This window comes from Ceratotherium simum, chromosome 30 (assembly GCF_057802395.1).
Source record: "Ceratotherium simum simum isolate JZ-2026a chromosome 30, ASM5780239v1, whole genome shotgun sequence".
Taxonomy (NCBI): Eukaryota; Metazoa; Chordata; class Mammalia; order Perissodactyla; family Rhinocerotidae; genus Ceratotherium; species Ceratotherium simum.
The window spans coordinates 35335739-35912454 of record NC_141929.1 but is presented as its reverse complement, the minus strand read 5'-3'; the positions used below and the strand labels follow the sequence as shown (position 1 = coordinate 35912454).

The 576716-nt window shown below is 51.8% G+C and overlaps 2 protein-coding genes and 1 long non-coding RNA gene across 4 annotated transcripts; 2 read left to right on the top strand and 1 right to left on the bottom strand.

Annotated features, from left to right (window-relative positions):
• Nucleotides 1-24881: 24881 nt before the first annotated feature.
• Nucleotides 24882-41843, top strand: C30H16orf78 (chromosome 30 C16orf78 homolog). 2 transcript variants are annotated; one of them, XM_087420353.1, is made up of 5 exons: nt 24882-25091; nt 29000-29109; nt 29362-29504; nt 39193-39445; nt 41696-41843. In XM_087420353.1, the coding sequence occupies exons 1-5, from the start codon at nt 24942-24944 to the stop codon at nt 41841-41843; spliced, it is 804 nt and encodes a 267-aa protein (XP_087276479.1). In that variant the 5' UTR covers nt 24882-24941. The 2 variants fall into 2 exon arrangements, with proteins under 2 accessions (XP_087276479.1, XP_087276478.1); XM_087420352.1 differs by having other exon boundaries at nt 24942-25091; nt 28997-29114; nt 29367-29504.
• Nucleotides 41844-130057: 88214 nt separating this feature from the next.
• ZNF423 (zinc finger protein 423) lies at nt 130058-451302 on the bottom strand. The gene is made up of 8 exons (XM_004431589.3): nt 450948-451302; nt 393670-393729; nt 346673-346873; nt 265098-268312; nt 257464-257548; nt 160998-161129; nt 159267-159382; nt 130058-130749 (listed from the first exon to the last, which is right to left on the bottom strand). Exons 1-8 carry the CDS (start codon nt 450985-450987, stop codon nt 130720-130722), a joined length of 3879 nt encoding a protein of 1292 aa, XP_004431646.2. The 5' UTR covers nt 450988-451302; the 3' UTR covers nt 130058-130719.
• Nucleotides 451303-461127: 9825 nt separating this feature from the next.
• On the top strand, nt 461128-465601 carry LOC147913147 (uncharacterized). Its single transcript, XR_015549193.1, has 2 exons — nt 461128-461466; nt 464631-465601. It is a non-coding gene; the product is annotated as an uncharacterized LOC147913147 (long non-coding RNA).
• The last annotated feature ends 111115 nt before the right edge of the window (nt 465602-576716 follow it).

The following is a 576716-nucleotide window of genomic DNA, read 5'->3' as shown; positions in this document are numbered from 1 at the left end:
ACTGGGCTGGGAGGAGCTGTGCCTATGGAGTTTAAGGTCAAGGCATGTTAGAAAGGCGGTGTAGGGTTACAGTCGAGAGAATGGGCTCTGGGCTCCTTCTGACATGAGTTCAAGTCCAGGCTGGCCGTCATCCTAACTTAAGGGTGGCACCATTGAGGCTGACACCAACCAATAAGACATTACAGAAGAGGCCAGCAGCATGAAGAAGGGGCTTACCTCCCCTGTGCCTATGCTAGGGGGCCAGCCCAAGGTGCCCACCACACTGAGAGAGCAGACTCAATCTCGCTGAACCCCAAAGCAGGTCAGAAGTGCAGCAGCTTGAGTATCGCAGGTGATCCCCTGCTGGCAGGCACAAGTCAGGGGCAGAGCCTAAAGGTAAAGCATTAGTGGGTTGTTTCCAGTGTTATCTGGGGCAGAGTGGGGTCTCCATTTCTGAGAGGGCCTGAATAAAACCTCTAGGAAGTTATATCCCAACAGCCACCGTGGTTTGAAGTCAATGTCATTAAAACTATACAACGAACTCCCTAACTCTAGTTTTGTGACCACCAAGCATCCTTCTGATTTCAAATTAGACTCCCATGTCATGTGTAACAGGGAGAGAGCGTGTTGACAGAAAGGGGGCCAACTGACTACTTCCCTTGGCAGTCATGTTTTTCATTAATAAACCAACTTTCCAGTTACTTAGACACACACACACACACACACACACACACACTCTCTCTCTCTCTCTCTCTGTCTCTCAGAAAGCCTCTTGCTACATTCATTGTGAAGGGAGTGAGGGGGATTATGAATTCCATCTCCAAGCTGTGGATTAAACCAAACACCAGGGTATGTCTCTGTGGTTCCAATCCCCAAGGTAAATATTGCTTCCCCACAACAACCCTGTCTCCTTTCTCTTCTCCCGTGCCCACTCTGTTCCATCCCTCTTGGTACATCAGAACTCAACAGAATCAGGTCAGAGCTGGAAGGATCCTGAGAGCCCATTGAAAGTAATGACTCCTGCTCTAGGTTCACACAAGTAGCACTGGGTTCTGTGAATTCTTGGCAAAAATTCAGAAAACCTAAGGGAATCCACCCATTAGCCAATAATGAGACCACACAGACTAAAGCATCAGCCACCTCATTAAACTGGGAAGCTTAATACTGTGTTTATTGCACAATCACTTCTAAATGTCTTTTATTAATAAAATTGGGGAAATGAATTTGTTATTCCTTAATAAGTGCAGTGTGTTTAGTTGACAAAATCTTTACAAAGGTGGGGATCAAGGAGTGGTGAGAATACTAAATAATGTCTTTGTTCTTCAGGGTTGAAACCACTGAGCTACCCCCCCACCCACCCACCATTTTACCAATGAAGAAACTAGAGGGACCAAAACACCATACTTTTACTCAAGATTCAGATTTCCCTTAAACTCTTAGAATATTCTGTAACCCCCCTATAGCCTGTAGCAGCTAGAATCATGAGGGATAGTCTCTCTGGAGTCTGTTTGCTTTTTTCTCTTAATTCACCCAAACCTCAGTGAAAGGTAGGTCTGGCCCTTGAAGTCAATATTATACACAAATATGAAATTATCATCAATTCACCTGCTACTCTTAGTAGGGAGAGGAAGGAAGAGGTTCAATTTTTTTTTTAATTGGGGTAGAGGGGATGTGAAAAACCACACCTATTATTCAAGTAGTTTCTCCACGTTGTTTAATCTTCTCAACAATATCATGAGGAAAGTATAATTTTCCCATTTTAAAGATAAGAAAATTAACATTTGGAGAGGTTAAAAGACTTTCCAAGGGAACATATGTTTAGAAGTAAAACCCAGCTCTGTCTAACGTGTAAGTCCAGGCTCATTCCACTACACGGCACTGGATTCAGCACCACGGACAGAAGCAGAGCCCCTAGAGTCTTCGCTCTGAAATGGATGGGAGCAGAGAGGGTGGGAAGATGGGTGCTGAGACCCAGGGAAGAGCTCTAACTACAGAAATGCCTGAACCAATAGAAAGGGTCCAGAGCCAAGGAAGAACGTTATCATCATCATCTCTTTACATTGTATCAAACTGCTCTTTTTAGAACCTTTTTCTATCCTCCCGCCAACTACTTAAGCTAGGACAAGCATTGTCATCTGTAAAATGCCATTCCCAGCCTGCCACCCAGAGTTTCTGTAAAGCACAGATGAATCAATTGGATGGAAAAGTTACCTGAAATTCATAAAAATTCACTGTTAAGGAAACAGTTGTAACAGATCAACCCAAAATCCCAGTGGCTTAACACACTAGACATTTATTTCTCACTTGAGTAAAGCGCCGAAGAAGGATTCCTGTTTGTCACGAGGCTCACCTCCAAGAGTGATTTTGGTACACGGGGTCCTCCCTACGTGTGGTTCTGTCACCTTCCAACATGACTTCTAAGGTCCCTGTGTTTACCTGCATCAAGCTAGAAGAGGAAAAATCATGAGGAATACCGAGGGAGATTTTTACAAGCTGTGTCTGGAAGTGGCACATATAACTTTTGCTCACATTCTGTTGGTTGGAACCCAGCTCACAGCCACATCTACCTACAAGAGGGGCTTGGAGAGGTAATCTAGCTGTGGGTACAGGAAGATGAGGAAATGGGTTTTGAAGAACACAGAGCAGTCTCTTACTCCTGTACAAAGCTGAGAAGTTGTCACAATCACATGATTATTAGCCCCATTTGAGAGCTTGAGAGTGGGAATAAACTAAGGACCAACCAAGTAAAATATCTTGGCTCATGGGCTTGCACTAGATGTATCCACATGTGGATAAACTTTGATTCCCCAGCTGAGTGTCTTGCATCCTCCATGATCCAGAGTCGGGGGAAATTATCACAAGCTGCAGCTATTAGATCATTAGATGCTCCAGGAAGTTATATAGATATAGGTTAATATAATCTCCACATTCCCGGGGATTCTAATTCAGGTACCTGGCATGAGCCTGGGCGTGTGTTTTTAACACAGGGGAATTAGTCAGGACTCTTTCAGTTGAAGTGACAGAAATCCAGCTCACAGAGTCTTAAGCAAAAAGGAAATGTATTGGTTCATGTAACTGTGCCAGGGGTAGGTCTACTTTGGGGCATAGCTGGATATAGGCTTGAACAGTCTCATTGGGACACCCCAGCTCTCCATCTGTCACCTGATCTCCTCTGTGGAGCATCCATTTTCAGGCAATCTCCCCTCATGGGTCAAGGTGGCCACCAGCAGCTCAAGGCATACCTTTTTATCAGCAGCCCCAAGAGAACTGCTCTTTCTTGGTAAAAGTCCCATAGTTTATCCATTTGGCACTAATGGTTCTGGCTTGGGTCCCATGTCCATCCCTGAACCAATCACTATGACCTAAAAGATAGTATCCTTTGATTGTCCAGGGCTGGGTCATGAGCCCGCTGTGAATCTGGGGGTGAGGTCCCACCCATACCACACACCTAGACTGGTGTGGGGCAGGGGAGGTTCCCCAAAGATAGCTGGGATGCCATTCCCAGAAGAAGGGGGGCAGGTAATGGGTCCTGGGCACACAACAACAACAGGATTCTCTTACAGTAGGCTGTGGGAGGATCCGAGAGATGTGGAAGCCCTGAGTTCGAGGCTCCCCACAGGGCTGTGGGAAGGAGCAGTCCCTCAGACCTGCAGGGGGTCTCTGCTCACCAAGTGCCTGAGACCTTCTGCCCCTACCCCAAGCCCCTGTGAAACGCCCCATCCACTGGACACGTGAAACTGGCACGACTCTCCAGGCTTCCCTTGTCCAAAGGCCAGGAGTGTACTTGCCCCTTCACCCAGACCCTCTCCACAGCCCTCCCCCAACAGGCTTGGCCCCCTCCCAAGGCCTGATGATTGGCGGCCAGTAGCACCAAGGACTTTAACTGACAGCAGCTCAAAGCAGCGGGTCATGAGCTGAGGTCTATGGGCAACAGAGGACCCATGAACCCCTAAATCTGAATTCATTCTGTGTGTGTGTGTGTGTGTGTGTGTGTGTGTGTGTGTAATGTATGTAAGAGCTTCTCTCCACCCAGGAAAGAAATCCACAGCTTTCATCAAATTACCTGAGGAGGCTTATCCTAAAAATGATTGAGAACCACCAATGCCCATTGTGGCTTCTCTGGGCATTTGCTTCACGTATTTAACGGTGAAATTTCATGTACCACAAGACGCATTCTGGAGAAACAGGACACTATGGGCAAACTTGAAACGATATTCTTAGGTCGGTTTCCACAAATGGGTCCCCTAGAAGATGAGTGGATGTGATCTTATGTCCCGTGAGAGAAACAAAAGCATTTCATGTTCAGATAAGTTGGAGAAATGCTGGGTTAAACAAGGTTGAACAGGCTTCTCTTCTGCGGAACTTCTCAGAGCCTTTAAGATTCTGATGTGTTTAATGACTCTGCAGGAGGGATGATAATAGGCATTGTTTCCCAAACCTACTTAACACAGCACTGTCTTGTGTGGGGTTTTGCTTTGTTTGCAGCATCCTGTTAAACGTTTCCCTGAACACTCGTTCACCGATTATCCATTTGGGAACCCCTGTCCTCAAGGGAGGTATGTTTCTGGTGGTGACTTTGAGTTTGTGCTGCTGTTAAGGGGTCTGGCAGCAAGCCTCTAAAGGCTTCCAAAAGCCGGCAACAGAGAAATCGTTCTTTGTTTTTGGCCTGAATTAGAACAAATGAGGTGTCAGTATGTTTGAGAGGCCCCCTGGCATCTCTAGGTGACTGTGAGCCGTGGTGTGTCACCCGGAAGGAGCAGGGGCCTGGAGTCAGCACGCCTCCGGTGGACTCGTGGCTCTGCCACTAACTGGCTTTGTAATTCAGGCATGGACTTACCCCCTCTGCGCCCCAGCCTGTCATCTGTAAAAGGGTCTGGTGTGGGGTTGAATGAGACCATGTAGGGAGCGCACAGCGTCTGGCACGCAGAAGTGCCCACCGTAAGCAGCCAAGGACACTACCTGGCCTGGTTTGGGGCCTGCAGAGCTTCCCCTTGGCTCTGGCCGCTCCAGGAAATGTCGCGACCTTCCCCTCTTGCCTCGACCATCTCCACCTGCTCTTGACTGCTCCCTGTTCTCTCCTCCCCTGGCTGCTTTGCTGATGCTCCAGACCCCTCCCAACACCGCTGACACTCTTCCCTGCCCTCTCGACACAGCTGGGGTCAAGGCAGTGGGACCCCTCCCACCTGCCTCGGCACTACCCTGGCACCACGTGGGCCAACAAGCCACGTGGACGTGATGCAAAGGCCCCACTGTTTGCTGACACAGACTGTCCTTAAGGTCACCCTCTGTGATATGTCACCAAGAGCAAACAAATCCACGCCATGTCTGTTCTATCAGAGCTTGTTTCTATCTGCATCTGTCATCGCTGATTGCATTTGAATGGGTTTAGTCTCTATTTTAAATAAAAGATTTATGCCTTAGCTGTCAGAGCCTGCCTTTATTTGAAAATTTAATCTTGTTTCTAGGAGTCTAGATTAACTTATTAGATTTAGGCGTCCCTCATGTGTCTCCAAGAGAAAAGGACTAGATTCTCTCTGCATCTAGCCCTGCACACGCCCCACAGTGGAAGCCAACAGCTGAATGGGCTTCACCGTCCAGCGAACCAAGGCAGGAGAGAGACCACCTGTCTCAGACAGCTTTATTTGGTAACCTTGTGTCTGGGGAGTGTTTTTCTGGGTTCCAGGTCTCTGAGCCAGCTTCCAGGCCATTAGCCCCAGGGCCCTGTGTTCTCTACAAGAACCCTCCACCAAACTTGCCCTTTCTCGGGAGTTTTGTAGAGGCTCCAGGAAAGACCCCCAGTGGGAGACTGACTTGTCAACCTCAGCTGTGCCAAGTTGTTCTGAGTTTCCTTCATATCTGCATTGTATCTTCCACCGCTCTCAGAGCACTCACTCTGCTAACCACGGGGTCAGAAGACCTGGGTTTGAGTCCCAGCTGTGTGGCCTTGGGCAGGTCACTGAACTTCCCTGACCCTCCATCTCCTCATCTGAAAGATGGAGGTAATGTTAAGGCCCATCTCATAGGGTTGCCGTGTCACTGAGTGAGAACATGGGGGGAAGCTCTTGAGAGCTGCTCTCTGTGAGTTTGTCCCTAATTCATTGGGTACAGGGGTGCCACTACCCCCTTTGGAGGTGAGGATGTAGTTGCTCAAAGGGAGAAGTGACTTGCTCAGGGTCACAGTAAAGCAAAGCTGGGCCAGAACCAGGAATCCCGATTCCCACCCAGTGCCATAGGCTATTCCCTTCTCCCCACCCCCGTCTCTGTCTCTCCCTCTCTCCCCCTCTCTTTTCCTCTCTATCTCTGTTTCCTCTGTCTCTGTCTCTGTCTCTGTCTCCGTTGCATGCACCGGGGAAAACCCGAGTGAGCGCACAGTGCGATGACGCCCACCAACACGCCAAGAGGAGAGGCCTCAGAATCAACCCTGCCTTGTTGGCACCTTAACCTTGGACTTCCAGCCTCCAGAACTGTGAGAAATAAATTTCTGTTGTTCAAGTCACCCAGCCTGTGGTATTTTGTTATGGCAGCCCATACAGGCTGATATAGTCTGTCTCTCTCTCCCTTCTCTCTCCATCTCCCTCCCTCCCTCTCCCTCCCTCCCCAGCATCAGCCACTTTCCCGTAGCACTCCCACCATCTGCTGGTCAGTCTTAGGATAGCAGGCAAGATCCAGGCCCCAGAGAGGTTCTGCCTCCATCAGGGCAGCCAGGGCCAGGGCAGCACCGTCCGCAACCACATACGCACACTCCCCAGCCAAGGATGAGAGCAGAGATGGCCTCTCACTGCCCCTTCCACCGCACTCCCTCATACCAAATAACCTGGCTCACTTCAGTTCCTGACACGAGAACACACACTTATTTTAGTTATAAGCTCATAAAGTCAGGGTCACGACTCACCCATCGACCCTCATTCCCCCCTACTCACTCACTGCCCGGCACACAGTAGGTGCTCACTAAATGTTCCTTGAGTGACTAAGGGAAGACATTCCCTTTTGGGGATTTAATAGCTTCTCGTCTTTGGGGGGCTCTGAGCTCAGGAATGGGACGCCTCTTCCTCGTGGTGATGCCTACCACACGTACACTCACACACGTGCGTGCCCACGCTGGTGCCCACACTCACGCCCTGCACACATCGCCAGGCCCCCGCGTGGCCCGGGTAAGAGGTAACAGGTGGGGGCATTGGCTCCCGTCTCATCAGAATGGCCTCACACCCAGCTCTGCAGGCCAACCCTGAATGGGGACACGCATCTCTTGGTTTGTCACTTGGCAAAAGAGCTCAGAGGGAAGGAAGAAGTAGCGACTGTCTCTATAATTCAGCAGCCTCGGCCTCAGAAGGGACTGTCATCTGAGGGCTAATTAAGATGAATCTGTCAGAGGGGAGAGGAAACCCCGGCTTCCGCTTTCTGACCTGGAAGCTCCTCCATCACTCCAGTTCCTAAATCAGCCCCAGCTGGCTGGGGGAGGAGGCTCACTTCCTCCTCACCAGGCCAGGACGAGGGCGGGGAGAGCGAGGCACTGGCCGGGGCACAAGATGTAAAGGGGATCCAAAAACAGGCTCGGGCAAGGTAAGTGTCGCCCTCCTTCCTTTTGCCTCAGGCTCGCAGGTGGCTCAACACAGTGCTGTTCCTGATCTTGTCTTCATTTAACATTTTGATAATTTATTCATCATGGACTTTTTTGCATGAATTTTGACTATTTTTTTAAATATTGCCTAAAGAAAGTGGGGACTTGAGCAGATATTTGTACACCCATATTCATAGCAGCATTGTTCACAACAGCCAAAAGGTAGAAAGCAACCGTGTGTCCATCGTGGATGAATGGATGAACAAAATGTGGCATGTGTATACGCGTGGAATATTATTCAGCCTTAAAAAGGCAGGAAATTCTGACATGCTACAGCATGAGTGATCCTTGAGGACTTTATGCTAAGTGAAATAGACCAGCCACAAAAGAACAAATACTGTGTGATTCCACTTATGTGAGCTACCTGGAATAGTCGAATCTCTATCACAGAGACAGAGTAGAACAGAAGTGACCAGGGGCGGGGGGTCAGGGAATGGGGGGTTACTGTTTAATGGGGACAGAGTTTCCGTTGGAGAAGATGGAAAAGTTCTGGAGAAGGATGGTGGTGATCGTCGCACAACATTGGGAGTGTACTTAACGCCACTGAACCGAACACTTAGAAATGGTTAAAATGGTAAATTTTATGTGTATTTTACCACAATAAAAAAATACTGCATGAAAATATTATTTATCTTAATTGCTGAATTTTTTGGTGCCCTCTTTTTTTTTTCTTTATTTTTTTAGTTTTGCAATGGTAATATATTAAAAATTTTTGTGGAGTACAATGTTTTAACAAAAACAACACTCTTTTTTTTTTTTTCACTGTTCTCTAACAATTCTCTACATAATTCTTCTCTTTTTTTTTTTTTAATTTTTTGTTTATTGCAGTAACATTGGTTTATAACATTGTAAAAATTTCAGGTGTACATCATTGTACTTCTATTTCTGCATAGATTACATCATGTTCACCACCAAAATACTAATTACAACCCATCACCACACACATGTACCGAATTATCCCTTTCATTTTGGTGCCCTCTTAAATTTTAACCCTGAGTTGGGTGTCACCCTGTCTGACCCTGGATTCCTCACATTGTCCCTATCTTACAGGTGGTGGGACCAAGCCTGAGGGATGTTAGAGGTGACAGGCCTGTCCAAGGTCACCTAGAAAATTAGAGGTGAGCCAGGAACTCAGAGGCCAAGCCCCCAGCTCCCAGCTAAGGACTGAGTCCAATATGGCTCCCTCTGCCAGCCCCAAAGACGCTTCCAGGGAGCTCTGTCTACACCGCTGTCCTTCTAGAGTCAGCAGTTCCTTGGGTGGAGTCTCATCCCACAAGAAAAGGGCCCCAGTGGACCCACAGATCCTGGTGCTCCAGCCCACCCCACTCGTTATGAAGATGGACCTCACATCTGACTCTTCTCCCAACAGCTATAACCCTCTGCTCGCCGTGGAAGAGAAAGTTCTAGGCAGAGGGCTGTCAAGCAGACGGGGGAGGCACACTGGGCTCAAGTCCGTTTCCACAGTGTCCAGCTGTGACAATGGCTCCTACTTTCCCCAACATCTATCCCTCTCCTTCCTCAGTAACAGAACCCAAATTTAGCTGGGCACAGGCTGCCTAGAATAAAGCCTTCATTTCCTAGCTCCCCTTGCTAGTGAGAGGTGCCCACAGTCCTTAGATATGGCCCAAAACCTGGAAGCCAAAGCCTCATGTGCAGCTTTGGAGACACGTCCTTATAAAAAGTGACACCTCCTTTCTTCTCCTTTCCTGGCTGGAAAGGCAGGGGTGATAGCTGGAGCCCATGTTGCCATGTTGGAGCATGGTGGAGCACAGGACAGAAGTGGGCTGGGCCCCTGACGTCGGCAGAGCGGAGCAGCCCTGGACCACCCACCTGCACACTTCTGTGAAAGGTTCAGTTCCCAGCAGGAACAGATGACCTGCCCCAACCTCCCTCTCCGCAGGGCAAGGCCACTCTATGTAGATCACCCCTCGGACCCTACTCGTCATTTCTGGATCATTTCCTAATGCATTAGTTTCACACGAGTCCTGGATGCAGGGTCTATTTCTGGGAACCCAACCTGGGGCTTCTCTCCCCTCCTGCTTGGTCTTTCACAGGCTGGGTGATGTCTATCTGGGCTGTAGCACAGCGGGATCTGAGGGCCTGCCCTGGACCATCCACCTGCATGCTCTGTTAAGTGAGAGAGAAACTTCCATCAAGCTTAAGTCACAGGCCCAGGGGCGAACTTGGCGAGCCTCTTGGCCTCTCTGGCTCTAAGTTTCTCCTCTGTGAAATGCAGACAAAGCCGAATGAGAAAATGGATATGACGCAGTTTGTAAACTGTCAGAGGTATTTTATGGACTGAGTGTTTGTGCCCCTCCAAAATTCCTAGGTTGAAATCCTAACCCCAATGTGATGGTGTTAGGAGGCGGGGCCTTTGGGGAGGTGATTAGGTCATGATGGGACTAGTGCTCTTATAAGAAGAGACACAGGAGAGCTTGCTTCCTGCCTCTCTCCACCATGTGAGGACCCAGCAAGGCGGCCGTCTACAAAGCAGGAAGAGCGCCCTCGCCAGAGCCCGTCCGTGCTGGCACCCGGATCTCAGACTCCCAGCCTCCAAGACTGTGAGAAATACATTTCTGCTCTTTAAGCTTCCCAGGCTATGGTAGTTCTGTTACAGCAGCCTGAGCTGACTAAGATGAAGTAGTTATTTGTATTATCTGATGAGTGACCAGCCCCATTAAAACCAAGAACTCCCCCAAATCAGTGATGATCTCCAACGACGATCTTTATTTTTAGCAATTGTGGCTGAGGAATCGGGTCCCTCCAGCTTTGCTATAGGGAGTGAGACCTGAAGTCCTCTCCCCACAGCCAAGGCTGTGGGGACCAGCTCATCTGGAAGTGGCTGAGGACGTGTCCACGTCCTCCCCAGCTGTCGTCACCTCACTGCTGATCCCGGACCCCCCACACCCCCACCTGGGGCCCCTTGGCCTCAGCCTTCCAGGCCCCCTGCATGCCCCCATCCTGCTGACCGCACAGCGCGTCTCCTCCAGGCTAAGAAGTGACAAGGCGCAGGGAGAGGCTCCCTAAGCAGCACCTTCTGCAGGGACGCAGGCACAGGTCCGGGCCCCAGGGGTGAAGGTCGGAGGGGATGCTGGAGGGAGAGACGGGGATGCGAGCGGAGCGGGCTGACTGTCAAGGGGCAGAAACTGAGGCAACTTCCTCCTAGGTCATGAGCAGAGATAAAAGCAATTGTGATTGGTTTGTCCAAGCACTTTACAGTTTCCAAAGCACTTTCCCATCTGCTATGTCTCCTTATTCCCAGCGAGGAGACAAAGGTTCAGAGAAGGCAGAGAGCTTGCCCAAGGTTGCACAGCAGTGAGAGGCAGTGCTGTGATGTAAACCCTTGTCTTCTGATTCCAGGACGCTGCACAGACCCGCCTTCAACATTCCTCAGAATCTGGAGAACACCCCAGACACCTGGGCCCTCAGCATAGTGGAATTGGGAGTAACATGGAGGGACAGTCACCTGCTGGCCGTGTCCTGCTGTGGCCTGGCCCCTTGGGGGAGGGCCTGGGCAGATGTGGGGTGGGAGGGAGGGCATCTTCCTGGGGCTCCGGCCCAGCCCCCCTGACAGACATGGACACCACAGGCGCCCCCGCCAGACACCTGGACCCGGCTCGTGGAGGGGACAAGTCTGTCCGTTTTCTCTGCTCAATTCCCACTCCCCTCTCTGACACTAGGACCCCAGTATTCCTTTGGGGAACCACCCCTCCCCATGGGACACACTCTGAGTCCTTAGTATAGGGTCCCCCCGACCCTGGCAGAGGGGTGATCATATGATAGCGGCTCCTCCAGTCGGATCTGCTCCTCTGGAATCTCTAGCAGAGGGACACCCAGATGGCAGCCCCAGCAGGCAGACAGTGTGCAGCTCTGCCCCAGCTCGGGCTCCCCAAGACCTGGTTTTCCACCTTTTCCTCCTGCTCTGAGAGCTACTCCAGATCCTTCCAGTAAATGTGTGTTTTGTTCCAGTTAGCCCGTTGCTGGGCTTGCAACCCAAGTGCTGCCTGATAACCAGCGAGGCCCAGCAAAGGGGACTCAGAGGGGGTCGGGTCCAGCAGGACACAGGACACCAGCCCCATAGCAGACACGCTGACCCAGCCTTCCTCCCCACAGGCGTGTCTCTATGCAGATCATTCCCCAGCCCTCCTGGTCTTTCCTGGGACACTTCCTAATGAATCACTGTCACACGAGTCCTGGATGGATGGTCTGTCTCTGGGAACCCAACCTCCTCACTCAATTTTCACAGGCTCTGTGGCATCTGGCCAGGCTGCAGCACAGCTGGCCTGAGGCAGGTGAGGGCTCCCACCTCGCACCCAAAAGACATGGTCGCCACCTACTGAGCCATCACTGCCCTTCCTCTGCCCAATCTCATGGTACTCCCCCCTCACTCCAGGATCCCTGTGCAGGCTCCAGGCACCCCCAGCCCCTTCCCATCTCAGGGCCTCTGCCCTCGCCCTTTCCTCTTCCCGGATTCACACAGGCTTGCTTCTCTTGCCCGTGCCTTAGGTCTCAGCTCCAGCAACCCCCTCTAAGTGAGGCTCTCCAGGACCACCGCGAGCTGGGACTCTACCAGGCCACCCACGCCGGCTGAAAGTGGTACAGCTAGGGGGAGAGGCAGCCAGGTGGAAGCAGGCTACACTCTTGAACCCGGCCTTGAAGGTGGGGGGGATCTAGACTTGCCGAGGTGAAGTGGGAGGAGGGTAGAGAAAGCATTCCAGAAGGCAGGAACAGAGTCAGCCAAGGGTGCGGTGGCTTCAGGGACCCCGGGCAGCACGTGGGGGTGGGGGAAGAGGGGAATGAGAGATGGAACTGAAAAGATCTGCTGGAGCGGATCATGGGGGCCGGCGGAAGCCAGGCGAGGAAGTATGACCTTTTCCTGTTGGGTAACAGGGAACCTGCGGGCCAAGGTTAAAGATGTCAGAGTCAGAGCTACTCGCAGTCATGTGGAGTCACCCCGACGGGCGGGATCAGAATCAGGGGCCTGGGCCCTGACCCCTGGAGCATGACAGAGGGGGTGAAGGCCGCTCGGGGGATGCCCGGCCCAGCTCCAGGGGCTCCATGCAGACACACTTCCCGTACCTAGAATACAATGTGGATGGACGCGGTTCCAGCCTTTTCCGCCCCAGCACTTCCTTCCTCAAGACCCCGTGGCTTTCGAAGTCCCCAGCCTTCTCCTAAGGGGGCTTGGACCAGGGGGAACATGTGGTAAGTGGAGCCAAGGCCACTTTTCACCCTTATGGCCCTTCGTTTCTTTCCCGTGAGAAGCAGCCCTCTGCTTTGCAAGCTAACAGTGTTAGTTAATATTTCTTGTATGCTTATCGTGTTAGGAAATCTTTACATGGGTTAGTTCTGGCCACAAGCAGGGGGTAGGTATGGTTATTAATCCAGGAAGAGAAACTGAGGCAGAGAGGTTCAAATCGTGTCCACAGTCACACAGGCAGTAGGTGGCAGAGCTGTGACTTATGGCAGTCTGGGTCTCCCGTGCACCTAACCACTGTGCCACACTGCCCGGAAACGGAGAGGGTGTCATCTCTCACTCCACCGAACTCTCCCAGGACTCTGCCCAGTCCCTGTGGCCAACATCCCATCAAGCCTCCCGCCTCTGTGTTCCCAAATCCCGACGGCCTCTCCTCCCTTCCCCTCCAGCCCCACCCTACCCCATCCCCGAGGTGGTGTCCACATCTTGACCCTCCCAGCTGGGTCCCCCTTCACTCTTTCTCCGGGAAGCTTTCAGCAGGAGAGACAGCTGGGAATCTGCTCTGCACACTGCTGGGCTGTCTACACTGGGGCCACCCACGCCCCCTGCTGTGCCGGCCGCCCAAGGGCAGACATGTGGAGCTTCCCTGCCACTCCAGCAGAGAAGTCGCTGTGTCACCGCCCACTGCCGTCACGCTGCGATTAGTTAATCACCAAGTGCACGGGGCTTTTAATTAACCGCCAGCCCTGCACGGGCGACTGTTCCACAAACCACATCTGATCCTGGCTCCCCGTCTGGGCTGGCGGAACCCTTCAATCACACAGCTGATGAGTGGGTATGCTGGTGCTGCCGGAATGGCGACTGCCACAACTGCAGCCCCAAGGAAGCCGCCAGCCACAGGAAGGGGAAGAGAAGGCAACTATCAGTTAGGGGGCCATCAGGTGTGCACGGGTGAAAGGGGGAGTCTGCACGAGATCTGTGAGAGTGCAGATGTGGCTGTGATGTTTCTCTGTATATTAGAAGTGACTCAGCTCAAACAAGTGTAAGGAATAAAGAAACCTATAGGTGCCACATACCCAGAGGGTACAAGCCTTCAGGCATGGCTGGATCCAGGGGTACAGATGAAATTACCAGAGCAGATGGGCCCTGAACTATCAAAGGGTCGCACTTGCAGCCTGGACAAATCAACTGAATACAGGGAGCTTATGTGAGGCCTGGATGAGACAGCGATGTCAGTTCCCCAAACAGGGACTTCCCCTGCCTCTCGCTGATTCAGTCATCCCCCCCCCACCTCTGGGCCTCCAAATAATTCTGGCCCTACTTCTGTCATAGCCTTATCACATTTGATTTTAACCGTTTGGCCACATGTCTGCATCAGCCAATAGGCCGAGATTTCCCCACTTCAGCACTGTCAACATTCGGGTCTGGCTCACTCCTCGTTGTGGGGCCGTCCTGTGCACTGTAGGACGTTCAGCAGCATCCCACTCCGCCCACCAGATGCCAGGAGCATCCTTCCCCCAGCTGTCACAACCAAAAGTGTCTCCAGACATGCTAAGAGTCTGCTGCAGGGCGAAGGCACCCAGAAGAGAGCCCCCTGATGGACACTGAGGTGTGGGATGTGTCCTGTCCCCTGGCGCAGGGCCTGAGCCTTGCTGGGGTTCCAGTGACGCTTTGAGGGCAGAAGCAAGGGTGGGGGAGGAAGGAAGCATGGCCATGGGAATGCAGGGAGGGGTGACGGCTGCGGGCGCCGCGAGACGGAGGCAGGCTCGTGTGCTGGTGTGCGTGCCACTGCACGCGAGGGCTGAGTGTGTTGGGTGGCCGAGGAACTCCAGCACCCCAAAACCCCAGACTGGGCACCAGAGGTGAGTGGGCGCTAAGAAACTGGGCAGAGGGAAGGACACTCAGACCCAGAGGGAAGGCCGGGGGTGCCAGCCTGCCGCCCCACAGGGCTGTCTACACACACCCAAGTAAGAGCCGTACCCCTCCGTGCCAGGCGCTGTGTAGCACTTCACCCGTGCGGCCCGCCTTAACCACTCCACAGTGTCCTTGTGCACAGATGAGGAAAGGGAGGCATGGCGGGTTTGCTGTTGCTTGTTTACTGGCCAAAGATGCCAAATGGCAGAGCCAGGATTCGAGTCCAGTGGTCTGTTCCCTGAGTCCACACTCCGGCCCAGTTCACGCCACCGGCCCCTGCCGGAGGGCAGCGAGGCCCCGCCATCCTCAGCCTTGGCGGGGCTGCCCTGGAGGAAATGCCTCTGGGAGCAAGAAGTGGAGAGGGCGCCTTGGGAAGCTTTTCAAAGAGGGGCCAGTGTTTCCACCAGGAGAACCTTCCCCCCGGCTCAGCAGGGCAAAGGGCAGGGGATTGCAAGGCTGAGCGCTTGTGTAAGTTCTTGGCCGGCCGGCATCTTGCTGTGGGTCCATTGCTTCCCTCCTTCAGCCTCAGTCTCTTCATCTGTGCAATGGGAGTAATAGCACCCATTTCCCTGAGAAGCAGGAGGGACACGGGCTCCACTGCCTGCAAGTGGTGGGAACTTCACGAGCCACTTAAGCTCTTTGAACCTTGATTTCTCCAGCTGTGACAGAGGGCTGATGATACCTCCATCGCTGGGTCATTGGGAAAATTAAATGAGAAAATACACGTGAATGTCGAGATAGTAGCTGTCGTATAAGATGACAGTGCTCGAGAACCGGCACCAGCCCTAGAACCACATCTGAATCTCCCCGCCCTCCCCAACACGCGTATCGTGGGGTCAAACAGCCAGAAAGCTGTGGTCCCTCGGGGCAGGTGTCAGCCCAGCCTGCCCTCCCCACCCCCTGCACGCACCCTCCACGTCCAGGGCTCCTTGAAGACCCAGGTGCTGCTGGATCGCTTCCTGCGCAACAGAGAGGAAGCCACCAGCTCTCACCCCAGGGTGCAGCGTGCCTGTCCCTCCTTCCTGCAGCCCCACGGGCTCCGCCACTCCCCTGGGAGCAGGGAGTTATTCCAATTTAAATTACAATGATGGTAAGGCGCAGGGACGGCAGAGGGGGGCTGGGACTTGCCAACCAACAGGCCCGGGTCGGGAGCAGGACAAGCTTATCGTGGCCAGTGGGGGCTTAACTGCCCCCACTCGATCAAGCTGCCCAGCATCTGGGGTCAGCCGCCCCCTGTCCACCCTCTGGGCCCGGCCTCCAGGCTGGGCTTCCTCTGAGAGGTGGGGAGTGGAGAGGAATGAGCCCTGAGCTGTCCTTCTGGGCAAGACAAGCCCTCCAAGAGCCCAAGGCAAACGCCAAAGCTCCCCCTTGCTGATTCTTTCCTCCCTGCTCCAGCTGAAGGAGGAAGAGGGGCTGGTCATTGCCCCAACTGGGCTGACGTCATTCCCGTGCTATCCCCTGCTTTGGCCCCTGGTCTGGCCCTGCCAGGGCCATAAGTCTGTGCATCAGCGTTCCTACACCATTCCCATCCTTGGTCGTCATAGGCCCAAGTGTTTGTCCATGATGTGTACTCATGACTACCATTTATTAAGCACCTACTGTGTTCCTGGCACAGTGCTAAGCACTTTATCCAGATCGCTCATTGGATGTTCACAATTGCTTGGAGTAGGAACTATTATTGGCTTTATTTTATAGAAGAGAAAACTTAGACCAGAGAAGTTAAGCAACCTGCCCAAAGGCACACAGCTGGGGCATGGTGGATTCCCGTCCAGAGCCTGTACTCTTAATCATGATGCTATACTCATGACACTATCATGGGCCCTGAGTTTCTGCAACTTTGTGAAGCCCTTGATTGTCTCATGAGCACTTCCCAACACCCCCATGAGCAAAGCAAGGCTGACATTAGTGCCATTTAGAGATGAGGAAACCGAGGTCCATGGAGTCAACCTCCCTGTGGTCTTGTAATCAGGAAGCCACAGAGAAGGGAACGGACCCAGTCTACCCCCTGACGTCCAGCCCTGCACTCTGCCCAGTGCCCTGCCCAGCCTCTCTGCAAATCCCTCATCACAGAGGTCTCCTGCAACCTTCTAGTCCCCCAGGGGAACGCAAGAACGGTGTGTCAGAGAACTTTCCACATGTTCCCAATCCCTCAGCCCTTCCCATCTCTCCTCCCAGGGGCAGAGCAGTGAAGTGTCAGGGCTTCATTAGCAGAGGCCTGGAAGGACCCTTGGCCTCAGTCAGCCCAGGTGGGCCCTGGGGGTCAAGCCCCTACTTCGTGCGGGCCTGGAAGGAGAGAGGGCCGGGGGTCGTAAGGTGTGAGGCCAGCTCCACCACAGTAACCAGACGGCCTGGGGCCTGGGGGGCCACCTGTCTTTGAACCTTGAGCTCCAAACCTGTAAAGTAGGATAAGAATCCCACTTCTCCAGATCAGAGACAGAGGAGACGATAACTTTGCAACACTGTAAGGTGGCTGGAATTACTGCTCAGTCCGGGAGTCACAAACTCAAATGTCTTCAGGGCACAAGTGAGGAAGCAGATGGCACACGCCCATCTCAAGTGGGAAGGTGCCAGCCCAATCATGCCAGATCATTTATTTAACAAATCAGAAATATGCAATTTTTTTTTATGGAATGCCCTGATTTCTAAAACCCTCTGCAAGCTGAATAAAGTACATCTGTGGACCAAACATCACTTCCACCGGTTTGTGACCCCCTCATCGAGTCCTATTCACTGCGAGACTCCAGAGGCCGAACAGCAAGTTCAAGGTCACGCAGCCAAGAGAAGCAGAGCAGGCGGGCCTCGTCCTGGGCCCTGGGTTCCCCGATCAGCCCCGTCTCCCCAGCTCCCTGGTGCTCGCTGTTCTACACCACCCTCAGAGCCATCCGCCCCAGGCCTATTCCCCTGGGAAGCCGGCGGCCTCCTTGGGGCATGCAGAGTCAAGACAGACACTCCCGGGACGAAGGAGACTGCAGGGCTCTGACTGCGGAAATCACAGCCCACTCCCCAGCACATTCATCATGTGGCCTAATTGAGACATTTGCTTGGTGTGTCCTCGAAAACTGGGGCAGATGTGGCGTTCCCGGAGTCAGAGCCACCGGCCTCGGACACCCTGCAGAGACGAGGACCGGTGGCTGTTCTCTGGAACTTGGACCAGCCGCAGGGAAGCGGTTCTCGGCAATAGATTGTATATATTTTGAGTGGCCCTTGTGTATTGCAATGATACTAAGTATTAAAATGCCAGAAAGGAGGACAAAGTGAAAAAGACAGCTAGCCCATCCCTCCAGGAACCACGCAGCTCCACACAGGAAAACTCCTGTGGATTTGGCCCTCCTGTGTCCCCCAGCCTGAGCCGGGACACCTGGATGTGTGTTCAATCCTTTCTCGACACTCGAGGCCTCCTTGACCCTGAGGGGTGGCTGCTGCCTAAGTCCTGTTTCTCAGACTCCTGTCTCTTGGAACCCCACTGTGCCCTGTGGGCTGGGGGCGGGAGAACTGGGTTCCAGTCTCAGCCAGAATGATTCCCAGCAAGTCTCCTGCGCCCCTCCCTGCCTCAGTCTCATCTCCTGTCATTTGGCTGACGTACGTCCTAGCTGTGGGGGGGTCCGTGAGGCAGAGGCTGCAAACGAGCTTCCCCAGGCCTGAGCAGGGCCACCTGGGCTTTGTCCTATCACAATTTCTTTTTAAGTTTGTTTCCAAGTAATTTCACATAAACATCTGGATTTCTGGCTTCTCTTAAAAATTCAGAAGATCTGGGGGCCGGCCCTGTGGCGTACCGGTTAAGTGCGCGCGCTTCGCTACTGAGGGCCCGGGTTCGGATCCTGGGTGCGCACAGACGCACCACTTCTCCGGCCATGCTGAGGCCGCGTCCCACGTACAGCAACTAGAAGGATGTGCAGCTATAACATACAACTATCTACTGGGGCTTTGGGGGAAAAAAAAAAGGAGGAGGATTGGCAATAGATGTTAGCTCAGAGCCGGTCTTCCTCAACAAAAAGAGGAGGATTAGCATGGATGTTAACTCAGGGCTGATCTTCCTCCCAAAAAAAAAAAAAATTCAGAAGATCTGGCCACCCTGGGCTGAGCTTCCCACACGGCCACAATCGGCTGAAGCACTGGTTCACTCCACACTCCACACTCGCTACTGCCTTATTCTGAGCCAGCTTCCCTCCTTTATGTTACCTGCCTGGCCCTTGAGTTCCAGATCCCTGACCTCATGCAATAGATACGAAAGTCTCTAGGGGAAGTGTGCAGATTCCAGGCCTCATCTTTATTAATGGAACTTCTGGGTCCCCCCTATTTTGCTTTGACCTTGGCCAACCTCTTGGGGTCTGCGGGCTCTGGTCTCCTCCCCATCTGTGAAATGAGAGTGAGTCCTGGGGGCTTCCAGAGCATTTCCAGCTCTGAGCCTCAGGGTCTTGCACTCCTGGCTCTGCCACTGCAGTCAGAGAGCGTCCTGACTGCCAGGCTCTGCCATGAGATTTGTTAAGGGGGGAGGAGGAAGGAAGCTATCCAGGGCTCCCTGTGTACATCAGGTCCACTGAGCCTCCATCTCTCTTAACGCGCCCAGCCCTTGTCCCCGAGACAGCCAGGCTCTGAGGCCAAGAGGAGCAAGCCTGGAGGGGAGGGGACCAGCCAGGGGCAGGACCACATGTCAGTTCTGATGACACAAAGCATGTAAAAACAACCATCTTCCCCCGACGAACTTTCTGTTTCTTTCTTTTGCCCCACTGCTCCTAACATCTTTTTATCAAAGCCTCAACAAACATCAGGTCAGTAATTGCCTGGCAGTCTGTTTCAAAAAGCACCATTTGGTGGGGGGTGGGGGAAACATCTTCCCCGACTCCATCCCAATATCCAAGCTTCATTTCTCTCTCCCAACCCTCAGCCCAACCCCAGTCCAGCTCTGGACTTGGGACCCAGGCTTGCCAGCAACGGTGCTCTGCTTGATGCTGTCTGTACACGTGGTCAGTGCCTTCCTGGGTTTCAAGCATTCAAGAGCTGCTTGTTGAATGAGTAAATGAATGAGTTCTCTAAGGCAGCAAAGCATTCCAGCACCTTCATTCTCTGGCTCCAAACTAACCCTCCACTCCCCGTCCCAGGGTCTCTACTCTTTAGACACAGATTATTTCCTTCTCCTATGTACCCCCTGCATTGTCGCACCTCCATGCCTCGGCCAGTGCCTTTCCCTCCAGCTGGCACACAATTCTCCTCTTGTCCAAGTCCTCTGCATCCTTCAAGACCTAGCTGGAACACTGCCTTGGCAGAGACTTCTCTGATCCCCCCGAGCACACTTCCTCGTGCCCACCTTGTGCTCCCACAGCACTCTTATGAAATGTCACTACTGCACTATTACCCTCTCCCCTGATTTAGCTATTTGTATCACATAATATTGATTGCAAGTAACAGAAAGCACTGTCTAGGCTGAGTTACACATTAAAAATGTGAGAAGCTCAGGCACTTGGTTTCATTTTTCAGTGAGTCTCTTGGCTCTGTCCTCCTCTTTGAATGGAGTTCATCCTCACGGTAGCCTCCCTCCCTCATCAGAGCGAAATGACCACCACCATTCCAGGCTTCACATCCCAATGCCCCATCATACACAGGGAGTCGGTTTCCTTGCGTTCCAGCCAAAAGCTCCTAGATCCATGCTGTTGGGCCCCTCCTGTGCCAATCAATCTAGTCTGGGGAATGCCATCTGCTGATTGGCTTAGACCAATCTCAGCCCTTCCCTCAAATTGGCGTGGTGTTTACTCACCCAAACCACTAGGGGGAGCAGTGGAGGGAGTGTGGGGAGACACCCAGGGCCCCCAGGCTTGGTAGGGGTCTCCACAAGGAAATGACAAGCTCCATGAGGGCAGGAACTTAATCTCTGTGTCCTCCTCCCTCAGTGCCCAGCACGCCTGTAAATCTTCCTTGGTTTGAATTCCCTCCTGTCCCATGAGATGATCCTCTGGGGCCTGACTGGCGTGGCCTCTGGCCTCTTCAAAATGATAATGATGGCTGTCAGTGGAAAGAGAGCGCTAATGCTCACAAGAGTAGAGTTCTGGTAACCCCATTCCACCCCAGCCCCTAACAGGGCTTCCAGGACCATGTGGCCACCGAGCTCTACGGCAGATCCGGGGAAGGGAAACCTGGGGTGGAGAGGCCTGAGATGAGCCCCTTGTGTAGCCCATTGACTCTTTCCCTCACCCCTTGCTGTGCTGGTGCCTGTTCATCATGGCCTCCCCACCCACGGCCCCTGCTGACTGGGGACAGAGCATGTGACTGTGCCCTGTCCGCCTCCACCCACCCCAACCATCCTTGACTGATGACAATTGATTATTTCATTGGTTCTCAGTGGGGTTGTACCATTCCCTAAGAGGCACTTGGGAAATTCAGGGAGTTGCCTTCTATTTTAGTTGTGACCAAGCATTAAAATATTGAAATATACCCAGGGAGACTCTTTTTTTTGTTTTTTTTTAATCTCTCCTTTATATTACTTTAGAGGATTATAGTAATTTTTTAAAATAGGTGTTTTAAAAATAGGTAAAGTTTTATATGAATTTTATTTCAAGACAGCAAAGAGGGTCTTACAAAATATAAGGTTATAGAAAGGGTACGTTGGCAGGGGATTTCCACCTATGGCTCAGTGGGGAGATGGGAAATCCTCTCCCCAAAAATACAACCAGAAAGCTGGACAAAACTGGCCGAAACAACCACACAGCACTCTAGACATCAGCCAAAGGCGTACAGCAAGTGGGGCCGCATTTATGCTTGAATACTACAAAAATTTGGCTGACAACAGTGAGAATCTTGGCATTCTAGCCTGAGGCGGCTCCCATCCCCTCCTGCCAGCCCAGGCAGCAGGGAGGTCCCACTGGGGTGAGCAGTTTCTCTGCTCTGGTAAACGGGGCTCACTGAATTTGGAGTGGTGAGCAGCACCCACTCGTGGAAGCCTTGTTGGTTTAAGTGAAAACTCCAAGGCAGAAAAGCAGGAGGGCCACAGCTCCCCTAGACTGAGGCTGCAGCTGTGGTTGGGCCAATACGTTCCTGCTAAAGCTGCCTGCATGCACCACAGAAACCGCAAAGGGCCTGATCTAGCCACACGCTCCTGGAAGACCCTGAGGCTGTGCATGTGTGCGTGTGTGCAGAGGAGATGAGAAAGAGCCTGGCAGAAAGTAAAAGCTAGGGAACACGTGAAAATGGCCTGAACTTCGAAAGTGCTCTTGGGATGGGCTGCTTCCCATGTTGCTCCTATTGATCCTTGCCTCCTGGTATTAGTGCCCTGTGTAGTCCTTCCTTTGGGCGTGGACTGGACATAGTGACTTCCTTCTAATAAATAGAATATGACAAAAGTGATGGATATCACTTCCAAGGTTAGGTTATAGAAGACTGACTTCTGCCCTGTTCTCACTGTCTCTCTGGTTCTTTTCCTTTGCTGCTCTGATGAAGTGAGCTGCCATGTTGTGAGTTTCCCCATAGAGAGGCACATGTCACAAGGAACTGAGCGTGGTCTCTGCCAACAGCCAGCAAAGAAAGAACTGATGCCTTCAGTTCAATGGCCTGCAAGGAACTCAGCCCTGCCAACAACCAGATGAGGAGCTTGGAAGCAGATCCTTCCCCAGTCGAGCCTTCAGGTGACTGCAGTGCTCTGACTGTAGCCCAAGTCAGAGGACCCAGCTAAGGCACACTCAGAATCCCGCCCCACAGAAAATGTGTGATAATAAATGGTTTTTGTTTTAAACCACCAAACTTTGGGATGATGTGTTAGGCAGCAATAAGATAACTGATACAGCTCCCCTACCCACACACAGATTCATCAGCAGAGGACAGATGGCTTATTGGCTTGAGGTGTTTGAGCACAATTTCTGTCCAATCAGCTATGCAGACACAGACGCAATGCTTAGAAAGCGAAACTTAAATATAAAAACAAGAATATAAAAAGCTTAATCAGAAAGTTCAGTGGCTTCAATCATAGGGCGACAGGATTCTCAGATTCCCAGACAGGAATTGTCCGATTCACAGAGCCCAGGTAAGTTATTAAACGAAGAAACAAATGAAAAAAACAGCAACAATAAACCTTAGGGTGGATCAGAATGGAAAGTTGCTACAATATTTTTTTAATGTCCAGTTTTCAATTAAAAAATTACAAGATATGCAAAGAAACAGGAAAGTCTGACACATTCTCGGGAAAATAGCTGTCAATAGAAACGGTCTCTGAGTGTTCCCAGATGTTGGATTTAGCAGACAAAGACTTCAAATAGCTATTATAAATATAGTCAAAGAACTAAAGTAAACCATGTTTAAATTTTTAAATGAAAATATGACAACAATGAATCAACAGAGAGAGAGTCTAAATTAGGAGATAGAAATTAAAAAAAAAAAAGAAATGGAAATTCTGGGGTTGAAAAATACAATTGAAATGAAGATTATACTGGAAAGATTCAACAACAGATTATATATGGCAGAGGAAAGAATTAGCGAACTTGAAGATAGATTAATAGAAATTATTCAGTGTGAAGAGAGAGAAAAAAATGATTGAAGAAAAATGAAGAAAACCTTAGAAATCAGTGGGAGATCAAGCACGTCAACAGATGTATTATGGGAGTCCCAGAAAGAGAAAGGGGCAGGAAAAACATATTGGAAAAAAAATAGCCAAGATCTTCCAAAATCTGATGAAAAACATTAAATTCCTTCCCAAAAAGTTTAACAAAACTCAAGTAGGATAAATACAAAGAGATCCACACCTAGACACATCATAGCAAACAGTTGAGAGAGAGAGAGAAAAATGACTCCTGTTTGGGAAAGCAACAATACCATTAACAGCTGACTCCCCACATAAATGATGGACGGCAGAAGCAGTGAAATGACGTATACAAAGTGCTGAAAAACTGTTAACCAAGGATTCTATCATCCAGCAAATCTTTCTTCAAAAATGAAGGTAAAATAAGGACGTTTCCACATGCTCAAGGACTAAAAGATTTCATTGCTAAAATCTTGCAAATATATTGTAAAATGAATGAAGCCAGATACAAAAGACTATGTGTATACGATCCCATTTATGTAAAACTCAAACAGACAAAACACATCTATGAAATTAGAAGTTACAATAGTGTTTACCTTTGCAGGGAGGTAGTGACTAGCGGGGGGCGTCAGAGGGAGTTCTGGGGTACTGGTTACACAGAGGTCTTCATTTGTGATTCTGGCACACTTATGTATACATAGTTTCCTTCAATAAAAGTTTACTAAAACAAAAAAGGAAGCTTGATCATGTCACTCCCTCCCCACTGTTTGAATCTCTTTATTGTTTTCCTTTTCCTTCACAGTCTGAGCAAATCGGTGACCTCCAGGGTTCTATCTGGTCTGGCTTCTGCCCACCTCTGCAGCATTGTTTCACACCACCTGACTCTAGTCACCCTGGCCTTCTATTGTTCTTCAAGTGTGCCATGCTTCCATCCTGCCTCAGGGCCTTTGCACATGCTCATCCCTCTGGTCTAGAGGCCTGTTGAAGCCTACTTGCCCTTTGGCTCCAAGCTCACCACCCCAACCAAGTCTAGTTCTGTTGTCACAGGTTTTCATAGAATTACATTCCTTTCCTTCAGAGTACTCATCTTCATTTGTCATTATGGATCCATAGAATGATTATTTGACTGATGTCTTTCCCACTAGCCCATATGTTTTGGGAAGTCTGACTATGTTTTTATCTTGCATTGTATTCCCAGCACCATGCTTGGCACATAGCAGGTGTCTGATAGCTCTCTGTTTAATGAAGATAGAAATAATTGAGCCTTTAGAAAGCTTCGTTCTAATTAAAGTACATTGCGGAAAGCCTGGATGCCAAACTAAGAAATTTAGATTATTTTATAGGCTGCAGGGAGCCATTGAAGACTTTTGAGAATGGGAGGTACATGAGCTGACCTTTGTTTTAGTAAGATCGCTATGGGAGTGGAGGTGAAGAGGCCATAAAGGAGGCTGTGGTGGAGGTCAGGGCAGAGGCAGAGGCTAAAGAGGGGCAGTGGCCACCTCCCACTCCACTCTGACCCGTGGGCCAGCCTGACAGTGACCTCACAATCGCCCTCTACACCTCCCACACTTTAAGACCAATATCCCAGCTGCTGGCCTAAGTCTGCCCTTCAAGTTCACACCTGGAGACCACTCCCTCCCGTGTGAGTCCCCCAGGCCAGGGAGTAGAGACAGAGGGATCAACAAAGTGAGAGTGCGCCACCTTCCCACCCAGGGCACGACCAAGACCCCAGAATGTCAGAGAAATCCCAGGACCTGAAGGATCTGATGCCCGAAGAGAGGAAGTCCACGTGGAGGACCGCCGAGGAGAGGCGGATGTCCGACCTCACGCGGGTGCTGGAGTGGCTGGAGCGGAGGCACGGGAGGAAGAAGCAAGCTCTCCAGGTGTGTACTGTCAGAGAGAGACGCAAGGAAGACTTTGTTCAAGACTACTGCAGTGGGGGAGAGACTAAACTTGACTCCCAGGAAACAACAGCCAGGAGGGTTTTTAAACACGGGGGTGAACTAGTAGAAAAGTACTGGAGGGTGTGAGGGGGAGGTTGTCAACGTGGTCAGGCCATCTGTGTTTGCTAACTGTCACTTACATAGCTAAGCTCCTGCCCCCCACAGAGACTGGGAGACAGGGGCTCTATCTTTCTTAAGGGTTACATTTCAAAGGGATGGTTCCCAGGTCCTTGAGAAAAACTTTCCCAGATTGTAAAACTGGGAAGAGGCTAGGAGAAGATTTGCATCTCAGAGGGGCAGAGAAAGAATTCACAAGTGCAAGTTTTCTAAAGGAAAAGAAAAGGAAGGTCATAGACCTCGAGTCGGGAAGAAACCTGTCTAGTTCAGTCAAGGGGAGGGAAATGTTAAAGCCATCTTGTCATGAGAAGGGCTGAGGCGCATAGCTCCTAGGGTCTCAATGTGGGCAGTGTTACTGCCCAACGTGGGGCCTTCTGCTCGCCGCAAGACATGCCAATAGTCAAAAGGCAAGGTGGTAGGAGAAAAAAGACTTTTTTATTACAGCTTTCTAGCAAGAGGGAAGATGACCGACTCATGTCCAAAGAACCATCTTAAGGGGGCATGAAATCTTATAGCAGTTATATAGGCCATTGTGTTATTGGGGAGGGGGTTAGGAATGCTGACCTTCTGGTGTTACAGACTGGGAGCGCCACGCCAGATCTTTCAGTTTTCATTGATGATGGCTATCAGCATAGACTCACTGTTCGGGGGTCAAGGAATTCAAAAAAACGAAGTTATCATCTTATCGCAGCTGGGAGGTACATGCACCAGCAGAGGTCGTAAAATCTACAGAGCAATTAGATCTCCTGGAGGGTGCAGATCCAGCTAGGTTAGTTTGTCAGAGGTCATTCAAAGTTACAACAGAGTTTTTCTTTTCTACAATATGGCTTCCCTTATGTCAACCTTGTCTTGAGCCTGTATCAGCAGGATGTGTCCTTCCCGCTATCGCCCGCTACTCTGTCCTCATGATGGCTCCAGGGTCAAAGGGCATTCATTTCCACTGCCATTATCTCCACTGGGACTCCTACTAAGCTCTTCCTTTCTACACTAGTTCTAACCCACTTGTCTTAGTCCCTTTGGGCTGTCAAATAAGAACACCACAGACTGAGTGGCTTATAAACAACACAAATCCATTTCTCATAGCTCTGCAGGCTGGGAAGTCCAAGATCAGGGTGCAGACAGATTTGGTCTCTGATAAGGACCCGCTTCCTGATTCCTAGATGACTCTCTTTTCACTGTGTCCTCACATGGCTGAAGAGGCAGGAGGGCTCTCTGGGGTCTCTTTTACAAGAGCATGAATCCCATCATAAGGGCTGTACTCTCACGACCTGATGACCCCCAAAGGCCCCACCTCCTAACACCGTCACATTGGGAGTTAGGGTTTCAACACATGAACTTTGGACACAGACATTCAGTCTATAGCACTGCCCTTCCCTCTTTCTCCAGGAAGTATGGCAACCAATTTTGCCTCAGTTTCCCCCAGAGTTCCCCCTGGGCCCATCTACGGCGAATCAAGCCATGCCCTTGGGAAGTGGTCTCCGCCACAGAGGATGCCACCTGATCTTGAATCTCCCAGCCCCCAGAGAAAAATGGGTGAAAAATGGCATTACGAATGACGATGCTAACTTTTATTAAGCACTTCCCGTGTGCCAGGCCCTGCTCTTAGCATTCGTCAACCGCTCCCAGCAAGGCTACAAGGTAGGCGCCATTCCTAGCCCCTGCTGGAGGCTGAGGAAGCTGAGGTGAAGAGAAGTAACTTGCTTGAGCTCACAGAGTTCACTAAAGCGCAAGCCAGGGCTCAGACTCAGATTTACCCAGCTCCCGAGCTCACGGGCCTTGTCAGGCCCCCTCCCATAGCCACCTCCGCCTTCTCTGCCTCGCCCTCCCCTCAGGAAGGCTCCCGCTCTGTTTCTGCGCTCGCTCATCATTTACAGTCAGGTCTGGAGGGCCAGTTCCATCAGACATGCTAAGACACCTCAGGCAAACATGTTTTACGCTAAGGAGCTAATGACTTACCGAGAGCCTACCCCTGCCCCTCATTTTCGGAGGCCGTAAGGACTTGACTGCTGGGCGCTCAGAACTCGGTATCAATCGCAGAAATTACATTCACGTCTATGATTAACGTGTTTGGCCCCTTCTCTCCTCAGGAAGGTTATATTTAATCACGTGTTCACAGCTTTACCTTGTATGTGGCTTCTATTGTAAATAATTTTGGACCCAAGGAGGGAACAAATTGAAACTGGAATACGGTGAAGTCTTCAAGTGTCGTGATCTTTCCAGAAGCATTTGGGTTTTAGAAGAAGCTCCTGAGAAAGAGGGTGGTGCTTCCCGGGCAGATTCAGACAGCGCAGGAGGCGGGCTCTCTAGTGAGGAGGCTGGAGGGACTGCCGGTGGCCTCCTCTCCCTTCTCCTGGCAGTCCGGGCCTCCCCCCGCCCTGTTTCAGCACGGCTTGTGTCTCCACCCAGAGGGCTGTGCCCCTTTTGGTCCACTTGGCATCAAAGGACACCCCTGAGGTCCAAGGTCTTGGCCACAGGGGCAGTTCAATCAATGACTGTGCGGTTTCCTTGGTCTATGGTATCACCACGTCGATTCCACTCAGCTTCCCCCAAACTGCGGTGGGGAGCTACTCAGGTGGCTCCCGACGGGGGACTGAGGATGGGGGGTAGGAGGAGGGCCACCTGGAGGAGCTGGCCTTAGCCTCTCTCCTCTACCTGAAAATTCAGCCCTGGCCCCAACTTGCATCCCCTCTCCTCACTAAGCCAAACAAAACCCCGAAGTCAACCAGCACCCCCTCATTAGACGGCCTTAAGCACGCCCCTGGGCAGCCTCTTCCACACACCCAACCGGCTTATCAAAGCACTCCTTCCATCCCACACGACATCGCTAACACTCAAGGAAGGCGCAGCACTTCCACACAGTGACTCGTTTATTTCTCACGGTAACCCTGTGAGGTAGGTCCTCCTATTGCCCCCATCTTCAGATAAGAAAACTAAGCCACAGAGAGAGCTGTCATTTGCCCCAGATTACTCAGCCACTAAGCAATAGATGGGATTTGAAGCCAGGCCATCTGACCTGGAGACCAGTCTTGGCCGTTATCTCCCCACAACCACAAGCGGCACAGCTGAGAGGAGACCCCGGCGGTTCAGCTTTTCCCCAAGATGCTTCAGACGCTGGCCTCCAGGTCCCTCCTCCCTGGACCCTGGGGCTCCCTCGTGAGCCATCCTCCCGCCTGCCTGTGCGAGGGGAAGGCCGGGCACAGGCACAGGGAAGTCCACGCAAGGCATGCACGCCCAGCCCTGATGGGCCACGAGGAGCACGGGGAGGAGAAGGGCGGGTGAACTGTGCTGACAGCTCTAGGAAGACAGGATGGGTGGGGATGGGGTGAGGAGAAGAGGGTGGTCTGGGGACAGAGGGAGAGTCCTGGCTGGACTCAAAGACAGGGCAGCCTTCTTGTGGCTCCGGACTGGAGGCCTTGGCTGGGAAGCCACAGCTAGAAAGGCTGTGTAGGGGCTGGAAGGAGTTCCTACCAGGCCGGGGAGCAGGCCTTAGTTGGGGGTGACAGGAGCTAGTGATGGATTCTGAGGTGGAGAGGGACAACCAGGCTTGGGGGTCAGAGCGTCATTCTGGGGGCGGTGTGATGTGGACACCAGGGCATGCCTGGAGACAGAGGGACAGTGGGGGTGGAGGAGAGGGGGCCCGCTCACCAGGGAGCCCTCCCCTCTGTGGAGGCGGAGGGCGGTCTGTGCCCCGCGGAGCGGCCACAGTGCTCTCCTCCCTGTCCTTCCAGAAGCACAAATCCAAGATGGTGACATCCGCCAAAGCAACTGGGAGGGAAGAGAAGAGAGCCAACAAAGCCCAGAAGCCCCAGGAAGGGAACCGCCACGTGGCGTTCTCTGCCCAGGTGACACAGCCACTCCACGCCCACCCCCGTCTGCCCCCCCCCCCAGCTCTCCACACTAAGGAAGGGTACCCACCCCACTCCCGCACGCTGTCTGGCCACTTTTTTTAAAATTTATTTAAGGCTCTGAGATCCACTCCTGCCCCACAGTGACACCCACATTAATCACCTGCCCCCACTCCCATCCAGCTCCCACATTGCAAACTGTCCCAGGGCGGTGGGAAGACTTGCACTCCTGTAGAACCTTCTCTCCTGCTCCCCTCCAAGGCCTCAGGGCAAAGCACCAAGAAGGATGGGAACCCTGTCCTGTACCGAAAGCTCTACGGAGTGGATCCTATGGGAAAACACTTCAGCATAGTCCCAGGAAACTACGCCAAGGACGGCCCCGGGAAAGCAGGTAAGGGAAGCAGCTCGGCCCAGGAGGCCGGCATCGTCCTCTGTCACCGCCCTCCCCTTGGAGGGACTGAACACTCACACCATTCTTAGGGCAGCAGCATCTGTGTCAACCCAACTGCTGTGGACACAGCAGCCCTCCAGGGCTCTTCAGGGATCACACTGCAAGCTGCCTGTGACCTGACAGGAGGCGGGTGGATGTCAAGGCTCCACCCACACCTGGGTGTTCTCTTCTCAGAAGCCAGCGTAGCATCCCCCACGTTCCTGAAGCCATTTTGGTGACATCAACCTCATGCGTTCCAAATTATCTAATTGATTTAGGTACTGTGACATTGTCAGTTACAGAGGGTAGCACACCTGCTGGCCGAAAACCTGCCAGGTGTTGCTCCCACCCCAGACAGGCTTAGGTTATGCCAGATCCCCAGTTCCCAGCTCTGCCTGGGTTCGAATCCCAGCTCCGCCTCTGTAACTAGCTTGGAGTTGTATAGTTCCCGGGGAAGCCACTCCATCTCTGGGGTCCAGTTTTCATATCTATAAAACGGGACAATAACACAACCTGCCTCCCAGTACAGCTGTGGGGCATTAGTGAGACGAGGCATGGAAAGCACTCAGCCTGACACAGAGCGGGCGCTCAACAGTGTTAGCAAACAGCGATTTCTAAGTAAACGTTTTGCTGAAATTCTCAGGTGGGCTGTACCACGGTGTTGGAAAAACAGATGCATTATTGTGCCTGGCCTCTTGGGATGGAGGCGTATGGTAAAAGAGAATTCTGGAAGGGATTGCAATTAGCCCAAAGGAAGAGTGGACGAGAGCCTTTGAGCAGGGGCTGCAGTTCTCCTGTACAAAAACGTCCTATTGTGCCCAACAAAAACTCCTTTTTTTCCTTTTCATTTAATACACCAATGCCATTGTAACCACACTGCTGTCACTTGCCTGTCAGATTTAAATATGATTGGCTCTATTTAAGAGTGCAGGATCCGGGACTGAATCCTAGGATAGCACTTTAGCGGAAAACCTGGTGAAATCCCAAAAAGCTCTATAATGTGCCAGTGTTGATTTCTTAGTTCTGACAAATGTCACTGCTTATGTAAGATGTTAGCATCAGGGGAAACTGACTGAAGGGTATATAGGAACTCTCTGGATCATCTTTGCAACTCTTCTGTAGATCTAAACTCCAAAAAAAAGATTTTATTTAAAAAAGCAAAACTAGACTGACCTATGCCCTATGGGAAGCCCCACACCTGTCTCAAGTTTTCTGTGACTCCCAGCGTCATATCTGGCTCCAAAGTCCTGGTCTGCCAGGCCCCTGAGCATCTGTGGATCCTGCATCACTTCCAGGGAGAGGCTGTCCCCTCTCCCTGCCGATCCAGACGGAGAACATTCTTCTTTCATTTCTCCCAGACCCCTCACATGAAGCCTTTGTGTGCAAGCAGACTTGACTGAAGGTTTGGGGGCAACACAGAGAAAGAATTACATCACAGAATCATATAGCAAACAAATTAGAACTGGATTATGAGAACCCCTTGTTCTTCAAGGCCCCTTGTCCCCTGCCACCAGGAGATTTTCCGGCTACATTTCCCCACAGGGGCAGCCTCCAGGTGTCTTGCTCAACCCCAGGACTGAGACCAGACTGAGACAAGCCAGGCACCCAGGGCACAGGATTTAAGGAGGCGCTCACTCTCAGGGGTCGACCCTGCACTTGGGTGAGCCTGAGAGCAAGCGCCTCCTTAAATCTTGTCCCCTGGGCACCTCCTAGTCTCACTCTAGTCCTGGTCCTGCCCAGCTCCCCCTCTCCCTCTCTCCCTCCTCTACCCTCTCCTCCATCCTCTGCCTTCCCCACCCCACACATTCCCACTGGCTTCTTACCTGGAGGGATTGCTTTGTTCCGTTTGTTTCACTGTCTCATTCCACACTCAAAGTGGACATTTTCCTAAACAAAGGCAGTTCCTTCCCTAAGAGAAACTCTCATACCAGCTGATTAAATAATTCTTTTCTCCTCACTGCACAAGGATGCCAGCAGCCCAGGCTGACTCAGCAGCTATTTGGTCCTCTGCAGTGACCCCCGCGCACCCCCCAAGACAAACCCACAGAGTTTGGGCTTGGAGAGCAGTTTTCTCTTTCCTAATGTAATACAACCAATGGCCACTGAGAGGCAGCAGGTGCTCAGTGCAGCCCAAGTGCTCAGAGACACCAGGAACCAGCTGGGCTTCCAGGTGTGACACCCGGGGCTGAGCCTGGACACAGCAAGAGGAACTTCCCATGCAGGCTGGCAAGAGGCCTAAGATGAGTGGGCAGGGTCTGGTCTGGGAGTCAAGTTCAAGATAAGGCAGCCCCTAGGAAGGGCAGGGAGCCAGTTAAGAACTATAGCAGGAGCCCAAGAGGAGGTAAGTCCAGATCGAAGAGGAGTAATCGAGACCAGGACACCTGATTCTGGCCTCCCCCAGCCCTGCTCAGTGCCCAAATCGTTGGCATCCTTGTCGAGAACCAGACCCCCTGCACGTCCCGTGTGCCCTGTCTGCAGAGCGAGCCCTTTCTCGATGCCTTTCTGTGTGGCCTGGTGGGACAGCCCCCACCACCTCCAGGGCTGGAATGTGACAGCTGTCTGTGCAGTCACAACACCTCCCGCTCTTCCCTGTGTTCAGTGTTGCAACGGCCGCAAAACCAAACTCTGCAAATCACTGTGAGCGTTCCAAATGGGTGACATGTCTCCAGCTCCAGGACCCCAAAGCTGACAGAAACAACAGTAAGAGCTCCAATGTGGGATACATTTGCTTTTCAAAGCAGACCCTTTCACTTTTGTCTTCTCACATCCTTTTCACAAAAATTCCCCCTCGCTCCCCTCACCTGCTGAGATGCCACCCCCCCCCCACTGACTACCATGTTGCCACATCCGGAGACCGTGGGCCACCTCCTCCCCCTCTCCTCGATGGCCTCTTCCCCCTTGAATTCCCTGAGGACAGTCTCGTCTGTGTTCCCCCTTCCTTTTTCACCATCCCCTCTCGGTCCCCTCTGAGGGCTCACCCCACAAATGTCACTGAGACCTTGTCCTCCCAGCTCAACCTTTAGGAGGGCCAAGCAGACCCAAGGCCGAGAGAGAAACCATATGGTTAGGCTGCAGCTGTGGTTCTGGGTCACCTCACTTCTGCAAACAGAAGGATGCAAAATAGTCCAGTTGGTGGTCTTCTTTCCCTGCTTTGTTTTCATAAGGCGTCTCTGGCCCGTACATATTTTCCCCTTTAATTTATTAACCTCATGTTTTTCTAACTTGCTACTAACCAACCTGCCTTTTCTTCCCTCCTGCTGTACATAAACTTCCCCTCGGAATTCCCCTCTGATCAACGCTGCTGTTCTCATCCCGTTATATATACTTTTCCTGGCTGACTCTATCCAAACGCATGGCTTTAACCACCGTCTCATGAGTTCAAATCTGAGTCTGCAGACGGCCCTCTCTCCCGGCTCCAGCTAGGTGCCCAACTCCAGTGTTAGTGTTGATGTCCCACAGGCTCTGCAAACCCACATGCCCCCTTCATTTGCGCCATCTCAGGGACTAGCACCGGCCCAGCATGTGGCCCAAGTCGGAGGTCACCTCCCCCGCCACACTTCATGACCAGTCACCCCTCGTGACCAGTCACCCCTCGTGACCAGTCACCCTTCATGACCAGTTGCTGGGTCCTGGAGGTTGTACCATCTTCCTGTCTTTCGTCTCTTTCTCTTCCTCTCCATTTCCACTGCTATTATTTTAGTTTGATCCTGATCCTCTTCCACTGTAAGAGCCCCCAACAGCTCTCCTTCTCTGTGGCTATCACATTGGCCCTTCTAACTTATTTGCATCTTCGTATTTAAAGTGGGTCTCCTGTAGGCAGCAAATGATTGGGGCTTGCCTTTTAAATCCAACCTGACAATTTCAGCCTTCTCGTTGGGATGGTTAGACCATTGACAGAGAATATGATCATTGATATATTTGGGTTTAAACCTACTTATTTGTTTCTAGTTTGTTCTACCTATTCTTTGCTCCCCTTTTCTCTTTTTCTGCCCTCTTTGGGGCTGAGTACTTTTATGATTCCACCTCATCTTCTTTGTTGATCATGCACTATAACTCTTTGTTGTGTTACCTTAGTGGTTGCTTAGTGTTTGCAGGATACATCTGTGACTTGTCACACCCACCTTCCCCTCACCTGGTGCATCTCACTTCGTGTGGAACATGAAGAACTTACGAGAGCATACTTCATTTCTCCTCTCCCAGTCTTCATACTGTTACTGCCATACACCGTATTCTCCCTGTGTTATAAACCCCGCAATACATTGTTATTATTTTTGCTTCAAATAACTACCTTTTAAAGAGATTTTTATGTTTACCCACACAGTTAACATTTTCAGCACTCTTCATTTCTTTACACAGGTCCAGATTTCTGTCTGGAGTCATTTTCTTCTGCCTGAAGATTTTCCTTTAATATTTCTTATGGTGTGGGTTTGTTGGTGATAAATTCTTTCAGCATTTGTATGTCTGCAAGGGTCTTTATTTCACCTTTGTTTCTGAAAGATGATTTAGCTGAGTATGGAATTCTAGATTGACAAGCTTTTTTCTTTCAATACCGCACAGAAATGCTCTTCTGTCTTCTGACTTGCACTGTTTCCGGGGAGAAGTTGGCTGTCGTCCTGATTTATAGTGCTCTGTAATGGATCTTTTTCTTCTGGCTTCTTTGAAGGTTTTCTTTTTAAGCAATTTGATTACAACGTGCCTTGATGTCTTTTGCTTAATGTTTCTTGTGTTTGTGTTTGGGGTTCATTCAGATTCTTGGTTTATAGTTTCCATCAAATCTGGAATATTTTTTGGCCGTTATTTCTTCAAATTTTTTTTTCAGTCCTCTACTCTCTCCCTTCTCTTTCAGGTACCACAATTACACATATTTGAAATCCCAAAACTCACTGGGTTTTTTTCCCCCCATCCTGTATCTTTGTGTTTCATTTTCTACAGTTGCTGTTGCTATGTCTTCAAATTCACCAATCTTTCCTGCAATGTCTGATCTTCTGTCAATCCCATCCAATGTATTTTTCATTCCAGACATTGTAGTTTTCATCTCCAGAACTTCAGTTTGGGTCATTTGTAGTCTTCTGTGTCTCTCCTTAACTGGCTCAAGCCTTGTTGAGCATATGGAGTATATTTACGTAGCTGTCTTAGTGGTCATGTCTGCCAGTTCTGTGTCGTTTCCTCTCCTGTGTGTGCTAATTAGTCCTCAGCTGAGAGGAGCCTTTGTAGATCTCCCGAGCTCTCTGTGCAGCTCTCTCCTGTTTGTCTGCCTGTGATTTCCAGCTGCCTTGGCCCAACTAACTGTCTACTCTCTTCCCCAGCTCAGGGAAACCACCAGGCACTGTTTACCTTTCCTTTTCCCTGTGCTGCTACCTAGAAGCATCTTCCAGCAGTCAGCTGGGTCATCATGGGACTCATCTCCGTTGTTTCCCTCTCTCAAGGGTCACTGCCCCATGCTGCCTATTGTCCAATGTCTGAAAACTGCTGTTTCATGTAACAGCCCCCACTTTTTAATTGCTTAAGGGGGAAAGATAAATCCAATGCCTGTTACACCATCTTGGCTGAAAGCAGAAGTCTCAGATCGGCCTTTCCAAAACCTAACCTGATTGAATGCAATGGCAAGACACTGAAAAATTTTAAGAAAGAAGCTACCAAGTTGGATTTGAATTTTTAAAAGGTCACTCTGGCTATGGCCAGTAAAAGATCCTGGGAAGCACCTGGAACACATTTCCGAAGTACATCTCGGCAAAGTCTGAGCAGCTAGACTAGGAAAAGGGAATTCATTTGGCTTTATCTCCCTGGCCACCTAAGCTCAGGGAATTCTGTTGATGCCAGGACAAAGGTGCCTTCCTAATGCTGAGGGCTGGAGGGCAATAACCCCCTCTGTCTCCATGGGTACAGAGTCAGCCCCTGGAGTCCCAAACGCAGCCCACCAGAGATCTAACTTCTCTGTTCAGCCACAGACTTAGGAATGTGGGGCACTTTTGTCCGAGAGGGTAGCCAGCACAGGCTCTCAGAAAAAGCCACTGACAACCTGGGTTCACATCTTCCTGGATCCGTTACTAATTAGCTCTGATATCTCGGGCACATGACAATCTCTCTGATCCCCGGCTGTCTCATTTTTTAAATGGACATGACATGGTGGTGAAACCATAGTGCCCACTCCCTACAAAGCCCCTTGCACACTGCCTGGCACATAAGTCACTCAATGGATGTTAGCTAATATGTATAATTATTGTTGCCATTTATATCACTACTATTCTCTCCTGCATGAGACCTACCTTGACCCAGAAGAGGATCAGATGCCTCAGGGAAGGCTATGGCCCTTTCTCCAAGGGATTGCCCATTTGTTTCATGAGGACGTGCAGCTCGTGATTCTTCTGGAACATAGGACCAATTTCCACCATGCACAAACAGGGACTGCTAAGGCCATCTGACCCTATCACCCTATTAGGGACCAGCTGTCAGTTAAGAGCACCACACTGGGCATAAAGAGACCCAATTTAGCCACTAACTCATTATGAGACCTTGGGCAAGTCGCAGCCTCTCTCTATTTATATAATTGTAGGACATCTAAACTTATCTCCCCAGACATCCTGGTAAAATTCCTGAGCGTTATTGATGAAAGCTTGCAAGCCTTCAGGAAGAACAGTTTACTTACAAAGGAAAAAGAATCAGACTGGCATTAATCTAGAAGTGAAATGATACCTAAAAACTACTGAGAGTAAAGACCTACATCCACATAATCCCATCCCAGCCCACACGTAAGTTACTGTCGGAGGGAATGAATGATATTTGTGGACTGAGAAATACTTAGGGACTTTCTCAGCCATATGTCCTTTCATCTGCAGAAAATGCTCTAGAAGAGAGCAGAGGCATCAAATGTGGAAATAATTGGTTTTTAAATCAAACTCCACATACACACTTAAAGCCAGGTAATATAGGAAGACTGAAAACAAAGGGTAGGCAAAGAGATAACAAGAAATGCAAATGGGTAAGGTGGATTTAAGGCTATAAGAAACACACAGGGTAAAAGAGGGATATTTTAAAATGTTAAAGAGAATAAATAAAAACCATAAACCTACACACAAATATAGTAGCTACAATATATTTTTAGATAAATATTTAGAAATGCAAGAACCTGAAAAAAATATAGTCATGGTGGGAGATTTTAATACACTTCTTTCAGAACCAACTAGATTAAATAGACAATAATAGGAAGTACGTAGAAGAATCTAACAATGCAATTAACAAATCATAACATTATATTTGAATAGAGAACATACATTTTTATATGGCCAAAGAATATTTACAAAAATCATCTATATAGTCACCACAAAGCAAACATAAACATTCAAAAAACTAAAGATTTTAGGGCCATCTACATTGTCCTAAAGCAATAATTAGAGATAAAATTAAAATTAAAATATACCCCCAACTTAACAGTTGGACATTAAGAAACATACTCCTAAAATACCCTTATATCAAAGAAAAAACTAATGAAAATAAGCCTGTTTCATACCAAAACCTACAGGATGAAGGCAAAATCTAGTCTCAGAAGAAAATTTATAGTAAGAACTAAAAGTAATGGTTCTTGTCTTTATAAAACAAAAAATAAAAAAACTGGGGCTGGCCCAGTGGCGCAGCGGTTAAGCGCACGCGCTCCGCTTCGGCAGCCCGGGGTTGGCAGGTTTGGATCCTGGGCGTGCACTGATGCACTGCTTGTCAAGCCATGCTGTGGCAGCGTCCCATATAAAGTGGAGGAAGATGGGCACGGATGTTAGCCCAGGGCCAATCTTCCTCAGCAAAAAGAGGAGGATTGGCATCGGATGTTAGGTCAGGGCTGATCTTCCTCACAAAAAAAACAAAAACAAACAAACAAATAAACATTTTTATTAATTTAATGAGTCATAGAAATAATTAATATGAAAAATAAAATACCAGCTGGGATTAAAGAAATACAAGATAAAAAGTAGTTAAAAAGATAAATCCAAAACTACCTTTTTGAAAAAGCAAGTGACAAATAATGTGAAGTTATCATGAGCCTTGTTAAAAAGAAGAATAAAAGTATATAAGATTTTGTGTGAGAAAGGACATATAAGCAAAGATAAGAAATACATTAAATAACACAATACCATATGCACCTCTATACAGTATATTTGAAAACCTAGCAAAAATGGATAATTTCTTATCATACTATAAATTATCCAGATTGATACAATCAGGAGCACTGAAAAAGGCCCCAGGCCAAAAGGTTTCACACCAGGTTCTATCCGACCTTTACAGAGCAAACAATCCCAATGTTACTTTAACCATTGCAGACCATTTAAAATATAGACACTTCTACATTAATTTAACAAGCTATCGTGACCTTAATATTAAAATATTATGCAAAAAGTAGGCCAATCTCACAATAATATAGATGCAAAAAATATTTAAAATTTTAGCAAACATACTCAATGTACAAAAATATATCAAATATGTCAATGTATGAAATGAATAATACACCATGACCAAGTGGGATTTGTTATAGCAGGTTAGGAATAGTTAGGTTATCAATACCAGGATATCTAATAACGTAACTTATTACATCAATAAATTAAAGGAAAAACCATATGATCATATCAGTAGATGATAGAAAAGCAATAAACATAACCAGGCAATTATTATTAATAAAAACTCTATGTAAACTAGGGTTAAAACTGCTAAATATTATAAAACATTTACCAAAAATAGTGAAAAACATCATTCTAAATGATGAAATGCTAAAATCATTTTAATTAAAATCAGGAACAAAATGAAGCATGACTGAATCATCATTATTGACATTGCTTTGGAGAGTCTGTCAAATGCAATGTGTCAAGAAGAGTACATAATTTGTATAAATATTAGAAGGAAGATATTTTCGTTTTTCCCCTGATATGATTGCATATCTGCAAAACTCAAGAAATTCTAGTCAACAATTAATAAAATTTGGTATGGTTGTTGGTGTGCCAGAAAAACACATTTTTTTAAAACGATAGCCTTTTCTCTCTACTAGTCAGACCAGTTAGAAATGGAAACGGAGAGAAAATATCCCATTCTCATAAGTAAAAATACATAAAATACTTGGGAGTAAATTTAACAAAAAGAAAAAGAATTAAGGTCTCCAAGCTCTAGCCCCAACAGTATTTCATTCGCTGCAGATCCCGTATTTGGGTAACATCAGAAAGGCACCATTTCATTTCATGTATTTGTGCCTTTGTGCATGCTATTCCTCCTGCCTATATATGCTGATCCTTCTACCTGCAGTACTTTTCTCTCTTTTTCATCTGATAAACTATTTGTCTTTTAAAAACCTAGCTCTAAGTTGATCTCCTCTACCCTCTCCCTAGTGTTCCCTCTAGGTGAACTCCCTCTGAGGAGGGAGAGAAGATAAAATTGAGAGAAGGGAATAAAGGAAAGGAGGGAGAGGGAGGGAGTTGGGGAGAAAGGAGGCAGGAACAGATGAATAAGGATTAAACCAACGCTGAGGAGAACCTACTGAAGCCTCGAAAGATCCCATATGGCAGAACAGGTGTTGTCTGAAGCGCATGCAGCCTCTCAGGTCCTGTCCCCTTCCTGCCTACCCCACCTCTGACCCCCACCAGGATCTAACTCCCCGGTGACGTCTGTCCAGTTGCAGACTTAGACATCAAGGACGCAATCGCCCTCGAGTCCACTCAGCGGTCAACGGCATACCGTCGACAAAGCATTATAGAACCCACATTGCAGGACACTATCTTTGGCGCTCGGAGGCCCACCCTCCTGAGAGACTGGGTGCTTAAGACCCCCGACACCTCTTATGAGCGCAAGCTGAAGACCCTCATGGAGAAGGGCATGGAGCCCAGGGTGGAGATGGCGAGAATGCTGAAGCCCGAGGAGGTGCTGAGCTGCCGGTGAGCGGGCCCGCGTGGGGGCGGGGTCCCGGGAGAGCAGGCTTTGCTCGCCGCTGTCTCTGGTTCAGACGGCTGGGCTGAGCCTGGAGCCCGGGGAGGGCGGCCGCAGCGTGGCTGGGCTCTGACTTGGAGTCCCAAAAGGGCTGCTCCAGGGCTAGCCATCGGGTTTCCGAGCAGCTTCGCCTGCTAGTGGGCCATCTCCTGGATGGACAGGACATTCAGCTGTTGCCATTTTCATGCCACACCTGTGGATACTTACACAACCCTTCCAATATTTCCAATATTTGTTTCACAATGGGAACCATGAATATTATTCAAAAAGGAACTGGCCTTGTTTTAACAGGAAATTCCCTGGACAGGAAATTTACACAATGTGATGATGTTGAACTGCTGGTGATAGGAGCCGCCATCCCCTGGGGGTCCCTGCTGTGTGTCTGGGCTTTAGGACTCCCAAAGGGACCATGAGCAAAGCGTGAAACCATTCGGTATTTACCGCTCTTACCAAAGGTGTCCCTTCTTGCTTGTTCTTTGTCTTATTTATCAGGACCTGCTGGTTTTCAGCAACACCAAACAGCTTGGTTTCCACTCAAAAATCCAGGCATCCCTCCCTAACCCAGTGTTATCCTGTACTGTAAAGATGCAACTGACAAGGTTCAGAAACTTCCGTAGAGGAGAAAACGGGACAACAGGATGCGGTAGTCGTTCTCATGGCATTGACTGCAGTGAACTCGTCTGTGGGTAAAATGGCCTCAGATGCCTGGCATCCACCGGTCCCGTCATGAAGTCCTGCTCTGCTCACTGACTGGCTGAGGGACAGATGAGTGGAAGGGTTAACTGGCTGAAAGATGGACAGGCAGTCTCCCCAGCTGCAGGGGGCTTCTTCGTGGCTGGAAGTCTTTGGCTATGGCTGTCGGTTTGATAGGGGGTTCTAGTTGACTCTGGCGGATAGACAGCCTACCTGAGCTCCATGGTGGGGAGAAAAGAGATTTTGCCAGGGCCCTTACCCTGCGAGGAGGGAGAGAGACTATTTGGAGAGATGGCATCCAACAGGCCATTAGAAAAACATCCAAGAAAAGGATGAAATTGTCCAGAATGGGATCTTAGTGAGCGCCCACATGTACGTGTGTGAGACCCTCCAGGGCTAGGCTGGTCAGGGAGGGAAGGGGCAGGCTGCGGCTGGAGCTGTCAGGGAAAGGCAGCCCAGGAGTGGGGCTGGTGAGTGGGGTCTGAGCTGACTGTATGAACAGGTAAGTTCTGGGCAGATCTCGAAGGAGAAGGGAGGCCATTCCCAATGGGTAGAAAACCCAGGTTATATCAATATGCAGCTCCTCCCCCATCATCTGTAGCAAAGTAACCAACCAGCAGGTGCCTGAGTAGGAGGCCTACCTCATACTAAGGCTGGGACTGAGGTCAAGCGTGGTGTTGGAAGAAGGAGCTCTTGGGATAGGACGGCAGAGGTGCTCTCTAGGTCACACGGTACAGGTGGGGTCAGTTCCATTCCTCAGTGTAAGTCAGAATTGTGGGGCTTTAGCTAATATTTCAAACGAATGGCAAATGTTTTAATTGTTTGAATATTATTAAAGGAAAATCCTCGCCTCTATTCCTACGACTTTGCTCAGCTTTTATTTCCACTGAACTGTATTTGCCCCCCGCCCTTGGCGTCACTCAGATTAGGCATACCTGCATAATGAGAGGAACACCTAACAATTTGCATCCTGGTTTTTTCTCCCCACTCGGCATAAGGTCACAGCCATATTGCACCTTCTTCTTCCTAATGACATTTTAATGCTAGCAGAAGAGTCATTGAAATGGACATTCCAGTGTTTGCTTAGCCATTCCTCTGGTAATGGAATTTCCTATCTTCCTGTTGTTATAACTCCAAAATGAACACTTTTACTTATACAGCTGTTCTGCCATTGACTTCTTTTCTGGGATAAGTTGAGGGCCTGAGTGGAGTTACTGAATCAGAGAGAATCAACTTTTTTGGGGGGATCCCCGGGGGGGTAGAGATGGTGTTTGGCGTATATGTTGCCAAATTAATTTCCAAAAAAGTTATACCAATAAAAACTCCCAGCAACTGTATGGGTGTCCCACTCTCTTATAAGACCTCTGTCAGCTCCAGAAATGTCTGGAGAGCCAGTCCCGTTAGAGGCCCCACACGGCCGCTGCTGAGATCTAGGCTCTTATCAATGAAACTCAAAGCTGCCGCGTCTGCACCCTCATCTGACCTCCCCGGCCTTGTCTCACCAGGTACCTGAGGCTGTCCAAGAACAACATTCGCACCCTGCTCAAGCTGTGCAAGGATGCAGGGATGAACGTGGACATCCACCCTCACATGGTGGAAGGAGAGATAGACGCTAAAAAAGTGTTCGCCCGGAACCGTAATGTAGCCCTCTGAGAGGCCCTCTCCCTGCCGCCGCAGGCTCCCTCTGCCCCTGGACCCTCGGCCGCCAGATGCCATCCTCTGGCCCCCCACACCTGGCCCTTCAGCCCTGGCACATCCCTTCTAGACAGGAGGGATCAGAAAACATGGCCAGACAGCACGGATCATCGTGCTGACGTGGCGTTTGTCCTCATCATCCGAGTCAGAACCGACTTGGGAGAAACTGTGGGTTTTCTTCCCACCAAAAGCCCACTCCTTAGAAAGGGCTTCTTGGGAAGGAAGTCTTAGAGGGGCTTCCGGAGGGACAAAGGGTTGGAGGGCTGGCTGGGGGACACACGCACCACAGGTCTTGCACCCCACTCCACCTCCTGCCCATGCAGGACGGGCTCTGTGGAGCGCTGGCCCTCTGGTGTGTAGGGTGGGGGGCTAATGGAGTGGGTGGGAGAGAGGGACTCTGTCAGCACTTGGAGATGACTCGCCAGCAGAAAAGGAGCCACAGAGGGCACCCCACTTGCTCTCAGTGGCACAGACTAGAAGTGACAGGGCTGACATGAGGATGGTGTCCTGGCCTTAGTCCCCCACCCTGCCTTCTTGCCTGATGGAGACTCCAGCAAATCCCACAGGACTGTTCGGAGACGCTGCCTCCCCATCCTGGAGCCACTGCCAGTGGAGGCTACAAGCCCTTCTATTCCCTGCAAGCATTTCAAGTAAATTCAAACCCCAACTGCCCCACTTGCTAGCTGTGTGACTTTAGTCAAGTTACTTTACCTCTCTGTGCCTTTGTTTCCTCATCTGTAAAGTGGGGCTAATAATAGAGCCTGCTGAGCAGGGATGCTGTGAAGAGGAAGTGAGAGCTTGCGCGTGAAGCGTGAAGCACAGATGTGGATGCAGAGCTCAATAAACATGTGAGCTGTTCCCATAGTCCCCTGGGGTGAACGAGGAGCAGACTCCCCAGCCCGGCTATCCCAGAAGGACCCTCAGAGCCGGACACATCATTGTTGAGTCAAACCCTGTTGAAAAGCTGCTGATTCCAAACCCACAGCCCTTCACGGTAAACCCTCAAATCAAATGGTCCCCGAGCCCCAGAATCCTGAGGGGTGGCCGCTGTTCTAGCTGGGCCCAGCCGGCCGGGTTTTACTTTCCGCCTCCATGTACCAAAAGGGCGGGATGTTCCCTCATAAGCTTTTTAAATGTCCACGCTCCACCTCGAGGCTCCAAAGTGCCCCCTCGGAGGTGAGTGGCTCTCCCCACTGAGTCATTGCCCTTGGGAGTCAGAGTAAAGTTATGGAGAGTTCCAGAACCCCCTCTCACCAGCCCCCACCCCCCCAGCCGTATCAGTCAGAGTAAGGGAAGGCAGAGCCCTTAGAGGAGCAGGTGGTCAGAAGCATGAGTGGGACACAGCGCCCCTGTGACGTCTGTGCAGAACCACAGCTCAGCCCACAGCCGGAGTTGCAAGAAACAGGTGGCCAGTGGTTACATGATGCTCCCTCCCTCCACTTAATGCCCGTTCCTTCTGGAGAACAAGCTCTTCCAAAAGGGGCAGGAAAGGTATTTTCTGAGCATCACCAAGTGTCAGAGCTTTGTCAATATCATCTCACTCAAAACCTAAATCTAGAATCATCTTCGAAGGCGTTCACCTCACGTTGCTGACTCAGGTCAGGATGAGGCTCTGCCACCTCCATCCTGCACCGAGGGGCCTCGCCTTCGGGAAGTCCTTCTGCCTGTCTAATCTGCCTCTCTCGTGCTGCATTTTGAGCCCATTTTCTCTCACTTGAGCCACTGCAGAAGGGGAGAAGAAGTCAGTCTTCTTTGTCTAATAAATATTCATATTCAGGGAGGATGAGGAATGAGGAACAAATGAACAGATAAAATGGCACCGAAAAGCTAAATGTCAGATATATTATTAACAGAAGCAATGTAATAGGACAACAACCATTTAGCCTTTCCATCTTCAGACTGTTTTTTCAGTTTCTATCGTGCAGTTCAGCTTGATTATTCTCCAGGACTCGTACCGTATCCGTGTTTAAAATGCAGTGACGAAGAGTGGATCCAGCCCAGCCTGCTAACGAGGGAAGGGACCAAAGTCTGGATTCCTTTCTGGTAATAAGGAGTGACTTCAAGGCGACATATAGATTTCAATCATTTGTTTTCCTTCCCCACACCAGTTGTATTATATGGCAGGCTTGCTGTATTCCCCTTGTGGTCCTCCAAGACCCCTAGGTTCTTTCCCGCAGGGCTCACGTTGTACAGCGGCTTTTCCTCCATGCCTCGCTAGGAGGGCTGTCAGGTGTCAGGGAGAAGGAAGCCCCGCCCCTCTGCTGTCACAGAGGAGCCAGGGGAGGTGCCAGCGTTCCCACCTCTAATATAGAGCCTCACGCACCTGGTGGAGGGGTCAGGGTAATGGGGAGCAGAAGGATGTCTGAGATTCTAACACTCCAGTGACTCTCTCCACTGCACCCCACCCCAGCTCCTCCAGATCCCAGGGCCCACATTCTCCCAGCCTTTCCCAGGTTTGGGTGCACAGACAGTGGGGAGAGAGTGGATCTTGAGACCATCTGGTCCATTTGCTTCTGATCATGTCCCTTCCCTCACCCACCACACGTTCACCGAGCCCCACCAGCCCTATGGCAGCGCCAGGGACACAGTAACTGAGAAGACCCGGTCTGCCTGCACGGGGCGCAGGGTCCTGAGGACAGGGAGGAAGCGTTAGTCCCCGCAGGTGAGGAGTGCTCTAAGTGCCCTGGGGCTGCTGGGGGAGGAGGACCCCGACCATGGGCGGGGAGGGAGGGGGCGGAGACAGAAAAGCTTCTTGGAGGACAAGCCTTCTAATGTCAGACTTTTAAGAATAAATAGTTTCCAGGAGTTTTGTGTGGGAGGGAAGGGCAGGCCAAGGGAACAGTGTGTGCAAAAGCTCAGAGGCCGGGGACAGCGCGGTGCGTCGGGGAACCTGCAGGTCGTTCAGTCCGCGTGGAGTGGAGGCCTGGCAGGGAGGGCAGGGGCCGAGATCAGATGCTTACAAAGGGTTTGCAAGCCATGCCAGAAGGTGTTTTTCTTTTTCCTGGTTGTTAATCATTCATTTAGCACATATTTATTGAGCACTTACTCTATGCCGGGAACTGTTACAGCTCCTGGGGATACAGCAGAGAGCAAACACACTCTTCTCACTTTCATGGGCTTACATTCTATTGGGGAGACAAATAATATGCCCTAAACAAACATAATTATAGCAACTGATGGGAAAATAATGGGGTGGAATTCGGGAAAGGGCCGAGCAGAGGGGTGGGGAGGGCTGCGTTGGCGGGCGTGGTCAGGGCGCCTCTCTGAGGAAACACTGCAGTGAGCACGCAGACGAGGAGGCGGTGGCCATGTGATCTGGGGGGCCGCTCTAGCAGAGGGGACAGTGACAGCAAAGCCATGCTCATGGGACCGAGAGGTCACAGTGGCTGAAGTAGAGGGAGGGAGGGGAGTCAGGGGAATTGGTCCGGCCCTGTAGACGACGGGCTGGAGGTGGGCGTTCATTCAAACAGCAACAGGAAAACAGTGGGGATGACAACCTCTCCTCTGGCTTCTAGGAGCAGAAAATATGGTGAGAGGAAGGGACATCCTGGTGGCTATTTAAGGAGGTATATCAGTTAGCTATGGCTCTGTAACAAATTACCCCAAAACATAGCTTAAATAGCATAACTTCTCATAGGTCCAGAGGTCAATAGAACAGTTCTGATCTCAGCTGGTGCGTGCTAGGGGGTTAGCTGAGGGTGGGCTGGTCCAGGACGGTCTGGACTGGGATGCTGGTCTCTGCTCCGTGCACATCATTGACTACAGGCCAGGCTGGGCGTGTGCTCACAGTGGGGGCAGGTTCCAAGAAGTGTGCAAGGCCTAGGCTCAGAACTGGCACACTCACCTCGCTGTAGTCTCCATGGCCAAAGCAAGTCCCAAGGCCAGTTCAGATTCAAGGTGGAGAAACAGACTCTGCTCATAGAGGGAAGGAGCTGCAGGGTCACATGGCAAACGGCCTGGATGCAGGACGGAGTAAAAGGCTGTGGCCATTTTTGCTGTCAACCTACCACAAGAGGCTGTCAGGTAGTTCAAGAAAGAGAAGTTGAAGGCTTAAAACAGTGTAATCGTGGGGCCGGCCCCATGGCATAGTGGTTAAGTTTGGCACAGTCCACTTCAATGGCCTGGGTTTGTGGGTTCAGTTCCCTGGCGTGGACCTACACCACTTGTCAGTGGCCATGCCGTGGCAGCGACCCACATACAAACATAGAGGGAGATTGGCACAGATCTTAGCTCAGGGCTAATCTTCCTCACCAAAAAAAAAAAAAAATAGTGCAATCTTGGTGGAAGCAAATAGTCGTGAATACATTTTGGAGGCAGAGCTGATAGAATTCGTCACTGGGTTGATCTGGGCATGAGGGAGAGGACTCAAGGATGACCTTGAGTTGTCCTTGGGCCAGAGTGACTGTTGGGTGTGCCTCAAATGAGGTGTGAGGAGCAAGAGAGGAAGGCAGGAGTGAGGAATTCAGCGGGGCTGGTTAGGCGGGAGACGCCGTCAGCATCCACAATGCTGCTCCAGTGTCACCGGGAGCCAGTGGCGAGTGTTAAGCAGGAAGGTGACGTGGTGAAGGACAGACTGGAGGGGCGAGCCCAGAGACAGGCGCACGGGTTTCCTCGGCTGCTGTCACCAAGCACCACAGGCTGGGTGGCTGAAAACAACAGACATCTAGTCCCTCACAGTTTTGGAGGCCAGAGTCCAAAATCCAGGTACTGGCAGCGCCATGTTCCTTCTGAAGCCTTAGAGAAAGATGCTGCCTCATCTCCTCCAGCTCCTGGGGGCTGTGGCACGTGGCAGCACCACTCCAGTCTCGGCCTCCGTCTTCACATGATTGTCTTCTCCGTGTGTCTCTGTCTCTTCTTCTTATAAGGACACCAGTCAGAGTAAATTAGGCCCATCCTAATGAGCTCATATTAATCTAATTATAGCTGCAAAGACCCTATTCCCAAATAAGGTCACACTCCCAGGGGCGGGGGATTGAGACTTCAACACACCCCTTTGGGGACACAATTCAATCCCTAACACAGAGAGAGCAAGGGGGGGAGCTGGAGGCCCAGAGAGGGGTGCAGAGGTCCCCAAGACCCCCCTGAGTTCATGGCAGAGTTGGCACTGGAACCCACACGCCTGACACCCTCCCTGACCTGGCCCCCTCCGTCGCCCCTTGCAGCCCACACTGCCCATCTCTGCCCAGGAAAGTGCCAGAGCTTGGGCCCAGGCTGGTGGCCCAGGAGGCAGACCTGCCACACTGCCTTCTGCTGGAGGACTCGGAGAGCGGGGCCTCCAGGAGATTCTCCCCGTGCCCCTGAAGCCCTGGTCCCAGACTCGCTCATCAACACACGACCCTTTGCACAAAGTAAAGTAATTTTAGCAGGAGGCCGGCCCCCGCCCATGCTGAGTTGAATGCCACAGCCTCAGGGGACTGCTAGGTGCTCCCAGGCCCTCAAGGGGGGTCTGCTGTGGGAACCCCACCTCTCAGACTCCAGATGCTCCTGTGGAGCCAGGCTGCAGGCTTCCCTGGGGTCCAGCATGGGCTAGAAAAGGGAGGAGAAATGAACTCAAGGAAGAACCTTTGCCCTACCCCTGCTGCTAGGGCTACACGGGCACTCTGGGGTTCAGAGGGCTCTCCTGTGTGGACCCCACAGGCACGAGGAGCCTCTGAGTCGGCTTCCTGACGTTCTGGCCAAATGAGTCCGCAGTGAACCCTAATTCACAGATAATGTTGAGAAAGGAAAGTTCTCCAGCAACCCCAAGCCAGGGCCCATGGGCAGACAGCGCCACCTGCAGCAAACTGTATCCTAGTATTTTATCAACTCTGAAATGACCTGGTGAATAGTTACATTCTATTGCATTTTCTAAAAGAGTTAGCACCAGATACAGAAACAGATATATATACCAGGAGCAGACTCACACAGGTACAATCCCCTGGTTTATGACAAAGGTGACACTGCGGTGCAGTGGGGAAAAGATGATCTTTTCAATAAATCAGGCTGGTCAATTAAATACCCATATGGAAAAAAAATATCGACCCTCTGCCTCCCATCATATGCAAAAATCAGTTCCAGATGGATGCAGATTGTGAAAGCTTTCGGAAGAAATATAGAAGACAATCTCCATGACCTTGTGGTAGGCAAAATTTTTTTTAAACAGACCACGAAAAGCCCCAATAATAAAAGAAAATATTAATAAATTATATTAAAATTAAGAGCTTCTCATTAAAAGACATCACCAAGACAGTGAAAAGGCAAGTGACTCAAGTAGGGGAAGATATATCTGACAAAGGACTCATATCCACGTGACATATTTTTAACACCTACAAATCAATAAGAAAAAGGCAGGTCACTCAATAGAAAAATGGGCGAAAGTCTCCTACAGGCACTTCACAAAAGAGGTTTGCTGAGTGACCAATAAATGTAAGAAATTGCATTAGTCATCAGGAATGAAAATTAAAAATACAAGGCAGGGCCGGCCCCGTGGCTTAGCGGTTAAGTGTGCGTGCTCCGCTGCTGGCGGCCCGGGTTCTGATTCCGGGCGCGCACTGGCGCACCGCTTCTCCGACCATGCTGAGGCCGCATTCCACATACAGCAACTAGAAGGATGTGCAACTATGACATACAACTATCTACTGGGGCTTTGGGGGGAAAATAAATAAATAAAATTATAAAAAAAAAAAAAAGACAAGGCAGTACCACTAACACCCCTCAGAATGGCTAGAAAGAGTGGCAATGCTAATTGTAGGTGACAATGGAGACAGCCAACACCCTCTCACTCTGCCACTGGGAGGGTAGCCTGGCACACTCACCCTGGGAAACTGGCAGCGTCTACCCAAGTTGAATACACGCCTGCCCCACCGTCCAGTAGTTCCTTCCTGGATACACCCTTCGCAGAATAGTGTACACACATGTGCACCAGACAGGTGCCGGAATGCTCATAGCAGCTTTATCCAATACAGCCGGATACTGAGTCAACCCAAATACCCCCCAGAGTAGAAAGGATAACTTGCCGTATATGCACACACTGGAACACTGCATAAAAACGAGAATGAACAAACAATATGCATGCATGAACCACACAAACGATATCGTGAAAAAGTAGCAAGACACAAAAGAACAGCTGCAGAATTCCAGGTACACAACAGTCAACCAGGCAGGACGAACCGCGGTGTTGGAAGTCAGGACAGTGGCAGCCCCTGGAGGAGGGGCGTACTGTCCGGAGGGGGCCGGAGGGGCGCCCGGAGAGCTGGTTACACTGGAGATCGCTTGTGAAAATTCACTGAGCTGTACCCTCGGGATTTATGCCTTTTAGGCAGGTATACTGCACTTTAAAGTACTTTTTTAAAAATACACTAAACGTTTTTGTGACAAAGTTCTGGTTTTGTTTGTTACAAACAATAGGAGTCTCCAAAGTGAGGCGGCTCAGGTTCTCCCCTCTCCCTCCCGCTCGCCTCCTGTCCTCTCCCGGTCCCTCCGCAGCGGCAGTTCCCACACGCCGCCACCAGGTGGCGCTCGGCCCCAGCGGAAGACCGCACCCTCCCGAGCCTGACCCGCCGCGGACGGAGCCGCCGGCCCACACCAGGGGCAGCTGCAGCCTGAACCCCGAGGGGTGGGCACAACCCAGCGACGCATACACCTGCTGAGGGCCCCTGGGCACGTCACTTCTTTGAAGCTCCAATTCTTCCCTAAAACGAGGACAAGAAATGCAGTTGAAACCCACAGGGAGGTGTCACCTTATACCGGTGAAACTAGAAAATAGCAGTGAGCCGGGCAATGCCAGCGTGCGCGCAGACGCGGAGACGTAGCCAGCTGCCAGCCTTGCTGGTGGGCAGTGTGGGCCATCGCGGCCATTCTTGTGACGTCACACACACATCGCAGTGACGAGCAGTTCCACTCCTGGGAATAGAGTCCAAAGAAGCTTTGTCAGAGGAGATTGAGGGTGTCCCCGCGGTGTGGACGGGGGAATCTGGGGGCTGGGGGCCGCCGTGCCTGGGAAGGTGGGTGGTGACACGTGGCAGGTGGAAAATATGGGAAACGGGATGAGACGTGACACGCTACCCTTCATGCAAACTAAACACACGCACATATAGACAATACATTGTTTCTAAGCACATATAGACAATACATTGTTTCTAAGAACATGTGTAAACCGTTAGAACAGCAGGAATGGGATTAGAAAGGAAGAGGAGGGGAGGAGGGAAGAGAAATAAAACTAGAAGAGAATACCGTTTCTAGAGTTGTGAAAAGAAGACTCTAAGGGAAGTTTCTGTAGTGTCTCTAGCACTTCGTGGTGCCCAATAAATTATTCTTTTCCACTTGTGCCTTCATATGCTACTATTTATTGAGTGCCTGCTGTGTGTCAGGCAGTGGAGTGGGCCCTGGAATACAACAGTGCACGGAACAGACCAAAAAAGAAAAGTTCCCGCCACCGTGGGGCTGATGTTCTGGGAGCTTTGAGCCTTAGTCCACAAACAGGTGTAAAAGAAATGCACACTTTCCTAAATTGAGTTACGATAAATCGATTTTGTGACCCTGCTGTGCCGGACGGGTGGGAAATTTGATTTCAGTCTCAGTGGGGTTCCCTCTCTCACACCCCCGGGTCCCGGACATTATACAGAGCAGTACACTGGGGCGTAGGAGCCCCAGCGTCTGGTGTCAGCCTGCACTGGTCACTGCAAAATTACTACAGGGCCCACCCACAAAAGCCAAAAATTCCCCCGAGGATGGGCAGCTCCATGGGGTCTGTATCCAGCTGGCCCAAGGATTTCTGCTGGGAGTCCCCATGGCTAGTCCTGATTCCTGAGACGGGCCCCAGCATCTCTCTCAGGAAGAGCCTGCCGCCTCCGGGACACTGCCCACCACAAAGATACGTGTCTGTCGCAGCTGGGCTGGCCCTCCTTCCCCCATGGCTTCTGCCTTCTTCTCACCCCAGTACTCACCTCACAGATCCCAGGCGGCCAGGTCACAGCAGGCAGACTGTCTGCAGACACTTCTGCTCCTGGCCCGCCAACAGAACCGTCCCCTCCTCTGGGAAGGTGGGGAGGGAGGGAGGACCAAGCATCATGAATGCTCAGGCTTGTAATTCTTCTCCAAGAGTGCAAACAAAACACAAGTTAAAATCACAATAGGGGCCAGCCCAGTGGCGTAGCAGTTAAGTCCACGTGCTCAGCTTTGGTGGCCCAGGGTTCACTGGTTCAGATCCTGGGCGCAGAGCTACTCAGCCCTCATCAAGCCATGGTGAGGTGCTGTCCCACATAGAACAACTAGAAGGATGTACAACTATGACACACAACTATCTACTGGGGCTCTGGGGAGAAAAAAGAAAAAAAAGAAGAAGATTGGCAACAGATATCACAGGGACAATCTTCCGCAAAAAACCAAAAAAAAACAAAACCAGAAAACCTCAGGGTAAAAAAAAAAAAAAAAAAATCACAACAAATAACCGTGACATCATTCGTATTTCTCAATTTTTATTTACCCAGCACACAGTGGCTGAGCACTTCCTGAGTGATGTGTGTTCTAGGCACACAGGGACCTTCAGTGAGGGGGGCAATGGTTGGTGGTGCTGTGAAGATGAGGAAGTGAGGTGACTGAGTGATTCAGCGTATTTGGTTGTCAACAGTAGTCAACTCCGACTAATCGGCAAAAAAGGAAAATGTGTGTGTGTGTGTGTGTGTGTGTATGTACCTACGCATGATGTACACGTGTATATATACATACGTGTACGTATCTGGTTTGTATGTGTGCATACACACATGTGCTTGTGTTTATGTGTGTACATGTGTATGTGTGTATGCATGTGCAAGTATGTATATACATATATGTGTGGTGTGTATGTGTGTGCGTACATACATGTGTGTGAGTTTGTGTGTATATACATGTATGTGTGTATACATGTGTGTATATAGTGTGTGTGTATATAGTGTGTGTGAGTGTGAGTGTGAGATGTCAAGTAGTTTCAAGAATCAGCCCAACCACTTCCTGGTCTGCCATCTCTGCTCAAGACGCAAACTTCAGGGAGAGGGCCTGACTGTCCTCTCCAGAGTCAAGGCCTCCATTCCTTGGTCCAGGGAGGATGGAGCATTGTGAGCGACAGTCCCACAAGGCCACACGCAGGGGAGAAGGTAGCTGCCCAAAGAGAACTGAGGTACTTCTTATGTGTAAGAGTTTCTCCCCAGACAATACCAAACACTGGTGATCTCTGCAGGTCGGGAGTTCAGGAGCAGCGTGGCTGGGTGGCCCTGGCTTGGGGTCACTCGTGGGGCTGCAGTCCAGCTGCTGTCATCTGAAGGCTTGGCCGGGGCTGGAGGTCCCACTCCCAAGGGCCTCACTCACACAGCCGGCCAGCTGGTGCTGGCTGTGGGCTGGAGGCCTCGGCACCTCCCCACATGGGCCTCTCCACGGGGCTGCTGGAGTGTCCTGATGACACAGCGGCTGGCGTCCGCAGAGCAAGCCACCCGAAAGGGGGCAAGGCAGAGGCTTCAGGGCCCTTATGCCCTCACCTCAGAAGTCACAGACCATCACTAACACAATGTCCTGTCGGTCACCCAGCCCAGCCCTAGTCAACATGGGAGGGAACCACGCGAGGGCGAGAAGAGCAGGAGTTGCGCACCACTGAGGGTCATCATGGGGGCTGGCTGCCATGCTGCCATTACAGGAAGAAGGGGACGTGGAGGTGAGGCAGGCAGGAATAACAGACATCAGCATAATGATGATGCCCTTGGAGCTCACCGTCTAGAGGAAGACGGAAGAGAAGAATGTCACAGTTAGTGATGACTCAGCTGAGGGCGTGCACAATAATGGAAGAAGGAACCCAAAGAGGCAGCAGGTAACCTTGGCTGGAGGAGTCACGGGAGGCCTCTCAGAGGAGGTGACATTTGAGTTGGGCCTTGAGGGTAGATAGAAGTTCACCAGCAGGGGTGGGAGGAAGGGTGCTCGAGGCAAAGGCAGGAGGCGGGGAGCAGGAGGAGTCGGCTCTGCTGAAGTGGACCCGGCAGAGAAAGCCTTTGAACCACCCTAACCGCTGCCTGCCTGTGGGGGACCGATGTCCAGGCCCTGCTTTGCCTCCTGCCCCCAGGACTTGAGATGCCTGGCTGCTAACAGAGAATGAGCTTGTTTTCTCCGCCGGAAGGACCCACTTCCCCCAGCTAACTGGCCCTGTAGGAGGACAAATCATGGGCCCTGCCCTTCCAGGGGAAAGGCCAGACTCCTTGCCCTCCACCCTGACTGGGAGCCAGGGGGCGGGCAGGGGGTGTCTCTACAGCTTCCCAGAGTCACTGGGCCCCGGCCGGCCTCACCACAGCCTCCCCCTTTCTGGGATTGGGGACAGCCAGTCAGGGCCCTACCCACCCCCTTGGCCATCCCTGAGCCCCACACCCCTACTCACCCCACAGACACACACACAAATTCCCACTGGCTCCAGGCCGGTGGGACACAGGGCCAGGGGAGCCGCTCTGCCTGAGGCATCCGCCTCCCCCAGGACACACGAGGCAGGCTCCGCTGGTCAGAGCAGGGCCAGTCTGCGGAGAAACAGGCTCAGGGGGCCTCAAGTTCCCAGAGGGGAGGGGCCGTCTGGCCTCAGCTGTAGAAACAACAAAGGGGTGCACACAGCGCCCTTCTCCCTGCTCCCCGTGGTGGGAAGGCTGCGAAGGAGGAGGAGATTAAGACGCAGGCAGAGATGCCACCGCTGCATCCTAAATCACCGAGGGGCAGAGTCAAGGCCACGCCTCCTGCGCAGAGCCCAGGGCCCCACCCCACAGGGCTGGAGCTGCGGAGGCTGCCACCCAGGACCCAGGCAGGAGGCAGAGCTGCGGTCCCACCCACCCCTGACACGAGTATCCTGGGCCCACACTGAACACCAGCCCACTACCCCCAAAGTAAACCAACTCTCAAGTTCAAAATAAAATTGCCTGTGGCCACAAGCTCAGAGGGATGGGCGTCATCCCACATCTGCTGAGACCTCCACGGTCTCAGCAGTGGTGTGGGGAAGGGGAGGGCTTGCCCAGGCACACCCAGTCAGGAAGTACAGAGCCAGGACTCGACCCAGGCATTCTGACAAGGAGGCCGGGCGGGGTTCTCTCTTTAAGTCGCTCATTGACTGAAGCATTCAGTCAACTTGCAGCCAATATTTCCTGAGCTCTTCCTATGTGATGAAGACTGCTCAGCCCCCGAGATTCTGTGATGAGCACAAACAGACGTGATCCAACCACAAGGAGTTTACAGGTTAGTTGGGGAAATAGGCCTTAAATAAGTTTAAAAATACATAATTATCAAGTGGACAAGCCCTGTGAAGAAAAGAATGGGTTTAGTCATAGAAAACAATTGGGGGGGGTGGGTGACCAGGGAAGATGCTTCTGAGGAAGTGCTTTTAAACCCTCTCCAGGCACAGGAGAAATGAGTGTCAGGATCGATTCATAATGTCTGCCACGTCCACTGAATTAGGAGGTGGTGGCGTGCACGCCAGATACTTGTTTCACCTGGTTTATGCCCTCACCCAGGATCCTTGCTACCCGAAGAAGAACTAGACGTAATTCGAATCCCCCTGGAATTCACCATGAGATAGGGTGGATGAACATTTGCAGAAGCAGCCATGGCACAAGGAAGCTCACTAGCTCCGTTAAAGAAAAATCAAGGACGTGAAATAGAACAGGTGTGGTAACAGCACCACTAGGCGGATGTTATCGAGACCTTGAAGGACGTGGAGCTTGTTGAGAAGAAGGCCCTGATGTCAAAGAGGAGAAGGCACTTAGACCAGAGAATGTTGGAACTCCTCGGTTGAAGGGACAGCTGATTCCTGCTCTGATGCCCTCCGCATTAGCAACAAGTGCCGACACAGTCCCCGCCCGAAGGTGCTTCTCCCCCACGCTCAGAGCACCAGCCTCACCACAGACCCTCCAGGAGAACTAACCTCTTTCCATCAGCCCCCCGACACGCAGCGTCCTGCCAAGTGGTCCTACAAGGAGACTCAGGGCTCCCCACTGCCACCACAGCTGGGCAGCCTGCTCAGGCCCCGCCAGATGTAAGACAATGTCCTCGAGAAGCAATTGTTAAGTCTGTCTGAGTGCAGTCACGTGCTGCATAACGACGTTTCTGTCAACAACAGACCACATATATGATGGGGGTCCCCTAAGATTAGTATCATATAGCCTAGGTGTGTAGTAGGCTATACCTTCTAGTTGTGTAAGTACACCCCATGTTCACATAACGATAAAATTGCCTAACGACGCATCGCTCAGGATGTTTCCCCGTTAAGCGGTGCATGGCTGTACTCTTAGAACAGGCTGCGCCTACCCTCCACTGCATTTATCACAACCGTAACCAGTCCTTTCTGTGGCTCTTGATTCATTGTCTGTAAGTTTCAAGAGAGTGGAAACAGTGTCTGGCATATTTGCCACCAAGTCCCCAGTGTCTGGCACATAGTGGGCCACTCAACAATTATTTATTCACTGCGTGAACTGTTACAGAACAGAAAGAGTTGGGGCAACGTTGAGAAGCTGAAAGTTTTGGCCTTGCCCCAAGGACCACTGGTCCACCATGTTTTAGAGTGGTTGGCAGCGGGTGAGAGCAATATGGTGGCAGTTCCTCTTGAGTCCTGCTCCCCAGCCTCAGGGATGGAAGATGCCCAGGAGAAGGTGGTGAGGGCGTATCCTCTGCACTCTCCAGCCCACAGGCTGTTGTCTCCTCACAGTTTAGAAGAGGCCGATGCTTCTTGTTGTGCCCATTCTGTAGGCCCTGTGGCATGTGTTAGCAGCTACAAGGCAGGACCCTTGCCCCTAGGAAGCTGCCAGTCCTTTTGGGAGAGTAAACTAGACTGACCCAATGAAGTGGGTGAAATGCACACAGAATCGGTGTGTAAGAACTCACAAAAGGGGTTCAATGAGGATGGGCTAGTCTCAGAGGGCTCCTGGGAGTCAGGTCTACCAGGACAGGTAAACCTGGGACAAGTCAAGGAAAGACTACTCAGAGAAGGGGCCTTCTACAGAGGAAGGAAGCATAAAGAGGCTTAAGGGAAGAGATGGGTGTGATGGGAGTAGAGGTCTTAGGTAGGCGTGGGGACTGGGATGGAAGGGCAAAGCGGAGCCAATGCCTGGGGGACCTTGGTTGCTAGACTGGGATATTGAAGTTGAGCCTGTGAACAACAGGAAGCCAGCATGACCCTTCCAGACAAGGAGCCCAGAGCTGGTTGTCTGGGGCTTCAGGGGTGATGGGCAGAAGACACATCCATGCCCCCTTGGAGGCCAGATTTTGTGGACAAGTGGAGAAAGACCTCAGGGAGCCAGCAATGGATGACTCCTCTAGACCTTGGTTTTCAGAACGTGCCTCATCAAAGGAGCCGGTCGCCTTATTAGTTCTCCAAACAGCACGCCTTCCCTAGATCAAGACTCCGGTGGAAACACAATGGCCACAAAAGTGGTTTTTGTGTCTTGGTTTTCTGGGTCTCCCACCCCCTACTCCCTCCAATATCTATTCTCCATTATTGGCCAGACAAAGCCCGTCCCAAGGCGCCGGCGTCTCCGCCATAGCTCACATCTGTGCTGTCTCACCTGCGCGTTTCCCCATCTACGTCTCCACGAAATCTTTCATCCCATCCACACCGTAAGGATTCAAAGTAAGAAGGTTCACGTTGTCAAAGGAGCCTTGATCTGAATGCCTTCCCCCCACTTTCTCCTTAAATGAGTTGTTAACAGGAACCCAAGTGTCTGTTGAACCTAAAATACTTTAAAAAAAATTTTTCAAGGTAACTTACGGTGCGCACTTTAAGAAGCGAGGGCTCAGCGTGTCCCTGGCAGCTTCCTCCTTGAAGCTCTGGTCTTCAGGGCTGCGGGAGGCGTCCAATCAGACGGCAGCCGCTGAGGCCGCCAAGAGGGACTGCGGTGGTTTTATCTCAGAGTCGAGCTAACACCGTGAAGTGGAAGGCAGGAGGAGAAGTGAGTGAGCGGGCGAGTGTGTGCGTCTGTGTGTGCACGGCCAGGATAATGAGTCGCACTAATTCATAGAATTCCATTTTGGCCATCACACACGGCTCCCTTTTCTCTTGAAGGACACTTTGAACAATCCGTTTTCATAAGTCATTTACGTCCCCTAGGAGGGCAGGCCTTCTAAAAATATGCCCCATTTCTTACACCTCAGAAGCAAATTATTTATGTTAAAGCAGCTTCGTTATCCTGGCCCCACCAGGCCGGCTTGGAAATGGAGGTGACTTCAAGAAGGCCCCATTGTCAACGGCAAAGTCCTAGGAGGGGCCTGTGCCCGGGAAGGCGAGGCTTCCCCCGGACCCGCAGGGCCCAACAGGATGGATCAAGCAGGAGAAGTCCCGTCCTACTTCTCCACAAATATTTCCACACCAGGCTCTGCGCTAGATGCGGGGAAAGCACAGTGAGCAGACAGGGCTGCTCTCACGGAGCTTGTGTTTCAGCGAGAGGAGATGGGCGCTTGACAAACACCCAAATAAATCAAATGTGGAGAGCACGAGGGTGAGATGAGGGGGAACTTGACATTCCACAGGGTGGGCGGTCGGGGTCATCGGAAGTGACATCCAAATGACGAGAAGGAGTGAGGCATGGGAAGATCTAGGAGTTGTGTTCAGCAGGGTGAAGACCACTAAGGCCTGAGGTGGGGATGAGCTGGGCGAGTCTGGAGGCGAGCGAGTGAGGCCAGTGTGGCTGTGGGGAGGGAGGTCAGTCCGGGGCCTGGAGACCAGGGACAAGAGACAGGATTTCTGTGCTGCTGTTCACTCTTCATGCTGACCTCAAATTTACCGAGAATCCAAACCCCACAAGTGTGTCCCAGTAAGAACGGGTGCTGGGAAAAGTGGCTGAGCCTGGCCGCTGGACAAGCAAGTCCCTAGCCCACTCGGCGCCTCATCCCTCCTCATCTCTGCTCTCTCCACCTGGGGAAAGGCAGTTAAAAATCACCTCTGAAGAGTCAGCGGGAGGAAGAGTGGCACCGGGAGGGGACGTGCTCTAAATGTAGGGGGAACCTGTCATTGGCCCCCAAGAGGGGCGTTTGTCCGCCCCCTTCATCAGTCACGAGTTCTGTCATTATCCGGGGGGGAGAAAAACAGCGAGGAGAAGCCGCTCCCTGGAGAAGCCCCTCCGTTCTTCCAGTGTCCGTGAGGCAATTAAGTCTTAGTGTTCGCAGACCCGGAGGCTTTCGCGGCGAGCCGGTTGATGTGTCTCCGTAATGAGGGGCTTCTGCTCCACGAGGAGCATCGTCCCGGCAGCTTGGCCCGGCCTTGCAGAGAGGCCGCGAGGCAGAGCGGAAGAGCTCTCGCCCAGGGCTCGCCCGGTACCTAACCTGGGACAGCGCACAGCCCAGGGCGGGGAGGCGGAGGGTGAGCCCCAGTCGGGGTGGGAGTGAGGGGCAAGGCCCGGTGAGCAAGAGGGTGGGCTCCGAGGCGCAGCCAAGGCAGGGGCTGTGGGGCAGCGGGCAGGCCTGGGGCCTGACGGAAGGCCTTCTGTGAACGGCCTCGTTAGCAGTGAGCCCCAGATTAAGCCTCTGTTGTGGGCCTAATTGGAGAGTTAATTATTAGATGCCATTGTGTGCTGTGCAGGAGCTGGGATGGTTCACCCGGATACTCAGCGTTCGCTTGGATCTCCCTGGGTTACCTGGCAGGATGGGCCAGGTGTCAGGCGGGGTGAGGGCCTCCTGTACCAGGTTCTACCCGAGAAGCCAGGGATACAAAACAACACCCCCCACCACTGCCGCCCTTGTGAGGCCCACAGTCTCGGGAGCTGGGTGGATGCAGGAGAGAGATACCCATGGATAGGAAGAGCTGACCCATGGGCAGGGGTGAGTGGCACACCTCAGGGCTTGTGAGGCGGGTGGGGGAGCCGGGGATGGCCTCTGAGGAAGAAATGTTGAGATAGAGAGGAGTTGAGTGAGAGGATGCTGCTTCAGGTGGCGGGAACAGCATATGCAAAGGCCCTGCTGAGGGACCTGAAAATGGGGCTAGAGGGGTATCGTAAGATGCGGGGCAAGAGGGAAAGACCCAGGTGGAACCAGACGATGTGGGCCCTAAGAGGGCTGGGACTTAGACGTGGAGCTCTTCGGTGGCTTTAAGGACAGAGGAGTCAGGGGGATCTGTTTGGCACTTCTACAGCTCACCAGGGCTGCCATGTGGAGAGAAATGGGCCAGGAACTTGGAGACCAGGCAGAAGGTTCTTGCAAGAGTGGACCCAGGCCGTGGCAGAGGAAAGAGAGAGAAGTGTGTGACTAGGGCTGTTTCAGTGCTGCTACGGCTGGAGATGCAGGAATATTCAAGTCCTTCCCGGCCAATCCCCCCAACTCCCTACGAGGTGCCAAGAGAGCTGTACGAGGAGCCAGGACAGAGGACCCACGTTCCTCTAAAACCCACCTCCACGCAGGCGCTGGATCTGAGGGCTGGTGTGGAAGGCGACAGAGAGCAGAATCTATAGAGCAGATGGGCTTCACCTCCCCTCTCAGGCGCCTGTCTGGAGGAGGTGACAGTGAGAGGAGAGAGGCACAGTAAGACTTTCCTGGAGTGACCAAGAAGGCTATAACCAGCCCCCCACACCCCAAATTTGCAAGGATCACAGGCACTGGACTTTCTATGGGGCTCAAACCCGTGTGTTTCAAGGCAAGGGGAGGGATGCCAGAGGTTAGCACCTGCTGGGGGTGACGAGGAGGGATCTTGAAGACCCTGAAGGCCCTCCCAGTCCTAAAGTCCCAGAATCCCCCTGAGTGGTGGGTTAAAGGATCTGGGGGCGGGGGTGCTTGGGACAGCCACTCCCACTGCTGGGGAAGCAGCTCTGTGATGGGTCCCGCTCCTCAACAGTGGGGACAGCCCTGCAAAGGGAAGGAGCCCGAGCCCGCAGCCGCCAGCCCTGCCTAGGACCCTGTACTTTTTCACGACCATCTCAGTGGCAATCTTTGCCCCATTGTTCTTCTGTGACTCCTGGGGCAGAAGCCTGCTCCTCATTAATAAGGATAGTAGTGGCTAACCCTGAGAGGCCAGACACACTGCTACCCCTTTATGGGCATCCTCAACCCCATTTTACAGGGAAGGAACAGGCACGAGTTGACAACAGTCACAGAGCAATGAAGTGTCTGATGCCAAATGCTAAGCTCTTAGTGTCCTCATTGTGCCACAGTAAAGGGGTGGCATTCGGTGTTTGGTGGCATGCATGGGACAGCCAGGACCACCCTTTGCACTAAGACCACCAGCTGGCATGTTCTTAAAACCAGCAAGGAGCTGGAGCCCTGCTCAGATGGTCTCCACCAGAGAAGCCCAGGACCCAGCCACACTGCAGATCCCCCCACCGTGGACCCAGGCTGACATCTTGCCCACTCAACCCCCCGAGCAGGCAGGGGCCTTGGCTGGGCGTCATCGTCTCTAACGAGTTAATTATAACGGTGGAATGCGTCTCCCCCACTCCCGCCCGGCCCCCCATCAAAGCATTCCATAATGACATGGGACCATGAAAAGAAACTTGCAGGTGGCTAAATGAGGTTTGTTGCCTTTGCAAGGCGGGGAGAGGGAAGGGCTGTCTTGTTTAAAGAAAGCTGCCGCGTCGCTTTGATGTGAAGCTCATTCTCTCACGGAGAAGACGCTTGTGCCTGAAGCCAGAGCCAGGTGGGTGGATGCTCAGAGCATCACTCTCCGTGCAGACGGAGGCGACAGGCAGAGGGACAGGGCAGCACAGCCAGGCCAGGCTGAGTGCAGGCCAGCCTGCTCTCGTCTTCCTAGAAGCACCTCTGGACATCGTCTGGAGGGAGGCTCAGTGCTTGCCACTACTCAGCTCAAAAACTTGCAGTGGCTCCCCACGGCCCCCACAAATGTGTTTTCAAACTTCCAAGGGGTTGATATGTTGTAGCAGTCAGGAATCCTTTGGTTGTAAGTGACAAACACTGTAACCCAAAGTGGCTAAGCTAAAAGGGTAATGTGTTAGCTTTTATTAACTGACAAGCCCATGGCTGGTTTACCTTCAGATACAGCTTGATCCAGGAGCTTACTGGTGTCATCAGGTGCTGGTTGATCTCTTTCCACCCCTCAGCTCTCCTTGCTCTGTGGGCTTTGTTCTCTGATAGGCTCTCCTCTCAGGATTCGAGGTGGCTATGCTGCTCCGAATTGATCCTTTCAGGCTTTGAGCCCAGAAGGGGGGAGACTGAATGCCGCTTCCTGGTCACTCAAGCAAACACCCCTTATTGGCTCTGATGGGCTTGGCTTGGATGACAGGGACCCTCCAAACCAATCATGTTCTAAGGGCAATGGAGGCTTCTTAGAATCAGGACTGGGAGCTGAGCTTGGAGCGGCTAGTCCGGTGCTCCTCCTGGACGTCCCCGCCCTGACCATACCTACCCGCTCCTCCTAGGGCACCAGGAGGACACGTCACCTGACGTTTCATCACAAACCAGTGTGCACTTGCAGCCAGGGCCACCGCAACTCAGGGTGACATCATTTCCTATGCGGTGAGGCCGGAGTCCTTTCATTTGTCTCAGGCGGTCCTCCTTCCAGCCTCCGAGGTCGTGGCTCAGGGTCCGAGACCCAGCTGCTTTCACGCTCCCCAGCTTCCAAGCCCCCGTAGGTGGAGAGTCTCCCCGTAACTTAGCCCAGATGAGAGAGAACCAGCGGTCCATCACTCAGACTCCAGGGTCAAGGCTTAGTTCTACCAGGAAAAGATATTCCATCGCCAGCCACCTCAGTTTCCCCATTCCTAAAATGAGGATAATAAAAATATCTAATTTACAGCACTGTCAGGAGAATTAACTAAGGTCACACATAGAAAGTGCCAGCATGGATCAAGCACCCGAAAAGTCAAACTGTTGCAGAAGAATGCCTCTGCTGTGCCCCTCGGCAGAGAGGCGGCTGTCCGTCACGCCCGGGGTGGGCTGGCCAGACAGGGCTGGACGCGGGGAGATGACCAGCTTGGGGGCAGTGCCTCGGCGTCCTTTCACCCTTCTCCTCGTAACAGCACCCCAATTCTATCGGTAAAAACTACCCCTCTGCAGCTCTGGGGGACAGTGGGCCACAGGCCAAATGAATTGGGTCATTTGGCAAATATTTGTGATGTGCCCCTCCAAGCCAACAATAATGAATAAGTACTGTGTGTTGAGCTCCTAGAATGGGCCAGGGACCACGCACGGCACGGCACACACGTCACTCACTTCATCCCCACGCCTGAGGAAGTGGGGCCTGTCATTGGCCCCATTTCCAGACGAGAAAACAGGCTCAGAGAAGGTGAGTGGCTTGCCCAAGGTCGCACAGCTAACAAGAGGCAGAGCTGGCCTCCTCACCCAGAACTGTTGGTCTCATAACCATCAGTGCTTCACTGCCAAAATGGGCATCCCCAAGGAGGAGGTGGCACTCAGCTGGGTGGGCTGTGCAGCAGCCCCCTGCCCTCTGCTCACCCCCAGGAGCGCCGACCCCTCATGACCACGTGAGTGCGCCCTGGAGCGCGAATCCTGCCTCTGCAGGAACCTCCAGGCGGCACACCCGGTCCTATCTCTGGCTCGCCTGGCCCGCCGAGAGCCCACTGGGGCTCCCTCTGCCTGTCTGAACACAAACACGACAGGCCAGCCTGCCCAGGGTGCCTGACTCCCGGGTGGGCAGAGAGACCTGGGACTGCCCCGGGCCCCGCGCCTCCTCTACTCGGCACTGCGTGAACACGTGCCTCCACAGCCACCCCCAGGCTGTCCTGCCCTGCCCTGCCCAGGGCCCTGTCAGTGTCGCAACGTCAGAAATCTGCCACCCCGTGCCGTTTACACCTACAGCCACAGTGCTACGCGTGAGTCAGTGAGGCGTGGGCCACTGTCAGTGTGTTTCCTGAGATTTCTCTCCTCAAAGCTGCTCAGCCCTCCCCGGGGCTCCGCCCAGCACCAGCGACGGGGCCAGCAGTTCCTTCCAGGAGGTATGGAGGGTCAGTTGGCCACAGGCTCACGATGCCGGGACCCCTGCCCTGCCCTGCCCAGGGGCAGGTGGTGGCCCTCAGAGGGCTGCTTCTCAATAACTCCACCACCAACCACATCAACGATCCCCCTTCAGATTCAGCGTGTTCTAGGCTCCAGTGCACTTTCTTATCTTCTCCCTCATCTATTTTTACTGATCACATTAGGAGCTAATATAAGAGTGTGTGTCTTATGTGCTAGGCTCTTGGCTAAGTGCATTTTACACACCATCCGTTCTCTCATTAATGAGTCAACAAATATGTTTAACTCTTTATTATGGAAATGCTCAAACCACCCAAAAAAAAGAGAATAATATGATTAACCCAAAGGTACTCATTTCCCGATTTTAACAGGTATCAAGATTTGGCCATGCTTGCTTCAACTCCCACTTTTTTCTTAAACTGGAATATTTAAAAGAAATCCAGGCATGCCCTTTTATCTATAAGTACTTCTGTTTGTACCTAACAGTTAAGGCCTCTTTTTTTTTCACCCTAACCTCCATACCTCCATTATCACACTCACCCAAATTAACAATAATTTCTTAATGTGTCTAGTACCCAGTTCTTATTCAATTCTTCTCAAATCTCTCCAAAACGCCTGTTCACAGTCAACAAATATTTTGGGCACCAACCATGTGCGAGGCCCACTTGCAGGCACTGCAGGAGCAGCAAAAGAGACAGTGGGGCGCATGCTGCAGTTGGGGAGGCAGATCACACCCAGTGAATAAATAAACACTGTCATCTCGGTAGCAATAGGTACCAGGAAGAAAAACGAAGAAGGGGTAAGGCGTGAGACACACCCGTGGACGGTGCTCCAGGCAGAGGGGACAGCAGGTGCAAAGGCCCTGAGCCGGGATAGGTCAGGGAGCTCCAGGAAAATGTGGTTGGAGGGGCTGTGGGTGGGGGTGGGGAGAGGAGTAAGTGAAGAGAGAGGGCCTTATGAGCTGCTGTGAGCTGCTGAGCCAGATGGGAATCAGGGAAAGGTTTGAACAGAGAAGGGACTGACTGGGATGGAGGCAGGTTACATTCTTGATGCCCATTAGACATGAAGCATGAGCTATCAAGTGAGTTCCTGATTCACACAACAGCCCTTGAGGAATCTGCCTCATGAGCCCATTTCATGGATGAGGAAAGAGAGGCTCCAAGTGGTGCAGACCATGGTCACACCTCAAGTGTGTGGCAGAGGTACCCTAACCACCATGCTCTGTGAGCTCCTGCTAATCTAGGAGGCGGGGGGAGGGTGAGACAGGGAGCCCCCTCTACAGGTGGAGGGACAGAGGCTCAGAGGGCTTAGGTGAACACGCAAGGGCACACAGCAGGTCCCCAGCAGAGACCAGACTGAACCCACGCCTGCCGCCTCCCCTTCGGCACCCATGGGGATGGCTGGGATTGCCCACGGGGGGCGTCTACACCAAAGGTGCCCACAAGTCGGGCACCACTTCCACGGTCTGGAAATCCTGATCTGGTCGTGGGAGTGGGTGGGACCCTGGGTTTGTTTCCATCAGTCCTTAAATTCCAGGAATGGATCCACCAGAGGCATGAAGAATGTACTGCGAGAACTGGCGAACACTCTGCTGGGTCCCTGACGCCTGGGGTGGGGAAGGTTAGAGGGATGTCAATGGCAGCGCCTGCCCGTGGTCGAGCAGTGAGCATGGGGACCCAGAGGGCCCCAGAGGCGACGGTGAACTGGGGAGACGAGATTCAGAAGGGAGGCGAGGACTCCAGGTCTGCGTGACTCCAGGTCCACACCCTTCACCTGGCCTCTGCCCCGCATTCCAGACAGACTGTGTCAGACTTCCAGACGTGACGTCAGGTCGGGCTTGTCCTCTCCTCTCCTCACAGCCCTGCGGTCAGTAGGATCACCCGCACTTCAATCTGAGGACACCGAGGCTGTTTCATGGAGTCTGTGAACTTGGGGAGGAAAAGCAATGACGCCTTTATTCTCGCTAACCTCTAACTAAACTCTGCCATCTTTAAGTTACAAATGTAGGCAACAAATTACAATAGCGTGTGCGCTCCCTGTGACTTGGTCACCGAGAGAGAGCACCGGTGTCTCTCCCATCACGCCACGGTTGTTGCAGATTCCTCAAAGCAGCACTTAGGTTCATCACCGCTTCCCGAGACGGCCGGCGTCAGGCCTGCCGTGATGTTCTGTGTGCTGACAAAGAAGCACATCACTACGTCGCGGTGTAAAACGTATTTTAATGACTGTATTCCAACATAATTGGCTTCCTTTGCAATGCCGTATCTTTTCTTTTATGCATTTGAAAGCATCATCCTGAGACTGCCAAGGGTCCGTGACACAAGAGAGGCTGAGACCCCCTCCCCCGATCAGGCGAGTACAGGGCCTGATGCAACACTGGGGTTCCAAGAGGAAGAGGGGGCGGGGGGGTGGAGTTGTGCAGGCAGAGGTGTCTATCCTGCAACAAGGACACCCCTGTAACACCCCTGAAGCCAGCACTTGCCAATCCTTTCGCTCAGATGTCCCACAGAGCGCGTCCTCCTCTGACTAAGCGTGTGCCGGCTCCCTCTCCTCCCCTTCACTCTGGGCTTTCCCTTCTATTTCTGTTCTGTGGAAATTATCCGAGACTTCCTGTGCTGTTAGCTGACCCACATCCTTTCAGGAAAGTGATGGAATCTTTTTTTTTTTTGAACCCAACTTGTGAAGAGGGAAAGGCATTTTTAACCTGATTTTATTCAGAACGAAACTGACAATCAGAACTTATGAAGTGAGTGGGTAAAGATCTCACACATAAGGGCCCCCGCGGGCTCAGAGCTGCTGCTGCCCCACTCCACTGGGGGAGGGGGCCTCGCGCCCACCACGGCCCGCTGGATGCAGGGCTCGGCCGGCTGTGGCCAGGGTCTAACTCAGAATAGCAAGTCCCACGTTCTCACTAAGGTTGGGGTTCCAAAACACATAGGGTGGGAAGAGCCAGCCGCTGTCCCCTTCCCGGCTCCCACCAGGAAATTAATCCTCCTGCCGCTACCTGGAGCCAGAGCAGACACCTGGCTACAGGATGGTGTTTCTAAATCATTTCCCACTCCTCAATTCTAGAAGGCACTGAGAAGATCTGACCTTAAATTTTCTACAGTTCTGGGAGCCATCATACCTTTTGCCACACTTTGGCCTGGACCGTGATGGGGATGGGATGAGGCAATCTAAGGGTGATGTATGGGCTGGATTAGGCGGAGTGAGGCACCCCAAATTGCAGAAGTGCAGAGTACCTGCTTGTGGGGGGAAGCGCAACCTTTGAGAGCGTGGCCTCCTAAAAGCTTTGACAATTCCGTCTCTCTGAGCCCACGTTGGGGACGTCTTCTGTATTACCAAGATAATACTGTATTAGGAGAGATCTTGTATTTGGTGTATTTAATGAGCAAGCAACTCCCCAAAGACCTTTCAATAAAGCCAGTAAATTTAGCAGGAGAAACGCGTCAATTGGCTTTGCTGCTCTGGTTAAGAGGGCGCCGCTTTCTGCTTTCACAGATCCTGGCATGTATTATGCTAAGAAAGCCTGAGAATCAATCTTCAAGAGGAAGGCTAAAAGGTGGGTGCAATTAAGCGGCTAACGTGCAGCCGCCAGCTGCCCCAGCTGAAATTATTATTTTAATGTAAAAGCAATGAAGTTGACGAGCAGTCGCCCAAGTCAGGCAGCCACCCACTCACCATCGGAATGTCCCTGCTCTGAAGGGTCTCTGAGAGTGAGGCCATTGATAAAGGCAGACCGGAGGCCTAATCACACCTGAATACCTAAGGCTATGCCGTCCCCCGGACAGAGTGCGAGTGAAATTGACCATGGAGAGCGATATGTGGGTTTTGATGAGAAGGAAGGGAAGATAAAATATTCACACCCATCATCTCGTCAACGTGAGTGCATGCCACTGTGGTCCCCTTGTGGAGAGGACCAGATGGAAGTTAAATATGGGGATGGAGATGGAATTGACCGGGGCTCTGTGATGGGGCAGAAGACCTGGGTCTGGTTCTCTTTACCCATAAATATCGTGGAGCCTTAGTCAGCCACTTATCCCACCCAGGTCCCCAAACTCAGCTGAAAGCTCTGGGGTTTGTGTGTGCGTGTGTGTGTTAAATTAATAAACTTCATGTTTTAGAGCAGTTTTAGGATCCCAGCAAAATTGAGCAGAAAGTACAGAGAGTTCCCATTAACCCCCCATCCCCCCACACACAAAACCTCCCCGCTGTCTACAGCCCAGCCAGAGCGGCACATTCGCCACAGTTGAGGAACCCATGCTGACACATCCGAGTCACCCAAAGCCCAGAGTCTGCGGTGTGTTTGTAAACAGAATCCACTCAGTCTCTCCACAAACATGTACTCGCACCTACTGCACGCCAAGCCTCGGTTCAGGGACTGAAAAAGCAGGAACAAATAACACACAGTTCCTACTCTAAAGTAGTTACAGTCACAGACATGCCAAGAGAAAAATCACATGAACTCAGGCCTCTAATACTAACCCACAGACATTCTGCTCATCGCTAGAAATCCTAGTAACATAGAGTCTATCACTTGGCTATTTCTGCAAAACAAACCACCCCCAACTTAGTGGCTTAAAACCACCGTTTACTGCGCTCACGCTTCTATAAGCTGGCTCTCTGGGCTGGACTCTGCTGCACGGGCCTTCTGATCTTGGCTGGGCTCCCTCGTGCATCTGCGGTCAGCTGCGGGGCGGCGGGGCGGCTGTTGGCAGGGCGATGAGGAGGAGGGAGGGGGCAGCCGGACCACGAGTCTTTCCTAGCCCGGCAGGCTGGCCTAGGCTCGTGACAGTCATCTCAGGGCTCCAAGAGCAGGGAGAGGGCAGGCCCTTTTCAAATTCTCCTGGGGGTTTGCTCCTGTCCCACTGATGACAAGTCACAGGGCCAGCTCAGATTCAAGAGACGGAAAGACTCCCCCTCTTGTGGGAGGAGCTACAAGGTCACTTTGGATGAGCATGGGGATGAACTGGGGAAGAATCTGTGGCCAGTTTTGCGACTGCCACAGGTGTGTGTTGGGTTGAGAGAAAGCAGAAACAGGGGACTCGCTGAAACCCTGCTCCGTGGTCCAGCAGTTCCTTCCAGATGCTGCCCTTGTCCACACTGCAAACCTCTCAAAAGAGCAGATGACACTTGCTGTCTGCCCTGGCTGCTGGCCTGTCCCCACTGTGGTAGGGACACTGCTCCACCCAGCCTGTCTCAGTGAGGACTATGGGCATCTGCCAATTGCCAAATCTGGACAGCGTGCCTCAGTCTCCATCTTCCTGGCCACCGTGGCCGCGTCTTACCCTGTCGATCTCGCCTTTCTTCCTGCATCTCTGTATCTGTGGTCAAGCGTGTAATTGTTCAGGCTGGCTGTGCCCCATTCTGTGCAGGATTGTACTTCCCTGCCGTGTTGACCTCGGGTGTGGCCCGGGCCTGGCTTTGGTGGATGAAATGTGAGCAGGAGAGATATCTGTTGCTTTGGAGCCTGAGTTTCCAGAGGCAGTGCAAGGTGGCCACGTCCCCTTTGATCTCCGCCACGAGACTGGTGAGGTGGCAGGGGCAGGCTACAGCGTTAGCCTGGTCCTGGTGGCGGGCTGTAGCGGACCTGAGATGCTCCTGTAGCCTACGCCATGAATCTCTGGTTTGGCAAGGCACTGAGCCTCGGGGCTGTTTGTTACTGCAGTGTAACAGAGCACATCCTGACGAACGCAGGACTCCCCTGGCTTCCGCAGCACCACACTCTTCCTGTTTCCTACTGCCGCTCCTCGGCTCCTCCGTCTCAGGCTCTTCTCCCTCCTCCTCTGCCCCATGGTTCTGTGCCGGGCCTACTCTTCCTCTCACTTCCATGCTCCCTGCTCTCACTCTCTGATGACTCCCGGGTCCGTATCTTCAGCCCAGATCTACCCCCAAGCTTCGATGTCGTAAGTTCAGTTGTCCACTGGCTGTATCCCACTGAATGTTTCACAGGGACCCCAAACCTACCCCCTCGCTGCACCCTAGGCCTCCACTGGTGGCTCGTTTGTCCATCCAATGCCCACGTTGTCCTTGACTGCTCGCTCTTCCTTGATCTGTCCCAGCAGTGGAGCATTGTAGTCAGTACACTCGCTGTCCCCAATCCACCCCCTGCCCCCTCCTGTTTGTTCTGCTGCCATTTTCTTGGTTCCAGCCACCAACCACAGTCCCCTGGATGACAGCCACAGCCTCTGATAACCTTTACTGTTCCCTCCGGTCTCCTTTCCCCACTCCCGCCCTCTGCCACCCAGCCTAGACTGTAGCCCATTTTGGCAGTGGGGTGAGAACTGACTATCAAAAATGCACGTCTGGCCAGGTTGATCTACTTACACCCACCAAGGTTCTCCATTGCCCACGAAAGTCTAGACACTTCACCAAGACACACAAAGTCCCCATGGTGGGACCCCTCCCAACCCTCAACCCCTCTCACTCGCCCCACCCTACCCAGCTGCCCATGCAGCGACCCTTGTCCCATTGCCCATCGTCCCACGGCCTCCACTGCTGCTGGGCCCTCTATCTAGCTGTTCTTTGCCAGCCCCCTTGCCCCTGTGTCCTGGGTGAGTCCTTGCTCCTTAACACTCAGCCCAGATATCTTCTCCCCCAGGAAGCCCTCCCCTGCCACCACACACACACACACACACACTCTGGGTTGGACACCCATCCTCCGAGTTCCCCACGAAATCTCCAACATTGCATTCACCTCACTGAAGGCTGCTTACATGCTTAATGCCCTTCTCTCCTTTCAGATGATGAGTTTCCCGTGCCGTCCCGGCCTTTACAATGTGCCTGTCACACGGCAACTAACACGTAGAGCTTGTTCAATGTGTGAGTGAGTAAAAAAACAATAACTACTTTCTGCAATGCCTGGTTTTCAGCCAGTCTGTGAATCCAGGTTTCTATCTCTACTTACCACTCTCTCCATAGTCAGGTCGTGGTTCCTGCGGGCCGGTGAGCTACTCACAGCCTCCCAAATCTCATCACGCTCACTATAACACGGTACTTCCGAGCCCCCTCACTTACATGACCACCGGCACCCAGAACCACAAGCACAAATGGCTGGAGGAGGCTCGTCACGTGAGTCCTCCTTTCCGCCCGATTGCAGGTTCTGTGCGGTCAGCCACCCCTGCTGCGTCCCCCAGGATTGCGTGGTGTGTGGCTCCAAGACAGAGCCTCATGTATTGAGTGCTTTCCGTGGGCAGCACCGCGTGGCTTGTCTCATTTAATCCTGACAATGCTCCATTGCATAGGCTACGATTAGTCCCTTTACATATTCGGAGACTAAAGCACAGGGAGGTTCGGTTAATTTTCCCCAGGCCACACAGCTTCTAAGTGGTTCAACTGGGATTCCAACCCAGGTGGTCTTCCTCCAGAGGGTTTGCTCTGATCCACTTCACTGTGCACACACATGAGCACAGGCAGCATCTGAGGACGTGAGTCAGGGGTAAATTGATTGGTTGGTTGGACGTAACTTGCCCCATCATTTTAGCCTAATATCCGACCAGATATTCTTCGAACATTTTGGCACCCCAACACATGGGTTGTGATGGAAGGAGCTGGGCCTTGGAGTCGGAAGAACCGGCTCCAAGTCTCAGCTGGACCCACGGCATGTGATTGACCTCTCTGACCCTTGGCTCCAGGCCTGTAAGATGGGCCTTTGTTACGGATGCTGCAGAGAATTCCCAGAAAGGTGTCGGGGCACCCAGCGGCACCATGCAGCCCAGCCGGGGTTCTCCTGGGGGACCCTCCGCTCACCATTGCTGCTGGGGGAGAGGCAGCGGCACAATGCTCTCCGCTCACCTGGGCTGCGTGTGCCACACCCAACACAGCCTGAGGCCGAGAGGAGAGCAGGGACCGGTGGGCAGCCCACGCAGCGCTGTCAGTGGGCTTGGCCTTCTGCTCTCTTTCCCCGCCAAAGTGATTGACTGTTTTGGCAGCAAGGGGACAACCCAGACTGGGTGCCGAACACCCAGCCAGCCAGTCCCGTCAAACCAGGTGCCGGCTGCCCAGCGCCAGCTATGGGCACTCAGACTGCCTTCTCACCACCAGGTCGGGCTACGGTTGAGCCAGGTGATCTCAGCGGTAACGAGGTGCTAACCAGCTGTTCAACCGGACCAGCTATTTTCACGGTTACTTTTCTTTCTTCCACACAAGATATTTTGTCAGCCCTGCTCTGTGCCTCACACTAAAGACTCAGTGTCAAATAAAACCAGGTTCTTTGCCCGAGGAACTCACCACTCAGAGAGAAACTCATGCCAACAAAAACTCGGCTGATGCCTGGAGGACAGAAGACACACAGTGCAGCCTCGCCCGGCTCCGGCCCCTGCCCCCACCAGCCTGGCGTGTGCACGCGGGGCTGGGGCACAGACACGCGCCAGGCTCCTGATGCTTCCTCCTCCCTCAACACAAGACACCCCTCCTCCGAGCCCACTGCAAGCCCGCCTCCCCTCGAAGTCTTCCTGGGCCCCGCAGCCCCCAAGTCCCCTCCTCCACACTCTGGGTTCACCGCGCACTTGGTCTGGCCTGTCTTTGAGGGGGGCACACACTGCCCTGTCCCCAGGCTGTGCTGTGTTAAAACAGATAAACAAAACCTTTTCCAGAAAGCCTAAACAACGCATGTTTTCTCTATTATATGTAGACAAGCAAACAAGTCACCTGTCACTGCGACCACCTTGATGTCCCCCCTCCAATCCTTTTTTCTGTAACACGTTTGCCAGTGTGGATGTTTCATTTCTGCCCTGTTGTGTTTTAACCGCTTCTCGAGGGCAGGACTCCTGCCCCGTCTCTGCAGCCCCACAGGACCTGGCCTCCAGCAGGTGTTCGCAGCGCTGGGTGGCCGTTTTCAGCGACAAGAGCTCGAAAGGCTGGGGGCTTCCCGAGCGCAGGGTCACTGCCCGTGTGGGCTCCAGACCCCTCGTGAAGGAGTTTATTTTGAGCAGGTTGTGCTGGTTACCCCAGGGAGGGGCCTGCTGAGCCCCAGTGCACCCAAAGGGCTCCCCTGGGGGAAATCCCAGAAAGCAGCAGGGCAGTGGACCCACAGCTCAGACACCTGCCCTGTGCCTGACCCCACGTGGGCACTGGACGGTGGAGCTAATGAGGGGTACTCCCTGACCACCTTCTCTCGAGGGGTTCACCTCTCGCAGGTGACAAGGGAGCTCCAAGAGGGATGCCACGCAAAAGAGAGGGGCCCTCAGGTCCCCACCCAGGAGAGGGCCATGGTGAAAACCACCTGTGGGTGATCCTGCCTGAGGCCACACCTGCTCCACTTTGATATCGTACATGGCCTCTTTAGAGTCAGAGCTTGTTCATTCATTCATTCATTCATTCTCGTCCTACAAACGTTCTTGGAGCACCTACCACGTGCCACACATTTTTCTAAGCTCCAGAGATGCAACACAGATAGAGGCTTGCCTTCCTGCTGCTTACATTCTCATGGGAAAGAGACAGGCAACAAACAAGTAAATACATAAATAAATAAACCAAGTCCCAGAGGGAAGCATAAACAATAAATAGGGAGACAAGATAGAGGGATGTGTGGTGGGGAGTAGAATGAAGGATACTCTGCTTCTGGTGGAAAGTAAAATGTGGGCTCAGATCTCAGAAATAAGAGGGAGCATCCAAGCAAACACCTGGGGGCAGAGGGAACAGCAAGTGCATAGGCCCTGGGGCAGAGTCAAGCTTTGCATATTTGAGGAACAGAAAGCAGGCTCCTTTGGCTGGACTGACACTGGTGGGGGGCTACAAGACAGGGTCATTGGGGTCAGCGACAGATCTCTGAGGGCCTTATAGGCATGATGAGGACCTGGATTTCATTTTAGGAGACAGGACAGGGTTGGAGGGTTTCTTTCACCGGGGTCTTTATGAAGTAGAACATCCTAGAGCTGGGCCAGGGTTGAGTGTGGCCCCAGGACAAGATCTAGATAAGACGGAACTGGAAGGCACAAGGAATGGCTACAGTTAGCTCACCAAATATCTTTATTTTCTCCCTTAAAAAGGACACCACAGCTAGAAATCTGTGGCACTGTCTTGCCAGAGCTGCAGGCGCCCCAGGGCTCACTGTTCTCCATGGGTTCCAGCACAAGGCTCCCCATCTATTCCCCCCACCTTTATGCCACCTACCTCCACTCATCAGCGGCACAATTCTGGCCAGAGGTACTGGAGCGCATTCAGCCCACGGGTCCTCACCGAGCGCCTGCAATGGCCGGGCCCTGTGCAGGGGTTCCGTGAGGAGGGCACACCGTGGCCCCGACCTCATGGGGCTGTACTTTGGCAGGAGAGCCAGATCCTGAACAAATGATCACGCACATGTATCACGTAACACTTGGAAGTGTGCAAACGAAAGTTTGGGTGATAGAGGAGCTCAGTACAGGGGTTTAGCGTGGATCAGGGCTCCAGAAGGGTGACATTTTAACCTGAGACACCAAGGCCAGTGCACGTGCTGTGCTGTCCTTCAGCTACGGGCTCCCAAATCTTCCGGCCAATATGTCCTGAGGAAGGAAACCCCCGATGGAAACAGAAACAACTGTAACGCAGACTGTTTAGGAATCAGAGCAAGGTAACTTTGGGTAAATGACTTCACCTTTCTGAGCTTCAGTTTCTGCATCTGTAAAATGGGGATAGCGACAGTGCCCCGCCTCCTGGGGTTATGGTGAGGATGGAATAAAATGTGCCCGTGAAGCATTTAGCACACAGTAAGGACTCACTGATATCGGCGCTCACTATTGTGACCCGACATTCCTGAGCCTGGCAGAGGCCAGGCTGGAGCTAACAAAGTGCCCCCGCCCCCTGCCCCCAGTGTGACAGCCAACGTCACAGAGCGGGTAGGGGGTTGAGGGGTCGCAGAGGGGCCGGGGCAATCCTAGCTCAAGACAGCTGGAGGAGAGGGCTGATCCCGAGGTCTTAGTGCATGGAGCACCTCCACTGCACCTTACCTGACCGAGCCTCACTCTGACACCCCATGTTCTGGGCTCCCCATGGAACTAGACTCCAGCTAAATCTGTCTCAATAATTCCGGGAGCCGGAAATGGGAAAGAAATGTTGGCGGGGAAGCAGCTGGGCCGGCCCGCGGACCCCTGCTGAAGACGACAGCCTCAGCCTTGCGGTTGCATGCAAACCCCAGTGAAGGGGGCCACAAAGGCAGAAAGGAGGACTCCAGGACCCAAGTTCTTGTTGTTTGTTAAAATCAAACTAAGAAATGCAAAGCCTCATTAAGGAGACCACACGTGCTCTCCAGACTTGAGCCAAACAGCTTCCAATACAGATGGCACGACGGAGGTCACGAAGCCCAGGGGGAAACGATGCTAGGCTTTGGGGCACAGGATGTGACTCTGGCTATGGTGAGTGTGTGTGCGCGTTTGTGCACACGTATGTGCAAGTGCATGCTGGGGTGAGGGGGTGGGTGTTGGATGTGGCAGCAAAAGAGGGCAATTTTTCCAAACACAACCTTGGAAGGGGGTCTGCGCTTTACTTCAGGCAAGTGGTGGGAGCAGAGGCACTCAACGGCGCCTGTTCACCCTGGGTCATCCCTCCGTCTCTGTTTCCTTCCTCCTTGTCTGTCTCCTTCTGTGTCTCAAGGTCTTTTATTCTCAGTTTCTTTCTGTCTGTCTCTGTCTCTTACAGTCTCTCTCTCTCTCGGCCTCCCAGTCTCTGTCCCCATCTCTTTGTCTCTCTATCTGTGTCTCCCTGTCTCTCCTAATTTATCTCACTCTGTCTGTCTCTTGTGGACTCCATTTCCCTCTCTCTCTCCAAGTGTCTCTTCTCCTCTCTCCCCCTAACGATGAGTATCTTCCTTCATCCCAAGACCACCTTTTCTTCCAGCCCCATCGGCTGCTCCCTCTTCCTTTGTGCTAGGAGAGGTGCTGTCTTCCAAGAGAGCGGAATCCTCGGGAGACGCAGGGTTTCCAGGTCTGAATGCTTAATTTCACATTCCCGCTCAACAAGGGCAGAGATTCCAGCCACATTATATCCTGGCTTATCGCATGCTCCCCACCAGCCCTGGTTAAATGGCTCTCCTCTTCCCCCAAACAGGAGCCCAGCTGTTCCCCCACTGAAGGGGGCACGTTTCCGGGGTCTTTTCAACTGTTTGCTCCTCCTGTGAGGGACACTTGGAGAGGAAGGTCAGAAACCCCAGGCAGGCCCCTCGCTGTCCCACCACCCAGAGAGTGAGCCTGGGCTCGGGAAGGGCGGAGCAGCTCATGTTTTTGGAGGGTTACATCCCTGGTCTTCATGTTGTTCTATTCTATTCTAAGAACTAGTGCTTACTGGTTTCCAATTGTATTTTGCTCTGTTACAATTTTAAAACATGGAAACCTAAACAAAACAGGTACAAATTCCTTGGCTATTCGGGTGAATGAATACACATACAAAATACTAAACACTTTACAAATAGGAATTCATTTACGCCTTATGAGGTGCCCCATTTTACAGATGAGGAAATTGAGGCACAGAGAAGTTAGACAACATGCCAAGGTCACACAGCCGCCCAGTGTGGATTAGAGCGCAGCCGTCCAGCCCCGGAGTTCGGGCTCTGACCCCGGCACTCTGACGTCTGCCTTTCCCCGGCCCACACTGCAGCCGGCCTTCAGGGACACAGGTACTCTCTGTGCAGAGCCCTCCCACCTCAGGACAACACAGAAACCCACCTTGTAGATTCCTAGAACAACCTCGTTTGTTCCCTCCCCCGGGCTCCTACTCGCCCCTCCGGTCTCAGCCCAAACATCATTCTGAGGCTTCCCTGAGCCAGCTCAGCAGAGGGGGCCCCACCAAGGTCCCCAGGACATCATGCTATTTATTTACAAAGCTTATCACGTGGAGATTTCATTGCTATTTTTTTTAATCTATATTCTTGGCTACTGTCTCTCTTTCCTCCCCAGCTTAATCCCAATCAGAACCGAGTCAGAGCTCCAAAAAGACTGGGTAAGTAGGTAAATGCAGGAAGGGTGAGATGGGCTTGTACAGAGATGATAGGGAAGGGATTCAGGAGTGTTTCAGGAGAGGACGGTGGAGCAAAGGCATAGAGGATAAAAACGTGGTGTAGACCAAGGCACATCGACACTCTGTGCCCTGTGCTTCAGGGTGGTGTTGGCAGGAAGGACTGAGGATGTAGACGGGCTGGAATTCAGGGCCTTGAATGCCAGGCTAAAGCGTTTGGACTTTACCAGCGGGCAATAGGGAGCTAGTGAGGGAGCTAGAGGAGTGGCAGGACACCCGCTCTGGTTTGGGGAGAAAGACCGGCTGGGTGGGCGGGCGGGGAGAGGCTGTGGCAGGAGGCCCCAAAGGACCCAGCTGAGGCCTCTTCCTGGCAGGGGCAATCCTGGGGCTGAGGTAGAGGCAGGGCGGTCCAGTCCAGGGCTGTAGCCTGCAGTACGTGGGTGCAGGGGCAGGCCCGAGAGAGACGGGGCCTCCCATGGTCTGAAATTGCCCAGATGCGTTTTCTAAAAGTCAGAGCAGTCTGGAGTCTTTGTTTTCTGTTTTTCCCCCTGCCCACTCCAGAGCACCGAGGAGCAGATTGTATTTCCAAACATATCGCGAGAATCTGCAGTGGAAGTTGGAAGGATAACCCCAGGCTTCTTGGTCTAATTCTCAAGGTCAGCTGATATCATTAGAATAACATGAACTCAATTTGAGTTCCAGCAGGGGAATCATGTGAGGAAATATGGGTCACTCGTCACCGAGGAAGGGAGCTGGTACCTCGCGCGATCGCAAACGCGCTCAGGAACCTGTCAACCGGCCCCGCCTGCCCGTGGTCCTAACAATGCGGCTGGCGCAACAATGGAGTCGCCCACGAAAACCAAAGCCCACTTAGAGGGAGAGCGTGAGGGAGCAGCCTCTGCCAGCCAGAGGGCAGGGATGTCCCGGAACAAAAGGCAGATTTGTTCCTGTTGGTTTTCACTGAGAAGCTGTCTCTGGGATTTTTGAGATTTTCTTTAAAAGCCACAGTGGGAACAGGCAGAGGCAAGGGGCCCGGGGTCATAGAACCAGAAAACCCAGCGTTCATCTGCCAGGGAGGACGGGGTGAGGGCAGAGACGGCCAGCGCCTGCCCAGAAGTCGGCTTCGACAGCAGCCTGTGTAGACGGTGAGAGTCGGGACACAAATGAGTAATGGAGGGTCATGGTCAGGTGCACAGCAATAGACTGGCAAGTCCACCCACTTTGTAAAGGGGACCGCTGCTGCCCAGCGCCAGCCCCCTGCAATGTGGCTCATCTCCCAATATTTTAATGAAAACTAGAAACTCAGAACTTTGTGTGAAATCTCCTTTTTTAGAATGGCGGCAATTAATTAAAAATATTTTAGTGCTCTGGTGTCTACACAAAGCATGTCTTGGTGTTGCCAATTCGTGACTTATGGGGTTGAGAAAGGCTGACACATGCTGGGGATTTAAGGCCTGGGTTGGAAGACCTCCGTCTCCGTGGACTCCCAGTGCCACAGTGAGGGACGGACCTTGGCTCTGCTGTGGAGCCAACTGGACAAGGGCTCAAGCCCCTTGTAGGGGTGCCCTGGTGCGCCCGTGCCCCCTCCAGGGCTAAAGCACTCGGCGAACAGCTGCTGGGAGTGTGGGTGTTCTGCTCCCCTCTGAGCTGCTCTCAGGGTCTTGCCCGGAGCTGAAAGAGACACTTCATGCCTAGACACCTCCTCCCTGGGGCGCCCACAGCTGATGGCTGATGGGGGGGCGGCGGTATAAAGGCTTGGATTTCCAATTGGAAACGTCTCTGAAGGACCACACCAGCGTCGAGGCCCCGGTAGGACCCGCCGGGTCTTTTGCTACGGCTGCACTGTGGTCCAGTTTCTCCTTCTGCCCAGTGCTGCTTCGTTTACCCCCCACAGGTGTTGATCCTATGTCCCTCCGAGGAACCCCAACTGCGCTACCCTCTTCAACCCCAGCTTCCTCATCTATCCATGGAGAGGATCGTTTCCTCACCATGCCTTATGAGGACGTAATGAGATGACGCAGGAGGAGGCAGAGCGAGGACTGTGCATGCAGCAGGTGCTCAATAAACGTTGGCTGAGCATCATGGATTGAGTGTGTAGGAGAACGCAGTAAATATGTGGCCGTTGTTACCACATGGAATTTGCTCCCTAACCCAGAGCTGCCCAGCCTCGCCACCATTGATGTTCTGGGCCCCATCATTCATCGTGGGGGACCAGGGCCTTGTCCTCTTGTTGTAGGATGTGTAACAGCCTGTACCCACTAGATGCCAGTAGCAACCCCAGCTGTGACAACAAAATGTTTCCACACATTGCCAAATGTCCCCTGAGAGGCGAAATTGCCTCCAGTTGAGAATCACCACCCTAAGGCCTTCAAGTTTCTCAAGCCACAGTTGGGGGAGACCCCAGCCTGGACCCCAGCTGACCAGGGCCTTTCCCAGGAACCCAAGTCAGGGCAAGGGGGAGTGTGGGGCGGTGGGAGGAGCCCACACAGGGGGCCCGAGACACTGTTTCAAGCCCCAGCTACTCACCATGCAACCAGGCAAATGGTTGCCCTTCTCCAGCCTCAGAGTCTTCACACTAAAAATAGAGATATCAGTTCCATTTCTACTGACCTCCCGGGGGGGGGGGGTGAAAACATTTGCTTTAGTGGGTGTCACAGCATTTTGACAATATAAAACTATTGTGCCAAAGTACAACAAAATTGACTCATACCCATGGCCATCTTCACCAAATTCAGCTAAGTGAGCTCAGCCAAAGAGAGGGACAGAAAGACAGGCAGACAGACGGAGGGGCCTTTATTTATGCTGTCACTCTTCCCTTGTCCCCACTCCCCAGGGAAGGGAAGCCACAGCTAAAATGTCCAAGAAACAAAATAAGTTAAATTCTCAGGATCCACCAGGTCCTAAGGATGTACAGGATTTTCATGGTAAAATTCACTTGGTAAAATTTACAGGAGATTTTGCCTTATATGGCCACTTTCCTAACCTTGAGTGGAATGGCACTGAGCTCTTCTTTTTTTTAACTCCAAAAAAGTGAATAAAAAGCATATCAAAGAAAGTTATGCCAACTTGACAAACCCATTCCACCAGCAGTGGGCAGCAGAAACAGAAAAAGAGAAGAAAGTTTGGCTCTGAAGCACCTGGTGCAAGCAGAGACACACTGGCTCCTCCTCCTTCCACCGCCTGCCCTCCGTCCTTCCCTCCCTGGTGCAGAAGGGAAGCAGCGAGATCCTGAAATAGCCTCACTCCCAGCGGTGAGCAGGAAGCCACCAGCTCCACGACGTAAAGCCATCGTGCAATTGACACAGAGAGCCCGCCGCTGCCCGTGTCATTTACCTTGGGGGGCTCGCAGCCTCCCACGCAGCCAGGGAGGGGAGGCTGGCGGGGGTCTGCCAGGGGCATGCTCCCCCAGAGACACCCCAGGGGAGGCAGGATAAGGGGGGTGCTCAGCTGTTCCAGGGCGAGTGCCTTCCTCCCTCCCCCCCGAAACCCCCCACTCTGGCTCTTCCCTCCCAGACCTAGGGGCTCAGCTCGGCTTATCCCATGAGCAGTGGAGCCTATAGATTTTTCAGGGGCCATTAAATATGCTTGAGATCCAAAAAGGAAGAAAAAGGTTATTGACTCTAAAATATGAGAAGAAAACTGTAAAATCAAAATTACTAATAATTTCAAAAGCAAGATTCTAAACCCTTTTTAACATTTTTAAGCCAAAAAACAAAAAATAACTACATTCAATGTAAGCTGAGTAGATTTTAATATATTGATATAAAATGGAGGATGACCTCACAGAGGTCTTATATCAGCCCCCAAAACATTCCTCTTTCACCTCCTGGGGTAAGAATTCTCTTATCTCGCTGTAGTCTAGATGGGACACGGAGGCAGAAAGTCCCCTAGCCCACACAGCACTCTTCTCCTGGATTTGCGGGACGGCCTCAGAGATCCCAGGGCACAGACACGGTGAGAGCCAGTGTTCTGGATACGCAGAGTTTTAGCACACATGTGAATGCCTGGGAGTCTCCAGGGGCTAATTCTAAACTTGTAACTGACCCCCACCTGAGTCCTCAGAGCCTGTGATCACCTGCCTTCATCTCAGCAAGTTTGGTGGAAGGTTCTAGGCCAGGAGTCAGGACCAGGTGTTCTGGGCCAAGCCTTGCCCTCTGATTTTCTTATAGGAAAATAGGAAATAGACAAAGAAAAATATAGACAGAGGGAATGCAATACTTTCTGCACCAATCTCACTACCAAAAGTAGAGAGAAACAGGACAGACTGAGAGGACCATTTTTTTTTAAGAAATAAAAATGGGAAAAGGCACGTTTCCTTGTGAAAGAGATCCAGTTCTTTGTGAAAGAGGAAACTCTTCTCACTGTTTCGGATGCAAAAAAGTGTGCCAGCATCTTCCATCCTGACATCCACTTCTCTCACTCTCCCGACCGGCTGCCCCTGGGTACCTGACTCCGCAAGCCCTAAATTAGGGGCTTCCCAACTCTGACACTGAGATTCTCCGAGGGCCTGGGTCCTCCAGCAAATCACACGTGACCGATGGAGGGCAAGTGCCTCCAGAGCCAAAGGCAGCCCCTGCCCACTGCCTGCTGGTTACCCCAGTTGGCAGGAATCTCTTTCCACAGTCGGTGGGCAAGGCTGTGTTTATTTTGCAATTAACAAAGAACAAAGGAAGTGGCAGGGGTCTTGGGGGTGGTGCTTGGGGCTTGCTTTTGGGGACCAGAATTACTGCCTTGCCCCTGGTTCTGTTGACTCCAGCTCTGGGGGTGGGAGGGGTGTGGATGTCCTCCATCATTTCACAGCGGTCTGCATCCTTTTTAGCCAGGTCACCAGCTGCAGCAGAGGGACCGATGCTCCAAGAGAGATGCAAGGGGCAAAGCGCGGCTCAAACAGGCCTCCGGGTCTGCTCACGTCTCCGGTGATGAGTACAGACACCCCTATACTCATTGAGGGTGCCGTTGAGAGACTGATGGACCAAGGGATTCTGGCCATGCAAGTCTCAGAGAACAGCCCCTATTGGTTCTTTGTTATGCCATCTTCAAAGTGGGACCCATGTTCCCGTGCCTCACATGGGCATATGGCAGACCACTGCTAGTGAAAGCAGGGAGATTTGGGGGGCATGGGAGGTGTTGATATAGCAGATAGGGCTCTGAATTATCCACGGTAAACAAAGCAAATTATATTTACTTCCATGGGAGCCTGAGATTTTGACAGCAAAGAGAGACTTATAGTAGAGTTGTTGCTGCATTTATATTTAATAAATTTAAGAGAGAGATGAAATAGACTTTAGCAAGGCTAGTGAAATATTTATAAAAGCACACCGAAGCCATGTAAGGGAGAGAGAGGGAAATAAAACAGCTCACATGTGGGATCAAATCGAGCAAGCCAGCTTTTAACCTGACAGCTCCCCAGCACTGCGGGCAAGAAAGCTGCCAACGGGCCACAGATGCACCACACCTGAGCTAGCCGGGGAGCAGAGGGAGGTTTGGGGCGGGAGGTGGGGTGGGACGGTTGTGTGTGCACAAGGCACAGCCAGCTCCATGTGGTCCGGGGCATCTGTCACACCTGCCCGGCTGCTCAGGTGCGCCTGGCACCTTGCAATGCCAGCCGGAGCAGATTCTCCCACCCCGGCCTGCGTCCAGTCAAGCCTCTGGCCTGGTAGGAACATCCAAGGCCCCTGGGAGGCCTCGCAGACAGATGGAGGCTGGACACCCCTGGGCTTCCGTCTCTCAGGGAGAGCCAATCTGTCTTCAAGCTACTGTCCCAGGAAGGTCTGGTCTTGGGATTATCAGACTGAAGGGAATAGGGTAGGTTTGTTAGTTTGCAGATTCATAACATGTTTGAAATGCACGAGTAATGTATATTCATGGTGGAAAAATCGGAAGGAAACAGATTCATAAACATGCAAACCCTATCACCCATAATCTCAACCACTGTCGGCATTTCTAGACTGGCTGCATACCATTTATCAAGGAGTGGTTTTCATATTATGTAGGGTCATTGCACAGCGAGTTCTGCTCACTACTGACACGATACAGAACGTGCTGGCCCTTGTATGTCTTCCCGTACCCCCAGCTCAGGGCTTTTCCCTCCACCCGGAATATCCTTCTTTTCCTTTCCTGATGCAAATCTAAAATCATCTTGTAGGTGCATTTCAATCCTGTCTCCCCAAAAAGACATTCAGAGGGGGCCCAGCTTCTCCCTCTGCTGACCCCCCCATGCCATCTTTTATGTCGCCACATTGTGGTCATTCTGAGACCCTTTTGTTTGCTGACCATGTTGTTTGCTGACTGTTCTTGTCTTCCCGCTCCCATGGAAGATCCAGCCCAGTCCTTTCTTCCTCTCTCTCTGCCTTCATGGGCACACCCAGCACAGCCTAAGCCCACAGGGGGCTCCAGACGACACCCCGCACCCAACACTGCCCAGACAGTGCCTTCCGGCTTCAGCAGGGGCAGGACGACTTCTGCTCCCCCTCAGGGAATGCCTCCCAGAGCAGCAGGCTGAGGAGCAGAAATCAAGTTGTGGAAGGTCGGTTCACTTAATGACCGGCTGACCTGGCTCCTGACGGGTGATCTGGAATTTTCAGTTCTGCCACTCCAGTCTTTGCCCTGCTTCTGCCACTTCTCTGCAAATGCACGGCTGTCCCAAATGCTGCTTGCTGAGCCCCTCTGGCCCCCACCCAGCCTTCGGACTGGAAATGGCTGCAGAGAACTCTGCTAGACCAAGTCTAAGGTGTGTGTCTGACCGTCTTTCAGTCCAGTTTAACTGGACTTCGTTAAACGAATTTTCTGCACATCAGCTTTTGTGAATTGACACAAATCCCCACCAGGCTGGGAAGGAGGCTCTGAAGCAACATGAGGGTGTGGTCTGGGACCCATCTCCCTGACCCCTCAGGCCACCCCCTCCAGTTTCTGGCCTCATGACCCTCGGCACCTCCCATCTCCTTCTCCTTCTTTCAGCCAACAGCCTCCTTCCTTCATGCCCTGCCTAACTATTCTGAGCCCCGACCTCCAGGATTGGGCTCCTTCAGACATCTCCCCAGAGTGGCTAAGTGTCACAGGAGCCTGGGAGAAGCAGAAAACACAAGATCGCAGTGGGCCAGGCTTGGGCACTGTCCAGAGCTTCCTGGAGACTCCCAAAGGGGGCACAGAACATATGACAAGCAGATCACTGGGACAGTAATCAGCCTCCTGTCTCTCCACTCTCAATGTCACGCCCAGTTCTCCTGAACCCCTCTCACTTCTTAAAAACCCTGTTTGCTCTCACTTCCAGGCCTTTGCACAGGCTGTTACCTCTGCCTGGAACACTTTCCCCTCCTTTTTCTGAAAACAGCTTTCCTGAATTATACTTTACACGGAACAGATTGGTGGTGACCAGAGGGGAAGGGGGATGGGGGGTGGGTGAAAGGGTTAAAGGGGCACATATGTACGGTGATGGACAATTATTAGACTACTTGGGGTGACCACGATGAAGTCTACTCAGAAACTGATAAGCAATAATGTACACCCGAAATTACACAATGTTATATACGGTTATGATATGAATAAAGTTACCGGAAAAAATAAACAAATAAAGTGTATAATGTGCTAAGTTGTGACCCACGTATACACCTCTGAAACCATCGCCATAGTCAGGGTAGTGAACCCATCCATCACGCACACGCACGCACACACACACACACACACGTTTCCTCCTGACTGTAAACCCTCCCACCTTGTCCCCATACCCAGGTACACACTGATCTGCTTTCTGTCTTTATAGATTAGCTTGCAGTTTCTAGAGTTTTATATACACTGAATCATATGATATATACTTTCATGTCTGGTTTCTTTCACTCAACATAATTATTTTGAAATTCATCCATGTTGTTGTGTGTATCAGTTGCTCATTCCTTTCTGTTGCTGAGTAATATCCCATTGGATGGATATACCACACTTTGCATATCCATTCACCTATTAGTGGACGTTTGGGATGTTGCCAGTCTGTTCCTCTTAAAAATAAAGCTGCTATGAACATTCATGTACAAGTTTTTGGGCAATCATACTCTTTTATTTCCCTTGATAAATCCCTTGGAGTAGAATGGCTAGATCACATGACACATGCATGTTTAAACTTTTAGGAAACCACTACACTGTTTTTCTTAAAGATTTTATTTTATTTTATTTTTCCCCCCAAAGCCCCAGTGGATAGTTGTATGTCGTAGCTGCACATCCTTCTAGTTGCTGTATGCAGGACTCGGCCTCAGGATGAACGGAGAAGCGGTGCCTCGATGCGCACCCGGGATCCGAACTCGGGCCACCAGCATCACAGCGCGCGCACTTAACCACCAAGCCACAGGGCCGGCCCTACACTGTTTTTCGAATCAGCAATATAAGAGAGTTTTAGTCTTTCTACCTCCTCACCAACACTTGGTGGGGTCAGCCTTGTTCATTTTAGCCATTCTAACGGATGATTAGTGGTACCTCATTGTGATAGTAGTCTGCATTTCTGCAATGACAATGATGCTGAGCATCTTTCCACGTGCTTATTTGACATCCATGTATCTTCTTTGGTGAAGTGTCTATTCAAATCCTTTGCCATTTTCTATTGGTTTATTTGTGTTCTTATTATTAAATTTTGAAAGTTCTTTATATGCTCTAGAAACAAATCCTTTATCAGATATATGATTGAAAATATTTTATCACATTCTGTAGTTTGTCTTTTCATTCTTCTAATGATGTCTTTCAAAGAACGGAGTTTTTAATTTTGATGAAGTCCAATTTACCGATTTTTTGCTTTTAGGGATCATGGATTTGATGTCCTTTCTAAGAAATCTTTGCCTAACCCAAGGTCACAAATTTTCTTCTATGTTTTCTTAGGAATTTGTATAGCTTTATATTTCACATTTAGGGTTGTGATCCATTTTGTGTTACATTTTGTATATGATGAGAGGTATGGATTAGAGTTCATTTTTTGCATATGGATATCCAATTGTTCGCTGATTGTTGAAACAACTATCTTTTCTCCACCTTTGCACCTCTGTCAAAAATCGGTTGTCCACATACATGGAGGAAGCACTATTTCTGAGTTCTCTGTTCTGTTTCACTCATCTCTTGATCTTTACACCAGCACATACTCTCTTGATTACTGTGGCTTTTTTCTACGTCTTTAAATCAGGTCATTTAGTCCCTGACTTTGTCTTTTGCAAAGTTGTTTTGGCTATTCGATTTCCCCCTTTGCATTTCCAAATGAATTTTAGAATCAGCTTGTCAATTTCAACAGAAAAGCCTGCAGGGATTTTGATTGGGATTGTTTTGAATCTGTAGATAAGTTTGGGAAGAATTGGCATCTTAAAAATACCGAGCCTTCTGACCCGTGAACAAGGCATATGTCTCCATTTATTTAGCTCTTTAGTTTCTCTCAGCGATGTTCTTGTAGTGTTCAGTGTTCTGCTCTTGCACATCTTTTGTCAGATTTATTCCTAAGTATTTCACTTTTTTGATATTACTATAAATGGTATTTTTCATTTTAATTTCTTATTGTCCCTTGCTCGTGTATAAAAATACAATTGATTTCTGTATATTGATCTTGTATCCTGCAATCCTGCTAAATATCTTTATTAATTCTTGTGGGTGTTTTATAGATTCCATCAAATTTTCTATAGCCAACCATGTCATCTGCAGATAAATATATTTTTATTTCTTCTTTTCCGGTATAGATGCCTTTTTTTTCTTTCTCTCTCTCTTTCTTCCTTCCTTCCTTCCATCCATCCCTCCCTCCGTCTCACCCCTCTCTGCCTCCTTCCTTTTTTCCCTCCCTCCCTCTCCTCTCTCTTTCTGTTTCTTTCTTTCTTTTTTATTGTCTTTCCCTCCTATTTCACTGGCTAGAACCTCTAGCAGAACATTGAATGGAAGCAATGAAAGTGGACTTCCTTGTCTTGCTCCTTATCTTAGGAGGAATGCATTCAGTCTTTCATTACTAAATATGATTTTAACGGTAGGTTTTTCAAGTTAAAGAAGTTCCCCTCTATTCCTAATTTGTTGAGAAATTTTTTAATCAGGAAAGGATATCGAGTTTTATCGAATGCTTTTTCTGTGTCTCTTAAGGCGATCATATAGTTTTTATTTCCTAATTCTTGAATATGGCCAATTGCATTGATTAATTTTCAAATGCTAAACCACCTTAGTCATAATATATTATCCTTTTCATGTGTTATTGGATTAAATTTCCTGAAATTTCATTTAGAATTTTTACATCTAAACATGAAGGGTATTAGTCTGTAGCTTTTGTATGTCTGAAGAAGTCTGTTTGCCTTCATTTTTTTATTGTGGTAAAATACACATAATTCATGAAGGAATTGGTCTGTATAATGTCTTTTCTTATAATGCCTTTGTCTGATTTTGATATAGGGGTAATGCTAGCCTATAGGATAGGTGGAAATATTCCCTCCTCTTCAATTTTCTGGAAGAATTTCTGTATAATTGGTATTATTTCTTTTTTTAATGTTCAATAGAATTCACAAGTGTAGGCACCTGGGCCTGCAGTTTTTTTGTGAGAATGTTTTTAATTATAAATTCAATTATTTTAAAATATATGGAGCTACTCAGGTTATCTATTTCTTCTTGGATGAGACTTGGTAGTTTGTGACTTCCAAGGATTTTGTTCATTTCATCTAAAATACTGAATTTATTGACATAGAATTGTTTATCATATTCTCTTATTAGCCTCTTAATATCTATAAACTCTCTCATTTAACTCTCTATTTGCTGATGTTGGTAATTTCTGTCGTTTCCCTCTCTCTTTTTTTTTCTTGATCAGTCTGACTAGAGGTTTACTATTTTTATCAATCTTCTGAAAGAACTGGCTTCTGATTTCATCTATTTTCTCTATTTCTATTTCATTGATTTCCACTCTGATCTTTATATTTGCTTTGTTCTGCTTACTTTCAGTTTCATCATCGTTGAGCATCTTTTCATGTGCTTATTGGTCATTCAAATATCTTCTTTGGAGAAATGTCTATTTAAGTCCTTTGCCCATTTTTGAATTGGGTTGTTTGATTTTTGGTGTTGAGTTCTTCATATATCTTGCATATGAATCCCTTGTCAGATATATGATTTGCAAATATTTTCTCCTATTCTGTGGGTTGTCTTTTTACTCTGTTGATAGAGTCTTTTGATTCAAAATTTTTTTTTAACTTTCACAAAGTCCAATTTGTCTACTTTTTCTTTTGTTACCTGTGCCCTTGGTGTCATATCCAAGAAATCATCGCCAAACACAATGCTGTGAAGGTTTTGTCCTATGTTTTCTTCTAAGAGCTTTATTATTTAGGTCTTACGTTTAGGGCCTTCGTCCATTTTGAGTTAATTTTTTATATGGTGTTAGGTAATGTCCAACTTCATTCCTTTGCATGTGAATATCCAGTTTTCCCAGCACTGCTTGTTGAAAAGATCGTCCTTTCCCCACTGAATGGTCTTGACATCCTTGTCAAAACTCACTGGAGCATGTATGTGAGGGTTTATTTCTGGGCTTTCTATTCTACTCCGTTGGTCTATATGCATCTTTATGCCAATACTACACTGTTTTAATTACCATAGCTTTGTAGAAAGTTTTAAAATAAGAAACTGTGAGTCATCCAGTTTTGTTCTTCTTTTTCAAGATTGTTTTGGCTATTCGGGGGTCCCTTAAGGTTCTATATGAATTTTAGGATGGGTTTTCTATTTCTGCAAAAAACATCATTGGGATTTTGGTAGAGATCGCACTGAATCTGTGGATCACTTTGGGTAATACGGACACTTTTAATAATATTAAGTCTTCCCATCCGTGAACATGAGATGTGTTTCCATTGATTTATTCTTCTTTAATTTCTTTCAGCAATATTTTGTAGTTTCCGCTGTACAAGTCTTTCACCTCCTTGGTTAAGTTAACTCCTAATTACTCTATTCTTTTTGGTGCTATTGTAGATGGAATTATTTTTGTGATTTTCTTCTCAGATTGTTTGTTGTTAGTGGATAGAAAAGCAATTGATTTTTGTGTGTAGACTTTGCATCCTGCTGCTGTACTGAATTCATTTACTAGTTTTAACAGTTTTTTTGTAGAATCTTTTAAGTTTTCTACATATAAGATCATATCATCTGTGAACAGAGATCATTTTACTTCTCCCTTTCCAATTTGGATGGCTTTTAATTCTTTTTCTTGCCTAATTGCTCTGGCCGGAACTTCCAGCTATGTTGAATAGAAGTGGCAAAAGTGGACACCTCGGCTTGTTCCTGATCTTACAGGAAAAACTTTCAGTCTTCTACCATGGAGTATGATATTCACTATAAGTTTTTCCTATATGGCTTTTATCATGTTGAAGTAGTTTCCTTCTATTCCTATATTTTTTAATGTATTTTATCAAGAAATGGTACTAAATTTTGTTAAATGTCTTTTCTGCACCAATTGAGATGATCGTGTGTTTTTTGTCCTTCGTTTTGTTAGTGTGATGTATTACATTGATCGATTGTCATATGTTGGATCATCCTTGAAATTCCAGGAATAAATCCCACTTGGTCATGACCTATAATTCTTTCGATAGGCTGCTGAATTTGATTTGCTACTATTTTGTTGAGGATTTTTGCATCAATGTTCATAAGGGATATTGGTCTGTAGTTTTCTTTTTTTGTAGTGTCTGTCTGGTTTTGGTATCATAGTTATACAGGCCTCATAGAATGAGTTAGGAAGTGTTCCCTCTTCTTCAATTTATTTTGGAAAAGCTTGAGAAATATTGCTATTAGTTCTTTAAACATTCGGTGAAATTCACTAGTGAAGCCACCAGGTCCAAGGCTTTCATTAGTCAGGAGGTTTTTGATTACGCATTCAATCTCCTTACTAGTTATAAATCTATTCAGATTTTCTATTAGTTCGTGGTTTAATCTTGGTAGGTTTGTATTTCTAAGAATTCGTCCATTTCACTGAGATTATCCAATTTGTTAGTGTACAATTATTCATAGTACTCTCTTATAATCCTTTTTATTTCTTTAAAATCAGTAGTAATTCACCCACTTTCATTTCTGGTTATAGTAATTTGAGTCTTCTCTCCTTTTTATCAGTCCATCAGACTAAAGGTTTATCAATTTTGTTCATCTTTTCGAAAAATCGACTTTTGGTTTCATTGGTTTTCTCTGTTGTTTTTCTATTTTCCAGTTCATTTATCTCTGCTCTGATCTTTATTATTTCCTTCCTTCTGCTAGCTTTGGGTTTAGTTTGTTCTTCTTTTTCTAGTTCCTTAAGTTGTGAAGCTAGGTTGTTGATTTGAGTTCTTTCTTGTTTTTTTTTTTTAATTTATTTATTTCCCCCAAAGCCCCAGTAGATAGTTGTATGTCACAGCTGCACATCCTTCCAGTTGCTGCATGTGGGATGCGGCCTCAGCATGGCCGGAGAAGCGGTGCATCGGTGGACACCTGGGATCCGAACCCAGGCCGCCAGCAGCGCAGCGTGCACACTTAACCGCTAAGCCACGGGGCAGGCCCATCTTTCTTGTTTTTTAATACAGCTTTTATAGCTATAAATTTCCCCCCTTAACACTGCTTTCACTGTGTTCCATAAGGTTTGAGGTGTTGTGTTTTTATTTTATTTGTCTCTGTATATTTGCTAATTTCCCTGTGATTTATTCTTTGATCCATTAGTCGTTTAAGAGTGTGTTGTTTAATTTCCACAAATGTGTGAATTTTCCACTTTTACTTCTGTTGTTGATTTCTAAATTCATTCTGTTGCAGTTGAAGAAGATGCTTTGTATAATATTTATCTTTGTAAGTCTATTGGACTTAATTTGTGGCCTAACATATGGTCTATTTTGGAAAATTTCCCATCTACACTTGAGAAGAATGCGTGTGCAGTTGTTGTCGGGTAGAGCGTTCTGTATATGTCTGCTAGATCTAGTTGGTTTATTGTGTGGCTTAGTCCTCTATTTCCTTACTTATCTTCAGTCTGGTTCTTCTATCCATTATTGAAAGTGGAGTATTGAAGTCCCCAACTATTATTGTAGAGCTGCCTATTTCTCCCTTCAATTATGTCAGTTTTCTTCATGTATTTTGATGGTCTATCATTAGGTGTATAAATGTTTATAATTGTTATATCTCCCTGCTGTATTAAACTTTTTATTAATATATAATGCCCTTCTTTCTCTCTTATAATATTTTTTGTTTTAAAGTTGACTTTAACTGATATTAGTATAGCCATCTCTGCTCTCTTTTGCTTACTATTTGCATGGAATATCTACTTCCACTCTTTCACTTTCAATCTATTTCTGTCTTTGGATCTAAAGTGAGTCTCTTGTAGACAGTATATATAGTTGGATCATGTGTTTTTAACCATTCTGCCAATCTCTGTCTTTCAATTGGAGAGTTTAATCCATTTATCTTTAAAGTAGTTACTGATACAGGGGAACTTACTTCTGTCTCTATGCTATTTGTTTTGTATGTGTCTTGTAGGTTTTTTGCCCCTCGTTTTTTGCACTACTGTCTTCTTTTGTGTTCAGTTTATTTTTTTGTAGCAAAATGTTTAAAATCCCTTCTCACGTCCTTTTGCATATATTCTCTAGCTATTATCTTTGTGGTTACAATGGAGATTACATTTAACGTCTAAAGTTATAACACTCTGATCTGAATTTATACCAGCTTAACTTCAATAACATAAAAACACTCTACTCCTTTACAGCTCCTTCCACACCCCATCCAGTTGCTGATGTCACAAAACTATATCTTTAAACACTGTGTGCCCAAAAACATAAATTAATGATTCTTTTAAAGGCATTAGTCCCTTAAATACAACAGGTGGAGCTACAATCCAAAGTTACAATAATACTACCTTTTAGACTATTGTTTTTTTAAATGCACTGGTCTCTTAAATCATGGAGAAAACAAAAAGCAGAGCTATAAACCATTGATACAATACTAGCCCATATACCTTTATTGAAATCTTTGTTCACATGGTTTTAGTTACTGCCTATGTCCTTCCATTACTCCTCGCAAGACTCCCTTCAGCATTTCTCGCAGGGCAGGTCTAGTAGTCACAAACTCCTTCCGTGTTTGTTCATCTGGGAATGTCTTAATTGCTCCTTCACTTTTGAAGGACAGTTTTGCCAGATACAGGATCCGTGGTTGACAGTTTTTCTTTTAGCACTTTGGATATATTGGCCCACTGCTTTCTGGCCTCCAAAATTTTTCCTGAGAAATTAGCTGGTATTCTATTGAGGATCCTTGTATGTGATGAATCACTCCTTTCTTGCTCTCTCAAGATTCTCTCTTTGTCTCTGGGTTTTGAAAGTTTGCATAAAATATATCTTGGTGTGGGTCTCTTTGAATTCATCTTACTTGGAGTTTGTTGAGCTTTGTGGATGTTTATATTCATGTCTTTCATTAAATTTGGGAAGTTTTCAGCCATTATTTCTTCAAATATTCTCTGTGCCCTTTTCTCCCTTTCCTCCTTCTGGGACTCCCACTCACAGTGCATTTGTGGATCCACTGAATGGTGTTGTACAGATCTCTTAGGCTCTGTTCACTTTTCTTCAATCTTTTTCTGTCAGTTTCTCAGATTCGACAATTTCCATCGTCCTATCATTAAGTTCACTCTTTCTTCTCCTGCTCAAATCTGCTCCTGAATCCCTGTAGTAAATTTTTCATTTCAGTTATTGCACTTTTCAGCTCCAGAATTTTTGTTTGTTTGTTTCTTTAGGTTTTCTGTCTCTTTTTGATATTTCCACTTTGTTCATACATCATATTCTTGACTTTCTCCACATCCTCCTTTAGTTGTTTGAACATCTTTATAACAGTTGTTTTAAACTCTTTGTTTAGTAGATCTGCCTTCAGATCTTCATCAAAGACAGTTTCTGTTGATTTATTTTTTTTCTTTTGAATGGGCCATACTTCCCTGTTTCTTTGTATGCCTTGTAATGTTTTGGTTGAAAACTGAACATTTGAATCTAATAACGTGGTAACTCTGAAATCAGATTCTCTCCCTTCCTCAGGGTTTGCTGTTTTCTGTGATAGTTTTTTTTCTTTTATTATTATTATTATTATTATTATTATTGTAGACTGTCTCTGTACGAAGGATCAGCCTAAGGTGAAAATTTAGGGTCTTCCCAGGTCTTTTCTGAGCCTATGCCTTTCCCTTGATATATGTGGTCATTTTCTAATTTTCCCTGTATATGCAGCTGCTTATGAGTATCCTAGACTTTAATGTCTGGCTCCCAAAAGGCGGAAAAGAGAAAAATGAAGAGACAAATCCCCTGGAAGTCACTTCAGCCAGAGGAGTATGTGCTTGTCACAATGGAGGGAGGTGCAACAAAATGGCTGCCCATCTTTTGTCTGCACCTCTGTAATTAAAAGCAGCAATCAGAGCACAGATTCCCAATATTTGGAGGACAGTATCCTTTTTTGCTCATCCTGGCTCCCGCAATCTGTATTCAAGCTGCTCCAGGAACACGCACATGGCTGCCTGCCACAGGGCCGGGGGTGAGTGATGGATAGCTACTATCATACTACAAGCTGAAACTGACCAAAATCAACTGCAGTTTACTGTACAAGCCTTCCCTTGCAAGCTGCAAGCCCTCAGCAGACTCCAGAGTTCCCAAATAGATAGATCAGACAGATTCTGCCAGTGTCATTGTTGTCTAGGTGGGGACACAGATTCTCGGTGCTCCCTCCTCCAACATATTTCAGAATCCTCTCTCTAGTTTGCCTTCAGTTTTGATAAATATTTTCACTAGGTATAGAATTCTGAGTTGACAGTTCTTTTGATATTTTAAAGACGTTGCTGCACTGTCTTCTCATTTGCATTGTTTCTGGTGAGAAATCTGCTGTCATCTTTTTTCCTCTGTACCTAGTGGCTTTTTTTCTCTTTGACTTTAAAAATTTTTCCCTTTATGACTGGTTTTGAACAGTTTGGTTATGATGTGCCTTGGTGTAGTGTTCTTCATGCTTCTTGTGCTTGGAATTCACTGAGCTTCTTGGATCTTTGAGCTTATAGTTCTCATAAAGTCTGGGGAAATTTTGACCTCTATGACTTCAAATATGTTCACTGCATCTACCCTCTCTTTAAGGAACTCTAATTACATGTATATTAGGCCACTGAATATTGTCCCACAACTCACATTATTTACTGCCTTTTTTTCATTTTATTACTTTTTCTCTCTTTGTTTCATTTTCAATATTTTCTATTGCTACGTCTTAGATCACCGATCTTTTATTCTGCAATGTGTAATCTCTTATTAGTCCCATCCAGTGTACTTTTCAGTCTCAGTCATTATAGTCTTCATTTCTAGTAGTTTGATCTAGGTCTTTTTGATGTCTTCCATGTCTCTAATTAACTTTTGAAACATATGGAATACAGTCATAAGAACTGTTTTAATGTCCTTGTCTGTGAATTCTAACATCTGCCTCAGTTGTAGGTCAGTTTTGATTGGGTCATTTTTCTCTTCATCCTGGGTCATATTTTCCTGCTTCTTTACATGCCTGGTAATTTGTAAGTGGATGCCGGCCATAACCAATTTTGTCTTTCTGGGCGCTGGATATTTTTGTCCTCCTATAAGCAATCTTGTGCTTTTTTCTAGATGCAGCTAGAGTATTCTTCACTCTGACCCTTTGGATGGTTCATTCCCGGGCCTCAGTTACCTTCCCCACATGCATGTGCTGATTGATATTCCGCTGAATACTAGAGGAGGGCTCTCTGCCGATCTCCAGAGTTCTCTCTGTGTGCAGCTTTCTCCTCTCAGATCCTCTCTCTTGCAAACTCTAGCCACCTTGGTCTCCAGACTTTCAGCTCTGTCTGCTCAACACAGTGGGTCTCCCCCTAGGTTCCTCCTCCTTCTGCCATGGCCTGGAAACTCTCTCAAGGCAGTAAGCCAGGGCAATCATGGGGCTCACCTTATTTGATGCTCATCTCTCAGGGAACGGTACCCTTCATTTCTTAATGTCCAATGTCTTCCAAATGATTGTTTCATATATTTTGTCCAGTTTTTTATTTGTTTCAGGCAGGAAGGTAAATCTGGTCCATGTTACTCCATCTTCGCTGGAAGTAGAAGCTCCCTCACTAGTAGCTAATGAATCTTCACAAATCAGCTCAATGTCACCTCCTTCAGGTAGCCTTCCCTGATGGCCCTTAGACCACGTTAAGGGCCGCCCACAGCCACAATGCTTCCTCTGTCATTGTTCTTATCAGTCTACATTGTTATTGCTTATTTGCTCACCTCCCCAACTAGACTATAGGTTCCTAAACATAGGGATCTATGTCTTGCTCACTAGACTTTATCTGGCACATAATAGGTGCTTAATTCATGTTGATGATTTTGAGCATGTTTTAGCTCCAGAAGACTAAAACAGTGTTATCTGGGATGTTCTTCTTGTGTCCAGTCAGACATTGGGGACAGGGAAGTTTCATCTAGAAAGGTGTGGGTGTAAGATGTACTGTGCCCCTGGGGAAGGATGCTAACTCACCTGTTCTTATCTTCAAGGCTCCAGTAATCAGTTGGTAGCCAATCATGCAGCAGTACCCCAGGGGTAATTTAGATGCAAAGGGACCAGGCAGAACCAGCGAGGCCTCCGGAGGGAGCCAGGAGCCTGTGTCACAATGAAACACCCATGCAGACACAGCCGTGTGGTCCCTCCAAAACTCCCAGCCCCCCAAATCCCAAGGTTCTGGAGAAGATCCCCAGCCCAGGCAGTTAGGGAGTGAAGCAAGTTTGCAAACTGAAGGGATTTCAATTGATATTTAAGTCTGCACTTAGTGAGTGGAAAAACACACACTCCTTTTCAAAGAATGAAAGGCTTCCCCCACCCTCCCCTTCCTTCCTCTTCAATGACGGCATTTCCATAAGAGAAACTGCTTGACAGGCCTGTTCCCTTTAAATTATTTCCTATCAATCCAAGCTGCTTCTCCTCGGCTCATCTTTCCTTTCAATTACTTCGGTCTTAAGCTGAACAATGACAGCGTCACAGCCCCTCCTCGCTGGGACTGCTGCCGCTCCGCGCCTCTGCAGCCAGGTGCCCAGGCCAGGCCCCGGCTTTGTTCCCCTGGCCAGATGGCCCCCGTTTCATCTTCCCCGTCTCCCTTTCTGTGCCATTTAAACCTTAACCTGGTAGTAACTTTGCCCGCCTTGATTCCCGATTCAAAGGCTGGTACATGAAAAGCCCTCCCCTTGGAAGTGGCTTGAAAACTTCATCCCCACTCTCTCTCTGTCTTTGAACTGTCTTGGAGCTTTTTGCCCAGGCTGTTTTATTCTCCCTGGGCCTCTAGCTTTCAGGGCTGGGAGCTTGGGAAAGGCAGCACTGGGGGCTTCTCAGCTGGGGCCTGAGAGGACCCCAAGTGCCCAGGGTGGGCAACTCGTGTGCTCCCCATACACACCATCCCCGCCCCCCGGGGAGGGCCAGGAGTCTGGATCAGGAGACCATCTCTTGTCTTCAGGGCCAGTCCCCTGCCTTCACCCAGCCCTCCCCCATCTCGGCTTCCCTTCACAAGCCCCAGACCCACAGCACTTCAAGGCTTCTGGCCCCAGGTGGGTCCTCCAGAAAGTTTTTCCTTTTCAATGCCAGGCAGGCCTCTTGCTGTTTCAGACGTTGGGCAAGGCACAATGAGAGAATTCTGCGATCACAGAAAAATTCAGATAATCCAGACCAAATGGGACGATGGGGAAAATAACCAGAGAGAGAGCTAGAAGTAAACCCAAAAGTAGACCAACTTTCCTCCTCCCCCAAGCAGGCCCTGCGTGGCCAGGTCTGCAGCATCACCAGTCCAAGTCTCGTGTGGATCTCCCTCTGTTAGATGCTTGGGTGTCTCGTTTGTGTACTGAGAGCAGTTTCCCCACCACCCTTGTCTCTGCTGACAAGAGTGGGTCTAATGGTGGCCCTCAGAAAGATATGCCTATATCCCAACCTCTGGAATCTGTTAATCAACCTTATTTGGAAAAAGGGTCTTTGCAGACATAACTAGTTAAGGATCTTGGGATGAGGAGATCGTCTCAGATTATCCAGGTGAGCCTAAATGCAGTGACTAGTGTCCTTACGAGAGACACGTGAAGGAGAGGAGGAGGCCATGCGACCACAGAGCAAAGTGGCCACGAGCCAAGGAACACCGGGAGCCACCAGAAGCTGGTCCTTAGAGCCTTTGGGGGGAGCACTGCCCTTCTGACACCTGGATTCTGAACTTCTGGCCTCTAGGACTGGGCAAGAATAAGCTTCTGTTGTTTTAAGCCACAAAGCTTGTAGTGATTTGTTACACAGCCTCAGGAAAGGAATACAAGTCTACAGAGGTGTGGAGGGTGTTCACGGGACTTCACGCTCCTCCCCAGGGCCTGCTGCCAGTGGGGTGCCTCAGAGGATGGGCTCCCATAGGTCTTAGCCTGTCGTGATTGTCCTATGACCCACACCAGTGACGAGGGTGGCCATGTGACCTTATACTAGCCAGTGAGATGGGAGGGAAAAGTATGCTGGGAAGGATACATGCTGGAAGGGAGGTGTGTTGGGGGTAGGTGTGTGGGAGGGAAAGTGTCCTGGGAGGGGGGTGTGGCAGGGGGAGGTGTGCTGCAGGGGACATTGTGGGGGGAAGGTGTGCTGGAGGAAGGTTTGCCTGGAGGGATGTGTGCCGGGAAGAAGGCATGCGGGGCGTGGGGGAAGGCCTGGGTGTGGAGGGAAGGTGTGCTGGCGGTCACCCTCTTCTTCCCCAGGGTGTGATCTTCTCTACCTGCGCGTGCACACTGCCAGCCCGAGGATGACGGCAGGGGCGAGAGATGGAAAGGGCCTGCAGGAGCCAGGGCAGGAGTGGGCAATGATACAAGCTAGATAGGGATCCTGAAGGGACAGCTTGAGCCTAAATCATATCTCCTAATGGAAACAGGACGTACTGGGTTCTAGGTAGATCAGAAGTCTAGCTGCATGATGATTTGAGAAGCCCCCTTGAATAAAATTCCTTCTAAACGGAGAGCTAGACAGACCAGCTTAGCTTTATAGCAAAAGTTTGAGCCTGGGGCAGAGAGGGGGCCGGGGTTCTAGTGTCTGGTACATAGATGTCTTCTCTGACCACACCCCCTAGACTCATATTCCAAGTCCTCAGAAGAGAGGAAAGCTGTCAACAAAAATGGAAAGAACGGTTTTCATTGAAACTCAAAAGACCCATCAGGACCAGTGACAGGAGCAGCAGGGCTGGAGGGAGAGGAGAATTTTCCCACTGCAGCTGAGGGCGGGGAGGACTCCAAAATGTGGGACCCACTGGCAGCTCGAGAGCATCAGCCCACCAGCATCGAGGCATGATGCTCAGAGACGGCTGTGGGCCAGCAGACAGGAAAGCCCCATCGAGGCGGGAGGACCCCACAGTGGGTCCAAGTACACCCAGCTGACGCCGTGGTGCCTAATAGGGACGAGATCCAGTGGAGGAGCAGAGATCAAGGGCCTGGGGCAGGGCCTCCGGATCAGGGCTGGGTCTCTCCACACAGCTTCTCAATAGACGTGTCTGGAGGACACCAACGCAGAATAGAGAGGCCGGTCCTGTGCCACTTCATAGCTAACAGGTCTGTTTAGGAGCACACATGGGACAAGCCCGGAGAGTCGCAAAAGCAAATGGGTGACAGTGTGAGGGGGTTTCTGGGAGTCCTCAATATCAGAGAGTGAGAACCATGGAAATATATATCGTTGTTGTTGATGCCCCTTTGTGGCCTTAGGCTGTGTCACCTCGCAGACGCAGGTCACATCATTCATTAGCAGCATCAGTTCAGGCCAAAGCCACTCCCTTTACCACCCTGTGTGACCACCCCATGTAACCACCTTGTGTAACCACCCTGTGTGACCACCCCATGTAACCACCCTGTGCAACCACCCTGTGTGACCGCCCCATTTAGACACCCAAGTGACCACCCCTGATGACCACCCTGTGTGACCACCCCACGTAACCACCCTGTGTGACTGCCCCATTTAACCACCCCATGTGACCATCCCTGGTGAACACCCTGTGTAACCACCCTGTGTGACCACCCTGTGTAATCACCCTGTGGTCTGAGAACCTGGGTGCATATCAGAGCAGCCTGGGGGCTTGTAAAAGACACCTGGGCCCGGGCCCCACGCCCACAAATGACATTGGCATCTCTGGGCAGGGCCCAGGTCCATGTATGTTCAAAGCTGCCTGGGAGAGGCCAGTGTGCAGCCAAGGTCGAGAACCCCACGCCGTCCCGGTGCTCTCTGCCCACCCAGGCAGGAAGCAGGACAGAACCCTGACCTCTTCCCAAACCAGGGAGCCTCAGTTTCCCCAGCTCTAACGTGGGATGTGGGGCTCCTCCCCACCCCGAGCTGAGCCAGGGCCCTGCTCACGTTCCCCCCACAACCCACCAGAGGGAGAGGAAGAAGGCAAGGGAGGCAGGACTGCAAAAGCCCCTCCTCCAGCCCCCCTTGCAGTCACTCCCCACGTCTCCTGGCTGCCAGTGTCCCAGCCCTAGGTGGGTGTGGGGGAGGGACATCTCCACCAGGAGGCAGGAGTCACCCCAAAGCACGCCTGTGCTCAAGCCCGGGAACCGCTAATGGGCCTGCACAGTCATTAGGCAGAGGACAGACCTTCTAGCGGGGCCGTCTAAACCCCATTTAACTGGCCATTTAAATTTACTAACAGATGTAAACTCCCCTCAGTGAGAGAGAGAGATGGGCCATAAGCACCTTCCTCTGACCCACTCCGAGAAGGCTGGGCTTTAATTTCAGGGAGGACAGCCTTCTGGGGAGCTCTGGGCCCTGTAATGGTCATTGGTAGGTGATGATTACAGGCAAAATGGAGGGCAGGTGGCCCCATGCTCTCCTCCTGGGACACATCCCCATCCAAAGGCTCCCTTGCCCCCTGCAAAGGTCTGGGTGCCCTTCACTACTGTGTGCCCGGACCTCCCCCTGCACCATGGCGGCCCAGCTCAGAAAGCGCTCTGATCCCAAGGCAGCGACGGCAGCACCCAGCCTTCTGGAGCAGAACCCATGCTCTACCCAGTGGAAGAAGTGGGGGTCAGGCCCAGGCAGCCCGTCAGCTGTGTCCCCAAGAGGCCTGCTCCCTCAGGGACCGGACCTGTAGCTCCAGAGCCCACTCAGGCAGAGCTTCAAGAAGGAGCTGTTGTAAGCTGCTGACCCGCTTCTCTGTCGAGGTGGAGCACTAGCCGTCTTAGAGCAGATCTTCTCTGTTCTTGGGTGGGCAAGTGTCTGGTGAGTGGGCACCCACGGCTAAGGGAAGAGTACAGCAACACTTTTGGGGACCTGACCAAGGCTACCCTTCCACACCCTCCCTCCCCCCTCCTCCCCCTCACCCCCCATCCCTCCACCCCGACCCCCACCCCCATGCTGCAGACACACGTGCCCTGGAGCCAGGGGGCTTCGTGGGAGGAGAATTGACAGTTGCCTCTTCCTTCCTAAAGCACAGGGCTTTGTGAGCAGATAGGGTCCTGACCACAACCCCTGGCTGGAAGGGACACTGAGGACCCTGCAGGTGCCCACCCCAAAGAAAGGGCAAGTCTGAAGCGGTGAACGAGGCTTTTCCCTGCCTGGATGGTTGGGAGGGGAAGATGCCAGCTCCAACACAGCCTGGGGCCCAGTCCTGGCCCAGCCGCTTGGCTTGGAGGGTGGGCTCTGGGAATACGGCTGGGCGTGGGGGTGCGAGCTGAGGGTCTGGAGCCTGGGGAGGCCAAACACAGACAGATGGGAGTGGGAGCACCCTTCTTTGAGGAGTCCCTTCCACCTGCCAGCACTGGAGCAGCAGGGGCATCAGCCTCAGCGATGAGGACACAATCTTCACAGCCCCTGAGCGGCCCAGCAGCCCAGGCAACCTGTTTCACCACATTTGTTTGTCCTGCTCTCTTGTCTTTTGCCCCCACTGGGGTCCCGTGACAACAGGTACCTTATCCTATTCACTTCCATATCGCCAACACCGAGCACATAACTAATAATTCCTAACTGTGGATTAAACAAATGAATAAATGATGCGCTGAAACTCATATCATGTGTGGCCACACCTCCTTACCAAGTGCTTCCTCGCTCAGTGGGTTTTCCACAGCAAACACCTCTGTCTGGCTCCCAGCCCGCTCTGGGGTGGCCCACCCTCACTTTCTGTGAGCTCAAGGATTACAACTAATCCTAATATATTTGCCTGAGCGAAACCTAATTAGGAAGGTAAATCTGAAAAAAATAAAAGGTAAAACAATATAAAAACCCAAGGAGAGTGCCCCCTAGCCCCCAGAGCAGAAGAGAAGTTTGTTTGGGCTTCCTTTTTCTGCCATGTCCCTCTCTCAGCTCAAATAAGGAGGAGACAGGTCCCCTCTCTCTACCAGGCAAGGCCAACAGGAAAAGCAGAGGATAATTTGTTTTAAAAAAGGCAGCTGGGGGGCCAGCCCCATGGCGTAGGGGTTAACTTTGGCTGCCTGGGTTCACATGTTCGGATCCCTGGTGTGAACCTACACCACTCGTCAGCCATGCTGTGGTGGTGACCCACATACAAAATAGAGGAAGAGTGGCATAGATGTTAGCTCAGGGCTAATCTTCCTCAGCACAAAAAAAAAAAAAAAAAAAAAAGGCAGCTGGACTTAGAATCCCACTTCAGATGGGGTCTTGTGGGTGGGCGTCATGTCACCTGTCTTCCTGCTTCCAGGGCTTAGAATTTCAGGCCCATCAGAGGCTCTAGCAAATGGCCAGATATTTCTATTGCAAGGGGTGAAAACCCAATTCCAAGTGGCTTAAGAAAAAAAAGAAAGGTAGGTGCCTCTGTGTGTGTGTGTGTGTGTGTGTGTGTGTACAGAATTCATTGGCTCATGTAACTGGAAGTCCAGGGGTAAGTCAGAGGGGCAGAATACAGAGACTTGAACGAAGATCTCTCTCTTTTCCCATCTCTCCTCCATATCTTGCAGGCAGGCTGTCTCTAAACTGTCCCTGCCAGCGACCGGCTTCTACCCACCCCACTCCACGGCCAGTGGCTGGGAGGGCCTCTTTCCTAGTCTATGGAACAGAAGTCCCAGGAGTGGTCGGGACTGGGCCTGACTGTCTTCTCTTTGGCCATGTGGGCATCCATGAGCCAATCACATGGTTAGAAGGATTTGACACCCTGATTGAGTAGCCCTGAGCCACACGTTCCACCCTTGGAGTCGGGGTAACGTCCATCCCACCTAACACCCCAGGACGGCAAGTGAGGGAGAGTGTGGTTCCCCAAACGAAGATAAGCACAAAGAGTGTGTTTGACCCTATGAAGGGGAATGGAGCCTGCACAAGCAGCAGGAGATGCCCACCATCAACCAGAATAATGAGAAGGAGGAGAAGGTTTTAAAGTTCCACGGGCAGGGCAGATACCGACCCGGAGGTGGGCGATGAGCGACACGTGCCGGGGCGGGACCTGAGGAGCTGGGCTGGTTGCAGAAGACGGTTCCAAAACACAGGTCCACACAGCTATCGGGGTGCAGGCTTCGTGGGCACGTAACCTGAGGTGCGTCTGGGGGCCCGGACGATTTTGAAGGGCCTGAGCTGGCTGTTGACAGAAGCGTCCGAAAATCCTCACTCTGGGGAACACCTCGTGTTCTGCTTTCTAGGGGGAATATAGGGATGCAAAAAGGCAAAGCAGAAGAGGAAGCAGCAGACACCATCTGATGGTCAGGGGGCTAAGGAGTTCTTACTTCGCATCCCCAAACCCACACCTACTTTGGATTTTCTGGGGCAGCTGAGCCTACAAAAGAAAGCTTCAAGACAGAGTGAGAGCTGCCTTTTGACTCCAGGGCACTGGGGATTGGCTAAGTTAAGGGACAGCCCAACCTGGGGCAGCTTGCAAAGGATGGGCATCTAAGGATCACGCTTAATTCAGTTCGGGGCACTTCCCAGGCATTTCGTGTGTGCAGGACTCGGGCTGTGTCCTCCAGAGCCGACGGACCAGGGAAACTCCATGCGGCCAGGCCCATCGCTGCCGTGTCAGGGGACGTCACCCCTCTGTCTGCAGATCCATCTCATCAGTGGACCCCTGCCAGGGCAGAGACATCCCCCATTCCTCTAGAGGTCTCCATGCCCGACCCAGCGCCATGTACACAGTAGCCACTCAATCTTTGCATCTGTTAATAAATGAGTTTCTCAATAATAATGGACATGATAAAGAGGTTGCCATTTATTGAGCATTATTTATATGCCAGTAGTTAAGAATTCTATAAACTCAGGGGTCATGCATTTATGGTAAGTTATCTGCTGAGCACCTACCACATCCTCTTGCTGCAAATACAGCGGAGTGTAAGGACAGAAAGCCCGTCTCTCACGGACCTGACGCTATGGAGGGTGTAGCCATCTCCATCTACTCCATCTACGGATGAGGAGACTCTGGCTCAGAGGGATTCGGGAGCACGCTCACGGCTGCAGATAGGAAATGGGAAAGCTAGTGCCTGCCGAAAACTAGATTCAAATCCGAATCTCCCCGAATCCAGAGCCAGACCACGCCAGCACTTGCTGTATCCCTAAGCAAAACAAAAACCAAATCCAATCATATAGCCACCAAGAAGGAGTGACAATTCTTCTCTGGGTTGAAGGAAGATGTCCCAGAGTAGGTGGCACTGAGCTGACCCTTGAAGGATGGAGGAGGCTTTCAACATGAGGAAGAAGTGTGGAAGAGGGTCCCAGGGAGGGGGAACAGGGCCAGCAAAGATCCAGAATTGGGAAGGTGCGGGGTGAGTCGTGCCACCAGGCTGGAGCTGTGCGGGGAGCAGACTTTTAAGCAGCCGTTGAAGCTGGATAGAGAGATGAGAGCCAGCTCTCAGAGCTCTGGGAGACCAAGGCGCCCTCTTATAATAGGTACCGTGATTAATCCTTCACTCTGTGCCAAGCACTTTCCGTGTCTCATCTTATGGTATATATTAGCAAGTACTTACTGTTTATTACTATTATCTTAAAGTATTATTACTATTCCCCCTGTCCTGTCTCAGGCGGGGCAGCTGAGGCTTAGAGAGTGTAAGCACCGCCCGAGGCCGGAACTCAGGCAGCCTGCCTCCCACCACGAGGCGTCCCGCTGCGTGGAGAGTGGGGAGCTCAGAGGGGGCAGGAGGATGAGGCCCTGCGTCTTCCTCCATCCGCCCTGGCCCCGTCGGAGCGGGCCGAAAAGGAGGCTGCTGCTCTGAGGCCTCAACCCCTTCCAAGCCGACGAGCAGAGCAAGAAGCAGATGGGAAGACGCCCACCCAGGGACCAGCTCCAAACCTTCCAGAAACCTGCAAACATGAAACAATCCTAGATGAGAGGAGGCTTGAAAGCCACCATTTTCAAAATAAAAGGAAATCGCATTGTAAAAGCCCTGGCAAAGATGACAAAAAAAAAAAAAAGACTTGTTAAGATCAAAAATGCAGCCAAACCTCAAAAAAGAGGCTTGGGATAAAGGAAGGGAGCAGGGGTTTTACCTGGGGGCTTCCAAGGGGGCTTCTGAAGCAAGTGAGGGTGGGGCTGCCTTAGCCTGAGCTTGGGCAGGCCGGCGCCTCTGTCCCCCCACTCTGAGGGCGCCTTTCATGTGCCCCCCCACCAGGGCTGCGAGGCCGGACGATGGCGCCGAGACCCTGGACACCCATCAAGTTTTCCAACTTGAAACTCATTTCTTTCCCTTTAAACTGAGGAAACTTGAAGTCCTTTCAAGACACAGAGAATGGCAGGGATTCATACGGTGCCTGTCTCCTGGTCCTTTCACCCCACCTCCCACCCTCCACGATGGAGATGGAGGGGCTCCTCTGTCCCTGCCCTGAGAGCCAGTTAACTCTCACTCAGGTGACAAAGGGCTGGCCTGGTGGGATGCCTCTGGCCAGAGTCACATTATTTGCCCCTCAAAAGGGTCTTTCTTGTCCTCGAGCCCCTGAGGAACAGATGGCCAGACAAGCCCCCAGCATAGTTAACTTAGAGTAGGCCATCTATGGGGATTTACTGAACGACTTTTCTCAAAAATAATTTTGTCATGGCACACAGCAGACAGGGGAGGCTGGAGAGCGGGCAAGGAAGGAAGCAGGCAGCAGACTCTGGGCCCCCGAGGCTCAACTAAGTCTCTCAGAGTCTCCTCAGCCCTGCCCGAGGGCCGAGGGGAGGGGTCCCACAGCCTCTGGCTTTGGGGGCTGACGTGCTGGCTAATCTTGCATGTCTCTCAGCACAGACAGTAGCCCACGCAGCACCCACTCTGGGCCGGGCACCATGGAGCAGGCCAGGGAGGTCCCAGAGGACACAGGCGGAGGCAGGTGGGGCCACCCTTGTGTGTCTGCCTATGGGACAGTGGGGTTCCATGGAAGGACAGGGGCTGGGAGGTGTGGCAGGCTCCCCTCCTCAGGGCAAACGTGGCTGTGAGCTCATGGCCAGAGGCGCCCACGCTCACCTGGACCACACAGGCTGGGGTCCAAGTCCAGGATACTCCCCTCACCGGCCAGTGACGATGTGCACATTTCTGCCCACCTCTGGGCCTCAGCCTTCCCAGCCGGGCAGGGACCAAGCCCTGACCCTGCCTGCTCTGTGTGAGGATGTGAGGGTCACACGGGGCCAGATCTGCCAGAACGTGCTGGGCTCACTGAGCCTGGGAGGGAGACCCCAGATGAAACACATCCTGGGGGAGGGAGGAGGGACAGAGATAGCAGAGAAACAGAGCAACTGAGAGACAACGTCAGAGAGAGAAAGAGAAGGAGAGAGAGAAAAGGAGACAGACAGACAATGAGAGACAGAAGGACCCAGAAAGAGTGAAGGAGAGACATACTTTGAACCAGAGAGAGAGAAACTGAGACCAAGGCAGAGGGACAAAGGGAGAGAGAGCAAGAAATAAGGAGCAAGTCAGAGCACACAGGAGACAAGAGACAGAGAGAGAAACTGAGGCAGAGACCCAAGGAGAAAGATAAAGTAAGCGATATGGTCAAGAGGAGAGGCCCACAAAGACAGAGAGACAGAGGGAGAGAGGGAGGGGCAGAGTTAGACAGAGAATAAAAGAGAGAGAAAGACTGAGACGTGAGGAGGCAAAGGGGCATGGGCAGAAGAATGAGACGGAGACCAAGAAATGGAGAGAGGGCCTGAGACAGGCGGAGAGAGGACTCAGACAGAATCTCTCCCAGCCTCCCCACCCCTCCACACACACACAGAGACAAAGGTCCAGGGACAACACCCACGTGCTCAGTGCCCGTCCATCCATCCGTCTCTGCGTGCAATTGGGGGGCCCGGCAGAGCACTCGCTACCTCCAGGGAGACAGCCCTGGTCTGAGGGTCCTGGATCCCGGTGAGTTTGGAAGCAGAGGCTGCTGCAGGTAAGAGCACAGGTCATGGGGTCAGACTGCCGGAGGGGAAAACCAGCCCAGTGCCCTTCCGCAGGCCACTGAGCCCCAGTTTCCTCATCTGTGAAATAGGAATTATAATATAACCCACTCGTGCGGGCGCCACAAGCTTCCATGAGTTGCGGCCGCAAACCCCTCAGCACCAGCCAGGCCTCCGAGAACACGGCCCTCATTGCCTCGGTGGTCTTTGGCCTCCACTCCCGGCTCTGCGCCTCCTTTCTCTTCTCTTCTTCTCTTCACTAGGACCCCTCCAGCTCTGGGACCCAAAGGGCACAGAGGCCCCCACATCAGCAGCAGTTTCTGCCCTGACGGACACCTGCCGGCTGCCAGCCAACACCGAAGGCTCTGCAGGGAGTCTCACCGGGACCTAAGCCCCCCCTGCTGGAGACCTCGTCCCCAGACGGACACCAGCCCAGCTCGTGACACACTCCACAGCTCCAACCTCCAGAGTCCAGGGAAATAAATGTCAAAATTCATATTTCTTCCTGCCATGAACCGGCGGGGAGTTGGGGGGGAGTGGGAGAGGGGGCTCGCAGAGCAGGTGGGTCTCACGGACCTGGCGAGCTGCTTCCGTGCAGGGATTTCAGTGCTCCGGTTACAAGACGGTTGTCAACCTCACGGCTGAAACCTCCCCGGACCCGCGGCCCAGGAAAGGGCCAAGAGGTCAGGACTCCTGGGCCAAGAGGTCAGGACGGCACAAAAGCACAAGATTCAAAAAAGCAAGGAGCCGTGAGGGACCTGCAGGGAGGCGGCGGCTGAAATGTCACCTCCTCAGAGAGGCCTTCCCCGTCCCCCCTCCCCATCCTCCCCCCCCCCGAGGGGGCCCCTTCCTGTCCTTCTCCGCACCTCGCCATCTGGAGCGCATACACTTAGTTATGCACTTGGTTTTCCGGCTCCCCTGACTAGCCTGTGGCTGGGGCCCACAGCTATGCTGTTCCTTCTTGACGCTCTGGGCCTGGCACGGCGTAGACGCTCTTGTAATATGTTTTGGAAGGAAATGTGAGTTATTTCCAGCTAACAGAGAAGCTGGGCTGGCAGCAGATCAGGAGGTGGGGCTCTGGAAAGGAGAAAGGATTTGGAAGTCAGGGGAGCTGGGCTCCAGGCAAGGAGCCTTGGTCCCGGGGGAGCAGATTACCGGAGTCTCAGCTCTCAGTCACTGCCTGTGCAGCCTGGGGAGGTCTCTCTACCGCCCTGTGCCTCTGTCTCCCCGTCTGCAGAATGGGGGGAAGGCATATAAGTGGACCTAAGTCCCCAGCAATGCTCTAGCTAGCTTTGGGGTTGGATGGGGTGTCGCAGGTACCGTATAATTAAAAACTGGTATTAGTTTGAACCAAATGAAATTGACTTTCTTATGGATCAAAATGGTCAAATATTGGCAATTTCATATGGTTCAACCTAAAAATAAGAACGAAAATTATCGAGTTTTACAGGGGCCATGATAACAGCATTGATCTGAGGTCCATTTAGGACAGAGAAATGAGGGGCTAGGTAAAGGGTCCCTGAGATCCCTTTTAGGGTGAGTCAGCCACGTGTGACGTTAAACAAGTCACTCTCCCTCTCTGAGCAAAAAAGATGGTTCACCCACCCTGCCTGGTCTAGAAGCTTCCTCCCAGCTAACAAAGAGGGATGTGCCTGGAAGACTGAGAGCTTCCCCAATGGAAGGCAAGACCCCTCACTAAATGTGTGGGACCCCGAACTCCCACCTCGAGTGCAAGCAAATCCTTGGGTGGGGGGGGGGGGGGTCTAAGTGCGGAGATATGTCCGAACTGTGGAGGGAAGGAAGCAAGAACTTGTGGAGTAAATACGCACACTAGTACACACAGTCATACCCAGGGACACTCACACAGACCCACAGGACACACACAGACCAGTACACACGGTCACACCCGGGGACACTCACACAGACCCACGGGACACACACAGACCAGTACACACGGTCACACCCGGGGACACTCACACAGACCCACGGGACACACACAGACCAGTACACACGGTCACACCCGGGGACACTCACACAGACCCACGGGACACACACAGACCAGTACACACGGACACACCCGGGGACACTCACACAGACCCACGGGACACACACAGACCAGTACACACGGTCACACCCGGGGACACTCACACAGACCCACAGGACACACACAGACCAGTACACACGGTCACACCCAGGGACACTCACACAGACACACACAGATACACACTCACACAGACACACTGGCAGGCTCACCCGGGACACACTCGTACCCTTGCCCATTGGTTGTGGCGGCATTAGGGTGTTCAGAAAGGAGGGAACACGTCAGCACGCAGTAACATGGCAGAGCTGTAGGCAACATGGCAGAGGCTTGGGCGGCCCCGTGACCGGCAGTTCTGTGGTTTGGACAGAGTTCACGCTCTGTCTGTGCTGAGACGTGGTTACGGATTGGTCTTGTCTGCCTTGATCCTCTGTGGCCTTGCCTGGTGTTGGGTTATGTGGACCATCTGTGGCCAACAGCGGCAGCTGACCAGCAGAAAGCTTCTCTGTTCCTCAGCGGTTAGGAGGCTAACGTGCCCACACGCAGTAAGGCTGAGGTGTGGTGACAGCCCTGCCGGAGCAGTGATGATCTGGAGGCTGACAGGCTGCCAGACCGTGGAGGCCCAGGGGAGGTGACGTGGGGCACACGGGACGCTTCCAGCAGCAGTGAGGGCTTGGGCTGGGTTTTTGAGGATGAGTAGGAATTGCAGGGGTGGGCAGGTGACTCCCAGAGAGTCAGAGAGCAGAGGCTGGATTAGTCCAGTGTGGTGGGCGGGGTGATTCTCTGCCCAGGGACAGCAGCCCAACCCTCCCCAACCTCAGACCACAGGATCTGGGCTGCACCTCGCCAGCCCCGGGGGGAGCCCATGACCTGTCTGGCCAATCAGCTGATCACATCCCGTGGCCACGTGACTGTTTAGGTCAGGCCTGTGAGTGAACTGGTCCCATCAGAGAGCATCTCAGAGCTTTCCTGAGATTGCTGGGCAAGCCCTCCTGTTCTTTCCCATGTTTTGGAGCCTGGAAGAATAGAATCCCAGAGCCGGTGGTTATTCTACGAGCTTGAGGGGAACACTTGCAAAAGAGGGGCCGCAGCCCAGGGAGAATGGCAGAAAAGAGCCAAGAAAGAGAAAGAGCTGGAGCCTGTGTGGCCACCTGAGCCCTGTGTCGAGCCGTTCCTGAAGCAGATCGTCTCGGGACATTTCCCTTCTGTGAGCTCGTAAATTCCCTCTGGGCTGAAGGCAGCTGGGATTGTGTCTCTGTCACTCGCAACCAAAAGAGCCTGACTAACTCCCAGGCTGTTCTAATTCCAGCGTCCACACCAGCCCCGTCCCCAGCCTCCTGTTCAGGGCCCCGTTTCACAAATGGATGCTCCTCCCGTGCCAGCTCTCCCACCCTTCCTACCCTCTTGGCTGCTCATGCTAGCTCCAGGTCTCGGGGAGAAGAGGCTCGCAAGGGCATGTGTACAGCTCTTTCTAGTGCTTCCCCTTTGCATGCATCCTTGTCACCACCCTGCAGGGGAGCAACGAGGAACCCATTCCACAGATGAAGAAGTGGAGGCTTACGGGTCCAAGGTCCCGCAGCCAGTTAAGCAGTGAGGCCACTGGCTTCAGAGGTCTGTTCAACTACGCCAGGCTCCCCTCAGATGCGGGCTTCTGACCAAGTGAATTAATCCACAAGTTATCCACAACATCTGTGGAGTACATATCACTGCACCCAGCTTGGGGCCAGCCTCTGACACACCCCTAGGGGAGCGGGCATCCTATGGTTAGGAAAGAGACCAGCTCATCCTACACAGGAGCCCCATCAACATAACACTCGTGCCAGGCTCTGTGGTGGCCATAGCAATGGAAGGGGGGCTTCAATAATGCCAAAACTGGGGCCCCTGCTTCACAGAGGAGCACGTGAAGAACAGGCCAGATTCCAGAAGGGAGAGAGGGTGAGAGTCTGCACCTCACCGTGGAAACAGCACTGGCCTTGCAGTCAGGTGGACATGGGTTCCAACCCATCCTTTCTTAGCCGTGTGACTTCGCCTGGTGAGCCTCAGGGAGAATACGGTACCTCTTCCTCCTGGCCCTTCATTCCCCCTCACAGCCCCAGGCCCCAGCATCCTCTGCTGGCATTAACCTTCCAGGGGCTGGTGCCAAATCCTCTAGGCGGGATTTGCTGCCTGATTTCCTCCCTCCATCCCCACTGGACCAACCCCATAGGGCCGAGCTGATGGAGCAAGGACCCAAGGCGAGGACTAAGCTGGTAGTCTGGGGACTGACCACGCAGGCCCTGCCCCCATGCCCGTGCGCCTTCCTCCGCCCGTCCAGGACCACTTGAATGGAAGCGCCAGGAGGGCGGAGCTCCTTGGCTGTTTGGCTCATCCATCAATACTAGCTCCTGGAGCAGGGTCTGCCACAGAGTGAACGCCCCTTGCATATTTGCTGAATGAGTGAACAAATGGCCCTCACCCCTGGTGGGAAGGGGGCTCTTCAGTAAGAGAAAGAGAGAAATGTTGTTAGCATAGCTGCACACTGGAGGTTTCCCACGAGAGGCCATCAAGAGGTTTGTTTGCGTATAGAAGACTCTTCTGCAAAGAACTCGAAGTTGCTGAAGCAGAGGGCTCAAAAGCAAGTGCCTTCAGAGGCCCAGGCGGGTCATGGAAGGAGGGGTGGGCCGGGTGTCCACCAAGAGGGACGGGTGGGGACTGTGGGCAATCAGAGAGGCCTGTCGCACCTAAAGGCATTGAAACTGCAAAAACTAACCACCACTTATGCAGGCCAGGGAGAGGCCACCTGAGGGCCTTGTCCAGCTCGGGCCCCCAGTGTGTGTCCTGTCCACCCTGAAGCCTAGAGGGAGGCCTGCTGGGACAGTGACTTCCATGTGCAGGGTGGCCATTCTGGTGACACCCAGCTCCGTCTCCATCCTTCATGCTCCCAAAGACCCCCTCCACCTTCTGAGAAGGGAGGGTCCCCTCTTTACTCCTCTTGCTGCCTTCAGAACCTTGACTGGTCCCTGGGGCACCTGGCAGCACTGTGCCCGTGAGCCCAGCCTCCAGGTCCACACACACACACAGATGTGAGGGACCCGCCCATGCACACACACGCCCAGGTGTGAGCACCCAAGCACCTGCCCCCAAACACACACTAAGGGGCTCCTGGGCACCTGCCACTCTGTTCAGAGACTCCCTACTCCAGGGAGTCCTCCCTGACCATGCCTTGCCCCTCCATGCCGGGTCTGCCCTCCCTCCTCCAGAACCCCATCACCCCTGCGCTGACTCATGGCATCCCCTCCCCTCGGGACAGTGACTCTGGGGGAGGAACCGTATATGACTCAGCCTGGCACAAAGCAGGGGGCCGCCAAGTGTTTGCTGAGCACACAGAGAGGGTTGAGGAGCATCACAGATACAAGCAAGGCCTGGGGTTCAAATCCTAGCACTGCCACTGCCCCACTGCATGTCTGAGCAATGCTTAACAGTCTCTTTCCTCAGTTTCCCCCGGTGTGAAATGGGGTGATCGTGGTGCCTACGTCACCAGTCTGGTGAGAATAACCCGCAGGTGTTTCTGTGGCACGTCTGGAACTTGGCTCTGTGTATGAGTGTTGGCCATTATTGCTCCAACTGGGTGTGGTAGGATCAGGTGAAGACACGAAATATCTCCCTTGTGGCCTTTGCAGAGACGCTCCGGCGGTGGGGCGAGACAGTGACCTCCCCAGTGTGCCGGCCAGCCGTGCCCCCCCCGACTCAGCCCTGCCCCTGCCTGTCCTGGGGCGTGTGGCCTCTTCCCTGAGCGGCGCGTGTGGTAAGGATGAGCAGGCCCCGCAGGCTGGATTGATTTTGAAATCTTGTCTCTTACGCAGGAAAAGGTCATGTTTGCGGGTGGGCATCCCGAAGCCTCTTTCCGGCGGGGCGCCCTGGCCGAGCCACAGGACTTCCATTAGCATTAATGGGGGGCTCTCGGCAGAGGGCTCGGGCTGGAGGTGCTGGGAGCCCGCGCGTGTGTCAGTGTGGAAATCATTCCTAATGAAGCTGCTCGGGGAGAGCTGGTCTTCAGGGCAGGCGGGGCCGCGAGGGCAGGTCCAGCCTCTTCCACCTGAGTTTGCCAAGAGCAAGTGGGGCTGTGATGTGGGGGCCCGAGCAGGGATCCTCAGGGTCGCATTCAGCAGCGGGGTCCCCAACAAAGGTGGAGCAGAAGGCTGTCTGTCCTCACGCCCTCAGGCAGGGCTGCATCCAGCTGGCTGCTGGACCCCACCAGGAGCAAGAAAAAGTGGGCGAGTGGGAGTGGCAGAGGTCCTGTCCCCTCTCTGCCAGCCGCTGCTCTCACTGGGGCAGGCCTGGGAGAGGAGGGGCCCTGGAGACAGGGGTTTGGACCAGCCCTCCAGGTCCTTTAGGCTCCAAAATCAGAACCAGAGGACCCTTGGCCCTGCCCAGACCCTCAGCCCTGAACTCCTGGCTGCCCACTGGGGTTGGGATCCATGATTCAGAATCATGCCCAGCAGGGACCTCAGAGAGCTGAATCCAAAGCTGCCAACTGGTTGCTCACAGGCTGGATCTGGCCTGTAACAGAGTTTTGTTTGGCACGAGCAGGGTTTTTAAAAATATGTTTAAATTAGCTTCCAACACTTCAAAGTTGGAAGATTTCACATTTTAAGAGAGAAAGATTTTAGCTTTGCTTGAAACGTGAGAAGCTCTGGCCACTCCGGGCCTGCATTTCCATGTCACCAGCCAGCTGCCTGCTACCGACCTGCCATGTCTGCCACAGTCCTCACCGCTCCCTATCACCTCACTAACACAGAGCTAGCATCAGTTGCATTTGTCATCACACTTGCTTTTGGTTCACCTCTCTCGTGACCACTGCCTGGAGCCCATGATCCTTGCTGCCGTGGCAATGACTGAGATCTATTCCCTCCTGGGAGACTTTGTGTGGCTGTTTCCTCCGCCTAGAAAGTTCTTCTCCAGGAGGTCCACACAGTCACGCTCTCATTTCATTCAGGTGTCTGCTGCAACGTCGGAGAAGCCGTCCCTGCCCACCCCCATCACTTCTCCCTTTGTCATGTCTTGCTCTGTCCCTCCTATCTCCTATTTCCTCCACACACACAATACATTTGTCTGTCTATTTGCCCTTTGTCTCCACGCCACCCCCCAATAGAATGTCACCTCCATGAGAACAGTGACTTTGTGTATTTTATCCGCGGTCTCCTCCTCAGCCCCTGGAGAGCAACTGGGCACTTGGTAGGTGCTCAATAAATATTTTTGAATGAATGAAAAGGAAAAAAGGGAGGAGGAAGGCAGACCATGAAGAACCTTGAATGCAGTCTAAGGAGCAGGAATGGGGAGATCTCCGTGGCTGTAGGCAGCAGTGTCACAGGGCTGGGTTTGCATTCTTGAAGATCTTCTCCGGGAACTGCCTTCCAGGAACGTCCACATGGCCCTTGAGGAAGCGCATTTCCCTATCAGCCACATGATCTATATAACAAGATCCACTATGTGGAGGCATCTGGGGAGGTGAGGGCCATGATCCTTGCCCTCAGGGGGCTTCAGTATAACCGAGAAACAGAATAATGCAGAGAACACAAGGGGGGGGGGAGGGAGGAGAGAGAGGGAGAGAACTCCCACTAGACTGTAGTCTCCGTGGGGCAGGCTCCCCAAATCATTCAACAAAGGTTGATTGAGCACTGACTATGTGCTGGGACCCTGCCCTAAGGGGGCTCAGGCTGGTGACGGAGACAGCCATTTGTCCCACAAACGCACACGCATCTAGGTACAAGCTGATGGGGCTTTGAAGGAGAGGAAAGAGGCTCTGAGGGCCTCTCTTGTGCTTCTCGTCGTTTGAGCACACAGTGGGTCTCCTATCTATTTTCAGAATGAATGCAGGACTCTCCTGTGGACGAGCTCTGAGAGGAGTGGGACCCTGGGGAACTGCTGGAAGGGTGCTTGAAGGAGGCAGAGGGAATAAGTGGAGATGAAGGGAGGGTGACACCCCCAGAATCAAGGGTTTGATCAAGGGAATCATGCTGGATGCTGGGCACTGGGTGCTGAGTGCTAGGTGCTGGATGCTGGGCACTAGGTGCTGGGTGCTGAGTGCTGGGTGCTGGGCACCAGGTGCTGAGTGCTGGGTGCTGGGCACTGGGTGATAGGTGCTGGGAGCTGGGTGCTGGGCAGGGTTCTCCTTGGGAAGAAGATGGCTGCTTCTCCTTTTCCAGGAATGTGCACTGCCCCTACCTCCAACCCAGGTGGGCCAGGCGCCACTCGGTCTGCCATTTTGATGCTCTCGGCGGGACCAGGATGCTGTAAACACCCATACGCGACTCTCCTGCAGGGTCTCCGGGTTGCCAGCAATCACAGCCATCTGCTCACATGGCAGCGGGCCCAAGCCCAGCACCCAGGGAACCGTGCCAGGCAGCGATTGGTTCTGAGGCGTGCCCCTTAAACTGAGCGGGGGGCCTCCTCTTCTGAGGGGCCCCTGGGAGAGCAGGATAACAAAAGACAGATTTCTCTTTCCTTAAAAAAAAAAAAATCAATTTCACTTAAGACATCACAAAACGAGGAGCAGGGGAAGAAACAGAGAAGAGCGTCTATGGGGTCCTGAATATTCACAAGCTGGCTTTGCACAGCTCAGAGTCCTGGGTGATGGGGAGGCAACAGGGGCACGCCCTATACTTAAAACATCCTTCGGAAGTTGCAGTTTCTTCCTAGAGGCACCCCCTTCTCCAGCTGTCCCCCATGGCTCAGCCGCAGCAGTGCACCAGGGGGAGAGAGGCCAGGAGGCCTCCTATGGAGAGAATCTACAGCCAGCGCTGGACTGGGAATCAGGGCCCAAGATTCCACCCAGCTGGGCTATTGGGGGCTGTGTGGCTGTGGGCAGTCCACTTGGCCTCTCTGAATCCCCCATAAAACAGATGAGACGGAACTGTTGTGCAGATTGGCTAGGATGGGAGACATGGTAGCACATCTCTCCAGAGCAAGGAAAATCCCACAGCGGGTGGTCACTAGGTGCTATGCGTGTCTCTTGCACACGTGCACACAGCTGTGCGTGTCTAGTGAGCTCAGATCTGCCTGCGTCTCTGTGGGCATGCGTGTCATTGGCCATGTCCCGGGGTGGCTCATCTGGGTTTGCACGTGAGACTCCGGGAAAACACACGGGCATGTCTCGGCTCCTGCCCATGTTTGTGCCTGTGGGCACATGTATGGAGATGTGAGTGGGCACAGTGCATGAGTGTGTGCACACAAAGCGAGTCAGCCTCCCCTCTCCCCACCAGCTCACTGCCCTGGGAGCCAGGCCGACGGTGGCAGACGGGAGCCGGCTTCTCGTGAAGATTTGGACTCAGAGTTCTTTTCCAGCCACTCTCCCCTCCAGGTGGGCCTGACTTATCACCTCCTTGGTGGCTTATCCTCAGCCTCCCCACCTGTTGTCCAGCTGGCACACTCTCGGGGCTGGCACTCCTTTCAAAGTCCACACCAGAGAGGGGCTGGCCATGGTGAAATCACTCGGGACACCCCAGCGCCAGCTGGGCCTGGGTCGGGGCCTCTGGGGTTCTCTATGCCAGGCCCTCACTCCCAGGGCAGGCGACCCACACAGAGGGGCCTGGCTGGGCATAGAGCCAAGGGGCAGCCCCCCCTCGGTGCTCCCTGGAGCAGGCTACAGAATCATGAGGGTTGTGATTCAGGAGCCCAAAGGCTGAAGTGATCAAAAGGAGTGGAGAAGAGGAGGCCAAGTTGCCCCTATGTACAGCACCCAACAGTTTGTCAGACTCTTCGCCGCGCAGTAGCCCATTCTCCCCTTGCCTCCCTGCCAGGCCAGAGGGATCATCAACCCCATTCTATGAGGCTGATGAGGGAATTGAGCCTCAGAGGGGGACTGAGATTGCCCTGTGATAGCATTGGCATCGGCTCCAATATCTCCCCTCCAACAGATGAGTGGACATGGCCCAGGTCAGCTTTGTGGGTAAGAAACTCACGCTCAGGGGTAGTTTAACTGCTGGGCCAGCTGATTGCTAGAGTTTACGATCAGGCGCTGTTTTAAGGGCCTATTTAATCCCCCCAACAACCCCATGAGGTAAGTAGTCCTATTATGCCCATTTACCATGAGGACACTGAGCACACTGAGGTGAAGTAACTTGCCCCAAGTCACAGAGCAAGCAGGACCCACGCAAGCGACCTTTAACCGCCATACTGGACTGCCCCCCAGGGAGGCCAGGGGAGGGCACAGACCCATTTAAAAGAACAGAGAGATGGGAAAAAGGAACCACCTCTTGCCTCCTCTTCCCAGGAAAGGTGAGCAAGGTGGCCGTTCTGCTGGACAGAGGGGCTCCCCAGCATCCAGATGCCTCCTCTGCCCCTGGGGCCCAGGTGGGAATCCCACCCCAGCAGGAGACTGAGACAAGCAGCTCCTAGGCCACAGGACAGCCCAGGCGTCTCCCCGGACCACCATCCAGCCTCCCTCAAGTCCTGACCAGGTGACCTGTGGCCGAGGGTTCTTTGTCTCCACCACTCTGGAGTCCTGGGCAAGGGGGCGGCTGGAGGAGAGTGGTGGGCAGAGAGGGTGCAGGACTGAGACGGGCATCCAGCCGTCTCGCCCCCCAGCCCACCACAGCTGCCTCTGCCACCACTGAGCCGGCGCTGGATTATTCAATGTAACGTTTAATTACACTAAGAGTCTAACGAACACAAGGAAAGTCAGATGTGGAACTTGCACCCCCCGCTGGGCCTCCTGGAAACCATGGGGGAAGGCACGGTTGCTCCATATGCCGCCGTGTGGGTGTGTGTGGCACGTGCACGTGTGTGCATGTGTGTCTGGGGGTCCTGTCTCCACGTGTGCGTGTGTGTTGGAGTGGGCAGTCTGCATTTATCTGCCTGCTGCATGCCTCTGTGGGGTGTGTGTGCGTGTGTGTGTGTGTGTATCTGGCTGTGCAGGCCTGTGTGTGTCTCTGTATGCCTGCCTGCCTTTGTCACGGCTGCTAAAAGCAGTTTTACCTCTAATGACAATGTTTTTCAGGCCCCCAGTAAGAGTGGACTGGTCAAACTCCTCCTCTGACGTTGTGTTGCTATACAACATAGTCCAGGGGGCCCCCCTTGGGACTGCCAGGCCTCCAAGTCAGTCCCTCTGGCGCCATCGTCCTGAGTAGGCCTTTGCAGGTGAGCAGGCCCTTGTGGCCCTGTGCAAGCCTTCACAAGTGACCAGGGGCGAGCAGGTGCTTTCTCTCCCCTCCGCCTCCCCACTTCCCTTCCCTCTGGGCTTCTCCCACAGCACCAGCCTAGACTTAGGCTGCCCTCTATCTGGTCATCTTTTTCTGTCTGGCTCATTCCAGAATGTCACTTGGGACCCAGAACTCCTCCACTGACTTCAGGCTCCAGAGCTAGACCACCAGGGACTGACTTCTGCATCCCTCCCTCCCTGGTCTGTGACCTTGGACGAGTCACCTCACCTCGCTGAGCCCACCTTCCCACATGGGGCGGAGCTCCACAGGAGACGGTGGTGTAAAGTGCAGTGTGCAGTGTGGTCAGCGGAGCTCCACCATGCTGTGAATGAAGCACAGGCCACAGGAGGACTCCTCGGGCCCTTACTAGGGCCATCCCTGTCGGGGCAAGATCAGCTGGTGGGGAGAAGGGTGCATATTCTCCAAAACTGACCTCAGCCAGAGGGCGGCGCCTCCTGGACAGCAGGACTAGGTTGGGCCAAGGCCAATCGAGAATTTTCCAGAGAACTGGGTAACACCTCGGCATACATTGGGGCAGTCTATTTGGTGCTGGGCCTGGCAAGTGCTCTCTCTAGTCAGTCCCAGTCCAACTCTCCTTTCCCCCATTGCTCTCTCATTGTTCCTCCACTTGTTTCCCCACCAAAATCTTCCACACCAAGAACAAACCTACCAAATTAAGTCCAATCTCCTCAGTCAACAAATTCTGGAACTGTATATACTCACACAAAGGCACAAAGATCTGAGTATAAAACTGTTCACTGCAGCATCATTTATAACACAAAGGCTGGAAACAACATAAGTGCCCAACAATTGGGGATAGGTTCAATCAGTTATGATTCATTTATCCAATAGGACCCATCGTGGCCATAAGAAAAGAACAAGATCTGGAGGGACTTCTGCTTCCAGCAAGATGGAGTAGATATATTTTCCCTTTTTCTCCTCCTAAGTGCAATTAAAAACCCTGGACACTTTATATTTTAAAAAATAGAAAAACTCAGAAAGGTGAAGATAGCAGACTAGCCAGGGGCCTGGGGACTCAAGGAACAAAGTGATGGTGAGTTCACCGGGTTTTTTTTTTTGCTTCATATATGCCAGACTTGGAGCGGAAGAAGCCAGCAACCAAGAAACACCAATGGATACAGACGAAAAAAAAAATCCCTCCAACAAAAGAATCAATAGAGGGGCCACCCACCAAGACAGAAAACTTTTAGACAATAACCACTCTACTCCAGCCAAACACCATAGAAAAAACTGTGGCTCCACCCCCACAGTCTTAATGAGGCTCCCCAGTGCTCCCCACAGGGGTGGGGAATCAGAGAAGATCAAGTAGGAAGCCAGATTTTCATTCTTGTTCAGTAACAAGGCTCTCCTCCCACTCCACCATGCCAGGGGAGCCTGGACTTCCAGTGCCCAGCCAGCGGTAGAGACACTCCACTCCCTCCCTCCAGCTGGGGGGTATCAGAGGAGGCCTAGTATCAGAGGCAGGACTCGTGCCCCCGCCCCGTGGTAATAAGGCCGCCCCTCCCCTCCATGGTGTCAGTGGAGACCACATGGGAAGCAGTAACTAGGCACACCTACCCTTCCCATTCAGAGAGGAGCCATTGGGGACCTAGTGGGGAGCCAGAACTCCCACCCCCACCCAGCTGTAATCAGGAGCCCCCACCCCAGGTATCAATGAAGGCTGAGTGGGGAACCTGGAATGCCAATCCCACCTGGCATTAACGAGGCAGTGACTCCACCTCCACTCTCCCCTGCTGGGGCAGTGTCTGAGGAAGACAGCCAAAAGAGAAGGTTTAAATAAGACCCAGAGTCTCATTACTCAATACACAAAAAGTAAAGCTTTCCACAAAGAATCACTTGTCATACCAAGAACCAGGAAGATAACAAACCGAAGGAAAAAATACAATCAATAGATGGAAAATTAAGATGACAGAGATGTTAAAATTATCTGACAAAGGTTTTAAGCAGCCATCATAAAAATGCTTTAATGAGCAGTTAGAACCTTCCTGAAATAAATGCAAATATAGAAAGTCTCAGCAAAGAAATTGAAGATATAAATAAGAACCAAGTAGAAATTTTAGAACTGAAAAATGCAATAAGTGAGATAAAACATTCAATCAACAGCAGAATGGACGGGACAGGAAAAAATCAGTGACCTGGAAGATAGAATAATAGAAATTACTCAGTCTGAACACAAGAGAAAAAGTAAACTGAAAAAAGTAATGAGTAGAGCTTTAGGAACCTGTGGGACTATAACAAAAGATCTAACATTAGTGTCATCAGAATCCTGGAAAAAGAGGAGAAAGAGAGTAGGGCCAAAAAAGTACTTGGCTGAAAAAAATCCCAAATTTGGCAAAATATATAAACGTACAGATTCAAGAAACTGAGCAAATCTCAAACAGTTTAACCCAAAGAAATCCACACTAAGACACATTATAATCAAATTTCTAAAAATTAAAGACAAAGGAAAAATATTGAATGCAGCAAGAGAGAAACAATATCTTACCTAGAGAAGAAAACAATTTGAGCAAAAGTGGATTTCTCATCACAAATCACAGAGATAGAAGGAAGTGGCACAACATTTCTCAAGTGCTGAGGAAAAGAACTGTCAACCCAGAATCCTACATCCAGTGAAAACATACTTCAGAAATGAAGAGGAAATCAAGATATTCTCAGACGAAGGAAAACTAAGAGAATTTGCAGCCAGCTAAACCTACCCACAAAGAATGGCCAAGGGAAGTTTTCTAAACAGAAAAGAAATGATAAAAGAAGGAATCTTGGAACATGAGGAAGACAGGCGGAACACAATAAGCAAAAATATGAATAAACACAATAGATTTTCCTTCTCCTCTTGAGTTTTCTAAATTATGCCTAATGATTGAAGCAAAAATTTTAACACTGTCTAACGTGGTTCTAAATGTGTGTGCAAGAATATTTAACACAATTATATTATAAACCAGAGAGGATAAAAGGAGGTAAGGTTTCTACACTTCACTAGAACTGGTTAAATGATGACCCCAGTAGATTTAATAAGCTATGTGTATATAATGTAATATCCAGAGTCACCACTAAAAAGGCTATACAAGGAGATATACACAAAAATATCATGTATAAAACAAAATGAAATTCTAAAAAAAATGTTCAAGGTAGGAAGGCAGGCAAAAGAAATCAGAAAAATGAAAAACAGAGAGAACAAACAGAAAACAAAAAATAAAACGACCAACTTAAGCCCTAACACATTAATTATTACATTAAATGTAAATAGTCTAATACACTTATTAAAAGAAAAAGATTGGTAGATGATCCAACTACATGTTGTCTACAAGAAACTCACTTCAAATATAATATAAACAAGTTGAAAGTAAAGGATGGAAAAAGATATATGATGCAAACATAAATCAGAAGAAAACATGAGTGGCTATATTAGTATTAGATAAAGTAGAGCAAAGAAAATTACCAGAAACAGAGAGAGGTACTACATAATGATATAAGGATCAATCTACTTCCATCGTTAAGAAGACACAGTGATCCTAAATGTGTATGCACCAAACAATAGAGCTGCAAAATATGTGAAGCAAAAACTAATAGCACTTCAAGAAGAAACAGAAACATCCACAATTATATTTGGATACTTCAACAAGCCTCTCTCAACAACTGATAGAGCAACTGGGCAGAAAATCAGCAAGGATTTTCAACAGAAGACCTCAACAACATCATCAACCACCCAGGCTCTAATAGACATTTATAAAACGTTCCACCCAATGACAGCAGAATACACATTCTTTTCAAACACCCTCAGAACATATAGCATGATAGATCATAATATGGGCCAATCACAGAGTGTGTTCTCCAACCACAATGGAATCAATAACAGAAAGATAACAGGGTAATCACCAAACACTTGGAAACTACACAATGCTTCTAAAAGATCCATGGGTCAAAGAAGAAGTCTCAAGGGAAATTTTAAAAAATACATTAAACTGAATGAAAATACAACACATCAAAAATTTGGGGACACACCCAAAGCAGTACTGAGAAGGAAATGTATAGCACTGAGTGTATATATTAGAAAAGAGGGGAAGTCTCAAATCAATAATCTACGATGCCACCTTAAGGATCTAGAAAAACAAGAGCAAAATAAATCCAAAGCAAGCAGAAAGAAGGAAATAATAAAAGCAGAAATGAAGAAAATTGAAAACACAAAACAACAGAAAAAAATGATGAAACAAAGAGTTGGTCTTTTGAAATGATAAATAAAAGTGATGAACCTCTAACAAGACTGATAAAGAAAAAGAGAGAGAAGACACAAGATACTAATATGAGGAATGAAATGGGATAACACTACAGACCCTACAGACATCAAAAGCATAATAAGGAAATACTATGAACAACTGTACAGACATAAACTTGACAAATTAGATGAAATGAATAAATTTCTTGAAAAACACAGATTTCCACAACTCGCCCAATAAGAAATAGATCATTTGAATAGTTATATATATCTTACAACTATTTAGGAAATCGAATTTGTAATTGAAAATCTCCCCCCCACCCCGCCCCACAATAAGATCTGCGTGTGCTAACATGAAGAGAAAGGAACAGCACATGGATAAGGGAATGAAAAGTAAGTCACAGGACAATGTGCCCGATAACACATTTTTGTGAAAAAAAGGATAGAGATATATACAAATGTATGCTTTCATGTACACAAACTATCTCTGGAGGGAATGAGGCTGGAAACTATGACTGTGTGTGGGAGGAACAGTTGATTTTTTTAATGATTTTTACTTTATATTCTTCTGAATACTTTAAACTTTTTCTATTATTATTTAATAACTAAGTTTTAAAACTCAATTTATTTTAACCATCCACATGGTTTGTCTAGCTAGAGCCCAGCGTTGCAGACAGATGACCTGGTTTCGTGTCTGGGCTTCACCACCCGCCAGCTAATACAGCTGAGCCCCAGCTTCCTTTACTGTAAAATGAGATTGAAGAACGTGAGGAGTAGCTCTCTGGGAGTGTCAGGACTCTGAATTCAGCCAGCAGCACCCGTGTGCCTCGCACTGTGCTGGGTGTTGAGAGGATTTAGGAGTGAGGGCAAATCCAGGCAGGTGTCTGAGGGGCGGGCAGGTGGGGGCGTCTGAGCTAAGCCTTGAAGGAGCTGTAGGACTTGTTTGGGCCCCGGAGAGGGAAGAATGAAATGCAGGAGGCAGCACAAACCCAGGGCACCTGGGGACACGGGGCCAGGATCCCAACCAGGAGCCCTCAGGCTGCCAGGGCGGGAAGTTCTCCTGCAAGGGGCCAACTGGAGCTCTACTTTGTTAAGAGGACAGAAGGGCCAGGGTGGTTTCCTCCTCCTGTTCTCAGAGCTGATTTTCTCCCCTGCTTTCTAAGAAGAACCATCAGCTCAGAAAACTGTTCCTCAGGTGTTTGCCACACGGCAAAGCACCACCAAGTGCAGCATGTCCTCAGATCCTCTTCACAGCCCGGGGTACAGGCATCCTTGACCCCCTTTGCAGATTCAGAAGCCACCCTTGATCCCTGCCCTCCCAAGGAAGCCCCATGAGCATAGGGAGCTCTAAAGCCAAGATCAGCTCGGAGAGCTTCTGATCCAACACTCTCATTTCACAGATGAGGAAAGTGAGGCCCAGAGTAGGGAAGGGACCTGCCCAAAGTCACACAGGGAAATGGTGACAGTGAAGAGCGTGGACTCCCAGCCCAGTGCTTGTTGCTCTGCATGAGATGCACACAGCAAGCCCCCAATCCGTGTTTGCATAATACGATGCAGTTATCAGCCCAGAACTCTGAAATTCTCTCTATTTCTGGGGTTGTCCGGCCCAAATCAGTAGCCGGATCATCTCAAAATTTTAGGGACAGAAACTGGTTTCCATTAGGAGAGCCTCGTTGGTGCCTCTGGAGCCCTCAGCCTGTCTGCAGTAACGGGGTGCACACTCTTTTGTATGTGCACCTTACACATGCCAGCCAGGAACTGTGCTAAGTGCCTACTATGTCATCTCCTCAAATTCTCACAACTCCCTGAGACCTTACTTATCCCTGTTTTACAGATGAGGAAACTGAGGCACAGAGAGGCCTGAGAATCTGGCTTTGATTTTCTACAGGCCTTGAGGTTAGAAATGAAAGCTGAGACAAATCCATCTGAGGAAAAGAGAGATGGGGTATGCCCTCCCACTCCCACCCCAACCCAGAAACCCGGGGGGAGGGGACTCACTCCTCAGCCTCAGAGCTGAGTTCCTCTGCTCCTCTCTGGGATGCTCAAAAAGACAAAACTCTGCCCTCTTGGAGCCGACCTTCTCCCAGGATTCTCATCCCATCCTCACATCCCATTCTCATGCCATGCCTCACCCCAGCAGCCCTACAGAGGCAGGGGGAACACAATCTCTGTATGCACATGGGGAAACCCAGGTCCAGGGAGGCTGAATGGCCTGCCAGAAGTCACACTGCCACTAAGGATCAAGGCGGGGCTAGAAATTGACCACAGCTCCAGAGGCCCCCAAGCCCTGCCTCTAAGCCCCACACTCCAGGGAGACCACTGGGTCCACCCCCACCAGAAGCCAGCAGATCTCTGGGGTGTGGCCCCTGGGGTGTGGCGCATGAGATCCAGGGGGCAGGGATGTGGAAGGCGGCACAGGCTCTCCTGAGCGTTCTGGAGCCTGCCATCCCGGAATCCCTCACGAGGCAGGAGGTGGAGGGCGATAAGCAGGCGCCTGCAGAGCCTCAGAGGGGCGCCCGAAGGCTGGAGGGGTGGTTATCGCTGGAGTCCCAAGAATTCCCAGGCCCTAGAACGGGGCAGCCGCCCCTCTCCTCCCAGTGACCTTGAGGCTGGGCTGGCCTCTCAGGGACATTGTCCCTTCCCCTCAGCGTCCGTTCCCCCCGGTCGTGGAAAGGGTGGGCCGAGGAGCAGAGGGGCCCCAGCATGGGGGTGACACGGCCTTGGCAAGGACCTCTCTTGTTTTCAGTTCGTTCTGGGCCTGCGGCTGGGTAGGGCCCGTGACTGGGCTTGGCGTTAAACTAGGAGCGGCCAGGGCAGGTGTAAATTATGCATAGCTATTTCTGGAAACTTCTCAGATTTCTCAAGAGAGAGAAATTAATTTGCCTGTTTGTGCAAATAACACCAATTTTTTTTTTCCCTGCTTAAGGTCATTTTGTTAAAATAAAATTGATTAACGTTGTCTTTAAAGTTTAAGTAGAAACCGCTCACACGTATTTCTATGCACAGAAGCACGCTCTGCGCCCTGCAGTAATTAATAACTCCGCGACAGCGCTCACTCCGCGCGCTCGCGCTCAGCCGCCGCCCCGGGCAGCGCCGGGTGGGCGGGGCCTGCGCCGAGCGGGCCAATCAGCGCTCGGGGGCCGGCGGGGGCGGGCCGAACCGGCCAATCGGGGCTCAGGGGCGGGCCGAGCCTCCCTGTCCGCATCTCGGTGCTGGGCGGTGCTGACCTCTGGCGCGGGGACCGGTCCGGTGCCCCCTGCGCCCGCCGGACGAGATCTCTCCAGCAATGGCAGAGCCGGCGGGCCCGCACCTGGAATCAGCCCCAGTGATGTGTCGGGAGCCACCAGTTCTGTGCGCCCCGCTAACGTGCTTCTGGGGCTGAGAACAGGGCCCTGGGGCCAGACTGCCTGGGTTAGAATCGGGGCGTTAGCAAGTGACTTAGCCTCTCTCTGCCTTGGTTTCCTGTTCTGTAAAGAGGGGATAACAGTACCCACGTGATAATGTTGTTGTGTGGATTGAATGAGGTAATACCTGTGCGTAATGCCAGGCACATAGGAATGCTCAGATAATAGTATTTAAAGTCATCATCATTCTGACCTCATTTCAACTTCACAACTCTGTGAGGTAACAGTATTTATCTTCCCCATTTTACCAGTGAAAACACTGAGGCTCAGAGAAGTTAAGTGCCTCGCTTGAGGTCACACAGCTAATAAGTGGTACAGCTGAGGGCTGAATCCAGGTCTGATGTAATGCACAGCTTCTAGGCTACAAGATGCATTCATGAACATGCTTATCTTCCCCTAGGCTCTTTACATTGTCATGGGTTCACTTTTGTACTCAATTTCTGCATACATTCAGTAAATATTTATCTGCTCCAGATCCCGTGCAGGGGCTGGATATACCCCGATTTACTAAGAGTCAGCCTCTGCCCTCAAAGAGATTCCAGTCAGGGATGGGTGGAGGGGAGGGGAATTCAGTCTGCAGGTGTCAGTGCAATTTGCCAAGCCTTGCCTGCTCTTAGCTCTCCCAAGCACATGGCAGGGTTGCACTTCCTGGCTCCTGTAATGGGGTGGGGCCATATAACAATTGCTGGCCAACGAGTTGTGAGTTGAAGGGCTGTGTATGTGTTTGTGCGTGTGTCTCCCAGGCAAGAGTACTGAATTGCCAGGGAGAGACCCTCCCAAGTTGTCCCTCTGTCTTGGTTACTGAGCACATTTGTGGTGGTGGGAGCCAGACTTCCTGAGTGACCACGATGAAGAAAGCCCCCTGGAGGTCCAGGATGGCCACGCAATGTGAGTGAGAAATAAATCATTGTTGTGTTAAGCCAGTACAATCTGGGGCCTTTTTGTTCCTGTGCCATAACCTCACCTCTCCTGACTGATACAGTCGCAGAGACAGACAGTTATAAAAGTGTGCAGATGCCCAGTGATAGACTTACGCATCAGCTATTATCAGAGTTCTTATTATCAGAACGTTTCACCTGACTGCAGGGGCCAGACCAGGTTGCCTGGAGGATGGTCAAGGCCAAGACGGGTGAGATGAGGGAGGCACTCTGCTTGGGCACAAAATTGCAGTGAACGCCAAATAACTCAGAACAAGACTTTAAAGCAATGTTTTAAAAAATCAAAGTTAATGCAAAAAGGTCCACAATGAACAAAACAGCAAAATTTTCAATAAAGACAGGATCGGAGGCTGCGTTTGCATGACCCTGCCTCACTTGCTCCCCGCAACACAGCCCCGGTTCCAAGAAAACTTCTTCAAAAACAGGCAGCCATCCTGCAGGCTGTAGGTTGCCACTTTGGTTTTTTTAGAGATCGCATTAAAATATTGTTTCTCGTGATTACTGAGCTTTTAGGTCCTCCCTGAAATTTTGCACCCGAGGTGAGGGCTTCACTCACCTCCCCCACATCTTAACCCTGAGAATTGGACACCTAAGTTTAGCGAGCTTAATGAGTTTAAAGAGCTGAGTTTAAAAATCGGAGTTAACCAGGTGAAAAAGAAGGCAAGGGCAATCTAGGAGGAAGAAACAGCATGGGCAAAGGTGTGGAGGAGGGAAACAGCCAGGGGTCCACGCGGCAAACTATAAGCCACTTGGGGCTTCTGCGGAGAGACCGAGCAAGAGAGAGTTGTAGATATTCAGCCTTCACTAAGTGTTGCGAGTTGTCTCCCCGTCCCTGAAGTTGCGAGTGCTGTGCAGAGCGTGTAATCCTTGGTCAGTCTCCTGGCAAGGCTGAGTGAACCAAAGTCAGCTGAAATTGTAAAAATAGTGGCCCTGGGAACTTGCTTTGACAGGTAACAAGCATTTGGGGGGCAAATCCTTTGAGGGCGCCTCTCTCTTCTCCAAAGGCAAGGTCCAACCCATCAGCACTAAGCTGGACACCGCAACTTGCCCATTTCCCAAGCTGATGGTACCTATTAATTACCAGGCCTTGCCTTCCGAGGAGAGAAGGGGGGCTTTCGGCTCCGTGGCAGATTGGTTATATTGGTGACCCCAATTCTCCGTGGCTCCTGAATCCAGCCCTTTGTCCTGGGATTTTGCAGCTCTTCCCATCAGAAGGTGGAGCATATTTCCCTGCCCCTGAGTCTGAGTTTGGCCGTGTGATTCGCTCTGGTCAATGGGACAGGAGCACACAGCACCCACAAGCAGAAGCGTGAAAAGTGCTTGCACGACGGGGCCTGCTCTGCTGGTGCCCCGGGCCAGCGCCTTGAGAAGAGCACGCTCAGGCCACCCTGCCGGGGATGAAACCTGACCACAGAGTTGAGGTGCCCCAGTCATCCCAGCCGAGGCCATTCTGGATTAACCAACAGCCAGACAGCCCAGCCCAGATCAGCCCAACCCGTGTACTTATGGGCCAAATAGACATGACCGTAGTGTGTCACTGGGGTCAATCGCTCAGCCTTCAGATGTTTTTAACCATCCCATACCCTTTCCTTGAACCTTCTAAATTTGCTCTTACTTGAAAGCCACATATGTATATATTTTAATTTGTATAGTTAAGAATTGGTTTAACTGTAACAGAAAAAAACAAAAACAAATAATAATGGCTTAAACAAAAAAGAAGTTTATTTCTCTCTCAAGTTCAAGAAGCCTGTTGGGAAGGCAGACAGAGCTAGTATGCATTTGGCACAGCTGGAGACCCAGGCTCCTTTTATATTGTTGCTCAACGCATGTGTGGCTTCCATTTTCCAGTTACCTCCTGGTTCAAAATGGCTTCTGGAGCTCCAGCTATTGCATCTACATTCCAGCCATCAGGAAGGGGAAGGGATGAGCTCATTTCTTCTCTTTAAGGACAATTCTTAGAATTTGTGCATACCACTTCTACTTATATGTCACTAGCAGAACCAATATGGCCACCAATAGTAATATGGCCACACCTCACTTCTGGGAAGGATAGGGTATATAATCTGACCCTCTCCAAGGTAACATGTGCTCACATAAAAATCACAATTTAGGCCGGCCCTGTGGCTTGGTGGTTAAGTGCGCGCGCTGCAATGCTGGTGGCCCGGGTTCGGATCCCGGGTGCACATCGAGGCACCGCTTCTCCGTTCATCCTGAGGCCGAGTCCCACATACAGCAACTAGAAGGATGTGCAGCTACGACATACAACTATCCACTGGGGCTTTGGGGGGAAAAAATAAAATAAATAAAATCTTTAAAAAAAAAAAAATCACAATTTATTAAAGAAAAGAAGGAGAGCCAGCAGTCTTTCCTACACAGTACTTCATTTTATTCATAATAATAATAATTATTTAATCAATTTGACCTTCAACAAATAGAAGAGAGGAGGCCACAGAGGGGACTCAGACACCCAAGGCTAGAAGGCGGGACACCCAAATTATAGTCTCAATTCTGTCCTGAACTGTGGGAACTTGGGCAAGACTCTGAACTTCTCTGGGCTTGTTTTAAACTGTCTAAAACCAAAACCCAGTATGACTGGGGATCGCTAAGGATACTTCCAGCTCTCTTTCAGGTCAGGGCTTTCAACTGCCTAGGTCCTTTCCTTCTTCAGGTCTCCACTCAAGTCACTTCCTCAGCACGCCCCTCTTGGATGCACCCCTGCCTCTCCTGTGCGTCCGCACTCATCTCACACAGCTCCTGTCCCCGCCCCTCAGGGCACTTGTGACCATGCCCTGATGGGTATTTACTGGCGTGCTTGCGTGTCAGATGGTTGTCTTGTGCCTGGGAGCTCCGTGAGGCAGGGCCACGTCACCTGTCCCTCTCCGTGTCCCCCACGACTCGTGCAGTGCCTGGCACAGGGGAGCTCAGTAAACACCTGCCAGGCGGATGGAGGCCTGGATTGAAGTCTTGGTCCCATTTATGAACACATGTAGGTGCAGATCCCACCCTGAGTGCACGCTTTAGAAGGGAATGGTGGAAAGCTAAATATTAAATAGACTGTGAGTTTAGGAGGACCGTTCTCCAAGGCTGGGGGAACTCAAGTAGATTCTTCCTGTCGCTGCTTCTCCACTGAGACCAAAACCTTTATCCACCTGCTTCTAGAAGCTCTAGGCAGGTACCCAATGACAGGGATCTGTGGCCCAGGGGTCCTGGTCCATTTCTCAGCCTGGGCAAAATCCCTCTACCCACAGGGCCACTAGAAACTGACAGTTTGTCCGTGCAAACACAGCGACAATGAGCCTTAGGCTTCCGGTCACCTCACCCACTCCCCACTGCCATATCCCGCTCCACCATCCAAACTACCAGTGGCTGACTCCATCACACCTCTGCATGAAAGGGGCCTCCTGTGCTGGAGGCCCAGCCTCACGGTCCTCCTAACAATGACCACGCCAGGTCTTCAGCCCTCACTAGCCATCATCCCCTGTAAGCCTCCTAGTGACCCCTCGAGGTCCCTCAGAGCTGAGAGAGAAGGTGGCTCCTCCCAGTTCCAAATCCTCTGACTGGGCAGAGGTGGGGGCTCCCCAAAGCACAGGCTTAGAGTCCTGCACTACCCCACCCCAATACTGCCTAATGGTGATGAATATGAATCCCAGTAAAGGCCCCCCATGTCCCCCCTACACGTCCCCTCCAGCACGAATTCACGAGGGGCTCTCAGCGGAAGCAGTGGGGGCAGACCCAGCCACAGAACAATGGGCCCAGGCGAGGGTGAGTCGGCGGCGTTCCCCGGCTGCCTTGTCACCGCCATAAACCTCATTACCTCGCGGTCCCCTAGGCCGCCTCTCTCCTTACCCAAGGCATCCGCCGGCTTCGCTGTGGATTCCCACACGGCGTGAAAAGCTCTTAAACCCCCCGCTGTATTTTTAATGGGGGCAGTGACTAATTTAGCCCTACGCCACCAACCGTCAAATCAAATCTTCTGTTGGTACTTACTGAGGACTCACCTGGGCTCCGTGGGGTTCAGGATAGATCTGGAGCTGGAGGGGCCCAGAGACAGCAATCTGGCAAGCCCTGGGACAGCTGGTCCTGTCCCCAGCCTCGGGACCATCCAAGAGGCAGTCCTGGCTGTGGACGCAGGGCAGCCTAACCCAAGCCCAGCCCGTGGCTGGCCACACTTTGAGGAACACTGATGCCTACCCTGAGGCCTTCCCCTAAAACGGCCAAGTCTCCAGGGCACTAAAAATCGGAGTTCACTGCCTTCAGCTTCTGGGAGGCAAGAGCCCTGAATTCTAAGGGCGAGGGCTCCGTCCCATCCCAGGCTGGCAGAAGTCTGTTCTGGGATTCGTAAAATGCCTTCTGAAACAGCAAACGCCCCACCCGTGTGAGAACCTTGCAAGAGACGGCAGAAGGGAACTCTTGCAGGTCACCAGGAGCCCCGTGATACGGGAGTCAGAAGATGCTGGTATAATTGCTCCAAATTCCATGCCCGTGACTTAGTATTACATTATAATTAGGTGCAATCTGTCTGCCTGTTCATTTCCACTCTGCAGAGGGTAATAACCAATTTTCTTGCCCCTTGTGAAAAGTTAACAGGGAAGGGCTTCCCCGAGCAGGTCCTGAAGCCCTGGCCTCTGATTGGCAAGTCAGCCGAGTACGGTGTGATGGAGGTGTGGGAGGACAGCCACGTGGGGGACTGCGGCTGCTGGGCGGGCCCTGGGGTGCTGGCAGGGCAGGAGGACTTGAGGCAAGCAAGGCACCTCGGGTGCAAAATGTCAGGGCAGCCTCATTCTTGGGGCTTGCAAATGCAGGAGGGCCCCTGGGAGTGCTGTGGGCACCTCACTGCCCCACTAGAGTCCCAGCCCCGGCCACAGGTCTCAGCACCTCCATGTCCCACGGATCTCTGTGATTGGGAACCCGCTGCTCCCACCTGGCTCTGCTCTGCAGCCCCCAGCTCCTGTCACATCCCCACACCTCAACCAGAATCCAAGTGCCACCTGGAGTCCTGGTGAGGTAAGGGTTAACCCCTTGACCGGCTGCGTCCAGCACATGGGAAAGCCACCCCCGAGGGGGAAAAATAAGGAAACATCATGGGTGAGCCCACTTACCTTGGGCCTCAGTTTCCCCATTCACAAATGAGATGAGAGAATTTCATCTTTAAGGGTCTTTTCTGCTCTGACTTCTCTGACCACTGCCAGCTCACCCAGACTGCGCGTGTTAGGTTACCATGCTGCTTCTTTCCAAAGCGAAGCTGGTCTATTGTGTGCAGGTCCACAGGAACTCACAGTGGGACACACCCCATGGGTGACAACAGGCCCCCACACAGCCCCAGGCGGGGGAGGAGAGAATCAGGCAGCCGATGCTAATCGCATGGATTCCCTTTATTGAACTGTACTAGTTACTGCGGTCAGATTAAGTCACATTTAAAAGCAGACCATCCAGTTGCACTGAAACCGATTATATTCATTACATAGTTTTAATCACTGTCCGGTGAACTGGCAAATCCAATCAAAGCATTAGTCTTTAATTAAAAAATTAAAAGGAAATATTCAGACAATAGCCAAGCAATCACATCACAATGCACAATTACCTAGAATTGCAATTAAAAAGTAGTTAACCGAAGGGGGGGAAAGAAAAACAAGAAAGAAAAAAAAAAAGAAGCAAAGGAAAAAAAAAATCACACTAATCCTTTTTTAAAAACTATCAATATAATACATGAAGGAACAAAGGACAATAGCCTCAAAAAGCAGGTTTCTCTAACTCTAGAAATGTCTTCGGCGGAAACTCTAAAAGCACACTAGCTGTAGCAGGACAATAAAAAATACTGAGCATGGAATACTTTTAATCTCTGCCATTAATATTCATTTCCAGCTGCTTATAATAGCAGCGCCTCATGGCCAAATCATTAGAGTTTTACATCTGGGTTGCAAATGACACTTTGATTGGATGTAATGTTCAAATGGCCCTCCCCACGGCGTCTCCGGCAAGCCTTCTGCGGAGAGGTGTCCTGTCGAGCGGTCCCTCACTGTGCGTGCTGGCTCATAGTGTGGTTCTGCAAAGGCGAAGAAAGGAGACACGCATGAGGGCAGAAAAATGGAGAGCATGCCCGTCCCCTCCCACTCGGCGCGTTTACGCCGAGAGCCGCAGAAAAGCGTCTCGATTATTACAAAACAAAATGCAACAAGGAAAAAGTGCTCCGGGGACGCAGCTGCCAAGACACCACGTTGATTTGGGGCTTGGGGATCAGTTCCTGTTGCTGCCAACCTGGGCTCCCTATAAATTGTTTCTGTTTTTTTTTTTTTTTTTTTTTGACCATTCAGGTCTTACCATGGAGACTGGCTTTATGGAGGGAGAGGGGAAACGCCGGGGAGGTAGCAGGAATTAAAACCATCCCTGTTCACCTCTCCATCTCCCTTTTGCTCTGATGATTAGGAGGAAATTATATCTGATCGCCTGCAGGCTTCCCCAGATCTCCCTCTCAGTCCTTCCCCATGCTGCTCTGAGCCTTGTGGAGGAGAGAGCAGATGTGCCACGCAGCTCTCCGGCCAAAAAACACCCGAGGGGCACAGACGTGCCGAGGCGGTAGGCGGCGGTGCCTGGGGCTGAGGAATGGGACGGGTCACCCAGCAGAGAGGGCTGGGTGAGGAGGGAGCCTGCCCCTTCAGTCACATGACGGTGCTCCTGCGAGGAGACCGGTGTGCAGAATCCAGGGCCCAGGTGGGACCCTCTGGCCACACGCTTCCCTCTCCCCACAGCCTGTGGCATTTCCTCCCTCCTGCCAGCTTGAGTGGCCAGCAGTGTAGATGTGTTTTCATAGGAGCCAGTGGCCTGGGGCTGGGGGTGGCATTGGGCCTCCAAGAGCCTGCAGCAGTGTTTTTGTTTTTTTCCAGTGGTCTGTGTTCCAAATCCAGACCCTTCTCATCAAACCTCAGGTGGTGCTCAACCTCATGGCACCTGCAGAAAAGAAGCAAAATCCACCCGGGGCAGCACAGCCGTGTGTGTGGGCGGCACAGGACCTCGTCACAGGGGGCAGCTTCTCAGGGATGCTCCTGCCTCCCCAGACCTGGGCGGTCCAGCTGCCCAGCCACTCCTCTGGGGTTTGGAGCCACCGGGCTGCAGTGCTACCGATGACCACCAGGGGTCAGACGTGGCGCTGCGTCTCTCTCCTGGGCTCCAGCTCTGGACCGCGAGGGCGACCGGAGAACGTCGGATGCCCGAGGCTCCCGCAGGTGGCCTGGGGCCACCCCGGCTCCCGGCCCCAGGCACCTGTGGCAGCCGCTTCCCACTGTAGGCACTGCTGCGGCCTCCGTGGTGACGTCACCCACCCCTCAGGCAAGCTCAGGGCCAGGGAGAGGCAGGGCCCTGTCCTCGCACGGCAGGTGCCTGCTGACACCCACAGCACAGCCGCCAGCCACTGCTGTACTCCCCAGCCCTGGGGCAGGCCACACGGCTGGTGTCAACAAGCACAGGTGCCACGTGCTGTTACAGGTGCACTTCTTTGCCTCCTCACAACAGCCTTACAAGGTAGGACATGGTAAAATGAGGAAGATGAGGCTCAGAGGCTCAGCACTGGCCCAAGGTCACCCAGCTACAAAGCAGGAGGGGTTGAACCAGGCAGCTAGAATCCAAGGGAGCTGGGGGCTTGCGCCAGAAGGCAGGCTTCCCAGCGCCCTGCACCCCATGGGCACCCCAGTCTGTGGATCATCCACACTCCACCCCAGGCAGGAACTCTGGTACCTAGGTGGGGGTGTCACGGAACCAGAGGCACAGGCAGGTCTTCTGAGGCCACAGAGGGGATGCGGTGGTTTCCATGGGAACACCCACCCTCCAGCCGAGGCACCTCCCTGCTCTTGCGCAGGGACAGCCAGTCCTGCGGGGGGCCGTACCCAACCGACATCACACCGTCCTCCTGGCTTCCAAGCCTTTGCTGATTTAGTTCCCACCTCCTCTCTCCTCCCTCCCAACCAAGCCACTCTCCATGTCCTCTGGGCACACGGTGGCTTCCCATCCCTCCAGCCCCTCTGGCACTTCTGGCCCACCTCCACACATCTCTGTGCCTCCCGAGTGCTGGACCGACCTCCTCTGCAGAGCCACAGACGGGGGCACCCCTTCCTTGCTCAGCCCCACAGGCCCTGGCCCAGGGCTGGGCACACAAGGACCCGTGGTGTTGTGGCAGGCACAGCTGCCCAGGAGCAACTTGGAAGTCTCACCCTCCCCCCTGCCAACAGCTGGTCAATGAACAATGCTGTGTGGCCAAGTGCTTTCTGAGGGTGGTCAGGTCCGTCTTTATTTGTAGGGGTTGGGGAGGAGGAAAAGAAGGGACGTTAGGAAGAGAAACATGGATAGGTCTTTTCTTGTTCTCAAATTATGGTTCCTAGGGCCTGGCACCAAGTAGACACAGAGTAAATATTTCTGAACGAATCACTGGAAGGATAAATAAGTGAATAAGTGTATGGGTAGGATGTAGATATGTGGAAAGGGGAGAGGGCATTCCTAGTGGAAGGCACAGCACAGACAAAGGTATGGAGGCTGGAATAAGCCTGCAAAGGCAGGTACACCTCCCAGCAGAGGTCACAGGGAGGACTGGGGGCAGCTTAGACTATGGACAATGGAGGCCCTGAACGCCCCTGAATGTGGACCTCGTCCCATAAGCAGCTGAAGACCGGAGACGATATCTGATTCCCACAGAATCCTCAAAGACCACCCACCACCAACGTGGGGAAAGGGGGTGTTCAGGGATCTTTGGATAATGAAGCAGCCTCTTACCAGGACGCCAAGAATAGGGCCAGGGTGACACACGTGGTCCACACTGGCTCATCCAGGGGCTGCTGGCCTAAAAATCCCAGAGGGGGAAACCTACACCTAGGACCACTGGTTAGGAAAATTCTAGAATAAATGTTGCTTCTCAGGTGAAAACAGTAAGCCTTCTCTCTTAAGGAGCAGTAGCAGGTAATTCTTTGGTTAGACTCAAGAAAGAACTTCCTCAAAGAGGGTTCTGAGACAGAAAGGTACAACTTCCTTCCCTGAAGTTCTTCAGGAACAAAAGCCCAGGATGTCGCAGCAGATGGAAATGTCAAAACTTGAGGCCTCGAGGGGCCAGGCACCAGAATTCATTCAGCACTGTGTTATTATGGACCTGCGGGATGCTCCGCTCTGGCCCGGGCACCGTGGAGGGTGGGGGAGACTCCAGCTGGGCCCACCCCCTTCACGGGCCGAGACCCACAGACCCAAACACGTGTGTGGGATTCATGGTGCAGATGGCAGCTCAGCACGGGAGAACGGGCAATGCCACCCAGTGTGTGTGTGCAGTGGGCATGCTGAGGAGCCCAGGTGCTCTGCCGAGGAGGGCAGCAGCTCCTCCACGGGCTGAGGGCACAGGCTCTGGAAGGGCGCAGAGGGTGGCGGGGACCCGTCACCAGGACTCACCAATCACCCTACACACCTGTGCGCCGAGCGGCTCCCGGCGGAGCCACTGCCAATCAGCACAGCTCCATAACCCTAAAGAGCGCCGGCCTCTTCCCCGGGCTGGGAGCCCTGGTTTTGGCGACGGGAGCTTCATCAAGCCTTCTTAAACAGCTCCTTCCACCCGCATGCTTCTCACAAGGGCATTTTGGCTTAATGTCTATTTCTCTATTTATGCCTGTGCTATATTTAGCCCTTTTGGAGAAGGAAGAAAATCGTTTTTTAAAGATGCTGCCGACCCCGCAGATGAACACTTCCCAGCATCATAAAGGCCGGGGGTGGTCTGGGGACCGGAGCTGGGAAGGACGGGAAGGTGCCTGGAGGGGAGGCCTGGCATCCACACGGGCCTCTCTGCCTGCCAGGGAGACGCAGGTGTGGGCCGAGGAGCAGGTGAGAAAAATAAAACGAAGAGCAGGAGGGGGCGGGGGGCGCTGGTCTGCCATGAGATCCATCCACTCCACAGAGCGCGTGCAGCTCTCGTGGATGGAGGTTTCTGGTAGGGCCTGTTTCGGGCGCCTCTGCCTGGCGCACTGGGCCATCGGCCCCAGGACACAAGTTAGTGACGGGCGAGGGAGTGGCACGCCGTCAGCGTCAGGGCTGCCGAGCCCTCTCTCTATACAAGTCGTCAGCAGAGCGCTCAGGCCGAGAATCCCTTTGTGACACCCTTGCATTCATTTACATGGTTGTTCATTCATTCATTCAACAAACCTTTACAGAATCCCTGCTGTGTGACACCATGCTTGTTGCTGGGCATTCAGCAGCAAAATGACCCTGATCTGGAGCTCAAGCCAGCGTATCTGTTGGGCACAGAGCATGCGTGCCAGTAGCACGGAACCTCATGCTGGACCATCCTTCAGAGCAGCGACACACTTGAACAGGCTGTCAGAGGCTCGGGGGGGTTCTAGTCTGGATTCACCAGCACACACACGCACACTGGTGCGCCCCTCCCCAGTCTGCACCAGGGCCTTCTTCTCGAGGTCTTGGCTGTTTTCTGTCCCTTGGCCTGGGACCCTGCATGGTCTCCCTTTGAGACCCACCCACCACAGTGTCAAGTAGGGGGGACCAGAGGTACTTGAATAAGCTGGCTGCCTGGGGGCCTGGGAAATGCCGTCCATGAGGCAACAGGAGACTTCTCTGCGCTCCCGAGATGAGCAGGCACAGGCTGTGAGGACTTCTCTGCATCGCAGGCCACTCTCGGTGTCATGTCAGCTGCCCCTCCTGTGCTCCGCTACCCTGATGACAACATGCCTGTAAAGTCCTAGCCCCTCGCCTGATCCTTAGCAAGTGCCCCACTGGTGCTAACAAGGCAGGCAGTGAGCCTTAGTGGGCTGAGATGGTCTGGGTCCTGGGTTTGAATCCTGGCTCTGCCACTTAACAGCCATATGGCCCTGAGCACGTTCTCTGACCTCTGGGGGTTGTGTGTTTGTCGGGGGCAGGGTAATAACAGAGCCCTCTTCCCAAGAGGCCCTGAAGACTCAGGAGATAACATGCACGTACTTCTCCCAGGCCTGGCCAAGAGTAAGTGCCCCCTAGATCTCCATAAATGGTGTCCAGATAGTCTTCCTGACCAGACAGGGAGCTCTGTGACAGAGGGAGTGTTTTTTCCTTGCTGTACCTCCTTGGCACGAAACGTTTTTGGGGGGCTTGCAGTGGGGGCCTCATGGAGGTTTGAGGGACTGGTCAACTGGGCCTCTCCCAGCTCCTCCTCTAAGGGCTGGCAAGGACTCGGGAGGGCTCCTGAGATGGCGGACACTTGGATGGCTCTGTCTCTGGAGAACAGCAGGTGTCTGATCACGGCATTTCCGCCTCCCCACACGGCCCCAGGCCACAACCCGAGTACCCAAAATTCACTGCTTTCCCCTCCCCCCAGGGAACAGCGTGGGATATCTGGTGAGATGGGGGACTCCGTGGGGGAGGGAGGTGTGCACTCGTCCATTCATTCACTTGCTCAGTCATTCATTCCTTCCACAGCCACTCACTGAGTCTTGGTATGTTAGGTCCCCGCTGGGCACTGGGCACACAGAGGCGGAGGCTCCAGCCCCTCCCTGAGAAGTTCATAGATCCATGGGGGTGGGGAGGGACTGGACTCACAGACCCTCACTCTCAAGGGGCCCAAGAAAAGGACTGGTCGATGGTGTGGCCCTCACATCTGCCACCCTGTGGCAGACTAAGGGTGCAAGAACGCTTAGCCCCCCACACCTAGAACATTCCACCCACCCTGCTCACCCGGCCCACCTGCAGAACCCACCGGGCTTCAGCCTGACCCCACGTCACCTCCCTCTAGTTCTAAGTTGGGAAAGAGGCTGTGGTCGATCCTCTATCTCCCACTGCCCACCACTAGGCCACTCCCTGGCGGGCTCCAGCCTCAACGGCTCTCAGGAGGCTGGCTTTACAAAGAGCTGTCTCCAGGAGCAGGACCAGGCCCAGGAAGCTGCCTCCACCACGGGAGATTCCGTTTCCAGGGAAAAGGTAGATCCTTCGGGCTAACACCACAGCCACGTGCAACTGAGTGGGTTCTGCTATTTGTTCATCAACAAACACGGAGCCTGGCCCTGTGCGGCAGGCAGAAGAGAGTACAGCACGCCCTGGCCTTTTACAAGCTCATGGCTGAGGGAGAGGGCGAGATTTCACAAGAAAAGACTGTGGAGAGAGGACTTCTGACTGGGAGATGCTTTAGGAACAAGCTGGCCTTCCAGCTGCCCTGTGAGGACAGCTTGGGTTAGGATTTGCACTGGGGTGTGTGCATGTGTGTGCACAGAGACAGCTTTCTAAGGAGAAAGAACCACCCTGACAATGGTGTGGAGGTGCCAATAACACCGAGAATGATCATAGCTGACATTTATCATGTGCTCACTGTGTGCAGGCACCACGCTTAAGCCTTCCCTTATAGTCACTCATTTAAGCCTCACGACACCCCTGGGAGTCAAACACTGCCATTATCCCTATTTTACAGATGAGAACACTGAGGCCCAGAGAGTTGAGGTCCTGCAGCTGGTAATGGCGGGGCCGGTCTGCACCCACGCAGTCGGAGTGCAGACCCACTCTTACCCACAGCACTGTTCTGCCTGTGAAATGTGAAAAGTGCAGCATATGTTGGGGGAACAATGAATAATTCAGCTTGGCAGAAGCACAGGGAATGTGCCATGGAGACAAGCCTGGAAAGGCAGGTGGGGGCCTTATTGATGAGGCTCCTTGATGCGAGACGAGGCAGCTTGCCCTTAAATCTGGGCCATGGGGAGCCATCGAAGGTATTTGAGCTGTGGAGTTACAGGAGAGGCAAGGAACAGGGAGAAGCTCACAGCTCCAGCCAAAAAGGTGTATCAGCAGGGCCTTCACACTCTCCATCTCCCTATGTTCCTTACTGGGTTCCCCCTCAAATCTCCCCCAGAACATACCCAATCTATCTTTCCCTTTGGGGAGGGCACAGACGCAGAGGCAGCCCTGCTTCCCTGTCTGCTGCGTATCACCTGGGCAGCCCCTCTCTGCTAGTGAGCACTTATTTTTAGAAGCGTTTGACAATCGTCCAAGGGTCTAAGATGAACAGATGGCCTGTCTTAAAGGCTCGTATGTTCACTAGTTTGCACTTCTGACAAACAGTAAGCGCACTCAAGAGCACGCCATAAACAGCGCTGAATGAAGACTCAGAACACAATTTAGCTAATGCACGTCATTAAAATTAGGAGTGAGTGATGGCAATCTTCCCCTCGAAATGCCTGCCCGGTGACGCAGCCGCTCCCCGGGGGCCCGAGCTATGACGTGTGCGCGCCCCGCTCACCCCCGCGGCCCCCACCCAGCAAGCCAGCATTCACCCCGATTATACAGACAACAGGGAAAGTCGTGGCGTGGGGAGGTGACACCCCGCTTGACATGAGGGTCCTGGGTGAAGCTGTGACCCGCTGGCCTGGGATAAAGCCCTGGACTCTCCTTCGAGGCAAAGGCAGCTCCTCGGAGTGCGGGGCTGTGCGCGGCTTTCCCGGCCCTGCCTCCCAGACGGTGAGACAGGCTGTCGTCTGTCACTCCAGAGCAGCAGGAAGTGAGCGTCGCCCGCTCAGCCCGATTAACCAGGAAGTCTGTCTCTCCTGCGAGAGCTTCAACCATCCGGAACGCAGAGCGGGAGGGAGAGGCCCACCTCCCGGGAGCAGCGGGGCTGGCGCTTGCAGAACCAAGAGCAGGAGCAGATTCGGGGCCCTAAAAGTCACCCGGGGGCAGTGAGGAGCCGCACGGCCCAGGCTGCTTTTGTTGGAGATCTCCCCAGTGGCACTGACCTCGGGGTGTCTGTTCTCCTCGCTGCTCCCAGGAGCCCAGGTGGGGAGGGGAGCACCCTCTCCAGACCTCCTCCCGCCAATGCCCAGCAGCCCCCAGAACACAAAAGACCAAAGCAGGTGGCTGGGCCAACAACCAGTTCCATGAGCGGGAAAACATCTTCCTTCCAGGGACAATGTGGGAGAAAATGTTGTGAAAAAAAAAAAAGCCCAATAAACTCCCAAAGGGGCAGGCTCTGCACTGCTGTGCTTTGGAAATGAAAGCCCCAGAGAACAGATTATTAGGAGGGAACCGAAGCCTTCTATTAGGAACCCAGCCGGGAAACAGAGTCACCCAACAAAACAAGGGAGCTAATAATACCTGCCCAGGGGGATGGGGACTTGGGGACTGCACTTCAGAGTGCAAATGGGCCCAGCTGGTCTGTTTGTGATGTGAGCAGAGAATCGCAGGAAGCGACGACTGACTTTAGGTAGCGATGTGCAGGGGAGAGCGGGAGTTGATGGCTGTCATCACGAGCAGAGAAGGATGATATCTCCCCAGGGCTGCCTATAGACTCGCCCCTCCTCAGCAACAGAGGCCACGCCTGGCCTCAAGTCCTGAGTTAATTTGGCTGCTGTCGCTGTTTCTCCAAACAGAGGTGGGGGTCCCTGGTGGCTGGACCCCTCGGGGACGGGGTACCTAGCAGGCTCGAGACTAAGACCTGAGAATTGAGGGTTCCAGCAATGATATGCCAGGTGCCCCTGAGTTCCCTTCTATGGACCTTGGTCCCCTCCTGGGTGGGGACACTGTACTGGCCTGTCCACCTCCTGGATCACTGGGGAGTCCATTGTACCCACATTGCCAAGCGCCCGCTTGGAACCAGGACCCTGGGGAACAGTTCATCTCAAATATGAATTAAGACACGGTCCCCTGCCCTCAAAGAGCCGGAGTTAGACCCGAAAAGGTAGGATTCCAACCTGATGCAGCAGGGCGGGAATCCGAGCACCCCACCGCTGAGCCTGAGGAGAGGCCAACTAGAAGTTCCGAAACTCCACGAAAAATGGCGCTGGGCAGATGGATCCCCAGGACCAAGAGAGGAGTCTCTCTTCCCACCTCAAAACAACCTGCCGTTCTTAGTGTGGGTCAATGAAGACCACGCACACAGAACACTTGGGAAAGGCTGAAGCATCCTATCAGTGGGCGCGCCAAGCCCACAGTAAAGGAAGAGGCACTGAAAAAGAGCGGCTGACTCTGGGAGACCCGGCCGTGGTGGGCAGGGCCCCCGGACCTTGTGCAGCCGCCTGGATGGAGGCCTCCAGCTTAGGGGCCAGGGTGCTGTCGGGTCCACCCTGCAAGTGAGTGCGGCCCAGGCCAGGCGTAAAGCAATAAGGCACGGTGGAGACGGTGTCATCCCAAAGACCCAAGCCTTGTTGGAAAGGGGCTAGTCTTCGTCAGCTCCAGGGTAAGTGTGTAAGGAAAACTGGAAATCTAGATTTTTTTTTTATAAAATGTCTTGATGTTTAAAGCACTATGCAGGCCAATGAAAACATGTCTGCAGGTGTCGGCCTGATGGCGTAGTGGTCAAGTTCGTGTGCTCTGCTTCGGCGGCCCGGGGTTCACAGGTTCAGATCCCAGGTGTGGACCTACGCACCACTCATCAAGCCGTGCTGTGGCGGCATCCCATATAAAGTGGAGGAAGATGGGCACGGATGTTAGCCCAGGGCCAGTCTTCCTCAGCAAAAAGAGGAGGATTGGCAACGGAGGTTAGCCAATCAAGGCTAGTCTTCCTCACACAAAAAACATACGTCTGCAGGTCAAATCTGGCCCATGGGCTGCCAGCTCGAGGCCTCTGGTACTCTGTGAGGACTTCAAAATGCCCCAAGCATCTCCCAGCACTGACCGGGCTGATGCCTAGGGCAGGGGTGGACGGGGGGAGCAATGATGTTAGACGGCACGTGGCCCATTATTTAGGGTCCTCACCCTTGGGAATGGGATGTGGACCTTGCATGCTTGCCTTCTGAAGACCACGGAGGGTAGAAGATGAAGCTCTGTTGAGGCCAGAACCGTCCCGCATCTCCTGGGTACCGCTGCCTCGTGGGCATGTCCCTCATGCGGCCTGAGGGTTTCCCAGGTGCTAGCAAACCAGGGAAGCCCACCTTCCCCAGAGTCACACAGGGGCGCCAAAATGGCTGTCTCCGGGCGGGGGTGCCAGGCAGCCCCTCCCTCAACGACTCGGAGAGACAGCACGAGTGTGCCACATCGATCCCATCAAGTCTTGATGATTATCTCCTCACTCCCTCCTCTCTTCCAGAGAACTTGAGAGTCCTCCCCGACCCCCACCCCATCTCCTGGGGAGGAGAGCCAGGCACTGGGGGGACTGCCCCTTGGGGTGATAACGAACACAGCGTGGTGTGGTAGGGCTCCTCTCATCTCCTACCTCCGTCCACCCCCAAACACACACACAGACACACACACACACAGACACTCCACAGTTACACACACACACACACACATTCGAGGATACCCTACAAGCACATGCATACACACTCATGGATACCCTACAATTACACACACAATGCACACAAACACGGATACTCCACAATTATACACACACAAATACTCCACAATTACACACGTACACTCACAGATACCCCACAATCCCACACACACTCATGGATACCCCACCATTACACACACACTCACGGATACTCCACAATTACACACATACACTCATAGATATCCCACAATTACACACACATTCACGGATATCCCACAATTACACACACACTTACAGATACCCCACAATTACACACATACACTCATAGATATCCCACAATTACACACATATTCACAGATACCCCACAATTACACACACTCACAGAAACTCCACAATTACACACACACACACGGATACCCCACAATTACACACACACTCACAGATACTCCACAATTACACACACACGCACATGGATACCCCACAATTACACACACACTCACAGATACCCCACAATCACACACACACTCTCTCACGATACCCTACAATTACACACACACACAGACATCACACTGACAACCTACTGCAAAGTAGTTCAGGAGTTGATTGTTGTTTTTGGCGTTTTGTCTCCCCACACTGTACAACTAACCTGTGCACACTCACACCCCTGCTGGGACCCCTTCGAGAGCCCTCACCTGCCGATGAGCTGGGTTTCCGCCAGGCGCCCTCTTCCGGGCGATGGGAGATCTCTGCTTCATCCCGCAGTGGGTTCCAACACACCCAGAAGAAACCCAGACCCCTGACCACAGCCCTGCCGGCCCCACAAGATCTGGTGCCTGCTGGCCCTGAAGCCTCACCCACCTTCTTCCAGAACCCCAAACGGGCCCAGCTCGTTCTTAGCTCGACCCTCACGGCTGCCATTCCCGACGCCCAGAATGCTCCTGCGGTTTTCCCAGGCTCTTCCCCATCTGATTCCCGCCCCCTCGGAAAGGTCTTCCTGCTCACTCGATAAGTGGCCGCCTGTCACGGTGCAGCTCTGCACCTGCACAGGTGTCCTTCCAGAACTTTCCTCATCCTGCCATGACCTGGCTGTCTCCCTGCCGTGAGAAACTGCCCCTCCCTAGGCCACGAGCTGCAGCAGAGACCTCGTCTCTCAGTTCTCCACTGTTGCTCTCGTGTCGGCTTGGAGCCTGCACTTGCTAAAAACTCAATGACTATTTCTGGAAGGACAGCAAGCTACAGGAGCGAAGCAAAGCCTCCACTGACAAGGTCAGGGAGAGAAGAAGAACCAGAGCTGCCCCTCTCCTCCAGGTCGCCTGCCCCGCCCAGCCCAGGGCATGTTGTGCTTTTTTCTTAAAAGTGGAGGGGTCCTTTGAAGACATTATGCTAAGTGCAACGAGCCAGCACAGAAGGACAAATACCGCGTGAGTCCACTTCTGTGAGGTCCTGGAGTAGTCAAATTCACAGAGACAGAAAGCGGACGGCGGTGGCCAGGGGCGGGGCGAGGGGGAGGGGAGTCAGTGTTTAGTGGAGCCAGGGTTTCAGTTCTGCAAGATGAAAAGAGCTCTGTGGATGGCGGTGACGGCTGCACAACAATGTGAATGCACTTTGTGCCACTCAACTGTTCACTTGAAAATGGTTAAGATGGTGAACCTCATGTTATGTGACTTTTACCACCGCTTTTTAAAAAACTGGGGGGGAGCCTGCGGGGAAGTGGTTGGGTGGGAGGGAGAGAGGTCATGTTCCACACCAACAGCAGGAATGCTGGGCTGTTCCTGAGCTGCTGCCCTCACTTCTCTGGTTCCAGGGTTGGAAGTTGGCAGTTGCACAGACTGTAGCCACGAGACGCAGCCTGTGGAGGCCTGGGCTGGACGGGAGGGAGCTGCAGCCTCCGGGGAGCACGTCACCGCAGAGCACTAGCTGGCAGTGGTTGCAAGACCTTCTCCACCTCCGTGCCATATCGGGCTTCCTCTGCAGTGCCCGAGCCTACGGTACTGTCAGTGGCACAGAGCAGGGCCAGGCCAAGGAAGAACAGAGGACCTCAGGAGACCTGCAGAACCGGGGGCTCCTTCCCCTGAAGACAGGGGTCCTAGGCTGCCTGTGGAAAGGCCTCCCCTGCGGTCACGTCGCGAGGACTGGGGCCTTGACGCCTTCAAACCCTGCTGGACAGAACTGCCCTGGTTCCTCTGCTACTGCAGTCGGGGAGGCGGGAAGGAGAGTATGAGGCACACCCATGGACATTAATGTTTTGCCATGTTGGGGAAAAAAAGTGGGAAGGAATTTTTCCCTTTAATTTTTCTGTAATCCTTCCAGGACTTTACAACTTTAAAAAACGTATTCATGAAAATTTGATGAGAAAACTCAGCTCCACATATGGTCATCATATTCCACAAGCCAAAAACCAGGACAAATAGTCAATAGTTGGGGCAGAATACTTGAAATCAGGGCTGTCCTGGAAAATCTAGGTCACACGGTCACTAATTATACAGAACACACATGTTCAGGTCCCTTAACTAACTCAGTGCTTTTAGGTTTTATAAATGATATTTTAAGACCTCCATCATATCCATTTCTACTTTCCTTCAAATTTTTGCTAAAAGGAAAACTTTCCTGCATTCTCAAAATTTCTAGAAAATTTCCCCTGTGGATGGAGAGCTTTCTGGCAGATATTCTGAGGGTGGTTCCCCTCAGAAAACATGACCCATCACCCCCAAAATGGCTTCCAGAGCCCACAGGGCCCAGCCCCCTCGCTGACAGCCCCCCAGGCTGCAGGGCCAGAAGTTCTGAAGATGGGCCTAATTTGCTGTGATGAACTGTGGGCATGCTCCAGTGATCCAAACTGCAGCTGAGACCGATTATATTTAATGATCTCAACGGTTCTTGGGAAAACACTTGGGTGTACACCCTTGCCCATCCAGAGAGGAAGTCCAGCCTGGTACAAAGCAAAGGGCAAAGGTGATCCCCCCAACCCAGAAGGGCAGGGCTCCACAGGCTGCCCACTCCTCAGGAGCTGTCCCACTGACGGGGCTGAAGAACACTGGGGCCCAGCCTGCAATGCCTCATCTGCCCCTCTTGTCTACACTCAGCTTCCAACCAAACTGTGGGCACATCATCACTGCCCACACACCTGCCCCACCACAGCCCAGTGGGTCTGCCCTATGCCTCCCCTCCCACTACCAAGCAGAAGTCGCTGGTTTCCATTAGGCAAACCAAGGATCATCTATATCCCTGGTCTGTCCTAACCTGCTCAACTCACCAGAGGCATGTGTGCACGTGTGTGTGTGTGTAGGTGCATACACAGCTTTAGGGTGGGGGAGGGATGCGTAGCAGGTAAGCATGGAACTAAGAGTATATGAGGAAGGTGTCATGAAAGCAGTGTGATTCCTAGCACTTACTTAGCACTCAATACTAATGGATGTGTAGCTGGATGGAGCGACGGATGGTGGAGGATGGATGGATGGATGGAGGATGGATGGATGGATGGATGGGATGGGTGGATGGTGGATGGATGGATGGAGCGATGGATGGTGGAGGATGGATGGATGGATGGAGGATGGATGGATGGATGGATGGGATGGGTGGATGGATTGACGGATGGATGGAGCGACGGATGGTGGAGGATGGATGGATGGATGGATGGATGGATGGATGGATGGATGGATGGGATGGGTGGATGGTGGATGGATGGATGGTGGATGGATGGACAGATGAATGTGTAGATGAGCGGATGTGTGGCAGATGGATGACTAGTGAGAGAAAGAAGAGTGCATGAATAAATAAGTAGGTAGGAGAGTGGATGGGTTGGTGGAAAGACAATGGGCTTTGGAGTTCAAATCCTGCCTTAGCCATTTACTATATATGTGACCCGAGGCCAGTCACTTCACTTCTCTAAGTACGCATTTACTCACCTGAAAAGTGGGCTGAATAATACCTGCCTCATAACCTTGTAATGAGCTTCGAATTAGATAACATATGTAAAAGATTTTACAACACGTAAAATGGTATACAGATGTCTAATATCATCATAATTAATACTAACCACAAGGCTTTGCCATCACTGTCAACTCAAAAGCATGGATGAACCCCCATTTTTAACGTGGCAGTTTCAGAAGGAAGGATGGGGGAGACCAAGATGGTGCCACGGGCCAGGGATGCAGCTGTTGGACTGTGCAGCCAGGCCTGGTTTCAGCAGGGGGACCAGTCACTGAGCCGGAGAGCAGGGAGCCCCATTTGCCTCCCCTGCTCAAACACCCAACCCCAAGCGGGCAGGATACACCCTTCGCTCCCACTCCGGGCCCCTCTTCTCCCTGCAGGTCTCCTCTTTATCGTCCTTTCTCAGCCTCAGTTTTCAGGTCTGCAAAATGGTGCGAGTAAAGAGCAACTCTAGTGCTCCCCAGTTGTTGAGGCGCCAATGAGATAATATTTGCAAACTGTGACGTGTTGTGACAGGGCCTCAAACTGAGCCCAGGTGGGTATCGAACCAGGTGAGGCAGACCAGGTGGGGGTTGTGTTGAACCAGAGAGCACATCCTTGTGTCTAAAGGGGGCAGCTGATTGTTGTCACGCAGGACTGTGGTCCAGGGGCTGCCAGGTCTAATTTAGAGAAAAATCAAGAACTCAAGCCATTTAGTGTGGTGGTCAAGAGGACAGAATCTGGGGCTGGTGGCCTGGGTCCAGCACTGACCAGCTCTGTGGCCTCGGGGAGTTAGTTAACCTCTCTGTGCCTGTTTCCTTATCTTAATAATAGAGGCATTGTGAGGACTGAATGTTTTAATGTATGAAGGTGCTAAAACAATGTCTGGCACTTAATAAGCACTATAGAAATGTTAGCCACCTTAATTATAGCAAATCTCCATTTTGAAACACAGACAGCCATTTAAAGGTTCCAAAACCCTCAGGCCAAGGGCTGTGAGTTGTCACCCTCTGCTCTGTAAAAATGTTCAATGTTGCTGTAACAGTGACTCTTCCCTGTGTGTGTCCTTCTCCAACATTCTGGAGCCCTTGGAGGGAGGGAAGGGGTTGGCATGCTCCCTTCCTGCCCAGACAACTTCAGCATCTGGCTTCCTCCTCGCCATCCACCATACTTCCTACCAAGGCCATATTTTATCTATTCTAAGACCCCAAAGGGTATAAAGTGCTCCAGTATTTGATGTATCAAAACGAACAAAAATGTACAACCAATTAAACTATAACACACAAGCGAGGTATTCCAATTTAAGAGATGTTATAATAAGAACAGCTGTGTATCTCAAAACATGTCAGTGAAATACGGTAACAGCTACCATATCTTGAACTCCTACTATGTGCCCAAACTGGGCTGCCTGCTCTTCATACGTTATCTTTGCATCTCCCAATCATCCCCATTTTACTGATGAAGAAACCGAGGCTCAGGAAGGCAAGGCAGCTTGCTCAGTCATGCAGCTGGAAGAGCTGGTGCTTGGCGTGGAGCCTAAATGGTCCAGTCCTAAAGCGACCTCCTCCCCTCTTGCTGTCCCCTGCCCACCCCCTCTGCCTCCTGGTGCCACTGAAAGGCCACCAAACTGAGCCCGTCACCTGCCATAGCCCACATCACAGCACACAGTGAACCTCACTGCAGCCCTGGACGAGCCCAGCCAGGCCACGTCTGATTCTGTCTCAACTCCAGAAGCAGAGCAAGTGGGGCCACATTCATTATTGACACAGCAAAATTAATTTCTGCCATCTCCCCCCTCCCGCGTCTTCCTCTCCTGTGAGTGCTGACGCGCGCTGCTGACTGGCGCTCCCGAAATGCCAACTTGCATTTCTCATCATTAATTTCTTTCTAAATGTCATTAGTAATTGTTCCTGCTCGACCAAAGAGAGCAATCCAGCTTCCGCCGAGCGCACCGGGTCTCGTCTCGCGGCTGGGGGGGTCAAGCACCCAGCCACACCAGACCCCAGCATCCCGGCAGGAGGCAGCCGCCCTGCTCCCGACAAGTTGGGAAGACAGACTGCGGTGTCGAGACAAAGCAGGCCTCCTTTGAACGTGAGGGGGCTCAACAACAGAAAAAAGCCTGACTGTGCCACGAGGGCAGCGGTTCACTGCTCAGGCTCGGGAGCCAGGCTGCCTGGGTTCAGGTCCCACCTTTGTCACCGCCTAGCTGTGCCTCAGTCTCCACATCTGCAAAATAAGAGCATTGGCTTCATAGGACTGTCCCAAGGATAAAACAGGATAATCAATGCAAAGGGCTCCCCACAGTGCCTGGGAGTTGTCGCTGTTACTGTTATTCCCCACCAGGGTTAGGCTCAGCACCGACACTTACGAGCTGTGTGACAGGATATTGAGTGTCCCATCCATGAAAGGGGACAGCAACATCACATCAGTTCTACCCCCCGTGCCACCCCCTCCGAGAGGCCCTCCTGGGGCTGGGACTGTGCTCCATGTTTCACAAACATGATGTTGCACACCCACAACAACACAACAACCCTCCAGGAGCAGCAGTGTTGGCCCACTGTCCAGGTGAGGACATTGAGTCTCAGAGCAGAGGTCAAACGCCCCAGGTCACAGTGACAACAAGAAGCAACTCTGAGATTCAACCCCTCTGGCTCCCAAGGCCCGTGTCTTTCCCGTGTCTTTCCCGTGGGGCTGCCTCTCTTCTAGGTCAATGAGGGGCCGGGCAGTGTACAGGGCCAACCTCTGGGAGCCTCTGACCAACCCGGCGCCCACTGTTATTAGTACTATCGTTGTTTCTAAGAAACCAAAGGCATTTGGTCCTGGCTGGGACAGCACCGGCGAGGGGCTGGGCTCGCGGCACACACAATGGCCGCCGGCTCGAGGATCCTGGCAGCTCCCCCGTGCCCATCTGTCGTGATGGCATGGTGCCCCTCTAAAGTTGGTTGGCCCCCTGCCCCAAGGCATGAATGACAGGCTCCGATGGGCAGACGGGCAGCCTGAGGCCGATTCCAAGTGCCATCTCTGCCTGGAGCTGGGCCGTGGGGGGAGCCCCCCGAGTCCCCACCTGGGCCTCCACACACTTCACCACTCAGGCAGACAGAGCCCCGGGGCTCATGAGGGCATCTGAGCACAGCAGGCGAGGCTCCTCCGTGCTCCTCCGTGCGGGGACCACAGCAGCCGCTGCTCACCCAGGCTGCCCAGAGCAGGACAGCCACATGACCTGAGAGCCGTGCGACCTCCGAGTCACCTCTGGACCTCTTGCCCTCCTGTGAGGTGAGGCCTGCCTGCCCCCTGCCCCCAGCACCCAGCCCCCAGCCCCCAGCCCTTGGCTCCTAAGGGCTTGAGTCACCTGCAAGGCCACGGCCTCAGCCTTGGGGCTAAGGACACAGACTCTAGTGTCAGGCTGCCTGTGTTCACAGCCCGGCAACCCCAGCAGCTGTGTGACCATGAGGAACCTCGGCTTACCCTTCTGTGACATGGAGATCATCAGATGCCACACTCGCGGCGGCACTGTGAGGTGTCCAGACTACGCCTGTGAAGAGACGGAGTCAGGCTCCCAGTGAGCATTCAGAAAATGCTGCCTCATTTTAAACATATCGGGGTGAGTGGCTGAAGCCTGTGTCCTGGGCCTTGGAAGGACAAGCAGCAGAGTCAGTGCCCACCCCTCAGTCTTCTCCAGACGCAGCCCTAAATCGTCACTCATGGCCCATCAGGGGCTCAGCCGCCCTGAGTGGGGGCAGTGGTAAGAGATGATGATACACTATTGTGAGCAGGAAAGGACCAGCACCACTCAAGAGTAAATAAACCAAGAGACACAGACGGGCAGTGCCCGGGGACACAGTGAGAAAGGGACAAAGCCCAGGCCTCCCGGCCTCCTGTGATGCCACCTGGGGCCCAGCTGTGGGTTCTGTGTGTATGGCAGTTACGTCCTTGATGCTGATCATCTGATGTGACTGAGATGACCTGCTGCAATACTCTTCTAGATTATAGCACATTATACTCGATTATGCCACAAACACAGAGTAAGTGTCCTTTCTGTTTGTGCTCATCAGTTTACTGTCCCTCTCCCCACAACACATGAGGGACTCAGGGCTCTGTGTCCCCAGCACCTGCACACACCTGGCCCCGAGCAGGTACTCAGTACACACTTGTGGCTACACTGAGCACACCCATGCACAACGGACTGAATGAACGAGTCAGTGAAGGAGGGAACCGAAAGCCCAGGGACACCCAGACCGTCATCACGATGATGACGATGACGACAGTGGCTGATGCTCACTCTGAGCCAGACCCGGGGCTCAAGGCTTTTCAGGTACCACTGTCTCCGGTCCCCCCAACACCCACAAGGAAAGGACTGTCACTACCAACCATCTACTGAGGCCCAGAGAGCGTCAGTGACTTGTTCAAGGTCACAGAGCTGCTCAGCAGTGGGGCTGGGATTTGAAGCCAGGCTGACTGTCCCATGGTGTGGGCATGGCACTGCCCACCATGTTGTTACACTTAGAGCACTCGAGCTGTGCTGGGCTCTGGGCTCCTGCCCTAGTGGGGAAGGCAGGAAACACAAAGGGATTGTACCCTGAAACGTGCCCTAATTACCCATAGGAAGCCTTATATTCTAAGAGCTCACTAAGTGCTTTAGGTACATGAACCCTCGATCTTCACAACCCGAGACAGTAGGTCTTATCCATTTTACAGACAAGGAAACTGAGGCCAGAGAGGTGCAAATGTCTGCAATAGAAAATAATGGGGGAGGGGACAACCTGGGAGGACTCCAGTGCAAGCTGCTGGTGTCACCGGGCACCTCCCTCCCGCTCCTTCAGGCCAAGCCCAGCCCAGCCCTGCTCCCCTGCAGTGGCGGGTGGCATGGACTGGGCTGTCTTTAAAGCAGGAAGGAGGAAGACACTGCTGCTCACAGGAAGCTCAGCCAAAGAGTCAAATGCTAAGTATGTGCCTAGAGCACTTTTAATTTTTAATTATCATTAGCTATAATTATCTGGCTGGATCTGACAGCAGCAGCGCAAAGAGGCACGGACGCTGGATCCTCGGTTACCCATCTTGTAAGGACCAAGGATTTTAAAAATGGGCTCTTAGAATCTGCAGTTGCAACCCTCCTTCTTTTTCTCCTTTCCCTGTTTGTGTTCTCTTTGCTTTATTTTCCTACTGTCTAGGAGCTAAAAAAATGTGATAAAACATGTGATGGATGGATGTATGGATGATGGATGGATGTATGGATGATGGATGGATGGATGGATGATGTATGGATGGATGATGGATGGATGGATGGATGGATGACGGATAGATGGATGGATGTATGGATGATGGATGGATGGATGGGTGATGGATGGATGGATGGATGATGGATGGATGGATGGATGGATGGATGGGTGATGGATAGATGGATGGATGCATGGATGATGGATGGATGGATGGATGGATGATGAATGGATGGATGGATGATGGATGGATGGATGGATGGATGGATGGATGGATGGATGGGTGACGGATAGATGGATGGATGGATGGATGGATGGGTGATGGATAGATGGATGGATGGATGGATGGATGATGTATGGATGGATGATGGATGGATGGATGGATGATGGATGGATGGATGGATGATGGATGGATGGATGGATGATGGATGGATGGATGGATGGATGGATGGATGACGGATAGATGGATGGATCATGTATGGATGGATGATGGATGGATGGATGGCAAAGGAAGTCTTCACCCCCAAAAAGTCACATTAGAGTAGGAAGTAAGGTGTAGACATAGTTATTACCATCTCTATTGGCAAAGGGATCAGGGGGTTAAGCCCAGGGCCAGAGAAGTCATAGGAGGGAGAATCAGGGAGGGCTTCTCAGAGAAGGGACTTGAGCTGGGCCCTGAGGCCTGGGAAGGGCAGGGCATTCAAGCAGAAGGATCAGCAGGTGCCGTGCATCCAGGAAGCACCCACCTCAATGAACAGGCGAGACAGAACAGCCCAGGGGAATGAAGCAAGAGATGCTCACTCCCTCCAGCCCCACTGCCCTTTCCTCTGTCCCCTGGACACTGCAAGTGTGTCCTGCCTCCCGGCCTTTGCACTGGCTGTTCCTTCTCCTGGAACAGCTCTTCCCCCTCCTGGCTCCTTTCAACCTTCAGGACTCAGTTGAGATGCCAGCCTTCCCTGACCACCTGATCTGATTTTTCATCTCCAACATTCCCTCACCCTTGTCCCGACACACACCTGTGCACGTACACACACACACACACACACCACTCTCCATCATCACACAGTGTTTTATTGTCTTCAAAATTCCACGATCTGGAATGACCTAGTTTCATATGTACTGACTCATTATTGGGATCTCCCATAGAATGTCAGCTCCGTGAGGACAGGGACCTTGTCTACCTGCTCACCACTGCATCCTGGGCTCCCGCGACGGTGCCGCGGTAGGTGCTCAGTACTAAACATTTGTGAAATGGAAACAGAATGAGGGGACGGGGCAAACCAAATGTTCTCAAGGCCTGGGAAGGAAGGGTCCTAGTGGAGCTCAGACCATGCCCCTGGCTCAGACACCTCCCCCTGGCTGGGGCCCAGGATCCAGCCTGGCTGGGCCGCGCTCGCCCCATTGGAAGGGCTACGGGATGCTTGTTAGAATACCTAGCTCTGCTTTTAATCAATTGTAATCACGTAGCTGGAAGCGGCACGATTAGGCACACACCAGCAAACAGCGTGAGCTAATCCTTTAAACGCGCCCGCTCAACGCCGAGCTGGCCGCTTGGCCGCCACGGCCTGCTCAGAAAGCGCGTCCTGCGGCCCCTGGCTTTGTCAGCGAGGGGTCTAGATTCCTGGGCACAGGGCAGGCCCACCGCTGCCCCCAGTCGGGCCTCATCATAGAGGGTATCGGGATGCCAGAAGTCGCAGACACCACAAGAGCCCTTTCTCCGGCTCCAGCCTCCCTGGGACAGCGCCTGGCCAAGTCCAGGTTGCCGTAACCGGGGGTGTGCAGGGGGTGCTCCCCAAGCCTGGCCTGAGCTGAACTCACCCCCTTGCTCACTGCAAGAAGGTTTGCAGGCTCCTGGCCCCGGGCTCCAGCCTGGCAAACCCGGCTCCCAGGCCTGGCTCCTGCAGCCCAGGCCCCAGGGCGCCTCCACCTGGGCCCGCCCGCGAGCAGGTTCCTCTGCATCCCCTGTTACTGCTACTTGTGCTACCTGCTTGGCCCAACTACTAAAATAGTTTCTGGGTCCCCTGACACGAAGGCTTTTTATAGCGCAGCACTGCAGGCCTCGTTTAAATCTATTAGCTCACATTAAATGGCAATTCATTTAAACTTTGGAGGGTTTCTGTTTGCCGTGGTGGCAAAGACAATCAGCTTTGCATGTGGCTCTGCCATTTGCTAGCGACCCTGGGCAAATCACTTAACCTCTGGAGCGTCAGTGTCCACATCCGTAAACGGGGATGAGAGGACCCACCTTCACGGGGTGGTGTTGAGACCATCGTGCAAAATGCTTAGAACAGGGCCTGGCCCACAGCAGGGATCCACCCAGTGGTGGCGGCTGTTATGACTATTGCTTGTCCAGTTTCGGGGGGAGCTGGTCCACACGTCAGAGGCCAGCTCTGCACACCCCCTTCATGCACCTCCTCGCTGATGGTGAAGGGGATGCAGCGAGGCTCTTAGGAAGGACAGAAGGAGGTGCCATCCGTGCCCAGTGCCTGTGGGCACAGAGGTGTCCACGGGAACGCAGAGACAGCTGGGCTGGGTAGGCAGAGTCCCCTCTCCTCATGCCAGCTGACCCCTGGCAAGGGGCCCATAGGGCCCCAGGCCTTCATCTGCTGAGGCCTGAGGCTGGAAACGCTAGGCCAACAGTCCTGACATTTTCGGGGTCCGGGGTTTACAGAGTCATCTCCCACCCCCAACCAAATCTGCATACCACCCTCCACGGAGCCCAGGCACAGCCGAAGACAACAGGGTCCAGAGCAAAGGCCCGGGCCACAGGCACTCAGAAACATGTTGTGGCCTCAGGGCCCACTCCATGCCCTGTCCACCTTGCTCCCTACCCTGCACACCCAGCTCCTCCCCATGCCCCATGTGGCTCTCCTGTGCCCACGGCCTTGAGACCTGGCTGGGCGCCACAGAGGGAAGGATTCAGAGTCTCACTTTGTTCAAACTCAGGCCAGAAATCACGAAATCACAGCAAACCTCTAATGGAGAGACCTTAAAAAGTCATCTGACCCTCAAATGGCTAATGCCAATAATACGCTAATAATAATAATAGTAAAAATAATGCTAATAATGGGGCCAGCCCTGCGGCCAAGCAGTTAAAGTTCTGTGTGCTCCACTTCGGCAATCCAGGTTCAGATCCTGGGCGTGGACCTACTCCACTCATCAAGCCATGCTGTGACAGCGTCCCACATACAAAATAGAGGAAGATTGGCACAGATGTTAGCTCAGGGGTAATCTTCCTCAAGCAAAAAAAGAGGAAGATTGGCAACGGATGTTAGCTCAGGACGAATCTTTCTCACCAAAAAAACCAATAATAATAATAAAGGTAAATAACAACAGGTAGCATCTACCCAGCTCTTCCTATGTGCCAGCCACTGTGCCAAGGGCCTTACACACACAACTATGAGGAAGGAAACTATTAAGACCCCCATTTTACAGAGAAGAAAACTGAGGCCCACAGCTGGTGGGATGATGGAGTAAGGCTTAAAACACAGAGCTGCTCTCACAGAGATTGTGCTCCCTGCCTGCTCCCTGCAGCGTTTCGGACCAGTGCTCTTTTTGCATACCTCTGCTGACCTCACCACTTTCCATTTCTTCCATTTGCAGACAAACAGAAGATGTGGACATTTGTGGTGTCTACCAGCCCACGCTCTCCTTCCCCTGCTGGTTTGTATTGTGTGGCCCCACTCTGGGGCACAGCTCACTGGAGCAGGGCTGGACAGCTGACCTGAGCTCAACCACCAGGTTCCCCCTCCAGGGATCTAGAACCTGTTGCCTGTGTGCGGGCTGTTACCTGCAGTCACTATCTCTGGGTGAGCTGGGTGTTGCTTATGGCTGCTTGTGTAACCAAGTACCCATGCTAACTCCCCTCTGGTAAAATACCCAGGTGTGCCCGTCTCAGCAGAAACGACCAGAGCCTCGGCCGTGCTGGCCACCGTCCTCCTTGTACAGAAGAGCCCAGAAAGTCAGGATGCAGAAGAACATAGGACAGGCCAGAAAGAGGCAGAGCAGTGTCACTGCCTTGATAAAGTGACACAGTTCCTGGGACCATGGCCGCCACAAACAACGACACTGCCTGCTCTCGGCACCCAAAAGCCACCCCTGTGTCCCTGGAATTCAATCCCCGTCTTGCCTGAGCAAACCCCAGAGAGTGAGCCTGAGCCATGAGCGTCAAGAGACCAAAACCCACGGTTGTCTCTGCCACTACCCGAAGCCTTGGGGCCACTGGACGCCAGCTGAGAACCCCTCCTCCGACCCCAGAGCCTAAAATGCTTGAGGGCAACCGCCCCCACACGTCCACCGCAATCCATCCACGTCCACTCCTGGTCGAATGGCCCCTGAGAGCTCCTCCAAGTCAGGCTGGATCCCACAGCCTGAGCCCTCAGGGTGCAGGGGTGTGTGTGCAAGTGTGTGCTTGTGTGTGCATTCACACAAACCTTGCTTAGTCTCCCCTATTTCTTCCCCCCACTCCAGCCCCTGGCAACTACTGGTCTGTTTCCTATTCCAGTATTTCTGCCTTTTTCCAGAATGTCATGTACATAGAACCATACAGTATGGGGCTTTTGGAGTCCGGCCTCCCTCACTTGGCATTTGCGATCCACCCAGGCTGTTGCATGTATCAGCAGTTGCTTCTCATTACTGACTAGTGGTCCACTGCACGAATGCACCACATCTGTCTATCCACTCACCAGGTAAGGGACAGTAGGGGGTGTCCAGTTCAGGGCCATTATAAATAAAGCTGCCAGCCTCATTCACGCAGAGACTGTTGTGTGAGTGTGTTTTCAGTTCTCTGGGGTAAACACTCGCAGTAGGATTGCAAGGTCAAATGTTAAGCGTATGTTTAACTTTATAAGAAAATGACAAACTATTCAGCCATGTGGCCGGACCATTCTGCACTCCTTCCACGAAGTATGCAAGTTCCAACTGCCCCTCCACACCCTCGCCAGCACTCGGTGTTGTGAGTTTTCTGTTTTTGTTTTGGTCGTTCTAACAGATGTGTAGTGACATGATGTTGTGATCTTCATTTGCACTTCCCTATTGACTAATGATGTTGAGCATCCATACATCTTTGGTAAAGTGTTGAAATTTTTTGCTCGTTTTTTGATTGATTTTTCCCCCTCATTATTGAGTTTTGAGAGGTTTTTTTTTTTTAATATGTTCTGGATACAAGTCCTTTATCAAACATGTGATTTGCAAATATTTTCTCCCAGTCTATGACTTTTCATTCTCTTAACAGTGTCTTTCAAAAACCGAACTTCTTCAATTTTGACGCAGGGTGTAAATCAGATCATTCCTCTGCCCTACTTGGTTTCCCACCACAATGGGGGTAAAATCCAAACTCCTTCACTGTCCTACAAACCCTGCCATGACCTGGGCCCCACCTGCCAGCCCCCTTCACACCAGCCCCCCCAACTCACTGTGCTTCGGCCCCACTTTGCCTTCTGTGGTCCCTGCAATACGCCAGCTCCCACTGGCCACAGGGGCATGGCGCTCACGGCTCTCGCCCACACACTCTTTCCCTCTCACCATCCAGGTCTCAGCTCAAATGCCACCTCCTCAGAGAAGGCCTCCCTGACCACACTCACCATGGAGTACCCACCCTCATCCCCATCACGCTCTGGCCTATTACTTGGTTTTATGTTCTTACGTCATCCATCACCACTGGACAGTGACCTTCAATCCCTCTAGAACGCAGGACTTAGGGGTGTCTCTTTGTCCCGTTCACCACTGTCTCATCCGTTCCTGGATGTAGTGCCTGGTGCTTGGTGGGCCCTCCAGATACAGGCCTTGAACAAACGAACAGCAAAGCTTAGTTCCCTGTCAGGCTCCTAATCACCGTGTTATGAATGTGCCCCAGTTTGTCCCAAATCCTCTAAATTAATCTCAGTCTCTGGGCAGAGCCAGGTGAACACAGAATCAAACAGGACTTGTACCTCCCTCATCCTGGCAACTGTGCTCCTCTTAATGCATCCTAAGAGAACATTCCCTTTGGAGGCAGACACATCGCTCTGACACAGACCAAGCTTGCCAGGGTCCAAGCCCACCTCTACTGCCTCTACATCCACAGCAGGAGTTCCAGTCCTACAGTGGAACAACCCTGAGCCGCATGTCTTCTTAAGACCTCTCAGCCCAGAGCCACTTGTGCTGACAAACATTAGCTTCTCTGAGTCTCCCACAGGACCTCAAAGGACATATGGCCAACAGAGCCAGTCAAGGCCCCAGCAAGGCCCGGGCCTGTCTCCTGCTGTACCACCCAAACTCCCACAGGCCACCCCAGGGAAATAACATACTTGCCTGCCAGCCCCAGTTCAGCATAAAGACGATGAAGACTTCGGTGCCTAGCAAAACTCTCCTCTCAAAAAACCAGAAAATCACTATTCGAGTTACTTAACGAAAGCCATTATTTGCATAGATTTGGCGTTGCTACAGCACTTCCACATTTAAATGGTCTGTAATTAAAATCATTAATTGCAGAAAATAGTGACTCATTAAGGCTATAATTTAGCGAGGTTCTTGGCATTTGAGGATCTGCCTTAAAGGCTGGCGGGGTGACCCAGGAAACCGCCAGCTCACATGAACCATTCTGGCGTCTGGCACAGTCTGCAGCCCCAGGGGGTGTAGCCGAAGTGAGATCCGGCTTGGAGCCGCCGCTCCCTACACCTCTGCGTCCTGAGGGAGGCCTCCGGCTCAGTGATGCCACGAAGCTCAAAAGAGGCAGAACTGGGAAATTTCTCTGGGGAAAACCTTAAAGCCAATAAGAGGAGAGCGGTCAGCCCTCTCCTGGCATCGGGGACAATGCAGGAGGACTGGAGAGCTGAGTGAGTCCGAAGTTGAAGTAAACCATAGTTTACACGCACTAGTGGATTTAATGGAGGCCGGCCGTGATGGGCTAGAAAAAGTCTCAGTTGTCTGGGGACCCAGCGCCAGCTGGGCCAGGCAGGTGAGGCGGGTGGGAGGCAGAGGCCCAGACTGCAGCTGGGGGGAAGGGGGCACAGCCAGTGCCCGAGCAAGCAGGCCCTCTGGACGGCCCGCCAGTCCGACGCTGGCACTAATCCCCCTTGGTCACAGGAGAGCGGGGGCAGCCAGCTGTCCCCTCACAGTACTCAGCACAGAGGCACAGCTCAGTCTGTGGATCGGTGGGGAGACAGCAGCGGGCCCTGGGAAGGGTCACTACCTTGCTGGTGGCTGTTTGGAAGTGGAACCCCCTCTCTGGGCCTGAGCCTGGGCCTGTATAATTGGGTCCACAACTCCATTCCACATTGTGATGGGACGAAGGCTACATGAGTGATACAAGGACTTCAGAAACTCAGAGGGTCTGCTCACAGAATGAAAAGAAACAGCTGTCCAGCAAATGGCGCAGGCGCTCTTCAAGGTCAGAGGCCAGGCCTGTCGGCTCTGCCTGCCTGGCCCTGGCATGGGGCCAGCCTGGGGGACCAGGACCCTGACCGCCAGATGGCGAATCCCCCGGTGCCCTCCATGGGCCTGATTTCATTTCCTCCGGACCATGGCTGTCCCCAGCTGTGCAGAGAGGCGGGCCTGGGCCTGGCTGTGGGGACAGCCTGCGGGACGGTGAGAAGGGGCTGTACCCTGCAACAGGGCGAGGCTGTGCCCCTTCAACCCCAGGAGAGGGGCACCACTGCTCTTCCCGAGTGACTGCGTGACTCTGCCCCAGCTCCCACGGCTTCAGCCTTGTCCCCGGGGCGGGTGGGTGGGGCGGGGTGACTGCTGAGTGCGGGATCAGCCCCTGCACGGGCACGTGGGGGGGGGCGTGTTTCCGGGTGGGGAGACACAACCTGTGGGCCAATGTGTGCCAGTCCTTAGGGCTGTTGACAAAAGCCAGTTCCCCTCTCCTTCCAGGCACAGGGCAGGACTCACCCCCTTTGAAACTGGGCACGGCCGGGTGACTTGCTCTAGCTGAGACAACGTGAGAGAAGGAAACATGTGTCACTTCCCAGGGGAAGCTTTGAGAGCTGGCGGGCGAGTCACCACCTCCCTCTTCTCCCCACCTGGCGACCACGCAAACGTGAAGGGAGATGGACCCTCCAAGGGCCCAGATCACTGAGTATCTGAGTATCATGAACAGAGTCCTCCCTGCCACCTGCCTGGATATATAACACAAGCAACAAATGAACCTTTCTTGTTTGAAGACACAGAGACCTAGAGGATGTCTGTCACTGCAGCATAACCTGCCCTGTACCCCAACTGAAAACGGTGTTCTTCTTGGTTTATGGCATTTCAGTGTGTCTGTGCGGCATTTCTGTGGACGCCCGTGTGGTGCTCCAATTTGGGCTGTGGTGTTACTGTGTGTGTGCGGTGTTATGCTTTGACAGTGATGTTTCTGTGTGTGTGTGTACATATAGGAACTGTGTATGTGGAACCTTCCCTTGTGTGTGATGCTACCATCCGTGTACAGCACATGTGTGATTTTTCTGTGTGCGTGTGCGGTACTTCTGGGTGGGCTTGTGACCTCTCCAGTGTCACAAGTGTTTCTTGAAAAAGTCAGTGGGTGAGAAGGTGGTCTCACCGGGACACAGATCTCGGTCCTCAGGAAGCAGTAACAGGCGGAAGGGGGCCCACAGGACGCGGAGGGGAGCGGCTGCAGGGGCCTGGGGAGGACCACAGGACAGCCTCCCTTCACAAGGGCCGTCTCAGCTCTGCAGGCCCTGATGGGGACCTGAGGAAGCTGCTCAAGGCCCCGTGCCCCGCCTGAGCCACATCAGCCTGGGGACCCCTGGCGGGAACCCCTTCCTCCGCGTTGGGGCCCAGCCCAGCATCCGTGCTCTCACTTTTCTGGCTTTCCTGTGCACAGCTGGAGGCCCTGAGACCCCAGACCCAGGACTCAGCCATGCAAGCCACATGGGCCACCAGCCACAGATCCAAAGCTCAGTGGAACACCGTCATGGAATACAGGTAGGGAAACAGAATCCCCGAGAGGGGCAGGGACTTGCCACAGAAACACCACAAACGGAAGCCTTCGGCCTCCTGCTCCAGGCTCCCCTGCTACAGCCCGGCTCTCCTGTGCACGCTGGGCCAGCAGAGGCCCGGAGGCCACACCCTGCACCCGCCAGCCAGGAGGGCAGCCACTGGCTCCAGACCCACGAGCCACGTCCTGCCACCTGTTGCTTTTCTGCTAGGGGTGGTGCTGAGTACAAGACCCCACCACCTGGGCTTCCCCCTGAGACCCTGGGTGCCCACGGGCACCCCGAAGAGGACAAGGTGGGGGTGTGCGCAGCGGGTGAGGGCACTCACCTGCAGCTCGGTCTGGAAGAAGAACTTCTGTGGGCACTGCGAGCAGTCGTAGATCTTGTCCTCCTGCCCGTGCACGGCAAAGATGTGCTGCTGCAGCTTGTTGGCCTGGACAAAGACTGGACACGGACACGGCCGTCAGGGGCCAAACTCTGGGGACACCAGCCCAGGCACGCGGAGCGGCTGCCCCCACTCCGCTCACAAGTAGGGATCACCCAGCCATGGACACAGTCAGCCAAACAATGGGCTATTGGGAGCATTGGCACCTGCTAGAGGGAGCTCAAGCCAGTGAAGCCGAGCTCTGCCACTCACAGGCTGTGCAACATTGGACAAGTCACTTAACCTCTCTGAGCTTCATTACCTTATCTGAAAAATGGAGATCATTAAAGTATGTAGTTCACTGGGTGGCTGAGAGGATCAAATGGGTTAATACTTGCAAAATGCTTAAATGATGGCCTGGCACATAATTAGCCCAATGAATGTCATCATCATCTTTTGCTGGATACCTTCACCGTGTGGGCTCCTTGAGTACAGCACAGGCCTGTGCGACAGACACTGGTGTTATCCCCATCTTACAGAAGAGAAAACAGAGGCACCGGGAGTGTTAAAGGACTTGTCCTCGGTCCCTCTGCTAGCAGGTGGCAAAGCCAAGATTTGAACTAAATGAGCTTAGCACGGTGTCTGGTGTAAAAAGCTGCTCAATAAACAGGAATTACTCCTCTTGTTGAGGTTGCTGTCGGTGTCCTTAGATCCCCACACAGGGCCCCCGGGGCCTGGCTCGGCAGACCTGGCAGCGGCCCCTCAGTGCAGCCTCGCAGCCTCCACACAGCCCTAGAGTGTGATGGTGACAGATGGGTGGGGGCTCCTGAGACTGAGGGGGAAGAGACACGGGGCGTCCCAAGGCTCTTGGGAACTCCAGAGGGTGTGAGTGTACGGGGACGTTGCCCACAGCAGACCCCCTTCCTCAGGCCTGTCCCGGAGCAGGTTGCGGCCCCGGCTTCCCGGAGGCAGGCGTCCACGAGGCGGCCTGGGCCCTGGGCGCACACAGGAGGTGGCCCTGAGGCAGCTGCGTGTCTGGGAGGTGAGCACTTCCGAGCTCCCCTCCCGCCAGGTGCCCTCCCCAGGGTGGGCTTCCCGCCGCGGCAGACAACAGATGTCGGGGGAGGCCGGGGCAGGCCAGGCTCCCCTACACACCGGCTGCCATCTGGGCGGCAGGAGGGGGGCCAGCAGAGCCCCTGAGACTCGCCTCAGGCTGGGACAGCCGCTCGCCTGGGCCGGCAGCCAGTCTGGGGGCTGGGGACTTGGCCGGCAGAGCTGCCCTTGACCCCTCCGGCCTGGAGCATGGATGGAGCGTGGGCTGGGACAGGCCAGGGAGAAGAGGGAGCCAGGTGGTGTACAAAGGAGAGCCCCACTGTGCTGGCTGGAGAGCCCAGCACGGAGCTCGTGAAGGGCCAAGGCTGGGACGAGAAAGGACTCGCAGCAGTGTGTGCAGGGGTGAGGAGGGCCACCCAGCCTGCCTAAGAAGAGAGGCCAGAGAGCACAGACAGGGAGGGCGTGGGTCAGCTCTGCGTGGAGGAGGCAGGGCGGTGGGGCTGCGGAGCCCTCGGGGCTTCCCCCACGAACTCCACGTCAGGCCAGGAGCATATGCTGAGGCCCAGCGATTAAAGGGCTGGGCCCCTGGTCCCTTCCTTCTTCCCACATGCTCCCCTCTGGACACACGGCAGGGCCCCTTACCTGTGAAGCACACGGGGCATTTGAAGGTGCCGCCCATGCCCTCGAAGCTGTGCTCGATGAGGTGACAGAGGAGCTTGGCCGGGGAGTCGAACATCTGGTTGCACAGCTTACACTCGTGGTTGATGCCTTCCTCTGCAAGGAGAACCACGGCCGGTCAGTGACTGCACAGCACGTCCTCGGTGCAGGAGCCGTGGGCCCCCAGGACACCCCAGGCCAGCCCCTACCCGATCCCCGGAACCAGGGCTGGTGTGGGGGTTCCCTTGTCCAGCCCCACAAGGCTTACACACCCCGGGGAGCCGGCTCCTAATATCTGGCTCTTGAAGGTGTCATTTACTGTGCTTTCTCCTGCTGCTCCAGCAACAGCTTGAACCCGAGACCACGTCAGTGGAGAGGGGCGCAGGGTGGGGGCTGCACGGAGAAGGGATCCAGCCAGGATTTAAAAAAATCCAGTCGAGTATTTACTAAGCATGTACTACGTGCGAGGTACTCTGCCAGGAGCTGGGATTCTGTGGAGAACTGAGCAGACACTGCACTTGCCCCCACTCTTGTGGGAGGAAGACAGACAATAAATAGAAATGATCACACATAACACAGCGTGGGGAGGCGATGTGAGAACTCGGGGAGCTCCCTGGGAGAGGGTGAGGACAAAGGCCCTGACGGGGCCCGTGCTGGGCCGGCTTGAAGGCAGCAAGAGGGCAGTGTGTCTGAAGCTCAGGGGCCGGGGACAGGGTGGCGGGGAGGTGGGCGAGGAAACAGGGATGCCCATCGCAGAGGGCCTGGCCGGCCACTGCAGGACTTTGGGATTCTCCTGTAAGAGGGAAGGGCAGCCACTGGAAGATATCGCAAAAAAACAATAAAACGCTGTTTTTATTTTTGGAAACAGATGGCCTACCCCGTGGATCACAGACAATGGACAGACACCCTGTCCTGCTTCCGGATCAGAACACGGCTCCACCTCCCTACCGGGAGCTGCTGTGACCCCAAACTTTCACTCAAAGGCAACCGGGGAAGAGAGCGTGCCCCGAGCGACAGCTTCACACTAGCGTCGAGAGGCGCAGAGTGGAGGTCTCGTGCCCCCGCCCGGAATCGGCAGAGCAGAGGTCAAATCCTGGCCTCTCATATGTGTGGCCTGGGCAGCAGATCACACTCTGTAAACGGCGGCCACCTGAGTCCCTGCCTCACAGGGCTGAGAGAGGATGGGAGGGGCCTGCGCCTGTGGCCGGTGTGGCCCAGTGGTCAGTAGGGGGTGGAAGGAGATCACTCCAGCTTGGCTGTCACATCATCCAGGGTTGGAACCTGGCTCTGCCACTTCCTGCGCGATCTTGGGTAAGTTACGTAACCTCTCTATGCCTCAGTTTCCTCTTTTCTAAAACATTCAGTACCAGCCTTCCTTAGACCACACTCCTGTTAGAATGGTCAGAGTCCAGAACACTGACAACACAAAATGCTAGTGGGCATGTGCAGCAACAGGAACCCTCATTCATTGCTGGTGGGAATGCAAAATGGTACAGCCACTCAGGAAGGCAATTTGGCAGTTTCTCACAAAACTAAACATACTCTTACCACTAAGATCCAGCAACCACGCTCCTCGGTATTTACCCAAAGGAGATGAAAACTTATGTCCACACAAAAACCTGCACATGGATGTTTACAGCAGCTTTATTCATAATTGCCAAAACCTGGAAGCAACCAAGATGTCCCTCAGTAAGTGAGTGGATAAATAAACTGGCACATCCAGACAGTGGATTATTATTCAGCGCTAAAAAGAACTGAGCTATCGAGCCATGAAAGGTCATGGAGGAACCTTAAACGCACATTACTAGTTGAAAGAAGCCAATCTGAAAAGGCTACATACCGCATGATTCCAATTTTACGACATTCTGGAAAAGAAAACTATGGAGACAGTAAAAAGATCAGTGCTTGCTGGGGGTGGGGGGTGATGAACAGGGGGAGCACAGAGGGCTGTTAGGGCAGTGAAAATGCTCTATGTGATACTATAATGATGAATACGTGTCACTATATATAAATTGCACATTTATGGGATGTGCAACACCGAGAGTGAACCCCAAGGCAAACGAGGGACTTGGGGTGACTGTGAAGCGTCACTGCAGGTTTATCTTTGCAGAAAATGTACCATTCTGGTGAGTGATGGTAACAGCGGGGAGGCTACGCATGTGTGGGGCGTGGGTATAAGGGAAACTCTGCATCTTCCCCTCAATTTTATTGTAAACTCTAAAATATAAAGTCTTTAAAAAAAAAGCCAAATCCTCCCCCCCACAAAAAAAACCAGCCTTCCTCTCACAGTTGATGTGAGAATATACATGAGTTAATAGAGAAGGGTTTTGACCAGCCCCTGGCACACAGCAAGTGCTCAATAAGTGTTTGTTGCCAGGCACGTTGGTATCAGTGAGAGTATTATCTGGGACATCCAAGGACACGGGCTCCCCCTTGGGCTCCCCGGGGAACCAGCCTCACCAAAGGCGCCAGGTGCTCCAATTTGCCCTCAAAGGCAAGAATTAGGTAGCAGAGGGGCTCTGCCAGTGGCGAGACACGAACACAGATGGGCTGAGGCTCGCGGCCAGCCCCTGGGTCCCCAGGCCCTGGCAGCGGCTGGCAGGGACAGCAGGCATCCCTCCGGCCCAGCCATCCCCACGGCATCGCACCACAGAGGCGTAAGTACATGTGCACGTGCAGGTGGGCCTGCCCCACATAGCCCACTGGCTGGAATCTACCGGGTGTTTGTCGTGCCCCTGGAGCCCTGGCAACTAGGCCACATGCACCCGCCAGAGATGCACGCAGAGTTTCCATTTATACTGGCAGAAAAGGCACTCATTGACAAGTCTGGGGACACGGGGGCGAGCTCAGCTCACTCACGCATGGGCCTTGCACACGAGCCCCACGCGCATCCTCCGCTTCCCCTGGGAAGACTCTTGTCATAATTAGAAATGGCCTCCAGTGTGGCGGACTGCCACAGATGAGCCCCCACCACAACCCTGCCCCCTCCAAACAACACTTCTCAGTGCCTGGCACAGACTGTGGGTTCAAGGAATGAATGAATGAAAATGAATGAATGAATGAGACAGACATCAGCTTTATATGTGGCCTTCCTATTAGAATGTGGACACTTCAATAAAGTAGAGGGTGGGTGAAAATGACAACTGTACAGAGGTTTCTAATATAGTTTATAATATAAGATTAAGTTTATAAGATAAATGGAATCTCAGAATTAACCCTGCTTGCTGGGAAAACAACATTTCTAGGAAGGAAAAAATGGGTTCAGAGAATTAGACCACTTGCTGAGGAAACACAGCCAGCTGGGGTGGCACTCTGAACCCCTCCCTATCCATATGTATTCCACCAGCACACCACCTCCAGGCAGCCTCCCCTGACTACGCCAGCACACACGGCTGCCCCTGGCTGGGCACAGTGACTCTGGCTTCAGGTAACCACATCCTATGAGTCTTTCTGATCCTGGCAACCAGGCTATGGGTACAGACGCTGTCTTCTCCTCCTCAGGCCCCCAAAGCATCAGGCCTGGCCTGGGCCCGCAGGAGAGGCTGGGGAAATACTCATGGAGGAGAGGTGCCCCTGGCTGGGCGCTCTCCCCCAGCCCCGCCAGAGCTGGCTCTCAGATCCCTGGGCTGAGATGGCAAAGGAGGATTTACTGCGCTCCGCCTAGCAGGGCCTGTATCCACTTGGCTGTGGATGGAGACGTGCCAGTCTGGTACACAAACACCGAGAGGACAAAGAAGGCTCCTGCCACTTATAAATCAGAGAAATCTTGTCTGACAGCGGCTTTCCGTTCTCAGAGCGCGGAGCAGTTCATCAGTGGTCCCCCCTGATTCGTAGACGCAACTACACCCTGCACCCACATCCATAAATATGCGCACAGTCCAGTGGTCCTGGCGCAGAAAGCCAGTGCCGGGGCCCAAACAGCTACCATTTAAGCAAATCACAGCCCCAGACCCATGTGATGTGAGGTTCAGGCTAATTAGATCAAGAGCCATAGATGCCTGCGCTGCTGGTCCCTGGCCTCGGTCTCCCCCAGGTGTTAGAGAGTCCAAGCCAGGAGAGAGCAGAGGGAAAATAAAACAAGCCAAAAGTCCAAGTGGGGTGAAAAATAATAAAGCCTGAGGGGATCCCACAGACCTGGGATCTCCCCCATGTGAGGCCAGACCTTCTGATTTGCAAATCTTCTTTCTGAAGGACGAGGCCCTCCCCCACTGGAGGGGGCTGGAAGGGCTCCCTGGGGTGTCCATTATGCGCACCTCTGCCTATAAAACCATCCAGGAAAACGGGGAGGGCCGAGAGGCGGGAGGGCGGGGAGGGGCTGCCCTAGTTAGTGTGGAACACTCCTTTGCGCCTGTGACCCAATAGAGCCAGCCCGCGGATATTGATAGCACTCACTGCCACCATCGCTGTCACCCCCGGCGCCGACAGCCTCTCCTTCCATCCCAAGTCGCAGGGTCCGCAGACAGCGGCACCCTCCAAGAATAACTTTCCTGAATTATATAAGATCACACGGAGAGCGTCGACACCTTGGAGCAGAATGACAAAGCTGTCTGGGAGCCCGCAGGCCCCGCCGCCCCTGCGTGGGGGCTGGAGGATTTTGTGAGTTAAGATCCACAATCACTTCCTCTCTCTTTTTTTTTTTTTAATAGCACATGACAGGCATCCATAAGAGAGACCACACAACTCAAGCGAATTATGCAGCCCCGCTCATTTGTAAAGTGGCATGTAGATTTCACCTGCTCACTGCGCCAGATCTTGCCTCCCAGTCCCAGTAAGTCGGGGCTGCACGAGAATCTATTGATTTATTATGATTTTAAAAACATAAAAATAAATAAAACCCCAAACTGCCAAACAAACAACCCAGCAAGCACGAAAATCCCAGAGTCACCCCCACCCCCCTTTTTTCCCCCTCTGCTCAGGAATAATAAGTGTTAATTTTACACTTCATTTCCCAAAAAAATAATAGGATGTGCTTTTACTTAAAACCAAGTCAGCCTGCTGGAACCTTTCAGGCTGAAACTGTGTCAGCCCAAAAGAGGAGCAGAGGGCTTTGTGCAGGAGCATCGTGCCGAGATGATAGCTCCCTGTAATGTCCTCGGTACCGACTTTTGTCTCCAAAAGCATTTGATCCCTGGCAGACACATACTTATTTCCATACAGGTCTTGGGGGAAGCCAGGAGGAGAGAGAGCTGATTATCAGAATCCTGAAGGTGAGGCTCAGGTGGGCCCCGCTGATGTCAAAGGCAGCCTGGGCACACACTCGGAGGCCACAATTTGCTGCCTGGGAGGGAGGGGCAGCAGGCTGCGGTGGGGAGTGGACAGGGCATTATTCTTGAGCTCTACTGCACTGAGCCCGACCTGCTCCTGCCTTCTCCACGGGCCTCGTCTGGCCCTTCTCTAAGCGGGGACCCTGCTCAGGGAAGCTGACCCAGGAGTGGTATCATTGATGCATATACCTTTCTAGGAGAGAACCAGTGACTGCCGCCTGTGTCAGCAGGGGGCATAATTAGCCACCTCCATTCAGGAAGCAGCAATTAAGGACACAAAAGTTAGAACCAGAAACACTCAGGTTTGAGTCTCAGCTCCCTTACTTGCTGTTGTACTTGGGTGAGTGACTTAACCTCTCTGAGCTGCTAGAAAATGGGAAGACTCATCACAGGGGTTTTGTAAGGCAGCCAAGCAGCCTCCTTCTGCCACAGGACACCTGCCTTCACTGCAACACTCCCCCCAGACCATCTCCTCATCCTCCTTCCCTCACTTCATTCAGGTGTCAGCTCAAATGTACCTCCTCCGAGAGGCCTCTCCAGACACCGCCGGCTAAAACTGCCCAACCCATCCTTTCTAGTACCTCACCCATCTTTAATTTTCCTGCCAGAGCTTACCACCACCTGGCATGTTACAGCGTTGACTGTTTTTTAATTGACTCTCTCCCCCCACCTCCCCCTCCCTCTCTCTCTCTCTCTCTCTCCTCTCTCGCACTCACACAGGAAGAGTAATGCAAGCTCCCTCAGGACTATTTTCCTCCTTGCTGTCACCAGGGTCTAGAGCAGGGCATGGCACCCAGCAGGCACTCAGGGAATAGGACATAGATGACTCTTGTAGAGCCCTTAGGACACTGCCTGGAACATGGGGTGGGGGAGCTGGTAAATGCTGGTTACCATACACCAGTGGTCCCCTGCAAACTCGCAGGACTGGTGGCTTATAAACCTGCTCCTGCCTTCAGGAACCGGCTCTCTGGATCCTCACAAGATGGCCCGCTCCAGGAGTGCAGGCATGGGGGATCTCCCTCGACGGACAGAAGAGGAAAGGGACACTTGCAGAGGCAGGGCCCCTACCAGGGGTGTGGCAGAGCTGGGGCGGGGACATGATGTTCACCCCAAGCAGCTCTCTCTGGCTTTAGAAAATACAAAAAAGGACTTGAGACCTGTGCTCCTTGATTGTCCAAAAACACAGGTGAGAAGGAGGGCAGAGAGACCCGCCCTGCGAGTTTCCACGTTTGAGCCTGGCGGTTCCCGTGCCAGCACCACCTCCAGTTGGCAGGAGGGCTGGGGACTTTCCCCAGGTGAGGGGAGGAGGCAGCGTCCACACCTGACAGCGTGGCCAGCCTCCCTGTGGCATTGGCCCTGCAACAGCATTTGTGCAAGTGGAAGAAATGCAGGGAATGCACGGGCTGCCTCGCCGAGCTTGAAGTCCCCCTGTTACAGCTCAGGCAATGAACTTCAGCAGACTTCCTTTCCACGGCACCAGGGGCTGAGCCCACGGCCCACTCCAAATATCTAGTCAAGACCCCTGAGGTCCAGGGGGCCAGGCTCAGACACACACAGGGCACAGGGAGGTAAGGAAGAGGAGGAGCAGAGGGCCCGGCACTGGTCCAGGCAAACGAGGAGAAAGGAGGGGGACCCCGGGAGAGGACCCCTCCGACACCGCCCCAATAAATAACCAACCACAAACAGGTGTGGAGGAAGATATAGAAACTTGGGCCAATGGAGGACTCAGTCTTTTGTTCTCTCTAAGGAAAAGAGACCTTTGGGCAGAAGAGAAGAGGGCAGATAATACCTGGGCAGCCAGATCAGGCTGTTTATCTATTGATTTGTCATTAAATACCACAAAGAAATTAACCAAGGAGGCTGAGAGGAAGGGGGAGGGATGACATTTGGGCTGGGAGTTGACAGAGGAGAAAACAGAGTCTGAGGGAGAGTCCTTCCCTGGAGGCCAGGCAGGAATGGGCGTGTGTAAGTGGGACCACAGGTTCATTGTCAGGATCCCCAACACCCCAGGCCCTGCTGCCCTGGAGCATCTACATCCCTGCTAGGCGGAGTGTCGTCCCCAGACCAGCAGCCCTGGCATCACCTGGGACCTGGTTAGAAATGCAGACCCTCAGGAGCTCCCAGACCTGCAGAAGGACAATCTGCATTTTAAAAGTGCCCCAGTGATTTGGGGTGTCTTCAAGATTGAGGAGCACTGAGCACTGTAAAAGGTTTCTGGGGATGTGGATCTTGCAGGAATCCTGCTGTCGTGAAGCTGTGTGTGCGTAACCATCACACTGCTTTTACCAAGATTGCATGTTACAGATCTCTACAAAGGTGGAAAGTTTTCTAAAGTCGCTTTTTGTCCACACTTTACAGAAGTTTGAGAAATCATCAACTAATACCAGGAAACAATTTCTTATTATCACAACTGGGATGCAAATGATGCAGAGTGTCTTTGGAGAGGCTGCTGGAGACTCTGGGGTGGGTGGCTGACACTCCCTCAAGCCACCTTTGTGTCCCCACTGCCCCAGACCCCAATGCCAGGGTGCTCCTGGCCACACAGTGCCTCCCATCACTCAACAACACACAGCCATTGTTAGGAGGCATGCCCCCCACTGCCACCCCCATTTTGGGCTCACATTTTCCTAATTAATCCTGGAGGATGGGCTGTGCCCTTCCTCCTCCTCTTGGAGGCACCTTCCCAGGCCTCTCTGGCCAGGAGGGACCCATCTCATGGTCCCCTGTGTTTCAGAGAGGCTTGTAAATGAGCTCTGGCAGCCTGAACCGGGCCCCCACAGGGGACCCGGAGCCTCTTCAAAACAGAGCCCTGACAATTAGGCAGCCTGAGTTTTGAAAGGCTTGGGATTGATGGTGTGGACAGTAAAAATATCACCTGGGGAGCTGGGTGTAGTCCTCGGAGGGTTGCCTGAGGTCAGTTGCCATGGCAACGGAGAATGAGCTCAACCTTGTAACTGACCCTTATCTTTTTTTGATCTGTGGGCCACTTGGGGCCAAGGCTTGAAATCAACTGGAAAATAATCCGGTCACATATCAGAAAGAAAACTATTTATACTTATTTACCCAGGTACCCACGAACATGCCCCTTCGGCAACAATGCCGACACCAGAATAAACCGATGGTGGATGTTGGAAAGGAGGCTAAGGGCTGGCAGGAGAAAGGGGGAGACTGAATTCCCTACGTCAGCAGAATGAAGCTATGTCCACGTGTGGGCAGATGTATGCAGGTAGAAAGGTTCCCCTCCCCCCGCCCCTCACGTCATTCTTGCCAGAAGCAATGGATCCTCTTGGCGCGTGGCGTCCAGTATAAGTCCACCTAAGGAGTCAGGCTCTGAGATTTCTCCTCTCGCCTGCTATTCAGGCATGTCCTTTCAGCCTGGCTTGAGCACTAGGCTGCCTGGCTTCATTCCAAGCTCGGACGAGACTCTGCTCTGCCAGAGGCGTGTTCCCAATTACGAGGCTGGACAGAGATGCCGGGTAGATGTGCACTCTCCACACCTGGGGGAGGTGTCGATATGGGGTTGGGGGAAGACAGGCCGAGGGGGGAAAAGTGCAAGCCCTCCCGCCTGTCCCACACCCCAGGAAGGCCTGGCTGGCTCAGCCGCCCACACTCACCCCGGGTTCCCATGGTGAGACGGCCATCTGGCCAAGGCTGGTCTCCAGGAGGCTGCTATCCTAAGTTACAAGTACTTGCTCGCTCTCTCCTCCCCCCAAACTCAAATCAGAAGAATCCAGATGGTTCCATTGACCAACTGCTCCCAAGAGCCACGTCAGATGGATCTTAGCTAGGGGTCAGTTACGCTTGAGGATGAGTCCGGGTAAACTCCCCTGAGATTTCCCATCAGAGCAGACAGGACAGCTCAACTGCCTTGTTGTGTCAAGATGAGATCCTTCTGGGAGTGGAGAAGAGAACGTGGCTGAGGACCAGGCAGCCAGGAGGATACTCCTGCGTCCACCTCAGACTCGGGGTGACACTGGGCTGGGCACTTTCCCTCCATGCCTCAGGCTGATTCCTCTGTGAAGTGGGGAGAAAGTCGCCCCCTCCCAGGGCTGTTATAAAGAGTGGGTGAGAACACGGTAAAGAATACTGACTATAGTGCTCCATACCGCCACTGCAGAGTTAGTGCTATTGCTATTTCAGACGTGATGCTACCCTGGAACCCGGGGCGGTGGAACCCTCTCAGGACAGCACCCAGTTCCCTGCTCAGTCTATGTCATGTCCATCTGCGGAATGCCTCCGCATCCATTTTCCTTGTCTCTATCCTCTTCCACCTCCATTCTACTCCCCACATTTGCAGCAGCAAAAGTTGTGTCCAGATTTCAAGCCCTGTTGTTCAACCGTGCCTCGCTGCAGCTTCCTGCTCCCGGCCACTAGGAGTCTCCTCCGTCACTCTCTGATGCTCCTGTGACCAAAGGGTCATATTACTCCATGGTTCTTCTCCTAGTCCCTCTCTGGCAAAATTCATTGGGATTTCCTTGGAGGTCACAAGCAGGGCCCAAGACGAGGGTGTGACTCAGGTTCATGTGCCCCCTCGGGCCCTGGCCAGCCCTTCCTCATCACTGGGCCCGTGCAGAGAGCTCCCTAAGGGCTCCCGTGCTCTAAGTTCTGCCCAGCTGGACAGGATACGTGATAGAGGGCGGCTCCTTCCAGCTCTACGATCTGCCTTTCACACGGCCAGGGAGCCAGCCCCGAGGTGCCACTGGCCCTGGATGGTTAATGAGAAAATGCACCATCTTTGCAGATGGCCCTGCTTGTGAACTTCTTAAGGTGGCTAACAGAGACATGGGCGGTTTGTAACCTTCAGGACACAGGGACTGGCTGTCTTTGGCAAAAGAGAAGTCACCAACCAGGCCCTGGACACGTTGCCAAGGTGCCTATCTCAGCGACTTAATGGCAAGAGAAGGCAAATAAATGAGTGAAAGATCAAGTCAACCACACACAGATGAGTGGGCCTTCACTGAGAACTCGAGGGAGAGAGAACTCGGAGTTCTAAAGAATTTAGAACTCCTTTGCCTCCAAACATCTAGAGCCTGCGACTTTGGGGGCTTGAAATATCCTACTGAAGAAGGCGTTCCATTGTCCTCCTCACACACACCTCCTTCCACCTGCAAAAGATCAAAGCTCTCAGAAAATGAAGATTCTGTTCATCCCCTGGGGACCCACGGGGTGAAAACAAGTGGCTTATGCTTCCTCAGCACACCGAACAACTCCTGATGTATATCACTGATCGTCAGACTTACATCTTCCACAACAAGGCAACTGTGTAAAAATCCATCACATTAATAATCCTCAGATTAATGGCCCCTAATAAAATACAATCAACGTGACAGGCAGGTTGCAAAATCCTTATTGTCACCGACCCTGCCAGGGACATGAATTACCCCCGCTTCCACTAGGAGGGTTTTCTCTGGTGCTGACATCAGTTATTCCCCTATCAAGATCATTTTTTAAATGAGCAACAGCAATGAGTCAAAAAGCCAGACAGCCACCCATGTACAAACACAGTGTACCCATGCAGAATGCAGGTAGCACCGTTTTTCAAAAGTTTTCCATCCAGGTAGACACAAGACTGTCCCTGAAGGTACTAATACTTAAAGCAAGAAGATCTAGTGCTCAGCCTGGAAACTGCCATTCACCACTTCCTCCCGCTGACCATGCTAACGTCTATCCCCCTGCTCAGCAACTCCCTGGGCAAAAATAAGCGACAAGACTAGGAAATAATGACTGATTTCTATTGAAAAGTTTTAAAAAGTATGCATCTGCTCAATCTGCAATGTCCACTGTGGTTAGTACTAGCCATGTGTGGCTATTTAAATCTAAATTAATTAAAGTTAAAATTAAAAATTCAGTTCCACATCGCAAGTACTCAACAGCAATGTGTCTGGTGGCTACTGATGTGGACAGCATAGAACATTTCTATCATAGCAGAAAGTTCTATTGGACAGCACTGTGCTAGACAGCAAGCAACGTGAGCACAGTGGCTCTCCCTGTCTTGTTCAGCGCTGGGATCCTGGAACCTACAACAGTGTGCTGCACACAGCAGGCGCTCAATAAATATGTATCGAATTGCGGTATGTGTGTTTCAAAATGCTGTAAAGACTGCCTCATCCGTTTTGCTTGTTAGCACTTGCCGGTGACTGCCCTGCGTGGGAAACTGCTCAGATGTGAGTGAACTCCTCTGACCTTCAGCTTAAACCTCAACCCGAATAATTATGTAGTCACTTTGCCTCAGGGATTTAAGAATATGGTGAATACAGGAACATTCAAGAGGAATGAAGCTTCTCTGAAGGGCGTACCCCAAATATTTGGGTAACTTTGGGCCAATAGGTTACGAGGCTGATAGATAACAATGGGTCACTCACTAGTCTAGAAGCCCACATGCCACACGACCACTGGGCCACCTCTCACTGAGCAACCTGTGTCCCCTGCTCCCTGCGTCTTCCCGAGAACATCAGAATGTCAGCAAGCAGAGGACACCTGCTGGCAGTCAAGGCCAGAAGAGAGAAGGACCAATGCAAGGATTCCCACCTTGCGCTGGCTGAGCCCTGTTGCTTGTGAGGGAAGCCAATGCTTGCATTTGTAATGCTTCACCCAGTGGTTTGTGCAGTTCCCTAGTTCTGCTTCTGCAGGCGACATCTCAAAGAACTGGGTTTTTGCTGTGACCCGAGTAAAATGAAAATTGAAGCTAAAATTGGAAATTTAAACGCAACGTGGAATAAATGAATACATTCAAATCAATGACACATCCTTCAAGTCGTCACACTATTCCAGCCACAACACCAGCACTGAGCCTGCTCTGGGGGAGCGGCTCTCTCTTCAGTTCGACTGAAAAGTCACAAGGGACAGCAATGCTTCAAGTCGCACACATGGCCCTCTGAGGTGGTTTCTTAGGTCGAACTTTTTTCCGCCATCCACTCTTTCTCCCTTCCCTACCCCCAACCCCCACCATCAAAATATCACCTTCTGAGGGCACGCACAGTGCTACGCCCTTTCTTTCTTCCTTCAACTGACCCAGGACTAGACTAAATGAGGCCGACTGGATGCCCCAAGCTCACATTTAACTTAACTTGTTCATTTGTTCAGCTCCCAGAGCTGAGTTCTGCCAGATGGTTATCTGGGATGGTTTGGGCCCAGCACCCGGAGACCAGGAGCGGGGCATGCCATCTCTAGGCAGCTTAGGCCCCACAGTCCAGCTCCCAGAGGCCGGCCAGTCTGCCTCTGCCCACAGCCAGCTCTGTCCACCACCTGGCCGGCCCCCGAAGCCCAAGGTCTGCTCCCGTCCCACACACCATTCCTAGCCCAAGGAGGCAGTTAAGTAACAGCCACAGACAGCCCCCACCCCTAGAGGAGCAGGGGTCAGGAAGACTGTTCCAGAAGGAGGGAAGCCGGCTAACCGCTGAGAGGTTGGGGAGCGAAGGGGGAGCCCACCCCCTTGTAGCCCTGCACCTTCCACGCTGGCTTAGCGAGCAGAACAGCTGCCGTTAGCTGTGATGAGACGCGAGCGGTGTGAGGCCCATGCACGCCAGCAGGAAAATGCCCCTCCGTACAGCTCTGGCTGGCACCTTGCCTTTTTCCTTCTTGGAGAAGACAGCTTCATAGATACCCTCATAAAAAAGCACGTCTAACGCCTGGCAGGTCACCCTTTGCTCTCTACCCTCCCGGCCCCACCTCAACATGCCTGCTCTAGTCTCTCCCCATTCAGTCCATCCAGCACTCACTGACCAGATAATCCTCCCCAGGCTCCATGGCCATCATCTCACTCTCTTCCTCAAGAGCCTGCAGTGGCTCCCTTTCTCCCACTGTAAAGCTATGCCCTCTGCCAGAGGGTCCAGGCCCCACCTAACCAACGCCCCTCCTCTCCACCCCTCCTGCCCCACTGGCCCCTCCCTCTCAGGGCCCTGCTCATTCCTGACTCGGTGCCTTTATTCAAGTAGTTCTCCATGCTCGGCCTCTGTCCTTCCAACCACAACCTTAAAAGAGAAAGTCCCACGGCAGCGTTTGAGTTTCTGGTTCCAGTTGCACCCAAAGCTATCCACAGTCATGCAACATAAAAAGGTATCTTTCAAAAAATTCCTCTCTTTTCTTAAGCTAACTTGATTGTCACTTGCAACCCAAACAGTTCTGGCTAATAAATTCTCTGAGGACCAAAAAATCAGTTCTTTTATGTGTCTGGGGTTTCTAATAGGGCTGGACAAACATAAGGTGCTCAATCAATGCTAATAGTTTGGTTGGTTAATAGATTTATACCCTGACCCCATGGCTCTGGACCCCGCCCTGGAGCATTCAGGCTGGGGGTTCCAGTGCTCAGTGCTGTCCCAGACGTACGACCTCGGACATGTGGCTCTGGGTCCACAGACACCCAGACGCCACTCTAGGAGCGAGTTCCCCCAGCACGCCAGATGGTGATGCAGCAGGACCGAGTCTGCCCTATGACCCCCCACCACCACCAAAATGCTGTTCTCAGGGCTGGAGACAGTCCCTCGCGTGCTCACCCACTGCACTCAACAAGCAGAGCACGTGGAGAGAAGCAGAGCCTCAGAGTCAGGGTGCAATCCTCCCCCTGCCGCCATCCAGCTGTGGGACCCAACCTCCCTGGGCCACTGGTCCCCACGTGTAAAATGAGGACTGTCACAGTACCTACCTCATCAGACCGTTGTGGGGATGAACGGGCCTCAGAGCATCGGTGCTATTGTTATTATCACCATCATTGCTGCCACTGTTTCTGCGTCAGGCACTGGGCGAGGCATTGGGGTAACAGCCAATGAGACACTGTCTGTGGCCCCCAAGTTGCTTAGAGGTGAGGAGTCTGGGAGGCCAGGCAAAGGAACATACCATGCATGATGACACAGTCACCCAGAAATCCTGGAAATACCCCAAATCAGCCCCTTTAGGACCCCTGGGGTGGGGCAGCAGAACTCTAGGGGAGACAGACGGTTGGAGGCCTCTGTGGAGGGAGGAGCCAGCAGGAGTCGAGTGCCCAGCAGCCTAGCCGGGCCCATACCAGAGCCCTCAGTCCTCCTGGCACGCCACATCACAGCTTGCTGACCCAGGGCCCAGGGCACAGAAGCTGCTCCACTGGAGGGCGGGCAGAAGGGCAGAGGCCTGGTATGAAGACCCAGAGTCCCTGCTGTCACTAAAGGGCTTGATCTGGTCAGATGATACCTCCATCACCACTGAATGTAATCAGGAGATGGACACACACACGCACACCCCTCCAGAACCCATTTTGAGGTCCCACAAATTAAAGGAGATTTTCAACATCCCATTACAGCGAAGGCCATAGTCCTCAATTCCACCCACAATGTGAACCTCAGATTCTGGGGGAAAAGGAATCCAAAGCCGATTTCTCTGCCCTCCCCTCATGCTTTAATCACATCCCGAATGCACAAGGGCCTGCCCTTAATGACAATTTAGAAACCAGAATCCAGATTCTAGCAGAGGTACGTTGAATTCTGGTTCTGAAATCAAGAGCATGTCTTCAACTCATGACTTCCCTGGGCGGGGACAGTGTCTGGCCCTATCCCGGCCTCCATCTGGATGGCTCCCTTCTACTTGTCCAGAGCTGAAAAAAGCAGAAAACCCATCTGCCTACAGAGGGCTGTGCACACGTCAGCGGGACCGGGGTCCAGCAAGAACATGAGGGTCTAGGCAGCCTTCTGCCCGGTTCACAACAGAGCACACCTCCGTGCCTCCCCACGGGCTAAGCCTTCCCAGGAACGCCCTCCGTGCCTCCTGCCAACAGCGAGAGGTCTTGCGAGCACGGCTCAAGCTCTCACCTCGACAGGAACACATGGGCCCACCGGCCCCTCATCTCCAGGCTGACGTGGGGGCCCCTGCTCTCTGCACCCGAGAACTACCCTTCCCTCCTCGGCACACTCACACCTCCTACCGTCTCTCTCCCACAGCCTGGGCAGTACCCAGGGCCAAGCAAAGTGCCGCAAACAGTGGGCACTCAATCAGTGTATGCTCGGTGGAAGGGATCCTCAGAGACAGACAATGTTTAGTCCCCATCCACAGTCCTGAGGGCCAGGGACAAACACCTCTGAGAGGACAGTGTACGGCTTTATTCTAACCATCTCCCACCTCACACACAATTAAGTGGAAATGCAAAACCAGGTACTCAACACAACACTATTTTGTAAAGGGGGACTTATTGAAAACACTGCTGAAAGGGCACACACAAAGGTGTGAGAGGGTCCTCTCTGGAGGGCAGACATGTTTTTTTAATTCTTGCTTGGCTGTATTCTCTAGTCTTCCTGCAATGCAGATGGATAGCTTTTGTAACAAGATAGAAGAAAAGCTCTTTTAATTAATAAATGTTAATCCACTGATCAATGAGTAAGACAATGACGGCAATGACAGCATCCCCTCTCTGGCCCCGGTCTCTCCATCTATAAGGTGAGGTGGTTGGACCAGAGATCTCCATGGCCCCACTCAGTCCCTGCTCTGTGGTTCTTCCCATCAGAGGCTCCAGGCATCAGCACCGTGTCTCACTCAGGTGGCTTCTCACTGCCTGCTGGGTCCCCACCTTCGTGGGGGCAGATCACTCCCTCTGGCCTAACTCAGTTCCATCATCTGTCAAGTGGGATGGGCAGGCCACTTTTCAAGTCTGGTTGTGCCGCTGTGTGACCTGGCCAGTCACCTTTCCGTGCCCCAGTCTCCCCATCTGTACAATGCGGACAGAGCTGTGCCTGGCACATGGGCATCTGTGGAGCCTGGAGTGCCCCCGCGGGGCTCTCACAGCACTAGCTCCTGAGCACGGCTGTGACGCTGCTCTGAAAGGCGTGAGGCACCATCCAGTCCCCACGGGGCACTAGGTGCAAGAGAGGTGGTGGGATTTGTTTCAGGCTCAGGCCTCAGAGGCAAGGAGAACATGCCTGATATGACTCACGGCCACAGAGCAGAGGCCAGGAGGTGCGGGGAGATGGAAGTGAGGTTCCGAGTGGGCGAGAGATGCAGGGAAGCTCATGACACCTGGGGAGGAGGCTGGCGTGTGGTGGCCCCACAGCCAGTGCAGACATTCTCAGCAGCCGCTGCCTCCGATGGGGTCAGGCTGGCCTGGCCCAGGGAGCAGGCGGCAGCTCCAAAGGCTGGTCAGGCCAGATGCAGCCCGCCCAGATCTGTGCCCTCCGTGAGATTGAAGCTGACAGGCTCCGGGGGCCGGGCAGGGCCCGCTCAGAGGAAACTTGGCAACGAGAAGGGCAGGAGGAGCAGCTGGGCTCACAGGGCCTGGGTCCCCGCCCTCCGGAGGGCCCAGTGAGGGACCGGCCCCTCGAGTCTTTAAGTGAGTTCTAAATGCTCCCCGTCCAACACTGGGATCCTCTGGCTGCCCCTTCCCATCTTGACAGCTTCCAAAGAGCCGGCAGAAAGGGATCCAGAGATCACATATTTGTCTTCTGAATGCTAATTTGACATAGAGGAGTGGGCAAGGGGGAGTGTTTATAATCAGCACTCCAATAAGCCCACAAATGACGCCAGTATTTTATAAGCTTGTTAGAAACAAATCACCCCTCAGCTGATATTTACTTACTGATGAATCATAAAAGGGCTCAATACACAAAGAGTAAATCCAAAAAGAATGTCTTTCTTCGGTCGCATCTCTGGCAAGAATGTGGGGAGCCAGAGCCCGCTCCCCCCCAGTACCTGTCCCCGGCCTCCCATTCCCGGCAGCCTCCCCAGGGGTGTAAATCATTGGCACGAGCCCCATCTCCATGCCACCTCCTGCTCCGGCCCCCTACCCATCGGCTGGCCTAATCTGAGGCTCAATCCGGTGCTCCGGAGGCCGCTCCGTCCTTCTGCTGCCCCCGGAGTCCTCTGCGGGAGCAGATCCAATCCAGCTAATTTGCATAATGATGAAGCCCTCCAGTGCGGGCTGGGTCTTAGGAGGGTTGGGAAGAAATATGCCCTGTCCTTTGGAGAGGCACACAGAAGGCTCGCTGCAGCCCGGGAGGAACGGGGCGCCTGGCGGGTGGGGGGGGGGGGGTGCGGTGAGGCACCGGCAGCTCGCCTGCCGAGGACAGCTCAGCTCTGTCGCCCGCTGAGCCTCTGTCCAGCTGGCCCAGTGAAGAGGGCCCACCCAGGGCTGTAAACCAGCAGGAAGTGAGGTTCAGAGTGCCAGCTCCAGACTCAGGGCAGACAGACCCAGGTCACAGTGACCGCCATTCACTGGCTGGTTGACCTTGGGCACCGCTGACCCCTATGAACCTCAGTAGGACCAGAGAGGCAGCCCGTAAAGCACTGATTAGGACGGGCTGATAGAATGCAACAACCGTCAGCCACCATGATAGTAACATCATCATTATTCTTATCCCTGCATCATTTGGTCCATGCATCCATTTGTTTACTCAACAAATGCCAGGTATTGTGCTGGGCAGTCCAAGAGACACAGGGACACATATCCTGCCTTTAAATTGCCTGCAGTGACAAAACCACGCTACAGGTCCGGAGGTGAGGACCGGGCTTGCCCCCGAGGGGAGGCAGTGCTGGAACTGGTATGCAGGAGCTACTGGAGGGCCGTCAGCTTCTGCTCCTTGGTCTGGATGAGTTCGGTGTCTGAAAATTCACCAAGCTGTATGCTTATGATTTGTGCCTTTTTCTGGACGTATGTTATACTTCAATAAAGTTTTTTAAAACCTCCTGTCTACTTGAGGAGGGAGACCAGCCAGGTGTCACATAACACCAGGCAGGAAGGATCAGCTCCTTAAGAGGGATGGGTAAAATATTTGAGATGGGGATCAGGGCAACACCAAGAGGGAAGAAATTCCTCCTATGAGAGGTGAGGATCACTTTAGCACGTGTCTGGTGCATAGTGGGTGCTCAATAGATACCTGCTGAATGAATGAGTGAGTGAATTACAGATGACTTCCCGGAGGAGGTGGCCTTGGAGGGACAGGTTCAGATGAAGAAGCAGGGAAGGTACCCCAGGGACAAAGGCTCTGGAGCGGGTCTGCTCCAGTAGACAGACGTTCACTGGCCCGCAGCAGTGATCCGGGAGCAGGGGCCTCTGCCTCTGCCTCTGCGGGCTCACAGTCTGTGGGGAGCCAGACATCCGAGAAGCAATGCCAGGGGGATCAGATCCTTCTCCCACTCTGCAGGTACTGACTGAGCACCCAAGTACAGAGCACAGAGCCGGGTGACACGCAGGGGAACAGGGCGGCAGGGCCCTGACCTCACAGCCTCCTGCAGGTAAGCACTTGATTATCATCCAGTGTGCACAACGTTCAGACCTGGAGCTAAGCCGACCTGACACACAGTGAGTCACTAATACCACAGCGATGCTGAGGCTGGTGCTGTTTTCATTCCCATTGCACAGACGAGCAAATTGACGTGAAGGAAGTAACTCGTCCAAGGTCACAGAGCCCACGGATGGGCTGGCCCAGGACTGGCACGCAGCTCCTACCCTCTGCACTATCTCTGGGTGCTTGGCGTCTAGAGAACACGTTCACACCCACGTCTCTTTCACAGTCCTGGGAGGAAGCTGGGCAGAGGCACCATTCCTAGTCCCAGCTCACAGATGGGAACACATTTTCTAATTCACCTGGCCACAAAAGGTGATAAGTGACAACCCCAGGGGCTCAACTCCGTGTCCGTGCTCTTTCCCTTGCCCGATGCTGTGGGCTGGGTCAGTGGAGACTGTGCAGAAGAGGAGGGGCCCGGCAGGCTTGACAAGGGCGAGCCCAGCACACAGGGCCCTGGCCCAGTGTCCCCGTGGACCACCCCAGCTCGTCAACTCTGCTCAGAGCCCGTGAACGACGTGGGCATCATTCTCAGCCCTGCCCACCATGTGCAGCCACGGGGATCCCCCCACCCCACCCACTCACTGCCTGCAGCCCCAGGGGAAGAGCAGCCCCAGCTGGAGCGATAGCTCACGCTGAAACGATGCTCCAGCGCCGCCTGCGAGCAGACATTGCTGCTCTAAACAGCGATTTTGCAGTTTGGGGTGCAAAATTATTTTCCACGGCACGTGGGGAGCGGGCAGAATGGATTTGCCTGTGCGGAGCTGCAGTCCCGCATCTCAAGCAAACCTGCACAGACGCGGCCACGGCTGGGCTCACGAGCCGCAGCGGCCACCGCTCTGAGAGAGGACACGAGGGCCAACAATTATCAACATTTACTAAGTGCTGACTAGGTGCCAGGCATTATGCTGAACACTTTCCCTCTGGGATGAGCTCACAAGATCTCTACGAGGAGGGTAACAGTAAGTGACGGGGCCCAGGCATTCCAGCCCGAGCTGTGCTCTGAACGCCCCCACTAACTTCCTGACCGTGGTTAGTGATGACCACTGGTAGTCGAGGGATCAAGGCAACTCAGTTCAATGCTCAATTTCTGTTACATGCAAAGCACAGGGCCGGGTGTTAGGAATATAAGCATGAATAAGAACTAAACTTTCGGGGCAGCCAGGTGGCCCAGAGGTTAAGTTCACAGGCTCCGCTTTGGTGGCCCGGGGTTCATCAGTTCAGATCCTGGGCGCAGACCTACTCACCGTTCAGCAAGCCGTGCTGAGGCGGCGTCCCACATAGAGCCACTAGAAGGACCTACAACTATGACATACAACCATCTACTGGGGCTTTGGGGAGAAAAGGAAAAAAGGAGAAAGACTGGCAACAGATGTTAGCTCAGGGCCAATCTTCCTCAAAAAAAAAACAAGAAAATTAAAAAAATCAAAAAGAACTAAACTGTCTACAAGAAGTTTCAAAATTATTACACCCACAAATGCAGGACACCCTTTCACTAAGATTATTTTTAATGATCAAGCACTCTGCCCAGCACATAGTAGGTCCACAGTATATGTCTTTTGACTAAGCCCCCAAAAGTTAACATTTTTTAAGGAGATCACATTTTCTTCCCTCCTGGCTATTCTCCATTCCACTTTAAGCCACCACCCCCCCACATCCAGTTACTTCCTCCACATCCAAACAGTGACTCTTTAATGAAGAAACTACCAGCAGTGTGTCCTTAGGTGAGCTGCTTTCCCTCTCTGAGCTCAGAGTCTTCCTTTGTGGGAGGAGGTGGTGGGATTAGATAACTCACAAAGTCCTTCAGGGTCCGGAGTACTAATATGCTAAGGGCAAGTCCCCATCCTAATTGTAAAGGACTTCATCAGGTAGTTGGAGGATATAAAGGAATAAGCATGTGAGAGTTTCATTGAAAAGTTCAAGATTTAAACTCGAGGGCAAGACATCACAAAGAGACACTCACAGTGAGCACACAGTAGCAATAGCGGCTAAAGAAATGTTCCTCTGGAAGCTCGCAATGTCATTAGGAGGCACAGAATTAAATGCCAAAGCTGATAGGCTGCAGGCAAAAAGCTGAATTTGTGTGTGTGTGTGTGAGGAAGATCAGCCCTGTGCTAACATCTGCCAATCCTCCTCTTTTTTTTTTTTTTTTTTTTGCTGAGGAAGACTGGCCCTGGGCTAACATCCGTGCCCATCTTCCTCAACTTTGTATGGGATGCTGCCACACCATGGCTTGCCAAGTGGTGCGTTGGTGCGCGCCCAGGATCCGAACCCGCGAATCCCAGGCCACCGCAGTGGAGCACGTGCACTTAACTGCTTGCGCCACCAGGCCGGCCCCTAAAAAGCTGAATTTTAATGCTGTTAAAATATTCCCTGAAGTCTCTACCAATCCCTTACACTCCATAGTCCCACTCTTATCTGCCCAATCCTCAAAGGTAAGAGAGAGGGAAGAGCATATTTGTAACTGCGAGGCACGGATGCCTGATGCCTACAAGCTGTGTGACCTTAGGAAAATCACCTAACTTCTCTAGGCCTGTTTCCTCACTGCTGCCAATAGTGGGCACACATCTGTATCTATTTGATATTCTTTCCAAGGGAAAAAATCAACGAGCTGCCCAGCACTCCCAGCACCTGAAGAAAATCATGAAGTTCAAGGGAACCAATGGAGATCGGCATCAGTCAGGATGGGCTAGGAGAGCATGGTAACAAACACCCCCAATTGCAAGGGTTGTAAACCACAAAGGTTTATTTCTCATTTGCCCTTCACGTCCACTGCAGGGAACTCTGCGCATGAAATCCACCTGGGCTCCTAAGCTGGGGGCACAGCTTCATCTCTGACGTTGATAGTCGCGGCACCTGAGGAAAAGAGAGACTCTGAAGGGTCTCACCCTGGGGGTTCAATGCTTAGCCTGGAAGTGACACAGGCCACCTCCACTCAAGGCTCTGGCCAGAATTAGCCACTAGGTCCCACTCAAGACAAAGGGGCCAGGTTGTGTAATCCTATCACGTTCCAAAGAAGAGCAATGATGCTCACCAGAGAACTCAAAACAGAAGTCAGGAATGTAAGAAAGAAAATGCAACCTGAAAACACAGTGGTGACAAAGCCCCTCATAGAATGTTCCAGCTTGCCAAGGCCCAGGACATGGGGGGCAGGAAGCTGGAGCCATGCTCTCCGTCTCTCTGGGTCAGCTCCAGAGCGGAGAATCTCGGTCCCCACGCGTTCTCCTGAAGGCGGAGGGTGATGCTCTCCTTCCGGCCACCCGGCTCTCCAAAGAGCACACCAGGTAAATGCCACGTGCTGTCCTGGGGCTTTCTGCACAAGTCGCTCTCGACGATAATGGCTTCAGGAGGCTATGCAACTGCACGCCTGGCATCTGAAGCGGCGTCTGAGGCCAGGTGTTGCATCTCTAATTAGGATGGGGATTTTTTTCACCCCACACAGAATTTACATAATTGGGAAGGAGGTTACAGTGAGGACCCTCCCCGCCAATTGTGTATTTTCCATGTCCTCCTTCCACTTTCCCTCGCACACTTCGAATTTAAGGGAGAAATGAATCGATTTGAATTTTTTGAAATTAATTATCGTCATTGCCATGGAAAATGTATCTGCTGCCTTCCTTGGGGAGTTGAGAGAGGAGGGGATGCTCTCACGTGGAGAAGAGCCCTGGGAGGTGACACACGTCCCCCGTTGTGCTCTTAAAGAAAAACCCCACCTCACCCGACCTCACTCAGCTGGTTCTCAGAGCACCTCCCAGTTCGGTCTGAGCATTCTTCGAAATTTTTTTAGCACCAAAATTAATGCTTTAAAATGTCACTCGCTACAGTAAAATTTATCAACATTATTATATACCATAGAAACTGCCATCCCAGACAAATGCACGACATTAAAATTTGGTCTAGAGCTCCCCAGAGTAAACGTTTGCTGCAATTTGTATAACAGTTTATATATTTATGCTATTTAATGGTACAAAGCAATAATTATGACTTCATTCACTGATAAGCAACGGCGTTACATAAATCTGACGCGGATTTAGAACACGCTAGCTCTGACACCAGTGTACTAGTTGTAAATTATGTTGCCGTTAAAAAAAAAAAATCCAAGCAAATATGAAGGAGCAGCAGGAAACTAATAATGCATCTCCAGCTGTTCCAGTTAACCTGCAAACGTGGCCATCTGCACCTCGGGAGAGAGAGAAGGGGAGACCGGGAAGGCGGAGGAGAGAGAAGGGAGAGAGGGAGGAAGCTGCCTACGGGAGCACAAAGCCTTCCCTGGACATCCAACCAGTGACCTTGCTCCTCACGGCCAGACAAACTGGGCCTCAATCAAGGAAAGTTCCCAAAGACTGGAGGGTCCCCTCTCCACTTCTCTGGCTCCCACACCCAGCCCCATGCTCCTGCCCCCTCGCCAAAGTAAGTGCCCAGCGTCATCTTCCTCTCCCTGCCCTGGCTGACTTCCTATTGACTACAGCGCCAGCCTGACCAGGTAGCTTCCTTTACAACTTTCTCATTTCTGTCTCTTTTCTTTTCACAGACCTATCTTGCAATGTTAAGAAAAGGGTGGCAGAAAAAAAGTAGTTATTGTCATAGATGTGTGCCCACTTCACACGGTTCAAAATGGAGCCACGGGCACAAAGGCTCAAACTAGCAAACAAGACAGAAATGCTCGGGAGGCCACAGGTCCCAGATCTGGGGCAGTGACCGCCGACCAGGCTGGTTCTGTGGGCCACAGAAGGCTGAGGGACCCGCCATGGTGCCGGCCGTGCCCTGGCTTGCCCGGGGCCCACCCTAGCGTCCACCCAGATGGTACAGAAGAGCTCTCCCCCAGGCAGGCGCAGGGCTCTGCTCAGGGACGGGGACGCCCCCGTCAACCCCGTGTCAGCTGTGGCGCCTGGACCGTCCGTGGGCTCTGCCGGAGAAGTGAGGCGCCGCAGACCTCGATCTCTCTCCTCCCACCAAGAAGCGGGCTGAGCAGGGCCCCAAGGGTGGTGGATCTGGCACTTCACCTCCTTCTCATGGCTAAGAGGTACGCACAGCTGCAGCAATAACAGCCAGCATGGACCGTGTGCTCATGGGCTGAACGCTTTACCCGATTCCCTCACCTAACCCTCATCTAACCCTTTGTGAAGGCAGTGAATTATTCCCATCTCACAGACAAGAACAGTGAGCCACAGAGAGATGATACAACGTGCCCAAGGTCTGCTCAGCGACTGAACTACACTTATGAACCATAAGGTTTAGAAGAATGTTGCTAGGCCAACTAACCTGTGTTCTTCATATTTTTTAAACTGCAACCTACAGCAAGAACTATATACACCATGACCTAACACACACACACACACAACACCAAAAAAAAGGTCACAAAACCACACTTTGGCTTACTAATAAGCGTGACACACTCCAGCATTTTCTCTCCTTTTGCTTTTCCTTCTTCATCCCGTTCCTCCCCTCCCCTTCTATTCCATTCCATCTACTCAGCTCTTCCCTACTAGTTCCTGTTTCATTTTGTTGGTCGGGACCATCTAAATTGATGTCGTAATTTGCTAATGGTTGCAGCCTACAATTGGAAAAACACTGGCTGTTTCCACTCCCTCATTTAAGTGAAGGAATGCTGAGGCTCAGAGAGGGAAGCCCGTTGTGCCAAGGCCACACAGTTTGTGGCCCAGCCAGAACCGAAGCCCGGGCCACCAGGCGTCTTTCATCAAACCTTGCAGCCACATCATCCCTAAGCCCTTCCTGGACTTCCCGGTGCCCGCTTCCGACCACACTGGGGACAAGGGGGCCCTTGGCCCCTTTGGGTCCCTACTCATAGGTGGGCACAGAAGAAGGTGCTATGTGTGGACAAGGTGAAGTAGAGGTGACAACAAGGAGACAGGGAGAGGACAGGGCCCTCAAGAGGGGCTCCCAATTCGTTCAGTCAACAATTGTGGAGCGGGGTGACCCAACAAGTCTACCTCTGAGGACTACAACCCACCTGCCCCACAGCCGCCTGGGAAGAGTTGATGTGATAATCCACAGAGAGGGCTGGGCACGCTGCCTGGCATCTCAGCGTCCTCCACTCTCCTTCTGTGGCTCCTACAGGGAACCCACGGCTGGGTATCTGCAGCTGGCTGTACTGCTCGAGACAGACAGAGCAGAGCAGGGCGGCTCCTGCAGGGCCACACGCAGAAGCAGCACCACCTCCCCACGGCTCGGGCTCTCCCTCGACACCATTATGTCCCAACCAGAGTGACAATCCCTGTCCCATTTCCCGGTGGTCCCCAAAGGAAGGCCCTCAGGCTGGGACAATGGGGGACAGGCACGGTTCCCACCACCCTCCTTCCTGCTCACAACTCTCTATCGTTTTGACTAAATGATTTTGCAACTAAGGAAGCAACATTTCTTGGCTGCTCCAATTTTCACAGCTGTTTGACAACCCAGTTCAAATGTCCAACCACCAGCTTTCCCATCCAAAAGTTTCAAAAGCCTCTCCCTGCACCTCCAGCGGCATCAGTCACTCGGGCAAGCTGCCGGGCGTCGGTTCCCAACAGCATCTCAAAACACATCCCCAGCCGCTCCCCCCGCACATCAGCTTATTCGCGAGACACACTCTAAGTATCGAGGACACGGTCTTTTTATTTTTATGGTCTGAGCAACATCAATTCCAAGAACTAGAAAAACAATCCCTCAGTGGGAACCTATTCAGTGACTCGACCAGAAGGTCTTGGAGGCCAAGCTAGTAGCTCTGTCTCCTTAGCCGCACGAGGACAAAGGACAGCCAGGCCTGAGGGCTGGGGTCAGGCCTAGACACACTTCAAAACACACAGGGTGCGTGTCCGCTGGAACCCAGAGAGTGGACTGATAAGGAAAGGCCTACACTCTCTCCACTGGACAGGCGAGGAGACCTTCTGAGCACAGGGAGCCCGAGTGGGGAGGGGCTGGAAGACAAGCGGCTGAGAGGGAAGAAGAGGGCAGAGCCAAGTGGAATGGTGATGAAGGCGCCTGGAACAGCAGCGTCTAGACAGGTAGATCAACAATGCATGGCCTTCAGCCCACAGCTGTGCTTCTCTTTGGGGCGTCACGTTATATGAGTCACAGTTTTTGTAGTTAGTTGCCATCATTTAAAATACGAGTTTTATACTAAAATCTGGATTTTGGGCTTCTCTTGAAAACTCAGAACATGTGGACTCTCCAAGATGCAATCCCCACGGACAACAACGGAAGGGCACGGCTCGGCTGGGACCCGTAGCCCCTGCTGTCTCACTCGCAGGCTGTTTCCCTTGCTTTCATTAATGCCTGGCCCCTGTCGACACAGAGCTGGTGACCCTCGAACTACCAGGTGAAAGAAGGGCAAAGGAGACCAGGGTTCCAGCTCTGTCACCCCCCACTAACTCTCACTGTGTGACCTTGGGCAAGCCCCTGCCCCTCTCTGGGCCTCAGTGGAAGCTGTGCCATGAAGGTTAGAAAGCAACGGCTCCCGTACACTCAGTGATCCCATGACACAGTCTCAGGCCCCTTCAAATGGGGGAGCCAGATTGGTTTTCCCGGTGAGCAGACAGGCTGGAGGGAGAGGGAGGTGCTGTCTGGGCCCTTGCAGCCAGCCCCGCCGTGCCCAGGCGCCATCCCCGAGGCTGTGCTGACGCCACTCCTCGGCAGCTTGATATGAATATTGTGTCAGAGATTGGAGATATTAAGAATGACAATGCATTATTACTGCAGCAGGCAAATCTCAGGAGTCCTAGAGATAGGATTTCGAAATCCTCAGCCAAAAATCAATAGCAATGCCCAAGAATTTATAAAAGAAGCACGTCAGACTGCATTTGAGAAGACACACGCTCAGTTTCCAGCTAAACCAAAGGGACAAGAGCAAGTGTGTCATCGGGAAGGGCAGGAAGCAGAGAGTGCAAGCCGTGTGCAGGGTCCCGGGGGACGGAAGGCGCCCGGCAGGATCTCCCTCGGGGGCCGGGTCAAGACCCCACAAGCCTCGCTGAGAAACCAGCGGTGCCCCCAGGGGCTCCCCGGACCCCTCCAGGAGGGGAGGGATGCAGGAGAAACCCGTGTCCCCGACTGGTCCTGGACCCACTCTGTCCCGGAAACCAGCGTTCACAGAGCAAGCGAGAAGAGATGGAAGGCCCGGGGCCTGGGACACCAGGGCTACTCCTAGCTGCACAATGGGCAAAAAGTAGTGGTTCCACCCTTCTCCTGGCACTGCTGTGAGGATCAAAAATTAATTTTGAAAAGTCAAAGGTGCTGTAGGAAGCATTAAGACCCAATAGAGAGGGCACTGGCTCTGAAGCAGAAGGAGCTGGTTTCAAATCCTGGCTCCACCACTGGATAATGACAATAATAATACCTCACCAGGTGGGGGAGTCACAGGGTTAGAGGTGGTGTCTGCACAGTGTCTGACACAATATTGAGTCTCAACAATTGACAGCAGTTTCAATATTATGGTCATTATTGAAAATATAAACAAATATCAGCTATCATAGCAATAAAATCTTAGACGTATTTCCTAATAATAAGCTCTCTTAGCAGATTAGCTGATAGTTTTAAAAGTCTTTTCATGAGATACTGTCTTTCACTGGTACAGGGCTCCCCAGTTTACGAAATGCTTCCATAACTTTTTTCTTAAGTGATGCTCACAAGATGAAGCGAGAGAAGGATTCCCTACTTAACAGGAAACTGAAGCTCCCCAAAAATGATGTGACTAGACCACAGACATGTACCAAATCAGCAACAGGGGAGAGCGATGCCTCTGTCCCAGGCAGTCCTACCTGGGAGGCAGGGAGGACCCCCCACCCCTCCATGGACCCCTACCTCCAGTGCCCATTCCTTTTCTCGGCTCCCTGGCCCCCCAAAACAATGACCTCTTCTCTCTCCTATCACCGACTCTGTAAGGACTTAGAATATGACACATCCAACCTGAGAAAGCACCACATGGCTCCCGACTCTGCAGACCCCAAACCTGAGGCCACGAGAGGGCAGGAGACGTGTCACCATAGCCATGGACTCCACTCAGTAAACAGATGAGGAGCTTGAAGGCTTACCTATGTGCTCCCTCCCCTCCCCAGTCCCAGCCCCCTCAGGTGATGCAGCCCAGCACAGCAGGACAGGGAGCACGTGAGCTGAAAGCAAGCATCTGCTCTACACATCTGCCACAGCAGGGGGCAGGACCCGTGCCACTCTACTCTCCACAGCTTGCCTTGATGGCCATGCCTGCTCCGTGTCTTCTAACGGGTGACCAAGGACAGAGCTCCCCAAATCCCAGGTACCTGCAGAACAGGTGGGCTGAACACCCTCTCCCCGCCTTGTCCTGTCTAAACAATCTGACTTTGAACGGGGTCCTCTAAGTGCCAAGAACCAAAAAGGCAGCTGCTGGTCGGCGCCCAGGTGTCCTAAGGGCCAGCCTTTCAGAAGATTCCAGCTCGGTGTTTTCCACGTGTTTTCAGAGATTACAGTTACATTAGTACGATCCGACGGCACCACTCTGGCCATTGTAAGTGGTTGTTGTTCTGCCTGACCGTGAGCTCTGTGAGGGCAGGGACTTGGACTTCACTCAACTGCTTTTAGTTAGCTTCTCTGATGATATGAAAGCATTGTGTGGGTACTACAGAACATTTGCAAAATACAAAAACAGACGAAGATCACCCTCAATTCTAACTCTCACAGAAACCCACCCTCAAGATTCTGGTCTATTAACCTCCAGAGATACAAAACTTATGTGAAGTTACATGAGATCTTAAGGACAAACCCAGCTGGCACAGTGGCTGGGACACAGCTGGTGCTCAACATGTGTAGGCAGAAGAAATGTGTGAGAGAACAGTCAAAGAAGGAACGAATGAGAATGTATGTGGCATTGAGTTTCTGCAGTCCATACAGCATCTTCCACTTAAGGGCTTTGTCAACATGGCAATTGGGATCTCAGACACCTCACCAAGGAGTTTCATTTTCTTTGGTATTTTGTATGTTTATTTATAATTTATTGTTAAGAAAAATTTAAGAGACCTCATAGACACAGGGCAACAATGCCTACACTAAAAACAGGATAGGGGCAGATATGTGAGACAGGAATTTTCCCCCAAAACAGCAATAAAGAGAAAATACACTGGCCATTCCTTAATAGACCTTAATGCCCACATCATGTCCCTCCTGCTGGAATCCCAGCCCTCGCTATGAGGAGAAGGCCCTTGTTCCCAGGAGGAACCTCTCCAGCCTGTGCCTGGAGCTCTAAGGAGCTCTGGGGCAGCGTCTGGCACACAGGTGTCACTTTGTAAATAAAACCAGCATTTACTGAGTCCTCCTATGTGCCAGGCATTGTGCTGAGCACTTTGAATGTAGCATCTCATTTAATTTTTGGAATGAGCTTTTGCTATGCTCTGTTATTTTCCCCCATTCTACAGACAAAAAGAGTTACTTAAAGTACAGGTTAAGTAGTTTGCCCACGGACATAATGCTAGTAAGTGACAGAGGTAGGATTTGAATTCAAGAAATTTGACTGCAGAACCTCTGCTTTTAATTCCTATGCTATAAAGCCTCGTGGATTATAAACGGATAGGTAGATGGATAGATGTGGATGGACAGATGAATAGACGGTGGATGAATGGTTACATAGATGGTCAATGGACAGACATATGGATGAAACGGGGTGGATGGACAGACAAGTGTACGTATAGGTGAACAGATGGGTAGATAGATGGTAGGTGGATGGATGGACGGACGGACAGATGGATGGATGGGATGGGGGTGGATAAATACTATATGGGTCAATGTCAGATGGATGACAGTCATGCCCCAGTCCAGGTCTGCTTCCTTCCCTTAACCCAATGCCTCAGCACTGGACCATAAACAAAGAGATACACCCAAAGCCTGTTCCCATCAAAACCACAATAACATGAGAGCCACAGGCTGGCCTCCCTCTCATCTCACCGAGGAATTATCTTCTCTCAACCCACCCAAGGCCTGAGTTTTCAAGCCCACCAGGCCATTGGCATCTAACTGCCCCTTGGAACTTTCCAGTTGTGGGGGATGGGGGACTAAAGGGCATCAAGGAGAAGGTGAGCCAGGCACAGAGGCAAGGCCGTCAACTCAGCTTGCTCAGAACATTGGCTTTCACACTGAAGACTGACTTGGGTTTTGTTCACCTCCCAAATGTTCCCTGTGTCTCTTCTCACCCTTCACGACAAAGCAGAAGTGTCACCTCTTCTCCAAAGGCCTCCCCTGCCCCTAGACAGCGTCAGATGTCCCTCTTAGTGCCGCCATACACATCTTTCTATTCTCACAGCTCTCGCATGGATTTGCTAGTTGTCCTCTCCCCTGGGACTGAGAGTGGAGATTCTGCCCCATCAACCCGGAGGCCCCCACAGCCCTCAGCTCAGTGCTCTGCACATGGAGGGGCTCAATAATACATATGCCATTGATTCGGATGCCCCAAACTGAGACTTCCACGGGCTCCACAACCTCCCCTGTCCCCTCCCAGCCATAAGTAAACAGGAGTCGGGTCACAAGGCTGCAGAATTAGCCACCTGCAGTTACTCGTTTATCCACAAGAGAGCACAGTGTCTTGGAGCTCAACACAAATTCTTTTGTAAATGCCTGGTGTACTTACAGAACACCATATAACTCAAAAATTATAATTAAAATGTCTTAGCTTCTGTATTTATAGTAACATTTAAACTACTGTGCTTTCTTGAAGTCAGTCATTTACTTGAGAACAGCACACTTTATGGTGAACAGATCTTTGAAACTACCGCAGGGAGGGAGCCCAGGCACATGTAACTCAATATATGTCAACAGCTGTAAAAATATTGGTGGGAGAAGGCAGGAAAAAAGCCATGAGCCCAGATCAAGTGCCCTGTCTCTCACATCTGACTGTTTTCAGCGGCTCCCTCCTCTTCCAAATAATTGGGCCATTTTGGTGCCCGCTGTCACACAAGGCAGGCCCTCTTTGAGGCTAGATGATCAAAAAGGTTATAAATGAAAATGATTTCGATGTTGGCGGCCTGGAGAGTGACCAGGGCGTACGCGGCGGCAGAAGGGTCTGTTCTAATCTTACCAACTGCACGCAGCCTTCGGAGAGTGTTCCTAGGGCGCGAGCGGCTCCCCAGGGTGAGGCCATGGTAAATTCCGCCTAATCCCTTCTGCATACAAATGAGCGCCTGGCAGGAGGGACGGGCCAGACACAGCAGCCCAATGCCTGCTCCTCCTCCCCGGGTTGGCTGTCTTAGCTGAACAAACAGTCGGCGATGGTGGAGAGGGCTGCAGGCTGGGTGGGACAGGACGGAGGAACCCCGGGGCAGAGGCAGGCGGTGCAGGGGCAGTGCCCTGACCCTCCGACCCCAGAGCCTGGCAGTGGGTACACATGTGATCTGGCATGGCCAAGGCTGGACCAGATGGAGGGAAGGGAACGTGCATCAACCTTCGCGCCCGGGAGGCACCCCTGTTCCAGGCTGGAGGAGCCGTAAGGTGATGGGGCAGCTAGGGGGCACCCAGTCCCAGGAAAGGCACAGCACAGGATTCACCCAGATGCAGACACCATCTCCCAGGAAGGGCACATGGTGTCAGAGGGTTCCGCCCCTCCCACAGGCAAATGGAGGCCTGGAGGCCGGCAAGCAGGAATTGAGGGAGGGGTCAGGAGGGAAGAGGCTCCATCCTGAAGCCTCCATCAGCCCAGCTCTTCACCTCCACCCAGACAGGTCAGGGACCTCCTGCCATTAGGTGTCAAGTGCTGGAAGCTAGATCTGAGGAAGGGACCCTGGCATGGCAACGGGGTCGCCAACGTAGTAGAGGGATGGCTCCAGAGGGTCCAATCCCCAAATGGGGAAACCGCCCAGAGAGGGGCAGGGAAGTGTGTCTGGTCACAGGGAAAGCAAACGACCAGCTGGGACCAGAGTACCTAGCATCGCTCTGCAGTGCGAGGGTCTCTGAAGTCAGTTTTGCCTTCAGTAAAATGAAGGTGAGTACTGTTTTTGAAATCAATTCTGAGCCCCACATTCAACTCCCCACGGTGAGTGTCCATAACTTGGGCTCATGGATGGACCTTGCAGGGACCCAGGGCCCTGCCATAGGGGCAAAGCTCACGGCAGCCCTGAATTTGATCCTCACGACCTCTGCAAAGGGCCAAGGGGCGATTTAAATGAGTTAATATACGTGAAGCCTTTAGACTGTGCTTGGCACACGGGCGCTCAAGAAGCATTAACGAGTGTTGGGATGTTCACTCTGGGGAGAGAAAGTTCCATGGCACAGAAAAGCTTCACGGCCATTGCTCTGGGCTGGCCTGGCAAAGGCCCTGAGTCTTCCCAACTGGGTGATCCAGGATTAGAGGAGCAGGCCCAGAAGTGGCCGAGGGACCCTCCCCAACGTGGAGAGGACATCATGCCCTTTGCTCAACAGTGGACCTATCAACAGATCCAGGCACATGTGCATATCTACACATCTCAAAAGTTATCATTTGCCCAATTTTGCTCAGGGATTCACACACATACACACACACATCCACACAGCCCACATCCACAACGTCCATGAAAATCAGCAGGAAGTGCACATTTTGAGGACCCAGTGTGTATCTGATAATCTTTCAACCTCCAGAAGACATCTATTTTTACAACGCTCTCCAGCTGAGAAATTACTAGGTTCCTGCCCTTCCGGAATCATCTTGGCACCGGGAAGCACCAAAGTGTATCCTGGAGTGAGGAAGGGGGCAGCCACTCGGTGAAGCCTGGCAGTGGCTGTCATGACCATTTGGAAAGTGGGTCTCAGAGGTGGGGACGGTCCAAGGGGGGGCCACATCCGAGCTCCTGAGGAGCCTCGGGAACCCATTCCCAGAGCTGGTTGCCCCCGGGATGGAGAATTCTGGAGGTCTAAGTGCCCTTCCACTTTCCATCAGCCCCTGTGGCCCTCGGCTCCTAGGCGCCACTCTGAGAGGAGGGTGTGGGTTTGGGCTTGGGGTGCTTTCTGTCTCACAGATAAAGAGACCGAGGATCAGAGAAGTCTACTGACCTTACCTATAGCCTCGCCCCACAAAGGGCCAAACCAGGGCTCCATACCTGGGTGTCCCCACTTCCTGCTTTGTTCTTCCCCACTCAGCACACACGGCCACACTGTGTCAGGTCACCTGGGAAAACTAGGCCAGATGGGGAGGGAGCCTCTGAGATGGGGGATCAGGGGACAGAGCAGAGCATGAGAAATAAGAAGAAAAAAGGAAAGGAAAGCCTTCCCTGGTAATCAGGTAAGGCGGGCGCGAGTATCAGCCTGGGGTCAGACGGCTAGAGATGCTCCCCAACCTTCCCAGGAGGCCCCAGGGAATTTCCTTGCCAGGCTCCGTCTAGCTGCAGCAATTACTCCAACCCAATCATTTCTGAACATCACTGACTTCTCTCTCTCCCAAGAGCATGCATCTTCTCCCACGAGCATGCATCTTCTCCCACAAAAGGACTAGGACTTCACATCTTCATCAAGGAAAGAGAGGTTGACCATGGTATGTTTCCCAAGGATGGCACACCAGGAATCCTAGCTCTATTGACCCTCGTCAAGCCTCACCATTTGTGCATCTGAACCAAAGTCTCCTTGCAACAGAATCATCAGGACATTGCTGGGCAATGACACCAAAGATCCTTGAATTTCATGGGTATTTCATAGGAGGGTCCCTCATTCACTAACACCATCCAACACAGATGAGTGAAATCAAGGCACTAGCCCAGTTCAGTGACCCGTGGACATTCCCCCAACACAGACAGTGCTGCTGATGGTGGGTTTACCAAGTGAACGTGCATGATTTCAATGCCAGCCTCTCTGTGGCCCTTGGCCCCCTAAATGTCATGGTAACTTTGCCAGGGTGCAAGGTGTACCGCAAAAAAACGCCACTCCATCCCAGCAGCCTGGGACAGGGGTACTGAGCAGAACATACGTTCTGTGTGGCTTTGTCTGCGCCTCTGACTCTGCTATCTCACAAGCAGCAGGTTGGCGATTAGCAAAATAGCAATAGCGTCGAAGCCGGTGACAACTGCCAGGGTCATGACAGTGATGACAGCCGTCACCCGGAGTCATCAAGCCCGCTTCTCCCCCCACTCGAGTCCACACGTAGGCAGGAGCTCTAAACATTTTAGGGAAACTTGGCCAGTCATTCCCGTGAATCTTTACTGCCTGGACAGATTAAACCCAGGCCCCAAGTGGCTCTCCCAGTTGACAATTTTTCTTTCAAAAAGACAGAAGTTGCTGTGAGCCAAGTTCTTGCAGCCGAATTCCTGGACACAGTTTCCAACAATTCCAATCAGCCGGCTCTGCGGTTGGGCTGGGATTTCAAGCTCGCCACAGTATGAAGTCCAGTTTGGGCTATATTCCCTTCCCTCTCGCAGCGTGATGAAGGTTTCCCCGCAAAATCAAAAGGCTTACTGTCAAGTTTTCGATTGGTCTGGGCTCCGCGCTATCACGTGTGTGGTGATGGGGAGGAATATGAATGTGCTGCCGGCTCTACCACAGGGCCTTGAGGCCTTGTCCAAGCCATCCAGGGACCTTATAAAAGTGGAGCGGAACTCTTTTCATGTATATTCCAACTGCTGCAATCCCCCAGACGCCGCAGTGCGCAAACGCCGTGTGAAAAAGAACAATGGCTGGATAAAACCGAGGCAAGCGCACTGCGCGCCTGAAGACGAACCAGCGTCGCTAACGTGAGGGGAGGCCCGCCCGGACCCCGCCCTGCTCCTTCACCTGTCTTTCCTCCTTTCTTTTGCATTTGGAAATTAATGAAAATAAAGTCAGCATGTTTCCAGGGGGGAGGCCTGCTCTTTTCTTTACTCGCGTAAAATATACATGCAAATTCACCAAAGGAGGTAGACACCTAGGAAAAGCAGATGATACTAGGGGCTCAAACTGACGGATATAATTTACATCTCCTTTCTTTTTTCTTAAACCACAGATATAATATGTACATGTGTGTGTATAAAATAGTGGTGTGTGGCGTGCTGGAGACTGTTTGCACTGGCTCCCAAGAGCTGACAGAGTGCTTCTCTTCCCAACCCCACGTTCAGTGACGTCGAGTGGGATCTCAAAAACAGCACGGTGGGAGTATTTACACCACAGAAATTGGCAAACGCTACAAATCAGAATTCTTTTTTTTTTTTTTGCAGACAGCTAGTTGTTAAATATTTACCAGCACATCACATCACTGGTGTGTATGTATATGGATGAATGTATGGAGAGGTATATAGATATGTACACGTGTGTTGATATATACACACACGTATACATATATTTTATAGATAAACATGTGTGTGTGTACACACACATAGACATTACTTGCACATATTCACATTTGCATGTTCCTCCTAATTCATAACTTCTCTTTATTCTTTAAAAGCAATACTAGAACCAGGGATTCATGTGACTCTGCATGCTTTTATAATAAAAAAGAAAGAAAAACCAACGGGCTCGCCCCAAAATGTAATAGCAATAACTAAATGGATTCCTTTTTGCCGGGCATTAACTTTCTCCTATTACCACAAATTTGCTGCACTTGTATTTTCTTCCATCCCCAGAATTAAACACACTTCTAATTTCTCACTTCAGGTGCATTAAGTGCAGTATAGGGCACAAATGAATAATTTTATTGATAATAAATTTTATAATCCATGCAGCACTTGCTGAAAAAGGATGTGTTCTGGATACTTTCATTATTTCTCCTAATTTGAAGACCACAGGATTGCAGCAGCCCTGTTGCTGAGCCTCTAGTAATTGCTGGCTATTTTCTACTGGTTTGAGGCCCGACTGGCAATTCAGGCACATGCTCTGCTTTATGTGGATAAATTACAATAACCAGTTTATCAGATTATTACTTTTATTAATTTAAGAGACTATACAACATTGGTAAGTGGTTTCTGTCTCCTGCAGGCAGAAGTTATCCTACCAGCTTAATGGTGCTGCAAGAAACTGGATATATAACACCTCACTTGAGGGAACGGCCTTCTACACTCCCCACAATTCATGCAACTAAAACACGGATGGGAAGAAACCACTGCAGGAAAGTAGGCTGGCTGAGATGGAGAGGGGAGAAACAGGGAAAAAGATCAAAGAATTGTCCGTTGGTTTTGAGCTTGCTTGGGAAGGGTAATGGTTAAGAAAAAGGGTTTTGACATCAGATGGACCTGATCTCAGTCCCAGCCAGCCCGCTTAGATCCGTGTGACACTTAAGTCAATTCTCTGACCCTCTGTTTCCTCATCAGTAAAACAGAGATAAAATAATACCTTCCCTCAGGACTAGGGAGGACGGATGAAGTAATGTATGTACCGTTCTTGGCACAGTGCCTGGCACCTTGTAAGAACCCAATGGGTGACAGCTCTCAACTCTTCTACAGCCTCCACACCGAAAAGAAAGTCAGGAAAGTCTTTATATCAGAGAAGAACCGCCAATAAAGTACAGAGTTTGGAAACTGGGTCCAAGAAAGCTGTCTACAATTGTAACGGCAGCCTAGGGTGAGTTCCCCATCATGGGAGGCATTCAAGGAAAGCTGGACATTTGTAGAAGAGACTTGTGAATGGACTCCACGGTCAAACTTGATGACTTGAAGTTCTAGCATTCTTGTGCAACTATTCTGGATTAAAGAGGAATTTGACCAAATTGCCACATTCATTGAGTACTTATAATGCCCAAACGGAGTTGGAAGAATTTTACATGTTATCTCACTCAATCTGCATGACAGCCCTGAGAGACATGCTCATTATCCTAATTTTATAGACGAGGAAACTGGGGCACCGGGAGGTTAAACAGCCTGCCCAAGGTCATGCAGCCAGCAAGAGGCAGAGCTGGGACTCAAACCTAAGTGGTCCACCCCCTGAGCTGGGTCCTTGGCCCATATACCTGTCTGCACTGCTCCCACCCACACCATGGACCACGGTGAACCAAGCCAACAGCATCTCCCTACACCCCGGCCTGGCGCCAGCCTGCCGCTCCGACTCACCCATCTGACCAGCAGGCCAGCTCAGGAATCCATGCAAACCCCTGAAATCCGATTGCACATCAGGAAAGAAGCCACCATCTCCACATTTGCTCAGGAGCCTCCAATCAGGCCACTGACAAGCTGAGCTCATTTCCCACCATCTGATGGGCAGGAGGCATGCGTGCGCCTTTGGAAACCAGACGTCTTCCCAGTGTAAGACCGTCCCAGCGGACGTGTGACACCAGCCGTTTTACAGCAGGCTGTCTGCCTGGGTTTGTGTTTCCTCAACAATCAAGCGCACCTGATACTTACACAAGCGCCCCCCTCCCCCAACATGGCCAACAGCCTACCCAAATGAGGACGCGGGAGATGTCCGTGACATGGATGAGTTCACCATGATGTCCCACATACACACCTGCAACTGAATCATGGGCGTATGCTGTGCTATTTACAACCCTACCAGTGATAATGGTTTAGCTGGATTTATTCTGGTTTTTTCTTCAGTAAGGACTTACCTGGCCCTTCCAGTGGGAAGCATTTTGCTTTTTGCAAAAATAAGGACATATGAACAAAAAATAATAAAGTACATACTCAGATTTCTAACCTTGGCATTCTGATTTGTCTAAGAATGGGGCGGTCTAGATGGGCTCTCAAGTGGCATCTGTGACAAAGGAAAGACACCCCCACCTCCAGGCCAGAGCCAGATCCCTGCCAAGAGCCTTTCACATCACGAGAGAAGACATCCCATAGGGACCTCAAAACTGAAGTCAAAAAGCCCGGGCCGCCATGCTGCAGCCAGGAGGGGAACAGGCAGCAGGTGACTCTGACAGCGAGTTTTCCCGGAAAAAGGTAGACCTGTGCAGCCTCCTAAATCCGAGAGACACCTGTCCTGTTAGCCAGGGAGCCCTGGGCACGGTGTGGTGGCACTGAGCTCTTGGGGCCCTTTGGACGTAACGAGGAAAGACTTGGATGTCCTTATTCACCCAACTCCCAAAGCAGCCATCTGGAGCAAGGCACAGCGAGAGACGGGGACGCTGCGCCCGCCACGGGCCCACGCCTGCAGCAGACTCTGTTACTGGCCCCGGGAGCCACGGTTCTGTACAGAGTTCCCGGTCCGGGCGGGACACCCCCACCAATCACCTCCTCCTCCTTGTCTTCTAAATCCCCAGCATTCCACCGGGCCCTCTCCCCCCTCTCCTGATTAACAGCCGGCCACCTCATTTAGAAAGCTAACTTTTCTCTGAGTTCCATCCTGTTCTTGAGGTTTCAGTTGGAAACTTGGCCTAGATGACAGCTGTGTGGGCCTCTCCCCAGCTCGACCCAGCAGGAGTTCTAATACACTTCATTCTGGGGCTGGTTGCTGCTTTTAATCTATCAGCACGGCGCCGCAGCTGCTGTAAGCTAGCTGAAAATTGTCTGCATACGGGGCGAACCGTTTGTAACCCTTTTCGGTGCAAATGTGCACTTCAGCAGAAGCGCACCGCCCAGCTCGCCCAGGCCTAGGAAACGTAGGGGCCCAGAGTGGCAGAGATCATCCTGTGGACCTGGAGGTTCCCCACCCGAAAAGCCAGCAAACTTTCAGAGGCCTGAACTTGCTACTGGCTTGGAAATTCTACCCTCCTGACAACTCTTCACAAGCTGTGGCCACAGCACCACGGACCCCCGGAACTAGGGCCCGTCCCCAGGACTCCTCTAACTGGCCCTTCGCTTTGATTCCTGGTAGGTGGAGGGGCTTTTCTCCCCAGAAGCAGGCTCGGGTTTGCAGAGGGCCTCCCAAGGAGGGCCTGGCCCAAGGCTACGCCACCTGATTCTCAAATCTGCGGGGCCACCAACCGTAAAGAGCCTCTAGTGGATGCACTCAGCAGCATCAGACCCAACGGGGCTCTGCAACATGGCCGGGAGGGAGGAGTTGAAATAACTTGCCAAATATGAATAGTCCCAGATCTTACAAAATAGCCAGTACCCTTCGGGCATTAAACACAATTTTAGATGTCAATAGGGAAAGAGAAAAAAGGGAGAAAAATAGGAAAAGGAAAGGGAAAAGATGGAAGGAGAGAAGGGAGAGAAGAGCAGAGGAGGGGAAGAGGAGGAGGGGAGGGGAGGAGGAGGGGAGGGGTGACAGGAACAAGGAAGGTGCTCCCATCAGAAAGCACTATCCACCCACCTGTCCCAAATCTGTCTTTGCAAACCCTTTGGAGTCAATGGGAGGAGGCCCAGGCCTCTTTCCACTTTCAGTGGAGATGCTCAGAGAAGTCTACTCCCTACCCTCACCCCCAGACATCCATCACGGAGGAGGAGACAGGCTCCCTGGCTTCTCCACCTGCCACAGAGGCCACAGTCAGCATTCACAGCCTCCTCTGCTCCCTTGAGCAGGCACAGAGAGGGACCTTCCTTTCCGTCACCCAAAGAGGGCCCAAGACTCCTCCCTCCCTGCTCATCGGCCGTTCGGTTTCTGTTTGTAGAGCAGTACCCACAGGAGTCTGGGTCACCAGCCAGGGCAGGCCCCACACCCTGTTCCTGGAGCAGATGCATGCAGACTACCGGGCCCCAGCACTGGTTAGGGGAGCAGTGGCTGTTAGAGAATCTACAGCTCTGAGGGAAGAATGGCCAGAGGAGGAGGGGAGGGGGTGGACCCACCTCCCCAAATCAGTCCAACTCAAAACCCAGTCTTCCCTCAGAATTGATATGGCAGCAGCTGTATCTCTTTCATTTGAGTAATTATCATATAATTAAGTGCATGAATTACAAGAGAGCCAAGGCATTAAATTAAAATATTTAATGCTTGTAAATCTGAAAATGATTACTGTGCCGATGCGCAGCCAGTGAGAAGTGAGGCTAACGGCTCAGCAGCCAGCGCTGGGAGGTGGTGGCAGGGCCGAGCTCCACCTCAGAAGGCAGGGTGGGGGAGGGGGAGGACGAGGTGGGGGAGGTAGGGTGCGGGGGGGGCGAGGGGCAGATCTCGGGGGAGGATGGGGGGCAAGGACTAGGGGGAGGCAGCAACCATGAGAGGCGGCAGCCAGCCTACGAATCTCACAGCTGACTCTCCCAGCAGAGAGAAGCGTTAGTCCTAAAATGAGGGCCGGTGTTCTGAGGTCCCCAGCTGCAGCAAGCAGACGGACAAGGGGTAAGACAGAGTCAGCTCACTGGCAAATCTCACCCGCTGTTTCGAAGGCTCTAGGGCCAGAAAAGAAGAGGGCCAAAGTTGATGACATCACTCATGTGCCCACTTTTACCTTCTGGAAAGTGTTCATGTTCCTGTGTGGACAAATGAGGAAACTGAGGCACAGAACGGAAGGGAGACTTGCCCGGGCTCAGGCAGCAAGTCGAAGCAGCTGGGACTAGGGCTGGGGCCTCTGACAACCTGAACCACCGCCTGGGAAGCTAGGACGAGCCAGCTCACCTGGCTTTGGGTGGCTTTGATGTGACCCAGGATGGCATTAGCTGATCCTTTTATTGCCCAAACCAACCTGTCTCCCTCTTGGGACCAAAAAGAGATACAAAGCTCCCAGAGTGATCCCCCACGATGCTGACAAATAGTTCAACAAAGCGGGAACAGGGCTGAGCTCTGGGCTTCTGCCCAGAAAACACCACACACTACCCAGACAGAACCAGGCCGGACAGACACCAGAAGGGTTCAAAGGAAAGCAAGACCTGCCATCTCAGTCACCATTCCTGGTGGCCAAACAGGAATCAGACCACCGGTGGCCTGGAGCAAAAGTCCCATTCCCATCCTGGAATGTTCTCAACAGGGACAGCTGGGGAGGATGCAAAGAGTGGACGTCCAGTCCAGGAGCAGGAAGACCCACTGCCTGAGATGTGAGGAAACTGAGAGGGCGAGGGGGTCCCCTTTGCCCAGATGGCCTCCACCAGAATTCGTCATTTCTTGGCTCAGAAGACCCCTCTTCCCTGGACCCACCCCTCTGTGGGTGGCCAGCTTCCCATCTCTCCCTTGAGATGTTTACACCCAGCTCACATGACTCCTGTCCTACAGCAGAGAGCCAGCCGTACGCCCCTGGAGTGGACTTTGGTTTTACTCCTGCTGGCCTCTATTCTCCCCTCTTCTGGAAAAAAGGACCCAGATGTCCTTTGGGGAACCTCCACCAGAGGTTGACACCACCCCTGGTGCCCTAGGTGAGCATGTGACTCAGCCTGGCCAATCAGTGTATTCCATGCTTCTGGATAAAGTGATTGGTTCAGGGAGGAACATGTGACCCCAGCCTGGCCTATCAGAGCTGATCTCCAGATTAGGGTTAAAAGACCTCTCCCCTGGGCTTGCTGAGCTACTAGGAGCCTAGAGGGGCTGGTGGCCATTTTTTCTCCCACCTGGGGAGGCCCTGTCCTGATGGTGGGCCTCTGGACCTTGAGAACTTCCCATTCCAGCCCAGTGAATGTACTCCCTTGGTTCCTTAAGCCAGTCTGAAGCAGAGTCCAGGTTCTTGCAACTCAAGAAGGCCTGATAACTGTGCTCCTCCTAAATCTTCGGTTCCTCCCAGGGAGAGGTCTGTCCCTTACTGTCCGTCTGTCTGTCTTTCTCCCTCCCCCTGCCCTCCTGCCATACAGTACTGGGTACAGTGATGGTCTGAACAAATGCACGAATGAATGACAAGTGTCCCTGCTCGGACAGGTCCTCCAGGACCAGTGAGGGCTCAATCACCTCCTTCCCCACTCCTGTCCCTGGCGGCCTCTCCTGAGCACTGAAATCCACAGCCTGCCTGACTCTGGAACAGCTGGTGTGGGATGTCACCCTGCTTGAGCCACTGTGGGCCACAGGCCTCTGGTCCCAAAACACACAGGGAGCTCCGTGAAGGCAGGGACCTTGTCACACCTCTCCTGTGGTCCCCATGGCTGGTCACAGGTCTTCCCACCTCCAAACCTTGGCTCTCATGTCCCCCTGTCTGAAATGACTCCTTCCCTCCTTAGGGAGTCAGATCAAGCACCAGCAGCCCTGTCTAGAACTTTTCCCAGAACACCGTCCCTCCAAAGACCCCACTCCCTCCAAGGAGTTCCTCCAGCACCTTCTGCGCGCAGCACCCTGGGGATTATTCACGGTTCCTCCAGAACTCACCCGCTGCTCTCCACCTCCATTGCCAGCACCTCCCTCAGGCCACCATCGCTTCTTGTCTACGTGACAACAGCCTCTTAACCAGTTTCGCATCTTCCAGGGAGTGTGAGCCTGTCCAGAATGAACCCCCAGGAGAAGGGAGTTGCTGAGGGCCTCGTTCCAGGGGGATCACCATAGAGACCCTCCAAGACTTGTGGACAATGCCGTGAGGCTGCGGATACAAAAGTGGTCTGCACAGAACAGACAGATGCCCAGGAAGGCCAGGTTTGGAAGGTGTGTCTTCCTGGGCGGTGGCAGGGCAGGTGAAAAGAGAGGGGCTTTGGAGTCCCCCAGCCTTGGGTACAGATCCCAGCCCTAGGACTTTCCAGCTGCTCATATGGCCTCTGCTGGGAGACTTGAAAAGCCTCAGTTTCTTCACCTGGAAGATGAAAGTAACAGCAGGCTTGTTGCAACAATGATGAAAAACAGATGTTCAGCGCCTCCTCTGAGTCTCCTATGACACACAGTAGGCCCCTGAGAAGTGGCAGCTAGTGTCACTGTGATGGCAGTTGTGAATGTCCCCAGCCTGGGAGTGAAGCACCCACAGAAAACAACTGGCAGCCTCAATGGGCCGTTCTGAAATGAAAACTTAAAATAACAAAAACCGACAAGAATTGGGAGCTTACTCTGTGTCAGGCACTGTTTAAGTGTTTTCCACCTATTTTAAACCCATTTAATCCTCGGAGATCAGTTATAATTCTTATTATCCCCATTTTACAGAGGAGGAAATCGATGCAGCAAGAGCTTACTTGCCCAAGGGGCCCAGCACCGCTGAGCAGCAGGCCAGGATCTGACGCCAGAGTCTGCACACTGCCCCTCCTCCTCTGAGCTTCCCTGAGCTACGGACAGTGGGTGAAATACAACAGGAGGCTCCTCAGTCCTGCTCCCAGAACCTCCCATATATGCTAGGAAGACAGAACACTCTGAGATGCATTTCAGGCCCTGCTTTAGTAGAAACAGGACTTCTAACACGGCCCTGACCGAGGGAGCACGAATCATCCAGCCTCAGTGTATCTCCACGCCATGGTGACCCTTTCACAAGGGGCCACTGCGTGCTTGTTCAGAATCTCATTTAATCCTCACAGCAACCATGGGAGATGGGTATTATTATCCCCATTTTACAGATCAAAAGGCTGAGGTTCAGAGAGGTTAAGTGACTTCACTGTGGTCACACAGCACAAGAGAGCTGGAAATCAAAGCCCATAAGGGTTGTAGTAAATCATGCTGAGTGGGGGTTATTTAGCTATTTATTTAATTTTTTTCTTCCTCTCTCTCTCTTTCTTTTTTTTTTTAACTCATGGGGAGTCAAGAGAGGTGCCTGTTAATGAAGAATGAAATAGCTTGCTACAGTTTGCTCCAAAACAGTATGCTTAATTACCACACTCTTCCCCAACCAAATCACTTAATTGAATCCAGATAGCATGTTTGATGTTATATATAATATTTAGCAAGTTGGCCCTATTTGGGGAGAGTATTGATTGAGGAGGAAAACAGATGTTCTGGAAGACGTTTTTGGATCAGGGCTGGACTGGGTGGCTGCGGAGTTGAAAGGATCATAAAGTGCAAAGGCAGTTGTGACTCCAGGGGCCAGAGGCCAGGGGAGGCTCCATCCTGCTTCTGGCCAGAAGGCCACCCTCGACCCCATCCCCCACCATCTCCCCCAGCACAACCATGTCAGCAGTGGCTTCCAGGGCCTCTGTCTCCACCCCTCACACAGCTCCTGACTGTGAGTGCTTGGTGAGAGGCCGGCAGGAGGGTCAGAGGCCTGGCCGCGCAGAGCCTCCTGGAGGGCTAGGGGCATGGATGGACAGACAGTCTCCCTGGTCTGGAGGGGGCTTAATTGGCCAGAGCTTTTCCAAGAAGGCACTCATTCATTTATTTATTCAACAAACATTCGACAGGCGCCTAGTACGTGCCATTCATGTATTCACTCCATAAACATTTACTAAGTGCCCACCATGTATCATTTTATTCATTCATTCAAACAACATGTCTCAGAAGCCTGCTGCGTGAGGTCCTGGTGGCGCCTGCCCGCTGGGAGCTCACAGTCCAGCAGGGGAGGAAGCTATTCACCACTGGACACAATGCAAAACCACCTGAGCGCAACCTGAGGGTGGAGGCACTGAGGGTAAGGAAAGGGCATCGGGGGCGCAGTCAGAGCGATGAGGGGCAAGGGCTGGATGGGGGAAAGTGCCCCAGGGCAAGCGAGCAGCAAAGGCCTGTGCCCGGGTGAGGAGCGAGGCCAGTGTGGCTGGAACGCGGAGAGAGTGGGCCAGTGCTGGAGACAAGCTGCTACCGGGCGGAGGGGAAGCACTGACCTCGCGGGGCCTGGGCTGCACTGAGCATCTCTACCTAAGGGCCATGGGAGCCACACTCAGAAAGCCACTTCAAGTCCTACATAGACAAAGATTAGGGGTGGAGGAGCAGAACAGATCCCGGAAGAGCAGGCAGGATGCCAGGCACTGGGGGTCAGAAATGAGTAAGACAGCCCCCGCCCACCAGAATCCACAGGTCACTCCACAGACCTGGACAAGTGAGCAGACAGTTGCAATCCTAAGTGACCACTACCTCATGGGCACTTTGGGTTTTGAATTTTTTGTATTATTTTTGCATTATTTGGTCAGTATTTGAGATTACAAACAATATTAAAGTGAATTTTTTAATTCATCTTTTCATTCAAAAACTATTAAGCACCTACTATGTGCCAGGTCCTGTGGCTCCCATGGGGGAGACAACAATGTTTAAGGCCTTTTAACCCAAAAGTCAGACCCCAGTAGGCCTTTCGAGGTCTCTCACTTACAACATGCGTCTTAGATAAACGTAACTAAGCCCTGAACTTGCCCTCTTCAGAAGCCGCACCTACTGTGTGCTAGGGCTATGCAGTGAGCTGTGCTGGAGATGCCACAGACCTGCTACTGCCCGCAATCTACCGTGAGCACGAGCCTTCCAAACAAGAGCCAGGCACGTGATGACGTGGGACCAGAGATGACACAGGGTTCTGCAGAGGGACATCCCATCCCCAAGGGAGACAAAAGCAGATCTCAAGAGGAAGGTCATGGGGCGCGCTGGAGAGGGCCCACGGAGCACGGGGAGGATTTCTGCAGGAGCAGTGAGGAGCATGGGGTGAAGGCATTCTAGACAAGGGGGACAGCACGTGCAGAAGAACGTGTAAAAACACCGCGAACAGCAAATCCCCTGCCTAGGCTGGAGCAGAGGTTGGGAACCCGAGGGTCATAGGTGGATAAACCGACTGGGAAGGAGCACAGATTGCATCAGATGGCAGAATACAATTGTGGGCCTTGTTCTGCAGGCAATGAGGAGCCATTGGAGTCTTCCAAGTGCAGAAATGGCATGAGTGCACACATCCAGAATATGAATGGCAGCACATGAGTTGGGAGAGGCTGGTTGAGGGGAGACCAGGTGATACGCCACCACCACAGCTCAGAGGAGCAGGGATGAAAGTGTGGATGGAGGTGGTGGCAGTAAGTCAAGCCTCCCTACGAGGCACGCTGGGGAGCCCGGCCCTGGGAGGAATGGGAGCGGAGGGTGCTGGCAAGAGGCCCTAGGCAGAGCTGTGGGAGGACCCGATCTCTGCCATGGTCCTAGCTCAACAGTGTCTTACAGGACATGGCCAGCTCACACGACCAGGGGTAGCTTAAGCTCCTCTTGGTTGAGAATGATATAAAAATGCCTGGTACATAGTAGGCTCCAGGCTGGGAGGGAGAGAGGGAATGTCTGGTTAATGAATGGATGGCAGATGAAATAGATGGATGTGTGGGTGGGGGTTGGATAAGCAGATGGGTGAGTGATGGCCACTTGAATATCTGGATGGATGCACGAATATGTAGACAAATGGGAGAGTGAAGGATGAGTGGACTGACAGAAGGTAGAGGTGAGCAGTAGAAGGATAAGAGGATGGACGGATGGATAGACAGGTGGATACATAGGTGGGTGGACGAGTGGATGGATAGATAGGTGGATACATAGGTAGGTGGATGAGTGGATGGATAGACAGGAGGATACACAGGTGGGTGGATGAGTGGATGGACAGACAGGTAGATACATAGGTGGGTGGATGAGTGGGTGGATAGACAGGTGGATACATAGGCAGGTGGATGAGTGGATGGATAGACGGGTGGATACATAGGTGGGTGGATGAGTGGATGGACAGACAGGTAGATACATAGATGGGTGGATGAATGGATGGACAGATGGATAGATACATAGGTAGGTGGATGAGTGGATAGATAGATGGATATATAGGTAGGTGGATGAGTGGATAGATAGATGGATACATAGGCAGGTGGATGAGTGGATGGATAGATGGGTGGATACATAGGTGGGTGGATGAGTGGATGGATAGACAGGTGGATACATAGGTAGGTGGATGAGTGGATGGATAGACAGGTGGATATGTAGGTGGGTGGATGGATGCTCATATTGGCAGTAACTCCCAGCAGAACATGACGAGAGGATGCTGGGAGACTCCAGGCAGGTAAATACATTCTGGGTTGATAAACTCTTGGGCTTCTCCTTGGCTTACATCATCTCTTCCAGTTGAAACCTCTTCTCTCCCAGCCCTGCCCTCAGCCTTCAGAAAGACAGTCTAACAGAAAGAGCTGGAATCAAGAGAGCTGGCTGGTTACTAATTCCAGTTTTGCTCTGATTTGCTCTGTGGCCTTAGACGAGCCACTTCCCCTCTCTGGGTTTCTCTCTGCCATCCAGTACAATGAAGGAATAGGACTAGATCAAGGACGCCTATGTGCTGTTCATCCCCACGCCCCCACCCACACATTACTAGCCAAGCCTTACCAATCTCGAAGGGTTCATTTGCAAGCCAAGCCCCATTTGCCAGGCGACCTTTAAGGACAGCGGCTCTGTAACTTTAGCAAGCATCGGAACCCGCTGGAGAGTCTGTTAGAACACAGATTGCTGGTCCTTACCCCCAGAGTTTCAGATTCAGCAGGTCTGGGTGGGTCTGAGAATCCGCACTTCTAACAAATTCGCAGGTGACACTGCTGCTGCTGGTTCTGGGACCCCACTTTGAGAACCCCTGATCTAGCTACTTCACTGATAGTTCATGCTGAAACATGGTAAGGAAGCCTGGTAGGTATCCCTGTGGGGTTACCTACCAGGCTCACCCTACCCCAGACAGGGGGGCCTCCTGGAACCACTGTCCCCTCTGGTCACCCAGGAGCACCCTCGGACATGGTGAGAGGGGCCCCACGCACCTCTGCAACCAGCCCTGCCCAGGCCCATGCCCAGCCCCCTCCGCAGTGCGCTCCCTGCCTGCGTTCTTTCTCTCGGAGCCTGTGAGAGCACCGTGCCTTCTGCCGCCTGCTCGCCGCCTGCCCCTGCCGCCCTCGGAACAGCTGTGGGCTTAATTATCAAAATAACATTTTAATAGTCTCATAACTGAACTCCCTTCAAAACATGCCAGCAGAGGAGGCGGGAAGGATTCTTTTTAGCACCTCTTCCCGCCCGACTTGCTAATCGGAGGCATTTAAGCTGCCAGGAGGCCCAGATGCCCGGCCCTGCCCACGGAGCGCCTCCTCCCACCCTCCGTGGCTGTGGCTTCCCTGCGCGGAGCACAAGGACCCGGAGCCAGAGCCAGGAGTCAATGCGGGCCCCCCTGCCCCCTCCTCAGGAAAGGAGAAGCCACTCATTCCCACAAACAGTCATCACTCAGGAAAGTGGATCTGCTAAGAGAACTTAGGCAATTCATTTGCAATCACCCGGGGTTTTACTTGCTTTTAACACATTTTTTTTTTTAATTTAAAAAACATTGCTATCACCAGCGTTAACTCTGGCTCCCCTTTCCCTGCTACTCCAGATAATAATTCTACAGGGAGTCCTAGCTGGTATTTAGCTCCACTAAACAAGCCCAGTGCAGAACCAGCTTCACAAACCACAGTGTTTTTCCCTCCCACTCCCGCAGCCCCTTCACTCGCCCATTCTTTTTTTTTTTTTTTTTGTGAGGAAGATCAGCCCCGAGCTAACATCCATGCTAATCCTCCTCTTTTGCTGAGGAAGACCGGCTCTGAGCTAACATCTATTGCCAATCCTCCTCCTTTTTTTCCCCAAAGCCCCAGTGGATAGTTGTATGTCATAGTTGCACATCCTTCTAGTTGCTGTATGTGGGACGCTGCCTCAGCATGGCTGGACAAGCGGTGCGTCGGTGCGCGCCCGGGATCCAAACCTGGGCCGCCAGTAGCGGAGTGCGCGCGCTTAACCACTAAGCCACGGGGCTGGCCCCACTTGCCCACTCTTAAAGTGAGCTAACAGGCATTTACCAGCACCCACTACACCGGGCTGTGTCTAAGGCCGGAACATACGTTATGTTATTACATCTAATCCTCATTCAGCAGCCCAAGGAGAAAGGCCGACTGTTTCCATGATCCCCGCTCTACCCAGGAGGAAAGTGAGGCCTGGAGAGGCCGCACCCCTGAGGGGTACCGCAGCAATGGGGGGGTGCTGGGATGGACCCAGGTGGGTGTGGTTTTAGCAAAGGCACTCTCCTACCTTCCTTGGGGTTTGCCCTGGAGGAACTGGCTTCTAGGGCAGCACTTCTCAAACTTGAACGAGTGGGTGAATCCTGGGTGAAGCTGCGTCTTTTCAAATGCAGACTCTGGTTCAGCAGGACAGGAGTGAGGCCTGGGATTCTGTATTTCTAGCACATTCCTCAGTGGGAGATGTTTTTGGTCACTGGGCCACACTCTGAGGAGCAGGACTCCAGGAGGCAGGGCCTGGAGAAGGCCTAGGCCATCCTCTCAGCACAGTTAGATCACAGAGACCAAGGGGGCCTGGGAAGAGGGCCCCCTCCTGCAGCCTGGTCTTGGGCTGGTGGCCCCGGGTCTCTCCTGGCTGGCTGACTATCACCCCAGGGAGTACCCCAACTCCCAGGAGAAAGACAGGAGGAGGGACTATCTCAGAGGCTAATATTCCCACCCTACCCTGTTCATCTGGTTTCTCAAACTCCACGCCCAGCCATGGAAAAGGAAGTCGCCTTTGCCCTCTGGAGGAAATCAGCAGAACCAGGCAAATCCCTTTACCCTCATCATATTCCCTGCTGGCTACACTGAGTACCTACTATGGACCAAGACAGGCACTGTGGGAACATCCGACAGGATGTGGTACCTGTCCCCGGCACCTGACTAGTGGACGTGGACGAGTTGCTGCCATCCAAGGTTGCTCATGGCTCCAGGTGGGCTCACGGTGGGGACCAGGGGAGACACACAGGCAAGAGCAGAAGCTGGGCTGGGCTGGGCACTGTGGTCACCCTGGGCCCTAAGGAAGTCAGGTCTACTTAATGTTAGCACCAGTGCAACTGAATGACTACCAATAAAAGAGCAGGCCCTTAGGCTGCCCCTGGACATTAGCCAGTGGCAGGCACTCTGTCATAGACTTGGGGACTCAACAGTCCATCAAGCTTTTGGGGAAAGGGACTCAGGCCATGGCAGCTCCTAGCCCACGGTCAACCCTTAGTAAACTAGCTGCCTGCCCCTCAGACAGCCAGCCCTGTTTGAGAACCCCCTGAGACCACACTCTCTGCTGGCCATAGGCCGGCTCTAGCTGAGTCCAGTGCCCTGTCTTCAAGTCTCGCCTCTGCCCTTCCAAGCTGTGTGACCTTGAGCAGTCAGTTTCCTTCTCTGAGCCTAATGTTTTCATCAGCAATATGAACATAGCACGTGACTTGATTCACAGGGTCGAGCACAGAGCAGATACTACATATATATATCTTTGATTGTATATATTTTTTATTGAAGTAAAATGCATGTAGTTTAACATTATTCAATTAAGTGAGTACTTACTAAGCATTTCCTAAGTCCAGGAGTGGGATGAGGGGTGCAGAGGGTGACAGACCAGTCCTTGTTCTCAAAGAACACAGAATTTAACTGAGATGTGCTAAATGCATATGACGTCATTAACGACCGAGAGACAGACAGACAGACAAGACGGCAGTAAGTGATTAGCACAGACAATGAGAGACACGGGGGCCAGGCCGCTGGGAAGGCTCTCTGCAGGGGGCGCGCTCTGAGTCTCCAGGAATGGGGAGGATTTGTAGAAAAGAAAACAATAACCACAGCAATAATAGCATCAAACCTTTACCCAGTCATCACCACTCTGTGCCAACATTGTTCTAAGCACGTTACATCCTTAGCCCATTTCATTCTTGCAACCACCAGAAGGGGATGGTACCATCATCACCACCATTTTACTGGGGAGGAGACAGGCACAGAGGTTCCGTCACTTGCCCGCAGCCACCCAGCTCAGAGGGAGCAGAACTGAGATGCAAACCCAGGCCGAGTCCATGTTCTTAACCACTCGGTTCTACTGAGGCCAGGGTCCCTGGAGACCAGCTGGGAGCCAGCACCTCCCAAGCACAGAGAAAGGGAGGGCTGGTACCTCACTTGGAGCCACGTGGAGAGTGAAGGGGAGAGGGGGCAACACTGGAAGGGGACGGCAGGACAGTCCAACCGCTGCAGAACTTGCAGCAGGTAAGTGCAGGGGGGCCAGGACCCCCAAGTGACTGGGGGGCCCGCACGAAGCCTCGTCAGCGGCCCCCTGCTCACCCTGGGCAACCCCTGGCCCTCCTTGCTTGGGGAGAAGGCTTTCCCTGTGCCCTGATGGCCCCACCGTAGAAGCAGCTCCCACTGCCCTTCACCACGCAGGCGCAAGAGGCCCCTCTAAGGCACGGCAACATCTCTGGTTTCTAGAGACCCAGCTCCCAGCTGCCCTGGACCAGGGCTGGTTCTGAAACTCTGCGCTCACACAGCAGTAAAGGCGTGGACACATGCCAGGCACACACACCGTGGCGGGGGAGGTGGAGCAGGAGGGGACGGTACCCAGCGCCTGCATTTGGAGGAAAGGCACCAGCTCAGGGAGCGTTGGGAGGGCAGAAACTGCAGAGACGAAGCAATAGAACTCCAAAATCCTCGCCTTTCTGGGCAGGGAGCGGGGCAAGCCATTGTCCAGTCTTTGAGGCACCCACGTGGCACCAGTCCCAGCAAACACCCCCAGAGACAGGACAGGAATCTGAATCTGTCCACAAGTGGCCACCTGCCCAGGACCCCTTCAGCAACGACCTCCTGTCCCTGCCCCAGAGGCGGCCTCCCTCCAGCTTCACCGTGCAGCCCGACGAGGCTCCCCGGTCCACTGGTTCAAGCTGGGCAAGGGCCTCTTCCATCTGTTAAGATCTTCTTCATTTCCTCCACCTTCTCATGACTGCACTTTCCAGAACAGGATATTAAGGGAAGAGAAACCAGGGGCTTTCGGGGTTTTTAGTCTCCGCTCCAGGGAAAAACAGACACTCATGCCTGTCTGAAATTGCTTCACTCTGCGAGCTTGTGGGCCGCAGGAGCCCTCCCGCCACAGCCAAGCAGAAAATAGAGTTTGTTTCTCTATCTCCCAGCCACCCCCCTACGCCTCTCGCCCGCTCGCCCTCCCTCCTCCTGTCTGCCTGGTGCGCGGCTGGAGGCAGGGGCCTCGTGGCTCCACGCGGCTGCCTGGTGCCACAGAGCAGGGCCCAAGTCCCCACAGCACGCGGCCCCGGAAGGGGAAGGGGAGGAGAAGCAGCAGAAAGCCTGCCTGCTGCCCCCCACGTCCCCGAACCACATGGCCTTCAAATAACCCTGGACTAAGGCCCTTCTCAGGAAAGCAGACCCAAGGACCTTTTGTTCCCTGAAATATTCAGGTTTTCAGGTCATTCCCTGGCCTTGCCAGGAAGGCAGTGTGCTCCTGGCTTGAACAAAATGCTCGAGTGTTAAAATATTCATTTGGTTTTGGTTGGGACTGAGGTGTTGTGTGTACGTGTTTCAGAGAAACAAAAACATTGTTTTTCCCCCTTGCTCTGCTCACCAGCACATCTGGGAGGTTACACCTTGATTTTGGCAACAGTTTTTTAGATTCCTCGGTGGTTCCCTGGGAGGCAGAGAGTGGGAGAGACACAGATGATGGATCAACCAGTTGTTGCCTCTCTCCAAGGGAAAGAGGAGAGATAGTAGATGTTTGCCCAGACCTGGGCCCTGGGAATATTCTATCCAGCAATTAATCCCGGCCCCCTTCCCTCCAGCTGCTGCACCCCCAGCATCAGCAAAAAGCCTGTCTACCTTCCAGGTGCACACGCGCCCGCTGACCGGGCCCCACTGGGAAGACCCTTCTGGGGCCAACTGGACCAGACTGGGGCCCTCAGGGTGCCTTAATTATCAGCCACTCCAGCTTCTCTTCTTGGCTCCCCAGTCCCCATCACGGAAACCTGTCAAGCGTCCACCCTGAGGACTGGGAAAATCAGCTACCTCCTGGCCCTGGTCTTTAACTAAAGGCTCCAGCTCAATTATACTGCAAACCTTGGGGATCTCCGGACTGGTGGCTGGAGGAAGGGCTGTCGGTGGGTGTGGCAGGAGGGGAGAAAGGGTCGGCAGGCTGAGCACACTTCCATCCCCTTCCCAAGAGGAGCTGGGGAAACCGAGGCTGGAGAGTGTGTGACATGATGCATGGGGGCCAGGGAGGCAGGGAACTAGCCGTGCCCGCTCCATCCTTCCTCAGGGGACCGCCATGAAGGCTTCCAAACAGTCTGAGGGGAGAAGACAGACACCCTAGTGGTCAGTCCTGGGAAGCAAGAGGACGCCCCGTAGGAGGACACAGGAGGACACAGAGGCTGACCAACTGCAGGAACTCAGTGGCATTCAGGCCCAACACCTCTAACTGCCCCGCACACACTTTACATGCACTTGGCGTGCTATGTGAGTTCATCCGTCTCCCTTTCAAAATGCATCTTGAATCAGCCCCCTCGCCCACTGGCACCACCATGGGCCATCATCTCTAGCCAGGACAGCAGCCGTGGCTGCCCCCCTGGAGTCAGCCTCCACGCTGGCTCCCTGATGACCTCACCTGCACCAGCAGCCACAGCAATCTTTTAACAAGCTTAAAATAGCAAAATGTCACTAGAGACTTAAAGCCCTGTGCTGGTTTCTTATTGCAGGGAATAAAACTCCAGTTCTTGACCATACCCTGCAAGGCCGGACACCGCCCTGCCTCTCTCACTTCCCTGGAGCCACGGTCCTGGTGGCTCACCGCACCCCAGCCCCACACACCGCGGCATTTCCAGCCTCAGAGCTTATGGCCTGCCACGGCCTCTTCACCAGGATGGCCCCTTCTCATCCTTTAAACCTCAGCCTAACCGACGGCCTCCCGTTTTCTCCATCCCCGCACTAACAACACATCTCTCCGTTTGTAATCACATATTGGCTCGTCCACCTGTTCAGTCTTGGCTTTCCCAGCTAGACAGTAGGCTACACGAATGTGGAGGAAACACATTGATTCCCTCACCAGAGCCCCGCACAGTGCCTGGGGCAGAGCAGTCTCTCGATGGATGTTTGTTGAATGAATTAAAGAACACATGGCTACCAGTTAGCTCAAAGCAGAACTTCCCTACAGTCAGAGATGAAGAAAGGAGGGCTCTAAACACTTAAGACCAGTACAAGCAAATATTCTTCCAACCTGCAGTGAATATCAACCTTCCCTGCTCCATCTTAATTCCTGATCACATTTGGATTTAGAAATTTAAGAACCCAGAGAAGCAAATACTATACGATGCCCTGAGAAAGCCCCTGAGGTTCTGCATCTGAGGGTAGAAAAGTTTCACTTTCATAAAGCCTAATAAAATCTTGCTTCCAATGAGCAGGCAGCTGACAACGTGCTCAGCGAGTTTACGGCGCGCTCTGGAGCCCGAGAGCGTAGAAACGCGGACTATGACCGGAATACAGGAGTCGGCAGGACCCGCCAGAGGAGGGCCCAGGCCTGACCCGGCCCAACGCACTCAGAGAAGGGGCCCCGAGAGTTCAGCAGCTGAGCAGATTTACGCCCCGGCCGTGATATGTGTACCAATAAATGATTCACGCGGTTGCCACAGCCCACAGCAGTCCTCCTTAAGAACTGGGGACAAAAACAAACACAGACTCACCAAAAAAAAACCAAGGACGGGGGAGAGGGGCGGTCTGTTCCTCCAGCCCCATGGATGCAGTCTTCCCCATGACTAATGCAATCAGAAGAACATTAAACATTTCTCAAGTCTCCTCTCTTTCCATGGCTGATTAAGCAGTTGGGAGCAGAGAGTTTACTGTGAAAAAAGCAAACAATTATGTGCTATCCGAGGTAAACATTACCTTAGGAATGGAGGCTGAGATGCACAGCTCCATTGTCGGTAGGGATTATCATTACAATACTTAAAATAACATTTATAACACTTACTGAAATTACACGAATGAAGTCTGCAGAGACACAGAAATGAAATCAGCTCAATGTGTTTTTATAAGAATACTGAAATCTCTGTCCCTTGGAGGAAAGTTAGAGGCATTAACAGTTTTTGCTGGGCCTCCATTAGCTGGTAAAATTTGAATACTGTTTCTTAGGTGAGCTCTAATCTTCTTTGAATCCTCCCAACACATTTTATCTGTAAAAAATTGTAGTTAAAAATTTAGCTTGATGGAATGATATTTAAGTGCTTTTCTTCATCTAACTCTCTGAAAGCGCCCCAGAGAGTCTCCCTGTAATTTGTTCAAACGAAATAATATTTTCGTTTCCCCGTTTCTCTTTGTTGTCTTGTGTGATGAAAAGTAACATTTCTTTCCTTTCAATTCTATTAAGCGAGGCTCTCGGAGAGCCAGCCACTCAATCCAAATGCGATCTGGCAGACAGGCTCTCGGCTTAAAAAACAGGGCCTGCCAGCCCAGGTTTCCATCAGGAGTGACATGTCACTAGGCATCGGATCTGTGCAACATTTCCAGAGCAATAACCCGGTGACCAGAAGCCGAGTGGGTTTTTCCTTCTCTCTTTCTTTTTTTCAGCTGACACACTGGGCTCCTTGGCTCAGTTCTATGGTCTTTTGCACGTACTCTGTCTTCGCCCTGCAACCCACCATTCTCGAATGTTCTCCTGGGCCGGCCTCATACCTACACTCAACCGGGGACACAAGACACTGGCCGGTCTCCAACTACAGGACTTACACTCAAGGGCCCCTCCAGGCAGGAAGAGATCCTGCTCTATTCCCTGCCTGAGTCTGCAGAGTCTCCCTCATTCCTCTTCCTACCCTGCGTCACTTCCTTCCATACTGCAGTCATCAACAAAAGTAGCTTCACCTTACAAACTCCAACTCACTCTTCAAAACCTGCTACCAAATGTCACCTCCTCTCTGAAGCCCTCCTGGGCATCCAAAGGCATCCATGCCCCCATCCATCCATGCAAATGCTTTACTCCAGCCAGAAAGATGTAATCAAATAAATTATGGTGCAGCCATCAAATAAAACACTATGCATACTCTTTATTTTTCTAATGGAGTAAAACCAAATGGGTTGATATGGAAAGATGCCCATGGTACAGCACTAAAAATGAAGTAAGGAAGATGCAGAATAACAAATATAATTGATCCCATTTGAATAATGCCTGTGCATATGCATAGAAAACTCTTGGAGGCCACATAAAAATCAATAAGCAAGGTGGGTGACTTCTGGGGAGTGGAAATTGGGGAAGGAGCCAAGAGGAAGGGAGATTGTATACTCTTCTGTGTTATTTGAATCTTTCCTCCATGAGCAGGGATTACTTTTCTGATTAAAAAATAATAAAATCCATCTATGTTGAAAAAGACTTAGCAGTGCCATTTTGAATTTCTATATGTAACCCTCTGGAATGAATGCTGCCATCAACTGATCGCCGTCACTAATTCACAGGCTCATCACAGCTTTCTCAGTGATCCACACTCCCCATCTGTGTCTACACATGAATGTCTTGCCACTATTACAAGTATTAATTTATTAATTTAGTTTACAAGTATTGATTTATATATGAAACTCTCTAAAGATGAGATTCTCTTGGCATCCTACTCAAAACTAAGCTCGGACTTCCTCTCTCTATCCCTGGCTGGCTGGAAAACAGAGGGGAAGGCCAGCAGACCAGAACCACAGTGAGACCTCAGAGGCCATCCTGGGCTATAGGGGCGGCCTCCTGAGGGCCTCACTGGCCGGATGGCAACAAATGGTCACGTTTTGGGGACATTTTGGCCAACTGCAGGTGGTGGGTTTTCTCATTTCCTGTACGTTCCCATCCTTGGATGAAAGAATAGCTCAAACAGTGTGGCCAGGGATACTGACAGGGCATTGACATTTGGGTTCTTCAGATAAAGCCACCACTTGATATTAGAAAAAAATATTGTGATTAGCTAAGTATACCATAAGCAGGGAGAAAAAAGTCACAATGGCAGCACCATTTCCATTCTGTATGAAATGTCGATGGATTCAAAATTATTTGAAAGCAAATATTTTTAGGCACAGAAACATTAAACATATCAATTTTATTCTAATGACAGAATTGTCTTTACAAATACGTTAACCACCTACAACAGTGCTCACACACTGTATATTCATTTCATAACATGCACACACACACCCCATCATCATCAAGCTCACTGCCCACTGTCCAGACAGGAAGGTTCTCCAGGGTGGAGACTGTACCAAAGCTATACTCAGAAACACCAGGGTGCCTGGCACAGAGTGACACAGCACCAATGAACAACCAATAACATATACTGATCATGCTTAGGCTATTTGTCCCATAACCACGTACAGCAACCCTGGGAACGGCAACAATTTGCACAGAAATTAAGAATCTAAATGATTGCTGCTACTTTGCTTTATAAGTTAAAAGAAATTAAATTCTGTTAAATTGTGAACTAGAGTAACGGGCGGGAGGAAGTTAGAGCCTGAAGCACTAAGGAAGGTGCCCATCACAGACTTGCTTGTTCACTGAGCAGATATGAGGCCTAGAAATTTGCTGAGGTGACCTCAGACAACCACAGGCGTTGTCTTCCAGGCCTGAAACACCCCTTTCTTAGATGCTGGCTTGTAGGCACCAACACCCACATGCCCGGTGAGGGAAGATACAAGGAGGCAATCCTCTCTCGAGTCTTTCATGGAAACAGGGGCTGTAGATGGCTGGTGCAGGGGGCAAGAGGCCTCTGTGCAGCCCATTGCAAAGAACAAAGAGATCCCCCCCAGCAGCCCTGGGTCCCTCAGTCACTAACGGGGTGTACGAAACAAGGCCTACTGATACCCTTGCAGGACCTGGGCCTCTGCTACAGAATGAACTCTGAGTGGCCGCTATCTACTGAGAGAGCCTGGGGCATCATTTTCTTTGTCCTAAAACTGTATTTTTCAAGGTCATGGGGCTGCTGACCTCGGTTTTCCAGGACTTTTCTAACAAATCCTTCCCACACCCTTCCCAACCCATTCCGATGGAACTGCTGGATTGTCTGTGTTAGTCGGCTCAAGCTGCCAGAACAAAATACCACAGACTGTGTGGCTTAACAACACAAGTTTATTGTCTCCCAGTTCGGGAAGCTGGAAGTCCAAGGTCAAAGTGCAGGCAGGGTAGGTTTCTCCTGAGGCCACCCTCTCCCCGAGTCCTCACATGGTCTCTCCCCCGTGTGCCTGCATGCCTGGCGTCTCGGTGTGTCCAAATTTCCTCTTCTTATGAGGACACCAGTTATACTGAATTAGGGCCCACACTGTCAGCCTCATTTTAACTTACTCACCTCTCTGTAGGCCCTGTCTCCAAATTCAGTCACAGTCTGTGGCACTGGGGGTTGGGGCTTCAACATATGAATTTGGGGGAGACATAGTCAGGTCTCTGTCATTCCAGAAAGAAGGAGTCCATCTGTCTCATCCACGTCAGCCCCCCACCCCACTCCAATCACTTCATTAGCCGAGTGCAACTTCCCCGGGCCTCTCCAGGTGCTATCATGCCTTTCTCAAGACAGAGGATGAGAAACGGTCACGGCATTCCAGGCAAGGACGACACACTAGCAATTCCCCAGCACCCCCCTTTTCCAAATTACCTTTTGGCTGTGGTGGAAGGGACTTGAGGATAACCTTACCTTCCAATCCCCTCCCAAGAGCCCCTCAGGGTGGCAAGGCCCAAATGGAAGATCCAATGCCGAAATAATCTCATTACGCTCAAAAGGACAGAGCCTCCAGCCCACAGACAAGGGGCGGCTGGGAGACGGCTCAGGACACAGGCAGTAGCTCAGCCCCAGAGGAGTAGCCGAGACCTTCCCTCCCACCCCCAGGTCTCCCCCAAAACCTCACGTCTTTCAGACCCACACACCCACTATCTCCCCATCGCACCTGGCCAGCCAGCCACTGTTGCATAGTCCTTGGGGGAGGGGGTAAGACTTTGTTGTTTTTTAGTTGTACACTATCTATTTAAAAATAGATTTTTAAAAATCTATTCACGTATGAGACGCAGCCTGGCTCTGCCACAGAGGGCAAGCTTCGCCATCTGAATCGGCAAATTTGTTAACTGACTGTTGAGTCTAATGTTATACCACTATTCTGCCTCTCGTTAGCAACACAAATTACCGGCAATTAGCCGGCTGACTGTTCAAAGGCAGTTCAATTTCATGTATAAAGAGAACTATATAATGCTTAATGTATCTATCAAATGTAACAGCCCAAACAAAATTAATGATATGAATACAATGAATGCTTATACGGAATAATTACAAGGTGTCCGTCACGAGAAGCGTGCCACGGAGTCAGGCACACAATTCAGGCAAACAGTCACCCAAGTTGTCAAGGCTGGCCTAGGCTGTTTGGAGAGAGAAAAGTCACTGCGAAGCAGAACTCGGCTCAGCCCCTTCCGGTGACAGGGCAGGAAAAGTGGCCCTCTGTGGGGGCCCAGAATCACAAGTTGTGGCTTCAAGCCCTGAGCAAAGTGAGACCTTGGGCAAGTCCTGAGACTCCACTTCCTCATCTGTTAAATGGGCACAAGAGCGTCTGCTTCCCAGAGCCCTAACCTGACACGACACACGCAAATCACAAAGAAAGAGCTTTGCTACCTCTGCAGGCCTCGCCCGGAGGAAGGTGGCGATGCTACTGATGTTACTTTTATTACGTAAGAATTTCCAAGGGGCGGCCCAGCTCTCCCCGCCCCGCGTTGCCAACGCAGTAGCGTGGCATGATACAAACCACGCTTCGATTTAATTACCACTTTTTTTTTTTCCTCCGGTAACTAAACATTTTCCTCTGCTCAGTATCCCTAGAATGGCAGGGCCATTCCCAGTGTATTACTTGCATGTCTATAATTAAATAATTAAGAATTGTTCAAGCCCTTCCAAACACAACAAAAGGCGATGATTATTTCAAACCCACTTTAGGAAAAGTCAAGCCCCCATCAGCTCCATTTTTTGCTAATAGTTATGCAAGGCTGCACAGGCAGCGTTCCCTCTCGCATGCCAGCACACCAATAAATTAAGATATTCCTGGCCGCATCTGCACGAGGGAAATTAGAGCATTACCTGGTCCCCGCCAGTGTGCCAGCTCCGAGCGGCGGGCGCAGCCCACGCTGGGCGACCAGCTGTCTGTGAATGTGGTGTGTGGATCACAGCTCAGAGCCAGGGGATCTCTTAGGAGGCCTGCTCTAATATCACAACCGCCCCGCTGCAGGACTGTTCCCTTCGCAGCGCAGTACTCATACACTTCTTCCTCCTCTCTCTTTCCAGCTCCGGACGGGGAAGAACCAGGACCTGGGCCTCCGAGCTGCTCCTCGACGCTGAAACATGCTTGGCTGATTCCTCCTGCCCGCCCCGAGTCCTTCCTGGTGAGGACGGCGGCCAGGCACTTTGTTTTCTGAAACCCCAGCCCCAGCTGCCTGGGAGGAGGGGCGACCTCATTCCTGGTGGGTGTAACTTCGCCGGGCACAGCCTCTCTGGCTTTGATGGGGACAAGTGGCCCTTGTAGAGGCTTAAACGCCAAAATGATTCCAAAATGGCTTACAGGAGCACAAACTCATGGTCCAAAAGGAGGGAAAGACGTACTTTCCCAGAAATGGGTGGAGGCTTCTGTCCTGGGCCCCTGAGTCCAAGTGCGTACACACCTCGGGAGACAATACTCAGTCTCCAATGTGTTCCTTTAAGTCTGCGTCCCCCGCCCTCCACAGGGCTCCCGAGACCCTGTCCACGACAGACAGGCCCTGGAAGCATCCCCAGCTTCAGACACACAAAAGCAAAGAACGGAGTGCCTCCAGGCTCGCATTTGGCAAATGTTCGAGACATCCAGAATACAGCCTCTTTGGCAAACGGAGCCCGAGGCGCTGCAGGCCGGCCGGGAGCTGGAGCCTGGCTGGCCTGGCTGGCTGGGAGAGCCAGCTTTTGAGCAACGGGGGTCCAACCACCATGTGGGTAGGGGTCGTGGGGATGGGCAGAAGGAGCTGATCTGGGAGCTGCTGCTGAGGCAGAAGACTGAGAGAGGGTCTTTGACGCTGGATATGGGAGAGGGTAAAGACATTTTCAGGCGTGTTGACTGGATGGCCAGCACACAGCTGGAATGTGAGAGAGAAGGAAGCCGGGGCCAAGACCACTGATTTGGGGGTAGTCAGATATGCATGAGGACGAGTGTCCTAGGACTGGTCAGCAGGGTCCAGTGGCCTGAAAGGACTACAGAAGTCACCAATTTCCACAATCAGGAGTCACTGGTGACCCCGGCAAGAAGAGTTTCAAGGAACAACATGCTCTCTTTAATGCCTCTCAGCTTTTGCTGTACCCACCTCCTAGAATTATCTTTCTCTATTCCCTCTAGTGAACTCCTACTCATCCTTCAGAGCCCCAGCTCAAATGCCTCTCTTCTTTCAAATTCCCACTAACTATGCTCTATCCTCACATATCTACCCCACCCACACATAATCAGGACAGGCAATCACTCCCTAACCCATTCATATAACCTAGAAATTGGCACATTGTGTCTACCTCTCCCATTGGATTGGATATTCCTTTAGAGTGGGGCTCTGTGTCCCCAGTACTTAGCACAAAGCCTGGCTCAGAGTTGGCAGATAAAGACTAGCAGGCATGAAAGGAAATATATTCCAAGCCTGGGGCAGAGGCTGAGACCCCACGGATCTTTCCTGTGACGGGGGGCTGCCTCAAGAGACTGTTTCTGGGGTCAATGCTCCAAATCACAGGGGCCAGTTACCAGAAGGCCATGGGGATCCTGCAGGTTGTTCCTGGTGCACTGGGCCGAACATCTTCCTTCTTTGGGCCCCCCTGAGGCCTCTGCCCAAATGGGCGGCAGCCATCTCTGATCTTCCACACACAGAGGCTAAGTCTCATCCCCAAAGGACAGAGCTCCCTTAGGGTCCCCAGAGGACCACATAAAATAAAAGCTGGATTCTTCTAGCTTTCCCTCCATTTGGGGACAACCTGCTGCAAATTGTGCTACACCCTCGTGGCTTCACAAGGAGGCAAATTCCACCCAAGCTGGTCTCATCAGTACGCAAATGTGCTACAGCCTTCTGGATGTCTGTTCGGACCACTCCACTCTCCACATTCTCTTCCCTGACGAAAATGTGTTCTCCAGCATTGAATCGTAAATTGCTTATAACATGCTTATAACCATGGCAGACATTGCCAGTCAGGCACCTATCTGCTATCTCGTGATGAATGATTCACCCACGGAACTTGACTGCTCCTGCCAGTCTATCTGGTCGCTGCTCTCCAGCGGAAATGGAGGGAGCTGGGAAATGCGAGAATTCCAGGAGGCCCCGAGAAGGGACTGCTCAGAGTGGCAAGGTGCTTGCCCCTTTCTGAGGTTCTCCTGGGCCCTCCTCTGTTGAAAACCGAGGAGGCCACAGAGAATCAGGAGAAACCAAGACGAGAACCACCATCCCAATTCTCAGCATTTCTTCCAAGAGGTACTGCACCCTCTTCCCACTTAGCATGCCATCAGCAGCTCAGAGTCCAGAGCAAAGGGGGAAACCCGTCTCCCTTTGATGTGCCCTTATCTCAGCTTCTGCTGCCCACCCAACCAAAATCAGACAAAGAGGTAAGACGGAGGGGGGCAACTCTGACGCAGGCCATCGGCTGCCTTTAATACTCGTTTATAAACATTCCTTCCTCCTCCTTTGACACTTGCTCTTCTCTGGGCTGAGAAACGTAGCTCCAGACCCGATCTGGGTATCACTTTTCAAATGCCCAAATCCCTGTAAAGGTTTAGTGTCTGGCTGTGTGCATTTTGCTCAGTATTAACATGTTCAATGGAGTACTTTGATTTTTTTTTTATCTAGACGCCAGAAGCTGGTGAATATATGCTTCATAGCTTCAGTTAAACCTTTTGTTCTTCTGGGGCTGATCAGCTGGTAGAGGAGCGAGAGGGAGAAGGGGAGGGGAATTCACAGGGGCTCAGCGGTTTCAAAAAGTCAAATTACCTCTGAGCCATAGCAAGGCTGATAATTTAAATGAAAAAATATATATACAGGCTGCAGCATACAACACCGTCTCTGGTAGGACTTTTAATGAAGCCCCAGTTGTGATGACACTGAAGCCGGGAACGCTACAGTGGGATAATTACTTGGCTCCCACACAGCTGAGTTCCATAGTTGCATTATTAACGGCACATTCCTCGCCATAACGAGAGCTGAACAGAGGTACACGCCGCAGACCTTGGCGTCCGCCATTAGCGGCCTGGCGCAAACACAAATGAGTGTTTTCACAAAAGCATGCAAAGGTTGTGAAATTCCAATGAATCCTGTGCTGGGAGGCAGAGACAGGGTGGGGGTGAAGGAAAGGGAGGGAAGGAAATACACACACACACACACACACACACATATATAATATATATACACACACATATGTGTATATATATATATCTATCTGGCCCATACAGATGTGACCAGAGATGTCACCTTTCCCTGCACAATGTACTCGGAGTAAGGCAACCTGGGAAATTATGGAGTTAGAACACATTGATTTTTCCACAACAGATCCAGGCGGCAGCCCTGATGAAGAATTACAGAGGAAATGCAATAACCTAATTCTCCTCCAACCTGGTCCTGCTTCGCCTGCAGCCCTGAGCTTACCTGGTGGGGCCACAGGGCGGCCCCTCCTGACCTGGGCACATGGCACAGCCGAGCTCCAGCGTGGCACGGCCAGGCAGTCCCCCCTTCCCAACCCCGGGTCCATTCCCAAGCCACAGCGCTCACTCAGGCCACATTTTCGGGACAAGTAGGGATCACCGGCTGCCTGAGAGTCCATGGGTGTTCTGGAAAGGGGTAAGCCACAGATATGAGTATTCCTGGTCCCAGCTCACCCCAATTAAAGCCAGGGACAAAGACACACATATCACTGTTACTTGGGACCAGAGGGATCCTTTACACGGCCAGGACGGAGGCTCCAGGGCCCCAGGGTGACTTAGAGGAGACTGATGGGGAGCCAGTGCCCCGGCCCTGCACTTCCCCGCGGTCTTCTCCTCGGTTTTGCTTCCCCTGGAAACGTCTGTTTCAAGGTGACCCTGTTTCACGAGTTAGCCCCAGCGTCCCCCGCCTGCTCACAGAACCAGGGGCCTCCCAGTAATTAACACCCGCACTTGATGAGGTCCAGCTGGCAAAGTGAAGCAATGCCAGCATCCTCTACTCGCAACCTGGGCTCCTCCAGCCAGGCCCCAGTGAGGCCCCTCCCTCCACGGCCATCCTGGCCACCCTGTCCCTGGAGGAAAAGGCGAAAGTCACCCGTCTAGCATGGATGTTCATAGGAAGTTGTTTATAATAGGGAAACGCTAAAAGCCCCAACAGGGAATTTAAACGGTGGCGCTTCTGAAAATGGAACACAAGCAGCCACTGGAAACGATGGTGCAGAGGTGCGTGGGCTGACCTGGGAAGTTCTGCCCGGATACTGTTGCGGGGAAAAGGTTACAAGATAGTATGAACATTGTAACTCCATTTCAAGGTACAAAAGAGGACACAGCGATTCCATTCGCAGAAAGGAATAAAAACAGGCACCACAGTCTTTGCTGTCAGAACTCAGGATCGTGGTTACTCTGGGGGTGGCACTAGGTGGCCATGGGGGTGTGGGCGATGCTGTGTCATGACCCAGTGCTACCTGCACCGATGGGTTCAGTCTGGCAAAATTCTGCGAGCTGCACCCTTACGACATTCAAGCTTTTCGGTATGTCAGTTACGCATCAATAACAAGTCGTTACATATTTATTGATATGTGTACTTTTCTGTATAAACATCAAACTTCAATAAAATGTTTTTTAAACTGTGTTTACATGTGTATGAACACAGTCAGGAGAGGCAACACCAAATTGTTAATAGCAGTTTTCCTCGGGAAGTGAGATTAAGGGTGATTTCTCTCTCTTCTACTTATCAACACTTTTTTTTCTTGTAAGGAAAATACATTGCTTGAGTTAAAAAAAAAAAAAAAAAAAACACTTTTTAAAAAAGAGAGGGGCAACTCACTTGAAATTATAAAGAACATAACCAATTAGCAACAAGAATAATAACCACCACCACGACATCATCATCTACTCAACAGATAAAGCACTCAAATGCAGTCTGGGACCCAGTCCACCAGAGCCTTCCTGATGCGGATGCCCCTAGGAAACCAGAGGCAGAATTCTTCCACAGAAGTCACTTGTGGGATGAACTGTTTACCCTGGCCTGGCCCATGAGCCAAGTGAACCAAAATGTAAATAAACAGCTCTGTGTGCCAGTTCTTTACCACAAAGCTTCTCACGGTCACCCAGACTGGCCACAAGCCGGCCACGCGCAACCAGAGAATAGTCAGACAAAAGACAAAGCACGTGGGAAGTTCAGACCCACTCGGCAGAGGCGTATGATGCCCCTCTTAGCCAGAGCCCACCCACCCATGGGCCGCCCCCTCCCTCCCCCATAGCCCTCCTCGCCAGTTTTAGATCACTTTCTAACAGATCAATCTTTACTCCTCTGTTCCCCAGTTCATATGCCCAATTTCCCGCCAATGTTCAAAAGCCAGCTGAGAAGATATAGAAGGTGAGCAAGCTATCAGAGTAGAGACAGCTCGTGGGGGAAGAAGTCATCAGGCAGATTAACCACTTGTTCCCAACCCAAACCAATACACTTTAAAATACCTAATCAAGATTTATTTAGAGGACAGGGGAAGGTTGTGGGGAGGAGTGAGGAGGGGGGGGCCCCTGGTGGCGACTGCAGCCTCTCTGCTACTGTCCCCAGCAATCCAGTTCCAACCACAGACTCGTCCTCACACAGCAGAACAGAAGCTCTGCCGTTAGCAGACCCCACCCCTTAGAGCTTGTTAGGGAAGCGGTCCCTCATCTGCAGGATGTCTGCTTGGGGGACCCTCCCTCCAAGAAGCCCCATCTGGAGATACTCCTGGTGGGGCTGTAGCACCTCCCACAGGTCGGTCCGGCTCCTGAACTCTGCCCTGTGTTCTCAACCAGGTCGCTGATCCCTCTGTGTTTCAGTTTCTCTATTTGTGAAGTGCAAAATCTAAATCTGAGCCCCAACCTGTTCACAGGGAGGGGGGAATGGCCAGAGACCACTGGCTGCTGGCACGGCACCTGGAAGAAGGCCGCTTCCTTTGGAAAGGGGGTAGAGATTATTTAGCAAAGCACAAGGAAAAAAATCACTTCTACCAGAGGGGAGACCAAGAACTCTGCCAGGGGCTCAGAAGGCAGCAATTTCTATCCGTGACGCTGTCCCGGGGCCCTGCTGGAGGGGTGATGAGCGCCTCACGGGACCCAGCCGGGGAGGGCCTCCCACAGCACCGGAGGGGCCGCCAGAGGCAGCTCCCCTCCTCTGCAGGAGATCAGATTGAAGTGTTGTCCTAGATTACTGCAGATGGGCCAAGCCAGGAGGATGGAACCCCAAAACAAAGTCACTAGCAGCACAAGGCAAGTCCTTGAAAAGTCCCCCGCCCCAGGTTGCCTGCCCCTCAGCTGAGGGGGGGGGGGGTCTCCAGGCAGAGGCCTCCCCCAGCAAGAAGAAAGGACGTTTTCTGGATTAAGAACCAAAAGCGGCAAACTTCCTCCTGCAGATTGCTCTGGGTGTTCTGAGACCGGGGTCCAGTTGTCTCTCTCTTTATTAAAAATTCCAGTCTTCCCTTCCCTTTGGAACCTCTTCCCTGCCTCCTCACTCCTCCCCTTCCATCAGAAAGTTTGGTAGAAAGAAACAGTCACACACCTGGACTAGCACAGACAGCAGCCTCTGTGCTGGGAAGGCCTCAGGCCTCTCCCAGGATGCTCTCTCCCTCTCTCTCTCTCTCACACACACACACAGACTCAGAAACGCACAGGCACACAGCAGAGGGGCAGCCTGTCACACACACACACACACACACACACACACACACACACACACTGTCTCTCTCTAAAAGAAACACAGAGACATTCACACACAGACATGCACAAACACAGAGAGACAACCCCACAGATCCAAATACACAGAATCAAACAAATACACAAGGCCACAAACACACCCAAACCCAAACCCCAAACACAGAAACAAACCCACAAACATCATATTTGATCGACCCAAAAAACACACAAGCACAAAGACACCTGAGCATGTATATAAAAGACTCAGCCACAAACCCACTATGTGCAGACATAGAGACACAAATTGCACACAAACTCTCAACAGCAACAACAATCAAATAAACAGAAACCAACACACAGGCCCAGAGCCGTACCCTCGGACAGGGCTGTCAACTCAGAGATCTTGGGAGCAAGGAGGGGTGGAATCCAGCTGGTTATTACCAAACTGGACATCAGTCAGATGCTCCAAGCAGGCAGGCAAGGCCAGCACGGGCTCTTTCAGAACTCCTTGGAGGCCCCTTTCTTGTCTGGGTCCTTAAACTCCTCCCTCTCCCACTCTGGCCATTTTCAGAGACCCTGACAAGACCCTCCCCATCACGGCTGCAGGCTGGAGGGCAGGGGGTGATGCGGGGGGTGGGGGTGGGGGGCTCCCTCCTGTGTCACCTGTACAAAAGAGAGGCTCAAGGAGCTGAGGTGTCCCTGCCGCCCAGGCTCCAGATGGGGGCTCACAGGGTGCAAACCAACACTGGGACGTGCCTTGCTGGCTGCAGACAGAAGCTGAGGCCAAATCTTTACAAACCCCAGGACTCAAGTGACCTCCGCACAGTGCCTGATCCCACCTGCATCTAAATTCTGCAGAAGTGCTCAGGAGCATCCTCCCGCACCACCCCCCCACTGCCCCTGCCCCGGCCACAGACCCCCTCAGCCCCCAGTCTGATTTACGCGGAGAGAGCAGAAACTGAGATTTAGCACTCCACTGGCAGGATTCACAGCTAAGAATTCTGTTTAGAAAATAAAATATCTACCAATATCCCTACCCAACAGTAGGCTAACAAAATATTAATTTTTGCACCTAGTCAGTTCTCAACCAGTAAATTAGGGAATAAACTCAAAAAACGAACCCAGTTTCGCTAATCTTGAAACACCCACCGAAATAGCACCAAACTTTGATACCACTCTCGCTTCCTGGAAAATGAACCTATCAATTGTCTTTTTAAACCTCTATAGTATTTTGTCAATATTTTTTTATTACAGCAGAGAATGTATAAATATTTTATTATAAACCAAAGGCCTAAAATAAACAGTTTAGTAAATAGTTATTACGTTACAAGGAAAAACATCTGTGGAAACTGTTTTCCATGTAATTATTCTTGCTATTTTACATTAGCGCTCAACGTGAATTTCTTTGGCACTAATGTTTCACTTGTTCTAAATCTTCCTCCTTGTTGCTATTATTAAAATCTTAAAAAGGTGCCAAATCTTAAATGAAGAAAAAAAAAAATGATTCACTAGAAATTATTCATATCACAGTGAGCCGCTACTAAACCTGGCAGGGGTGCAGTGTTTTCGGTGAAATTAACATAAAATATACAACTGCAAATTATCCAGGAAATAGCTATGTTCTTTACGGCATGCTTTTACATTTGGAAAAAAAATGTTCTCCTTCTCCATCTCGCACAAAGCCACGAACAGCTCCATTCCGGCAAGTTTTAAAGGGAAAGTAATAGATTTGTCAAAGGAGCACGGGCTTTGAGAACGGACTAACAAATAGCTCACGGGTGGATCAGCCTTAGGTAATGACCAAAGACAATGTCAGAAATGTAGAGAAGGCAAGAAACACAGCCCGCAGCTCTCTTCCCCTTCGATTCCAGAGAATGTATTTCCTCTCACAGGCCTCAGCTCTTTCTCCTAAACACAAGAAAAACTGTAACACCATGTAAAATGCAAATCTCGCTGTAAATATTTTATAAAATTGTTGCATACATCCCAAAAGCTATAGGTCTTAATTGAGAGCAGGCGATTTTTCTAGTCAATATATGGAAATGGAAAATGCTAATTTGTGTTTTTCTACTTATGAAAAACCCTGGAGAACAGCAAGCCACAAATGCACTCACTTTAATATTATAAATATAATTTGGCTCCCTCTTTGCCATCCCCACAGCCCTCGCTTTTATCTCCCTGTGGCTGCAGGAGGAAAGATGGAGAATCGCTTTCACAGCATCACCCAGGGAAGGTGGCCTCGGATGATGGCAGGGGGGACATCAGGCACAGAGCTGTGTGCCCCTACCCCCAGCATCGTCACCCTCTGGGGACCGGCAGGCAGAGGCCACATGCCAGGAGGCACTGCCCAGCGTTCTGATCCCCCAAGGGCCAGAAGCAAGAAGGCAGGAGGGAGCTGCAGCCATGTGGCTCCTCCTCTCTCCCCTAATGGGTCTGCTTGGGCTTCGAGCTCCATCTGACCGCCCCAGAGCTCCCTCTGGGCAGGGAGACACTTCTCTGAGGGCCACCCTGGAGCGGCCATATGAGCAGGAGCAGCAGGCAAGGTGGCTGGAGCACTCCAAGATGGGAATGCCTGTTTCCAAAGTCCAAAGAGAGATTAAGGCCTTTGCCAACGATCTCCGTGGACCCCTGTTCCCGCATAGGCCCACAGCACCCCCTGCACAACGCACTTCCTATCAGGAAGGAGGGCTCTCCTACCTGGAGTGGCCCTGTCAGCTGCAGCAGCCACTAGCCACGTGTAGCCACTGAGCACTTGAAATGTGGCTGGTCCACACTGAGATGTGCTGTCAGTGCAAAATACACCAGATTTTGAAAACTTAATATGAAAAAAAGAATTTAAAAAGTCCTCATTAATAGCTGTAAATTGATTCTATTTACAATCATAGTATCTTGGATATATTGGGTTAAATAACAAGATTTTCTTTCATCTGTTTCTTTTCACTTTTTTTCAATGTAGGTAATAACACATTTAGAATTACACGGTGGCTCAAGTCTTATTTCCTTCGGACAGCATGCTCTAGAGAATGTTCTGTTTTTCTGGGTGAAGGCTGAGTGGTGCTCACGCATGTGAGCGCGGCTCTCTGAGACACCGTGCAAATGGGACGTCCCAACGTCATGATGCTAGAGCTCCACGGGCTCAGAGCCTAGGATTCTCTGACTCCCTAAATCCGACATCTCCACTTCTAAGAAAACACTCCGATACGAAGACACTCTACTGCTGTTGCCTCCCAGCATGTAACAAAGGCTCCCCAACAACACTCATGAAGGGGCAGGCCCTCTACCCTGGTCTTGCCCACTCCTCACCCAAAAAGAGCTCAACCGTTTGGCGATCACAACCCCATCGGGAACCCAAACACAGCTCAGCCCTCCCTCCTCCAACGCCCCCAGGAGCCGCCCCAGTGGCTCCTGCCCTCCCCCACTCTCCTCTGCCCACAATGCAGGGTCCCCCTGGGAGAGCCTGTCAATCACCCCCAGCCTTTCCCTGTGTTACGCTCCTCCTGGAAACTGCTCCTCAACTGCTCCTCAAATTTGAAGCAGCAGCAAGGAAGCAGAGGGGCTGGTGAGGACACACTTGGGGTGAGGTGGCCTGGCTGCAACTCCCGGCTGCGCCCCCTCCTGGCTGTGAGAGCTTAGGCACGTTACCCAACTGCCCCTCGCCTCAGCTTCCTAATCCGTCAAATGGGAACAGTAATGCCCACTTTATAAAGTTTCGGGGAAAGCTGAAATAATGCACCTAAGATGCCTGGATAGAACACACCCCACAAATAGTAGCTCTCCTTCTTATTTTACGATTCTTCTCATTTTTGTCATTCGGGAGCTGTCCCACAACTCAAAGCCAGGTCCCTGGGTGCTTGGATCTTCATTCCTGGGCAGAGGCAGGGGAGGGCAAGGGGTCGCAGGCCAGAGTGGAGGCCTGTGCAGAGGAGAAAGGGGGCCTGGAGGACCTGTCCAGCCCCTCGCTGCTGGCAGAGCCCAGCTGGTGAACCTCCGGAACCAGCACACACAGCCGCACGAGAAGCCAGGGGTGGGGCCCGTGCCCCCCAGAAGCCCAGGCCCTGCCCTCCCGGACGTGCAGAGACTCAGGAAGTCCAAGGGGAGGGCCGTCTGCTGAGTACACTCCACTTTACCTCCAAGCACCTCCAGTCAAGCACTGCCCAGCATGAGGGGGGGACAACGTTGGTCCTGGAAATCATTTGTAATTAAGGCAGCAACCGTGTACCGGAAATAGTTGCTTCTAAAGGCCCCAAAATATTAGGTGGAACCATTTTAAATTGCCATTTTTGTAGGTCAAAAATTGGATGTTTAACCTAATAGCTTTAACCCTTGAAAGAAGGGTGACTCCTGCCTGGAATGCAAGGCTGTGTGGTTTAAAGGAAGCCCCAGTGTCTGAACTCTCCCTGGGCATCTCGGGCTGAGGAGAACACACACAGACACCCACAGGCACACACGCACACAGAGATACACACATGTACACAGACAAACACACACATGCACACAGACGCACACACACACACAGGCTCGTTTGCCTTTGAATTTGCTTACAGATTAGAAATTAACAAACCAGGAAAGATGGGAGGGAAGGAGGGAAGGAGGGAGAGGAGGGAAGAGACACAGACCCACCAGGCCCTGTGCAATGGCAGACTTTGCTGATCCAAAGAGAAAGGCTGAGGGTCACCAGGCAGTCTTTAAAAATCAAGGGAACGCTTCCCTGGGACACTGCCCCCATTGCAATCTGTGCACCGAAGCATGTGTCTAGGAGAAACTGACCAATACAAGAAGAGGCTCCAATCCCTGGGCTCGACCTTGACGGTAGACACTTTAGTCCCCGCATTTCACAGACATGTCAACTGAGACTCAGAGAGGTTACTGAACCTGCACAAGGTCACACAGCAAATGAGTGGCAGAGCCAGATCTGAACCCAGATTCCGAGACTCCAGAGCCAAGACTCATAAACAACACACTGGGCGGAAAGCCTGGCTCAGGGCTGAGTCAGGGGTGCCTGTCTGGGCTCCTCTCTCATTCAGCCCTCACTGCCTTCACCCGTTAGATGGAGACCATAACCCCGACCTCACCTTCCTCACAAGAATGTGGCAAGGATGGAAAAATGAGATACATGTGACATGTGGGTTTGAAAAGCTCGAGTCCATCAATTCTTCTTATTCTCATGACTGAGACCTACTAAAAGCCAGGCTCTGGTCTGGGCACTGGGCACACGGGCAGGAACGAGATAGACAAGGTCCCTGTGTGCTCTAGTGGAAAGACAAACATCATGCAGACAAACAAATGAGATGACTGCAGACCGGAAGAGGTGCCATGAAGGAAACAAGACTGGCAGATGGGATGGAGGGACGAGGTCGGGGCAGGGGCAGTCAGCCCCGCCAGGAGGTGACACATGAATTCAAAGACGGCCGCAGCATGGAGAGCTGGAGAAGAACATTCCACAGAGAGGGCACAGCTGGGCGAAGGCCTCCGCGTGTTCAAGAACAGGAAGAGACAGGTGTGGCCGGAGCGAGATGAGCAGGAGGGTGGAGGATGAGGTTGTGAGAGGGGCAGGGCCTCGCAGGCGGGGAGGGTGGGCAGGTAGATCGGTACAACCACCCCGGAAAACTGGCTGATCTACTCAAGGTAAACAAATCCCCACCCCGCGAGCCAGCAGTCCCCTCCTGGGGATGCCAGCAAAGGCGTGGGCACCTGTGACCACAGAAAACCCCTCCGAGTGTAAGACACCTCCACAGACGCGCTCAGCAGCACTGGGCATAAAACCCCAGACCAGAACGACCCCAACATCCAGCATCAGTAGAACACACAGCAAGCTGGGACATGTTCATACAGCAGCTGCAACATGACAATCAAAATAGACTGATGCACCAGCAAGGCTGGTCCTCACGGATGGACCAGTGAGCTGAAGCCGGATACAAAGACAGCAGCCTGGGGGGCTCCGTTTATAGGACGCTCAGAAGCAGGCCAAACGGATCTCTGGCGGCAGAGGTCAGAAGAGCGGTTGCCTTTGGAGGGTACGGGCTGGAAGGGTGCTCGAGGGAAACTGCTGGGGGAGGAAATGTGTTATTTGCTGATGTGGGTGCTGGTTAGGTGCATGCCCCTCTGTAGAAGCGCGTCCGCAGTCCGCATCACGCTGTGGCCTTACCATCTGTAAGTTAGACCTCCATTGAAAGGGGGCAAGGTGGACAGACAGTCCCAAGTCATGGAGGCAGCAATGACCCCTCACTTGGGGCGGCCCTCGCATCGCCCCTGCGTCACACGTGCCCTCTCCACGAGGACATGATGAGTTCACGCAGCCCTGCAGGAAGACACCCCAAAAGCCATGCCAGCAGAACCGAGAGCCCCCAAACCAGCCCCAGGCCTCTAAAATCTGCGTCAGAAGGACAAATTCTGGGCACCTTCTGGCCCCAGTTCTCCAAGCTGAGAAGCGACGTGAGGCCCCGGGGCAGTGGAGACGGGCCAGGCGGGCCCAGGCCCAGCAGGCCCCCGGGCGCCGAGGCCCCCTCGTGGGAGCAGGAAGGGAGCCGGCCGCTGTTTATGACCCGCCAGCAGCGAGATTGACTGCAGGCCGCCTCTGCCCACACTGAGCCATTAGCTCGTAATGGCCCCGAAGGCTCCCTCAGCCACAGACCCAGGCCCGCGCCCGGGCTCCGACACCAAAGATACTAATGACTACCACATTGCCGAAATAAATCATCCTCGCTCAGAAGGGGCTCCGGCCGGCCGGCAGCTTCAAACTCCATTCCACGAATATCCCCGTAACACTCAGCCGCCTTCATGAGGGGGTTCTCAGGTGGACGTCTCATCGGCAAATTTCTCTGATATGGTGTTTATAAAGAAAGGGAAGAAAGAAGGAACACAGGGGAATACTAATCTATGCAACGCCACAGGGATCCACATGGGTGGGAATCTTGAGATGGAGTTAAGTCCCCGTTTGAGATCCTCAGGAGCTCGATGGTCCAGAGCCCACAGCCGTGGCAGCCGTGGCAGCCGTAAGTGTGTTCCAGGGGACACTGCTCCTCTAGGCAGATGCTCCATAAATAAAGGGCTCCACGACCAAATGGGGGCAGTTTGGCATGGTGGCTGAGCGCATGGGGTCCGTAGCTAGACCCTGGGTCCTAACCCTGGCTCTGACTCCTGGTGGCTGTGCAGCCCTGGGCAAGCTCTTCACCTCTCTGGTCCTCAATTTCCCCATCCATAAAATGGGAGAATAGGGGTTCCCTCTAGGGGTTGATGTGAGAATTAAGTGGGACAGCCAATGTAACATGCTAAGCTCAGCGCCCGGCACTAAGTAAGCGCTGTAGAACTGTCTATGATCACGTCACCACTGTAATCATCATGGCAAAACTCGAACGAGTCCTCCAGGAAGAAACCTGTTGACGGGTGACATGATCACTCCCTCCAGTTCCGACCTGTTACAGCTGGAGGGTGGTTCCTGAGGGGAAATGAGTTGCTCAAGATCACCAGGCGCCTGAGGAAGGACAGCCTGGAATCCTGGCCCCGTCTCCCAGGCCGCAGCTCCTTCCCATGGAAGGCGCCCACCCCACAGCCTCAAAAGGCAGCCCTCTCGAGCTGCACGTCACCACACAGAGGCCGTGCAGGGCAGCGGTGAGCAGGGCTCCGAGTCCCAGGGGTGCTCTCGGCTTCTCTCTGAGCTCTGCTTCCCTCTGGGTCCACCCGCAGGCCGTGAGACCTAAAGGTGACACTTCAGGACACAGAAGCAGCTGGAGCGCATCCTCCCAGCCTGCCTGCCTTCTTGGGGGAGTCTCGTTCCCCTAAACTCCTGGGGGCTCCCCCCAGACCCCGACCTGCCCTCTTCTCCCACCTCGGCGCCCCCTCCCCTGGCACTCAGCCCACCTCTCTGGCTGGTCTGGAGTTCTCACTCTACAAACCACAGCTTTGCCATGGAGTCCTGTGCAAGCTCTGATCCTGGCAGTGGGTCTTACACACAGTTGGTGCTCAATTATTGTTTCGGTGGGACTGAATTTCCAGGCCACAATGCTATCCCAGCCTAGGCTCTCCACTTCCTGTCCTGGACTACAGATGCTCTGTTCTCAATCTTACTCCCTAGAGGCCCCCAAAAATAATAGAGAGAGGAGCCAGAGTCCAGTTGATCACTACCTCTGCCAGGAAGCCCTCTGTGACTGCTGCAGGCTTCCTGTTTCAGCACTCCCTGAACACTGTTCTTTCTGACAACCAACCCCACCAGCCTGCACATCACCTAACTGCCCTGACCCCCTGTCGCACTGCAGGGCCCCTGAGGGCCAGGTCTAATGAGGATTCACTCATCTTTTCCCTCCCCCCAGCAGAGAGGACAGAGCTGGGCACTGGGAGGTGATTACAATGGAAGATGCCCAGAACCTTGGCAACCCAGGCTGCAGGAGGTCAAGATGGGCTGTGCAGGACCAGGTGGGTCAGCGGGCAGGTCCACAGGCCACAATGTGGGTCTCTGGCCCCGGCGAGCCCAGGGAGGATCAGGTGGGGGCCGGTTTCCGCAGAGCCTTCCACTTTACCCAACGTGGGAGCAGAAGCGAAACCCTCCCTAGTGCCCCCTGCCCAGGAGACAGGGCCCCAGGCCAGAGGCTCCGGCCAGGTTTGGACCAAATTCCATCCTCAGCATACAGGAATCACTCCTGCCGATTCAAAACCAGGTCAAAGAAAACCAGCTCTCGTTTCCGGCAGGGGTGAGCATTCCTCCCGGGGAAGGGCTCCGCAAAAGTCTCCAAACCAAGCACGAGAGGCAAGTGGGAACCAAGCCTCATTCCCTCGGTGGCCCCGCGGCTGCCAAAATTACTGACAAACTGACCTACAAAGAGAGTTTCTATTTTATGAGCAAACCCCAAAGGTTAACAGTAGAGCTGCCGGCGGGCGAGCAGCTCCGACGAGCGGAAGCTTCCCCAGCAGCACCCGCGTGGAGCCCGGCACCTCAGTTTCATGGAGAAACATGTCCCTGAACTGCCAAGGAGATGGGAGGATGGAAGGGGGAGGTTCCAGAACGCTGGTGAGAGGGGAGAATCTGGACGGGAGGACGCCAGCCCATCGCCAAGTGGCCTCTCTGTCCCAAAGGTCTGGATCACCGCCACTGTCAGGGGCTGGCTGAAGTGACCTCAGGCAGGGCTGCCATCAGACCACAACGTAAATGCTGTCCCCTAGAGTTGTGCAGTACACAAGCTGCACAACCCTACCCTGCAGACCAGAGTCCTGTGGGGTTCCTGCCCTCAAAGAAGCTTGCCTCTATATAGTGCCGGTTTCCTGGGTATATGACCGTGCAGTAGCCCAGGGGCCTGAATTTAGAAAGGTCCCCAACTTGGTTTAATAACCTGCTGTTGCCATCTTGAAATTCTTAATTTCCGAACACAGGACCCTGTATTCCCATTTTGTACCAGGCCCCACAAATTACGTAGCCAGTCCTCCCTCCATTTTGAGAGCACCAGGCCCTCACCAACAGTGTGGACATAAAAGAGAAGGGACGAGCAATTATCCAGTGGATTCATCACTGAATAATTTATACAAAAAAGTAAGAAGATACCCAGCCTCCATCCTCCCTTATCCTCCGAGTAGTCCAGCTGTGGGCTTGCCAGGAGCTGGGGCAGGGCTGGAAGAGCCCTGGTGAAGGGCACAGGGGTGCCAGGAACCTCCAAGTCTTGTGCCCTGCACAGGAAGAAGATTTTGATAGCAAGGAACCCATTGAGACTAAAGGCCCCTGGGTTTTCTCCTATTATACGATGTCTGAGCTGCAGAAACTCTCCTGGATTTGGCAGTGGGTAAGTAGCAAAAAGCAGGTCAGAGAATACACACAGGCAGGCAGGAGACAGGCCGCCATTGGCAACCCACCGACTGGGCATCCAGGTCCCTCACCTCCGACCCTCAACCCAGACTTGAAGCACCAGTCACCACTGACACCTCATCAGATCTACCAGCAACTGGGGACAGGGCACCCCCCTCATCTGGAAGATGAGCCTGAGGTCTGGAGTCACAGAGGTCTGGAGACTGCCCAGAAGTGCCCACCAGCCAGGTCTGCCTCACTCACCAGCAATGGCGTCATGTGCGAGCACGCAGAGCGGCCCGGGGCAGAGCCTTCCAACTTCCCCAGTGAAATCTCACACACAACACCGACTACAGAGCAGAGCTGCTCTCAACCCCTCGTCCCACCCTCTGAGCCTCCACACATCCACGCAGCCCACCTGCATGAAACGCCAGCGTTGCTCAGACTGCAGTTTGAGAACCAGTGATTGCGTGGCCCCGTTTCTAGTCTCCGTCAATACTAAATACCTGCACCACCCCAGGAGGTTCCTAAATCGCGCTTCATTTCTGCATCCCAAAGGGGGCATCCTGGGTTTCGGCAGGAGCTCAGCTCCTCTGAGGGACACATGATCATGGTCAGCAGCCTCTGGCCCTTCCACTGGAGATTATTCTCCATCCTCCAGCCTCAGGAGCTGCGCTGCCACTCCCCATGTTGACCACCAACCCCAGTGAGCTCCCTGCGTCCCCCCCGCTGCTGGTGCCCACGACCACTGCACTAACCGGTCTGAGCAAAGCAGGACGCTCTCCCCACTGCTACCCCAGCCTCCCAGCCTGTCCACCTTGCCAGCTCCTGGGAGGATGAAATCAGAGTATGAAAGAACAACAGAAAATAGAACAAAACTACTCTGATGAAAGCAGGGATAAGGTCATTAGTTTCAAAAAAATTGTTATTTTTTCGTTGGATGCTGTCTGGCTTGATTTATCGGCCTCAGTGTTCACAACAGCCCACCCTTCTCTCCCTTTGCCAAGAGCCTGGAGGGTTCCAGACACAGCCCCGGCCCCGGGTCCAAGCCACAGGCTCCTGGAGACCCAGCTCCAAGGTTCCTGCCAGGCTGCACCCGCCACCAGCAGGGGGGGTACAGACCAGAGCTTCTCAAACGTCTCTGATGGTACAAATCCTGGGGCCAGGGGTGGGGTGTTTGTCAACTACACAGACTCCCAGGCCCCCCGAGAAACCCTCACTCAGTTCCGGGGGCTTCACCAATGAACGAGTGGGGTACGCACGTGAAGTGCACGCTCGGTAAGCACTTAAGGAACGGGAGGACAGACGGCACTCAGGCGTGCACAGGCCTGGTTTGCATTCACCCCACCTTCTGGCCATCTGTGTGAGCTTGGGCAAGTGTCTGCCCCTCTCTGAGCCTCAGCTTCCCAATGAGTAAAGTAAGTCAGGGGGTGCACAAGCTTCCAGCTCTGAGCCCTTCTTGGCTTCTGCAACAGCAAGACCCTCCTAGACATTGTCCCTATCTAAGAGGGAACTCCAGCTTGCCCTCCCAAAACAGAACCAGGCCTGCCCCACCTCCTTCCATCCCCCAGCAGACCCTGGCCCACCTCTGGAGGGGCAGGAGGGAGGCACAGACCTTCTCTGGGGGGAATTAAGGCATCCTTAAATAAATGGAGCCTCTCGCTCAGCATGGAGCCCGTGAGCCCATGAGCTGGGTGAGGTGCCGTCCGCAGGCACCCACTCGTTCGTAAACTGCCGTCCTGAAGAAGACAGTCGCTGCGAGGCCAGCACAGGTGCTGGAGGTGGTGCCAAGACAGGCAGTGGGCACCAAAGGTAGGGCTGGCGGATGAGTGCCAGCTTTCAACTCCCAGATACCACAGGCCACCCGGCTGCAAATTGAAGGGGAGAGATGTCCTAACGACAGAACTTTCAAGACTGTCTCATGCTGCAAACACGAGGAGTGGGGACCCCAAAGGTGTCTCCTCAACTTCTTCCCGGTGATGGGATAAATGAGAAAAACACCAGCCAAACACCAAGCCGGTGTCATTCCAAGTGCGTGATGAAAATGAGCGGGGTGACCACGGTGTGAGCCCCACTGTGGGTGGGGGCCGGCACACCCGCACCACTGTCACAGCAGCTACAGAAACGTCAGGGCCAACCTACTCCCCAAGTCGTAAGCAGAATGGAAACTCCACAAGGACGAATATGAGTAAACTTTCCACTTTCCACGGGACAGAAAGTCCCATCTCTGGGGGTCAGAATCAGAGCAACATCAAGTCCTCTTCTGGATTCTCCTGTGTAGCAAGAAAGCACAGGAAACGCTCATCAGCACCACGTCAAGGGGAGGCGTGGTGCGGACAGGCACTGAAGGGGCCTGGCGTGGGGGCGTGTGATCAGGAGGAAGCAAGGCTGGACCAGGAGGAGCTGGCTGCAGAGCAAGGAAGGGGCATGACCTCCAGCACACGGCTAGAATTCGGGAAACGCTTGCTGTGGGGCGGGAGGAAGAGAAGGAGTAAAAAAATCGTAACAAGCTGGGTTGATATGCAAATTGTATTAACAACCAGTGGGCCAGGGTCCTCTCAACCTGCAGTCTGCCTGGTTGCAGGCTGGCGGGCCCTGAGGGACCAGGAGTTATCCTCTTCCATGTGGGATCTAGGGAAGGGCCAGGGCTCCAGGAACAGAGGAGGATCTGTGGGCAGGGAGTTCAGGGCAGAAACTCTTTGCCAGCAGGTTAGGAACTATTTCAATATTTTAACTAACAGGCAGTGGTACTGGCACAGTCCAGCTAAATATCCACCCTCTACCAAGTGCCCAGACACAGGTGCCCTGCGACAGGTGAGGATCATGTTCTGCCTACCTTTTCATTCATCTGTTCATCTATTTTGAGGAGCAATGCTTCTGTTGTCCCAGAGACAAGATTTCCCAAGCCTCCAAGCAGAGAAGCAGAGACTGCAAACTCCGCTCAGGCCATTCGAACCCGAGCAGGGCCCACATGGTGCGGTGCTGCAGGGCGTGAAGGCGGCCAATAGGCCGCCGGGAGGAAGAGCTGAACTGCCGCAGGAGCGGGAGACAGAGCCAGATACCCAAAACCAGATTCTGATCCTGATGCTGCAGATAGAAGCCCCAAAATGTTTTACAGCGAGACGCAAAATCTTTTTCGGGGAGTAAAACAGATCTTGAAGGCACATGTTGAAGCTCACAGTCGAAGCTCTTTCCGCAGGCAGTAGCTGAGGGGTTTGTGTGTGCGTGTGTGTTTGTGTGTCTGTACGTGGGTTGTTTTTTTAAGGAGGCTACCCCTTACCAGAAGTCTTTCCTGAAAACCACACTGGGTGAAGTGTTTCTGCAGCTCCAGTACACATGAAAGTGCCTTCCGTGGCCCACTGCGGCCCTGTGTGGTGAACAGGCCACAGGATTGGGAGAACGTGGACGCAGGAAGATAACCTGGGCCCGGTGTGCACTGAGGACCTCGACCTCAGCGAGTCTACGGACTCACATTACAGCAGAAACAATGATTTCTCCTAAGGCTACAGGTCCTTTACAGCACATGTTAACACGTGATGGGAATCCAACCCGCACCAAGATTCTGGGTACAGGTGATCAAAACCTAAGCGGCTGCTGGAAGCCAGGTTTGTGCTACAGTTTCTTGCATTTTTCTACCAGCCCCTAAAACTTGAAAAGAGCAGCCCACAGAATCCTCTTCCCAGAGTGAAAGGGTTGGGCAGGAGGGCTGTATTAGTCATTGAAAGGAAGAATACTTCTCTTCTTAATCAGTCCATAATTAGTTCACACATTCAACTGTTAGGTCCAGAAATATGTTTGTGTTGACAATTTGCATTTGATGGTTCAAAAACAATCTGTTGTGTTTTTATTTGCCTCACCATCCCAGAAACATCACCACTTTCTGATATCCGTCCAAGTGCTACGCTTTCACCACAGCTTCTGAGACCCCACCGTGGCAGTGAGGGCAGGGACCCAGAATGCCCAGGTGGGAGAAGCAGGGTTTGTGCAAGAGGTGTCCTCCTTTAAAGGGACAAGACCACCAGATGGCCAGTCATCGTTGGTCTGCCCCCTCCCGATTCCCACAACAGCCTCCAGCCCTCAGCTGCATTGGTTCTAGATCATTCTTCCACCCTATGTCTCCAGCTCTGGGTCACTGCATCTCTCCTCAACCCTCGAGCACCAATACTGCCCACACGTGCCCAGCTCTGGATTTACTCTAGCAGAGCACCCAGCTGATATGCAGGTAAGACCCCACCCTGGCTTGTCACCTCATCAGCTCCTAAGAGGACAAAATCAGAGTGAGAAGGATCATTGGAGGGCAGAAAACAAAAGGCAACGCTGGACGCAGGGACAAGGTGTTCTTAGCATCACCTTTTACATTGGGTACTGCCAGGATTGATTTAAGACTGCTACCAATGGGGAGTCAGGGGTCTCACACAGTCCACTCTTCTCTCCCTGTGCAAACGACGAGGAGCAGAAGGAAGGAGGAAGGTCCTCAAAATGGTCCAGGTCTGAGCTGCAAACCCCCAGTCTAAGCTCCAATTTCCTCACAAGCCCTTGGACCCTACAACCTAGCGTAGAAGTTACTGTGGAGTCTAGACGTCCTTGATGCTCTTCGTTGCCTATTCAGCTTCCCGATTTCTCCCCTGGACATAATTTTCCCTATTCCTCCAGCTAAGTACAACCAAAAGCCCCGGGCACTGTATAAGAAAGAAACAAAAAAAGATTCTGAAAGGTGGAGAGAAGAAAGCGGAACAGCCAGGGACCTTGGGACCCAAGAGATGACACAGCAGTGAGGACCCTGGGGTTTCGTTTTGACCTGCATATCTCAGATTGGAGCTGGAGAAGCTGGCACCCGGGAAACGCCAACAGATGAGATTTAAAAAGCCTGCTTTCTCTAGTGAAAGGACCAGAAAAGGGGCAGCATGGCAAGGCAGAAACTTTTAGACAATAACAGCTCTGCTCCAGCCAAACCACAGAAGAAGCTGTGCCCCCCACCCACTCCAGCAAAGGCTGAGTGGGGCGCCTAGACTTCCATGCTCTTGAGACTGTAACAAGGCATCCAACACCCCCTCCCCACCCCTTGTTGAGGTGGCGTCAGAGAAAGCCTAGTAGGGAGGCAGGACTTTCATGCTTGCTGGGCAGTAACACAGCCCTGCCCCATCGTGTCCATAGAGACCACCTGAGGAGCCTGGACTTGCACCCCTCCTAGGAGCAGCAAGGTGCCCCTACCCATCCTTCTGGTGTCAGTGGAAACCATGCTGGGGCAGGAATGAGATGCTCCTCCCACTAGTCGAGAGGTATCAGTGGAGACCTAGTGGGGAGATGAACATGGAATTCTTCCCACTTCAATCAAAAACCATGTGTCCCACCAAGAACCAGGAAGAACTCAACTGAATGGAAAAAGACAATCCATATATGTCCAAACTGAGATGACAGAGATGTTTTATCTCTGACAGAGACAGAATCATCTGTCAAGGAATTTAAAGGAGCTGTCATAAAATACTTCAACAATTATGAAAACATGTGAAACAAATGGAAAAATAGAAAAGTCTCAGGAAAGAAATAGTTTGGCAAAGAAATGGAAGATATAAAGAAGCACTAAATGGAAATTTTAGATGTGAAAAAAGTAAACAAACAAATTTTTTAAAAATAAATGATGGACTCAACAGCAGAAGGGAGAAGGCACAGGAAAGAAGTGATGAACTGGAATATAGGACAATAAAAACTACACAATCTGAACAAAAGAGAGAAAATAGATCCAAAAAATGAACAGAGCCTCAGAGATTGATGGGACTTTAACATTCATGTGGTCAGAGTCCTGGAAGGAGAGGAGAAAAAAGGTAGACTAAAAAAGTACGCAAAAAAAAAAATAATAAACTGAAAGACAAAGGAAAAATCTTGAGAACAGCGAGAGAAAAACATCACCTTACCATAGTGGAAAAATACTTCAAATGACAGTGGATTTCTCATCAAAAGCCACAGAGGCCAGAAGAAAGTTACACAACATTTTTCAAGTGCTGAAAGAAAAGAACTGCCAATCTAGAATCCATATCCAGTGAAATACCCCTCGGGAATGAAGGGGAAATTAAGACATCCTCAGATGAAGGCAAGCTTACAGAATTTGTCACCAGAAGATCTACCCTAAAAGAACAGCTAAAGGAAGTTTCTAAACAGAAAGGAACTAATAAAAGAAGGAATCTTGGAATATTAGGAAGGAAGACCACAGTCAGTAAAAATATGGTAAATACAATATTTTTTCTACCCCTTTTGAGTTTTCTAAATTATGTTTGAGGATTGAAGCAAATATTTAACACTGTCTGATAAGGTTCTAAATATATATATATAAGAAATATTTAAAACAATTAGATTATAAATGGGGGAGGATAAAGGGAGGTAAAGTTTCTACACATCACTCAAACTGATGAAAGATGACACCAGAAGACTTTGATAAGTTATATTTATACAATGTAATACCTAAGTAATCATTCTAAAAGCTGTACAAAAAGAAACACTACAGATAAACCAAAATGAAATTCTTAAAAACGTTCAAGTAACCCACAGGAAGGCAGGAAAAAGAAAACAGAGAGGAAAAACAGAGTGAACCAACAGAAAACAAAATATAAAATGGCAGACTTTAAGCCCTAACATATCGTTAATTACATTAAATATAAATGATCTAAATATACAAATTAAAAGACAAAGATTGGCAGAAATGGCAGGGGGTGATCCACCTATATTCTATCTACAAGAAACTCAAAGGATAATAAGATAATAAGAGAATAATACTATGAAAACGCTACACACACAAATTTGACAAATTAGATGAAACAAACCAATTCCTTGAAAAACACAAACTACCACAACTCAACCAACATGAAATAGATAATCTGAATAGCCCTATAACTAGCAAGAAAATTAAATTTATAATTAAAAACTCCCTGAAAGGAAGTCTCTAGACCCACATTATTTCACTGGAGATTTCTAACAAATGCTTAAAGAAGAATCAACACCAATTCTACATATTGTCTTCTAGAGTGGCTCTGCCACTTTACATCCCACCAGCAGTGGATGAGAGATCAAGTTTCTCCACATCCTCGCCAGCACTTGGTTTGTCATATGTTTCGTTTTAGCCAATCTGATAGGTGTGTGCTGGTATCTCATTGTGGTTTTATTTTGTGTTTCCCTAAAGGCTAAGGATGTTGAGCATCTTTTCATGGCCTTATTTGCCATCTGTTTATCCTCTTTGATGAAATACTTCTTCATATTTTTTGCTTATTTTCTAATTGGATTGTTGGCATTATTACTGTTGAATTTTGAGAGTTCTTTATATATTCTAGATACTAGTCCTGTCAGATATGTGGTTTGCAGATATTTCCTCTCAGTCTGTAGCTTGTCTTTTCATTTTCTCAACAGGGTTTTTTGCAGAGTAAAACTTTTTAATTTTGATGAAGTTCAATTTAGCAATTTTTCCTTTTGCGTCTTTGGTGCCCAGTTTAAGAACTCTTTGCCTTACCCTAGATCCCAAAGATTTTTTCCAAATTAAAAAAAGTTTTATAATTTCACATTTAAGTCCATGACCCATTTTGAATTTATTTTTATATACGCTGTGAGACTGGGGTCAGGTTTTTTTTTTTCCCCATGGATGTCCAATTGCACCTGCATCATTTGTTGAAAAGACTATAATTCTTCCATCAAATTGTTTTTGCATCTTTGTCAAATATGAGTTGGGCATATTTGTGTGGATCTATTTCTGGGTTTCTTTGATCTATGTGTCTATCCATCTACCAATATGACACAGTCGTGATCACGGTAGCTAAGTCTTGAAATCGGGTAGACCCAGTCCTCCTTTTTTATTGTTCTTTTTCAAAATTGTTTTTAGCTATCCTAGGTTCTTTGCCTTTCCATATAAAGTTTAAAATAATCTTTCTATATACACAAAAATTCTTGCTGTAATTCTAATAGGAATCGTGTAAACGTGTATATTGATTTGGGGAGAATTATCATCTTTACCACGTTGAATCTTTCAATCCACGAACATGGTATATCTCGCAAATTATTTAGCTCTTCTTTGATATTTTAAATTATTGTTTTGTACTAGTTCTGTACATGTTTTGATAGATTTACATCTAAATATTTCAATTTTTTGAGTGATTATAAATGGTGTATTTTTAGTTGCAGTGTTCACATGTTCATTGCTAGTATATAGAAATACTGTTGGTTTCTGAATGTTGATTTTGTACCCCTTGACTTTGCTCGACTCAGTTGCAGGAGTTTTTTTGTAGATTCTACAGGATTTTCTACATAGACAGTCATACCATTGGTAAATAGGAACAGTTTTATCTATTTCTTTCCTATCCATGTGCTTTTTATTTCCTTTTCTTGCTTTTTGCTCTGGTTAGGACTTCCAGCACTATGTTGAATAAGAGTGGTAAGAGTGGACATCTTTGCCTTGTTTCTGAATTAGGGGGAAAGCATTCAGTCTTTTACCATTATGTATAATAATAGGTGTAGGTTTTTTATAGATACTCTTTATCAAGTTGAGGAACTTTCCATCTATTTCTATTTTTCTAAGAGTTTTTACAGTGAATGAGTGTTTGATTTTGTCAAATTTTTTTTTACTGCATCTGTTTATATAATGATATGATTTTTCTTCTTTAGTCTGTTAATATTGATTTTTGAATATTGAGATAGCCTTGCATCCTTGGTATACACCCCACTTAGCCATAGTTTATGATTCTTTTTCTATATTTCTGAATTCTCTTTGCTAATATTTTTTAAAGATTTTTTTGGTCTGTATTTTATGAGGGATATTGGTCTGTAGTTTTCTTTTGTCCTGTCTGCCTGATTTTGGTATTGGGCAATATTGGCCTCATAAAATAAATTGAGAAGTGGTTCTTCTCTTCTATTTTTTGAAAGAAAATATGTACAAAATCAACATTCAGAAACCAACAGTATTTCTATATACTAGCAATGAACATGTGAACACTGCAACTAAAAATACACCATTTATAATCACTCAAAAAATTGAAATATTTAGATGTAAATCTATCAAAACATGTACAGAACTAGTACAAAACAATAATTTAAAATATCAAAGAAGAGCTAAATAATTTGCGAGATATACCATGTTCGTGGATTGAAAGATTCAACGTGGTAAAGATGATAATTCTCCCCAAATCAATATACACGTTTACACGATTCCTATTAGAATTACAGCAAGAATTTTTGTGTATATAGAAAGATTATTTTAAACTTTATATGGAAAGGCAAAGAACCTAGGATAGCTAAAAACAATTTTGAAAAAGAACAATAAAAAAGGAGGACTGGGTCTACCCGATTTCAAGACTTAGCTACCGTGATCACGACTGTGTCATATTGGTAGATGGATAGACACATAGATCAAAGAAACCCAGAAATAGATCCACACAAATATGCCCAACTCATATTTGACAAAGATGCAAAAACAATTTGATGGAAGAATTATAGTCTTTTCAACAAATGATGCAGGTGCAATTGGACATCCATGGGGAAAAAAAAAAAACCTGACCCCAGTCTCACAGCGTATATAAAAATAAATTCAAAATGGGTCATGGACTTAAATGTGAAATTATAAAACTTTTTTTAATTTGGAAAAAATCTTTGGGATCTAGGGTAAGGCAAAGAGTTCTTAAACTGGGCACCAAAGACGCAAAAGGAAAAATTGCTAAATTGAACTTCATCAAAATTAAAAAGTTTTACTCTGCAAAAAACCCTGTTGAGAAAATGAAAAGACAAGCTACAGACTGAGAGGAAATATCTGCAAACCACATATCTGACAGGACTAGTATCTAGAATATATAAAGAACTCTCAAAATTCAACAGTAATAATGCCAACAATCCAATTAGAAAATAAGCAAAAAATATGAAGAAGTATTTCATCAAAGAGGATAAACAGATGGCAAATAAGGCCATGAAAAGATGCTCAACATCCTTAGCCTTTAGGGAAACACAAAATAAAACCACAATGAGATACCAGCACACACCTATCAGATTGGCTAAAACGAAACATATGACAAACCAAGTGCTGGCGAGGATGTGGAGAAACTTGATCTCTCATCCACTGCTGGTGGGATGTAAAGTGGCAGAGCCACTCTAGAAGACAATTTGGCAGCTTTTTTTGTTTTTTTGTGAGGAAGATCAGCCCTGAGCTAACATCTATGCTAATCCTCCTCTTTTTGCTGAGGAAGACCTGCTCTGAGCTAACATCTATTGCCAATCCTCCTCCTTTTTTTCTTTTTTTTCCCCAAAGCCCCAGTAGATAGTTGTTTGTCATAGTTGCACATCCGTCTAGTTGCTGTATGTGGGACATGGCCTCAGCATGGCCGGACAAGCAGTGCATTGGTGCGTGCCCGGAATCCAAACCCTGGCCGCCAGTATCAGAGCGCACGCACCTAACCACTAAGCCACGGGGCCGGCTCCAATTTGGCAGTCTTTTAAAAAGTCAAGCTTGCAAGTGCTACAGACCTAGCAACTGCACTCCTGGGCGTTTATCCCCAAGATAATGAAAATTTACGTATAATTCCATTTATACAGCATCCTTGAAATGACAAAGTTATAGAAATGGAGAGCAGATCAGTGATTTCCGTGGGGGCAGGATGGAAATGGCTATGGCTGTAAATGTGCAGCATAAGGGACTCTTGTGGTGATGGGGATGCTCTGTAGCTTGAGTGTATCACTGTCAATATCCTGGTTGTGACATCACACTCTCGGTTTGCAAACTGTTACCTCTAGGGGACACCAGGTAAAGAGTGCGGGGGAATCAATCTGTGAGTCTCCATGTGAATCTACAGTTATCTCATATAAAAAGTTTAATTCTTTTAAGTTAAAAATCTTATAAGGATGAATAAAGGACCATAAAGAGCTTTAAAAGAAGGGCGAGGTGGGGAAGCCCCTCTGTTCTTCCCCAAGCCAGCGGCCTGATGCATGGGGACCGTGGAGAGGCACAGGGTTGCCAGGGAAAAGACAGGATGGCCAGTTAAATTTAAATTACAGATAAACAATGAACAATTTTTAGTATAAGTATGTCACGCTTAGACTGAAAAATTATTTGTTATTTATTTGAAATTCAAATTTAACTGGCCATCCAGTATTTTGACCTGCGAAATCTGCAAACCCTAAGAGGGAAGGACAGGACACAGGTGCCTGGAGCCATCCGGGGCTGGGGACTGACAGAGGCAGGGTGGACACAGGGAGAAGTAAAAGACAGACCCGGGAGAGGCCAGAGAACAGGCAAAGGGATGCCAGGGGACCACAAAGACGCCCAGGCTGGGCAGTGCCTCAGGAGAGCAGGAAGGCAGACAGGAGCTACAGCAAGGTCCCCAGGCTGCTGGGTTGATGGAGCCCTGCTGCTGAAGCGACCCTCTGTGGGTGGTCTGCACGGAGTCCAGAGAAAGGGCAAAAGAGTGGACACTTGAGTCTCCAGGTGCTGATCCAGGACGGAGGGAGCCTGACAGCCCCTCCAAAGGGGCCTCTAGGCACCAGGAGCAGAACCCGATGAACCCCAGGCCAGCCCCTCTGCACCCGGGGCTCCTCTCACCACGACGCGGCCCCACCCCTAGGATCTCCCCTTCCTACAGGGGAAGGGCGCCCAGACTGGCAGGCTCAAGTGTCCAGGTCAGCCGGCCGTCATGTGTCTGCCCAAAACCAAACCGCTGTCAGCACTCTGCTCTCAGCTTGCGAGTCCCCTCCCAGCCAGGCCATGGCCAACTATGTGTTTTTACATTGCTCCCACACACCCCGTGCCCTCCCTTATTTTCTTCATGGAACACATCACTATCTGAAATAAATCCTTCTGACTGGAGCGGCTCTTTCTGGGTCTATCTCGCAGGCACAGCCCCTTGGAGACTGACAAAGGCGGAGGGTCAGTCTTCCTCTTCCAGGAAGCCCTCGGCAGCACCCTCTGAGCTGCCATGGGCTGGCACCTGGGATTGTAGGCTGTGCATGGCCACACAGGGGCTCGGTTTGTCCTCTCGAAACAAGGGCTCAATTATCATCAGCATCTTTAATTAGTTCCTGCCACAGGGACTGATAGTATTAACCTTAACATCTGCACCTTACTAAGAACTCATATGTGCCGAGCAGGGTACTGGGCACTTTTCATATATTTTAACTCATTTAATCCTCCAAACAGCCCTCAAAAGGTAGGGGTGCTGCCCCTCCTTGTGGAAACAGATATCCCCTTTCTTTACAAGAATACCCTCCCCACTCCCACTGTTGGGGGAGGGGGCTGACACTGGCCCACCCCAGCATCCAGGGAGGGCAGGTTGTGCCAGCCTGACCAACCAACCTACTCCACCTCCCTGGCTACAATGATTGGTTCGTGGGCAGCTTCAAGACCCTCCTGAGGCAGAAAGCCTTGGTCCTGAGACCTTTTCTGCTGATGAGGAAGCATATGCCCCTCTCTGCTGGGACTGCAGAGCCAGGAGCTGCTGGTTGTCACCCTGCACCAGGGGAGCCCACCTACAAATGAAGGCAACAAAGAGGAAGCAGAGCTGAGAGATAGGAGAGAGACTGGTGATGACTTTGCTGGAACCCCTGGATCCAGCCATGCCTGAAGCCTGTCACCCAATGTATCCCCAGACTTTTCAGTTACATGAGCCAATAATCCTCCTTTTATGCTTTAGTCAGTGTGAGCTGGATCTCTGACTTGCCACTGCAAGATTCCTGCCTCACTGCTCTGCACTATTAAGATGGAGGTATTTTATAGATGCGGCACTGAAGCGTACAAAGGTAAAATAACTTAGCTGTGACATGACACCACCATGAGCTGCGAGTGCTCTTCACCACTGTGATTCACTGTAGAGGTCTCCATTCTGTGTGTGGGTGTGCGTGCACGCATGTGCACACTCTACCTCTCACTCACATTCACCCCTGCAGCAGAGTGAGCAAACTTAATAAAGATCTATTGGATAAACTAAAATCAGTAACTTCCTAAAGGCGCCACTGTTTAGAAAATGCTCCCATCAGTGACCTTGGATTCTCAGGCTCAGGACTTGCAGCGTGTCTTCGGGGAATCACTTCCTTCTCCCACCTCGGTTTCCCGGGGCAGATGAGCTGGCAAGCACACCAGGCAGGGCGCCTGTGAGGCTGATGCCAGGAGAAGGGTCTGCGGTTGGAAGAGGAGGCCTCCCACTCCCTCCCCACCGGGCCCCAGGGACCCACGAGGAACAGAGGCCTGGCCGGGCGTCCGGAGCCCAGGGTGAGGCTCTGGCACCTACTGCAAGCTCAGGGCAGACGAGGCCAAGCCCTGGGGCCACCACTGGCCGTGGGACCCTTGTTGTCTGCCGTCACTGCAGTGAGGCTGGGCCAGAAGCACATGCAGGGACATTGCTCACGGATCTGCTGCTCCCGAGCAGCCCAATGACCATAAAGGGCATTCGGCAAAGTCTATTCAACAGCACAGGCCGCCAAGCCCACGCCATGGAGAGCAACGGGAGAAGGCCATGCCCGGGCTGGCCCACACAAGACAGCGCCGGGGGCCCAGGCCCTGCCCCTCCAGGACAGGCTGCACTGCCATCTCCTCGCCATCCTTCCTCCTCCTCCCCCTGCTGGCGCTCTCCTCTTGGCCTACAAACACACTCTGGTCTCTCCCTCTTAAAATGCAAAAACCTCCTGTGACCCCCGGACCCCTCCGGCTCCTGCACCTCCCCCTCCTTTCCAGCCTGGAACCTGGAAAGTCGAATCCACACTGCTGGTCTCCCCACCTCCCCTCAACTCATTCCTCCATCTGATTCCGCTGACCCTGCCTCTGCCCAGGACAGGCCAGCCGACCTCCTCAGCCTCCCTCCCGCGGGCCTCTCGGCGGCTCTGCCCGCTGCTGCCCAGAAGCACCCGGCCTTCTCGGCGTTGACGACGCCCCGCTCCCCGTGCTCTTTACTCCTCCCAGCTGCTTTCACCATCTACGCTGACGCCTCCGCACCCCTCCTCCGGCCCAGGCCTTTCTCCTGAGCTCCCTGCCCACGCGGCCAACTGCCGGCCAGACACCAACACTGAGATCGCCCACGGGTACGTAGGGCAAGGCCCAATCCTCAACAGCCCAAGTTCTGCAAGAGCGAGGAGCCTTCCCGTGCAGGAATTAAGAGGATCCAGGCGCTGGCATCACACTGCCTGGGCTCACATTCCCCCTCTGCAACTGACTGACACTGGACAAGTCCCCTCAATTCCCCAAGTACAGAAGGGGACACAGCTGTCACCCCTCCTGAATTGTCGGGGTAAGAGTGACAGCACGGCTAGAGAGCAGGCCTGGTACTTAGTCAACCTCACCAAATGTTACGGATCATTACGAGCATCATCACTCTCTTTGCCAGCCCCCAACAGCTGTTCTTCGGGCATGATATCACCTTCTACCTGTCACGCAAAACCTGGTCACCTGAGACCTTGGAGTCACTTCTGACTTCTCCCCTTTCCCATATTCACCCAACTGCCAAATTCTGTTGGTTTGCCTCTTAAATGTTCCTCCAACCCACATCCTCCTAACCAACATCCTCACCTTCTCTCACCTACTCTACCACAGTCTTTTCTGGGATCCACCCACCTCCTGCCTCACAATTCATTCTGTGGTGATACTGGATTGTCCATAGTTTCCCCACATGTTCCATGGACCTCTGTGAATTGGTTTATGCTGTGTTCTCTGCCTGGAATGCCCCTCCCACCTTACTTCCCACCTTCTAAGATCCTGATTTGGTGTCACCTCCTCCAGGAAGCTTTCCTGGAATGCCCAGATTGCGCAACACACTTGTTCTTTGAGCTTCCATATCTTAACTAGTGACATGATATTAATTTACCCTTTTAGGTTACCATCTTCCCAACTTGGTTAGAGGTTCCTCACCAAGCCCATAGAGGTGCTCAATCATGTTAACTGATCTGAGGTTACTATTAGGGGAAACCTCACCTACAGAGGCCTTTCCTCCTCTTAAAAGGGGAAAAAAAAAAAAGAAGGAATGAAAATCAGAACATTTCCACTATTTTAAAATCCAGAACCGAAAGATTCTCTATAGACTAGAGTGCTTGATCAACGGCTTCCTTACACCAACCAATGGACTCAGAGTTGGGGGGACAGAGTCCTCTGGCCTCGGGGACAGCTAAGGGAGAACGTGATTACGCCCTTCTTGGGGTTTTGCAAAAATAAATAAGTAAATAAAAAAGAATTGGATTATAGGCTCTCTGTACAACTTGTTATTCTGACAGAACAGTTCCAGAACTTGAAACATGACCTCTGCCGGGCGAGGGAGACGTGTTTATCACGTGTGAAGGTTAGACAGATGTTTGGGGTCTGGTGTTACCTGAATCAAAAGCACCACAGAAGAGCTTAACACAGCCCCGCTCAGCAGCGTGTTCCCGGCAGAAAGTCAACAGGCACCTCCTTTTCTTTTCCTTTTCCATTCCACGTGTTTTTCTCTTCAGTTATATTTGAGGGGCTTTGTCTGCCTCTAGTGTGAGGGTGAGACACGGATTTCTACATCAGACCTTCCTTCCCCTCCGAAACGCTGCAGGCTGGGCCCTCAGCGAGGGTCCTGGGTGTGCAAACGGCCACAGAAAGAGGGGGTCCCCAGTCTGCAAGGTGGCTTTCACTGTGTCTCCAGGGACGTGGTTCTTAACGACTTAGAAGGCAGAAAATTTCTCTGTCTCTCTCTCTGTCTGTGTATCTCTCTCTTACACACACACACACACACACACACACACACACACACACACACAGAAACCCTGAGCCAGGGCCCGCCCTGCCACAGTGAGGGGCAGGAGGACAGACAAGGGCCACCTGCCCAGCCCGGGGGCATTTTAAAGGCCTGAGCAGGAGGTGGGAGAGGCTGATCTTCCAAATGCCCCCCTTTTCTGCCCCCCATTTCTTCACCCCTGACAGCAGAGTCCAGCCATTAGGAGGCACCCAGGGAAAGGGGCCGACGTGACCAGGAAAATCACGTCTCCAGGATGACTAACGCCCCACCGGGACGGCCCGGCTCTGGCCTGGCTGCCTGCCAGAGGGTCCGCACCACTTTCCAAGGACTCGGAGGGCAAACGTTCCTGACAAGATTCCCCAAGGACCGTCCCTTCCCAGCCCGGACCCTCCTCGGGGCTCCCCCCAGGGGCCCGTGAAGCCCGGAGTAAGGACACCAGGGCCCAGAGGCTGAGTCACTCCCTTGGGGCCAACCTGGGTCATAGCAAGTTCGTTATTTCAAGGACAAGTTCTCAGACCCTTATCCAGACATCCACCCACATGACCTAAGAGGAGAGATGTCCACAGGCAGCTGAGGGGAGGGCAGGCCTCCCCCGGCAAGTCAGCTTCCTCGGGGTCTGGGGCCCCAAATGCCCTAGGAGGGCCGTGCATGCCTTGTACGTACATGTTCAACACACATGGCAAGACGCTCCTCCCTTCCGCAGCCATCGGAGGGGGCTCTGCCTCCGGGCCAGGCCCCCTACAAGCCTTCGTTCAGCTCTGGCTCAGAAGGCCCCGGGGAGCTCAAGGCGGGGGCCTCCAGTAGAGCCATTTTCTGAGGGGGACCATCCTTCCAGAGTCTGGGTGGGTGGGGGCAGTGGGAGGTGGGGAGGAGGTGCTGGGCAGAGTCGGGTCATCCTGGCAGGAGGCTGCAGAACAGAGCTGTGGACTGCTCCAAGTTTCTGATGTGCCAGCTGGGGAAGGGGGTGTCTAAAACCGTTTCAAAAGCTGGGGCAAGCCCAGAGAAGGGGGCCTCATTCTCTGTGGGGAGGGGGGATTTCAAAGGAGACCCCGCTGCTGAAAAGGTTTCAAAAGACCCTTGCCTGTCTACGGGCTCCGAATCACTCCCTGGGCGGCATCAGCCAGGAGAGGGGGCTGGGAGATGTTTCCAAGGAGACGTGTCCCTCAGTCGTCGTAACTCCCAGGGTCTGGAGGCTGCAGAGCCACGAAGAGGCCCCCCGCCATAAAAAGGCCAGTTTAGCATCCCCCAGGGGAGGTCTCCAGCAGGCTGGGTCCCCGGGGAGGCCTGCCTCAGACCCCAGTGCCCCAAGTTGATGAGAAGGCCGCCAAGCTGAACAGTGCCACTTCTACCCGCTGAGTCCCCTTGGTGCCACTAAGGGGGGCTTTTACCCTCGCCAGCTCTGGGCGCCACTCTGGGCTCAGGCCATTTAGCAGGGGAAGCTGTCCACAGGGACACTGGGCCCCAACAGTCTTTACTGACACTGCAGAGCCAGCCCCAGCCAGGGCTGCTGGCCCGCCTCTCTCCATTCCCTCCTCCGGCCGTCGCCCCCTGCACCTTCCCCAGCCACCAGGGCCAATGAGGCACACAGCACAGCCAAATGGTGGTTCCATCGCCTCCCTCCTCTCTTCTCCTCAGCCTCATTTCCACCCCTCTGGACCAGACCAGGCGGGCCTCTCTTCCCACCAGCTCCCCTCAGCACTGTGGCCAGACTAATCTCCCTAAAGCACTCAGCTAAGTCCAGGCCATACCCTGCTCCAAAACCCTCAAAGGCTCCCTAGTGTGTAAGCCCAAGTTGCAAACTCAGGTGCCCACAGCCACCAGGCTGGGGACACAAATGAGCAAAGCATCCCCCTAAAATACAATAGGGACTGGTGGGGACTGTGGTGCCGGGAACACACAGTCCCAGCTGCTGCCCAGCTCCCACAACTGTGCGTGTGAGGATGCAGGGCCCCGGCTGCCACCTTTTCTGGTTTTTCAAGAGAAAGTCAAATAAAACGTCAGCCAAGGGGACCCCAGATTCGGAACCTGGCCTACAGGGTCAAGTCCAAACCCAAACCCCTTAACCTGTCATTCAAGGCCCTCTGTGGCCTGGCCCCAAGCCACCTCCCCACCCTCCCTGCCCACGATGCTACCACATGAGACACCTCCATCCCGGCCAGGTCAGGCTCCTCCAGCTCCTCAAACCCCCCTCCTCTTCTCCTGCCTCTTTGCCTTGCTCAGCCCACAAGCCTCCCACAGACGGTGCTCCCCACCGTCTCAGCCTAAGAACAACACATCCTTCAAGGAACCCCTCCTCCTGACACTGAGCCCTCCAAGGGCCTCGCTCTCTGCCGACTGTCCTTCCTTGCCGAGGCTGCTCCCACTGCCAGGGATGGCACTGTCACAGAGAAAACTCCTCTTCATCTTTCAACGCCCAGGCCTTTCTGATGGACCTCTTTGGATCCAGTGGGCCCTATTCCGGGAGCATCAACCTCACTAAGCTGAGCTCACCTGGATGCCCACCAGCCTCCCCCATGGGCAGGGAACCTCTGAGGACAGCGCTGGGTCTCTCCCACACAGGCTCTGGCAGGGGAGACACACACAGTGAGAAAGCCCGGCTTTTATTCAGACCCTGAGTCCCCTACTTTCTGGCTGGAAACTTGGGTAAGCCATTAAACCTCCTCTATGAGACGGAGAACTAGCACCCACGTAAAGGACCTGGCATGTGGTGGGGCTCAGTGCACGGCAGCTGTTAGCATCCTTACCCAATGTGACCTCCCCTCACTGCACGGGGTGGTGCTGCGGTGTCCTCTCTGGGATGCTGTAAGGTCTCTGGGGGCAGGGACCGTGTCCCCTTCGCCCTCTAACACCCACAGAGACCACTCCAGCTCTGTACATGCAGCATGTGCTCAGTCTATATTCTTTGATAGACCGAGTTGATGAGGCCAGGGAAGGACGAGCAGGTGGGGAGGGCAGGTTAGAACAAGAGGAGGTAGCACCCTGCCACCAGAAGTGTGGCTCACACAGGGGTCCTTAGCCCAGGCCTCACGGCCACGTGCCAAGGGCCTGCATGGTGAGACTTTGTGCAATTGCATACATGTCTCGTCTGGACTCGCAGGCTCCCAAACCAATAGCTCCTTGCTGCCTGCTCCCCAGGCCCCCAGCTCCCACATGTCCTGAAAACCAGGCCAGGTCACAGCACTGCCAAGCTGATGCGGATGAGGGGCCCTATCCAGCCACCCGACAGGACTCCTTCCTGGGGAAGTCCGGCCGTCCGCTCACACAAAGGCCCAAAGGCCCATCAAACCCTCCCTTCCGATTTCCCCTAACTCTAGTTAAGAACAGCCCCTCGCCTTCCACCTGAGGACACGCAGCTCCCAGGCTCTGCACGAAAGGAAAGGTGGAAGAGAGAAGGGAGGGGGAGAACCACCTTTGAAATCACTGTGGTCCAATTAGCCAGGCTCTTGCCCTTCGTGCTTACAAACAGGAGCGCGCATTAACACCTGCTACAGAGCAAACATTTTCAGACATCTTCATCTTCACCTCCTCGACACTCCGTGAAAGCGCTCTCAGCAGCCGGTGACTGACAGGGTGGGGTTTCCTTCTTCTCCTTCAGCAGGGGGCTTTCAAACAGAAGAAATTAAAAAGGCACCAATCTCCTTGTCAGGCCAAACTCCCAGGGCCCTACCTGCCCCTTGCAGGCTCCTCGGGCTCCTCGCGTCCCCTCACCACTGGACACCATCGAGTCTGCGCCTTCAAGGAACCCGCTCCCAGTCACTGGATGCTGAGCACCCAAACCCACTGAGCATGCAAGGCTGCAGCTGGTGGGGACCAGGGGGCCCTACTCACCCTGAGCACAGGGCCTTTCAATCGCTCTTTATGTAAAGCGTGGATGATGGCACAGATGCGGAGCAACTCTCGTACCCTGCCAGGGGGAGCGTCAGTTCATAAAACAACTTTGGAAATCTGTCAGTATCGACTGAAGATGAGCATACCCATATCCTGTGACCCACCAACTCCAGTGCTAGAGATATTCCCATTAAAACTGCATGCATATGTTCACCAAAAGAAACCTACCAGAATGTTCACAGCAGCACGCTGTTTGAAACAACTCCAGAATGGAAACTACCCAAATGCCCATCAAGAGTAGAACAGATAAACGGTCATGTGTCCACATGATGGAATATTATACACCAGTGAGAAGGGATGATGTCCAACTACAGGCAATAATATAAATAAGCTAAAGGCACCAGACACGAATGAGCAGAGACTCTAGGAGCTCATTTATATAAAGTCCAAAACAGCAAGAAGCACCTATGCTGGTAGGTATCGGGATGGTGAGGACCTTTTGGCGGGGGTAGGGGGCTGGAGGGGCCAATAGCAGGGCTCCTGGGATGCGGGAACGGTCTGCTTCTTCATCCGGGTGTTGGTTACCTAGGTGTGCTCGGTTCATAAGAATTCATTGAGCTCTACAGTAAATGGATTTTTTAATGTGTGCAATCAAGGGTTTTGTAAAACAGTACTCTGTTGGCATGGCTGTTGTTAAGACCATAATGAAAAGATGCTAAAGGAAGAAAAGTGGAAAGGAAGTAAGGGTCAGGATGCTCAACACGGGACTGAAGCCTCACGGCTCAGGCAGTGGGGGTCTTGGAGAAGGTGATCATACTTCCACCAAGACCCAGGGCACCAGGATTCCAGAAGCTTCCAAGGCCCTCACTGCCAAACTCACCACCTCTCTGGGTCATCCCAGTGCCCACCAGAAATCCAGCTGTGCCCTGTCTTTGAGTGATGGCATCCCAGCTGCCAGGGAGACCACACCCACCCACGGAAGGCAAGTAAGAGCTCACAGCTTCCCTCCACACCTCGGGCCGAGAGGGAACACAATAGGACTTTGAAGCCTCCTCTTCTAGCAAGGCTGAATTTTCCCAAGCCCAAAACCACTTGAAGAAGAGTAGGAAAAGTACCGAAATAACTCTGTAAGCTTTCTGTTTTGACAGTGTGCCTAAGGAATTCACCATGTTTAGTGGGGAAATGTGAGCAGTTAAATCTATTACATGTCATGACATACGAAATCTAAGCGTAATTGCCCCCAAGTGCTTGACAACTGGAAAGCACTTCATTTCAGAAATGGAGAGAAATTTATGCTGGGAAATGGTAGACTGTCAAAAGTTTGATCATAATGTGAGTGGCGCCCCGACGAGAAGGCTCAGGTGGAGAAAGTGCTCTAGCTCTGACGTTTTTACTCCCATTTGAAATGTCTCAGAAACAGCAGCAACGACCCCATCCTTTGCCCTAAAAGCCAGTGAAATGATGACTGGCACCACAAATTCCAGACCCCGGTGAGCGGCCCAGCACGGTGGGAGGAACGCTCTCTTACCAATCATGTGGTTGGCAACGTGGATCTGGATCTCTCTCTCATTCTCAAAGGTCATCTGGCACTTGATGCACTGGTATGTCTTTTTCTGTTTAGAAACAAAAAAGAAAGGAATTAGACAGTCAGGATGTAGAAAAGAGCAGAACACAAAAGTTCCTGGAGGTCCTGGCTCAAGACTTCCGGAATGGCCCGGTCCCCTCCCGGGTCTCTCCAGGCCATTCTCTCCCCACCTGCCTCTGAATCCAGCTCTCCAGCCTGGGGAAAGGAGGAACAGGTTACACTCCAAGGGAACTGCTCCTCTGCTAGACCTGGGGAAATTGCCCCATTCCAGGGTGAGACACAAAGCAAAACCACGGAAAGGAAGCTAAGGGAGGAGGCCCTGCTTGGAGCATGCTCAAATCCATCTACCCATCCCCCATCTATCTCCCCATCTATCCATCTACCTACCTTCTGTCTACCCATCCATCCATCTACACACACACACACACACACATCTACCCACTCACCCATCCGTCTACTCATCTATCCATCTACCTGCCCATCCATCCATCTACACTTACACACACATACACCCACCCATTCATTCATCCATCCTTCCATTCATCTACCCATCTATCTACCCATCCATGTCTTCATCCATCTGTCTACCCACCCATCCATCTACACACACACGCACACACACACACACACGTCTACCCACTCACCCATCCGTCTACTCATCTATCCATCTACCTGCCCATCCATCCATCTACACACACATACACCCATCCACCCACCCATTCATTCATCCATCCATCCATCCATCTACCCATCCGTGTCTTCATCCGTCTCTTCATCCATCCATCTACACACACACACCCATCCCCCACCATTTCATCTACCCATTCATCCATCCATCCATCTACCCATCCGTCTCTTCATCCATCTGTCTACCCATCCATCCATCTGTCTATCCATCCATCCATCCATCTACCCATCCGTCTCTTCATCCATCCGTCTACCCATCCATCCGTCTACCCATCCATTCATCTGTCTACCCATCCATCCATCCGTCTACCCATCCATCCATTTGTCTACCCATCCATCCACCCGTCTACCCATCCATCCACCCGTCTACCCATCCATCCATCCGTCTACCCATCCATCCATCTGTCTACCCATCCATCCATCCGTCTACCCATCCATCCATCTACACACACACACCCATCCCCCCACCATTTCATCTACCATGCAGCTACTCTCTCATCTATTTACCCCCCTAAGAACCACGTGGCCAAGCAGAGGACACTGTGTCCACCAACTCTGGTGCTCAGGGGTGAGTGAGGAGTTCCTCATTTGCCCTAGGCACACAAGGCCCCAGGCGATCCTACAGCTGGCTTCTACACACAGGGAGCTATTATCAGCTGCCTTTGGTGGGTAGAGGCACAAAAATGGAGATCATAAGAAGCTTCAAAGCTTCTTGAAGACCAGTTCCAAAAGGTGGAGCTCACTCTCAACAACTAAGCCTGGGTGGTCGTGAAACCAGCCCACTGTGCACAGAGGTGGTGTTGCCCAAGTGGAGGAGGGGCTGTGGCTGTGGGTTTTTATGAAGGAGGAGGGGTGGTATTGGGATTCAAAATATCCAAGCTTTTTGAAGACCACTTCGACTCCTGGGATGATGGGGCCTCCCTCAACCTCTGAAGAAGGACTTCGGACGTCTTGGCTGAGCACTCATGCCCAACCCTCCACTATGCAGGCAAGATGAACCACCAGGGGGCTCAGCTGTCTCAGCTCTCACCTTGGCTCCACCCACACCTGCAGTCGCCTGAAGGGCCTGGTCTCACCTCCAGGCCTTTGCCTCCACTGTTTCCTCCACCTGGAATATCGTCCCCATCCTTGAGGACTCAGTTCAAATGTCACCTCTTCTGAGAAGCCTTCTCTTCCCACCCCAGAGTGAGTTCAGGGCCTCCCCAGGCCCCTGAGCTTATGCTGAAAGCATCTAGTTAATAGCACATGGTTCTCTTATGGCAAATTGACTTGTTTGCCCGCCCCCACCCCCACTGCACTGTGAGCACACAGGGGGCCAGGACGTGTTCTGCCCCCCTGTGAGGTCCCATGGCCGGCAAAGACAAGTGCTTAGGAAGCATTCGTTGAACAAATGAGCAAAGTTGCAAAATAACATGTGCAAAGCACTCTATTAGGGCAGAAGGGACAAAGCGAGCCAAAGGTGACTCAGCTATCCTGGGTCCTCACCACCCAGCACAGGGCCTGGCCCAGAGGGAGGGCCTAATAGTTATTTAACTTTTATTGTGATTGTTATTGGTGCTAAGAAAATGCTTGTTGAACGAATGAATGAAGAGATTCTGGAAGAGCTGGTGCTGGGAGCTTCAGGTTCCAGAGGCAGGGGCTGCTCAGGCTCCAGAACCCGCTCTGACAAGACCAGGGGCCTTTCCCCCAGTGTTTCGGAAAACTTGGGGTTCAGGGTGTCCTCAGTGCAGGCCACAGCACTGGGCCTGGAAGCAGGCGTTCAGCACGGAAACACTCGGGGAAGAATGGGGTGAGCCTGGAGCAGAGGACAGGGCCGGGGAGTCCGGCCTCACAACAGGCAAGGGAGACGTTCAGGCCAGGAGAGACTGCAGGGACTGAGGTCTTCTCAGGGGACGCTGTCCCAAACCCCCATCTCAGCTCAACTCCAGGTCCGTGCTCCTGGAGAAGAATGACCTTGGGTTTCTCCACTGTCAAAATCATTCCTGCCCTCTCACGTGTGTCCCCCACCCACTCTCCCTGGCAAGTATAAGAGCCCCTTGAATGAATGAATGAACAGTAAATGCAAGAATGAAGCACACCCCAGGAAGCTCCATGCCAAGGAAGCCAGGGCAGGCCTGATGGATGAGGAAGGCCATGCTCCCCTCCATGGTTCTGCTTGGGTGGAAGCATGGCTGGTCCAGACCAGTGCGGGGACAGTCCATGATCAAAGTGATTTTGGTGGTTCCTCCTGAGGGCAGGTGAATGCAGTTGGCTCACTGTGCTTGGAAAATAAATCACAGGGGCCTGGGCAGGACAAGAGGCTGCCCCTAAATGTCCTTCTGCCATATGGGCATCCTCGGTGCCACAAGAGGACTGCCAGCTAACTGGGCCCTGCCTGGTGGGGAACAGGCGCCAGGGATTCCCCAGGGAGGGGTCAAAGGAACTGTTGGCCAGAAGATCCTGGGTGTCCACACACACACACACACACACACACACACACACACACAGCCTGCGAGCACAGGCATGGACCCACACATGAGGACATATACACAGACATGTGAGCATACACACGTACACTCTCTCACCCCAACTCACCAACACACAAGACCCAAGACCCTCATGGGCACACCCATAACCCCCCAGCAACCTGCTCCCTGTAACACAGACACACGGGTGCAACACCCTCAGAGAAGTGGAGACCTCCTCTGGACCACAGGTTTACACTGGCTGACACACCCAACCTCAACCCCAGAGATGGCTCCCCCCTCTCTCACTGGAACCCTGATGGCCTCACCCCTCACCCTTCACTCCTGAATGTGCCCACAGATGCACCAGCAGCTCTGACACAAGTGCATGCGCAGACCCACCCGGTACACACCCTCATGTACACAATGTAGACGCATAGTGTACACACGTGCACTCACACGCAGGCACACACACTCTCACACACACAGGTTCACCAGCACCAGCACTCACTAAGGCATGTATATACCCAGAGGCCCCTCACAAAGATGGCCCTTCCGGCCTTGCATACGAGGCCAGGGGTGCCCAAGGTCCAGAGCAGCGGGGCACCCGACTGGGGCCGTCCAGTCCTCTGTCTTGGTGGGACACGAGGACGAGGAGAAGCAGGTGAAGACTCTCTCACTCCGTCTCCCTCCTGCAGCAACCCTGGCCGGCCCCCAGTCCTCACCCCAACACCTCCTCTGGGTCTGTCTTCCCTTCTCTAGCCCCCAGAGACCCCCTCGTCCTCTGAAGCTTCAGGCACCGCTAGGAGACGTAAAAAAAGAAAGACAGAACTTGGCATTCAGAGCATCTCCTCTGCCATAAGCCCCTTCCCCGGGGCCCTGCCGGGAGACCAAAGCTGAGCCCCAGGGCCTGCGGCCAGGGCGGCCTGCCCTAGCGTGGCCCCAGCGACCTCCGAGAGGGGCCCAGGCAGAAAGGGCACACACTTGAGAGGGGTGGAGGCAGGAGAGGAGAAGGGAAAGAGAGAGGGGGAAGACAGCCAGAGCTACCGCATTTCCATGACCGTGATCACAGCTCACACCTAGAGAGCACCTACTGTGTGCAGGCACTGTTTATTCTGAGCACTCACAATCCCTCTGCAAGCTCCACTTTAGGGATGGAAACAGTGGAGTTTCCAGAGATTAAACCACTTGGCCCAAGCCCCACGCTGCTGAGCAGGGGAACTGGGATCCGATGCCAGACAGGCTCCCTCCAGAGCCCACTGTCTGAGCAGCCATCCTCAGCTCCCTGCCCCAGACCGCCCTGGACAGTCCTGGTCTAGGTGACAGGAAGCCCATGTGACCTGGAAAAGGCCTCTCACGTGGATGTCTGTTTACCCTGCTGTAAGATGGGTGTGAGCGCCCCCAGTCTGCCCCACCTGCACCGTGAGGATCTGGCGAGTGGATGGAGGGCTGGGGGCTGCCAACCCTGGCCTGGAGTTGGGGAGATGCTGTTATTACACATAAACAGAGGGGGAGGTAGAAACCTCAACGCTTCACGCTCCAGCCGACAGCAGCCTCAGCCCCATGGGAACCCAGTCCTCCGAGAGCTGGTTGCTATGGATACACTCCCGAGGGGCCCAGCCTGCCAGCCCCCAAGCTCCTGCACAGCCCCCAGAGTCTGCTCTTACATGTGTGAGTCCTGGGGGAGGGAGAGGTGGGCTAGCAGACAGCTGGGCCCCTGCCCCCAGGCGTGCCCAGGCAGGGGGCAAGGCCCCAGAGGCTGTGCCTCCGCTGGGGAGGTCCCCGGGCTTTGTCTAGCTCCTCTCCGCAAACGGTCCATCTGCCCAGGCCTCTAGATGTGATTGTCAGCTCCCCTCCTCTCTCACAAGGCCTGGGACGGGGAGAGGAAGGCCTGTCGGGCTCCCAGAAAACAAGCCCCTTGAGTCTGAATCCATGCGCTGCCACCCACAGCTGTGCATCCTCGGGTATACGGCTCCATCTTTCTGAGCCTGGATCCCCTCTTTACCAAAACAGAGGTCATGGCAAGGCTCCCAGGTTGCTGCCATGGAAATAACATAAGAGCCTGTGCCCACACAGTAGGGGCTTTATGAAGTGGCACTTGGTGCAGGATCCAGGGCAGAGACGGGGGAGGAGGCTCCAACAGGCCCAAGGCTCTGCAGGCCCCAGAAGCAGCCCCGTGGCCGCCAGGAACCCCGCACACTGGGGGACAGTGCTGAAAAAAGCAGAGATGGGGCTGGGGTGCCCCTGAGAGGAGGGCGTGCAGGGGCCCAGCCCTGCCACACTGTCCTACTGCCTGAGCGTGGGGGATGACCGCCCTGGACCCCACCCCAGCCGGCCTCTCCCCTCCTGCAACCAGGACGGGCTGCAGAGGTGCTGGGTCGAGGGCTGGCCAAGAGCTCAGCTGGGACACCACACACTTCCTGGGTTCAAATCCCTTCTCTGCCTCTTGACAGTGGGGGGGCTCGCGGCAAAGCACCTAATGGTTCTGTGCATCTGTGTCCTTGTCTGTAGAGTGACTGTTGTAAGCATGGAACAGATATTAAGTGCTTGGCACACCCTTACCCCTTGGTAACTGTGAGCTGTGACTATAAATGCAAAAAATATCAAATGATGTTTACCATGTGCCCAGCACTGCCTTTACACACTGAAGCCTCTGCACAAAATGCTGAGGTCAGCAGGGAAAATGGTCACAATATTTAACTACTGACGAGGAAGGCACCGAGCAGTCAGAGCAGACGCTGGTCGAAGAACCAGAATGGCCCCCCGTGCCCCCCAGTGCTGTCAGCTTTAGAGACAGACACGTTGCTACCGCTATGACTGCTGTTATTACTACTGCCCTCTGGCTTTGCAGGTGAGGACCGAGGCCAGAGAGGTCAAATCACAGGTGGGATCTCGAAGAGGGAGGTTTTAACCCAGCCCATCTGACTCCAGGGCCCAACCACTCCCCCAGTCCACCCACAGTGGCCGGCTAGCAAGCTGGGGCTGAGGGGGACAGAGCTGGGCAGCAGTGACCAGGGCCTGTGCTCAGGGCCACGGGTGGGTGTCCTGTTGGACCCTTGCCTAGAGGCCTAGCTCGGTGTAAAGGCCCTGAGAGGGCGGGGTGTACCGCCCCTAAACAGAGCTCTCTGCTCCAGAAGGATCTTTGAGTAGAGCCCCCAGGCCCCAGCCAGCCCCACGGCTGTCCTCGTTCAGGCGTTTCTCTCTGCAGCCAGGTGATCCCGGACAGGCCCCCCGGCTCACTGGGCCTCAGTGGGGCGCCCAGCCAGGATTCTCCCTTCACTCTCTCCAGCCCTACTTCTCTCTCATTCTCTCTCTCTCCCCTTCAGAATCTCAGTCCCAGGCCCCAGTTCTGATCCTGTAGCGAAACTCCCTCAGCAAACATCCCCGCCTTCCAGCAGGCACCTGCGGCAGGTGCCCTTCCCCAAATCCTGCCTCCCGCCAGTGGCGCCAGCAGCGGCCCTCGAGGGAAAGACACTCCTGAGACCCACCTGGCATCTCCTCAGTCTGGAAACAGACAACACAGACTCAGTGGGCAGCCCCGGGCCCATTCTCTCTGACACCCGAGGGCCACGCAGGCTCCAGGCCCACCACTGGGTGCCCCTCGGCCGTTGTACCCAGGGCCGGAGTGGACCCTCGGGTAGCCCAGACTTCCTGCCTCATGGAAACCCACTGGTTATGGGCCTGGGGCTCCCCCTGGTCTGGGAGCCCCCACAGTAGGGGCCATTTCTGATTTTCTTTGGCTGCCAGGCACCCCCAAACATAACAGGTGCTCGGGACAAATTTGATGAATGAATGAATCAATCAATCAATCATTAATGATAACATAATTGGAACCATTCCTAGGACCTTCCATGCACCAGCAACTGCACTGAGTATAATGATGCTGTTGATGATGATAATATCAGCTGGTGACTACCGCCAGCACGATCGAGCCCTAAGCGCCAGATTAAGCCCTTCACGTGTATTAGATAGATAGATAATCAAGAGAATCCCGAATCTAAAGCCCAGAGACCAAAGTGACCTGCCCAAGGAGGCTCAGCAAGCAAGTGAATACTCCCACCTCAGACCAACAGCAATGACACCATCACTCACGGAGCACTCGCCACGTGCCGGCCACTGTTCCGGGCCCTGTACACATATCATGCCATGGGCCCCTCACGACAATTCTATGAAGTCGAGACAATTATGATTCCCCTTCCACAGATGAGCACTGGACAAATGAAGCCCAGAGAGGTAAATAAATGTCTGCCACATCACACAGCTGGAAGGGAAGTGGCAATACTGGGTTCAAACTCCGAGTCCACTGCAGAGCGGATGTGCTTGCCGGCTGCACGGCAGCTGCTTCTCTGGGCTCCTCAGGGGAACACCACCAGGAAACACAGAGCTCAGTGTGGGTGCTCCTGTGGGCTCTGCGTGGCCCAAGGAGCCGCGGCAGCCTGCACTTACCCGGGGCACTGGCGACGTCTGGGTGCCTTTCCGGGGCCCACTGGTCTCTGGCGTGAGGTCGCGGTGGTCCACCTGCATATGGCTCTCCAGGTCCTCGGCGCTCTCGAACTTGACGCTGCACTCGGGGCAGCGGAGGCCGGTGCAGGGCCGCTCGGCGGGCTCGGGCGGGGCCAGGCCACCCAGCTGTCCGTTGGCGCTGCGGGCCATGCAGCCAGCACAGAGGCCGTAGGGGAGCCCGTTGACGTCAAGCTTCACCAGGTCCTGCTTGCTGCGGAACTCCTTGAGGCATAGGGCACACTTGTAGAGCTTCTGCAGCCCCTGGCCGTTGGGGGAGGACGCAGCCGAGCTGCCCGCCAGCTTCTGCATGTGGAAGGTGCCGTGGATCTTGAGCTCGAGCGTGGAGGTGACCGTCTGCATGCAGACCACGCAGCGGAAGCCCGTGAGCGAGTTGCGCAGGTCGGGGTGCATCTGGCAGTGCTCGATGAACTCCTCCTCGCTCTGCAGGGGCATCTTGCAGATGCGACAGGTGCCCGTGTCCAGGCTCTTGCTGTGGGTCACCTTGTGCTCGGTGAGCGTCAGCAGCGAGGGGAAGCGCTCGCCGCAGATGGGGCACATGTAGTGCTTGGCGGGGCCCCGGTGCGTCTGCAGGTGCTCCCGGAGCCCGTTCTCCGAGAAGAAAGTCCGCGAGCACACGTTGCACTTGTGGCTCCCCTTGATGAACTCGGCCTTCTTGCGCGAGCCGTCGTCCTCGCCGGGCCGGATGTTGTGGTCCCGCAGCCGGTGGTTCTGCAGCAGCACCTCCATGGTGTAGGCCGCCCCGCAGATGTCGCAGCCGTACATGGGCTCCGACGCGTCCACGTCGTCCTCGCTGGCCTCGTGGCTGTTGGGCGCCTCGGGGTTCTTCAGCAGCATGCCCGGCAGGTCAGGAGGCTCAGCCTTCTTGGCGGCGGCGGGGGGCACCCCGTTGGCCGTGCCGTTCTCGGTGGCAGCATCAAACACACAGTGCTTCTCCCGCAGGTGCTTCTCCAGCAGGATGATGGCGTGGAAGGCCTTGCTGCAGAACTTGCAGTTGTACTTCTTGCTGTGCGTGGTGATGTGGCACTGCAGCTCCACCTCGGTGCTGAAGGTCTCCCCGCAGAAGATGCACTTGTGCGCCCTGGCCGGGTTGCCCAGATGGCTGTGTTTGACGTGCACCTGCAGGTCGGCCTCCTTGCGGAAGTCCCAGTTGCAGGCCGTGCAGCGGTACATCTTCTTCTCGTTGCTGTGCTTCACGGCCAGGTGCACCTGGATGGACACCTTGGAGTCGAAGACCTCCTGGCACAGGGTGCAGTGGTACAACACGAAGGTGTGCATGTCCAGCAGGTGCTTCTGCAGGTCATCCACCGAGGAGAACTGCTTGTCGCAGCTCTCGCACACATAGTGGGTGGACGTGGTCATGTAATGCACCGTGAGGTGCTGCAGGAGGGCCTCCTGGGAGCCGAAGTCCTCTTTGCACTGGGGGCACGCCTGCTTCCGCAGCAGCAGCTCCAGGTGCAGCTTCAGGTGGGTCTGGAAGCTCTCGAAGTTGGAGAACTTGAGGTCGCACTGATTACAGGGATACTCGCCATTGGAGATGGAGTTGGCGCTCGCCGAGAGCCGCTGCCGCTTTGGGGACGACACCTCCACGTCGGACGAGACCGGGCTCTGCTCTGCCTTGGACTTCTTGCTGTGGGCCAGCGGAATGTTCTTGTGGTTCTCCTTGATGTGCTTGGTGAGCTTCAGGATGGAGCCGAAGATGGGTGAGTTGGTGCAGTAGGGGCAGGAGTAGACCTCCATGAAGGACTGCGTGGGTTGCACGACTGGAGACTCCAGCTTGGCACTGCCGACGCTGCAGTGGGCCTGCTGGATGTGCTCCGTGAGGGAGGACTCAGTCAGGAAGCCCATGGAGCACTGGTTGCAGAAGAAGGCGTTGTTGCCGTCGGGCGGGTTGGTGTTGGGGCCACAGTGGGAGATGCGGATGTGCTCCTGCAGGCTATTGATGTCAGCGAACATCTCGGGGCAGTAGTTGCAGTGGAAGGCAGAGATGTTGCCAAACTGCATCATGGGGTAAGCGTGGTTCTTGTGCAGCTTGCGGACGTGCTCGTTGAGGTTATAGAGGGTGGGCATGGAGTCCAGGCAGATCTGACATGTGTGGCTCTGCTGTGGCTTGTCCGCGTGGATGGTCTTCAGGTGGATCTCCAGCACGGCCAGACTGTTAAAGTCCCGCTTGGAACAATAGGGGCAGCTGTAGACCACCTTGGACCAGCCCTGCCCGTCATCCCGCATCTTCTTCTGGCCTCGCAGCGGCTTCAAGGTGGAGTCTGGGGTGGAGCCACGCTCCACGGAGGCACTGGAGTCTGGCGTGGCACTGCTCATGGAGGCCACGCTGCCCAGCACGGGGTCGGGGCTGACGCTGTGGTTGCTAGAGTCGGGCTGCCGGTGGCTGTCCAGGTGGCAGTAGACGCCCTCCACCGAGGAGAACTGCTCAGGACACATGGGGCACTTGTGTTTCTGGTTGGCGTGGGCTTGGTGGATGTGGGCGAGCAGCGCGTTCTCGTCGACAAAGACCTCGGGGCAGTGGATGCACTGCAGGTCGGCCTTCTCGGAGAGCTGGGGGTGGCGGGTGAGCACGTGCTTCTCCAGCTCCTCGGTCTGGCTGAAGGTGTCCTCACAGTAGTCGCACATGAAGTCGTCCTTCTTCGCCTCCTTCTCCGACTTGGCCAGATGCTCCTTGTTCTTCTTGTGGGCCTGCATGTGGCTCTGCAGCGAGCTGGTGGAGGAGAAGCCGCGCTTGCACACGGTGCACTTGAAGGGCTTGCTGGAGCTGTGGGTCTTCAGGTGGATCTTGAGGTGGTCGCTGCGGGAGAAGGCCGCCTCGCACTCGTGACAGTGGTACTTCTTGTCCCCCGTGTGCAGCTTGATGTGTCGGTCTCGGCTCCTCTTGTGCTTGAAGAGGCGGCTGCAGTAGGTACACTTGAAGGGCAGCTTGTCGCTGTGGATCTGCTCGTGCCTCTTCAAGTAGCTCAGGCGGATGAAGGACTTGTCGCAGAACTGGCAAGGGTACGGCAGGCCCGTGCCCCCTTCCTCCTCGCCCAGGCCGAGGTCACACCCATCGCCGATCATCTGCGTGGGTGACGCAACATCCTTGCTGGAGGGAGACGAGGCCACCCAGGAGAGCTGTGGGTCGTCGTCACCATCTGCAGGGGGAAGGCAGAGAGGAGATTAGAGGCAATTCCCAGGGCCGCCGAGAAACAAGGGCAGAGCCAGCTTCTCGACAGCTCGCGGGCTGAGGCTGTGCAGCTGGCCAACTGCTGCGGGGGAGTCGGCGGAGGGGGCCGGAAGCGAGTGGACACAAGGGCCTTCCAGTCTGCAGACGGGATGGCAGAGGGACAGCAGGATACAGAGAGGACGTGCCTTTCCCCTCAGCAACACCTGCTTGGGCATCGCTGGACACAGTAGCCCCCACGGGAGGTGAGGTCTCGGCCACTTCCCCGATGCGGGGTGGGGGGGCAGCCTGGACAAAGTCACCGGAAATGACCTCACGGACCATCAGTCCCACAGGCCAAAAGTCCCATCACCTGATCAAGACCTGGGGGCTGACTCCCTCTCCAACCCCTAGTCCTGACGGGAGAGCCCACCGGTCCTCAGGGGCACAGGAAAAACTTGGCAAGAAAATAAAATGCACTTTAATGAATTCGGCCATACCACATTCTTTGGCGATGGGGGCACTGACGAAGCTTAAACTGCTCCTTCAGGCAGCAGACAGACCCAGGAGGAGGAAGTCAGGCACAGGGCATCAGACCCAGAGCACAAACAGGAGAAGGGTCTGTGGGGCTCCCAGCCCAAACCATCTGAAGGGGGCTGTTTTCTTTGTTCCCCTTCCACCCCTGGATTTGCCCCAAGTCCACCCAGGACCCCGGGAGATGGTGCACTGATTAGAGGATGGACCGGGACCCAGATGGCCACAGAGCTCAGAGCCTAGCGGGCCTTAAATCCACCGTGGCAGACAGAGGCAGGCTCTCCTCGCACAGACACCCGGCGAGGCCCGCCCTCCCCAGGGATGGGGGCTGCCTCCCGCCTTCACTGGCCTGTCCAGCCTCAGAGGAAAACCGAACATACTAGGGGCTGGCCGCTTATGAAAAAACAAAGGCACACAGGACGCAGCAAATGAAACCGGTGAAGTTCCCTGAGACATGGCGGGGGCAGAACCAGGCCAGCCAGGGCAGAGCGAGTTCCTCGGCTCAAGTTTCTTGTTGGGTGGATTTAAAACTTAATAATGAATGAAACAGACTGCAGGCTGCTACAGGCAGGGGAGAGGGAAAAAAAAGCTCAGAATGGGTTGCTCTGACCTTGCTCTCGTAACCTCGAGGAAAGAAACCGCTGCCCGTGCAGCTCCGGCCCCCAGCCAGCCCAGCGTAGCCATCAGAGAAAGCCTCGTAGACCAGAGGCAGCCCAGGGCCTCTGCAAGGGAAGGGCAGGGAGCACATCCCCAGGCATGGGCAGGCACCGACACACACACCTGCACACATAAACACACACTCACCCATATGTTCACACACACACAGCTCACACACACATCACCCCCACTACTCACACACAGACACAAACACACACACACCTCCCCACATACAGTCGCACACACCACCACCTACAGTCACATCCTCTCACACGCACACACATCCATTCACACACTATCATTCCCACTATTGCTCACATGCAAACTTAAACATACACTAACACTCACACATGCCATCACACTCACCACACTCGCAGAGGCATGGCACAGACCCTGGGGGTCCTGCACCCCCAGGCTCTCACAGCTGCCTCTGCTGTGCCAGGCCAACCCCAAGACTTTAAGAGATAGCAAGCCCAGCTGGAGGGTGTTGAGGGGTCCCTCAGAGCTGGCTCTGAGCCTGCACCTAGGGCCCACCGGCCATCCCAGTGCCCACTCAGGCCCCGGCCCTGACCATGTGAAGATCTGCCTGACCCCAGCTGGCACCGCTTGGCAAAGCTGTGCCTGGAAGGATGCTGCTCTCCAAAGCTCCCAGCCCTGAGGCCTGCATCTTCTGGCAGCCTCCCCACCTCTGAACCCCTCTCAACAGCCCCCCAGAACACCCTCCCGGAGCGAGGGCACCTGCTCCCCTGGGGGCCTCACATTACAGGCCCTTCGGATGGGAAGGAAGGGCACAGCCGCTGCCAGCTCCTCGGATTAGATGTGGCAGGAGGCACCCCAGCCCCTGCCTGGTAATCCCCAGCTCTGGCCAGCTGGGCTCCGCGGGGCACAGACAAAGGGACCCAAGGGAGGAGACGGCTGAAGCTGGGGCAGCTGGGGACCTGCTCGGCCCCCGCCCCCTGGCCAGGCTCAACTGGCTTCTTATTATTTTGAAGTCTTAGCTCAGACTCACTCAAGCGGCCACAAAGCCCTTCCTGTGTGCCTGGAGCTCTGCTTAGCGCTTTCTCACAACCACCAGGGAGGCGGGCCCCTCCCACTGCACAGACGGGGAAACTGAGGCACAGCCACAGTGACTTTCCCAAGGAAATACAGCACCAGGACTGTCCACAGTCAGGCCCCTTGACCAGCGCCTGGACGAGCTTCCACAGGTCAGTTGAACAAGACCACACCTGCGTGGGTTAGAAAGGGAGAGGGAACCCACGTGTCCAGCCTCCAGTGCAGTCACGGTCTGGATCTCCTTTGAGCCATCCCTGACGGGGACGGCGGGGACCACCCTACTGTCTACACTTCAGGGAGGGGCCCAGGGAGGCCAGAGACATGCAGGCGCTCACAGGGCTAAGGAGCAGAGGGCACGGCTTGAACCAGGTCAGTTCGCGGGTGAGTGAGACAGGAAGACGCCTTGTCCGGAAGACCAAGCCTGGACATGTCTTTCTGCCCGAGTTCACTGGCTCCCAAGCCTTGCGTGCCGCCCGAGTAGGAGAGCAGACACCTGCACTCATAACCCTGCTCCTCTGTTTTCTCGCCCACCCCGTGAGCATTTCTCTTAACCTCTCAGACTCAGTTTACATGTCTGAAAAAAGGAAACCACTCACTGGGAGTAGATGAGAAAAATTAATGCGAAAAAGCATTATTATTCCATTTATGTAAAATGTCCAGACAAGGCACATCTGTAGAGACAGGGAGCAGATGAGTGGTTGCCTGAGGCTGGAGGAAGGAGCAGGGACGGACTGCAAATGGGCAAGAGGCAGGCTTCTGAGACCACGGAAATGCTCTAAAACTGGATGGTGGGGAGGGCTGCACAGCTCCGCAAGTGTGCTAGAAGCCATCGAATTGCTCGCTTAAGACAAGTCAGGTTTATGGTATGCAAATTATACTTCAATAAAGCTGTTAAACAAAACACTATTTGGCCAATAATAATAATTAGGACTAATTATTACCACTGGTGCTAATAACATTAGCAGCTCCACGTACTGAGCACGCCCCAAGTGCCAGCACTGTGCCGAGGGCTCCTGTTACCACAATTAACTTCTTTTCATCCTCACAACCATCAATAACATCCCATTTTTGAGCTGTGAAAGCTGAGGCCTGGAGAGGTGAATAACTCGCCCTCGGTCACATGCCAGATGCCCAGAGGTGTTCGGCCAGAGCACCTCGTGTCCCAGCGGTGCAGGACTCTCCTACCCTGGTCCCAGCTTTGAGGAGGAGAATCTTAACCTGTGGGTGCCACGGTCCCCAAGGGGCATTGTGGGACAGCCTGTTCAGCTTTTTTTTTCTGCAAACAAGTTTCAAAACTAAAGGAAAGCACATTATTCGGGGAGCGACAAACTGAGCAACTACTGAGATTATAGTCATCCGAACCGAAATGAACATAAGGCTCCTTCAACAGAAAAGGCCCAATCAGGGGAAACGGGCATGTGGACACACCACGTCCCAAACGCACAGGCCCCGTTTAAAGCTTTTATGCTAACAACATTTAACCTTAACCTTGGCGGCTGCTGTCCCGCCCCCTCAAATGCATTTGCTTTGTGGGCACTTAGCCTACTGCTCCAGGAGCGGGCTGGGGAGACAAGGCAGAGTCAGAGCGCTCAGGATGTGGGTGCAGGGCGTCGGAAGAGGAAGATGGTCTCTTTTCTTACAGCAGTAAGGCTCCCCTCACGCTGTGAGACACCACACACGCGCCGCTGTGACAGCCCACACCCTCTGCAGATGTGCAGAAAGGGAAGGAGTGCAGAAACGGAGCAAAGGCAATCTTAAAGTCCCCTTCAACTTGAACATTCCAGAACTCATGGAGAAGGCAGGTTCAAGGAAAGTCCAGCTCAACCAGCCACCTTTTGATTTCCAAATACATGCTTATATAGATTTTACTATATGCCAAGCATTCTTCTAAGAGCTCTCCATGTGTTAACTCATTCAACCCTTTCAAAAGCCCAACGAGATAGGTACTATTATTATTATTTCCATTTACAGGTGAGAAAACTGAGGCACAGAGAGGCTGAGTAACTTGCCCAGTGCCACACAGCAAGCAGGCAGTAGAGCCAGGATTCCACCCCAGTTAGTCTGGCTCTGAGTCGTGCTTTCCCTCACAATTTTACACCACGTCTGTCCTCTGGGAGGGGGCGCTGTCACACGAGAAGATCAAGTGGGAAACACTGACTAACCCCCCCCCCCTGGAATGAGTACAATAAATATAACGAAATGAGGAGAAAAATCACTTTCAAAAATGGAGATTAAAGTCATTTAAAAATGACTAATCCTGCAAAAAGGCCTGGTAGGAAATGGGTTATATGAGGCTTTTGCTGTCTGCTGCAGGAAGAGAACCAAAACAAGCATAAAAGAGGGGAGAAATTTCGATAAAAATTCAATTAACCAGAAAAAAGAACATGAACTGGGCTTCAGAAGACACCAGAGGCAGGAGCAGGGCGGATCCCAGGTTCGCGTGGCCACAGGTGGGGAATGCAGCAGGCTGATGCTGCAGCGTCCCAACACAACCTCAGACACACCTTGTCTGGGCGGAGCAAGTGGCCGCCACCCAGATGGCTGGAGCCTCAGCTCCATGGCTCCCCTGTCACAGAGAATCACGGTCGGGCTGCTGAGGAAGCCTGGACAGAGGAGGGAGAGGGGCTGGCCCATAGGCCCCCAGGAGTAAACCAGAAGGGGACCTTCCTGCAGTAAGAGGCACAGGCTGAGGAGGAAGTGAGCCCCCCGTCACCAAAGCTATGCAAGGGGAATAAACAGCTCTTGAAGGAACACTGGGAGGGTTCTCCGCAGCGGATGGGAAGGTGAAGAGTGATGCCCAGGCAGCTCCAGGCTTCTAGGACATCCCTGGGCTGGGTAGCTCCATTCAAGTGAATGAAATTGACCAGCTATTCCAGACCATGAAAGAAGGCTGACTCAGAGCAAGCAAGGCGGGTGTGGAGATGTGCTAGGGGCATAGGAAAGAGCGCAGGACGGAGAGTCCACCAGGCGACCCGGGCCTCGGCTGCCTCTGCTGTCATATGGAAGGTGAAACCTTGGTCTCCAGGGTCCCTTCCAGATGAACACGTGCCGCATAATGTTTCAGTCAACGATGGACTGCATATACGATGGTGGTTCCATAAGGTTAGTACCACACAGCCTAGGTGTGTAGTAGGCTGTACCGTCTAGGTTTGTGTAAGTACACTCGATGAAGTTCGCACAACGATGAAATCGCCCAACGGTGCATTTCTCAGAACGTATCCCGTCTTTAAGCAACACACGACAGTATAAAGGTCATTTCATACAATGTTCCAACCATCCAGACTGTCTTCGTGATAGCCACAAAAGGCCTGACAGTTCTTAACAAAGCCCCAAAAGGTCTCCTTGCCACTCACCATTTTCTTGGGAAAATGAAAATTGCCAGGCAGACAAGTTCACCACAGGAGGAAGCTCTGCAGTGCTCCAGGTAGAGCTTCCCCTTTGCCCCATCAGGAGCTCCAGGAACTGGGATCACTGTGGCCATTCCCCAGCTTAGAGAAACAGGACTCCGGACTCAGGAACCACTTATGCCAATCTCGTATGATACAGAAGGTCCAGAGAGAAAAATGAACCTCCAGGCATGGTAAATTCGTAGTGGCTGCCTAGAGTACTGTGTTCAGAAGGATTCTAAGGCCATATCTGGGCTCGGAAGAAGTGAGTGCTGAAATCAATTGGTGATAAGTGAGTGCTGAAATCAATTGGTGATGTCGGCCACGAGCAGAGGAGTGTCCAAGTGGAATGTTCCAAGGGCACTGAGCAAATTGCAGGAAGGGTCTCCTGACTCCCAGTGCTAGAGAAGAAGCCTTTAACCATCAGGTTTCCTCCTCCAAGAAGGGAGCTGTCCATCCTCCCTGAAAGGGAGGCCTTGGGGCTGGGTCCCCAAGATCCATTGTTCAAGCAGAGTCAATAGGCCTTGGGGGCCGGCCCCGTGGCTTAGCGGTTAAGTGCGCGCGCTCCACTGCTGGCGGCCCAGGTTCGGATCCCGGGCACGCACCGATGCACCGCTTCTCCGGCCATGCTGAGGCCGGGTCCCACATACAGCAACCAGAAGGATGTGCAACTATGACATACAACTATCTACTGAGGCTTTGTGGAAAAAAAAGGAGGAGGATTGGCAATAGATGTTAGCTCAGAGCCGGTCTTCCTCAGCGAAAAAACAGGAGGATGAGCACGGATGTTAGCTCAGGGCTGATCTTCCTCACAAAAAAAAAAAAAAAAATAGGCCTTGGAAGATGCCATGGAGCTGTGCTGTGGTCTGGAGAGGGGTCTCTAGCCAGAGAGAAGTCAGCTCAACCCTGGCTGAGGATGAGGCCTGCCCAAAGGGGGCACAAAGCAGCCTGGGCACCCTGGGACTGCAGGTCAATGCTCCCTAGAGCCCAGGTGACCAGAGCTGTGGCACGTGAACATGCTCGGGGCACACAGCAGACTGCACCTCCCAAAGAGGCAGCCAGAACCCAAACAGGTAGCTTCCCAGACATGAAATGCCACAAATTCTGCTCAGGGGGGTATCTGGGCGTATTCCTGATCTCTTCTTGGGAAACCAAATGTTTACCCATCCATCTCTCTGCCCCCTAGAAGCCTATGCACTGGAGGGAATGTGGATCTGGGAGGAGCCCTGGTCCCCAAAGGCAGCTGTTGCTGGGGGGAGGGCAGGGAGGAGCCTTAGGGAAGTCACCTTCCCCTTCTGAGCCATTGCGTGTGTGACAGCGTGGACTGGGCAACCTCTGAGGCCCTTGCCTAGGGCTGCTTCCAGCAAACTGTGATGTCAGCGCCCCTGCAAGGCCCACGCTCCCCCCACAGCAAACCTCCAGGCCAGATGGGGGCCTGGTTCCATGGTATGAAGCCCAGGAGGAGACAGGGCCACCAGGCCAGAGCTCCCAGGCTGGGGGTACATCTCACTGTCTCAATGCCCACCAGGGACTCACCCCCCGGAGGCAGAATCCAGTCTCAAACTAGACCCAGGGGCGGGGTTGGGAGGGCGAGGAGGACACAGACAAGAAGGGGACAGAGATTCTACCCCGTTCCTTGCCTCCCACCAGGTGCCAAAGCTGGCCATCCATCCCAGAATACGCCTCAACTCAAGTATATCCACCTGTGTAGAATCAACATCGGCACAAGGGGGAGGGGGAGGGAAAGTTAACAGACCATCACTCATCTTATGTCATAGACGGGGAAACTGAGGCCACACAGCAAGAAGCAGACAGGTCCAGGACTAAACTCATAAAAACCACAGTAGTTACTGTTTATGGGACATCTTCTATAAGCCAGGTCCTTTGCCAGCAATTTGTCACTTGATTCCCAAAACACCACTGTGAGATAGGTGCTATTACCATCTCCCTCTTTATAACTGTGCAAACTGAAGCTCCAAGGAGAGCAACTTCCTGGGCACATGGAGCTAGCAAGTAGCAGACATCCCTCTGCCCATTCACTAACCACTAGACTATACTGCCTCTCCAGGCCCTGAGCACAAGTTCACGGCCTGTCCCACTGCAGAGGCTGCTCCCTCTTTCTTGAGGCCGGCCACACAGCAGCACAGTGCCAGGCCCTATGGCTTGAGGAGGTCCCACACTCTACCATCCCACCTGCCCCAAGGCAAAGTCATGTCCTACAGTGGGCAAAGTCAGCGGTGGATTACAGGCCAGGCCGGCTCTGAGGCCAGGCACCAATGAAGGTAGCTGGCCTCCCTTGATGGCCGCTAGAGCAGGCTGCTTAAATAGCCTGTGCAGAACCAAACTGAGAGGTTGTGTAGGCAGAACCATGACCACCTCCGCCCCAAGGATGTCCATATCCTAATCCCCAAAACCTATGATTATGTTACATTACATGGCAAAGGGGAATTAAGGTTACAGGTGGAATTAAGGTTGCTACTGAGCTGACCTTATGATAAAGAGATTATCCTGAATTACCTGGGTGGGCCAAATATAATCATAAGAGTCCTTAATGTGGAAGAGGGAGGTATCAGAGGAGGCCAGAGCGATGCGATTGCTGGTTCTGAAGATGGAAGGGGGCCACAAGCCAAGGAATGCAGGCAGCCTCTAAACACCGAAAAACGATGGAAACAGATTCCCCCCTAGAGCCTCCAGAAGGGAACTCAGCCCTGCTGGCACCAAGATTTTAGCCCAGTGAGACTGGTGTCAGACTTCTGACCTACAGAACGGTAAGATGATAATTTTCCTTTGTTTTAAGCCACTAAGTTCATGGTGATTTGTTACAGCAGCAAGAGGAAACCAACACAGATGCTGGTTCCAGGAGTGGGGTGCTGCTATGACAAAGACCTGAAGGTGTGGAAGTGGCTTTGAAATTGGGCTGTGGGCAGCGGCTAGAAGAATTTTCAGGAGTATGATAGAAAAAGCCCACATTGCCTTACCAAGACTGCTCACAGAAATATGGATGTTAATGACTCTGCTGGTGAAGACTCAGAAAGAAGTAAGGAGTACAGTGGAGAAAACTGAAATCACCATAGAAAATTCCTAAACCATGACCAGGTGTTAAGAGAAACCTAGACGTTTAAGGCACTGACGGTGAGGCCTTAGAAGGAAATGAGGAACATGACACTGGAAACAGGAAGAAAGGGGTCCTTATGACAGACAGACAGAAAGCTTAGTGGAATTGCGTCCCACAGGTACGTGGAAAGCAGAACCCGTAATGCATAAAAATGGATATTTAGCTGAGATTTCCAAGCAAAATGTTGAAGGCATGGCCTGGTTTCTTCTTGCTGCTTCCAGTAGAGAGGAAAGAGATATATCAACAGAAGAACTGTTAAACAAAAAGGAACCAGGAATTGACAATTTTGGAAATTCTCAGCCTACCCAGGTTGCAAAAGACATTATAATTAAGAGATTCACTAACAGGAAAGCACGCTCTAGAGAAAAGGCTGAGGGTATAACTGTACGTTTTGCTAATATCTCAGAAAAATCAAAAAGTCAGAGTATTCAGTGACACAGATCCCTAGATCAAACCCGAGAGCATCTGAGAAATTTGGGGGCATTGCCCTAGAGCCATCTCAGAGGAAGCCAAAAGTAGAGACAGAATTATAGAGGAATCTCTTGTCTAATGGAGTAGATCCTCATGACACACACAGGAGACCCACCAGGCTCTTGAAAACTTTATACCAGTAGAAACACTGCCAGCTTGGACCAAAAAGGACAGAGAAAGTACAAAATGAATGAAGCCTGTCAGACCTCCAAATTCTACAGGCAGGAAACAGGCTAACAAAACTACTCAGCTGCAAACATTTTTCACACACACACACACACACACACACACACACACACACACACACACACAAAGATGCTCCAGAGGGCAAAACCTCAAGCCCAGAAGGCAAAGCCACATCCAGAGTGTAGAATTTTGAGCCCAGAGGGTGGGGCTATGAGCCCAGAGCACAGAGCCATGAGCCATAGATCATTATTGGACTGGGTTCAGACTCTGGTACTGTAAAACCACAGGCAAGTACATCCCCTCTTTGTGCCTTCATTTCCCCAACTCTTGAGAGAAGGGATGAGATGAATTGGTCTCTAAGAGCCTTGTCACTTTAAGAGTCTGTGATCAATTAGTGATGTCTGCCCTGGGTACAGGAATGAGGAATGGCAGGTGGTAGAAAATCCCAGTTTTCTGCTGTCTCCTAGCTTAGGTATATAAAACTCAGCACATATTTGTTGAGCCTGCTCTGTATGCCTGGTCCTCTGAGGGGTGCAGAAAGTACCTAGCATTCTTAGGTTTCTACGCTCCTGTCAACCTCTCTGTCAATTAGTCTCTGTCTAAAGTTCCAACTCTAAACCAATGCTTTGCCACTTCGAAGCACTTTGAAAGAAAAAACAAAAACCCCTTTCATCATGCAGTTGTCAGTCCTGCATCCAGATATGTGGGTTTCCTAAAGGGACAGACGAGGGTGTGGTGTAAAGGACGGAGGCCCAAGCCCTGGGAAATGAGGAATCAACCCTGGGAAGGAAGGGGATGAGGAAGCTAGAGGGTCTTTCCTCAGAGGCAGGCCAAGGAGCCCCATGGAGGCTACCAGAAGCTGATATGGCTCCACCTGAAATCTTAAATTAGAATTATGCTATTAGCAAAAATAACAGCAGCTCATATTCACCCTCCTCTCCTCCAGGGAGCTCAGAGTACCTTTGCTGATATGATCTCATCATCCCCAGTGAGGCCGCAGCCAAGGAGAGTGGGGATCATTCTTTCAGTTTGGGAAGAAAAAATAGGCAGCTTCAGGGCTCGGGGGTCAGTGGGCAGCACGGGGGTGGGGACTGGCATGCAGAGGCCAGCAGCCCAAAGCTGAGAGGAGGGAGAAGGCATTCTTGCCCTTAGGGGCTGCTTCTCCAGCTGGCCCTGGTGGGCAAGGAGTGGAATCCCATTCTCTGCCCCACCTCAAAGGGGCACCTGGCACACAGCCTCTGAGGGCCACAGACCTCCCAACAGAGCAAAGGCCATGGCCAGGCATGCCTTTCCCCAACTGGCTCTGGGGGCTGCTAAATGCCGTCTGACAGCAAATAGTTGCCACCAAGGCCCTTGATAAACCTTCCAGGGAGCCGAAACTGTCAGCATCAGCTTAAAGAGACTCAGTCAATTGCAGGGAGACATCAGCCCCTGCGAGATAGCGGAGCCATTGGTAAGAGTACGGGCTTGCTTAGATAGCTGCCACTCATTAGCGGTGTGACTGTGGGCAAGTTACTGCACCTCTCTGAGCCCTCATTTCCTCATCCATAGGATGGGGATAATAATTACGAAATGGGTAATGCATATACACTAAGCATTCAATAAATGTCGGCTAAAGAAAATGAAGGAGGTTACTAGTGTAACTTATACAACTATCAGTAATGGTAAATCCCCTCATCTATATGGCATTTAAAACTTTACACAGGGGCCGGCCCTGTGGCGTAGTGGTTAAGTGTGCGCGCTCCGCCACTGGCAGCCAAGGTAGGGATCCCGGGCGCACACCGAGGCACCGCTTGGCAGGCCATGCTGTGGCAGCGTCCCATATAAAGTGGAGGAAGATGGGCACAGATGTCAGCCCAGGCCAGTCTTCCTCAGCAAAAAGAGGAGGATTGGCATGGACGTTAGCTCGGGGCTGATCTTCCTCACAAAAAAAAAAAAAAAACTACATAGCACTCTCACACCCACTACCCCATCTGACACTGGAGCAACTCTGTACGGCTGTGATGGTGATGGTGGTGGTTATTCCATATTACAAGCAGGCTAGGTGCTGCACCACCAGGAATCCTGGGATGGGCCCAGCATCCCACCCATCAGTGTCCCTCTCTCACACTCAAGCAGCTGCCTTTACACAGCCAGTTGCATGGTCACCCCCCAAATGAGGAAACAAGACAGAGCGGTTAGGTCACACCCCGTTGTCACAAAGCAGATGGTAAATAGAGAAGCTGGGGGCTTTCAACTCCCAGCCCGGGGCTCCTAGCCAGCTGCACTGAGAGAAACGACGACCTGAGCAGGGGGACACAGACCACCACGGCTGTCCTCCCACAGGACAGTCGGGGGCCATCCAGTTACCAGTAATTTTGTAAAAATGCCAACATTTAGAAATCAGGGACTCTTGAAGATTTTTTTAAATCCACTTTCACTTCAGGCTTTTCTTGAAGGAGAAGGAGAACTGGGAGCACAGGCTCTGCGCCATCACTGGACCAGGTCTGCTCACTCGTCTGCTTGCCCAGACCCGCGGGGCCCCTTTCCCCTTCACATGGTGTCCTGGCCCTGGAGGCATCTGTGTCTGCTAGGTGGCCTAGTCTCCCAGTTCCCCCACATTCATTAACCTCCTTCAGTTTTACAGATGCAGAAATCTGCCTCAGTTTCCTCATCTGTAAAGTGGGGATAATAATAGTCCCAACTATAGAGTTGCCATGCAGACGAAATAAGTGAATATTTGTACAATGTTATATGCGAGAAATGCTCTATAGTGTATAAAATAAAAACAGTCACTGGCTCCTGGCTCCCGGCTCAACGTAAGGCCACAGGGCAGAGAGGGGAGGGAGAAGCAGGCAATGGTCACGATGGTTTGAATGGACGGGAGACAATGAGGGGTCCCATCTCCCCGAGTTCTGATTAACAACCAGGAGTGTCTAAGCTAAGGACCAACAGTTACCCCGTGCAGAAGATGGTTTTCAAAGTGAAGGGCACTGGACCTGCATAAAGGCCCAAGGGGTCCCCGCCATTTACAATCCCAGGACGTCCGAGTCAGAAGGCGCCTTCAGGAGCACTCAGCCCAACCCTCTCATCTGATAGACGGAGAAACGAAGGCACCAGCAGCCGTGCTAGGGCTTAGGCTTGGGTCTCCAGGCTCATGGTGGAGGGGTGGGGGCTGACATCTGACTCCCAGACACCTCTACCCCCGCACCCAAGGGGGGCTGCCATCCCCAAAGGCCGCTGAGCCCGCAGGACAGGAAGGAGGTGTCCGCCTTTCCCCTTGAAGCCTCTGACCTCACAGAGCACACAGCCTGCCCGGCCACTCCATCCCTTAGACAAATTTACTTAGCACTGATATTGAAAATGCAATTGAGCTTGAGTTTTATTGCAGAAATTAAACAGACCAGGAAAAAAAAAAAAAAAGCCAGCACTTGTAACTCACCCGAGAGCTGGCTGTGATGAAACTAGCTAAAGTGGAGCGTCACAATCAGCTCCTGCCAGGGAGGACAGCCCCCCAGTCAGCCCCTGCGAGAGACTCCCCAAAGATGGGGCACTTGTAGCCAGCGGAGGGTTTCTGGAAGGTTCTCCCATCAGCCCCCTGGCCGGGGCCTCCCTTGCACCCCAACATCGCCCTGCTCGCTCCCTCCCACGCGGGCGAGGAGAGAGGCTCCTGAAGTCATCTCCATGAGCTTCCACGAAACAGCACTACCAAGGGCCGGAGCAAAGGGCTTTCTGCTCAACTCAGAGAAAGCAAAATGCTTTCGGGGTTGAATCACTGTTTTTCTTTACTCCCTTTGGAGATCGGCAGAGCCCACATTCGGCCGTGTTCGTGGACGTGGGACTGGAAACAGCTGCGCTCTAATTACATGTAAAGTGTACCAAAACATCCCTTTTATCACAGACTGGAAATCTGTTAGCATCTGTCTCTCCTTTGTTTCTTCCACAAGATACAAGCTTGTTTCTACATTTTTCTCACCTGTAGCGGTGATTAAAATTCATTATAAATGAAAGGAGCGAACAGAGAAACAAGTTCCTCTGTGTACCGTTCTAAACTCAAATTAGAAACAGCTGTTTGCTAATTCATGCAGCGATGTTTTGTCGTGCTCTGTGAATCAATAATAACTCACCCTATCGCTGCAGAAATTTTTGGAGAATCCATAGATTTAACTCGGCGTTGGATTCTCCAGCAGGACTGCGGCCACAGAGCCCGAACCCGCCTTCGGGCAGGCGCAGGGGACTCGGGGTCTGCCCTCTGAGGACGTCCACACTGCCCGACAGAGGACCCGAAACTCAGAAGCACCCGGCGCCTCTCCCCCAGACCCCGGCCTTGGCAGGACCAGAAGGAAACCCCAAAACAATCTCCTCCTCTCTTCCCCTCCCCCGGAACCACCAAAAAAAAAAAAAAAAACCAACTCTGATTAAACACAAACCGCACACATCCTCCAGCCGCCGGAGGGAACAGCAAAATTAAAAGTCTAATTGGTACCCGGAACAATTTAAAACTATTAAGTATAGGTGAAGCTCCTCTGTAAGAAAATAATCCTTTGATTGGGATTAAGCTTGTTTGGATAGCATTCTTCCCTTCCCTTCCCTTTCCTTCCCTTCCCTTCCCCATGTTTAGCTGCAGAAGTCAGAGCTACGATCTGGAAGTCCTCGAAGCTTCTGAGAAGTGTTCAGGCATCTCCTCTGCCAACTTTAGGGAATGGCGTATGTGGCATCCAGAGGTGCGCCTCCATTGGAGGCTTTGAAAGGAAGTGGATTTTCTTTTTCCTTTATGGGGAGGGAGCTGAGCAACACATGTGGAAGCCCGAACTGCCACCGTGGCACACCAAACCTGCTCTGTCCTGGAACAAACACTTGTCCTTTAAGACACTGCCTCCAGGAAGCCTTCCCTGACTCCCTCTGCCACCATTGGTACCCCTTCCTGACCTCAGGGCACTACCATCGGGCCATTTCTCACCCTCAATTGTGGCTCTTTGTATCACTGTCTATTTTTGAGTCCTTGGGATGCCCCTGTGTCCCCTGCATGCTTTCAGGTCTGGGACGTGGTGACACTGAGCCCTTTTTGAACTTCAGACTAGAATCACCTCCGAGCCCTACCCTGCAGCCACCAACCACAGAGCCCTGTGTGTGTGTCAGGCATGGCACCAAGCTCTTCACAGCTTTACCTCATGAAATCCTCACCTCTGTCCTATGCAGTGACCACCATTATTTCCCCACTATACAGATCAGACACCTGAGACTCAGAGGGGGCATGGGCCCTGAGTTTCACAGCAGTTAGTTAAGGGAGTCGAATGATCCCGTATTTCTTCAGAAAGCCATCAATGCCCCCCACTGTCATCAGAGAGCATGCCTCACCGGGCCCAGCCTCTGATCCTTGGTTCAAGCCACAGTGCTCACCAAGGGTGCCCCTCCACTGGACAACTCCCACCCAAAACCAACCTAGGGCCTGGCTCCTCCCATGTCCCAGAGCATTCCGGGGGCTCCTGCACCGCTAGGAGTCAGGCCCTCATGTGGTGGAGTTTGTCTGGGTCTAAGGAGATGGCGTCCCACGCGTCCTGGGACTGCAGGGTGCGGGCACAGACACACGGCTCATGCTCACCTGCAGGGCTCTGGGGAGCTCTCCCTCAGGGAAGGCTGGTGGGTGGCCGACAGCTCAATCCCAGCAGCAGCAGGAAAGGGTGAGCACGGAGGAGGTGCCGTGCTGGGAGGCGGGGGGCACTCAAACTGGGCTGGGAGGAAGGAATAGGCTCTCCTCTGACCCGTGTTCCCCAAAACATGGGAACTGCCCCATGGTTAGAACCCGTCATGATATTAGGGTCAGCCAAGACGGCCTTTGATAACACTGACACACAAAGCAGGCAAGGCAGGGGCCCTCCAATGCCCTTCTCAGCCGTCACCTCAGGCCGAGGAGAGTCTGCATTAGGTTGTGTCTGCAACTCCTCGCCCACAGTCCAGCAGAGGGAACAGACCCCGGGCTCAGCCCTTCCAAAGAGCAGCAGCTTCTGGCTGGAATAACTGGAGGGGGGTTTCCTTTGGGTTTGTTTTTAGTTTACTTTTAAGGTTACTGTCTACTTACAGCCAATAATACTGAATTTCCATTTGCAGAATTAAGTAAATGAATTAATTTCCAAAAAGAGAACTGACTTAAAAATATTAGGTAAAGCATAGCACCAGTTGTCCCCAAACGTTGCAAAAAGCATGGCAAAGGGGTACAGAGGACCAAAGCCTGGGACACCCATGTGGGAGTGAGTGTGGAAGTCTCCATCGCATGGTCAGTCTGGGCATTTGCCCCTGAAATTATTTCTCGTCCCCAAGCCCACACCACTTTCCCTTGCAGAGCAGATCTAATTAAAGCCCTGAATGTGAAATGGGCGAACGACGCAGCCCCCTGGGACTTCTGTTCATCTGATCCAGGGCAACTCTCCCTCCTGCCACTGTCCCCAGTTAGCTGGGGACTCGAATCAAAGGTCTCCTGAATCAAAGGTCTTCAAACCCCACATTCCATCTACACGGCAAACCCTTCTGATACCAGACTAAGCAGAACCTGATGAGGCAAGGTGTGGGTCATCAAACTCCCACCTTGCTCTCTCCCCATAATGTCCATATCTGGGCATCTTCTGAGGCTCTGCATGGGCACGAAGAGCCCAGGCTGAGCCCCCGGTCCTGGCTCAGTCCTTACCAACCCAGGTGTGTCCCAGCCCCAATCCCTGTGACACCCCACAACCACACCCAGGGAGCTGGGTCCCCGGGACCCTGGGGGATGTCGCAGCAAACTCAGCCCCCCGCTCCTCCAGGCAGCAGATGTGAGAGAAGGTGCCAAGTATGGGCGAATACCTGTCCTATTAGCCTGTTGTCACAGCAGGCCCAGCCTTGGCCGCCCCCGACCCCTCAGGCCTTGCTCCCAGTCCCCAGAGACCACCACTCAGCTCTCTGAGCTCACAGCAACCTGGGCAGGTGCCAAGGGGAGGTCACGGGCAGGGCATCTGGGTGGGGCCTGAGCCAGGCTCAGGAGGTCTCTTCAGCTCAGTGCTCCCCAACGGAGGCCCCAGGAGCCGTCAGAACTCACCGACGCAGGAGCTGCCGCGCCCCCTCCAGGTCTGGCTGGCCCCGGGCAGAATGCAGCACAGCCCATGGGACTGGTCCAGGGCCTTTCCCAGCCCCCAGCGGCTGGACCAGCGCCGGACCAGCACCTCGGTTCTGGGGCTGCTTCCAGCCCCAAGCAGCTGTGTGACCTTAGGAAAACCCTGGGCCCCTGGGCTCCCCTCACCTCATCCACAGAAAGCAGCTGGTACAGGTGGCTTTCTTACTGGACGTGCAAACAGAGAAGTGCTCAGTGAGGTGAAGAATGAGCAAGCGGATGAACAGACGACCAAATTCACATTGTAATTTTCACAAACCCCAGTGTCAGAGAAAACCACACAGTGCCCCTCACCTAGAGCTCCAAGCTTACAGCAGACACTGAAAACTGATTAACGTATATCATGTATGTACACACATGCATATAATATGTGGATAATAAATGACATTTATTACGTGCTAAACATTGGAGTGTTTGCTCCATGCCACACCTGTTGACTCATTTAACAGTCACAACAGGCTGACGAGTTATAATTGCCAGCCCCATTTTGCAGATGAGAAAACCGAGGCTTACAAAGGTTGATTTACATGTCTGGGGCCTCACAGGTCAGAAGTGGCCGAGCTCGGCTTTGAATTTGGGTCACCTGACCTCTTAACACCTGTGACGACCTGTCACTTGTGCTCTTAACCACTGTGGGACGCGTGTATGAATCACCACATCTAAGGGAAAGAAACCGAGTGGTGACACCCGCCCAGAAGCAAGAACACCTCCCCATGGAGCCAGCCTCACTGAGAACCCAGGCTGGATGCCCCACCAAGAACCCTGGGGGGACGTCCAGAGCGGGTCCACACTTTCACCCTAGACACCTCTCAGGGGGCCACACTTCTCGGGCTGGGGGGTCAGACTTCCAGGGACAAGGCTCGCACGCTGTCTGACCTCGAAGCACAGCTCCGCTGCTTTCCGGCTCAGTTGGATCCACCAGCAGCCCAGCTCAGGGTCACCCCCACACCTGGAGGACCGTGGACCCTCCGCGTCTGGGAGGACTGCGGCACTCCCCAAAACACTGGTGCTTTCGCACCAACGGTGTGCCAGGTGCCTCTCAGCATCTCAGTGAGCCAGTCACGAGCTTGGTCCCGTTATACAGAAGAGGACACTGAAGGATGGAGAGACAAGGGGCTCGCCGCACAGGCGCTTTTGGAGCGTACAGCACAGCCGTCGGCCCCCGGTTTCGGCCGCAGCCACAGTGGACTCCGAGCCCGGCCAAAGCCCAGCCCACGCTCTGTCCTCCAGGTGTCCGCCTCCTCCAGCTCGGCCCAGAAGGTGAGGAGTTGACGCCCCCAGAGGTGGCCCTCAAGGGGGAACTGGGCCAGCGGGCTCCTTCAGAGCCCCTTCCTGGGCGTCCTGCAGGTGCACGGAGGGCCCCGCTGAATCGAGCCCCGGGGTCACAGGAGTGACCTCGACACTCCACCCCAATATTGACCTTCCCTTACCCTGCCCCCTCCCCCGGCCCCCCTCCTACTTCCTGGGAGCACCTCCCCATCCTGTAACCTGGACCCACGTCCTGGCCTCAGGCTCTGTATTCGGAAAACCCACCCACAACGCTTAGCTAAGTGCTGGCACCAAGTTCAGCAGCCGAGTCCCTCCGCCTCCACAGCCCACTCTGTGCCCCTTGCCAGGACTTGTCGTGCTTGAGACACTGAGAGGCCACCGTCAAGACATGAGCTCTATATATGTACTTTCTTTTCATTACTATTACTCACCTTGGTCCTTTCACCTGCCTTAGGCCTAGCAATGCTACCTACCCGAGCATAATAATCCTGAATAATAGTCTTGATGAAATGATGGGACTGATTGTTTTGTAATGTCGATTTAAATAAATACATAATTACTGAAAAAAAAAAATTGCATGAACCACCTAAAATTGGGCTGCACCTTCCTAAAAGGGGCCCAGGTCTCCCACTGTGGGGCCCCTGCCCCAGCCTAGACTCCACGTGGGACTGCGGCTCTCGGTGTGTCCCGTCTCCCCTCCAGGCTGTGAGCATCCCGGGGGCGGGGGGGTGGCATGCCTTCACGGCCGCAGTGTGCCCAGCACGGTGCCTGGCCAGAGGCAGGCAGGGGAGAAGATGTGGCCTGGGCCCTGCGAGGGGGGGCACCCTAGGATTCTCGCTGACGTGCTGGCGCCAGCCACACAGCCACTCTGCGGGTCCCACTCACCCTTTATACTCATCCAAATCTACAACTCAGCAGAGAGAATTCCAATTTTTCCCTAGATTTTCATGTTTCAGCCTCCAGAAAAATTGCCATCGTGGGCTTTGCTGCCGAGCTGTCGAGCCTCAATGACTGAAGGCCGCCCCAGCTCTGCCTGCCGTGGGAGGAGATTAAAGCAACTTGCCAGGGCTGGGGAAGGCTCTGGAGGGCAGGGGCAGCAGCCAGGGAGGCGGCCACCTGGTCAGGACCACAGTGAGAAGGAAGAGCCCGGTGCTGCTGGGCTGGCAGCTCACGACCCTCCTGGAGGTGGCTGTGGCCAGGGGCATTCCCCTGACTCGATTTCCAAGTGTGGGGCAGGGCAGCTGAAGTCGCAGACATCACAGCTGGCCCGTGTCGTCCCCTGGTCCCTTCTCAGCATCACTGACCCTTCCCTAGGTGCCCCTACATCACCCCTGCTCCTCGCCTCTGCTTTCTCAGCCTGAACGGCCATCACCTCCTTACACCCTCATCTCACCCCCGACCTGTGCCCACTCTCACATAGACTTGAAAACTGTCATCAGAAACTATATTCACTGAGCACTTACTATATGCCTTGCTAATTTTTATTTGTTATTCATTTACTTACTTCTATTGTTAGTAATAAACATTTTGCTTGTCTTAATACATTTAAACCATACATAATCTTTTCACTAGACGCATTTTACAGACAAGGAACCTGAGGCTCAGATGACTGAAATAGATCTTTGGGACTGCCTGGCCAACTAACCTTGTGCGTATGGGGACTCTGGGGCCCTTGAGGTCTTGGGAGGGACTTGCCCCAAGGCAGAATTGAGCAGAGGCAAGAGGATCCAGCTGCCTGACTCATCCGTCTCAGGGAATGTCAGTGTCCTTGGATTTATGGGAACCGCTCCCTCCACTCCCCCACAAGAGGAGGCTGAGTACACTGACACAACGCAGGGGTATAAACTGAGAGAGACCACCCGGATGGAGAGTGATCGATCACCCAGGATCCTGAACACGATGCATCCCCTGCGGACACTGGGAAGGGGAGGCGCTGCCCCAGCGCAGCGCAGGTGAGCAGCATCCCTGATGGTGGTGCTAGGTCCACAGCCTGCCAGGGGCCACTGTCCCAGCAGGGCTGCGAACCAGCTGGTCTCAGGGCGGGGCACAGAGCAGGCCCTTCACATTCGCTGAATGTCCATGAGTGAACGAATCAATGAGTGAGGGTTCCAGCCAGACCACGAGTCGGTGCTAGGGCAGGGCTGCAGGAGAGCTGCATGTTCCCTACCCCTCCCTTCAGCACTACGTGTAAAGTGCACTTCACCTGTCATTGTTCACCTTCTCCCAGGAACGTTATTCAGGTTTACCCACAGGTACTCTTGGCTTAGAACCGTCTGGAGACAACCCTGAGAAGACCCAAATTTCTGGATCCCGGGGAGCCTCCACCAGGTGCCTGGCCTTAACTATCTGCTTGATGATTGAATAAATGAACGAATGGATGAAAGGGTGTATTTCAAGTCCTAACCTAGAGGAAGCACTTGGTAACTATGGCATGAATAGACGGATGACTGGATGGATGACTGGATGGATGGATGGATGGATGGATGAATAGACGGATGACTGGATGGATGGATGGATGGATGGATGGATGGATGGATGGATGAATGGATGAATGGACGGATGAATGGATGGATGAATACCCGGATGACTGGATGGATGAATGGATGGATGGATGGATGATGGATGGATGACAGATGGATGGATGGATGGATGGATGGATGGATGGATGGATGGATGAATGGATGAATGGATGGATGAATAGATGGATGGATGGATGGATGGATGGATGGATGGATGGATGGATGAAATATTGAAGTCCCAGGGCTTGGTCTAAAGAAGGCGCTTTCTAACTATGATATGAATGAATACCTGAATGAGAGAACGAATGAATGAATGAATGAATGACAAAGCCAATCACAAAGAAGGTGCGAGGAGGCCTCTGTCGGTTGGAGGCCCACGGTTGGCAGAGTGGAGGCTCCAGCTCGAAGCCGAGGAGTTAACGAGCACGACCAATAGATAGCTTGACCACCTGGGCCCAGAGGGGCTGCCCCACAGAGCCTGTCCAGTGTCACCGAGATCCCTGGGGTGTCTGTGCATTATGACAGAATGCAATTAGTCCAGTCTTCAGTGTGGCCCACATTTGTCATTCTTTTATTTGAAAGAAGCTCTTGGAGCCCAGGAGAGAGCAAGAGTATGTGTGTGCATGGAGGGTGGGGGGTGCAGGGACGGAGGCCAAGCTCAGCTCCCTGCTTCAGCCCTAATCCCCAGAGAAATGGCATTAAAACAAAGGAGATCCTGGGAGGGGAGTGGAGGGAAGAGGTGGGGGGGTGGTAGTTCTATTTATTCAGACCAGAGCAGAACAAATGGATAGATTTAATAAGGTAATAAGCTGCGACTCCACGCTCCTAAAGGCACAGACCCAGCCATGTGATTTGGGGTGGGACGAGGGGTTTGCATTTTTGGTAAAACCCCTCAAGTGGATGCTTCTCTCCACACCACACACTGGAGGGGGAGGGTGTGTGTGTGTGTGTGTGTGTTTGTGTGTGTGTGTGTGTGTGTGTGTGTGTGTGTCTGCAAGAGTGCACATGTGCACGTGTGTCTGCCCCACCAGGCACCTCTAAAACTCACCAAAAAGCTCCCTACTAACTACTCCACACCCAGGAACAGTGTGCCCTCCTGCTGGGGACACACGGCCATGCAGGCCCCTTGTAAGTTTTTCTGGGAGGCAGCCAGGCCAGCTAAGCACACATGGGTGTCACCCCTTCCTGGCCACCACTGCCCTGGATCTCTCCTGCCCTGCCTAACGGGCCAACAATAAAAAGTGACCACTTCCTGTTCATCTTGGGGAAGTCCTTGCATTCATTGACTCATTCTCCGATTATTTACTGAGCACCTACTGTGTGCCAAGCTCTCTCCAAGTGCTGGGGTAGCGAGCACCCCCGGTGAAGCCCTGCCTCATGGAGCCTGCGTTCCAGGGGCATCAGGATCGTGTCCAGAGGGGCTCCAGAGCCAGAGAGCATGGGTTCACATCTCAGCTCCATCACTGACCGCTGCGTGACCTCAGATACATTCCTGAACCTCTCCAAGCCTCACCAAGGGGAAAACTGGACAGAGACTACCTTCTGCTCCTCTGGTTGCAGGAAGATTCAATCGGATAATCCAGGGGAAGCACTCTGGCCCAGCGCTGGGCACACGGGAAATGCTCAATGACTCAATGACGCATCCCTGCATGTCACTTCCAATCAGGGACAGCAAGAGCAGAGGCCACTGGGCAGACCCCTGGTTCACCGTGGGGCTCCCCACCATTGATGACTCTCACCCCCCACTTCCCGTTTACCCTTCCTAGGAGCATCCTCAATTTTCCACGTCCTTACTCCATTCCCAGGTCTGGAGTAGGAGTCGCTAATGTCCCGGGACAGAGAAAGCTGACCCCACTATCTTACCCCTGAGCCCATCACAGAACCCGAACAGAGAAGGGACCTCGAGGAGACTCAACCCACACCCACCCAGTACTTAAATCTCCCCTGCCATGACGTGTGGTCCCCTCCAGCGACGGGAACACATTCCCTTCCAAGCTTCCTTCACAAGAAGAAATGATGTCATCGTGAGCCCTAAGGGAGGACATGCTGGCCACCTCTTAGAGACAGAAGTAACAGGATCCCCCGACCCCCACCGTCCTCCAAGAGGAGAGAGAAACAGTCACCTGTTACAAGGCAGCCATTTTTTTAATGACATTGCAATTTACACTCACTTATTCTTTCTACAAATATTGCCAAGTGCCTACTCTGCCAGCACTGTTCCGGGCTCTGGGGACAGGGCAGTGAGCATAACAAAGTCCTTGCCCTCAGAGAGCCTACAGTGCCATGAGAGGAGACTGATAACCAAGCAATCAATCTGTCTGTCACAAGTCAGGCAGGGCAGGAGAAAGGCAGAGGGTGAAGGGATGGGTGGGGTGCTAGTCTGGACAGGCGACAAGGTGACACTCGAGCAGAGACCTGGAGCAAGCCAAGGCAGAATCTGGAGGAAAAGCATTCCAGGCAGGGGGACTAGCAGGTGCAAATTCCCTGAGGCCAGAGCGGGCTAACTTGGGTACTTTCCAAACCTCCATTTTCCAAGATGCCAACGTGATGCTCAGAGAGAAAGCACCTGTCCTGCCTTCAGAGATCACAGGCCAAGCTGTTCATTCCCACAGGGACCAAAAATCCAACCCCAGCATCAACTCACTGTGTGACCTGACGCTGGTCTCTCAACCTCTCTGGTCTTGGTTTTGGCAACAGCTAATCAGGGCTGAGCGTCCTCCAAGTAAGTATTGCCAGGAGAGGGAGGCCCCTGGGGTCCTCCGCAGTCTGCTGCTCCATGCAAGACGCACCCACCATTTCTCCCTACCCCATCGCGCCATTCTCACGCCCGCGCCAGCAACGCCACGCAGGATTGGTACTCTTGCCAAAATAGCTATTAACCCAGTAGCCAATAATAACACGTTATCCTATCAATTTGCTTCTGAAACGTCATGTAATTGCAGAACCCAAGTTTGCCATCTCGGTAGCTTGGTTACGACATAAACAGAAAGAAACTCACCAGTCCCTTCCCGAGGAGAACAAGTGGCTAGCCATGAGAAACACCCGCTTACTGCCGAGTGCTCCCCAGCGGGGCCATCAGGAGTCACGGCCTGGCAATCAACAGTCCAGAGGCCCGTCCCAGTGTCCCCTCAGCACGTCACCTCTGTGACTGGAGAGGAAACCGATGCCTGGGAGGCGATGGCTCGGGGCCACGCTGGCTCTGTGGGTGGCAAGGTCGGGCCCAGAAGCCAGCACTCCCGCAGCCTCCCAGCCACGGGCCAGAAACCACAGTGCAGGAAGTGGGACAGACATGCGGTGTGGGAGGGGGTGGGAGCCAGGCCCCTAGGGGCCAGCAAGCGCTCAGGATCGCACCAGCCCAAAGGGCACGCCAACCATCATCAGGGATGCAAGCCAGGCCTCCTCACAGGAGACAGAGCGGACAGGAGCCCCCCGGGGGCGGCACTGAGAGAAGGGCAGGGGAGGCAGAGAGCAGCGCCACCAGAAATCAGGGTGCTCCCCACCACCCCCACGCTGCAGGGCCCGATGCAGATCTGACGCCCAGCCACCAGTGCCTCCCAGCCCCTCACTTTTCCTCTCCCACTCCAGGAAAAGTTTCCTTCCTTCTGGAATGGATTCCACTCTGAGCAAACATTCCGCTTCCCAACGAGCCGGGAGCCTCTAATGGGACTCTTGGCGTTCCTGTGCTGACACCAGCCTGTTTTATTCATTCTTCCCCTCCAGCCCCACCCCTCCGCTTACCTCTCCCCCTGCTCACCAGGGCGCCCCAGGACAAGCTGGTCGATGCCCTTGTTCCCGGCACCCAGCGGCGGGGCAAGCGAGGGCCAGAGAGGCGCTTCCCACTGCCCCACCGGTGACCTCAGCCCCAGGACGCATCCCCACCCTCGGCCTCAGCCGGGAAAGGAAGGGCCAAGAGCACGCTGCTCCCCGGCGGCGCTTGGCAGAGACTCCAGCTAGTGGGGAGAGGAAGGGCCTCGGGAGCGGGGGAGACAGAGGAGGCCAAAGGCTCGGCCACTCAGCCAGATGTCGAGCCAGTTGAGGGCCCCAAGGGCGCCCGGGGAGTTCTGACTCCCCCTCTGGTCTGGGATTCTTGCAGAGATGGGGCCTGGGGCAGCCACGGCACCAATGCCTATCGCTGAGGTTGGGGTTAAAGTAGGAACACAGAGAGACAGGGGCTGCCAGGACAGGGTGGGGGACAGCCCCTCTGAGGCCCCTGGGTGCGGTGGGTGGGGTGCCGTCTGCGGGAAGGCGCTCTCAGCAAATGGAAACCAGGCCTCGGAAACTGGCCGGGCCACAGCTGCTGCACAGCTCCAAGAACAGCCCCGCTGCTCGCTGAAAGTGCCCCAACCTGAGCAAAAGGTGCTGTTAAAGAGGAAAGAGCAGGGAGGGGACCAGGCAGCATAGGCAAGACGGGGGTGCAGTGGCTGCAGCCACACAACCCCTCCTTTCTGTGCTCTGAGCACCTTCACTGTAGGCACGTTACCTTCCCAAGGCCCGCTTGCCCACGAGTGCTGTGAAAAGCCAGCTCCCGGCGCAGTTTCCCCTCCCTTCCCTCCATGCCGCCTAGGTGGGGTTTCTGGCAGAGCCGGGCGAGAGCGGTACCTTGGCCTGGGGATCAGGATCGTGATGGGCCCAGCAGGTGTGAGCTCCTCACTCCCATGATGCTGATTCTTGGAGACTTGGCCCTCGACACTGAATCCTCACCCCACAGCCATGGGGACAGAGGCCCGGGGCGAGGAGGCACACGACTACGGTTGACAGTTCGGGGTTGGCGGGACCCGGGGAGCTGCCATCAGGAGTTTGGTGTGTAGTGGAGTTCAGGTAATGTCACTCATTCATTCATTCATTCGGTTATTGGACAGATGTTGGTGACGTGCTTACGACCCACCAGGCAGTTTGGTGCTGGGCGTACAAGGGGGAACAACACAGGGATGGCTCTTGCCCTGGGAGCTCACAGCCTCTCGAGGGAGGCAGACATCTGTATGCCGTGATACTGCTGTGACTGGAGAAGTCCACGGGGCTGTGGAGAATAGGGGCTGGCATGGGCGCGAGAGGCTTCCCGGAAAAAGCCACCTCTGTGTCGAGACCAGCAGGATGGATAAGGATTTGCCGAGGAAGCAGGGATGGAAACAGAGTTCCAAACAGCAGCAGCAGTGGCAGCGGCACAAGCCAAGGCCTGGAGGTGAGGCTGAAGGCTCTGACCGTTGCCATTAAAACACATCTGGCTCCTCACCCTCAGCCGTGGTGGGTGCCCAACGCCGGCAGCTCTGCCCCAACTCACAGACTCGGGGAGCCCCCATGGGCACCTTGAGGCGAGGCCCATGTTCGAGCTCCTTCTCTCCCAGCTGAAGTTCTTGTTAAAAATGTTTTCATATGTTTATTTTTTACGGGGGATGGGAAGAGAAAAGGGAGACCTGAAGGTCTTTTTCTTGTCAGAAAAAAATTAATAAATAAATAGAGCCTCGAGAAAAGGGCATGGAAAGGTCTCTGCATCTGTAACCACTGAACAAATTAAAATTAGCTCATTTAATCAGCTCCTAATGGCCTGGCTGTCCCGAGTGGGCCCCGGAACACAGCAAACTTCACAGCAGAAATGCGCAGGCCAATGTCAGTTTATCCTACAACAAAGGGATTTTCTAAACAGCGTGATCAAAACGCAGTGAAGGCCGCAGAGAGCTGGGGAGACAGAACGTGGCCCCCCAGACCCTGGTGGGCCCCCACCTCCCAGCTTCGTCCCTTTGAACGGAATTGTTCTTTTGGCTTTTGTTCTAATTATCTAAACGTGTGTGTAACTCTGTTCTACAAAGAGGGTTTTAATCAGCAAAGGACGTAACTCAAGCCCCCACCATACGTTCCCGGGCCCCTACCCCATGCTGTCAACACCTCCCCCGTCACCACCAGCCTCCAACACATGCTCAAACACATATACAGACACACGGACCCCTACACACACCACAGTGACATACACACACAATTCTACACACAGTCAGATACCATGCACAGTGACCTACACACAGTTATATACACACAGTTACATACACCACACACAGTCACGAGCTGGAGAGCTGTGTGTTGTGTGCCTAACAGCTGGAAGCGGGGAGGCCCAGCTTACCAGACCCCCAGGGAGGGCCGCCGTGCGCACACCTGAGGCCCAGGCTGGTAGCAAGGACTCTTATTTCCCTGGAGAAGTTTCTCCACGCAACTTGCCACCTGGGCTAAGTCATTAGGGCAATTGAGGAGGGGGAGCGAAAGGCCAAGGAAGGGGGGCTGGGAGCCAAGAGCGAAAAGGGCAGAGGGCGCACAGTGGCCAGCTGAGCTGGGTCCAGTGGCCACTCCCGGGCCTGGCCAATGCCGCCCTGCCCTTCCCTTCCCGCAGCCTCCACACCAGTCCACCTGCAGCCAGGGTCTCAGCCCAGAGCTGGCCTAGCCGCTCGGCCCCCCGGGAACTAAGCCAGGCTGGGCTCACATCCTGGATCCCCCACTTGCTAGCTCTGAGTCTTCGCCTCCTCCTCCGTAAAACGGGAAACAGGAACATCTCACCCCGCAGAACCGTGTACCGACTGGATTAGAGTGTCGGTCATGGCCTGGCACAGGATGCCCCGCAGACACGCCTGCAGCTGTGTCCACTCACACGTGGGCGCGGAGGCCCGAGAGCACAGCCAGACAGCGGGCTCGTGACACGACTAGTCGTTCCATAACTTCAATTTCTTACCCAGTCCTACTCCCCTGAGTGAGGAAGGGGGACTCAGAAAAGCAAATAAAATAAAATAAAGCGGTCCAAGGAGTAACTGCCCGGGGTGATGGGTGCTCTGGAAGGATTCTGACACAGCAATACCCTGGGTTAGTGCAATTGTTATCCCCGCGTCACAGAAAAGGATGGCCCTTAGTAAGCACGGGGAATGGGGTGGGCGGAGCAAAGCATGGTCTCAAACCTGTCTCATCTCCTACACCGGCTTCCTGAGAGGGCCAGGCTATCACACCCAAGCAGACCCAGCAGGACGGTTGCCCCAATAGACTCCCCTCAGGCTCACACTCCCCTCAGCTGACGGAGCAGCCCAGGGCATGTGGCCGGGCAGAGCAGACCCAGGTGGGTACGGACCCCTCCCTATGGGGTCTGGGCCCAGGAGGCAGGAGTTGGACCCGGAAGCCCCTCAGAGAGCCCCGAACTTCACTCTCTCACTGTAAGGATTCAGAAGAGAAGCACAAGGGAAAGAAATAGTTGGCTGTATTGTCCCCACCCCTGCCACGTCACCCCACACACAGAAGCCCGGCTGGTCCTGGCTCCCTGCTCCAGGGCCAGGTGGTCCTGCACAAGCCTCCCTCCTGCTCGGAGCCTTGGTTTCCAGGCTTTGGGCTCTGCTTACCCCACAGGCTGCAGTGAGGGTCAGAGGAGAGGAACAGCTGTGAAGACGCTCTGTTGACCGCCAAGTACCGTGGCCACAGGTGGGACCCCAGGGGACAAGTGGGAGAAGAAGGGGAGGAGACGCCAAGGGCAAGCAGGACCCGCCGTTCCCCTAAGTCTAGGCAGTGGCCACAGAGGAGGAGAGGGTCACTCGGGGCTGGACGCTCCCTCGGGAGCCCCAGGATGCAGGCAGTGGCTCTCCAGCTGGGAGCTGTCTCCATCTCTGCCAGCACGGAGAGACGTGGCCACCCGACACAGCACACAGCACACAGTAGGTATCATCAACTGGTTGATGTCAGTGTTTCCCCAGCCCCCAACCCTCAGGCAACCTGCTTCTGCAGGAGACCAGCACAGATGCCCCAGGATCACAGCCAGAGGGAACTACGCAAGGAGAGCGGACCGCATCCGTGCTTGTCCAAGCTCAGGGGGCGACCCGGCGAGGTGGGATGGGAGGGGGCATCTGCCCACCTCACAAGGCCACCAGGGGCTGCCCCCACCTGCCTAACTCCGCCAGCAGAGGGGCTCAGACAGGAAACCACCGGGGTGCCGAGGAGCAGGGCACAAGGAGTCCGGGGGGCCTGCATTCTAGTCCTGGCTCCCTTTTGCCACCCGTGCCATCTCCAACAAGGGTACTCCCTAATATGAGACTCAGTTTCCCCAAATGCTCCAGCCTCCCCTGCACCAAAAGCTGTGAAACCAGAGTGAACCCGGGCGCCGCCTCATCCTGAGCCAGCCTGGAGAGAGGCAGCTACAATTCATCTGAAGCAGAGATTTTCTTAATTGCTGGGTTTACAACCCAAACAGAAGAGAGAAAGCACAGCTAGCTGACAAGCAGGCTTGAGGCAAGACATTGAGAGCATCGTTGGGTGGGGGTGAGGCTCTTGAAAAAGCTGGTGTGGTGTGAATGGAATTGTACCTGGAGGACATAAGCAGAGGCACTGCCCCTACGAGAAATTCAGTCCCCTTAGGCAGTCAGGCCAGAAACACTGAGGGGCCAGCATCTCAAAAGAGATGCCTTACCAAGGAGTAAAAAATAAATATATAAATAAAAAGAGGTGCACCTCCAATTTTCCTAATTGCCTTCCTTCACGGGCGGATGTGGTTCCACACCCTGCAGCCCCTTTAGAAGGTGGTGTCAGAGTCAACAGGATTCCCACCACTAGGAAGGCCGAGAGCCTCCCTCCTTAGCTGTGCCTGGCTGCCCAGGGGGTGCATGAGAAATGGTGTCAGCATGCACCAGGCAGGGTCCCTCCAACACAAGGATGACTGCACCCCGGGAGAGATGGAAGGTCAATGAGTGAAGGGGGTCCCCTCTGGCCCTGTTCTTACAAGGAGCTAGAGACCTGGCAGCAGCCACCTCTGAAACGGAGACAAACCATGGGCATCGGATCCTACGGCCGACCCCTGGGGCCGGGCCAGACGTTGGGACTTCCTCCGCATTCGAAGCACAAATCAACCTGCTATGAGGTGTCCCACCTCCTGCCCAGGAGGAACAGCACCAGTGTGTGAGCACGTTGTGCACACGCCATGCCAGGATGGCTTAAAGGCAAAGGAAGGGCCTCACCCTGCACGGCGAGAGGGAGAGGAAGAAAGGAATGGCAGAGAGCAGGCAATGCTGCTCTGTTCGGTGGGGTCCACCTACGCCTACTGAACACTGTTCTGTGTGAGCATTACTCTATGCAACACCTTACAGGTGCCGCTCCAGAGGCCCCTACGCGAAACCCTCAAAGCCAGATGTGTTCCAGAATTCAGACTTTTTCAGGTTCTAGAAAGGTAACATTGTGCATTTCTTGAGTATCTGAGAACACCTCAGAAGCAATCAAGCATATTGATATTTCTGCAGCAAGACATAAAGATATTCACCAACGTGAATTAAATAAACACTATAAATAGCTTCGCATCAGCCAGGTCAAATTTTGCTGCCAAATGAGTTACCAAAAACAACCTCAGGTTTAAGGCTCTCTGGAATCCAGAATTGTGAATAAGGGAATACGGACCTATACGGTCTCTTTTATCTTCCCCGTGACCCTGGTGGGGAGGAAGTGAGGCCCAGAGAAGTTAAGAAGTAATTTCCCGCAGTCACATGGCATGGCAGGCAGGGAGCCCCGCGGCCTCTGGCCTGACGGTCTGCAGTCTCCACCCCAAAGTGTCCCGGAGTTGACAAAGTACTGAGGAGCAATTTAAAAGCTTCCTGAAAAAACATTCGAGCTTCTGCGCATGTCCCCAGAGTGTCCACAGCCCACCCCACCACGTGTGCAGTGTTCTGGCCGACCCTGCCAGGAGGCGCCTACCTGGAAGCTGCACAGGCCCTGGTGGCATCCTCACACCTGCCCGGGGCCCTTGCTGGGGCCCAGGAGCCCAGGGGCAGCTTTCCACCGGCAGGTGAGGCTCCCCGCCCTGCCCTGGTGCCCAGGTAATTACTCCCCACCTGACCCGGTCTACACAGATCACGTTACCTACAACAAATCTGCTAAACACATCCGGGTCTGGAAAAACAGACCACAGGCAATCCCACTTGACAGAGGCCAGGCCTTCCAGCATGACCCCCAGGGGCAGGGACTCCAACTCTTCCAAAAGACGTGGGAACCCCACAGCTCCTCAGGTGTACCCTGGTCATCTCCAATTTCTCTTCCTTAGCAATTTTTTCAACTGCGGGAAAGAATGCTGCATGGGCGAAATCCTGACACTCCAATTCCAAATAATTACATGATCATTTCGTAGGCATTAAGACACTCCCATCAGCGTGAGCGAAAGTGTCCGGCCCTCCCAGAGGCTGCCCTGGACCGCGAGTGCTTGTTAAGGAGAACTCCAGCACTGAGAAAGACCTCCAGCTGCAGTGCTGGCCCATTCCTTCACTGCTCTGATTTCTAATTAAAAATTAAAGCAGGCGCCTTTCTTCAGAAACCCAATTAGATGGGACACCAGGCTGATGGGCCAAAACACACACGTGTGTGCACATGCACATACTTGTGCACACGTGCATGCACACATGCATGCATGCATGCACAAACTCTTCTTCCTGCCTTGGCTGCAAATCCCAATACTGCCTTCCACTCAATCATCACTGACCAGGACTCCCCAAGTTCTGGCCACTGTGCATGCCCAAGAAGCAGCAGCCAGGGCCCTGCCTTCAGGAGCCTACTCTCTGGAGGAGGCTGAGAAAAGAGCACAAGGCAGCCCGTGGTGGGACCATAACAGGGTCCCCGTCAGGCCCAATAACTCAGTTCTGGCTGGCTGATCAGAGACATCACCATGGGGCAGCTCAGCCTTGTGCTGGGTCTTAATTTCTGGGAAAAAATAAAAAGCCAAGGGGTAGGTAGAGAGACTATTCTGGGCAGAGAAAATAACAGCAAGGACAAAAGCGAGAGAAGGCAACTGGCATGAGAATGGAAATTGTTCCAGTGATGGGTAGACAGACAGATAGATAACGGGTAGATGTAGATATAATGGGGGTTCTATTACGGGCACTTTTAGCCTACGTGAATTTAGCTATGCGCCCAGCAAAAAGGGCAGAGAGATAGCTATTTAAACAGTGCCGTGGTTCCACTCTTTCCCTCCGCGAGCAGGTGCCCAGGAACAGGATGAGATGAGAACAGAACTCTGCTTTCCTTCCATCGGTTATGTTCCGCTGGCCTCTCCCGCTGCAGCGTCCCGCATGCCTAAGGCACCGCCAGTGTGTGCACACTGCATGCGGAGAGTCCTTGGTGGGCGGCAGGCCAGTCTCAGTCTCTAACAGGAGTCCGTGGTTCCGGCCTCGTGTACGTGATGAGCTGCGGCTGATATGAACACAGCACGTCATCCCACTTTATAAGCAGGGAGAGTGGTGACGTCGCCAAGAGATGATGTCACTCTGCTGGAATCACAAAACCAGTAAGGGGCAGAGCCTGTGTCTGGCCCCAGACCACCAGACAGGAGGGAGACATGGATCAACCTGCATTTCAGCAAAATAATCAGGCTCAATTCCACTCAAAAAATTGAGTGGAATGGACAAAGAGAAAGCCAAGGCCAGAGGCCCTGCGGGGAGACCACTGCAACACCCCACTCTGGAGGTGCTAAGAGGTGGACTGTAGCAAGGGGTGATGCTCCGAGGCTTTGGAACAGACTGGATGGCAAGGATGGGGAGGCCTGGTGTTTAAGTTAAGAGATTTTCTTCCATAACTCCAACCCATGAACTCCTGGTGACCAATTTGTCTTAGGAAGGGACCAAGCCCAGCCCTGGACCCCCAGTCAGCACTGCCCCTTCCCCGACCTCTCTTTTGATGGGAGAAAACTTTACCCTGAGAAGCCCTGGGAAAACCACCCTTTCCACCGCCCTGATGGTCAGGATGGTGGGTAGACAAGTGGAAGAACTGTTCAAGGCAGGAGGTGAGGTGTGCACACCCATGGTGTGTGTACTCATATGCCCCTGAAATGATGCAATGTGTTTCCTCACGCCAGCCTTACAGGGGTGATGGAGAGAGTAATGGAAAAAGAGTCAAACCTTCCAGCTGGTCTCCTAACACGCTGTGTGACCCCGGAGACATCACTTAACCTCTCTGAGCCTTGGTTTCCTCTATCTGTTGATTCATCCATGCAACAAACATGTACAGAGACCCCATTATGTGCCAGGTACTAGGCTGGGGATAGAGAGAGGTCAGTCAGTCAGTTCTGTGTGGCTCACGGGTCCAAAGCCCACCCTGGATGCATGTCAAGAGTTGCACGTCCCCACCCATGTGCCGGAACACTAACCTGGCCATCTCTGACTAGGTGGAGAGGAGTCCTGGCAATTCCAGAGAGTTCAGCCACTCCTAGAATCCCCTCCCTGCTGGGCCAATGACCAGCACCAGGGGCTGCCTGTCACCCCACCGCCCCATGGTGCCATCAGCCAGGACTGGGCACGTGGAAGCTCGGGAGCCCGGCTGCCACCGCCCCGCCCCCCTCCAGCTGCCTTTGCGCCTGCTGCTGCCGCTGCTCATTTCCAGGCAAATGTTCTAGTTAATTAAAACACACCCAAGTGCTCACACGCGCATGAAGCCAAGCTACAAAATCTGCTCTCCCAAACAGCAGCTCGTCTTCTCCAGCCCGGGATCTGCACGGGCCAGGGAGCTTTCCAAATCCGCTGCTGTTGGCACCAAGGCTTTGCACATATGCTCCTACCATGCACACACACTTGTACACAAATATACACACACGTGTGCAGGTGCAAGGCATGTGCGCACACATATGTGCACACACACATTCATGCATGCTCTGCACAAACGTGTGTGCACGTGTGTGACACACATATGCCTACGTACACGTGCATGCACACACACCAGTGCTCCCTCCTCCAGGAAGTCTTCTCTACCTACTTTGGCCCTCCCACTCAGAACATCAGCCAGGGTTAGTAAATAAACATTTGCAGCACAAGAGAACGAAGGAATGCATGAACACACCAACTGATCGTGGATGCAGTAAGCAACCAGGAACAGCACAGCCCTGGGCCCCAACCCCAATTCTGTGTGCTCACTGGGTCAGTAGAACAGGCTGAATTCCCCAGGGAATGGGAAGAGCCGGTGGGGTGGGAACGGGAGTGACCTCCTGCCCTGCCCCCTGCGGAGCTCTGCCAGGCACTAACCAAGATACATACACACGCATGTGTGTGTGTGCACCTGTGATGTGCACGTGACCAGAAAACTCACCCTCCCAGATCTGGACAACCATAACAACTGGGAGCTGGCAAAAGAGGGCTCTGGCCATTGAGACCGGGAGATGGAAAGCAAACCCCTTCAACGGGATCTGGCTTCATGGGGGAAGCAGAGTGTCTGGCAATCCACTGGACTTCCTGGTATTCTGGGCCTAAGACAGTACAGAGCCATCACAAGGCAGGTGACTCTAAATGATAAAACAGCCAGGACAAAACAGCAAACAATCCTGCCCCAGTAAGCATTTCTAGCACACTCGAGGTCCACGGAGACCACCTTGCTGGTAGGAACCAGGAACAATCATGTTCTTGACGAGGATTTGACACTCGCGCAAGAATTCGGCTGCTCAGAGCCCTGGATGAGGCATGGCAAGGATTTCTGTTCATGGAGACGGGGGCAGCTGTGCTGGGTACCTCAAACCACATCACACGGACAACTGGCCTTCCAACTCATGCCGTGGGGCTGGCGCAAAGACGTGGGAAGGGTGTTTGGAGAGGACTGGAGGCAGGAGACTCAGCAGCCATCTCAGTCACCCACTCAAAATGCGGTCCTGGACCAGCAGCTCGGCACTGCCTGGGAGTTCGAGAGAAATGCAGAATTTCAGGCCCCACTTGGACCCGCTGAATCAGAATTTGCATTTTAACACATTCCATTAGTAACTGGTTATTTAAGAATGAAATGAAAATATATTTTTTCTTTGAATTTATGTGTTTTATTTTTCAAACAGCTACTAAGTTGTTAGCACATCAATACTCAAGTTGCTTGAGCCTGACCACTTGAACAAGGGGAACTCTTAGGTATTTCCTTTGGCTTAGGCGGTGCCATGAAAAAATCACCGAGCAGTGGCCTCCCCACGTCCAATCTAATCCAGACACAGCAGCCTGAGGCGTCTTGCGGAGCACAGGTCTACTCTCGCCTCTGCCCTGCTTAAGAGCCCTTTGAGACCCTCCCACTGCTCCAAGGTAAAGTCCCTAATCCGGCCCACAGGCCTGCAGTCATCTTTCCTTGGGCAACGTGCAACTTCTCCAACCTTGCAATCAGACTGGACCTGCCATCTTCACTTATTTTTCCATATTCATTTCCAAGTAGTACTTGCTTTTATCCACAGCGACCACCAAAAGCCCAGCTTTGCAAAGATATGACGTCATCAAAAGGAATATAGAGGGATCTAATGTTGAAACGGTGGACAACCCCGGGCTAGTGGTTGATGTCACATCCAGCAGATGTTGAGTACTGCCATGTTCCCCTTGAAATTTTAAAATATATCACAGAGCTCCTGTGGGTTAGCTGTGGTGTCCTGGGATGCCTTGGCACACAGTTTGGGGAGACCAATCTCAATTATTTATTGAACGAATGGATGGATTAATGGATGAATAAATGGATGAAAAGCATTATGAGAATCTGATGGGAGACACAAAAATCAATCCTCACTCCACACAAATGTTCAGAGACGCCTGTGAATGCCGGCTCAAGAATGCCAGACCTGACTGCTTTAGAGACCACTGGGTCTCTCTCTGGGTCAGTCTTCCCAGCAGGTCAGAAGTCATCAGTATACAGGTCAGGAGCCATCAGTATGTGGATCTGGAGTCATCAACCACTTGTAAAAGTACAGCCTTTAAGCCAGACAAGTGCCTGTGCTGATCAAGGCCGGGGGGAGAGACGGCGAGCGAGGCCTCTCTAAGAAAATGCTTCCCCAAATTTGAGGGTCAGGGGTTCAGGCCTCAGGCAAGCAAAGCAGAAAAACCACGTGAGGGACTCGGCACGGGAAGCAGAAATGAAGGGTGGGTTTGGGGGACACGGCTGAGCACTGAAGGCTTCCTTTGTCCCGAGCAGCGGCAGCGGCTACACTAGTTTGGGGAAAATGAAATCCACCAGCGTCCAGACTAAGCCGCTCCCAAGTTCAAGTGGAAAATGACACACAGGTCTCTTTTGGCAACTTTCTTCCCCGCAGCAGCAGAGCTCAGGTAATCGGTGCTTTTGGGTTAGGAGAGGGGAGAAAAAACTCGTGTGTATTAACACCACCAGGTTCACATCGCCGACAAACTTCATAAAGCGAACGGGGCAGATTTACAAACTTGGCGAAGGAAGTGTGGACGGGGAGGTTAAATGGCAGGGTGTGTGCAGCAAAGCAGAGGCTAATGAGACCTCAGACCAGACCGTTTCATCACAAATGCCAGGGGCTTCAAAGCGACGGCTCCCGGCCCAGGCTGCCAGGGAGCGTAGCCCGCGGGCACGCCCAGCCCCATGGCTCTGCCGCCACCTCCGAGCGGCTGCCCACGGCTCCTGGACGTTGTGGGGATCCTAATGCTGGGCTTTCCAGCCTCCGCACATTAACATCCTCCAACACCGGAATACATTCTGTATAGAGCGCGGCCCCCTCCACAGCCCCTCCATCTCTGCCGCCTCCTTCGCCTCCTCTCCTCTCTGCCTCCCCTCCATTCCCCCTCCGGTGTCTCTTCCTCTGATCACCACCAAGGCTCCCCTCCTCCCTGCTCTTCCCTCTCAGGAGCCAACTCTCGCCCCCTTCCCACATCTGCTGAGTCTTCCTCCTACTTCCCTTTCCCTTCTCCCTCAGAGGGGCTGTCCCACCACCTGCCTGCTCCCTCCCTCCGTTCCCTTATCCAGCCCCTCTTTCCCTCAATGCCCCCTTCCCACCCCACTCCTCGAGCCCCTCTCTCAACCACAGGAGAAAGGAGCCAGGAGATGGACGCAGTTGTTGGGCTCGCTGGGAGCTCACGGGCTGGCCAAGCAAACCCCATCCCACCTGCTCAGGGAAAGGAAGGTGGGCTGGGGGATCATCATGGGCACAGCAGGCCCAGCAGCTGGGAAGAGCCTAGGGGTGCCAGCCCCTCCCAGGCCATACTCGCAAAGCCGGGGTCTGGAGCCACGACGAGGCCTGAGAATTCCCTTCCTCTCCTCTACAGCAACTGCCCCGGCCTGGGATCCCAGGAGGGGCTCTGCATCTGGCCAGAACAGAACCTCTGACAGATGGGATGTCTCGAGCACAGCAGGAGGGCTGAGGAGGGGAGGAGGGAGCGAGGCTCGTGGGGTCGCTGAGCTGACGGAAGCAGGAGGGGTCAGTCACAGAGAGCACGAGCTCTGAGAGAAGGCCGCCAGGTTCAAACACCATCTCCATCACTTCCTGGCTGTGTGACCCTGGGCAAATTATAACTTCTCTGAGCCTCAGTTCCCTCACCTGTAAAATGGGAATGATGGTCACAACACCCACCTCACAGGGCTGTTACGATCATGAAACGGGATGCTGCACGTACTAAGTACTCTATAAATGACAGGTGTTAAGTCGTGATGACAATTATTACAGCTGTGCCCTGTGTCGGTGGCTCTGAGTAGGTGTCAGGACTTCAACAGAGTAGCCGTCTAGGAGACCGCCCCCACCCAGGACTCCCAGCCCAGGGCCCCCATCCCCTTCTGAGCGCCCTCCTCACGCCTCGGGATCTGTGTCAGGCAAGGGAACCTCAGGGCTGAGGGCGCACCCAGCCGCTTCTGACCTTGATGAAGAAGGGGCCCCTCTCTAGTGCAGAGCTGCAGTGCCCAGAAGTCTGGGGCCTCGCCCTGGCCATCTCGCTGTATTCACCAATTATAATCCTGCGGACAGGAGCAGAGGGGTACCTGGTGCCCGCCACCAACTTTGCTATCTAACCTTTCACTCAACAATACTGACTACACTCTCCTGTGTGCCACCACTGGGGTCTTCAGCGGAGTTACCATGTCATGTAGGAGACAGACAATGACTGGAAAATTATGCCAAATAAGTGTAAAATCACAACTGGGTGAGAGCCACAAAGAAGAACTTAGCGGGGCCGGCCTGGTGGCGTAGAGGTTAAGTTTGTGCACTCCGCTTTGTCGGCCCAGGGTTTGCAGGTTCAAATCCCAGGCGCGGACCTACGCACTGCTCATCGAGCCACGCTGTGGCAGCGTGCCACATACAAGGTGAAGAAAGATGGGCATGGACGTTAGCTCAGGGCCTCCAGCAAAGAGAGGACGATTGGCAACAGATGTTAGCTCAGGGCCAGTTTTCCTCACCAAAAAAAAAGAACTTAGCATAAGTCTATTCTTGTACTTTATACTCACACTTGACAAATGTATATTCCTCCTTCGGAATCCCAAATCTTGGGACGTCAGAGGTGGATGAGATCCACCCTCATACTTAGACATAAGGGAACCTGACATCCACGGGACAAAGCGCCAAGTTCACTCACAGCCACTCAGGGGCAACCACAGCTGGAACTCAGTTCTCCTCTCCCCAAATTCAGAGCTCTTTTGTCTCTGCCATAGGCACACTGAGAACAGTCCCCTCAGGGGGCCCAGGGTCCGAAAGGAAACCAGGAGGAAGAGAGGGCTCCTGTGACTTCCAACGCACCAGGCGCGATGCCAGCTCTTCATCTACATCCCGTGTTGGATCTCCACGTGGTCATTAAGAGCAGCTCTACAGACCACGGACCTGGAGGCGGGCAGACCGTGACCTCACTGGGCAGAAGAGCAAGCATCTAGTAAGATTCCCTCTGGTTAGAATCCTGTAAACCCACACGTGTGTGCACAACGACCAAGAGAGAGGACGTAAACAGGAAAATAGGGGGTTTGGATAATGAGGATCTTTTTTTCTCAAAATTCAACTCACTGTTGTCTTTGATTCATCTATTGAATTCTCAGGTTGTAAAACTATAATAACAGCTAGATATTTCAGGGGTATTTAGATTCTCAAATTGCCCTGGGGAAAACCAATGGGACAATTATAAACCATCAGGAGGAAGGTCATGCCATTAATTAGCCCAAAGGTGGATAGTGAAATAGGGCGGAGATGAGAAGACCCCAGGCTGCGGGCCAGAAAACCATCTATGTGAGTGGTACATGCGCCTCCCCATTGCCTGTCCAGACCTGGTCGTGTCTCTCTTGGAGACCCTGCCTTTGGAATGAGGATGAAGAAAGGGGGAGCTGAGTCCCCCAAGGCACTGGTCAGCATGTGAGTGGTCCCAGGCAGCAAGTCTGGGGGAGATGCCCTGGACGGACAGCAGAAACCCAGCTCATGAAGAGTATGGAACCCATCCGGGAGCCCCGTCTTCCCAGAAGACCCCACTACCCGGAAGTCCTCCCCACACCTGAGCCACTTCTCTGCCCCTCCCGCCAGGCTAAGCGGTACCCACTCCCACTCCAACCCAGCTGCAAGGGGGTGCTGCCCAAGGTGGTGGCCATAAATGAAGGGGCCCTGTCAGGCAGCAGGGAACCCAAGGTTGACCGCCAGGTTCTGCACACATCAGGCAAAACAGATCTGTGTGCAGCCTGAATGGCACGTGGAAATATATAGCCCTCCCACGTCAGCCCAGAAAGGCAGGGGCACATGAGCCATCAACACGGCTGCTGGCTGTCCCCAGCCTCAAAGTCCTGGCCAGGCCGGCCGAAAGGATTTACAAGGGAGCAAGGAACACCAGACAAGCCGCCTCCATCTGAGCATCAGGCAACCCAGGCAGGTAAGAAAACTCAAGGGCCGGCCGGGGGCCTCCCTCCAGAAGGTGGAGAAGGAGGCAGCCCAGGGCTACATCTCCAAGGGTCAAGCAGCACCCCGTCCCAAGGTGTTTTAACTGCTCTGTGGCCTCATAGAGCAGGGCCCTCCACACACACTGACCAGGGCGGGTGGGCTCGAGGGGGACAGAACAGGGCAGTCCCTGCCCTCACACAGCGTGGAGTCTTGGGGGCGGAGCGGCAGCCAGCGCTGGCTCCCGGCACTTACGCCCCACCGTCCACACCAGCCTTGCCCAGGCCCCTGCCCCGGCCCAGTCCTATCGGAACAGGGGAAGCATTTCTCCGCCCAATCCAGCTCCTCTTCCGTGGCCCCCTACTTCAGGGAAGACCTCTTTGTTCACTCCAACACCCAAGCCAGAAACCCAGGGCTCATCCTGGCACCCCACACTCCCTTGCCCCCAATACTTAACCCATCTCCAAGTCTGGTCAGTTTTGCCGTCTAGACGGGTTCTCGAATATGCCCTTGGTTCTCCATCTCCACCACCTGCACCATCATCGCGGCCTCCCCACCTGGCCCACACCCATCCTCCTCAGAGCAGCGGCGTGAGCTCTTCAAAGAGCAAATCTGACGATGCCAAGACCCCCAGTGCCCCCACCTTGGCCCACGAGGCCCTGTAGGGCCTGGTCGCCGCCCCTCTCCACAGTGCACCCCCTTGCTCGCCACGCTCCCCAACACTGCCGGCAGACGGTCCTCCAACCTGCCAAGCACCCTCCTGCCTTAGGGTCCTTGAACCCTCTCTCTGGACTGCCATCCCCCGTTATTTCTATTCATCCTTCCACCATCATTCTCAACGTCAATTCTTCAGAGAGAACTTGACTCTCTCTCACACCTCATGCTCTTCCTTCCGGATACTTACATGTCTCTAATGACGTAAGTAGTTATGTGGCCATTTGTCCACTGTCCTTCTCCCCGTGGACCAGGCCTGCCCTGCTCACCATGTACGCCCAGCCCCCAGCACAGAGCCTGGCACATGGCAGACACTCAATATCTACTGAAGCACTCAGTGCCTGAAAATCCCAGCAATTGCGCCTGGGGTGGATGGGCAGAAAGGCCAGCCCCGGACTCTCCCCCCCGGACTCTCCCAGGAAATGTACCATTAGCACTGCCTGGCACTAGGCAGGATGAGGCAGTTCTCCAGGGGCCTGTCCCCATGGCGGCAGGAGGGTCCACACCCTCAGGAACACAAGCACTCCGTGGAGGTGACATGTGGCCTCAGACATCATGCGCAGAGCCCTCCAGCCCAGTGGAACTCACTGCCAGGAAGTGAGCCTGCATCCACCCCAGAGCTGGTCACTCTCGGGCCGCAGGCCTGCTCCTCTGCCCCCTGCAGGGCTGCAGAACACAGGCCCTCTAGCCTTTCCTGCTGGCTGCTCCTTGCTCCAGGGGCCTGAGGGTCTAGCCACCCCCTCGGGGCTTTCCCCTCCCCCGCCTTTGCCATGCTGTCCTCTGACCAAGAACAACTTCTTCCTTCTCATCTCCTCTACGAGATTTCCCATAGAGACGCCAATTTCTGGCTTCTCTTGGAAATCTGCAGCTTGGGCAACATGGGATCCAGCCTCCAGGAAGGCAGCCCGTGACAGGAACCGAGGAGCAGCTGCACCCCTTAGCCGGCATGTGATTCGGTCACCCGGCCCCCTCACGTGACCCTCATCGCCATCCCAGCTTGCAGTCCCTGCAGCAGCCACTCGCATCCCCATCCCAGGCCTGGACCACAGGCATCTTCTCGCCTCTGTCCCATCCACAGGGCCTCCCACTGGGAGGTGCTCAGCGGGAGAGGAGGAGCAGGGAAGGGCATGCAAATGAATCAGACGGTGACACCACCCCTCTGCCTCCCACCTGCCCTGTCTGGCCAAGCACCTCCATTTTATTTCATCTACCTGAGTTACCGTTCACACACCTCCCCTCATGGCTTATCCCTTGTAGTTTATTAATATCCACTAATAAACAGTGTGCAGGCCCCCCACAGTGCTGCCAGGAGAAGCCCGGCTATGCGGCCTGAGCCTTCCCTGTCCTGCTCACTCTCAGCACATCTTCGGCCATAAGGGAACAATTAGGAAAAACTCCCTCCATGTTATATTTAGAAAGGGGTGGAGGGGGGAAACGCTTCCTCTAGTAATTTCATTCAGTTGCACAGGGCTGTCCCCACCTACCCCCAGGCCAGCACCACGGGGCAGGCAACCGCCTCTCCCGAACATGGGTTAAAATCAAGCCTAGCCTCTGCCCAGCCCTGATTATGCCCGCGTTTAAAAATAAGATGTGAAAGATGCATTATGTAAGACCTGCAACACTCTCCTGCCCACCTCCGACTCTGGAATCAAAGATCATCATTTCTGCCATCAAAAAAGAATGAAAGAAAGGCAGGAACAATGAAAATAGCCGCCCAACATGAGCCAGATCAAAGCCACGGGCACAGAAAATGAGGAGCCAGGGGGGCCTTTAATTACTGCCTGCATCCTCCGAGTCATGTGGCGAGAGGGGAGAAGAAAAGTTTTGAAGGCCACCAGGTTCCGTCCTGCCGCGGTTCCTGTTTCCACCGCCAGCGCCAGTTCCCGACAAACTCGCGCCTTTCATTTCCCTCTCTTTTTTCCCTCCTTTTTCTCTGCCCCCCACAAGCCAGACAGGACTCCCAGACTCCCCAGTGCTCGCCGTCTACCAGCAGAGACAGCTCAAAGGGGATCCTCGGAGACCCCGAGGAAGGGACACGGCCCCCCCTCGGAAGGCCCGGAGGCGGGTGGGCCCCGCCCACCAGCAGCCAGAGGGGCTCCCAGAGGGACCCAGGGACCCGCCATGGGAGCCGAAGCTGTAAACCACGGTGAGTTTTTTTTTTTTTTTTTGCAAGTCTCCCTGGTTGAGAGGGGAAAAAAAACTCTTCAAATTCACATTGGGCAGGGCTCCGTGGGGCAGCAGATCAAACCTGAGGACCGGCTGTTTGAGCTCAGCGGCAGAAAAAAGGATTGCCCAGGGAGTGAGCTCAAGTAGGAGCTGGATTAAACTTCAAACGCAGACTCCCCCTTTTTCTACACAGCAGACAGTCATGGCTAATATTGCAATATGGACTCTAAAAATGCATTACAAATAACTTACTCTGGACCGGGACTTGGGCTTTTTGTATCAAGGGGAGGGGCCAGGAGATAATTTCGACAGAAAAGACACGGGGGAGCCCGCCCTCTTGCTCGGGGGAGTGAAGTCAGTGGAGTATGGTGCCCACGAGGCCACCTGCAGGCCCCAAGCAGGAGCCCATTCGGAAGAGGCCTTGCTGGCGGGCGGGCAGCTCCCAGAGGCTGACTGAGGCTCGCGTCTTCCCCAGGTATGAGAATCCAGGTATATTTCATAAAGGAAGAAATGCCAGGACAGAGTGGTACATTTAAGACATCTAATAATTGAAATAAAGCACTGACATTCTTAAAACACACAAGTGATAGAGTATAATTGTGTTATTCACATGATAGATGAGTGACTCATTGAAAAAGAAAAAACTTACAAATTCACAGGAGGTGTGGATGGGAGCAGAAGACAAGCTACAGCTGTAGGATTTTCTTTCAACACCTCAGGGCAGCCCCGTGGCTCCTGGGGGTCGGGAGGCCTGGGCCGGTAGCTTTGCTCCAGACGCCAGGATGAGCCTGGGCTGGGTGGGGACGGGCCAGCCCTAACCGGGCTCCTGGGGCCGGCACACAGAGACCTCAAGAGATCCTGGCTGTGGACACAGGCACAAGGGGAGGATCTGAGGGTCTGGGGGCAGGACGAGGGGCACTTGCTCCTGTTTGTGGGTGTGGTGGCTCGGGACATGGACCCGAGATGGTGTCGTATAATAAAGAATCTGGACAAGGATACGCTGCTGTCCTAGAGAATCCTCCTCGAGTATTTTCAGAGATACCCAAAGCCCACCTCCCTAGGATGACTCCTCCCCATGACCTTCAGAGGTCTGGAGGTGCCTACTGTGCCAGTGAGATGGAGAACAGACCTGGGCCCTGTCCCTCCACTCTAGGATGCCCAGGAGAGGCCAATAGTCCCTAAGAGTGAGCAACCCATGTGGCATGTATGGGGGTCCCAAAGGCATGTGGCGCCATTGCTGGTATCTCCATATAACTTTACAAAGGGCACCCTCTGAGGTGCTGCCAGAGGAGGCAGCCCAGCTGGAGATGTGTCTGTGAGGAGCAGCTGGGAGGGCTGTCCTTCCCTAGACAGAAAAACCAGGGTGGGTCCTCTCTCACAATGGCCACATCTCTGGACCCGACAAGACCCCAAGAGCCTCCAGGGCAGTGACCCAGCTCTGCCACAAGATAGCTCAACAGCCAAAAGGCTGTGGGTGGCGCCTCTCCTGGGTCCACACAGGTACGGGAGCCTGGACTGCTGCACGCTGCTCCACCGACCATCCACGGGGGAAGCCTCCCTCTCCACACCCTGTGCCACCCCGTCTGATTCCTTTGGGGACATTCTGTTCCAGGCCAAAGGAGACAGAACCACCATTCCCTGACTGCAGCCCCATGTGCCAGGCGGTGTGCTGGCCCCTCACACTCATAATCCCTCTGAAGCCCCCACCACCATGCGGGCGAGGCTACAGTGGCCCCATTTCACAGAGGGGTAAATTAGGGCTAGCAGATAGATTAACTGCTAAAGATCACAGACTTTGGGCAGAGAAAGAATTTGAACACAGGACTAGGGAGATCCAAATCACCTGCTTGTCTTTCCACGGTGTGATGTCATCTCCCAAGGATTCTTTAGAGCTTCCACCCCATCAAAAATAATAACAACAATGATAAGAATAATAAGAAACACCTTTGATAAAAAGGTGCAGACCAGAGAGGTTCTGGAGGAGGCAGCCATGAGGTGCTGTTGAGTTAGGCAATTGAGTTATCCTTGCCCCAAACAGACCCCAGGCCGTGCCTGCGGGAAGCCGTGCCCCTCCACAGTATAGGCGCACGGAGAGCCGCACTAAGCGGCACCCCCAATGAGAACGGGGTCCAGAGGAGGCTGAGAGGGAGACGGAGACTGTGAAACAAGGAGGCCGAAGGAGCGTGCCTCTTCCCTCCCTCCCAGGGGATAGGACAAGTCAGCTGCCAGATTTCAGAGGAGGAAAATGAAGGGGAGTGTCCTCCCCACGCTCCCCGCCACCCGAGACTAACTTGTGTGGCCAGGCCCAGGCCCAGGAAGGCCAGCAGAACTGCAACTAGCTGTGACCCGGGGAGAGCAGCCTGGGGTCCGCCCTCCCCAGGACCCCCAAGCTGGAGACGGCAGGCCAGGCCGGGGGTTGGAGCACCGCGGGTAAGGGGAGGAGGCTCCAGAGAGGGGCCAGGAGATCTGCGGGCAAACTTAATGAACTCCCGTGAGCCGCCTCCTGTCTTGCCAGACGCAGATCCTGGAGAGCGTATGGAGACAGGAGGGGCGACCTCCCCCAGGAGCCAACGGCTCCAGCCTGAGGCACAGGCATCTGATCGGGGTCATTGATTACTTCCTTCTCAGAAGCAGGCCCCCGGCTGTTGACTCGGGGCCTCTGGTCCCTGGGAGGGCATCTGCAATAGATGTTCCTTGGTAGGGAAGGATTTGGCCAGACCAGGACAGGGGAGTCCTTCAGAAAGCAGTGAACACAGCCCATAAAGATACACTCAGGGTCAGTACACACATATAAAGAGTATGTACAAAGATATACTCTAGTCTACCGGGGCCCTCACCCTCTGGGCAATTTCTGGTCCCTAAAATTTCTAACTTGTAGGAAGAAAATCAGCCACCTTCTGAGCATCTCCCAGCTGGGAAGACACTTGAGTCTATGCAAACATTCACTCCGTGGGACAGTACAACTCATTGACCAAGAACTTGTGATCTGTGGTCAGGCAGGCATGGGTTTGCCACCAGGCCCGGCCACGTCTTGGCTGGGCAACCTTGAGCGAGTTACTGAACATCTCTGGGCCTCCGTTTCTTGATAGGTAAAAAGAAAGGATCCCAAGGTACATATCTAAGAGAGACATTGAGGTTATTAAAAGATGAGGTATCTGAGAAAGGGTCAGCAGGGTGGCTAGCACAAGGCAAGTGCTAGTAAGTGGCCTTACGATAATTATGAGGCTGAGGCTAGGCACAGCATTCTCCTGATGCTGAGGCACCTGCTGCCCCACTGCCCCACTTCCTACTCAGAGTATTTCACACGTGAGTACCCCCACCCCTGTGCTAGAAGGGAGAAAACGATGAGGTTTTTTCCCTCCCCATGCCCTCCTCCTTCGGAATCCCGTGTACATCCCTGGTGCACAGAGCTGTAGGAAACGACCCAGCAAGACCACAGTGGAGCCGGGCCCAAGACCTCACAAGGAAGTAAGCCCCAGCAGGGCCAGGGAATGGGATCCACTGGGCCAGCGGCTCCCACCGAGGACCAACACTTGGACCCAAGCTTGACCCCCTCTCCCCCAGCCAGATCATAGAAGCCCTGAAGCCACCCCGTCCATCTTGCTGGCAGCCAGCACAGACGATAAGGGCACCAGCCACACAGGGAGAAGGCTCCAGAAAGGGACACAGGGAGGGGGCTGGCAAGGCTACAATCCTGGGGTGGACAACCCCTGACAGGCAGGCCAATGCCCACCCACCGGCAACGCACCAGATAAAAAGCCACTTCCAGATTTTTAACACATTTCCACACCTCTTTGCGCACTCTCTCCGCAGAAGGTATCCTTGTCCCTGTCATTTAGATGAGAAACCAAGAATTAGTAAAGAAACCTCACCCCTGTGTCTTGAACATAGCCGAACACCGTGCCTGGCACACAGTAAGTGCTTAGTAAATGCTTCTTGAATAAATGAGTAAAAGAATTCATAGAAACCTTCTGTGAGTCCCACAAGGGCAGAAACTATGATTTATTCACCTCGTCTGAGTGCAAGAGAGTTCATGAATAAGTGAGTGAATTAACGAAAGTAGTAATAGCTAACATTTATTTAAGTCCTTACTATGTCCAAACATTGCTCTGAGCGCTTTACATGGGTTAACTCATTTGATTCTCACAACAACCCTATGAGGTAGGTACTATTGTTGGTTCCATTTTACAGATGAGGAAACTGAGGCACAGAGAGTTAAGTAACTTGCCCAATGTCACGCAGTGAGTAAGAGGCAGAACTGGGATTAGAAATCAGGCAGCCAGGCTCCAGAGGCTGTGTGATGCATGAACAAAGTTCAAAGGATGCTTACCTACGACTGAGGTGGAATGCTCCATGCTTTCTAGCCTGTCCAGCACCCGTCCCCACGTACTCTAAGAGCAGCCCTGTCTTCCTGGAGCAAACACCCCTCCCGCCATGTGATTCAGGCCTGGACAAAGAGCCGTGTGTCCTCCAGCCACAGTGACCGGTTTAGCGATGGGCACACAACCAACCTGGCCCAATCAGAGCGAATCCTGAGACACTACTAGAAAGATACGTTCTCCCTCAGCAAGGAGGACATGCACGGGGAGAGACTGCGGGGAGGGGGTTAACTTGCCCCCCACCCCCACTTAGGAAGAGCCTGGCTGAGAATGAAGCCAACACAGAGGAAAGAGAACATGAAAGACGAACTCCTAAGGATCCATCCGTGCCTGAAGGTTTCTTCTGCAGCCAGTCTGAGATGTGCCTCCATTCCTTACAACTGAAAGGTCCCTGACCAACGCCACGGTTCAGTTCCACGTCCCCGTTCTGTAAATGGGGGCTCAGAGTGGGTTGGTGACTTCATCAAGTTCAGAGTCAATTAGTGTCGGGCCCCAGGATGGAGCCAAATGGCACGAGCACTCCTCTGCCAGTGTCCGAAGCCTTTCTCCCCGTCTCTGTCTGAGGGGGTCTCCCCAGCCTTGCTCATTTCTGTGGACCTCTATTATTAGCATACGGAATAAGGATGCTTAATACATATTTGAGGAATGGAAAGGAGGGAAGGAGGAAGGGAAAGTGGGAGAGACAGGGAGGGTGACAACGCATGGAGGTCAGACGCTGTTCTTATTCATCTCGGCATCACCGTGCCTGCCAGAGAATGGGTTCCAAAACAATCTGACGAGTGAAAGAGGGAATCCCCTTAACAAAGCATGAGGCTTCGTTCTGCCAAATTGTTATGGAGAGGCTTCTGCTAAGTCCTAACTGCTGGGGGCATTTTCAGGAGGATCTGATCTATGAAACTCCTAGCTGCACACGGTTTTGCACCCCAGCCACTTCTCAAAGCACTTTATTGCCCACATGGTAAAAACATCCAACCTCTGCTCCTCTGCAAGCAGGGATGGCAAAGTGTGCTGTCCAGGCGCCGTGATGTCCTGTTCTTTCCGTCTCCTCACGGCCCTCGGACTCCCAAGGGGTGAGTGCCCTGCACCTTCCTCTCCTGCACAGGGCCCTCCATGGACAGGACCCAAGCCGGCCTTCGAGGGAAGGGAGGGGAGGCCCTGCCCTCCTCCTTCCAGGAAGGGCTCTGGTGCCTCTGGCCAGGCAGGCACCCCTTTGCGAGGGGACCAGGCAGCCAATTTTTGGTTACTCCTAACAGCTTCTTGGGGCAGGGTTGGGAGGGCCTCCATAAATCCTCACGAGCATTTCCAAGATACAAAATATGGTCCAGTATCCTGTGAAGACATGAGTCTCTGCAATTAAGCAAAAGCTGGCCAACTACACCCACCGCCTACCCACACCTCTACACCTGCTGAAGACAGGGGAGCGTGGTCCTCAGAGGCACCTCCAGCTCCCAGACCCATAGCCCACTCACCCTGCGCTCCGACCCCATCCCCACTCCTCCCTGGGCCTCTTCCCCAGCTCTACACCAAGCAAGTCAGACCCATCAGCCCTCAGCAACCTTATAGAGGTTTATTTTGTTTGTTCACGAAGCAAAAGGAGCACTGGCCGCGGAGCCGAGAGGATGGGCACTAGAATCCAGACCGGACAATTCAGAGCAACAGCCAGTTTATTAGTGCTCCCCATGCACACTCCCAGCCCCTGACACACAGGATCTCACCGCGTCCTCCCAACACTCCCATGAGGAAGGTACAATCTCTAGCCCTGTTTTACAGATGAGGAAACTGAGGCACGGAGATGTTCAGTAAACTAACAAAAGTCACAGAGTTTGCAAGTTATGGAGCCGTGTGATCTCGGGCGCGTTTATTTATCCTCTCAGAGGCCCAGTGGACTCATCCGTAAAATGGGACTGAATGCCCAACTCTCAGTGTCACCGTGAGAATTCAGAGACGAGGAGGAGGAAAGAGCGAGCACTGGGCCCAGGAACTGCTCTTTCCCTGCCTTCCTCCCACCTGAAGGGGAGAGATGTTCTCACCTGCTCGCCCTCCCACCTCACCAAGCAGCTAGAAAAGTCACGGAGACAGGGTGAGAACATGCTCTGAATTCAGCGACATGTGTCCTCACACGGGAGATAGTATTATTGTTGTTGTTGTTGATGATTTGAAAGGCTCTGATTTAAATAATTGGGCCATACTGAGCTCTGGCTGAAGACAAAGAAAGCGAAACAAGGCTACCAGAAAAAGACCCCATACCAAGGGCTCCCCATGGCGCCAGATTCCAAAAACCCGACTCCATCGGCCATGTTCTCAAGGTGTTTTTACACCTCTGGTGGCGGCTTTGGGAGCAGGAGGCCCAGGCCCGCCTGGCCGGGCTGGCCTCTCCCCTCGCCCCTTTGAAGTGCCCAGCATGGGGTGGGCTGGAAGGAAACCCTGGGCCGCAGAGGCCGGCTGTGGCAGCACCTACCCGCCCCCACTCAGCCGCCTCCCCGTCATTGTGCAGCCTGACTGGGTCTTTGTTGCCAGAGCCCAGGCAGGGGACAGCCGGGGACCTGGCCTCATTATGTGCCTGACCTCAGGCAACCCCCCTCCCCCCCAGGGTGGAAGGTTAACGTGGCTGCCCGCCATGCAGGCCTGGGCCTCCAGGAGGCCTCCTTCCAGGGACAAAGAACCAGCCCCCTTCCTCCTCTCCAGGCCCCAAAACAGCTGCCGGCCTGCAGAGCCCATTCAGGAGGGGAGCTGAGGGGCCTGGAGGCGTGCTGTCCCAGGCTTTGATGGCTCAGAAGTCACCGGGGGGCCTCCTTTCCAGCTTCCTTCCTCCCACCCTGTGGAGGAAAGAAAGCCCAGGGGGAGCTGCCCAGAGCTGATGCAGGAATGCGGGCAGCCCTGGGGCGGAGGCTGGCTGGGGAGCGCCAGCCCACACCTTTCTCTGACCACTCTCAGGACACTGCTTCCACGCAAGGCTAATGTCACCAAGGCAGGATGGGGTGGACCCAACAAGGGGTCAGAATAAAATCAGAAGCCTCTCAGTCCTGCCCCACTGGGTCCCTCTGTCACTTGGCTTCTGCTGTAGAATCCATGTCACCTCGCCAGAGACGGAAAGAGGGAAGGCCAGAAAATGTGTGGTGGGGGACAAAAGTCCCTCTAGCTTATGGCATCACATTCCAATAGGAGGGCTCCTTTCCTCAGTGCTAATTACCTACCAAAGAGGATCCTGGCACACATGCCAAGCAGCACGCAGAATCACCTGGAAGGCCGATCACCCCCATTGCTTCCCTTTTATGATTTTCAGTTACTCGGAGGCCTGTTCCTCACGTGCCGGACTGACACACCATTTTATTGCGCACTGATTTTAATTTCAAAAGACTCCAGGGAAATTTTTCGGAGTGTTTTATTTGCTTAAGATCCTGGAGCCGACACGGGGGCTCCCTGGGGCACAGCAGGACCCACAGAGGAGCCAGCAAGCCGGGTGGCGCAGCGGGGCAGGCGCGAGTGGGGAGTTGCGCGTCCACGCGTGTCTGTGCAACCAGGTGTGTGCCGGCATGTACACAACAAAAGGCCGCTGAAGGCCTTACCTACAGAGCAGGCGGCAGCATGAGCCTGCGGAAACAGCCTGCTTGGCGCATTGTCGAGAAGGGCTGACTTTCAAGGGACAAAAGGTAGAGGGGGCAGGATGACACACGCGGGAGAGCAGGCACATCTGTATCCGGCATAAACCGCTGTCCCATTATCGGCGCGGGCTCCCCCGGCAGCATCATGCGGGAGGTGTGTGTGTGCGTGTATGCAGGGACTGGCCCGACGCACATTGTCCTGCCCAGCCAGGAGATGCAGAGCCTGGCACTCGGACAAAGACATCGATTTTCCTCCTTCCCTTCCAGAGCAAGATCAGATAAGCCCCCAGAACGACACGTCCTTAACTTTTCAGTGGGGTTTTCTTTCCAGACTTGTTTGTTTGTAATATGTTTTTTAAAACCTGGTCTCTAATTGTCTCTGTTCTCAGCAACATCTCCCCGGCTCCCGCCCCCCAAAGCAAGGAGGGCATGTGCTGATTATCTGAGCATGCAGGCTGCTCACGGGGCATCCCGGGCTCTGAGAATGCCAGGGGGCTTGAAATTGGGGAGGGGGGAATTAATTGCCAAGAAAACACGAGGCTGTGTTGTGACTTTGATTCCATCAATTACCATTATCTTTCTCCGCAGGTCCACCAACCATCCCCCGGAACCGGCCGCGTTTAACTTTCTTTGCCAGTCCTGATACCCCGTCAGATTTCTGGCGGTGCCACGCCGCCCGCCTGGGCTCCTTCTGGGCCCTTATCAGCCTCTCCCAGTCAGCCTGGCCCGGCACAGCTGTTCCAGGCCCTCAGCCCCTCACTTTATCTGCTCGCACAGACCTCGGCCTGGCAAGCACCAAGCCCGGCGCCTGCTCCACATTCCCCAGGAAGCCGGCTGGGAACACAGCCGCCCTGCTCCCAGAATCCTCTGGGAGTTCATTACCAGCCAGGGGACCCCAGCCCGGCAGCCAAGGTGCAGGCCGCGCCGCCCAGCCTGGCCGCGGGCATCATTAAAACTCCAACCTTCTGAAGAGAAGAAAGAACAAAACCACAAATTTAGATTAATAAAGCATTTGTTGATTCTACAGCAATTTAGCGGGCCCCTAAGAAACCCACCAGAGACGCGCGGAGCTCCAGTAATTTTCTGTTATATTATCTTTCTTGTAAAATACTTCCCCAGACAGGGTCCCCAAAGGGGCTCAAATATCACTGTGACTAACCAAAATCAATGTGCACTCACCTATTGACATTTTTACATAGTTTTTGGATTTAGTACCCAGCCGAAAACACAATCAACTCCTCTGCCAAGGAACCGACAGGCACTTAGCTGGTCGGCTATTAGTGTTACAAAGGAAAAAATGCAGGCACCCAGGGGAGCTGGACGGGGAGGCACTGACGTCAGGGGGTAATTGGGTGTCTGAGAGAAATTGCCAGCGGCTGGCCGGCTCCCCCGGGGCAGCACAAGCTGAGCTGTAACTCTAATAAAGGAGAGGAAATTCTAGAAAAGGGGGCTTTGCTACAAAGGAGCCCGGGCAGACGCCAAAAATAGCCCTTTGGAAATAAATAAATAATTGCAGCCAAAGCATATAGATCTAAAAAATAAAATAAATCGCTGCCCAGAGGAGGCTTCCCGGCCTCCCAGCCCTGGACATCTGCGTGGGGCTCGAGGACTCCTCCTCCTCCAGCCTTCCTCTCTGGAACCACATGGATCCTAGTGCTAGAAGGAGGTTTGCCATCTATTTTGGCAAATAGGATGGGTTTTCTAAAGAACCTAAGTTTGCAAGGCCCTCTTTCTCAAAGGCAGTGTCTTGGTTGTTTACTCTGAGGCACACAAGGAGAAGGAATTTCTATTGTTCGGTTTTTGGTTGTTTTTACATTTTCGGTTTTGGTTTTTTTTTTTCTGGGGGGGAGGGCTCTTATAATGCCACTTCCATCCAGGGAAAATTTTAGAGGCTGTCGCCACATGGCTCGGGCCTCCCCTGGAAAAAGTCTGTATTCTTGGGAAGTGGATTACATTTTCTTCCTTTACTGCTCTCCCACCCACCGCAGTGGCTCTCCACCCTGAGGTCAGAGGCTGTGGAAGCATCCAGGGAGACTTCACTGTCTCCCCCAGAACGAGGACAAAGTCTCCAAGAGGAAGGAGGCAGGAAAATGGTGGCCCCCACCCTGCAGAAGCTCTGGACCCAGGCCCCAAGCTGGTACTGGCCCCCTCGGGAGCCTGCAGCCCTCAGAAGACCGGGGTAGGGGGCGGGGAGAGGATGGGCTGAGCCCCAGAGGCTGCTGGGAAATTCAGGCCTTCATGGTCAGGCGGGAGAGGGTGGCTTGGGGAAAGAGATGGCAAGAATGGGATTCCCAGGGTCAGATTCTATTTCATCCCTTTGAAAGAAAACGGAAAAATAGGCCCAGGATTTAAAAAAAGAAGAAGAAAGAAAAAGAGAAAGGCAGAATGCACTCCAACCCAAAGCTACTTGGAAATTGGTCTGAACAAAGGTCTTCAGCTAAAAATGTCAAATCAGCGCCACAGGGCTCCTTGCCCTCTGAGTCTCCGAGCCCCTGCTGAAGCCCATGGGGCCTGCTGGGAGGAGAAAAGGACCCCCCTGGGGTCTGCCAGGGGTTGTGAGCCCTCAGCCCCACCCCATCAAGACACCCCGGGAGCCACCAGAGCTTCCTGGCTGGGGGGAAGCTGGAACACAGAGGGGGCCAGTTCCTTTCCTCTCCCAGCACCCGGCGTTGGCACAGAGGAGAAAAATCCGGCTGGAAAAAAGAAAGGGATCCTACAACCGACAGCCCAGGGGAGGGAAGCAGAGCTCAGGAACGCGCCAGCCAGAGCCCTGGCACCACATCACAAACCTTGAATCAATGATGCAATTGCTTAATTAATCAGCCCGCTCAGGGTGGGTGCAGAGGATCTCTGTGCGTGTCTGACCCAACCAGCTCCTGATGGGCAGACCCCCCTCCTTGGGCCCCCTCTGCTGGACCCACGGGACCACAGATGGTTGAGCACCGTCTGGGAGTCTCACCGAGGGGGGAAAATGTGAGTTCCCGCGTCCCCTGTGTGATCCAGTCACTCTGGCTGAAAGGAGGAGGGCGGGAGAGAGGAGGAGGAGGGAGGAGGAGGGAGGAGGGAGGGAGAGAGGAGGAGGGAGGGTCTTATCAGCAACTTAGAATTTCTTGGCCTTGGCTGTTGCAAGTTAGCTCTCTCAGTGTTCTTTTCTCGTCCCAGTCAATGAGATGTAATAGAAATAGAGCGAGAGAGCTCTTTTCAGCAAGCCAGTGAGTGCCAGATTGAGAGGGGAACAAGGCAGCTGAAATTAACCCTAAGGCTTAACATGTTGAAGTCTTGTAAATTTTAAAAAGCAATACCAAAGGTGAGTGAGCAGATGGCAGAGGCCAGAACAAGTCACATGAAAAAACTGGTGGTGGTGGGGGGGTGTTGGGGGACAAGAGGGCACCCCTTCTGTCCTTTCAAGACATCAGCAACAAAATGCTGGCAAAAAAGTAATGAGCCACCTCAATATTTCCTATTCTGACAGCCCCCACCGGGAGCGAGGGTTTGAAACCAGTTCGGGGGGGGGGGGGGGGGCGTTGGACCATCTCCAAGGTTGATTTTCTCATCTTTAATGCACTGAAGGGAGGGGAGGGGAGGAGAGCTACCGGGCCAATATCTCAAACGGACCCGAAACGGTTAATGATAATGAGACGGGAGCGTGCTACAGGAGTTGAACAGCTCTAAGGATGAGGGGAGACCTGGGCAAGGGGCACGGCAGAGGGATTTTCAATTACCAAAAAGAAAAACAATTTATTTTTAAACAATACCCCTCGATACTGGGTGTTTAAAGAGAATATACTCCAGCCCCTAAAATATCAAAGTGAGATTTAAAAATAGAAAAGTCATTTCCCCCTTCCCCGTTGCAGATTTTACTGTAGCGTTCTAGAAGGCAGATTAAATGAAGGAAGCTCAAACACACTCAATTTTGTCCTTTAGCAAATTCTTCTCTTTCACTCTTGCATGAAGAAAAAAAATCTCCCCACAGAGTTTTTCTCTTCTTCCTGGTGTGGATCTGGGCCCCTGCAGTGCCCTGTGTAATTTCCAGTTCCTCAGAATTCAGGTATTAATAAAGACCCCATGGGGACTTCCAACAATATAACCCTACATTTTGAGGCATTATGAAAGGAAACCCCCAGGGGTCTGTGGCTCAAATTTCTGAAATGTAGGCATTGTAAAAGGCACCCCAGGGGATGCCCGCAATAGAAATCTGCTGAATTCAAAGCATTTTGGAAGTCCTGGTGGGAGTCATTACTCCCACTGGAAGCTTTTTACAAAACATGTGTTGCTGACATGTTGACAGATTGCTCAGTGAAGTGTTTAGGTGCAGGCACAAGGCGGGCCTTTGGAGACGCTCCGCTCTGCCAGCGAGTCTCCCAACGCTGGAACCAGTACCATCCACATTTCATAACAGGGGAGGCCGAGGCAGCCGGGGACCGGAGGAGTGCTCTCCGAACCAGCAGCGAGCCTAGCACCCCTCCACCGAGGAGCCACTTCGAGTGGGCCAGCCCCATCCTTGCCTGCGGAAGCCGGGCTGTGCAGCACAGCTGTGACGGCCCTTGTATCCCTGCCAAGGGCTTTACTGAAGGAATCTTGAGGCGACCTCACTGATCACTGCAAGGGGTGGGGCAGACTGAACCGAGGAGGGGGCGGGGCGGGGGGGGGAGCTGGTGGGACCCTCACCTCCACCCCCGGCCCCCCAGGAGAGGCTGGATGGCGGGGAGCGGGTTTGAACTGGGGCGCACTGGTCTTGACAGCATTAAGCTCGGGAAAGTGATCTGTGACTTTAATAAGGCAGAGGGGCTCAGAGGAATTAGCTGCCTAGGTGATGGGGGCTGGAGATGGATGGAAATGTATTCATGGCCTGGTGGGCCAAGGGCCAGGCTGGGGCCCTGGGGAGGTCGGCTCACCCACAGCCCCACGCACTCCGAGGCTCTCCTCTCCAGAAGAGTTTCTCAGCCACTGGAGGAGTGAGTGCCAAGCAGGCCTGCCTGTGCGTGTGTACACACACACACACACACACACACACACACGCGTGCGCGCGCGCTCCGTGGCGGGATAATGTGCCATATGCCGTGTTCATAAAATTTTAAAGTTAAAAGCAGATGTAATTTGATAAATGTGTACATGTGTTGATAGGAACACACACACCAACACACATGCACGCACATTCCAACACCGGGCCTTTTCCTTCCTACAAGGCTCTGCTTCAGCCTTCAGCACCTCCCCTGTGTGCACCGGGGTGAGGGAGGCGACCTGCTCAACCACACCGTGGCCACTGGAACACACAAAGAAATCTCCTCTAGAAATTTCGTTGTGATTTTTTGTAAATTTATTCTCTTTGGACTGTATTATCTATGACATTGTTAGCTTGGGGTTTTCCTTTACTGAATTTTTTTAAAGCGTGTTAAGGAATAAAAATCATTTCTACTTTGGCACAACAGCCTTTAGAATCAGGGGCAAGGGAGGGTCAGGAGGGATGGTGACCAAGTGTCCAGCCCAGGCCTACATTTTCCCAGGACTTCACCTCCATGCTGGAAACCGACTTTGGAGGTGGCTTATAGGTACCAGAAATACATTCTCACCCTGGTGGCCTTTCTAGTCTTTTTCCTCCTTTCAGAAGTAAATTGCATTTCAGTGGACAAATGGCTTTTCCAAGAGAAGGGTGCAAGATTCCATTCTCCCAAGCCCTTTCACAGACTTCTGGGGACAAAAGCTCCAGAGAGGTGCCTGGCAGGGGAGCCCCCTCCTGGGTGTCAGCCCTGGGGGAGGCCAGCTGGGGATGGATAAGGCTCTGCTGACTCAGTGCAGTCCTTCCCACCAGCAGCCCTGGCGAGAAATCCTACAGCTTCTGGAGCTGGCTCGCTCCGAGGCCCCCCAACACGCTGGGTCTGCAAGGGTTTTCTATCCACCAGCTCCTGTGTGCCCAGCCCTGGGCTCAACGCATCACGCAGGCACATAACAGATGCTCGGTAATAACCATGTTAAGGGAAGAAGTGAATGAAGAAATGGATGAATGATAAGCCCAGGCCATGGATGGGCTGTCTGAGTCGACCCCAGTAGGTACACTCTGCCAGTCCTGCGGGAGGAAGGACAGACTTCCCCTCCAACGCTGACTTTGGGGAACCCTCTTCTTCAAAGAGGAGACTGGTCCTGGCGGCTGAGAGAGGCCCCAGGAATCCACTGTCCAGAGGGCTGGAAAGTGCCCCAGAACCTGGCTGGGTGTGCCCAGAGCAGGACCACCCAGGTCAGGGAGTGAAGAACTGGGGGAGAGGGGGCGCGGGGGGGGGGGCAGACTCTTCCAGGGCTCACCCCGTCAGGAAGTCACAACTCCATGTAAAGCTCCCACTAAGCGTGCCAGGCCTGTAGCATGAGACCTCTCCTGAGTCCCCCTCCGCTGAGTCCCCCAGACCTACCGCTGGGTTCTGACTCCTTCTTCCTTGGATGACAGGAATCTATGTTTATGTCTGACTAGGGCGACCAGTTTGTCCCAGTTCGTCTGAGACTTAGCACTGAAATCCTACATCCCAAGAAGCCCCTCATCCAGGGCAAACCAGGATGCTTGGTCACCCCGTATCCTCAACCCCAAACTGGGAGCTCCGTGACAGCAAGGACCAGCATAGAGCCTTACACAACAGATGTGCAATCAACATTTTTTCAACCCACGCGTGCATGCGTGAATAAACTAAGGCTTCTGTTCCTAGGTTCCAGCAGGTCTGAGGGAGCACGAAGGTCTGCGTCTCATCACACAGGGCAAAGCTCCACTCCACTGCCCAGTGACGCCCCTCAGAGCACACGCACCAGGCGCCAAAGGCAGCACTCGCCTCGGCTGCTGGAGGCCTTCCAACATGGCTGCCAGAGCTGGGCACAGGCGAAAACTCCCCAGCTGGCAGGGACCTCTGCCTCCCATGGGAGTCCCTCCTGCTCACGCCCACCAGCAGCTCCTTGGCCACCCAGAACCTCCCCAGTGCCCTCCTGGCCTGGAAGCTTCTTATGAGCAGGCACCAATGCTACTGACCTCTCGGCAGCCCTCCCGTCCACCAACTCATGTAACCCCTCCAGCCTCCGAACTGCCCAAGCCTTTGGACTTGACTTTTAAAGGTCCAACAATAGCAGAGCGGGTCGTGGAGTCTCTGGGAGAAGGTGGGAGGGTACTGGGAGCGGGAGAAGAAACAGGCCTCAAATGCAGGCTTAGCTCCGGCTGTGTCAGGAGAGAGACGAGATGCGGGACTCATCCATTCAACAAACACTTTCCACGAACCTTCCAGTCAAACGCCAGGCCCCGGGTGAACAAAGGTGAAAAGTCGAGGCCCCCGCCCTGCACAGGCCCCCTGAGTGGACAGCTGGGTGGGTGTGTCCAGTCTAGCAAAAGGGGATTGCAATACATACCCGAGCACAGCCACACAATGGAACACCACGAAGCTGATGACAGGAGGCTTTAGGACAATATTTGACAGTACGATAAGCTGTATACAGTCTACAGGTAATGGAGAAAAAGCAGCCCGCAGAACAAGAATCCGGAAGGGTGAAAGCCAAAATGATGGCTGGATCCCTGGCTTATGGCCGGAGTTGATTTTCTTCTTCTGGCTTGTCTTTATTTAATAGATCCCCTACCACGAACTGGCCTAACACACATGCAACAAGAAAAATGTCTTCTGAAGACAGAGGAGTGGGCCCCGTGCTCCCGGGAGCCCCAGAGAAGGAGCCGGACGGCCGTTGCTCAGAGGTCAGGGATGGCTTCCAGGGAGGCTGGGAGGATGGGTCTGGCTTTGCCAAGGAAGCAGACTGCGGCGTGGGGTTCCAGGCAGAGAGAATGGCCCGGGCAAGGACACGACAGACTGCAAGGGCAGCGGCGAGGTGGAAACCGTGAGACAGGCTGAAGCAGGGACAGACCCAACCACAAATGGCCACTGGAGCAAAGATGTGGATTTGGGTCCCGTGGGTATTGGAGACTGGCAGTCCCTCAGAGCTCTGACCCATGACTACTCCCCACCAAATGAGAGGCCACAGTTGCCTTCGAAGAACTGGCTTCCATCAAACAGTTAATAAGATGGGCAGGGCTTCAGTCCCAAATGGGGCGGAGCCTTCAAGTTCCTGCCTCCAAGACAGTCACCGCCGCGGTGTCTGGCCAAGCAGACAGACAGCTGGAACCAGTCCCAGCCGCTCGTACAGGCACTGAACCTCGGGTCCCACGTTCTAAAGGGCCTCGCTGTTTCATGAGGACTGGGCCGCTGCCTCAGCCGTCCTGCTGTTCCACAGAACCAGGTGTGATGGGCCCCGGGCCCCACGGTGGACTTCCAGCCGTTGGAGGGACGGCTGCCACCGAACACAGAGTCCAGGTGTCAGAAAGAAATGAAAACAAATGACCCTGCCACATTTTTTATCATCCATTCATAAAAAATACAAGAGCAAGATAGAAGAGAAATAGGTCACTTCAGTGAGATTTGAGTGACTTAGCAACCTAAGCAGCACCCGAAGGCCTTCTGACTCCATCTGGCTTCTGAGGGCCCGTGTGCCTGACCTAGAAAGGGAAGAGGGAGTCCAGAAACGCAGAGCAGTGGGGGTATGGCCTGGGTGCCAACACACAATGGCACCTTCAGCCTCACAGCACAGGCGGCCCCAGGCCACACGACTGCTGGCTCCAAAGGAAAAACCCATAAACAAACCGCCAGAATGACCCTCAGATGGGAGCCACGGTGACCTTCTAAGAACATACATCCAATCATGTCACCCTTTGGCTCATCCCTTACAATGGCTTCCCATTAGTCTCAGGATAAAATCCCCACTCCTTCCCAAGGCCCTGCATGATCTGGCCCCAAAAGACCTCTCAGCCGCATCCTGTACCCTCACTTCACTGCTCACTGGGTAACTACCACCCTGGCCTCCTTGCTGGTCTCCCAACAGACTGTGTCACCTCTGCTTCCCCAGGGCCTTTGCATATGCTCTTCTCTCTGTCTGCAGCATTTTTCTCTACAGCCTTCATCCACTTATCTCTTACTCAGCCCAGATCCAGGGCCAAGACTTGTAGAGGCCCCACATACAGAAAAGAGTATGCTCCACACTCATGTAATTCAGAATAGAAAAAAACGCTAAACTATTAAATAAGTGTAAGGAAGTCTTGACAAAATTTTTATTGATTCATTTATTTATTTGTGCATCCTCTAATGCCTTAAAAAAATACCTTAAATCAAATTCTTGCAAAAGAACTTCTTTCTCCTGTGGGAGTGGCCCTGCCTTACTGGTACCCTAAGCAGGCACTTGTAAGCAATACGGGTCAGATCTCAGCCCCAACTTCACCACCTCCAGGAAGCCTTCCGTGATATCCCACTGCCACTCGCACCACCAAGAAGACCAGACGCAGAGCTCCTCTTAGGACCTTTGCAACACCATGTACCTTCCCCTAGAAGCGCCTACAGCCGCTGTAATTTTCCCATCGTTTGTATGATTCTCAGATTAACGATACTCCCCAGCACACCACCGGCTCCCCTGAGGGAACAATGCCCGCCTTGCTCACCAGCATGCTCCTGCCTTAGCACAGTGCCCAGAACATCGCAGGTGCTCAGGAAATAGTTGTTGAACGAATGAATAGATTAATAACTGCATGACTGAATCGGGCCTGATAGTTCACATTACAAACACAGTCGTCAGCGCACTGAAAGCAGCCATCGCTGAGCTCCTGGGATGAGCTGATTTCCCTAGCGAATTCAAATAGTTCTTCGAGCAAACATTTACCAGGCGCCTACTATGTGCCGGGCCCTGAGGACACAAGGATGAACAAGACAGGCCTCATTCTCCAGCAGCTCAGCCCAGAAAACACAGACACATCAAAAGCCCAAAAGCTAGGCAGCCTCCACGAGAAAACAGAGCCTCGGAGTATCGGAGGAAAGCTAAGGAAAGAGAGAGGAACTTCAGAGTGCTCCATCACAGCCATGTCTCATCTCCTGGTGCCACCACTCAAGGTGAGGACCGTGCTGTCCTCACAGGCGCCACACTGCCGGCACACAACTTGGCTTTCCCTGCAGCAGGCGGAGATTATTAGAACCTGCATCCCCCTCAGTGCCCAGCATGTACCTTCTCTCGCACGACACACGCAATCAAGCTCTCACTCCGTGCCAGGCACGGTGCCAGCCACTGGGGACATGGAGACCAGGCCACGGTCCCTGCCCTCAACAAGGGCCGTGTCCAGCTCAGCGGCTCTCAGATAAGTGCATCTCTGCCTGCCCTTCAGGGGCGTTTTTTCACTTGCTGCAACAATCAGGGAGGTTGCTACTGGCATCTAGTGGGCAAGGCCAGGGGTGCTGAATGTCCTGCAAAGCAAGGGATGGTCCCTCAGAATGAAGAATTATCCTACCGTCAATGCCACCCCACAGCTGGAAATTCTAGTGTAAATCCATCAGCTGTAAACAAACCAACACACTCTGCCTGGACTCGCACACCAGTGCTGGAGAGCAGGGTGCCGAAGTGCAAGGTCAAATAAGCTACTGGCGCAAGAAGGGAGATCAGCCAGAGGTGTCCAGCTCTGGCCCGTGGAAAGCCCCAGCTCCCACTCTCCTTCTCCACTTCCCAGGTCCTCTCTGCCTCTGGAGTTTGCTTAGCCTTCCTAAAGGCCTTGCTACTCAAAGTGTGGTCCACAGACCAGCAGTGTTTGCATCCCGTGGGAGCTTGTAACAAATGCAGAATCAGCCCTTCCCCCTCCCGGACCTGCTAAATATAATCTGCGTTTTCACAAGATCCCCATTGATCTATGTGCACTTAAAAGTTTGAGAAGCACTGCCCGAGGCCATTCCAGCCTTCGGGGCACTCTCTGCTCAAAAATCCCCAGGCGGAAGAGTTGGCAGGGAGGCCCCATCCACCTCCACCGCCTCCATTCCCTGACCCCCTGTTTCCTGCACCCCTGTGAGAGAGAACACAGCACCTTCACGAAGGGCAGACCAGCTGCCACAGGACGGCTGGGTGGCTCTTTTCTCCCTCTTCAGCTCAAAGGTGGGAAAACAAGAGAGAGAACCCCATAAGAACCCAAACACATGTGAGCCTTAAGAAACCCACTTGGGGAAGATTGCCACCTATGCCCCCAGTAAGTCAGGGGGTGACATGTTCCAGTGCAAAGGTATTCTTTTCCTTACTCCTGAAGGGCTTGCCAGCCTGAGAGGACCCCGGAATGAGTACAAAATGAGGGCTGAAATGCCTTCCTCAGAACCACACCAACTCTTGTGTCCCTACCCCAAGGCTTCACCTGGGGATGCTCTGGAATTTTGATCCAAATCTCATTTCTTGCCTATTTTTCCAAATGTACTATGAGCTCCTGGGAAGGCAGGATCTGACTCCCTTTTGTAGATACCTCAAGCCACAACATTGATCCAGGCATTTGATACCAAGTGAGTACAAACAGCATTTTGGTATCAAACAGCATTTGATATCAAGTAAGTACCAGGGTAACGGTTGTGGGATGAGATGGGATGATGAGATGACATGAAATGGGATGGAATGTAATGGGATGAAATGGGATCGGATGGGATGGGATGAAATGGGATAGGGTGGAATGGAATGGGACGGGATGGGATGGGATGAAATGGGATGGGATGAAATGGGATGGGATGGGATGGGATGGGATGGGATAGGGTGGGATGGGATGGGATGAAATGGGATGAAATGGGATGAAATGGGATGAAATGGGATGGGATGGGATGAAATGGGATGGGATAGGGTGGAATGGGATAGGATGGGATGGGATGAAATGGGATGGGATAGGGTGGGATGGGATAGGGTGGGATGGGATGGGATGGGATGAAATGGGATGGGATAGGGTGGAATGGGATAGGATGGGATGGGATGGGATGGGATGGGATGGGATGGGATGGGATAGGGTGGGATGGGATAGGATGAAATGGGATGGGATGGGATGGGATGGGATAGGGTGGAATGGGATGGGATGGGATGGGATGGGATGGAATGGGATGGGATGGGATGGGATGGGATGGGATGGGATGAAATGGGATGGGATGGGATGAAATGGGATGGGACAGAATGGAATGGAAGAAAGCTTGACCCCAGCAATGCACCCTTCTCGCTATCAATCATGGAAAAGTGCTCCAGTAGGGAGACATGTACAAGAACGTTTACTACAGCAAACAACTGGAAACAACCTAAATGCCCCTCACCAGGAGACCAGCTGCATAAACTGTGGTCCATCCAATGGACCTTCATGGCTATGCAATGCCACGAAGCAGTTAATAAAGAATAAGGGAGATCTATTTACCAATGTGGAAAACTCTCCAAGGCACAGTACTGCATGAAAAAAACCCAAGTTGCAGAATGGCAGATCCAATATGGTATCATTTATTCTTTTTAATCAAAAATCAACATAACATTGTTTCTATGGATACACATACACCATATTTCATCGAATCTAAGACACCATGGATTGTAAAATGCACCATTATTTTACATACCATTAAAAAAGCAAGACAAAAAATTGTCAATTAAACATGACAAGCTACTAATTGTAAGATTCATCTCGATTTCAGAGATGTTAAAGTGTGTCTTCGAATCTATGAAACATGGTATTATGTAAATTTGTAGTAGCAAGTCTTGAAGCATGCAAGCCAAAATGGTGATAGCAATTAACCTTGGGGGGGTGGGGTGGGCAGGATGGAGACTTTAGCCTTATCTGTATCTCTGAAATTTTTACAAATAGAATACATTTACGTGTTAGTGATATTTAATAGTCTCTAAAATTGTTTTAAATAAAGAATAACCGAAAGCCTCATCCACCCCTCACTTAAAGATGAAGCGATGCTCGAAGCACTGACCACTGCATGAGTCAGAGGAGAAACGGGGACTTTCCACGGTGATGTCAGGGTGGGGCTCGGGTGGATAAGCGAGTGGGAGGCTGCAAAGCCTTCTGGAGAGGAGAAGGAAGCACTTATGAATGCCCAGTGGGGAAAGTGTCATGGAAAAAAGAACCAACAGGAAGAGCATTTGATTTGGGGAAACAATTCACAATCTACTCACAGACCAACATCAAGGCTACGTGGGGGCCTGGGGTTGTCCCCCAAAACGGCTCCTTCCTCTACCCTCCCTGATCTCTGCAAAAGCAGTTTGGAAAGTCATAATGCCATCCTGAATGCATCACTCACAAGGGATCTCCTCGGACTCAAGCTTCTAATTCCGCCTTAATATCCAATTCCGTGTGTCAGGGAGAGCTGAACCTCGGCCTGCAGCAGCCGCGTCACCTTGCCCTGCGCACAAATAAAAATAGCTTTGGTGCTCCGCGCGCAGGTTTCCTTGCCTTATCCTCTGGGGTCCCGGAAGCGGCGCAGCCGGAGAATGGAAACCACGTGCGATATAAATACATAATGAACAAAGAGCCTCCCCAGAAGCATCCTTGACCTTCCTGCTTCCTTGACTTCTCCCCTGCCATTGTCCCCAGTGAAGCCGTAAATGGAATGACACTGCCGAGGGGGGTGACGGCCACTGAGTGCCTTCCTTGCCAGTTTCTCCAGTAGTTAAGCGGTAAATGGCGCTAATCGGAATGATAACCTATTCAATTCTTCATTTATGCAAATAACAAAGTTTTGGCAGCTCAGGCCATGATTTGAACAGCTACACCTGCCAGGAGTCTGACGAATTTGCTCCTCTCTTCCCATAAACTGCGGTACAACAGCACAAGACCAAATCACTGACGGGTCCCATGTCCCGGGAAAAGGGGAAACCACAATGAGAACCCCACAGCGACCTGACAACGTCCCGGCTCCCATGCCCCCAAACGAAACCAAACAGGAAACGCCCCCTTTCCTAAACTGGGGTGAAGCTCCACTATTTGACTTCCAGCAGCATCCTGGCCAGCCCCGGCAGCAGGGGCGAGGCCATCGGGCCCTCCAGATCCCTCTCCACCCTCCTCCACCCTGCTCTGTGCCCCGGGAAGCTGGCTGACCCACAGGCTTCTCTGCTTCGGCCTTCCTGTTGATTCCGCCAATGGTCCCAGCAGAGAGGGGTGTGGGAGGCACAGAATGGGGTATTTATTCTCCTGGCGTGCTCCCCGGGTTGCCACAGGTTGTGTGTGCCTCTCACCGGGGGCCCTCCTACAGGGAGGCCCTCTCTGACAGCTGCTCTGCCAGGTGCCAGCAGATGCTCCTCCCCTCACCCCATTAGGTTCTCCGACGTCACGGGGATGTCCCCAAAATGCTCCCCCATCCCCGCTGGCTTCCCTTCCCCCTGCACACCTCCTAAAGGGCCCTTTAGTAAATGCTCCTCAATTACCCTGCTTGAATGTACCATCTGTTTCCTGTTGAGACCCAGACTAAGGGGGTATCCTCCAAACAATTTTTAAGTAAATATGTCAACAAGGTGTTTGTTAAGACTGTGATAAAAAGACGTTAGAGGGAGTATGGCATCAGGGAGAGCCACGAGAGATTAAAAACATCAGTGATGAGAAAAGCGGCAGAGGCAAAGGTGGTCAGAGGGCAGGGCCTTCCAGTGACTCACTCCCCAGCGCCCAGGGCTCCTCGGGCCCCACCCAGTGACCTGGCTGTACCGTGGTGTTGGTGACCATTGACTGTACCTTTCCGTGCAACTCTGCCACTCCTTCCAGGGGGAAAGCAAATCAGCCCTGGCATGACCCCCCGAGATGGATGCGCTCACTTCCAAAACCCACCTCCGAGTCTCTTACTTGCCACCCCATTGGTGCTCCTCAAACCCACCCCCAGGAAGCTTAGGATCCTCCCAGCTCTGCAGACCTTCTCTTCCCCCAGGAGACAGTGGGATCCAGGGGGCAGGAACCCGGTTAGACTTACCCATCCCCCTGCACATCCCAACTCATCCTCCCCTCGTGCGTCCCAGGCGGTCATTCTGCATTTATCTACCTACCTCTTTATTGTCTGTCTCCCCTGCCAGGACAAAAGCTTCCTGAGGGCAGGGTCTGCTATTCCCTGAGACCTAGCCAGGCAGGGCCTGGCACACAGTAGGGACTTCATAAAACACTGAAGGTCCAAAATGCAAAACGTCCCTCTCCCCGGGAAGAGCAGAGCACACCCTCCAGTTTGTTCTGTGGTCCCAGGAAGCAGGTGGGAGAGACAATGTCCGAGGCTGGGAGGGGGGTATGGGGGCTGAGAAAGCTGTGAGGGGGGTGTTGGGGGTGTGAGAGGAGTGGGGGGTGAGGGAGGTATGTGGGGGTATGAGGGAGGTGTGGGGGGGTGAGGGAGGTATGTGGGGGTGTGAGGGAGGTGTGGGGGTGTGAGGGAGGTGTGTGGGGGTGTGAGGGAGGTATGCCGGGGTGAGGGAAGTATGTGGGGAGGACCAGAGGAGACTGCCCCCAAGAATTCCTGGTCTTCAGCCACCCAAGGGCGTGAAGAGTGGAACAACTCGGCACCACCTGGGCCTCTGCCAACACACCATTCAGTAAATATTTCCTGAGCACCTACTGTGTGCCAGGCCCTGTGCTCGGCCAGAGACAGGCCTGAGAAAGACAGAGCAGGACACACTCTCAAGTGGATCACCTTCTAGTAGCAAAGACAATAATCCAAAAGCAAATCAAAAAGAAAATCAGAAATAACATGAAGTGCTATGAAGGAAATCATGTGGGATGATTTGATGGACAGTAAAGGAGAGCGACTTTAGCCGGGGGAGAGGGGGTGCCCGAAAGGGCCACTCTGAGTAGGTGACGTTGGAGCTGAGACCCAAAAGGAAGTGAAGAAGCTATCCATGCGACAACCTGAAAGACCATCCAGGTGGAGGGGAGAGGTGGTGCAAAGGCCCTGTGGTGGGAATAATCGTGGCCTGTCCAAGGCTCAAGAGGGGGACCCAAGTGGGAGGAGGAGAGGCCATTAGAGGTAGGACCAGGTCAGTGGGGCGGATTCATCCCCAGTGCAGTGGGAGAGGGGCACAGTCAGGTCGAAGCTGCCTGGGAACAGATGCTGGGAAGGGGCTGGGAGGCCACAGGCAGCTGCCAACCACCTCTTCTCACCAGCCCCCCTACTGGCTGCCCCTCAGCCACCTTCCCCTCACCTCCTCACCACTCAGCCCCTACCACCCTCAGAGGGGTCAGACCCGCTCCGGCAGATCTGACCTCGTCACCCCCATCACTCAGCAGCAGCAACACACACACAGCCAACCACTCGGCGAGGCCAAGACTTTCATATCCAAGATGGTGGGGGCAGAGGGTCGGGGGGCCGGGGTGTGAGTGCTCCCCCCAGCCAGTCACCATCCCCCTACCTGCACGGCTGCCTACAGCCTGTCTTCCCAGATGCCCCCCCAGAGCAGTGATGTCACCTCCAAAGGCAGCCAAATTCTAGCCAGTCAACTCCAAAATAAAACTGTTTAACACAAAATGAAGCATTTTATAATCCCCTGTACATTTTTTCCCTGAGCTGGCATATGCAGCGTTTAAAAATGCTGCCAAAACACTCAACCAATAGTTTAGCTTTATTTTAGACCAGTGCCAGAGTTAAATTTCAGATTTCCTTGCTCTTTTCCTGTTCTGAACCCTCCGCACCCCCCGCGCCATTGCCGCAGCGCCGCTGGCGGGTTCTTCTCGCCCCCCTCCCCCCAGCAATAAGGCCGGTGTGCACAGCCTGAGGAAAGAAGGCTGACCCCCTGCTGGCTGCTCTCCTTGGACCACACGCCCCAGCCAGCGGGAGATAAATTTGGTTGGTTTCTCATTTTGTCTGAGGATGTTCTTTACTTTGCTGTGTTAGGGTGTCATTTTAGGGATGTCAATCACAGATCTCGGGGTTCGGAGGAACCTGAAAAATCGACCTCTTTGTGCCAGCCCCCTGACCCCATGCCCACTCCCACTCCCCTACCCCTCCTGTCGTCTGAGGCTCATCTCCAGGCTTGTCAATGCTCTCGCCACAAGGAAGTTGCCCCTTATATGCGGGCCAGAATGGGTGTCCCTGTGGCTTCTAGAATTGGTCCTGGTTCTGTCTCTTGGAGCGCCAAAGTTAATGGAGAGAGGGGTTGGGGGTCTCAACTCTATTCCCCCACTGCTTTGGCTCGCAGCATTGGCCAGAGCTTCCAATGGGCCACCCTCTCCAATAATATGTCTTATCCAGAGGTGATAGTAAAAATATCAACCACTGGATCACCATCACAGAAGCAGACACCAGCTGAACTGGGGGGACTGGCCAAGCTCTTACCTATGCCTGAGGTCAGGCAACCTACTCTGTCCTCTTTGCTAATGGAGGTTAAACGGCCCAGTTCCTCCTCTTTGGGCTGCTTCTGTCTAACAGCATCCATCCCCCTTCTGCTAGGAGCACCCTGATTTCCTCTGGGGAACATCTCTGGGTCTGCCATTCGGAGCACTTGACTGGGCCTGAGCTGAAAGCCAACAGAGCATTCATCAGAGCCAGGAGATGCAGCAAGACTGGATCCTAAGGCCTTTGCCAGAGTCCCCGGATTCAGCCACACCTGAAGCTAGTCCTACATCTGGAATTTCTATTTACATGAGCCACTGAAGTCCCTTACTTGATTTAATCAAGTTAGGGTTTGATTTTCTGACACCCCCATTCTGGCCCCCAAGAATCCTAACTTCCCAACCTGCAAGCATGACTTTGAGGCCTCCCCTTCTCCGTCTTCCTCTGCTCCCCTCTCCAGCCGTGGTCTCTCCAGCAACACGTGGAACAGAGCAATCACCTCCTTCACCCCACTTTTGCTGACACCGCCTCAAAGTACACTAGCCGTTTGGCGGTGAACCGGCTACTTGTTCTTCCCCCCATCCACTCACGCGGGCCTTGGCCAGTACTCAGCTCCAGCACAGAGGGAACCAACCTGTGGTTTAGAACAAAATCACTGCACACAGGTCAGTTTAAGAGTGCCCTGGCCGAGGTCAGTGAGGGCTCAGGTGTTAACACGACGCAAGCTCCAGAAGGCAGGCACTGGTGTCTGCTTCACTCCCTACTCTATCCCCTGCGTCTAGAGCAGCCCCTAGCTCATAGTAGGTGCTTAAACAATAACTCTATGAATGAATGAATACACGCCAGGGGATGCTACGGTTCTAAGGAACACATTTCTCCTCTGACCAGTGGTTTGCTTTGTTCTTTGCGGTGCCTGGAGTTGTAACTAAAGGACGTAGGAACTGGTCATCAATAGTTTTCAGCTATAATAAAGGATTCTCGCAGAATAACTCCCTCTAGTTGCCTCTTTTACCCCAAAACCAGGTCACGATCCAGCTGGAGGCTATTCCTATTTTCACCTACAGGCATTTCTCAAAGCTTCTTCAAAACTCAAATTGGAGGTAACTGAGATTGATTACTCAGGGAACACAATTTTCAGATCTTTATGCCCAACAGGATCCGGAATTAGCACCAGCGCCTCCAGGAGAAATGCCTCTCTGGGGGGCTTGTTCTCTGTGCATCCTGACCATCGGCGACAGGTGGTAAGAAGGGGCAGGGGTGCTGGACTGATGAAACTGCAGACCTCGAGGGGACAGGAGAGGCTGCGCCTCTTGACAAAAGCTCCGCGACACTGGCCCTGAGTTTGCTCAGCGACACTCAGGTTTTGGAGCTACCTGCACACGCTGGGGGGAAACGTTGAAATGCTACAGAACAAAGAAAAGGACCCTGCTATTGTGATTTTGGAATACTCTAGCTGGCCCCTCCTTTCCTCTGAAGCTGGTGGTGATGATGTGAATTTCTGGAACGCACCCGCGGAGGTACAGCACAGCAGACTGGTTTCACAGCCGCCTCTCCACACCAGGTGGGCGCCCCAGCACTCAGGCCCAAGGACCAGACGAACCCAGCGGCCACCCAGCCTCTCTCCAGCCTGGCCCAAAGCCTGGACACGATGTCCCGGAGGCCCAGCAGCTGGGGGATGCCACCAGGGCACGACTCGCCTCTCTCCCAGAGCTCCACCCCCAAAGGACCAAGAAGCAGAGCTTCTGGGAAGGGACGGTGGGCAGGCTTCTGTGGGACCCCCAAGGGAGGGGCATAACTTCCATAAAGAATACAAGAGTCAAAGTCACTCCTCCACAAGAAGCAAACAGAGAAAAAGTCCAGTCCCCATGGTGTGAGCTTTGTGAGTCCGGAGACCTCCAAGATGGCAGGTTTGGTGTGGGGACCCCCACCAACAGCCCGTGAGCCAGACGGGCCCTGCACGAGGGCGCCACCACCAGAGAACGTGCAGGTGCCTGGCAGTTCTCTGTCCACCCCGGGGGCTGCACTGCCTTCTAGGAATTGTCAGACACGGAAGGGGGTGGGGGCACCCACAAGCCCCCACCCACTGTGGACCTTGGACAAGTCCACCTCACTGAAGAACCTGGCCCAGCCAGTGCTCTCAGCCGGCCTGAGGGGCTCCTGAAGAGCCGCCCCAGGGCTTCCTGGAGCTTTGAGGGGATGGGAGGGGGATGGTAGGCAAGCAGGCAGACCTCAGAACTTGCCAGACCCTGTAACAGAGCACTCTCCATGTATCTGCTCTATACACTGGCTGTGTCTGAGAACAAGGGGCTGAGCATACAGTTAGAGACCACTGAGCTAGATGCTCTCTGAGGACTCTGCCTCCCTAGAGCTCTGAGATGGGAGGACTCCACGTCATCAAAAGCAAAGTGAACAGACTTGATCATCGATACCTGACAATCTGGCATTTGATGAAACTATTTTACTCCTTCATAGTTGCCTGCATATAATTCCTTCTTCCTAAAGAAGACGTCCACATTCCCTGGCCACCATCCAGGGGAGCCCGCTCCCCAACTCTCAGTCCCACTGGTCTGTACAGAGTGCCCAGACTCCCCCCACTCTGAGCCCAGCTAATATGCATGTCTGTCTCCCCCAGGCCTCAGCGACACCTTTGAGGATGAGCCTTGGTCACGGCTGCTCTGCTGGGAGTCAGCTCAGGGCCTCTGTCCTGGCGGTCAGAAAGTGGCTGCTCCTTCTCCGGGCACAGCCGAGTCAGGAGGGTGGAAGCCTGGAGGTGCTGGGGACGCCTCCACCGCTGCACACGTGGTGGGGGTTTGTGGAGACAGCCTTGGGGCCTGTCCTTGGAGGGCGACCCTTACCTCTCAGTTCCTTGAGCCAATGAATCTGACTTTTTCTGCTTGCCACGCTGAATTGAGTTTCTCTGCAGCACACCAACTGAGGCCCTACTATGTGCCAGACAACCAAAAGGGTCCCAGCGACGTCATCTTCCAGCTGGATTATACATTCCTTATTGACAAGAACTCTGTCTCTCTCACACACACACACACACGCACGCGGCCCTAGGCATACAGTAGGTATGGTATCACTACTCACTGATGTAACACGTGCCCTCCGGAAACTTCTAGGCTGAAATGGGTGACAGCGGGCTGGACCCAGACCCACCAGCAATACACGTGCAACCAGCCTGAAGGCCAGCGTGGGGTTTTTCTTTTCCTCCCAGACCTCGCGTCCTGCTGGGTGTACATCTGGGCCCAACAACGGGAAGCCAACAGAAGCTCAGCCTGCTGCCAGGACAGGTGCGGAAACCAGGGCCCAGCCTGAGAGGCACAGCCCAGCCCCCTCACTCCCCAGAGCGTCCGCAGGGTCCACTCACTGAGGCTCACCCCGGGGGGTGTTTGCAGCAGAAACAGTCCCGAGGTCAGGCACCACCCCGGATCCCACTCTGGCCCACCCTTGGACACAGAAGAACCCGGGGCTGCAGTGATGCAGCACGTCATCCAGGTGATCACGCTGGATGGGCGGAAAAGAGGCAGAAGATTCCCTCCACCTTGGCGAGCCCTCAGACACCTCAAGACATACACACAGACGCGTTTTTCCCATGGAAACCCAAAGAAGCGTGGATTCTTCCCACCTTGACCCCTGCCTTCTATATCGCTGAATTTGGTGTCAACTTTGGAGGAAGTGCAGGCCTGACAACATGACAGCAGCGTTCACTCTGCATTATCAAGTCAAGAGGACACAGTCTGCAAACCTGCAGACTTCAGAGGACGGGAATAATAACCCCGGCACCTGAAAAACAACTCCCCTCCACATGACCAGCCGGAACCAGGGCACTGCTGCCGGGCCCAGACAGGACCACCACCCCACGCAGCCTGCCAGCCTCCCAGGCACCTTGTCGTGGGAACTCAGAGGGCAGGGAGCCGGCAATTTAGGGAGGCTCCACTCTCACCATGGGCCAGGCAGCCCCAGACTGGCCGGTCGCCCATCTGCTTCCCTCCCAAACTGCAGCATCCTAGCAGGCTGACACACATAGCATCTTCCCGAAGAGTTGTCGGGAACGACACCTCTGTACCTTGAAATACTTTTGAAAGGCGCGGGGGAAGGCAGCCATTTAAAGGCCACCTATGGCACTTCACCTTCCAAGTCAAAGAAAGCTTTTGAGAAGCGAATACCTTCTCCACTGAGCTACGTTTTATTTAAATAAACAGTTCCTACATCCCTGGCACCCAGAAGGGTCCTAGACATAGTACATGCTCAATAAATATGTGCTGAATTCATAAAACATCTCTTCCTTCTCTAAACTCCTCCTTCTGGTTACACATTAATTGAAGACCTATTATGCACAGGCACAGCACATTGTGCCTTCTCCTGCCTCGGAACCCTTTATCCACGGCATTTCCACTGTCTGCCTTATGGGGGACACCTCTCTCCCTCACGGAGCTGCAGCCTCCCTGGGAACACACACTAGTTGAGTACCTACTACGTGTTCTAACCACAGGTCAAGGCTACCTTGGAAACAGAGAGGAGAACAAGACCCCAAGCCTTGGGATCAGGACACATCTTCCCCAGCACGATGGGTTGGCAAGCTTTTTGATCTTTGCCAATCTGATAGGTGAAAAGTGGTATTTTCCTGTGGTTTAAAGTGACAGTTTTCTTACTACAAAGAAGGTTCCGAATCTTTCTAAATGTTTAAGATCCAACTAGTATTTATCTTTCTGGCTCCGTTTCTGTCCTTTGCACATGGGAGATATTCAAAATATCTAAAGACCAGTGTGGCCCCAACCCATCTGAGGAGGTGCTAGCCTCGGACGGCCCGGCCTTTGTCCCATTTTCCTGTTGATTTATCGGTTATTTTCTTAGTGTTGGTAGGAGCTCCTTACACATTAAGGAAAATATCTTTTGCCTGTGATATGTGTCTTTGGTTTGATTTATCGTGGTTTTGGCAATGCAGAAAGGTTTTATTTTTATGTCATTGAATATTTCAGTCTTTTATTTTATGGCTTCTAGGTTTAGGGTTATATTTAGAAAAGGCTTTCCCACTCTGATACTATCATATTTTTTGAAAAACTCACTTATGTTTTCTTTTAATATTTTTAAGTGTTCTTTCGATGTTTAGATTTCTGATCCATTTGGGATTTGTCCTGGCGTTAGGAGGAGGGAGGGATCCCACTTCCCTTTCTCAGGACGACTGCCGCTGCATCTCAGTCCCGATTACTGAGTGATCCATCCGTCCTCACTGATCTGCAATGACTCCCTCCTCATTCACTACATTTCCAGCTCTATTCGGGTCCATTTCTGCTCTCTTTTCCATTCCGCTGGTCTGTCCCACACTGCCTAGAACCCTACGGCTTCAGAACATATTTTAAAATCTGCTCTGGTTACCAGCCCGGCCCATCATTCCTCTTGTTCAGAACTTTCCTTCCTAGCCTGGCATGCCCATTTTTCCTCATGACCTTGACAATCAGCTTGTCCATTTCTAGATAAATCCTATTGTTACTTTCATTAACTAGCACTTAGTTAATGGGTTAATTTCGGGGAAATTGACGTATTTATGATACAGAATCTTTCCACCCAAGAATAAAGTCTGCCTTTTCATTTAAGTCTCTTTTGTGTCCCCCAGCAGTTGATTCTGTTTGTTTGTCCTCTCCAAATATCTGAATGTTGCTTCCTGGGTTTGCTCCCCGGTCTTTACACGTTCCGTGGCTAACGTAAGCAGGACCTTTCCTTGCTCCGTGTTTTCTAACTGGATGCTGTTTGCATGCAGGATGGCTCTTGATGTGGGGGTATTAATTGTGCTCGAGCCCCCAGGCCCTGTGCCCTGTGAGAGGCCGGCTGACACCAAGGCACTGTGCACGCTCCCCCTGGGCACAAGGAACTCATGCCCCGCACCTGTGCACTTGGCAGCACATCGCCCAGCGGCTGGCCAGCGCCCACTCTGCTTTGCCCAAATGGAACCAGTACGAAGGGCGCCCCAAGCAATAAGGCAGGCAGGGCCCCCACTCACACTGTTGGAGCAAGAAAGGGCCTGAGCCGGCAAACAAAGGCAAGATCTGGCCAGCGGCAGACAGGAACGAGGCTGGCAAAGGTGCCAGCCTCCACGCAGCCCCAGCCCTGCAATTAGGGCCCACAGGTCACTCTGGCCACAGCTGAACAAACCAGGGTGTAATTAACTTTCCACCCGGCTTTTTACACAGCAGCACTTCACCTGCGCCAGAAAAGGAGGGTCTGCCTTGCTGAGGAAATGCTCCTCGGTCCCAATCCTCAGGAAGGGGCACTGTGCACTCCAACCTGGTCCTGAAGGGAACTTCTGTTCTACGGAGGAAGGGGGCGGGGGGCAGCGAAATTAACACCCAGGGAGCACATCACATTTTTTGTTGTTGCTGTTTGAACCAAATCCCCCCTCTTATTTTTTTTACGTTGAGTATTCAAAAAAGCTGTGTCTGTCTGGAGTTTAGTTTGCAATTGCTCACCGTCCCCATCCATGTTCTCAGCACGAGCTGTTCAGACATCAAATCTTAGCTCAAGCTCTGTAGCCTTGAGCAAGATCCCCTCAGTCTCTCAGCCTCAGTCGCCCACTGTGTTAAATGGGGATGAATGGTGAAAAGTAGCACCTCCCTGACGGGATTGTCATGAAGACTAGGAGAGATCATTCCTTTATTCCACAAGCATGTATTATGCACCACTGTGTGCCAGGGGCTGGGCTAGGACAAAACAGACATGGCTCTTGTCCCCAGGAAGCCCAACAGTGTGGGGGAGACGGGTGATAAACACATTGACACAGTCACAGAATAACTACAGAAGCTGATGAGGGCTGTGGACCGTGTGGGGGGCAGGGGCTGCAGAGAGAGCCGTTGGGGAGGGCAGCACTTTGAGCCCCTGGAAGGCAGCAGGGACCCCGTGTGCCTCAGGGCCACCCCTCTGCACCCAGCCAGGAGCCTGGCCTGAGTCGGAGATCAGGGAACGAAGGCTTGAAGGGAAGAAACCCATCCTCGGCTCCAACCTGGTCCTGAAGGGAACTTCTGTTCTACGGAGGAAGTGCCTGGATCCCACTGTTAGACAGCTCAGTCTTTCTAAGGAGACTCCACCTGCCTCTCCCTTCCTATAAGGAAAACCCAAATCATGCCAGCAGCGCCTTTAGAGAGGAGCCCAGGGACCCCCCAAAGCCATCAGGGGCTCCAGCCCTGGGGACCCATGGCTTCCAGGACTGGCCCACTGCACACTCAGCTGCCAGCCCACTCCCGACATAATGAGGAGTGTCGCTGGGAAAGTTAGGTCTAGAACATGACAGCAGCGTAGATCAGCACCCAAACGTCCTCAGGCAGTTAGCCTCACTCATCCGGGCCAAAGCGGCAGTCAGTCCAAATCACAGAGTCTCCATAAAAGGCAGTATTCGTACCAGGGAGCAGTAAAACATTCCCCCTGAATCCAGACTGAAGGTCCACGGGTGACCTGCTTCAATGAGCACATAAAAAATTGGAGTCAGCCCCTGGTAAATCAAACCTCTCGTTCCTGCTTCCGCAGGGCCCCAGGAAGTTCCCAGAGACACTTTCTAGGGCAGGTGATGTCCTTGTGGCTCCTGGAAGATGATGAAAAATACCCCCTGCAACCGTTTAGAGGGCCCACATGGGCTTGGCCACCGCTTCACAAATTGCATCAATGTAAACCAGCTCATTCCCCGTTCCAGCATCATTCGCGTTAGCAGGACCTGAATTAATGGGGACTTTCTGTCAGTTCAGACAGCTACCAAATGCTTTGTGCCCACAAACGATGCTCCACTAGGAAAGACAAGCCCATCACACACATCAAGGCAGCCTTTATCTACTCTGTTGCAAAATCCCTAATCTACTGGCATATTGGTCTAAATTTAATAGTTTGATAGTATATGGACCCAGTATCAGTAACTCAAGCTGTATCCCCTTGAGTAGTGCTATTTAAAATAGGATTCCCCAAAATACGATAATGGAGAAGACCATGTCCCAACGTGGGAATCCATTCAGAAAACGTTCAGTTAACAAACGCAGAATACAAAACGGTATGGGCCCACGACTCCAGGCACATAAATATTTGTTACCCTGTGTGCAGGGGCCGGAGAGGAAGAAAGAGAAATTGAACAGCTGTTGGGGGCGTGAGGATCACCAGAGCCAACTGGATCCTTGCTTGTTTCATTTTGTCTCATAAAGATGCAGTGTTTGAGGGCTTGTGGGTTTAAGGTTGGTTTCTCAGACACAAATGAAAGGCGATGAGAGAGAGAGACAGAGAAGAGAGAGAGAACCATGAACAGGGCTTGGTGGGGCTGTCTGAGTTCTTGAAGTCCAGGCTTCAACAACTCCTCCTGGACCCAGCATTACCACTCCTGCTGAGGGACGATGGAGAAGGCGCCTTCCCAAGCTCCAGAGCCTCTGGAAATGAGGATTTCTTCAGTGCAGAGTCCCGGGATCTTCCTTAAGAATACCACCACCGCCAGTCTGGCAGGAGGCTCCCCCTTCCATGCTGAGCATCCCCACGGCAGAACCTCTCCCAACCTCACAGCTGCTCTCCCAGATTCTGATGGAACAAGGCACTGCCCTCCAACCCCAAACACCAAAGAAAGAGCCCAGAGGTCGCTGTGCTAAAGCAGACCACATTCAAGATCACCCCACAAACAGCCCACCCCTCTCCATGCAGCCTCTTCCCAACACGCTGACTGCCTGGAAGGGCTGCCCTTCCTGAGACACACCTGCGTGGCGAGGGTGTGCCACCTCCACACTCCAGGAGTGACAGCCCTCTGCAGGGGACAAGTGTTGTTCAAGGAGCAGACAGCAGGACTGACAGGTGGCATTGCCCTCGGGCCCCCAATTCTCAACAGCAGGGAAGCCCCACCTTCCCTCTAAACAAGACTCATTTGTTCCCTCAGAAACATCTGCTGAGCACCCAGAGCCTGCCCAGCCTCCGGAGACCACGGCCCCCTCTGAAATGGTCTTCATTGGGCTGTCAAGTGTCACCTTTCCTCCCAGAGTGTTCACTCCAGAAGGGCAGTGAGGCTCACCTGTGTCATCCCCAGGACAGAGACCAGATGACCAGTGATGAGCGTCCAGCAGACCCGTGAGCTTGGCCTGGGAGGGCCTGCTATTGCATTTTGGTACCAGTTCCAAACTTTTAAAGCAGAAGCCAATTTGCAAACAACATCTTATGCTAAAGGCAAATGTATAACACCGACTTTTTAAAGTGAATAGCTCTGATGGGAGAGGGTGTCAGAGCCCCCTTGGTTGAACAGCCCCCAATACCCAGCCCAATAGTCCTAGAGACACCCCGGGGGACACAGTGTGAAAACCACTGCATGATCAAAGGGTATGAAGGCGTCCTGGGTAGGGACCTGTTTTGAATAATACGCACGCAATTCCTAATGGCTTATCCTGTCATTGGGTAATCCTAAGAACCTAATACCTAGGGGGTCTCCTCACATATCTCTTCCATGTCAGGGAGACTCTCCCAGATGGCCACACCTTTCTTGGGTAGTAACGAATTTCTCAGGGATGCTATTAGGCAAGATCATTTCCCATACTCTTTCAAGGCATTTCTGACTCCCTTCCAATGGTCCAGGGTTTGGGGATATTCCTGGCTCCCGTGTCCCCATGGAGGTTGTTAGTGGGGTCCTGTTAGGAGTATTGGTGGATACCACCAGCACTGATAAGGATGGCTGGAGACCCTGCAAACAGGGCTACCATGATTTCGGCCAAGGTCTGAGGCTGTAGAGAGAAGAGACTGCCACTGGGAAGAGAATCCCAGCCAGGACTGAAGCACAATTAGCTACCATTTCTTATTTCTAGCACAGACCCCCACATACAGCCCCAAAGTCTCACATTTTCCCTTCTCCACCTAGAAACACCACCATTCTCAAAAGTGTGGTGAGAGACAAGAGAACCGTCTTGATTCTGAAGTACTAGAGGAAGGGGCAGCCTGACGAGTGATGGGGATAGGACCTCACTCCAAGAGCCGTGAGAATCAACAGAGCATCACTTAGCAGGGGTCCTCAGAGGCCCTGCTTTAATGACTAGATGAGAATGGCATGGACTTTTCCATTTAGAAAACAAAGAGAATAGCTTTTAATTAGAAAATCAATTAATTGATTGTTTTTAAAGTAAATGACAATATTTCATTCTTATAGTTAAGAGTCTACCTCAGTTCTTGGCTAAATCAAGAAATACACCGGCATCTATTATTTTCTCAAGTCGGATAGAGTTCACAGCCCAGGGTCCTGAAGAGGCCCTGGCTTGGCCAACAAATTGCTATGTGACCTTGGTCAAGCAATCACCTTTCCCTTTCAACTCCTCAGTATTCTAAGATTATAAGTTAGCCATCACCTCTCTTGGTTGAAATATCACAAATTCCAAATGACTGGGGTTTGGTTTGCAAAGCCCACAAAAGTCCAAAGCTGTAAGAGTCCTCTTGGGTCTACTGTTTTGGATATCTGTTCCCTCCAGAGGTTGAGAATGGGGACGTGGTCTAGCCAGGACTATGCAGGTACAGATGTCACTAGAGGGAAAGTCATAGCCATTCCCCAAACATTTGGCTTTCAAACTGCCAAGATGGCATGAAAGGTAGGGGAAGCCAGGGCTTTGAGTTCCAACCTGCTTCTGACCAACAAATCTCCCCCCCAAACAGATGACAGGTCCCTTTTCGAATATTGGTCTGAGATTTTAGGTCCTCTCCCCACAAACCGGCATCCAGAGGGTTTCATCAACAACCATGATGGAGGGAGATGTCTGGGGATAGCTGTGTAAGGAACAAAGACGCTCTGGACTCCCTGCTCAGAGCCTGGAAATATGTCAACCCCTACCCCTGTAGCATGGCTGCCACACCCCAGGGAATACACATGCCCCCCATTCCCCACCCATCCACCACACATGCCCCAGACACACAGACACACACAATTCATAAAGTCTTAAATTGCTCCCATAAAACCATGGCCTTGCCCACCTTCTCTGAGGCACCTAGGAAGCAGGGCTACAGTCAGGTCTAAAGGAACAGCTCCTAGCCACCCTTCTCCTCCCACTCAGAGAAGCAGGAGGCCAAGCACAGAGGTGGGACCAGGTCCCTCTCTGCATGGGCTCTTCCTGGCCTTGGAAATTCTCCCGTCCTATCATGAAGCCCGCCTCAGTGCTCCCTCCTTCACACAGCTCTCCACACTTAAGCTGCTTAACTTTGCACTAATAGCCTCTTAATTTCTGGGTTTCCAAAAGGCCTTGCAGAAATCCGGGGTGCAGACCCACCCACTGAAGGCCCACGTACTATAGAGTGCAGTTTGAGGGGGCAGGGACAGTGTGCCTCCACCTAATTCCTGCCTGCCGGAAAGCCATTGCTTTTATTTTTAATTTCATTTAAAAGGTGGATACAGGGTACCCAAGACACCACAATAAAATGACATTAACTGTAAAATTACATTATTAATTCTTTAATCTCACTTGAGGCTTCAAGCTGTTGCTATGTCCAATTATCCGTATAACCACCTGTCAGAATCCCGGCACTATTTAGCATTACCTCCAGGACAGCGGTGGGCCCGGTGGTCCGTCAGGTCTGCCAGAGACTCGAAGTCCTGCTGACAGTGATCGCAGGTGTAAATTGACTCATCCTCCATGTCTTCATCGTCCTCATTTCTCTCCTCTTGACTTGTCACGCTGTTCCTGTCTTCTAGCGCACGGCTGGTTTTCCGATCACACTCCGGCTCTCCTTCTAGGCCTCCTGCCAACAGGAAGAATACAGTCCATGTCAGCTGACAGGGTCTTGGGGAAGGGTTTTAAAAGAATCGCCCGGCATTTATTAAGATACATTTAATTACTCTACCTCCCAGGGTCCATTATTCTTGACATCTCTCAGTGTATTAATATATGGGGGGGGGGGGGGGGTTGTAGCATATGGTGCCATAATTCTCAACTAGATTCTTTAATTCTTGGTGCAAATCTTCTAGGGGGATTTCCTGTCATCTTCCCTCTGTGCATGGATGCTGAGGGTCATGACCCATCACAGAGGTGAAAATGTCTTATCATTTTATCTCCTAAAAACCCAATTCTCTTACACACTTCTCTGGAGCCTCCATCAGCTGTTCCTAATGCACCTAAACTTTTAGTTTCCCCCAAAGCCTTGCAATTTAGAGCTGGGAGATCTCTTAGCCAAGTTCACCTTCCATACAATAAGCCTCCCAATATGGTGATGTTGGCTCAGTTCTTCATAAAGATGTCCTGATTCTGGAACTCAGGAAGCACATGTGTTTGCAGGACCACAGATAGATCGCAAGCTTAACATGCACCTAAGCCCTCACTTGTGCCCTGGTATCACCCTAGACAGTGAGAACCAGCCTTAGAATCATTCCACCAATTTCTTTAAAGTAAAATACCTATGCTATGCTTAGCACTGTGCAGACAAGTAGCTAAACTGTAGAGAAAAGTGAATTAACGATCATGATAACAATGCCTTGCGTTTATGGAGCGTTCTGTGCTTTTATAAAGCCACAGTTACACACATATAGCCCCATTTCACAGTCTCACACATCTTAGAGATAAAAGGAGGTTCAAGCAATCATGGTCCCCCCTGCCCGCAGAGGGGGACAGCTTTGTTATTCCCATTTCACAGGGAAGGCACCTGGCATCCAGCCAGGGGGATGCAACATCCCCAGCACCCCAGATGTGGAACTCGACATCCTGACTCCTGTCTAGTGCACGTCCCTGCCCAGCTGTGGGAAATGCAGCATAGCCTCAACCTGAGAGAGGAACAGGACGTATCAAGAACTTGTAAGTCAAAGCGCAAAAAACACGTGGTATATATAACACAGAGAATATATCAGTAATCCCAATAAATGTCAGTGGATTAAACTTGCCCTTTAAAATACAGAGACTCAGACTGGAAAATCAAAGCGCATATTGTCTCTTCCCACAATCTGTCCCAAAAAACAGATCTCCCCGTCCAGAAACTAGCACTGATTTAAATCAAAGAGAGACATCTCTATTATGTGTAAAGATATTTATGCAAACATAAGTCACATACGCAAAAGTGTGTGTGTGCGTGCACATGCGTCTGTGCACGTGTGTGTCTCACACACAACACTGCAGTTACAGAAAAAACTTCAGTGCACAACCATTACACCCCTGAGGGCTGGTCGCCAAAGCAAGACAGAGAAACGAAGCAAAGAACGCATTCAATTCGAGGTGGAAGCCACAGTCCTATAAATATTTCAATTTAGAAACAGATAATGTTATAAGGGCTCTATTTCTCCCATCCACGTGGAACACGCACTTCCAAGCACCCGACGTCAAGAAGCAGCAATCACAAATCAGCTCATTGGAGAGCCAGCTGCTGCCTTCCGTGGCAGGGAACGTGGCATGACACGCCGCTTGGAACTGCGCTGAGGTAGTAAAAATCAATGTTTCCATTTGTGGCCCATCAAAACATCTCTCTTCTTACCAATTAAGGGATGTACAATTTTTAGGTTCTTTTATTATCAGAACACACCGACTCCCGGCAATACAGAAATCCCATTAAAAGCAAGGCAGCATATTTATCTCAGGAAATCTGATCTGCTGCTGCGGCGTCGGCAAGAAATAGAAATATCATTTGGAGCCTTCAACGTTACAAGTCATCACACAACCATGGTTACACAGTCAAGCGCCATCTCTGAAATTCCTAGTTTACAGTCTCTTCCCTCAATAAAAAACAAAATGTTCTGAAGGGAGGAAAAAAGAACCATAATTCTGGCTTTATCTACTACACCAGCTCTCCAGATAATCAGTCACATTCAGCACCACACTTGTGCTACTTTACTTAACACACAATTTAATAGACATATTTAAATTATCCCCTTGTTTGTTTTGGGGTTTTTTTCACCATATTTACTTGGCAGCACTTTCCATAATAGCTCATCTGATCCACAACTGGAACCACAAACATTACAATGCATTTGATCTCTCTAAATCTGGTACATCCTGTTGACTCAGGAGTAGATAAATCAGAATGTCAACTCTCGGGTTTTTATAAGGCAAAAACCCATAAAGTCATCCAAGAGTATAAATTTGTTTTAAGGAACTGTCACCTCCCCTGCTGCCCTCTACTAATGGGAAGGCGGGAGAGGGGAGGCAGGCAAAGGTGGGGACCTCATCATCTGGTGTCCCCTGGGGTCGCACAGCAGCCAGCCTGAACCTCAGGAAGCCAGAGAGGGAAAACGCGGGGGCCTGAAGAAGTTTGGGGGAGCGGGACTTCCCTGAAGACCCAGCCCCCGAGGGGCGCTCCGCTCCGTCAGCAGAATCAGGACCTCGAGAACAGCTAGCCCTCCATCCTGCTCAGGGCTTCGCTCTTTGCAAGGCACTTTCATGGCCCACAGTATCTGAACCTCACAATAGAAAAAAAGAGTAAATGGTGTAATTCTTCCATCCACAGATGAGAAAACAGAGGCTCTGAGGGGTCACCCAAAGCCACGCAAGGGTTTGAACCTACAAGTTCTGATCTCAAGCAGCACCCACTTCCACCAGGCCTGGGACCTGCTGGAGCCCCAAGCTCTCCAAGGCCCGGGAGGTGGGAGCTCAAAGGACAGAGAGTGCCAGTCCCCTCTGGAGCACGCTCTGGGGTCTCCTCACTCCCATGCCCAACCTGAACAGCTGCTTAGGAAGCCTCTGGGGACTGAATGAATGGACTTCTCCTACTCCCTTGACCCAGCTCTGGCTAGTCAGAGATGGCCCTGACTGTCCCACGCCCCATCCTCATCCAGCCCCAGAGGTCCCCACGGGTCCTCACTCAAGTGAGCACAGAGGAGGCTGGGCCCAGAGGCCACAACTGACCCTGTCTGAGTCCCCATCCCAAGTGCTGCCTCGCGTTTCCAACATGGTGACCTCCTGGGCCTGAGCTACAGTTGACCCGCTGGTCTCTCCAACCACCCCGGACAGATGACGCAGAGTCAGCAGGCCAGGAGCCCATTTCTTTTCCACTGAGGCCTCCAGGGCTGGGAAGGACTTCCCCAAAACGGGCTGCTGGCGCCCTTCCCTCAGGCCTGGGGCTGCCTGGGGCAACCTGAAGCACACCCAGGGAAGGCCCAAGCTAAACATTTCGAAAAGGGCTCGCTCCCTCAGGGCCACGTGCACGGGACAGGAAACGGAATTGGCACCATAAATGCCAGCCTCTCTGTCCTGTTGACCAAGCTCCCTACCTCCCCAGCCTCACGCCCCACCCGGGACAACTCAAGGCCTAGTTGTTTTCCAACGTGCATACCTCCATCCTTTAGCCCAGGAGTCCACCAAGAGCAGCAAGCATTTATTGAGCACTTGCTGTGTGCCAGGTACCTTCCGAGCACAGCCAGCCGGGCAGCCCTATGAGTTGAGCACCATCGTATCCCCATTTTACCAGTGAGCACACTGGCGGTCTGTGAGGTGATGATGCTTAAGTGAGACCACTAGTGGCAGGTTTCAAACACGGCTATGTCTGACTATTAACCACTCCCCACAGTAGAGATTCAATGAAGAAACGAGCCAAGTGTCGAGGAATTTGTAAACCCCTCAATGTCATATGTAGGGTCCTTGTCCGGCCCCCAAGATCCAGCAGGGGTTTTGCTGATCTCTCTGACCTAGCACTCGTCTCCGCAGCCACATGGGCCTTCTCTCAATCCCCTGGACCGCAAGTGTGTTCCGCCAAGGGCTTCACACTCCTGTTCCCCTGGAACTCTTCACACCCTAACAGGGCTCCCCACAGGGCTGAGTCCAGCGCCAGGATAAAGGGAAAGGGGAGAGGCCCGGGGGGCCAGGCTGCCCGCAGACTGCCAGGCCTGAGAACAGGACATTTCCTACCTTCTCAGGGAGGCTTCTGGAGCTCATGAGTCAGGGCCATGGGGGCCTCACAGCTCCCGAGGGCCAGCTGAGAGAGGCTCAGCCTGAGAACACCCGAGAGTTTCTTCCCTCCGACCCCGGTTCCCCGCCAGCACGTGGGTCAGAGAGAACCTCACCAAGAAGGCTGCCTCTTCTCCTCCCTGGGAGGGACCATGGGGATCAGCTAGCCAGCACAGAACCCTGGGCAGTCCGAGAACTAATCAGGGGCCTCCAGGAGTCCCATCTCTGGGGCCCCAGGGCTGAGTACCTGCTCAGTGGAGGCAGGAGGCCAAGAGCAGCCCCCATACACCCGGGATAGAGAAAACAAGGGCAGAGTCTGAGAGGCGGGAGATATACCAGTGCCAATAATCACACACATTCGCCCATTCTTCCCTTCCTTCATCCCACAAATATTTAATGAGTGTCTGCTCTGTGCCAGGCATAACACACCCATATTGCTACAACATACAGGGTGTTCCACAGTCCCATTCATCTTGGTGGCCTCAAAGCCCACATGAGGCCTGGCACGGAGAAGATGCTTAATAAATATGGGGTGGGTGAATGAATGAATAGATGAATGAATGAATGCCGAAGAGGAGGGATAGGTGGTAAGACCTGCAGCCTGGGCTGGGGTCAGTCCCAGACCTGGGTTCCAGTCTTAGCTCTAGTACCCCCCACCCCACCCCATGAGTGACTTTGAGTAAGACACTTCTGCCTGAGCCTGATTCCTCCTATGTCAACGAGGAGCCTGATCATGATAGACACTGTCCTCTCCTGCCTCACGGGGCAGAGGTGAGGCTCACCTGAATGGATGGCCACTGACGCAAGAAGAATTGTGCACACGGTTACACACCAGACGTGTAAGTCCAGGAGCCCTGTGGGGTTTCCAGGGAGCTGAGAGGAGCTGGAGCAGGTGGGAAGAGAAGGGAGTGGGCAAAGGTGAGGTGAGGGTGCAGGGGACCAGGGAGGGGTGGAGCGGGACAGGAGGGAATGCTAGGAACAGGAAGGGCGCCAGGTGAGAGCAGGGAGGCAGGAGAGTCAGCCCCGGAGGCTGGCGAGCCCTGGGAAGGTCTTCCCACTTCTCATTCCTTCTCCTAATCAGACGTGGACGGGAGACTGCACCATCCACCTCCACAGAAATCAGAACCACCAGGGAGTGAATTCTAGGCACGTCCAAGGCGTGAGCAGGGAACCCAACTGTACAGGCAGCGTCGGGAATGCCAGTGTAGAGTGGGCTCCAGTGGGGCTGACGGAACCAAGTTATTGCAATAAAGATGGTTATTAAGCAACAACACACACAAGCAGCCAACAGCTGGAGTCACGTTTCAGGCTCTGTCGAGGTGACAGAGAGAGAACAGAAAAGAATCACTTTGGAGCCAGCCTGTCTAGGTTCAAATCCACACGCCATCACTTAGTGGCTGGGGGACCTTGGACAAGTCATTTACCCTCTCTGAGAAAAATTTAATGAAGTTAAATTATTTTAATGAGGTATTACATACAAAGCGTGATACCTGGCCCACAGTAAAACTTCAGAAGACAGTAGCTACGATTATCCTGTCTTACCGCTGTTGTTAGCATTCAAACCCACATGCGCAGCACCACGACTTGGATAGGAGGCAGAGACAATCATACCACAAGGGAGGTTCTGGCAGGAGGCCTCGGAGGAGGCTCCTGAGGATGGAGAGTGTCAGGGCGCACACCCCCTTGAAAGGCACAGAAACGTCTACACAGACAAAAAAATCCAGTGGACCAGGAGAGGAAAATCCTGGGCTCAAGTCTGGGCTCCCCTCCACGCCGTGCGACCTTGAGCGAATTACAAGCCCACCTCCTCCAGAAACAGCGTGACCTCTGGTCTGTCCTGGCCAGCCCCCAGGGAGACAGTGTAGACGTGTTTAGCCTACAATTCACAAGCCCACTTCTCCTGCACTCTCACCCTGGATGTAGTTGGGGGGCCTCCCAACTGAACTACAGTCCAGGGAGGGTCTACCATTTCCAGAGAGTTTATCCCAGAGCAACATTTTTTTAAAGAGAAAACTCATACTCCAACTAACAGCCGGCAAGTTTCCTACACTCCATGGTTCACTAGCAGTATGTTCCCGAGGCTCAGGATGGGAGGAAGCACCTTTGGAACCTGGGCCGGGTCAAATCCCTGGCGTAGCTTCAGCTTGGTGTTTGGGCCCCGCTGGTAGAGAAGGACACGTCTCCATGAACACTTTCTCACGCGCTCCTGGGCTGGGGGATGGAGGACGAGAGGGGCTGGGCTGGGGCTGGGGCTGGGAGAGGAGCCCGCCAACCCCAATTAGACATTCTGCTTGTGCATCCATTGCTGGCCCCAAATTCCACGAAGCAGCCACTATTTATCTTCAGGTTTAAAATATTTGCAGTGCAGGCAGCGGGGTAACATTTAACACTCAGCCTAAAGGGTGCCCTTGGCAGCAGAGCTGTAGGCAAATATTTTAACACATAATTTGCTGTCCAAGTTCCACTTCTTAAATAAGGAAGCAACTTCCGAATGGCTATCTGGGGTCACCTGTTTCTCCCCTGCCCGCGCTGATGGCTCTGTGGATGGAATTTCCAACGTGGTCAGCACTGTGCTGAACATGACCCAGGCTGCACCACACAGGCCCTGCTGGGGTGCTCCGCCCTGGCTGACGATGCAGGACTGGGGACAGGGCCTCCCGCTCCACAGGCCCATGGCTGACCACAAAACTGATAAGGACCGACCAGAGAATGTCTCTTTTGTTGTCAGGAATTCTAGAACCTGAGGCCAAAATGATTACCAGCGTGATGGCAACCACTTGCCTTAGACCAGACCTTCCAATTCATTTGCATCCTTCACCCAGTGACCTATGGCCCAGTTAGGGAGACGTTACCATTAGACCTATTGCACAGAAGGCAAAACTGAGGCTCAGATGGGTGAGACAGCCCACTCTGACACTCAGAAGATGAGTGGACCGAAGCTCCCAACTCCAATGCCCCCATCATTATGCAAATGAGTAGAATGGCTGGGCAGGGCTGGGGGGAATGTACACACATCCAAGGGGGTGGCCCCCACTCAAACATAGTCACCACACAGAAAATTGAGGCTCAGAGCAAACACATTGCTGCTGTTTTGTTTTTTGGGTTTTTTTGCTGAGGACAATTCGCCCTGAGCTAACATCTGTCGCCAATCTTTCTCTATTTTCTATGTGGGTCACTGCCACAGCATGGCTGCCGACAAGTGGTGTAGGTCCATGCCTGGGAACCGAACCTGGGCCACTGAAGAGGAGCATGCTGAACTTAACCACTAGGCCACCGGGCTGGCCCCAGAAATCTCTGGATTTTTAACTGTTGACTTCAAGGTTTAAGAAACACAGCATGGGCAAAACAATAGGTCTTACAGGGCTGGATGCAGCCTGGGGGTGCCCCCTGAGGGTCTTTGCCATGGGGCATGCCCAGCAAGAGCCACGCCCCTGCCCCAGGGTGATCTGCTCGGTCCTCACCAGACAGGGAGGTTAACTAAGCAGTGATGAAAGTGTCCCTTCTTTGGAGATTTAAGACTAGCGTTCAAGTCCACTCCTGTGTGACCTTGGTTACCTACACTTCTGGGCCTCCGTTTCCTCACCTAGAAAACAAGGATGATATCACCCCCTCCCGCTCAGGACTCGGGAGCTCCCTATGGGGGCAAAGAGAGACGGCAGCTTCCCGTGGACCCGGCTCCCAACTGTGACAGGTAAGGAAGCAGCGGAAAGAAAAATGGCCGATGGGCGGGAGGGAAGGAGGGAGAGGCAGAGCAGGAAGGGGGACAAAAAGCAATCACAAACACTCCCACCAAAAAGGAAAAAATTCTATTTTTCCAGCAAGTGGTTAACAGTGTCGCTCCTCCAAGCCTCACAATCTTAATAAAACTGATCTCGCCACATGCAGTAATGAAGAACAGTCGGCCAGAGCCACCTTGGAACCCGGAAAATTGTGCACTGTTACCTCCTCGTGACCTCCTGAGGCTGTGACCACGCTGCCCTCTCCTTGCTGTCATGTTTGTCTCTGACGGCCGCTGGGAAGGAGGAGATAGAGGCGCGGGGCGGAGGTGGGTAGGGAGGGAGGACAGTGGGGCAGCGTGGGGAGCTCGATAAATCCAGCTAATTTGCGGCAGCACCATGGCCTGGAGCTCCTAATTGCTCCTGGTCCTGGAGCAGAACTCAGGGCCAGGATGCTGGGGCACAAATCACCCCCTGGTGGCCACGGCAGAAAGACGAGCCCCCTGGTGGGGAGAGAAGGGGGCAGGGGAGGGGTGTGTACCCCAAACGCAGGACAGGTGGCCAGGCCGGGCAAGGGCGGCTTGGGGTCAAAGGCAGATGGAACCCAGAGCAGACAGCCACGCGGCGGTCGCTGGGGGATCCCGGCAGATCACTCCCTCTCTGGGCCTCAGTTTCTCCATCTGTAGATTAAGGCCTGGACCATACATTTAAAGTGCACCTTAGCGACTCGTCGCAGTGCCAGGGGCAGGCCCGAGGGCAGGAGGCCGACACGTGACCTTCACACTATGGAAGCCCCACTCCGCCTGCTTCAGACACTGGGATGCCCGAGTGCGGGGCTTTACAGGAGTTCCGCTGTAAAACCAGAGAGTGCGCAGAAGTTCACCCAGCCAGCTCCTCCTCGCCGACCAGGTCTCAGCTCCAGAACCTTCACCCCACCCCCGGGGGTCGGGCCCCCCACGGGAGCTCTGGGCGCTCACCAGGCACCTCTCCTCCGGCTGCAGGGACATCCAATCGGGACATCCGATCGCCTTCCGTGTGGGGAGCAGGCTCCAGGTGGACAGCGTCAACGTGGGTGCTGTGCCCCCGGCTCTCCCTACCCCAGCAGCACCCCGCAGAGGGCCCGGCACACAGCAGGTGCCCCATCAACGTCTGTTGAGTGGAGGAGTGAACAAAGCAGTCCGGAAGGGCCCTTCCGACGCTAGCATTTAAAGATCCAGCCACGGGTCTGTGCAGCTCTGAGGAGGGACGGGTCAGTGGGAGCAGAGCTGGGAACAGGACCCCCGTCCTGCTGCTGCCCCAGGACGCGGGGACCGGAGAGCAGAGCGCCCAGGCACTGCTGGAACCCAGAGGCCAGCTGCCCCCGTGATCCTCCACCCCAAGGTCTCCCGTCCAGCCCCAGGGGGCCTGGGAGGCCAGGAGCCCCCCTGCCTCCAGACACAGTGGCGAGGCTGGATAAAGCCTTTAAAAATTAACAAGCAGCTGGGCCCGGAGACAGCCTGGTGCGCGGCCACCTTCCCGGGAAGCCTGAAGTAGCGCCTGGAGAAAAGGGAGCGTGTCTGATGGAGTGGTTCTCACCATGTTGTTGCTACTGAGGAGGAGCCAAATGATGGCACCCTCGGCTGCCAGAAGCCAGCTCTCCTGAACGCCATCCAGGTCCCCCTCCCCACTCCAAGGACCGGTGTGAGCAGTGGGCTTCTTCACCCGCCTCTGCGTAACCTCATCCACTTGCTAAGGCCTGCCGGCTTTCTGCTGATTTCCCTCTGGCCCCCAAGAGGGTGTTGAGTCCCACAAGGGGGCTGTAAGACATTCCAGAAGTCTCCAGAAACCTGGATCCTAAGGCAGCTGACAGAACAAAGCCAATGGCTCAGACAACAGGTTTGAGGGATCTCAGCCTGCACACAGCCATCCCTCAGGCGGGTGCCCCCTCCCAGCCGATGAATTTAAGTGAGGAGCCACTGGGCCCACGCCCGCCAACAAGGGCAAGGCCTGCCCAGTGCCCAGGACTCACATTCCTACACAAAGAGGAAGGGAGACCTGGGGAGGATTAACCACCGGTCAAATGTCAAGTGGGCAGCGCAAAGGAAACTTCCAGACCCACCCCAGGGGCCTGGCTGTCTCCTCCGCGACGGCCAATATCCCCATGATCTATATGCACACACACACCCGCACCCATCCCCACCCCCGTCTCATCCTCAAACCGTCACTTAACTAGGATTTCAAACTGCTCGCCATGTTCTTTAGTCAACATGAGGCAGAAACCTTTTATTAAATGCTGCTAATTTTTTATTGATCACACTGTGAATCATTTCATTTTCCATTACCACAAATGTCTCCTATCCGGGCTCCGCGATTATGCTTCCTTATTCAGTCTCAAGCAACTTGTCACTTTTAATCAGTCTGCAGTTTCAGCATTGCTCAAAAATTAGAAAGCGGGCTCTCTGTATCATTACCACATTTGTTTAAAAAAAAAAAAGTTTCCGTACAGGAAAGGTTATTATATTTGGAATAAATATACATGAATCAAATTCAAATGAAATTCCTCCCTGACTCTAACCAATTTTAGCATTAGCTTTTATAATTTTTTTAGGTTTATTTTCACGGAAAGACTGTTCATAATTATTGCTCGTGCTCTCCCAAAACACTTATGCTACTAAAGTGTGAAATGTCTTCGAACACAAAGACAGATCTCTGGGAAGTAATTACAGAAATGCATTCAGGGGCAATAATTCTCTATTAGCTGTCAGCAGCAGACACCCTGTGAAAGGCACTTGTTATGAAGGAATTATTTGTGTTGCCATTGAAGGCATGGCAGGCAAGCCCCGACTGAAAGACTGCGTCCGACCAGAAACATGGGCTCCCTCATCAAGGGTCAAATTAAGTTGAAATCATTACCTTGAAGCCAAGCAGACGCATCCCTGACTGTCTATTGTGGAGACGCCTCTGAGATGCACTCAAGCACAACGTGGTCTTCCCGCTCCCAGCGTGGCGCAATTACCTGAGTCTCAGAAGGATTCTGCCAGGAGCTTGTCACAATAGGGAGAGAGGAGGTGGCAGGGTGTCTATTAAATGCTAACTCATGTCACCAAACAGAATTTTCAAGAATTATAAATTGCCAAGACGCCTCGCAGCTGACCCCCTCGCATTCGGAAGAGCCCAGGAAATTATCAGGAAAGCGCAAGAATTTGCATCAAAGGCAGGGAAGGACCCTCTGTGGGGAACCCACGGGGATGTAGCTGAGGAGACGGGGACCCAGTGGACTATCTCCTCGCCCCAGAGAAGGTCCAGCTGGGGTCTAGACAGCAATGCCAGCTCCATCTGGGGTGGATAAGTACCCTAAAATGAGGGCAGGCGGACACAGCACTGGAGGGGACTAAGGAGATGCCTACGGTGTCATCTGAGCTTTGTCTCTAACTCTTGGGACCTTGGGTGGGTCCAGTCACCTCCCATCTCTCAGCCTCGGTTTCCCCATCTGTAACAACATCCTGCATCAGCGGTGTGTTGAGGGTGTTAGATGAGTGACTAGAAACAAAGAAGGTGCAACGTTAGCCCCTCCTGTTCCTGCCTGTCCCCCCACCTATAAAACGGCAGGATTGACCATTAAAGGAGCCACCTGGCCTCTGAGAGCAGGGAGAAAGCGTGGGGAGAAGAAGAGAGTATCTTCCCAGGTTCAGCGGGTCCCACAGACACTCCCCTGCGAGCCTCAGTTTCCCCATCTCTAGAAAGAACACGCTGAAAACCACTGCCCTGGGTTGTGCTCTTATATCAAAGAGTGAAACACAAACCAAGGCTCCTTTAATCTGCTCAATCACTGCTGTTCCCACAGAGACGAGGGTTCCTAAGACAGCTCAGGGTAAAGGCAAAAGAGTTACTTCCCCCAGCAGCACGGGCGAGCCACCCTGGGCAGTGCAGCCCCCACCACAGCACCCTGACCTGCCCTGGGGCCAGCCCCGCCCACTCTCAGGGAGGCTCACTTGGGGCTGCCCACCTCCAAGCTCCAGGGACGGGCCAGGACCCAGACCCGGCCAATCAGAGATGGGCCTGTGACCCAAGGGGGGCTACGGAGACTCAATCCTGAGGCATTTTCTGGAACCAGTGGGAAAGAGCAGAACTGACGGATGGAGGGGGGGGGCAGAGGGCGTCTGAGTCAAGCCCTTCGACCCAGTCATTTCACAGCAAGGTTTATAGGCTAGAGAACTAGCCTAGAACTATCAGGCCTGGACCTGATAGTTCTCTGCGGGAATACCCACCCCAGAATTATCTGTAATAGCCAAAAAATTTAGACAGCATCTCCATTTCCACGAACAGGAGATGGAGAGAGAAACTGTGGTACATTCACAGAGTGGACACTATGCAATTAAACCTAACAGAAGAGAGCTGCAAGTATCAACATGGATGAATCTTCCAAACACAACGTTGAGAGAGAAAAAAAGCAAGTTGCCAAAGATAAACTATGGTAAGATGGTAAAATATGCGAACATTTATAGAAACTTTAAAACGTATACCAATGGTATTTATATACCATTCAAGAAGAATATATGTATTTCAAGAAGAAAGACACACACGGAAATGACTGATGCTGAGCCCTGGGGGAGGAAGAGGAGGGTGATGGGGAGCTCCATGATAAATGGCGTTCTGTTCCCTAATCTGGTGGGTACGTCCTGGGTGGACATTTTTCTCTTTTATAAATCTGAAATATTTTATAATAGAAAAAAACTATTGCTGAACCACTAAAATTTTTTAAATGATAAAATTTTTAGGGGCCAGCCCCATGGCATAGTGGTTGAGTCCAGCGCACTCCGTTTCGGTCACCCCGGTTCGTGGGTTCGGATCCCGAGCGTGGACCTACACCACTCATCAGCCTCGCTGTGGCGGCAACCCACATGCAAAATAGAGGAAGATGGGCACAGATGTTAGCTCAGGGCTATCTTCCTCACACACACACAAAAAAAATTTTTTAAAAGACAAATGGTGAATGAACTGGGGGACTTTAAACAGAGAAGGTTCCCAAGAAAGGAGTCAGTCCAATCCACAGCTTTTTCAGAATCTAAGACCCGAGGTCTTGTTCCCGGGCTACATGGCAAGTTAGTGGCAGAGCCAAGGCTGGTCCTCAGGTCCGTGGATCCTGCCTCGGCCCCAAGCTCCTTCCCCTCCATCCAGGGTGATGGGCAGGGAGGAAGGGGCCAAGAGGGGAGGAGAGTTGCTGGCTTGAGAAAATCAAAGGTACCAAAGGCCATAGTTCCACTGGGGCAGAAACTTCTGTCTGTCTTGTCCTCTGTGGAACCCCCAGCACCTAGGACAGTGCCTAGCACACAGTAGGTGCACAAGAGGACAGTGCCTGGCACACAGTAGGTGCACAAGAACTATTTGCTGGGTGGCAAATGCATGAGTGTAGATGGAGATGAATTAAAGTCATGTACATCCATTCCTCAGCAGACCCTCTTGGACCCCTTTGCTGGACAACACCAAGTTAGTAGTTTTTAACCAAATGCAGATTTTCCACCTTCATGTCTTTAAAAAAAAAAAAAAAAATCAATGCTCCAACTCCAACTTCTCACCAATTTTCTGCCCCTCCTGTGGATAGGCTGAGATGGTGAGTCACAGCTGGGTCTGGAAAACCACCTTTGGGGAGATGAGAATGGAAAACAGTCTAATTTAAGGAGGAGCCAGGTACTGCCTAGAACGCATCCCTGGCCCCCTTCCACGAGTGCACATCGAACGAAAGAATTACTCCAACTGTCTCCACAGGAGAGCATCTGATGGCTGGGCCTACCAAAAGGAGCCGGTTGCTAAGAAATCGCACCAGGCAACATCAGATGATCACTCGCTACGGGCAAGATATGGCCAGGGTCAGAGTTCAAAACAGTTTCTGGAAATCTTTCCAGTGAAGCCCCTTTTCTGTGCAGGGAGACGAGGAAGAGGAGACATCTCGTCAGGCACCCACTGTGACTCCTGCCCTATCAGGTGGGGACTCTTACCAGCCTCAATTACAGATGGGGAAACTGAGACCCAGAGAAGGGAAGGCCACACCACTAGAGGAAGGCAGAGCAAGCATTCCCATCTCCAGGAGACTGGGGCTCCTGCGGAGCACGGAGGGCTTCCCCGGGGCACCAGGTTATGAGCTCCCCTGGGCTCCCCTGGGCTCCACCCTCTGGTGCAGAAAGAGGAGAACAGAGAAGTCTAGGCCGCGGCAAAGACGGCCATGACCTGCAGCCTTCCCACAAGGACAAGGACAAGTATCCACATGGCCCGGGTGCTGCTATCCCGTCTCCACGGCATTCCGTAAAGAGACGAGGCAGGCGGAGCGTCCCCTCCTTCTCAAGCCAAGGCACCACTCCAGAAGGGCAACCAGCAGCACCAAGATCACCAAAGACATGGGCACCAGGGAGTGAGATCCCACGGGAGACCTCGGCCAAGCAGGGCACAGGGACCCCCGGCGGACGCAGGAAAGACTGGGGACGGCCCAGAAATGCCCAAGCTGGGGGCTCTGCCCATCCTTCCAACAGGAACCCGCATTTCCTGACCTCAGGGCTGATGCTGCGAGTCTATCAGGCCAGCCAGTAGTCCCATCCGGCTTTCTCCCCAGAACTGTTTCTGTATTTCTGAGTATCCTTCTGTCTCACAAAAATGAAGCTTTGCCGTTGTTTCTAAATACAAAGACACTGCGACTGACGTGGAAGACACAAGTCATACAGAAAAGTATACAGAAAATAGTAAAAATCGCCTGAAATCCCACCACGCACAGGTGTGCGCTGTGACCACTTTGATGAACAAGATCTCGCATGTACGGACACACTCAGCAATCGGTTTCTAGGAACAGGATCCTGAGCACCACGCCGGTTTGTCACCTTTCCACACTTTGTTCCGCTCAGCCCCGTGCCGTGGTCATCTCATCCAGGGGTCGTTTTGAGAGCCCGTGTTTAATGCTTCATCTAGAGGGGAACCTCACAGTTCCCAGCTCTTAAGCAAATATGAACAGGTCCCAGGAACAAATGGGGGAGAGAGCGAGACTGTTCTATCTGAGAAAAGGTTTCCTTGCTCCGCAACTGGGTTCACCCTGGGAGTCTTTGCATTAACAAGATTCTCTGAGCGTGCGTGGGGCGGGGGGGCGGGGGTCGTGTCTGGAGTTGCAGGTCCAAGGACCACTCGGGTCAGCTCACCTGGAAGGAGGGCCTGTGAAAACACAGATGACACACCAACAGTCCCTCTCTGAATATGGGGCCCGGAAATCTGTATTTAACCAGTCTCAGTATCCCCCACCCCTAAGTACTGTCCTAGTGTCTTCAAAATAGAATTGAAATAATAACGATTCTCCAGCACAATTTTTCAGTCACCACCCTGGCTGACAATGACTCCCAAGAAAGGAACTTGCTGCGTGCATCAGCACGGGGTCAGGCCCACAGGATGGCCGCTCCCCCGCCCTCGGCCTTCCTCTCTTCACACCTTCCTGGTCCCCCACTGCCTCTGTGCAGAGGACACAGGTGGAGAGGTTGGGCAGCTGACCTTGAAGGGAAAGATGCCCTCAGCCTGTGACCCTGCAGAGTGGCCCAGGAGCCCTGTCTCTGGGTGTCACTCACAGGTGTGCACACACAAACACACACACATGCACACTCACCATCACACTTCTGCTCAGTGGGAGTAGAATTGGGGCCTCTTCCTCACACCCACTGGGAAAGTTTAGAAAATTCCCACTCCGGGAATTCTCAGTTGGCAGCTTCCTCTCCTCTCCCCTCCAACAAACAGCCAAGAAGGTTTTTCCCTTCCTAGGCATGAAACCGGGATGCTTCCTGGGTTTCGTCACTAACAGCTAAACACAGGACCCAAGTCATTTCCACCCTCCAGGGGCCAAGCCAGGAGGGTTTCCAGGAAGCCTTTCATTCTTCTATCCTTGGGGAAGCCCAGGTGGGGGAAATGAGCTGGATGCTTCTGGAAAGCAGGCTCCTCTGAGAGACACCTTCCCCTCTCTGCCAGCTGCCAGCTCTGAATCACAGAAGTCGGCACCAGCGGCCACAGGAAGCAGGGCTGCGCCCCCAGGGCCAGCCTCGTGCTCCTCTCCAGAAGAGAGACCCAGGAGCATCTATTTAAGACACACCCATTTGTTCAGAAAACATTTACCGAGACCTACAATGGGTCAAAAACTGTCCTAAAACCCAGCAGGGAAGGAGGAGGACATACTCTCTCGTCGGGGAGAAAGATGCCAGATATACAGAGAAACAAAATCATTTCTGCGAGAGACCAGCACTTTGAAGGAAATGAAAGAGGTGATGGGACAGGGACCAGGAGAGGCCAGCTTTAGCCAAGGTGGTCAGGGAGGGCCTCTCTGGGTGCAGGGGCGAGAGCTGAGCTGTGAGCAATGAGAAGAACCAGCCGATTAGCACGTGGAGAAGAGTGTTCTGAGGCAAGGGAGCGGCGAGCACAAAGGAATCTTCCAAGAACCAAAAGGAGGCCTGTGTGTCTGCAGCACAGAGGAGAAAGGGCGCTGGCTGGGGGAGGCCCAGGACGCGGCATCAAATCTTGAATCGGACGGTGACTGGGAAGGAGCCCAGAATCAGTGTGAACATCCTGATTTAAAACAAACATGAAAAACCAGACTGAAGACAGGGTGAAGGTGATCGGGTACAAATCACAGATTGCGAGCCTCCGGACTTCAGTTCAACGTGGTCACATCTCACTGGCAGACATTTCGACCATCAGAGTGCCTGTCAGCAGGACGGGCACAGGCTGTGAGGTCAGACCTGAGTTCAAATCCCACAGTTACCAGAGCCAGATGAGTTCTGACATATCAAAGACAAAACTGGACTCAAACCGTGCTGATATTCCAAGTGTTGAGAGAGAACTAACAGCACCAGGCATGCACGGCCTCTGCTTCTCATGACAATGACGGATCGGCCACAACATGCCAGCTGTGCTGGACAGTGGGGTTCCGGGGTGCCTATTCCAGGGGGGCACTGCAGTCGCAATCCTTGAACTCTTGAACCACTGGCTCTTAGCCTTGGAAAGATAAAAGTGCCACCCAAGGGGGACAGTGAAGAGGCCTCTGCAGACCACAGAGAACAAGGGTCTTAGCCAAGACCCCACAGGAAAGAGGCAGCAAGTTAAGAGCAGCAGGCTCGTCTCGAGAGCCCTAGATTGCCCACCCAGGCTCTCCCAGGCCGTGTCGGGGTGCTCCCCTCCACATCAAGTTCCTGGGGATGAAAGCTGGACTGAGGGGACCACAACTCTGTGGCAACGTCATCCACCCTGCCCACGACTCACTAGCCCAGGAACCCAAGAATTTGGGCAGCTGTGGCAGTGACGTAGCCCAGGAAGGCATCTAAAACAGGTGGCCTGGGGCATCCCCCGCCTTCCACAGACCCCAGCCAACAACTGCACGCCAGGCGTACCACATGGGTGCCCCCTCCCCCCCGCACTGCCGGGCTCAGGCCTGATGCGCATCAGCAGCCCTGCATGACGGACAGAGCTGTAACCCTCTCTCCAGCCTGCACAGCCTGCCCCGGGCCTTCCCAGCCCAGCACCCGCTGTCTGACAGGTTCAGGGGCCCAGGGTCCCACCTCTGACAAGGGCAACGTCATCAGAGAACTCTAGCCCTGGATATCTCTGCAAGCATCTCGTGCTTTCAGAAAGGGAGCAGGAGGAGGGCAGGACAACTGTCTACAGACCACCGAAGCGTGGAACACAGGGTGAGCAGGCTTGTTCCAGGAGATCACAGGGCACAGAACCGATCCCATGGGGCCAACCAGGGGGAGACAAGCCTGCACCACTTCATCACGGGGACTGAGAGCACGGGTTTGACCTCAGACGAGCTGGAGAGGCATCCCTGCTTCACAGCTCACGAGCTGTGCGACCCGAGGTTAATGATGTAACCTCTCTGAACCTCAGTTTCTCCATCTGTAGAACAGGAGGATAACCGTGCAGAGGGCTGTTGCAAGGATGACACAAGGTGACACAGAGCATCAGCATGGCCTCACGTGTCATCCACTCAGCAGGTCCTGACTGTGGGCCTCTGTGTGCCAGGCAGGGTCCTGGGGCTGCGGACACAATTTTCAGTGGAATCAACAAAATCCACTAGGTAACAAGGAATGAAATATCAGAAAATCTCAGGCGGTGATAAACGCAAGGCAGAGAATTGAAGCGGGGGGACGGGACGGGAAGTGATGACAGGTGATGAGGCAACTTCAGCGAGGGCGGTCACAGAGGGCCTCTCTGGGGGGGCATCGAGCACGCTTGAACAGCATGAAGAAGCCAGGCACGGAGAGCTGGAGGAAGGGTGTCCCAGGTGGAAGGCACAGCTAGTGCCAAGGCCCAGGGGCCGGAACAAGCTTGAGGGGCTCAAGGAATCAAAGGCCAGCATGAGTGGGTGGGGCCAGGGCCGGTAGTGTTTTATAAACACAGGGCCAGAAGTTGGGGGGTAACACCTCCTCCTCGTCCCAGCAGGGCGGCGACACTGTGCTCCCCACCCCTCACCCCTTCTGCTTCTCGTTCCCATGACACTCATGATCTTCCTGCGTATGGTTTATTGTCTCTTGCCACCAGATCCACCGTAAGCTCCAGGAGGGCAGGACCCTCCACCCCAGGTCACTGACGATTCCCTCACGCCTGGCCTGGAGGAGGTTCCCGATAACGTCCCTTCAATTAAGTAATCACTGACACTCAGGAAGTGCTGTATAAACGTGACAACCAGGTGCCACTAGGGTCTAGGCTGCTTCAGGAGAAGAAGATCCTCCCATCCCTGGAGGCATTCAAGCAGAGCCTAGAAGAACACATGTTGGGGTCCCTCGGCACCAGGAGGGGTTTGGATGATCGGGGTTTCTAGGTTCTCTCCCACTCCGAGAGCTGCTGGCTCTGCCCTCTGCCTGGCACCTGGGGGCAGCCAGCTCCTTGCCACCACCGCTGGACAGCCTAGGACAGACATCTTCTGTGAGGCCAGGACACGTGCATGGAGCACGGGCAGCTGCCCTGATTGCTGGCCACTAGAGGTTTATCAGCACCACAAAGTGCAGCCCCTTGCGCTGCTTAACGAGAGATGTAATCATCGTGGAGGGCTGGTGGGGGCAGGGGGCAGAAGGGGAAAAAAAACTTTTTTGCCAATATTGTGCACTGAGTACCAGGCAGAGTAGTCTTAAATCCTCCCTCAAAGGCCCCCCTGGGTAGGGCACTTCCTGCAGACAATTGGAACTCAGCCTGTAGGGTTCAACTTCCTTTGTGTTAACTAATTTCTGACTCGGGGTTTTCAGCCATTTATTTCTAGAACAATACACTCACTGCAACAGTGGTCCAGTGCGCAGTCTTCCTGGCCGCGACAGCTCGCTCTCCCTGACAGCTTGCTCTCCCTGCGTTTCTCCAGTAGGAGGGGAAGGAGGTGTGAAAAGCCATCTAAGGGGGTGGAAGTGGTCCAGCCCTGCCCCCCACGTGCAAGTCTCATTCTCGGCTCTCTGGAGCAGGAATGCAAGAGAGGACCCCAGAGGGGTCTTGAAGACCCAAGATTTCGGGGCAGGCAAGTGACAGCGGGGGAAAAGAGGGTCCAGCCCCCAGAAGGAGCTCTCCCTCCACACAGTAATTAACCGAGGCTCCCAGAACCCTTCGCCAGCTCGCTCGCCTGCGTTCTCCCTTTCTGTGATCTTTTTCTAATTTACGTCGCCGCTGCCTGCTTCCTCCAAGCCACCTTAATTGGAAACTCTTTAGTTCACACGGAAAGTTCCTCTCTGCTCTCTGAGGACACCTATCGAGGGTGGAACCAGGCTCTTCATAATAATTCTTACCAGACACGGCTAATAATGACCCTCTTTCGCTAATGAAAAAAACACACACACGCACACACTGTGGCTCTGTAATTAAGCCTGTGACGAGTTGAGTTGGAGGGAAATTAGATTTATTTACATGCTGTTCTGTTGCTGATGGAGCACTAGCTATCGCGAAGACTTCTAATTAACCCTCGTTTAGAGGGTGTGCTCTTCAGTGCCTCCTTCCCTCCACGCACCCTTTGTAAATTGCAGTTGGTTAAAAAATAATAATAATAATAATTAGCCATTCTTAGAGCTGAGTTCTCTCCTGCAACTCTGTTTAATCTTCGAGTTGCACTGCCCAGATGCTGACAGTAATGAAATGCATGCAAGATTTCAGCTCTGAGCTGCAGTTGCATAAACAAATCAGCCAACAAGTGTTGTTGGGAATACCTGCCACTGGTCAGGCCCCGTCTAGGCACTCAGAGGATCCAAAGTGGAGCCAGACACAGCCCTGCCTCGGAGGAGATGAGGATGATGGGAAGGGACTGGGTGAGTGGCCAGCTGAGGCAGAAATAATGGCAGAAGCAGGCTGGGTTCAGGTTTCAGGTGGAAGAAACAGGGGGGCGTTGAAGAGTTGTGAGGGATGGAGGGAGGGAAAGCAGATGCAGCATTTCAGCAAGATCAGGGCAGGGCCCACAGACGCGACTGGCAGGTCTCGATGCCCAGGGTTTTCAGAAGAGACTTACGTTCATTGCTGACCATCTCCTCCGTGTGTGTGTGCAGCTGTGTCAGAGAAAGAAAGAGGCCCCGGGTGCCACGGCTACACGCACCCAGGTCCAGGACTAGATGTCCACATCCCAGAAGTCCTGGGTTCTTGGAACCCGGTTCCCAGGAGGCAGTGTGCATCAGACAAGTGCATCCACCACCGGTCCCCACAGCCCCTTGGGTCTAAGAGGCTGCAGAATGCATGACACCCACCGACTTAACAACAGCTTTTTGGGGGGAGAGAGGGGTCATTTCATTAAACATATACATGGACACTAAAATGCTCCCCAATTTCAGAAATGTTGGACTATGACAAAATACATGTCTTAGAATCAAAGCAATCAAGTCTTCAGAGGACAGCCTTGCGGGAAGCCAGACCCAGCCTGAGATACATAGACACTGGCAAGCCTGCCCCTGAGTCCTGCAGACGCCAAGGCAAGGAGCATTGGGGCTGTCACAGCCGGTTCCGGGCACCGCCGTCTCTCAGGGTCATCCTCCCCACCAGCCGTATGGATGGGAACGTGGGAACAACACCCATCTGGACTCTGCATACTTGTGAGCACCTCTGGCAACAGGTTCATAGTGAGATGGGGGAGGGCAGAGGTGAACACCAACAGGTTTCAGAACCCACACGCATGGGGCTGTGTGATTACTCGAGTTCTCTTCTAAAGCAGGTGAGACTTTGTAAAAGCCTGAGTCCTGGTGAGACGGACATCCCACCTAAAGATGGCACAGCTCTGGGCTCCAGGGTAAGGGTGGCGAGAATTCCCATCCCGTGTCACCAACACACAATAAACTACCTGCCTCGTGCTGGGGTGCTTTGTTTTTCTTATAAATTACTCACCTCGCTGTGCACTGGCAGTTACTTTTTCCTCCTTAGACTGGGCAATACTGGACAAGACACCATGGCCCCTGGAGGAGAGGGACCGAGTCCAGCACCTCTGTATCCTCCGCGCCAGAGACGAAACAGACTGTCCATCAACGTTTGTAAACAAATGAGGCCAAGAATTTCCAATCTCAAAAATCACATTTTTCTAGACTTTCAATACTACATCGGGGATTCCACGGGTTTGTGATGCTTATCACAAACTCAACTTAATAACTTGCTATATTTAAATCTCCCATATTCTCCCTCTATTTACCCTCGCTTGGGAGTTAATGAACTTGTAGCAAAGGGAGCCCTTTGTAACGTGCTCTAACAACCAAGGCCACCTTCCCTGCCCCAGGGAAGGGGCTCTGTAAATGTCTGCGAGATGAGCAAGGAGACCAGCTAAGAGGATGGCCATGTCATCCACCTGCTTGAAGTAAGCTTCCAGGACACGGAGCCCCCACATGCTGAGGACTGCACAGCCCATGCCCAAGGTTAACACTGCTTAATTACCCAGCATTTTAAAATCACTATGGCCCAATCCCATAGAACTCATCTTCCTGTAACTTCTAGAATTCAACTCAGTTCTGCACATTACTGGGCTCTTGGGAACTCAAACCAAGGCAGACGCGTGACCACCTGCCTCTGAACTCCCCTTGGGTGGAGTGCTGAGAAGCCTGGCTCAGCAGGAAACACCGCCTTGCCATCAATTCTGAAGAAGAATGGCCTCAAAGACACACACGCGTGTGCTGGATGGCCCCAACAGCAAACTCATGTTTACCTGGCACCGCAGGTGTGAGGAGATTAATTTCCCAAAATGCTCTGAAGGGGGAATATGTTACAAATGACAAGTCAAAGAAAGAATGATGTACGACTCTCGCTCAGAACCGTCCATCGGTTCCTCCCCTCCACACCGTCGGTCCATTCCAGCTGTCGTCACCCTGGTTCAGGGCTCAGTCACCTCTTCCCTCAAGGACTGTAAAACCTCACTGGCTTGTCCAGCCACTCGTCAAACACTGAGTGGACGCCTGCCATGTGGTAGGCACTAGAATATTCTTCTTGCCCCACCTGCCAACAGTTTCCATTTCTGGAAAATGGTTTACCCAGGAGCCTAAATGTCAAAAGGATCCACTTTGGGGATTTGTTTTAAAGGATGTTTAAAATAATCATCCTTTCAAAAAATAGTGCTCCCTCATATTCCTTAAAGAATGGCCCTCCGTGACTAAATTATAGTGGTAATGGGGGCACATTTGGGCCACAGAACTTTAAAGAAATGCAAAGAAGTCATTACCAGAAAAGTCAGGCAAGTGGTTACTTCTGGAATGAGAAGGGGGCGGTGACTGGGATGGAGGACGCAGACAGGGCTTCTGGAGTGGCTGGAAAGTTCTACCTCTAGACCTGGGAGGTGTGTTAATGGCATCCCACCTTATAAGAATTCACTTGGTTCTACATTTGTTTCGTGGGGTGGGTGTCTGTGTGTCTGATTTCACAATAAAACAGTTTCAAAAAGTAATGAAAGGAAAGCTTGCCATGCCACGGAGGGGATGCGACTCAAGAGCCAGCAAATGGCTGGAGGGTGACCTCAAGGCAGCCCAGGGTCGACTTCCTGACCAGACGCTGGGACAGCCCTGTGGGATTGCGGCAGACTCGCCTGCAGCGCGCGGCACGTGCAAGTTCTCAGTTGGAAATGAATTTTGCTGGGTAATAACTTTTAAAGCATAGAATTGCACTTTTGCAAATATATACACATTTCTCACATACCAAACTTTCCTGTTTTTAACCACTGTGCTCGTTTGGAGTTAAGATCTCCAAACGCTGGAAGTGCTGTTGGTTTGGAATGAGTTGAGTGCCAGACAGCCCAAGTGACAAGTCCTTTCTCCGAGTAACTCCGAGTCCCCCTTCAGGCTCCCTGCAGGAAGGGGTCCTGTCTGCCCAGACGGGGCCCCCGCTGCACCCTGCCCCTCAGCCCTGGTCTCTCTCACTGCGCTGGGTCTAGAAAGAGAGATTTCGGGTGGGGACTCCCCCACTGGGCTGTAAGCTCCATGAGAGCCAGGATCACCTCTGACTTGCTTACGCTATAACCCCAGTGCCTACTGTTTGCTGAATGAATAAATGAATGAACGAGTGAGTGAGTAAGTGAGTCATCCTCCTCATGAGCTTTCCTCTCTAGACTGCACTCCGGGGATCAGGAACCACATCTGCCTTACTTACCATGGAACCATTGGCACCTAAGCCAGGGCTCAGCACACAGTAGACCCCCAATATGTTTTTATAAAATAAATGAATGAAACCAACCAACTGTGCTAGTGATGGAGGGTACAAAGATGACCAAGACGTGGTCATTCTGTCAAGGACCTGCCCATCTAGCAAGGAGAGGCACAAACCAGACTGTGTGATGAAGCAAAGGCAGAAAATGAGCAGGGGTGATGGGAGCACAGGAGGGGGCCACGAACTCTGAGGGGGAATCAGGGAGGGCTTCTCAGAAGAGAGGGTGTGGAGCTGATTCTTGAAGGAAAAGCTAGAAGGTTTCCCTACAGGCAACAGGACAGCACCTCCGCAGAGGTGGCCGGGGTCTCCCACCCCTGTTGACTTCTCCCCAGACCCATCTGCCACCTCTGCTGCTTCATCTCCCCCGACTCCCAGAGTCTTACCATTACCACCACCTCCCCTCCAGTGTGCTCATGTGCACACAGACACACACACACACACGTTGAGAAAGCTCTTTGCCTCCCAAATGCAGTGTGACCTGCGACAAGTTACCTAACCTCTCTGAGGCCTTGGATTCCTCAGCAGTAAGAGGGAGATGGTGACAACAGTGCCTACATTAGAGGGCTATGGGGAGATTAAATGCAATAAACCAGAAAAAGTGCTCAGCGCAGCGCTGAGGACCATCACTGAGAACAGCTTCACTCTGGCTCCACTATGGTGACTAACGAGGGCGTGTGTTAGAGGAAAACAGACCTGAGTCTGTACCCCGCCTGCTCGCACATGGCCCATGGGGGCCTGTAATGTGCACACGGATCTCCTTCGACCTTGGTCCAAGGCAGAGTCTGATTCAGCAGGTCTGGAGAGAGGCCTGAAATGCTGCATTTTTAAATGCAGCACTAAAGCTTCCAGGAGACGCCGGTCCACGGACCACACTTTGAGTAGCACATGCTGAGCCCACCCCAACCCCAGTTTCCCCTCTTGTAAAGAGGGAGCAACAGTAACCAGTGCGCAGGGGGTCACGAGGACTGAATGGGGCAACACGCACAGAGAACCCTGCACGCAGCCAGGCACACGTGGGTGCTGGGAAAGTGGTACCCCGCCCCTCCTCCGCTCCCACTAACCCCCCAATTCCAGATAGTCATCACCTTCGCACACTGCCCCCGGAAGCACAGTAACCCTGTTCAAATCAGGTTTACCGGGGGAATGAACGAATGAAGAAATTCATATTTAAAACCCGCTAGGCAGAGGGCTGAGACCCAGTAGAGGAGCCCCCGGCCCAGAGCACTGGAGATACAGTCTGTTTACAACGGCCATCTGTGACAGGAGAGACCTGTGAGTCAAAATCCCCCACCGGATCACTCCCCACAAGAAGGCGGGCCCCGCTGGGGACATGAGCCCTGGCGGCCTCTGCCCTCCCCAGGTCTCCCCCACCACAGGAGGCCCATGGGCGCCAGGACAGAACTCCCCACACAAAGCCTGTGGACAGCCCCTCACAGGTACCCAGACCCCGGGTGCAGTCCCCAACCCTCCATGAGGCTGTCCCTGCGTCCAGACCAGAGGACCGAGGCTCTCAGGAGCCAAGCGACTCACCCAAGGCCAGGCCAGGAAGAAGCAGAAGAGACAGGCGTCATGGATCCCATTCTAGAACAATTTCCCCAGCATGAGAAGGCCTGAACCTCACTTTCCAAGTGTGGTGGGGAGTGAAGGGCCCGCAGCCCCTCCCCACACCACTGTCACTCAGGACGTCAGGAGGACACACTGGGTCCCCAACACCCTCCGCCTTCAGAGCCGTGTATGGTGACCTTTGTTTCTTATCTTCCCCATCAGTCCGCAAGCCGGTCGGGCCAAGACCCAGACTGGTCTTGGAATATATTAGTCTAATAATTTAGGGGAAATGAGCTAAGGAAAGAGTCACAACCTCCACATCTCTGAAATGAAAATGTTTTGTTTCCTGTATTTTTTCTCGTGTCCCTTTTTTACTGAAGTTTAACTTAAATGCTGTCAAGTGCCCAAATCCTAAGCAAACTGGGTGGTGAGCTTTTACAGAAGACATTCCCAGCGCCCGGCAGGCCCCACAGGCCCCTCCCGGCCAGGGCCCGACCTCCATGCCCAGACACCGCGTGGCCGATTGTAAATGTCACATGAATGGACACACAGTACGTGCTCTTTTGTGTCTGGCTTCTTTTGCCAATGCTACGTTTACGAGATTCATCTGATCCTTGAGAGTGGCAGTTCCTCTGCATTGCTGTGTTCATGCTTTTCTTTTAATTTCGCTTTCTTAAAGGTCAGGTCCAATCCAAGACTTTTTTCCTCATCGGTGTCACTGACTCAGGGCAGACACCAGACCACAGAGCAGCTCGCCCACTATCTCTGTTCCACCAGCTGTCCGGGCACTGGCTGAGGTGTAAAGCATTTCCATTACCGCATCCAGCAACCAAGCCTCACTGGGCAGAGAGCTCCCTCTCTCCTCCCACTGGTGCAGAGAAGGCCTGCTGGCTTGAGGGCCAGGAAGGAAGCGGGGAGGGACAGTGTCTGTGGGTCCCCGCTCCCATGGACACACTGTATGGCAAGGAGGCTGGGGGTCCACCTCCTGGCCAAAGCCAGGAGGGCTACCAAGGGCTCTCAGCTCCCCACACCCTCACCCCTGCCCAGCTTGAGGGAACCTGAAAGCCACACCCGACAAGCCTTGGGCTCTTGCCACCAGTGTCCTTTATCCAGGCCGGGACAAGAAAAGTCCAGGCTCCCCAGCGTCCCTCTCACTCCACCAGCAGACAGAGCTTTGTGTGAGGGTGTTGTAAAATGGCACAGCCACTGTGGAAAACAGGATGGTGGCTCCTGAAAACACTAAGCACCCAGTCCATCAACAGAGGAACGGATAAACGCAATGTGGTATATCTGTACAATGGAATATTACTCAGCTGTAAAAAGGAAGGAAATTCTGACACATGCTACTACATGGAGGAAGCGTGAGGACATGATGCCAAGTGAAATAACCCCGTCACAAGAGGTCAAATACTGATTTGTCTGATTCCACTCATCTGAGGTTCCTAAAGTAGTCAAATTTAGAAACAGAAAGTAGAATGGAAATTGCCAGAGGCTGGAGGGAGGGGGAATGGGGAGTGAGTGTTTCATGGGTACAGAGCTTCAGTTTGGGAAAATGATGAGTCCTGGAGGTGGATGGTGGTGATGGCTGCACAACAATGTGAACACACTTAATGCCACTAAACTGGACACTTGAAAATGGTTAAGATGGAAATTTTACGTTATGTGTATTTTACCACAATTTTTTTTATTTTCATGGAAAAAAACGCAAAATGCTGAGAAAAGGCAGGTGCAAGAAAAACTGAAGCAGAGGTCATGATATTAATATAAGACAAAAACGCAGTTCAAGGCAAATATCATTAAATAAGACAATGAGAGTCATTTCATATTACAAAAAAAAAAGTGAGGGCTGCAGCCACAGTAAGTCCCGAGTGGGAGCAGGATGCAGGGGAGTGCGGACTCTCCACCAGAGAGAGCAGGACAGCAGAAGCCACCTCCCCACACCACGGCCGGAGAAAGCAAGATCCGCGGGGGGCAAGGAAACACGCCTGCTTCCATCAGACAGACGGGTCCCGATCCCGAGGCCAGGGAGGGACCCTCCTTGGGACCTGTTCATCCACACTTTTCTCAAGTCTCGGAACCTGCAGAGCAAGTCCCCGGCCCAGAATGACTCCCCTTCCTTTGGCTTCTTGTAGAACAAGGTTTTGCCCCTGGAGGGCCCAGGAAACTCAAAACACAGCAGGCCCAAGCCAGATCTGTGGGGAGGCCGCCAGCTTTCAACCAAGGACCCATCAGGAACCGACACACAGGTTCCTCTGCTTCTTAGGAATGGAGGCAGCAGCCCCCAGCGCTGCAGGCTAAGCCCCACTCCTCATAGCCAGGCTCTTTACAGCATTATCCCCTTCACCCTGCACGGCACTGCTGTGAGGCAGGGACCACTGGCTCCACTTTACAGACTAGGAAACTGAGGCTTCAAAGTCAACTCACTCAGCTAAGGTGCCAAGCCGGGATTCAAATTTATGACCTGGCATAAAGAAGCCAATTCTTAACCCTCAGGCTGTGGTGCCCTTCGGAGACATTCAAACAACCCGGGGCGGGGGGGGGGGGGGGGGGGGGGGTTTACAGCCCAGAAACCAGGGAATGCGCGAAAAGCAGCACTCAGAGCAGGCCAAGGCTGGATCAGGTACACATCGACCAAACCATCCCTCAGCAATAATCTCATTGACACACACGGAGAGTTTTGAGTTTTCAAATCACTTTTATCTAAGAATCTAGTTGATCCAACAGACCAGGGAGGCAGATAGGAGAGGTTTCATTGTCATCCACAACTGGTAAGAAAGGAAACTAGAGGAACGATCAGAGAGGGGCATGGACAGCCAATAGTCACACAGCAAGTTCCCATCAAGTTAGGCCTGGCATCCAACCAGGCCTCATCCCTCGACCCTAGAGACAGTCAGAGCCCACCAGGCCCCCCAGGAAGGTGCCCTCAGACACAACGACGTGGTGGGCACTGGATACAGACGGAATTCTCTGAAATCCATGCAGCCTTGCTACCAGGCCACCACACACTGCCTGCCTACCAGCCTGACGCTCTGCCCTCCGTTTTTCATTGCTAATTAATTTGGATGGAGATGTCTTTAAAACGAAACTTACGTCAGGTCCTCCCCACTGTCTGTGAACCAATTTCATTACAACAGAAACCGTGTTGCCAAAATGAGAAATCCCCTCCTTTTCAGGCCTGTGCCCTTGAAGGCATCTTATTAGAAAAGACCATTTCTTAATTAACATTTTTGATCTTTAATCCATGACACATCCCTCTAATCCTATATGGAGGTGTGGCTGGCCCACTTCCGCGGGCTGGCTCCGGGCGGCGCGAGGCCGGCAATTTCAGTGCTGAGGGCTCGCTCACAGCTGGACGCCAACGCAGACCGTCTGCCGCGCCCAGACACCACCTCTGGTCCGGCCGCGGGTACGTTTCCCAGGCGGGGGCCGGGGAGGGGGGCTCGGCACAGACACCCCCACACGGGCCAGCCTGCAGACGAGAGTTCATTTCATTAACCCCCGAACCCCATGTCTTCTCGCCCCAGAATGGTTTCAAGCCAAGGCTGTTTTAGCAGATCCGGCTCCCGTCAAGCATGAGAGCCGCTAGGCTGGTCTTCCTTCCCATTTGCACAGATCTCAAGCAACATGACCACATCTATAGGAAGAGCTGGTCCATCGAGGTCAGAGGATGCCACTCTGGAAAGCTCTGGACCTGCCCGGTGACTCCCTGCTTCCTGAAAGACTTTCTTCATCCGGTTTTGGGGACCCCGCCCTCTCCCGGTCTCCTCCTTCCTCCCTGACCACCCTCTGTCTCTCGATCTCTCCTCCTCACCCTCCCTGGACGCAGACCTCACCTCCTGTGTTCTGTGTGGGCTCACTCCCCCCGTGGGTGTGTCTGTCCTGGTTAAGTGCCAGCTACACACTCAGGACACGCAAATACCTCCCCGGTCCCATCCTCCCTCAGATCACAGACCACACATTCACCGTCTAAGAGGCATCTCAAACTTATGGCCAAAACCAAACTCTGGAGCCCCAGCGCCACCATCCACACCACAGCGGCTCCGCCCAGGACCCCCCATCGCAGGGAACAGCACCTCCAGCCACCAAGCTGCTCGGCCGAAAATCCAGGAGTCATCCGTGGTCCCTCTCCTTTTCTTATCCCCGACATCCAATCCAGCGACACATTCTACCTCCAAAGAAATTCCTAATCTGCTCTCTTCTCACCTCCCTACCCTGGTCCCAGCCCCCATCATCTCTCACCTGGATGAGTGCATCAGTCTGCTTCACTCGTGCCCACGCACAGCTAAAGGGGTCCCCCTCCCTTCTGCCCAGCTTCCCTTCCACTCTGAATAAAATCCCGTGTCCACTATGACTCCAGGCCCTACGTGAGCTGCTGCTGCCTGCCTCCCTCCCTCACCTCCCTGACCTCAGCTCTCCCCCCTCCCTCCTCACCTCCTGACCTCACCTCTCCCCCTCCCTTTCTCCCTCACCTCCTTGACCTCACCTCTCTCCCTTCCTTCCTCACCGCTCAGACTTTACCTCTCTCCCTCCCTCTCTCACCTCCCTGACCTCACCTCTCCCCACCCCTCCCTCACCTCCTGACCTCACCTCTCCCCCTCCCTCCCTCACCTCCTGACCTCACCTCTCCCCCTCCCTCTCTCCCTCACCTCCTTGACCTCACCTCTCCCCTCCCTCTCTCCCTCACCTCCTTGACCTCACCTCTCTCCCTCTCTCCCTCACCTCCTGACCTCACCTCTCCCCCTCCCTCCCTCACCTCCTGACCTCACCTCTCTCCCTCCCTCCCTCACCTCCTGACCTCACCTCTCCCCTCCCTCTCTCCCTCACCTCCTTGACCTCACCTCTCTCCCTCCCTCCCTCACCTCCTGACCTCACCTCTCCCCTCCCTCCCTCACCTCCTGACCTCACCTCTCCCCCTCCCTCTCTCCCTCACCTCCTTGACCTCACCTCTCTCCCTCTCTCCCTCACCTCCTGACCTCACCTCTCCCCCTCCCTCCCTCACCTCCTGACCTCACCTCTCCCCTCCCTCTCTCCCTCACCTCCTTGACCTCACCTCTCTCCCTCTCTCCCTCACCTCCTGACCTCACCTCTCCCCCTCCCTCCCTCACCTCCTGACCTCACCTCTCTCCCTCCCTCCCTCACCTCCCTGACCTCACCTCTTGCCCTCCCTCTCTCACCTCTCTGACCTTACCTCTCCCCTCCCTCCCTCACCTCCCTGACCTCACTTCTCCCCTCCCTCCCTGACCTCACCTCTCCCCCTCACCTCCCTCACCTCCCTCACCTCACCTCCCTCCCCACCTCCTTCACCTCCTGAGCTCACCTCTTCCCCTCCCCCAACTCCCTGACCTCACCTCTTGCTCCCCCGCCCCGGCTCACTCTCCTCCGGCCACAGTGATTCCCCTCTGTCCTTCAATAAGCCAGCTCATTCCCATGGTGGAGAGTGTCTGGAACACAGCTCCCACTCCTTGGCAGGGCTCACGCCCTCTCTGCTCAGACGCCCCCCTCAGCACAGAGGCCTCTCTGACCACCCCGTCCAGATGGCCCCCCTCCCCCCCATCACTCACTCACTGAGCACCCTGCTGGTCACCTCCCAGTGAGAATGCCATGTCCCCATTCGTTTACTCTGCTGGCATGGTTCCCACACTAGACTGTGGGTGCCGTGCGCAGGGGGACCCTGCCGGCCTGTTCACCACCCAGAGCGGCGCCCAGCACCCAGTAGGAGCTCAGTAACACCTGTGACATCAGTAACACTGCGTCAGGATCCTGCCAGTGGTGACTCGGGCCCACAGCCCTCGTTGGCCATCGAGGAGGCGTCCTGCAGCGCCAGCACTGAGGCTTGTCCGGCAGCCACTGAGAAGGTGGTTAGACCTTCAACAGAACTTCCTGGTGACACACGTTCTGAGAAACTGCCCATCAGTGAAGCAAGCATCGCTGAGCCCCACGCTGGCTCTCTAGGGGAGGGAGGAGAGAAAACGGTCCGTGGTGGCAGGGGAGAGGAGCCTGTGAACAGTGAAGGAAAAGGGACCAGACTCGGAAGCACAGGACGGGGGTTCATGGAAAGTGCAGGCCCCCGGGAGACACATGTGCAAGGGCTTCACAGAGGGCAAGCTCTGAGTAGGTGGGGGGGGGGGATTCCAGGAGGAGGTCACAGCCCACGCAAAGGCATGGGATTAGAATGAGGACAGAGGACACAGGGGAGACTCCTTTAAGAGACCACTTCTGGGACTTGTGGAGCCCCACCCCAGTCTGGACTCTCGCAGCAAAATGCTCCAGTGAGACCATGGGGACCACCCTGCCCCAGGGCACCACGACCTCCCAAGGCTACTGGTGGACCCTGAATCTGGCCAGCCACAGAGCTGAGCCCAGAGCGTGGGGCTCCAGACTCCCCATCCAGTGCTCCTGCGCTTCACCTTGCCCCGAGCTCCCCCCTTGTCTGCCACCCAAGCTACCAGCCCAGACCTTGACCTGAGCCCTGGAGACCACCGTGCTGCAGAGCATGAGGTCAAGGGCCCTTCCCCGCAGCAGCAGGAGGCCAAGGCACCCAGGCAGGGGATGGAGGGTGCTGGCTGGCTGGAGGAGCCCCGGGGCTGGGTGAGGAGGAGCAGACTGGCCAATCTCCCCCTGCCACCAGACAAGCTCCTTTTAGGGAAACTCTGCCACAGCCCGAGCAGGCATCTCCCCACTGGTCAGGCCCAGGGACTGGGCTGGGGATGCCGCTCAGGGGAGGACCCAGGGTAACAGCCATGATGGAGACAATTCAGCACCCACCACACACCCCCGCCCTTGCACGCTGAGCCATGCACCACCCTTCACTTTTGTGGCCCCTTCACAAACTGTGGGTCAGACACAGGCCCACCCCCGGTGCTTTGGGTGGGGTCCCAGCTTGCGGGCGTGGGACGAAGAGGGGGAAGGGGGCCTGCAGGTTCTAAAGTCAACCTCTGAGGCAACAGTGTCACCTGCCTTGAGAAGCAGCTCCCATGCATGACTTGACATCCACACGAGGACAATGGCTGTGAGGTGCTGGGCTCCTCACAGGCGTGAGGGGTGCAGACACACAGCTTAAAACCCAGAGTCACAGCCACCTGCCCCATGAGGGGCCGCACAGCCCAACACCAGTTGATTGCAACTGCCCACTTCTTTGAATTGTTACTGCCCTCTCTCTTTTTCGGCACTCATGCATCCAGAATGAGCTAGTAATGACCGGGAAGTAGGCACATATTGCTGTCAGCAAGGTAGGGGGCTGGGTCAGTTGACCTGTGAGGCAAGGCAACTCTGCCACAAACTTGCTGTGTGACCTCTGGCGAGACCCCCAGCCTCTCTGAGGCCCAATTTCCGCACGCGGGAAACAGGAATGATACTAATATCAATGGTCAAAGTGCTGCGTCAAAGATTCAACAAGATAATGCCCGTGGAAGTGCCTGCCCGAGGGAGGCGCGGGGGCAGAGTGACAAGCACCATGGGCCTGGGGGACAGAAAGCATCAAGTTCGAATCCTGACCAGCCATTTACCAACGGGCTGCCGGGATCTCTGCAGGAGCACGCCGCGAGCACAGCACAGACGCACACGAACTCAAGGCCACAACGGTGGGGCACACGGCAGTCAGTGTGCATCTGCAGCCCCGCCCGGGCTCTGGTCCCCCCTAAGGGGTGGGTCCCAGGCAGCCGGGCCCCAGGGCCCTGGGGTGCGCGGGCTCTGGGGTTGTGCAGGAGGCAGGGGCTCTGCCCGGAATCCCGGGCTGGCCGCCTCTCTCCCCTCCCTCTCCACACTTGGCAAAGGCATTTCCTCCTTCCCGGGGCCCGCGGGTCGAGTTTCCACCCAGATGGAAAGTCCCACCCAGGGGCCCCCAAGGAGAGCTCACCATGGAAACTCCACGGGGCGCCGGCCAGACACAGGGGCAAGTGGCCACTGGCAGGCCTTACCGGGGCCAGGCCACAGTCCTGCCAACCTGGAGGGGAGGGGACAGGAGGGGGCTCCAGCTGGACTTCTCTCAGGCACAGGCAACGTCCACACACACGCAAAGCAAAGGGTGGGTGAGCGTGAGCGTGTCGGGTCTGTGTGTGCATTTAGGCTTGTGTGTCTGTGGAAAGACCCTGAATTAGGAGCCCGGCCCTGAGTCCTCCTAACCTTTCTGAGCCTCAGTTTCCCTGACTATGCCTCTCCTGGAGGCTGGATTCTACTCAGATAAAATGAGTCAATATGATAATCCCGTCAAAAGTGAGCAAGGGGTGGGTACAGCCGATGAAACCCCCAGGCTCAACCACACCAACCACAGCCAGATGACAGCCTGGGCAGAGGAGGAGGGGACACGGTGGGCCAGTGTCTCCCGAGCTGCTGAGCTCAAAACACAAGGATGGAAACAGAGCTTCCCAAACCGCATTCCAAGACTCCATGAGTTGGGGAGAGGTGGTCCTCAAAGCGGGGCGGGGGTGGTCAAAAGCATTTGCAGAGCCCTCCTCCAGACGCACAGCCACCACTGGCAGAGCAGGGACTCTTCCCGGTCCTGCATTCAAGAAACCCAGTGTGCCTTTAACCAGGCACTTAGGAAAGTAACCTGAGCAGCCGCCCCAGGATGCGCCCGGCAGAGGCGGCCTCGTCCTCGCCCAGCTCCCTCCAGGCCGCCCTGCTGTAACTCCACGGCTGTGCTGTGCACTTAGGCCCTGAGCACTCTTCCAGGGTCAATTTAAGAAAGAACTCTAGGAAAAATGTTTCTGTATCGTGTGCCAGATTGTTACTGAGACACTGCCTGTTGTTTGTTCAATGATTAATGAGGATCCGCACAGTAAATTCCTCAACATTCAGCGCCAGGGAAAAACGTTCGTCTGTCCCAAGGACTTGAATCAGACAGAGGCAGCCACACTGCCCTTCATCATATTTCTCTTTTGGCCTAGGCTGCCAGGAAGCTCACCGGCATAGTGACCCTTACCTTAGGCTTCTGACGTAATGAGTTTTTTCATCGATTTTTTTAGCTGCCCAATGACACATGGAACAACTCATCTCATTTTATTAATAATCACCAGGGCTGGCATTTACTGGGTGCTTGCTGTGTGCCAGGCACTGTGCTGAACATGTGTCTTCTATGCTGTCACATGTCCTTATAACAGTGAACAAGGTAGGGCGTCAGGACCCCCACTTTACAGAGCAGGAGACTGAGCCCAGGAGGGTGGACTTGCGTCAGCCCATCCTCACAGCCAGTGAGCTAACAGCGGCGCTGGGGTGTCCACCTACTTGTGGTCTCCTCACTCCAGGATGTGAGTCCTGGGGGCCACGACACCACTGTGTCATTGTGGCCTAGTGTGACACGAACAGATAATTATGTCATAAACAAATCGGTGGTGAATCCGGGACTGAAACACAGCTCTGCTTGCTTCAAAACTCACACTCTGATCCCTGTCTTTCTAGTCTTTAGGGCTGGTAAACCTAACCCTCACCTTAGCTGTACCCCTAACCCTAACAGTAAATCTAAGCTCACTTCAAGCACAATCTCAGATGAATTAACTGATAACCAATCCAGTACCCCCTGCCCGGCCTTGCCCTCAGCTCTGCGGGGCGAGCACTGTGCCCACAGAGGCTTGGGGACCAGAAGCACGGCCTCTCTGCGCAGATCGAGGGAACACGTGGGGTCTGCGGCAGGGAGAGATCAGAGGGACGGAGGTCAGGTTTCCCCTCCTGGGAAGCTGGGCAGGCCTGAGCAGGACAGGCCGGGAGCGGTGGACAGGGGAGCAGGCCTGCCGGGCTGACCCCGCTCACAGAAGTGGCTGGTCTGGCCTGCGAGGGCCAGCCCAGCGGGCAGGGAGGAGATGCCCTGCCCCGCTTCCTGCCCAGTTGCGCTGGCCAGGAGCCCCGCAGCCAGCACAGGAAATAACAGGGGCCCCCAGAGGCCGCCCAGGCAGGCCGCTCCGAGGCCGCCCGGGGAGGGAAGGAGGCCATTGTCGGCCTTTGTTTCAGTTTCCCCAGCACTGCCCGGGCTCCAGGAGCCCCTGGGAGCTAACAAAGCCTTCCCTCACCCCACAGCTGCCCAGCCTCCCCCAGCCTGACCCTGGGGACAGGCCCACCGGGCCCCTGGGCTCTTAAAGTGGCAGGTGCAGAGTGGAAATGAAGTCATGTCCAAGTTGGGGGGTGGGGGACAAGTGGGGGCCAGAGCAGGCCAGGCAAGTGGACAGACAGACGGGCGCTGGGGTCCATGTTTGCACCCGGTTCAGCCCAGCACTGGGTCCAACAGCAGGGGTGCGAATCTCTGGATGGAAAGAAAGTCTGAGGCCCTGAGGGTAAGACAAAGAAACCAAAGAAAGAAAATGGAGAGCAAGGAGACAACCTGGACACCCTGAGGCCCACCTGGGCAGGGGAGCCGTCCTCATCCTTGAAGAGAGACATCCCAGAAGAAGCTTTTTCTGCTCTTCTGCAAGCTGAGGGCGGTGGATGGTTGTGTGGTACGTGTCTCTGTACGTGTGCTTGTTTGCAAGTGTATGCATATGTGTACTGTGTACGTGTGGGCACGTGTGAACACACTCATATACGCATGTGTGTGCATCTGTGTGTGAATGTATATGCACATGTGCTTATGTTTGTGAGCAAGTGTATATGTGTGTGTTGTGTGTGCACGTGCACACACGCACAATGACTGTGAGTTTACACATCACTGCTGAAGAGCACCCTCGGGCTGTGCCCATCAGCCGTCGCTATTCCCACACTGGCGCTGCAGCCTCTCACTAGTGTGTTACTATCACAACCTCATTAGGGCTCTTAGCACATCCCGTGTATGGCACTCCACAAAGACATGGTGTATCTCCACCGAGTCCCAGTCACTATGAATCAGCAACTAGAGAGTGGGCCTGAGACTCAGACAAAATCAACCCAAGTTCAAACCCCTGCTCCGGCCTGACCAACTGTGAAACCCGGCACCAGCCAGTCTCTCAGCCTCTCTGAGCCACGGTTGCTCATCTGCGCAATGGGAACGATACTTCTGACCACCCATGGTTAAGGAGGGTTGAATGAGTTATGCATGTCGGGGCCACAGGCCCCTGCCTGACACCAGTGACTGCTCACTAGCTGGTTATTATTTTTGTATTGTTACTGTTATTACAGTTGCTTGAAATAATAGCTCATTGCTGAGAATACAACAGTGAGCAGAATAGGGCCTGCCCTGTGTCCACAAGCTTGTAGGTTTACAGAGCATGTAGCCCAGAGAAGTTGAATAGTATAAGCAAAACTGTATCCTACGTACTGGATTTAGTATCAGTGTGATGTGCTAACTACTACCCAGCATGGCCAGCAGCCATCAGTCACAGCAATCAACCACAACAAAGGAAAACAATTATCAGTGTGGACAAAATCATGGTTTTTTGAACCAGACAGGCATCAGTTAGCCAGGTTCAGCCTAATACACACATGGAGTGTGTGTGTGTGTGTGTGTGTGTGTATACGCACCCACACCTGCCTGCACGCTCAAGGATTTTTAGAGAATTTTAGCTGAGAGGACAACAGCCTAGAGCAGGACACTGGCTGACGAGGTGCTGACCATACCCAGCCCAGGAACTGGGCCCTGCAGAGTGCCCACCCAGGAAGCCAGGACCAGCCAGGCTTGGCCAAAAGACGCTGGCCATTTCCTACTGGGCGCTGACCCACGGCTACACAGTCGGTGCACCAAGCCCCACCCAGGGAAGGAGCCTGATCACGTGACTCAAAGGCAAAGGAGCCCTCTTTGCCTTTCAGAGCAGACCCTGCCCACCAGCCCCCTCCACCCCCCAGCCCCACCCAGCTTTCTCCGGTTGGGAAACAAGCAGCAACCCATCAAGCAGGGTCAGCACGAGTGAGGATGGTCCCCTGAGGACTCGGTTCCACGCCAACCCTGCACGAGGGTGAAGGCGAGAGGGCCCTGCCCACCATAGCGGTGTCTAGAGGCTGCCAGTCAAGACCAGAGCAAGGAGGAGGGACGGCCCATCTGAGCCTTCTCTGTTGCTGCACAGATCCAGGCTCAGAGCTGAGCTCCGGTCCAAGCTTCCCTAGATGTGTTATCAACAGCAAGAATAAAAGTGCAGAGCATCAGTGCCACCCCAGGGGGCCAAGGCTAACCCACCCTCGGGGCTAAGGCTAACCCAGCCTCGGGGCTAAGGCTAACCCAGCCTCGGGGCTAAGGCTAACCCACGTGGATTCCCTCATATAATCCTCACAATGGCCCCAGGAAGTAGGACGATTATCCCCATTTCAGATGAGGAAGTGGAAGCATAGAGAGGTTAAGTAACTTACTCAAGGTCACACAGCTAATAGTATCCCGACCTCAAACCCAATTCCTGCTCTTAACAAAGTGAACAAAAATCTGGCCCTGAACTGCCAGGGCCAAATACAGACAAAGAGGCAGAAGGGAAGTTCTCCATCTTGGCAAACATTTGCCAGGTACCTGCCAGTTGCCACGCCAGCGCTGGGCTCTGGGAACACAGAGAATCAAACACGGTCACTGCCTCAAGGAGCAAGCAGAGCAGCAAGGGAACTGGGCACATACACAAGGAGCATCATAACCAAGCAGAGGGCAGTGAGGGCCAGGATCAGGGTGGCCGCCCCAGGCTCAGGGGTGCAAAGGAAGGCACAGTAATTGTGGCAGGGCTATCATGGTACACTTCCTGGAGGAGGTGTCATTTGGGCTAAGCTTCGAAGAATGAGCTGCATAGGCAGAGGGCCCAGCCAGAGCAAAGGCCCAGGGGAGCAGGCAAGAGGGCTAAACTCATCACACCCTCTAAGTCCGCGCTGCTCAGGGTGGGGTGCAGGCAGCAGCACCACCACCCTGGAGCTGGTTAGAAATGCAGACGCTCAGGCCCCACCCAGACCTGCTGAGTCAGAATCTACTTTAACAAGACGGCCAGATTTGCTTGCATGTTCAAGTTTGAGCAGCGCTGGTGTAAACCACCCTGGGATGCACAAGGCTGGGCAACATGGCGAGACCTCCCCAAAGTCACGAGGAGCAACATCACCATCACACCCACACACGCACCCACATACACGCCTGACTGCAGCCCTGCTTCACAGCCAGGCCTCAAGTCACCAAAGAACTTCCACCGTCCACCGGTGGGGTCCTCGGGCCTTCGGGAGGGGCTGACACCACAGCGTCCTCGCTGTCCTCAGGGAGCACCCAGGCTTGGAGAAAGTAGGACCAGCATCTCCCATTACAGTCACATTACGGACGTCCCCTGGAAACCCAACAGCACCAGGAGAGGAGAAGGGGGACACCGGGCTTGCTGGGGTGAACAGCCCCAAATCAGGGGGGCTGCGAGCCGGTGACCACAGTGCAGAGCAGGGGCACAGTGACAGAGCACTTGCTGCCCGCTAGGCTCCGGGCACAGGACCAATGACACGGAGCCCCTGCCTCCAAGGAAGCCCCAAGTTCCCCCGGAGAGGTGAAAATCGGCAAGACAACCCACATTGCACGGACGTGAAACCATTCACCAGGCTTGAGGGCAAGGGACAAAGGAGTCAGGAGAGACACCACACACGTGCTCCCCGGCACACGCATGCACACGTGCGCGTGGCAGACACCGCACAGAAGAAGTGATGTGGAGTGCAGCCCGGCGGGGCCTGGCTGGTCCAGGGCCAGAGGAAAGGGTGGGCAGGAAACGCCACATCCCCCTTGGAGAACTGGTCCAGGGCAGCTCCAGGGACCCAGGATGCCACATCGAGGCAGAGCTGTGGCACCTGGGCACACACACGCATGCACGCACACCAGCGCACGCCTCCATGGGCACACAGGACGCGGACGCCCTACCTCGTGGGCTGCTCACCATGGTAACAGAGTGGCCACCTCTCCGCTCCAGTCACCACCTGGAGGTTTCCGAGGCCTCCTGTGCCGGGAAGCGGCTCTAACAAAGGCGCAGCCCAGGCTGGCTGGGCCGGGGGTCCTGGGGCAGACCAGCCGGCGCATGCCTGCCACGCTCCCCCGGTGAGCTCGGGGCCACCGCGGCTGCCTACCCAGCCTGCCTGGCTCCACTTAGCTCAGCTCCCCACAGACGCCCCCGCCGAGCTAATGAGAAACTCCCCAGCCGGCCCCACATAAAAACGCATTCCATAAGTCTTTAAAATGCTAGGAAATTCTACATCTACTCAGGACTTTTCTGCTCCTTGAAAATGTCCCCGTGTTGAGACGACTGGGGTGGGGCTCAAGTACCAGCCAGGCCAGCCGGAGCCAAGGGCCCGGGCGGCTTCTGCCGGCGACCCCGGGACCACGGCGGGAGGGGTCGGGACATCCTCACTGAGGGGCCCAGGGCGGAGGGCCGCTCAGGAAAGGATTCAAGGTGAAGAACCCTGGGAGGAGGTGGGGAGAGAGGGGATGGGACGGGCTCTACAGCCTTGATTTGAGGATTACAAGAAAAAGTTAAAAGGTGCTGGGAGCCCCTTAGAAAAACTAAAGAGAAAAAGACCACCTACACGAAGATGCTGGTCACGGCACTATTTACAAGAGCCCGAACTAAAAGCCCTCCAAACCTCCAAGAGAGGGGCCGGCCTGGTGGCGCAAGCGGTTGGGTGCGCGCGGTCCGCTGCGGCGGCCCGGGGTTCGCTGGTTCGGATCCCGGGCGCGCACCGACGCACTGCTGGCAAGCCATGCTGTGGCGGCGGCCCATATAAAGTGGAGGAGGATGGGCACGGATGTTAGCCCAGGGCCGTCTTCCTCAGCAAAAAAAGAGGAGGATTGGCAGATGTTAGCACAGGGCTGATCTCCTCACCAAAAAAAAAAAAAAAAACCCTCCAACAGGGCAGGGGCAGTTAAGAAAATGAACGCCCACCCACCCAATGAGCCGGAGGCAGCTACGAAGACAGAAGATGTGTGGGTCCAGGGTCACATGAAGCTCAGGGCTAACGGGGGGCTACACAGAGCCCACCGGCACATTCACCCTGGACGTCATCCAGGTAGAGGGTTTGTTTCTACACAGATGGAGCTTGAAAGGGGGCTGAGAGGCATGTAAACAGCAAGTGCGTAGAAGCGCAAGGTTGTGGGTGGAGTTTCTGGGAAGTAGTTGAAATAATAAATACCTGCTCTAAGAAAACACAGGCGGGTGGGGAGGCGGCCCTGAGAAGGTTCAGGAGCGCAGGCCGGGCCGCACGGAGGGGCCCCAGGCTCCAGGACCATTCCGCCCACTTCACTAGTCAAAATGTGGAGGTGACGGGCTGCAGGGTGAGGAAGCTGACCCCCTTGTCAGGAGTGCGGACACCGACCCCTCTCCCTACCCTCCTTATCCAGAACCTGGTTAAAAGGAAAATGAAAGGCTTCCAGCTCCCCTCCTCAAGGACACCAGATAGCCAAACGCCGCTGTAATCCCCCACCTGAGCAGGTCCCAGAGCCTGCAGCCTTGACGCCGGCCTCCCCCGGCAAACCGCGCCCATGCCCAACCCAGGTACGGTCATGAGCAGGGGCCCAGGGGAGGTGGGCTGGGGTCAGGTGGGCGTGAGTCCCCACAGGGAGCCTGGCCCACACTGTTGTCCAGGCCTGGCCTTTGAAGATGGGAAACGTGCGCAAGGCCTTCAAAACATGCTCCTCCTCCCCTTCCGGGCAGCAAACCAGGAGGCCTGGCCCTGGTTAGACTCCTCCATCTGACCCAGGAGGAACCTGGGCACAGAGCTGCCCCCCTCACCAAGCCTCTGGGTGCCCTCTAAAATGGAGGGCCTGGACCACCATTCTCACAGGCAGGTCTGCCATTTACAGGTTGGGTGCTGCGTTCATGCACGAGCTGCCTGGGTTCAAACCCCGGTTCTGCCGCTTCCTGGCTGTGTGACCTTGAAGCAAGTCACTAGCATCTCTGTGCCTCAGTGTCTATATATGAAAAGCACCAAGAAGGAGACCTGGCTCCTAGAAGCAGGTCATATGTGGGAGTGATGGTTCCATTAACCGGGGCAATGAGATCTGTTACATGGCAAAAAAAGCCTGCAACTCTGATCACACCAGTCAGGTCTCAGGCTGCTGAGCCATGGCAAATCACTGATCATATCGAGTGTTTCTCTCCAACCACTAAGTGCGTCCGTCACCATGCCAGAAATAAACTTGGCTAACCTGCCCAGGCATTGACAATGAGCGTTTGTTAACAAATTCACTGTTTCCCATCTCCAGACTGCCCTCAGATCCTCCTCCCACTGCATCCTCAACTTGGTCTGGAGCAGCCATGTTGGAAGGAAGCCCAATCTTCCTGAAACTCGGCCTGGAGAGGCAGGAGACATGGGTGAGACTGACTACACAGCTACACAAAGATGAGCCCTTCAGCTCCCAGCTCACACTCAGTGACCGGGGGAGGGAGGCACACTCAGTGTGGCTGGGCTGGTTCCCTGAAACCCCACAGTGTAGGGCTCACCATCACCCTGGCACCTGCCACTCAGAGACCTCGTTCCAAAGGGCCTCGTTCCAAAAGGAAGAGAGAGGCAGCGCTGAAGGGAGGATGGGCCTCCTCGCTGGGGGGGCTGGGGGCCAAAGGGACAGAGAGGCCTGGAACATCAAGCTTAAGCAGTGGCCCCTCAGTAAAGCCACACTTAGTAACCTCCTAATTGGTGGCCGGGCTGGAACCAGCTGGCAGAAGGACTTCTTTGGCCTGAACAATGCTTTTCAAAAATATGAGTTGTCCAAAATGAGATACCACTTCACATCTAGGAAGGCTAGAATCAAAAAAAAAGGCGGGGAGAGAGATAACAAGTGTTAGCAAGAATGTGGAGAAATTGGAACCCTCATCTACCGCTGGTGGGGATGTGAAATGGTGCAGCTGTGGAAAACAGTTCAGTGGTTCCCCAAAAACTTAAACACAGAACTACCATATGACCCAGCATTGCCACTCCTAGGTATATGCCCCAAAATTGAAAACAAGTGTTCAAACAAAACCTCACACACAAAGAGTTCATAGCAGCGCTATTCACAGTAGCCAAAAGGTGAAAACAATGTGCATTAACAGATGAATGGATAAACAAAATGTGCTCCATCCGTACAGTGGAATATTATTCAGCCATAAAAAGGAATGAGGGACTGATACAGGTACAACACGGATATAAAGTCAATAAAGACCACAGATATATGATTCCATTTCTACAAAATGTCCAGAATAGACAAATGTACAGAGACAGAAAGCAGACTAGTGGTTGCTGAGGGCTGGGGATGACGGAGGATAGGGCACAACACCAACAGGGTACAGGTTTATTTCTGAGGTCATGAGAATCTCTTACGTTGACTATGGTGATGGTGGCACACATCTCTGAATACACTAAAATTCATTGACTTGTACACTTTAAACGGATGAATGGTATGACATGTAAGTTATATCTCAATAATCTGATGATTTCACATGAAAGTCCAGCTTTCTGGCTTCTCTCTTTTTTTTTTTTTGTGAGGAAGATCTGAGCTAACATCCGTGTTAATCCTCCTCTTTTGGCTGAGGAGGACGGGCTCTGAGCTAACATCCATTGCCAATCCTCCTCCTTTTTTTCCCCACAGCCCCAGTAGATAGTTGTATGTCATAGCTGCACATCCTTCTAGTTGCTGTATGTGGGACGCGGCCTCAGCATGGCCGGAGAAGCGGTGCGTCGGTGCGTGCCCAGGATCCGAAGCCAGGCCGCCAGTAGTGGAGCGCACACACTTAACCACTAAGCCATGGGGCTGGCCCTGGCTTCTCTTTTAAAAACTCAGAAGATCTGGCCATTCTGGGCCCAGGCACAATGGGCTGGCGCTGAGGGCCGGCTGCCCCAGCAGGGCCTATGCCGCAGTTTACCGCAGCCCCTCCCCAACCCCCAGCCCCCCAGGGTGGGCCTTTGAGCTCGGGGTCCCTGGGCCCTTCCACACTTCTATGGAGTTCAAACCCCTGGCCTGGCAAGGTGGGGAGAAGAGGAGGCTGGGGTAATCTGTGGACTCCCCTGAAATTTCACGCCCAACGCTCAGTGTGTTTGGGAAGAAAATCCACACGTTTCCATGGGAGGCTCAAAGGCATCTGTAGCTCAAAACAGGTTAAGAATTTCTCCGGCTTAAATTGTCTCATTATTGATTCATCAATACCTTCTTGCCCCCTCATCTCCCATTTTATGGATATGAAAAATCAGGATCCAATGGGAAATGATTTAAAATCCCACATCTACTGGTCACCCCCATACTCGGCTCTGAACACAGTGCTCCTTCCCCCGTCTCTGCTGTCAGCAGCCCTGCATCTACCAGCTGAGAGGTAAGAGTGGGCTGTACTCCCTCCTCCCGCGACCCCCTGGCCAGGCCGGAGAAGACTGCTGTGAGCTGATCATTTTGCTCCCCTCCCTGCCAGGCCAGGCCAACTTTCCATCACTGTCAGGGCCCCACCTCGAGGGCATAGACAGAGCAGGCCAGGTTGTGTCTGGGGTGGTGGCTATAGGGTTCCCAGGAGCAAGGGAGGCCAGGGGTGAGCACGGAGCACGCTGTGGGTTCTGCTTCTTTATTGGAGTTCTCCATCACACTCCCAGAGCCAGGGGGAAGTGGGGAGAAGGCACAGTGCAAAGCTTGCACCCCTGGCTGGCTGGGCCCCGCAGAGAGGAGCTGCCCATGCCTGCAGCTCTGCACTCCTCTCGGTAAAGTGCTCTCAGCCCACCCTGTTCACCTCACCCTGCATTCCTCTGGTCTGATGAGTCAAAGACCGTCCGTGGCCACCTTGGGTCCTGTACCACCAGGGACCTTCCCAAAGCCCCCGGGGTGCGCGCCTTCAGGTCTGCGCTCAGCGGCCCACCCCCCAGTGCCAGGCAGTGCAGAAGTTAAACCCCAGGCTCTGCCTGCAGGTAGACTTGGGTTCGAGTCCCTGCTCCACAGCTCGCTGGCTGGAGACCGTGGATCCACAACTGTCCCGCTCCAAGCGGGACCTCGTCCACCAAATAAGGATGGCAATTCTCAGTAGCAGTGCCAAGGGCAGCGTGGGGAGGCTTTGCTCCCCACGTGGGGAGGCTTTGCTCCCCATCTTCCTTGGCACCTGCCCCCATTCTCTGACACAGCCAAGTGACATTTTCTCAGCTTAATGGAAAGCATTATACTAAAGCAGCTCCAACCAGGCCTTTGGCCCTGTCCTCCACCAGATGGCTGCCCCTCAACCAGCCTGTGCAGAAATTCTGGAGTTGCTGCTGGAAACAGCACCCACCTTGTAAGATAAGACCATCACGATGGCTCAATGAGATACTGTAGGTGAAGCATTTGCTCCTCACCTGGCACATACCTAGGAAGTACTCAATAACTGTGACATCAGCCATGTCCAGGGCGGCCTCCCAAAGTGACTTCATCCTGCCACCCAGGATTTGAGCCATCTCACAAGCCCTGTGCTCAGGGAATACACGCTGACTCTAATAGCCCAAGCCCAACAAAATTGGGAAGGAAAATTTATCACATGCACGCACTGTAAAAAGTCATCAGAACTGGGCCAAAGAAAACAAAACAATCCATTGCCTGGCACGGATCCTCCAATGCCCGGGATGCTTTGCCCTCTCTTTCCCCATCTATGAGCAGACAGTCCACAGCTGACTGGCACCACGGAGTCCCCGAGGGCCAGAGGCACTCACAAGGAGTCGTGCACCTCTTCCTGCACACACGTACGGGGCATGCTCAGCTCTTGCTGGAAACTGGCAAATCTCACAACCTCCGGCACCCCCGAACGCCCCAGAGGGGCCCGAAGGCTGGGCAGTCCACTGTGCAATCAGAGAACTGCAGACCAGCAGGCCCCACACAGCCCCGTGGTATCGCAGATACGTCACGGCCTTAGGGATGCAGCCCAGGCGCCCAACGCCCCTGCCCAGGGCTCTGCATCCACACTGCCACTGCCAGGGCTCTCCCTGTACCCACTGCTGTCCCCGTCTGTCCTCACTGCCTCTGGCACCCCTGGGAAAGCAGTGGGAGGGAGGACCTTATATGGACACCACCAGGTTGGGTGCTTTCCTGGTACGGGGCTTTGGAGCACAGTGGGGATCCTCTTCAGAGTTGGCAGCAAGCCTGAGCACGTGCACCCCCACATCTCTCAGGATACCTGCATGAGACATGGAGCTTTATAGTCTCACTGTGTTTCCTGCAACCATGGGGAGGGCATCTCCCCTGCACAGAAGGAGGCAGGACAGGGGCCACGCAGCCCCTCCCCCATCCTCCCCAGTGTGGACCCCAGCCTGTCCCAACCCTGGACTCTCCTCCTGAGAATTTGAGCAACCCCCTATTCTGGCTTCAACAAGGCCTTTCCTGTGAAGAGAGCCCCTGTCACCAGGGGCCAGGCACCTATAGACACAACAGTGCCCAAGCCTGGGTCAACAAGGACCCTTTGGACTCTCCAAGCAGCGTCCAGATCCTGCTGCAAAGAGCACTAGACCCAGAGTCCAGGAAGCTGGGTTCGAGGGCTGGCGCTTCACTCCCCTTCTCTCCAATCTATTCCAGCATTTCCCAAATTTCAGTCATTTGTGAACCATCTTCACGATTTTTGCTGAATCCAAGCATTATATACCATTACTTAAAACTGCGTCAACTCGGGCCGGCCCCGTGGCTTGGCGGTTAAGTGCACGCGCTCTGATGCTGGCGGCCCGGGTTCGGATCCCGGGCACGCCCCAAGGCACCACTTCTCCGTCCAACCCGGGGCCGGGTCCCACATGCAGCAACTGGAAGGATGCGAACCTATGACATACAACTATCTACTGGGGCTTTGGGGGGAAAAAAATGAATAAATAAAATCTTTAAAAAAAAAAAAAAAAACTGCGTCAACTCAATTTTCACACTTCAATAGCTTTAGCATCATCTTAAGTCACAAATGGCCATAAAAATCACAAATTCGATGTGTAACCATTCAGTTGAATGTCAAATGTTCACACGCTCCCGCCTAACACCACCTTTCTGGAACTACTGACCCAGAGCAAACCTCTCTCCTCGCCTCAGTTTCCACGTCTGTAAGAGGAAGAGGGGGACTAAATGACTCCCTTGTAGGTCTCCTTGGGCCCAAGATTCTACACGACTGGACTGGCTACGGCTCCCCTGTGGAGCCAGAGCCAGCTGGTCAGGATCCTGGGACAGGGGACAAGGCAAGAGAGCCCAGCGCCTGCCGGACAGGGAGCCAGCACCCCATTGCCAAGGGGGGGTGCTGGCCGGATGCAGAGCAAACAGGAGAGCCGTGCCCTCCACTCAGGAGCTGGCAAGAACCCCAAAGCCAGTTGCAACCCCAAGCTCCAGGGGTGGCTCCAAATTATAGGACTTTACAGTTAGAAAAACCTCACTCAGCTGCCTCTTCTTACAGCTGGAGAAACTGAGGCTCAGAGAAGGAGCTAATGCAAGGGCAGAACTGAGCAGAAAACCCAAGTCCCCTAAATGCCAAGTTACCCGCATCACCCCGCATGGCCACGCGCCCACCAGTCTGAGCTTCCCCCATCACCTCCCCCCAGAGGCAGGGACTCCGGTCTGCAGCCTGAGAACGCAAAGCAGCCCCTTCCAGGAAGGGAAATACAGGAATTCTGATTTCAACTGGAGATAAACATCCTACTAAAGGGGGCTTTATGCAATTAGACTGGAATGGCTGTGCAGCGGCACCCATGGCAGGGAGCTTCAAGCCTGTGTGGTGGGGGCATCGTGACCCATCTGAATGTGCCCACACGAAGGAAACGCAGCCCCAGGAGAATAAGGGCATATTAGTCTCCGTGTGTAATAGATTTTATCAACCATATGGAACTGATATAAAAATCATGTTGCAGGGGGTAGTCTGGACTGGAGACAGGAAAGTGACACGAAGAATATGATTTCCATAACCAGCTGGGTGGCTTTCTGAGTTCCTAAGCCAGCCCCCCAGGCTCCCCAGCAACTGTCCCGCCAGCCCCAGGCATTTACCTGATGCTGTCACGGAGGAATCCCAGGCGAGCGAGAAGTCCGAGGCCTCCCCCTCTTCAACTGAAAGAGAGAACAGAGAGGGTCCTGTGAGTTTTGAAGCTGTACAAACAGGTCCTCAGGGTGGGGCACAGGGCAAGGAAGAAGGATCGTTTGGGGGGGTCCTTATAAGACCCATGATCGGGGCGAAGGGGTAAAGCCGACAAAGAGGCCTTGCGTAGTTTCACAGAGATGTAAAATAACCAGAATAAAACGTGAACAGCAAGTAAGTGCCATGGGTTCCCCATCCCTGTGCCCCTGGCAGACATCATGAATCAATCACAGCACTGTCTCGAACCGGACGCAGCATCAGAATCTTTCTCTACACAGTGCTACAGGCCTTTACTATCTATAATCAGTCTCCACTTGAGATGAAGCCATCTGCTGCTCTCAGGAACAGAGTAAAGACTCAGACCCCTCCCTGATCCCTCAGGCCTCGTCCTCCTACCAAGAGCCCTTTAGACCACACTGAGATGTGAGGGCTTTCCCTATTATTCCAAGAAACAAACAAGGTCACCCTTAGAGGTTGGCAAATCATGGGGTGCTATTCTCCACACTGACACCCGACCCCCAGACAGACCTCAGGACATGTTGAGGTCGACTCTCCCGTGGTCAGCAGCCGTGGGCTGGTGACAGCAGAAAGCAAGTCACCTCTCCACCCCAGAGCCCACAGAACGAGGCTGGGGGGCATGTGGTATCCCCACCACCCCACACCCCAGCATGTGAGGCCAGGCTGGTGGAGATGGAGGCCATGCACTAGGAGAACACGGAGGAAACTCTATACAGCATAATAAAGCTCTCATCCTGGAATTAATCCGAGTCTGGGGCATGTAATAATGTTAAAGCTGGGTTATGGACTTCGTAAAATGGAACTCTTTTTAAGCCAAAAATGTGCATGCACAGTATTTTTCAGATTTAACGAGCTCTGAAGTTCTACACGTGTGCAGGCTGAAGCTACCACATCCCGCCCCGTTCTCTTCACACCATCACTGTCTCTACACGGGAACACTGTGAGCCGGGCGCTGTGCTGAGTGCTTCTCAGGCATTACTCCGTTTAATCCTGGTCAACAGACTCTCAGAGAGGTGACGTGACGTGCCTGAGGTCTTACAGCCAGAAAGAGTCCATGCAGAGTTTGGGCTGAAACCCAGGATTGTCTGTCTCGAAGACTGCTCCTGAACACACTGTATACTGAGGCCCAGAGGATGCTGTCCGGTATCCTAGCAACTCGGGACTGGAAAGCAGGAACCCCAACGCGACCTACGGAAGGCAGGTACCCGGCGCGCCGGGCAGCCGAGAGGCAAGACTAGTGAGCAGGCTGGCTTGTGATCAGATATCGGGTTCAAATCCTGATTCTGCCTCTAACTAGCTGTAACACCCTGAGCAAATTATTAAACTCTGGACTTCCATTTTTCCGTCTCAAAAATGGAGGTAATAATGGTACCCAAGCCATAGGGTTGTTGGGAGGATGCAATGGGCTGATGGCTGTCATGTGCTGGAACAGTGGCCCAAGCACTCAGGTGGCATTGGTGCCACGCCTGGGACAGCTCTCGGAATTCACCAGTCCTTTATCATCTACCCTGGGTCTCGCTCCTCCACCACAGCCTCACAGAACGTGTTTTCTCTGAACCCTCAGGCACAGCGCGCCCAAGAGGGGACATCCACGTCAACGAGCAACAGGCCGAGGAATGCTAACGAAGTGCTCCCTCTTTTCCAAGTTTGCATCCTGAGCATAGAAACTCAGAATCAAGACAACGAAATGCAGAGACCATCTGGGCTGGGACCGAAGCCCTTGTTTTACTTAGCTAGTTACAGCTGGGTGGGTTTTCTTTTTTTTTTTTTTTTTTTTTTGTGAGGAGATCAGCCCTGTGCTAACATCCGCCAATCCTCCTCTTTTTTTGCTGAGGAAGACGGCCCTGGGCTAACATCTGTGCCCACCTTCCTCCACTTTATATGGGACGCCGCCACAGCATGGCTTGCCAAGCAGTGCGTCGGTGCGCGCCCGGGATCCGAACCAGCGAACCCCGGGCCGCCGCAGCGGAGCGCGCGCACTTAACCGCTTGCGCCACCGGGCCGGCCCCGCTGGGTGGGTTTTCAACTGTGCAGCTTTGTAAATAGGAATCTAGACGTCGCGTCAAACAAAACTGATATTACTCACTAAGCTGATTCCAATCAGACAGCCTCAGAAACAGGCGGATAATGCTCAAAGCCATCAGGAGCAAGCCAGGCACGAAAGCAGTTGTTCACAGCTTCCATCGCCACACTTGAAAATCAGCGTCCTTCACATCCCATCATTTCCTTATTTGAATATACATATATATCTTGATGCTATTATGAGGTTGCTGCCAATTTGTAAGGGCCCATGCTGCCACTTTGTCGGACACCTTCAACAAGGTCTGCGTGGGTCCCCAGACCTTGTCAACCATGGGTACCAGGACATCCACGCACGACCCTAGCCCCACCTCGGTCCTTAGTGCACTCCGGGTATCAGGACAAACAGCCCCCACATGTAGGCCCACTCAATGCTCTTTGGTTGAAAAGTGTGACCTCCAAGTCATTGAACTGGAGGATGTCCCCAAGATGCCAAATCCTTCCTGCCCTAAGATCTGGCTTCAGCCGTCGTGGGAAGGAGAATGTGAAAACATGCGCCATTGTGGAGCTCGGGGGAGTGTTCAAGGCTCCGTTCCTGGGTACAGCAAGCCGCAGAGGCAGGAAGAGACGGAGAGTAATCTGGGGCCGGCTGGCTGCGGAAGTTCAAAGTGGCAGGCACCACTACAGGCAGGTGGCTGCATCACACAACAGCCGTCTCTGGACCCACATCCCCACAGTGAGGGGCCTAGTGACCTGGGCATCAGCGAATTTCCTACAACTGCTGGCATTCACCCCACTAACATCCCATCCCCTGGCTCGCATCTTGTTGTTGAAGGTATAATCACACCATCTTTCACGCATTCCCAATGAGAAAAAGTAATGCCCAACCCCACCACCACCACCACCATCAGAGCCCGGTGCTAACCAACACTGAGAGTGAACAGGCTCTCCTCCCCGCCAGCTGGACTCTTCTGTCCAGACTGGTCTCTTCAACAGTGAGATAACTGGCAGGGGCAGCGGGCAGAGGAAGGAAGGCCTCCCCTACAGCTGGGGCCAGGCCTGGCAGGGGGCCTGAGCCCACCCCACAACGGGCACTCTCTGGGGGCCTGAGCCATCCCTCGTGGAATGCTGCTACAGAGGCACAGTGAACTCAGGGCCGAGCATCTCAGAGAAAACCCCATCAGCACAGCGCCCAGTGTGGACAACACCCAACGGGGCCACCCAGCCTCGGGGGAGCTAGGTGCTTTCTGGAGACTTCCTCAGCCTCTACCTCTCACTGTTTAATCCCTAAGATACTTGCCACCACTGAGGCCAAGATTCATGCTCCTCCCACACCCAGTCTCAAGGGGAACAAAGGGACGCCCACTCCTGTGAAAGACGAGCATTTGCAAGCACAGTGTTGGTGCACAAGGCCAGGGTGTACACAAAGGGAGAGGGCCCAGCGGCAAGTGTGTAAGCACGGGGAGGGGCACAGGGTGAGTGTGAATACACAGGGTGGGGGTGCAGCAGCAAGTGTGTACACACAGAGGGGATACATGGCCAAGTGTGTGTGTAAGGGGAGGGGCTGCAGGGCCAGTGTGTTCACACTGGAGAGTGCACAGAATGTATTAACCATGGTTCCCGGGGTGTGTTAAGAAGGATTCTGCGGCTCCATCAGGGCTCCAGATAGATCAGAGCTCCATGTTCTCTCTCTGCTCTGGGGTCACAAGTTGTGGATGGCTGACTGCCCCGCACGAGTATAGAGCCCGTGAGCCCACCAGACGCTGTCTCCCCAGCTCAGCAGCAGGCTCATAGTGACCACAACTCCCCTACTCTGGGAGTGGCCGTAGCTTGCCCCTCTGTGCACCAGGATGGCCTTGCCACCCTCCACAAGGTACCAGCGAGACCCAAAGCCCATGTGCTGGGCCTGTGAGCTCCGGGGGCCCCACCACATGGGCAGGTGTGTAGCACCTCCCCAGGACTACTTGCTCCCGGCCAGGGGAGGAGTGTCCCCGCCAAGGGCTCCCCAAACCCCTGCGATGCAGAGGAGATGGAGCTGGGGCAGGGAACAGAGGGGATGGCGAGGGCTGAGGCGGGGGGCTGGAAACAGGACAGGGCTGAGGCTCCACCGGGGCTGCTCCGGTCAGGCAGGACCTGGTGGGCAGGAGAGCGCAGGGCCCAGTCCCGAGGCAGACAGCAGCCGGCAGTGAACGAGGGAGACGAACAGAGGCCAGCGCTGATCCGGGGGCCAGAGGAGGCCCCCAGCAGGGCCAGCAGGGCCCAGAAGGCCCCCTCCCCTACCCCAAATCCACACCAGGGCCAGCTGCTCCGCCTGGCTTCAAGGATCTGAGGAGGCCCCACCCCTGGATAAGCTTCCAGACATGTGAAAACAGGCATTTTTCTGGGGAAAAGATCCATAGTCTTCATCAAAAGGATCTAGAATCCCCAAAAATGGTTTCAGAACCACTGGACTAATGGCTTTTATTTTGGGAATCTTCTGAGCTGGCCCCACCTCCAGCTGGCGTTCCCGAGGTCTTAGGGGACCTCTCCATGCTTTGTTGGCTTTGGCCCTGGGGATTGCCCCACCCTTAGAGGAGAGTTGTGCCCACCATGGCCTGACAGAGGGTCCTAGAGGCATCCCTGTCCCAGCAGAGGGCGTGAGCCAGGCAAGAGGCACATCACTGCCTCTCCTCGGCTCATCCTTAGGGAAACCCTCTCACCCACACCAGGCCAGGGCCAAGGAAGGTAAAGGACACACCGAGAGCCCAGACACTCATGGTCAGTCACTGCTCCTGACTTAGTACTAAGAACCTCAAGGAGCAAAAAAGCGTCAAGTCATGTACGGCTGTGCAGGTTGTGCACTGCGCAAGAGGCCCAGCAGAGGTGGTGAGGGGGGCCCCGCACTCTGTCCACCAAGCAGCTGTCCTGGTACAGGGCTGTGAATGCCCAGGAGAAAGGGTAGCTATTCCTTTGCACAAAGACAAGGCCAATCTTTTTTCTAATTCACAGAAATGTGCTGTAAAGTCTAGCCCATGTCCATCTCTGGCCTTGGGCTCCAGGGCAAAACAACCAGGGTAAAGTGCAAACAAACTCAACCACCAGGCCCACGCTTTCCAGGCCCCTCTCAAGTGGGGGTGGGTTCCGGGCAGTGGGTGGGGCTGGGAAAGGGACAGCCTGGAAAAGTAAAGCTCTCTGCAGCCAGAGCTAAGACCACCCAAGACCCCCACGCCAGCCCCTCAGCAGCAGGCTCCAACCCTCAGAGGAGCTGAGATCTCATGACAAGGTAACACATTCAACTCTCATGATTCTCCGACCACTTGCCAAAAAGAGAACAAACCAACCATTTGAACAGCACGGGTAAGACCACCTGCCATTATCCTCAACAATCGACGGTGTGGTCTGGGGTGGGGGGGGGGGGGCAGGACTCTGCGTTCCCTCTCATCAGTCTCTGCCCACAGCCCCCTCACGTGAGCACCTCGCCCCGAGGAGGCTGGCTCTAGGATTTAGAGAGATCCATTTTTGGACAAGGTGGCTCCTAACCAGAAGCCTTCTTCCACCTGATCTAGTGCTTTAAAAAAAAAAAAAGGCAGTATGTTCCAATGTTGGAGGAAAAACTGTTGCACAGACTCATGGAGAGACGGTAGGTGGGTCTCCAAGTCAGCACCTTTGTAAGAGATTTTTACAGCAATTTTGGCAATACTTGACTTTCCCCTTAAAGCTGACTTTGGAACCAGCACATAAGAAAAGATGCAACGTCAGTGCAAATTTTCAGGAATTGTTCCCCTGGCCAATCTCGAGCTGAGGGGCCTGAAGTCTGGATCTTGCTCAGCCCTGTCTTCCCTTTCTCTCCACACCTTGCTTACCTACAGAACAGGGAGAACAGAAAGACATCCAGTAATAGTCCAAGAACTCTGGAAAGGAAGTGGTCCATCCTTACAGGGAAAGATCTGGACCTTCCCTTACAGGGAAGACAAGGACTCCCCCAACCTTCACTGAGCCCCAGGGGCACGAAGTGCCATGCTGGGCATCTCACCCATCAACTCCCACTTAATCCTCCCAGCGCCCCTTAGAGAGAGTCCTCAAAATCCGCACTTCTCTGATGAGGAAATGGAGCCGGGGAGCCGGAGCACCCGTCCAGAAGCCAGCCCACAGGCTCAGAAGCCAGCAGGGATGTTCCCAGGTGTGACTTTAGCTCAAAGCCGTGAACACCCACCTACTCACCCCTCATTCTGCCCCCTCCAGCCCAGCCACGGGGCAGGAAAAGACGAGGAAACATCACGAAGCCCCCTGATGTGTCCACGTTGGTGGAAAACAGAATTAGGAACTGAGAAGATGCAAAGACAACATCGCCAAGTCCAGGTTCCCAAGTGAATTAAAACGGCTCTTTTCTTCTTTCGTTGAAAGAGTCCCTCGCAGTTCTATCAGAAGAGAAGCCAGGCCCATGTAAGTCGGCGGCCCCCAGGGACCGCTGTGCTGCCACAGCCCACCCCTCTGTGCCTGTCCCAAGGGGTGAAGAGGAAGATGCCAGCAAGGCCCGGGGTCCCTCATGTCCTTCCCCGCCACCCTCCCCAGAATCACCCGTCTCAGAGGGCTTTTACAGGTGTTTCCTCAGCTGCTGCCTGAAGGTCAAGCCTTTACTGACCCATTTCACAGAAGGGGAAATAAAGCCCCCAAGAAGAGAAATGGCTCTCGTGGGGCCCAGAGGAGGTAACAACGGCAGCCTGGAACCCGAGTACCCTAGCTTTCAGGCCTGCAGTCCTCAGAGCACGCTCCCCAGCACAGGGTTCTCTGAATCAGCAGCTAAGCATTACCGAGTCCTCACCAGGCACCAAGCTCTGTAAGCAGCGCTTTCCACACATTTAATTGCCCAAAGCAGTGCTTCTCTGAGCGCAGTCCTGGACCGGCAACAGCAGCATCACCTGGCAGCCTGTTGGCAATGCAGACTCTTAGACCTCATCCCAGACACACACAAGCAGACTCGGAGGGTGGGCCCAGCAATCTGTATTTCTACAAGCCCTCCAGGTGATTCTGATGCATGCCAGTCTGAGAACCACGGGCCTAAACAACCCTATGAGAGAAGTACTTTTATTAACCCCACTTTACCAACAAGGAAACTAAGACCAAGCAATTTGCCAAAGGTCATGGAGCTAGGATGGGGTGGAGCCAGGCCTGGGGATCCTAACTCCTTTGATTTACTTCTGCCTTCAACCAGCAGAAGCTCTGGTTCCAGACTGAGCGGGGTCAGGCAACAAGAGTAGACTCTCATTCCCTCCCTCTCTCTCTCTTTCTCTCTTTTTTCTTTCTCCCCAGTGATTCAAATTTACAGAGAATTCCTTAAGTCCCTCCCTGTGCCAGCCCCAGGGGAACATAAGACCAGAATTCATCCTCCCGGGTCTCCCCAGGCACACAGGCTCCTTGGGCGACAAGGGAAACTGTGTGAGATGTGGTGTGCTGGTAAATGTGTAACAGGGGCTCCCAGGGAGAAGACGGGCTCTGGTTTATAGCATCTGCCACTTTCAATAGTGTAAATACTCCCACCGCAGCCAATTTCCCACTACCAACCAGGATGCTGCTGCCGAGGGAGCTGGGAAGAGAGGCACACAGTCACACCCCACTGGATAAAGGAACAGTGCCGTGGGAGGGGAGGGGAAGGGGCGCCAGGCTGGGGTGGCGGCAGGCGGAGCGTCTCCCTGCACCTTCCCGGCTCTCCCCACCAGCCCCACTCCCCCGCCCAGGCTTGGCCCCCACGTCCCATGTGCGTCAGAAACCCAGAACTCACTCAGAGCTGCCCTTTTCTTATTGTTTCCTACGTTAAGCATCTTTTTCTTTTTACAAAAGTTTCTGTCACAAGGTATCCACGTACAATGTAGAAAACTAGGAAAGACATGAGTTAAAATTGAGAAACAAAAAGCACAACTTTCTCTGTGTATAATACATTGTTACCACTTTCCAGAAAGTTGTAACAATACATATAACTGAACAACACAAACGGTTCTGGAACCTGCTTTTCTAACTCAGTAATATATAGTGAACATCTTTTCACATCAAAAACGTGGACCAACACTCTCATTACTGATGGTGACCTGAGTCCCTCATAGGAGGCTCCACAACTAATTCAATGCCCTATCACTGGACACCTAGGCTGCTTCCAGTGGTTTCCTCCTGTGAGAAGTCATGTTGCAAAACACACCCACACACATCACACACGGCCACAAGCCTGTTCAATGATTTTTCTCAGGATTAGTTCCCAGAAGCAGGACTGCCAATTTTTTAGGCTTTTGAGACACACTGCCAACGTCTGTTTGGCCTTTTCCTCCTTTAATAAGCACTGAGTACCTCAGGCGACCCAGAACTCTGAGCGAGGTACTACGAGAGAGACGAGAAAAGGGACTGTGGCTTAGACTGTCAACCGTTAGACTTCGAACTCCACGGTGACAAGTGTCACCATCATTGTGCCCCTCAGGGCTGGCACATAATAGGAGCTGAGTGAGTGAATGAATGAATGAATGAATTATGGCATGATGGAGGATGCTAAATGAATCCCAATCTCAGGGTGAGACAGAAACAAGTGGAAACAGTAACGACCCAGAGTGCAGACACAAAGGAGGGGTGGGAGCTAGGAAAGGCAGGCCCCGGACAGCAGGGACCACCGCCATCCACAGCCCGCAGCCCCGAGCTCAGGGCCGAGGCCTTTCTGTCCACAGTCACGGCCCCGGGGAAGGTTCCGGGTTGGGGGGTGGTCTAGGGTGAGGATGAGCTCCTACTTTACCCGCAGACAAATTCTGATTGCCTTTTACACTAACATGCCGATCCCATGTCAAGAAGAATGACAATCGTGGACGTCCGTGGGTCTCCTTTTTAATGTAAGTAAAAATTTCCCTGCTCAAAGATGAAGTTCAGGAAAAGAAAGTCAAGTTGCATTTGCCTAACCTCGGGAATAGAAACCAGGGGAAATTCGAGGCAACCCCCCCAGCCCAGCCCAGCCCCACTTTGGATTCTGCCTCTGGGGAAACCTGGACCAGCTTCCCGCCCCAGCCCCAGGGTCAGGCTGACCACGGCTACAGAGCCACCCTGCTCCCCTGGTCGGAAACTGCGCGGAGCTCAGGCTCACCTCCTCCGAGAAGCTCTCCCTGACCACCCCGGCCAGGACTGAAGTTAGCCTCATCTGCAGCAGGGTGTGCCCACAGCAAGATGCCTTAGGATCAAACTCTTATCTGCCACAGTTTGCCATGTGACCTGGCAAATTAGGGGACCTCTCTGTGAACAGCGACCCTGCATGGTAGCTCTGAGGATAAAATGAGACGGTGCTTAATAAGTGCACAGTCCAGAGCCCAATTCCCAGGAGCCTGGCAAAGAGAAACCATGATCCTACAGCATCACTCACTGCCCTCAACTGTATCTCAGCCCCTTTAGGAAGACCCCCTACTTCTCCTTCTCCCACCCTCCAGTTCACTGGGCACAAGGGACACACACATCAGGGACACTAATAACAACCGTCACTTAATGGTCTTCACACACATTATCATGTTTAGGTTTAATCCTCCCAATGGCCCTATAAAAGGGTTGGATGATGGTGCCCATTTTACAGATAGGGAAACTAGGACATAAATGAGTTTGTTAAGTGCATTAAGTTACATAAACAATGAGAGGGAGAGCCCAGATTGGAAGCCAGGTCTACACGGCTCCAAAGCTCACACAATTCCCACCACCCCACCTGCCCCTTGCAGCCTGTGCTGAACTAACAGGAATTGTTGGACCAAGCTCCCCAGGCCTTCTGTACCGTCGCAGAAAAGCCACAGCTGATGGGGAAGTTTGGGGGGGAAATGATTCCTCATTTTGGAACCCCCCCCGAGATGGGGGTGAGGCCGGTGTGGGGTGTGCCAGCCTAGGTCAATCACAAACCCTCCCTCCACTTGCCGTGTGACCCAGGGCAATGACCCCACCTCTCAGAGTCTCGCTGGTTCCATGTCTATCAAGTGGGGGTAATAAAATTCCCATTTGCTCTGAAGACAAAGTGAAAAAGACATGGAAAGAGCTCAGCCCAGAGCCTGGCACACAGTGCACAAACTAAATAGGATTATTGTGTCTGCACCCCCAGCAAATCCATTCAGGGTCGGGATGTTTCCTGAAAATTCCCTTTCTGGGGAACCACCTGCCTGGGCCTTAACACTTGGAGGGCTCCAGGCCCCCCAGGCTGCCCTCATGTCTAATCCCGTCTCTCCATGAGGTTAATCTCCTCGTTCACATATATATTTCGTTTCATACAGTAACCCTGCACGGTCTCGTTAACCAGAAACGTGCAGCATATAAATGTGGATTTACGACGGGGTCTGGCTCCCACATCCTGCTTCGGTGGCAACACTGGGTTCTCACCCACCAGCTGTCCAACCCTGAGGGAAGGTGACAAAGCCAAGGGCACACTTTGCCGAGCATGGAGGGGCCACAAAAACACCCCACACAGAGGGAGGGATGGCAGCAGCCCACTGTGCATTAGGAACCTGAAGGTGGGTGCCGCGGGCCCTGGGGTCAGGGAACAGCCTGCCATCCCGGCCCCTCGCTCAGGGGAGAAGGGGACAGCACCCACCCAGATAGGTCTGCTGTTTGGGGTGGAGAGGGAGGAGGGCGTGTGATCAGAATTTCACTCTTTCCTTTTTCCCACTTTCATTTGAAGAGAAGCACCATAAAGTAGAAAATAATACATATATATATATATTTTTTTTTTTTTGGTGTGGAAGACTAGGCCTGAGCTAATATCTGTTGCCAATCCTCCTCCTTTTGCTGAGGAAGATTGTCCCTGAGCCAACATCCGTGCCCATCTTCCTCTACCCTGTATGGGGGACGCCGCCACAGCATGGCTTGATGAGCTGTGCATAGGTCCGCACCCAGGATCTGAACCCATGAACTCCTGGGCCACGGAAGTGGAGCGCACGAACTCAACCACTATGCCACCAGCCAGCCCCAAAACTAATATTTTTTTATGACCCCTTAACAACTTATCCGCTGTGCTAACATACTGTAAATACATGTCAGTACCTTGTTATACATGTGGTTTATCTTAAACACAGCAAAGTGGAAACTGAGTCTCTTATTGAAAACTGATGTGTGTACGTGTGCGTGCGTGTATGTGCATGTGTGCGCGTATGTGTGTGTTTAAGTGTTTTCATCTGGTTTTGGACACAGACCAGCCTTCCGTCTCCTTCTTCACATCAAAAGCCCCAAGCCTTCCCCAAGAATGAACGGTAATGACCATTTCCAAACATTCTGTAATCCCACAGGGTGTCCCCGGGGGAGGGGCAATCGTAATACTTTACAGTTGTAGGAGTCAATACTTTTAATAAGTCTGATTTGGGAGGGGGGCATTTTATTGTCACAGATGTGTCCCCCAGCTCGGCCCCACTGCCCACCCACTGTGGCTGGAATTCATGCGGAGAAGGCCCTCAGGGGCCCCAAGCACCTCCACCTGGCAGCTGGTCCCACCAGGGCGGCCCTACATCGTCCGAACCTGCCTGACAGTCCCAAGACGACAAGCAACAAAGCGGGTGTGGGGGCGTCTCCCCCAGCCCACACCCCTGAGCAGTGACAGGCATCTCTGCCGTCAGGCTCCAGGGCTGGCAGGGGCCTCCCCAGACCTCCCCCGGGGAGCTCAGCCAGGGGCACACAAGCCCAGCATGAGATACAGAATGCTTTTCTTCACATGGACTCCCTTCTGTTACTTAAATACCTTTCCTTGTAGCCTCCTTCTAAGCAGCACCACTCATGAAATCACACGTTTGATGCGTTAATAATTTGTCTAACAGACATTAGAATAAACAAATAAAGTAACATTTTCCTAATAGACAGTAGAATAAATACATAAGTATGGGGGGGGCTGGAATTCATTCACCTATCGACCACCCAAGTCACCGCAGGATTCGGAATGTGGAATGTCACATTTCAGGGAATGCCGGCATGGCAGTGCTGGGCTACCTCTGACAAATAAATGGATGAGGAGGGAGGGCACCCCGTCTCCACTTCCTCCCCACCAAAAGGGCGCATTCATCGTCCTGTATGGAACCCGGGGAATCCGCCCAGCCCATTTAAGTTCAGTGAGGGCTGAGCATCAGGTGACAAGAGCAGTGCCGCGCAGAGGATGGCAGGGGACACAGCAACTACCAACTCTCCCCCAGCATGGGCCTTGAGCAGAGGGACAGAAAATCTCAACAAGCAAGGCTGCTTCCCAAGTGTGCCCGGTCACTTCCCCGCATGAGGTCCTGGGCATCTGGGCCTCCCCAGCACAGGCCCATTTCTCTGGCTGCACTTCCAGTGCAAGCACCCGGCTGGGCAAAGGAAAACCAGCCTTAGAAAGGCTCGGGGGCGGGGGGGCACCGAAGGCAAGGCCCCAGAAAGGGCCGGGCAGACAGCAAGGGATGCAGCTGAAGGCTAGCTGCCTACAGCCCCTCAGGCCTGAGGCTGGCCCGGGGCCCTGGAAGGAGGTGCATCCCTGGTACACTGAGGCCTTCCCACCACAACCACATCTGTCTCATCCCACAGCCCTGAGAAGCCCCACACTTGCCAGATGTGAGCCGCCCGTGGGGACTGAGTTCATTTTCCTCGTGTCCTGTGATAATACTTGGCTGTGTTTATTTAACTTTCTGCTTTGGATGCTGGAGAGATGGGCCAGGAAAATCAGTCTGGCTCCCTTCGATCAAAACACAGCAGCCCACACATCATGCGAGGACACCCACACAGAGCAGCTCCCCCCACACCCTCCAAAAGAACACAGCTGGCCCACTGCTCGCAGGGGCCGGCCGGGGGCCCTGGGGAGGCTGCCTGGTGCAGAGCAGGGGGCGCCACTGGTATTCTCACGCCCCACACCCCGCCCAGGCCCGGCTCCTCACGGCAGCATCTCGCCGAGCCCTCTCAGCCAGGCAGGGGGGCTCAGAGAGGTTCCGGGTACGGGCAGTGGAACCAAAATTCACACCCAGGTTCCCCTGCCCCCAACCCTAAGAAGGTGGGAGAAGGACGGCGGGAAAAGAGGTGTGTCCATGAGGGAGGATCCCGAGGCCCTGGTGTCTCCGTCCTGTATCTGCAAATATAAACGCGGCTGCCTCTCCCCCCTCCGCAGTGCACGGCCGGCTCCCAGAGGGAGAGGAGAGACCTCAGGTGGTTCACACAGCCAGAAGACACCACTCATGCTCCTCTTCTTACAGACTATTTGTAGTGCCTCTACCAAGCCCCACGGCACCTGAGGCATGCTCCTGAGGCTGGAGACAGGGACACCAGGGGCTCGGGCTGGAGTGTCCACGCAGGACCACACAGCAGGCACACATAGGACCTCACCCGTCCGTCAGGCAGTCACCCAGCTGGCAGGACCCGGGCCCTCACTCAGCCCACCTCCAACATGCGCAGGCCTGCAGCCTGCACCAGCCCCCCCTTCCCACCCCGGCACCTTCCCTCACCGAGAGGGGCACCCCTATGCCCAAACCCTGCCCGTGCCTTACTCCCTGCAAACAGCACCCCTTCCCCCTAACCCGGGGGATATGCACACTGAAGGCTTGGTCCACCCTGGGAAAACAAACCCAGGACGAGGCCCACAGCTGCCCACGGTGGTCAAGGCGAGTCCTGGGGACCTGGAGAACTGTCTGGAAGTGGGGGCATGTTCCCGGGCTCACAGACTCCTCGCCCCAAGACAGATGGCCATCAAGAGGCCTCTAAAGCCCGGAGCTCAGCCCAGGGGCCCTGGTCCTGCCCTGCCACACCCAGCTCTCTGGCCCACTATGCCTCAGTTTCCACTCTTTTTCATGCTTCTGCAAGGAAGCTCATCGGTGCATTTGGCCTGTGAGGAAACTCTAACAGCTCAGGGCACAGGGTTTGTAATCAGACCAACCTGGGCTTCGAGGCATGGCGCCAACACTAACCAGCGTGGGAGACCGGCACGTGGTTTACCTGTCTGTGCCTCAGTCTTCTCCTAGGTCAGATGGGGTGACACAAATGTGGGCTGCGAGGAGGTGCTGTGAGGAGGCAATGAGATGACGCGGGAGGATGCAGGGAAGAGCCCAGTATACGGGGCCCACGGTGGGGCAGTGGTGGTAGTGGTCTTAGCTCATGAGGCCAGAAGTTCCCTCACAAACAAGCCACTGGCGTCAGCACGCAGCTTTGCCGAGTTCGACCCACTTCTCACCCTGAAGGGTCACATCTGCTTCTCGAGGGTGTTGGGTCAGGATGTGGAGCACCGTGTGTCACGGATCACAGAGGAGAGAGCTGAGGCCTGAGGAGGGAAGTGCTTTCGAGGTCGGAGACAGGGGTCAGCCCAGCCCGGACTCCAGGGCCCAGCTCTTTCCACAGTCTCTCCGGATCCCCCTTATCGTTGTCACAACCCAGCTGTGCTGGGTACTGCTGACCACACGCTCCAGTTTGGGGGTGTGGAGGGCACAGGGGGCCCAGGGAGCCAATGCAGCCGGCACATCCTTACTGGACTGGAGAGCTGGGCGGCAGCCGTCCCGCTGCCCAGGGCCCCTCTGCAGACTGAGGACCTGGAGGCCCCGGAGCACCACTGGGTCGGGGAACTCCCTCTGGAGCCCAGCCCGGCCCTGCCACAGGGAGAGATGGGCCACAGCCACCAAGCTGGATGGCCACCAACAGGACCTGAGGGCCGGGCAGAAACAGCAGCCTGCAGCCCCTCTTCTAGCCGTTCTAGCCCACAGGGCACCCCATGGAGACCGAGGGTGGGCCTCCAGCCCACCGGCCCGTGCCAGATGCTAGAGCTCCTAACGGGAGGAGTCCATCCCCACGGAGGCCCGGCACCTGCCAACGGACACCCTCAGCCCTGCAGCCCTTCCTTGTTAGATTAAAAAGTGTTCTCTGGAAACCAAATGCCCTAGAAAGGCATCTGGGCCAGGTACACCCTCCAGGGCAGGCATCTCACCCCTGAACCTTCTGAGAGGCAGGCAGTGTAGTGGAAAGGGCCCAGGCGTGGAGCCCAGCAGGCCCAGACGCAGATCTTGCTCCTGTGACTCAGTGCACGCATCTGCGATATGGGAGAGATAACAGCACCTACTTGCCGTTGGGCGGTGTGTGCCCTGGATAGATCTATGTGAGGCTCACAGCACACCCGCGCACTGGAGACCCCCAGCAGACAGAATATCATCAGAGTGACCCCGGGGACCAGGCACCAGGCTCAACGCCTGTCTCACATCAGCTTGTTTAATCCTCACAGCCACCTTCTCCTATCTCACATGAGAAAACCAGGGCTGGAGACCGTTAATGACTTGTCCAAGGTCACACAGCTCCAGACTGGGCCAGGCAGACTGCAACCCAGCTCCGCCACCAGGCAGAGCACAGTGCTGCTGGTCCACTCATCATCATTCTTGCTATTGTGCTCGTCACCTTCACAACAACCTTCAGAGGCCTCCATCTGCCTCCTGGGCCTGCCACCACCCGGCCCTGTCCCTCTGCCCCCGAGGACTCCTCCCCAGCTCATATATCCTGATGCTCCAGCCCGGGCATCCGCCCACCCGCCTGCCGGACAAACATTCAGGGCCGCTGAGCTCCCATCACCTGAAATGCCCCCTGCGTGTGGGAGGCCCCACCTGACCTCTGCTCTCCAAGAGGCCTTCCTAGACCCCTCTGGTTCCCACAATCCTCTCTCAGTACCCGGCTCAGCTGGCACACCTGGGCACGCGACGCTGCCCCGGGCTGTGCGCTCTCCGAGGCAGGGCCCATCCTGTCCCTTGTCCTTGCCCACACCCCCAGCCTGGCCTCGGCAGGCACCTGCCACCAGCCAGTTAAAGTGAATTCATCCCAACTCTCTGCTTTTCTACCTTTCTTAATCCCCAGATTGTAGGGAAAAAATTAAACACAGGTGGGCACACAAAGAAAAACAAAACTGACCCATGAAGCCCCACCTGGAAATGTCGCAGGTATTCTGGGTGGTCGGCCCCAGGGGGCACCTCCCATGCAGTATCTTTTCCTTTGTCTAACAGAAGTGGGACCCCAGAGTGCCCTCATGGCCCTCGGGGTGCGCAGGGCTGCGCTGGCCAGTCCAGCTGCAGGAAGTTCATGGGCCCACGGGCAGGCGGCCGAGGAGCGGCGCCAGGGGAAGGGGGGGTCTTCAAACCATGTCTCAGGAGGGAAGGCGAAGGATGGACGTTGGTAAAAGGGAGGCTCAGGGGGCCCCCGGAGCTGTCAGCAGGCATCTGAAGGGCTGTCACCGGGAAGAGGGACTGAGCTTGATGTGTGGCCTCAAGGAGTCAAAGGGAACCAACCAGAGAGGTCACCACAGGGGGACTTCAAGAAGGAAGAGCTGGGATTCTCTCAGCAGAGGCTGCAGGGGAAGGTCTGCTCGGGAGGTGGTGAGGCTGCTGGCAGGGGAGGCGTCAAGCGGCTAGCAGAGGAGAGGAGGGTGGAGTGGACCTTCACAGGCTTCTTTAGGCCAGGGTCTCCAAGGACCCCAGGGGGAGCCAGAGATGAATGGGGGACGCAGTGGGGGGGACAGTTGGGTGAGGAATGACCCCACCCCCCAGCCCTGTCAAAGCCGCCCCCTGGAGCATGCCCAGCAGGGTCAGATCTGGTTTTTCCCGGGAAGCCAGAGATCTGAATGTTTATAGGAATCAATGCAATTTGTAAACAGACCCAACTAGACTACTCACAGTCCAGATATAGTCCTTGCACCGCATGGGGGACACCCCCCAGTCTGACAAGGAACTCACAGGGCGAATGAGGCCATCGAAGGCAAGGGGACCCACTTCAGGGCCTGGGAGAGCAACCAGCCCACGAGAACAGAAGGGGTTAAGGGCTGACTTGGAACTCTGCTCCACTCCGGGGCTGCAGCTGGCCTCCCAGCCCCCCGGGAGGCTCCGTCAGCTGCCCAGGCCCCCGCCAACCTGCCCGCCTCAGCCACCCAGCCTGGAACCTGGATCTGGGAACAGGACAGCTGCCCTGGGGCCGGCTGGCTACGGCTGGCCACAGCCAGCCAGGGAGAGATTCCGTTCCCCATGCCCTGCTGAGAGCCATTTGCTCATTTGGGATGGCTGCCACAAGGGCAGAAAAGCAGACCTCTGTCCCCACTCTCCTCTCCCGCTTCCCCTGCAGCTCCAGGCCAACGGACAGGGAGAAGACCTCCAGCGGCACAACAATTCAAACTGTGACAAGTACGACTGTTCACTGAGCATGTACACCAAGGACTGGGCTGGGTGTCCAACACACAGTGGGCTCATATAACCCTCAAAGGAGCCCTGCAGGGGAGTTTTTAACCATCCTCACTTCACAAGTGAGGACACCTATGCTCAGAGAGGTTAAGACACTCACCCGTGGTCACACAGCCAACAAGTGGCAGAGCTAGGATTCAAACCCAGGTCTACCCAACTGTAAAACCCCACACCAAACCACTGGGCCAGAGGGTCCTGGCTCCCAGGCATTGGTTATGTTCTATGGGGTCCAGGTACCTGGCGCCTGACTGGCTATGAGAGGAGAGACAGAGGGCAGAGCCAATGCTACTGGTATTGACTGGGACACACTAGGCTAGTAGATGTCGAGCCTTTTCCCTCAGTGTCCTCACCTGTCCTGTGGGGGTGTCCACCTTAGCTAAGCAATGTCTTGTAGGAATGGGGGGGGTGCCTGGGCTGAGAGCAGCAGCAGGAGGAGACAAGGCCCCCACGGCCCCAGGGGGAACCTCAGGCTTTCCCACCGTCACTCCTGGACTAGGGCACCCCAGGCAACTCTGATGTCTCCCCAAGTCAGGAGCCTCAGGCCCAGCACACTTTTCATCCTAAGCAATGATGCCTGGGACATCTTAAGCTGGATGTGCTGGCTGTAGTTTTTTCAAAAACATATTACAATAAACACATAGCTACTGAAACCCCAGATGTTCATGTAGGACGGCGTTACCCCTGGGCAGCACCGGGGGCAGGGCGGGAAGCCAGCCAGGTCACTTCTTGATCTGACGCTGGTTACGTGGATGTGCTTAGTTCATGACAATTCAAGCTGGACGCTTACGACGGGCATGTGCAACTTCAATGACAAAAAGTTAACTTACAAAGGGGCACTCAATTAACTCATTTGGAATCACTTCTAACAGGCTGGAAAGTGAGAAAAGGTGAGGAAAGATGCTTCCATTTGTATAAGGGAGGGGAGAGACAACATAGCATTTTCATATGTGGACACATACTAAGAATGCTCTGGAACTAGACACAAGAAACCCATAACACCAGGGGCCTCCAGGAAGGGGAAGTGGGTGGCTGGGGGAGTTTTTAATTTTGTGCCTTGTGCATTCATTAGCAATTAATTTTTTTAAGTTTATATGGGTTTGACTTAACATCCCCTGCCACACCACCAGGGTACCAACGCTGCACTTTGGGAAGCAGCGTTGTGCCGGCCCCCCGTGGTCCCCTCCCCAGGTCTAGCCCTGCAAGGCTGCGGGACTCTGGGGAAGTTTCTGTACTTCCTGGACTCTTGTGGCCCTGTGTGCACAGGAAGACACTGCGCTGGGCCCGGCCCATCCTGGTGCCCTAGATGTCATGACTCGGGGAATCCAAGCCCACAGCCCAAAGCCAGCCTGACGGGCAATGGTCCACCTCACCCCCAGCCCACCCTGCACCCTGACCCTGGGCTGCTGGAGCCTTCCAAGATGGCAGGACAACCCACGCAGGCAGCAAGACAGTCAGGCAGTCTGTTGCCACCAGGTACCACGGTCCCAGCCTCTGATATCAGCACCCTGCTTGTGCCCCAAGGGCCCACCTCTCACCCACTGTGGACCTCGAGCCCCTGGGACCTGGCCAGGCTAGATGCTCCGCCCTTCCCAGAGGTGGATCCTGGAGCAGAGCGACAGGGGAGATGGAGGAGGTGGGGGCGCTCTCGCCAGAGGCGGTTCCCTGAAGCTACCCACTGTTCTCCAAAGCTACCCTGGGTCCGGTTTCCGCTTCTATTCACTCCATCAGCTCCCTTTATCCTCCCGGTAAGCTCCCCCTTGGCCTAAGGCGTCCCGAGTTCATTTCTGTCACGTGCAACCACTGAACCCTGACGGACAGGGAAGCAGCACAGCAGCTGAGACCACCAGGACGGTCCCACCATCGTCCCCACCCAGAAACCCAGCCAGGAACAGCAGGAGCTCGCTCGGCAAGGGCCGGGGGTCCACACCCCCGACCTGCATAAACGCCTGGGAAAGCTGGGAGGAGGCCTCACGTGGGCTTCCCCAGAAGACGCTGAAGGAAAAAAACAAACATCTCCTTACTCAAGGCCATCAGCAGGATTTGCTGTACCCCCACCTCTTCCTCCTGGAAACCCCGGAGGACTCAGGAAGCAACAAGGCGGGGGCAGGCGTGAGGCTGTGCCCAAGGTCCGGCTGAAGGCTGAGGGGGCCGAGCGCTGGGCCAGAGAAGGCCCTGGGTCGAGGTCGCAGCCCGGCCCTCAACAGCTGGGGGACCTCAGACCAGGCCTGTGCCATAGCCTTTTCAAGCACCACCTGCAAATTGGGGTGATGAATCCGTCTTCCCTCGGGGCCGCCCGCAAGGTATATGAAGCGCCCAGCCTGTCGTGAGCCCCGGAGAGTCACATGCACTGAGGTGCAGGGACTGGGGGCGGACGAAGCAGAGGTGAGGCTCCGAGGTGGGCAACCTGAGCTCAGACAGGAACCATGCTTGGTCCGAGAACCCCCAAAATGACTCCCAAACCTCCGGGTTCCTCCTGAACAACCAAAGTAACTGGCTGGGCTATACAACTGGATCCAGACGGTTTTGCACGCCAATATGTTTAAAAAAACACACACACACGCAAATTGTTTACAGCTTGACGGGCCTAGGACCCCATTTCTCGACCGATCTGAACCCCGAAGCACGGCCCAAGACGGGGCTCTGACTGAGCGAAGCCTGGTGTGTGGGCAGGGAGCCAGAGCCAGACCTCCCTGGGAGTGTGGACGGCCAGAGAGGGATGGGGCAGGAGGGGCTGGGTCTCTTAGGAAGCAGCCACTGAGCCCGGCCTCGCCTGAGGTTCCCTCTCTCCTACACACGGACATCAGCGCGCCTCCCTCCCGAGGTGCAGCAGCATGCTGTCAGGGCCTCAGGGTCTGGAACGAAACAAACCCAGGCCCACAGCTCCGTGACCTCTGGCACTAAGTTATCCAACCTCTCTGCACCTCAGTTTCCACAGCTGCAAAATAGTGGGGGAGCCCCTACCTTAGCAGGAGAACAATGCTGCTCAGTAAATGCAGCGATTATTACTATTAGTAAAAGTGTCATTAGCCCTTCCCTGCCCCGACACCCCCAACCACTCCTCTGGGGAAAACAAGAAGACCCCTGGGCAGCAAGCAGCTGGACAAAGACAGATGCTGCTACGGGCTCAGAGGAGAAAGTGATCTCGGAGTTTCCCAACCTTTGTTGAGCAGCGGGGCTCCCTCACCTTTCCCTGAAGAGTCTAATGCGTCACCTTAAGCATGAAAGAGACAAGAGAAGTGGGGGCCAGCACCCCACCCCTCAGCCTCCCCCTGCTGGTTCATCTGGGCACAGTGGGAAACCATGGATCTAGTGTAATGTCCCACTGGACAGACAGGGAAGCCAGAGCACAGAGAAGTGGTGTGCCTGGAGCCAAGTCACCCAGCGGGCAGGGAGCAGGCCTGGACCGGGAGCTGTGACTGCCACAGCCCATTTAACTCTTAGGGTAGCAGCAACGCTTGAGGCCTCCAGGGCCAGACAGCTAACCCACAGAGGGAGGAGGGCTCACCGCTACACACCAGGATGGACAGCATGCACGCCCTTGTGCAGACGGGCAGCGTCAGCCACTCTTGCTGAGCAGGAACTAGGGCCAGTGCTGCCCGATCTTCTGAGGACTTTAAAGAAAACCCAGGAATCTGGATTTGTGTGCAAACTTTCCTAAATTTTAAGTGTTACATTCTAATTCCAAACAAATTTTAATCCTGATAGTCAGCAAAACAAAATGATTCTGGCACTGTTCCAGTCCTTGGATTATCAGTTTGCAATCTCCATCCCATTATTTCAGTGTATTCAGTATTTCACCCTCCTAAGTAGGTTTTTTGGCATTGTGTCAAAATGACATGAGAGGTGTTTGGAAGGTATCCTTCCCTACAAATCAGTGTCTTACTCAGGTGGCTAAAATTCTACCATTAACTGTTCATTCCTTTGAGTCAAACAGTGCTGTCCTAGGATATCTTTAAAAAAGAAGATTCCAAAGAGTTCCTTGTAAATGTCTTTGTCTAGAGGAGAGACTTGAGCAACATTTCAGTCTTGGAAAAACAGAAATTAATAATAATATCAACAATAATTATAACAATAGCAGTAGCTAACCTATACCCAGCAACTACTATGCTGCTCAAGCCACTCTCCAACTACTGGCACACACAGCTGACTGCAAAGGTCTCTGAGAGGGAAGAAAAGCACATGTCTATTTTAGATAAGAAGCTGCTAATATCCCCCCAAAATACCATCCCCAAGCTGAGATCAGACACTTGGTGTCTTTCCAGCAAGGAAGTATCCACCACATTTGTGATCTCAAAATAAGTCTGGCATCTTCCAGGGACAAAACTTTTGGCTGCCAAATAGTTGGGGCTCGCTGAGGCTCTGGCCACCTGACGTTCTCGGGGAGGGGGCGCATGGAGTCCTGGCGGTGAGGAGAGGAGGGCAGACGGAGGCAGGGGAAAGTGTATCTCAACACTTTTCCCTAAAGTGCTGATCTTAGGTCTAGACAACAGAAAAGACGCTGCTAAAATTACTATGAAGTCTTTCCCCAAAAGGTATTTGGTTACATCTGATTTTAAAACGCATTTGCAGAAGTCCACTCTCTCAGCCCACCCTGGGCTTCCAGAAGAGGACTCTGGAAGGCACCTCCAAGATTAGAAACTCAGTAAAGAGAAGTAGATGCTGGGAGAGGATTTCCTAGGATGCAGAGCAGGACCTGGCACACAGGTCCCTGACCCCAACCAGGGTTGGGTCCCAGAGCCACAGGGACCCCCATGTGCCTTAGCCTGAATGAGAAGAGCTGGGTAGAGCCAGGCTCAGGGGGTGGTTCTCAGGCAGAGCTGTAACCCTGGAGGTAGGAGAACTGGGGAAAGGGTAGTCAGAGAACAAGAGAAAATAAATAAAACAACAAGACCACCGGGCCACCCACTCATCCCAGTGGCTTTCCCGCACACACGTGCTTAGACCTGCAGTTTTAATCCATCTGTCCTCTGACCCTATTAGATAAGTAAGTAGCAAAGTATGGTTATCTCCACTTTATTAGTCCAGGATGACACAGCTGGCAGTACCGGGTCTTCTATCTGCGAACCTCTCCAACCTCAGTTCACAAACCCCCCTTCTCTGGGCTCCAACACACTGGCCTTTCCCGAGACCATCACATGTGCCCAGCCCTCTCAGCATGGTGAGCTGTGCACGGTGATCAACACCACTGACCCCCTCCCCACGCCAGGCCCCCCATCTTCACCAACTTACTCGTAGTTCACCCTCAGCTCCAGCATCCCTCCTTCTGGAGAGTCTTCTGTTGATTTGAAATCCAGTTCCCTTACTTCTTGACGCACCCCACAACCAAGTCGCATTCCAGCATTGCACCCACAGTCTACCTTCCTCTACAGCAAGGCTGCATAAAAATCACCTGGAGGCATTGTTAAACCAGAGACTCCTCGGCTCCACTCACAGAGACTTCTGATTCAGCAGGTCTGGGGCAGGGCCTGAGAATCTGCATTTCTAACAAGTTCCCAGGTTATGCTGATGCTGAGCCTGTGCTGTCCAATGCAGCAGCCACAGACCTCATGGGGCTATTTAAATTAAAATTAAATAAAATTTAAATAAGAGTTCTTCAGTCACACTCGCCACATTTCAAGTGCTCAGTAGCCGCATGTGGCTACCATATTGGACGGCACAGACATAGAATATTTCCTTCATCACCAGAAGTTCTCGAGGAGGGCCCTGGCCTAGACTCCCAGGAGCACGCATTATTGTTCATAATCACAGGTTCATTCGTGGATGTGATTACTGTCATCTTTTCCAGAGACTATACACTCCATGAAGACAGGGCCTAATATTGTGGCTAGCTCATAGTAAGCCCTCAATAAATATATCTTGGATGGATGGATGGACGGATGGACGAACGGATGGACAGGCGGGTGGATGGATGATGGATGGACGGATGGATGGATGGATGGATGGATGGTGAGGACATTAGAAAGGGCAGGGACTCCCCAGTGGCCTAACCTCACTTTGGGGGGCAGACTTCCATCAGCTAATAGATTGGCAAAGCTTCACACTTCACTTTCCTCCACTGTTTTGTTACAATATGAACCTCCCCTTGATCCCATAGCCCCTGTCCCCAAATACCAGGCGCAGAGGACCAAGCTGCAGGCGCCTGATAACCACGCCCTGCCGGCGAGCAAGCCGCATTGGGAAAGAAAATCAACTCTAAAACGCCTTCACTATTTTGAGTTCTCGGACACCTAGCAAACAAGAGCTGACAATCTGCCTTTAAAAGCTCCAGTTCCGAGTGTCTTAAAGACATTTCTTTCCAACTAAGTAACCCAAATAAATTTAGCGACATTTTTTTTATAAGGAGAAATAATTAAAGAACAGATGGTGTTGCTTACTTTGAAATTTTTGCTCTAAAATAGATTTTGTGTGCACCTTGGTTGGAGTTCACTCCCCCCCCATCCACATGTCAGAAAAGGAGATCAGCTCACTAATTACCTGGCTGTCTTTTCTCTACAAGATCCCAATTTAAGAATCTCGTTTCATTCTAAGAAAATTAATTCAAAATGCCAAATAATTTAAAAATGTATTAAGAGTCCCCTTAGACCAGAAAGCAAAAAGGAGCTTTCATTTGTCTGCTAAAAATCACCTTGAGTGGTCGGATACAAGTTTAGCTCTTAAGACTTGATCCCCAGAATTGAGCTTTGGGCAAAGCTATCGGTTCCATATGGCCACAAAATGTTCCATTTTAAAATACATGTGCTTTTAAATTGGTCTCTGACCATTTCTACGCCACGGTCTCTGACCGCTCCACACATTTCCCCAACCCTCGGAGCCTTGTTCTCCTCGGAAGCTAGGCTCTTTTATTTGCATTGGAGGTAACCCTATTTCCAGCATGCCAAAACCTGTTCACTTTCAAAGCCACTTTTGGAGATTTTATAGCCTGAAATGGAATAAAATTTAAATTTAATAAAATTTGAGACCTGAACCAAAAAAAATAAAAATAAAAACGAACTCGTTTAAAAGCCAGCTAGCCAGACGTTGAGGAAAATACTCTGAGGAAGCCCCACAGGGCAGAGGGGGAGAAAACCAGACCATCGTTAGCCTGCCAAATGTCATTTGGGGCTGGTTTTAGAGGAGAACCAGAGCTGAGGACGCAATGCAATTATTTAAATCCAGAAAGAAAAATGTTTGCTCTGAAATTTGGCAGCAGCTGATTGCCTCTGATGCTTCTTGTTTCAAACCAATTCCAAGCATGGGTGAGGGAAGCTTCCAGGCCAGATCACATGGGACAAGGGTGTCACACCTGGCCTTGAGGTGCGGCTTGGAAAGGTCTTGGCATTTTTTCGTTGGACGAACTGAGAGTTTCACTCTAAAGCATGGTAAGGTTGCAAACCATGCTTTTCTTTAAACCACAGGTTGTAACAAGAGGGGATTTTCTCTCTTCCTTTGTTTCTCTCTGTCTCTGCCTTTGTCCCTGGCTGGCAGCCCCCCTCCGCCCCTGCCGCTCTCTCTCTCTTCCTCCCCTGGCTCCCGGCGTGTGAAGTCTGGCTGTCACTCAGGCCCTTTTGTGGGCTCCACAGGCCTCAGGGTATTACAACCCCCCACAGCCCCAGGCCCCGTGCAGCCTCAGAGGCTGGGCTCAAAGGCCACTGTGAGTCTGCCTTGACACCCACAAAAGGGGTCCTACCCTAGAGATGGTTCCATGGAGAAAACCAGTCCGCACCACGTCTCCTGTCCTACCGTGGGGGAGAGCTGTAAAGCCAGAAGAAGAGCGAGACGGAGTCCTCCCGCAGTCCCTAGCTGGCTCACTGATTAATCACTTCCAAGAGCCTGGGCAGGAACTCCGAGGTGCGGCGGGACAGCGTCCAATACACGAAACCGTGGGTGCTTTGGGGCTGAAAGGGCCCTGGTTGGCCTAAGTCACCCCTGCAGGAGTTTCTGAAGACAAGTTAGTTCAGGCCAAGAGCATACTGCTCCCCCATCCTCCCTCCTGCAAATGCATGTCTCACTGCAAGGCCCCTAGCGGGGTCAGAAGGGATGAGACTCACATCATTAGTGAGAACTGAGCTCTTCTAGCAACTTCCATCTCCCTGCTTCCCCTGTCCCCACCCTCAGCCCAGTCCCTCCCCTGCTCTCCCTTCTTCCCTGGGAGAATAATAACAGGATGGCTTCCTGCAGGGCTGTGAGATGTCCACTCTCACCAAATCCCCAAAGCAACCTTCCAAGATGAGAATAGTGCTGCTACTCCCATTTCACAGATGAGAAAACTGAGGCTCAGCCTGGTTCAATGACTTGCCCAGCTAGTCAGCTGCAGAGCCAGGATTCAACTCTTTTCCAGATACGTGAATGGATCCCCAATCCCTCTGGAGGACTGACACTGCGGACCCTCTGCCAGCAAGGCCTTGCCCAGGGGTGGAGTCGGGATAGGCGGCACTGAGTCATCTGCATTCTCTCCTCAGGCCACCCCGGTGACTAATGACTCCGGGCACCACAGAGAGGCCCATGTGGGGGACAAGGCCTGTGATCGACCTTGAACTTAAAGAGGCTCCAAGCTCTGAGCAGCGTCAATAATGGGCCGGGAGTAACCTGAGCCAGCCTTTGGATGGAAGCTCCGGGCATTACGGCCGGCTGGCCTGCGGGTGGCTGGCACCGCCACCTGGACGAGAGCCTCCCTTCTCCATTTCACAGGCCCCTGTTCAGAGCAACCTTTCTCATCCACAACAAAGCAGTTTCCATTTATCAGGCACTGACGAAGCGCCAGCACTCCGCCAAGCACTTCACACATGTTATCTTGTTTAATCTTCACTCCCGCGCAGAAGAACAGCGCTAGTGCCGCGTGCTAGGGAGGGAAACTGAGGCTCGGAGAGGACGAGGCGCTCAGCTAGGAAGCTCCAAGCTGGCGTTTGAAAAGGCCCGTGTTCTTAACCACAGTCCCGTGCTGCCTTCGGGAGGAGATTCTTGGTAGAGATTATGGGTGATTCGTACCTTCTTTTCATTTTAATGTATTATCAAAACGCTCTGCAACATTCCAAAGGAAAAAAAAAAGTTGGAACTTGAAAGGAAAAAAAGAGCAGGAAAAAAAAGGTTAGGGGAGAGTGTTAATATCATTATGTTTGATGGGAAAACTTCACCCACACACACCTACAAGCGTACAAGCACATGTGTACATATGTGTGCACACACACACACACTTCCAACAGCCTTAATCTGCTGTTTATTTGGGATTTTGTCATTGTCAAAAATTAAAAATCCCAAAGGCTGATTTTTCTCATTAGGGCTTATTCCCCCCCCACCCCAAAGCCCCAGTAGATAGTTGTATGTCATAGCTGCACATCCTTCTAGTTGCTGTATGTGGGACACGGCCTCAGCATGGCCGGAGAAGCGGTGCGTCAGTGTGCACCCGGGATCCGAACCTGGGCCGCCAGCAGCAGAGCGCGCGCACTTAACCCCTAAGCCACGGGGCCGGCCCTCTCATCTAGGGCTTAGAATCATCAGTTTCAAACTGGGCAAAGGGCCCCAGTCACAAATTCTTCCCTGTGATGCTCCCAAGTGACCCAAGAGGCTTCTGAGCCCCTGGCAGACACCACACAGGCTCCTTCACATGGTCCCCAGAATCCTTGCAGGGGTCCTGGAGGCGGGCGTTAGAGCCTCCCTTCTCCAGATGAGGACCCTGAGCCTCAAAGGGGACGAGGACCCATGCCCCTGTCACTCAGCCTACAAGAGGCAGAGCCAGGCTTCCGCCCAGGTCAGCCTGCTTCCAAAGCACTTCTAACCTGCTTCTAACGTCCAGTCACTGCAGGTTGAGGAGGAGCTGCCGTTGGATGCTCCCGGGCCAGGGAAACACCTGCAGGGACCCGCGTGGTGCTAAAGGGATGGGAGGCACCACTCAAGTCCTCGGCACTGGCTGGATTTCCGGGAGGCAGGAACTCAGGGCCAGGAGACCGGGGCTGCACCAGAGCTCAAGGGAAAACCTGGGCAAGCCACTTCCCCTCTCCGAGCCTTTCCAGTCCTCAGATCTCATGTTTTCCTACAGAACAGGATCTTTTCTGGGTCTCTCTCGCAGAAGGAAACCCGACCTATTGCTTTCTCTTCCTGGATCCCACCTCTCAGCCAGGCACCAAGCTGCCTAGAAAAGGACTCGGTTCTGGGGTGCCGCACGGCAGTGCCCCGAGAATCCGCCAGGCTGGCACCCTCACCCACCGGCAGCCGCCCTCCTCTCAGATGGGAAAGAAACTCGCGGGCGGGTTTTTAAGGCTCGAAATAAAGTTTAAATATTACGTGGAAATTACTAAACAAATCAAATCACTGTTAAGTGGATGTCATGGGCTTCCTCTAGACAATACGTTTAATGAAGATTATTGTCCTCCTGGTTATAGTTTTAGATTTGCATTTTATTATCAGAGAACCACTTATGCATTACTCCAGGATTTTCATTAGGTAAATAAATTTTTATGTGGATTTCATTATATTCCCTTGGCTGAAATCCTGATCACTTAACAGCAAGAATGCTGCTCCGACATCCTGTGTGTCAATCAGGATGTAACAGTTTCCTCTGGTTGTTGAAAAGTACTTTTGAAAAAATCTGGTGTTGATGGCAAAAGGAAGAGGGACAGAATCAGAACTCAGGGTAGAGTCTGTGTCCAGTTCTTCCACTGAAACACACACCACCCAAAAAGGAATTTTCTATTTAGAAAAATATATATGATATACATAAAATTTACATAAGAAGGTTTTATATATAAACATCATATATATGATATTATATATCATATAATCATTTTCTTCTTGGCGTCTTCTCCACCCTGCTCTGGCCGCTCAGACATAAACTGACACAGCAGCAGCAGGACGAAGAGGACCGAGGTATAGGCCAGTCCTGGAGAAAGAAAGTTGAAAGAAAGAAGCAGGAAGGAAGACGGTGCGGGGAGGGGAGACATTCCTGGAACCGCAGCCATCAGCAGGAAAAAAAAGTCTTTTCTAAGAAGTCTAATATGAAGCAATTAAGCTAATTGGAATCTAGATTGTACCGGGTGCCTCCGGAAACTTGAGACCAGGGGAATCTCCTTGCTGGAAAAATTACACCTCGATATGAATGAGTGAGGGAGTGAATGAATGAAGCAGCTAAAAGCAGACCCTAACATCCAGGTCTAATCCATCTGGCCCTATAAGACATAGGTGGTTCCAGGTGTTCCTTTTCTAAGGCCCAACAAGGCTGCAGAAGAATCTGCTAATAATAAAAACTTCTGCTTATTAAAAAGGGCTGCCACAGCAGGGACTGGGCTGAGCATTACGTGCATTACGGCACCCACCTCTGGTCCAGCCTGCCCCGAGGACCGAGAGAGAGCCTTCCAAGGTGCCTTTCCTGAGAGCACATCAGAGAAGCAAACAGCAGCAGGGGCTACGCGGCAAGCCACTGAGGGAAGGAGGAGTCAGGCTCATTGTCATGATGCACCAAATGCCTTCACAGGGGTTCAGGAGAGTTTTCATGAGGATGGCCTTAGGGCATCTTCAATCTTAACTCCTGCCTGGAATTGAGATTCAAATGTTGAGGTCCCGTTATCAGCTCTGTCCCTGACGATCTGTGTGATTTGGGGAAAGCTGATAACCTCACTGATTCTTGGTTTCTTGTCAATGATAATAACGGCCCCGACTTCATCGAATTGTTGTGAGATTAAAAGAGAATTGACAAAGAACGAGGGAAAATATTTGCAAATCATATACGCAGAACATAGAGAGTATTCCTAAAACTCAACAGCAACAAAAAAACCAAACAACTTGAGCCAAAGATAGGCAAAGGACTTAAATAGACATTTTTTCAAAGAAGACATACAAATGACTAATAAACACACGAAAAGATGTGCTCGACATCACTAATCATTAGGGAAACGCAAATCAAAACCACAATGAGCTATCACCTCACACCCATTAGCATGACTACTATCAAAAAAAAAAACAAAACAGAAAATAACAAGTGCTGTTGAGAATGTGGAGAAATTGGGACCCTTGTGCACCATCGGTGGAAATACAAAATGCTGCAGCTACTATAGAAAATAGTATGCTGGGGGCTGCCCCATGACTTAGCGGTTGAGTGCGCGCGCTCGGCTACTGGCAGCCCAGGTTCGGATCCCGGGCGCGCACCGACGCACCGCTTCTCCGGCCATGCTGAGGCCGCGTCCCACATACAGCAACTAGAAGGATGTGCAGCTATGACATACAACTATCTACTGGGGCTTTGGGGAGAAAAGGAAAAAAAAAAGGAGGAGGATTGGCAATAGATGTTAGCTCAGGGCTGATCTTCCTCACAAAAAAAAAAAAAAGAAAACAGTATGGCAGTTTCTCAAAAAATTAAAAATAGAATTACCATATGATCCAGCAATTCCACTTCTGGGTATATATGCAAAAGAATTGAAAGCAGGGTCCTAAAGAGATATTTGTACACCCATGTTCATAGCAGCATTATTCACAATAGCCAAGAGATGGAAACAACCCAAGTGTCCATCAACAGATGAAGTGATAAACAAAACGTGGTATGTTCATAGGGTGGAATATTATTCAGCCTTAAAAAGGAAGGAAATTCTGCAATATGCTACAACATGGATGAACCTTGAGGACATTATGCTAAATGAAATAAATCAGTCACAAAGACAAATATGGTATGAGTCCACTTATATGAGGTACTTAGAGTAGCCAAATTCATAGAGACAGAATGTAGAACGGTGGTTACCAGGGGCTGGGGCAGGAGGGATTGAGGAGTTAGTGTTTAATGGGGATAGAGTTTCAGTTTTACAAGATGAAAAGAGTTATGGAGATGGATGGTTGTTATGGCTGCACAACAATATGGATGTACTTAATACCACTGAACTGTACACTTGAAAATGGTTACGACAGTAAATTTTACGTTATGTGTACTTTACTACAATTTAAAACATTGGGAAACTGAATCAAGACCACTTCCGTCTAGTGCCTGGATGTAGTAAGGACTCAAATGTTTGCTGTTACCGCTGAAAGTCGTCTACACAAAACCATCAGCCCTCTGGTGGCTCACCTTTCAATAGTTTTTTTCTGCTGTCGACAACTTACCAAAACTACTTGGGCTCCAATTTCAAGTTTTTTAAGGGTGCAACACCACCTCCTTAATCCTCAATCCCAAAATTAGTCCTACGCAAGCAAGGGCTTGACTGAGCCTTTCTCTCTGACCTTTCAAAGGAAAGAAAGGTTAAGGGAGGTGATAAAACAAAGATGTCTGAAAGGAGTTCCCCAAATGTAGCAGCAGTCCTCTGCAGGGAGAAGTTTGGGGGTATTTTTATTTTCTTCTCTATATTTTTGTATATTCTTCTCATCTGCAATTAAGCCAGTGTTGCAAAATGTTCAAGCCTTTTCCATTCTGTGGAAATAAAAAAGATAACTGCCAAGCCTCTCAGAGCATCTTCCTGTATATAATAAAAGAGTCGATTAAATTTCCCTGCCCTCCCATCGGCTATCTGACATCATCGCCCACTTGTCCCAGTCACCTGCCCAGCCCCTGGCACACGGGCCTCCTCACCCTTCCTGAGACACCCAGGCATGCTTCTGCCCCGGGCCTTTGCACATGCTGTTCCCACGGCCTGCAGAGTCACATCACCTCCTTCCTGTCTTCATTCAAAGTCACTTCCCCAGTGAGGCCTTCCCTGACCCAATCTAAAACTGCCCCTTCCCAGCCCAGTTCCCCACGCCTCTCCTCCTTCATCGTTAGCCCTGATCACTAACACACCACACACAGTCTACTCACTTACCTTGTGTACTGTCTCCCCCCACCAACCAGAGTGTCAGCTCCAGGAGGACACAGATGGTTGACATTTCATTCACTGCCACACCCAAAGCCCTACTCCAGCATTTGTCAGATGCTCAGTAACAAATGATTAGATAGATGAATGAATAAGTGCAAGTTAACTTTAAATCATTCTTACTCACTTATGAAAGCAGCCCCAAGAAGAGTCCGTCCACACTTTCTCAGTAACGCTAGTAGAAACTGCTGACAGAGCTTGACAGAAACACATTGACTCTTCTCTGATTCAGAGTTTTCACTAATTCAGAGTGGCCTCCTGCCCGTGGACATTAACACGAGCACCATGAGATGGCACATCTCCAGGGTCCTGACCCCACATTCCAAGTCCGGGGCATTTTTCCTGAAGAGCATTTATCACTCAATCAAGCCACCCACCCTGCCAACACTCTGGTGAACACCACTTACAAGAGGCTCAGCCATCACGGCTTAAAATCTCACTTGGCCTCAAATATCTCCTGTTTATCTTGGGAACAGTCGACATGAATAGTCGGTTTGTTGGAAGAACATAATATTTTCCTTGGCTTTTAGGCAACAGTCTGGCAAATGAGCTTTCCCCATGTAACTTTCTGATGGCTTTATGTGAGCAGTTAATTAGAATTATACAGACATGTTTATAGAAGTTTAAATGAAGCATAGTTTGAGTTTGTGAAAATATATATAATTACTCACACCAACACTTCCCACTGAAAAGGAAAAGGCAGCAGAAGCACCAGCCCCAAAAGAACAGCAGGCTCTGGGAGGGCCTCCGCTGGCTTCAACAACCCCACTTTGGTGGCCTTAGGGAGACTGAGCCCTGGTGGGGAACCCACGGTCCCTCCACGCGGCACTTTGTCATTCAGCTCACACTGCAACCAGCTCATTCCCAAGACGGTCCCTCGGGCGGGCGCCGGGCCCCAGGCGCGGCCGTGGGGACGCAGTGCGCCTGCGCACATGGAGCAAGGCCACATCTGTCATACAACCAGCCATGGAGGGGAGATCTGGAGACCCAGGAAGCTCCTTCTCCACCTGAGGGCGAGACCTCCGCCTTCTGAACTGAGCGATGTCTTTGGCAGCCTGAGGACCCAAATTAGTGCGAGCTCCAGGGCAGGCTCGCCTAAACTCGCTCCACTCCCCTTCCGCCCGAATCCCCCCTCCACCTGTGGCCCCGACCCCTCATTGCTGCCCAACCTGGCCTGGACATGGGGACAATGAGGAGAGAGGGACCAGCGTCCACGTCATGTGGGTGTGTCCCACCATCCACTTTGTCTGACCCCTGTCAACGGTCAATCTGACTATTCCAGTCAAGGAAAATTCCTCAAAATTATTCAGTCCTTGTCTTTAAACTTAAAAGGACCACAGCCATCTCTCTCCATCTTCGTCTAGAATGACCAGCTGGCTCCCACGCCGGCCTTACGATTGGGCGTCAGTAACGCTGAGAAGAACGCCTCTCCCAGGAGTGGGACGCGCTCCACACTCCTGAGACGGGCGGATCCCCGTCTCCTGGGTGGAGGGGGTGCCCAGCAGTGAAAAAGAACCGCCCTCAGGGCGAAGCGAGCCCACCCGTGTGGGCAAGGGGCAGATCCAGACGTCCAGACGTGCCTCTGTGCTGCCAGACAGGCTGGCCCAGGGCTCCCATCCTCAGCCCGCCCCCCCACGGTGCTCCACTGTGTGCCCGACCTCCAGACACGAATTTTTCCGGAGAATGAGCCCTTGGAGAAGCCCCTGCCAGCAATCTGGTCACTGTCAAGAGAAAAAGGTCCATAGACTCATGGGGACCTTGTCTCTCCTCTTCCTTTCGTGTCTCCTCTTCCTCAAAGAACAAAGAAAGTAAGAAGGAATTTGGCGTCCAGGGGAGAGGGAGACAGAAGCAGACGAGGCAGAGGAAAGAGACAAAGAATCCAGGAAGGGCCTGGTGAGTAGCAGGTCCTTCATTCAGTAGCTGTTTACTAAATGCCTACTCCATGCAGGCACTTTCTGAATCCCTCCTCCTGCCCTTTGGCCTTTCTCCTGAAGCCTCGGGACACAGGAGCGGACACATCAAACCCCGTCTCCGTCCAGACAGAGCTGAGAGTCCAGTGCAGAAGGAAGACTGTAAACAAGTAAACACATAAATAAATTCCTACAGAGAATAACTAACATGACGTTAAGAGAAAAAAAGCAGAGACTCACAGCAGTGAGCCTGCTTTGGGGGAAAGGTGATCAGAAAAGGTGACACTGAACGTGAGTCCAGGAGGATGAAAAGGACCCAGCCAGGCAGGAAGGGGGAAGAGGGAAAGACATGCAAGGGAGCAGCGTAGTCCTAGAACACGAGGTGAGGAGAGAGGGACCAGAAAGATTAGGACGTGGGGGAGGGCCATAGGGAGACGAGGGAGGTGTTGCAAAACCTTGCATGGAAAGAGAGACAGCTGTGGCACAGGCCTCCTAGAGTCTGCCTGTCCCAACAGCACTGGGGACCTCTCCAGCAGCCTTTCCACCCATTTCTTTCTTGCTGAGCCAACTCGAATTTTGTTGATATCCCCAGAGGCCATTAAATCCAAGGAAAGCTGGGGCCCTCTAGAGCCCCAGGAGTGATGCTCCGTACCCTGGCCTGTGATTTGTCTAGGATGTGCAGGGGATGCCACTCTCATCAAGGAGACACCAGGGAGGGACTGCAGGGCCATTTAGGAAAGGTATCCTTCCTCTAAAGACAGCCCTGTGTAAGGGAGTTTCTCTCTCCTGGTCTTTGGACATTGATGTGTGGGGGTGTGATATCTGGCACCACAGTGGCCATTTCTTCACCATGAGGAGAGAAATCAGAGGGCAAGAGCCAATGAGTTGAGCAGGACAGAGCATAAAGATGGAAGGCACCTGGGCCCCTGCTGTGACAGTGCTGACAGTGCTGACTGCTCCACTAAGTGCTATGTAGCCACACTCCCTCCAGACTTCTCATCCTGTGAGATATTACATCCCCTACGCTCGAGCTGTTCTGGACTTGGACCACACATCATGCAGCCCAGAGCATCCCAGCTGATATGACCCCTGGTCAGCCAGCCAGTTTCACCAAAACTGAGTGGCTGGCCTAGCCGATTGCTCTCCTCTTTCCAGAAGATTCTTTAGGTTTCTCTGTGCCACTTCCTGCCAAGAGGAGCCCCACCAGTCAGAGATGCAATCCTCTCCCCAGAGGATTTCACAACCTCGGGATCTTGGAGGAGAAATTCCGTCCAGAGCAGTGAAATGGTCAAAAAACAGATCATAAAGACTGTGAGAAGGAGGGGGAGAGAAACAGTTACACTTCAAGACCCATCCAGTAACAAAGAGTCAGAGCAACTCAGCATACCTGTCCACGTGCCTGCTCCAGTAAGTCGAGGCGAGGGGTCACAATGAAATCTTCCTTAGCTCATTTTATCTTTGCAACACCCTAGGAGGTGGGGACATTTTCCCCACTTCATAGTTGGAGAAACTAGGCTCACGGTTAGGAGCAGCTCCAGAGCCAGAAGGCCTAGGTTCAAATCCCGACTCCTCCGTTCACCAGCTGTGTGACCTCGGGCCTCAGCGCCTCAGCCCCCTCATCCATAAGTGCGGATAACAGAGCCACCACCTAGGGCCGGCCCTGTGGCTTAGCGGTTAAGTGCGCTCGCTCCGCTGCTGGCGGCCCGGGTTCGGATCCTGGGCGCGCACCGACGCACCGCTTCTCTGGCCATGCTGGGGCCGTGTCCCACATGCAGCAACTAGAAGGATGTGCAACTATGACATACAACTATCTACTGGGGCTTTGGGGGAGAAATAAATTAATTAATTAAAAAAAAAAACAGAGCCACCACCTAGAGCGGCTGGGAGGATAACGGGGGACACCATATGAAGGTCACAGAGCCCCGAGTGCGGTTTCCAGCCGGACTGCCCATGATGAAGGGCTGGAGGCATGTCGGAAGCTATTTTCCTCAGGGTGCCCGGCTCACCTGGGCTGGGAGAGCCCTGCGGAGGGAAGCAGCTGTGGTATTAACCCATTCCACCGCTTGCTTGGTGAGTTCTGACTTTTCATCCTACAAAGTGGAGGCTCGAGAAAAGCAACCAAGCGGCCGGGGGCTTTGGCTGCCGAGGCCGGGGCATCAGGGGTGTGTGCCGGGCACCATTCCCCAGCTCAGAAGCCAGCTCGAGCCCAGACCCTTCGTCAAACCATTCCCCTCCGGGCCAGGTATCATTCTGGGCCTGCCCAACACCAGTAGAGTTAAAATGTGCTAGAATCGGCTAAAAAGCCATTCAGGCCAAGTCTGCTGACTGAGCTGGGCGATGTCACTTGAGTCTAAAAAACAGGCTGAGATCATGAAACGCCTGTCTTCTGGGGGCAGTAGGCTCTAAAGGGAGCTGCTGAGGAGGAGGCCAGGAATGTTCTGAGCAAAGCTCCTGGGAATAAGGGTGTGACCTCCTAAAGCGACTCCTTTTCCAGATCCCTGCCTCGGCCAATATGGACTTGAGGACGCCTGGCACCCACAGCCCCTGGGGCAGAGCCAGGGGGCCCAGGGGAAGCTCCTCCGCCCCGCAGCGCATGAGCAGACGTCTCCTAACAGATTAGCGCAGGGCATCCAGAGGGCGCACCGGGCACCTCTGAGCCTCAGGCCTACAGGACACTGGGTGAACAGACTCACGGCAATCAGGATCCCAAACCCCGGGCCGGGCAGGCACGTAAACGAGGGCGTGTGATGAATAGACCCCTCCTGCAGGAGCAGCCTCCACCCCTACCGCCAGGACTGCTGCCAGGCAGGATCGTGGGCCAGCAGTCCCCGATCTGCCCATTTGTTCCGAGAGAGAAGCAAGAAATCCAAATGAATTTTTCTGTGAAATCTCCAGATTTTTAAATGTTGGTTTATTTCTTTTCAGCACAACACAACCCAATCAAAACGTATCTGTGGGCAACACTGGGCCTCAGGCCCCCAGTTTGCAACCGTAATGGAAAAGGCTGGAACGGCAACATCAAGGAGTAGATGCTCAGGTCTGCGGCTTTCCACCCGCTCACCTCTGTCCACCCCAGGCCCTTGCGAGCCCCAACTGGAATGGGGTTCACAGGCGTAGGGGCGGTTTATCCGCCTTCACAAGCTCCACCCATCAGGCAATGCCCAGAGCCCAGGACTCTAGCCCGAGACACCTCTCCGAGCCGCAGACACCTCTCCTCGGAGAAAACATTCGGCACTCGGCTCTTCCTGGACCCGAGTTTCCTCCCCGAACAGGCTTGATTTCCGTGCGGGAGGAACGGCCTGCGCATGCGCCCGGCTCCAGGCCCCCCCCCGCCCCCCCCCACAGTATTTATACAGTTTCATAAACTGCAAGCGATTATTTTGTTTCATAAGAACAATCACTATGCAAATGAAACCTCCAGCTAATACAAACAGGGCTGTTAAATTCACTTGCCAATGTTTATGAAGAGGAACTCTGCCGGCCCTGACCAAACGCGCTGAGAAAATGTTTAATCAAAAGATACATTGGAGTGGGGAAATCAGGCAAATAAGAAAGGACGCCCTGACTTCGCTCGCGGAGCCCCCCGCCCCCGCCCACCCCCTCCTTTATTCAGCGAGACAATGGTGGTGAAATGACAGGTTCCCAGAGGACGGACAGATGTCAGGGCTCCAGGAGGGAAAGGCAAGTGCAGAGATAGGGAAGCACGGTTCCCAAATTTGGACCCCCGCCCCGTTTTTCACACTCGTTTTCTGGCGGGGCTGGGGAGGAGGAGAGTGTGTGGGGGGGTTCGGCCGGGCTGGGCCCGGGCTTGCGGGGAGGGCCTGCGGAAACTCCGGGCGGGTTCGAGGTTCCCGCAGATGGCAGCGCGGAGGCGGGGACACAGCCTGTGCTCGGAGCGCGCTCACATCGGGCCAGGGCCTGGACCACAGGACCAGGGCTCCGGGTGGGGCGAGTTCCCAGCTAGGGGCAGCCTGGCACCGTGGCTTCCCACAGCCTGTTGCAGGGCAGGGGCAGGTTTGGGGACCCAGGCAACAGGCCAGCAGGACAGAGTAGGGAGGGACTCAGGCAGGACACCTGGAGGAGGCTCTCAACTCCCTAGAGGGCCACGCAGTAGCCCTGGGAAAGTTAGCTCCAGCATTAGGACGACTCCAGAATGTTAGAGTAAGGAAACTTCATCTCACCAAACCCCTGTGTTTCCACCATGTACTGCCTGTGTGACCTCAGGCAAGTTACTTGCCCTTTCTGAGCCTCAGTGGCCTCATCTTTAAAATAGGGAATAGGAAAGCATGCCTCACGACATTGCTGTGATAATACAATGAGGTCATAAATGTCAAATGCTTAGCTGAGTCCCTGAAACTTAGTGAACGCTCAATAAAGGTTAGCAATCTGGTCCAAATCCCTCGTTGCCCAGAGAGGGTTGGTGGATTTCCCGGAGTCACACACATTAACTGCAGACACAGAACATGACCCTAGATCCAGTGTCTCCAGCAGAGATTTAGGGGAAGAATGGGTGGAGGCTGGGGCCTGGCCCTGCCCAATGCCCCTCTGGGAAGTGCACTCGGCAAGGAGGCAGTGGTAGGAGGGACCTCTGGAGCCCCAGCTCCCTGGGGCTGGGGGAAACCAGAGCCTGGCCCTGGCAGGGCCTCCCAGGGGCCCAGGCAGGGGCAGCTGTCCAGAACTGTCTGTCCATGGAGGGGGCAGGGAGGCTGCCACTCGGAGCATGCTGTGTGCCAGTCCCTGGGGCTGGGCCGGCTCAGTCTGCTGGCTCCATCCAGAGCCCGCCCCAAGGGATGCTGGGGGAGGCAGCCAGGATCAGAGCCGCCGGCTGTGTGCGCCCCTCCCCCAGCAACAGGGGACTAAAGTGGGTCAAGGAGGAAGGAGGGGGCCCAGGAGGGCTGGGGGAGGGGCCGGAGGAGCTCAGAAGGCACCCAGAGGGAGGGGACAGGGGAGGATGCCTGGAAAAGCAAAACCATGTGTGCAGTGGGCCTTGGGGGGCCAGGGAAGAGCAGAGCAGGGGCTACCGAGGACTTGGGGGTTCTCAAAATCACCTCAGAATTAATCCAGGGGGGCCTTAGCTTGCCCTGCCCCCAGAGGGTTGATCCTTCCCTTTCTCCTATCCCCAGCTCTGTTTTCTCCCAACCCCTCAGCCTCTTCCAGAGCCCCACAGCCCACCACCCCTAGCCAAGGGGTCTGTGAGGAGCACTCTCAGCCAGCTTCAGCCCTCTGGCTCAGACCCGGAGGTGGGCCCAGCTTGGCCCAGCTGTCCAGCCAGGAGGTGCGGTCTGAGGAGGGTGCAATATAGCTGACCCTAACCTGGGCCCGGGCTCAGCAGGACTGTGGTGGTGCCAGGCCAAGTCAGGCCCCAGTCACCAAGGAGAACAGTTAGAGGGCCCCCCCCACCTCCCCACTCCCCCCACCCCCGTCCCCCTAGAGGCATCCTTGGGGAGCCTGGTGCAAAATGAAAGGGAGGGAGGCAGGAAATGCCAAACAGGGCTGTTCTCCGCCAGGAGGGGAAGCCAGCCCCTCAGGGGCAGGGGCTGGGGGGCCACAGTGCAACTCAGGGAGACTGGGGCTGGCCGTCAGCCTCCACCCCTGGCTGGCCCTGGCCCAATCATCAGCTTTTCTCCCAGCTCCCCCACCCTGCACGGCCCAAAAAAAAGGGCAACAACCACCCAGGCAACTCGATACGGTCCAGAAGCCTCCAGGGTCCCTGGGTTCCAGGAAGCTGCGCAGGAGGGGGTGGAGGGCAGGGAATGCAGAGGGTCGCTGCCCAGGGAGAGGGATTTCAGGGGGGAGGAGAGGAACTGCCCCCGGGCTGCTCAGCCAGGACAGGCGCCAGCTGAAGGGCAGCCAGGAAAGCCGGCCCAGGAGGGGCTCGCTCTCAGGTTCGTACTCAACCTCCGGGGGAAATGTTGAGGGGGAAGAAGATGCAGGCTCCCAGGGCAAGTCCTAGGTCCTAGGCCCAAGGCCGAGAGGACAGGGCCCTTTAAATCTTTGAGTCCCTCAGCAAGGCCACCCACCCCCAGCCACCACATCCAAGATTCCTAGGCTGAGCCAGCTGGACTCCTGGGGCCTGGGCGGGAGGAGGGAGACACAGTAGAAGGGAAGACTCCCCACCCTAAACACTGCAAGCAAGCACCTCCCGTCTCCACCTAGCAGAACAGAGGGGCTGGCCTGGCTGGGTGTGCCAGTTCCCAAGAAACCAGGAGGCAGGTACAGCCCTGTCCACTACCCACCCCAAATGACTTGAGGACCTGGCCTCATCCTCCGACCCCCAGCCTGTCCAAGCTGCTTCTCCCCCACGTGAACTTAAGGAGCAGGCCCAGGCAGGTGGGAGAGGGGGAGGGTGGGGGGGCTGTGGACTTGGCCCCCAGCTGGGTCCTCATGGGCAACGCAGTGTTAGCAGCCTCAGAGTTCATAACTGTTTACAGGTCTGTCTCCCAGGCCAGCATGGGCACCTGGGGGAGGGGGGCCGCTTGTCCCCCAGGCACAGAGAAGGTGGCCCTGGGCGTGACTGGAGTAGGCACCATGGTGTCAGGCAGCCTGGCTGTGACATGTGACCTTGGATTTCAGTCTGACCCTCAAACTTCCCTCACCTGCAGGATGGCAAACGTAATGGTACCAACCTCACAGGGCTGTGGAGGGATTCATGAGAAAATGTATATAAAATACTCAGCACGCCCTGGGCCGTCAGCCTCAATACATACCATCAGTGAACGTCCTTACTCCCTCCTGCCACCCTTGTGTCCCAGTGAACCTGTCCCCACGAGAAGAGCAGGACTGGAACGCTCCTAACAAAACAAGGCAGGACAGGATGCACAGAGACATCTATGGAGAGGCCCAGCCTCACCCCGCTCGGTCCCAGGAGGGATCCGAGCTCAGGCCAAAACCCATGACAGGCCTGGCACTCCCCGGGTGAGTCTGAGCAATGGGTATTTTGAGGCAATGAAAACAGGAAATACAGAATAAAGCCCATTCAGATAACCGATTCAGACTGAACTGTGGACGCAGCAGGCACGTGGGGACAGCTGTTTTCTCACTGGCCTGGCTGGAGGTCAGGGGGAGGGGGCGGCTCAGGGACTTGGGTGACAGCGACGGAGCATCAGCATCTCCCCTCCATTTCCAACCCTAACAGTGTGCAGAGGGGGCCCCAGGCCCCGGCGGGCGGGGATCAGGACCCCTATCCACGGGACATGGGAAACTTGGAAATGAGCAGCCTGACCGATGGCTGGACACCAGCGCTGATACACATGTGCTGTGGGAGCCAGGACAAGGCTGTGGGCTTCTCAGGCTCTCCCTTTCTCATCTGGCAAATGGGCAGCGACGCCTTCCAGCCTGCTCTCTGGGTACTCGGAGATGCCTGTGAGAACCTCTGGGACATGCTCAGAAGTCGTTTAAGCTCAAGGTCCAGGGGCCTGCCCTAGGGACTCCCCAGCAAGGACCAGCGGGCCACCCCACGCCCAGCAACCTCTTCCACTGCCCTCCCTTGCATCTTTCTTCGTCCATGCTCCAGCCTTTCCAGGAGAGCCCACTGCACTTGGCCCTGCCCCTCCAGACATACATACTCAAAATTCCCCCCGATTCTGTCCCAACAGGTCCTCGTGGGCAGAGACCACAGCCTTTCCTTCTCCTTCTTTCCTGTGCATGGCCGGGTCCAAGACAGGGGGAGGTAGCCCTGCGAGTGAGTTCAGAGTCAAAGGGGACCATTCACCTCCCTCTGTGGCTCCCTCATCCTCCCTGGCCAGCTGACACATCACCTCCTCTGAAATGCCCTCGGGACAATGCTGTCCAAGGCTGACAAGCTGGAGCAGTCTTTCCAGGAGAAACTACTTCTCCGTGTAACTGTTTACCTTTATCAGTCTCACTACCCCGCCCCCAACCAAACTGTCAGCTCCCTGAAGGCAGGGCCCCAGGCCTTCTCACTCATCACTGTGCACCCAGCAATAGCATAAGCCTGCCCAGCGGGCTCAGAAATATGCACCCAAGGAAGGAATGAAGTCAGGATGTATCCATCCATCCAGTGAATGAATGAGTGAATTTTAAGTGGCAAACCCAGAATCATGACTCAGATCTGTTTGCAAACCTTCTGTCTGCAATTTCTTGAACATAGACAAATGCACTCAAAATTGCGCTCCCACACCACATACCCCATACACACAGGCCTGGGCGCCATGCGGGGGCAGACCACGGCTCTGGGGGTGCCTGCTTCACACCCTGTCTAGTCCTAGCTGTGGGTCACGGGCAATTTATTTTCCCACCCCAGGCCTCAGTTTCCTCCTCTGTAGAAAGGGGCTAATCACAGTACCTACCTCACGGCTTGCTGTGAAGCGTAAATGAATTAACGCGTGTGAAGTGCTCAGAAGCAATCAATGACATTTGCTGTTTATTATTATACACTCACGGATGGCCCGTGCTACTGGCAAACGCCCTCCCCCAGCCCCGCCCCAAAGCCAGGGCCAATCGGTGCTCCAGTCCCCAAAGGCTCCCCCGAGGCGCACATCTGGCCAGCGGGGGCCGCAGCCCACCCACGGGCCGGCCCCCAGCTGTGGACTAGACGCCGCCGCCGCCGCGCTCCCGGCTCCGGGACTCAGGAGTCCTGGGGTCGCCGGCTGGGCCCGGACAGCCCCCGACTCCGAGGGGCGGGCGGCGGGGCGGCCCGCGGCGCAGAACAAGCCCGCCCCCCTCCCCGCCCCGGGCAGCGCGAGCGAGCGCCGCAGCCCGCGCCTTCCCAGCCGGCCCCCCGCCGCGGCCGCTTTGTGCCCGGACCCGGGCCTGAGTGACTGCGCCGCAGCCATGGAGCCCTCCGGGCGGGGGGCGGCCCGACGCGTTCCCAGGACGGCCGCCTCAAAGGGGTCCCGGGCCGCCCCGCGGGGCGGGCAGACGAGGGCCGGGGAGGGGCCGCGTTCCCAAGCGCCCGCCGGCTCGCCGGGGCTCCGGGGAGGGAAGAGCCGCAGGCCCCCTCCCCTGCGCCCCCTCCCCGTCTCCTCTCCCACCTCCTACCCAGCCCCGGAGCTCGGCGCCCTCTCCCACCCCTGACCGCCTCCCCGTCGCCCCACCTCTCCGTCCCGCTCCTCCCATCCCCGCCCCCTCCCCTCATCTCCCAGGACCCAGATCACACCAGGCAACTCTGAAGGCAGACCCCAGGAGGGCCCTCAAGGCCCCAGATCCCACCTCCCGTCCTGGAAATCTGGGCTCTCCCCTACCCCTCCAGCCTCGGGTCACAGCCTGGCTTGCAAAAGGGTTGGATTCTAGGCTGGACCTCTGAGGCAATGGGCTGCGAGAGCTTCCTGGCCTCCTTCTCCATCTGTCAGATAGGGGTGGGCATGTGCGTCCAGTGCCAGGCGTTGGGGACACGGAGACAGCAGGGGCTCTGCTGGGTGCTGCTCACAGATGGCCTGCCCAGGGAGGGACCATCCCCTGAGCCCTCCGTGGTGATGTGCACAGGGTTACACCAAGATAGGACCACATGGTTTGGGGAGGAGCGCCAATGAGGCTGCTAGGGCAGGACTGGGAGCCAGAAGCTGTCCTTGCCCAGAAACAGCCCCATCGAACTGACACCACCCAGCGAAGTCTCTCTCTGAGCCTGGACTGTGCCATAGAAACCAAAGAGGCCTGGGCCAGGGGTGAGTCCTCCCAGCGTGGGGAGGCAGAGGCCCAGCGAAGGACCCCCACCTCCCACATCTGCCAGCCCCTTCAAAGCACCAACCACATAGGCTTCCAGCCCCCAGGTCCCGCAGGACTCCCCCCATCCCCCTGGGCTCAAGTGTCACCTCCAGATGGCCCTGTCTGAACAGCCTCCCCCACCACTCCCTATCCCCTAAACTATCCCCCCAAGTTACTGATTCCTGTACTTGTAGACGGTGGGGCCTCCACTAGAATAAACTGTCCACCACGGTGGCCTCAGCACCTTGAACAGTGCCTGGTGCGCAGTGGGTACTCCATAACCATGAGTGGGACGGAGAAATAAACAAGTGAATGAGTGAACAAACAGGTAACGACAGATCTTAAAAGCCTAGAAACCCAAACTGCACCCAGCTAAGAGGATTCCCTGACAAGTGATCAAATAAGTCTAGAAATCAGAAACCGTTAACGTCTCCGAGAGAGTTCCACGTTAGCATTTTAGAGGCTCTGAGAAGCCTTGAAAGTTTTAAAAACTTTTAACTCCGTTTAACACAGTGTTTGCCAAACGTGTTTGGCCACAGAAAACATTTTTTATTCTTTTGGTGGAAAATCAACAAAATCCTGGAACACATTTTTGGGAAACACCAATATAAACTCATTTCCCACCCTCACAACCATGACTCTACAGATGGTAAAGTGAATCTTAGAAAGGAGAGAGAACTGTTTCTTCTTTCTTTTTGTGGGATCAGATCTAGCATGGTGCTTGGCACAGAGCAGATGCTACAAAAATACTCAAATGAATACAGATAAAGCAAATTCATGAACAAAGTCTCCCACCCATGTCCACCTTCTCTGCCCCGATACTGAGAGTCTGACCTATGCAAGCAGCGACAGGAGTCTCTACCCCGGAGGCTGGCACTCACACATGCACACACATGCACATGCATATATGTGCACACAAAGTACACACTGCTAGTACGCACTGCACACAGACTCACACACAGACACATGCATACATGTGCACACAGAGGCAAACGAGCTAGTACACACTGCACACACTCACACATGCACATATACTGTGTGTATGCACACACATACACACAGACACATGCACACACGTATGTGCACATGCATAGACACATTTCCGTGCATGCACAGAGATGCATGCACGCACATGTATGTGCATGCACACAGGCACATGCGCATATACACAGGCACACACGTGCACACCCATTCTGGGGCATATGCCCTCCCACACAGTCTCCTTCCTTGTGCCTGGCAGTGGGCGCCTTAAGAAAGGCAGCTGTCCTTGGGGTGGTGGAGAGAATGGACATGCGGGATGCAGAGGCCTCGTTCACAACCTGGCACCTCCAAGAGGGTAGGGTCACCCCAGCAGGTGACATTAAAACCTAGGTTTTTGCCGCCCGTTTTCTCTGGCGCTGCATTCTGAGCACAAACCTACAGACGAGAGAGAGAGGACGGCCGTCTGAGTCAGGCTGCTCCCCAGCGTGTCTCCCGCCCAACCCTCCGGACGGCCCTTTCGGTTTCACAAAGCTCTTTCTCCCTCCTGAGATTTCACCCTCACCCCTCTCCTGGGACTGGAGGCCCTATTCCACAGAAAATGAAGCTGAGGCCCACCGAGAATGTGGGAGAATGTGGGTGGGATGAGGTGTGGGAGCCCAGGTCTGCCTGTTCAGAATCCCCCACACCCCAGAAGATTGGGGTCCCAGGTGGTCCCGAGGCAAGCCTTGGCCTGGATCAGTGGCAGCAGCAAAATCCACACTCTCCCTCATCCTTGCCCTGTCCCCAGGCACAGTTCTGCCACAAGGTCATTGTATGACCTTGGACAGCTGATTTGCCCTCTCTGGAAAAGTCTGACCATTCACATGAGAAGGGAGCTCAGCTGAGGAGTCTCTAAGATCCATTATTGCTGGGGAAAAAGAAAGCCTGAGGCCCCCACCTGAGCGGTCAGAAGTGAGGGTCAAGATTAAATGAGATACTGCCTGTGAAGGGCACAGCCCAGTGCCTGCACAGAGGGTGCTCATTAATGTTAGCTGCTCTTGGTGTTGTGAGTCCATCCTTCTGGGCCCAAATCAAACACCACCCCCTCTTCCAAGCCTTGCCTGATTCCCCCTATCAAAAGGAATCCCCCCCGCTTCACTAAGCCCTCACCCTGCACCTCTATACTGGCCTGCTCTGTCTGGTCCTGTGGTTAGGGTCCTACATCCGCTCCAGACTGTGGGCTCCCTGAGGGCATGGCCTCCATTTGGTTCTCTGCACCCTTCTTGGAGCCCAGGCAAAGAGTCTTCACCTAGGTAAGATACTCAGGATTTAGAGGAAGGAAGGAAGGGAGGGAGGGAGGGAGGGAAGGAGGGGGCGAAGGAGGGAAAAGAAGGAAGGAGGAGAGGAGGGAAAAGAAGGGAGAATGGATAGATGAATGATGAATGGATGGATGATGAATGAATGGATGATGGATGATAGGCAGGTGATGGAGGTATGGATGGATGATGGATGGGTGATAGATGAATGAATGGATGGATGGGTGATGGATGGATGGATGAGTGATAGATGGATGAATGGATGGATGGGTGATGGATGGATGGGTGATAGATGGATGAATGGATAGATGGATGAAAGAAAGAAGAGACATGACTAAAGGACTAGCTGAGGGAAAGAAATGCCCAAACCCCCAAGCTCCACATTCAGTGCAGTGCCCCTTCTTCAAGAAGAAATAAAAATGGTCTATAAACATAAGAAAAATTGTCAACTTCACTAGTAATCAGGGAAGTACAAATTAAAACTATGAGCTGTTTCTTGCCCACCAGATTGGAAAAAGAAAAAGGCGGGAAAAAAAGAAGATGAAAGAAAGAGAAAAAAGAATACATCCTATGTGAGCAAGAATTGGGAGAAACACGCATTCACACATTGTTATGGAAGGATAGTTTGGTGTAGCCTTTGTGGAGGGCAATTTGGAACTATCTATCAAATTTTTCCAATGACTACCCTTTGACCTAACAATTCCACTTCTAGAAATCTAGCCTAAGATACATGAAGATTTATAAATGAGGATGCTCCTGGCGTCACGGTTCATAACAGTGAAAAACTGAAAGCAGCTAAGTGTCCATCAATAGAGGATTGCAGGTGAATTCTGGTACATCCATTCTATAGAATGATGGCTGTTGAAGTGGGAGAGGTCTATAACACTAAGATGATGGTATCTCCTACACGATCGGTTCTTAACCCTGGCTGCACACTCCAAGTACCCTGGAAGCTCTAAAAAAAAGTGACCTGGGGCCCCCTCCTCAAAGACTGGACCATTTGGTTTGTGGTAGGGCCCAGGTAATATTATTTCTTTAAGTGCCTAAGATGATACCAACTTGCAACCAAGATTGGAAACGCACTGCTACGTGAAAACACATAGCGAGTGTGGTCAAGCGGCACATGAGACTATCCAGGTTTAAAGGTAGGTTTGCCCAGGTGTCTGCACATGTGTTTTTGTGTCAATGCAGCACAGAAAGGGTCTAGAAGGAAAGATAACTGGAAAACAGTGCTTATCTCTGCGGAAGGAGGGGATTCCATTATTTTTTTAAGACGTAAATGTGGACAGGCCAGAAAGCAGCATTACAAAGAGGGGTTTCACAGACCAGACCCCCTGTGCCTTTCCTCACGGCCCTCTCTCCTAGCCCAGGGTCCGGGGACTTCTTCAGCTCCCAGAGAAAGCACGAGTTTCTCTGCTGGCTTTTCCGGCCCTTGAGGCAGTTATAAATACAGGCAATGATGACTGACTCAGGCTCAGGAGCTAGACGAGGCCTGGGCTAATCCCGGCTCCGCCAACCTCCTCCGTGTGACTTTGGGCAAGGTACTTGTGTGCCTCAGTTTGTGCATCTGTGAGACTGAGATGAATCAGAGAGCTGTTGTGAGAATTGGGGGGGACATGTGGGAAGAGCTGAAGGCAGGGCCTGGCACAGGGAAGTGCTTGGTCATGACTGTCCCTCCAACCTCCTCCCTGGGGATCAGGGCTGGCCTTGCTGGTGGCTCTGGATGGGCAGATGTGGGACTGGTCATTCTCCGCCCAAGTTGTCCCTGGATTAGAGAAGCACCTGAGAACCTGCTCCAACAAGGCCTGGGAAAGCCCCAGGGGCCCAGAGAGCCAGGGACACCACAAGATGAACTCTCAGGCCCCTGAAAAGATTCTGACATGACAGTCAAGCCCCGACATTTCCTCTCTTGTCCCATGTTCCCCTCCACCCTCCAAAGGGCCAGGGGAGCAGGGGAGGATTCCCCAGAGCTGCCTCTTCAGAATTCTCCCTCTGTGGACTGGTCACTTTAAAAAGTAATCTGAAAAGACCTAACGATGTCTCTCGAGCCTGTATTATTTTAAAGCTAAAGCTTCTTGGGTTTTCCCCTTCTTATCTTCCAAGAATTAAAATCCTAAAAGATCTAAGACAAGTAGCTAATCCAACCAGTTGCATCCCATTTCACAGACAGGGAAACCGAGGCCCAGAGAGGGAGTCTCTTACCCAAGATCACAGAGCATGTTTCCTCCAACCCACAACCCTCTCCTTCAAGAGAAATAAATCAGTCTTGACTCAGACCTTCAGGGAGGAGGTCTTTCTTTTTTATTCTGAGTTTTATTTTACTGCCAGGTTCCCTGCAAACACATCCCACTTTCTCCTTCCTGCGTGCTTTCCTCAACCCCATCCCTCACTCCTAGTGCATCTTTCAGGGGCAAACCGTCCCTGAAAGAGGAGAAAGGTCCTGAAGGCCGTTTAATGGAGGCTGGACTGCAGAGCCCTGGCCAGCACTGAGCCGGGTCAAATTTGTCCAGTCCGAAGCCCCCTCGGCAATGTGGCAGGATGGCCGGGGGCAGGATGGGGAGTTTACTCAATTAAAAAGTTCTGTTTTATTTAAAATTAGTATTAAAATCTCATATACTTTTATTATTTAAAAACAACGTTTTACAATCTAGCACAATGCTTGGCACAAAGCCCTCGATAAACAGTAGCTACAATCGCACAGCAGAGAGCACTGCCACCCCCAGACTGGGCGGAGGGTGAAGGGCAAGAACGGGCGCAAGGCATCTCCAACCCCAAGGGGCATGAAGGCACCCAGTCCTCCAGGGCGGAGCATCTCAAACCTCCTGAACACGAATAGGGGCCGGGGGGAGGTGGAGGGGGGCAGGAGAGACCATCAAAGTCACCCTCAAGGATATCTGTGTTCCCTCAGTCCACTCACTCACTCACTCATTCATTTAGGAATTCATTTATTCATTCATCAGTCATCTCTTCACTCATTCATTCACTTATCCACTCATTCATTTGTTCCCTCAACAGTTTACACATTTACTCATTCACGTAAGAAATCCTTTTGAAACACAAGGATCCAGAAGCCTAGGTCGAGGCCATCTATGAATGAGTGTGGGGTCTTGGAAGCCCATCAGGATGACCGCACCCCGTTCACAGAGATCCTTCCCCTGAGGGAGCAGGGGAAGGCGAGCTTGCCAGCTCTCCACAGGGCTGCTCGGGGACTGGGGATCTGAGTTACTCCCTGTGGCCCCAGGAGACAGAACCAGGACCAACGCACCTAAATTACAGGAGGCAGACTGCAGCTAAATGGAAACAAGAACAGGTAAAATTCAAACCCAAAATGCCCAGATGTGCATGAGGTAGTGAGCTCCCTGAGATAGAAAGTGTGCAAGTCCAGGCTGGATGAAACTAAGGATGCCACAGACACACCCAAAGAAGTCTGAATGAAGTGACCCCCAAAGTTCCTTTTTAACCTGAGGTTTTCAGGATTCTGAGAAGTTCAAAGGCAAAAATAGTAAAGGTCTGAATCTTCCCAATAGGTGTGCCAGGCCCCTGGCTGGCCACTCCCTCCCTGAGGGGCACAGGGCATCAGCAGAGCTGTCCTGGGCACGGAGACGGCTCACTGCTCCCGAGAGAACCCAGCACTCTCTGCAGCCTCCACTCCAGGTGACAGGAGTCTGCCCTCTCTTTCCATTCCCCCCGCTTTGGGAGCCTGCTCTCCTCCCTCACCCTCTCCCTGGGGACTCTCTCCTCTCCCCGAGGTGATTGTCTCTCCTCTCCCCAAGTTCAAACCTGCAGCCCCAAGTGACTAGGGACAAAGCCATAACTCTGGTTCAGGAACCAGAAATACGCTCTACATTGCTGGTGGCTACAGGTCCTGCAGGCCCCAGGCCACAGGGGTACACGCAGCCTGGATGCCACACCCACTACCACCCCAGCCCCGTTACCCAGCCATGCCCTGCTCCCTATCCAAGCCCAGATGGCCATCGCTCTGCCCTCAGGCAGGTAAAATTCAGTGCAACAGGAGTTAGGTGAGCAGAATGTTTTATTTAATTAGGATCAACAGAAGAGATAAACCTCACAGCAGGATAGGGAATGACAACGCTGCAAAAAATAATTCATGCCCAGGTAACGAAAGGGCAGATTTCAATTACAGAGAAAACTGGGGAGAAAAAGGTGCCTGGCACCTCCGAGGAGGAGAACAGTGTAAGGGTCTGCAGGGCCGGACTGCAGCCCAGATGTGGTCGGCGCTCCAGGAAGGGAAGTCAAGGCAACTCAGTGGCCGTTCCTGAACAGCTGTCCCTCCCCTTTCCTCATCACAGACAAACCAGCCTGAAGTGTGCAGGGCTGGGTGAGGCCGGGGGGCTGTCTGGGTCCTGACAGGCAGGTGGGGGGACCTCTGGGATCTGCCCTGCCAGGGCCACTGGGCAAGCTCACACCCAGCCCATCTCAGTCTGCAGAGGAATGGTGTCCTCAGTGAGAGAGAACGAACATTCTAATCCTGAGAATGGTCACCAGATCACTCAGCATCTCCTAAGCACCCCTCCTGCCCCGCGCCCAGCCCACCTGCCCCGCTGGGGTCCTAATCACACGCCCTGCCCTAGCTTCGGGCACACCCGTCTCACCTCTCACACTAGATCAAGGAGGAGCACCACCGGCTCTCCAGAGAGTCTCGTCATCTTCTGAGCCCCCGTGTTTCATTTCTCCCTGGAAAACGGAGACCCTGAACCCACGGCCTCCTCAGAGGGTGGGGGCTGAGATCCCCCACGTACCACCCCCTGGGTGCCGATGAAACCTGAAAGCTCAGGGTGGTGATGGCTGCACAACAGTGTGAATGGACTTAATGCCACTGAACCACACTCACAAATGTTATGTTATGTATATCTTAACCTCAATATTTAAAAAGGGAACAAAATGAAGAGTCCTGAGCCCCTCCCCAGACCAGCGGGGTGAGCATCTCTAGGATCTGGGCCCAGGAACCTGCAGTTTTAACCAGCTTTACTCCAGGTGACAAACTGAGGGTCCACTAACCTGTATGATTCCACTCTCTCCCCAACCCAGGCCTCCCCTCACCTTGTCCAGCGTAATGCCTTGAATTCGCTCAATAAATACTTCTTGTGCGAATGAGTACTCAAAACAGTGAATTCTCCAAGTTTCATAGCCCAGGGAAATATTTTTATTTACATCTTCTCCCTCCAAAATGCAGGCTCCCTCCGCGCCTCCATCCCCAGGGCTCTGCCCATCCACCTCAGAAAGAACACTTGTGCAACCCGCTCCTGGCACTAGCTCTCACCCCCTTGCCCCGGTCCTTGGGTGACGCCAGCCCCAACACCCCCATTAGCTACGAGAGGGAAATTGCTGTTAAATTAGTGAGTCTATCTACCGAGCCCCATTTTATATCCCAATTCAGAAGATGACATGAACATCTGCTTTCACTTCAAGACATTAATTTTCAATTATTGGAGAAAAACAAAATTAGTCCTGACAAATTGCCGGCGATCACACGCTCTTGTCTGGTGGTTCGTAATAATAACTTCGGGGCCACAATCGGTGTCCTCGGACGGAGGTTCCTGATGGGCCCCTGTCCTCTGGTGGCCACCATCTCCTTGCCCCGAGTTCTGTTTGCTCTCAGGGAACTGCCTCTTTGGCAGCTGGGTTCAGAGAACTAAGGAATTTAGGTTTTTCTGTTTCTGGAGAAGGCAGGGATGGAGGGGAGGGCAGAGGATAAATAAAAACATCCACCCTGACCATTTCAGCTTCGAACATTTCAAGGTTTGCCTCCCTTTCAGCAGCAGGATTCCCACACTGAGACGGGAATGCAGATCACTCCTGAGTCCAGGGGCGCCCAGGAAAGGCACACTTGGACCGCCTTATAATCCACGTCTGCCATCTGCAACGGGAGAGGGATGGATGACACAATTCTCTTACAAGACCCCTTCCACCCCAGCCGTGATGTCATGCAGGATTCTAAGTCCAAAACTCAACAGTCCCGGCCTCTGAAATCAGAATGCTTATAAATCTTCAATAACAAAAAACAGTTTGCTGGGGTCCCATTAATCCAGGAACCTAGTTCAGCCAGGGTCAGAGTCTACAGGAAAAAAAAGAAAGAAAATCCTGAATTTGCCAACCTCAAGGACCCCAGATCCAGAGAACAACCCACTTGATAAGAGACTATCAACACTGTAATCTCATTTGATGGATTTTTTTACGTATCTTGGCTGCTGTTTTCATTGTATGAATACGAAGCCACTGAAATGTGAATGAGCAGAAGAATTCAGAGATAATGACGTGGCAATCTTTGAATTTGACTTGTCACCATTGAAACCAGAGTGTTTGCCTAGCTAACATGTTCGGGGGGGGGGGGGGGGGGCAGGAACCAGAAGGAGACAGGTTAAAAAAAAAAAGAAAACAAAACAACAACACAAAGGAAAATTATATCTTTAAGAAGATAATGAAAGACGTTGCTACTCCCAAAGTCAACTCGGTAACTGAGCTCCAACATTGTGTAATTGACTTTGCAAGTAGACAACAGCAACGTAACAAAGAAAATGTCAGTGTTTTCACAGCACTAATCTATAACGCTGGGAGGCCCTCCCGCTGTCAGCCAGGGCTGACAGTACAATAGCTTTCAAAGGGATATTACCATCATGCTTTTATTCCTGACATCAATCAAGACAAAGAAAATCCTTTTCACAAGACATTAAAAATCAAACCTTTGTACAAGAAGATAGGTAAAACAGCATTCTCCTTAAAGACAGCCACACTGAGCAATCAGCTAATTGGCGCTCCTTGAAAAAGGTAAAGTATTTTTATTTACTGAGTATACAACCCCAATCATTGGCTGCCACCGATCCTAGCAGGTAAGCTATGAATCAAAAGTTTCCATCAGCATCTCCCCACTGCGCTCCACCCTACCTCTCCCACAGTAGGCTGAGGGAAGTGAAGCTAGCGCCAAAAACTTCGAGTGGGACCTCATCAATCCAGGTTTAATTAGTCCATTTTGGGTGCAAAACTACACTGATTACCGACTAACATGTTTATGCACAAAATGCCCTTGCAAGCGGACAGGAATGTGCAGAAATTGCCAAATTCACCAACCAAGGTGTATTGAGGTTTTCCCCAGCTACCCACAGTGATGGGGAGCGCACTGACAGTTTTCAAGGTATTCCGTTGTAATTACCCTAGACCCGCAGATAAGAAAGGAGCCCTGAAATCTACTGCAAACGTTTTTGAGACGTGAAGACAGTATTCTTTGCAAACAGCAGTGCACCATGGACAAGGTCCAGGAAAGGTAAATGCATCTTAACCTCGGCCAAGCAAAGAGGTAAGTAACCCACCCATCCACTGTGGTAAAAAGGATCGGGCCATCAGAAAAGCCAGCCATCATCTGCTTGCTTACCATCAAGACGGTTTCAGATGCCTGCATGTCAGAAGTTGGTGACAGAAACCTGCGGGTCCAGGAGCAGGGAGTTAAGAGGTGCTAATGTTTGTGAAAGCTCATTATCTACAATCTCCAAGCCACTGGAGTCGCAGAGCCCACTAGCCTGCCCAGGGGTCCGAGAGCCATGTCCCCACACCTCCTCAGGCCTTGAAAGAGCCACTGGTCTAGGTGGCTCCCAGACTATTGCTGAGGAGGAGGAGGGGAGAAAACTGACTCAATTTCCAGCAGGGGGTCCCTTTGGAACTCAGAGTCAAGGTGTTTTGTGACTTTTCCCTCTAGTACCTAACAGACTATCTGCCAAAAATATGCAAGTGAGTCCAGTCAAAGACAGAGATGTTATTCTACAAGCATCTGCAGCAGAAAAGGATGTTTTTACTTTTCAGACATAACTGGACACCACTGTTTATTTTTAAACAGTATCTGAACAACAGGTGCTATTTCATTTCACTGCAAAATGGGAAGAAATTTTAAAAGAAGAGGGAACTGGCCCCAACACTGCCTTGAAGAATCATATTCTACCACCACCACCACCACCTAAGTCAGCCTTTTTCCAAGAGCCAGGCAGTACGTCTGCACCATCAGCCTCAGTGGCAGGTTCCTTTCGTTTACACATCCAAATGAACAGTTAAGAGAAATCAATGCATCTAATTGCCAGACTATTAAATCCTACACCAGGGGAAGAATTCCACAGCCACCAGCTTAAGAGTTGGCTACCGATATAGCAATTATTGCAACTTTCTATTAGACTGAACCAGATGCCCAGCCTCTGGTCCCCAGCTAGGAACGCCGTACTCAAAGATGCTGCACTCCAGTTTCCTCCTCTCCGGGTTCCCCCGCCTCCTCCTCTGTTAACACGCTGTAGCATGCCACCACAGTGCCAGGGCTGGCTGCTTCTACCGAATTACTTTATGACTGTAAAGTCACCGGCATTTTGCACCTTTCGTTATTAATGCACACTACGCACCTTACGGTTAAACGTATAGCCGGGTCCTCCTGCCGGAGGCACATGGTTATCTTATTTTATCACTTATTGAGTTTTTGCAAAGAAACAGGTGTAAGAACAGCAGTTCTAAACAGCAGCTACTAGACATAAAGACTGTTTTCTAGAGAGAGACAGGCCCTTCCAAAGCTGGGAATGGGTGACTTTACTGAGGAGGGGGAGATTAATTATTAGGAGTAAATATCAGCTGCCCCAATCCACACAGAAAGCTAAAGAACCTATAAAGGATTTGTTCTGCCCTTCCTACAAGATCATGTACATTTAGCCAAACAAATCTCAACAATTTACACTTGTATGTGGTCTCAGCTGAATCAAGAAACCTGTAACCTCAGAACGCCTCTATTTATTACATCTCAATTATTTCCATGGAAACACGAGCAGGGGCAAACAACACTGTTCCCAAGTCCCTAGACCACGAAATTTATAAGATGGACTTCCGAGGAGCTACGGGATGGCAGGAGAAGAAAATGGGGGTGGGGGGGAGCATAGAGAAGTCACTGGGGGTAGTTTGGGATGTTGGGGTTGGGCGGGGGTGCATGGACGCAGCCTGAGTGCTAATTAACATTAAGAATTGTAATTAACAGGCAGTTGCTAGACGGAGAAAATTGACTATATTACAAATTATTCAAAAGTTTTAAGCCGAGGCTAGGAAAAAGGTGTATTTATTTTCCATATAAATGAATAGGCTGTTTCATGGATCTGAGGAGGCAGCGTAGGTGAAGGGAGACAGGTTACCAAACCACCCGGTCTCATCAGCCAAAATAACATCAGTGAGATGTGATAAGAACAGCCCCAGAGAATGAGGCCAAAATTATCAAAGGGAACAAATCATCTCGCAACCGCCACACCACACCACCAGGAAACAAAAGGGGGCAGAATGGTGTAGGGAGGGAAAATCGGTCAGAAAATGTGACTTTTGTAACATTTGTGGGTTTTTGGTGTTTTTTCCTTAAATCACAAGGCTTTTGAAAACCAATGGGCTATTCTCCCCCCTGCCCTACTGCCCCGGCCCCCTACCCTATTTGCTGGGTGTCCTCTCTGGGAGCTGGCTTTTCCAAAAAAGGACAAACATCCCGAGGGGACGAGTGACCCCAGTCCAGAAGGGAGGTTGTGTCCCCAAGTGGGAAGTGAGACCCCTCCACCCCATCCCCCAGGCCTGTTTGATTTTCAAAGCAGCAACACTGGTGCTTTCAAATCACACTTTCTGAGCATCCATTAGAAACTGTTATATTTCTGTCTTTCCTTCCTGCTATGGGCTTTCACATTTCCGAGATCAATTACGAATTACAGTCAAGCGACTTGCACAGCAGAACGCGCGGGCTGGGGAAGTCCACAATGCCTCTACCTTAGCCCTGACACACAGCAGTGCGGGCAAAATAAAATTTAAAAGGCACTACTGTTCCGTAAGAAGCACCTTCAAACATCTTTAAAGGTGAAGACGTCGTTTTAAACACTTGGTGTGGAGCTGTCCACAGTCAAGCACACACTTTTGAATATTGCTTGAGAAAGGGGGGGGAGGCAGTTCTTGAAAAGCAATAAATGCATCACCTGCTGTAACTCTTATCTATTCAAATTATCTTCTCTCTTAATTCCTCCCTTGATAAGTGGCCACATCTCCACCCTATTCACCCTGGTAAACTGAATAAAAGGCGAAATGGTGAGAGACAAGGGTTGTAGCTGCTTTTCGAAAATGCAAAGAACCACAGGGAGAAACAGAGGACGGCAGCTTCCAAGGGCAGAAAGGCACCTGAGGTTGATATTCACAACACTTCTCAAATGCCTGCACTGGTCTGTTCCCACTTGGCTGTCCTCCCCCATCAGTTAGCTTGAATTGTCTGCCAAACATCCACACAAATACAGTACATTCAGGGAGAGACCCTCAGTGAAAATCATGTCAAGGCTCATTTCATGAAAGGCTGAAGACCAATTCTTGAGTCTTTCTCAGAGAAACAGAGTGGTTTTAGAATCAGGTTTGAGCAACTCTGAAACACCCACCCATCTGTTCACTGCAAACCGCTCTACCTTTGCTTTCTGTGTCACACCTTCCGAAATAAGAAGGTTGGGAGGCACCGACTGAGGTTAGAGGTAGGTAAGCTTTGCATCTTCCTTTATGAAAAGTCTGCTCCTATACATAGATTTTAACCCAATCAACCGCCTGGGTTCAATAAAACAGTTTTTCCAACCAGAGCTTCTGATTCCACATTTTCTTCCAGGCCACCTTAAGTGGCTCCTAGAGGAGTGAGCAGTGAGCCAGGGTAAAAGAAAAGAAATTAAATATTACCGCAAGCCACAGAGCCCTTCTATTCAGCAAAAGGACAAACACCTACAATTGCCTGTCCCCTTCTTGGGGTCTCTCTTCTGGTTTTCTTGTCCCTCAATCAGAACACCCTGTGGACCCCCAGTTCTGTGGAGCAGGCCAGCCTATCCCGGACTGGGATGCCTGCCAGGGTGAGGGGAACAAGACCAGCTTCTCGCAAGGAAAAAGGAAAGGGAGCCGCCGGCTTGCTGAGTTGGGACTGAGTTGGTCTGCTTCTAAGAGGACAGGAGAGTCTCTGCCGAGCCGGTGCCCCCGGATCTCCTGGGACTTTAGAATGAGAGTAATGGCGGGTGTCTCACGACCCTCCTTGCCAGATTCAGTCCCAGCCATTCCAGGCAGGAGCAAGGCTGGCAGGAAGGGAGCGGGGCTCCAGCGCCTTCCCGCGCAGGCCTCCAGGAAATGAACTTTTCAGAGCAGAACTGGGCTTGGGCCAGAGGTCATCAGGGGAGTTGGGAGAGGACAAGGGCCTCGGGACTTTTGGATCCAGAGTCGTAACCACTCTCATCCCGTCCCTCCTCTATCATCTCCCAGCGCAGCCGGGCACCCAGCCGAGGGGCTGGAAATCGGGACAAAGCAGCAAGCGAGGCCCGGAGAGGCCAGCGGGTGGGGAGAGAAGGGCAGGGGAGGGGCTCAGTCGCCTGCGCGCGGCCTCACCCCGGGGCCTCTCCTCTCCAGGGGCCCACTCCAGCCGGGGGCCCTCGATGGAAATAGAAAGCAAAGCAAGGAGACGAAGGGGTGGGTGTCTGTGTGTGTGTGTGTGTGTGTGTGTGTGTGTGTGTGTCTCCTCACAAACGTGTGCACTGCGGGGGCCCGATACAGGAAGCTGGCCTGGGTGTCGAGGATGCGGGGCTCCGGGTCGGGGCCCGGGTGCCCTCCTCGGAGGGGCTCGCACCGCGGCCGCTGCGCTCCCCTGGGGACCCGCGTCCCGCCGGCGCTGCGCAGACAATGAACTCCTGGCGGAGGCTCCCGGCCGGGTTGGCCTCGGTGGAGGAGGCAGGAAGTGCGGGGGCCCGGGCCGGGAGCTCGGCCTGGGCAGGGGGCGGGGGGGGGGCGGCCGGGGCGAGGGCGCGGCGCCCGGGGCGCGCGCAAGCAACGCCCGCCGCCCTCGGCGTCCCGGGGCGACGAGGCCGGGGGCCCAGCGAGAGCGGCCTCGGAGCTGCTGGCCTCCCGGCGCCCGTCCTCACCGACTCTTCCTTCCTCCCGCCGCCGCCGAGATTCGCAATCCCCGCCAAGTCGGGCCCGCACCCCTTGATTGGCCACGCGGGCCCGGGGCCCGCACGGAGGGAGCAGCGAGGGCCCCTCGGCGGCGCCCCCAGGCCCAGGAGCCCCGCGGGCGGCGGCGCCGGGCCCGGAGAGGGTCCGGGCGGGTAGGGTGTCCGCGGCGCGCCCCTCCACCGCCTCCGCCTCCCGCTCCCGGCTCCCTCCTCCCCCTCCTCTTCCTCCTCCTCCGCCTCCGCCTCCTCCGCCGCCGCCTCCTCCTCCTCCTCTCGGCTCGCTCGCGCGGGTCCCCGGCCGCCCGCCCGCTCGCCGGTCCCTCCTCCCTCGCTCCCTCCCTCCTCGCTCGCTCGCGCCTCCGCCGGGCCTCGCTCGCTCACCTTTCACCGAGCGCGGCTTCGCCTGCTTCCGCCTGGACATGTCCGGGGCTCCCGGCGCTCCGTCGCCCTCCGCGGCCGGCTCCCCCCGCCGCCCCCCGCCGCTCCGGGCTGCCCTTCTCCCCCTTCTCCTCCGCCTGCCTCTCGGAAACTTTTTTTTTTGCAGCCGGGTCGGCGGCTGCGGGGAGCGGATCGCAGGTCCGGGGCGGCCTCCCTGGTGGGGGAGGCCCGGGCCGGCCGAGGCCGCTCGGGGGCGGAGGGAGGCCCGGGGGGCGCGCCGGGGGCCTGCCTGTTGCAATGCGGCAGCCGGGGGCTCTCGGTCCCAGCGGCGGTCCCAGCGGCGCGGGGAGTCCGGAGGCCACTCGGCCGAGCCGAGTTATGCAAAAAAAAAAAAAAAAAAAAAGCCGCCCCCCTCCTCCTCCCCACCCCCCGCCGGCCCCCGGCCCCTGCGGCCCCCTCCCTCCCTCCCCCCCCCCCCCGCCCCCCCCCCCCTCCTCCTCCTTCTCCTCCTCCGCCCCTTGCCGGATTTTTGTGCAAAGTTTGCAGGCGTCCGGCCACGCAGCCCGGTGCGGAGCTCACAATGAACCCATCTGAGGAGGGGGGACGGGGCTGGAGTCGAGGGGGTCTCCGGGGGAGAGGAGACCGGGAGGCGGTCGAGAGCGCCGAAGCTCAGTACCCCCCGGGGGGAAAAAAAGCTTCAAATTGTCCCCTGCCGCACAAAAAAAAATAATAAATATTAATTGCTAAAAAATGCCCAAACGCCTGGTTTGGAGATTATGATGGATGGGGAGGGGAGTCCCTCAACTCAGCCTACTTGGGGGGCTCGAAACGGCCGCAGTGGCTCGGAAGCCGCAGCTCGGGGCCCCTGGCTCACGCCCCCTTCTCTGGCTCTCGGCTCCGTCCGGCGCCGGCCCCCCGGAGGAGGAAGGGGCGCGCGGGGGCGCTCAGGCGGCGGCGGGCAGGCGCGCCCGTGCCCCGGGCATCTCTCAACCCGTGCGCCGGGCCGCCGCTGCCTGCCCTCGGGCTGCGGTGCTCAGCGCGCGGCACGCAGCCGATCCCCAGGCCGGTGCCAAGTCGCCGGCCCCGCTAGCTGCCTCCATGGACCAGGGGCTCGGAGAGGGGGGAGGCGGCGGCCGCGGCGGCGGAGGAGGAGGAGGACGAGCAGGCGGCGGCCGGGCTCCCGTCCTCCCGGGCAGCGGCGGCGGCGGCTGCGCCCCGGCTCCTCCGCGCTCCAGCCGGCGCCGGCCCGCCCGCCAGCCTCCCTTGCGCTCCTGTCTTCTTTGTGGTCGCTGGCTCTCCTCCTCCCGATCCGGCTGCTGGGGCTGCACTGCAGAGACACATAATAAAGCCAGGCTTGGCTGGAAATGTAGCCGGGTCCCAGCAGGAGGATGTGAGGAGCGGAGTCCCGGCGGGGGAGCGCTCTGATCCCGTGGGGCGCCCCGCACTGCTCCGGCTCGGATCAGACGGAGAGAGGGCCAACAGCACCGAGCGATGGACAGCGCTGGAAATACAGCTCTGGCCGCCCGCAAAACCCGGACCGCGGCGGCGGCGGCAGGCACGGCGCGGGCGCGGGCACCGCACCGGCACGCGGGGCCCCGACTCGGGCGCTGGCGGCGCCGGGGGCGGGAGGAGGGAGCAGACACGGGGCCCACGCGTGCTGTCGAGCTCGAAAGATGCATTCGCATCACAAACTGCCAAAAGTGAGGGAAGGGGTGTGGGGCAAACTAGGGTGAATTGCCCTAGCGCTGTCACCTCGCAAATTATGCCCCACGCACGTGGATTATCCCTGGACCTGGCTTTTCCCGCTCGGATTTGCACACCGGTCGGTGTTTGAAGACCACCCCTGCCCCACATCCACAAACTTTTCCACCAGTAGGCTAACACTGTTCGCCACACACACCCTCATTTGTAGGGTTCCCGCGTCTGGTTGCGCACTTCTTAGTTAAGACTATAAAGGGAACATCTTAGCCCCAAAACATTGCAGTAGCACCGCCTCCCCCTGCGGTTGACCAAGAAATAAACCAGCTCCTACATGCCACGAAGTTTTGCCCCAGCCAGCAGGGGGCGCCTCGCGTCCCTGCAGCTCTTGAACCAGTTCAGGCTTCAGTCTCGGAGCCGATCCCACAAGGGCTCAGACTTAGGAAAAGTCTTCCCCAGGCAGATCCCCTAAACCGTTCCTTTGAAGCCTCCCCCTCCCCCGCCAGCTGCAGGCGGCCCAGTCCGGGGTGAAGGAGAAGCGCCGACATCGCCCCCCTCCAGGGCGAGTGGCGCCACCTTGGGCCGGCTCGCCCTAGAGCTGGGAGAGCGGAGCGGGTGCGCAGCGCGGCGCTGGGGGTTATCAATCTCGTGGATCGATAAGTTGCCACTTGGAGAGAGGAGGGCTGTGTCCCCTCGGAGACAAGTTACCCAGGGCAACCTTTCACGGAAAAACCCGCTGCCCGCCGAGAGCCGCGCCGGGGCTGGCCGGGTAGCGGCGCCCGCCCCAAGCAGGGCGCCTGCGCCCCGCCGTTCCCCAGCCCGCCCGCCAGCCTCGCCCGCGCCTCCCTTGACTCGCTTCGCGGTCCCACCCGGCCCTGCTCTCCTCTCTGGGCCTGCGGGCTTCGACCCCCTGCTAGGCTGATTGCAGAGGTAGATGCCACCCCCGCACCCCCGCGGCTAGGGAGCTCGGGCCCGCGGGTGCCGGGAACGGCCTGAGACAGAGGTGGCGGGGGGGGGGGTGACCAAGCTCGCGCGCTCAAGGCCATCTCTGAGATAGAGTCGGGTGACCGGGGAAACGCGACGCTGAGAAGGACACCTTGCCACCAGGAGATAGCGAGAATCCCTAGGACCAGGGGAGAGATGTCCCCTAACTGGGACCCAGGCCCTGAGGGCCGCCCCCTCCCCAAGTTAGGGCTGCCATCCCCCGGGTCACCGCCCTTCCCAGCCCTAGCGTCCTAGAGTGTCCAACATCTCGGCCTTCCAGGAGGCAAGTGGGAGTCGCCTCCTGCAGCTCGAGGATGGCCGGGGTTAGGCTGAGCGGAGGTGCCAGGGGCCAAAGCGAGGGCAGAGGCCGCGAGGCGCCTGGGAAGGAGCCAGGAAGGAGGGGCCGAATCAGCAGCTCCCCCACCCCCGCCGGCGCCTGGGATCGGGGCCCACGGAGAGAGGCTGACAGGCGGCAGATGGCACACGCTGGGGGAGGGGGGCGATTGGCCTCGGCTCCGGGGTGCCCCCGCCGCGGGCTGCCTCTCCTAGGGGAAGGGGAGGGGGAACAGCCCCCGGCTCGCCCGCCCAGGCTCTCTGGGGGGCTGGAGACTCCGGATCATGCCCAGCCGGGAACCGCGAGGCAGGGCGAAGGACAAAAGGAGCGAGGTGGGAAAGGGGTGTGCTGGAGGAAAGCAGGGGGTCACCGGGCGGGAGGGGTGGCTGGAGACTCGCCGCGCTGCCCTTTTTCCGCCCTCAGGGAACTGCGGAAGGCCCAGAGGCCAGAGGTGGGGTAACAGGATGGGGGGCGGGAGATAGCCTATCTCGAACTAATCCACAAGGGCTGGGGGTCCTGGAGAAGCGCACGAAGTTTTTTGGACCCCTTCCCGCGCGTCGCAGTCACACGCGGTCGCGTCCCGACGCTCGCCCTCCCCCGCAAGACCTGGCTGCGGTCTGCGGGCTCAGTGGCAGTCAGTTTGCGGAGGGAGCTCGACCTCGTCCCCGCCCTGGCCCGGCCCTCGTTCTCAGAAGCTTGTTTCTTTTTTAACTCCAGAAAAACGCTGTTTTAAGGAAAATTCCAGAGCAGCAAAAATCCTGTAGCTCCTACTGAAAGGGTCTCAGGGGGCACTGGGTGAGGGCAAGTCTACCTGCACTGCGCCTGGGCCTTGCTTCTCACCAGCCTCGACACCTGGGACCAGAAAAAGGTCATTTTCAGGTGGTGTTTTATACCCCACCTGCCTACTGCCGGCAGGCAAGCCAGGGGTGTGGGCCCCTCCCTTGTGAGAAAGGCCCCCTGTGGCCTCTTCTTCCTCATCTGTAAAGTGGGCAGCTAGCTGCTCCTGCCCCACAGAGAGGAGTGGCAGGGAAACCCTTTGTGAACTGTGAGGGCCCATCACCGTAAATGAAGAGAAATTACAAGTTGATGTGTTTGAAAACAAATAAGAGCTTGCTCAGACAAATGGGCGTCTTCCTTCCGAGTCATAACTTCACTGGAGGAGGGGCACCTCTGGCCCAAGGTGGTCCCTTTCCCCACTCGTTTCTGCAGGCTCCTCAGGATGTGCCCCAGACTCAGCAAGTGAGGCTTCCTCCCCGAGTTTCCAGAGGCAGGGTCCTCCGGTGCAGTGGTGAGCACAGGAGGGGCTGTGGGTGACAAAAACAAGGTAGGCCGATAAAGGAAAATAAGATAGGGGTCCTTTTGTGGCCTCTGAACTAGTATCCCCCAAGAGTCTCCAGAGTTGTTCAAGAGGTGCTTTGCTGTAAGTGACCAAATGACCACCTCCTCCCCCTCCACACACACACACCCATGCACGCGCGCACACACATGTACACTTACTTTAAATGACACTTGAATATACACAATCTGGAATTCGTGATTTCTGTTTACCGTTTTATTACCTGAAAGTCACACTCTCTCTCGGGAAAACTTGCATCAGCCTTTAAGGAACAGTCATTTGCGGAGGGAAGACTAACCTCCCAGGCTCCCCCCAGGAAATCAGTTCATTCCTTCATTCGTTTGTTATTCAGCATTTATTTATTGATTGTGTGCCTGCTGTGTGCCAAATCTGGGGGTCAAACAAGGCACAAGCAGGGCCACAGGCCCCCCCTGTGGGGACTTGCTCTCCAGAGGGGGGGCTGACTTTTAATAAAGGGCCACATGAATAATTATTTAATCACAGTTTTGAACAATCCTGAGAAGGAAAAATATAGTGTAAATGAGGCCAAACAACAGAGGGTCACAGTGGTGGTCTGGCTGAGAGCCTGGAGGAGGAGGAAGGCGCCAGGGGAGAGGACAGAGAACAGGGTTCCTGGCAGCATGAACAGTGTGTGTAAAGGGCCTGAGGTGGAAAAGCGCTGGGTGACTCTGAGGGGAAGTCGTCAAGTTCTGAGCAGAGGGCCAAAGGAGGCGGCCGTAGCCAGCCTGGGAGCCAGTCTGATGGATCTTCCAATCAGCCTCCCTCGCTGCCTCACCAGAGAACCTCCAGCAAGGGACTCTCTGTGCCTCCATTTTCTCATCTGCAAAATGGGAACACAGATCCTCTGGGGCTGTCCTGAGGATTTCAGGTTAGCAAGTGCTGCCTGTGTGGCCCAGAGCAAGGCCATGAGGCCAGACAGCCATTATCAGCCTTCTCGCTCCTCCCTTCCTGCCTCTCACCTTCACCCCTCAAGGTCAACCATATTTCCAGAGAGAGATGCCAGTGGCACAACTGCAAATTCCATTCTTGCACTGACAAGCCCCTCTTTCTCCTGGTGTTCCCTTGAGACAGACAGACATGCCCCTGCTTTCTAGAAGCTTTCTAGCAGCTTCAGGTCTATTGAGAAGGCTTTGTGTTCGAGTGGACTTGATTTTTCCTTTTCCTCCTTTGCACTTTTGTTTTATTTTAACAATCCATCTGTGCGGGGAATCCAGGTTTCCCTGGGCACTCCTGTCCTGGGGTACAAAGGAAGCAGTGGCTGTGCCCTCCAGTTGAACAGGTCAGGAGATGGCCTGGTACCTTGATTATTAACGGGCAGCCACTCACCATCCTTGTCTCCCCACCTCCATGGCAGTGTTCGCAGCACTGAGGTTCCCCAGAGAGCTGGGTCTTGAAGCTCCTGGGGATTCAGAATAGAGTAAGACGAGAGAGAAGAGAGTCCTTTTCTCTGCTCTTAGTTCTCGGCCTGGCGTTTTGGGGAGAGAAATCCCTGCAGATGCTCCTGAGAGTCCCCAAGGGTCTCCAGGGCCCCCCAGTGACCACCACTCACAGAGGCCGGCCATGAGGCCTGACAGCTGCCTCCCGGGGGCTGCGGGAGGACAGGGCCAAAAACAATAAGTCGGGTGTGGGAACCTCTTGTCTTCTCCAGTTTCTGTTCAGCTGGGAAAGCCATTTCTATTTTATCACCATTATTGTAATTATTTAATTTTCCAGTTGTCAGCAGTCTTTGCCAGGAACACCCACAAGGCAGCAGAGAAACCAACTTGGCGGGAGGGCCCCAGGGGACTCACACCCTCAGAAAGCCTGAAACTCCTGGCCCTGGCCCCAAGAGCCTCCGCCCGGACCACCTCTGGCTGCCCTGTGTGCAGCTCACACGGGCCTGGGGGTGCCTGACTCTGGTCACTTGTTGCTTTGTTCTCTTACAATGCTTCTTTTACAATGTCTGTGATTCACTTTAAAAGAAAAACAACTCGGTATATCACGAATGTGAGAGATGCCCAGCTTTCTTAGCTCGGACTAGGAGCGGTCGTATCAGGCAGAGGCACACTCCAGAAGCGGTCACAAGGCCTTCAGCCATCGGTACCTCAATCAGCCACCAATGTTTTGCTAATTAGCAAACAGGATATCAAAAAATGTGGCCGACTGAGAAATGGGCTCCCAGAGGTGAAACTAAAGGCCTTCAAGGTATGGTGTAGCAAAAGGGTCTCGAGACACTCCCACTTGCCTGGACAGGGAACATAAACCCAGTGAGGCTGGGGTAACCTGTACCCTTAGGGCACGCCCCACCCCGTCCCCCAGCTTGATCCGTCGGGGGTCCTGTGCCCAGCAATTGGGTCCGTCTTCTGACTGCGTGGTGCCAGCAGAGCAGGCAGAATCCTGCCCAGGCGTGGGGTGGGCTCGTCTGGAGCCACCTCTCACCTGGCAGCGGCCAGACAACCTACAAGGACAGAACGCTGGGACTGCACTGAGCTGACAAAACTGGCTGTGAGACCTGTTCTGTCCTTGAGGCGGTCCTGCTGTAATGACGCTCGGGGTGTGTGTGCCTTTGGTCAGAGGCCTGCCTTCACCATCACCTGGCAGAGAGGAATGCCGGAGTAGCAAACCCTCAGCCACCTCCAACCTCTTTTGTGACTAGTATTTACCGAAAAGAACCTAAGAGCATACAGGACCAAACTCCTTCAGGTTATTTTGCAAAGTCTAATATTTGGCTGTTTCCTGTGCAGGTAGCCTTTCTCTTCCCACCCCCCACCATCATGAAAAGAACGTACTAGGTGCCCAGGCCTAAGACCAGGGAGGTTTCAGAAGAGTATCAGCATGTGTGGTCCCTGCACCGGACACATATAACTAGGGACCCAGTGCCCACAGGCACAGAGGAGGGAAGCAGGGTCATCAGGACTGAGGCCACCCTGCTCCCCGTTACAGCCCCAGTGCCCTGCAGATTCTCAGAACTTAGTGACAGCATCGGGAGAAAACTGTCAATCTGTGTGGGATACAGAGGAGGTGCCCAATACATCTCTGTGCAATCAACCATTCTCACATGAAGGGTTTCTGGTGGAAAACAGAGGCCAACTGGTAAGACTCTTTGCCCACCCAAGCAGGTGGGAAGCTATTTCAGGGCAGAGCCCTAGACTTTAACATGCACCCCTATCACATGATGGTGCCCACTTCACGTGCAGTGAATGGGGGGTGAGTGGAAAAGCAAGCTGACCGGAGAAGCCAGAGGCAGGCTCCAGACAGGCAGGGCCACCACGCAGCACAGAGGCCTGTATCATGGAAAGGGCTCAGCCTCTCGAGCCAGACAGACCTGGATTCGAATCCCAGGGCAAAGCAACCTCATTTATAAAATGAGAATAATGCCCACAGCATAGGGTGGTTGTGAGCAATGAGATCTCATCACCATTGACCTGCCTCAGCGACGTGTGGCGGGCACGCTGTAACATGCCTGGCACACAGCACTTTGCACACAGTAGGTGCCTGATAAATGTTAGTGATGTTTTGTCTGTGGTCCTTCCTCAGTGATGGGTGTGGCTGTGACCCTGCTGAGGGCTGGGCTGACAAGGAGAGCTCATTTGCAAGGACCAGAACTAACTAAGGTGAGAAGAGAGCTGGTAAGTCAGCTTCCCTGAGAAGAGCCTCAGGACACAATCATCTTTTTTATCCAGTTCCCTGGATTCACTAACTGGGTCCTTCCATATTGCAAGTGCTTAATAAATGTTAGCTACTGTTAATATTTACAAGCAAAGCACACACAACGGCCACCCAAGAAGTTTAGGTTCCTTGGGGGCCTCAGGCAAACCCTCTCTCTGCCTCAGTCTCCCCGTTTGCGAAATCTTTCTCGTTCTCTGACTAAATGAAGCAGCAGATGTGGGTTTACTCCCACCCTTCGGCCCAACCAGGACCAGGCCAGCGTTCAAAGCCAGAGGGAGCAGAAGAAATTCAGGCAAAAGAACACCAAAGAGAGGTGGCGGGGCGTGGGCTGGGACAGAGGGGGCTGGGCTCAGACCCTAGTGGACCCAGCCTGGCGCACTGTTTCCCAGGGCCTGCTGCTGCCTCCTCTGAGTGCCCCGGCCCCATCCTGGTCATGCACATTGGGACATGCCAGGGCCTGGCTTCCCAGAGGCCAGAGGGAGCTCCCGCAGGGGACTTCAAAAGCCCAAATGCCTTTCAGAAAGGAACTAAAACTTTCTGCTTAACCAAAGCCTCTGCAGGAGAAGAACAGCCTAGCCCTTTTCTTTTTAAGTCTCTTTATTTTCCAGCCGGCTGGCCTGGTCATTCTCTTTTTTTCCTATTATAAACGGTCCCAGCTGCAGCACACAGGGAAAAAAAACCATCTCCCAGGCCTGGGCAGGGGCCGGTTGTAGCTGCAGCCGCCTGGCTGGCCTCCTGCAGCAGACAAAGGCGGCTCCAGCCTCCGGCACCCACTGGGAGACGCCCTGGAGCCCCCGCCCAGAGCCAAGGCCACAGCAGGAGCAAGGGGAGGATTCGGGAAGTTTCTGCCAGCACTCCACATCTTCTCCCCTGGGAGCAGAGCCGCCATCCAGCCAAGCCAAGGAGTCCTGGAGAGCCTGTTTGTCAAGGGCAGAAAATGAAAGATCAGGGCACCTTATAACAGCCACAGGATTCAGGCTTTAGACCTGGAAGGGCCCTGTGGGATGATCTAGTCCAACCACTGGGCTGGAAAGATGAGGAAACTGATGTCTAAGGGGAACAGACTTGCCCAAGGTCACACTGCCAACTAATGGCAGAGCTGACCACAGACAGCCAAGGCTCCCAGTTCCAACACCAGGTAGCAAAGAAATGTTGGGGGGGGTGCAGGCCAGGGGCCTTAATATCCTGAGGCTGCTGGATGGGGGGAGGAGGGGCCATGTCATTTCTTTTAGTAACGGGTAAGGCCGACCCGGGATGACCCGAAAGAGACACCTGCTTTGTACCCCGCTCCCCTGCCTCTCAGCCAGTTACTTCATTTCTCTGTGCCTCTGTCTCCTCATCTGCGAAAACGGGGATGTGATAGTACCAACCTTGTAGGGCTGTTAGGAGGATTAAATGAGCCAATACGTAAAGTGCTCAAAAAGTTCCCTCTCACTATCGGTAAATGTAAGGATTTGTTTTCTTCACCCAACAAATATTTATCTGGGACCTCTGGGGTCTACTCTGTGATGGGCACTGGACCAGATGCAGGGATCCGGCAGGGCAAGGCAAAAAGGTCCCTGGCCTGCTGGAATTGCAGTCGAGGAGGCGAAGGGGACTGATGTATGTGGGTGGTCTGGCACACCCCAACTCCGCAGTTCCCCGGGTAGGAGTACGGCAAGACTTACCAACTCGGTTCTCTAGAATGAAGCTGACCAGGAGGATGAGGCCAGGAGACTGGAAAGCCCAAGGCGAGCACCCTTGCTAAGAGGTGGGAAGGCGCTGTGCAGCTCCGTGCGCCCTTGCTTGTTAAATGTTGACAACCAGTTTAAGTATTTTAATTACGTTTTTAAGTGGGGTTGGGTCTCAGGCCGACAGTTTGCCACCTCCCCGGTGGGTCTGGATCTTTCTCTGAAAAGCCCGGTCCCCCCCACCCCCACCCCCACCCCCGCGTGCCTGCCCGCGGTACCAGGGAAGCAGGGGTGGTGCGCGAGCAAAAGGGAGCCCTCGTCCCGTGCCCCACTCCACCAGCTCCTCGCCTCACCACGCCGCCCCCAGCGATCGCCCAGTACTGAGGGGGCGGCCCCTGGGCGTGGCCCGCGAGCTCTGGGTGTGGGGCGCAGCTGCCCAGCTGCCGCACTCAGGGGGCCCCTCGCAGCGCTGAGCTCAGGTGACCACCATGCCCAGGGCGGAGCCAGCCAGGCTCCCCGCCCTGGCCCGTAGGGACGCTGCCTCCCTTGGGGCGCCAACCCGCCTTCAAAAAGCCAACAGACCCGAAAACAAACTCTCCTCCTCCTCTGCCCTCCGATCCCCCATGGACGCCCCAGGAACTTTGCCTCTCGTGTGAGGAGTAGGGGGCGCAGAACCACGCTCCCCTCGGCCTAGGGGAGGGACAAGCTCCCTCCTTTCCACACCTTTCTCCGCAGTGCCTCACCCCAAGGCGCAGCTTGATGTCCTGCAGACAGCTCTTCCTACATCGTCTAAGTGGAAGCCCATATGCCATTATCATCTCCATTTTACAGGTGAGAAAACAGAGGCTCAGAGAGGCGGTATCACTCACTGGTCCAAAGTCACACAGCCTTAAGAGAGGGAGCCAGGGTTGAAGTCAAGGCGGATCTCCCTCCAAAGCTGGAGGTTTTTTCAGCTGCCGCTCAGTTAATTTCAGTTTCTACACCTGACGTTCGGATTGTAAATGGATAGATGTTTAGACAGACAGAAAGATAAAGATGGTATCTGGGAACCACAGACAATTGTATCAGGTGTCAATTGGTGGGGAGGGACATCCTTCCCCTAAATGTCCATCAACTCTCAAATTCTTTTGTTTTAATTTTTAATTAGGGAAGATTTCAAACAAGCAGAAAGTAACATAGCAGATACCCATATGTCCCAATACATGTTCAATTTTACCACGTTTGTGGGGTGGGGGGCTTTCTTTGATATGAACAATTGATGTTTTCTCAATCTTACTCAAATGTAGCTTCAAGTCAAATCTCCTAGGTACCCTCTACCCTCTCCAACTAGATCTAAGCCCCTCCTGCTTAAAAATACTGCTACAGGGTCAAGGGGGCTGCCTCGGGTAACCAGCAGGGCTAGACAAGCCCCCAGTGTTTAGGCATTCACACTCCAAGGACCTTAACTGAAATATGGGCTTTTGAACAGCACTCAGTCACCATCTGACCCTGGAGGAAGGGCCCTGTGAACAGGCAGTGGAGGTGGCAAGAGTCCCATTTCACAGGGGTGCAATCTGAAGCTTAAGAAGTAACTCACTCAAGGCCAAAGACTTGAGCCTTTCTTGCTCTTCCCTGGCCCTGTCTTCCTATTTACCTGCTGCTTTCCTTGGAACAGTGGGTGCAGAAAGGAAGGGGCGCCTTTAGAGGGAGGGGGCCAGGAGACCAAAGCTTCTGGCAAGAGGGAAGGGGCCAGGCTATGCCCAACCTCCAGGGTAGAGGACTGCAGGGCCTGGTGGTCAGCTGCCCTGCCTGCCCCACAGGGGCCTCAGGGTGCAGAGGGTGAGCAGAGACATCCAGCAGGGCATGCGGGAGGTGATCATGGGCGGGTGCCCTTGGGAATGACAGGCAGCGTGTCAGACAGGGTTATATCTCTAGGCACACTGAAGGGCCCGCCCGCAGTGGTGGAATGTCCACAGGGTCGGGGGTAGATTGTGTCTCTCCTGCTTAAATGACTGCAACATCCAGAAACACACACACAAAGACACACACCTTTTGGGGACCTTCCCCATGCAAACGTATCTGTCAAGCTAATCCCAGGGTTTTTGGAATCTAAAGCCAGAACTGCCGAATCTTCTCTTGGGCAGGTCCTTGGCCTCACTCGGGCTTCCAGCAAAGTCACAGAGTAGAAGCAGTGGGATGATAATAACAACAACAACAACTTAGGAATTTTCCTTTGCAAGTAAGATCTACTTTAAACAAAAAAGGGTGTGTCTCCAGCTTCAGGCATGAGAGGATTCAGGTATTCAAAGGATATCTCCAGGGACACAGTCTCTCTATCACTCTGCCTTGCTCTCCTGCACGGTGGCTTCATTCTCAGACTCCCCACAGTGACAGTACGCCTGCCAGCAGCTCCAGCCGCCCCACCAGTTTCAAGGTCAGTGGGAAGGAGCCAGCCCCTTTCCCTAACCCCTTATCTTGACCACCATGACTGCACCGGCCAGGGTCAGGGACCCCCCCCACTCCCTGTGTGCCAGGCCCCGGGTTGCTGTTTACATCATTGTCTCATTTTATCTCCGTGGACATATCACTACTTGATCTCATGTTTATTTGTTCTTGTTTAATGTCTGTCTTTCCCACTAGATGATAAGTTCCATGTGGACAGGGACCTTGTGTGTCCCCAGTGCCTAGAACAAGCCTAGAACAGCCAAGGCACTAAAATAATTAATTTTACTTATTGGAAAGAATTACTTATTGGAAAGAATGCAGTTTTACCCAATTGGTAATGGGTTTGGGGAGTAGACAGTTGTTCTCACTTCCTGACCAGCTTAATTTTTAGTCAGTTTCCCAATAATGGAGAATGTCCCATCTTATCTCTCTTCCAAGGCTCGGTTCAAACCCCTGAACTTCCCATTCTCCCAGCCAGAATTAATTGCCCAGTTTGCAGCTGGGGATAATGTTGCTATTACATGACCTTTTTCTCTGTGATTTTTAAACACTATGTAAGAAACACTATAATTGAAACTACAGAAATCCAGAAGGAAAATTACCCACAGACCCACCCAAGATTAAAGCAATGTTTTCCTTTGTCCACATCACCAGCTTCTCATTGTCCACGTGCAGATTTGCTTTCGCAGATTTCCAATAGCAGCCTACATAAAACATGAGCTCACATTTTTTTCCGTCAGCATCATGCAGTGCATACTTTCCCAGTTTTGCTATAGACCAAGTCAGCTTCCCCTTACTTATCTACCCCCTTCCCAATCCCCACTTCCAAGGCTGGCAGTCTGGTGTGTAGCCTTCCAGAAGGATTCTCCGTGCTCACAGGTCATGTACAAACAAAAAGTACATATATGGGAAAGGGCAGGGCTGGTATTCGTGATGAAAGGTGCATCGTATTATAGATGCTGGACGTTTGTCCACCTCTGACTCTCCTCCTTGAGCATCTATCATGGAAGCCCTCAGGGCACGTGGAATAACGCCAACTCATTCCTTTTCATGGCAACATAATATCGTATGTATGGACGTATCACAATTTAACCTTTCATTTGGAGGTAACTGTTTCTAGGTTTTTAGCACTTCAAAAAACATTTTAATAAGTATCCTTATAGTATCCTTAAGTCTGGGGATGGAACTCAGGAGTGTGGTTGCTGGACAAAGGTTATTTTTGTTTTGTTTTGTTTACATTTTAATGTATATTGCCAAATTTCTTTTCCCTCAAAGCCGTAACAATTCATATTCCCACCAAGTATTTACAAGACTGCCTTCCCTCTACCCCTCACCAACCAGAACTAAATGACATCACCCGTTTTTATTTTTGCTGAGCTGATGAGCATAAACAAGCATTTCATGTGGCTCTGATTTGCATTTTTCTGGACCAGGAGTCATATTGAGTTTCATGTCATGTGTTTTTGGCTGTTTGGGCTTCCTCTTCTGTGAAATGTCTGTGTCCTCAGCCTGTTTGGGGGGGCCTTTGACTATGCACTTATCTCAATGCATCACAATCATTTATGTTCCAGAATGCTGTGAGCTCCACCTGGGAGGGGCTGTATCTTATTCCTGCAACATCGCCATCTAGCACACAACAGGACTTCAGGAAACACTGAATGAAGGAGCCTCCGCCAGCCCTGGGAGTTCCGTCATGCAGCCCTCAGGCCCAGTCACTTGGACGGGCTGGTATGTCCTCCCAACAGGAGGACCCGTGTATGTTCTCACACTGGGGTCATTTGTTTATTTCTCCCAGCCACCTGTCACACGAACCTTTCACTAGGAACTCTGAAGAGCCCCTTGGCAAAGCCCAGTGGAATCCATGATAAGTGCTGCCAGCTTGCCTCCTGTGCCTCCTCTCTCCTCTTTCCCCTGGGAGAGGTCCATCCTCCACCATCCCTGTGCCATGGAGCACCTCGCCCAGGAAGGTCAAGTTCTCCTCAGGAAGCCATTCTCAAACTCCTTCCTGCTGCTTCCTGCTGTGAGTTGGCCAGAGTGGAAGGGAAGGGATGGGGACCCCCCAGCGATGACCCCAAGTTGCCTCTCCCCCAGGTCCTGCTCATGTGGTTTGGCTGGATAGAAAGGAGCCGACTTGAACCACGTGCATGAGTGCCTTACCTAAGGTCAGGCTAAAGTGGGCAGCAGTTTTTCCCAGGCAGCCAGTCCGATTCCTTGGTTCCCCCTTGAGGATTGGGGGTGGACAAACTCTCCCTTCTGATCTCCAAAGGAGCATCTGTTTAAATCACTGGGAACCCCCAAGCTCAGGAACATTGGAGCCTCAGCCCCACCATTACCTGGGGTCAAACTCATTCATGCAACTTACTGGCCATCTGTTATGTTCCAGGCACTGGAGATACACTAATGATCAAACGGAAAAATCCCCACACTTGTGGAGCTAACATTGTCGCAACTACTTAACCCTGCCTTTGCAGTGTGAAAGCAGCCGTAGACGATATGTAAACGAATGGCTGTGTCTGGGTTCCAATAAAACTTTATTTATGGACACTGAAATTTTTTTTCCCCCCCAAAGCCCCAGTAGATAGTTGTATGTCATAGCTGCACATCCTTCTAGTTGCTGTATGTGGGACGTGGCCTCAGCATGGCCGGAGCAAGCGGTGCGTCGGTGCACGCCCGGGATCCGAACCCGGGCAGCCAGTAGCGGAGCGCGCACACTTAACCGCTAAGCCACGGGGCCCGCCCTGGACACTGAAATTTGAATGCCATAATATTTTTATGCATGCTGAAATATGAGTCTTCTTTGTTTTTTTCCCTCCTAACCATTTAAAAATGTATAAGCCATTCTTAGCTTGAGGGAGGGTCATATAAAAACAGATGGTCCCAACCCCTGTGTTAGAGGGGTAATAAAAACTGAAACTTACACAGCAGACATGTGCCGGGACTGTTCTCCTGCTTATGTAAATTAACTCATTTCATCCTCATAATAACCCTGGGAGATGTGTCACCACTATTGGCTTCTGTTTACAGAGAAGGAAAGAGGCACACAGAAAGGGGTATGTTATTACAATTGTGGGGTCAGGATTTGAACCCAGAACCTAAAGTGTATGCTCTTTGGCACTATTCTATACCTCCTTCTGCCAAACCCCAACTAAGTAATAAAACTGTGGTCTTCGTTTAGTACCCACTGTGTGCTAGACAGGTGTAGCCACCAAATGTACCTTAGGAGACAGGTGTCATTGTCCCCACTTGGAGGGGGTCCTCACCCTGAGGGCCCTCACTGTGCCCCCCTAGCTCTCCACTTCTTTGCATTGCCCACCTTCCCCTCCAGACACCCTCCAGCCCCACTGCTCCTTAGCCTTCCCCACGTGCTGGCGGCAGTTCAACCTGAATTCCTCGGCCAGAGTGATGTTGGCATCATGTTAACGCACCCAGCTATTTGAGGGGTCAGATTCAGAGTTCAACAGCCCCAGGAGAGACACACACTAGGGAGCTTGTGGGGCCCGAGAAAGCCTTTTGGGGGGAGGGACACGGAGAGGTGGGGGATGGGGTGGACGGCAAAGAGAATTTTTTCTTCATTGCAAGAAAACTGCAGTCTGTCTCCCCTCCAAAGAAAGCCTGGGCCTCTAGGTCTCTGCGGGGGGAGGGGGAAGCAGGTGAGGGTTCCAGAGCCTGGGGAAAAGGCTCTGGCATTAAACAAAGCCTTTTTATATTTAAACTGCCAGCCCAGGATTTTCAGAAAAGTTTCCCCAAGCGTCACTGTGTGTGCACAAAAAATTATACACCGGTGTATAAACACAGTTGGATGCAGGAACACGCAGGTGTGCACGTGAAAACACCCCAGATAGGTCTAGACACAGCCACGACCACCGCGAGCCGCAGCGATGGCCGCGCGCGCCGCGCCCTGTCCTGCACACCCGGCGGCACACTCGGCGGGGGGCTTTGCACACCCCGGTGTGGGGGCCGGACGGGCGAGTAGGTTCCACCAGGAATTCCAGAGCCACGGGGGGTGGGAGGAGGAGGAAGCCGCCGCAGCGGGGGGAGGAGGGGAAGGAGGCGGAGAGAGGAGAGGAGGGGGAGCCCCGGAGCTGCGAGAGCGGGGCGCGGCGCCAGGAGGCCGAGAGTGGGCAGAGGTCGCGGGGGAGGGGGCGGGTGGTCGAGGTCCCGGCCCCCCCACGAAGGGGCCGCCCAGCTGGCAGGTGGGTGAGGACCGGCCGGCGGGAGGCTGGGGCCAGATCAGAGGGTCTAGGGGCCGGTGCAGGGGGCGGGAGGAGGGCGCGGGCGGGAGGAGGGCGGGGGCAGGAGGGGCTGGGCCAGGGAGGGGAAGGTCAGGCCCAGGATCGTTCTGCCCAGGAGCCCGAGACCTGGGCTTGTCTCTCAGGGCGGCGGCTGGGAGCCGGGCGCGGGTCAGCGGATGGCTCGGGCGCCGACTCCGCAGGCCCCTGGGTCCTTTCTCCTTCTTGGAGTCGGAGAAACCAATGGAGGGCCGGTTCACTGTGGCTACAAGGCTCACCAACTGGGAACCCTTGAGCCCTCATTGGCCGGCATGCTTGTGTACAACTTTTTTTTTTTTTTTAATGGGAGTCCCTTCAGCTGGAGTCTGGGCTCTTAAGTTTAGACGAACAGGGAAGTCCTCAAGTCGAGGCCCAGTTGTAAAGAGCTCAGAAGAGCCTGATGAGAGTTGGGTCAAGGAGAGGGTCTGGTCGACTCCCGGCACACCTTGACTGTAAAGCTGGCCCTTCTCTCCACTGCCTGCCCTGTCTGCCTGGCCCCTGAAGGCATCTCCCCCTAATGTTGGGAGCCAGATACGCTTGGGTCCTGGGTTCCAAAACTGGTTCTGCTCCTCCCAGCCTGTGTCTGCCCAAGGGAGTCACAATGCCTGAACTTCAGTTTTCTCGTCAGTCCAATGGGCCCATTATACCTGCCGTTGAAGGCCGCCTGAGGAGTCCCTAGGGCAGTGTGAGTGCTGGAAACACACGGAGGCTTTGAGCTGAGTCATGCCCCAGCCCCAAATAAGTCGGGTGAATGTTTGGCATTCACGATGAAGAAAGCCCTGGCCACGACATTGTTAAAGAAAGTAGGTGATGCTGAGCTCAGGGAAACCTCTTTCCAAACTCCACAGCTGGCCAGAGGTGGAGCTGGGACCCGGGTCCTCCAGCCCTGGGCAAGTTTCCATTGTCTCAGTCCTGAAAGCAAGTGGGCTTGTTTTCCAAGGCCAGATTCAAGGTGCTGAGTCGAAAGCAGCTACCAATTCCTTTTTCACCCTTAATTTATGTGCCAAGCCCGTGACATAAAGGACTCCTCCCTGCACTGCCCACAGCCCCATGGGCTGATCTCTAAGACGGGGCTCAGCGCTGTGATGTAACTTACCCAGGTCACCCAGCCCGTCCACCAGGATTCAGCCCACATCTGGTGCCTGGTCCTCACCAAGACACCCCACCCCAGACCTTAAGTCAGAGTCTCTGGGAGGAGGGGGCGTCAGCTTTCTTCTAATCCTCGGGTAATTCTAGTGTATAGCAGGAATGAGAACCACAGCACTAAAAGTCAGAGATTTCCAGTCCAAAGTTAGCAAGCGGGGTCCCGGGCCCAGTCTGGCACACTGCATGTTTTCTTCGGCCCCACAGTGTTTTATAACATTTTGAATTCATTGCTAGCAGGTAAAAATCAGGAAATGTCTCACTAAAATCCAGATTTCTGACTTTTTCTTCATCAGTTGGAGAATCAGACAACACAGGATGCATTTACACAAGGCAGCGCTGAGTTGGGTGGAGCAGAGGGACGGTGTGGGGCTGCTGAGGCCTGGCATGAGCCGCCAGTTCCCTGGGCCCCCGACTCCACCACACTGGCTTATGTTCCCTTTCTGACCTCACTCATTGCACAGAAGGGGAAACTGATGTCAGAGGGGGCCAGAGGTTTGTCCAGATGCCCACAGGTCAGGTCCAAGAGACAGAACTGGGACTGGGAAGAAGCGAGGTCTCCCAGCTCTCAGTCCTGTGCTCATCCCTGAGCCTACACAACTGCCTCTGAAGCGTTTTAATGGAGGCCACCCTGCACGTGGAGGAGACCCCCTCGGCCCTTGGAAGCAGGAGAGCCGCGTCTGCGTGTCAGCCTGGGAAGGCCCTGCTCCCAGCAGGCCCCTCGGCCTCCACTGCCAGGTGCTCAGATTCCTGCTCCAGAATTCTGCAGGAGAGTGCAAGTCAGAGAGCAGAGAGGCCCCAGCAAATCAGCAAGCCAGCGGCTACTTGGGTAATCTAAACATCCCAATAGTTACAGGTGCATCATGACCTGCATTCAGCTGCCTGTCAGGGGTCGGAGTGGAAATCCATAGGTAGAAGGAAGTCTCCTGGGGTGTGAGCTAGGGCAAACCCCGAGAAAACAGATGCCCGAGTGAAGACAGACAGGCTGATTCATGTTCTCAGACCCTTAGAATGAGGCAGTAGGCAGGGGTCTCCTCTCCCATCCTACAGAAGGGCAAGCTGAGGCTGGACCAGTCTTAGAGAGCAGAAGGTGAGAGCTGGGAGGAACCCTGGGACCTGAGCTTGTGCGGGGATGGCAGATGGGTTTCATCTCATGTGCCATCTGTGATCGGTGGGGACTGCTGCCTGGGGCACGGGGTCTCCAGGTGGGCCCAGCAGGAAAGAGGGCCAAACTCTGTCGGTATGTCTGCCGTGGGCTGGGAATGGGGGAAGGGCAGGGGGATGGGAAAGTATTTCAAGCTGAGGGGACGCGCCAAGGCCTGCAGGGCCCACAGAGAGAGGCACATTTGAGGTGAAGTTGGCATGCATGGGTAGGCTGGTGGGGGCCAGATTGCGCAGGCCACATGGCCGGTTAAGAAGCTTTAATTCATCAAACCACTTTAAAGGATTTTAGAGGGGAGGGACCAGATGAGGCCAGAGAGCTCATGCAGGAGGCAGGGAAGGGACGAGACCCATGATGATGTGGTCTCAGCTGTCCAGGCCAAAGACGGTGGTGCTGGGACAGGGGACAGAGTGGGCAAGGTGAGCCAGAGGCCCCCCTTCCAGCACAGGCCAGATTAAAGAGATCTGTGGGTGCTCACCGGGAGTGAAGTCTTCTGTCTTTGCACATCAGCCTGCGAGCTGCTTAACCCTTTCTTGGCCGCCAGCCCTCTGCCAAGGAAAAAAAGTCAGCAACTCAATGCCTGAGGGCAGTGGGGGTGAGGAGGCGAGGGGCATACGATGGTGAGGAGCACCCTGGGCCTGCCTCAGTCTGTGGTCTAGGGAACCATGTCCCCACCTCGTGGGCCTCAGGGGTGGAGGGCTGGCGGTGAGGCCTCTAAGCAGGCCAGAGTTGCTGGATTTTCTCACCTCCACAATAAACCACAGGATCAGAGTGGAGGCTACAAGGAGGGCCTGCAGAGGACGCAGGAAATGTGGGCTGGGCCACCCCTTACCAGGTGAGGAAGCAGATCCAGGACACCGCTTGAGTTTCTGGATACACGTCTCTCCAGTGAGGGCCACAGAGGCCCCGAGGCGTCCCTCGCGCCCTCCTCATCGTGTGGGTGTCTGAGCCCGGGGAGCGGTTTGCAGATACACCTGGCTATTACCATGGCGGAAGCAGTGCGGTGGCAGCATTTGGGCGTGCTGGTACAGGCCTCTGCCCAGGGGAGCAGACCGCTCGTGGTCGCGAGGCTCTGGTCCCCCAGGACCGCAGGCACAGTCTCGTCTCCTTCTGGGGCTGCCTCTCCTGGTGAGCCGGAGGATGGGACCTGGGCCTGTAGAAAGAGCAGGGTCCTCCTCCCTGTCCTCCTGCTCCCAGCTGTGTGTCATTGGCAAGTTGCTCACCTCTCTGAACCTCACTTCCCCTTCCCTGCCCACTGCCCAGGGCTGCAGTGAGGGCGGGAGGAGGAAATGAACTGCCGGGCGGAGCTGGAGATGACCTTAGGCTGAGAACAGCTTGAGCCTGGTTCCCGCACAAATATGCACAGAGGCCCTTGTTCAGAGCTGGGGGCGCTCTGGCACAGGAGACAAGGCCCAGCCCCAAAGAGAAGCTCTTTGTGAGGGGAAAAGCTCTTGTGACAGGGGAGGCAAACTCCAAACCGACAATTTCGGTAGTGCAGCCACAGAGGTGGTCGTCATGTGCTCTGGGCAGCAGAGGGGGAGGGAGGGAGGGAGGGGGCAGCCAAGTGGAGCTTGCTTGGAGTCAGCTTTGTCTGGATTCAAATCCTGGCCCCATCACTTGCTGTGTGACCTTGGACAAGTTACTTAACCTCTCAGAACCTCTATTTTCATATGTGTAAAATGGGAAGAATAGTAATAGCCAACATTTAGTGAGCACTAACTATACTCCAGGAACTGGTCCAAACCCTTTCTATATTTTAAATCATTCTTTAAAACAACCCTGGGATGTGGGTATTATTCCAGCGCCAGTGGACAGATGAGGAAACTAAGGCCCAGAGAGGCAAAGTGATTTACCTGAAATCACATAGCTGGCAGGTGGCAGAGCCAGGCGGATTCAACAAGGTCCTTGGTCCCTACCTTCCAGGGTCAGTGAGGATTAAGAGCGACAACATGGGGATCAGGCTGGCACCAGGCCTGGCACACGGTAAGCTCGAAGTCCATGTTCGCTGCTGTTAATGCCCTGATGGTAGGTGTAACAGTTTGCGGGGGCGACAGTAACAACGTACCATAGACCGCACAGTTTTGACAATAGAAATGGATTCTCTCACAATTCCGGAGGCTAGAAGCCTGAGACCAAACAGTCAGCAGGGTTGGTTTCTTCTGCGGTCTCTCTCCGTGGATGTAGATGGCCGTCTTCTCCCTGTGTCTCCACAGTCTTCCCTCTGTGCGTCTGTGTCCAAATTCCCTTTTCTTATAAGGAAACCAGTCACATTGGCTTAGGGCCCACTCTAATGTCCTCATTTTGACTTGATTGCCTCTGTACAGACCCTTTCTCCAAATACAGCCCCATTCTGAGGTCCTGGGGGTTAGGACTTCAACATATGAAAATAGGAATGGGGGAGGACACAATTCAGCCCACAACAGTTGGAGATGTGGTTGCCTGTTACCATGGCAGGGACAGGGAAGAGACAGGCTGGAGGAGAGACCGTGGCTGTCCAGATGCCCCCTGGCCCTGCTGACTGGGCTGTCAGCTCCCCAGAGCCCTGGTCAGTGGGAGGACAGCCAGGGCAGGCTTGGGCCCTGGATACCATGTCAAGGCTACCTCCTTGAGGGTGGAGCCTACAGGGTAGGGTCCCACCTCCCAGGTTTCTCATCAGTGCCCCAGCTCTGCAGGGTCAGTCTCCCCAGACCCTGCCTCGATGAAGGTCTCATCTTCAGGGCCGGAAAGGGCACCTGGGCCCCAGTTACCACCTGGACAGCTCACTGTCATCCCTCCTTCTGCCCAGATGGATGGTGGACCGAGAACATGCTCCCGGGGTCAGGAAGTGCCTCCAGCTCTCGCCCTTCCTCAGGAAGGCTTTCTTAAACTTCCACAGGAATTCTGCCTGCCAAGAAACGAGGACAATAAAGAGATCCCTTAAACTCTCTCAGGGATTCGGGGCTTTGCAGCGTTTGTTTTCTTTCGGCCTCACACTTGGCCGGGTTTGGCCAGGCCTGGAATGTGTGCTCACTGCAGCTGGGGGCTGGCCTTCATGCCTTCGGGACACAAATCCTGAAGCCACAACACGGCCAGGTCTGGGCTCATCCTGGGGTGAGGGGGCTTCCCACCGGCTGTCAGCTGCCCCCCTCCTCCCAAAGATGTCCCCTCCTCTCCAGCTCGCTGCCACCCATCTGGCGCCAGCCACCATTGCTCTCAGCTGACAAGTGCAGCTCACCTCCTAGGTGGTCTCCTATCTCGTTCCCCTCCAGTCGCACCACAGAACAGCCGGGGGGACTGTCGCACACATAAATCTGATCCTATCGGTCCTCAGCTTCAGTGCGGTTAGGAAAGTCCAGCTCCTTCCTGACCCGAGGCTGACCCTGACCCCCTTCCTCACGGCCAGGCCAGCCCTGCTGTTGTCTGCCTAGAACACTGGAGCGCTAAGCATGCTCTCACTTGCTGTCAGCTCCCACAGGCTCCCACCAGCCCTCCTTCTCCGAGGGCTTTGATCTTCTCTGTTTTCTGAGCACCCGCGGCATGGCTGACCCTGGGCCAGCATGCCCACACTCCCAGCATCCTCGGCAGTGGGGGCCTGGGTCTGTCTGGCTCAGGTGATGGAGAATGCCTGCCTCTCATGTTCACCCTCAGCCCGCAAAGAACTAGGGAACGATTTGTTCTGCCCAGACATCTCTGAGCTCCAGGACCCCCACCTCCCAGCCGCCCCGCTGCGACCTTGGGAATATTTCAGCCAGAGCTTGGGGCTGAGCTTGGGGCAAGGCCTGGGGTGTGAACATCCTCTGATAGCCTCCTTCTGCCCCAGCTGCCCCTGGACACCGTACAGCCCCTGGCTGCCCTCCTGGGGCTCAGACATACCTTCCAGAAGGACTTGGTCAAGGTCACTGTATTAGTTTCCTATTTGCTGTAACAAATTACCACAAGCATAGTGATTTAAAACAACACAATTGTTATCTTGCCGATCTAGAGGTCAGAAGTCTGAAATGGGTCTCCCTGGGGTAAAATCAAGGTGTTGACAGGGCCATGTTCCTTCTGGAGGCTCCAGGAGAGAATCCATTTCTCTGTCTTTTTCAGCTTGTAAGGCCACCTCCATTCCTTGGCTCTTGGACCCTTCCTCCATCTTCAAATCCAGCAGCATAGCATCTTCAAATACCTGACTCTGACCTCTTCTTCTGTCTCCCTCTCCCACTTTAAAGGACCCTCGTGATTACATTGGACCCACCAGGACAACCAAGGATGATGTCTTTATCTTAAAGTCAGCTGCTGGCAACCTTAATTCCCCCTTGCCATCTTCCATATCGTATTCACAGATTCCAGGGATTGGCACAGACATCTTTAGCGGTGCGCATTATTCTGCCTACCACAGGGAAGGGCATCATGGCCCAGTTAGAGAAAAGGCAGAAGCGGCAATTATATGAGTTGACCTTGGATGCAAACACCTCAGTTCAAGTTCACCACTTACCAGCCAAGTGACCTTGGGCACGTCATTTCATTTTTCTGAACCTGTGGATGGTTATAACCAATTTTACCTCAATTATAAATAAATAAACAAAGAAACAAATAAAATGAGGAATGACGTGATACCTCTATGCAATGGAGTACTACTCAGCAATGAAAAGGAATGGACTATCAATATACACAGCAAGGTGGAAGATTCTCAGTGTTATTATGAGTGAAGAAACCAGACCGAAAAAGAACATACTGCATGATTTTGTTTATATAACATTCTAGAAACTGCGAATTAATTTATAGTGACAGAAAGCAGATCAGTGGTTACTTGTGGACAGAAGGAGCTAGGGAGCAGCAGGTGGGGGCGATTACAAGGAGGCACAAGGAAACTTTTGGGGGTGATGGATATATTCACTGTCTTGATTGTGCTGATTTGCGTTGACATATATATACACTCACACATATATGTCAAAACATCAAATTATATACTTTAAAAGCTGTAGTTTATTGTATGTCCATTATACCTCGGTAAAGCTGTTAGGAAGTGGGAGAAGTGGGATTGTAGCTTCTCCTCATAGGGTTGTGGTGTCGATTAGAGGAGCTAATCCATGAACAACCATAGGACAACCCCTGGCACACGGTACTCAGTACTCAGAAAGCACTAGCCGGCATCATCGTTAATGTTGTCGTCACGGTTGAACGGCAGCTGCTCTCCACGCTGGCTGCACATCAGAATCACCTAGCAAGTATTTTCAAAGCGCCAAGACCTGGGCCTCACCCGCACAGAGTGTGGTCCAGCTGACCTGACCGCAGAACACTGTGGCAGAACACAGCCCCCCAGGTGATTTTATAGGATTTGAATAAGTTAGGATTTTTCTTCACTGTCCCGTTATCTAGCTAGTCCCATCATGTGGAAACTATGCCAATATCTTCCAGATAGTTCTGTCATGCAGGCCAGCTCCTGTGGAGAAACAGCTCTGGCCGCATTCATTCATTCATTCATTCAGCAAATGGAACCTACTACCTTGACCAGACGTTGGGGAGATAAAGGTGGACCCAAGTTCCTACCCTCCAGGATGCCTGGTCTAAGGGGAGAGGCGGGTGAGAAAACAGATCCACACAGTGAGGAAAGGGCCATCTGAGGCACACCGAAGATGCCGCCGGGGCAGGGAGGAATCAGAGAAGGCTTCAGAGAGGAGGAGGACATTTTCCCAGGGCCTTGAAGAATGTGCAGAAGTTTGCCAAGGAGAGAAAAAGAAGAGCATCGTGTGTGTATCAGTTATCTATTGCAGTGAAAGAAAGTACAAAATTTAACAGCTTAAAACAACCATTTTATTATGTTCACAGACTCTGTAAGTCAGGAATTTGAATGGGGCAGAATGGAGTCAGCTCGTCTCTGGTCCTCGATGTCTGGGGCCTCAGCTGGAAAACTTGTAGCTGGAGCAGCTCAAAACTGGGGACTGGAATCGTCTGAAGGCTCATTCACTCACATGTCAGGCACTGGACCAGGGTGACTCAAAGCCAGGACTGCTGCCCAGAGTGTCCACACGTGTCCTGTCTGTGCAGCGTGGGCTGCCTCACATCATGGCAGCCTCACGGAATAACGAGTATTCCAGCGGGAGATAGAAGCTGCCCCACCGTTTATAACCCAGCCTCAGAAGTCACAAGGCATCACTGCCACTGCATTCTGTCGGTCAAAGCAGTCACAAGCCCACCCAGATTCCAGGGGAGGAGCCCTGGACCCCGGCTCTTGGTGGAAGGCCGTGTTTCAGAACTGCTCCAGGGTGTGCAGAGAATAGGAATGAGGAGGAGGAGGAGGAGAACCTCTTACAGATATATTGAGCACTTAAGGGCTCCCAGGACCATTCTAAACTCTCTTCATGTATTAACTCACTGAGTTCCCCTCTAAGACATGTCATTACCCCTGTTTTCCAGCTGGGGAGACTTGTGCAAAGTCAGAGAGCTGGCAAGTAGGAGAGCTGAGATTCGAACCCAGGCAGCCCAGCTCCAATGCCCAGGCACTAACCATTACACTGCTCTGCCTCCCATCAGCAGAGACCAGGGTAGCTGGATCCTTTGATGCCTGTGGGGAGCGCCTGGGGCTTCATCTGGAGAAGTGCAGGTGCCAGCGCCTGGAGGCCCTTGCCAGATACATGGAAGAGTCTGGGGCTTCCCCCAAGAACCGTGGGGAGCCTTTGAGGAGTCCTAAGCAAGAAAATAACATGAAAAGATCGAGTCGCAGGACGATCCCTCCAGAGGCTGGTAGAGAAGGGATTGGATGAGGTGAAGCCACAGATGGGGAGATGAACCAGCAAGTTGGTGCAAGGGCCAAGATGGGGGCCATGACGGGGAAGAGAGGGGAGAAGCTTGAAGGGAAGTCAGTAAGTGTCAGTCCCTGGAATGTTCCAGAACCATTATATATCATGATTTTGAAGAATATTTAGTGACTTGGAAAAATTCCTACAATATATAATTTTAAGTTTAATTTAAAACAAAAAGAATTCAAAACCATATAAAAATATAACCCCGATTTTCTTAAAATATGCTTATCCACCTTGCTCTCGACTCTCCATCTGTCCTCTCTGGACACACTCTTCACTCTCTCCTCCCTCTCAGTTCTGGTCTCACCACACAGACTGCATCCCCGAGGCTCCCTACCCTCTGATTTCCTGTGGCTCAGCCAATAGGAGGCACCGGAGGAGATGAGAGGGTGGGAGAAGGGAGAGGCCAGGGTATTAATTTCTCTGGCTCCCGTTGCCTCTCTGTGGCGCTGGCAGTTTAAGGCCACAGCTCCCGGTGGCCCCGCTCCCACGGCTCCAGTGCTGGCTGGGCTCTGGCAACACCTCTCCTGCCCCCACCTAACTAATACAGCGGTCCACAGAAAAAAGCCTGGATGGAAATGCCTCAGATTGTAAATCGCAGTTATTTAGGCGGTAGGATTAGAGGTGTTTCCCCTGCTTTCTAGTTTTCTGTGTTTTCTAAATCATTTGCAGTGAACCTGTATAACTTTTATAATTAAAGAAAGGCATGTTAACCAATGGGATTTGAGGATGGTCAGATATGGCAGGGAAGCATCCGTGGCCGTTTTAAAATATGTCCATAAACCCTTTGACACTCCTCCCTCCAAAAGGGAGGCTAATTCCCTCGCCTTGAGTGTGGGCTCTCCTTGGTGGCTTGATTCTGATGAATATGGTAAAAATGATGGTGTATGTCTAGGTCATAAAAGGCATCACAGTTTTCTCCTTGCTCTCTCTCTCAGATCACTGGTTCTTGGGGAAGCCAGTTGCCAGATCATGAGGATACTCAAGCAGGCTGCTGGAGAGGTCCACATGGCGAGGAACTGAGATGTCCTGCCAACAGCCATGTGAGTAAGCCACCTTAGAAGCAATTCCTCCAGCCCCAGTCCAGCCTTCAGGTGACTGCAGTCCTGCCCAACATCTTGACTGCAACCTCATGAGAGATCTTGATCCGGAACCACCCAGCTAAGCCCCTCCCAGATTCCTGACCCAGAGAATAAGTGTGAGATGATAGATGTTTCTTGCCTTAATGCTGCTAAGTTTTAGGGCAATTTGTTACACAGCAATAGATAACTAATACAGCATCAGGATGGTTCTCTGGATTCTGGCTTGGATCTTAGGATAGATGAGACACAGGGTAGGGAGCCATCAGGGGGGAAGAGGGCAGTCTCCATTTGGGGGATGTTGTGCTTGGAGGTCCTGGGTGGAGGTAGCCCATGTGCACTAGGCATAAAGTTTTAGGGGGAAGATCTAGACAGAGGAGAGAGATCTAGAATCCTCAGCAGAGGCAGGAGGAGACCAGGGGAGAGAGCAGTGTTTGGAAGGCCAAGAAGGAGGGAGAGCCTCCCAGTGCCATAGGAAATGGGAGGAGGACTGGGAGGAAGCCCCTGGGCATTCCCAGTATGCCCTGGGCGACCTTGCTGGGAGAGAGCTATTTCCCGGTTTCCTCTGGGTTTCCACATTACACCCTTCCAAGGGTCAGGAACAGCACAGCCCCATCCTGGACGAAGCTTGTTCACTCGAGTCCTCCAAGTTTGGGACACCAGTCACCAAGAGCCTGTGGCAGGCGAGCCTCATGTTCCAGGCTCCAGCTCCTAGGGCTTCCTCTGCTGAGAATGGGTTTTTTTCCGTTCCTTTCAAGAGCTTTCTTAATTTCCCCTCCCTTTCTCCACGCTCCTGTCGGGGGACTGAAGTGTACAGAAACCCACCTCCAAACATCCACTCGACAGAGCACCCTCAGAGTCTATCCTTTCAGACCGGGAGGGTCCTCTTAGGATCCTGTGTCTCCTTGAGTAATTTCAGCGGCAGCAGCTTCAAGGGGAGGGAAAGGCTCTTTAAACACCCTACACGGCGTCCATGTGGGACTAGCTCCTCTTTCCCGGGTTCTCAAAGCCCAATTTAATCCAGGCTTATTAACACATAACATTTTAATTTGCCTTTTCAATGTGCTCTGCACTGTATAAGCGTAACAAATTTAATAACATCAGAAGTAAGGATTTCATATGTTAATTACAATGTTTCTATTTCTTTGAGAAGCTCTATCCAGTTGGGGTAACCCCTGTGGAAAACAGACCTCTGGAAAGCCTGGCAATTTCTGTTCCTCCCCACCACCGACCCGCACTCCAATTGCTGCATTGAAAGCAATCAGGAAGAAAAAATGGGTTTCTTGGGCACGGAAAATTAGCTGAAACCTAATGTTTTCCAGTGTCTTAGTTTGTGTTCTCCCAAGTGGAGAGGCTGAGACAAGGGTTCCAGTGTAAGTTGTTTACTTGGGAGGTGGTCTCAGAAGGTACCGGAGGGAGAGAGGGGACGCAGACAGGGAGGGGACAGCAGCCAGCAACGGCTGTGTTATCAAGCCTGTTACCATTGAAGTCAACCAGAGCTCCATCCTGTGGGGAGCCCTGGGAGCCAGTGTGGGGTACACACCACTTCAGAGTTATCCCACCAGGGGCTGAGGGATGGGGCATTTATCTCCCGACTCTCAGTCATCGGATGAGGGCTAGTTCCAGGGGCCGTTAAATCTCTGGCACTTTCAGCCTGCTGTGTGGGTGGCAAACCGGGCTCTATTGCCCAGAGAAAGCCTGCAGGCAGAGGGAGGCAGGGGCTGGCAGCCGGAGGTCAGGCCGGTGGGCACTGAAGTGGTAGGGAGGAGGGAATATGAGCGGGGCACAGGCAGTGCTGGCATAACCAGGCTCCAGGGCCCCAAGCCCCAGCACAAGTTGGTGGGGACATGAGCTCCTGGGTTGTGCTGGGTGGTTGAAGGAACGCAGCTCTGGCTTCTCCCGGCCAGAGGAGACTCTGAGCCCCAGCCCTAAACCATTCAGCAGACAATTTTGAGCATCTATAAGGTACTGGGCACTGGCTAGGCCTGGAGACAAAGCAATGGATGAGGTTTGGTTTTGTCCTGTAAACGCCTACAATGTTGTCCCGAGTGGCATGTGAACCCTGGTGACAGGCAAGGTCATTTCACATGGTTGCAGACACACTTTTAATTTCTTACTTTGTTAGTTATAGGTTTATTTTCATGAGTGTTCAAAACAAAGTGTACCATTCAACTCTTGCTGTCATGGATATTATTGCTTAGGACATAGGTGATTTTAAAAACTGAGCCGACCCAAAATTCCATCGACAGATGAATGGATAAACAAATGTGGTGCATACATACAATGGAATATTAGTCAGCCATAAAAAGAAATGAAATTCTGACACATGCTACAGCATGGATGAACCTTGAAAACATTATGCTAAATGAAACAAGCCAGACACAGAAGAATGAAAGTTGTATGATGCCATTTATATGAGGTTCCTAGAATAGGCAAATTCATAGAGACAGAGAGTAGAACAGAGGTTACCAGGGGCTGGGGGAGAGCGGGTGGGAGATTACTGTTTAATGGGGACAGAGTTTCAGTTTGGGATGATGATAAAGTTCTGGAAATGGGTGGTGGTGATGGTTTCACACTTTAATGCCACTGAATTATACACTTAAATATGGTTAAAATGGTAAAATTTATGTTATGTATATTTTACCACAATAAAAAAAGTGTGCAGATTAAAACATTGATTTAAATAAAAATATCAAGTAAGTAATAGTATCCCCCACATCCATCTGTGACAAAGGGAGATGGAGAAACTGTCAGGTGAGCTTAGGGGGAAAGTGACAGGCTGCCGGGCTTGTGGAAGAAGATCCGTGAAGTTTGCCAAGGGGAGGAAAGACATTCCAGGTGGAGGGTAGTGGGTAAGGCATGAAGAGCATCGCTGAGCAGAACCTGGAGTCTGGGGCCTCACGATGGTGCATGGCTGACGGTGAGGAGAACTAGAAGGGGCTGCGGAGGCAAAGCCAGGTCAGCCTCCCCACTCCTGCTTATAGGTTCCCAAGACGGGGATTCCAGGGCAACTAGATTATTTAGGAGGCACTGCCAAGAAGCACACTACGGGAGTGGGGAAGGGAAGCAGGGAAGGGAGGGCAGCCTTCAAAGGGTGTGTCATTGTGCAGGGGACGCCGAGAGACAGCTGGAGTGCCAGAGTTGCTCTACCTGAAGGACATGGAGTGCCGACTCCTCCCCACCTCCAGCCTGCCTGGAGCTCAGACGCAGCGGGCTCCAGGGGCCAGAGGAAATAAAGGGCTGGCAGTTGGGGGCCGTGAGAGGGGCACACCCACGATGGTGAGTGCTGAGGGGCTACAGGCAGGCACCCACAGTGTCAACTCCAATAGTGGAATCCCGCCCCCACTCACTTCACACATAAGACCAACTCTTCGTGAGGCGAGGTGGAGGAGGAAGGAGAGGGAATTGTTTTAGCAGGGAGGCCGATCTGCCTCGGTCTCTCCAGGAGTCAGTGTGAGGCAGGAGGCAGAGCCCCACTCCCCCAGGCAGGCCCTCACTTCTCTCCCAAGGTGACCCCGTCCCTGCACCAGATGATGCTGGTGTTTCAAGATTTGTATTTTTCTTATCTCTTGATCCCTAAACACAAACCAAAAGCATCACCCAGTCCAAAGAAATGGGCCATGTTGGATTTCTGGGAGACCCCAGGCTGCTGTGTCTCCCACACGGCATCTTCCTAAGGTGCAACGGTGCCTCCTTTGGGGCTCCCATGCCCGCCCCCTGCTTGCCCTTCTGCGGCCTTGTCACACCTGTCATTCCTTGTCATTCTTTGTCACTGTCTTCCTTGTGAGATTCTAAGGTCCAGGGACAGGGATGGAGCCAATCATCTGTGTTCACCGTTGTCTCCCTCCCTGCTAGTCTGGCACCATGAGGCACTCTGTGAGTATCCATCAGAGGCTACGTGAGTGGAGCACCCGCGTGCAGAGCACGTGCTGTGTGCCCGACACGAAATCAAGCTGTATGAGTGTTCTCCCCCTAAATCCCACCATCACCCTTTGAGGCAGGGCTTCTGACATGTTTTTAAAACAGGGTTGCTTTAATTTCCTAATTGTACAGCTGAAGAACTGAGGCTTGGGCCAAGTAACTTGCAGTTGCAAACGCTGTAGATGCTCCGCCCACATCCCCCTGTGCCATTTCAGCTCCCGAACGCCTGACCTCCAACTGCCAGCACCTCCATCTCTTTGCCTGAGGTCTTTTTCTGGTCACTCAAGCTGTCTCCGCCCATGCACATGGCAGGCCTCGGTGCTGTGGAGTTAAGGCCCTACAAGCAGCCTTCAACTAATGGGGTGGAGAGTCGGTGTATAAATGCCCCAGCTCCCCCACCCTCGGGCACACCCTGTACACTGATTCCCAGAGTCCCCCAGAGGGGCTGAGCTCCAGCTGCTGGAAGCCCAATCTGTACTGGTCTTTCCTTTCCCTGTCTCATCTCCCCAGTCCCCTCCTGGTGCTCTGAGATCACCTCTAAACACACACTCGCACGCCACGCCTTGTCTCCAGGTCTGCTTCTGACTGAGCAGCTCTTCAGGGTCAGATCCAAACACAGGAGAGCCCTGCTCAGCATCTACACTCTGCACCTCGGCGCTGCCCCGAGGCCATTCGTGACCTCAGATTTCTCCGGCCAGAAGTTTTCAGGGCTGGCTGACATCTCCATGCTCCCTTGAAGCTCCCACCTTGGCAGAACCATCTAGTCTCATGAATGGGGAAGCCCAGAGTTAGAATTTTAAGCAATTGTAAGGGACTCTTTATGCATCCTTGTTACTCTACCCCTGTTCTTCCAGAGCCTTTGGAGAAGTGAAGTCTTGGCACACCCCTCCACCTTTTCCAACCTTCTCCTGCCCCAGCTATTCCTCTGCCTTCACCAGACCTAACATGAGAGGTTCTCTTTAGAATTCACAACCAGGTACTCCTTGCCCACTGGCAATGAGAGACGGGACCATCCCGGTGATGGTCGGGAGCCTGGGACGAGCTGCTGCCCCAGTGCATCCCTCAGAGAAGGTTATTACTAGTAGCACGCTGATCACAGCAGCGAGCTTCCACGTCATGCTGCGCTGGCTCCAGTTCGGGGGACAGTGGGGGGACCAGCCTCCTCTGCCCACTCCACTGGGCTTTGCCCTGGGGTGAAGCCAGTCGTGGTGCCCACTGACCAGCTGCCAGGCCTGGCCTTCCCCGGCCAGAGGTGAAGTCCCGTCTCTCCTGCTCCTCACACTCTGGAAAGCAGAACCATTTTTTTAAGCAATTGCCTTGGCCCCTCTTCTAACCCTACGGCGGCCACAAAAAGTAAATGAAAAAGCGGGGTGAACCCAGTTGCAAATGCCTCCGCTAGGGGAGCATCGTTACCTTAAAGACTGAAGTGGAAGCCCAAGCCTCGCTCAGAGCACCCGAAGGACCTCGGGCGTCCCAGGGAGCCCCCAACCCATCCTCCGCCCTAACAGTCTCCCCCACCCTCACTCGCCCCTCTGACCTGCTCCCCTTGTAGCCTCCAGAAGAACGATCAGAGCAATGCCCTGCTAACACTTTCCAGTGGCTTCTCTGACAATTAGAGTAAAAGTCATCCTGCACCCACAGCCAGCCTGGTGCAGCATGACAGGGCCCCGCTGACCTCACCTCTCAGATGCCCTCTGACCACCGTGCACTGACCCTCCGGCGTCCTCCTGCTCTGGAACTCCTCTGCCACTCCCTGCCTCAGGACCTGTGCCCTTGCACCGGGCCTCAGTCCATCCATCAGGCCTCAGTGGAAATGTCCCCTCCTCAGAGAGGCCGTGCCCGATTGCCCTGTTTCACGTCCCCCCACCCCATCACTTTCTGTCAAGTCGTTCTGATTTACTGTCACCACAGCACCTATCACTTTTGGAAGACATTTTATTTGTCTGTTATTCGCCTGCTTACTGGCTGCCGCTCCTTGAGGTCAGGACTCTGCCCTTCCTGCTCAGCACTGTATCCCCGGCGCCTGGCGCGCCTGGCTCAGGGCTGCCGCTCAGTCAGTACGGCTGAACGAATGATGGAGTGATTGGCTCCACGCGGTGAGACCAGCAAGAGGAGGTGGGGGAAAGGAGGAAAGAGCTGCTCCCGCACCAGCCTCCCTCGGGGAGGGCAGGCTCCCTTCCTGCGCTTGGAAATCCAAATAACCAAACATGTGTTCGGAGAGCCTGTAAGCTGCTCCTGGCAGATCCTTCTGCTGTCTTTAACTACTCAGATATTCCACGTTCCACCCAGCCTTTCACGGCCCCAGGGGAGGCCCCACCCTCCAGGAGCACCGGGAGTTCAGCTCCAGTCACCGAGTGGGAGGGGCTGGCAACGGGGCCTGGGAGCACGGACCTCGGGGCTTTCTCCACGCGTCTTGTGGCCCCCAGGGTCTTCAGGGGCCTCTGCTCAGCAACCTGGGCCCCAGCCTGGGAGGGGACAGGTCCCTGAGGGACGGGACTGGAAAGTGAGGCTCCGGGGTCAGGGGCCTTCCTGGAAGGGGCCCTGAGGGGGGCGTGGTTCGCTTGGGAGTTGCCAGGCTCCAATCACCCACGGCCCTCTCCCCAGGGCCCTGCACCCATGGGAGACGGAGCCTGAAGAAGCAGCAGGCCACGTCCTCAGAGGAAGCTCAGGCCACTGGAAGATTGCTCGGAAAAGTTTACCAACGCTCTCTCTCTCCCCCGGGTGCACTCCAGGCCTCCTGGGCTCCTGCTGCTCCGGGAGCACAGGGCCGTGGGTCCCAGGAGGCCTCAGGCCTGGCTGGCCTCACTCTTTCCGAGGTGGGTCCCAAGAGCCAGGAGCTCAGGAGAGTCAGCCTCTGGGCCCAAGCGACCTCAGTCTCATCGCGTCCAGCCCTGCTTTCCAGCTCGGCCACATGGAAGCTGCCCAGAACAGTATTTTATCAGCTATAGGCAGGAAGTGCTGCTTAGGTCTGTCTGCTGTCTCTTCTGCTTTCATGTAAGAGCGTGTTCTGAGACCCGGCATCCAAACATCGGGTCGTACCTGCGTCTTGGATAACAAGGAAATCTGACTTAAAGACGAGGCATTTGAGCACCCAGCGTCTGGAGGGAGGGACGTGTCAGGAGACCGGGAGGGAGCATCTTCCTTCCTTTCTCATCTTTCTACTTGAGCAAGACCGGGCAGGAAGTGTGAGGGCCAAGGGCTGGGGCTGCGGAATCAGACAGACGTGGGCACGAGTCCCGGCTCTGCTCCTTGCCCTGTGACCTCTGGAAGGCGCTAGAGCTCTCTGAGCCTGTAAGCCCACGTCGATAATGTGGGTGGATCCAAGGACCCACCTCAAGGTGGGACTACCTGAGATGGTGAGTGAGCACTGAGCCTGGTGGCAGCTGCTACTAACACCGCTGTTAGCACATCCTGCGTAGAATGTGCTGGAAACAAGGCTCTCCGGCCTCCCCCTCCTCTGGACTTGCAGACTCTAAATTGCAGTTCTCCCCACTTAGAGAGAAAGGCGTGGAGCCTGGGGCAGGAATGAGCATCAGCCCTCTCTCCTCCTCCCCCACACAGGGGTTGCTTAGTCATTCAACTAACACCACTGTGTGCAGCCTGTGTTCGGGAACCGATGTTGGGAGCCATGCCCACCAGCAAACGGATCCTGCCAAGGGGCCACCAGCAAGTCACCAGGTCACCGTGTGAGTAATGCTAAGAAGGGAGTGAGGGGTGGGGGTGAGGGGGCTCCACACAGGAGCCTAGCGAGGTGGGGTCAGCGAGAAGGAGATGCTGGAGCTGAGGGGGGATCAAAGAAGATCTCGCTAGACAAGGGAGGATCCCCGAGCTGCAGGCAGAGACCCTTGGCCCGGTGGCTCCTGTCCCAAGGCCCACTTTTTTGTGTCATTTATTTATTTCACATATTATCTCACTTAATTTTTTAAGCCCCAAGCCAGATGGTACTTGACCAAGGTCATAGAGTCGGTTCCTGGGGGAGGCAGGGCCAGAGCCCGGGTCTGAGGGACGGTGTCACGCAGTGTTGAACAGCACGAGATGTGGAGTCTGACATGAGGTTTCAATCCTCAGACAGTTTACTTGTCTCCATGATGGTGATGACAGAGGAGCCTCATGAGGATTAAATGAGATAATACGTACAGAGTGCTCAAGATTAGTACAAATAAGCACATTCATTCATCTGACAGATATTTCTTGTGTACTTACTATGTTCCAGGCCCTGGGCTGTGTATGGGAGGGTATGGACAAAGGATCGGTATGGGACAAGGATGGACAAAGCTTCAGGAAGCTTATACTCTGGTGGGGGAGACACAATACACAGGCAACCAAGTACATAAACAAGTAAGTTGTGGATGGTGACATATGACAGGCAGATATTCAAATAAGAAGTAATTTAGGGTTTCTTAGATTGAGGAGCTCAAGGAAGTCCTCTCTGAGGAGGAGACACTTGCACTGAGACATGATGAGACGTTACCCAGGCAAAAATGGGAGGAAACTGCATTCTAGGTGGAGTAGCAGCAAGTGCAAAGGCCCTGAGGCAGGAACTGACTTGCGTTCTAGGAAAGGAACGAAGGTATAGAGAGCAAGAGTGTTAAGACATGAAGTTGGCCAGGGACATGGAACCAGATCGTGTAGGGCTTTGTAAAATTGTATTCTGATTGCAGGCAAGCCTGTAGAAAGATTTAACCAGGGATATGGCATTATCTGATTTACATTTTCAAATGTAAGTCTTACCCTCTTGCTGCTGTGTGGAGAAAGGATTGAGGGGGCAAGAGTGGAAGGAAGGAAACCAGTCAGGAGGTTGCTGTGGGTGTCCAGGTGAAAGGTAATGGAGGCCCGGGTCCGGGAGGTGGCGGGTGGACAGAAGTGGACGGATGTTAGTTGCATATAACTCAGTCAACAGTAGACGTATTTCTATCCAGCACTCTTTCTGTTATGCATTCAACAAACATTATCCTAGTACATCCCAAGACTGCCTTGCTTATTCTGTACAATTGATATTTATTCAGGACCTGCTGTGTACACGGCTCAGCACTACGCTGAGCTGAAAGGGGGTGGTAGGAGGACGCAGAGATTCCCTCCCACCACCCTGCTGGCAAAGGCCACAGAAGCAGAGCCGTGTCCTGGATGGCTGCGATTCCTAGCCCCTCCACTGCCTGCATCCTCATTACGCAGACTGAGCTTCCTGCCTCTGTCACACCACAGGGCGCCCCCGAAGCACCACCACCCCGCCTCCGAAGTCCCCATCCACCAGTTCATGGTCCCTCTGCCCCCAACCCGGCAAGGATGCTGCAGGACACGCTGCTTCCTCCACGGCCACCAGGCCTCCGTCCACCATCGTGGCAGTGGCCTGGGAGGGGCCTGGGGGCTCCTTCCGCTTGTGCAGACCGGGCCAACATCTTGGCCTGCGCACTTCAAGTAAAACGGGTACAGGTGTTCCTGGGGGACTCCTTGCAGAAGTAGAGCAGACTCATCAGAGAGGCAGCAGGCGCCCCCAGCCCCGGCTCCCCCCGCTCATGGTCCCCGCGTCTGTAATGACGGTGGCACCCCCTCGATTGCACACATAGCCTATGCCAGGCCTTGCGTACACCACTCACTCAACTTTCGAAGCTCTGGGAGGTGGGGCCCTCCTGTCTCCATTTTACGGATGAGGAAGTAAAGGCCCCGGATTCAATCACCTGTCACACGAGACCTGGGCTTACACTGCCCCCATGCACACACTCAGCTCTCCTCTGGCCTGGACCACGAGCAGCCCCTCCCTGGGGCACAGCAGAGCCTGGTTCCATGAGATGACTCTGAGCCTCTGGTCCCCATCTCCCTTCCCCACATCTCCCCGCCCCAGCTCAGTGGGCAGAGCCTGTGCCAAGTACTCGTTCCACACACGTCTGTGAAGCAAGCACAAACTCCCCTTCCCAATACGCCAAGAATCCCACCACTTCTCACCGCTGTGTCCCGTGGCTTGGCCGCCATGCCCTCGTCTGGATTATGGCTGTGGCCTCCTCACCATCTCCCAGCTTCTGCCCTTGGCTGGCGCTGTCTAGAACAGTGTTGTCCAATAGAAATATAATACAAGTCATGTATGGAACTGTACGTTTTCTAGGAGCCACATTAAAACCTAAAAAGAAATGGATAACATTTTAATAATATATATTTTAACCAAATATATCCAAAATATTATCATTCCAACACGTAATCAAGGTTTTAAAACAGTTAATGAGATGGTTTACCTTCTTTCTCCCACAGTGAGTCTTCAGCATCCGCTGTGCACGTACATACAGCACATCTCTATCAGCCCAGCCACGTTTCAAGGACTCGACAGCCACGTGTGGCTCGTGGCTTCCACAGTGGACGGAGCAGCTCTATTCTCAACCTAGCAGCCAGGGCAGGCCTTTTCAGAAGGGGACCAGCACGTGTCACTCCTTGTTGGGACCCTGCGGTGGCTCCTGCTCCTCTGAGTCAGCTCCAAGTCCTCACAAGGGTGCGCAGGCCCACACGGCTGCCCCTCTTCCTCGGCCTTCCTCAGGGCCTTTGCCCTCGCTCTTTCCCTTCTGCCTGGGACACTTCCAGCCCAGACGGCTCCGCGCCTTGCTTCCCAGCCTCCTTCAGATCTTTGCTCGGGTGCCCCCTTCCCAGGGAAGCCTGCCCTGACCACCCTATTCCACTTGCAGCCCCTCCCCCGTCCAATCCCCCACCCGAATTACTGTATAATGCTCTCATTTAACGTGTCCTCTAGCTTTGTCTCCCTTGTTAAAGCGTCGGCTCCAAGAGGGGAGGGATTTGTGTCTGTTTTGTTCACAGCTCCATGCCCAGTGCTTGGCACATAGTAGATACTCCAGAAATATTGTTTGGTTGGATGCATGGATGGACACAGACCAGGCAGCAGCATGGGTAGGAAGCCATTATCCACACACACACACGTGTGCTGGGAGAACTGGGAAGCCTGTCGCCCCCTCGCTGGAGCAGGCCTCCAGTTCTGCTGGGCACAGTGCGACCCCCTCTTCTGGAATCCCAGAAGCAGCCTGCAGGGGCGGGCTGCTGCCCGGGCCACCCTCTGGAAGTTTATTGCCTCCGGCCAGTTTCTTGGGATCTGGGAGGTTTTAGAATAGTCCATGATTTAAAAACAGAAAATCTCCCAGTCTGCCCAATTAATGCTCACAGTTCATTGTTTGTAATTGCACATAAAATTTTATAACGGGAAATTACAAGAATTCTCTTTGAAGACTCCCCCCCAAGGAACGGATTTGGGAAGAAAAATCCCATTTCTGCTTTCAAGGGATAGGTCCTCTTAGCAGAGTTCTGAAACCTTCCCAAGAGATGAGCTTAGGGGGTCGGGGAGTGGGGAGTGTGTGTAGAAAGAACAGGGGCTTTGGGGATGGATCCCAGCTCTGCGGATGAACCAAGCAACCAGCACTTAGTCAGTGCTGAGCACTTCACACGCAGTCGTCCTCAGCTCAGCCCTGTGGAGGACAGAGAAATGTGCCCAGTTTTTAGATCAGAAAACTGAGGCTCAGAGGGATTCTGACCCAGGCCTGTCTCAGGGAGGCCATGTGGCTTTTGCCTCCCACCCCACAAAAGGCCACAACTTTGGGCTCTGAAGGGTCTCCCAATGGGCTTACCCTTAGAGCCACAGAGACCCCCTGGCAGGAATAAATAAAGGAGACCACATCCATCACCGAAGGACATCCATTCGCTCCCAGACCACCCCAGCAGGACACGGGAATTGATCACTGTTTCTAAAACATTATGATTATCTTCTGAAGAGCATGATAGCTTTGCATACTATTTTTTGACTGTATTAACGTGTCAGTTTGTTCAGTGCAAAAATTTAAAGTACATCACAATTTTTGAAACCCATTTGGGCATTTCTCTACTTGTTTCCATCTATCTGGAGACTAAAAACCCACAGTTCCTGCATCCCTCTGCACCCCTCAACTCGCAGAGGACCCAGGTGCAGACCCTGAGCAAACTCCTGTGTCCACAGAGACCCGGACCAGGTGGTCCCCACTTGGAGCCTCAGTTTCCCTCCATCCCTGACATTCCAGGATGCTCAGATTCTCGCTGCTGCCATGAGGATGCCCCGGGAGTGATGGAGGGGGACACCCCAGGCCTCACCTTGAGCCCATCTAACTGATGACCCCCTCTTCCCAGTGGCCTCTCCTCACAGCTGTCCCTGCACTGGTGGGCTTGCAAATCCTTCTAGATATGGATGCTATGGACCCCCCGGGAGTTCTAAAGTCAGGCTGTAACCAGCAGACACTTGGGCAGCCTCAGAGCCAACAGCCAGCCTTACCCCCTCCTGACACTTCAGAGGGCAGTGGTGCCAGCCCCCACCCCCTTCTATCTCACCTCACTCTCATGGAACCTCCTTCCTAGCACCCCTCCTCTCTGAAGTCTCCCCTGGGTCAGACACCTGGATACGCAACTTTTCACTCATCTTTTTTTTTTTTTTTAATTTTTTTTATTTATTTTTTCCCCCAAAGCCCCAGTAGATAGTTGCATGTCATAGCTGCACATCCTTCTAGTTGCTGTATGTGGGACGTGGCCTCAGCATGGCCAGAGAAGCGGTGCGTCGGTGCGCGTCCGGGATCCGAACCCGGACCACCAGCAGCGGAGCGCGCGCACTTAACCGCTAAGCCATGGGGCCGGCCCCTCACTCATCTTTAAATCATTATTGAGCACCCACTGTGTGCAGACTATGAGGGTACAGCGGCGAACATGTTAGGTCTCTGCCCTCCTGGAGCTTAACTGCTAGGGGTAAGAGAGAGACAATCCGCACAAAAGCAAAATAAATAAACAAAGTGATTCTAGTCTGCAGTGTAGTCTGCAGCAAATTGGGGGATTCAGCCTCCATCTTGAAGGACCAATTGCTACTTCTTGATTTCAGCCACGTATTGGCAGCAAAAACAGAAGCCTGTGTAACCAGCGTTCTGATCTTTCACGAGAAGCCTGACATCCTGAAGTGCATGGGAAATCTCTCAATTTCTCAATGTTGGCAACCGATTCAGACGTTTTACAGTCATTGCTCAGGCCAAAGAAAACATGTCTGTGGGTCGGATTGGGCCAGTGTGCCACCTCTAAGCAAGAGGGGCAGACACATCTTTCCAGAGTGCAGAAGGAAGGGGGACCCCTGGAGCCTCCCGGGGAAGACTCGGGCTGGAAACCAAACGTCAAGAGGGGAATCTGGCTGGTGAGCTGGGGTGCTGGGAGACGGAGACCCGCTGAGCAAAGGCCTGGTGGCCTGACCATGCCTGTTGTGGTCAGGGCTGGCCAGCTGGCTGTTGGTGTGGCTGGGACACTGAGTGAGTGCCCAGAGGAAGTGGCCCCAAAGACAGGCCCACTAATCCAGAGCGTACTCTGCCTGGCTTTTGCCTTCTCCAGGAGAGTTCCTAAATCTTTAGATTTTACGGAGAAAAAGCCTGGTGGACTTTTGCTAAAGCCTTAGCCATGCCCGTCCTTCCTCCACCAGAGATCCAGGCCCCCTTCCCTCTGGTAATCTCTGTAGCTCACTCATAAATTACGAGCACATTCATTTGCATGTCAGAGGCTTGGCCAAGAAATTAGATAAAATTGATCTGCCACAATTTATTCTCTCTATTTTTCCAAGAAATGGCCTCCCTCCCATGTTTTATTCATGGAGACACCCAGCCCTCTCTTTTATCTCCAACCCTCAGTAACATTTTCAATTTACTCAATTTATAGCTGCAAGACGCCCTTGGGCCGGGCAGTGGGGAGGCCACCCACAAGGGCTGTGGCTCCCTGCGGCTCGCACAGCTCCGGGCTTGTTTTGGCCAGGCAGGCGCTCTGAAGCGAGACGGAAGGTGGTTCCAGCAAGACCTCGCCAGCCCTGGGCTCGAGAGAAAGATTTCCGGGAGCAGCCTGCACAGAAGGCTCTGAGCACTAATGAGGGGCCTTTGCTCCAAGGGGAACCTAGTGGGGAGCCGGGGTCCCTGCTGAATTTTGGGGAGCTTCTGGCGGAACTCTCCTTGGCGAGGGGGACCCGCCTCTGGCCTGACACGGGGGTCATCTGTTGGGGAGAGAGAAAGGCCTGCCTCTGTCAGCCCGCCCTGTCTCCACAGGCCAGAAACACCTTCTAAAAAAGACAAGTTGAAAAAGGATATTTTTGCATCTTCAGTCTCTCCTTTAGAGATGAGCTCAGGATTTCTGGAAGGCGTGTGGGTTTGGTTTGCTTTTTTAGTTCAGAGCCATTTTCCTCCCTGAGAGGCACAAGTTCACGTGAGTTCACAGCTACAAGGGTGGTTTCAGCAGGGTCAGCTTGCTGTCCACACAGAGACATTTGAAACCTGTCCAGAGACCCATCTGGGTCCTCCTCTCCAAGCAGAGGTTGTAAACCCAAATGCCTGCCATGGCCACGCAGGTATCTTGAGCCATGTGAGGCAACGGAGCTTGGCGGGGCCTGCGGCGAACAGCAGAGGGGCCTTTCTAGAGGGGTGGCCACTTCTCTAGCCAATTGATGCCATAAAGCAGGTCTGGTGTTGCCAGAACCTCAAGTGTTTCAAGAAACTCCAAAGATCCAGATCAATTGTGAATTCTCCTAAGTTTCAACAATGGCAAATTTTTTCTTTTTAAACATTCTGTTGTCAAAACAATCCATAACTATGAGAACCATTTCAGCTGTGGTCCACCATCCACTCTAGACTGTTGGCTCCTTAAGAGTGAGGACCACATCTTATGTCACAGCTCTTTATGGCACAGCCCAGCCCCGTGCCTCGCATACACTAGGTGCCCAGTAAATAAGCATTGACCTAAGATGTAGATTTGAATTCTCTGTGGCAGAAGCTGCTATTTACTTTCCCCAGCATCCATTCTTCCTCCTCTTTGAAGTTATCAAACATTTTTAGGTGATCATATTGTTCCCTGGCATAAAAGACATTTCCCAGCTTCCTTTGCAGCCAGGGACTATGTTACAACCAATGAGAAGGGAGTTTAACTGTCGAGTGGGACTTCTGGGAAGGATGTTTAAAGGGAACTGACAGAGCTGAGAGGAGCCCCTTTTTCCTCTCCTGTGTTTCCACTTTCCTGTGATCCTGGTCACGATGGCTGGAGCTCTGGCAGCCATCTTGGACTATACAATGTCCTGAGGATGGAAGCCAACGCCAAGGCTGGTGGGGCAGAAAAAGAGAAGGAAACTGTGTCACTGATGGTGGTAGAGCTGTCCTACCACCCTGGGCTTTCTACATCTAGACTTGTTTCACAAGAGAGAAATAAATTTTTATCTTCTTTAAGCCACTATTATTTTGAGGTTTTCCACTATATGTAGCTAAACCTAATTCTAGCTTGTGTACCCTCTTCCAAGGTATGACTGTGGAGAACCACATCCACCTTCCCCACCTGGGGAAAGAAGGGGAGAATCTAATCCATTAGATTTACCCTTTGCAAGTAAATCCCGTGGAATGGGCTGAAAGAAGGAGACTAAAGATGGTTTGTGGACCCTCTGGGATTGTTCTGGGTCCTCTGTTCACAGGAGGCCCAGGGAAGCCACTGTCTTTGGTGGGAACGTTACAGTGGCCTCGACTCACTGCTGATCAGCTTCATGTGGTTTAGGTATGGGCTTACACGGGGGCAGGAGGATGGACCAAATGGCTCTGGACAGCCCTGATTTGATAAGCATGGAGAGAATTGTCGGGGGAGGCTATCTTCATACGTGGTATGCCCCAAAGCCTAGGCCAGAAGCCATCGCATGGGCCCCTTTCCCCAGTGGGGTAATCACTGTCCGCAGAGGAAACCAGCCCAGCTTGCTGAGACCTGAGCCTTTCCCAAGACCACACGCAGGGCTGTGGGCAGTGCTTCAGAAGAGCTGCTCCAGGATTCCCCACTGGGCCCTGTGCATGACATAGCTCCTGATGGCCTGGGACTGGAGAGCAGGAGGCTTATAGCACACGGCAAAGGCCACAGCACAAAGACATCGCAAGAGGCTCAGACCTAGCGTCTGAGGGTCCTGCCCAGGTCTCAGCTCCACCACTTTCTAGCTGGGTGATTTTGGGCTCATTAGTGATTTTGGCTGCAAGTAACAGAAGACTCAACTCAAAATGGCTTAACCAACGAGAACTTTTTCTTTTCTTGAATAACCAAAAGCTCCAAGGTAGGGCAGCTCCAGGCTTGGCCAACTTAGCAACTCTAGCACATCATCAAGGAATAGATTCCTTTTATCTCTCTGCCCTGCCCTCTGTGGTAGACTGGAACAATGGCCCTATTCTTTATGCCCTCATCCACGCCCTCTGCCCTGTGACTCTGCAGTGCCCACATCCCCAGAGGAGTCACTGGCCCTGCCCGCTTTGACACTGGGCTCAGGTATGTGGCTTACTTTGACCCATGTGACATTAGCACATGTATGTGGCAGAGGCTTGAAATGGCACGCACATTGGGGTTGTCTTTTGCACCTCTGCCATCACCCTGGAACCCGCTGGAGGATGAGAGACATGTGGGGCAGATCTGAACCAGCCTAGATTGGCAGACTCCAGTCACATGAGCAATAAATCCTTCTTGCTGAATGCCTCTGAGGTTCTGAGGTTGTTACGCAGCATTATGGTGGCCATAGATAACAGATACGCATCCGCAGCACATCCACTTGCACCTTAGGCTGACTGTCTCCAAGGCTCCAAGGTGGCCACCACAGTTCCAGAAACTGCATGAAGCCGATAATGACCAGAGGCAAAAAATAAAAGGGAGTATCCCTAACTTGGGTCCTTTTAACAAAGCAAAGAAAACCTCCCCACAGCCCCCAGGAGACTTCTCAGCCAGCACTGCATCTCATGCCCGTGCTTAGTCAGTCCCGGGCAAGAGCAGGAGACCAACACAGCTTGATCAATCAAAAATCACCCTATGGGCTGTGAAGTGACCCACTTCTCCCGGGAGGAAGAACAAGCAAACGGTGGTGAAGAAGGGTATGTGTTTGTGTGAGGGCTGGGAATGGCTAAGGGGCAGGCAACCTACGCATCTCCCACACACAGTGTCTTGGAGACTCAGTTTCCCCATCTGCTGAATGGAAGTAATACCTGTCCTACCCACTTCCCTGAGTGAAATGAGAAAATACATGTGAAAACAACAGAGCAGATATTATGATTATGTGACTATAAAACAGATAGCTTACAAGTCCATCGAATATTAGTCTTCTCCCCGGAAAGAGGCCTCCCCTGGTTCCTGATGGGGACTAGAAACCATACCAGAGTATTTGCCCAGCCTCCCGCAGTCCCCAGGGTGAGGGCTCTGTATGGCGACAGTCTGGGTGAGTCGGATTCTGTTGCAGTTTGTCCAACAGGACCTGTGGGGTGGGGCCAGGCCCCCGCTGGTGATGCAGGGCCCCTTTGAGCTGACACCTCACTGTCAATCATCTGCAGAAGATGCGGGCCAGGAGGATCCAGGAACAGCCTGGCCTTGGCTGGCAGGGACAGGTCTGCAGATTCGGGGGTGATGCCTGTTCGAGAAGAAGAGGGAGTGGTGGGGCAGAGCCCTGGGGGGAGCCTTTATGAAGCAGGCACCATCGTCCTGTGTCTATGACATCAAGACGTTCCCGAGGAGAGGGAATTTCAGGGCACAGGGGCCCCGACCCTCTCCCTCTCCAGAGTGGACCCTCGTGAATCTAGAAGTTTCTTCACTCAGGATGATGGCACAGTCTGCATAGATGTTCCTCCAGGATAAGAGCTGGATGTCTATAAACCTCGCTTTTGTGGATGGTTCAGCTCCCACCACAAGACAGGTGCAAAATAAGATTTGGGCTGAGGAAGAAGATTCGTGAATAAAGTCAGCAAAGCCGGAGCCGGCCCTGATGGCCTCATGGTTCAAGTTCGGCGCTCTCACCGCTTCCGTGGCCCCGGTTGGCTTCCCAGTGGCAGAACCACACTACCTGTCCATCAGTGGCCATGCTGTGGCAGCGGCTCACATAGAAGAACTAGAAGGACTCACAACTAGGATATACAACCACGCACTGGGGCTTTGGGGAGAAGAAAAAAAAGTCAGCAAAGCCAAGCCCTGAAACCGTTGCTACAGGTCCCTGCCACCACCATCCCCCTTCATTATGGTTCAGTCAGGGACAAAAGCACAGGCTCTTCAGGCTAAGAGGGCTGTTTCTGCAGGTCCCTGACCTGACACCTGAGCCTACGGGTACTTCCCCTCTCCAAGCACTGGCGCCCGGACCATGCTATTGGCTGCGGCACTGTTTGCGGCACTCTGTGCTCACGGGTAGGAGACTGGATCACGGAGCATAGAACATCAGCACAATGGATTTTTTTCAATAAATAATAGCTGTTGTTATTATTATTATTCACAATATAGTGTAAGGTTCCTCTTCCCCTCATCCCAGCTCTGAAGGATCTATCTCTAGCAAGGTGGACAGAGCCCCTTCTGTTTCTTCTTCCTCTCCGTTCCACCTTGCCCCTTCCTTCCCCCCTAGGTCGCCCCCTTTCCTTAACCCCTCCCACTAGCCCCACCCCGGCCCCTCCCTTCCCCTTAGATCCTCCCACTAGCCCTGCACTGGCACAGCCCTTGCTCAGATGGGCGGGAAGTTGTTGGTGCAGCTCCGCGGGATGGTGGTGAAGCCCGCGTGGTTAGGGATAGGCACCGAAAAGGAGGAAGTGACTCTCTAGGAATGGACATGGAAAAGCTCCAAGGTGTAGGACTAATGGGGAAAAGCCAAGTCCAGAACAGTGTGTACCAGTGTGCACGTGCATGCGAGGACCGTCTCTGGAAGGATGGGCTCAAGCAGCTGCTAAGAGAGGCTGCCTGGGGAGAGGAAAGGAGGAGCAGGAGTCCAAGGACGGGAAGGAAAAACTTACTCTGTATCTAAGAGCCTTTTGCATTGTTTGAAAATTTTTGTCATGTGAGGGTTTTACTATTTAAAATAAATAGATTTATTTTCAAAGTGTTTTAACCACCCCTCCCTGGACCTCATTTAACCCTCTTGTGGGTGGATGTGGTTATCCCCGTTTCAAAGAAAAGAAGGCTGAGTCCCAGAGAAGCAGAGTGGCTGGCCCACGGTCCCCAAGAAGACTCCAGCCAGGCCTGGACCAGCACCAGCCTCCTGGCTCTCAATCTGGAAGGGTCTTCAGCGTCAGCGTGGCAGTCACCTGGAGTGTGAGACCCTCGCTGGCTGGCTTCCCCAGCCTCCAGCAGCCTGGCCGGCAGGCGCCCTCAAGTCTGGGCATGGGGGGTGCAGGTGGGGCTGCGAGGCTGAGTCGGAGATGGTGGAGCCCCTAGGAGGGTCCACGTCAGACCTCACTGACGGGGCTCTGCAGCGAGGCCCCAACTCACCACCAACCCTGCTCCCATCGCAGTGCCCTGCTTGTAAAATACATTCTTAAAACGCCTGTCGTGTTTTATCTGATGTCTAAAATTGATTTTCTTTTTGGATGACACACAGTATGCACCGGCTGCTCAGTGATCTCTTTATCAGCAGTAGACTCCAGCGTGACACTCATAGTCCGCATCTGGACACTGCGAGCAGGCCCGGAACCAGCCCAGGCGCGGGGTTTCAGGACGGCTGCAAACCTGGGGAAGTGTGGGGCCCGGGAACGGCCCAGAGGACTTTCCAAATGACAAATGGGGCCTCCATCTGTCTGCTGAGGCCCCCAAAACGTTCACATCGGAACATCCGCACAAGGGAGGCAGTGACTGAAAGAGAGAGAAGACCTCAAAGGAGACAAATCCACGGGTGTATCGAGCAGCTGCTAGGAGCTGGTCTGCGCTTGGCCCCGTCACCGTATCACCTGCTTTACTCCGCAGAACAGCCAGTGAGGTCACACCTTAATCTGCCTCTTTCGGTTGCCGGAAAGAGTCTCGCTGAGGCTAGCACACACAAGTCACGTGGGGGGTTGGAGGACATCGTGGAGTGACGTGGGAGACGGACTCTCGTGGGAACTCACTGGTCTCTTCAACAAATAGTTGGTGAGCATCTGTGATGTGTCAGACACCATTCTGGGTGCTGTGGACACATCAGAGAACAAAATGGAGAAGGAAACAAATCTGCCCTGGGTTGGTGGGCACTTTAAACAGGGTGATCAGAAAAGGCTTCAGCAAGGAGGTTCCATCGGATCTGAATGACAAAGGGGGTTGGGTTTGGGAGGCCCTGGAGAATGAAGAGTGGGGATGGGGTGGCCCAAGGCAGCTATGGGCCCCAGGTCACAGCATAAATTGCTGCCAGCCTGGGATTGGCTGCCCTGGGGCAGGTGCCTGCCGCTGGTCCAATCAGCAGTGGCCAGGGGTCATGTGGCCTAGGGGTGGAGCTGATTCATTGGGAGGGGCTGTGGGTGGCCCCCCAGCCAGGAAATAGCACCCTTATTTTACAGATGGACCCTCCAAGAGCTTAAGCCAGAGACTGCCCTGTCCACTTGCCTTTCTGGTGTGTTGTCATCGTTTTACTTGAGCCAACACTGAAAACGGGGAAATTCTATATATAATCCAGATTTTTAAAAATTTTCTTGAAAACAATCATAAGATCTGGCAACTCTGGCATCCCCTTTTGATGCCAGGTACCAGGAGGCTGGAGTAGCCAACCATTCAGGTGGGCTTCAGGTGGGGGTCTCCCTACACAGGGGACTCATTTATGCTGCTGTCTGCCCCCTGTGGCCATTTGATTTTCAACTTTGATTTAACTGTTTGTCCAGGGTCAGAGAGGGACTAGTGGGAGCCGGGACAGGATGTCCCATCTCCCAGGGCACTGCTTTGCTGCCATGTCCTCTGACTGCTCCCCATTAGCTCTGGCAGCCATGCCAGGGGTGCCCTGCCTTGTCCTGCCACCAACGGACTCCCTGAGCAGACAGCAAAAGGGTGGGCTCCCATGGGCTCCGCCACCCACTTCTGCCAGTGACATGTCACTTTTGCCTGCTGAGAGTTGCTTTGAGCCCTTTAATCCCTTCCCACGAGCCTCTAAAATTTATTTATTTGGAAGTTTTTCCTGAGCAGAAAGGACGAGAACTCCTGGGATAAGCTTGGAACTGGGAAGCGGGGCTGTGTTTATTCCTCTTGGTGGCCCCCAAGTCTGAGCACTGTGCATGGCTCAAAGGGCCAGTCTGCGTGGTGACTGAGTAATGGACCAAATGCTGCATGCCAAGTCCAGATGCCTCACCAAGGGACTCAGGCCTTGTCCAGAAGGGACACCCTTCCTTCCAGCCAAGGGGCTTCCAGCAAGAGGCTAGAGGTGGGAGTTTAGAGGAAATGTGGGGCTGGGGCCTCACATTTAAGCAGACACTTGAAGGATGAAGAGGAGTTGGCTGCACAGAGTAGAGGAGGGTCTAGGCAGAGGCAGGGCAATGCATGATGGTCCAAAGGGAAGTCAAGGGCTCAAGGGTTGGGAAGCAGTGCAGGCGGCTGGTGGTGTGTGGGAGGGAAGAGGGGGGAAGCAGGTGACCACAGGCGGGAAAAGTGGGTAGGGCCTCACAGAGGCAGGTAAAGGCCCAGACTCTGTCCTGAGGCAGCAGGAGTAATGGAAAGACTGTAAGCAGGGGGCTAGTGTGGTGGGACTTGGGCTGGGAAAAGGCCATTCTGCTGCAGGTGGAGGATGGCTAGAGGAGGCGGGCGTGGGGTCAGGACGCTCTGTGCAGGGACAGGTCTGGGACTCTGACATCGGTGCCACCATGTGGGGCAGCGTGTGCAATGGGGATGTGAGAAATATCAGCACCCCCGACCCTCCCCCGCTGCCCCCCCCCCCACACAGTGAGGCCTGCACGACAGACAAGTCTGAGTGATGAGGCTTTTCTTAATTCTGTTGTGAAAATCCATCTTCACCCTGGGAAATCAAGTCTCCTTCAAAGGCCCGAGCTGGAGCTCGCCTTAATCTGGCAGACACCCTCTCGTGGCTACGTGTCCAGCTTGTGTCACCTTAAAATTCTCTTTGTTTGAGCTTTCTGAGGCCTCGGCTGCTGGCTGCAGGGAATCCACAAAGGACTCGATTTGGGTAGGGACTGAGGTCTGGGAGGCTGGCTGCCGGGCCCAGGAAGAACCTACTGCTGAAAGGCCGGCCCACGAGGAACACCTAGCACACCGCCGGCCCTCTGCATGCTGTGATGGTGGCTGTGGGGCAGTGGGCCGGGCGTCAGGGAGTGGGAGGGGACGCACCCCCATTTCCCGGCACTGCCCTCCTGCAGCCACGATGCACCAGGGCATTTCAGAGATTTGCCACTGTGCCTTCCACACAGGGTAGTGTGGTGGCTCTGGAGGCTTCTGAGGCCTGGAGGGTTTCCCTGAGCAGGGGCTAGGCCTCGGGCTGGCTTGGGGGAACTTACACCACCCCAAATTTCCAGCAGCCCCTCAAGCCCCCCCAAGTAAACACACAATCCAGGTAAAGATGCTGTGCCTGTTCATCAGCTTCAAGACAAGCCCCCAGCTGCCCCGCGCACACAGCCAGACAGCCCACTGCCAAGTCTGTCCCGGCTGCCTCTGCTGGGTGACGTGACACAGGACACAGGATGGGGGGGGGGGTCCTCTGAGCCGGACCACACCTGAAGTTTTTGGGGAGTCAGGCCCAGCCAACTGGGGCCCAGCTTGTCCCGAGGTGGTCGTGGTCATGATGGCAGCCTGGCACCTCCGTCCCCTCCCACCTGCCTCCTCACAGACCCATTGTGTCCCAGCTTCAGAAGTCACAGTCTGCCCCCTTCTGGTGGCTGGAAGTTCTCAGGAAACCACGGGCTGGCAGGGACTCCAGCGGGTGATGGGGATGGAGGTGCGGGGCTGAACTCCCCGTGGCATTGCCTCCCGGATGCCCCTCCCAAGCCCTGACTGAGGTGGAGGGGAGCCCTTGGGCCCATCCTTCCTTCACCATGACAAGGGCCTCAAATGTGTGCCTTTGACCTTCCCTCCAAGTGCTGTTACGGAAGTCACAGGAACAGGATGGAAAGGAGGGACATCTTTCATCCTGAAACTTCTGGTCCCGTTACCTGGCCATATTGCCTTCAGTGACCGGTAAATTAATTTTTGAAAAGAAAAATGCTAATTGCCCTGACACAGTTAGACGGCATTGTTGTGTGTGTGTTGGGAGCGTCCGTCTGTTGAATCTGGTCGTGTGAAGAACACTACAACAGTAGAAATTTGTTTTGTGCTTCCTCGCTTTTTAACGCATGGAAGCCGCAAAAGTGGAAATGGGCTGGCCTCGCACACCGCCCAGGACCAGACACCAACTGCCGCATGTGGGTGGAGGGCCTTCATCTCAGGGACGTCTGGAGCCTGGGACGGGTTCCAAGTTGCCTCTGTGCCCTCAGAGAGACAAGAGCCCTGGAGTCAGCAAATCTGGGCTCAACTGCAACCTTCTCCACTGACCAGCTGTGTGGCATTTGGCAAGTGACTTAACCTCGCTGTGCCTCAGTTTCCTCGTCTGTAAAACAGGGCTAATAAAGCAGCCTTCCCCATCCAGTAGCAGAGTGGATCGGATGAGCTTGCACAAGTAAAGAATGTGGCACAAGGTGGGTGTCCAGTGAACAGGCCCGCGTGCTGGCCTCACCAGTGTTTTTATTGACACATCGAGGGCCGGGCTCATGATCTTCCTGCCATGGGTGACGCAGCTGGAGCTCAAACAGGTCTGAGCAAGTCACTGGATAACGGCAAGGCCACGGTGCCTTCCTTTGCCTTTAGACTCCAAGTCCAGTGCTCTTTCCTTGTCCCAAGTCTGCCCATGCCCAGATTTCCAGGTGATCAGGTCTCCTGTTGGGCTGCTTTCCTTTTTCCATTCGGTTCACCAAGCACCAGGCAAGCGGCGGGCAAGGCACCAGAGCCTGTGGGGAGGGGCCAGACTGGGCTCCACCTCCCCAGGACTCACACTTTCCTTGAGGAGAACGAAGGACAGACGGACTCCCAGGCAGCTGCATTCCGGGGAGGTGCTGCTCAGCCCTCCCAGAAGGCAGGGCTGCAGGTGGGTAACAGGGCTCAGCTGGATTTAGGGGTCAGCCCAGGCGTGAGTGTCGGGGGGCTAGAGGCAGTAGGGAGAAGGCTCCAGCTCTAGGAAGAGAGAGATGCACAAACCCAGCTTCTTTCCTGAGAGTCTGGAGTTTGTCTTTCCAGAACCAGGTCTGCTGCAGACAGCCTTCTGCACAGTTCTTCGAGGATGGCAGTTTAGGCTCTTTCGCTTCTAAGTAACAAACACCACTCAAGCTGGATTAAGTTTAAAAGGGGATTTATTGGCTCACGTAACTGAAAATGCCAAGGCATGGCTGCCTTCCAGCACCGTATGACCCAAGGCCTCAGACATTCACGTTAGAGCCCAGTTTCTCTCTTGCCTGTGCTCTCCTCTGCGGTGGCTTCATTCTCAGGCAGGCTCCCCAGGCCTTCCCCCAGGTGCCTCTCTCCCAGTCCCAGCTCCAGGATGACATTCTAAATTTGGCATCCTCACTAGAAAGGGCAGCCTGCCTCGTTCCCAGTAAGTTCTAGCCTAAGTCCTGGGGAGGGCTCTGGTTCCACCAGCTGGATTCCCAGGCCCACCCTTGAACCAATCACAGAGGCCAAGCCTGTGGGATACGCTGATTGGCCAGGCCACAGTCACGTGACCACCACTGGAGCCCCAGGCTTGAGAAGTCAGTCCCGGGGCTGAGAGCTGGGAAGGGGTGGTTCTCCAAACAAGGCACTGTGATCCGAAGATCCCCAGGCGAAAACGACAGATGTCTCCTGCAAAAGGTGATGTTTTGTTATCCCAGGTTTGGTTTTGTTTTGGCTCTTTTATGCCTGGAAGCTGCTACTTTGTGCCACGCACAGAAAAAAGGCACTAGCACCAGTTTGGCAGGCTGGAGGACGGAAGCCACCCATGGCCCCTGGCCCTGCTTGGAAAACGCCCCAGGGGGGAGAGGGGCTGCCTCCGCTGAATCTCCAGTCCTGCAACACCAGGCTTTTGCCTCACACAGCTCTGGGGCAGCCCAGGCACCCACAGCTCCCCAGACAGCTTCGGTCTCAGCTCCCAGCACCCCACCCCTGGCAACCTGGGGCCATGATGCCCCAACACGGATGCATCTTCTACTCTAAGAAGCATCCCTCTACTCTAAAAACTAATTGTCTTTGTAGAAAATCCAAAAGAAGCAAACAAACAAAAACCCTCTTAGAGGGCCCCGTGGCTTAGCGGTTAAGTGCGTGCGCTCCGCTGCTGGCGGCCTGGGTTCAGATCCCGGGCGCGCACCGACGCACCGCTTCTCCGGCCACGCTGAGGCCGCGTCCCACATACAGCAACTAGAAAGATGTGCAGCTATGACATACAACTATCCACTGGGGCTTTGGGGGGAAAAATAAATAAATGAATAAAAAAATTTAAAAAAAAACCCTCTTAGAACTAGTAAGTGATTATAGCAAGATTGTAGGCTACAAGGTTAACATACAAGTCAATTGCTTTCCTCTATACCAGCAACAAACGAGTGGAATTTGAAATTAAAAACACAATACCATTTACATTAGCACTCAAAAAAATGAAATACGTAGGTATAAATCTAACGAAATATGTACAAGGTCTATATGAGGAAAACTACAAAACTCTGATGTAAGAAATCAAAGAAGAACTAAATAAATGGAGAGATGTTCCACCTTCATGGATAGGAAGACTCGATATTGTCAAGATGGCAGTTCTTTCCAAGTTGGTCTATAGATTAAACACAATCCCAATCAAAATCCCCAGCAAGAAATTTTGTGGATATGAACAAGCTGATCCTAAAGTTCATATGGAGAGACAAAAAAGACCCAGAATTGCCAACTCAATATTGAAGGAGAAAAACAAAGTTGGAGGGCTGGCACTACTCGACCTCAAGAGGAACTATAAAGCTACAGTAATCAAGATAGTGTGATATTGGATAAAAGAATAGACAAATAGATCAAAGGACTAGAATAGAGAGCCCAGACATAGACCCCCATAAACATAGTCAACTGATCTTTGACAAAGGAGCAAAAGCAACACTATAGAGAAAAGATAGTCTTTTCAACAAATGGTGCTGGAACAACTGGACATCCACTTGCAAAAAAATGAATCAAGACACAGACTTTACTCCCTTCACAAAAGTTAACCCAAAATGGATCATAGGCCTAAAATGTAAAGTGAAAAACTATAAAACTCGTAGAAGAGAACAGAGGGGAAAATCTAGATATCCTTGGTATGGCAATAACTTTTTAGATACATCAAAGATAAAATCCATGGGGGGCCGGCCCGGTGGCGCAAGCTGTTAAGTGCGCACCCTCCGCTGCGGTGGCCTGGGGTTCGCTGGTTTGGATCCGGGGCACACACGGACGCACTGCTTGTCAAGCCATGCTGTGGCGGCGTCCCATATAAAGTAGAGAAAGATAGGCATGGATGTTAGCCCAGGGCCAGTCTTCCTCAGCAAAAAAAGAGGAGGATTGGCAGATGTTAGCTCAGGGCTGATCTTCCTCACACACACACAAAAAAGATAAAATCCATGAAAGAAATAATTGATAAGCTGGACTTCATTAAAATTAAAAACTTCTACTCTATGAAAGAGAATGTTATAAAAATGAGAAGACAAGCAACAGACTGGAAGAAACTATTTGCAAAAGACACATCTGATAAAGGACTGTTATCCAAAATATACAAAGAATTCTTAAAATTCAACAAGAAAACGGATGGGCCGGCCCCGTGGCTTAGCAGTTAAGTGCACACGCTCCGCTACTGGCAGCCCGGGTTTGGATCCCGGGCGCGCACTGATGCACCGCTTCTCTGACCATGCTGAGGCTGCGTCCCACATACAACAACTAGAAGGATGTGCAAGTATGACATAGAACTATCTACTGGGGCTTTGGGGAAAAAAAAGGAGGAGGATTGGCAACAGATGTTAGCTCAGAGCTGGTCTTCCTCAGCAAAAAGAGGAGGATTGGCATGGATGTTAGCTCAGGGCTGATCTTCCTCACAAAAAGAAAAAAAAAGAAAGAAAACAAATGACCTGATTAAAAAATGGGCCAAAGAACTGAACAGACACCTCACCAAAGAAGATAGACAGATGGGAAATAGCATATGAAAAGATGCCCTGTCACACTTCCTGATTTCAAACTACATTACAAAGCTATAGTAATCAAAACAGTATGGTATTGGCATAAAAATAGACACATAGACAAATGGAACAGAATCGAGAGCACAGAAATAAACCCATGCATATATAGTCAACTTGACAAGGGAGCCAAGAATACTCAATGAGGAAAGATAGTCTCTGCAATAAATGGTGTTGGGAAAACTGGATACCCACATGCAAAAGAATAAAATTGGACCCCTATCTTACACCACTCAAAAAAATAAACTCCAAGTGGACTAAAGACTTAAATATAACACCTGAAACCATAAAAGTCCTAGAAGAAAACATAGGGAAAAAGCCCCTCAACATTGATCTTGGAATGATTTTTTGGATATGATACCAAAAGCACAAGCAACAAAAGCTAAAATAAAGAAGAGGACTACATCAAACTAAAAAGCTTCTGCATAGCAAAAGAAACAATCAACGAAACGAAAAGGCAACCCACCAAATGGGAGAAATATTTGCAAATGATATATCTGAGAAAGGGTTAATATCCAAAATATATGAAGAATTCATACAACTCAATAGAAAAAAAAATCCAATTAAAAAATGGGCAGAGGATCTGAATAGACGTTTTTCCACAGAAGACATACAAAGGGCTAACAGGTATATGAAAAGGTGCTCAACATCACTAATCATCAGAGAAATGGAAATCAAAACCACAATGTGACATCACCTCACACCTGTCAGAATGGCTGTCATCAAAAAGACAAGAGACTACAGGTGTTGGGGATGATGTGGAGAAAAGGGAACCCTTGTGCACTGCTGGTGGGAATGTAAATTGGTGCAACCACTATGAAAACAGTATAGACCTTCCTCAAAAAAATTAAAAATAGAACTACCACATGACCCAGCAGTCCCACTTCTGGGTGCATATCCAAAGGAAATGAAATCACTATGTTGAAGAGATATCTGCACCCCCTTGTTCATTGCAGCATTATTCACAATAGCCAAGACATGAACACAACCTAAGTGCCTATTGATAGGTGAATGGATAAAGAAAATACACACACACACACACTCATACTGAAATATAACTCAGCCTTAAAACAAGAAGGAAGTCCTACCATTTGCAACAACATGAATGAAACTTAAGGGAATTATGCTAAGTGAAGTCAGGCACAGAAAGAGAAATACTGTATAATCTCCTTACGTGGAATCTAAAAAAGCCAAATTCATAGAAAGAGTGTAGATTGGTGGTTGCCAGGGGCTGGAGCCGGTGGGAGAAATGGGGAGATGTTGGTCAAAGGGTACAAACTTCCAGTTATAAGATGAATAAGTTCTGGAGATCTGATGTATAACGTGGTGACTATAGTTAACAATACTGTATTGTATACTTGAAAGTTGCTAAGAGAGTAGATCTTAAATGTTCTCACCACGAAAAAATAAAAAGTTAACTATGTGAGGTGATGGATATGTTAAGCAACCTTATTGTGGTAATCATTTCACAATGTATACATATATCAAATCATGTTGTATATCTTAAACTTACACCATGTTATATGTCAATTACATCTCAATAAAGCAAGAAAAAAAGAGAAAAGATGCTCTACATCATATGTCATTAGGGAAATGCAAATTAAAACAACAATGAGATACACACCTATTAGAGTGGCCAAAATCCCAAAACACTGTGTAGCAACATGGACTCACATTCATTGCTGATGGGAAATGCAAAATGGCACGGTCACTTTGGAAAACAGTTTGGCAGTTTCTTACAAAACTAAACATACTCTTACCATCTGAGCCGGAAATCATGCTCCTCAGTATTCACTCAAAGGAGTTGAAAGTTTATGTCCACGCAAAAACCTGCACACGGGTTTTTACAGCAGCTTTATTCATAATTGCCAAATCTGGAGGCAACCAAGATGTCCTCAGTAGGCGAATGGATAAACAAACTATGATACATCCAGACAGTGGATTATTATTCAGTGTTTAAAAGAACTGAGCTATCAAGCCATGCAAAGACGTGGAGGAAACTTAAATGCATATTACTCAGTGAAAGAAGCCAATCTGAAAAGGCTACATACCGTATGATTCCAACTATATGACATTCTGGAAAAGACAAAGCTATGGAGACAGTAAAAGGATTAGTGGTGGCCAGGGGTTAGGGGAAAGGGAGAGAGGGATGAACAGGCAGAGCACAGAGGATTTTTAGGGCAGTGAAACTAGTCTGTATGATATAATGCTGGATACATGCACATCATTATACATTTGCCCAGACCCATAGAATTACAACACCAAGAGCAAACCCTAATGTAAACTATGGACTTTGGGTGACAATTATGTGTCAATATAGGTTCATCGGTTGTAACAAATGTACACTCTGGTTCAGGATTTTCATAGTGGGGGAGGCTGTGTGTATGTGGGGGAAGGGGGTGTATGGGAAACACCTTCTGCTCGATTTTGCTATGAGCCTAAAACTGGTCTAAAAAATAAAGTCTATTAAAACACAACAGCAGTCATTCGCGGTATTTGCCATGGTTCTGGAGCTCGACTGGACCCAGCCAGGCAGCTCCCACTCGGTCTCATATGCAGACGCAGTCAGACAGTGACTGCGCTGTGGTCAGCTCAAAGGTTTCCTCACTCACGTTTGATGCCCTAGGTCGGCTAGGACCTCAACAGGGCTGTCAACCCTCACGTCTCCATGTGGCCTCTCCACGTGCCCTGGGCTACCTTGAAGCATGGCGGCCCTGGTTCCAAGGGTGAATCCCAGAGAGGCTGAGAGAGAGGAAGAGGGATGGGAGGGGAGCTGGCAGAAGCTTCATGACTCACCTCCAGGAGGCAGGCAGATTGGCAAGGTCATATCACAAGAGAACACATAGGATGGGAGACGGTCATGGCTCTCTTTAGGAAATAAAATCTGCCACACTGACCTGCCTTCTGGTGTGGCTGAGGCCAAGGTGCCAGCTGGGAAGTGGGCACGGGTTTGTTTCCCGCCCTTCTCCTGGGTACTGTGCCCCTACAGTCCACTGACTCCAGCCCAGGGGCTTCAGCTCTTTAGCCCTGATCCCTACGTACTCCCCAGAGAGAGCAGGATGAAGTCCCCTTTTCCAGGTGAGAAAACTGCAGCTTGCTGGGTCTCAGAGCTCGGGACTGCTGGCTGCATAGGAGAGCTGAGCCCCTGAGCATAGGGCCACCCCTCCTCTAATGGCTGGGCTGCTCTCTGCCTCACCTGCTCTGAGCAGAAGCCTGAATGACTCCCTGCTCCTCCTCTGCCACCTCCCCGGAGCTGCCTCTCTGGCCCCTGAGCCCTCTTCTGCTGTCCCCCACATCCCAGTCCACACTGTCTGGCCACCCCCCAGGCATTCAGTTTCCGTCCAGGACGTCCAGGGCACGGTAACCACAGCCCCTCACTCAGAGCAGGGAGGCAGCGCCGGGGCTCATTCATTGCCTAACACTCCCTCTCATGCCAAGCATGGTCCTGTCCTGCGCCTCAGCACGTGTGTGGGGACCCCACTGTCCCTCCCTCAGAACTAGCTTCTGTGTCCTCACGGCGTGTAGGCTTCCTCTCTAAAGCTCCTCTGCCAATGACTACGCGTTGACAAGCCCACAAAACTTGGTAAACCAGCAGTGAGCCATCTGTGTGCACGCATGTCCTCGTGCAGGACTCTGAGCTTCAGGGGGACGAGGACACGCCTGTCTCCTTCCAATCCCCCAGCACACAGAGGCACCCGTCTACCGAATGAATGAGTGATTCACTGAATGAATGAACACACGAACGGACAAGGTCCTGAGAGTGGACCTTCAGTCTGTCTGTCAAGGGGACCAAGAGCCACTGCGGACCCCCAACCGCACCGCCCACAGGTCACTTCCAGCTGGGCCAAAGCCTGCCTGCAGCTCCTTCAAGGTTCACAATTGTGGCCTTGGCAGAGCTGCCCCCCTCCCCTCCCCTCCCTGCCACCCCCACCCTGCCCCACCGTCTCCATCCCTGTCACACATTCTCGTCCCCGGCTGGCTGCAGAACAGCCACACGCTGGTCAAGTGGAAGTCATCTTGCAGCTCAGATTTTAAAAGTCACTGTTTGTTCCTGAGGCATACATATAATGGGTATTTAAAATTAAGAAAGAAAAAGATTACAGAATGAAATTCACCCATATCACCATGAGATAATTACTATGAACATTTCTGTATATTTTCTATCAGCATTTTTCAAAGTATAACTGTTTTACACAGTTGAGAGCACACTGCGTATGTACACTGTAACCTATTTTTCCAAAGCGCTCTAGCATAAATCCTCTCATCACATTTTCTCCATAAATCTAATTTTAACATATGTTTTAATGGTTGCATAGTATTCCGTCTTATCAATAATCCACAATTTAAGCCATTCTTCCAGAGCCGGTCATTTGTTCAGCTTCTCGCTTTTTCACGTGATGCTGCGAGGAAGTCTTTGCCCTCCCAGCGCTCCCCTTCTTTTGGCAAGAGCACCCCAGGATCCCCAGGGAGCCCCTGCTGCCTCACAGCGTGTCCATGTGGGGACGGCCTTATTCCCCACGCCAGGAGAGGGCGTGTGACTGAGGCCTGACCAGCCGGCTTCTTCCAACCCTCTGGCCACACGATTGTGTCCAGGGCGAGCGTGTGGCCCAGTCAGAGCCAGAGACTCAACTCTCGGTCGGCTGTGAGCTCTGAAGAGAGGCCTCCTTGTCCTGTCCACCGGTGCTCCTGGGAGGTCAAGACGGAAGCCTAGAGCGGCCGGTGTGAGTCCCGCCACCGCCAGAGAGCAAAGGGCAGCACGTGAGCCGCGGATCCAGCCGGCCGAATGCCGGACGCGCCTTGACTTGTTTCTCACGAGAGCTAATGAAGTCTCCTGCTTGCTGCAGTCTGGGTGAGTTGGGTTTCTGACTGTAAGTCCCGTTACAGATTTCTAGACACATTTTCATCCACAATGCAAATCCTTCATTTCCTTAAGAGACGGACCCAAAGGTGGAAACTGTGGATGAAAGCCGAGTGTTTAAAGCCCCTGACATGTTCTGACGGGAGTCTATGACAATTGATCCTCCCTTAGAGCAGGGAGCTGCCGCGCTGGCTCCCCGCGTGCCCCCTGCAGGCTCGGAAGTGACCACGCGGGAATGCTGTCGCAGAGAGAGGCCCCGGCAGGACACTCGGTGGCCAGCTGCCCGGCGTGGAGGTGAGGCAGCGCAGAGCAGACACCGGGGCTGGTGGGAGGGCCCTGCAGCCCTGGGGGCCGCTGCCAGCTGGATCCTGGAGCAACGCCTGGGTCGTGGGTAGGGTAAGGGCTGCTGGAGAGGGCCAGGCGGGGTGGGTACCCGGAAGTGACAGCTCCCAGAAGCCACTTCCCGAGTCACCCTGGGCAACAATCACACACTGCAGCCCCCAAAGATGGCTACTTCTCCTTCTCTACTCACCCCTCCTGCTCGAGTTTTTGGAGTGGCCCAGAATCCTTTTCTCCCTGGAATCAGGTGCCCAAGATGAATTCTTGCTGAGCAAGGACATTTATTTCTAGGGAAATTCTAGATGCAGTAGTCATTCACCCAAACTCATCCTGAAGGACGGATGCCAGGAAAGGTTGGCATCCGGCAGAAACATCAGCACTCCCCACAGGAATCAGAGGAGGCGCGGCCTGCCGCTTCGCCGCCCGTTTTGAGAAGGCCTGGGCTGCCAGCGGGTGCCCGTGGGTGTGCAACTGCACGCCTCCTCAGAGGACAGGCCGCAAGCCCGGATATCCCTGTGCTGGGCGCTCTGTCCGCCCCACACACGCCAGCCCGCTCTGTGCGGGAAGTGCGCGCACTGCACCCCTCCCTGACTTCCCCGGCCTGGCTGCCCTTCCCGGCGGTGCCGTGCGGAGCAGACACAGGGGGCCGGGTGGGAAGCCATGGCTCCCGAGATCCCTCTCAAGCTGTTCCGCTCGCGCTGACCCCACCGACTCCACCGCCCCTCCCGGTCCCTCGGGCCTAGGGACGGCAACAGCTTTGTGTTGCTCCTAGTCCCCGAGCGCCTCGCCATCCTTCGTGGGGTTCCTGCACCTCTGTAACCAGCCCCTTCATCACACTCTCTTCAGTGAAAGCCCTTTGAACATGCCACGTGTCTCCTGACAGCAAAACAGCTCCAACCTCCCAGAATTCTAACATGCGGAGCTCTGAAAGTCTTGGAGACGATGTGAGCCTTTCTCACTGTTCAACCAGAGGAAAGGCCTTGCCCATGGTCACACAGTATAATTTATAGAAAAAGCCAAGGTGAGATGTGAACCCACCCCCAAAAGGCCCCCTGCTCCTACACGGGAGTTACACGATGGGGTTTGCAGTTCTGCTACTTATTAGCTGTGTGATCTTGCCCAAGTGACCCAACCTCTCTGAGATGATATGTACCTACTTCCGAAGGTAAGTGTGAGGATTAAATGAAAGGATACGAGTAAGCACCTAACGCAGTGTATACACATAACTGGTAGCTGTCATTGTCTCAGGAAACAGCTTGGTATTGAGGTCTGTCAGCTGCAGGGTGAGAATGTCCAGTGTGGGGTGCCTCTCCTGGCAATGAAATGGGCCATTGAAAAAACAAACAGACAAACAAACAACGGGGACACATAAACCAGCCAGCTTGCTGCTGTGGAAGATTCCTCCTCCTCCCTTCTGGCAATGCCCTTCTCCCTGGATCTGCCGGTGACTGAACTCCACAAGGTCAGGGCCGCTGTCCCGGCAGAGCCCGTGTCTCCCTGCATGTGATGGGGACGACACAGAGAAGGACACAGGGAAGGGCGGGGTGCTGCAGCTGGAGGGGAGCACGTTCGGCGGCCCTCTGCGATCTGGGTGCCCTGCTGGGGGGGGGGGGCGTGCGGTGGGGAACGAGGCAAAGCCTGACCTCGCGCAGCTCACCTGTCACCTGAGACCCTGTAACGGAACTCTTCATTTCACAAATGAGGAAACGGGGGCTGGAAGGGAGACTATCGCCCTTCAGTCACCCACAGCTCGTCAGTCAAGCTGCTAAACTCCATCTTGAAGTGCCAAGTCCCGCCAACTTCTGCTCCGGGTTTGGTCTGCATGACGCAACGGCAGAAGGGCCGAGATAACTGTTTCGTTTAACTTTTGCGGGACTTTCTTAGCAAGATTAGCAGCTGGTCAGAAAATCACTACCCCCTAAACACTATGAGAAGTATTCCATTCCATCACTTAGTCACCTGCTCATTCACCACTGAAGGGCATTAATGCCGAATACCCTTCGCACAGGTTAAGAAAAACGAAAACCTTTTTATGCTGTTATGTGAAAAAAGCAAAGCACAGAGGAGTGCTTTAGCACACTCTTAGTCCTAGAAAAACAGTAAGGACACAGCTATGTATTTGCACAGGAGTAGAATATCTCTAGAAGAACACAGGAGACTGGTAACATTGGTTGCCTCTGGGAGGAAGACCAGAGTCTAGAGGAGGCGGGGGATTTACTTTTCATTCTAAACTTTTTTTTTACCAGTTGCAAGTTTTTCCATGAATTACTTTTCCAATTAAAATATCTTAAAGGGTAGGGAAAATTAGGACAAAAACAATCAAAAACAATCAACCAAACAATTCCTTCTCCGCAACCCAACAATTATCCTTCATTTGGAGAATTTCCCTTTATTGTATGTCCTGTAAGAGAGGCAGAGACAGTGACGGCGACAAGGCCATTTGGAATTCCTGGTTGCTGATGTGCGTCTTGGCTTCTGACAGGCAGCTCCTCACAGCAGCTGTGCGGGTCTCTGCCATTCTAGTTTAACACTCAAGTTTCTGTTTGCCATTGTTCTCACAATTCCGTTTATGCCCAGGTGACGAGATGACACCACCCAGCAAAGCACGTCTCCTTTAGACACAATCACACTGAAACAGTGGCTTCACTGCCCAGCAGGCATGCTAACTCCTCTTCCTGAAGATACAACTAGGAAGTATATATATCTAAAAGCCTTTAAGAGCGAGCCCCCATCAACCTCTGCTCTAGGAATTTATCAGAGGGAGATAACTAGCAAGAGCACAAGACTGGTAACACACACACAGGCACGCACACGTTAAGGCACATTCTTGTACATAATGGAATACTATACAGCCACTAAAAAGAATAACTGGATTCATATTCATTCATATGCAGAGTGACATGTGAAGTGAAAATCTAGATAATAAAATAACAGCAAACACTTGCTATGTGCCAGGAGCTATTCTAAGCTCTTTATGTATGGTAATTCATTTCATTTTTTATTACAACTTTATAAGGTGGGTACTTTTATTGTCCCCATTTTGTAGATGAGGAAACTGAGGCCAAGAGACTTGCCACGGTCACATAACCAGTAAGTGGTGGACCAGGGATCAGAACCCAGGCAGCGTGCTCCAAAGTCTGTGTTCTTAATCGCTGCTTCCCAACATGCGGAACCCGATTCCATCCACAGCAGAGCAGAAAAGAATTGTAAAGGAGAGCCGCCCGGCTATCAACACTGATTGTGGGATTGTAGATTAAGCTCTAGTTTTCTACATGAGTGACATTTATTAAGTGAATCTATTCTTATTTTGGTGTTAAAATATATATATTCCCTTTGATTCAAGAATTCTATTTCTCAGAATTCATCCTCAGGAAATTATAAAAGAGATGCCAGCAAAGATGCATGAATGAAGATGTTTCTCACAAAATAACCATAATAACAGAAAATTAGAACCAAACTTAATGTCCGACAAGGGATTGGGTAAGTAAAATGTGCTATCTACATACGGTAAAAGAACAAATATTGACACGGTGAGATGTTTATGCTCTACTGAGGAGTGAAAGAAACAGTAAGATATATTTGTAAAATGAAGCCATAAATGTGTGGAGAAAATGTGTGGAAGCAAACATAAGAAAGAGACACTGGCAGCCACCTCAGGGTGTTGAAATTGTGCCTTTTTTTGTTCATGATGTTTCTGAATCTTCCGAGTTTCCTGCCTTGAGTATATATTGCTCCTATAATACTCCCTGAGTATTTATAACTCCTGTTATAAAAGGGTTGTCACTATTACCCTGCTCAAGTGTCAGATCTGACACAACAGAATCCCCGGAGATTACAGTGCCCTTCAACGTGATTCTCAGGAGAGACTATGCAGGGCTCTACCAGCAAAAAAAAATGCCCTTTACATTAATTTCTACCTACCAGCCAGCCTCTGCCAGAGGAGTACCAGGAAACAATCCAGATGCAGACAGAGGCTGAGGCGCCTTCTTAAGCGAGCGCTGTCGACGTCCCTCCTACTGCCGTCATGCCAGCCAGGCGGCCCCTCTCCAGTCCGACAGAACTGGGAGTGCAAAAGGTCGATCAAATAAGGAGGCGCAGTTCAAACATTTACTTTCCAAACATCTTCAGAAAGTTTATCATACACAAACAAGCACAGGAGAGAGAAGGGCTCAAGGTCAAGGCAATTCATTTGCCCAGCAGCCTCAGGGAACACGAGCATCATACAGTATGTCGACCACCAAGGGCCGTTGGGGGGGTTCCCTTTGGCAGCCAAAGAGCACAGCTGGCAGGACAGACTCAGCGGATTTGGGGGGTTGCTATCAAAAATACTGTGGAATAGGGGCCGGCCCGGTGGCTCAAGCGGTTAAGTGCGCGCAATCCGCTGTGGCGGCCCGGGGTTCGCTGGTTCGGATCCCGGGCGCACACCGATGCACCGTTTGTCAAGCCATGCTGTGGCAGCGTCCCATATAAAGTGGAGGAAGATGGGCATGGATGTTAGCCCAGGGCCAGTCTTCCTCAGCAAAAAAAGAGGAGGATTGGCACATGTTAGCTCATGGCCGATCTTCCTCACCAAAAAAAAAAAAAAAATACTGTGGAATAAGTATAACTAGAGTCATCGCAAAAAAAGGTTAAGATGCCAAGTGAGCACAAGAGTAGGCTGCGCTGGGGAAATAATTCAAGGAAAATTTCAATGTGTCCAGAATATTCCATAAGCAACTCATGCAATGTATTTCAACAAACACTCCAATGCTATAGCTAAGTGAGGCAGATTTTAAGGAAAACTGCAAAATAATATGCCAGTAATGCTTCTTTGGAAAGTTAATTGACAGTTCTGATTTCTCATTTTTCTTTGCAAAACATTTGCCCATAGGTGAAGGAAATTACCCTCGATATCAGTCTTGAGCAGAGAAATCAGGAAATGTTAATTGAGCATCTACTATAAACATGGCAGAGTGCTAGACAATCCCTCAGAGCAGCAAACCTCCCAGCTCCTTAGGACACTAACTCAAGGCTATCATGGGAAGAGACTTCCAAGGACAAAGGACATCTGGTGGGACCACAAACTCCTGGCCCTAGATAAAACCATGTGACAAGCGTGTATTAGGCACCTGCTGGGTTCCAGGCAGAGAGCATAGTCCTGTCCCCTGGGGCCTCATAGTCTGCTAGGGAGACAGGCAGGTGAGCCCTAGATGGCATCAATGAGATAAATGCTGTCACTGAGGGCATTCCAGAAACTAGGGAGGAAATGTCACCTCTGGCGAAGTCTGAGCAGGCCTCGGAGAGGATGGAACATTGAGTTGAGTCTGGAGAGGTGAAAAGGAATTCAGTGGGTACACTAACAGTGTGGGGGGCAAGGAGGAAGCCGTAGCACAGATTCACATGGACAGAGGGAAGATTTGAGGCTGGGGAGGTGGACCTGAGCCTGAGCATGGAGGGCCCTGAAGCTGGATTTAGGAGTGTGGCTTCAGCCCACGGCCCCGTGCTTCTCCAAACTGCAGACTCACACAAAGACACACACACACACACACACACACACACACACACAGCATGAGAAAAACACTGTGTGAACAGTTAAAACCCTATCACTTTGGATGTTCTCTTGGCCCCAAAGCAAACCAAATAGAAACACAGGCACTGAAGTTGCACAACAGGATCGGTTATAAGTGGTGATCCAGATAATCCAGTATAAGATTATATTAAAAAATGTTTTGAAGATTATCATTAAAACTGAAACACAAAATCAAAAGATCCTTTGTAGAACTCATAGTCACCTTGATACAATGTTGAAGACCCCAGGGGTCTGTGTCCCTAATTTGAAAAACACTCCTGTAGGCAATGAAAGGTTTTAAGTATATATTTGGGGTGGGGAATAGCACAGGGGTGAGTGGATTAGATTTGCACCATTTCCAGAACACTGGCTTAGTGTTATAGAAAATGATGCTGTCAGCAGTCAGGAGGGCCTCGAGTGAGGGCACCATCGAAGGGGTGACCACAGAGGCCCAGGCAAAGAGCGACACAGGCCTGTGAGAGAGGCAGTGAGAGTGAGAGAGGCTGCACTTCCCAGACATCTATGTTCAAGGCCGGGAGCTCCACACTTTGGAGACTGAAGAATGAGAGTGGGTCCCTCCCCTCTCGGAACTTGGAGCCTGGCTGGAGACCTAAGATATGAGCCTCACCAAAGAAAAGATTTAACAAATCATTCCCAAAAAACCACCTAAATGTCCATCAATGGACAAATGGGTAGAGAAAATGTGGTATATACATACATGTTTTTTCCCTTAAAAAAGAAGGAAATCCTACCATTTGCTACAACATGAATGAACTTGGAAAACATGCTAAAGGAAATAAGCCAGACGCAGAAGAACAAATACCACATGATCCCACTTTTATAACAAATCTAAAATAGTCAAATCATAGAAGCAGAAAGTGGAATGGTGATTACCAAGAGCTGGAGGAGGAGGCATCAGGAGGTGTTGGTCAAAGGTACGTCGTCTCAGTTATGCAAGACGAATGAGTCCCAGAGATCTGCTGTACAGCATAGTGCCTATAGTTAACAGCACTGCATCGTATACTCAAAAATTTGTTAAGAGAGTAGATCTTATTCTAAATGTTCTTATCAAAAAAAAAAAGAGAGAGAGAAGAAAGAAACTTCTAGAAGTGATAGATAAGTTCAGATCATTGTATTTGGTGACAGTTTCATGGGAGTATAACTACCTTCAAATTCAGGAAGATGCATACATTAAATATGTACAGCTTTTTTGTATGTCAATCACACCTTAACATAAATAAATACATACATACAAAAACAAAAAGTAAAAAGCCCACCAGAAAAAGTAGAATTCCACTAAGGGCAGATTGTAGTTCAGACGACCAGCCCACTCCCCATAGGAAAGGCTTCAAAGCGAGTGAGAACTTGAAGCTTCACAGCTTGGAGAATTGAGGCAAAAGGAGAAAAGAGGAAAACACCATCCGTGGGACATGGGGAAATCACAGGAACAGGTCGTGCTTGGAGAGGCAAGCGGCTGCAGAGGCGGACGCAGAGGGCTCACTGGGGCTGGCTCCAGTGTCACAGGCTCACGGACCCACGGCCCGAGGCAGCCTGCGCTGGCCTCCACCACCAGGCACCAGGAGAGGATGGCATTCTGGACCCTCTACGGATTTCACTAGATTTTCCAAATTTCAGTCATTCGTATACAACTGTCACCACGTTTGTGTCTCTTGTACTCATATTCACTTCTATTTTTCTTTAAATTGACTCACTGGTTAATTTTAAATAAATTTATTTTAAAAGGAAATTTTGCATTACCAAAAATGGAAAACCAGAGTCACTTGTTATAAAAGGAAAGTAGTTGGAAAACTAAATACAGACCTCAAATTGAAGGGTCTTCCACAAAACAAGAGGCTTATACTCTTAAAAAGGAAGGGAACCCAAGAGACACGATAACTGAATGCAGGTGTGACCTGAACTGCATCCTGGAGTGGGGAAGAGTTGCTTTAGAAGATGATACCGAGACTGTAGCAAATATGTATACATAGATAATAACGTTGTATTGATATCAAATTTCCTGATTTTGACAACTATGGTTAAGAAAGTAATATCTTTATTCGTAGGAATAAGTGCTGAAGTCTCTAAGTGTGAGGGGCACTTGCTGCAACTTACTCTCAAATGGCTAAACAAAAAAAAGATTCAGATATTATATGTATATATATATATTAATTATATACAGAGGGAAAGAGACAAAGCAAGTCAGACAAAATGTCAATGATGGGTGAATATGTGAAACTCATATGTGAATTCATTATAATCTTATAGTTTTTCTGTAGGTTGAAATTTTTCAAACTAAAACTACTATAAAAAATGTACATCTACACATCATTATGTATGAACCTGGGAGGTGTTTAGCCAATGTTTGGTGTTGAGTGAACTACCATAACAAAAGAGTGTGTCCATGTGCCCCCTAAAGTCATCTGACGTAACACTGGTGGTCCACACATCGGCCAGGGAAACCACTGTGTCGAAGGCGGGACTGAGCCAGGGGAATGATTCAGAGACAAGCCACCGGGGGTGTGAAAAGGATTCTGTGAGACCATCGAGACCAAAAGTGCGTTTCGACGTGCACAAGTTCCACCAAAGAAAAAGACAGCAGAGCGGACTACAGGGCCTCCTGCCCGGGGAACCACTGGGATGGCCTTGGATGACTGTGGAGGGAAAGAGCGGTAAGAAAGAGGAGATGTGGCAGAAGGCTCCATTCACAGTGCAGCAGGGGTCGTGGAGAAGGGATGTTTCTGCTTTTCTTCTTAACAACACCAACATTCCAACCCAAGGAGTGGCTGAAAGTGGTTTGAAGCTAAGCCACCAGAACTCTGACTGAAAGGAACTGCTGCCTGGGGTGGAGAGGAGCACGCACAGGCTTCCGCTGCAAGTGACAAGGAAGGCAAGCACCCTGCAGGGAGACGGGGCACGGCCATGCTGGCTCCCACCTCTGCCCCCTCTAATAGCTTCCAGCTTTTAGCTTCTGTCAATTCCTGACCTGTAACCTGTGGTAACACATTGATAACCATCGCTATCATTGTTTGTGAGACTCACCATTATTTCACATTACAATACGAAACAAAAATGCTAATTATCGCGGTGAGATGCCTGCAATTACACAATATGTCATGACTTCAGAGATATTAATGAGAAATAGTATGCATCTCAGAAACGATGAATTATAGTCCTGTATAAGTCTCCAAAGTCCTTTCTCCTACTGTATCATTTACCCCTCCTAACCATACGGGATGGAGCGAGGTTAATCTGATTTACAAGAAGAGGAAAAAGAGGTCCAGAGAGGTGATGCGACTTGCCCAAGGTCACTCTGGAAACACATCTGCGTGGTCCTGACTACAAGACAGGCTCATTCCACGTCATGAGCTGCCCAGCCTGACTGACCGATGGAGCCAGGGCTGGAACTCGAGTTTTCTACGACAGAAGCTGGTATTTTTCCACCACATGGTCAAAGACGAGCAGTGAAGGGAGCAGATACGGGAAGACTTTGGAGCACGGCTGCACATTTCACAAGGCGGAAGGGGGCCAGTCTCTCTACCCGTCCTCCCAAGTGTTCAGAAAGCGGCACGGTGCATAGCACCGGGCACCCCACTGTGAAAGCTCCAGACAGAGACTCAAGGAAATCACAGGTCACCGCAGTTTGTTACCACCCCTCCCCAGGGACAGGATTTAATACCTCTGAATCCAGAAATCAGGATGCGGTTTGGGGCAATGTGTCTCCGACAATGGTTCTAACATGCAGACTTTTTCTCAATTCAGAAAAGCAACCTCCTCAACACTTTTATTTTTATTTTATTTTTTTTAATTTAATTTATTTATTTATTTTCCCCCAAAGCCCCAGTAGATAGTTGTGTGTCATAGCTGCACATCCTTCTAGTTGCTGTATGTGGGACGCGGCCTCAGCATGGCTGGAGAAGCGGTGCGTCAGTGTGCACCCGGGATCCGAACCCGGGGCACCAGCAGTGGAGCGCGCGCACTTAACCGCCAAGCCACTGGGCCGGCCCCTCCTCAACACTTTTAAAGGTTTATTATTTTCCGCTGGCTGGATCCTGAATAACAAATGAATTGTTATTATAAACCCTCATAAAACCACCCCCAACTTTGAGTCTGTAGACACTCGTTCCCTCTGTGCTGAGACAGGAGGCTTTCTCCACTTGCACTTTCTTGTCTTAAACGGAGCTGCACTGACCAGCATCCCTCCTTCAGGGCATTGTCACTATATTCCGGTTCCCGTTTGGCAGCACTGGTCAGTTTCAAAACCAGTCTCCCTGAGACCCGTGAAGGGGATAGAGTTAAGAGTCTACAGAATTCCAGAGTATGTGCTGGTGGCTGTGAAGAGAGAGAGGTTTCCAACGGAGCGATGCTTCCTCCCTACAGGCTCCACAGCGAGACCTCTCCTCCCTCCCACTGCAGGACAGCAGTGTGGAGGACCAGCAGCTGAGATATTTGGCTTAGAAGGAAAGAGCATGATGTTTTAGGGTTGAAGGAGAGAAATAGAAAAGACTCTGTTAACAGGAGAGATCATTTCTGAAAAGTCAGTGTTTTTGAATAATAGGGAAGCAATTGGCTGTCAATGTGGGGACAAGCAGAACTGCACACCTGCCCACTGGGATTTGGGGACAGTCTCACATAAGAATAAAGGCTCATTATTGCCTAATTACTAAATCATCGTATAGAAAAAAGCTGTAACAATTCTAGCTCACCTCCCCTATGAGAGCGGCACTCATAACTCATAACCACCCACTGTGGGAGGCAGAAATCTAAGATGACCTCCAGGATTCCTGCCCCCTGCTGTACATGCCTTGCAAAATCCCCTCTCTTTGAGTGTAGGTAGAACCAATTAATATTACGGGAGATCACTCTGAGTTCACCAAAAGGGAGGTTATCCTAGGTGGGTGGGCCTGACCTAATCAGGCAAGCCCTCTAAAAGGTGAGGCCTTGGAGTTACTCAGTTTCCCTGGGTATCTCCCATGTGTACAGGAGGTATACGTGTTACTAAACTTCTGTTTGTTTTTCTCCTGTAAAAAAAAAAAGAGAGAAAAAAGTGAAGCCTCAGAGACTCTCCTAGTGGCCTGGAAGAAAGCAAAAAGCCACATTATGAGAGGACAGGGCTACGTGGCAAAGACCTGAGGATCCCTAGGAGGTGAGAGGGTCTCCAGCTGACAACTAGTAAGAAAATGGGGACCTCGGTCGTACAACCACAAGGTAGTTAATTCTGTCAACAACCTGTGAGCTTGGAAGAGGCCCCTGAGTGTCAGATGAGCCCCCAGTCTCTGCCCATACACTGCTTTTCAGTCTGTGACACTGAGGACCCAGCTAACCTGTACCCAGACTCCTGCCCCACGGAATCTGCAAGACCGTAAATGTGAGTTGTTTCAAGCTCTAAGTTCGTGGTAACTTGTTACACACAATAGGAAATGAATATAGCCACATATCAAAGGACCCCGAGAAACCTGGACAAAGACTCCAGCCAGGCTCTTGTCTCGGCCCACACAGCAGCGCAGACAGACCTGCTTTGTTCCCAAGGGATTTGAAACGAACATCACAGGCTAAAGTGGAAAATAAAAATATATTTAACAGACTGTAGAAAAAAATATTATTAGAAGTTTCAGGGCCGGCCCTGTGGCTTGGCGGTTAAGCCCACGCGCTCTGCTGCTGGCGGCCCGGGTTCGGATCCCGGGCGCACGCGCCACTGCTCCGGCCATGCTGAGGCCGCGTCCCACATACAGCAACTAGAGGGATGTGCAGCTATGACATACAACTATCTACTGGGGCTTTGGGGAGAAAAATAAATAAATAAATAAAATCTTTAAAAAAAAAAAAAGAAGTTTCAATCTAGTAAAGTCTTTTATCCAAAATCCATGGACAAATCAATGGGATAAATCAGTGTCTATTATAATACCCTAAACTTCCTACTACAACACCAGAAAATATTCGTCATTGGACCTCCTTCCCAAATGTTACCTATCCTACTAATTTATGGCCTGATGATAAGCATGAGTGTTTAGCCAAAGTAAAATATTTCATTCATAAAATTCACAACCTGAGGTTTCTTTATATTCCTATCTAATAGGAGAAACTGAGTTTTGTCATTTCTCATTGAGCAACAATTAGGAATATTTGAAATTGGCTCTAAAACTTGTTGCTCTATAATGGAAATGCAAAACCAACTTACATCAAAATAAATCCTCTTTTGCTTAAGCAGCAAAAGATTATAAACGACCTAAAATGTCCATCAATAAGATCTGATGAATTTATTAATTTATTAAGGCACATCTATACTCCAGAATAATTGCAGTCATTAAAAGGAGGCAGTAATATACCTGATTTACAGTCGTTTTCAAGGTATAATGGAGAAAATACTGAAAGATGCAGACAACTGTTTGCAGTACATACCATTTGAGGTACATTCATGAACTCTGGCATGTGGGTAAATATCCATGGAAGGAGGCACAAGAAACTGCAGAGCTACGAAACAGAAGTGGGAGAGCCACTTTTTACTGTTTACTTTTTGTTTCTTTTGAATTTTGTACCATGTGTATATATCATCTATTTGTAAAAATACTAATTTTTTTTTTAAAAAAAGAAGAAACCAGCCAACATCAGAAAAATCTGTGCTTTTAAAAAATATACCCTGTCTTGGGGTCGGCCCCGTGGCTTAGTGATTAAGTGTGCGTGCTCCGCTACTGGCGGCCCGGGTTCGGATCCTGGGTGTGCACTGATGCACCGCTTCTCTGGCCATGCTGAGGCCGCGTCCCACATACAGCAACTAGAAGGATGTGCAGCTACGACACACAACTATCTACTGGGGCTTTGGGGGGGGAAAGGGGAAAAAAAAGGAGGAGGATTGGCAATAAATGTTAGCTCAGAGCCGGTCTTCCTCAGCAAAAAGAGGAGGATTGGCATGGATGTTAGCTCAGGGCTGATCTTCCTCACACACACACACACACAAAATATATATATATACACTGTCTTCAAAACCTTAACACAAGTTACTGTTCTAATCTTGTTCTCCTAAATTATTCAGATAACTCTAAGAAAACAAAAAGTCCTTCCCCTGTAGATGCTAGTGATTCTCTGAATGTGTCTGGAAAGTTTATGTATGTTCATGTGCAAGGGAGGGCTCAAGCGCCCCTAAAGACGTCTCGTTAAGACAGGATAAGGGCTCGGAGACGAAGGCCCAGCACACACCAGACCTGAGGCCAGACCTGCAGGAGAGGATGCAGGGGCTCCACGAGGATGAGTTTCTCAGCCTCCTGTCCCTCTACAACCTGGTATGTGGCCACTAACTAGAGTTTCCACCCCGCCCCATGTCAAACAGGTGGTAGGACAGGAACTAAATGCCAATGGAGCAAGCCAAAGAGCTCCCAGCCACGTGTAAGACTTCACACCACGCAGGAAAAGACCTACGCGTTCATGTAGTCTAAGGAGATGCCTCAAGACAAAGGGAAAAAGGTTTATTTTAAAGTTGTGGAAAGACAAAACACACACACAGGTGACAGACAACATGAAGACACATGAGGGAGGATGGCCATGTGACGATGGAGGCAGAGATGGCAGTGATGCATCTACAAGCCAAGGAACACCAAGGATTGCTGGCAATTGCCAGAAGCTAGAAGAATCAAGAAAGGAGTCTCCCCTACAGGTTTCAGAGGAAGCACAGCCCGGCCGACACCTTGATTTCAGACCTCTGGCCTCCAGAACTGTGAGACAATCTATGTTGTTTTAAGCCACCCAGTTTGTAGTACTTCGTTACAGCAGCCCTAGGACACTAATACACTGACAAAAAGTCCTTGTGAGTCTTCACTAACCCATTTTCCTAAACAGATAAACAATGAAAAAGAAAAAGGTGCTCACCATTAGTCATCAGAGAAATGTAAACTAAAACAACAGTGACAAACATTTCACACCCACTGGAAAGGCTGAAATCCAAGACCGACAAGACCAAAATGCAGTGAGAGTGTGGAGCAGCCCCAGCTCTCAGACGTTGCTGGTGGCTACGAAAAATGGTAGAGCCACTCTGCCGATTCTTATTACACTAAACACACATCTACCGTACTGCCCAGCAATTCCACTCCTAGGTATCTACCTAAGAGAAAGGAAAACGTATGTCCACAAAAGGACATGTATAAGCAATCTCATAATAGCCAAAGAGTGGAAACAACCCAAGTCTGTCATCAGGAGAACGGACAGACAGCCTGTGGCATATCCACACAATGATCTCCTGTTCAGCGACAAAAAGGAACAATCTATGGGCTCTCATAACAATATGGGTGAACCTCAAAAGCATTCTACTAAGCAAAAGAAGCTAGTCCACAAAATATATACTGCATGATTCCGTTTTTTTTAAATGAACATGTGTTGAAGATTTTATTTAACTCACTATTAAAGAGGAAACCAGTAAGGTGTTGCAACCAGTTGAAAGAATAATCCAAACAAAATCACATTTTTAGATCAGAAACATTGAAGTAAATGTACAAATCAAAGCAAAACAGGATTCTTCCACATTGGAGAAGGGAAGTCAATAGAACCTCCACTGGAAATAACTTATTTGCATGTCTATACAAAATTATTTTTTAATTTCTTCTTTTTTTTTTTTTGAGGAAGTTTGGCCCTGTGCTAACATCTGTTGCCAATCTTCCTCCTTTTTTCCTTTTTTATCCCCAAAGCCCCAGTAGATAGCTGTATGTCATAGTTACACATCCTTCTAGTTGCTCTATGTGGGACGCTGCCTCAGCATGGCTTGATGAGCAATGCATAGGTCCGCGCCCAGGATCCGAACAGGCAAACCCCGGACCACCAAAGTGAAGTGTGCGAACTTAACCACTACGCCACTGGGCTGGCCCCCTAATTTCTTTTTTGAATTGAGATATAATTCACATACATATTAGTTTCAGGTGTACAACATAATGATTCGATATTTTATATTTATATATACCATATATATTTATATATTTTTATATTTATTTATACACATATCTTATATATTTTATATACTATGAAATGATCATCCCAATAAGTCTACATGATTGCATTTGCATAAACTATGCACAGGCGCACAACTAAATGACATTCAACCCATGAGAAGATACTCCCTCTGCCAACCTCTTGCAATCCTTCTGCAGAGTCAAGGAGTTTCCAGTAGTGTTGGTGTCCCGTTAACACCTCCTTGACCCCTAGAAAGCCCCTTTCTGAACCAGAGGGAGCGCAAGTCTAAAGCTCAGAGACAGAGGCAGGCAACAGCGGCTAGTAGGAATTTACTAACACTGCTTTTGTTCTTTTTTTTATGGTTATATTCTATTTTACAGCAATTGACAATGATAGCATTTATATACTTCCCCTTTTAAGTACATTTGCAGCTTTAAAAAAGAGGAGGGGGGCCGGCCCCGTGGCTTAGCCGTTAAGTGCGCACGCTCCAATGCTGGCGGCCCGGGTTCGGATCCTGGGCGCGCACCAACGCACTGCTTCTCCGGCCATGCTGAGGCCGCGTCCCACATACAGCAACTAGAAGGATGTGCAACTATGACATACAACTATCTACTGGGGCTTTGGGGGGAAAAAATAAATAAATAAAATCTTTAAAAAAAAAAAAAAGAGGCGAGAGGGAGAAAAAGATGAAGAAATAATAGATTTCCACACGGTAAAAACACAACACATTCCCTACCTATTGCTACAGCTTCTTGACACCTCCCACAGCCTAGAACCGTGCTGACCATTCGAGTAGCCACTAGCCACACGTGGCCACTGTGTAATTCCTATGTGACCATAGTCATTTAAATTAATTAAAATTGAAAATCCAGTTCCTCAGTCGTAGTAGCCACATTTCCAGTGCTCGACAGCCACGTGTGGCTGATGGCTACCATGTTGGACAGGGCAGCTACAGAACATCTCCTCCATCACAGAAACTTCTATTGGATGGCGTGAGCCTAGAAGGGCATTCACCGCTCCCTTGGCTACTCAGCTGGTGGTGTTGCTAAAAGGCCTGGTTTCTCCCCAAGTAGTGGAGGCTTGGCAGGCTTGGGAGGGGGGCATCCCAACGGAGCAGGCCTCTTGCAGGGGGCTGCCAGAAGCCGGGGAGGGGGAGACAGACCTTTGGGGTTGACCAGTCTGCAGAGAACAATAACCAAAACACAAACAGGAAGACATGTGTTGAACCCGGTTCTAGCTGCTCTCCCCAAGGGGACATTTCCTGAGGGGAAGGGTCAGGGGCTGAGCAGAGAGCCCCCGCCATGCACACCAGGCCCCACCTGAGTTCCTCAGCACTCTACCAAGTCCTCTCTGGGCCCGGACTGTGCCTCAGTGGTCCTCCAGGGGTCAGCAAACTAGAGTCTGGGGGCCAAATCCAGCCTGCTGTCTGTTTTGGTATGATCTGCAAGCTAAGAATGGTTTTCTCATTTTTAAATGGTTACATTTTAAATGGTTACATAAGTATGTATATAATATCCTCGATTTTGTTTCTTGGCCCACAAAGCCTAAAATAAAATATTTCTATTTTATAAAATATCTGGCCCTTTAACAAGAAGTTTGCAAACCCTTGGTCTACTCCATGCCTGTCCTGACGTCCCGGTCCTCCACTCTCACCTTCTCACAAGTGGGTTTTGTTCCAAGCATTCTGTTTTGACACTTGGAATACATTTTCTCAAACCTCCAAAGCAGTGAGGTCCCCAGACAGGTCATACCATACAGGAAGCACTGTGTTCCTCAGAATCTAACCTCCGTCCCCCCAGAACACGGGCCCACCGTGGTCTGGCGCACGGTCTGGCACCCGGGCACTTCCCTCTCGGGCAGACGGTCCTCACCCTGCCGAACAGGACATTTCTCAGGCCTTGAAGCAAGCGCCTAGCCCTTTCTGAAGGTCTGGAAGAGTTTTGTTTTTAAACTAATGGCAAGGATGAGAAGCAACTCAGAGCAAAATGATTTCTCCCTGAGCCTTCTCTCTCCTTAATTCACCCACTTCTCCCAGGAAAGCCCAGGTGGTGAGAACGGGCCTGTGGGTGATCCAAGAAGGGGTGGGCTGGGGCACAGGGGAGCCCGTGAGCACAGCAGAAGGAACAGAAGGAACAAAGACGTGGCCGAGGAAGGCACGGGCTGTGACAGGAACCCAGAAGACGCAGAGCTACACTCTCACTCAGCCCGAAAGTCAACAGGTCAGAACGGGAAGGGGGCACAGAAACGTTCGTCCCTGGGGCCGTGGACCTTCAATGCGCTGACCTTGACAATAAAAGACGTGTACACATACAGCGACCAAAGCAAGAGGGCACATTCCCTCTATGTTGATCCACGGTGAGAGTGAATAGAAATATTGTGCCCGTAGGAAAGACGTTGGGCTAAAATAACCCCTGTTCACATAAGAGGCCAAAGCAATATTGCCTCTTATGCACCAATGCATCCCCAGGGCCAAGTTTTATTTAGGGCCCAGGTGAACAGCCACCTTCCCACAAAGACTTCACTGACCACTTCCTCTTCAATATGGCAGATTGAAACTGTGCCCCCATCCAGTTCCTTCTCTGCTCCACTGCCAATAGACAAGGAGACAGGAGAGGAGACAGGAGTGTACAAACAAGTATTTGGAAGATAGGAACACAGGGAACAGTGACTAAGTGGGGGAAGCTACATCCTAGTGCCTGCAGAGTTAAAACTCTTTACCCTCAAGAGGCAGGAAAGGCTCAGACACGGGGCGCACCAGGAACCACAGAGGCATAAGCAGAGCATGGGGCTGAACGCTGGGCCTGACTGGAAGTCTGCACCCCAAGGGTCGGATCCACCCAGACCTCCTCCCAGAGGTAATTATGGGTGGCTGATGAACGCACCTGAGCAGCAGGATCCAGTTAGGCCTGAAGGTAGTCACCTCCGGGGACTGCCAGTTATGCAGGCCCGTCAGGTCTCCTTGTTTTAAGCTAACTGAGTCGGGTTCCTCTCACTCACAGTGGAAGAAGTCCACAGTCATACAACCTCATTTCAGGCAGATGTCAGATACCATGTAGGACCAACTACTCAGAAAAGAAGCCTCAGGAACACTACTGGATTCAGTGTGCTTATTCTGAGAACCCAGTTTAAGCCGCTGTAACTTGGCCACAAACCTTGGTAGAAGAGCTCCTCTGAACTTCTCCCTGTGTTACAGCGTACGCAACTCATTCAAGAGGAGCGTCACCCACACACAACCCCGAGGGTCTCTCCTGGTCTTCTGGAGTCCTAACATTCATTACAAATACAACAACACACACTGCAGTGGCTCTGAATCTTCCAGCTTCCTCAGGGGACTCTCGGAGAAGCAGAAGGGCTACTGCTGAGTCTTTCTCCTGGAGGGAAGCCAGGACCTGGTAGTGGGAGGAGACCTCCTCTTGGCTTGTCATCTAACAAAGGGGCCATGACGGGAACCGGAGGCCGAGGGCCCAGGAAGGGTCTCTTTCCAGAGATGGAAGAAGTGGAGGCAGCTTGTCCGTGATGGGGTATTCCTACCCTGAACTGACGAATGATCACTGCTGGCCAAAGGATCTGGTGTCTCAAAGCCTGGAAAAATGAAGAAAACAAGCAGTCAGCTGAAGCCTGCTGCAGAGGCCAGCCAGATGCGTAAAGAACAACCCAGGGAATTCAAGGAAGACCTTCACCTTTTCTGACTTAGGTTTTTATAATCAGAGAAACAGGATGTTTCTCAATAAGTCGGTAGACGTATTGTGGTCATCATTACACCATATGTACAAATATCAGATCATAATTTGTACACCTGAAACTAATATAATGTTTATGCCAATTATATCTCAATAAAAAATAAATAAAATAAGCACTCAGAGAAAAAAACTGTTGTGTTTTAATTTTATGGGTTCCCTCTCCACCCAGAAAAGTGAGTACAATAAAAGTGTACAAAAATAAAACACTTTCTACATTTTATCAGATGAACAATTTCTTTAAAGCTTTAACATGGTCCTATAACTTCACCTACTCCTTCCTACAAGGGACAAGTGGTTAGTATTTTCTTCTCACCTACTTAACTCAAAACAAGCAAACTGAAAAGTCTCTACTTGAAGGAGTTTGGCTTGTAACTGGAATGCTCTTTAAGAACGTCAAGATTAGGAACTGCTTCTTCACATTTACCATACGCTTAAAAGTAACCTTAAAAATGTCTCAGTTAACAAAAAAAACGAAACTTAGAATCAGAAAAATAAACTGGTAAGAAACTGAAAATATTTCCTACATGTCCATCTATATAGAGAAGCCGTCCTATTTATATATGAAAAATCTGGTTTAAAAGAAAATTTAGGTTTAGAAGAAGTATTTTAGTCTATAAAAGTTAAGCATTTAAACAGTGTATTCCTGTCTGGAACATGTCCAAATCAGAGACCTTTGGATTACAGAGGTGTATTCTCTCAACTAAATGAAAAATTCTTAGTTCTCTTGCATACATGGATTTGCAGAAAAGGATTTTCTGGGGGTTAAAATGAGGAGGGAAAAGGGATGGTGTCAATACCCTCCAGTGGTCCTTGCCTGGTCTTCACGGAGTCGATGAGCAGGTCCAACTCACTCCTATACAGAGGTTCCCCTCCTTCACAGGAAGAGAAGACGCCGAATGCCCAGAGGGACAGAGCCACTGGTCAGGCGCTCCCGGGCCAGGAAGCCGTCTTCCAGACCTCCAGCGCTCAGAGAAATGTCAGCGCATTCCTGATGCTCCCGCTGAGTGAAAAATCTCCTGTATTCTTTAACCACCAGCATCCTCCAGGTGCATATGACGATGTACCAGGGACAAGAAAGAGCCTGCTTTACATCAAATGGGTGCCCTGATTTCTTTTAAATCACATTTACAAAAAGACAGGAGAAAAAACAAACAGAAAACACCATAGTTAATCTAACTACGTGTCGTTTAACCTGTCTCAGCTTTCAGTATAGATGTGATTGTCTGCTGATTCAAGAGACTGGGACCCTCAACAGCAGGTGCCTTGTCAGATTTCAAAATCAAACATTCCATTCTGTTTCAAAATTATAACATGTGGCAGCTTGGTTTACCATTTCCATACAAACCCTCACTTCACAATTGGACAGCGTCATGCTAAGCTGACGAGAGAGAGAAGAGATAGGTGGCATGTGTGTCAATGGGAATTCTAGGGCTGAACAAACCTAGCCTAAAAAAAGACAGGATGCAACTTTAACCATCACTGGCTACTCGAAAAGTTAAAAAAAAATACCCTAAAAGCAAAGGTGTTTTATTTGGCTCCAGCAATCAGGGTATATGACTTGAGAGGAGCATGATTCACAGATGAAACAACCAGGAGCTGAGAGTGGCAGCCTTCAGAGGGCAGAGCGGGTGAGGAAAGAGTGACGCGAGGGGCTGCTGGTTTTCATCCTAAACCTCTTAGTCTTTATTTATCTTTCAACGTCATATAATCGATACTTTGATAAAAGACAGACAGATATGCTGGTTGGTGCAGGGCTTCTGAGCTCTGTCACTGTGCATGAGGAGTAAGCCACATCCTCTACGTGGGTCTGCAGTCTTTGGCTCAGGCCTGTGAGATCTGAGACTCTGTTAAAGCCTTTCCAGGTCAGGTCAGGAGTGTTCCAGGCCCTACATATTACGTATAAAATAAATCCTAGACACCGAGAGCGGCTTTTATATAACTGAATGGCTGTAGTCAATGCATAAGTGTCTTCTGCTCTCTCCTAGGTTTATCTACTGAGAATAAGACTTGATAAAAGTTTAATTTTAGACGGGAGGCCCCCTACCCTGTCTTGCCATGTATCACCAGGTTTGAACAAATTTAGGACCCAAGGGGCCCTACAGAGCTACAATGGAGATTATTACAGTATTTGGCTAACTCTTAAACTGTGTATATTAAGGTTACATTTAGGAAGAAATGTGGATATATATTTGCCCTAAGGCTCTGACATTACATCGTTTGACTATTTTAAATGTTTGTCTCGTCTCAGAAGCAGCTCCACATGCTTGTGAATGACGGCTGCGTGCAAGGTCTGAAACAAACTATTGGCTGTAGAGCATTGTGAACGGAAGCCCAGCTAAGGCTAATTTTACTCAAACAGACATAGCTTATAGGAGAAAACAAAGTGTTCTTTTTAGTTATGATCTGAGGTCAATAATTAAATTCATGGATGAGAAATGAAATATGTACTTATCAATACTATTCTGGACATGAAAAAGAAACTATTTTCTTTTTCTTTTTTTTTTTTGTGAGGAAGATCAGCCCTGTGCTAACATCTGCCAATCCTCCTCTTTTTTTGCTGAGGAAGACTGGCCCTGGGCTAACATCCGTGCCCATCTTCCTCCACTTTATATGGAATGCCGCCACAGCATGGCTTGCCAAGCAGTGCGTTGGTGCGCGCCCGGGATCCAACCCGGCAAACCCCGGGCCTCCGCAGCGGAGCGCACGCACTTAACTGCTTGCGCCACCGGGCTGGCCCAAGAAACTATTTTCCGAATTTGTAACATTAGAAATAGATTATATGCTTTTTCGAAGTAGTACTTTATTTTTTTTTTAAGTATTTTAGTATAAGCAATTTATTCAACCTACTTCCTTTAGTGATAATTTCGTAAATGATCCTGCGTGAACGTAAACATTTAAGTACCTGGATGTGATCAGTCCTTTGACAACCTGTTCAGATTATACTGTTGCCCACCCCCATCTTAGGAGACTGGGATTTGTAATTTTTGAAAGTATGCACTTCCTTCTGCATTTTCAGAACTTACGTATGATATAAATGTGGTTTAGTCGTTATTTATTTAAAATAAATTAGGCATTTTCTATGCTTTGGAAATCTGCAGTTTCATACTCTTGAGAACAGTACTGAGCAAGAGCTGGCCAGGTGGACATGGGTGGCTACAAAGAGGTAAAGCTAACGGAATGATCAGAAGAAAAGATGTCCTGGCATCCTCGAGATGATGGGGACCAAGGGCTCTTCACTTTTCTCTTTTCAGAACCAATATTACGGCTGGATATGGAACGTCAATCCTACATTGACTTCTCTGCAGGCTCCAGAAGCTATGGGCATGAAACTAATCCAGCTACTAGCGCTCCACAAGGTCTCTGCCCGAGGGCAAGGTCTTCCAACCTGGCAATGAAAATTCTACACAGCTAAGAAGACTCGAGCTGGGATGAACAATCCAGGGCCTGTTGGAGAGGCCCGCCTGGCTGCTGCTTACCTGGGCAGAGAAAGAAGCAGTGTTGGTCTGACACCTTGTCCAGTGCCTGGCACACGGGAGGAACTCAGTGTGTCCAGACTGAACAGAACAGCACCAAAAGCTTCTGCAAAGACGAGAGGAATAGAAAACCCACGCTTGTCTGCTCTAAGGGAGCTGCTAGGCAGCCCTCCCCAGGGCAGCCCCTCCTCTCTTGAAGCAGCAGCTCTGACCAGGAGGGAGGAGAGGAGGGTGGTCTAGGATGTGCACATCTGCCGAAGTCTATGTATTTTAGGGAGGAAAAGAGAGTTCATTTTTGTGCACACTCATGAGCCTAAGAATAATTAAAGTTTGAGATATATAGAAAAGGCAAAGTTGGCAAGAAAGGTAGTCTACGAGAATGCAGGGGACGATGAACACAAAGTCTTTTAGACTTATCACCAAGGGTAGAAAAGATAGTGGCAAGATTTGGTCAAAGTTTTACGTAAGAGAACTGAATTGGTTACGTAATATTTTGGACGAGATATTTTGGATTCTTAAGTAAGAAGCAGTGAAGACAATTTAAGTTTCATTTGCCTCTAATACACAGGAGAGTACTCTGTGATACCTATTCGAGTCATTTTTCCTCAACTAGACCCAGTTTAGTTACTGACAAATGTGAACCTTCAAAGTATACCAAAGCAGAATCTATTTTAAGTGATAGTTCTAGATTGAGCTTCATTTACTTTGATAGACTCATGATGCATAATTAGAGTACAAGAGGAAAGTTTTACATTAGACTATTCAACAAGAATACAAAGTGGGGACCCATCAGCTTTAACTTCCTAGGGCACTTGAGCGAGGCCTGACTCAGAGGTAAGGTAAGTCATTTCCACCACGAGGCCATGATCCTACAACCGATGACCTATGACTATTGCGTATTCCCTTAAACACACACACACACACAATAAAAATGTGGGTCACTTTCAGTCAAACAAAAGAAAAATCTATGTCGCCAAGCAGTTGTTCCACAGATACTTTGATGCATCATAAATCTATGTAAGTGAGAGGTGAGAGACTATATTTTTACTGTATTTAGGTAAATGAAGTGGAAGATGCTATATTCTTTCAAAAATCACGCATGCCCTACAGCTTGTTTTCATTCTTAGACACGTTAAAAATATTCAAGGGTAAGTTATCCGCCTGATGGAATCGGTTAAGAGACCTGGAGGCAACTCTAACCAAAAGGAAACTTACTTTTTTGATAACATAGTGTCCACATATGGCTGACTGTGTCTGTAATTTAATAAAGAAAGCAGAGTATGTCAACGCCATGTCTTCAGATGGCAGGATACACTGGGTGAGCACCATGAATGTGGCCAGCATTCTTCAAAATGAAATCATTCAAGTGTTATTTGATGGAGTTATTTCAATTTAAAGACCATGAAAGAAAATTTAAGATTGTATTAAAAAACAGATGAGACTATTATCTTCAGAAAAATGAGAGAATGCTCATTTACAACTAGTTCCTGGGATAGACCAATACTTGTTGAGATCATCCACTGAGACAATTCCTTGCTAAAGAGCAAATGGATGATACTGGAGTTAACCATCTCGGTCAACATCAGCCATCCCGTAACAAACCCTGGATCAAAACCCAGAGGCATCTGACCTCCTGTTTTCTCTGCCTCGGTCCTCAAGTCCTGGAGAATCTGTCCTAGGCCTCTCCTTTGGGCTTATGCTTCCATTCCTCCCAATACTAGAAACATACAAAGGCCTCCTACCACATCTTCTATCTTCAATTTCTTTTCCCTCCAATCCATCCTCCACGTCAGTCTCTGAGTAATCTTGTTGAAAGAACTACTTTCAAAAAAGCCACAGTAACTGCTCAGCATCCTAACCTTCTTACCCTGGCTTTCAAAGTCCTGGCAAGACATGGCTTCAACCTGTCTTAATAGGTTTGTAACCTACTGAACTTCAGACATCCTATTCTCTTCTCAAATTTAATTTGCGATCTCTGGACAGCCAACTTTCCTCCCACTTTTCCCAGTGGTGCCTTCCCTGCCCTTCTGTTTGCTAGACACTTAGCGGCCCTCTCCTCAAAGACCCAGCTCAAATGACATTTCTCCCTGAAACCCCCTTGATTCACCTCCTTGGACCCCACAATGGTAGTCTGCTCCTCCCCGTGTGTACTCTCCTTAGGGCAGGAACAACTCAGCATATTCCCTCTCCCCATCTCCACTTGTTATTTATGCACGTTTTATCTTACTAGACTGCATGTGGGACAAATAGGAATTCTCACTTAATTATCTTTATGTTCCTCGCTGTGCCTAGCATGCAGCTTTACATATAACAAATGCACGTTAAATGTATGTTTTGTGTATTAAAAATTAATATGATGGCAGGAAAAATGCTTTTCTGGCAATTTAGGAGAATATGGATGATTTCAGAAAATAAATCCAAGAGGAAAACAAGAAAAACAAGACACGGTTCATATTTACAGAGTGACAGCCCATGAGTCCAAGTTACTACAATACTAGTTCATGTTGGAGGACACGATTTGAAAATTAATTACTGTTTTGGAGTATAAAGGAATGAATTAGCCCACTAATTTATCACTACAAATCTTTCTGACTCAAAGTGACAACAGAGCAAGCAGCACAGCCTAGTTCACGGGTTCCCTGGCAGATGCAGACTGCACAGGGCAGAGGAGAGCCGGAGCCGCATCCACCAAGGATCCGAATCCATGGCTGCACGCCAGAACCGCGGAACGCAAGGCCGGGGCGGGGTAGTGTCTGAAGAGCAGTTTCTGAACGCCACTCCAGATGGAGGGGGAGAGAAGAGCAATCTCCAGGACTCCTTCCTCCCCACCACAAAACACTGCACTCAGATGAATACCTGTCAGCCCGGCTCTGCAGACGGAAAGTGGCGAGAATATCAGGGCGTGTCTGGCGAATGACAGCTGGAGTCAGTCACAGTTCTAAAAGACGCACAAGATGCTACAAGTTGGATGGGATGCTTGCTACAAGTTTTGAGAAAGATAATCTAGTCAAAGATGACCGTCGTTTCCCTGGTTGACGCAGAGTATTGCACCAAAGTTGCTAAATGTGGAGGAAAAACAAAGCCAGTACGCAGCTGAGTCTTTGCTGCCTCAAGATTGTTTAAATTATTACATGATCAAATTAATCCAGGGCATGTCTGGTTGTCTTTCAATTATTTAAGGGAAATTCCATAACTTTCTCATGTCAGAGGAATTGGCATCCCCACCCCCCCACGCTGTGACTGACCTCATTCATTCCAGAACGCTGTCTTCCAAGGTCCCCCCCAAATACCCGCCAAATGAGATGGAGCTATAATATTGCTTTCAGAAATCTTACAGTAAAGATGCTATCTACAAATAAAGTAGGTTTCTGTAAAGGAGATCCACAGAATAAAAGAATAAAAATTCTGAGTCATTTTAAGATTGCAGATTTTCACATAAAGTGGGAAAACAATGCTGCCTTAATGCTGAGCTAAGTTTTCTGCATGTCTGGTCTCCTGTTGAGGAACTGTTAGTCCTCATCACGCCTGGGTCTTCAGTGCCACTCACTCAGCAGCCTGGAGTAAGAGTGCGTGCCTGCAACCAACTGTCTACACGCCAGGCTCTTTGCCAAGCACTACGGAACTCAACATAATGCAGAGACACAGTTATCATACCATAGCAAGGCCGCCTCTGCCCTCAAGGGCCTGCCAACGGTGCGTGAGATCAGGGCACTACACAGACCCAAAAGATGAGCTGGACACAGCCTCAAGGGCCGGAGCAGCGGGGCAGGCCTCCCAGAACACCAGGCTGCAATTGTGCGTTAAGCTGCCTGCATGAGTTAGGCGAAGAAGGAACAGACATTCCACACTGAAGAAAAAACAGCACAGAAAAGGCTGAGAGGAATTCAACAAGCAGTTGAAAAAGGAGAGGAGCCCTTCTCTGAAAGATCACTGAGGCCAATTTTGTGGCATACTGCACTAGACTGTCGGCGCCCTGAGGCAGGAGTTTGTGAGTTTACTAAAGTATCCCAAGAACAGTGCCTGGTACATAGTATCTGAAAATAGCTTTGTTTTTTTTTTTTCTGATTATAAAACCAATAGATGCTCAATGTAGAAAACTCGAGCAATACAGAAAAGCTAAATAAGACACTAATCTTCAGAGATCTCCCCACCACAAGATGCCTCTACTACCAGTTTGGTGAACCCAACAGCATAATTCTTGAAATTCCTAAAGCAGAGAGCATTTCAAGAATCTCAACTCTCAGTGACTTACATACTCAAGGCTGAACACTTATTTATTCAGTTTGGGCACAATCTCATTTGACACACTAAAGAGAAGTAAATCTACCTCTGTCCTTCGTCGATAGAAACAATAATGCACTCTGAAGGCCTCTCTCGATCACACTATTTCTGAATCCCTTGATGGAAGTGCTGGAAAGCCCCTCCTTCCGAGCGTCCCTGCCACTGGCATTATCCGAAAAATACTGATATATTCTTGCTTTTGCAAGGCCAAAAGAATCACTGAAGGTTTTTAGAGTTTCTTGCAAAAGTGTAAATGAAAGACAACAGCTCTACAAAGAAGAGACAAGGCAAACAGAAGTAGAATCTCAACAAGACTCTTACCTAATGGAAAGCACTGGTACCACTCAAAGTCCACTTCATTCCCTTTTGAATAATCTGCCACATTCTGCCGTAATTCTTCAGTGCTGTTGGATGCATGAAAATATAATCGTTTGTGCAAACATAGTTTCCCTCTAAAAGTGTCCCCAAAAGCCAAAAAATAAATACCAGATCACCTAGCGCGATATATCGACACTTAAATAAAGGCTGTGTCTACTTAGAGGTAAAATGATGCCCAATAATCTGTTCTGAATTTAGAATATTATGAGTTTCTGGGATTTTCCGCCCTTCCCCATTCATTTCATCTTGCCTGTTATGATGAAAAGAACTATATGGAGCCACTGATCTTTGTCAAGCAAGACTCCAATCTAGACAGACAGAGATTCATACGTTAAGGTGTTTATTCTAAAGGACATGGGACAATTTTATCAGAAGTGTTCATCTTTTAAAGAAGGGGTGCTTATCTATGAAGGTCTTCGTTGGATATGGGTAAAAAATGAATCAACAAGATCTGCTCTCTTTACTCCTAAACACTCTACAGCTCCTGTGGGCAACCTATGTTCCCTTGCTAAAGGCGTGTGAAATAGTGCACAGATGCTGGGTAATCTGTTAGCTGTCTAAAGTAGTCCCCTTTGCTGTGATTTAACAGAAGAAAGGGGGAATTAGATGCGCTATGTACCCTAAATCAGGCATTTTTACTGCAGCTCCCCAGCATCCAGACACCAATGTTTCTGTCCACAAGGAATGTCCTGCCAGGGAGAGAATGCTCTTGGCAGGTGCGGTGAGCTCTTCTCTTACCAGAGGCACCAAGCTGCATGGCAGAGGGGCCGCGGAACACGCTCCCTCAAACCATGACTATTCAGCAAGTTGCCAGCAAGCGCCGATCCCCTTGCTCTGCCCCTGGACGACTTTCATTCGAGTTCTCGTCCACATCCAACCTCCTGACAGAGCAGAGACACAGCTCCAGACTTTTAGATGCAAAGCTTCTGCCTGAGTACACACTACCCTACTGCCCTGAGAATCCTGAGCTACACAAGGATGTCTCCCTCACCCAAGCAGGCTTTACCTTTGTCTACTGCCTCTGACAAACACTGGCCACCAACTCCAGAGGCCAGTCTTTAGCTGCCTGCTTTCCCTAACCCTTCCTACATTGTGTTCTTCCTGGCTTTCCCTCAAACTTGACACACTTTCTTTCAATGAAGTGGTATGCAAATACCCCACCACCACTCTAAGTAAAATAGAGGGGATGGGGAGGTGCCCCAGAAGCTGGTACCTGGTCATCCAGGAGAGGCAGTATGATGTTAAAATTGCAACTGCCTGGGTTTGAATCTCAGCCCTGTCACTTACTAACCGGGTGACATTGTTATGCCTCAGTTTCCTCACCTGTAAAATGGGGATATTAGAAGAACCTACCTCTAAGTATTGCTCTGAGGATTAAATGAGGTAATACAGGTAAAGTCCTTACCACAGTGCCTGGGGCAGAGTGGGCCCTCAGCAGACAGAAGCCATCATCATCCATCTCTGCCTCCAGGCTTCTTTCAGACCAGGCCTAAGAAAACGTCTCTTTCAAAGGATTGCCTGACAGTGCAAGCGTTCTAAGTCTCGTTTTCGGGAAATGTTACCTGAGAGAAACTAATCTCCATTAAGAGTCACTCCTGAATTCTATACTTCCAAGGGCTTCTGCAGTTCAGGAAAGCATTTTTCAATTTTGAATTATTAATCTAATCTGACACAAATCTCATCTTTAATGCAGGCAAGAGAGAGGCCCTGTCAAGGTTCATACTTATAAAAATCAATTCAAATACAATTCAAGGAAAACTGCTTACACCAAAACTACAGAGGTAGATCCAAGTCAGGAATCCTGAACCACCATGTTGATTTACCTTTTTAGATACTTAGAAGAACCCCACTCCTGAACTGTAAAAGACAGAGTAAACTAACAAGATAACCTTCAAAACTGGTTTATACACTTTGGAATACTACACAGTGGTCAAAAACAATGAAGGTGAATGGTCCTCCACAACATACTGGTAAGTGAAAGAAGCAAGTTCTAGAATAATATACTAGTCTGAACCATTTAAGTTAAAAACAAGGAAAAAGAATTGGGAGAGTTCTGAAAAGGGATTTTCGCTTTTATCATCACACTGTTATATCTATTTATCCATTCCTTAGATTAAAAAAACATTTTTAAGTGACTTATTTTTATACTTGCCTCTGGGGTGCTGATTTGTCTCATAATAAAATAAATTTGCATTTTTTGAGCACATACCAGTGGTTAGATGGTAGCACAAAAAAAAAGTGTGAGGTGTGGAAGAGGGAAGTCTAGGGTCTGTTGCAGATAACCCACAGTGGGCCGCCCATGTGGAGATGATGAAAACCCACAGAGAAAGGCCTGGGTTCTGAGTCCCTTCAGTCTGTAGGTCGGCTTGGGTTACCAGAGTCCATATGACTCTGGAAAGGTAAAAGTTAAAGCAGAACGGCTTAATCCGATCAAGTTGACCTGAGGGACTTCCCAAAAAGCAAATATTAATAACATCAATTTTAACAAACACATAGGTCTGCACAGTAAGAACACATCTAAATTACTACTAAAGCTTTTAGCAAATTGAGCCACAACAATAAAATTTTGCCTTAGCATGTCTTCACCCTCCTTTAAGTAGCCCTCTTGGGGAGAATAAGAAGCTGGCAAAAAAGGTTTATATGGCTCACCGCTAAAAAACCAACAAAGACAAAATTACACTTAAGAAGAAATGATTTCCCGTAGTCTATACATTAGTTTCCACAGTTCTGGTACACTCGAAGGTGATTAAATCTTCAGTTAAACTGGATTTTTAAAACTCGAACAATGGCCTTTCTCAAGACTTTTTCTTTCTCAGCACCTCTACTTTGTAATGCCTGCTTCCATTTTTGTCTAGCTTGTTTGCTCAACCGCTTTTGCGGAGTTGACAACTGAAGGCACAGCTCTGGCACAAGAAAGACCAGGAAAAACTCACCGAAAAGGGGGCTTCAACATTAAGAATCTGATATGCCCCAGTGACCTGAACTAAACCTAAAAGTATGTATGTAATGTTGGTGTCTTTGGTAATTATAAAAAAAAAATTCCTAGTTTCTTTTTTTAAAGCTTCTCTTTGCTAGATGCTCCACCAACATCACCATAAATTTTCGTGGATGATCTGCCACCTTTGATGTATCTGACACAAATTCCACAATGGAGCCTCTGAAAGAAAATTCCTAAATGATTCAGGTGCATCAATTCCAAGTATTAAATATCTTCGATTAAGACCACTGTTACAAATATTTCCATGCCAAATGCATTTTGACACAATAGATACCATTGTCTTCATTTAAAAGTTGTGTGGTTAACAAATAACATAAATCTAAATCTAAGACACAAATAAAGGGCAAAACCTAGGAAGAAAATGCCTGCTCCAAATTGTTAGCTGAAAGAAACAAGGGGCTAAACAAGATTACCTATTATGAATTAGGACTGAGAGGGTTAAAGAGTTATTAGAAAGCATTCCACTTCCAAAAGGGATAAGGAGCACAGATGCTCCACTCGACCCTCTTCTCGCTGATCCTCGCCAAGTTTGAAGGCCATGAGAAGAAATAAGCAGATGGTTCAATGTGAGTAAGTCAAAAGGAAGTTGCATTTGCCTTATTCTGCTTCCTAGCAACTAGACTGAATGATGCCAAGAAAGCCAGCCGGCTCTGAGGAGGAACGCTGCAGGATACTTGGAACCCAGTGGTCAGGCAGAGCAGAGGAGGTCTCCAGACACCCCCACCTGGCAAAAAGAAGCCGGTGCCTACCGACACCCACACTTCCCGCCTCACCGGCACCTCCCATTTCCCTCACAGTTCCGGCTCCAGCCTACCTGGCCATGTAATGTCAACCACCTGACCACTCCAACTCCTTTCAGGACAACCTTTCCAACTCCAGTAACATCAGCTGAGCAGTCTTGCTCAGCCCTCAAAGAATAACTTCCCATTTCTCCATGGGAGGGAAAGCCCCATGCACTCAGTGCACCTCGGCCAGCTGGACAAAGGATTCCGCAGGCCAAAAGGCCTGAGCTCACACACTGCAGCCCAAGTGCTGCGACAGGCAGGTGCACACACTCGCTAGGACCCCGGAAGCCTGAAAAACATCCCTTCCAGAGCCATGGTGTGTTCCTGTTCTTCTCCTTAAAACTGGAGGTTGGGGATTCCCAGATGGGCTGCATAGGGGAAGTGCCCTCAGAAGGGAATTGCCTTTGTGGAAGTACATAAACATGCACGTGAAACACATCCCCAGCACAGCGCAAATGGCCAAAGGCAGCTCGGACATTATTCAAGTTGCAAGGTCACCTTGAGCCCCAGCGATGCCACTGTATTTTGCCATATTCTCTGTGGCCTCCCTGTCACTGGTGGCACCCATTAAAACTTCAGTTCCTCTCCTACTCAGCAGGCAGTAGGTCAACGCCTGTCAAACAGAAAATGGAACTTATAATTACAAATATATCTTGGGAAATGAATACAGTTTCCCAGATGTTCAGTGAAGACGCCTTCAATATTATATTTATATACTTAAGCCTTATAACAACCGTGCAAGCTGGCTAATATCAACCTCCCCACACACACTTTGTAAAAACAGATGAAGAAACTGAGGCTCATATGACTTGCCACACAGCTAAGCTGTGAAGTCCAAATTCAAATCCAGTTGTGTCTGACTCTAAAACAGGCTCCTTTCAATACCTCACAGCCCAGAAACTTTGGGCTTAACGCAGGGAGTCTGCAAGTAAAAAAGATCAGGAAAGGCAATCACAGAAGGACCAGTAGGAGGGATAAAGATATGAAGTCATTCTAAATGTTTACGGAAAGTAAATTCCCGTAGGCATAGGAAATTCTCGTTTAAAAACATAAAGTGTATGGGGGAGGGCTCCAGAGCGAAATGGCTGCCTGCCCACGCCTCTCCCGGCCACGCAACAGCAGGCGATGGGCCCTCGCCACACATCTGGGTGGACCACCTCTGGAAGAGCCATTCAAAATTGAAGCCTCAAGACTGATGTGGAGGACCCGGAGCTCTCATGGGCTGCTGGAGGGAAGGTAAGACGGTACAAGCACCTCAGAAAACAGTTTGACTGTTTCTTAAAAAGTAAAACACACATAATCCAGCCAGCCCACTCCCAGATATTTACCCAATAAAAATGAAAGCACGGGTCTACACAAAGATTTGTACATGAATGCTCACAGCGGCTTTATTTATAGAAGCCAAAAAGTGGAAATGACCATCAACAGGTGAACAAAAAAACAAAATACGGCGTATCCATATATCTTAGTCTGCTCAGGCTGCCATAGCAAAATACCATAGGCTGGCGGCTTAAACAACAGATGTTTATTTTCTCAGAGCTCTGGAGGCTGGAAGTCTGGGATCAGGAGCCCACATGGTCAAGTTCTGGTGAGAGCTCTCTTCCCGGCTTGCAGACGGTCGCCTTCTTGCTGTGTTCTCACACAGCCTATCCTGGGTGTGTGCACATGGGGAAAGGGATCTCTCTCTCTTCCTCCTCTTACAAGGCGGCCAGTCCTATCAGATTAGGACCTCATGCTTTTGACCTTACTTAACTTTAATCACCTCCTCAAAGCCCCATCTCCAAATACAGTCACATTGGGGGTTAGGGCTTCAACATATGAATTATAGGGGAACCCAATTCAGTCCACAGCACCAGAAAATGGCATACTACTCAACCATAAAGAAATGAAGTACGGATCCACCCAACAATATGGATGAGTCTCACAATGCTCATGCTGAAAGCAACCAAAAACATCCCCTCCAAAGAATATACACTGTATGATTCCATTTGAATTATTTACATAAAATTATATACATAAAATATAAATTTATATAAAATTCTAGAAAATGCAAACTAGGTGACAGATCAGTTGTTGCTTGGAGAAAGCGAGATTACAAAGAGGAATGAGGAAACTTTGAGGGTAATAGCTGTGTTCATGATCTTGACTGTAGAGCTGGCCTGACATCCACATGTCGAAACTCAACCTGCACATTTTAAATATGTGCAGTGTATTATTGCACATCAATATTACACATCCATAACTATACGTCAATAAAGCTGAAAAAGATCCGAGCCTCTTTCCTGCTTCATCTTTTCCCTTCTTTAACATCAATGGTTTCAATGTGTTTCAAGTTTTAGTGCTGGTCAGAAATCATTTAGATTCTGAAGTCTTTACACGGAAAGAACCTTAAACATCTACAGAAAGAGAGTCCATCGAAGCACTTTACTCGCAATTTTAAATTAAATGCACGTCACTCCCAAAGCCTGCAGGAATGCAAGTACGATTATTTTTAACTTCTTACTGGCGTATCTCAATTACCTCAACTTATTAGACAGCTGATCTATTAAGTTCTCAGGGTAGGACCCACTGGGGATAAATTTTAAAATTAAAAAGATTTTTAAGAATCTACTCTTAGAAGTTCCATCATAATTTCAAATTTCACTGAAAACAATTTGAATTTTAGCACTCCTCTGGAGAAATTTCAATCAAGCCTCCAGAAATAGGAAAAGAGTAGTAACACGGCACTGTCAAAGGGACAGTGGCGGCTCCCCTAATACTCTCAAAAGCAGGGGTCAGTACACAGCTAAGCGTAACGTTACCGTACAATTCAGCAATCACACCCAACTGATTTAAAAAGTTATGTCCACACAAAAACCTCCACATGAATGTTTATAGCAGCTTTATTCATAATCATCAAACACTGGAAGCAACCAAGATGTCCTTCGGTAGGTGAGTGGATAAACAAATTGTGGTACATCCATAAAACGAATATTATTACGAGATTAAAAAGATATGAGCTATCAAGCCACAAAAAGACCTGGATGAATCTTAAATGCATATTCCTAAATGAAAGAAGCCCGTCTGAAAAGGCTACCGACTGTATGATTCCCATTATATGACATCTGGAAAAGGTAAAATATAGACATGGTGAAAAGGTCAGCGGGGGCCCGGGTTTGACAGGAAGGAAGGGAGTTGAATAGGTGAAGCATGGGTTTTTTTTTCCAGGCAGTGAAATTATTCTGCATGATACAGTAAAGGTAGTTACGTGACATTATGCATTTGTCAAAATCCATTGAACTTCACGGCATAGTGAACTGTAAAGTATGCAAATTTTAACAAATCATTTAGGAAGTCAAGAGGATCCCAGGATGGAATATAGACTGTGACAAAACAATTACAAATCGTACGAGGAATGTATGAAGCAACCTCACTGAAGGAAGGGAGGGAAAAGGTGCGGCTCACCTTTGCAGAGCTTTGTAGAAAACGGATGGGATAGGGTTTGGCCCTAAGGCTGTAGTTGTCGGAACCCTGCTCTAAAGCCTAACAATGCCCTCAAGTGGTAACTTTCAGAAGCCTGTGAAAGGAGGGCCACGGTGATGCGGGCTCCGTGCCACTGGGAAGAAGGCCAGACCCACAGCTTTGTCCGCATCTGGCCTGGAGGCGATGCCAAAGCCCTTACCCAGACTTAAAAGGTTCACGCTGCCCAGCACCTTCCCCCCCAGTATCCTACCCTCCCACACCCCCACCTGTCTGACCTAATTCCCTACCTGGATCTGTTCTCCCTGGCTCCCTCCATGGCAACCAGCATGCCGCCTAGCTGCTCTCTCCTGCAGGGCCTTGCCCCTTGCGTTCCCTCTGTCTCAAACACTCGTCCTCCCAAACCCACATGGCCCACTCTCTCGCTCCATCCAGGGCTCTGCCCAAATGTCTCCTCCTCTGTCGGGCCCTCCCTCACCTTCCCCACCACCTGTGCTCCCCTCCCCCCTCTTGCTGGCTTTACTTCTCTCCATGTGACTCATCAACATCTGATATACTACACACATACACACACACGTGTGTGTGTATATATGTTTTAAAAATAAACTTTATTTTTTAGAACAGTTTTAGATTTTCGGAAAAATTGTGAAGGTGGTACCTATATAAGATAGTTCCCGCATAACCTACAAGTTTCCCCCATTATCAGCATCTTAGATTAGTGTGGTGCATTTGTCACACGTAATGAACCAACACCGATACACTATTATTAACTGAGGTCCACACTGTATTCCAGTTTCCTTAGTTTTTACCTAACGTCTTTTTCCTGTTGACAGGAAGGCGAGGGGGTCCCGCCCGGGACACCGAAGCTCGTTCAGTGGTCGTGTCTCCTCAGGCTCCTCTTGGCTGAGGCAGTTTCTCACCTTCCTTGTTCTCGACCTTCACACTGTTGAGCAGCCGTGGTCACATATACGTGTTTTTGCTTGTTTGTGTATTATCTAATTCCAAGTAGAAAAGCTCCTAGAAGACAGATTTTTGTCCGTCTGTCCCGTTTCCCCAGGAACTGAAACAGCGCTTGCCACATCCTAGGTGTTTAATGAATAACTGCAGAATAAATGAATTCGCTACAGTGAATGATTTTTTTAACTGTAAAACTCAATAGACTTGTAGGTTTCATAGCGCCCAGCCCCTCTCATTCCACGCATGAAGACTGCTAGGTCTCGAGCGGTTAGGGAACCTGGTAGTTACAGAAACCAGAACTGGAACTTCCTCGGCCTTTTGCGACCACCACATCCAGAAAACCCGCACTTCCCTGTGCGCCAGGACCCCTCAACCGCCGTCCGTCCAGCGCTTCAAGCTGCCCCGCAGGGAGACCTATAAGATGATACTCATTCTCCACGACCTCGACAGCTTTTTCTCTGTAATGGTGTTGATGTGGGTCAACGATTTGAATGTTTTATTGCATTTTGCCCTTATTATTTTAAAAATCTAAGTGAAAAAAATAGAAGAAAGAAAATGCTGATGCTAGTAATTGGGAGAAGTCATGGAGGGAAAGCAGATGACTAGCGGGAATGAGAGCTTTTAAGGCAAATCAGATGCTTCTTGGGCCTTGGCTGATCCCCCGAGACCGGCACCATGTGCTAGAAAACCCTATCGAAGGTCGTGTGTACACGGAGCCTCGACTGCCCCGCCACGTCAGACAGACAGATGGGTCTACTTTTTCCTAATTCCTCTTCAGTATCTTTTCAGGAAAAGATATCAGAGACTCTCTGCTCCTTATACCTGTTTGGCAATCATTCAATACGTGCTTTAGGGATACCTGGATGAGCTGGGAATCCAATTTCATTTATTGATAAATAATTGTTGAGCACCTAACGTCTGCTAAGCATGACCTTCAAAATGTGCCCTTTCTCACTCACCCAGAGCCAGTACACTAAATACTTACAGAACACGTGAAAAGGTTTCAATTCCTCAAGAGAGTAAATGTCCACAATATTAACCCCATAGGCCTAGAGACAAATCTACATATTATCCTAAAATTCTAGCCCTCAAAAAAAGCACACAATTGAGAAAACAATCAGATTTACAAAGCCAGCTCGGAACTGGACCTCAATTATACCATACACCACATTCAAAAGGTATTCTCAGTGGGAATTAATGGCATTCCCAAAAAACTAACACAAGTGGTAGAAACTGCTGTAAGAGTTGGTTTTTTTTTTTTTAATTTTTAAGAAAAAGAAATGAAGTGATACAAATGTTTATCAGAAATGAATGATATGGGGTCGGCCCCGTGGCTTAGCGGTTAAGTGCACGCGCTCTGCTACTGGCAGCCCAGGTTCGGATCCCGGGCGCGCACCGACGCACCGCTTCTCCAGCCATGCTGAGGCCGTGTCCCACATACAGCAACTAGAAGGATGTGCAGCTATGACATACAACTATCTACTGGGGCTTTGGGGAAGAAAAGGAGGAGGATTGGCAATAGATGTTAGCTCAGAGCCGGTCTTGCTCAGCAAAAAGAGGGGTATTGGCATGGATGTTAGCTCAGGGCTGATCTTCCTCACCAGAAAAAAAAAAAAAGAAATGAATGATATGGAAAGCACTCAATGCTGTCAGATTCCCCCTTTGTGGTAAACAGAGAGTGACCTTAAACTTCAAGAGCCGTCCATTGCACCGTCCTCTGCTCCATCCTCCTCAAACACAAGATGAGATAGAATATGTAACCTGAGTCTTCAGTAAGAACCTTAACTTCTTCCAAGGTAAAACAGTTTCCAAGTGTCACTTTAAACATTCAGTTTACTGTCTGCTGTGGGTTGAATTGTATCTCGCAAAAAGATATGTTCAAGTCCTAACCCCTGGTACCTGTGAATGTGACCTTATTTGAAACCAGAGTCTTTGGAGATGTGATCAAGTTAAGACGAGGTCATGCTGTATTAGAGTGGGTTCTAATCCGATGACTAGTGCATTTGGGAAATTTGGACACAGAAGGAATTTTTGAGGCAAAGACAAAGAGAGAGAATGCCATGTGACTATAGAGGCAGAGATTGGAGTGATGCGGCCAAAAGCCAAGGAGTGCCCGTGATTGCTGGCAACCACCAGAAGCTAGAAGAGAGGCATGGAACAGTCTCGCTCAGAGCCTCAGAGGAACCAACCTTGCCAACACCTTGATTTCAGACTTCTGGCCTCCAGAACTGTGAGAGAATAAATTTCTGTTGTTTGAAACCACCTAGTCTGTGGTACTTTGTTATGGCAGCTCTAGGAAACTCATATTTTCTAATCCTTTCAGGGTCCTGCAGGCATTTGCAAAAAGAAACTACGATCATACTGGAGAAAGTATTGGATCTGAGTACCACGTTCTTCAAACCAGTTAATATTAAGTTAACAGTTGCTTGGTCATGCTTGGTTTATGGAAACTACTTTCATGAATCAATGTAACTAGAAATGTTATATATACACATAAATACATGTGTGTATATACACACATCATCTACCATATTCAGATTATACTAATGAAGAAAATCTCATTCCAACACACTAAAAGTATTTGAGGAATACACAATAGGGAGTTTATCTTGATGAAAAATTTCTGATTCTGTAACTTTTGATGTCCAAAGATTTCCCCAGGAAAATTCTAATCACGGTAGTTTTCAGATGGTTGGTGTTAAAGACCAGGCTAGCTGAGCAGGCCCCATGAGGTCATCTTGACTTTAGTGAAGGTCTGCACAGGTCTTTGGCTTTGCAAGTTCAGAAGCCTGATATTTTCCCCAATCAGGCAGGTGTGATCAGGTCCAGGAAACCAAGTCACACCAACCCAACCCACAGAGCCTGATTTCCAAGTCAAAGGACCAACCCGTGAATTTTCAACTACCTCGCAATGACCAGAACACCCCTGTCTGCTACCTTGAGCTCCCTCACTCCTGATAACAAGTAACCAAAGAATTAAAATGGTAAGCTGGAGAGGGCTTGAATAACATGTAACATGGAGTTGACAGTCCCAGCTAGAACCTGGAACGCTCTATTTCCTCGGCCAACACCATACTTGAACAGAGTTGTACAATCTTTCATCTCCACTGTTCTATCTGTCCTCACTACCACTCCATGGGGTAGAGATTGGCATCTGTATTTTACAGGTAAGTAAACCAGCGGTAAGGGACGGAAGAATGTGGTTTGTCCATTCGTTCAACAACTACTAATGAAGCCCAAGGTAACAAGGTAAATATTGGGCAGCACTTAACTCCAATATCCTGACCCTTAGTCAAATGCTCTCTTCGCTACACCCCACTGCCCCTTCTGGAATGTGCCTTCTCAGTGATCTAGAACACTCACATCTGCCAGATCATGTGTCTCTCTTCCCCAGAAAATGCTGCATAAATATAGGAAAACTGCCACTCCTAGTGCTTCTATTTTCTATATATTCCATCCAAACCCCAATATATTGATATATTACCAATAACCTAAACATATTACAAGTAATAAGATCAAAGCTGAACTTACTCTTTGAAGAAACTTGGAAGATGTTCCACTCTCTTTGGACAGGGGAAAATACTCTTGAGTTTCATCAGTAACACACATACAGATTTTGCATGCCATATCTTAAGCGTTTTATGTTGATCTCATTAACTTCAACTGTAGGTCTCCCCAATCTCCAGCAATACAACCTATTAGGACTCTGTTGCCTCCTTACTTTGTAGGAGAGTAAATGTCTGACCTGACTCCATCCCGCTGTTTTGCTACCATTTCTTATATGTGGGGATCATGCTGGTCAATACAGATATATTAACACCTTCCATTATTGGGGATTATGAGTTGATAAGCAGCCTATGCCACAAAAAAACCACAACATAGCTTCCTCCCTCAGTTACTGCCTAGGTGTCAGCACACGATCACAGGGAAATCTGACTAACAATATCGGAAGTGAGATGAAAAACATTGCCAAGTAACTCCACAGAGATGCGAGGGCTTAATGGTCACCAATCAATCCCACATCTAGAAACAATTTATACCTTTAACTTCCGCTAGGGCTAGGAAATTAATGTATTCTGTTGAAATGACCAAACAAAAGATATGGGCCAAAGGAAAGACCAAAATACCAGATATTAAAACAAGCACTCTTTAGATACACAGAAGTGTTCTTTGCCAAATCATATTCTGGGATAATTTATATATTTCAAGTATGTCAAACAGACAGACTTAGGAAAATTTTACATATGTGTTTTTACTCTATCCTGTTCTAAATGGCTTAAGAAAGTTGATTCATATATGGTAACATTTCATTATCCAGCATATTTAGGGTATAAGAGAGTTCATACACACACACATATTGTGTCAAAGCTTTTCATTTTAAGCTTTTTCTAATGGGCCTTTCTAAAATGTACTAGACCCATCTCATCCTTCTTTAATATCTGAAATAATCTTTCCTCACTTAGCTGTTTCTTGACTACTCAAGGTCAATTATAATCATCATTACTGTATTTTCTCAAGTATAAGACCAGTATTTTTTTTCATATCTGAAATTAAGGATCCTTCTTACAATTAATACATACATTTAATGTTGTGTATTTTCCTCTTAAAAGCTAACATTAAGATGAATGTTTTTTCCTTCCAATTGGAACTGTATCTCAGAATAACCAAACAGTTTATAAGAGGTACTACAGAGAAGTCCAGCTAATAAATAATGAATGAAAAATATAATAATTGATTATCAACATCTTGCAACACCCAATGAATGAATGGAGTTAGACAAAAATCAATGGTTGCTAACAGCATAAACGGAAAGATAGCTAGGCTTTAGGTACTTCTCAATAGAAGTGAGTATCACCTATGGAATTATGTTGCCAAAAAAAGAACCTGAATCATGTCACATCGTGTCACACCTCTAGATCTGCCTACAACTTACAGGAAATACAGGGGACAGAAAGAAAGTTAACTGACACCAGAGGATGCAATTGGCACTATCTAGACTGTGGGAAACTCTAGAGGACAAAGGACCTGCTTTTTCAACAACAAAATATTAAAAAAAAAAAAAAAAGATGAGGGAACCTGTAGACTTAAGAAGGCTTAAGAGACATCAACCACTACAGAACATTCCACCCAACAATAGCAGATACACATTTTTCAAGTGCGCATTAAACATTCTCAAGGATAGACTATGTTAGGCCACAAAACAAGTCTTAATAAATTTAAAAACACTGAAATCATACGAAGTATCCTTTCTGATCACAATGGCATGAAACTAGACATCAATGGTAAAAGGAAAACTGAAAATCCACAAATACGTGGAAAGTCCTAGACTTTTAAACAACCAAAGAGTTGAAGAAATCTCCAGGAAAATTAGAAAAATTTTTGAGACAAATGAAAATGAAAACACAACATACCAAAACTTGTGAGATGCAGTGAAAGCAATGCTAAGAGAAAAATTTATAGCTGTAAACATTTACATTAAAAAAGATCTCAAATCAACAGCCTAACTTTACACCTTAAGGAACTAGGAAAAGAACAAAATAACCCAAAGCTAGTGGAAGGAAGGAAACAATACAGGTTAGATCAGAGATAAATAAAAGAAACTAAAAGAAAATAGAGACAATCAATGAAACCAAGAGTTGGTTCTTTGAAAAGATCAACAAAATCAAAAAACCTTTAGCTGGATTAGAAAAGAAAAAAGGAGAGAATATACAAATAACTAAAATCAGATATGAAAGTGGGGACATTACTACCAGGTTTATAGAAATAAAAAGGATTATGAGGAGTACTATGACAATTATACACCACAAATTTAGATAACCTAGATGAAATGGACCAATTCCTAGAAACACACAACCTACCAAGACTGAATCATGAACAAATAAAAAATCTGAATAGACCAATAACTAGTAAGGAGATTGAATCAGTAATTAAAAACCTCCACAGAAAACAGCCCACAACCAGATGGCTTCACTGGTGAATTCAACCAAACATTTAAAGAAGAATTAACACCAATCCTTCTCAATTCCTATCAAAACCCCAATGACGTTTTTTGCAGAAATTGAAAACTCCATCCTAAAGTTCATAGGAATTTCAAGGGACTTCAAATAGCCCAAATAATTTTGAAAAAGAGGAACAGAGTTTGAGGTTTCAAAACTTACTACAAAGCTATGATAATCAAAACAGTGCAGTACTGGCATAAAAACAGACACATAAACCAGCAGAACATGTAGAACAGAAGAGAAAGCCCAGAAATATACCCTTATATACAGGATTAAATGATTTTTGACATGGTGTCAAGATCATTCAATGGGAAAAGGACAGTCCTTTTAATAAGTTGTACTGGGAAAACTGGATATCCACCTGCAAAAGAATGAAGTTGGACTCTTTTCTCTTATACCATATACAAAAATTAACTCAAAGTGGATCAAAGATCTAAATCTAAGACCTGAAATTATTAAACTCTTAGAAGAAAACATAGAGAGAAAGCTTTACGATATTGGATTTGGCAATGATTTCTTGGATATGACACCAAAAGCAAAGACAACAAAAGAAAAAATAGATAAACTGGACTATATCAAAATTAAAAGCTTTTGCACATAAAAGATCACTACCCACAGAGTGAAAAGGCAACCCACAAAATGGGAGAAAATTTTTGTAAATCATGTATCTGATAAGGGACTGATATGCAGAACATATAAAGAATTCCTACAACTCAACAACCAAAAAATGAACAATCCAATTCAAAAATGAGCAAATGACTTGAATAGACATTTTTCCAACAATAAATGCAAATGTCCAATAAGCACCTGAAAAGATGCTCAACATCACCAATTGTGAGAGAAATGCATGTCAAAACCACACTAAGGTATCACTTCACACCCATTAGGACGGCCGCTTTCAAAAAAACAGAAAATAACAAGCATTGGTGGGGATGTGGAGAGGTTGGAAAACTTGTGCACCATTGGCAGGATTATGAAAAGGTACAACAGCTATGGAAAATAGACTGGCAGCTCCTAAAAGTTAAAAATAGAGCTACCATGTGATCCGGCAATCCCGCTTCTGGGTATGTATCCAAAAGAATTGAAATATCTAAGAGATATTTGCACACTCGTGTTCACAGCAGCATTATTCATAATAGCCAAGAGGTGGAAGCAATCCAAATGTCCATCAATGGAAGAATGGATAAACAAAATGTGGTTTATACATACCGTTATTGGTCAGATTCCTGCAGAGAAACAGAACCAATGGGATGTGTATACAGAGATTTATTACAAGGAACTGGTTCATGTGGCTATGGAGTCTGGCAAGTCCAAAATCTACAGGGCGGACTGGTGGGCTGGAGGCCCAGGAGAGCCAATGTTCCAGTTTGAGTCTGAAGGCCGTCTGCTGAAGAACCAGGAAGAACTGATGTTGCAAATGAAGTCGGACCTGCTGGAGAATTCTCACATACTGGGGTAGACCATTCTTTTAGTTCTATTCAGGCCTTTAACTGATTGGATGAGGTCCACACACATTATGGAGGGCAATCTGCTTTACCCAAAGTCCACCAATCTAAATGTTAATCTCATCCAAAAACACTCTCACAGAAACACCCAGAATCATGTTTGACCAAATATCTGGACACCCATGGCCCGGCCAAGTTAACACATAAAATTAACCATCATGCACACAATGGAATACTACACAGCCTCAAAAGGAAGGAAATCCTGTCACGTGCTACAGACAACATGGACGAAACTTGAGGACACTGTGCTAAGGAAAATAAACCAGCCACAGAAGGACAAATATTGTATGATTTCACTTATATGAGGTAACTCAATGTAGTGTAAGTGCCTGACTTAAGCTTTTGATTGCCGAGGCATCCATTTCAAAAGACACCCAATAAACACACTGCCTGGTATACAACACAGCTACTAGTAAAACAACCAGATAAAGAACCAGGTCACCCACACCCATAAAGTTCCCCTTTCAGAAAACCTGGGTGATCTCGGTAACTAGCCCTAACTTCTGCTCTTATGCTCCAAATTAACCAATATTGAGCGACCCCTCGAAACCTCAGACACCCCACCCTCAGATCCTAATAAAGGCAGAGGCAGGGATTCTCTCTCTGTTTCTCTCTCTGTCTCCCTCTCCCCTCGCCCTTGCAGTGCGGCCCTCGGGCGTGCCGTGCACTCTCCAGGAACTGTGAGTAATAAGTCTTGTTCCTCCAAGTTCTCTGATGGTTTTTTGCTCAGGCACATCCTGTGATCGATAAAAACACAAAGGCCAGCCCAGTCACAACACTGGCCCTGGTGGGAGACAGGTCTGTAGGGCTCACCAAGAGTAATAGGGGCCAGGCACGTGCCTCAGGCATTCCTTCTCCAGAGCGCCACCAACAGGCTGGCAACGACACAGCACTAAAGCAGTCAAATTCATAAAAACAGAAAGTAAAATGATGGTTATTAAGGGCTGGCAGGGAGGAGAAAAGGGAAGTTGTTGTTTAGTAGGTATAGAGTTTCAGTTCTGCAAGATGAAGAAGTTCTGGAGCTCTGTCCATAACCCCGCAAATAACACTACGGAACTGTACACTTAAAAATGGTTAACATGGTACATTTTCTAAAAAGGACCTTCTGATACAGGCTAGGAGAGGAGGAATGGGGAGTTACTGTTTAATAGGTACAGAGATTCATTTTGGGAAGATGAAAAAGTTCTGGAGACGGATGGTGATGATGATTGCACAACAAGGTGAATGTACTTAATGCCACTAAACTGTACACTTAAAATGGTTAAAATGGTCATTTTTATGTTATGTATATTTTACACAATAAAAAAAGAGAGATGTCAATCACATGTAATATGTAGGCTTTATTTAGATCTCAATCCAAACAAACTGTAAACAATTGTATAAGACAATCAAGAAAATATAAACAGTGTTTAGATATTTGATGCTGTTAAATCATTGATTCAGGGGAGCTGTATTAGTAAACCATGATTATGTAATAAAAACAGAATCCCTATCTTCTAAAAATATATATAGATAAAATATGTTTTCTGACATTTGCCTCAAAACAATTTCAAACTGGAGTGGGGAGAGGATAGGTGACACAAGTTGGCCAAGAACCAGTATTTACTGGAATAAAGTGATGGGTACATAGCAGTATATTAACACTGTTTCTCTACTTCAGTTTATGTTTGAAATTTTCCATAATAAAAAGGTTTTTTTTAATGAGTGGCATCTTAGAATCAAAGAAACAAGAAACTGTGCTGTCCCATGATGGGGTGATGCTCCCAGGAACTACCGAGGCCTTTTGTCCTAGCTGGCCTGTGGCAGGCCTGTGGCATTCTTTTGAATGGCCTCCAAAGACATCCACAACTGAAGAGATCCTGTGAGTATGTTAACCTACACGGCAAAAGGGACTCTGGAGATGCGATTAAGGGCATAGACCTTGGGATGGGGGACTGGACTGGATATCTGGATGGGCACTATCTAATCACATGAAAACCTTTCCTGGCTGCAGTCAGAGAGATGAGTGGAGAAGGAGGAGAGATGTGAAGCGTGAGAGGGATACGCATTGTTGGTTTTGAGGATGGAGGAAACGGTCTCAAGCCAAGGAATGCAAGTGGCCTCTAGAAGCTGCAAATGGCCCTCCGCTGACAGCCAGCAAGGAAACGGAGACCTCAGTCCTACAACTGCAAGGAACTAAGTTCTACCAATATTCTGAATGAGCAAGGAAACAGATTCTCTCCTACAGCCTCTCCAGAAAGGACCACAGCCTGCTGACTCCTTGATTTTAGCCTGGTGAGACCCACGTTGCACTTCGGACCTACAAAACTGTAAGATAACAAAACTGTATTCTTTTAAACTGCTAAGTTTATGATAATTTATGGGAATGGATTAAGAAATGGAAAACTAATCTATGGTCCAAAACATCTGTGATTTTGAATGTTTCTGTCCTCCTTTTACATTTTTTTCCCACTTTCTTTTGGTATAAGGCTTTAGTCTATATGACTGCTGCTTCTTTACCACTCCAAATGCACTATGAGAGGGGAAAGCAAAGAAACATTCGTTCATTCACTCAACACCCACTCGCAGATATCCAAGGAGTGCCTGCTCTATGCCGGGCAGGCAGTAGGCTGGCCTGAGTCTGGTGTGCGCTCCCAGATCTACGACAGGACCCACACGGGCTTCATTTACAAGCACCCAGACTCCACCCACAGCAACCAGCCCTGCATCATGTGCCGAGTGTATCTGGGCTTAGCAGGCTGCAAAGTTTCCCAGATAACCGGGACCAGCAATGTGTTGGTGCAGGATTTGTAAAGTGGTTCCAGCACCAAGAGCAGGAACACGCCGCTCCCCGGGGCCCAGACCTTAAAAATAGCGGGGATGGGATCTGGGAAACTGCACTTCAACAAGTTCTTCAAGCGATTTTCAGGCACCTAAAGTTTGAGAAGCAAGGCCACAGTGGGGCCCAACCCCAGCCCTCTGGGAGTAACTAGGCTCTGAGTAAGGGCCACCGAGCCTGTAAGTAATGTATAAAAACTGCAGTGACGAAAAAAAAGAAAAAAAAAGACAGTGCAAAGACCTGATGGTGTCTATTTTGCCGTTTGCAGAGGTGAAATGTTAATGAGTATGCGTAAGCAATTAAGTTTGCAGACTACCTTCAAACATGCAAAAATCAAGAGTTCACTTTGTTTACAGACTTCTCCAGCAATATAACAAAAAGCCTAAGGAACACATACCAGACTGTTAACACTGGCATATGCTCAGGGTTGGGGTTATAGAGGATTTGCACTTTCTTATTTTGTTTTTTGTGTTGTTTGAATATTTAAAAACAAATATTTTTTGCGACTTCTTGTGAGTCTATAATTATTCCAAAATGAAAGTTAGAAAAAATATTTATTACTTTTCCTATGAGAAAAGATTGAAAAGGATGTAGTTTTTTAAGTTATATAAACCACAACTGAAGTGAAATCAGCAACAATTGCCAAAATTAAATCTCGATATCTGCATTGATATCTTCATCTAATTTTGCTATTTTACCGTAGGAACATCTAAAAACCAAGACACACATGTAAAGGATATTTCACTTTACCTTTTAGCTACTGAAGGTCTTCCATATTGTCCTCTATGCAGCCTGACCAACAAAGAAATCTTAAGTCCTAGAAAAATAAATTGCTTTTTTTAGGATTAAATTAGAAAATCATTTTCATGGAATCGAGAGCACAGTGAAACTTTTACACGTCACAATTCTTGCTTCCAGCCCCCACCCCGCACCCTATTATACCAATTTTCAAGCAAACGTGACAATGAAGACCAGCTAGTCACAACCCAGAGATACCCTCCAAACTCTATTTCTTTGCCAAAGAAAAAGTTTGAGTCAATAAAACGTCTAGAGAAGATCCAGGGAGCGCTGGCAGAATGTCCCATGGATTGGAGAAAAGAATGTAAATAGGAACTAAAAATCACAGCAGAAATGCGTAATTAAAAAAACCAACAACGTGAATTTTATTTCACTGATTTCAGCTCTACTTTTGTGCCCTCTCTCATCCTTCAGAACTAGGTGCTGATTGATAAATGAGACATGGTGAAAACAAACCACCACGCAACACGCTGTCCAAGGCCAGATTGGGGCCAGCAGGACTCTTCTTTTCTTTTTCTTAATGAATTGATTTGTGCATTGCCCACCTCCTAAAAGATGCTGAGCTGTCTAAGACTAAAAGGCAGAAACAATAAAGCATTAAAATAAAGAGGAAAGAGAAACACCAAGTTAAGGAACCTTTCCATTTTTTTTTCAATATAATTCACCCAACATAATATTCACCCTTTTAAAGGCGAATGTTATGGTATGTGTTTTTTAGTATGTTCACAAAGTTGTGCAATCATCACCACTTATCTAACTCCAGAACATTTTCATGACCCTTCAGAAAAATCTAGTAGTCGTCACTGTCTATTCTCCCCTCCTCCCAGCCCCTGGCAACCACTAATATACTTTCTGTCTCTATGGATTTGTGTATTCTGGACATTTCACATGAATGGAATGTCCTCTTTTGTGTCTGGCTTCTTCCACTTAGCATGTTTTCAAGGACTATCCATGTTGTGTGATACATCAGTACTTCATTCCTTTTTATGGCTGAATAATATTCCATCGTATGGCTATACTACCTTTTGTTCATCCATTCTTCAGTTGAAGGTCATTTGGGTTGTTTCCACTTCTTGGCTATTATGATTAATGCTGCTATGAACATTTGTGTACAAGTTTTTGTAGGAACAAATTTCAATTCGGCTGTCTTTTTGTTGTTGAGTGGTAAGAGTTCTTTATATATTCTGGATACTAGACCCTTTTCAGATACATGATTTGCAAGTATTTTTTTCCCATTCTGTGTGTTGCTTTTTCACTTTCTTGAGAGTATCCATTGAAGCACAAAAGTTTTTAATTTTGACAAAGTTCAGTTTATCTACTTTTTCTTTGGCTGATTGTGCTTTAGGTGTCATATCTAAGAAGCCATTGTGCACTCCAGTATCATGAAGACTTACATCTGTGTTTTCTTAACTTAGATTTTGCTGAGATTAAAAATTCTGTAATGCAGAATACCAAAGAAAAGCCTTTTTAAGGTCTTTGCTGCCTGAGCACAGCTCTCACTTTCTAATTGTCTTCTTACCCCATCTATCTAGTAGTTCCTGGGAACTCTGGAGCGGGCCCAGGGGGCCTTTGCACATGCTGTGACCTCTACCAGGAACGCCTACCCACTCACCACCCTCCTTTCACTCCTCCTTGCCCTTCCTCCAACTCAGTTAAATCTCATCTCCTCAGAGAAGCCTTCCTGACCGCCTGACAGCTTAGGGCACTTCCTTCCCTGGGAATTCACACTATACTGAGTTTCACGTACCTCTCCCCTGTACCTGCTGTACTTGTAATTTTACGTTTATTTGTGTGGCTGTTTAATTAACATTGTCTGCCCCACTGGACTGAATGCTCCATGAAGAGAGGGACGTGCCTATTTCTTTGCTCACCATGTTATCTTCAGTGCCAAACGCAGCACCTGGCACATAGCAAGCAATTAATAAAATATTTGTTGGTTGAATAAATGAATAAATATAGTTTAGAGAAGTAAAACAAAGGGTGATGTGCAAGGATCTTTGGGGGAGAGGAAGGAACACAAAGGTGAGTGAGGAAAATCAGAGAGCGCTTCCTGGAAAAGGTGACACCTGAGATGAATCTTAAGCAGCACTCTTCAAAATGGGTACACAAACATCGGGAGAGGAAGACTTTCTGTGGTGTTCATGAGCACGAGCATAGATACTCTGAAGACAATTTCAGGCCCTCCACTTTCCTAAGTGCTCTTTCCCAAATGGACCTGATCTAACGGGCTGAGAGAAGGCTGTGATCTCCTTGCCCCTCTGCCCTTGCACAATCTCCCCATCCCACTGGACAAAAGAAAGACCCACCTCTCACCACCCAGAATCTTACTCCAGTGCATTATCCTGGTGTAAAAACGTCAGAACAAGATTAAAGAGAGTGGAGAAGGCAGAACAAAGCAAAGAAATTCAACAAGAGACGCTGAAGGGAACAGAGCTTTATTTCATCCAATCCCCAGCATGGCTCCACACATCGTCCGTCTTAGAAGACTGGAATGTTCATCATAGGGATGGACACTAACAAGTCTATTTGACTATACAACACACAAAAATCAACTAAAAATGGATCACAGACCTAAATGAAAGAACCAAAAGAATAAAACTCTTAGAAGAAAACATAGGAGTAAATAATCACAACCTTGGGTTAGAAACAGATTTCTTAGATATGGCACCAAAAGCACAAGCATTCAAAAACTGGCAAGTTGGATTTCATCAAAATGTTATTTAACATTTTGTGCTTCAAAGGACACCATTAAGAAAATATTTGTAAATCTTATATCTGATGAAGAACTTGTATCCAGTTCTTTATAAGGAACTCTCGCAATTCAATGATGAAAAGAAAAATAATCCAATTTAAAAATGGGCAAAGGATTTGAGCAGACATTTCTTCAAGGATGGTACATGCGGCACAAAGCACAGGAAAGGTGCTCATCATCATCAGTTGTAAGAAAAATGCAAATCAAAACCACAAATCATACCCATGAGGATGGCTGCTATCAAAAAACTGAAAATAATAAATGTTGGTGAGGATGTGGAGAAATTGGAATGCGTGTGCACTGTTGGTGGGCATGTAAAATGGTGCAGCCACTGTAGAAAACAGGATGGCAGTTCCTCAAAAAATTAAAAATAGAACTACCATATGATCCAACAATCCCGCTTTTGGATATATATACAAAAGAATTGAAAGCAAGGTCTCGAGGGTTATTTGTACACCCATATTCATAGCAGCAGGATTCACACACAATAGCCAAAAGGTGGAAGCAATCTGAGTGTTCATCAATGGAAGAATGGATAAACAAAATGTGTATGTACATACAGTGAAATGTTATTCAGCCTTAAAGAAGAAGGAAATTCTGACACATGCTACAACATGGATGAAACTTGAGGACATTATGCTAAGTGTCATAAAAGGACAAATACTGTATGATTCTACTTACATGAGTCATCTAGACCAGTCAAAATCATAGAGACATGGAGTAGAATGGAGGTTGCCAGGGGCTGAGGGAACGGGAGAATTGGGAGTTACTGTTTAATGGGTACAGAGTTTCAGTTTTGCAAGATGAAAAGAGTTCTGGAGACAGATGGTGGTGATGGTTGCACAACAATATGAATGTACTTAATGCACCAGAACTGTACTCTTAAAAATAGTTAGAATAGTAAATTTTGTTAAGTATATTTTACCACCATAAAAAACTTCATTAAAAAAAGCAATAAAATCCAAAAAGGTGTTACAGAGTCTATCCCTGACATCTTCAATGGATTCATCTTACTTGTTCTTGTGTCAAGATGAAACTCTGATCTATTTTCACAGGAAATAATCCCCAGAACATCCTGTCAAACGTCTGCAGCTTTACTAAACCCCTCCGACTCCCCGGGAAATTTGGGATCTCTTAGACCACCCCCGGGAGCTTCCCATTGTAACTTTTCTATCCGATTTTTTGCAGCCAAGTGTCTAACTAACATATGAACCAATTGATATAGATCTGGAATCCTTGAACTATATGTTCCTAGAACTATTCCAAATTCATCAATAAAGTTTTTTTCTTTTTACAACTTTAACCTTTTCTTCCTCTAGCACTTTGAGTACAAGGAAATCTATACGCTTTTTGTGAGAGTTTTCTTTATTATTATTTTTAATTGTGGCAAACTACACATAACATAAAATTTACCACTTTAACCACTTTTAAGGTACAGTTCTGGCCCGTTAACTACATTCATATTGTTGTGCAACCATCACCACCATCCATCTCTAGAACTCTTTTCATCTTACAAAGCTGAAATTCTGTACCCATTAAACACTGATTTCCCATTCCCCACTCCCTGCAGCCTCTGGCCTCCCTGCAGACCATTCTACTTCCTGTCTCTGTGATTTTGACTACTCTAGGTGCCTCATGTAAGTGGAATCATACAGTATTTGTCCTTTTGCAACTGGCTTATTTCACTTAGCGTAATGTCTTCAATATTCATCCACGTGTAGCGTGTCAGAATTTCCTTCCTTTTTAAGGCTGAATAAAATTCCACTGTGTGTTATGGGACTTAATGTTTGTGCCCCCAAGTTCATACATCGAAGCCCTAGTCCCCATTGTGGCTGTATTTGGAGATAGGGCATTTAAGGAGGTAATTAAGGTTAAATGAGGTTATAAGAGTAGGCCTGGATCCTATAGGATAAGTGTCCTTACAAGAAGAGATGACAGAGAGCTCCCTGCACTCTCTCTCTCTCTTTCTCTCTCTCTCTCCTCTTCCCCTCACCCATCCACTTTTCCCCCACCACTACCCCATGCACCCACCCACACACACACCAAAGAAAGGCCATGTGAGGACGTAGGGAGAAGGCAGCTGTCTGCAAGGCAGGAAGAGAGCTCCCACCATGAGTGGAATTGGCTGGAGCCTTGATCAGCCTCAAGGCCAACATGAGACCAGAATAATCAGACCCATGTACACGCTCTTTCCTATGAACTTTCTCTAGAGACTCACAATAAGAAGTGATGAGAACAGATAGTAATAACACGGTAACGTTGTTAGTAACAGGAAGATTTCCACCCAGGAGAAAATGTTTCAAATCCTATCAGATCATCAGACAATCCTAAAATGGTTTCCTCATTCCTACGAGACAAATCAAGCTCAACATTTAGGAGCTCAAAAAAGAGAAATCAGCTTCATTGCAAGACACGCCTGATAGGTAAGATTTCAAAGACTCCTGTGCGGGAGATTCCAGAGCTGTTCCAGGAGCATGCTGTTCCCTGGTTGAGAATCTAAAACTGTCAGTGAGGGGTCTCAGCTGGATCCTGGGGGGACTTCCAGAATTATTGAATGTCAGCTCCTGAAAAGACCACCAGAAAACCTGCTGACCCAGCACAGCTAAATTCATGAGGGAGAAGACCACCTTGATAGTCTTGGTGGTGTCTCAGAAGAGGGAGGGCAGGAGAGGTATGCATAGGGTTTGGGGTATAGGCTCAAGTGGTTCAAGGTGAGACTCTCGGGGAGGAACTGACTGGGACTGGACAAAATTCCAGACATTATAGTCTAGAATTGGTAACCACGCAAGTGAGGATTTGTCGTGTAGTCGTGTTAACTGTTCATTGATAACCGAGCTATTTGCCCATGTGAACAAACTATCTGGCCAAACAGGTTTACAGGAATTTCCTGAAGCCAACAGTGGAGTTATTTATTGGTTTACAGCCTTATCTTCCTGGACTGGCTTTCCCTGGAACAAATAATTAAGCCAGGTGGCCTCAGTTCTCAGTCCTGATATTCAAGCCATATGGATGCAAGTGGTCTCACCTCTCATCCTTATAAGTGATGGACTCCAATATTTTCTATTCTATTATGTTTGCTTTTAAATTTCTATGCCAAATTTAAATGCTAGTCCAAACCCTCTGTACTTCGTAACCCACTAATGGTTCATAAGCATTAGATAGAAAACATCAATAAACTCGTCATTTCAGATGTGTAAGCATTCTGGAAAAAAAGAAAGAGGATAATGTGATAGAGGGTGTCATGGTTAACGGTGGCTGCCAAAATATATGTCTACCCAGAACCTATGACTGTGACTTTATTTGAAAAAGCAACTTTGCAGATGTAATTAAGGATCTCAAGATGAGATCACCCTAGGTTATCTGGATGGGCAAAATCCAGTGACAGGTATCCTTGCAAGACAAGAAAAGGGGAGAAGACACAAGGAGAAGGTGAAGTGAAGACAGAGGTGAAGATTGGAGTCATGCATCTACAAGCCAAGGAATGCCGGCAGCCACCGGAAGCTAGGAGAGGCATGGGACGGATTCTCCCTTGGAGCCTCCAGAAGGAACCCACCATACCGACCTTAATTTCAGACTTCTGGCCCCCAGAACCGTGAGAGAATCAATTGCTTTTGTTTTAAGCTACTCGAGTTTGTGATAGTTTGTTACAGCAGCCCTAGGAAATGAATGCAGAGAGAGATTGGAAGGTGAGAGGGACAGTCAGGAAGACCTTTCTGAGGAGGTAACATTTAAGCTCAGTTTTGGACGAGAAGTTGTCAGTCTTTTGAAGACCTAGGGGAAGGAGATCCAGGCAAAGAACAGCAAATGAAAGGCTCTGAGGCTGACAAGGATTCACATGTGCTGGGATCTAACAGAAGGCCCCGTGCACCTGGGGGCCAGAGGTGAACCCACAATTCCACCTGGAGATAACTCTTGCTGTGAAGAAGCATAGGATGTTATGACAGCAGCAGCTGACCTAATTGGGGGCCCAGTGGGGAACGATGTGTAGAAGAGCAACTAAACAAAGGGTGTTGTCAGGGAGAAGTGAATTCCAGGCTGCTAAGGAGCGTGTGCAAAGGCCCTGAAGCAGAAACAAAGCAGAGATTTGGAGGAACACATACTCAACGTGATTTTCCCTGAGCTAAGCTCAAGCATGCCCAGACTCACTGTCGTGTACCATTGGAGAGAGTCTACATCTCTCCGTCTGAACCCTCTAGGAGCGTAATGCAGCAGCATCATCTATCTATCAACACTTAAATGGTTCATACCCCTTGAAACCGCAATTACACTGTTAGGAATCTAGTTCATAAAAAAGTTTACACATATGCGCAAAGATATATCTTCATGAATGTGATGGTTAATTTTGTGTGTCAACTTGGCTGGGCCAAGATGCCCAGATACTTGGTCAAACACTATTCTGAGTGTTTCTGTGAGGGTGTTTCTGGATGAGATTAACATAAATTGGTAGACTTTGAGTAAAGCATATTGCCCTCCCTAACGTGGGTGGGCATCGTCCAATCAATTGAAGACCTAAAGAGAACAAAAGACTGACCTCCCCCGCGCAAGAAGGAAGTCTACCAGCAGACGACCTTCAGACTTTGACTGCAGTATCAGCTCTTCCCTGGGTCTCCAGCCTCATGGCCTTCTGCAGATTTTGGACTCGCTAGCCTCCATAATCTCACAGGCCAATTCTTTAAAATAAATCTCTCTAGGGCCGGCCCTGTGGCTTGGTGGTTAAGTGCGCGCGCTGCAATGCTGGTGGCCCGGGTTCGGATCCCGGGTGCGCATCGAGGCACCACTTCTCGGATCCCGGGTGCGCATCGAGGCACCACTTCTCCGTCCATCCTGAGGCCGAGTCCCACATACAGCAACTAGAAGGATGTGCAGCTATGACATACAACTATCTACTGGGGCTTTGGGGGGAAAAAATAAAATAAATAAAATCTTAAAAAAAAAATAAAAAAATAAAAAAAAATAAATCTCTCTAGGTATGCATATCCTATGCATTGGGTTTCTCCGGAGAACTCTAATACAAAGAACATTCATTTCAGCCTTGTTTATAATAGTCAACTATTTCAACAGACTAACTGTCCATGAAGTGAGGAATGGTTAAATATCTATCTGAACTGAAATGGAAAGATCTCCATGTCACAATATTAAATGAAGAAAGCATTTCACACAATAATTAGTAAGGTATGATTCTATTCATGGTTTTTAAAAAGAAAAATAAATCTATGTGTGCATTGGTGTATTTTGTACATATACAAAAATACATAAGTAGATAGAAAAAATCTGTAAATATATTCACCAAACTAGCAATGAATAGTGGTTACCCTTGAGATGGGGAGTGGGTTTGAAGAGGAGTTTTGTAGTTTTTCTTTTATATATATATTTGGGGGGGAGGAGTCTGGCCCTTTGCTAACATCTGTTGCCAATCTTCCTCTTTTTTCCTTTTTCTCCCCAAAGCCCTAGTACAAAGTTGTGTATCATAGTTGTAGAGTTGTAGTTCTTCTATGTGGGACGCCACCTCAGCATGGCTTGATGAGCAGTGAGTAGGTCCGCGCCCAGGATCCAAACTGGTGTACCCCAGGCCACTGAAGCAGAGAGTGCAAACTTAACTACTATGCCACCGGGCCGGCCCCTATTCCTTATATTTCTGTATCATCTGAATCTTTGACAACTAGAATGTATTCTATATTACATTAATGATGTAATTTTAAAAAGCTATAACCACCAAGGCCTATGCTCTGCTACCTTTTCAAAATCCAGCCCATTTTTACGCCTGATGTCCATTATTTGGCTTTGTTTCTTCTTTCCTAGCTATAGGCTGGAAGTCCCTCCTTCCTTTCCTCTCTCCCTCCTTCAACAAACGTTCATTGAGCATCTATTATGTGCTAAACAATGCACCAGGTGCCTTGTGAACCAAACAGCCAAGGTCCCTCAGGAGCTTGCAGGCTGTTCGGGGGAACGAGACATTAGACAGACACATAAATGAACCAAGCAACTGCCAAAGGCAATAAAGAGTTGGAAGGGAAAAGAAGAGGGCACTGTCTCTGGCGATAAAAGGGCATGGCACGATTGAATGATTTGGAGTAGGATGTTCAGAAAAGGTCTCTTTGGAGTAGAGATATTGGAGGTGGACGTAGCCAGGCAGAGGGTGGGGTGTGGGGAGGTGGGAAGACTTCCAGCAGAGGGTAAACACTGGCTGCCTATTGCAGCTTCTCTAACGTAAGCAAGAGGAACAGACCAGAAGCCCGAGAGACTGGCCAGTCCTGGAGGAAGTTGCAGTACTGTTAGACAAAATTGGAGAGGTAGTCAGGGCCAGGTTGTGTATATCCAGGTAAGGAATTTGGGCTTTATTTTAAGGGCAAGGGACAGCCATTATCAAATTATAACCAAAGAAGGGAAGAGATCTAATTTACATTTTTAAAATCCCTCTCTTAAATCTATAGTATGGGGAAAAAACAAATCATTATTGAAGGACACACAAGAAAGTCTAAATAAATGGAGAGCTAACAGAATAGGGTGCCCAGAAATAAATCCATGCATACACGGTCAATTAACTTACAACAAAGGAGCCAAGAATATATATGGGGAAAGGACACCCGCTCCAATAAACTGTATTAGAAAAACTGGACAGCCACGTGCAAAAGCATGAAACTGGACCACTATCTTACACCGCACACAAAAGTTAACTCAAAGTGGATTAAAGACTTGAATGTAAAACCTGAAACTATAAAACTCCTAGAAGAAAACATAGAGGGTAACCTCCTTGACCTCAGTCTTGGCACTGACTTTTTAGATTTGACACCAAAAGCAAAGGCAACAAAAGCAAAAAGAAACAAGTGGGACTACATCAAACTAAAAAGCTTTTGCACAGCAAAGGGAACCATCAACAAAATGAAAAGGCAACTTACTAAATGGGAAAATACATTTGCAAATCATATATCTGATAAGGGGTTAACGTCCAAAATATATAAAGAACTCATACAACTCAATCACAAAAAAACAAACCATCCAATTAAAAAATGGGCAGAGGGTATGAATAGACATTTTTCCAAAGAAGACATACAAATAGCCAACAGGGACATGAAAAGGTCCTCAACATCACTAATCATCAGAGAAATGCAAATCAAAACCACAATGAGATATCACCTCACACCTGTTAGAATGGCTACTATCAAAGAGATGAGAAATAACAAGTGTGGGGGAGGATGTGGAGAAAAGGGAACCTTTGTGCACTGCTGGTGGGAATGTAAATTGGTGCAACCACTATGGAAAACAGTATAGAGTTCCCTCAAAAAATTAAAAATAGGATTACCACATGACCCAGCAATTTCACTGCTGGGTATTTATCCAAAGAAAATGAAATCACTATCTTGAAAAGATATCTGCAACCCCATGTTCACTGCAGCATTACTTACGATAGCCAAGACATGGGAACAACCTAAATGTCCATCAACAGGTGAATGGATAAAGAAACTGTGGTTTATATATCGAACGGAATATTATTTAGCTATAAAAAGGAAGGAAATCTTGCCATTTGCAACAACATGGATGGAACTTGAGGGTATTATGCTAAGTGAGATAAGTCAGACAGAGAAAAACAAATACCAAATGATCTTCCTTATAGGTGGAATAATAATAATAAAAAAAAAAAACCCTGAATTCACAGATATAGAGAACAGATGGGTGGTTGCTAGAGGTGGCAGGGGGTGGGGTGTGAAACGTGTAAAGGGCGTCAAAAGGTACAAACTTCCAGTTATAAGATAAATAAGTCAGTCTGGGGATATAATGTACAGCATGGTGACTATAGTTAACAATACTGTACTGTATATTTGAAAGTTCCTAAGAGAGTAAATCTTAAAAGCTCTCATCACAGGAGAAAGAAATTTGTAACTATATGTGAGGATGGATGTTAACTGAACTTGATGTGGCAACCATTTCACAATATATACATATATCAAATCATTATGTTGTACACTTAAAACTAATACAATTTATATGTCAACTATATTTCAATTTAAAAAATGGAGAGCTATGTGATGTTACTGATGGGATAGTCAGTATCATAAAGATGTCAACGCTCCTCCAAACAATTTCTAGAGTCAGTGCAATTCCAAAGTCTCCACAGAGTTTGTCAGAAAACTTGTCCAGCTGAGTCTAAAGTGGATATATACGGAAGAGCAAAGGGCCAAGAAGACTCAAGACACTCCTTAACTACAATATTGTGGTACTGAACAGGGGTAGACACAGTGATGAAGGGGACTGATGAGAGCACAGAAATGGACCCATACACTTAGAGAAGGCTGACATGACAGCCTTGCCTGAGTAGATCAGTGGGGAAAGGACAGATTATTTAGTACATGGTGCTGGGACAAGTGATAATCCATATGGAAATAAAGAGAATCATATAAATTCCTGGTGGTTAAAGATTTAAATTTTAAAAATTTTATTTAGCAGAAAATTTTGGAGAATATCTTTACGACCTTACAAAAGGGAAGAATTTTTTAAGCAAGATCCAAAAAGTACTAACTACCAAGGAAACTATTGATAAATTTGACTAAATTAAAATTAATAATTTCTGTTCATCATCTTTTGCTGATTAAGGAAGTGAAAAGACAAGATATAAAATGAGAGATGATACAATAAATATTACCAGTAAAAGATTAGTATCCATAACATATAAAGAACTCTAACAAATCACTAAGAAAAAGACAAAAAAATACAAGAGTAAAATGGCAAAAGATATGGACAGGCATATTACTAAAGATGAACCATAGTGAAATCTCACTTTATATCCACTGTATTGGCAAAAATTAAGAAGTCTCACATCACCAAGTAAGGGTGTAGAGCAAATGTCAATTCTCATATGGAGCTGGTGAGGGATCAGTTATCATAACTACTTTGGGAGCAATTTGGTCTATCTGATACAGTTGACTGTTCACACCACATGACCCAGCAATCCTACTCCTGGGTATACACCTAAACTAGACTACCAGATTTTCTGCACTATGAATTGGTTGGTCATGAAACCATTTTGTGGTCTGCATCAACATCTTTTTTAAAAATGAAATAGAATTGTATAGAAAAGGCCAAGGTGCATCACCGAAAGTTAAGATAAATATATGTGTCTGTGTATCCTGGGTCATGACATAACACACAATCCTCACTGAGAGTAGAAAGGAAAAATTTGAAAGCCACGACCCAGAAGAAACCCCTATGCAAGTACACCAGGAGACATGTACACGCATTGTCCAGAATAGAAACAGGAGAGAAAAGAAGAAGCAACAATCCAAATGTCTATCAATAGTGGAACGCGTAAATAACGGATTTTACAATAGATTACTAAGTACCAGTGAAAACGACTGATCCGTGGCTACACACATCAACACAAGTGAATCTTAGAATTAGTACCGGTGAATAAACAAACCAATTCTCAGAAATATTCACAACATGATACTATTTTTGTAAAATTTAAAAACAAGCAAAACCAAATCATAAATTGCTTAGGAATACATATATACGTGGCAAAACTACAAAGGAATAATTTTGAAAGAACAAATTAAAAAAAAAAAAGAACGAATTCCCAGTAGTGTTGAGGACACTCAGGACATCAGAGGATTTGCTGCTGTTCCGTTTCCTAGGTAGCAAGGTGGGCTCACAAGGGTTGTTCCATGGTCATGCTTCAGAACCTCCACACGTGGTCCTTTTATATTTCTTGTATATATCAAATATTCTGTCATTTTAAAAGGGGAAAGTGGTCTCGTAGGTTGCAATAAGGAGATGGCCAGGGGTGGGTTCCAGAGCGGAAGTGGGAGGGGAGCGGGTGGGAGCCACCGCAATCGTCCCGCTGGGAAATGATGGCGGCAGTGGCGACGAGCGGAGATGACTCAAGAGGTGTTTTGGAGGTGGTACAGACTTGCTGATGGATTGCATATAAGGAAGGAGGAGGAAGGAACATCAATAATGACTGGTCCATGGAACAGAGTCCGAAACAGACCCTCGCAGACGTAGAAACTTGACATATGACAGAGCCATCCAAGCAGATCAGCAGAGAAAGGGTGGGCGATTCAGTAGATGGCGCTGGCACAACTGGCGGTCCATATGGAAATAAGGAGCAAGTGCACATATCCCTGACCAGGCAAATGAGTGTGAAAGGCAACACTTGAGAATGTGTGGAAGAAACAACGAGTGGATTTAAGACACATTTTGAAGAATGGAAATAGGGGCAAAGACAGGGCACGCATAACTCCTAGATTTTCAGCTTGTACATGGAAGGAGAGTTAAAATGTTAACACTGACAGCTAACATTTATGTAGCACTTGCTGTGTACAGAGTGGGCACTTTTCTAAGCATCGTGCATGCTGTATCGCATTCAGTCCTCACCCCAGTCCCGTAAGAGAGCTTCCCTTCCTGCTGTCATTTACGGGGAAATAACTGAAGCACAGGGAGCTCGGGTAACCCACCTGAGATCACACAGCTGGTGAGTGGCACAGTATTGATCAGCTGCAGACACTCTGTCCACGGAAAAGGGGCAAAACCGGTGTGTGGAGCTCAGCCCGCCAAGGGCTCCCCGGAAGGACCGCGTGAAGGAAACAAAACTCTTCCCAGAGCACCGCAACCTCAGTGGCAGGTCTCCTGGGATTCCCAGTCCCCACCTCCGCTCACCTCCCCAGAGGATGAGCACGCCAGCGAGAGGCAATGAAAAGGAGGAGTGTGAAGTCAAGAGTCCCAGAGAGCTGCAAGCCCTGCCTGCCCCTCTCTGAGCAGCAGCCACTCCTAGGGCGCGCGGACCCAGCTTCATTCACTCTTTTTTTTTTTTTTCCCGTAACTAAGAAAGTTATTAAATATGCATTATGTGACATCAGTGTCCATTTTTTTATTGTGATAACATATGCATGACATAAATTTCACCATTTTAGCCACTTTTGAGTATACAATTCGGTGGCATTAGGTGCATCCACATTGTTGGCAACCGTCAAGCTTCATTCACACTTAACATGCGTCTTGAGCCCTTGATCCACGCCAGCCACTGTTCTAGGCAGTGAAGATGGAAAGTAGATCTTCGCCCTGATGCAGCCCACATTCTAGTTAGAGAGACAGACAAAAGACATGGAAGAAATAAATAAGCATGATTGTCTCAGATATTGACAGGGGCTAGGAAGAAAACAAGACAGGGCTGTTGCTATGAAGCATGTACTGTGTCCCAGCAGTGATTTGAGGGCTTGGCAAGGAGGGTCTCATTGTAGCCCCACTCCTGTCCTTTGGGGGTAGCACCTGTCCCTATTTTTAATGGGAAAAAAAGCAAAGCACAGAGAGCTTCAAATTCCACAGTGAGTAAACAGGAAGGAGCCAGGGCAGGCGGTGACAGTAAAAGAGCTGCTTAAGCTGGAGTGATCCAGGGCCCCTTTGAGGAGGGGACACTGGGCTGAAGCCCAACTTACAAGAGCAAGCCAGGGCAAGAGAGTTCCAAGGAGAGGAGACAGCAAGCGCAAAGGTCCTGAGACACGCTGGACTCTTTCAAGGAACAGCAAGGAGTCCACGGGATTGGAACCAAATAAATCAAAAGTGGAGGGGGAGTGAGGGTGTGGAGGAAGGGAGGGGGGGAGAGGGGAGGGGGAGGGGAGTCCTGTGAGCAGCAGTCACGGAGTTAGGCAGGGTCAGAGCCTACCAAGCCTTGTATAGGGTGACCAACTGTCCTGGTGTGGCCCAGGACAAGTTGGTCACCTTACTAGGTCGAATATTACTCAGATTTTATGCTAAGTGCAAAGGGAAGCAATGGGGAAGCTTTAGACAAGGGAGGGACAGGACCCCTCTTGCTACTGCAGGAAGAAGACAGGAGGTGGGAGGAAGGAAGACAGTTGAGAGGCTCTCGCAATCTTCCAGGCAAGGGTGATGGCGGCCTGGACTTGGGTGATGCGGGGAGAGGTGAGAAGTGATGAAATCTGGGATACATTTTGGAAGCAAGGTGACAGAACTTGATGGATGGGATAAGGAATGTGAGAGGGCAGGAGAGGAATCCAGGACGACCCTCAGCTTCTTGGCCGCACAACTGGTGGATGCTGGGCCATTTACTAAAATGGTGAAGATGGGTAACAGCAGGTTTAGGGGAGACTCAACGTAAGGGCACATCCTCTGAGAGGTCCCCTGACCCCCCAGACTGAGACAGCAAGGGTGGGGGGCTCCAGACAACAAGGATGGCCGGTTCCCTCGCTCTGGGACCTTCATTCTCCTCCTCCTCCCCTCTCGCACAATTGCTCCTAGGACCAGTTTACAAAAGAAAGGCCCAGCTCCCGTGCCCCTGAATTACGATGGGGCATGGACCTGGCAGAGAAGACTGGGCACCCACTGCAGGAACTGTCAGGGCATCTTATGTGAAACAGGGCACCTTCCAAGCCTCCTTAAACCAAGGCACCTCAAATCCATCCTACACTCTTGCCTTTCCTGTCTTGCATAGATTTCTGTTAAGAGTGAAGCACTGCTTTGGATACAAGCAATTCTGGCTCATGTTGATTTTCTCGAGGATTCGCATTGAAAAAGGAAATAAAGTTTCTGAGAGAAACGAAGTGTGATTTCGCTAATTGGTTTGACCATAAAGACGGCCTTTGCCAATTAGAGTAAATGGTGAAAAGTGTCTGTAAATTAAATGAGCTCCATCAGGTCCTTCCAGTTTTTGACAAAAATATATTTAAGGTACATTGTAAGATAAAAACTTTTTTATTTTTCAAAAAATATTAGCAAAGATGTATTGAAATTACGAGCATTACAATTGTCCCAATTGTTTCTGAGTGTATTGGGTTAAACAAGTGGTCTTTAAGTGAAGGAGGACCAGGTAAAATTAGTTCTCCTTTGATAAGTCTGGGTAAAGCCTTTTGATATATTTTCCAGAATCTGAGGACAGGAGAGGGTCTAAGGGCCGAGTAAGAAATCCTTTTGTGAAAGGGGAAGTTTCCACAGTACTGAGGAGGACCTAATCTAGCAGAAAAGCAATAAAAACATTTTTTGATAGATTATTATATGACTTGTGTGTGTGTGTGTGTGAGAGGAAGATCAGCCCTGAGCTAACATCCATTGCCAATCTTCCTCTTTTTGCTGAGGAAGATTGGCCTTGGGCAAACATCTGTGCCCATCTTCCTCTACTTTATATGTGGGATGCTGCCACAGCATGGCTTGATGAGCAGTACGCAGGTCCACGCCTGGGATCCGAACCTGCAAACCCCGGCCGCCAAAGCAGAGCTTGCTAACTTAACCACTATGCCACCAGGCCGGCCCCAGATTATTATATGACTTTTTAAAAATTTTTAAATCTTGGTAAAATATGCGTAGGTTTACCATCTTAACCACTTTTAAGTGTACAGTTCAGTGGCATTAGTACATTCACACTATTGTGCAAGCACCACCACTATCCATCCGGCAGATCTCTTTTCATCTTGCAGAACTGTAACTCTATACACATTAAACAAGAATTTCCCCAGCCCTTGACAACCACTATTCTACTTTCTGTCTCTATGAATTTAAGTACTCTAGGTGCCCCATATAATTGAAATCATGCAGTATTTGTCATTTTGTGACTGGCTTATTTCATTTAGCATAATGTCCTCAAGGTTCATCCACATTGTAGCATGTGTCAGAATTTCCTTCCTTTTTAAGGCTGAATAATATTCCACTGTGTGTATATACCACATTTTGTTTATCCATTCATCCATCAATGGATACTTGGATTGCTTCCACCCTGTGGCTAGTGTGTGTGAATTGTGCTGCTAGGAACGTAAATACACAAATATCTCTTCGAGACCCTGCTCTCAATTCTTTTGGGTATATACCCAGAAGTGGGATTGCTGGATCATATGGTAATTCTATTTTTAATTTTTTGAGGAACAGCCATACTGTTTTCCATAGCTGCTGCAGCATTTTACATTCCCATCAGCAGTGCACAGTGTTCCAATTTCTCCACATCCTCACCAACACCTTTTTTTATAGTAGCCAACCTAATGGGTGTGAGGTGTTATTATGTGATTTCTGACAGATGACTCATGAGGACTTTAAAGAATTGAGCAACGTTGCTTTTACAAAATTCCTTCCATACCCATCTGTTTCTTTACGTGGAAAAGGGTTTCAGTGCTTAGATGTATAATAATGAAAAATAATAATAGAATTGCTATTTGTACAGCCATTATGGAAAACAGTATGGAGGTTTAATTTTAAAAATTAAAAATAGAACTACCATATGATCCAGCAATTCCACTTCTGAGGACACATCTGAAGGAGACGAAATCACTGTCTCGAAGAGATATCTGCACCTCCATGTTCCTATTATTCAGTTTGTCTCAGCATCGTTTGTTGAGAAGACTATTCTTTCCCCATGGAATTGTCTTGGCACCCTTGCCAAAAATCAATTGACCATAAATGCAGTGTTTGTTTCTGAAGTCTCAATTCTATTCCATTGATCTATATGTCTGTCATAGACCAGTACCACATTGTCTTGATTACTACAAATATGTAGTAAGTTTTGAAACAGAGAAGTGTGAGTTCTCTGTTTCCTTTTTTCAAAATTGTTTTGGCTATTTGGATCCCTTGCATGTCCACATGAATTTTAAAATCAACTTGTCAATTTCTGCAGAAAAGCCAGCTGGAATTTTAATAGGTATTGCATTGACTCTTTAGATCATTTTGGGGAATACTTGTATTTTAACAATATTGTCTTTGAATCCATGATCATGGGATGTCTTTCCATTTATATATATATGTATATATATATGTCTTCATTAATTTCTTTCAGTAGTGTTTTGCAGTTTTCAGAGTACAAGTTTTGCCTTTCTTTTGTTAAATTTATCCTTAAATACTTTATTCTTCTTGATGCTATTGTAAGCGGAATTGTCTTATTAATTTCATTTTTGATTGTTTATTGCTAGTGTAGAGACATACAGTTGATTTTTGTACATTGATCTTGTACCTTGCAACCTTGCTGAATGCGTTTGTTAGTTCTAACAGTTTATTGGTGGATTCCTTAGGATTGTCTACATATAAGATCATGTCTTATACAAGTAGGTAGTTTTACCTCTTCCTTTTCAACCCAAATTCCTTTGATCTCATTTTACTGCTTGATTAGAACCTCCAATGTGATATTGAACAGAAGTGGTAAGAGTGGACATCCTTGCCCGCTCCTTGATCTTAGGAAGAAAGCATTCACCGTTAAGTATGACGTGAGCTGCGGGTTTTATAGATGCTCTTTATCACGTTGAAGAAGTTTCCTTCTATTCCTGTGTGTTTTTATCATGAAGGGCTGTTGGGTTTTGTCAAATGCTTTTTCTGCAACTATTGAGATGATCATGACGGGTTTCTCCCCATTTTTTAAAATTGAGATATAATTCATATACCATAAAATTCACTTTTAAAATGTACAATTCAGTAGTTTTTAGTATATTTATAAAGTTATGCAACCATCATCCCTACCTAATTCCAGAACATTTTCATCACCCCAAAAAGAAATCTCATACCCATTATCAGTCACTCCTCATTTTCCCTTTCCCTAAACCCCTGGCAATCACTGTTCTTCTGTCTCTCTCCACGAATTTGTCTATCCTGGATATTTCACATGAATAGAATCATACAATATGTTGTCTTTGTGTCTGCCTTCTTTCACTTAACATAATGTTTTCAAGGTTCATCCATTTTGTAGCATTTATCAGTACTTTATTCTTTTTTATTGCTTAGTAATATTCCACTATATAGAAACACCATATTTTCTATCCATTTATTAGTTGGTGGACATTTGGGTTGTTTCCACTCTGACTATTATGAATAATGCTGCCATGCATATTGGTGTACTAGGTTTTCTGTGAACATATGTTTTAATTCTCTTGGGTATATACCTAGGATTAGAATTGCTGGTTCATACATTATGTTTAACTTTTTGAGGAACCACCAAACTGTTTTCCAAAGTGGCTGCACCATTTTACATTCCTACTCGCAATGTATGAGTGTTCCACTTTCTCTATCTCCTCATCATATCATGTGGGTTTTATCTTTTATCCTATTGATATATTACATTAATTCCTTTCCTGACATCAAACCAACTTTGCATTTCTGGGATAAATCACACTTCATCACGTTGTGTAATCCTTTTTACATGTTGCTGAATTAGATTTGCTAATATTCCTTTGAGGAATTTTGTGTCTACGTTCATAAGAGATATTCACGTATTTTTAAAGGGATGATGGTGGGTGTCAAATTGCCATGGTATTTAGATTCCACTGAATACCTTTAAAAGAGTAATACAACAGTTTTATTTCCTAATGTCAATAACTACAATATATCAAAAATTACATCTTTTACAAGCATCCAAACCCATGACGGAAATTTCAGACGTCACTTTACAAATGCGTAAGGAGGCATCTTGTTTGTCAAAATTATTTTAGAAGGTGTAGCTATGGAGATGGTATGAAGATCACTAGTGTGGTCACTTAGAGGAGCCACTGGAAGGTTCTGAGCACAAGAGCACTGTGATCTTTCTGTGTTTTACAAAACAGTCTTTGGGACAAGGGTAGAAGCAGACCACTTGGAGGCCACTGCGGTGAATGCAGGTTATGTGGAGGCCTGGACCAGAGAGGCAGCAGTGGAAGTGGTAAGAAGTGACTAAATTTTAAATATATGTTGAGGGTAGAGCCAACAGGATTTGCTAGCTGATCTGATGTACCATGTAGAAAAAGATAAAGGGAGAGAGAGAGAGAAGAATCGACAGTAACTCCAGCTACAGGGTTTGGGGCTGATCAACTCTCTGCTCATCTGTATACTTATCTCTGAAATGGGTGTGATAACACCCTTTGGCTCACAGAGCTGTGGTTGTGAGGTTTAAAGGAGATATAATGCTCCTGAACTACCAAACGTGGGGGGCCAAAGCCCATAGTAAAATATAACAGACGTTAGCTATTGTACTGGATATCCCTCTTTGAAGCAGATCTTCATCTTATCACTGATGTTTTAAGAGCCTTTGGTGTTTTGTCTTTTGTTTTCACACTAAACTTTACCCTTACAGAGGGCAAGAGTGAGGGATCTTTGCATTCTCGGCTCATATCCCAGTACCTGGCACATTCATTCCTTAAATACTTGTTGACTGTCTTCTTGACAAATCTCATCGATATGATGTTTCTACAAATCTATATCCCTTGGTCTTCCCATTACCTCATGTTCCAAAATTTTTAACCTGACTATGAGGCCGTATTTTCCTCTCCCTCTCCCTTACTGCCCCCGGACCCCATGATCCACACATGTAGATGCCAAGGACAGGCTAATAATGCACACACTTTCAAAGGCATGTTCAATATTTATCTGAACACAGTTGAAAATGAAAGATGGACAGAGAGAACCCCAGGAGGTGGGCCTTCGTCTTCCCTGTTGTCCCAAGCTCTTGCCAGAAACTTGAATACCCCATCAGGCAAACAAAAGCCCTGCAGTTAACACAACTGTCTCCTTTGAAGGCAAGTTAGCAAAGCTCCCTCTTACCACAATGCTTTGCAATGTCCGATTCATCAGTCTGTGTCACTCCCCACCTCCCCAGGATCTAGCCCAGGAGAGCCTGTTATATAACAGATGTTCGATAGCCATTGTCTAAGCACTGCTGGGCGTCAAAGGGAAAGGTGATGAATAAACTTGGAGATGGAGAAACGGAACACTGAGCAAGAAGTCAAAAGGGATAGTTTGACTTAGGGCTTAAATCCAGGCTATGGCAATAATTGCAAGACCTGGGCAAACTCATCTTTACTTTTCCCAGTTGTAAAATGAGCCTATTAACACCTACCTTGGTGGCTTTCAAACTTCCAAACATTTTTTTACTGGTACCCTCAGCTAGGTATACACCTTACATTACAATCAGAACACAGTACGTACACATACACACAACCAAAACAAAAAATCGTGAAACAATACTTATCTTTATTTCCAGTGATGCTGATATTTTTTGTTTTACTTCAGTTCATTTTAAAAAAATGACAGTCATGGGGCCGGCCCGGTGGTGTAGTGGTTAAGTTCGGGCGCTCTGCTTGGGCAGTCCATTGGCAGGTTCAGATCCCAGGCACAGACTTACACACCGCTTATCAAGCCATGCTGTGGCAGGCGTCCCACATATAAAGTAGAGGAAGATGGGCACAGATGTTAGCCGGGGGCCAATCTTCTTCCGCAAAAAATAAATAAATAACAGTCATGACTCATTAAATGGATTTCATGACCTCAGGGGTTTTGACCCACAGTTTAAAAAATATCATCTTGGAGGATTAAATGAGATAAAGTATGTAAATGGTTTGGTCCAAAGGAAGGCTCTCTCTGGAAACTTGAAAAGTGCTAAGATAAAGGAATCTACAAAGGGAAATAACGGGGGTGGAAGGGTCAATTAATTTTACTGCCAGTGGGAAAGAGGAAGATTGAAGGATGAATAAAACACACAAAGTATCAATAGCGGAAAAATTCCAGTGCTGGAATCCTTCTTAGCCCTTATCTTTGCACGGCTGGTTTCTTCTTGGGGTTCTCAACTCAAATGCCCGCCTCCCTGTTCACCAGTTCCCGCTGCCCCTTGCTTATCTCACTGTATGGTATTATCCTGTTCCTTCCTTCATAGAACTATCTTTATCTGAAATCAATTACTTATTTACATATTTATCGCCTGCTGTAATCCTTCCACTTTGAGGACAGGAACCTTGCCTATCTTTCTTGTAACTGTATCCCTAATAAATACAGTGCCTAGCACGTCAGGCAATAAATAGTTC

What these genes read in the sequence shown, in the direction of transcription:
- C30H16orf78 (XM_087420352.1), top strand. Translation starts at nt 24,942, where the DNA reads ATGTCAGAGAAATCCCAGGACCTGAAGGATCTGATGCCCGAAGAGAGG. An exon ending in GGCGTTCTCTGCCCAGGTGA is followed by an intron (nt 29,115 to 29,366) that starts CACAGCCACTCC and finishes CTCTCCTGCTCC; the next exon opens with CCTCCAAGGCCTCAGGGCAA. An exon ending in GAGGAGGTGCTGAGCTGCCG is followed by an intron (nt 39,446 to 41,695) that starts GTGAGCGGGCCC and finishes TTGTCTCACCAG; the next exon opens with GTACCTGAGGCTGTCCAAGA.
- ZNF423 (XM_004431589.3), bottom strand. Translation starts at nt 450,987, where the DNA reads ATGTCCAGGCGGAAGCAGGCGAAGCCGCGCTCGGTGAAAG. An exon ending in GAAGCCGCGCTCGGTGAAAG is followed by an intron (nt 393,730 to 450,947) that starts GTGAGCGAGCGA and finishes TCTCTCTTTCAG; the next exon opens with TTGAAGAGGGGGAGGCCTCG. An exon ending in CGTTGCCAACCACATGATTG is followed by an intron (nt 161,130 to 257,463) that starts GTAAGAGAGCGT and finishes TTCTCCTTGCAG; the next exon opens with AGGAAGGCATCAACCACGAG.